The sequence below is a fragment of the Chelonia mydas genome, chromosome 20 (genome assembly GCF_015237465.2).
Source record: "Chelonia mydas isolate rCheMyd1 chromosome 20, rCheMyd1.pri.v2, whole genome shotgun sequence".
Taxonomy (NCBI): domain Eukaryota; kingdom Metazoa; phylum Chordata; order Testudines; family Cheloniidae; genus Chelonia; species Chelonia mydas.
Genome location: NC_051260.2, coordinates 11,249,203 through 11,825,918, shown reverse-complemented (window position 1 = coordinate 11,825,918; position 576,716 = coordinate 11,249,203). Strand labels below are relative to the sequence as shown.

Here is a 576,716-nt window from a genome sequence, read left to right as displayed (position 1 = left end):
GCAGGGAGCCATGGCCCCATCACTTTTAAAAGTGGGAGGGCTACACCCTTTTTTCCTGCCTTAGGGGAGAGTGATGGGGGGAGGGGTAGAGAGGAGTGAGCGGTGGGCAGGGTGGGCCTCAGGAGAGGAGAGGCAGAGTTGGGGAAGGAAGAGGTAGAGTGAGGGCGGGGCCTCAGGGGAAGAGGCCAGCAGGGATGGGAAGAGGTGGAGCAAGGGCAAGGCCTCAGGGCAGAATTGGGAGTTGGCGCCAGTAGCCCCGCCACGTTTTAGGGAGCTTCTGGCACTTGCATAAGCCTCCCCAAATGAAAAAGCTCCGTCCACCTATGACCCAGAGCATGGGATTGCATCCCTGACCATCTTGGCTAATAGGCACTGATGGACCTATCGTCCATGACTTACCTAATTCTTTTTTTAACCCAATTATACTTTCAGCCCTCACAGCATTTGCTGGTAATGAAGTGTGAAGAAGATCCGATGAAGTGAGTCGTAGCTCACGAAAGCTTATGCTCAAATAAATTGGTTAGTCTCTAAGGTGCCACTAGTACTCCTTTTCTTTTTACTTCCTTATGTTTATTTTAATTAATTTAATTGGGTGACCACTTCTTGTTTTATGTGAAAGAGCTAATAACTAGAGTTGCCAATTTTGGTTGGATGTATTCCTGGAGATTTCATCTCATAACATAATTTTTAATTAAAGACAATCCTGGAGGGTTGGCAATCCTATTAATAATACTTCCCTCTTCTTCCCTATAACTGTCCCTAGGGGCCGTTTATCCCATAACTGCTGTTGCAGTGTTCTCTCACCTTCTCCTGAACCATCTAGCGCCGGCCACTGCCAGAGTCATGATATCGGACTAATTGGATCACTTCTCTGATCCAGTCTGGCAATTCCTCTGGTCCATTATTCCTGTGAATGAACCTTTCACATCAGCCAGGTTTCAAGTCGACCAGGGAAAAGAATGATAGCTCCTGATTTAGTAAAAGTGTCTTAGACTGTAAGCAGGGCAGGGACTCCTCAGTCTTCCTGTGTGTTTGGATAGTGCCTGGCACAAATCATTATTATTATTAATATTAATAATAAATAATGGCATAAAAGACAGAAAGATGTTTCTGTTTGTATCCAGTATAGTAACCATAGGAGGATGCTGCCACCTAGAGCTTAAACTTGTTCAGTCTTATAGACACAGTCACACAGATGCACCAAAAACTCTGTAGAGAGCAGGTATCAATTTCTTGGATCTGTAAACATCATTTTGGCAAATGGAGCAAAATTGGGAATTTAAGGAAAAAAATCTGAATTTTTGAAAAAGGCAAAAATAACTAATTCTTGAGCTACAGACAGAGTGTCCGCCCTGTACTGCCCCTAAGGATCCTTGTGGGCAGTAGGCAACTCTTGGGAAGTTGTTCCTGAGGTGTTACCTGAGTTGTCCGGAATGCATCACTATCACCTGCTTACAGCAGAGAGAGCTCTGTCTGTGTGCACCAGGGGAAACTCTCCCCAGCCACTGGCTACTGGTAACACAGCTGCAGGAATAACACTAGCTATAGATCTTACCCTCTGCTTTGTAAAGTGCTGAGACCAATGGCTGCAAGGTGCTAGATAACACCTATTTATTCATTATAATAATATTAACTATATTATTATTAATTTTCCTAATTGTCCTGTCTCAATTGTTTCTTTCCACTCTCAATCCCAAATTACATTCCCAGCAGTTGGGAGGGGGTTAAACATACAGTTTACTCTGGCTACTCTCTCAGCATAGAAACCTTGTGCAAACATAACCATTACTATCTCCAATTTATCTGGAAAAATAGGACTTTGTGTTACACACGTTTCACATGTGGCCATGTGTTGCATACATGTGGCATACATGTTGCATATATGATCAAGTATCATGTGTGTGATGGTGTGTCACATGTACATTGCACCCATGGCTCTGTTGCATACATGTTGCAGACATGATTGTCACATGCAATGTATGTCATGTATGTTGCACATGTGACTATGTGGCATACATGTTGAATGTGAGACTGTGTTGTATGCATGTTGCATATATCACTGTGTCCAATGCATGTTGCATGTGAAATCGTGTGTCACATAAATGTTGCACATGTGGACATATGTTACACAGTTACATGACTGCCATGTGTGACTGTTGCATACATGACCCTGTGTCACACACACAACTAGGTGTAGCAGGCATGCTACCCCTGTGACTGCGTGTCACATGCTGCACACATGACCATGTCTAGGTGCATGTTGCATGTGTGAATGTGCATTGAGCACATGTGTGCATATAGTGTGTTGTGTGCATGTGTGACTGCATTAAATGTATTTTGATTGTGTGTTGTATGTCTAAGGCTTTTATGATGCCATGCTGCATGTATGCTACACATTATGTATTGTTTGTAATGTTCTCGTAGCCATGTAGGTTCCAGGATGTGAAAGACAAAAGGTGGGTGAGGCAATATGTTTTATTGGATCAACTTCTGCTGGGGAAGAGATGAGCTTTCCAGCTTTGCAGAGCCCCAACCCTAAAAAAGAGCCCTGTGAAGCTAGAAGTTTGTCCCTTCCACCAAGGGCAGGTGGTCTAATAGAAGACACAGCTCCCGTGTGGCATCTCTCACATGTCACCCATATGTCGCGCACAGATTGTTTGTATGACTGTGTTGCATGTGTAGTAGTAAGAGGGCCTGAAACATAAGGCCTTGTATCAGAGGCCTGATATGAGGCCCAAGGCCTGGGCTAAAGTAGTGGTCAAAGCTTTGCTGATATAAAGCAAAATCAGGCTGTGAGCTAGAGGCAGGCCCTGCTCACAAATCTGGCAAGAACAGGCTGATATTGCAAAAACACACATTCCTAAGAGGTGCTAAACACAGAGCACTCAAGCAAACACATTCCAGAAGAGTGGTATCAGAACACCTTGAGACCAATACATTCCCTAAAGAGAACAGGAACACGCTGACCCATCCCAAAGGTAAGGTCAGGATGACAGTGTGATGGATAGAGATGTACAAGGTGATGGGTGGTAACTGGCTACATGAGAGGGTGTCAACTAACTAACTACGTCAGAGGGGCAGTACCTAACTTCTTTGCATTGATGTATACAATGGAATCTCAGAGGGAGTGTCTTTGGCCAGCCGAGGGAGAAACGGAAAGTCCTGCCATTCACTGAGCTGCGTCCATTATCACAGGCATACATGTCTTAGTATCCTCGTAGAGTCTGCCAGGTGCTATTATCTTGCTTTGCTGACAATAAACCTGGCCGGGCACTTTTGCACATTAATGGATCTTGTGGTCATTGGGCGAGTCGCTTGAGGTCTGCCATGCCAGCTCTCTGCACAGAGCTGGGACAGCACATAGGGAGAACACACACATGCAGCCAAACACCGGATGACAGCACACATTTTTCACGTGTTGCATGAGTGTTCATGAATACATTCTGCACCAGTATCTATATGCTGCATATGTTGCATGAGCGTCCATGGGCACAGACTGTAACCATGTCCGCGCTTCACATGTGTTGCATGATTGTCCATAGGCACAGACCGTACCATTGTCCATGCTGCACGCGTGAGGCATGAGTGCTCCTGGGCACAGACCGTACCTGTGTCTGTGCTGCACGTGTATTATGTGTGTGTCCGTGGGCACAGACCATACCTCTGTCTGTGCTGCATGTGTGTTAGATGAGTGTCCATGGGCAGAGACTGTACCAGTGTCCATGCTGTATGCGTGTTGCATGAGTGACCATGGGCACAAACCGTACCTGTGTCTGCGCTGCACGTGTGTTACATGAGTGTCCCTGGGAACGGAACTTGCTCGTGTCCATGCTGCACGCGTAAGGCATGACTGTCCATGGACACAGACTGTACCCGTGTCTGTGCTGCACGCGTGTTACATGAGTGTTCCTGAGCACAGACCGTACCTGTGTCTGTGCTGCACACGTATTACACGAGTGTTCCTGAGCACAGACCGTACCCGTGTCCACGCTGCACGTGTGTTAGATGAGTGTCCCTGGGAACAGACCGTACCTGTGTCCACGCTGCACGCATGTTACATGAGTGTCCATGGGAACAGACCTTGCCCGTGTCTGTGCTGCATGTGTGAGGCATGAGTGTCCATGGGCACAGACCGGACCCGTGTCCGCGCTGCATGTGCATTAAATGAATGTCCCTGGGAACAGACTGTACCCTTGTCCACGGTGCACGTGTGTTATATGAGTGTCCCTGGGCACAGACCGGACCCGTGTCCGCACTGCGCATGTGTTAGATGAGTGTCTGTGGACACAGACCCGACCTGTGTGCACGCTGCATGTGTGTTAGATGAATGTCCCTGGGAACAGACTGTACCCTTGTCCACGCTGCACATGTGTTATATGAGTGTCCCTGGGCACAGACTGGACCCGTGTCGGCGCTGCACACGTGTTACATGTGTGTCCATGGGCACTGACCGGTTGCGTGTCCATGCTGCACGTGTATTATACGAGTGTCCGTGAGCACAGATTGTACCCGTGTCCGCACTGCACACATGTTACATGAGTGTCTGTGGCAGGGATTTCCCTACACCCACCCTGAATTTCACCAACCCCCCCCCCCGCACACACACACAGTTTTGTGAACTAGTTATATGCAGTGTTGCCAATTTAGTGATTGTTTGGAAGTTTGAATTGAAATTGAAACATTAATACACACTTTAAAAGCGTATAAAGTGTATGATAAAATACGTGTATCTGAAAAAGTATAATAGATTTGAAAAGTATGAACATAGACTAGCTTCCTTATACAGCTGTTGTTTTCTATGACAATGTCAGTGCATTCATTTCAGTGATGCTGGCCAACCTAATAATTTCAAATTATGATTTGTAAGCGAAGTCTAAATGAGCTCTCCCTGACAGCTAGTGATGAGCTGGGGGCTAGTGGGAAAGGCTTCAGGACCAGACTGTATTTACATTCACACCTAATCTACCTAGGTTTCCAGCAAACAGAGCTGTGTTGCCCAAGTGATTTTGGCTGGGGTTGGGTTACAAATCATTTGAATGCAGGGGACTAATGAAATGTTATTATTCTTACTGTATGAGTAAAGGGCAGTAGAACTGTACTTAGCCTTTGCTGATTGAGGGCATCAAGAGAGAGGGTGGGGACAGGTGTTTTGCTTGATGGTCTGTCTGAGTCACAAGTACTATTTGACCTTCCCCTCTCCACTGTTTAAGGACAGAGCTGATAAGGCTCCATAGATAGTTTTTGTTTTGTTAAGTGACCACAGGAGCTGAAATCACTGATAATCAGGTTCTAAGTGCTTAGACCTGCTGTGGGACAGTGTTTCTGTGGAAGAGATGGCCCAGTCTGCTCTAGCAGTGAGGTTCCCCCACTGAGAGCTCAGCTGAAATCACTGAGAGCTGGGTGGAACCTCAAGAGACCAACTCGCAGAGGTCAAAGTGGCAGGTGGCAGCAGAAGGTGACGGCGCAGGGCCATTGGCAACAGAACGATGGAGTGAACGGTGGCAAAACGAACAACAGTGGCCAGAGCAAACAGTGAGCAGCTGGAGGAATGAGCAAGGTGCCACCTGGGAGGTGAACTCATGTGAAAGCAGCTCTGAACTCTGAGTCTCCACTGACCAAGGACAACACCGGTGAGTGTTAATGAGGCTGTTAAGAATGCTGGAGACACAACACAGTTCATGCGAACAAACATGGCTGTGGCATCATACTTACTATTTAAGCAAGAGATACCACACACTACTATCTGGAGGCCAGTGTTAAGTACATTGTCACTTGTTCATCCTGAAGTTGAACACTGGTTCCAAACAAGACCAGCAAATGCTCACTATCTTTCTGCAAGAAACTCAACTGACTGGCTAGAAGCATGTGGTGCAACAGTGAAAGACTCAACAATTGAAAAAGTGAAGAACTCTCTCAGCACATTCAAAAAATGTGCATCCATGGCTGATGGATGCACCGATTCAAAAGGGCATCAAGTATTAAGTCATTGTGTACGTTATCTTGATGTCAGTGGTAGGCCAGTAGATGCATTTCTACATGTTCAAGTTATAGAAGACACATCGGCTGCGTCTGTGACAACCCACATCTTAGAAGAGTTAAATGCTTGTCAGTTGGACCCCAAACAGATGGCTGCTTATGCATTTGATGGAGCTGCAAACTTCTCTGGAAGACATGGTGGAGTACAAGCTTTCCTCAGAGAAAAGTGTAACCCTAATCTCTCTTATACACACTGCAGAGGCCATCTATTCCAGCTAGTGCTCATTCGAGCTGCAGACTCTTCAAAAGACATTAAAAAAGCTATAAATGTAATGTCTTCATTATATTCTTTTTTCAGCAAAAGTCCAAAAAGACTGAATAAATTGGAAAATATAGAAGATACACTGGGACTGAAGTTCAAATTAGTCCAACCTGGGAAAACCCTCTGGCTTTCTCATGAGCGATCCTTGGCTGTTGTCTTAAAATTACTCCAGCCGTTATTACTGGCTTTGGAAAGGATCTACCAAGATGGGATGGATCTAAGTAGTGAGGCTGGTGGATTACTTTTGCTACTTCATTCAGAGAAGACTATTGCCATTCTCTCTCTTGTAAGTCTACTGTTGAAACCACTTGGGTCATTAAACAATGCCATCCAGGCATGTGCTACAACAGTAGTAGATCTTTGTCCAGCAATAGAAACTACATTTGGATCAATCAGAGAGCTATCCATTGAAAAAGTACTGGAAGAAGCAAAGACTTCAGTCCAGAAGTTGACTAATGATGACATTTATATTGAATCCTTAAGTGAAGAGGACAAGAAGTGTTTGTTAAGACAACTGAAAAAGTACACAGAATTGATTCTTAAAAATCTACAACAGCGACTTCTAGATTCTACTCAACCTCTACGTAGCTTTTACAGATCCCTGTCCTATAAAACACCAACAATGGAGTGGAGAGAGGCACTACCAGCAATGGGGCTGCCGTGTGCTCAGGACAGAATAGAGAATTTGAACACAGAGTGGAATATCATATGACGAATGAATGAAGATTTGACTTCAACTTCTTTTTTATCATCACTAGTGGCTCGATCAGATCTTTGTGCTATGTTTCCTGGGATGAAAGAAGTAGGAATTCATCTCTTGCTACTCCTAGTCACAACAGGTACAGATGAGCGTTGTTTTGCCTCATTGAATAGAATTTTGTGTTCTGAAAGAAGTCACCTTCTGCCTGATCATGTGAATGAACTAATGAACTGAAGGAATGGAAGTACCGGACACATGAGAAGCCACCAAAGATGAACGCATTGCATTCAAGAAGTTCGTTAACAGAGCTGTGCAAAATCATAACAAGAAACCAAGAAGGATGTAGATGTAATGCTTCATCGAAGGCTTGAGTAGCCAACTTTAATTTGTGTGATGATTTTAAAATGAGTTAAAACTAATAAAATGATCATGGAACGTTTTTCAGTTTTTCTGTGATGCCATACATCCCACCTTCGCCCTCACCCCGCATCAGCCCTGACCCCCAAATTCGAACACCCCTCCCCCTTTCAATTCCCGGGGTAAACACTGGTCCGTGGGCGCAGACCGTGCCCGTGTCCGCGTCTTCAAGCCGCACCCCCGACCCCGGCTCGCTCCCCCGGCCGCCAGGGGCGCTGCGGGCGGGGCGGGGCGGGGCCGAGCGCTGGGTGAGGCGGGGCGGCCCGGCGCGGCCCGCACAGGCCGGTTTCTCTCATGGCGGTGAGCCGGGCGCTCGGGCTCCGTCTGGCCTACGCGGCGGCAGGCGCCCTCATGGGCCTCTCGGCCTTCCTCGCCTGGAGCCTGGCGCCGGCCTTCCGCCAGCCCGCCACGGCTGCCGCGGGGGGGGTCTCCGGTACGGGGGGGTCTCCGGTTCGGCGGGGGGGCGGTCTGTGCTACGGCGGGGCAGGTGCTTGTGGGGAGTCTCCGGTACGGGGGGACGGGTACGTGGGGGAGGGATCTATGCTACGGCGGGGCAGGTGCGTGGGGGGGGTGTCTCCGGTTCGGCGGGGCGGGCGCGTGGGGGGGGTCTATGCTACGGCGGGGCGGGTGCGTGGGGGCGGGGGTCTCCGGTTCCGAGGGCCGGGCACGCGCGAGGGGGGGGTCCCCGGTACGGGCCCCTGTGGTGGTTGGTGTACGGTGGCAGGCTCTTGGGTCGGTCTGGTGTGGCGGGGCATGCATGGGGTGAGGGGTGGGCATAGTCCCGGAGGGTTGCTGTCCGGTACGGGAGACTAGGGGGGCTAATATGGGGGACATGAGGGGGCTCTTGTATATGGGGGCTGGGCACAGGTAATGGGGGGCTGTCCAGTATGGGAGGTTACGGTGGGGCCCTCTAGTGGGGGGGAGGGGCGGCACAGACATGCGTGGGGCTCCCTGGTATGGGGGAGGGCAGGTGTGGGCATGAAGAGCATTTTCCAATACCTAGGGAGCAGGGGGGCTCCCTGGGGTCCTCATGCAGCTGGGGCTCCAGGCACACAGTGGTCTTTCCAGTATTGGGGGAGTGGGGAGGTGAGGGGTTCCAATACTGGGGACACTGGGGTGTGTGCTCCCGTACAGGCAGGTGCTAGGGCTTTGTTCTCTAGGATGGAACCAGGGGAGTTTATGGGGCGTCTGGTCTGTAGCTACTGCCCAGGCCAGTGTGTCTGTTGGGGATTTTTGGGGGTGGGAGATCATGGCACTAGCAGTCTGTGCTGTGCTAGCTTGGGTTCTGTGGGGGACGCAGCCCCTTATGGTCAGGGGCTCTTGCATGTTGCACTGCTGGGACCCTGTGCTGAGAGATCTTTTAGCCCAACTGTGCTGGGGGTTTATACTGTATGTACCCTGCCACCTGGCTGGGGACTGGACTGGGTGCACCTCACCACCTGGCGGGGGATCAGATGGATTCAGGCAGGTCCCCAAAGTGCTTTCATGAGCTAGTAACTGTTTCTCAGGGATTTGGAGCAGTTTCTGATCTTGTGTTTTGGGCTGGCTGCTCTGTTTGTTGTGGCTCATTTTTTTCATTATCTGTGAGGCTTTCTCATGGAGTTTGACATTTACTTAGTTTACAGCAGATGAGGCTGTATAGCCCACAGCCACTCCCCTCTCTAACAGGGGCTCAGCTTCCAGTATTTTCAAGACTGTTCCTGTCAAGATGGAGGATCGTATGCTGGGATTTACGGTCCACCAGGTTTGCTGTAAATGTGGCTATCCTCTGCTCCACTTCATTCAGCTCTCATACCGCTGGGAAGATACTAATGCTGCCTCTCTGCAGGAAGTTTGGAGTCCCTGCAGGTGTATACAGGCTATCAGAATAGCCCATTCTGATACTTGTGGGACTAGATTTATAGAAAACTTTTTGTCCTTGCTCATTTAGGTAATATATTTATAGCTGCCACTCTCAAGATTGTTAGGGTTTCATAATTACAAGGCAGTTGTAGTAAGCTGCTCATGTTATGGTAGATGGGAGTGGGATCTTAAGTGTTGTAATTTCTGCTTTTGGGTGTGTTCATTCATCTGTGGGAGGATTCATAGATTTGAAGGCCAGAAAGGACCATTATTTTCTAGTCTGACCTCTAGCATAACACAGGCTGTGTAACTTCACCTAGTAAGTCCTCCATCAAACCCATAACTTTTGGTTGAGTTAGAGTATATTTTATAAAAACATCTGGTTTTGATTTAAAGATTTCAAGTGATGGTGAATCCACCAGGCCCCCAGGTATGCTGTTCCAGTGGTTAATTCCCTTCACTGCTAAAAGGGTATGCTTTTCTTTCTAGTGTGAATTTTTCTAGTTTCAGTTCATGTTCTGGAAGTCATTATGTTTTTTTCTGCTAGACTAGAGAGTCTAATCAGTCGGATCAGAAATGTCTTCCCATATACTTATTTTTAGCCGTTGGTCAAATCACCTCCAGATCAGCAAGTGGCACCGTGTAAGAGAGAGGCAGCAGAAATAAATGGAGTTCTTAAACAGCAAACTGTCTACTTTATATGTAGTCAGGGTAACAGAGATACTTCTAAGGATTTTGTGGAAATGATAGAGGCTCTCTAGAGTCTGAACCTTAATGTTGCCATTGTTGACTCTTTAAAAGTGTGTCAGAGCATTATCTGTAACTGGTGGTAATTAAAGACAGTAGGTCAGGGATTTCTGCAAGCCTTCTGAGAGAGTGGGGAAGCCCTTATGGTTTCAGTGTGCTTGTCAAGAATGGGAGAGGTATGGAAACTTCATCACTGTCTACATTAAGGACTGTTAAAATTCACCAGTTAAAATTCACCAGTTAAAATTCACCAGTTAAAATTCACCCAAAGTGGGCTGCACTTTTTGTTCAGTGAACAGCCAGGAAAGGTTATTGGGATCATAAGTGTCTCAACTGGGGCTGAGAAACGGATGTGGGGAGGGAGGAAGGAAGCAAGGAGTAAGTTTGGCCTGTGAGGTAGGGTAATGGAGAGGCTACATGGTGGTCTCGTTGTATAGGTGATCAGAACTTTCAAAAACTGAAGAGTTGCAGCAGATATATAGGGAATCCCTCCCTGAACTTTTGCACATGGACCTTTGAAATTTTATCTGGTAGGATTCTAAATTTTCTTTAGTGTTGTCCCTTGAAATCAGGATTTTTAAAGGACTATATGTGAGACTTATAATGCACTGTTAATGTCTGATCCAAGTTGAAATTTGCCATTTAAAGTGGTTGTTTCAGGATTATGTTAACTTCTTACCAAATGTGAAAACTCAGTAAATGAATAATTTAAGTAAAAAAATAATTTAATTCCTTCCACTTCCGGAACCTCACTGCTAACAGGTGCTGATTTTGCTCTTATGTAGCACATCAGTCCCTAGAATGTCATTGCAGCAGCTCTTAGCTATCTCTTAGCAGTGCTGCTGTTTTCACTGTGAAAGGCTAAGGGAGGATTGCATATCTAGTTTGTTTGTGGGTTTTTTTGTAAATGAGGGTTTGGAGACATTTTTTACTACTCTCAGGCTCCAGACACACTTTTTATGAACATAGTCTCAATTCAATAACAGATTAGGGCTAGCCCAAAATGTGGTGTAAGCCTGGCCCCCTCCCACTTCCCCCCTCAGAACCCCCCCCCCCCCCCCCCCCCCCCGCTCCTTGTCTCCTGATCGCCTCCTCCCGGGACCAGCCGCCCCCCTGGGACCCCACCCCAATCCAACCCCCCCTGTCCCCTGACTGCCCCGGCCCCTATCCACACACCCTGCCCCCTGACAGGCCCCCCGGGACTCCCACACCTCTCCAACCCCCCCTGTTCCCAGTCCCCTGACCGCGCGCCCCTCCCCAAACCTCCACCCCATCCAACCGTCCCCTTACTGCCCCGTGGGACCTCCTGCCCCTTATCCAACCCCCCACCCCCTTACCATGCCGCTCAGAGCAGCAGGAGCTCGCAGTCCAGCCGGAGCCCGCGACGCTGCCCGTGTGGCGAACTGAGGCTGCGGGGGAGGGGGGACAGCCTCCCCGGCCGGAAGCTCAGGGACGAGGCAGGACGGTCCTGTGGGTCGTAGTTTGCCCACCTCTGCTCCAGTGTGTTTCTGATGCCCTGTCCAGTGCAGCAACAAGCTATGGGGCTTCTGTGACACACAGGATACAGACGTTCCCATTTGCCAATAGTCTGTTCCTTCCCAACTGACTTTTCCTCTGTGTGCCCTGCACATACTGCACACTGGGAGCTTTTGTTCTTTGCTGGTTGGAGAATCAGATGGAGGTGCCACCTACCTGCCCCATTCTCCTGGTTCTACAGAGCTATTTGGTATACAATAAATACAAAAGTGGTTAAAGAAAAACCTATTTTCTACTGCCTGCACACATAGTCCTCCCACTTTGCAATGGGGTTTCCAGAGCCTGCCTCTTGACTGGGTATTAGTGTGAAAGGCAAAAACAATATCAAAGCCATTCCAAATTGTTGGGTCTGAGGTTGTCTGGTTTGGCATTTGTGGTTCTATTTTAACTCCACTTTGCATCACAGTGCAGACTGCATTCCTGGAATATTGTGAATCTTCAGTTAGCAAAGTTGTTCACTACTCCACGCTTAAGAAGATCCCACTATATTTAAGCAGTGTGGCCCCTTAAGTCTCAAGTAAACAGTGCTTTAGTTTAATTTTTGTCTCTGGGATACTTCACTAAATAGATTAGTCTGTTTTTATCTTAACTTATTAATTAGTAATTGTTTCCATTGAGAAGAGATGGAAGGAGGGGAATTGGGCAAGCTTTTGAAAAGTTCCCTAACTTTAGAAATTTCTCAATAAATTGGCGAGGATGGTAGATGCCTTTTTGTGACTTTCCATATTTTTAACAGGATAGTAAATACCAAATGATTGCTTGTTAGCTAATGTTTGTGCCACAGCCCACAAAGGCTGGGGGGCATAGTGTTTGTGCTGCTGCAGCCCATGCTGTTGTGAAAACAAAAAGCTGAGCTAGGTGTGTCAATGCAGAATAGCCCGTGCATGGGATCAGAATATGCTGGTTCTTGGCACAAACTTTCTTTTAACTTAAATGTACCTGTTGCATTCACAAGGTTCAAAACCTCACTCAGGCACCTGAATGAGAGTTGTAGGTCCGGTACTGTGTATGTGGGAGAAGGTTGTTGAGTATCTTTGGCAGCCTGGCAGCAGTTCCTCATTAGCATGCCTCTGATTAAGCCAAGAGTTTGCCTGCCTGCCTGTTTTATCATTTTGTATTTGTTTGTACATATTTATCTAGCTTTAACATCTTTCTGTTTTACCCTCCCCTCTTGCATTCTTGTCCTCTTCCATCTCTTGGATGTCCAGTTCTGAGAGATTGTCGGTAGAAGTGAAATTGATTACTTCACTGACTTTAATTCCGTCCTTTCTTGTTTGTTTGTGACCTCAACTCCTTTTCAGAGTCTGTTTAACCAAATGCTTTTTCCTTCTTTCCTTGATGGTTCACTTTTCTGCCTGTCTCTGATTTAAGAATTTGATAGGCAGTGTCAAGTATTTCTCTCTCTTGTGGAGCCTGTTCCTCCGTGTTTGCAATCAATTTATTACAGTCTATACACTGCCTATGTTTTTCGGTTACCTATGATGTTTTATTCCCCACTGCTCTCTGCCTTCTAATCTGCCTTCCCCTGCTGGTTTTCATTAACCTGCAGTCCTTTTCAGGTGTTCCTCTTCTACATGTTTTTACTCTTGGCTACATACTATTTATTTATTTATGTACCATTGCAAAGATGTGGTAACCCGGGTGCCTGTAGGTGAGGTCTGAAATCCATCTTCTGGTACCTAAAGAATAGCCTGTTTTACAAAGATGACAAACAGCTACATCTTCCATTGACTTCGGGAACTTAAATATGCACCCAGACTTGAAAATTGTGATCTATATCAGTGGTTCTCAAACTGTAGCAACCCGAGGACCCATTGTGATTTAAATTTTTTTTGGCAACCCCCAAGTCTTGCCGCTTAGCCCCAGGCCCCACCCCCACTCCACCTTTTCCCACCCCCCGCTCACTCCATCCCTCTATTGCTCGCTCTCCCCCACCCTCAGTCACTTTCATCAGGCTGGGGCAGGGGGTTGGGGTGCGGGAGGGAGTGCGGGCTGTGGGAGGGAGTTTGGGTGTGGGCTCTGGCCGGGCGGCTCTTACTTTGGGTGGCTTCCAAAAGCGACCAGCACATCTCTTTGGCAGCAGCTCCTAAGTGTGTGTGTGTGGGGAAGGGTCAGGGGGGTCTTTATGCGCTGCCCCTGCCTGCAGGCACCACCCCAGCAGCTCCCATTGGCTGCAGTTCCCAGCCAGTGGGAGCTGCGGAGTTGGGGCGGGGGCAGCATGCAGAGACCCCCCCCTCCCCTGGGGGCTGCAAGGACATGCCGGCCGCTTCTGGGAGTGGCACGGAGCCAGGGCAGCTTGGGAGCCTGCCTTAGACCTGCTGCACTGTTGGACTTTTAGCACCTAAAATCTCCTGGTTTGGCTTCAGTAGCCTCCAGGAGATAGAGGGTGGGGGAGGAGTTGATCAGCAGGGCCTGTGGACTCCCTGGAGTTCCCTTGGGGACCCCAGTTTGAGAAATGCTGATCTCTATCTTAAATGAGACACATACCTATTGAACTATCCTCTCATTTTAGGCAGACAGCAAACAACACAGCTCCAGCAACCTGATGGACAGCATAGGTAATGGGCTGAGAGCAAGACCCTTGAGTAATAATCCTAGCGCTCTCACTGATTTACCACTTCACTTTGGGCAAGTCCCTTAACTTTTGTGTGTGGTAACTTCTCCCACCTGTAAAGTGTGGATAGTAGTTTTCCTACTTAGGTACTGTTTGTCCATGTGTTGGAATGTATAAAGCAAAAAGTATATAAACAGTGATTATTCTTAAATTACGGTGTGTTGTTTTGGGGAAGCCCAGGTAACTCAAAAGTTCAGAATGACATTGCGTTGGTAATTTGTACTGTCATATGCGGGGTAAAAGAAGAAGCACAATAAAACAGGACATCCTTAAGCTGTTCAAATATCATGCCCCTTCCTGATTCCTTTTTATTTTTTCTATTCTACATATTTTGTCTCTGTACTTTTTACTTAACACCAAATGCATTTTATTTTCCGAAGAGGATGGGTGACTTGTTTCCAAACTTTTCAGGTCTTTCTGGCAAAACATAGAACTCTCGTGCTTTGAGAACATAATATACACCAGATAGGCTGGAACAACTGCAAAAAAGCTGATGTGTGTCAAGGATGCACTTTGTAGAGATGTTTTAAAGCATTTTTTAAATACCTGATAAACTGGGAGAGTAGAAGCCTCTCCTTTCTAGCAGGCATATATTGGAATTATTGATTCTTTGGAGACCCTGCTGACTAACTTAAGGCCTCAGGTATATTGTGCAACTCCATATGGGTGTCTTGATGCCTGCACAGAATTAAATAGTAGAATAGTCAGCAGTTCTCAAACTGGGTCAGGACCCCAAAGTGGGTTGCGACCCCCTAAAAATGGGGTCGCCAGGGCTGGCATTAAACTTGCTGGGGCCCGGGGCTGAAGCCGAAGCCTGAGTCCCACAGCCCAGGGCTGAAGCTGAAGCCTGAGCTCCACTGCCTGGGGTTGAAGCCGAAGGCCAAAGGCTTCAGCCTTGGGTGGTGGGGCTCAGGTTACAGCCCCCCCATCTGGGGCTGAAGCCTTTGGGCTTTGGCTTTGCCTCCGGCCCCGCCTGGGCAGTGGGGCTTGGGCGGGCTCAGGCTTCAGTTTCCCCCTTGTGGGGTCATGTAGTAATTTTTGTTGTCAGAAGGGGGTCACGGTGAAATGAAATTTGAGAGCCCATGGAATAGATTGTAGAAAAGGGCTGTGTTTGTTCAGTAGCCAGTCTTTAAATATTAATAACTCTGGTTTAAATACAAAAATACCACAAATTCGTCATCAAATTTGGGGTGATGGCAGTAGAATTTTATGCTTTAAAATGGAGCAGCTAGGAATGAATAAAAAAATTGAAGAAAACAGGCAAAGAATGAAAAATATACACATACACCAAAATGAGAAAATATGAATGTATATTTTTGTCTTGATGCCCCTTTCTCCCTCCTTTCGCTGTTGTCTATTTAGACTACATTTTTAGAGGCCAAGATCTGTCGTATTGTGTCTCTCTGAAATGCCAGGCAAAAATAATAAATAATATTGTTGGTTTAGTTTTAAAGTGCTATATTAGATGCACAAAGCATCTGAAATCTATAAGTCTCATTTCCTGCTACTAAAACTGGATGATCAGACAGACTTCGAGTTGAGCAAAGACTTCAAATGCCAATTGCTTTTCTTCTTGCACATGTGCAGTCCAGCCTACTTTGCTCTGAACCAAAAAGTCAATCTACTTGTACTGCACATGCCCAAACTGCAATTTTGTGGGCTGAGAAGTTGGCCAAATAAAAACCAGTTTTCACTGGAACACTCAGAAGATTCTTCTCCTCAGAGGACTGTTTCCCTAACAAATTTAAGTTTTCAATCCCCAGCTGTTTTGGCATAATAACTGTTCAAACAAAGTCTTAAGAAGATTTTTTTTTAACTTGTTCCCAAAAATGGCTGAAGCTGAACTATTTTGGCTCAGACTTGCAGAAGAAAACATTTTACCCTTTCATAGAGACCTACAATTCTTCAGCCTGACAGGACAAGGTCTTGGATAGTTATGAATGACAAAAGAGGGTCAGAATGGAAATGCATAGGGTCCCTTCATATAGGTGTCACTAATGCTTGAGCTTGAATAACTGCGCTTATAAAACAAGAGCCTTATGGATGTTGGATGGAAAATGGCATTCGGATAACGTGTTCTGAAGAGACTACTGTGGGTTCAAATATTTATATAATTCTCCCCAGAAATGTGCCAGTGGTTCACAATAGCATTATCCATATTTATTTTAATTTTGCATCATCATCACATTTGTCATTGTCAACAAATTAGGTTGTTTATTTTTTAAACTCCTGTTTAACTGTTCGGTCTTCTGGAACTCCCTGTGGGAAGAAGAGCTGTTAGGGGTTTTTTGTCTTATCCTTTGTCAAACTGTCCATGATACCCATTGCTGTGAGATCACTAATTATGAAGGGTATTTGTCCCACACCTGATTTGACAGCAGAGGCAGCTTTTTATTGTCTTAGTCAACAATGCAGCTCATTTATCAAGGCTCTGAAAAATTAGTCAAAATGACGAGGAACTGGTTTTTAAAAAAATACAACCTGGTGTTCATTTTAGTTGTTGCACTTAGAGAAAATGAGACTTGTTTTATGTACCTTGAAGTATAGGAAGCTTTGGAATTGTGCTGTTGAAATACTGAGGATAATTATCAGTATTTTTCTCCTTTAAGAGTTGGCTACCAAACTTGGTGACATCTTGTTTTGCACTTATTTTTAGGAAGTTGTTCATTTACACACATTTCAAGTACTCTATAGGGTTTATATTATTAAATCTGGATTTAAGATTTGTCAAAATACCCAAGTTGAATTTTTCTTTAAAGAAACTGTGCTTCTGTCCGCGCTGTTTCAGATCTACTATGTGCTTTACTTAGGTAATCTTTATTTTAGATGTGACGATTTTCCATAGCCCAAAGTAAGAAATCCCACAGATTCTGTTTTGCTGAATGGCAATTTTAGCCCAGGACAGTTCCGAGAGCAATTGTCTGAGAGTGGTGGTGTCAACCAAATATTTCCAACTGTGAAAGAAGCAAGATTATATGAGTAGTGTTTGGGCCACTGAGGCAACTTCATCTGACCACCTTCCAAAACTGCTGCTGCAGGGCTACTTCCAGAGGCCGTGATACTGCTTTTGTATGTGACTGTGGTGTGGGGCTTGGATCGAACCACCTGGATGCAGTGTTGGGTGGCAGTGGTTAGATGGAGTATTTGATGGGAGTAGGATTATGTGGAACAGAAGATTTAAACACGGAAAGTCATAAACTGAATCCTCTTGAGGTCTTTAAATGTCTCTCCCCCGCTTTATATTATATCATTTTAATTTTATTCCAGTAAAAATTGTTTCCAAAAACAATTTTTTGGAGCAGAACAACTGAATCAGTCAGTTATTGTATTAGTGTTGGAGCCAGTCCAGTAGAGCTCACAAAGCCATATAGTGCATGCTTATTGGATGTGTGCCATATTTCTGCTGGAGGTGTTCTCCTATAGATGATGAGTGTACTCCTTGCTCTTGGGAGAGCAGAATGGTCTGACTGCATTCTAACCACAACGTGACCATGTTACCCTGTTAATGGGAGCGTACTATGAGACAGAAGGATAGGCTATTTGAAATTGGGGCGTTCTGATGTCACACAATATCATCTTGTCTTAAGACCATTGTAAGAGCATGCATCAAAATGAAGCCAGGCTCAGGCTTTGTAGGTTTCATATTAACCAGAAACAGCCATGTATTCTCATTTAGTTTCCCACATAGTTGTTATGGCTACTATCACATTTTTCAAGACCCTTTTATTTTTAATCTGGCAAATTGACTTGGCGCCCTCACCGGTTACCCTAGGGAGGTTATTGGATAGAGATGGTTTCCTTTCATAGCTCCACTAAGACAAGTTTGTTTATGTGGCTTTGTATGGTGAAGAGCTTTGCTTCTGTAATCTTTGTTGGTAAAGTCAAAGTCTTGGGGTTTGCCTACATGTGGAGTTATTGAGGAACAGCTGTTCATGAATACCTCCATGTGTGGACATTTGTATTCCTCAATAAGGTGGCCTTGTATCTGTTTAAGCTTAACTCAGTGGGCTAAACAGTGGGTTAAACTAAATATGGATATGGCACTCTTACTGTGAAATGAAGGTGTCCACGCATGGAAGTGTCATGGGGTGCACAGCCTCGGTGTTCTGGAACCACTCTGAATGAAATTCAGACAGGACCCTCTTGTAGTGTCTCCCCTCAGGGCATACTCTCACTAGGGCAAGCCTCCTTAGCTTCAGCACCTCCTGGGGTCTGACCTTGGAGTGTTCAGCACCCCTGTTCATGCCCTGAGCTCCTTGCAATGTGTCCACCTAAACAGGACATCTGGGGAAGCCTTACTTACCCACCAAAGGGGCCATGAACCCCCAACTTGACTCTTAGCCAGTGGTGTAAAACAGAACGTTTTTTTAATAATCTGGAACACAGCGGAGAACAGATCTTGTTAGCACAGAAAGCAGGTAGTTACAGCAAAGTCCATTTTGGAGGGATCCGGAACCCTCCACTCTCCCCCTGAGTCCCAACCCAGGAGTGGCTTTTGTCCAGCAATCTCTCACTATCTGCTCATGTTTTTAATAAGAATGTTTGCTGAGCTATCCATGGAACCCCATTGCCTTTATTACTATATAAAGTGCCTTGGATTCCTGTGGCTTGGAAGGAAACCAAGGCTTCAGTTTTCCCAGTGAATACTTACAGTAAATGAGCGTGTGAGGGGAAATTACCTTTTGGGCAGAGACTGGTCATAATTCTCCAGGAAGCTAATGCTCTGAATTTCAGACACTGTATATGCTGTCCCGAACAGCTTCTCGAAAACTTAGCAATAAATGGTCCAGTTTATCACCTATTTCCCTGTTGTTTTTTTATTGTGAGGGCTTTAATCTCAGCAATCATATTGCTTTGTGTTGAACAATTTATTGGTCTGACTTGGAATAACGGGCTATAGCTGTAATGAGCAGCAGAAGGTATCTGCAGGCCTGTGGGAACAATGCTTCAGAATGTGCTGCTCATGAACCACGTTGCCCTTATAGTTGTGTGTTAATTTTACAGAGCAGGGTGGAAGGAATGCCTTGTTAGAACTTCTCCAGCGTGAAATGCACGGGCTTGAGTGGAAAGTCTTTTTTATTTAATATTGCTTCTTCACTCTCAAAGTCCAATTACTTGGGCATTGGTCACTTGCAGTTAGGAGCAGCTGTTGACCAGCCAGTACACCTGTGCAATTGTTATTACCTATAGATGTTAAGACCAGAAGGAACCAGTCTAATAATCTGCATAATGCTCATAGCCCTGGCCAGAGAACCACACAAAGTGGACTATAGGGGAAATGCCTTCCATTGCCACATCTCAAACAAGGCTTCTCTTGTGGCCCAGCAGGTGCACCAAAGATCAGAAATTGCCAAATGGAGAGGGAGAGAGAGAGAGAGCCCTTTTGCATTATGATAGAGATTGTATATGAGTGTTTCAGGTACTGTACTGTCAATAACGGTGGTCATTTAGTTGGGTAGTTTCAAAACAAAACAGCCCTCTGAAATGAAAGCTTCTTCTCCCTTATATAAGCCCACCCTCTCCTCACTTTTTTGTTACAGAACAGGAAGTTCTATGGCCTTTGTGGGAGAGAGGGATGGGCGTTCAGTCTCCAGGCCCATTCAGCCATGGACCTGTGGCCAGAACACCAGAATGGGAGCCAATTGGCATGACATGTGAGACACCTATTCCCTGAGAACTCAGACCAGGAGCAGCTGTCACTACTGGCTTGGCCCCTGTTCAAATCTAGAAATGGATTCTGTTTGATTCCCTAGAAATGGAACTCTACATATCCCATTACCAGTTGCCCTGATGTTCAGTCTGGATTTCATTTTGATTGGAGATTATTCTAGTGATCCTGAAGTGATTAGTTGCCATTGACGTGTTTTTTCAGCTACTGTACATATTGAAAAGGAAGGCAAGCCTTCCCCTTTTAAATGAACCTTTCGGTTGTGCTTACCTGGCAGTGGCTTTTAGTGCTATTGCTCATGCCCAGTATGTGTCAGTTATGCCAAGTCTGAATTAATCTTCTCCAGTTTTGATCACAAATACACTTCTTTAAAATAAAGCGAACTCTGGATGCAGTAGCATTGAAGCCAGTGTCAGGAAAGTGCTCCAAAAAGTTAACTGTACTGGGGAAGGCTTACTTCGCCTCAGCACTGATACCCTGGGGATTAGTAATTTAGCAAATTCTCTCTGATGTTTGAGTCTGTGCAGGTCACTAGACATTTGTTTTTTCTTTTCCTTAAACTTGTGAGGACACTTCTCAGAGCAGGTGTTTCTTTTGTTCAGCCACATAGGACAAGAGAAGTGTGATTGGACCTCTGCGGGTTTCTAAGTTCTGCTTGCCTTGGTTGTGTATTTTTGTTGGTTTTTTGTTTTGTTTTTTTGATGGTTGAGTAAAGTTTCACTAGTGGCCTTGAGTTTGAATTGCACCTAGCTCAAGGGAGTCGTTACCTTGCTTTGTACCTTCATGTGCTACCACCATACAAATTAAGTAGGAGCAAGCAATGTTCCCTCTAATTTTTTCGATCCATGTGCAGAATAAATTGTTATATGCACCAAGGTATGTGTGGATGTGCGCCACCAGTAGAAACAGAAAACCTAGATATAATATATTTTTAAAAAGTGAAATAGGGATAATTACTCCAGCCAGGACAGGTTAGGCATTTTAGAACTCACTACTCAAAGAATTAAATTTAAGTGTAAGAGAAATAACAATTATGAAATGCATAGACCAGTCAAAACAGTAAAATAACACACTTTGAAATAATAAAATTACAGAGAATATATGTGCATTGCAGGAATTACCAAGAAGTAACAACAACAATAATGGAAGTATGTGTTGGGAGGTGAGTGTGACACAAGAGATTGTGTGCGCAACACTGTGTGTGACACAGACTGTGTGTGAGAAAGAGAGAGAGACACACACACAGCATGTGTGCTGGCTGGTGGGAAAGCAGGGGGTTGGACTAGATGACCTCCTGAGGTCCCTTCCAACCCTGATATTCTGTGATTCTCAGATGCCCTGCGCTGTCTCTTTAAGAGACTCACTGAAAGCTCTCCTGCTCTGTCCTGAGCCCTGTTGTCTCCCTTCTCCCGCTCTGCAGAGATGGGGGGGGAGTGACAGACAGAAAGAGAGACTGTGTGTGCTGGCTGCTGGGGCAATCTCAGAAACAGTGCACTGTCTCTTTAAAAAAGGCATTCAGCCACTCATCCTTCCCCACAGCAGCTCTGAGCCAGGCTGTGTCCCCTGCTCCTCCCTTACTCTGCGGAGATGGGGTACAGGTGGAGGGGGACACCCTGACATCAGCACCCAGGAGCAGCTGCAGGATGGAGCAACCTGGGAGGGGAGGGGCACCTGGACACATGCTGCCCTCCTAATCAGCTGGACAGCACTTAAATCTCTCCTGCACAGTGCTCAGGTGCCCAGCTTACAGGGAACACAGAAGCAGTATTATCATGGATAGAAGCAGGCTGTGATTTGGTGCCTGGACTGGCAAACTGCTTTTACAGCTTTTCAAGGCAATTAGCTCATCTGATTCTAAGTATGAAAATGTGAACAGCAAGTGGTGGAAGCCATCCCTGGCTTATTTGATACTGCAGTAAAATCCTAATTCTCCTCAGTGAGAATTCATTTCCCTGCAATGTAGTTCTTGGATTCTAGACAGCTGTGCTCTGAGTTGGATTACAACCCTGTGTGTATTTGAAGCATTAGAATGAATTTAAACTTGAATAAATCATAATAAAGTAGCTAGTTTTGTGTCTGTTGCATCTCTTGTAGTCTTCTAGGTTCTGAATGCAGTGAATGCATTCTTAATTCACTAGTTTCAGAGTAACAGCCGTGTTAGTCTGTATTCGCAAAAAGAAAAGGAGTACTTGTGGCACCTTAGAGACTAACCAATTTATTTGAGCATAAGCTTTCGTGAGCTACAGCTCACTTCATCGGATGCATACTATGGAAAATACAGAAGATGTTTGTTTTTATACACACAAATCATGAAAAAATGGGTGTTTATCACAAAAGGTGCTCAAATAAATTGGTTAGTCTCTAAGGTGCCACAAGTACTCCTTTTCTTAACTCACTAGGAATCCAGTTTTAATGCATTTGTGGAAAACTGTTTTCACTGTGGCCCTTTACAGTGCTGCATCATTCAGGATTGTTAGTGATCTGACCCTCAGCTGTAAATAGTTCATGAGCTTTATAAAAAATATAAAGTCCGAAATATAGTCATTTTATGCTGACTTAACAGATGTTGCAATTTCAGAAGCCTAGCAGTCTTTAGCACTTGTGAAACACTATTCCTAGGGATGGTGCCTATATGCTGTGCTGTTTTGTTTTTGAGCTTCCCAATTCTGAGAGTTTGGAAACAGTCAGCATGAACAGATGGAATTCTGGGCTAACACGAACCTTTTAGATCTTCCATTCAGCATAATGCTAAGACCTGGGCTTTTACTGACTTGAACCTGTTTGCAGAGTTTGTGTAGGTCAACACCATGACCTGTCAGTATCTAAAGGCAGAGGCCTTTCAGTTTCAGGGGTAGCAGATGATTTTGGGGAAAGGACCAAGGTATGTGTATGTTCCTTTCAGACCATGTGGGCTGATTGCCAGGAGTCACAGTTCTAAACCCAATTTCGAATCATTTGAACTATAACACTGTTGTTGTCTTAAAAGTAATAACTGTGTGGAAGCTCTTGGGACCATCCGTAGAGAAAGGGAGGCTGACCATATCTTCTTTTGCATGTGTCAGTCACACTTGTCACAAGTACTCCTAGTTTTTTTTGCAGATACAGACTAACACGGCTTCTACTCTGAAACTTGTCACCAATTTTTTTGCTCCGTCATGTCAGATGATTACTCTAGGGCTCACAGGTTTAACTGATGATAAATGTTACTAAGTAATTTTTCATGCAGAAAGTGCTGTGTCAGGCCTTGTATAAGGAGGGAACCAGGTGATTCCCTGTGTGCTGAATCAGTTCCTGTCATGGGAGAACTACACCATCAACTTCTCCTAAGAACAACAGCTTTAGTGCTGTAACACAAGCACCATTAATCAGCACTTCAACAAGTAAAATGTGCTTAGTCATTGTGTGAAAGTGCACTGCGCGCTGCAACAACCATGGGGAAATGTTTACATTCTGCAAACTGTGAGCATGGAGCTTCCCATTTTCTGTGTTTTAAATGTGGTTTGAGCTTTTAGCTACTCAGAGAGAGCAAGCTTAGTTAATATGGTGGTCAAGGTTAGTAGCTTAACCTTCTTAAGCGCTAGGTTCTTCTAACAAGCCTCACACCATGTTATTAAAAGCATTGCTCACACTGTGGTAGTCTTCTGTATGTGTCCACAGAGCACAAGAGTGCCCTTCTGCTGAACACATTCAGTTCAGTTCTGATCTCTGATGTGTGTACAGAATGCTGTCATGTCAAATCAGCTATTCAAAAGCTTTGGCAGTAGCTGACATCACAAGATTTGTGGCATTAAGCTCTGAAGTTGCTTTAAGGAGTAGTGCTTCAGTGCTGTCTGTCCAGCCAGATTAACAGAACAGCAACAAGAGGCAAACCCTGCCTATCTGTTTATACACTGAGAAAGGATGTGATCCCTGCCGAATTCCCCTCAGCATGAATTTGGGCTGAGGGCTCTGTGACGGTGAGAATTTTCTGTAATTTTTTTAGGAATCCTATGTTTGTTTCAATTTCCCCTTTATTTTGAATGCCCACCCAGTAGGAGAAAAGGGACTCAGTTTGCTCTCAGGGCAGGCTGAGACATGGGTGTGTTTGTGTTGCCTAGCTGTCTAAGCCTGAATGGGCCATTAAAAAGGACTGGCCAAGGCTGACACTCTATCAGTGGAAAATCTGAGAAGACAATGGAAAACCCAGTCACCAGGACATTGGCACTTAGCAGCCAAAGACCCAGAGGGAGATGGATGGAATGTTCATTGCAAAAGTTGGAAAGTTTGTACTGAAAGAGGCAGGAGACTGCAGGAAGAGAAAGGGCAGTCTCATGGTCAAGGTAGTAGAATGCCACCCAGAAGAACTGCATTCTATCCGAGCCTCTGCCACAGAGTTCCTATGTGATCTTGGACAAGTCACTTAAACCAAACTCTTCACAGGTGGCTGCAAATTTTGTGTGCCTCATTTGCTGTGTGCCCTATTTGAGACACCTTGGGCCAGATATGCAGAAGTGCTGAGTCTTTGATTGCAAGTGATACTCCTGGGGGAATTCTGTGCCACTGCGCACATGCATATGTCAAGTGCCACACATATATTGAATTTTTGTTGCAGAAAATAGCTTCTGCTGACATGTTACTGCAGTTCCACGTTTTCCCTACTGGAGGGCGCTGTGGCACTAGAATAGAGTAGCTGCTCCTGGCAAGCCCCAGCCAGAATAGGGAAGAGAAAGAACCTGCCTTTTTCACAGCACCTGTTGGGCCGGGTCAGGAGACAGGGGTTGTGGGGAGATTGACAGCATGGGGCTGCTGAGGGGGTCACAGGCTGGCTCATAATGGCTAGTGCGGGAGGACAGACTGGGACAAGGGCGGAATGGGAGTGGAGGCGCAGGGCCATGGGGGAAGGAGGTGCAGGGCTATAAGGGGAAGGGGTATGATGAGTGGGGGCACAGACACATGGGGACAGGAGGTGCAGGGACACATGGAGATGAGTGGAGGGGGCTGAGGGGGTGCAGGGACATGGGCAGAGGGGGAGGAGGTGCAAAGCTACAGGGGGAAAGGGGAATGGCAGAGTGGGGACGGGGGTAGATGTACCTGACTGAATGGGAAAAGCTAGAGGTCATCCAGAGTCTGCATGGGGACACTTCCTAACAATCCCTTCCTGTTCCGCAAAAAAACCTGTTTCATACTTTTCCCACCCATACCCAACAACCCTTAAAGTTCATACCCAGCAATTATTTCCGTCTCCCTCAGCTTCTCTGTTACCCCTGGCCCCCCCCAAGCCTTTGAACAGCTTCTGAGGGGTGCGGGAAGTACAGTTCTGTACTGCAGTTTAAATGAATTATTACTCAGAGTTCTGTATTAATATGCCTAGTAAGGAATCTATTTGTCAAAAAATATTTCCTGACTCTCTTTTGTTGTCTGTATTGTTACAGACATACTTGCTGACAGGTATTTTGAAACAAATTACCAAAATAATTGAAACCAGCGTGATTATATCGTGTTATTTTGACAAAATATGCAGAATTGTACAGAATTTTAAAATTCTTGGTGCAAAGTTCCACAGAACTGTGCTTTGAACAACTGAAGTGCTATAAAATGCTAAATACTCTGAAAAATCAGCCCTTAAGATTTTGGCACCCAAAATTAGTCTGCGTGTGACATTTTTGTCTTTAATCTCTGTGCTTCAATTCCCCAGATGTAAAATTGGTTAATAACACCATCTAATCTCTTGAGTGCAGTGGCAATAATCATTAATATTTGATGCACTGAACTGCTTGTTAAGTATCCATACTGTGGTGAGAGAACCATAAAAATGCCCAGGAGGAAACTAATCTTTGTATTCAGAGCAGGGTTTGAACCACTGTGTTTTTAAATAAGTCCTGGAGTCACACACTGAATGTGGAGGATAAAAAGTTATTGAATAAGTACCTATTCTTGAATGAGGCCGGGTCCTGTGGAAAAAATACTGTGAGATCCTGTAATTGAACTCTGTTTCATAATTCATACACACAAGGGGGTTGAATTAGGGTTGCATGGCCAACCTTAATTCTAAGCATTTCCTAAATTTTGAGCGCTTGACTTTGAAGCCTTAATGTTCTTTTAATGTAGCTTTTGCATGTAATTAGGTGTATATTTTATATAGACACCTTTCTGTGTTGCTGTGTGATCCATTATACTGATTCCCCTTGCTGTCTAATTGAGCAGGTGTTCTGGCGCTCTGGGCCCTAATCACGCATGTGATGTATGTGCAGGATTACTGGAGGACCTGGTTAAAAGGGCTGAGGTTCTTCCTCTTCATTGGGATCCTCTTCTCTGCTCTCTCCGTGGTGGGATTTTGCACATTCCTTGTTCTGGCCATCACCAAGCACCAGTGTAAGTATATTGTGCCAAGAGTGATCATGGGGAGGTCATTAGGAGGGCTGGAATTAATGGGGTCATAGAATCATAGAATATCAGGGTTGGAAGGGACCTCAGGAGGTCATCTAGTCCAATCTAGTCCCCCTGCTCAAAGCAGGACAAGCAGGGATTGTAGAGGGGAGAACAGGCACAAATTAGGGACTTGCCCAAGATATTGAAATTACTTCTAAGCACCTGTCTATTCAGTCTTCATAAATCAGTTTGGATTGGAATTTTGCCACATAAACATACAAGTCCCTAAACTCTTTGCATCAGCGTCTGTGCCTGTCAAATCTCCAGCACACCATGTAAAGTTACGGTGCTATAAAATATTTAACAATAAGCCAAAGAGGAAGGGTCAGTGTTGTTGGACTAACTTTGTCACCCCCAGGGATTCATAAACACCATATTCTCTGGATGGAACTCACTTTTAAAAAAACTGTTCACGTTTGTGATATTTATGTATAGACAGCCACCCAAACAATCCCATCTGCCAAGGATTGGCAGGGTTCATTGGGAACAGAGCCTCTTAACTTCCCTTTGTTTATATCCAAGTAGAGTTCTTCTGCAGAGATTTGAGGGTCTCCTTTCGTTGTGACATATTCTACTGAAATGTTAGAAAATGTTAATTGTGCCCAATTAGTCAATACCCACCACAGCAAGATGTGGGCTTGGGGTCGGGGAGCAATGAGAGTTACTGTGGCTCACAGTGTGGCTTTGGGGCTCCTAGGTGTTACTGCTCTAGAAACAACACTACTTAATTTGCATGCTTAAGTCTGCACTGTACAGCACTTTCCTGTGGCAGAGATGGAGAGACCATTGTGCCTACAATATAAGAAGCCGAGGATCTAAGTGTGTGTGAAAGCCTTGTGCTGAACCACCTCTGAGGGCCATGGAGCACTGCGTTCCTGGGCAATGGCACTTACCAACTCTAGTGTCTCATTTTGCGCTAGCCGTTCTCTGATGAATAACCAAAAATGCTTCTTTCCTTTACATCTCCATGAGCCCTGCCCAATATGGGCAATTGATACGTAAGCTGATGCCAGTAGTGTAAGATCTTTCAAACCATGCAGGTTTTTTTCACTCAATTATTAGATGCATGATCATCCCAGTTTGCTTTAAGTGACATGGAATAAGCTTCCAAGCAAGACAGTGTCGTAGGGCTCTGTGAGTGAGGCTGGGTCTCCTCTGAAAGACTGGGAGTATAGAGAAATAACAACATTCCTCTTATTCCTCCAGTTAGCATGCCTCTCTTATGCTGTCCTGCTCTGCAAATGCTTACAACACTTGTGCTATCAGCTGTTCCACCTCATGCAGTCCTGTGCTCCCTTCCGTGCCTCTTTCTGTCACTGGCAGGCAAACATCCTTCTTGCTGTGTGTGTGATTCATCTCTTCTCCTCAGAACCCCCCAAATCACCCAAGTTCCTAGAAAACAGTGGTCTTTTCAAATGGAAAATGGATAGTTGTGTGGAAGCATGGTCCATCGTGTAACCACAGCTCTCTACTCTCGGGACCCACTTAGCCATAGTATTGAGCTGGCTGTTGGATTGTTAGCTGTATTATTGGTGTTTTGCTGCAATCGCTGCTTCACACCTGGAGGATTCTTAACGGGAGGAAGGGAATGGCTTCACAGAGTGATGAAGGGTCACTGTGACCCTTGCTCAGAATAGCATCGTGCATGGAATGCTGCTTCCTTGGAGGTGGCACGAGTGTCCTTTCCATTTGCTTGCAACTGGATTCATGTTGAGCCTCCAGGACCCACTGCTCTTAGAACTACAGAACCCTAAGCAGAACTGATGCAGTTCAGTGGCACCAGTGCACACAGCACAGCTCGCAAACCTCTGTTCCTTCTGGAGACAGGAGCACAAGTCTTCTGTTGAACGGGAGCTTGGAGAGAGGTTCTTCCTGGGACAATCTTTCACGGTGTATGTGTTGGGGTTTGTCCTGCTTTGAGCAGGGAGTTGGACTGGATGACCCCTTGAGGTCTCTTCCAACCCTAATCTTCTATAATTCTATGTGGAAATCTAAAGGGGGATTTTAAATGTAACTGGCTCCTTTTCTTTCCTAGCCCTGACTGACCCCAGCAGCTACTACCTGTCGTGTATCTGGAGTTTCATCTCCCTGAAATGGGCCTTCCTGCTCAGCTTATACTCACACCGGTACAGGAATGAGTTTGCAGACATCAGCATCCTCAGTGACTTCTGAAGCTTGGACTTAATCCTGTCGGAAGCTCCTAATGTTTGACTGGGCTTTTGGATGCCCTGCACTGGAAGGAGGCTGCGAAGAGGCAGAGAGCAGGAGCCAGTCCAGCTCCGCATGACTTGTCTGTCTGCAGTAGGGGTTTTTCTTAATTGCTTTTATTCAACCACTTAATTTGGCTAATTATGTCAATCTAGTGTTTTTGTTACCCTCCGGGGAGTCCGTGTGTCTGGCAGTGAGTCAAGTTCCATGCACTCACATGCAGCAGGCCTCAATTTGCTATCTGCATTGCTCTGCTGTTATCGTAGACCAGTGACTTTCAAACAGGAAAGTTGAAGATTAGCCTGTGGATGCAGCACCTGGTTAAGAATTGGGCATCCTTCTCTTAGCCAATGACTCATCAGCCTGCTGTGGGGGTGCCCGGGGTTGCTTAGCAGAGGACTATGCCCTGTGAAGGGAGGTCTTTATTCTCACAGGGCAGTTTGAGCAAGGGGGGGGGGCCATATTGTTTCCCAGCACTGGGGAGGACAAACCCGTTGATACCTCCACACCAGCCCCCAATTCTTCAGCATTTCCTTGTGCTTCTTCCTGTAAACAGTTGGGCTAAGAATAAGGCATGGTGCTGGCTCCACCCTGCTGTTTAGAGCACATGCATCCCCTTGTGCAGGAAAGAAACAAGAAGTCAGCAATGCAGTGTCAGCTGTCTCAAACGGAGGTCACTGATGGGGAATCCAGTGCTGGAGAGAATCAACGCTACCCCAGCATTGCACCACGTTACTTTGTACTGCCTGTTAACCCAGGATCATTCTCAAAGAAAACCATTTTGTTACAACACTTAAGAGTGAGAGATGTAGCAAGTGGCATCTGACGTTTGGGTAGTGGGTTCACTGGGCAAGGGGCTGGGCTGTTTGAGTCTCAGAAGGGTTCTGAATGTGTGATTCATTGTTTTAAAGCAGTCTGTACCTTAATGGTCGTGAAGCATTTGGAGGGCATTGTGTGTGCTTCTGTTCCTGTAATGATTCTTGTTCTGTTTCACTCTAAACCTAAAGCTGACCTACCACTATGGATCATTAGTGCTGAGTGGCTCCAACTAGCATAGGGGGAGAAAAGCTAGAGCTCAGCACATGTGTGCGTCCTGCAAAGGCCAGTCCAGCTGTAGATGGCTGGCTGCCGCTCAGTGGAGGTGGCTTCTTCCTGCTGGAACCTGGTGTAGGGTACATAAGTCACTTGCAGTTTGCCTGGGTTGCTGAAGTTCTACAAATGTATGCTCTTGAGCGTAAGATGGGCCCCCACTCACCTACGGCCAGATGAAATTGCTGTGGCAAATGGGTTACAGGACCACAGCAGAGGAGCCCAGGTGACGAAGCTACCCGGCTCTTCTCCAAGTTTGAAAAATGCATAGGAATATACCCAATATGCAGCTTCAGCAGATCTGCATCACAAGTGTCACCAGCATAATGCACTGAATCGGTGCCCCATGGTAGGTCTGAACTTCATGGGACCTGCTATGGGAGAAGTCACACTGAGTGCTCCTCCCCCTCTGCTAAGGGGAGACCCTAGCACTGGGATTTTGCAGTGTTGTCAGCTTCTCCCTCATACATTGATCACTTTTACCCTTGTGTTTGGTCCTTGTTAATATTCACCCTGGGAAGCTTCAAACTGCAGGCTGTTGCTTTTTCTTTCAGTTGCTCATGCATATCGTTCAGTTTTTTGGGATGATTTGCTGGAGGTGTCTCATCAGCATTGGGCAGTTGGCATTTCCTTTTTAATAAATTAAAATAGCAGTTGTGTGTGATTGTTTCTTTTGTGCAGTGGGTGGGGACAGAGGCACGAGGAACTCCAAGGCCTGGCAGATTGAGAGGTGTGAGGGAATTGGGCTGATGGAACTTGACTGCTCCAATGCATGTGCATGGTCACAGGTCCAGTTGTAAAGTCACTTCTGTATATATACTACTGAAAAAGTCTCCTAAAACATAGTGTCAAAGCGATCTCCTAGGCAATCTACAGAATGTAAAGCACAGAGGAAACTGCATAGGGTGCAGTGACTAGGCTGTGAAATAGGTGTGCTGGGGCCTTACCTGTTTGTGTTGTCAGGCCAGCTGTGTCAAGCAGGGTGGGTTCTTTGTGCTGATGTCTGTGCAGTTGTCCACTGGGGAGCAGCTTGCAGTGTCCAAAGTAGTGTGTATCTCTAGCTACATTCTCTCACCTTTACACACCTAACTCAGCTGAATTTTCTGGAAAGTTTTAGTGCCTCCCCATCCACACCCCACGCTGTCCTGTGCTTGGTTTGGAAAATCAGTTGTTCGAGCACATGGCTGGGTTTGTTAATTATTTTTTTTAAAGGGATTTTCAGTCTTTGAGATTCATTAAATATAAACTTCCTTCTGTTTGTGGGGCAGAGACCCTGACAATTGATGTCAACCCCAGAGCAACTTCCAGGGAAAAGCAAGGAGTGAAGGCTCAAACTGCAGCCAACACCTCCCAGGGCAGCAAATGCTCGTGAGACAGGGCCACTAGAAATCCTCAGAGCCCTGCAGGAATCTCCAGTGCTGAGCAGGGGTTGCAGCTCTGAAATACTCATTATAGAGATTAATAGTTAGGCTCAGAATTACTGAAAAGCCCCCTAAAGATGATGTTGGCAGAAGGCAGCATGAGATTCCTGACTGGGTGGAATGAGTGTCCCTGCCCTCATGAACAAATCTGTGACAAGGCAGGGAGGAGGCTGCCTGTGGACTAGACATCACAATTTCAGTGTTTTTAAACTGTGTGGTATCTTTAATCCCCCACCTAATGGCTCACATTGTCCTGCTCCTGGGAGGGATCCTGAAGAGTAAGAGCTGCTGATTTCAAATTCGGAGGTTCATCTTGGCCCTAATGTTACTCTAAAGATGGAACTATGTCTCTATTTGCTTACTAAATTACCTGGTGTAGACGGACTCCTCTCTCAGGTTTATACCCAAAAGGTCCACAGCAGCTCACCCTGGAGGTTGTGGGGGGCTTGTTTTGAGTGACAGTAACTTTGCCTACAAACAACCCACTTAGTCAACCCCAGTCTTCTCTCCACCACTTTTGCTCTAGAATTTGTACTCATGTCACAGCTTTTTAAAAGATTGTGTCTGTAAATATATAATATATTTTTACATTGTATTCATGCTTTGTTTGCACGCTCGGTAAGAATTGGGTCATGTAGCAGGAGTGTAATTCATGGGGCGGGTTCATTTCCATGTATCCCAGTGTGTGTCTGACGTTGTATTAACCACACTGTGTAATTTGTATGTGACACCATAGTAAGAGCAGAAATACATGATTCTCTTTCTCACCAAACCAGAGCGTCCAGTGTGATTACCTGTCCTGTAGGAGCAAAGCTCTTCCCTGTTGCAACAGAATGTTTGCAAAAATCATTTTTAAAAACTGTTTTAAAATGATTTTTGAACACAATGGAAACTAGTGTGGCTGGGCCTGGGACCAGAAACAGAGAACTTGTTAGCCTGCACTCAGCTCCCATCATTCCCTGGTCCCAGCAGCATTAATATCCAGACCTGCGTTGTGCACTGTCTTCTGTGAAAACACCAGTTCTCCAGGGCGGGTATGTGTGCACAGCCCATGGCGGCAAGCCTCCCAGCCCCCCTCAACACACTCGCTGCTCTAACAGTAGCTGTTTACCTAGCACTTTGAAGTGGGAGCTCAGGCTCTGACACCCACCCCTCTCCCTAGATTTCAGAGCCTGAGCTCTAGCCAGCACTTCCACTTCAAAGTGCTGGCTACACAGCTACTGTTAGTGCTCTGGCACAAGCCCTGCTAAGCCATGTCTGCCAAGCTGGGCTGGCGGGCTTGCTCCAAAATGCTGTGTGGACATACCCCGAGGGACATGTCAGATGTTTGAGGAGGGTGTGAGACAAATTGCATTTAGCATGGGTGAGGGTAAGCTGCTCCATGTGTGATTCACACCGTCCACCCTGTGTGGCTGCGTTGCCATGTCTCTTAGTTCAGGGCTGGGCCACCGCTTTGGTGTGTGCATGTTTGGCTCCTGCTGTTTCCTCAGCACGTAGCCCAGTCTCTAAAACCTCAGCGAACAGCACATCAGTTACAGCACTGTCCCCAACAGCAGTAATGCTGCATGCACACCAGGCTTAACCTGCCGCTCCCTCAAGTGCCCACAGAGCAAAGTTACAGCATGCCCTGACTCTGGTATACCAAGGGGAGGGCATCCCAGCATCAAGGATCCCTCACCCCAGACATGTTGCCTGCAGCCCCCTTCCATTTAAACTATGGGAGTTGTAGAGCTTGCATCTCTCGTTATAACTACAGCTTTGCATGGGGAAGGGACAGTAGTGGTTAAGAAAGTAACAAACCAGGCTGGGTCAATTTGTTGCTTCCGTTGGAGGATGGAATGCTGGATTCCACACTACTGTCACTGCTACCCCTCTATACAGTCTGGCAATCAACCTACTGTCTGCAGAATCCAAAACACAGCAAGCCATTCAGCGGTCTTCACTGCATGTTTAAATCCACTCCATGGTACCAGAGCCTTTGAGAGGGTGACAAATCCACTGCCACAAAGTGTCCCTCTTTGGAAGGAAACCCATGATAATGCCCCTTGGATGCTCATCTGGGAGCAGTGCAGCTACTGTTGCTTTCTTAGACAAGTCCTCATGGCAGTAGTGCATGATTTCATAGGAGAGACTCCTGCAATATTGCACACACTGCATCACTAGCCCCTGGAACTCCGGGCAGCAGAAAGGCCTCGCGGCAAAAAGCTCAGCAGGATTCCTAAAGGATGAGGTGCTTCTCTGGCTCATGAGACCGTTCAGTTATGTTAGGATGAAATGTGTGAGAGAAGCGGTGCTTCAGGCTGTTAGCGGAGTGCTGTCTGCCATTCGCTTGGTGCTGTAAAATGGTCTAGTGGGAGGTTACAGCTTCCTGTGCAATACCAAATGCTGACCTCCTGGAGACAGCACTGTGCTGAATAGTCCCTGCTCTGATACTCTCTGGGTTTCTGGGACCTGAAACTGCCCCGACCCCTTTTATCCTCTTCTAGGCCCTTTACCCTTTCATCAGCTAGGCCAGAACCTGCTTCCAGCCTTTTTTAACCCATGTCTGTGGCTCCTGATAGCCTGGGCAGTTCTTGTTTCTAGTTTCCCTTGAGCATCATGACCCTTGCACTGAGAGGTGCCCAGGGGAAAACTGGTGCAGCTCGTGGGCATTTCCAATGCAAGCTCCCCCCATCTCTATCCTCCCCGGTTCAATTCATGCACCTCTCTAATGATCTTAGATCTCCTTGCTATTCTGTTCCTGCCCCACTGGCACCTTGCAATCCTGACTGCCAGTCCTGGGCTTCTTATAGGGACAGCTCTGTTGATGCATCTCAATCCTGATCCACAGCTCCCTGCTATTCCAGCCCTGGGCTGCCCCAGTTCTGCTGATATACCTCAATCCTGACCCACAACCCCTCTGCCTTCCCTATGCACACACAGCCCCCTCAGTCCTGGCCAGTTGCATAGCCTCCTATCCCAATGCTGACAGTACTTTACAGCTTCACCAGTATTTGTGTTGAATTCCCTGTGCTTATTCCTGAAAGCCCCTTTGAAATTAAGGTTGGGTCAGGTTTTCACTTAAAATGGGAATTCACTATCTTTGTTTTGTGAGAAGAATCTTCCCTCAATTTAGAGCAAATAATCTGTGGGTAAAGAGTGAATTTTCTAGGTATTTTCAACTAAATCTATTACTTAGCACAGGGATGGGCAACTTTAAGGTAGTAGAGGGGCACAAACTCCACTAAAACCCTTTGGCACGCCCTATGTGGGCAGTGGGCCAGAGTGGGAACGCAGGGGTGGCTGCTCTGCATGAGGAGCCAGGTGAGTCAGACACAGCAGGTGGAGGCTTGGGTGTCAGCGATAAGAGGGGACGGGACAGTCAGGGTGTCAGAGATGGGAGGGGGAGAGAGGTGAGTGCTCTGTACAGACAGCGGAGGACAGTTGGGGTATCAGGGATGAGTTAGTATTAATGGGGTATTTTAACTTCCCTGATATCTGTTGGAAGACTATTACAGCAAAGTGTAATATGTTCTGCAAGTTCTTAGCATGTGTACAGGACAACTTTCTAATTCAGAATGTTGAGGCAACAACTAGGGGGTTATCCATTTTGGATCTGGTGTTGACCACCAGGGATGAATTAGTTGAGAACCTGAAGGTGGTCAGGAGCTTGAGAAGAAGTGATTGTGATCTGATAGAATTCAAGATCCTAAGGAAAGGAGACATGAAAAAAGCAAAACAAGGACATGACTTCAGAAAGGCAGCTTTCAGCCAACCCTGAGAAATAGTAGGCAAGGTCCCATGGAAAGACCAGTAAAGAAAAGGAGTCGAAGGGGGCTGGCAGTTCCTACAAGATGTAAAATAGAGGCTTAGCATCAAGCTATTCTGACACAGAGGAAAGAGAAGAAGAGCCACAGGAGGCCAGTGTGGCTGCACAAGGATCGTTTTAGCAATCTAAAATCCACAAGGGATACATATAGGAAATGGAAGGAGGGGCATGTCACCAAGGGAAGTATCCATGGGAATAGCTCAAGGTGTAGGGACAAAATCAGGAAAGCCAAGGCAAAAAATGAGTTACAGCTGGAAGGAATGGTGGAGACAACAAGATGGGGTTCTACAAATGTGTCAGGCGAAAAAGAAAGATAAAGGCTGTTGTGGGTCCGTTGCTCACTGGAGAAGGTGAGCTGGTAACAAGATGATACGAAGGCCGAGCTGCTCATTGCCTATTTTGCTTCAGTCTTCTCACAAAAAATACCATGTGACCTGATGACTAGCAAAGCTACCATAGACGATAAAGAGGGAGGGATGCGGATCAGGATAAGTAAAGAACACAGAGATCTTCTGGCTAATTTGAATGAATTCAAATCAGCGGGGCAGATGCTATTCAGCCGAGGGTACTGAAGGAATTAGCTGAAGAAATCTCAGAGCTACTGCTAATAATATTTGGAAACTCATGGCGGACAGGAGAGGTCCCAGAAGACTGGAGAAGGGTTAATGGAGTGTCCATCTTTAAAAAGGGGGGAAAGGGAGAGGCAGGGAACTTTAGACCAGTCAGCCTGACCTCGATACCTGGGAAGATACTAGAGCAATGTATAAAACAAGTGGATGGATCTAGACTGTTCTCAGTGGTACCGGATGACAGAACAAGGAGCAATGGTCTCAAGTTGCAGTGGGGGAGGTTTAGGTTGGATATTAGGAAAAACTTTTTCATTAGGAGGATGGTGAAGCACTGGAATGGGTTACCCAGGGAGGTGGTGGAATCTCCTTGCTTAGAGGTTTTTAAGGTCAGGCTTGATAAAGCCCTGCCTGAGATGATTTAGTTGGGGATTGGCCCTGCTTTGAGGAGGGGATTGGACTAGATGACCTCCTGAGGTCCCTTCCAACCCTGACATTCTATGAAAACATTTAGTTTGTGAATACCTGGAGGATGAAGGGGTAATCACTAGCAGCCAGCATGGATTTACCAAGAACAAATTATGCCAAACCAGCTTGATTTCCTTCTTTGACAGGGTAACTGGTTTGGTGGATAGGTGGAATGCAGTGGACATAATATATGTAGACTTTAGCAAGGCTTTTGACACAGTCTCACTTATTCTGATAAGTAAGCTGGAGGAATATGGGCTTGGTGGATACAGAACTGGTTAAACAACTGCAAACAAAGAGAAGCTATTAATGGAGTGACGTCAGATTGGAGGTCTCAAGTGGGGTTCCGCTGGGGGTCTATTCTGGGTCCAGTGTTGTTTAACATCTTTATTAATGACCTGGATGTAGGAATAGAAAACATACTGATCAAATCTGCAGATGATACAAGGATGTGGAGGAGGTGTGCCAATACTTAGAAGGATAGAGCTAAAATTCAGAGGGATCTTGATAATTGGAGAACAGGGCTATAGACAACAACATGAAATTTATCAAAGACAAATGTAAGATGCTACACTTAAGGAAAAAAAATTCAATGCACAAATACAGAATGGGGGATAATTGGCTTGGCAGTAGCACTGCTGAGAAGGATCAGGGAGTAGTGGTGGATCACAACTTCAACGTGAGTCAGCAATCCGATGCTGTTACAAGAAAAGCAGATGCAATTTTCGGTTTCATTAACAGAGGCATATCTTGCAAGTCACGGGAGGTGAGAGTACTGCTCTATTCAGTGCTGGTTAGCCTCAGTTGGAGTATTGTGTCCAATTTTGGTCATCAGTGTATAGAAAGGATGTAGAGAAATTGGAAAGGATCCAGAGGCGAGCAACAAAGACGTTCAAAGGGCTGGAATGTCAGCCATATGAGCAAAGGCTGAAAGAACTGGGTATGTATAGTTTGGAAAAGAGAGTGAGGTGGGGGTCCTAGTGGGGAGCCAGCTGTGGTCACTCAATTATGGTGAACTGCAAAGAATGAGGAAGACAATCCCCAAAAAGCTCGTGGATATTCCAATACTTAGAGTCACCAAACCAGCACAAAACAGTTTATTACCTTACTGGTTACTCAGAAGTCCAAACAACACTGTTCCCCTAAAGTGATCCAGCCTCAGGCCTCCATGCAGGTACCCACGTTAAATATGAAAATTTATGTAAATCTTATTTCATCATATAAAAGAAAAGGTTCTACCAATCCCAAAGGATCGGACACATTGCCATGTTGATGAATGTTTCAGATCTTACCCAAATATACACTACAGCCAATTTTTATTAATTAAACTAAAATTTATTAAAAAACAAAAGAGAGTAAGGTTAAAAGATCAATATACATACAGACATGAGTTCAATTTGTTGAGATTCAGATTCATAGCAGAGATGGTGAGCTTTGTAGTTGCAAAGAGTTCTTTCAGAAATAGTTCATAGGTTATAGTCCAATGTCCAAATATCATATTCAGGGCATACCAGCATAAATGGGACCTCAGTCTTGTGACTCAAACTTCCCCTGATGAAGTCTAAGCAGATCTGAGATGACAAAATCAGGACCCAAGGATCTTTCATACAATTTCATGTCCTCTTTGACAAGTTGGGATTTCCTCAGGAACAAAAGGTAATTAGAATGACTTTGAAGGAGGTCCACTAGCGGTACTTAGCTATATGAATTAACATAAGGCCATTTGCTTTTTCCACAACCATTCACAGTACATTTCAAAGATAGATGAATACCGAGATATCCCATGTTTACAATTCATTTAAAAGATATCAGAATACAGCAGAGACAGGGACTGTTGGTTACATTGTTGACCCTACTCATACATATGTAAATACATAAAAACCCAAAATTATCTCTCCACATGCCTTTTGAGGGTTATTTATTTTGCAGGATGTTTAACCCTTTCTAGCCATGCATCACACCCCAACTTGAGATTGGTGTGGAAGGGCGAAATTAGAGCTCCTGGATACACCTTAAGGACCTTCAAACATTGATATGAGCTGTGTTTACATTGAATTCTTTGTAAGGCCAAATTATTGATGCATGCTTTGGCCCTAGCCAGAAACTTAGTCCATACTTTGTGAAATACTTCAGTGACTCCAGGGTTTGGTCTATGTGCTGACTTAACATAGCCATTAATGTTCTTCAGAGAGCACTTACTCTGGCATTCAGCCATAAAGGCTGTGAGGTGTTGTACCTCAGTTTCCCTTTGTGCACAGCTTTTTTCAAGCTTGTAGTGGTTTTTCTGCTGTGTACAGTTTCAAGATTAGATACAGGCACTAACTGTGAAATATCAGTATTATCAGACCTTTTAACATAAAGTGTGTTGTCATCTAATGAAACAGTATAACCATGAAGACTTTTACTACATAATGAGTTCTTATGTATCACTCCCAACATGTTCAAGGGTTTTTTCAAAAAACCCTGCACATTGTACATTTTTACAGTTTTTGGTATCAGCAACAAGTCAGTTATAATCATTAGCAACAACATCAGTTTTATCACAAGTGTACATTTACAATAATTTTTGTCATGCCAAGCCTTTGGTTTAGACAAATCATTCTTTAGGTCAGCTTGTTCAACATCCCTTTTGAATCTTTGTAGCTTTTTCTTGACCTTAGGGTCTTCCTTAACATAGGTTTTTAGTTTAACCACTTCCTTGGTGTTTTGGTATTTTAGGGATCACCTGTGGCTTCCATTAGCATAATAAACTTTTTCCCTTCCTTCCTGTTCTGGAGGGTCAAAATCTGAGCTCTTTTGCTTAACAGAATCCATTGACTGGTTGGGTGTGTCCCTTTTGCTAACAGTTACAGGCAAGTCTGTTTCCCCCGGAATCAGTCAGGTAATTTGCAGCAACACAGACACTAGCTTCATTACTAGTTTTCAGATCCTCAAGCTTTACCAATTCCAAGGTAGGACTCTGTCTTAAAGAGATTCTATCTATTTTCATTAGCATGTTAGACTCAAGGTTCTTTTGTCCTTCCATTACCAACCTCTTCTTCCACGTTGAATCAGATGTCAAGTCCACTAAGAGACTGCAAGTCATACCCAAAATATCTAGAGATGAGAGTTTGCCTGCTCTCCCCTGCATCCTTGTGGGTTCAGTTATAAGGCTGTTCTGCTCTGAAAAACCAGTAACCCGATCTTTCCTCAGTACCTGAGTCACAGACTGCTTACTTAAAGAATCAACGTGGAGACATTCATGTTCCAACAACATTGTCTCCTCAACAAGCTGTTTAAGCTTGTAGTGCTGTTTAAACTCCCTAATTTTTATTTCATCTAAAATCTTTTCAAAGCTATCCACACTGGGTCTTTCTGAAGCAAGGCCAATGGATTCATACACATTTAACAGGTTTCAGAGTAACAGCCGTGTTAGTCTGTATTCGCAAAAAGAAAAGGAGTACTTGTGGCACCTTAGAGACTAACCAATTTATTTGAGCATAAGCTTTCGTGAGCTACAGCTCACTTCATCGGATGCATAGAATGGAACATATAGTAAGGCAAAATACACACACACACACACACACACACACGAAAAGGTGGAGTAAGAGGCTAATTAAGATGAGCTATTATCTGTTAATTTTCCCTAAACAGCTTTTACCATTGATTTTTACATTCTCTGCACAAATTATGGGGTTACCTTCACCTGAACTCACAGTGAAAGCATTTATATAAAAGGTGGCAGTGTTGAGGTAAATTTGGTTACACACAGACAACTGCTTAGAGCAGGGTTAGCCAACCTGAGCCTGAGAAGGAGCCAGAATTTATCAATGTGTATTGCCAAAGAGCCACAGTAATATGTCAGCAGCTCCCCATCAACTCTCCCACCCACTGGCAGCCCTGCCGATCAGCACTACCCCCTCCCTCCCCACACCTCCCAATCAGCTGTTTCATGGTGTGCAGGAGGCTCAGGGGGGAGAGGGGGAGCGAGGGTACTGAGCAGAGTGGGGGCAGGGGTTGAGCAGCAAGCAACCCCTGGCACATTGGAAAGTTGGCACCTGTAGCTCTAGCCCCGGAGTTGGTGCCTATACAAGGAGCCACATATTAACTTCTGAAGAGCCACATGTGGCTCCGCAGCCACAGATTGGCCACCCCTGGCTAAGAGTCAAACAACATACCAACATTGTTACAAACTGGATGGATTCTATCCCCATCTTTGTTGTTGAGAGGAGCTGGCTTTCAGGATGATACAATTCCTGTTGTTTCTTTATTCTTTTGAGTTGGAGCTTAAGTCTGTCCACTTTTGCCTTAGCTTCTAGTTCCTGCAATCTAATCTATGCCATTTTTTGTTCCTGTTCAAAACACAGGCTTTCTCTTTCCATATTAGCTATCTTTTGCCTTTCTTGCAATCGAAGATACGCCATTCTTTGTTCATATTCACACTGCTGCTGGTTTCTTACTTCAAGCATTTTCGCTGGGTCTGCTTCGTTATCACTGGCAATTAACAGATTTTTCAGTTCCTGTTCTGGGGCCTTTTTCTTAAAAGACAACCCCCTCTGTGAGCACAGTTCTTCCAGGCTTTTTCTGTCAGGATCTCGATCATGGGTCACTCACTGTAACTGATTTTTAACCCTTAAAATCTCCAGTATCAGAATTAAATTTTGACAAGTGTGTGGTTCTGATCCAAAGACCCAATTAACCTGTGGTAATGCGTATCCAAGCAGGCCTATGCCACTGTGACCAGGGTCCTAGTGGGGAGCCATCTGTGGTCACTCAATTTGGGTGAACTGCAAAAAATGGGGCAGACAGGCCCCAAAAGGCTGGTGGATATTCCAATACTTAGATTCACCAAACCAGCACAAAACGGCTTCTTTATTACCTTACTGGTTACTTAGAAGTTCAAACAACAAAGTTCCCTTAAAGTGATCTAGCCTCAGGCCTCCATCCAGGTATCCACATCAAATATGATGAAAATTTCTGTAAATATTATGTCATCATATAAAAGAAAAGGTTCTACCAATCCCAAAGGATCGGACACATAACCTCCCATGTTAATGAATGTTTCAGGTCTTACCCAAATACATGCTACGGCCAATTCTTATTAACTAAAATTTATTAAAAAACAAAAGAGAGAGAGTAAGGTTAAAAGATCATTATACATACAGACATGAGATCAATTCATTGAGGTTCAAATTCATACCAGAGATGGTGAGCTTTGTAGTTGCAAAAAGTTCTTTCAGAAATAGTTCATAGGACCATGCTTTTCATTATTTTTGAAGTGGGGGCCACTTTGGCAAAAAAAACCTTCAATGTGAGAGCTGCATGGGGTGGGGCTGAGGGGTTTGGAGTGTGGGAGGTGGCAGAGGGTGGGGTGAGGGCTCTGGCTGCGGGTGAGGGCTCTAGGGTGGAGCTAGGTATGCGGGGTATGGGGTGCAGGAGGGGGCTCAGGGCTGGGGCGGAGGGTTGGGCTGTGGGGGGATGAGGGCTCTCGCTCGGGGTGCGGGCTCTGGGGTGGAGCCGGGGCTGAGGAGTTTGGGGTGCAAGCAAGCTGCCCCAAGGCTGAGGCCAGAGGACTCCTCCAGTTCTCTCCCTGCCGGCAGGCAGCACGGGAGCTCCAGGGTCGGCGAAGAGGCCCACAGCAGCCCTGTAAGCCCAACTTGCTCCCCTCCCCAGTTCCCACCCACTCCCTACGTCTCTCCTCTCCAGGTCCCTGCTGCGTGGCCCTTTAGAGCTGCTGCACGGCTATTTATAGTTGGCTGCGCAGCCGCGCAGCTTAGAGGGAATTTAGGGAGCCGCACGTAGGGTCAATGGGAGCCGCCACTGGCTCGTGGGCCTTGCCAGGAAGAACGCTGTCATAGGTTATAGTCCAATGTCCAAATCTCATATTCTGGGCATACCAGCATAACTGGGACCTCAATCATGTGACTCAAATTTTCCCTGATGAAGCCTAAGTAGATTTAAGATTGCAGAATCAGGACCCATGGATCTTTTATACAATTTCATGTCCCCTTTGACAAGTTGGGATTTCCTCAGGGAACAAAAGGTAGTTAGGATGACTTTGAAGGAGGTCCACTACCGGTACTTAGCTATATGAATTAACATAAGGCCATTTGCTTTTTCCTCCACCATTCACAATACATTTCAAGGATAGATGAATACCGAGATATCCTATGTTTACAATTCATTTAAAAGATATCATAATACAATGTAGACAGGTACTGTTGATTACATTTTCGACCCTACTCATATATGTGTAAAAATTCACAAAAACACAAACATTATCTCCTCACATGTCTTTTGAGGGTTATTTATTCTGCAGGATTGTGATGAAGTGCGGGTTTTTCTTGGTTTTTCCTTGTTTTTCCAATGGTTTGCATGCAGAGGGGGTGGGACTCAGTTTCTCTGGGTGTTGCTGGTTTGGCGAGGTGATGGGAGAGTGAGTTTGTTGTTACAGAGACTGGCGACGGAGCTTGGGACCCCAGCCAATGGCCTGGAGGGTGGATGCCCCAGCGACTGGGGAGCTGGTCACCGGGGGCCCAGCTCAGGAGTCACAGCCGGTTCTGGCCTGTGGGAGGATGGTCGGCTGTGAAGAGAGGACCCCAGTGACCTTGCCGGCTGGTTCAAGCCAGGGGTGGGCAGGGGACAGAGGAGAGGAGAGGAGAGGAGACCCGGGTGGCCCTGTTTGCCTGGAGAGAGGATGGTGGATGGAGGTGGGCTTTGGGCTGGTGGTGTCGGATGCCCAGCTGGGAAGTGGGGGTGCTCTGGGCTGGAGAGAGAGAGAGCTGGATGCAGGGGAGACTTAGATGTGCTGTGCTTTGCTGAGGGAGGCCAAGCCTGAGGGCCCTGAGAGTTTCCTATGCTATGTTCAGACGCCCTCCTGTTTTACGCTGGCTGAGAGTCACTCCGGTCTAGAGAACAGGGATGCATTATTCCCTCTGGGAATGGAGGCCCGGGGGTCCAGAGTAAGTGGACTCCCTGAGGGGTACGGTTCCAGGAGATGGAGGGGCTTAACCCCCAAGAGAAAGAGTGGACTCCCGAAAAGGGCTGTCTCACTGAAGGGGGTTCCTCCCAGGGACTGCACGGGGACAAGAGTGGGCACGACCTGTGAGTTCATGACAAGGATGTTTAACCCTTTCTAGCCATGCGTCACAAGGTGATTAAGGGGGGATATGATAGCAGTCTTGAAAGACTGCCCTAAAAAGATGGAGAAAAGTTGTTCTCTCTTGCCGCAGAGGGCAGGACAAGAGGCAATAGGTTCAAACTACAGCACAGCAGATTTAGATTAAATCTCAGGAAAAGCCTCCCCATTTAGAACATAGGCCAATACAACAGACTGCCTAGTGAGATTGTGGAAGCTTCTTCACTGGAGGTTTTCAAAAGGAGGCGGAGCCATCTGTCTAGGATGGTTTAGACACAGCAATTCCTGCATCGTGGCAGGGGGTTAGACTAGATGTTCCTTTCGGTCCCTTTGATTCTATGATAGGAGGGAAGTGGGGCGGGTGCTCTGCATGCAGAGAGGGGGACAGTTGGGGTGTCAGGGACAGGAGGGGAAGCTTTGAAATAGCTCTGGCTACACCTCAGCAGTGTGAGCTCATTCTATGAGAGTGCCGCAACGTCAATAGCATTCCTCAGTGACGTCTTAATACTGGACATTTGCAGGGTTGCTATATGGTCATAGATGCAGTGATGGCTCGTAAATGTTTGTATCGCATCTTCCAGGACAGATGCAAGTTTTGGTAGGGTGGAGCTGCAATTCTTGTTTAGGTCGACTCTGAGCCCTGCGTCCTGTCGGGTTACTGCTTGTGAGTCACCTCAGTGGAATACATGGCTGTGTATTCTTCTTCTTGAAGAAGAAACAGTTACTTACCTTTAAGTGGCAGCGTTTCTCAAATGCGGCCACCAGGGGCTTTTCTTATGGCCACAGCCTCCTGGGCTGTGATGGGGGGAGAGGGGACAAAGTATGGCCCCTCCCCCTCCTTGGTGTTCCGCCTTGGTGTTGTTGCTGTGGCCGCCAGCAGGGGTTGGGCCCTGCCCCCTCTGGAGACACCTCAGGCAGGACTCTGGAGGAGCAGGCAGGCGGTGAGTTCCCTACCTTCCCGGGGGTGGTGGGGCTCGGGCTTTGCACGTCAGCCCCATGCTCTGGCCACATGGCTTCTGGCTCCTTCCCTGGGCCCCATCCTCTGGCTGCAGGGCTTCAGGCTCCAGCCGTGGGGCTTCAGGCTCCAGCCCCCCGCTGCCTCCCCCACCCACCCCCATCACTCCTGGCCTCTGCTGCCTTCCCCAACCCTCCATCCAGGGCTTAATTTGTCTCCGGCTTGCCAGGGCTGAATAAGTCTGCCGTGAAAAGTGATACTGTACTTGTATGTTTGTTAATGGCACATTTCACAACAGACTTGCTAGCTAGCAATAAATAAATTACAATGATTTGGGTGTGTCTATGTGCATATTTATTTGGTTTTCCTAAAGCTAATTAAGTATTTTAGGGAAAAGTTTGAGAGCGGCCACCAGCAAGAATTGGTGGCTGCACTCTGAGGCCATCAAAAAATTTGTCCTGACAACTTCTATGCCACAACCACCCTCCATCCCCTTGTACTGGAGTCTGCTCCCTGGGCATTCGGTGCGACCAGGGCAGAGTCACGTCATAGAGCCAGAGGAGGGGCCATGAGCACAAGGCCGAGTGCTGCCGCTACGGGTACTGCTTGGTACAATTCTCCAGCTCCAGGGACTGGGCGCACACACACCTACATAGCATACACCCTGCAGCACATCTCAAAGAACCTCAGTTCCAGTAAGTAACCATTTCTCCCCTGCTTTGCCACAGCTCTGTGTGCAGCCTTGGGAAGTCACTTAGGGGTCAGTCAGGAGCAGCCCGTCCATATAGGCGAACTAGGCGGTCGCCTAGGGGCCAAGTTAAATGGGGCACCAAAGTCGAGGAAAAAAATCAAATTTAAAAAAAAAAATGAAAAAGATGGAAAAAACCCCACAAATAAAATAACTAAGATGTCATTATTTCAATTCCCATGTGTGTACGGAGGGAATATGAATTATAATTCATTTATCTACATTTCTGAGAATTTATTAATGTCAAATCTTTTATTTACTGCAAAAATAAATAATATTTTAGCAAAATTTTTTTTCAATTTGCGACATAGGGTCAAGATGACCCACTCCACAATTTTGATAAGCAATAACTCAGCCACAATGAAACACATCTCCAGTGGCAAGAGCTGCAATGCTAGCGACACCTAACTCGAATATACATCAAGGTCGCATAGCAGGAAATTCATGTAGAGCGGCGATATTGCGAGTTGATACATGTCAAACAGTCATTTTAACACATGTCACAGGTAGATGGTTAAGAATTGAGCGAATACTGTGGAAAATTGTGTTTCTTGGTGCCAAAGAATAAAGAATAATGTCTTTAAGAATTATAAATCCAAAATGTGAGTATCTTTAAGCGTTATTAAACCTTGGCGTTATTATCGGGCTGTATAATTATGAACTTTTCTTTGTTATAACTGGTTCACATATAATAAATAAGGTCCATAAAAGAAAAGTAACAGCGTTAACGCTTAATAGACTACGAAAGTGATAACGTCACACTCCAAGCGGGTAACCCTGAGGAAGGGGATTACTTTCCAAACAGTCGGTGTCGGATTATAATGTTGAAAAAGGTCATTTTTTTTCCATGTAAACTCTGTAACTAACTGTTTTAATAGGTAAGTGAGTTTATGTTACTAATCATTGAACCAGTGAAAAGACGTGTTGGGATGGCTGCAATGTGGTTTAAATAGTCAACCATGTGGTGGGTATGTCAGCTATCCTTAATGCTATAATGCTTTCAGTCAGGAGCACAGTACATAATAATCAAATGGCCCATGGCAGAAAGAGGAGAAAGAAAACCCTCAGGAGCTGAGTATCGTAAACGAAAGGCTGAGAGGGAAAAGGACCAAGCAAAACAGCAGGGATCCTTCCTGAAATATCTTCTCTTTAAGCCAAATAAAGATGGAAGCAGTTCACAGCATCCAGATGAAGGACTTTTACTTGGAGAGGAGGTTAGCTTACGTCCGCATGGAAGCACTATGGAATATCAATATGAAGGTATATTACTTCGAGATGAGGGTAGCTCACATCCACAAAAGAGCAGCTTGGAAACTCAAGATGATGGAAACTTACTTCTAGATGAAGGCAGGTCACAGCATCAGACTAATATGGAAGTGGAGAAAATTTATTCACCTTCAGAGACACATGCAGAAATTGAAGTAAATGAAATAGAAGGAAGAAAGGATGAGGAAGTTACAAACAAGTTACAGTATGGAGACCCAGCTTCATGGCCCAGATGTGATGACAATGTGTGGCAAATTCTCGTGGAACATGGACCCGAACAAGTTCATGAATTTCCCTTCCCTAAGGATGGAAATAAAAGAAAATTCTCTGCTCAGCATTACAAGAGGAAACTCATTAATGGGGAAGGAATTCATTGAAACTGGTTACAATATTCAGTGTCGAAGGACTCTGTGTTTTGCGTTTGCAGCAAGTTGTTTAGAAATCAAGCAATTGGTACATCACTTATTGAAAATGGTTCGAAGGACTGGAAAAACATATCTTCAATTCTCTCTTCACATGAAAGAAGTACAGAACATTTGGAATGTTTTCAAAATTGGAAAGAACTTGAATTACGATTGAAAAAAGCAAAAACTATAGATGAAGAAAATTTACGTGTGATCAAGGAAAAAGAAGAATATTGGCAACAAATATTAGAGTGTCTGATTGCTTTATGAGAGTTCTTGGTGGGCAAAATTTAGCATTCTGCAGCTATGGTAGAAATAAAAAATTATACACTCCAGGTAATGGAAACTTTTTTAAATGTGTTGAAAACCTAGCTTTGTTTGATCCAGTCATGAAGGAGCATCTACGTAAAATAACTGATCATGAAACACAGGTTCATTACTTAGGAAAAAATATGCTGAATGAACTGATTCAAATCCTAGAAAATGGCATTAAAAAGAAAATTGTAGAAGCTGCCCATTCTGCAAAATACATTTCAATAATACTGGACTATACACCCGATGTGAGTCATGTTGAACAAATGATGATGATCATTCATTTTGTGGCTACGGAAAAGTCTGCAGATGAAGATAATGTTGAAGTGCTTATAAAGGAACATTTTTGGGGTTTCATACTGCTGAAGGAGACAACTGGAGCATTTATGACTGAAGCTATTCTACAAGAGTTTGAAACAGTGTTGTCATCTGTTGAAAACTTATGTGGCTATGATAATGGGAGTAATATGAAGGGTGAAGACAATGGTGTGCAAAGGAGAATGATGGAAATCAATCCTGGGGCCTTTTTCGTTTCTTGCAGTGCGTATTCTCTGAATTTGGTTGTCAATGATGCTGCTAGATGCTGTTTGGAGGCAAGCAGTTTCTTTGACCTGGTGCAATGTGTTTATGTGTTTTTTCTCAGGCTCAACATACTGTTGGGAGATTCTGACTCGCCATGTGAATTCTCTAACTGTGAAACCACTTAGGATGGGAGAGTTGCACTGATGCTTTGAAGCCTCTTTGCTATGAACTTGGAAACATTTATGATGCCCTAATTGAAATTTCTGATGATACTACCTTTACTGGATCATCTGGCAATACGGCACGTTCAGATGCAAAAGCTCTTGCAAATGGCCTTTCCAAGTTCAAATTTGTGACTTCACTCATTTTGTGACATAATATCCTATTTGAGATTAACCTCACTAGTAAGCAGCTTCAGGAAAAGAACTTGAATGTACATTCTGCTATTCTGGAGGAATTCAGAAGTGATGAAGGGTTTGAAAGAACATTGATAGATTCCCTTGAGCTTGCTGAAGAAATAGACTTTCCAACAGAATTTGAACCAGAGCCAGTTCGCATTTGGCAAAAGAAACAGCAGTTTTCCTATGAAAGACGAGACACACCCATTCAGAACCCAAAAGAAAGGTTCAAAGTGAATTTCTACTTCCCAGGCCGTGATACTGCTATTCACCTGGTTGACGGAAGATTTCAACAGATGCAGCAGCTAGAGTCAGTATTTTGCTTTCTATATGAGATCCATAGCTTGCAAAAGAAAACAGCGAAACAGATAAGAGAATTTTATATAAAACTGGAGTCGGCATTGACTCATGAAAATTCAAAAAACATTGATGCTACAGATTTGTGTAGTGAGCTTCAGGCTTTTTCAAGAAAACTTAAGAAATATTCCACTCCTGAAGAAGTACTGAAGTTTGTTTGTGAAAATAAACTCTCACACAGTTTTCCAAACATTTTTATAGCTCTACGCATTCTTTTAACTTTTCCAGTTTCCATAGCTAGTGGGGAACATAGCTTCTCAAAGTTAATATTGATAAAAACATATCTGCGTTCAACAATGGTGCAAGAGAGACTTGTTGGACTTGCCACAATGTCAATAGAGCATGAAATAGCTGGAAAACTGGATCTAAAAGAACTAGTGACTGAATTTTCAAAACTTAAAGCAAGAAAAGTCATGTTTTAAGAGCACAGTGTTTTTTATTTGGAGTGTGTTGTAAATACAGGTTATTGAAGAGTTCATTGAAGAGTTTTCTTATTTCTTTCTTTATTGGATGTGATAGTAATGGCAGTTAAAGCAGGATAGCGTAATGGATAATTTTGGATTTGTAATAATAAAAATTATAATTAACATTTTAAATGCATTTTTATTTGAAATCGGACTGAAATATCATCTAGTTGTTAACAAATCTGTTCTGAAAATTTCGTGTTTCTATTTTATCTGATCTCAGAAACATTGGTTGGACAGACGGATGGACGGACAAACCGAATAATTAAGCCTCTGTTTAAAAAAAAATGCTTAAAAAACATTAAAAGGAAAAAAGGGGCAAAATGTTTCCTAGTTTACCCAAAACCTCAGCCTAGATCTGCCCTTGGGGTTTGGGGGTGGGGGCGCCAATTGCATGGTTCTCCAAGGGCGCCAGTTGCTGGCAGCTAGTCTAGGGCTACCCCTGGTGCCAGTGAGAGCCTCAGAACCCCCAGGCAGCTGCTGTCTGAGGCTGAAGGTGCCCCAAATTCCTCTGCACCTACATGTTTGCTGTAAAAGCTCCCTAGAAGCCTAATTTTGTGTGCACAATGCCTCACTCTGGGTATCTGGAGGCCTAGCTCACACCTGTGCCCCAATATGCTCCTCAAGTCAGGGGAAGGTAAGTGCTGTCCTGCCTATCTTGCCTGCAGTGCCTGCTCAGATCAGATACACAGTCTCAAAGCACACGTAACAGCTAGCAGGAGGAGGCACAGGCCCCCCTTTGGGCTAGCAATTAGGGCACTCCCCCAGACCCTAGTTCGACTGCCACCTCTGCCTGCTGAGAAGGGATTTGAGCAGGGCTTCCCCACCTCTCAGCTGAGTGCCTAGCTACTGGGCTAGGGGGATGTTCTGAGGGGACTCTCAATCTGCCTTATTGAAGCTGTTTTACTTTGTGTGAATAATTAAACATGCATCGGGCCAGAGGGAGCATTGGAATGACTATGGTGGAGGGGTAAATTGAACCAGGGCTCCCACATCCAGGTGAGTGATGTAATCCCCAGCCTAAAGGGTATAAAGAAGGCCACCGCCTCCTCTCCCAACCCCATTTTCTATGGCGTTAGGTGTGCACTGCCTTGGTTCTTGCAGGGGGGCAGCTCAGGTGCCTAACTCCCTGAGCAGGCTGGGGCTGAGTACACACTGCTCCTGTCAGCATCTCCCTTCCGCGGCTGAGGCTCCCTGCCAACACACTGCCGTGTGTGGGTCCCAGCATGAGGCGCTCGTGTTCCCCATGCCTCCTGTGGATTCCACGGGGCAGAAGGTGACCTCACAGTGGTTAGCTAAGCATCTTTGTGTAGCTAGCCTTGGGCTCACTGCTGTTGCTCCATTTCCCAGCTGAGGGAGGGGGAAGAGCAGTGCCCTAGCTCCCGGAAACGGGGGAGAGGATAATGATTAAAGATTGTGAGGCTCACACACTACAATGAGGGGGCAGATCGGTGTCTCAGGTAGATAAAATACAGATTGCCTGCAACAGGACAGCCGCAGCTCACGGCCTCAGACTGTTTTCTCTCTGTGTGAAGTAAATGAAAGAGGAGTTGTTTTTTAAAGAAAACTGGACAACTTGCACTGAGATCATGGACAGGACTAATGACCCCTCCCCTGGGGACCAGCAGGTCATGACCTCCTGACCACTGGGATGAGTTGGAGCAGTACTTATTACTCCTTTCTGGAGCAACCCCCAAAAGGGTCAGAAACACTTATGCTTTCCCAATGGGTTACATAACTATTTGCAGTATAATGCTGGGAATCAGGACTCCTGGGTTCTATTCCCAACTCTGGGAGGACACAGAGTGAGGTCTACTGGGATAGTGTGGGGGGTGGGGGCTGGAAATCAGGACTCCTGAGTTCTGTTTTGAGCTCTGGGAGTGGAGTAGGGTCTAATGATTAGAGTTGGGCAGAGGGGGGTGGGGGCTGGGAGTCAGGAATCCTTGGGTGTTCTCCTGGCTGTGTGAAGGCAATGATGGTCTAGTGGTTTAAGCAGCGACTACAGACAATGCAGCCAAGCACCTAGGTTGCACAGATTGTTGGGAGTGTGGATGCAACTTGGGCTCTGTGATAATACAGACTGAGGGTGCAATCCTGACTCCTTTAAAGTCAAGAGCCTGAACAATTTTTTCTATACCAAACCTTTTGCAAAAATTTAATAGAAAGTATTTGTTTTAGAAATTTTTGTATTTTCATTGTTTTAGTTTTGGTTTTTCAGGATTTCAGGGTGTGGGTGTGTGGGGCAGGCATATGGAGCATGCACAGGGTGGTGTGGGTGTGGGGCAGGCATGGCTTACACTGTGCTGTGTGTAGTGCATATCCTGATCCGGTGGAGGCAGATGGAAGTTGTTCCCTGGACAATGCAGAGTCTGTCAGTCAGTGGAACATGCTGGCTGGGTGCTGGGGGAATTTCAGAGACGGCCCCTGACTCCACAGTTCCTTGTGCTGGGGACATCTCCCTTACCCAACTTGGAGACCTTTAAAACAAAGGTTTTGTTCATGGACTATAAAGAAAGCAAAAGCTCCAGGAGGCTGGAACTGCTGCCTTGGTTCTGGTGCAAATTGAGGGCTTTGTCTGAGAAGTGGTAAAAGAGGAACATCTGTGGGTGGGAGCCCAGGGCCGGGTTTACATTCACATTGTGCATGCACCTGCTCCTTTGATTGGCCCCTCTCTGAGGCCTTGTCTGCACTTAAAACGTTTCACCTGCACACTGTCGCACTTCAGAGAAGACACTACCTACACCCACGGGAGAGCTTCTCCTGTGGCCGTAGCTACTCCACTTCCCTGAGAGGCAGTAGCAAGGTAGATGGGAGAATTCTCCTGTTGACCCAGTGCTATGTGCACTGCGGGTTAGGCCCGTTTAACTGCATTGTTCAGGGGGGTGGATTTTTCACTCCTCTGAGTGACATAGTTATACCAACCTAATTTCCTAGTGTAGACCAGACCTCAGTGCTTTACATGATCCCCATGTTGCATTAGGGGAAACTGAGGCACAATGTCCCACAGGAACTTGCCTCAGATCTCACAGGAAGGTGGCATAGGGAATTTGAACCCAGGCCTGGCAGTTGCAGAGTCAGGATTAGGACCTGACTCTCCCAAATCCTCCAAGCACCTGTGCAGCCTCTGAATAAATACCTGGGGCAGAAATGGCTCCAGGTTAGTGACACATGTGACAAGGCTCAGAAGCCTGGGTGAGCGCGTCACCCCTGTGCCAAAGACCAGCATGACCTGCGCCCCACTTACAGCCCCCATAACCTTGGGGAATGGGGCCTCTCCCCAGCCTAGCCTTGGCTCCAAATGATTGCGCTGGGTTCTGTGACCATTCCCCTCCCATCTCTGCCAGCCAGGCCGTGTATCCTCCCTGCAGCACAGGCCCATCCAGACCCTGCAGCCAGGCTCACCCCCTGGGGCTTTGCTTCCCAACACAGGGAGGAAGAGAAGGGGGGCGGGGTGGTGTTTGGCAAAATCCCTGCTCAGGGCTGACTCCTGTGGATTGGCGCGTTCCAGGAGGAGGGGAGGTCTCCTCATGTTTATGTCTCTTCATCTGTTTTCGGTATCAGAGCCAGAGTGTAAATGCTGGTGGGAGGCCGGGATAATTAGAACATTTGGAATACATTGGAGGGGAAAGCATTGGAACGGTGTCTGCTCTTTGATGCCGTTCCTGCAGCAGGAAAGAGTCCAAGGTTCTGTAATGCTGCGGTTAAAGGCACCAGCCCGCATTTTTGCAGCATTGAGCTCCAATCTGGCTCCAATTACAAATGAAATGAGTTTGGTGGGCTCAGCCGAATCCACAGGGGTCACCAGCTTGCATCAAAAACACTGCGCAATGCAGCACAACTGGCAGTCTTCTCTGCAGGGGCCCAGGATTGAATTAGCCGGGGTCTGACGGGTCAGGATTAATGGGCATTGGTAGAACTCTGTGTGTAGGGAGCCTGGGGCTGGGAGAGCAAGGGGATGTGGGTCAGGACTAAGGGGCACTGGCAGAACTGTGAAGGGAAGTAACAATGTCTAACAGGTTTTCCTAGTCTCCTGTCCAGTGCAGTAAAACTACATCCGTCCTTTATAAAAAGTGGAAGAGTTGATACCTGGGGCAAAGTCCCTGGGAGATTGTCCCTCTTCACTGTCTCCATCTCAGTGAAACCCACCGTTGCCTGGGGGCTGAAAGGGGAAGGTCCCGGTGAAGGCTATAGAGCTGCAATCAGGGAGCACAGGCTGAGAGCCCCCTGTGCTCTGACTGCCTGTCACAGCACTGCTCAGACCCTCCCAACGCAGCTGGCACTCGAGCAGGGCTTTCTGGGCGCTCCCTTGGGTAGGTGGTCAGCACGGCAGGAGCTGGGTTTATTGGACAATCTGCCTGGGGAACTGCGCTAACCTGGGCCTGCAGGATGTAAGACTCCTGAGTAGCCGCTAGAGGACAGCAGTGACTGAGCCCAAAGAAGCACAGTTTGAAGGGCCCAGGGCTTGTGGTGAGGCCTGCAGGACAGATGGGCAGAGCAGATGGGATGGGAGTAGGGCCCAGCCAAGGGGGTCTGGTTTGCACCCTAGTTACTGGGGGCTCCAGTCACCCCAACCCTAATGGATAGCTGGGCAGCACCTCGCTGGGGGCAGTACCTGCAAAACATGGGCATGTCTCCTTCCTGCACTGTCTGTGGTGAAATTCCCATTATCCCCCTTGAGGGTGGACGGGGGACTCAGTGTCCCTCCCCAGCCAGCTGCTGCCTTGCTCTGCCCTTGGAGGGGGACAAGGCAGGTTTTCACAACCTTTAGGGGTGTGTGGACCTGGGGTTGAGTTCGTCCCATTGTAGAGGCAGGGCAGCTGCAGAGTTCAGCTGCTAAGCTTCCCCACAGTGGAGGCTGGGCTCAGGGCTGACTCCAGCACTGGTACAAGACACTCCTCCCCTGGGAGATTTCACGGCCTGGGACTGAAATAGCCAGGGGGTTCTGGTAGTGGCAGAGCTGGGGGAAGGGTGGTCAGATGAGCCATGGGCGCAGGGCAGGGCAGAGCTGGGTGGACTGAATAACAGAAGAGGCTGTAGGCAGGAGTACTAGCAGACCTGTGGGGAGGAGATCTAAGGCATTTATCTGGCCTCCATCACCACAGGATCTGGGCATCTCACAGTCATTAAGGTATTTATCCTGCCCCTGTGAGGCAAGGCAGGGCTCTGATCCTCATTGCACAGATGAGGAACCGAGGCTCAGAGAGACTCTACCAAGGAGGCTGTAACAGCGCAGGGACTTAAACCCGGGTCTCCCCCCTGCTAGGTGAGTGCAGTAACCACTGGAGCATCCTTGCCCTCTAATTCCTCACCCTGTGTCTTTCTGTTGTTCTAATGGCTTCTGCCCTTTCCCTAGCAGTGACTGTCACTGACCCTCAATGGACTCTTCTCATTATCTGCTGTGAAGTGAGATACAAACAATGCTCCATGGCACACAACCCACTGGGCCAGACGCCAGCACATGGAGATAATGGAGCTGCCAGCTTGAGGAGGGTCATTAGCCTGAGTGAATGTGTCAGCTCCTTGGTGCGCCCAGCCCATTCACTGCTGGTATGGGGGCTAGGCTCTTGGCATGCATCCCGCAGAATTCATGCCTGAGCTCCCAGCTGGCATTGCTTAGCCAAGGCTCACGGAGCCATCGAGTCTTCATTGTTCCAGCAAACAGAGACGGGACTGGGGCTGACAGCACTGGAGCAGCACATGGGCTCTTCCCAGCCTTCCTTGTCTTGCTTCCTCAGAGCTCTCCCCAGGACAGGGATGGGCTGCCACCTCTGCCACAGGTCAAGGCTGTGAGCTGAGCCTGTGGGCATTGGGACTCTCTAGCTTCAACCGTTCTCCAAGCAGGGCATTAAAGGCCTCTGGCCTGGCCTACTCCGTGCTGCAGGCTGCGTTAGGATGGGAGCACCCAGAGACCCTGGCTGTGATCAGGCCCCATTGTGAGGGGCACTGAATAGGGTGAGGGGCAGTCTCTTCCCCAGAGAGCTCATAGGCCAAATGCACACACCAGACAAGGGCAGAAGAGAGATTAGTGTCCCCATGTCACAGATGGGAGCAGGGGCTCAGAGGGACTGTGCGACTCACCCAGGGCAGAGCTAGGCTTCACGTCCCAGCTCTCCTGAGTTCCAGCCCAGGATCCTGGCCGCAAGGGCGGCATTCCTCTCGCTGCTGGAGCTGAAGGGAGGGACTCTAGCTCCCAGCTTTGCCAATGCAGCTGCAGGCTGGGCAGGTGTGCTGGAGTTGGATTGCTAATTGCCCTGGCATAGGCCAGGCCTCACCGCCCCTGTGGTAGGGCCAGGTGCTGGGAGCAGGCTCCATGCAGCCTTTGGAGACTAAACTCCCTGGATCTCAAAGCACTTTACAAATGACAGGGAGGCAGGCGATGCCACTAGCCGCAGTTATAGAAACAGATGCAATGGGACAGGGCCCAAGTCACCCAGCAGGTGTGTGACACAGCTAGCAACAGGGCTCTGGTCTCCTGAGTGCTGGCCTCAGTGGCCCCAAGTGCCAGGCTGAGGAGCAGGGTTAATTCTGGGCATGGGCAGCAGGTATCATAGGCCAGGGCAGGCTGTGTCCCCACCCATGCTCCATCCTGAGGCCCCGCCCTCACACCCCGTGGGGGCTCAGCTTCAGCCGGTGGCCCGGGGATTGGGCTGGGGGCCAGGGTGGCCAAGGGCAGCTTGGGCCGGCCAGCAGCCTGGGGCTGCTCAGGCTGGCCTGGGGATTGGGCCAGTGGCCCAGGTAGGCTAGTGTTCAGGCTGGCCAGCAACCCAGTGCTTGGGCCAGCTGGAGGCCTGGGGGTCGGGGCGGCTGGTACGGCTACTGCAGTCTGGCTAGGGGCTTGGGGCAGATGGGACAGGTGGGGAGGGGTGCTTGGTGCTCTGGCAGGCAAGGGGGCTGTCGGGGCTAGCCTCCCCAAAAAGGGGGATTCATGTGCCGCCCATGATGCTGGGGGTGGTTTTATGCTGCTCAGCCCTCAACTAGAATTTAAGCAGCTTAAGCAACTAATAAAACTAGCTCCAGTATTAAAACTATTGGAGAGTAAGAGACTTACAAACCTGTCTTCAGATACATCGAAACAAGGCCTAGGAGCAGTTCTCTTACAACAGTCTAGTGACCTCTGGAAACCAGCTGCCTCCTCCCACTGTCAGGTCCCACACCCTGGAGCTTCTGTTTCTGTTAAGAATGGTTCAAAAGGCTCTTCCGCCATTTGAGTAATGCTGAGATCTTTCACACTTCATCCTTCTAGTGACCAGTACCCTCCAGTTTTGCTAAGACAAACTGGAGAGGAGGGTTAGCTTGTGGGGAGGGATAGCTCAGTGGTTTGAGTATTGGCCTGCTAAACCCAGGGTTGTGAGTTCAATCCTTAAGGGGGCCATTTAGGGATCTGGGGCAAAAATTGGGGATTGGCCCTGCTTTGAGCAGGGGGTTGGACTAGATGACCTCCTGAGGTCCCTTCCAACTCTGATATTCTATGATTCATGTGTAAAGCTGACACACCCTGGTCCGTCAGTGGGCGGGATTGAACCTCAGACCTTTGGAGCTTAGTGCATGAGCCTGTACCGCATGAGCTAAAAGCCAACCAGCTTTTAGCAAAGGCTGTAGGGCAGACTCATTTTATCTCTCTCTCTATGTGGCCTTGGTGCCACTAGATGGGACAGAACACCACACCCACGAGGTGTGTGGGTTACACATAGTCAGCTCATTCTCTACCATTAAGCTCAAACTGCTTCAGGACCTGCAATAATAAAAAAGATGGCGACCTTTTGTTCATATTCCTTAGGAGAAGATTCCAATGGCCTCAGAAATAAACCCAAGTATTCTGTAATCCCTTTCTAGCATTCTGCACCATTGGGTGCCATTTTTAGAAATGGGAACTCTGCACTGAGCCAGCTGATTCCATTCAAACTTCTTTTTCACTCTTGAGTAACTTTTACCTCCATTTTTTAATGTCTTCCAGTTCTTTTCATAGAATCACTTCCTTCACTGCTGCTACCATAGGTTGGTTTATAATCAAATAATCCATTAGTGTTAGTGCTAATTACTTGCTAGTAATTTAACAACAGTCTTTATTAGATCTGTAGTTAACATGCAGATAGACCATCTTAGCTCCAGTCAACCTGCCAGTCTAACCTCCAACCAGCTGCCTCCTCCCACTGTCAGCTCCCACACTTTGGAGTTTCTAGTCATTCTCTTAAAGCCACAGTAACACCATGAAACACTACAGAAGGGATGTGGACAAATCTGAGAGAGTCCAGCGGAGGGCAACGAAAATGATCAGGGGGCAGTGGCACATGACTTACGAGAAGAGGCTGAGGGAACTGGGTTTATTTAGTCTGCAGAAGAGAAGAGTGAGGGGGGATTTGATAGCAGCCTTCAACTACCTGAAGGGGGGTTCCAAAGAGGACGGAGCTCAGCTGTTCTCAGTGGTGGCAGATGACAGAACAAGAAGCGATGGTCTCAAGTTGCAGTGCGGGAGGTCTAGGTTGGACATTAGGAAACACTATTTCACTAGGAGGGTGGTGAAGCAGTGGAATGGGTTACCTAGGGAGGTGGTGGAATCTCCATCCTTCAAGGTTTTTAAGGCCTGGCTTGACAAAGCCTTGGCTGGGATGATTTAGTTGGGGTTGGTCCTGCCTTGAGCAAAGGGTTGGACTAGATGACCTCCTGAGGTCTCTTCCAACCCTAATCTTCTATGATTCTATGAAAACTTTCTGTGGCCTGCATGTCCCACTAGGCCTATTAATAGGCCCGGAGCTCTCCCCCCCTCCCCACGTCCTGTTTTGTCCTATCTGCGACCTGCCCCTCCAGCCAGGCTCACTTTAGGACTTTTGCTCTTCTGCTGAATCACTGGTGAATTGCTCACCTCTCCCATACTGAGCTGCCCCAGCAGATGGGCTGAGACTCCCAGAGGCTGCAGTGTCAGGGGGAATCTCTGTATGAGCCCCTGTGAATGGGCACACGCAGAGCATGACTGTCCTCATATGGACCTGAGGAGAGAGGAGTTGCAGTCCCCGAGTTCCTTTGCTTTGGTCCTTCAGCCGAGATCCAGAGAAGCTAAGATCAGAAGGCAGCATTGTGATGATCCACTCTGACCTGCAGGAAGCTCCCAAGGAGCCTGTATCCCACCCAGATGCATCAGGTGCTGGTTGTTTTCACAAGGAGTGGTCAGTTCCCATCATTCCTCCCTCTGCTAATCTGTGCAATGCCATAGAAGCCTATGGAGCGATTCTGATTTACACCAGCCAGGGTGTTTGGGGCTAGAGGTCTGCTTGGGACTAATTTTTAAGTCCTAATTTTTCAGACTGACCCTGGGCCTAAGCCCAAGAGGATCGAGTTGTTTTCTGACCCTTCCCTCCGAACCTTCCCTCCGAGTCAGCACCACAGTCACCTACTGCCCGTGGTGGTTGTGTGCACTGGCGGCTCCATGCCCTGCTACCAGCTACCAGCCCTTGCTGCACTGTGTGCTCTGCATAGTCAGAGGCACTCTTGACACCTTGGTGCACACGCACAGCGTAGTGAGGTGGTGGTGGCTGACCGGTGGGACACTGCCATGCTGACCCCTCAGCCAGAGGAGGAGAGCTGACCCGACCCAACCGGGTCTGGTTGTTTTCCAACCCCACACTTGTAGTCCAGTTCTACTGCGTTCAGGCCGGCTTGCAGGGTCTGGGCCATGCTGTGATGGTGGCGGTGGGATTTTGCAGCTTTTGGTGACACACCCTTCCCCCGCAGCCTGTTGGTGCATTTCCCTTTGCAGTGGTGCCATACCTTATGATTCTTGTGCAAGACTTGTGATGGGGATGGGAGGAGATGGGACAATGGCTCTTGTCCAAAGGTGAATAGAAAGTTGGCTAGATTGTCGGGCTCAACGGGTAGTGATCAATGGCTCCATGTCTAGCTGGCAGCCGGTATCAAGCGGAGTGCCCCAAGGGTCGGTCCTGGAGCCGGTTTTGTTCAATATCTTCATAAATGATCTGGAGGATGGCGTGGATTGCACCCTCAGCAAGTTTGCAGATGACACTAAACTGGGAGGAGAGGTAGATACACTGGAGGGTAGGGATAGAATACAGAGGGACCTAGACAAATTAGAGGATTGGGCCAAAAGAAATCTGATGAGGTTCAACAAGGACAAGTGCAGAGTCCTGCACTTAGGACGGAAGAATCCCATGCACCACTACAGACTAAGGACCGAAGAAGGACCTAGGGGTTACAGTGGACGAGAAGCTGGATATGAGTCAACAGTGTGCCCTTGTTGCCAAGAAGGCCAATGGTATTTTGGGATGTATACGTAGGGGCATTGCCAGCAGATCGAGGGACGTGATCGTTCCCCTCTATTCAACATTGGTGAGGCCTCATCTGGAGTACTGTGTCCAGTTTTGGGCCCCACACTACAAGAAGGATGTGGAAAAATTGGAAAGAGTCCAGCGGAGGGCAACAAAAATGATTAGGGGACTGGAACACATGACTTATGAGGAGATGCTGAGGGAACTGGGATTGTTTAGTCTGCGGAAGAGAGGAATGAGGGGGGATTTGATAGCTGCTTTCAAGTACCTGAAAGGGGGTTCCAAAGAGGGTGGATCTAGACTGTTCTCAGTGGTAGCAGATGACAGAACAAGGAGTAATGGGCACAAGTTGCAGTGGGGGAGGTTTAGGTTGGATATTAGGAAAAACTTTTTCACTAGGAGGATGGTGAAACACTGGAATGCATTACCTAGGGAGGTGGTGGAATCTCCTCTTTTGGAAGTTTTTAAGGTCAGGCTTGAGAAAGCCCTGGCTGGGATGATTTAGTTGGGGATTGGTCCTGCTTTGAGCAGGGGGTTGGACTAGATGACCTCCTGAGGTCCCTTCCAACCCTGACATTCTACGATTCTCTTGAGGGGCTCCTGAGGCTGCAGAAAGCTTGACAACTGTTGCCCTTATCCAAGACGTGGGGCTTGATCTTCAGTCAGTTACTGATGCGAGCGTGTGTGCACTCAGAAGCTGAATTTGGAGGTGCTTCCCCGCAAAATGCACACATGGCCCACCTTTGCCACATGACTGGGCATTTAGGATGGTATTTTTACATAATGCGCATGCAGTTGCATTCACATTCGTTTGCATAAAGATCTCAGGTGCAGTGGCTCAATGCATGGCTGAGGCTGGGTGCTTGTCTGGTCCCAATGCCGGGGGTATTGTGGAGATAAAAAAAAGAGAACACAAACCATTTTTAAGCCTTGAACTGTTAGCTATGCTATTCCCATGTTATCTCTGACTGCGCTTGCCAATCACAGTGCTTGCCAATCACACTGATGGAGGGGCACATCAGACATGTGCACCCTGCCCCCCAAATAGTCCCATAACCATCCAGATAACAAGAGTTTGAATTCCAAGCAGTGGCTTAGCAGCTAGCGCAGAGTCCCAGTCCATGCCAGCTTGGCTCAGAGAGTGGCCATAGGTTGCCCACAGACCACATCAGGTTGGCTCAGAGAGTGGCCATTAGCTGCTCCAGGCTACACCAAGTGGGTTTAGAATGGCCATTGTCCACCCACAGACCACACCAGGTTGACTCAGAGAGGGGCGATTGGTGGCTCGCAGGCTACACCAGATCGGCTGCTCCTGGTTCACTCTCCTGGCATGAGCAATTTCTGTAAATAGTCAAATCTGTGTTAACAAAAACAACAGATTTTTTTGCATTTCAGCACTCTGCTTTTGAGATGTGTGGAGGCCAGAAGCAACTTTTCAAAGCTCTGGAGCAGTGTAGCCCTGACAGACACAGAGGCCTCTCCTGTCACATCCTCCAGCAGCTGCAGTGGCTCGTTAGGGAAGTGAATACAGCCAGCAAGAGACTTGAGGTAGGCAGTTGCTTGGGCTGGGAGAGGGAGGGGGAAATCTCTGCTGACCGCAGATTGATGGTGCCCAGCAGACAATGATCTGTCTCCTCTGAGGAGACGTGGTGAGTCTCTGTCCAGCTCCTCATGGCTATGTTTATGACTCCATGGTGACTGACTGGCTGGAGGCGCCCAGCAAACTGGACTGTCCTCCTACCCCTGGGGCAGCACCACTGTGGGAAGAAGGCTCTGCCATTACTATAGCCCACTCTGAGCCTGTGCTGGAGAGGCAGCAAGGACTCCCATCCCCAGGGCCCACCTCCCAACAGACCCAAATCCACTCACCTAAGCAATACTAGTGATGCTGTGGGGATGGCAGAGGCTGTTGGTCCTCAGGCCACAGCTGTGCCACATGGTGGGACATGGCAGCCACAGCGCTAAGCAAAGCAGGCAGAAGCAGCTCATCAGTCCCCCATCTGTACAGTGAGGATAACAACCTGGCCCTGCTTCCTAGAGTGAGGTGCCCAGACACTATGGTGGTGGAAGGCAAATGAATACCTAGACTAATGGTTGGGGTCTCTATGAAGGAGCAGCAAGTGAATGAGCCTCCTTGCACACTGCTCATGTGCATGTCCTACCCCCTAACCCAGACCTCTCCCAGCATGGGGCAATGTAGGCCAGTCTGTCCAATGCTGGGCTTAGGTGCCCAGACCTCTCCCTGCATGGGGCGGGGGAGGGGGGACGCAGGCTGGTCTGTCTGGTGCTGAGCTCGGGCATCTAGCTGTTCAAAGGCAAACCAACATGCTCTGCACACACGCTCCCATGTAGGGCACATGTGCACGGGGCAACATGGAGAAGCCCCGCCCGAGGGGTTGGGGGGTGTCCCACAGAAGAGGCTTATCCCCTGCTCCAAAGGCAGAGGCCCCTGCACCCCTCCGTCCCATGCCAAGCCCCTCAGGCCGAGCGAGCGGCTGTGGACAGTTCGCTTTCCAGCTCGGTTCAGCAAAGCTGGGCGAGCACACGGCCCCATGCGTTTGTTTGTCGGAGGTGCCGCCCTAAGCTCTGCAGCACTGTCAGTCAGCACATAGTTGCTGTTTACTGGCTGGTTCTTGTAAAAATCCCCCAAATAGCATTTTAATAGTGTCAGGCAGGCCTCGCACGGCACGTCCCGGCCTGAGGGGGAGGGGCTGCAGAGGAGTCAATGCGGCTGCTGGTGCTTGGAGCTCATAGGGGCTTGGGAGCACCAGGTGCACTGTGACTCAGGGGCAGGCGCTGACATCGCTCCAACCACCACACCCTCCAGGTACAAGTCCAGGGGGTCCCACGCCTTGAGCAAAGGGGTGGCAGGAGAGCGAAGGCTGTAATCCCCTCAGTCCCAATAAAATGCAGCAGCTCCTCGCTTGGGCCCTGGGGGGCTCCGGAGCAAGGTTAGACTTCTCTGCGCTAGAGCCCAGGTACCCGCTCCAGCCCAGCCCTGGCAGCCATCAACAGGCGCCTGACAGTTTTCTGGCCATGGTCAGCCCACGATGTCCCCTCTACATTGTCCCCTGGCTGCGGCTTTGTACCCTGCGGGGCTCCAGCCAGTGTGCTGCTGTGGGACTCCAGCTCCGAGGCCCCCAGCCCTGCTGTACAGAGGGCCCTTCTCCTCATCTCCAGCCCCCAGCCAGTGTGTGACCTGGGAGTGGAGCACTTGTCTGCACTGACCTTTGTCAGGCTTCTGGGCTGGCTGCTGGCTCTGTGCCCTTGGGAGCCTCTGTTCAGTCCTTGGCTGCCGGGCCCCTGGTCAGCCCTGTCTGCTCCCACACCCCATCACACCTCCCGGGTGGCTGCTGCCTTCCCAGAGGGAGTGCCCAGAGACGGGCTGGGGCTTCTTTACCATCTTGCAGGATGGCGGGGAGCAGAATCAGTTTCATCACAGCCAATAGTTCTTGAAGCCCAGGGGCACACATGGCAAAAGGCCTCTGGGGCACTGAACTAGGATCAGCCCTCTGGCCTGGGACAGGCTAAGGAAACCCCTGACTGAGTGCACTCCAGGCCAGAGCCCCTTGGCAGGGCTGCAGAGAGCAGGACCTGCCAGGAATCAGGAGGCAGCAGTGCCCTGGTGGGCCAGGCAGGTAAACAGAGGCTTAACATGGCACCGTGGAAGCTCAGGGTGGACTAGCCCAGATACCCCAAAGAGCCCCTAGTCCACTGGCTGGAGATGGGTCTGGGCCACAAACTCCCATCAGCTGCTTGGACAATCCCAGCTCCACTTTGACATGCCTCCCCGCCCTGCTTCCTGGCTCTTTCAAGCACTGCTCCAAATGGGCTATGACCCCCAAAGCCATGCTGCCACTGTGGGGATGGGGCCTAGCCCGGGAGGACAGTTCAAGCTAGCACCTAAAAATAGCAGTGTGGACATTGCGGTACGTGAGCTCAAACTCAGGGCTTTGGGGGGACTTGGCAGGGGCAGCTAGCCTGAGCCTCTGCCAGAGCCGCAATGTCCATGCTGCTAATTTTAGTACCTCCCAGCTGCAGTGTAGATATACTCCAAGGGTGCACACCCCCCCCACCCCCAGTCCAGCATGAGCACCTCCCACTCACCCGAGGGCTGCTTCAGCCTCCCCTGCAACAGACCTGTCCCACAGTGCTTTCTGCTTCTCTGGATGCTTTCAGGGTCATGAAACACATGACAGCTGCATTATCCCCTCTGTGGGGGTGTCACTATCATGGGCCTCACCCCCAGTCACCTGGTGAATCATGCAGGGCGCTGCCTGGGTTTTCTCCAGTAACTCAGGGGCTGAGCGAGATTCTCAGCAGCAGTGCCAAGTCTCACTCACACTCCCTGCAAGCGGCAGAGCACAGTGCTCTGAACGATTGAGCGCCCCCCCTCCACTCCCAGAGCGACGCATCAGCTCCTGTTCACACAGTGCAAACACCCCCCAATCTGCAGAGTACCCAGAACAAACATGGCAAACGCCCAGGGAATAATGGAGGTTTCAGGGGTGCAGAACGAAGATCCTGGGACATGATGTGAAAACCTGGTCAGCTCAATACCCTGCCTGTCAAGCCTGGCTGAAGCAAGAGCCCGGGCCCAGCTGGGACCCCTCAAGCCGAAGGTTTAGAGGATGCAGGATTAGAAATGGGATGGCAATGGCAAACTGGGCAACTTCTGCCCAACAGCTGGTGTTGGGAGAAGGCCTGACTAGCCAAAGACCCGCCTAGGCTGTGGTACAGCCAGAGCTGATGTGGATTGTGTACTGATCTGGTAACAGCTATTTTTAGGACAACTTTCAATTCTGGAGTAAGACCAAGTGAGTAAACAAAACAACAGACCTCCTCCCCCCGCAGCAGATATGGTTCCAATAGTTACAAAGAAAGGCTGAACCTCACCGCCTGTAAGCTGAAGGTCTATATTAGGAAAAGCATTTGTGATGGTATTTCTGGAGATCTGTCAGGGCCCAGCTGGAGACTGCAGTGTACTTGGAAGGGAGGGTATGTGGAAGGGGAGCCATCACACAAAGCCTTTCCATATTGACTGGTTCTGCAGATAGCTCTTGTCTATTGTGGCACAAGGGTTTCCTCTGATGCAGCTGGCACCAGGGGTCAGGCTACTGGGTGCAGGGGCCATTGGGGCACTCCACGGTGGCATTCTCCTAAAACAAAACTAACAGAATAAAAACCCGGAATGGGGGAGCATTGGGGGGGGGTGGAGTGGGAGAGAAATAAAAAAAAAGGAATGGGCTAAAACAAGCTGCGCTAATATAATCAGAGAAGGGTAAAAGACAACTGAAAACATGGAGATGAACAACTGGGCTTTCCTGCCCCCCTTCCCCTTTAGATGGTGAGCTCTGTAGGGCAGGGTCCTGTTTATTATAGGTCTGAAAAGCACCTGACATGCTTTGGAGCACTATGCATGACATGCACCCCCTGCAGGGAGTCAGCCTGATGCCTGTGCACCACCAAAGCCTCATTTACGACCTTAACGTAAGAACGGCCATACTACAGCAGACCAATGGGCCATCCAGCCCAGTATCCGGTTTTCTGGCAGTGGCCAATACCAGATGCTTCAGAGTGAATGAATAGAACAGGGAATGAACAGAACAATTTTGAGTGATTCATCCTGTCATCCAATCCCATCTTCTGGCAATTGGAGGTTTAGAGACACCCAGAGCATGGGGTTGTGCCCCTGACCATCTTGGCTAATAGCCATTGATGGACCTATTGCCCATTAATTTAGGACTTAAGTGGTTTGGAGGCCATACGTTGGACCAGTGTGCCCTTGTTGAGTCAACAGTGTGACCTTGTTGCCAAGAAGGCCAATGGCATTTTGGGATGTATAAGTAGGGGCATTGCCAGCAGATCGAGGGACGTGATCGTTCCCCTCTATTCGACATTGGTGAGGCCTAATCTGGAGTACTGTGTCCAGTTTTGGGCCCCACACTACAAGAAGGATGTGGAAAAATTGGAGAGAGTCCAGCGAAGGGCAACAAAAATGATTAGGGGTCTGGAACACATGATTTATGAGGAGAGGCTGAGGGAACTGGGATTGTTTAGTCTACGGAAGAGAAGAATGAGGGGGGATTTGATAGCTGCTTTTAACTATCTGAAAGATGGATCCAAAGAGGATGGATCTAGACTATTCTCAGTGATAGCAGATGACAGGACAAGGAGTAATGGTCTCAAGTTGCAGTGGGGGAGGTTTAGGTTGGATATTAGGAAAAACTTTTTCACTAGGAGGGTGGTGAAACACTGGAATGCGTTACCTAGGAAGGTGGTGGAATCCCCTTCCTTAGAAGTTTTTAAGGTCAGGCTTGAGAAAGCCCTGGCTGGGATGATTTAGTTGGGATTGGTCCTCCTTTGGGCAGGGGGTTGGACTAGATGGCCTCCAGAGGTCCCTTCCAACTCTGTTATTCTATGATTCTATGACCTCTGCACAAGGGAGAATTTCACTGTCTGTAAGTACTGACATCCAAAAACAAATGTTAAAAAAGCATTATTGGGTTGCTAAGTCAAGCACTCAAAACTTTGGAAATGTCAGAATTAAGGCTGCCTGCGCAACCCTATTATCCCCATTTTACAGATAGAGAACGAAGCACAGAGTGATTAAGGCCAGAAATGGCCATTCATTTTGGGTGCCCAATCGGAGTTGCCTGGGACCTGAATTTTTTAAGAGAATTTAGCAGATTTGTAGCATGTTATATGTTCACATCACCTCTCCCATTGACCTCAGTTAGCATTTCTGTAAATCATATCCCGTGTCTCAGGCTGGGCACCCAGAAAATGAGGAACCTACAATTAATTAGTGTCCACCTGTGAAAAGCTGAGTTTAGCTAACTTGCCCAACAAGGAATAGAATCCAATTCTCCAGCGCAGCATTCGATTGCCTTAACCATGAGACCATCCTTTCTTTTCCTGCAATCCCCTGCCTCGTTCACACTACGCCCTCCAACTCCTGCAACAAATGAGGCAAGGGTCCTACTGACAACAGTGTCCTTCACTACACAACCTGATTCATCCCAGAGCAGGGTCCATTCTGTACACTGAATGATGCAGGAGTCCTGTGGAAAAATAGTATGTGATCATGTAATTGAAGACTGTGTCACATATCATGCACAGACAACCTTAATTCTGTCATTTCCTAACTTTTGCAACATTCACATTCTTTTAATATAGGTTTTTGCCTGTAATTTCCTAGATTTTTAACAAGGCAAACAGCTAATTCTATCCTGTGGAATCATACTGACCCCCATTTAGGTAACTGGCAGGGATAGAACTTTAGTACACAGACCTCTGCCACTTGAGCTAACAGAGTAACTGGGAGCAGCGATAGGCTGTTATCTCTATGTGGACCAGTCACCAGAGGAGGAATGAGCTGTATACTTCGCCAGTGGGTTCCACAGCTATTTGCAGACATTAGAGGAATGTCCATAAGGAATGCTAATAAGCTCCCCCAAAATAATGGTTACGGACCTTTCTGCCCCTGAACCTTCCAGCCTGCCCTTGTCCCAGTGTCCCCACCATTCCCTATAAGCTCCACATCCCTGTCCCCCCACAGCTCCATGTCTTCCACTCCCACCCTGCCCATGTTTTTGTCCCTGTCCCAGTCTCCCCTCTCTAGTTCCTCATCCCAGTCTCTCCCCCCCACCCCCAGTTCTTTATCCCAGTCTGTTTTACACACACACACAGCTCCTCATCCCAGTTCCCGACTCTCCCCTGGCTCCTTGTTCCAGTCCCTCCTTTCTGGCACTTCATTCCAGTCTCTCCCCTTGCCAATTCCTCTGGCCTGGCTCCTCACCCCTCTGTGTTCCAGTCAGGCTACTCCTACTCCTCCATGCTGCCTGAGGACTTTCAGTGAGGACACAGAGCACAGGAGAGATGGTCTCCCTGCTCTCAGTTCCAGTGCCCGGCAGCCCCTGGCAGCCCTGGGATGGAGCATGCTCATTGCAGGCAGCCCCTAATGAGTCTTTATTGAATATGTGCAAACTGAGATTCCCAGTGGTTCATGCCATGGCCAAATGTGGGTGGATATTCACGGAAATGGCAAAAGGCACCTCCCTGACCCCAAGCTCACATCTGTCAGCTTAAAAGTCCCTACTCCAAAGCACAGAGGTGCTGGAGTGTCTCAGTGAAACAGACGAGATAATTTTTTAGCATGAACAACACAACATACTTTTTCCCAACCTTGTTCTGAAAAGCCGCTCAACTATTTCTGCTGAGAGTTTTCAAAAAAAAAAAAAAAATTCAGCCTATGGCAATCTCCCAGGGCTAGACCAGTGCTCGCCCCCCACAACATACACTTTTACCTTCTCCCCAGACAGTGGAGAAAGGGGGGAGTTCATCTCTCTGCAAGCCTGAGCTTCTCTGGCCCAGCCTTCCCCTTCTACTTTGTCTTTCCTGTCTCTCTTTTAACTGTCCCTGCTGCTGAGCTGAGCTGAATCAACTTGCTAGCTGTTTAATCATCCTGCCCTTAACCAATTAGCTCCTCAGTTTGGCCCATATGGGGAGCCTTGTAAAATACACAGGAATGATGATTCAACTCTATGCTACTCACCTGTTGTCCCACACTGCCCCCATTCCCCATTTGGGGCCTTTTCTCTCCTTCCCAGGGCTCTGCTTTCCCTCTGTGGGCTGCCCTCCCCTTCCAGGAGCAAGGTCTCTTTAAACTGGCTCTCTACAATGACCATAGGAACCTTCTCCATCCTCACCCAGCAAAAGTTCATTCCCCTCTATTTGGCATTGGTGAGGTCTCATCTGGAGTAGTGTCCAGTTTTCGGCCCCCCACTACAACAAGGATGTGGAAAAATTGGAAAGAGTCCGGCGGAGGGCAACAAAAATGATTAGGGGGCTGGAACACATGACTTACGAGGAGAGGCTGAGGGAACTGGGATTGTTTAGTGTGCAGAAGAGAAGAATGAGGGGGGATTTGATAGCTGCTTTCAAAGGGGGTTCCAAAGAGGATGGATCTAGACTGTTCTCAGTGGTAGCAGATGACAGAACAAGGAGTAATAGTCTCAAGTTGCAGTGTGGGAGGTCTAGGTTGGATATTAGGAAAAACTTTTTCACTAGGAGGGTGGTGAAACACTGGAATGCGTTACCTAGGGAGGTAGTGGAATCTCCTCTTTTGGAAGTTTTTAAGGTCAGGCTTGAGAAAGCCCTGGCTGGGATGATTTAGTTGGGGATTAGGTCCTGCTCTGAGCAGGGGGTTGGACTAGATGACCTCCTGAGGTCCCTGCCAACCCTATGATTCTATGATTCTAAGTTGCTCTGTAACGGAAGGGGTAATTCTGACATCTCTGTTTCTGCCCCCCTTTCTTAACACCAGGGGGCCCTTTTATATCACTGGGCTTCTCCCCCATTTTAATATCTCCCCCAGGTTACCCTGCATTTCAATACATGGCTGTTCTGGCTCTGGATCACTCTGGCCCTTGACCTTTTCACATACAATTTTGCCTGCTTTCTCTACGAATCCTTGTTCTGGTTTTTCCCCCTTTTCGTTCCCCTCTAACTTGTGATCTTCGCCAAGGCCTTTGGGTTCTTGGCTTGTCTCCTGTCGAGTCTGTTCTGCTTCTTCCTTCTCTAGCCCCCACTTGGCTTCTTGACCTGTTCCTCAACACCTGGTCCTGCCCTCCTGGGCTTCCCCAACTCCCCCTGGGTGAACACATGACCTCAACAGCCTGAGGATATGGGCCCTCCCATTGGCTCCCTACATCTCCGGAGAAGCTCAGGCAGCATCGATGGTGCTGAGCGACAGGGAAGCAGCTGGTTAGGATTATGATACTGTGACAGATTGAAGCCCATTTCCTTTCAGGAAGGGGAGAGATGCCCGGAGAACAGAGTGCCCAAGCTCAGCTTTGTGGCTCACCTTCCTCCTGGGCGGTGGGTGAAGCAAGCTTGTCTCCTGTCTTCCTTATGGTACCCGGAGGGGGATAGGTCCCTGGGGCCATGTCCTGGGCATTGGGTGAAGCTATGGGTGGGGAGGGGCTATCTGCTCCCGGGGCTTGCAGTGAGGAGCATTCGCTCTTAAGAATATTCATGTTATTACTTTGGCTGCTGTTAATATTGTCCTGGGGAATCTGAGCATCAGAGGGAAATGGTAATTTTCAGGAATTTATATATCTGCCAAACGTGAACAGAATTTCTTGAGACAAAGAAAGGCACTTTTCTAGCCCAAGGCTTCTCTCTGCCCAATTTCAAACAACAGATGTGTCAAAGGTTCTCAAAAACAGGAAGCAGATCTCCTTCATAAAGGAAAGGGTTCAACAGCCACAGTTCAACACCCACTAGCATCACCCCTTATAATACTAACAAAGAGCCTGGCCACGTCCTGCGGAGCTGGGTATGGAGAGGACTCACATGGCAAGGAGGGGCAGTTTTCTCTGTGATGGCATGTTCCCCTTGCCCATCGCAAAGAGCACAGGGCACATACAGGACTGGCAGGCTCCACCCACCAGATATGTTTGGAAGAAAACTCCATGGTGAAACTCCCTGCAATTTCCTCCCCACTTCACCCTGGGTGTAGGGCTTGGGAGCAGAACAATCACGCCCCATCATCCAGTGGCCTCAGGTATAAGGTCTGGGAGCTGCGTTCTGTTCCACTCAGCCGTGCCATTGTGGAATGTGCAGGCAGGAACCACCATGCTTCTCTGACACGGTCTTATTCACACTGGAATTCAATCTATCCACAAAGCTGGCACCAGTGCACACCTGTCGGTCAATACAGCTGGCACCAGTGCACACCCCTAGGGCTGGTACAGCTGATACCAGTGCACAGCTGTCAGTCAATACAGCTGGCACCAGTGCACACCCCTAGGGCCAGTACAGCTGGCACCAGTGCACAGCTGTCGGTCAGTACAGCTGGCACCATTGCACACCCCTCAGTCGGTACAGTTTACACCAGTGCACACTCCTAGGGCCAGTACAGCTGGCACCAATGCACACCCTTAGGGCCAGTACAGCTGGCACCAATGCACACCGCTCGGTCAGTACAGCTGGCACCAATGCACACCCCTTGGGCCGGTACAGTGGGTACCCGGGCACACCCCTCAGTCAGTACAGCTGACACATATCATGTACACACGTGCATCCACCCACAGTCGTGCACACAGACAGACACACAATAGCTGTAAGGCCAACACTGACACATGCATGCACATATACTCTCACATACAGACAGAGATCCACATGCACATGTGTATGTTTACATACGTTCGCACAGACACACCCACACACATATACACACACATTACGTTTTCTGCCATAAGAACCGAACTTTTGAATCCCCATTTCCTCAGTACTGGCCCTGCAGGACACACTTCTCCCCGTATTTTAATGTCTGTTCAGGACCCCACCTGAGCTTGCTGTCTTCTCTGGCCCATCTGGCATGTGTCCTGGCCCCAGCAACCCCTGGATCGTTCATGGATGGAGGTCAGAAGGGACCACTGTGACCGTCCAGTCAGGCTCCTGCACCACCCAGTGACTCCTGCCTGCAGCCCAGCACTGACAGAGCACAGCCATTACCCAGGACAGAGAATTAACCCCTCCCTTGGTAAGTGGTTCCTAGGGTTAATTCCTCTCCCCTTCACCTCATTGCCAGTCTGAATTTGTCTGGCTTCAGCTCCCGCCGTTGGATGATTAGACCTTTGTCTGAGAGGTTACAGAGACCTCTGCTATTGGAGACCTCCTCCCCATGTAGATTCTTATAGACCTGGGTCAAGTCACCTCTTCCCCTGCTCCTTGCTAAGCTAAAGAGATGGAGCTCCTTCAGTCTCTCCCTATCAAGCAGATTTTCTCGACCTCAGATCATCCTTCTAGCTCTTCTACGAACCCTTTTTAATTTGTCAACATCCTGTCCAAGATGTGGACACCAGAGATGGACACAGTATCCAGAGGTAACATCTGGCCCTACTGGATATTCTCCATTTACTCATCCAAGGGTCATGTTAGCCCTCTAAAGGTATGTCTACACTGCAGCTGGGAGGAGTGATTACCAGGGCAAGTAGACAAACCAATGCTAGCTCAGCTCAAGCTAGTGCACTAAAAATAGTAGTGTGGTTCTTGTGGCACAGGGAGCTGCGTGGACTAGCCATCTGAGCTCAGCCACAGAAGGTTAGACGAGCTTGGATATAGGTGGCTAGTGTGATCCACCGCCAGTGCTGCAATGTCCAAACTGCTATTTTTAGCACACTGGCTGGAACAGAGCTAGCATAAATCTGTCAACCTGGGCTGGGACTCACACCTCCCAGCTGTAGTGTATACATACTCTAAGCCGCACCACGTCATTGGGAGCTTGTGTTCAGTTGGTGTCCGCCATGACTCCTAAAACAGAGTCCTGCTTTTCAGGATATGCCCCCATCCTGTGGATGGGACCTACATTCTTTATTCCAAGCTGTGTGTGGCTGTATTAAAATGCATGTTTTTCCTGTGAGTCCAGTTTACCAAGTGACTCAGATTACCGTTACTCCTAGGGGAATTCTGCACCACTGCACATGCACAGAATTCATGTCCCCCGCAGATTTCTTTGCTTCCCGTCAGAAAAATGACTCTCTGACAGGGAAGCTGCAAGAGCAGTCACACACCACTCCCTAGCAGCACAGGTGCAACGTCTCAGGCACCCAGAGCAGCTGGCAGAGAGGTAAATCACTGTGGGACTGGGGACACCTCAGCCACTGGCTCCTACCCTGAGCCAGGATTAGCTGCAAGTCCTGGCTGGGCTGGAGGCAGGAGAGGATGGGACTTCCTCTTCCCCTGCAAGGAGTGGCTGGGGCTGTGTCAGACACGCCCCTAGAAACCTCCCCCAGCTGCAGGAAGCTCAGCATTCTCCCCTGCTTCCTGTCCCCATCTCTCCTTAGCTGTGGGGAGAAGGGTCACTGTACAGGGAACTGCTCCCCCATCCACCCAACCCCTGTGCATCTGGACATCCCAAACCCAGACACCCCTGTCAAGCCTCACCTGGTACATCCAGAACCATCCTAGCCCTCCATACCCGAACCCCACCCCTCTGAACCTCAACCCCTGCATCTGGAGCCCCCCTTCAGCAAGACCCCCTGCTTCTGGATCCCCACCCCTGCATCCAGACAACCATCCCTACTGAACTCTCTACACTCAACCCTCAATCCTGATGTCCCACCCTCTGCACCACCCTGAGCCCCCACATCCAGACCCCCATGCCACTGACTACCAACTACCTGCACCCAGACCCCCCACTCCACCAAGCCCCATTCCCCCAGCCCCCCCTGCTGAGAACCCATCACAGAGAAACCCAGACCCCTCTACTGAGCCCCCATCACTTTCCGCTGGAAGCCCCTGCAGAGTCCCATTGCCCCTGCACCTGGAACCCCCCAACGAGCCTCTGAGCATCCAGATCCCCCCACACCTAGACCCCCCACTGACCTGCCTGCACCCAGATTGTCCCACACAGAACCCTCTCATCCCACACCTGGATCCCTCCACACTGAGCCTCTCCACACTTGGCTCCTGCCTGGTTGAGCCTACCTGCCCCACAGCTGGTGCAGCTGGCACAGAGGGGCATGGGCCCAGGGTGTTTCTGGGGCAGGCCCAGGCCTTATGCTGTGTCAGGTTCAGGTGCAGCCTCACCGCTGAGTCTGTATCCTGGGGGTGGGGAGTGGGAGGGCTGCAGGGTGATCTTCCACCTTCGTGCAGCCAGTGGCCTGTGCTCCCCACTGCCATGCTGGAGCCACTGCATTTATTTATTGACAAATAAAACTTGCAGAACTGTAAAATATTGTGCAAAGAATTTTTGATTTTTTGGCGCAGAATGCCCTCAGGAGTCTACTGTGGATACCTGGCCTATCCTTTACATTATTTACCATGCCATCAATTTTGTGTCAGTTGCAAAATTTACCAGAAATGATTTTCTGTTTTCTTCCAGATCATTGATAAAGCTATGGAATAGTAATGGGCCAAGACCCTGTGGGTCTGCACTAGAAACACCCCCGCCCCCTTGGATGACAATTCCCCATTTACAATTACAGATCTATCAGTTAGTTATTTTTGTTTCACTTAACATGGGCTGCACTGGTTTTGTAAAGTGCTAATTTCTTCATCAGAACGTTGTGTGGACGTAAGTCAAACGCTATATAGAGTTGAAGTATATTCTGCCAACACCGTTACTTAGTCAACCAAACTTGTAATCTCATCAAGAACCAATAGCAAATTTTGTTTGACCGCCCCTGTTTTCCATAACGCCATGTGGGTTGGCATGAGTTATGCTGCCACCCTTTTGATCCCTCACTGATTGTGTCCAGTTTCAGGTAACCTTCCTGCAGCTGAACTGCAGCAGTTACAGTCTCTGCTACGTTGCCCAGTCCCTGGGGGAGTTGCATGCCCCTGTTGCTTTTTAAATCAAACGTCTTGTTTTTCTGTCTTGTAAGTTGCCATAAAGGGAAGATCCATTCAGCTGGAGGATGGTTAAGCTCAGCAGACTCCTTGGAAGCAGACAGCAGTTTGCTTTGAATGTGCCCTCTCACCCAGAATTCAGCTGTACAAATGTAACTTCTTGGCTCATGTTGCCAGGGGCCACTGCAACCCCAACATGGCTAGTGAATCAAGGTTGTTTCCCATGGCCACCTGATGGGGAGGTGAAAGGCCAGAGTTCGGGGCTCTCAGGCCCCATGCCTTCCTGGGAGGATTTTTTACCAACATCTTCTCTTCTCTGAACTTTCCAGTAATACCTGTAGCACGCAGAACACAATGGGGTCCGTTCTCCTCCTAGATGCAGTGTAACTATAGCATGGCGTTTCTCCTGACTCACACCACAGTAAGTAAGAGAAGAATGAGGCCCTGAATGCTCCATAGCTGAGGCCACAGATTCACAGCTAGGCAATTTACCAGGGCAATGTAGTTTGTGACATGATTTTCCAATGAACTCTGAGGAAGACCCACATCATAGCCCTGTCACCTCCTGCATGCTGTGCCTGCCAGCCCTTGGATCCCTTTTGTCCTAGTGCTGGTTGGCTGGCATGACATCATTTTGTATCCATCAAAGTTCTAAACCCCCAGTCAACCTGAAATGACTGATTCCTGGATCTGAGGGAGGGTGGAATCTCATACAAATGGCTGACATGGGCAGTAGGAGATTTCAAAGAGGAATTGGGTGTTGTAATGCTATGGAGTGTGGTGGTGGGTGATTAAAAGCATTTCCAGAGGTAGAGAAAGGCTGGATGTTTCCAAGATGTTAGGTTCATTCTGAGAACATTAGAGGCACCATGGACCAACTGCCCTCCTAACAATACTATTGGTTCCTCCAAGTCACCCCTAGTAACCCCTCCAGCACTATACCAGCAGCCTCAATGCATCTCCAAATGATATGGAGAGTTGAAATCCAAAAAAGACAAAGCAATTCAATTTTGCACTTAGACACTCTGGTGCTAAGGGCCACACAGATAGATAGTTGCACAACTCAGGGTTCCATAGTTAAGTGGTGTTAAATTTTGCATTTAAAGCAGGGATTCAACTACTTGGTTATGTATAAAGAATTCAGCACATCTTCCCCAAAAATCACAGCAATTACTCTGAGCACAGACTGAACCTGAGAAAATTTACAAAAAAAATCAGTTAATTAGTTTTAAAATGGGCCGTTTAAGACATTTAGCCTCACGTGTTGGACCAATTTTTTATCCTGATTGATTTTAGCAATGGAAAAACATGAGCCCTTCAAACTTTTCTTGTAGTTAAAACTCTGAAATCTCAGGCATAGGCTACATTTGAAGATTTTTTTTTTATGGTTAAGTTTTTGTTTTGCCACTATTCTTCAAAACTAAGTTTTCTTCTTCCGCAGGGTGCTGACAAATAAACTTCTCACCAGAAGCATAGCCAGCCCCATATATTCAAAAATCATGAGTTGAGTCCCCAGAAACATGAGATTTAAAATAATGAGATTTCTAACAATAAAAAATGGGTTCTTTTTATTCACTTGCTGGTTTCTGAGTCTTTAGGCTGCACCTACTTCATGTTTTCAAGTGTGTCTCTGTAACCATGAGGGCCAGAAATTTTTTTTTTTTTAATGAAAGCTGATATTCTGTTCCTATATCATGGGTCTTGCAGTTGGGGCTTCAAGAGAAACACTAAAAAAGAAGGATGCAAGAGTTGGCAACACAGATTAACAGAGAGTGCTGCTGTTTTTCAGCATTGCTGCCTTGTCCTATTGTTCTGAATGAGAATGAAGCCACGAGGCTGCCATTAGCAAAACACCCTTTTTCAAAATGGTCACAACCTCCCTTTGTTCTCAGAGGAAGTGAGGCGAAGCTGCCCGCAAATGAAAAAATCAAATTGATCAATCTCTCTATGAGTCAAGGTGGTGAGGTAATATCTTAGTGTTTTATCCTGTCACCCATCACCATAGTATCTGGGCGCCTTCCCTGAAAATCAATAGCAATAGCCAGGGACCGCCCTCCCCCACCCCCCCACCCCACCCCCGAGTCAATCTGAGTGACTCTCTGGCTCCTCTCCCTGTAGGAGTCAGAAATCTGCTTGGGGTAGGGTTTTTTTGGGAGTGGGGATTTGTGATGTTTGGGAATAAAAGGGCTCTTTGAATTGTGTGTCCCCCACAGGAGCGAAGCTGTTGTGGTCAAAGCTTGACCCATAGATCAAAGCTTGACCCATTAGCTGCTGTGATGACTTGGACCAAAGCCTTAAACCAGCACAGGGAGCTGACAGAGCCAGTGAGAGACCTGAGCACAGGCTTGCTGTGCTCTCAGGAGCCTGAGCCATGGAGAAGGCAGGCAGCCACATGCTGCACCAGCTGGAGCCTGCATATCAATCAGCCTCAGAGCCAGTGAGTTAGGGTAACCCAGCCTGGAGGTGACAGGTGGCCAGAGCCAGAGGGGACGGGAAGAATTTCCCAGCAAGCTGGAGGTGAAAGACAGCATTATGCAAAGGGCAGCTGGGGGTCCATGCTCAGCAAGGGGTCACACAGCACCCTGAGCTTCCTAGGTTACCAAGTCCGGCACAGCAGCATTTTTGAGGCTCTGTTCTCTGTCCAGGTGGATTTTTCAAATCACAGGAAATGTTCTGGATTTTTGCAGAGCAGACAGTGCAGCTCAGAAAGAGCCCTGCTTCGACCACTTCCCAATTGGCCCTTTCCCCTGCAGCCACAGCTTCTGGATCCCTCCCATCCAGGCCCCGGCTCCCAGCCCTGGGAAGAGGGTTCCACAGGGAGGTGCTGACTGACGGCTTGCACCAGCCACCCTGCCACCAGGACAGGGAGGCCATGGCAGTGGTTTCTCAGCGCACCTTCTGGGACACTGCCCCCCTTGGTCACACGAAGCTGGCTGGCAGGTGCCGGGCACCACTCCATGTGCCGTCTTTCGCTTGCTTGCCTACCCCGTAGGCTGGAAGCAGCGGCGGGGGTGTTTGGGGGGGAACGATGCCCCAGCGGGATTGGAACCGTTTCCCTCACCCAGGAGCCAGGTACCTAGTGCTCTTCACGAGCCTCACAGCCCAGGGAAGGCGGTGGTTCAAAGACTTGTGCGGCCTGAGGTGGTCCAGAGTTCCCCACGGGGGGTGGGGGGGGTGGAAGGGGGACCACCGAGGAGGGAAGGACATCTGAGGCTGCCCATTCCCTGCTTGGTACCCCTACGCCACCCCACCCTCATTCCTGGTCCGCGGGAAGCCCAGGATGGAGCGGGTCTACCCTGCAGCACCCCCAACTGTACCCCCACTCCAGCTACCACTCCCTCTTCCCCTTCTATCTCCCCCGACCCCTGGCAGTGTCCTCTTTTTGGGAAACTGAAATATGCTATGACCAGTAAGGGCTGTAGCCTTCAATGGAAAGTGGAAACAATGTCTTGGCCGGTTCTTCAAAGCATTTCCCCTTCCTGACCAGCACCACTTAGTCTTGCCTAGGTTCAGCTGGAGTAGCTGCTGCTTGTCCAAGAACTGATCTCCTTCAGGCATTCTGACATTTCAGCAGTGGCGGTGGCTGCATAAGTTCAGAAGGAGATATAGAGTACATGCTGTGGGTGCTGAGTGCACTGTGTCTCCCAGTGGACTCTTGTAGGTATTGAAGAGAAGCAGGGTAGTCTGGGTCCTGGTGGGACCCTTCTCCTTTGGAGAAGAGGGGCAGTGACCCATCCCTGATCTGAGTTCTGCTGGAAAGGAATGATTGGTGCCACTGTCATGCTGGGCCATCTACTGCTGCTGCATCATGTAGGTGGGACAACAGCGCCTTGTGGGCCACTGTGCCAAAGGCTGCAGAGAGGCCCAGCAGTGTGAGGCTGGAGATCTTGCCTCTGTCCATGACCATGAGCAGGTCATCTTTTAGTGCTGTGAGAGCTGTCTCTGTGCTGCCCTGGTCTGAACCCCAAATGTGTCTTTAAAAATCAGTTAGGAGACTGCAAACACTATTATGCATCAATCATAAGTCTGTGTTTAATGCGTGGTGTCCCTACAGGGAAGAGTTAAGGTCATCTGGAAACCCTAACTCTGTATTTCCATTCCTTAACACATTGGCATTTTTTTAAACTTTAACCTTATTCAGAATTTCCTGAGTTTGTAAAGTTTGTTCTTGGGATAATTACAACAGCCTTTTAATAATTTCATTCTTGAGTTACTGATATGAATTCAACCTCAGGTCCAGTTTAAGGTAGTTTTTATCTGGGATTAGATAGATAGATTTGTTATTTACTTTATCATGCACAGTGGCTCAAATTCTGATCTCAATTACACTAGTTTGACAAAGCCTCTCATACTATCCAGTCTTTGGCTAATTCATGTTTTTTAAACTGTGGGACAATAATTAATGTGATGCGACTGTGTGTAACATTATTGCCACAGCCTGAGTGTAGGTATTGTGCTGCCTTTCTGCAGCCAAGACAAGAGACGTCACCCTAAGATTGGACAGATTTCTGAAGTCGATGGGAAACGATCCACTGGTGATGGTTCATATTGACTCTAATGACACTGCATCATTCGACATCTTACAGATAGTATCAGAGTAACAGCCGTGTTAGTCTGTATTCGCAAAAAGAAAAGGAGTACTTGTGGCACCTTAGAGACTAACCAATTTATTTGAGCATAAGCTTTCGTGAGCTACAGCTCACTTCATCGGATGCACCCGATGAAGTGAGCTGTAGCTCACGAAAGCTTATGCTCAAATAAATTGGTTAGTCTCTAAGGTGCCACAAGTACTCCTTTTCTTTTTACAGATAGTAGATGACTTCAGGAAGCGTGCTGAAGACAAAGATATCCAAGCAATTGTCTCTGAGATCCTTCCCGTCCCATGAGCAAAGGAAGACAGAGGGCAGAAGATTCTGGAAGTGAACTGCTGGCTAGGTAAGTGGGGTAGGATTTTTTTATGTGGAACATTCCAACATTCTATGCCGACAGGGGGCTGTATAGTTTGGATGACCTCCACCTCAGTAGAAGAGGGACCAATCTTCTCACGGACAGTCATGCTGGCTAGAATATCAGGAGGGCACTAAACTAATTACAAATGAGGGAAGATCCAAGCCAAGGAAAGTGTGGGCCCCTTACTGAATGAGGGAGGCAACCTAGTGACAGAGGATGTGGAAAAAGCTAATGTACTCAATGCTTTTTTTGCCTCTGTTTTCACTAACAAGGTCAGCTCCCAGACTGCTGCGCTGGGCATCACAAAATGGGGAAGAGATGGCCAGCCCTCTGTGGAGATAGAGGTGGTTAGAGACTATTTAGAAAAGCTGGACGTGCACAAGTCCATGGGGCCGGACGAGTTGCATCCGAGAGTGCTGAAGGAATTGGCGGCTGTGATTGCAGAGCCCTTGGCCATTATCTTTGAAAACTCGTGGCGAACGGGGGAAGTCCCGGATGACTGGAAAAAGGCTAATGTAGTGCCAATCTTTAAAAAAGGGAAGAAGGAGGATCCTGGGAACTACAGGCCAGTCAGCCTCACCTCAGTCCCTGGAAAAATCATGGAGCAGGTCCTCAAAGAATCAATCCTGAAGCACTTACATGAGAGGAAAGTGATCAGGAACAGTCAGCATGGATTCACCAAGGGAAGGTCATGCCTGACTAATCTAATCGCCTTTTACGATGAGATTACTGGTTCTGTGGATGAAGGGAAAGCAGTGGATGTATTGTTTCTTGACTTTAGCAAAGCTTTTGACACGGTCTCCCACAGTATTCTTGTCAGCAAGTTAAGGAAGTATGGGCTGGATGAATGCACTATAAGGTGGGTAGAAAGCTGGCTAGATTGTCGGGCTCAACGGGTAGTGATCAATGGCTCCATGTCTAGTTGGCAGCCGGTGTCAAGTGGAGTGCCCCAGGGGTCGGTCCTGGGGCCGGTTTTGTTCAATATCTTCATAAATGATCTGGAGGATGGTGTGGATTGCACTCTCAGCAAATTTGCGGATGATACTAAACTGGGAGGAGTGGTAGATACGCTGGAGGGGAGGGATAGGATACAGAAGGACCTAGACAAATTGGAGGTTTGGGCCAAAAGAAATCTGATGAGGTTCAATAAGGATAAGTGCAGGGTCCTGCACTTAGGATGGAAGAATCCAATGCACCGCTACAGATTAGGGACCGAATGGCTAGGTAGCAGTTCTGCGGAAAAGGACCTAGGGGTGACAGTGGACGAGAAGCTGGATATGAGTCAGCAGTGTGCCCTTGTTGCCAAGAAGGCCAATGGCATTTTGGGATGTATAAGTAGGGGCATAGCGAGCAGATCGAGGGACGTGATCGTTCCCCTCTATTCGACACTTGTGAGGCCTCATCTGGAGTACTGTGTCCAGTTTTGGGCCCCACACTACAAGAAGGATGTGGATAAATTGGAGAGAGTCCAGCGAAGGGCAACAAAAATGATTAGGGGTCTAGAGCACATGACTTATGAGGAGAGGCTGAGGGAGCTGGGATTGTTTAGTCTGCAGAAGAGAAGAATGAGGGGGGATTTGATAGCTGCTTTCAACTACCTGAAAGGGGGTTCCAAGGAGGATGGCTCTAGACTGTTCTCAATGGTAGCAGATGACAGAACGAGGAGTAATGGTCTCAAGTTGCAATGGGGGAGGTTTAGATTGGATATTAGGAAAAACTTTTTCACTAAGAGGGTGGTGAAACACTGGAATGCGTTACCTAGGGAGGTGGTAGAATCTCCTTCCTTAGAGGTTTTTAAGGTCAGGCTTGACAAAGCCCTGGCTGGGATGATTTAACTGGGAATTGGTCCTGCTTCGAGCGGGGGGTTGGACTAGATGACCTTCTGGGGTCCCTTCCAACCCTGATATTCTATGATTCTATGATTCTAAGATATGAGTACTCAGCACAAAATCGAAATGTTGAGAACAAAATTAATCAAGGAAGCAAAGAACATGAATAAAAGAAATTCTTGAATTGCCTATACACCAGTGCTAGGAGCCTGGGTAACAAACAAGAAGAACTGGAACATACAGTCATATATGAGCATACATACGATGTAGTTGGTATTACTGAAATCTGGTGGGATGATTCCCATGACTGGAATGTTAAAACCAATTTAGGAAGGATGAAGTGGGCAAAAGGGCAGTGGGGAGGGCACTCTGTCAAAAATGGCATTACCTGTTTCCAAATCACTGATAACTCAGAAGAAAATGATCTTGAATGCGTATGGATCTATGTCCTACCAAACAAAGCGCAAGATGGGGTGTTATTTGGTGACAGACACCAAATTACACTAGGGAATAGGACGGCCAGCTTCTGATGCAGCTTCTATAATGTGTAGGGAAAAAGCTGCATCTTCATGGGGGACTTCAGTTGGAGTGCCACGCCCTGGAGGTCGCATGCTGAAAGTACTAAAACATCCTTGAAATAAAGTCCAACCAGTGATATCTATGCGTGGTGTTTTAAAAGGGCCAGTTTCACAAGCTGAAAACAATTATGAGCCAAATCAGCTGGGACGAAGAATTTAATCAGAAAAATGTGAATTATAATTGAAATTGTCTAGGAACACTTCACTAGATACCCAAAAAGCCACAATAAAGGGAAAAGGCCATATTGGTTAAAAAAACTAACCTGATTTAGCGGAGAAATGAAGGCAGTTATAATTTAAATATGACTTTAGGACAATAAAAAGGAGGTTTTTAAAGTATAGTAGGAACAAAAAGAATCCTGACAATGGTCTTGGTTCATTACTAGATGGAAATCATAGAATCATAGACTTTAAGGTCAGAAGGGATCATTATGATCGTCTAATCTGACCTCCTGCACAACGCAGGCCACAGAATCTCACCCACCCACTCCTGTAACAAACCCCTAACCTATGTCTGAGCTATTGAAGTCCTCAAATCGCTAAAGTCTAAACTTCCTGATGGCTAGTTTATATCCATTTGTTCTTGTGTCCACATTGATACTGAGCTTAAATAATTCTTCTCCCTCCATGGTATTTATCCCTCTGATATATTTATAGAGAGCAATTATATTTCCTCTCAGTCTACTTTTGGTTAGGCTAAACAAGCCAAGCTCTGAGTCTCCTTTCAAAAGACAGGTTTTCCATTCCTCAGATCATCCTAGTTGCCCTTCTCTGTACCTGTTCCAGTTTGATTGCATCTTTCTTAAACATGGGAGACCAGAACTGCACACAATATTCCAGATGAGGTAGAATTATCAATAATAATGCAGAAAAGGCAGATGTGTTCAATAAATATTTATTTTCTGTGTTTGGGAAAAACAGATAATGTAGTCATTTTATGTGATAATGCTTTTTCCATTCCACTAATATCTCAGGATGACTGTGGCAGGTTTAGCACCTTACTGCTGTCAGGGTTCCTTCCCCATTCTGAACTCTAGGGTACAGATGTGGGGACCTGCATGAAACACCCCCTAAGCTTATTCTTACCAGCTTAGGTTAAAAACTTCCCCAAGGTACAAACTTTGTCTTGTCCTTGAACAGTATACTGCCACCACCAAGCATTTAAACAAAGAACAGGGAAAGAGACCACTTGGAGACGTCTTCCCCCAAAATATCCCCCCAAGCCCTACACCCCCTTTCCTGGGGAAGGCTTGATAATAATCCTCAGCAGTTTGTACAGGTAAACACAGACCCAAACCCTTGGATCTTAAGAACAATGAAAAATCAATCAGGTTCTTAAAAGAAGAATTTTAATTAAAGAAAAGGTAAAAGAATCACCTCTGTAAAATCAGGATGGAAAATACTTTACAGGGTATTCAGATTCAAAACACACAGAGGATCCCCCTCTGGGCAAAACCTTAAAGTTACAGAAAACAGGAATAAACCTCCCTCTTAACATAGGGAAAATGCACATAAAACAAAAGATAAACTAATCCGCCTTGTCTGGCTTACCTATACTGGTTGCAATATTGGAGACTTGGATTAGGATGGGTTGGAGAAGATGGATTTCTGTCTGGCCTCTCTCAGTCCCAAGAGAGAACAACCAGGTAAACAAAGAGCACAAAACAAAAGCCTTTCTTCCCCCAAGATTTGAAAGTATCTTGCCCCCTTATTGGTCCTTTGGGTCAGGTGCCAGCCAGGTTAGCTGAGTTTCTTAACCCTTTAAAGGTAACAGGATGTTGTCTCTGGCCAGAAGCAATTTTATAGCACTGTATACAGAAAGGTGGTTACCCTTCCCTTTATATTTATGACACCGCCCCTTTGGTATGGGGAGAGATGGGGCGCCTGAGCCTCACCACTCCCAAGTCTACGCTCTCGCCTCTCTGCGGGCGGCCCGATGCAGCCTAATGGCCTCTCACCATGCAATCACCCCCTTCATCTGGGTAGTGAGTCCTAACGGCCAAAGTCCATGTAATTCTTCCCAAACATCAGGGCTGTGTGGCTCAATGGCCAGAGTCCATAGAATCCCCCCCTCACAGGCAGCATAGTGCGGCCTAGCGGCCTGCGTCCCTGTAACTCACCCCAAACATCAGGGCTGTGTGGCCCAATGGCCAGAGTCCATATAACCCCCCTCACAGGCAGGGTAGTGCAGCCTAGCGGCCAGAGTCCAAAGGGGGCAGGTGGCTGGGAGGGGTAGGGGGAACCGGGCCCACCCCCTCCTCTGGGTCCCGACCCAGAGCCCTGTTAGTGGCAAGTTCCCCTTGCCACCGGCTCGGTGGGGATCTGCTTGAAACACACCGAGCCTCTTTGTGGCTCCAACGCTGTTTTCTTCTGAAGTTCCCCTGGGTCACTTCCTACCATAACTTCCAGGTCCTCTGGTCAGTTCCCCTTCTGTGACCTACTTGGTCTGGGCGTTGATGCACGTTCCAGCTTGGCTGGCTTCCAGATCCTGGAGCACATGCTGTCCCTCCTCAGGAGCTGGCAGTATGCCTCCTTCTCCAGCGGTCAGCCCAGACTGAGCAGCTCTGCAAACTTTTATACCTGTTGTCCAGTTGGAGCATGCCCAGCAGAACCTCAGGGGCGTGGCTTCCTCTTCCAGGAAGAAAGGGTTAACCCCTGCAGTACCAGTGTGGGGCTGCTCTGCCCCATCACACACCCTCCCCCTTAAAACAACCGCCAGGGCCGGCTGACCATTGCCCGTTCTCTTCCCTACCTCTTCCCCGACTCGGGAAAAGAAGTCCGCATTCCAATGGGCCTTCCCTGGCCGGTGTAACACGTGGAAGGAATAGGGATGAAGGGACAGATACCACCGCATGATTTGTGCATCTGTTTCCTTCATGCTGTTAATCCATCTGAGGGGTGCATGGTCAGTCACCAAGGAAAAGGGGTTCCCTAATAGGTAGTACCTCAGGGCGTCAACCGCCCGTTTAACTGCAAGGGCCTCCCGCTCTATGGTGGAATACTGGGTTTCTCGGGGGAACAGCTTGCATCTTAGATACAAGATAGGAGGAGAAGAGCACCCCACCTCTGAGGCATCAGTCTGAAGGATAAAGGGCTTTGTGAAGTCAGGCTGTGTCAGTATTGGCTCCCGGGTCAACCGTTCCCGCAGGGTGCAGAAGGCCTTCTCACAGTCTTCCAACCATTGGACCTTCCAGGGCTGGGAGCTTCCCATCAGGTCTGTCAGGGGGACGGGGAGCGTAGCAAAGTTAGCTACAAATCATTGATAATATCCGGCCAGCCCTGTGAACTGCTGTACTTGGCTTTTTGTCGTGGCTTCTTCAAGATTTCCACCTTATCTACCAAAGGGCGGAGTTTCCCCTGGCCTACTGTATAGCCCAGGTAGGTCACTTCTCATTGGCCCAAGTGACATTTGGCTGGGTTTGCAGTGAGGCTGGCCTTGCCCAGAGCTTGTAGCACCTTGGCGAGGTGCTGGAGATGTTCCTCCCGGTTGGCACTGTAAACGACGATGTCATCGATGTATGCCGCGGTGTACGAACTGTGGGAGCCCCATGCAACCCAAAAGGCATCATCGTGAATTGGTAGAGGCTGAATGGTGTTGGAAAAGCTGTCTTTTCTCTGGAGGCAGGTGTCAAAGGGATCTGCCAATATCCCTTGGTCAGGTCTAGGGTGGAGATGAATTCTGCCTTGCCTAGTCGCTCCAGCAGCTCATCCACCTGAGGCATGGGATAGGCGTCAAAGCAAGAGACCGTGTTTACCTTACGGAAATCAATGCAGAACCTGACTGTGCCGTCCGGCTTGGGAACTAGCACTATTGGGCTCCGCCATTCGCTCCTTGACTCTTCGACCACTCCCAGGGCCAACATCACCTCAAGCTCTTTCCGCACGGTCTCCTACGTTTTCTTTGGGAGTGGGTGGTGGTTCTCCCTCAACTTTGTGGCTGGGGATGGTGGTGATATGATGGCTGGTCAATGTGGTCTTCCCTGGCTGGGCTGACAAGACAGGGGGAAGGCTGATATCAACTGTTGTACCTGTTCCTGCTGTACCAGGTCGAGCTCCTGGTCTATGGCTGTTGCCCCTGGTTCTGCCAGTTCACCAGCCAACAGCCCCAACTCGGGATCTGGAGTGTACGGGGCAATCATCAGGCCTTCCTGGTCTCTCCAGGCCTTGAGGAGGTTCATGTGGTAGACCTGAATGTCTTTCCTTTGGCCCGACAGCCGAACTTCGTAGTCGACAGGCCCTACTCATCTGGTCACTTCAAGGGACCTTGCCACTTTGCTAACAGCTTAGATTCGGAGGACGCGGTCCCCAGGCTCAAAACTCCTCTTCTTCACCCCTTATTATACTGAGCTGCTTGACTATGTTGGGCCTTCACCAGGTTCTCTCATGCCAAGGCTCCCAGCTCTCAGAGCTGCTCCTGTAGGTGGAGGATATATTGAAAGGATCCGCTAACCCAGGTCTCTTGTTCTTCCCATGTTTCTTTCAGTAGATCTAGGATTCCCCGGGGTTTCCTCCCATAGAGGAGTTCAAAGTGGGAGAACCCTGTGGAAGCCTGTAGCACCTCTCACATGGCGAAGAGGAGCGCTGGGAGCAGCTTATCCCAGAGCCAAGGGTTGTCTTCCACGAACTTTCTCAGCATGGCTTTCAGGGTGCTGTTAAATCTCTCTACCAACCCATCTGTCTGAGGGTGGTAGACTGAGGTCTTAAGGACGTGGATATTTAACAGACAGCATAGCTCAGCCATCATCCTAGAAGTTACGTTAGTCTCCTTGTCCGTCAATATCTCCCATGGCAGATCGATGCGGGCAAAGATCTGCAGGAGCTCATTGGCGCTGAATGGGGCTGTGGCTGTTCGTAAAGGTACCACCTCTGGGTACCATGTTGCATAGTCGACCACAATGAGGATGTATAGAATCATAGAATATCAGGGTTGGAAGGGACCTCAGGAGGTCATCTAGTCCAACCCCCTGCTCAAAGCAGGACCAATCCCCAATCAAATCATCTGAGCCAGGGCTTTGTCAAGCCTGACCTTAAAAACTTCTAAGGAAGGAGATTCCACCACCTCCCTAGGTAACTCATTCCAGTGTTTCACCACCCTTCTAGTGAAAAAGTTTTTCCTAATATCCAACCTAAACCTCCCCCACTGCAACTTGAGACCATTACTCCTCGTCCTGTCCTCTTCTACCACTGAGAATAGTCTAGAACCATCCTCTCTGGAACCACCTCTCAGGTAGTTGAAAGCAGCTATCAAATCCCCCCTCATTCTTCTCTTCTGCAAACTAAACAATCCCAGTTTCCTCAGCCTCTCCTCATAAGTCATGTGTTCCAGACCCCTAATCATTTTTGTTGCCCTTCGCTGGACTCTCTCCAATTTATCCACATCCTTCTTGTAGTGTGGGGCCCAAAACTGGACACAGTACTCCAGATGAGGCCTCACCAATGTCGAATACAGGGGAACGATCACGTCCCTCGATCTGCTCGCTATGCCCCTACTTATACATCCCAAAATGCCATTGGCCTTCTTGGCAACAAGGGCACACTGCTGACTCATATCCAGCTTCTCGTCCACTGTAACCCCTAGGTCCTTTTCCGCAGAACTGCTGCCTAGCCATTCGGTCCCTAGTCTGTAGCGGTGTATTGGGTTCTTCCGTCCTAAGTGCAGGACCCTGCACTTATCCTTATTGAATCTCATCAGATTTCTTTTGGCCCAATCCTCCAATTTGTCTAGGTCCCTCTGTATCCTATCCCTGCCCTCCAGCGTATCTACCACTCCTCCCAGTTTAGTATCATCCGCAAATTTGCTGAGAGTGCAATCCACACCATCCTCCAGATCATTTATGAAGATATTGAACAAAACCGGCCCCAGGACCGACCCCTGGGGCACTCCACTTGACACCGGCTGCCAACTAGACATGGAGCCATTGATCACTACCCGTTGAGCCCGACAATCTAGCCAACTTTCTACCCACCTTATAGTGCATTCATCCAGCCCATACTTCTTTAACTTGCTGACAAGAATACTGTGGGAGACCGTGTCAAAAGCTTTGCTAAAGTCAAGAAACAATACATCCACTGCTTTCCCTTCATCCACAGAACCAGTAATCTCATCATAGAAGGCGATTAGATTAGTCAGGCATGACCTACCCTTGGTGAATCCATGCTGACTGTTCCTGATCACTTTCCTCTCCTCTAAGTGCTTCAGGATTGATTCCTTGAGGACCTGCTCCATGATTTTTCCGGGGACTGAGGTGAGGCTGACTGGCCTGTAGTTCCCAGGATCCTCCTTCTTCCCTTTTTTAAAGATTGGCACTACATTAGCCTTTTTCCAGTCATCTGGGACTTCCCCCGTTCGCCACGAGTTTTCAAAGATAATGGCCAATGCCTCTGCAATCACATCCGCCAATTCCTTTAGCACTCTCGGATGCAACTCGTCCGGCCCCATGGACTTGTGCACGTCCAGCTTTTCTAAATAGTCCCTAACCACCTCTTTCTCCACAGAGGGCTGGCCATCTACTCCCCATGATGTGATGCCCAGCGCAGCAGTCTGGGAGCTGTCCTTGTTAGTGAAGACAGAGGCAAAAAAAGCATTGAGCACATTAGCTTTTTCCACATCCTCTGTCACTAGGTTGCCTCCCTCATTCAGTAAGGGGCCCACACTTTCCTTGGCTTTCTTCTTGTTGCCAACATACCTGAAGAAACCCTTCTTGTTACTCTTGACATCTCTTGCTAGCTGCAGCTCCAGGTGCGATTTGGCCCTCCTGATTTCATTCCTACATGCCCGAGCAATATTTTTATACTCTTCTCTGGTCATATGTCCAACCTTCCACTTCTTGTAAGCTTCTTTTTTATGTTTAAGATCTGCTAGGATTTCACCGTTAAGCCAAGCTGGTCGCCTGCCATATTTACTATTCTTTCTACGCATTGGGATAGTTTGTCCCTGTAACCTCAACAGGGATTCCTTGAAATACAGCCAGCTCTCCTGGACTCCTTTCCCCTTCATGTTAGTCCCCCAGGGGATCCTACCCATCCGCTCCCTGAGGGAGTCGAAGTCTGCTTTCCTGAAGTCCAGGGTCTGTATCCTGCTGCTTACCTTTCTTCCCTGTGTCAGGATCCTGAACTCAACCAACTCATGGTCACTGCCTACCAGATTTACGTCCACTTTTGCTTCCCCCACTAATTCTTCCCTGTTTGTGAGCAGCAGGTCAAGAAAAGCTCCCCCCCAGTTGTCTCGTCTAGCACTTGCACCAGGAAATTGTCCCCTACGCTTTCCAAAAACTTCCTGGATTGTCTATGCACTGCTGTATTGCTCTCCCAGCAAATATCAGGAAAATTAAAGTCACCCATGAGAACCAGGGCGTGCGATCTAGTAGCTTCTGCGAGTTGCCGGAAAAAAGCCTCATCCACCTCATCCCCCTGGTCCGGTGGTCTATAGCAGACTCCCACCACTACATCACTCTTGTTGCTCACACTTCTAAACTTAATCCAGAGACACTCAGGTTTTTCTGCAGTTTCGTACCGGAGCTCTGAGCAGTCATACTGCTCCCTTACATACAGTGCTACTCCACCACCTTTTCTGCCCTGCCTGTCCTTCCTGAACAGTTTATACCCATCCATGACAGTACTCCAGTCATGTGAGTTATCCCACCAAGTCTCTGTTATTCCAATCATGTCATAATTCCTTGACATCACCAGGACCTCCAGTTCTCCCTGCTTGTTTCCAAGGCTTTGTGCATTCGTATATAAGCACTTGAGATAACCTGCTGATCGCCCCTCCTTCTCACTATGAGGCAGGAGCCCTCCCCTCTCAGACATTCCTGCCTGTGCTTCCTCCCGGTATCCCGCTTTCCCACTTACCTCAGGGCTTTGGTCTCCTTCCCCCGGTGAACCTAGTTTAAAGCCCTCCTCACTAGGTTAGCCAGCCTGCTCGCAAAGATGCTCTTCCCTCTCTTTGTAAGATGGAGCCCGTCTCTGCCCAGCACTCCTCCTTCATGGAACACCATCCCATGGTCAAAGAATCCAAAGCCTTCTCTCCGACACCACCTGCGTAGCCATTCGTTGACTTCCACGATACGACGGTCCCTGCCCTGGCCTTTTCCTTCCACGGGGAGGATGGACGAGAGCACCACTTGCGCCTCAAACTCCTTTATCCTTCTTCCCAGAGCCACGTAGTCCGCAGTGATCCGCTCAAGGTCATTCTTGGCAGTATCATTGGTGCCCACATGGAGAAGCAGGAAGGGGTAGCGATCCGAGGGCTTGATGAGTCTCGGCAGTCTCTCCGTCACATCGCGAATCTTAGCCCCTGGCAAGCAGCAGACTTCTCGGTTTTCCCGGTCAGGGTGGCAGATAGATGACTCAGTCCCCCGGAGGAGAGAGTCCCCGACCACCACCACCTGTCTCCTTCTCGTGGGAGTGGTGGTCGTGGAACCCCCCATCTCAGGACAGTGCATCTCATGCCTTCCAACCAGCGGAGTCTCCTTCTGCTCCCCTCCCTCAGACGTATCATCTGGTCCACTCTCCGCATTAGTACCTGTGGAGAGAACATGAAAGCGGTTAGTTACCTGTGTCCGCGTTGCTGAAACCTGGACATTCCCCCTTCTTCTTCTGGAGGTCACATGTTGCCAAGCTTCTTCACTGGCCTCTTGGCTCCGCTGTGCAACCTGCTCTAAATCTTTAGAGCTTTGTGCCCGTAGAAGCATATCCTGACTTTTGTCCAGAAAATCCTCAGTTTCTCGTATGCAACGCAGGGTCGTTATCTGTTGCTCCACACCTTCAATCTTCTCTTCCAATATGGAGACCAGTTTGCACTTTGTACAGACAAAGTCGCTTCTGTCCTGTGGAAGAAAGACAAACATGGCACATCCAGTGCAGGTCACAACAGCTGAACCCCCCCCTTCCATATCACCTTCCTACTATGAGCTTCCTCAGAGAAGTTGGCAAGATGTAAGCCTCACTGGGCTCACTCCAGGCGAACTCCCAGGCAAACTCCTGCTGTGTGCTGCTCTGCTGTTCCCCGCCGCTCAGCTGGTTCGCGAAGCTCTGGCTATTTTTAGACAGCCAGGCTTACCTGACACAAACAAACAGACAGCCCCAATGCCCGCTCCCTGCAGGCTACCAGCCAATCAGGCACTCGCTCAGGCTCTCACACTGCCCTCCCAGCAAACACACGCTCAGATACTTACTCAGCAAACACGCACTCGGATACTCACCAATCCCAGGCAAACTCCTGCTGTGTGCTGCTCTACTGTTCCCCGCTGCTCAGCTGGTTCGCCGCCGCTCGTACTTTTGTACTTGTGTACTTGTGGCCCAAGCTGCTCTTTTCCAAGGGCCCCACCAAATCCAGGCCAATCCACTCGAAGGGTGTTCCAATTACCAGCAAGGGCACAAGGTGGGCTTTTGGTGCCCCTTTCAAGCCGGCCTTCTAGCACTTGTGGCAAGAAGCGCAGTAATCCCACACCTCTTGATGGATGCCCAGCCAGAAGAACCTCTGGACCACCTGTTGCCGCGTTTTCTCCCTCCCCAGATGTCCGGCCCAAGGTACTGAGTGAACCAAGTGAAGTAAGTTCCACCGGAACCACCGCAGGACAATAGTTGGCGCAGTTCTTTCCTTTGTGGTTTCTGGACCACCTAGTAGAGTAAGTCATTATGGATTTCAAAGTGGGGGCCTTGCTGTCAGTGTCGGGGCTGGTCTTCTTCCCCAGGGGAGCCCGTCGCCTGCTCCCAGGCCTCGCTGAGGGTGGTGGTCGCCCTTTGTTCTTCTAGGAAGTCAACATCAACATCCAGCCATCCCTGGCCCTCCCTTGTCAGTGCCTCAGCAGGGGCTCAGCCTCTTTCGGCTATCTCGGGATTCTCTGAGACCCCCTCCAGGGGGTCGTCCGGCGCTGGTCGGCCTAGTAATCCACGCCTCCCTGCCCGCAACCTCCTTTTTCTGACAGGCTGGGTACCCCACTCGTATAGGAGCTCAGTGAAACCCAGCCAATCGCGGCCCAGAATCACTGGGTAAGCTAACTTCAAGGCCACCCCAACTAGGCACCTCCCTCCTTGCTGAGCAGCCCCGAGCTCCACCCAGATGGTGAGGTAGGGTTTCACGTCTCCATGAATACACTGAAGGCGTATGGGAGCCCCTGTGTGGCCGGAGGGTTCTATCAGCCCAGCCCCGATAACTCTCTGGCTACATCCTGAGTCCATCAAGGCCACAGTAGGTGTCCCGTCCACTTTCACTGGTACAACAATCTTACCCGGCTCCCACTTCCGGGCACGTTGACCCGTGGCCCAAACCTGCCCATAATTACAATCCATGTATGGGCACTCCCTCTGGAAATGCCCTATCTGTCTGCACTCATAACACCAGTCTCGCCTTCCTTCTCCAGGTGGGATGTTTTGTGGGGGTGCTTTGCCTTCCTGACGAGTTATCTTGGCTCTGCATGAGGTTCACCCCTATTGAGTCCCTTGCACTGAGGGTTGGTGGGGCATACAAATGGTGGCTCCCCCCTCTATCTTGCACACCACCCATGCCGGAGTTGAGTTCCGTTCACCTGCCTTCCCCAATCTGGAGCCAGACTTCTCCCCTCCTTCCATTGCCATATAATACTCCATTAAAGAGGTTGCATCAACGAGGGTCTTTGGGCGGGTCGCTGCACCCACTCCTTCCCCCTGGCAAGCAGGGTATGTGTGCTCTAGGGCCACAGTCTCAGCTACTTGAATGCTTGTCTGGTGTTCTGGTTCTAGCCACCTCCAACAGAGGTTGCGGATTCACTGCATCATGACTCGTGGTTGGGCCCCCAGCGGGCACTGCTCTCGGCAGAGTCGCTGGCAGTAAGTCTCAGGGTTGATGCCCGTTTGGTCCAAGGTGGCTGCTTTGACCTTAGAGTACTCCAGCACCTCCTGCGGATCGAGGTTGTGATAGGCGGATTGAGCCAGGCCAGTTAAGTAAGGGGTTAAGATAGTGGCCCAGTGTGCGGTGGGCCACTGGATGGCAGTTGCAACCCACTCAAAAGTCATGAGAAAGGCCTCGGGGTTGTCCCCGGACCCCATCTTTGTTAGGCGCACTGGTGGTCCTCTGAAGTCATCCCTGGCCCCGCTCCCGGACGTGGCTGCGGGGGGACTTGGTGCGTGTCTTAGCAAACCCACCCTCTGCTGGAATAGTCTCTCCTGGTTTGCGTGTTGCTGGGCAGTCAGCTCCCGAATCAGCTGCTGCTGCTGTTCTTGCAGCTGCGCCGCCTGCAGTTGCTGTTGCGCTGCGAGATGTTGGAGCACCTGTGCTTGCTGCTGCTGCTGTTTTGCAGCCTGCTGCTGTTGGTTGTCCAGCAGCCCTTTCAGAAGCTTCTCTGGCTCCATCTTGGGTGTCTGGGGCCTTCTTGCAGGCCCTGATCACTGCCCACATTCTCCACCAGTTGTGGCGGGTGTAGCACCTTACTGCCCCTTCAGGGCGGGGAGGGGATGGGGTGCCGGAGCCTCGCCACTCCCAAGTCCGCGCGCTCGCCTCTCTATGGGCAGCTCGATGCAGCCTGTTGGCCTCTCTCGATGCAATTACCCCCTTCGTCCGGGTAGCGAGTCCTAACGGCCAATGTCCATGTAATTCATCCCAAACGTCAGGGCTGTGTGGCCCAATGGCCAGAGTCACAGGCGGGGTAGTGCAGCCTAGAAGCCGGAGTCCCTGTAACTCACCCCAAATGTCAGGGCTGTGTGTGGCCCAATGGCCAGAGTCCATATAACCCCCCTCACAGGCGGAGTAGTATGGCCAAGCATCCAGAGTCCATGTGATTCCCATGCTGGGCCCCCCCCTCCAAAGGGGGCAGGCAGTTGGGAGGGGTAGGGGGACCCGGGCCCACCCTCTCCTCCAGGTCCCGACCCAGGGCCCTGTTAGTGGCAAGTTCCCCTTGCCACCGGCTCGGCGGGGATCCGCTCAAAACACGCCGAGCCTCTGTGCGGTTCCAATGCTGTTTTCTTCTAAAGTTCCCCCGGGTCACTTCCTACCATAACTTCCGGGTCCTCTGATTTGGGGGGTCCTCTGGTCACTTCCCCTTCTGTGACGTACTCAGTCTGGGCACCGGGGTGCGTCCTGGCTTGGCTGGCTTCCGGATCCTGGAGCACAGGCTGTCCCTCCTTGGGAGCTGGCGGCCAACCTCCTTCCCCTCTGGCAGTCAGCCCAGACTGTGCAGCTCTGCAGGCTTTTTTACCTGTTGTCCAGTTGGAGCATGCCCAGCAGAGCCTCAGGGGTGTGGCTTCCTCTGCCAGGAAGAAAGGATTAACTCCTGCGGTACCAGTGTGGCGCCACTCTGCCCCATCACAAGGACGTTAAACAGAAGCTACTAAAGTTAGACATTTTTAAATAAGGAGGTCCAGATAACTTGCATCCAAGAGTTTTAAAAGAGTTGGCTGAGGAGCTCCGTGGAAGGTTAATGTTGATTTTCAATAACTCTTAGAACACTGTGAGAATTCCAAGAGAGAAAGATAATGTACCAATATTTTAAAAAGGTAAATGGGAAGACCCGGAAAATTATAGGCCTGCCAGCCTGACATTGATCCTGGGCAAGATAACAGCATGACTGATACATGATTAATAAAGAATTAAAAGGAAGATAATATAATCAATGCCAGTCAATATGAGCTTATGGAAAGTAGATCCTATCAAATTAACTTGATAGCTTTTTTTTATGAGATTCCAAGTCTGGTTGATGAAGTGCTGATGAACTATACTTAGTCTTCTGTAAAGTATTTGACTTGGGACTGCATGACATATTGATTAAAAAATTTAACATGGTGCACATTAAATGGATAGGTCTCCAAATGTAATTGTAAATAAGGAATCATCATAGAAGGGTTGTGTTTCTAGTGGGGTTCCACAGGGATCAGTTTTTGGCACTACATTATTTAATGTTTTTATTAATGACTTGGGAGAAAAGATAAAATCATCACTGATAAAGTTTGCAGATGACACAAAATTTGGGGGAGTGGTAAATAATTCACTAATACAGAGTGATCTGGATCACTTGTTAAACTAGATACAAGCAAACACTGTGCATTTTAATATAGCTAAATATAAATGTATACAACTAGGAACAAAGAACGTAGGCCATACTTACAGGAGAAGGGACTCAATCCTGGGAAGCAGTGACTCTGAAAAAGATTTGGGTATTGTGGTGGATAATTATCTGAGCATGAGCTCCCAGTGTGATACTGTGGCCAAAAGCACTAATGCAATCCTTGAATACATACAAAAGGGTATGTTGACTAGGAATATAGAGGTTATTGGACCCCTGTATTTGGCACTGGTGTGACTGCTGCTGGAATACTGTGTCCATTTCTGGTGCCCACAGCTCAAGAAGAATATTGATACATTAGAGAGGATTCAGAGAAGAGCCACGAGAATGAGTAAGATTAGACAACTTGGCTTATAGTGAGAGACCCAAGGAGCTCAATCTATTTAGTTTAACAAAGAGAAGATTAAGGGGTGACTTGATTACAGTCTTTAAGTACCTACTTGGGGAACAAATATTTAATAATGGGATCTTCAATCTGCCAGAGAAAGGTCTAACACAATCCAATGGCTAGAAGTTGAAGCTAGACAAAATCAGACTGGGAATAAGGTGTAAATTCTTAAGAGTGAGAGTAATTAACCATGGGGTTGTGGTGCATTCTCTTCACTGACCATTTTAAAAACAAGATTGGATATTCTTCTAGAAGATCTGCTCTAGGAATTATTTTGGGGCAGGTCTCTGGCCTTTGTTCTGCAGGAGGTCAGACGAGATGATCACAATGGTCCCTTCTGGCTTGGTATCTATGAACCTCAGCTTGACAAGACCCTGTCCTCTGACGTCTGACCTCTGGCACTGAGTGTCAAATTATCACACTGGCTGCATCCTGAGTAGATAATGGAATGAGGCAGCCCTGCAACAGCAGGTAAATAGCAGGGCATTCATAGCAGTCATGGGGAGTAGTTTGGGGAGTAGTTCTGTCCTGCATCCACATACAAACTCTAGTCAGCTAGTGCAGTTGTACTGCCCTCTGGGTCCCCATCCCACACTTCCCAGCACAGCTGTCAGGAACTCAGCTGGCTCCAGGCACGGTCATCTAACAACCCAATGAGCTTGACTGGGCCCAATAACCCCCCACCAAGTGACTGTGCTCTCTGGACAGCACGGCCAACAGCTCACCATTTAAGCCTTGTAGCAACAGCAGCACTGTGGCTGCTCAGTGCGTTCCATGCCCCACTGCTGCACCAACCCTGCTTCCTGCACCAGCCCTTGTTCCAACCTGTGTCTGTTCCGCTCTAGCCCTCGTCCCGATCTTCCTCAGAACTCCCGACTCCCGGCTCCGACCACTGACTTGTCTCCGGTCCACCACTCCGGCTCTGCCCTTTGGTTCTGTTCTGGCTCCTGGCTCTGACCATTAGCTTGTCCCTTGACCATGCTTCCAGTACTGCCCTCTGAGTCTGCTGCAACCACTAGACCAGACTCCTGTTCTGACCACTAGGTTGCATCACCCAAACCCCAGCATGGGACAACAGCCTCCCGAAGAAGTGGCTTATGGGAGATTTTGAAAAAGTCTAAGAGGTTTGTGGGAGAAGGAGCCAAGGCGGGGCTTTTCAAAGGAACCCAAGGGATTTAGGTGCCCAAATCCCACTGACTCCATTAGGCTGTTTTATAAACATCATCCTGAATTACCATAACTGCCTGGGAAACACAGACCTAGCCTTGAAGGCCTCTTAGCTCTAGTGTAAGGCTTGGCCTCTCTGGTCCTTTTTGTATCCCTTCCCACTCTCCCAGGGAAATGCTCTCAGCTGCCCCCTGGGATGAGTCTTTCTGAAGCCCCAGCTCTCTTTAGCTGTGGAACCCACAGGGAGAGCTCCACATCAGGGCTTTGGCAGTTCCCAGACAATTTCCTTTGGTCTGAGCCCAAATTTCAGCAGAGTGAAGCACGTGCCAAAACGCTCATCTGGCAATGACTAGGGAGGGAAAGGAGGTGGGGGAGGGGAGAGGAACAATTTGCACTGCAGCCCCAGTGCGTTCTCTCTGCTCTGCATATATCTGAGGTGCAATTTGCATCCTGAGTCACTGGCTTTTCCATGGGGCCTTGCAGGACAGATTCATGATGGACCAGAGGGTGTATTCATCTCCAAGAATCCCCAAACACTTTGAAAACTCTATGCACCTGACAGCACTGAAATGCAGCCGTCTCTAGTGTGGAGGCCAACAATCAGCCAATGTGGGAAGGGAAATATTGGCCAGATTCTGACTTCTCTGAAAAGCATCTTCTGATGGTCAGAGAAGGAAAGGCTGAGTCAGAGGCCCTGGGATTGGAACCCTTAGGGCCCGATTCTTTTCTGACACTTGTTTAAAATGAATCTTTAAATCCAGATTGGAAATCCTTCTAAAAGATTTGCTCTAGGTCACCCAAGGGTGACTGGGCTCGATGGGGACGTTCTGTATTAGGCAGGGTGTAAAACACCAACTTAAGCTAAATCCATATAAGACACAGTTATTCTGAAATAAGAATGTCCACACCCAGGGTCTTATCAAAATAACTGAAGGTGCCAACTAAAGCTGACTTTGGTCTTTCAGTGCCAGTTTATGTGTAGACCAGCCCTTATACCAAGGGAGCCCCCGGCCCTTGTACTGTAATGATCAGTGCAGACAGCACTTCCACCAATACCTGGTTCTGTATCTTTATCTACTGTTAAGTTGCTATCTTGTTTTGATGATGCATTGTTGTCTGGGTTCAGATGGCAGGGCTAGGAGGAGGTTAAGTCCTGCCGGTGTGTGCTGGAGTTGATACTTGAAGTGTCCCAATAAATCCTTTTATTCTATAAAAAAGTTTTACAACTGGGGCAGCAACGTTCAGATGGCAAAAGCACTTATGTCAGAAGAAATGTACAGGTCATGTGGATGAGAGTAGAATCTGTGAGCACATCACAGACTTTGATGAATGAATCATGCATCCGATGAAGTGAGCTGTAGCTCACGAAAGCTTATGCTCAAATAAATTGGTTAGTCTCTAAGGTGCCACAAGTCCTCCTTTTCTTTTTGCGAATACAGACTAACACGGCTGCTACTCTGAAACCAGACTTCGAACTGTTGCTCTTGATGACCAGTGATCTGATTAGAAAGCAGCACAGTACCAAAGCATTTTACATCAGCTTCCCAATGTCGACTGTGGTTCTTTCAGACAATTACACAAACACCTATATGACCACTATGGGGGGGATTGGCCCTTCTGAAGTTCTGGAAGGAATGACAACCAAAGGGTCAGCAGGAAGGTAACCCCCTGTATAGTTGTTTGTGTGCTTTGCAGAGACTGTTTGACAGGGCTTTCCCTGCACCAAGCTGTCTGGGACAGAACGTGTTATACTAAATCTGCAGCTGGCAATCCATGGGAAACCATGAGAGAATCCTGGGTGAAAAGTCAGTTTATGAATAGTTTAACAAGAGAATTTAATGGCTTATTGTGAAAGATAACATGGGCAAACTATGACCCGCAGGCTGGATCCAGCCCACCAGCCGTTTTAAGCCAGCCCTTGAGTTCCCACTGGAGAGCGGAGTCTGGGTGCTCCAGCTGGAGAGCAGGGTGGGGGGCTGGCCCCCTTCTGGTGCTTGAGCTAGGGTGCAGGGTCAGGGGCTACTCCACATGACCCCCGGAAGCTGCGGCATCACCATCCTCCGGCGCTCCAGCCAGGGAGCAGGGTCGGGAGCCCCTCCACGTGGCTCCTGGAAGCAGCAGCATGGCCCCCCTCTGGCACTCCAGTGGGAGCTGCAGGGGCAGTGCCTGTGGACAGGGCAGTGTGCAGAGCCGCCTGGCCATGCCTCCGCATAGGAGCCAGAGAAGGGACATACCTCAAGCGGCTCCCAGAAGCAGCGGCAAGCATCGCCCAGAGCCTGGACTCCTGAGCCTCTCCCCATGCCACAACCCTCTGCCCCAGCCCTGATCCCCCTCCCGCCCTCCGAACCCCTCGGTCTCAGCCCAGAGCAACCTCCTACATCCCAAATTCCTCATCCCCAGCCACACCCCAGAGCCCGCACCCCCAGCCGGAGCCCTCACCCCACCCCCCACACTGCACTCCCCCTCCCCAGCCCAGAGCCCCCTCCCACACCCTGAACTCCTCCTTTCTGGCCCCACCCCAGAGCCCGCACCCCCACCCAGAGCCCTCACCCTCTTCCACACACCAGCCCCAATTTTCTGAACATTCATGGCCAGCCATAGAATTTCTATTCCCAGATGTGGCCCTCAGGCCAAAAAGTTTGCCCACCTCTGGGATAAACCTATGGACCAGCGTATATGCAGAGCTCCAATTGTAGAAGCAGAAATTGGGGTTTCCTTAAAGGGATACGCTCTTAATTCCCAGCCTCAGCGTGACTCCTTTATAGCAGATGAAGCACTTCAAGAAATGATTGCTCGGGAAGTGGCTAAAAAATTGGAGGAAGCCCAGCTGCAGCTATTCACAGGCATCCTGTGAGTGAGATGAAGTCTCTCTCATCCCAGGTGGGTCCCAGGCCAGATTTGCAGGCAAGGCAGGGGCAAAGGCCCTTGGAGACACAATTGGTCAAGCAGAGGGAAGCCGTGCCAGGGAAATTAGAAGTTGCTGATGCAATAGTGCCAGCATCAGCAACTACTAGAACAGCCCATGTGACGAGCTGCCCAGATACCTGTTACCACGTATGGAGACATCCATAGCTAGAAAACCACAGCGCTGTTGGACTCAGGATCTGAAATGTCTCATTTATGGAGGGCACCCACTGCTAAATGGGGAGAAAGTGCTGTAGCAGTTTAATCATCAGCTGCTGCAGACAACAGGAGAAATCCAGCTCCCTCTGAACTTGGGGTCTCTGCATACTAAGTGGATTTTCGTTGTGGTGGCTGGTCTTTCTAGTTGCTGTCTTACTGGGAGTGGATTTCATCAGAGGTATCACAAGATTCATAGATTCCAAGATTAAAAAGGACCATTGTGATCATATCATCTGACCTCCTGCATAGCATAGGCCAGACAACTCCCCAAAATAATTCCTAGAGAAGAGCTTTTAGAAAAACATCCAGTCTTGATTTTAAAATCACCAGTGATGGAGACTCCACCACAGCCCTTAAGAAAGAGTTCCAATGGCTCACTGTTGAAAACGTACACCTCACTGTTGAAAACGTACACCTTATTTCCACGTGAATTTGTCTAGCTTAAACTTCCTGCCATCGAATTGTGTTTTTCCTTTCTTTGCTAGCTTGAAGAGCCCATTATCAAATATTTGTTCCCCAAACAGGTATTTATAGACTATAATCATGTCACCCCTTAACCTTAGATTAAACCAATAGATTGAGCTCCTTGAGTCTCTCAGTATACGGCAGGTTTTCTAATTCTTTAACCATTCTCATGTGTCTTCTCTGAACTCTCTCCAATTTATCAACATCCTTCTTGAGTTGTGGGCACCAGAACTGGACACAGGATTCCAGCAGTGGTCACACCAGTGCCAAATACAGAGGTACAACAATCTCTCTACTCAACATTCTCCTTTTTATGTATCCAAGGATCGCATTAGTCCTTTTGGCCACAGCATCGCACTGGAAGCTCATGCCCAGTTAATTATCCACCATAACACCCACATCTTTTTCAGAGTCCCTGCTTCCCAGGATTGAGTCCCCATTATGTAAGTATCTGTATTCCTAGATGTATACATTTACATTTACATTTAGCTGTACTAAAATGTATATTGTTTGCTTGCACCTAGCTTACCAAGAACTCCACATCACTCTGTATTAGTGGCCTGCCCTCTTCATTATTTACCTTACCCCTATTTTTGTGTCATGTGCAAACTTTAACAGAGATGATTTTATCTTTTCTCCTAGGTCATTAATAAAATGTTAAATAGTGTAGAGTCAAGAACCGATCCCTGCAGGACCCCACTGGAAACCCACCCGCTTGATGATTCCCGGTTTACAATGACATGTTGAGACCTGTCAGTTAGCCAGCTTTCAATCCTATCAGTGTGTTCTATATTCAGTTTATGTGGTTCTAGTTTTTTATTCAACATGTCACGTGGTACTAAATCAAATGCTTTACAGAAGTCTATTACATCGGCAATATTCCCTTCACAACCAAACTTGTAATCTCATCAAAAAAGATATCAAGGTCATCTGACAGGATCTATTTTCCATAAACCCATATTGATTTGCATTGATTATATTACCCTCCTTTAATTCTTTTATTAGTCAAGTATCACCCGTGCCAATATCTTGCCTGGGATCAATGTCAGGCTGGCAGGCCTGTAATTACCCAGGTCATCCTATTTACATGTACATCCTTTTAAAAATATTAGTGCAACATTCAGTCTTTTGGAAATTCCAAGTTTGAAGGCTTATTGAAAATCAACATTAATGGTCCAGGGAGCTCATCAGCCCGCTCTTTTAAAACTCTTGATGCAAGTTATCCAGACCTGTTTATTTTAAAATGGCTAACTTTATTAGCTGCTTCTTAACATCCTCCTGAGATAATGGAATGCAAAGAATGTTATCATCCTCTGATATGATGACATCTGTTTTTTTTCAAAATATAGAACAGAAATATTTATTTAACACATTTGCTTTTTCTACATTATTATTGATAATTCTACCATTTCCATCTGGTAATTGCTGAATACTAGTGTTAGGATTTTTTTTGTTCCTAATAAACTTTAAAAACTCCTTATTGTCCTTTACTCTGCTGGCTACAGATTTCTCTTTGTGTCCCTTTGCTTCCCTTATCAATATTTATACTTCCTAGCTTCTGATTTATATTAATTGCTATCAACATCCCCTTCCTTTTGTTTGTTATATTATATATAATTTTGTATCAATGCCTTTACTTTCCCACTAAGCCAGGTCAGATTTTTATCCAATACTGCCTTCTTCCTCAACTGTGGCTTTTGGGGCATCTACTGAAGTGTTCTTAAACAATTCCTAGTTATCATCCACATTTTTCTGATTAAGTTCTTCCTCCCAGCTGATTTGGCTCATAATTGTTTTCAGCTTTGAATTCCTGGGGTGTTAACAGAACACACTTGTCCCTGGACAATATTCAGATAGCCCTGCTGGATGTGAGTAGGAAGTGTGGACCCTGGTGTCAGGAATCAGGGCCTGCAGCAAAGCCAGTCTGGAAGCAAGTCCTGCAGCAGAGACAGTCTCTGGGCTACCTACAGAGCGCGGCTGGTGTGTAGTAGGCTGCCTGATTGGCTACACCCCTGATTGGTTGGAAGAGTCAGCAGACCAGCACTTATGCCCAGCAGTTTAGAGGCTGTGCAAAGCATTTGCCCATGGCTGTGATAGTCCCTGTGTCTTCTTGCTCCCAGCCAGGGATTTCCCAACACACCCCTTGAATTTCACCAACACCCCCTCCAGTTTTGTGAACTAGTTACATGTAGTGTTGCCAATTTAGTGATTGTTTGGAAATTTGAATTGAAATTGAAATATTAATACACACTTTAAAAGCATACAAACTGTATGATAAAATACATGTGTCTGAAAAAGTATAATAGATTTGAAAAGTATGAACATAGACTAGCTTCCTTATACAGCTGTTGTTTTTTATGACAATGTCAGTGCATTCATTTCAGTGACGCTGGCCAACCTACTAATTTCAAATTATGATTTGTAAGCGAAGTCTAAATGAGCTCTCCCTGACAGCTAGTGATGAGCTGGGGGCTAGGGGGAAAGGCTTCAGGACCAGATTGTACTTACATTCATACCTAATCTACCTAGGCATCCAGCAAACAGAGCTGTGTTGCCCAAGTGATAGATTTTGGCTGGGGTTGGGTTACAAATCACTTGACTGCAGGGGAGTAATGAAATGTTATTATTCTTACTGTATGAGTAAAGGGCAGTAGAACTGTACTTAGTTTTTGCTGATTGAGGGCATCAAGAGAGAGGGTGGGGACAGGTGTTTTGCTTGATGGTCTGTCTGAGTCACAAGTACTATTTGACCTTCCCCTCTCCACTGTTTAAGGACAGAGCTGATAAGGCTCCATAGATAGTTTTTGTTTTGTTAAGTGACCACAGGAGCTGAAATCACTGATAATCAGGTTCTAAGTGCTTAGACCTGCTGTGGGACAGTGTTTCTGTGGAAGAGATGGCCCAGTCTGCTCTAGCAGTGAGGTTCCCCCACTGAGAGCTCAGCTGAAATCACTGAGAGCTGGGTGGAACCTCAAGAGACCATCTCGCAGAGGTCACAGTGGCAGGTGGCAGCAGAAGGTGACGGCGCAGGGCCATTGGCAACAGAACGATGGAGTGAACGGTGGCACAACGAACAACCATGGCCAGAGCGAACAGTGAGCAGCTGGAGGAACGAGCAAGGTGCCTTCTTGCCTCCCACCTGGGAGGTGAACTCATGTGAAAGCAGCTCTGAACTCTGAGTCTCCACTGACCAAGGACAACACCGGTGAGTGTTAATGAGGCTGTTAAGAATGCTGGAGACACAACACAGTTCATGCGAACAAACATGGCTGTGGCATCATACTTACTATTTAAGCAAGAGATACCACACACTACTATCTGGAGGCCAGTGTTAAGTACACTGTCACTTGTTCATCCTGAAGTTGAACACTGGTTCCAAACAAGACCAGCAAATGCTCACTATCTTTCTGCAAGAAACTCAACTGACTGGCTAGAAGCATGTGGTGCAACAGTGAAAGACTCAACAGTTGAAAAAGTGAAGAACTCTCTCAGCACATTCAAAACATTTGCATCCATGGCTGATGGATGCACCGATTCAAAAGGGCATCAAGTATTAAGTCATTGTGTACGTTATCTTGATGTCAGTGGTAGGCCAGTAGATGCATTTCTACATGTTCAAGTTATAGAAGACACATCGGCTGCATCTATGACAACCCACATCTTAGAAGAGTTACATGCTTGTCAGTTGGACCCCAAACAGATGGCTGCTTATGCATTTGATGGAGCTGCAAACTTCTCTGGAAGACATGGTGGTGTACAAGCTTTGCTCAGAGAAAAGTGTAACCCTAATCTCTCCTATACACACTGCAGAGGCCATCTATTCCAGCTAGTGCTCATTCGAGCTGCAGACTCTTCAAAAGACATTAAAAAAGCTATAAATGTAATGTCTTCATTATATTCTTTTTTCAGCAAAAGTCCAAAAAGACTGAATAACTTGGAAAATATAGAAGATACACTGGGACTGAAGTTCAAATTTGTCCAACCTGGGAAAACCCTCTGGCTTTCTCATGAGCGATCCTTGGCTGTTGTCTTAAAATTAGTCCAGCCATTATTACTGGCTTTGGAAAGGATCTACCAAGATGGGATGGATCTAAGTAGTGAGGCTGGTGGATTACTTTTGCTACTACATTCAGAGAAGACTATTGCCATTCTCTCTCTTGTAAGTCTACTGTTGAAACCACTTGGGTCATTAAACAATGCCATCCAGGCATCTGCTACAACAGTAGTAGATCTTTGTCCAGCAATAGAAACTACATTTGGATCAATCAGAGAGCTATCCATTGAAAAAGTACTGGAAGAAGCAAAGACTTCAGTCCAGAAGTTGACTAATGATGACATTTATATTGAATCCTTAAGTGAAGAGGACAAGAAGTGTTTGTTAAGACAACTGAAAAAGTACACAGAATTGATTCTTAAAAATCTACAACAGCGACTTCTAGATTCTACTCAACCTCTACGTAGCTTTTACAGATCCCTGTCCTATAAAACACCAACAATGGAGTGGAGAGAGGCACTACCAGCAATGGGGCTGCCATGTGCTCAGGACAGAATAGAGAATTTGAACACAGAGTGGAATATCATATGACGAATGAATGAAGATTTGACTTCAACTTCTTTTTTATCATCACTAGTGGCTCGGTCAGATCTTTGTGCTATGTTTCCTGGGATGAAAGAAGTAGGAATTCATCTCTTGCTACTCCTAGTCACAACAGCTACAGTTGAGCGTTCTTTTGCCTCATTGAATAGAATTTTGTGTTCTGAAAGAAGTCGCCTTCTGCCTGATCATGTGAATGAACTAATGAGCATAGCAGCTGAAGGAATGGAAGTACCGGACACATGAGAAGCCACCAAAGATGAACGCATTGCATTCAAGAAGTTCGTTAACAGAGTTGTGCAAAATTATAACAAGAAACCAAGAAGGATGTAGATGTAATGCTTCATCGAAGGCTTGAGTAGCCAACTTTAATTTGTGTGATGATTTTAAACATGAGTTAAATCTAATAAAATGGTCATGAAACATTTTTCAGTTGTTAATATGGTGCCATACAGCCCACCTTCACCCTCACGGTCTCACCCCTCATTGGCCCTGATTAAATTTGAACACCCTCACTAATTTCAATTCCTGGGGAAAACACTGCTCCCAGCCTTGCTCCAGCCCTGCTCCTGCCTTGGACCCAGCCTTACCCCTGCCTTTCCTGACTTCAGGTAACCCAGTACTGGCCATGGCTCTGCTTCCTAACCCTTGGCACTAACATCTGGTGTCTGACTCTGGTTCTGACCCTTGGTTTCAATTCCTGACTAGTGACTTCTGCTTTAACCACTAGGCATGACCACCCATGTCCAAGTAACTGACGCCTTGAGACATCTCTTGGGGCTTTAGAGTGCCTACTTTAGAGTACTATGCCTACACAGTAATGGAGATGCACTGCTACCTGGGGTGGCTCAGAATAAAGTTGCAATAATACCCCTAAAGGTAAATGATTGCTGTAGTGAATTTGTAGGAGTGTTTGAAGCTACCAATATCCTGTCAGGGCTGTGTTTAGCAGAACTCTGTTTCAAAGTGGACCAAAGGATGAGTTTTGGGAAAGAGCAATTAACACAACTGACCAGGAGATGCAGCTAGTGAAAAATCAGACCATGGGGGCAGCATCCAGTGTAGCTGGTGTCCCAGGGCCTCTCACAAGGGCAGAGATAGAGAGCTGCAAGGCAGCCCAGTCAGTAACAGAACTAGGGGCTGACTTGACAGAAGCAGCCATAGAAGGAAGTGGTTAGAACAGCTGCTGTTAGGATATGCTTGTGTGTTCTCCAGGAACAATGAAGAGCTTGGGAGATGTGATTGGGTGCAACATTGGATAGTGCTTATGTAACCCACACACCTCCTGGGTGTGGTGTTCTGTCCCATCTAGTGGCACCAAGACCACTTAGCCCTGGTCTACACTACGAGTTTAGGTCGAATTTAGCAGCGTTAGATCGATCTAACCCTGCACCCATCCACACAACGAACCATTTTTGTCGACTTAAAGGAACCAATACCCTCCCAACCCTCCCAAGGTGGGCTCCTGGACCTTGAAGGTGGAGAAGGCACCTCTGGTGAGTGTACCTTTGTAAATATAATACATGGTTTAAAAGCAAGCATGTTTAATGATTAATTTTCCCTGAAGACTTGGGATGCATTTGTGGCCAGTACAGCTCCTGGAAAAGTCTGTTAACGTGTCTGGGGATGGAGCAGAAATCCTCCAGGGACATCTCAGTGAAGCTCTCCTGGGTGTACTCCCAAAGCCTTTGCAAAAGGTTTCTGGGGAGGGCAGCCTTATTCCATCCTCCATGGTAGGACACTTTACCATGCCAGGCCAGTAGTATGTAGTCTGGAATCACTGCATAACAAAGCATGGCAGCGTATGGTCCCGGTGTTTGCTGGCATTCAAGCAACATCCGTTCTTTATCTCTCTGTGTTATCCTCCGGAGAGTGATATCATTCATGGTCACCTGGTGAAATAGGGCAATTTTATTATTATTTATTATTACCATTCAGAGGTGGCTGTTCCTGCTGGGCTGTTTGCCTGTGGCTGAAAAGAAATCATCCCTGCTTTTAGCCACGCGGTGGAGGGGCCCCGTTCAAGCTGAGCAGTTCGCGTTTGGCTGGCAGGGATCTTCCCTGATACTAGTCACGCAGTGGGAGGAGGAGTGAAGCGATCATCCCAGAGAATTGGGTAGTGGGGGTTTAGTTGGGTTTCTGCTGCACGTTAACCCAAAAACCGCAGCCCCTCCTTTTAAATGGCCAACCCAATGGGTGCTTGGTATGGGAAAGGAGGGGGCTGCTGTTTGAAACCATTCACCATGAAATGGTTTCAAACCATTCACCGTGAAATGCCAACCCAACAGGTGCTTGAAATGGGAAAGGAGGGCGCTGCTGTTTGAAACCATTCACCATGAAAGAGTCTACCCATTGTTCTCGAAAATGTGTCTTTTTAAATACTACTTTCCCTTTTTTTCCTCCTGCAGCTGCAAATGTTTCAACGCTCCCTCAATCATCTCCATCCCAGAGGCTAGCGCAGATAAGAAGGTGAAAAAAACGCACTCGCAATGAAATGTTCTCTGAGCTCATGCAGTCTTCCCGCCCTGAAAAAGCTCAGCAGAATGTGCGGAGGCAGACAATTGCAGCATCCAGGAAAGGAGAAAATGAAGACGAGGAGAGGTGGCAGGAGCAAGATGACAGGTGGCAGCAGCATGATGAGAGGAGGCAGGAGGCAATGCTGAGGCTACTGGAGGATCAAACTGATACGCTCCGGCGTATGGTTGAGCTGCAGGAAAGAGCACATACCACTGCTGCAGCCACTGTGTAACCACTCACCCTCCTCCCCAAGTTCCATAGCCTCCCTATCCAGACGCCCAAGAATGCGGTGGGGGGGGGGGCCTCTGGGTACCCAACCATTCCACCCCAGAGGACTTCCCAAGCAACAGAAGGCTGGCATTCAATAAGTTTTGAAGTGCAGTGTGGCCTTGTCCTTCCCTCCTCCCCTCCTCCCCCACCTCACCTGGTGCTTCCCTCCTCTCCCACCCCTCCTGGGCTAGCTTGGCAGTTATCCCCCTATTTGTGTGACGAATTAATAAAGAATGCATGAATTTGAAACAACGACTTTATTGCCTCAGCAAGTGGTGATCAAAGGGAGGAGGGCGGTTGGCTTACAGGGAAGTAGAGTGAACCAAGGGGCGGGAGGTTTCATCAGGGAGAAACAAACAGAACTTTCACACCATAGCCTGGCCAGTCATGAAACTGGTTTTCAAAGCTTCTCTGATGCACAGCGCTTCCTGCTGTGCTCTTCTAACCTCCCTGGTGTCTGGCTGTGTGTAATCAGCGGCCAGGCGATTTGCCTCAACCTCCCACCCCACCATAAACGTCTCCCCCTTACTCTCACAGATATTGTGGAGCGCACAGCAAGCAGTAATAACAATGGGAATATTGGCTTCGCTGAGGTCTAACCGAGTCAGTAAACTGCACCAGCACGCTTTTAAATGTCCAAATGCACTTTCTACCACCATTCTGCACTTGCTCAGCCTGTAGTTGAACAGCTCCTGACTACTGTCCAGGCTGCCTGTGTATGACTTCATGAGTCACGGCATTAAGGGATAGGCTGGGTCCCCAAGGATAACTATAGGCATTTCAACATCCCCAATGGTTATTTTCTGGTCTGGAAAGTAAGTCCCTTGCTGCAGCTGTTCAAACAGACCAGAGTTCCTGAAGATGCAAGCATCATGTACCTTTCCCGGCCATCCCACGTTGATGTTGGTGAAACGTCCCTTGTGATCCACCAGTGTTTGCAGCACCATTGAAAAGTACCCCTTTCAGTTTATGTACTGGGTGCCAAGGTGGTCTGGTCCCAAGACAGGGATATGCATTCCGTCTATCGCCCCACCACAGTTAGGGAACCCCATTGCAGCAAAGCCATCCACTGTGACCTGCACATTTCCCAGAGTCGCTACCCTTGATAGCAGCAGCTCAGTGATTGCATTGGCTACTTGGATCACAGCAGCCCCCACAGTAGATTTTCCCACTCCAAATTGATTCTCGATTGACCGGTAGCTGTCTGGTGTTGCAAGCTTCCAGAGGGCTATCGTCACTCACTTGTGAACTGTGAGGGCTGCTCTCATCTTGGTATTCTGGCGCTTCAGGGCAGGGGAAAGCAAGTCACAAAGTTCCATGAAAGTGCCCTTACGCATGCGAAAGTTTCGTAGCCACTGGAAATCATCCCAGACCTGCAACACTATGCAGTTCCACCAGTCTGTGCTTGTTTCCCGAGCCCAGAATCGGCATTCCACTCCATGAGCCTGCCCCATTGCCACCAGGATGTCCAAATTGCCGGGGCCCGTACTTTGAGAGAAGTCTGTGTCCATGTCCTCATCAATCTCATCACCGCGCTGCCATCACCTGGTTTTGCAGGTTAATGCACGAGGTGTTTACAATGCTCATAACTGCCGCGGTGAGCTGAGCGGGCTCCATGCTTGCCACGGTATGGCGTCTGCAGGAGAGCAGAGTTGCAGCAGAAGCGGTGGATGACGATGGTTAGCAGACCTACTGCACCGTCTGCTGACAGCAGCACCAGGACATAACAGCGGCGGTGTCGGTGAGCTGAGCTGAGCGGGCTGCACGCTTTCCGTGGTATGGTGTCTGCAGGAGAGCAGGAAAGCAGAGTTGCAGCGGAAGCAGTGGCTGACGACCTGCGAGGTGGATTCATGAGAGCAGGAGAGCAGAGTTGCAGTGGAAGCGGGAACCCATGACAGCAAACATGGAGAAATTTGCTATCGAGACAAGAGCAGGAGAGCAGAGTTGCAGCAGAAGTGGTGGTTTGATGATGACGGTTAGCAGTCCTACTGCACCATCTGCTGAAAGCAGTATGGTGTCTGGACTGAAAAAAGGCGAGAAACAATTGTCTGCCATTGCTTTCACGGAGGGAGGGCTGACTAACGACATGTACCCAAAACCACCCACGACAATGTTTTTGCCCCATCAGGCATTGGGAGCTTAACCCAGAATTCCAATGGGTGGCAGAGACTGCGGGAACTGTGGGATAGCTACCCACAGTGCAACGCTCTGAAAGTCAACGCTATCCACGGTACTGTGGACGCACTCTGCCGACTTAATGCGCTTAGTGGGGACACACACAATCGACTGTATAAAATCACTTCCTCAAAAATCATCTTCTATAAATTTGACGTAATTTCGTAGTGTAGACATACCCTTAGAGAGAGAGAGAGATTAATAAGTCTGCTCTACAGCCTTATCTAAGAGCCATATGGCTTTTAGCTCATGTGGTAGAGACTCATGCACTAAGCTCCAGAGGTTCGATCCCCCCTGTCGACGACCGGGGTCTGTCGGTGTTACACTTAAGCTAGGGAGTGTTCCAGTGAGGCAGCCCCCATCGTGGATTCCCCGGTGTATCTGGGAGGAGTGAAAGAGAAACTAAATCGTAGGCATGATGATGGTGTGTGTGAGCAATCTGTATCACCTTGGGTTTCCCCAGTTGTAATTGTGAAAAGCCCATCAAGAGACTGGGGGATATGTGTTGACTACAGGAGACTTAATTCACACACAGTTCAAGATAGCTGCCCACTCCCCTACTGTGACAAGGTTTGGGGTGTAATCCAGACTAGGGAGGGGTTTTGTCACCACTAGCCCTGCAACCATGGGTGCCTCACAATGCTTTGCTGCTGTAGCTCCCAAGCTGGGACGCTTACAGCCAGCATGCAGGTCACACCCTGAGTGTCCGTGTGCTAGGCAGCTCTGGTTCAGCAGCTCGGACCCCAGCACCGATTTTAGAGTTCCACTGAACCTCTCCACCAGCCCACTTGTCTTTGGGTGAAATGGGCAACTTTTAGTTGTTTCACCCCACACAACTTCCATAATTTACTGACTAGCTGAGGCATGAAATTCAACTCACCATCAGATAAAATCTCTTGAGGGAAACCCACTCTGCTAAAACTAGTGAAAAGGCCATTTGCCACAGAATCAGCCTTTTTCAGTTAGAACAACTGCTTTGGGTTATCTAGGGGCACAATCCACTACCACCAGGATAGATTTCTTTCCTCTTTGGGGAGGACGTGGCATAGGACCCACAATGTCCATTGCTACTCTATAAAATGCCTCTTGTATCACAGGCAAGGGGTGGAGAGGAACCTTTTGGGTTCCTGCAGGTCTTTCTTTTATGACATAATTCACAAGAACTGCTATGATAAATGGGGGGTGGGAGGGTGGGGGGAAGGGTAGCTCCCTTTTATGGACACCCAGCCAGCCAGTTAGCTATAAAATTCCTCTTAGTACCTGTTCTCTGCTTGCTTTACCTGTAAAGGGTTAACAAACCCACTGGTAAAAGGAAAGGAATGGGTACCTGACCAAAAGAGCCAATGGGAGGACCAGAACCTTTTAAAATGGGGGGGGAGCTTTCCCTTTGTGTCTGTTGCTGTTCTCTGAGAAAGAGGGGAGCAGCACAGCAGTTATGCTGTGAGAAGCTTTAAAATCAGGTATGAAAAAGCATCAAATCATACCTCAACCCTACTTATCTGAAACCCCAAATATGTCAGTAATCAGGGAATGTCTAGGAAGACGTGATTAGGGTTATTTCTTCTAATTCTTATTGGTTTGTGGTCTCCTCTGTGCTAACCCCAGATCATAGAATCATCATAGAATCATAGAATATCAGGGTTGGAAGGGACCTCAGAAGGTCATCTAGTCCAACCCCCTGCTCAAAGCAGGACCGATCCCAGACTAAATCATCCCAGCCAGGGCTTTGTCAAGCCTGACCTTAAAAACTTCTAGGGAAGGAGATTCCACCACCTCCCTAGGTAACGCATTCCAGTGTTTCACCACCCTCATAGTGAAAAGTTTTTCCTAATATCCAACCTAAATCTCCCCCACTGCAACTTGAGACCATTACTCCTTGTTCTGTCATCTGCTACCACTGAGAACAGTCTAGATCCATCCTCTTTGGAACCCCCTTTCAGGTAGTTGAAAGCAGCTATCAAATCCTCCCTCATTCTTCTCTTCTGAAGTCTAAACATCCCCAGTTCCCTCAGCCTCTCCTCATAAGTCATGTGTTCCAGTCCCCTAATCATTTTTGTTGCCCTCCGCTGGACTCTTTCCAATTTTTCCACATCCTTCTTGTAGTGTGGGGCCCAAAACTGGACACAGTACTCCAGATGAGGCCTCACCAATGTCAAATAGAGGGGAACGATCATGTCCCTCGATCTGCTGGCAATGCCCCTACTTATACATCCCAAAATGCCATTGGCCTTCTTGGCAACAAGGGCACACTGTTGACTCATATCCAACTTCTCGTCCACTGTAACCCCTAGGTCCTTTTCTGCAGAACTGCTGCCGATCCATTCGGTCCCTAGTCTGTAGTGGTGCATTGGATTCTTCCGTCCTAAGTGCAGGACTCTGCACTTGTCCTTGTTGAACCTCATCAGATTTCTTTTGGCCCAATCCTCCAATTTGTCTAGATCCCTCTGTATCCTATCCCTACCCTCCAGCGTATCTACCACTCCTCCCAGTTTAGTGTCATCTGCAAACTTGCTGAGGGTGCAATCCACACCATCCTCCAGATCATTTATGAAGATATTGAACAAAACAGGCCCCAGGACCGACCCTTGGGGCACTCCACTTGATACCAGCTGCCAACTAGACATGGAGCCATTGATCACTACCCGTTGAGCCTGACAATCTAGCCAGCTTTCTATCCACCTTATAGTCCATTCATCCAGCCCATACTTCTTTAACTTGGTGGCAAGAATACTGTGGGAGACAGCGTCAAAAGCTTTGCTAAAGTCAAGGAACAACACGTCCACTGCTTTCCCTTCATCCACAGAGCCAGTTATCTCGTCATAGAAGGCAATTAGATTAGTCAGGCATGACTTGCCCTTGGTGAATCCATGCTGACTGTTCCTGATCACTTTCCTCTCCTCTAAGTGTTTCAGAATTGATTCCTTGAGGACCTGCTCCATGATTTTTCCAGGGACTGAGGTGAGGCTGACTGGCCTGTAGTTCCCAGGATCCTCCTTCTTCCCTTTTTTAAAGATGGGCACTACATTAGCCTTTTTCCAGATGCTTTTGTTTTGATTGTAATCTTGAAGCTGAACCTCAAGAGAGCTACCTTGATGCTTAATTTTTGTAATTGTTTCTTTTAAGATTTAGCAAAAAGCCTAAGTTCCAAATGTATTTCCTTTCTTTTTGGGTTTAATAAAATTTACCTTTTTTAAGAACAGGATTGGATTTTTGTGTCCCTACGAGGTTTGTGCATATGTTGTGTAATTAGCTGGTGGCAACTGCTGATTTTCTTTGTTTTTTTCTCAGCTCTTCCTGGGAAGGGGGGTGAAAGGCCTTGAGAGTACCCCACAGGAAGGAATTCCCAAGTGTTCCTTCCTGGGTTCTCATGGGGGAGGGGACGTTGCACATGGGTGGTGGCAGCATCTACCCATCCAAGGTCAGAGAGAAGCTGTGACCTTGGGAGTTTAATACAAGCCTGGAGTGGCCAGTATTAATTTTTTAAATCCTTATAGGCCCCCACCTTCTGCACTTGAAGTGCCAGAGTGGAGAATCAGCCTTGACACCTGCAATACCCTCCTCCATCATTCTGTATCCCTGGCTGGGGGCTCAAGCCAGTTCTGTGTTGTATTGTTGAAAAGGAAGTCCTACATATTGAACCCGGCCATGGCTGCTGCCGACTCCACCTGGCAGATGGGTTACATCAGGCCAGGGCTGAACATTTCAGAACACATTTCTGGTGAAATTCAGGGGTGCTGGAATCATCATACTCGTTGCCAGCCAAGGCCGGTGGAGACCTGTGGAAGTCTGTGGTATTGCTGTCAGGCGCCATGATCCAAAGCACTGAACCAGGGCTGCCCATTATATAGATACAGAGTGCAGCCTTGTTGCTGGGCATCCTCGGAAGAGCGCTAAAGTCGCAAGGCACTGTAAGGACTCAGGGTAAGAGGTGACACAACTCTTCACCGGCCTGGATTGCACCCCAGACCGTGACACCCACATAGCAGACACTCTGAATAAAATATCAGGAGCAAAAGAGTTTTGATTTGGTATCTGGATACCATCAGGTTAAAGTGGCACCTAAGCGTCAAGAAAAACTGCATTTGGGATCCCCCCTGTACTTTCTCAATTCCACAGAATGGCTTTTTCACTCATGAATGTATCCAGGATGTTTCAGAGGATAGTAAATGATCTAACCCAAGTTCTGAGAATTGAAAATACCCTCACATACTTAAAGGTCTTCATTTGTTTCCATAAAACATGGGAGAGCCATCTCGTAGGAGTTGAAAGGACTTTAAAGCTTTTAAGGAGTCAGGGAACTTGTAGGAAAGAGAGGTCAGTTTGCAAGGTGTCACATCATCTTCCTGGCATGCAAGGTCATTGGAACCCGGTCCCAGAAACAAAATGTTATAAAGGACTGGAAGGTTCCTACAAACCTGGAGCAGGTGTAACCCACATGCCTAATAGGGAGATATCTCCTTAAGACAGTGGTCCCCAAACTTTTTACCTTGCACCCCGCCTCCTACCTGCCTGTGCTCTCCTGGCCACCAGGGCCAGGAGTGGGGCCATAGCTCTGGGAGGGTAGGACGTGCACAGGGTAAGGAGGCCGACACTGGAGCCAGGTGCAAGGCTGGCAGCCAGGGCTAGGGTCAGGAGCAGGGCCGGCCTACAACATTTTGGCACCTGAGGCAGGGAGCTCAAATGATGCCCCCATGCCCCCTCGCTTGGGCTAAAACTTTGAAAGTTCTCAATTCTGCCTTCTTCCTCTTCTACTCCTCTCATGATACTGCTCTGCTACCTACCTCAACAAAGGAGAACAACTTAAAATGCCTTGTTCAAAAATTTTAAGTAACACTTAACTTTCAAATGCCTGAGCAGCAAATGTGACTTTTTTTGTCTGCATAGTAAACACTGGCATTTTTATCTGTTTGAATAATCAAAGTGGTGCTTTCCGTGCCTTCTTGGTTGCAATGATTTGAACTGCTTCCTGCTGAAGGTCCACAGTCTGGGCCAGCTCATGCTCTATTGACATGGTTGCAAGGCCGACCAGCCTCTCCTGTGTCATTGTGGAGCGTAGATGTGTTTTTATTAACTTCAGCCTGGAGAAGCTGCGTTCTCCACTGGCAACTGTTGCAGGAAGTGTTAGAAATATGTGCAGAACAACAAAAGCATTTGGAAAGAGGGTGGTCATCTTATTTGTGTACATATATTCCAGAACAGCCTTTGGAGTTGATCCTGCTGAAATGTATCTTGAAAGGGCTTTCAGTTCATCACCTAAATCACTCGCATCAATATCGCGCATGTCATCATGTGTCAACACTGTCTCTAGTGCCCTGCATTGCTGGTGTAGGTCTTCTTCAGGTAGAGTGAAGCGTTTGGGAACATCATACAACATCCCAAATATACTGCTATGTTCCTTGAGCTGCACGAAACGTTCTTCAACTGACTGTACTGCACAATCTAGCACCTGATTAAAGAATTCAACTTTGAATAATTGTTTGGGGTCTCTTATGGGATTATCCCGTGCCTCGTAATCAAAATATCTTCTTCTTCGGTGACTCTTGTATTCTTGAATGGATGGGAAAATAGCTTCAGTGTGAAGTTCCTCTGCGAACTTCTGTGCACTCTTCAGAACATTTTGAAATCCCTCATCTGACCAGTAAGACTGTAGGTATGACTTCGCTTTGTCCAGTTTTTCCATTGTGCCAGGTATATCAAGGTCAACACCTTCAAGTCTCTTGTTTACATTTATTTCAAACAGTGTGTTATGCCACAACACTAAGTCACACAGAAATTTGAAGTGATGTATGTTTCTGGTGATTCCATTTCCCTCTGCCACTGTTCTCCCACGAACACTTCCTGTCCTAGCATTATCCTCCATAATGGCAACTATGGCATCATCTATCTTCCCAGTTTGGTGTTTGATAGGCTTTATCGCCTCCACTTGACTTTCCCATTGTGTGGCACTCAGTGGTTTCAGTGTCAGCGAGGATGTTCCCAGATGTTGCTTCAAAATTTGCCATTGATGAGTTGATGTAGAGAAAAATACATAGATTCTTTGAATTACATTAAAAAATTCAGCAGTCTCGCTGATGCTGCATCACTGACCACCAAGTTCAATGAATGAGAACTGCATGGGACAAAAAAAGCTCAAGGGTTGAACTCTCGGATCCGTGTCTGCTCTCCTCTGTTCTTTCCTCTCATGTTAGCACCATTATCGTAGCCCTGACCTCTCATGTCAGCTATCCCAATTCCCGTATCTTCCAGCTTTTTAAGAAGCACATTTGTCATACCAGCTCCTGTAGTATCATCAGTGTCAATACATTCTAGAAAATGCTCTCTGACAATCACCACTGCCGGGACATTTTCACTAGGTTCTGTTGTTGTTACAAAATGCTCCATTAAAGTCATTTGTTCCGAATGGCTGATGTCAGGTGTGCAGTCCAGAATAACAGAGTAATATCTTGCTTACTTCAGATCTGCCACAATCGTCTGTTTGACTTCTGTTGCCAGTAACTGTATGATCTCATTTTGAATTGTTTTTCCAAGGTAGTGGTGTGTGTACATTTCTTGGGTGGTGACTCTACTTAGATGCTCCTGGAGTACAGCATCAAATTCAGCCATCACCTCCACAACTGTAAGGAAGTTTCCATTGTTTGGCACATACAGCTGATCTGAAGTGCCGCGCAGTGCTAGGTTTTGGGTAGCAAGTGTTCTCACAATGGCAATGAGCCTTTTCAGAACATTTTGCCAGTAAAGAGACTCTGATGCAATCGTCTCTTGATGCTGATCATCTATGGTGGCCTTTAACCTTAGTCTCATCTCAAGCTGTTTCCACCTATGGAATGCTCTCTGGTGATTTGCTGCCTTCTCATGGCATGCCAGATTTCTAGCCAGATTTTTCCAGTCCTTTGTTCCTGTAGAACCCAATGTGGCTAGAACATTAGACTGAAAGAGTTTGCAACAAAAACAGTATGCAGCATTCTGGGTTTTTGAGTACATAAGCCATGGCCTCTCCACTTTGTCACCATTGGGGATTTCACGCCAGTAATGTGTAGGATGGAAACTTCTATTTTCATTGTCTTTGGGGAACATGAAGTTTTTCACTTGCTGTGGCCCATGCAGTACAAGGAAGTCCCTCAGGCTACTGCTCAAGTGGGTCCACAGTCCTGGATCATCTAGACTTAAGGAACTAAACTCAGCAGCAGCTGTTTCTTGCGCCTCCACCACACTCTTCTCTGAGCTACACTTTTCTTCAGGAATGTGCACGGTTACATCCATTTGAGATGGAGATATGGATGCTGCAGCAGCTGCCAGGTCACCTGCATGCTGACTAACTAGAAGATCAGGCATCTCCTCACCACTAACAGCCTCACTGGGGCCGAAAGGCTCACCGTGAACGTTTGTGTCTATGTATCTCAGGAGAGCTCCTTCCTGCTCAGATAGAAAAGCTTCCTTTGCTTGCTTTCTTTTTCTGAATGCTGCCCCAGAGGGGCGTTTTCTTCTTTCACTCATGACTGCTGTTCTGTGCCAGCTATAGTGGCTCTAAACACTCAGTTGAAGGGGACAAATAAGCAGGCGGGTAGCAGGGCTGAGTGAGAGAAGATATCAGCATCTTAAGGGCCTAACTGGCTCCTACTACTTCAGCTGACTGCCTGTTCTCCTCAAGTGGGTTCAGGGAAGCAGCAGGAAACAGGAAGCTCCCTGAGAAGCTGGGGTTAATCAGTCCAGGCTCCTGGGGGTGCTAAAGAGGTACTAAAGAGGCTCCTGCTTCTCTCTCTCCCTGCAGCTCCTGCTGCTTTCTGTTATTCCCGCTCCCCTTTTCTCCTGCCTGCCAGTTATGTCTCTTGTGCCCTCCTCCCTCCAGCACAGCACTCCACCATCTCTGTGCATCTAGAGCAGGGAGAATACATGTGCCGCAGCAGCAGACACAATCTTCTACACTCTGGGTCCTAGTGCCGCCCCCCCACAGTCTGCCACCTGAGGCACCTTCTTAATCTTTCCCTGTTTGCTGTCAAGGATGTTGATGAGGTGGTTCCGGAGCAGTTTCTTTGAGAGCGTGTGGCACAAGCTGTCAGCATAGTCTGTGTGGTATGTAGATTGTAATGGATTTTTTACCTTCAGTCCTTTTGCTCTGATGTCCATCTGTTTGCATTTGGAAAGGAAGATGATGTCTGTCTGTATCTGTACGAGTTTTTTCATGAAGTTGATAGATTTCCACTCCATATGGCTAAATGCAGTGCCTTGCATAAGGACAGGTTTCAGAGTAGCAGCCATGTTAGTCTGTATCCGCAAAAAGAAAAGGAGGACTTGTGGCACCTTAGAGACTAACCAATTTATTTGAGCATAAGCTTTCGTGAGCTACAGCTCACTTCATCGGGTGCATTCAGTGGAAAATACAGTGGGGAGATTTATATACACAGAGAACATGAAACAATGGGTGTTATCATACACACTGTAAGGAGAGTGATCACTTAAGATGAGCTAATACCAGCAGGAGAGCGGGGGTGGTGGTGGGAGAAAACCTTTTGTAGTGATATGGCTGACTTAGAACAACGCTTCCTCAGCTCTCGTCCCCTAATGCCCCTACTCTACTTGCGCTATATTGATGACATCTTCATCAACTGAAGCAAATACTCACCAGCAACCACATACCACACAACAGAACCACTAACCCAGGAACCTATCCTTGCAACAAAGCCCATTGCCAACTGTGTCCACATATCTATTCAGGGGACACCATCATAGGGCCTAATCATATTAGCCACACTATCAGAGGCTCGTTCACCTGCACATCCACCAATGTGATATATGCCATCATGTGCCAGCAATGCCCCTCTGCCATGTACATTGGTCAAACTGGACAGTCTCTACGTAAAAGAATAAATGGACACAAATCAGATGTCAAGAATTATAACATTCATAAACCAGTCGGAGAACACTTCAATCTCTCTGGTCACTCGATTACAGACCTAAAAGTCACAATATTACAACAAAAAGACTTCAGAAACAGACTCCAACGAGAGACTGCTGAATTGGAATTAATTTGCAAACTGGGTATAATTAACTTAGGCTTGAATAGAGACTGGGAGTGGATGGGTCATTACACAAAGTAAAACTATTTCGCCATGTTTATTCCCCCCCCGCACTGTTCCTCAGACGTTCTTGTCAACTGCTGGTAATGGCCCACCTTGATTATCACTACAAAAGGTTTTCTCCCCCCCCCCCCCGGCCCCCGCTCTCCTGCTGGTATTAGCTCATCTTAAGTGATCACTCTCCTTACAGTGTGTATGATAACACCCATTGTTTCATGTTCTCTGTGTATATAAATCTCCCCACTGTATTTTCCACTGAATACATCAGATGAAGTGAGCTGTAGCTCACGAAAGCTTATGCTCAAATAAATTGGTTAGTCTCTAAGGTACCACAAGTCCTCCTGTTCTTTTTGTGGATACAGACTAACATGGCTGCTACTCTGAAACAATTCTTCAACAAAAAAACTTCAAAAACAGATTCCAACGAGAGACTGCTGAATTGGAATTAATTTTCAAACTGGATACAATTAACTTAGGCTTAAATATAGACGGGGAGTGGATGGGTCATTACACAAAGTAAAACTATTTCCTCATGTTTATTCCCCTCCGCCCCCCCCTTTCCCCCTCCTTCCCCCCCCCCCCCCCCGCCGACTGTTCCTCAGATGTTCTTGTCAACTGCTAGAAATGGCCCACCTTGATTATCGCGACAAAAGGTTTCCCCCCCATTCCCCACGCCCGCTCTCCTGCTGGTAATAGCTCACCTTACCTGATCACTCTCGTTACAGTGTGTATGGTGACACCCATTGTTTCATGTTCTCTATGTATATAAATCTCCCCACTGTATTTTCCACTGAATGCATCCGATGAAGTGGGCTGTAGCTCACGAAAGCTTATGCTCAAATAAATTTGTTAGTCTCTAAGGTGCCACAAGTACTCCTCTTCTTTTTCCTAAGCTTTTGGGAACTCTGAGGTTTCCTCTCACTGTGTTTCTGTGGGGACTGACCTGTTTAGATTTAATTTGTTTTCTTTATGTTTATGTGTAACTGTGAAGATAATGTATGTGGTTTATAAAGTAGCCATGTTATGTTGTAAAAATTAAATTATTATTTTATTTTTCTTTATCATAAGATTTTATAAAGTTGGCACTTAAGTTTATTCTTTTTGGGACTTGAATGTGGGGAGGTTGACCCTGTGCAGTCATTGCTGAAAATCCTTAGAGTCTGAATTCTGGATCTCCCACTGCTTTTCTATGGGAGCTGGGTTTTGCGGGGGCACTGGAATCATAGAATCATAGAATCTCAGGGTTGGAAGGGACCTCAGGAGGTCATCTAGTCCAACCCCCCACTCAAAGCAGGAGCAATCCCCAACTAAATCAACCAATCCGCAACTAAATCAGAGAAGGGCTATGAAGTGAACTCTAGCCCACCCAAAGGTTACACTTACGTCACATGGGAGCCTGAGTCTCCTTTGATTGACAATAGACCTTGGTGCTTCTGAAAATGCTACCCTATCCCTAATTACCCAGTCACCTCCCTCTGCTCTTAAATGCTTCCATATGAAATGCAGAGTCTTGCACACCCCAGCATGTCTCCTCACCCCCTGCACAAGCCTCATCCTCTGCAAACCGCTCCAGCGGGAGTGCCTGAGCGCACAGGGGCCCTGTGCACTGACACAGCCTCCCTACTCCCGGCTCAGGTAATTGGGCAGCCAAATGAAGGCAGTTGGTTCAATTACTTCCTTCCTGGCATCAGAGCAGAGCAGGCGGCCAGACCAGCTCATTAGGGAAAAGGAGCCTCTTTTGCACACTGTTCCCCCCCCGCCCCGCCACCTTGGAAACTTTAAAGCCTGCAGTAAGTTGGACTCATGGTGGGAGTCATGGCTCAGGAGTCCCTGCTGGGAGCTTCTTCACTGCATGCAGGAGGCTGTAGCAGTGATCACCAAAGAGGCAGCAGCAAAAGAGAATGACCAGTTGATGATCTGAGCAGGGACTCATCAGGCAGCAGTAAACATACCCCACACCCAGAAACACTTCCTCCCTCATCTGTGCTGTGGCTGCCAGCCCCCCCCGAGATCCCCTCACCAGGTGCTGCATGGGACGTCTGTGCCTTCTGTCCTGCCTGCAGTGGGTGGGGGAGGTTGGCACTGACAGTTCTAGTGTCTCCCTCTCAGGTGGGAGGGGTGGAAAGCTGAGGAATGAGGGGCTGTGATTGGCTGAAGAGGGAGCTAGAAGGTAGCTGGGGTATGAGGCTGTGGTACCCAGCCAGCCACTGCTGTGCCCACCTATTAGTAAACGCCCAAGGTTCTGTCCAGGGGCCTCGGCATGCAGCAGGAAGCCATGCTGGGCCAATGGGGTGAGCTTTGGGTTTGAGGAGGAAACTTAGTGACTCAGCAGCCATGCATGGCATCTCTTCCTCTGCCATTTACCTACTGTGTCTGTGGGCAAAAGAAAGGCAGCAGAAAAAGACCATGCCCCAGGTAAGGGACCACTCCAGCATGCGAGACTTTCACCCAAGCCAGCACCTCATATAAAATGCAAGACCATGTCAGCAATCAGCAGCCCCTTGCGGCTTGCTTGGAGCATGTCGCTAGAAAGGGAGCTGCTCTCAGAGCACTGAGGGGCCGCTGACCTTTGCTTCAGCTTCACAAAACGATTTGTGTCAAAAGTAGAGTCTGCAGTGGCTATGCCAGGGACAGCAAGTGACAGCGTGAGAGTCAGGGCTGGGGTGCGATGTAGTTTGGGGGGGATATCACAAGTTGGTGGGGAATCCAGGGCTCCCTTACCCACTCGCCCAGGCTTGTGGCTGCCTGAGCTCTGGACCCACATAGGATGCTTGTTGCTGAGACTTTTGGGGCTGCCCATTGGGTGGATGCTCTGTGCCAGACCTCCCAAGTGCTGTCCAGGCTCTGACAGCCTCCATTCCCTGCCTGCAAAAATTGCCTTCCTAGCATGTGTGATTCTGGGGGCTGCTAAAGTGTTTGGGGACAGCAGGGCCTTGTCTTAGGATCTTTGGAGAGAGCTTGAATGCCCCTTCAGTAGTGGCGGTTTGGCGTAGCGGTGGCTGAGCCCTGTCCAGCCTGTAAGGTTGCCAACTTTCTAATTGCACAAAACTGAACACCCTAGCCCCTTCCCCAAGGCCCCCACCCCTGCTCACTACATTCCCCCTTCGTTGGTGGCCTCACCCTCACTCTCTTTCACTGGACTGGAGCAGGGAGTTGGAGTGTGGGAGGGGGTGAGGGCTGTAACGGGGGTGCGGGCTCCAGGGTGGGGCCAGAAATGAGGGGTTCAGGATGTGGGAAGAGGCTCCAGGCTGGCACAGGGAGTTGGGGTGTAGGAGGGGGTGAGGGCTCCAGCTGGGGGTGCAGGCTCTGGGGTGGGGCTGGGGATGAGGGGTTTGGTGTGCAGGAGGGGGCTCCAGGCTGGGGGTGGGACCGAGGGATTCGGAGTACAGGAGAGGGCTGCAGGCTGAGACAGGGGGTTGGGGTGCAGAAGGGGGTATGGGCTCTGGGCTGGAGGTGCAGGCTGTCAGGTGAGGGCAAGGGGGTTCAGAGTGTGGAAGGGGACTCTGGGCTGGGGCAGGGGGTTGGAGTGCAGGGAGAGATGAGGGCTCCAGCTGGGGGTGCAGGCTCTGGGTTGGGGCCGGGAATGAGGGGTTTGGTGTGCAGGAGGGGGCTGTGGGTTTGGGGGCAGCTCAGGGCTGGGACAGGGGGTTGGGTCTCAGGGTTGGGGCATGGGCTTACCTCGGGCTGCTCCAGGTCAGTGGCACAGTGGGGCTAAGGCAGGCTCCCTGCCTGTCCTGGCTACACACTACGCCCTGGAAGTGCCCGGCAGGTCCGGCTCCTAGGCGGGGGGCCAGGAGGCTCCGTGCACTGCTCTCGCCCACAGACACCACCCCACTAGCTCCCATTGGCCACGGTTCCTGGCCAATGGGAGTGTGGAGTTGGTGCTCGGGTTGGGGGCAGTGCATGGAGCCCCGTGGCCCTCCTGCCTCAGAGCTTAACCTGGTGGCCGCTTCCGGGGTGCAGCACGGTGCCAGAACAGGTATGGACTAGCCTGCTTTAGCCCTGCAGTATCGCTGACCAGACTTGTAATGGCCCGGTCGGCAGTGCTGACCGGAGCCGCCAGGGTCCCTTTTTGACCAGGTGTTCCGGTTGAAAACCAGACACCTGGCAACCCTACCAGCCTGCCCTGGTCCTGCTGGCCCTTGCTGCCAGCCTGGCTGATAAACTCTGACAACTTATGAACCCTTGTGGCCCAGCAGGAAGTGATGCATTCTGGGTTCAGTGATGAGGGCCAGATGTGAGCTAACATCAGTCAAGGAATGGGGAGCTCTGCTTTGGAAGGGCTGGGTGTGGCTGGGTGTGACTGTGCATGTGAGACTCCGTGGGAACATATGGTTGTGAATGACTATGTGTGTGAATGTGCATGCAAGTGAGAGGGAGACTCTGTGCCTGAGATTATCCATTTAAGTGAACAATGAAATCCAAGGAGTTCTGGGTGACTAACTTGATTATACACTGAAAATCCCAACCCATGTGTGTGGATCCTTGTGTGTGGGGGTGTCCCTGTGTGCATGTGTCCCTGTGTGTGGGTGCACATGTGTGTGTGTCTATATCAGGCATGTGTGGGGGTAGGTGTCTGTGTCCCTCTGTGTGTGCATACGGGTGTCCCTGTGTACACACAAGTGTCATGCACACATGTGAATAGTGGTATATGTGACACTGTGAGCAAATCTGCGCACTAAGGCGCTCTGGTTTAACTGATGGTATGAATTTAACCCACCATAGTTAACCCAGTGCAATGGGCTGTGTGGATGCTCTGATTCTGGTTAAACCACAGGCTGATTTGGGGTTAGTATAAGTCAATTAGGAATCAGTTTAACTTAAACAGAAATAAGGTGGTCTGAAACCCAACTCCACCAGGGGTTTGCATCACTTCACTAATTATCTTCAAACTGGACTGAAGTGGAAGTAATGGTGCTTTTGGTGCAGGTGAGGCCTCCAGGCCCAGACTAAGATGGGAGAAACAAGGTTGGAAGTGATATCCTGAGTGTCCGCACTAGGGCTGCTCCTGGTTCAGAACAATCTGCGTGGGGCTGGCTACACACCACTTTTGTTCAACTGGTCCAGTTAAATGAGTGCAAATCTCTGTGGGCATTCAAGTATCAGCTTAAACCAGGTTATATTAGTTCAGCTGTGCGCTATTTCTTTACAGATACAAGCTACACCAGTTGAAGCCTGTGGTAAAGCAATATGAGGTGTGCGCACACAGAGCTGCTCCGGTTTAGCTACTTGGGTGAAGTTAAGTTAAAGTTTAGTTAAACTGGGACAATTTTGAGTGTAGACCTGCCCTGTGTTGAGGGGAGTGTGTATGTGTGCGTGTGCAGGCATGTGTGTGTGGTGGGAGGATGTGTATACAGGCATGTGGGTGGGTGAGAACCTGCCCATGAGTGTCAGTGTGTGGAGTTTGTTTATGACTGTGTATGGACACATGTACGATTGAAACACAATATTAGTAATGGGAATAAGAAGGTAGGGAAAGGGGGTTCATTTCATTAGCAAATGACCAGTAGAATGATGTACCAGATTTGCAGGTGTTTTTTTTTAAGGGGAAGGGGTAGCTCAGTGGTTTCAGCACTGGCCTGCTAAACCCAGCGTTGTGAGTTCAATCTTTGAGGGGGCCATTTAGGGATCTGGGGCAAAAATTGGGGATTGGTCCCGCTTTCTGAGCAGAGGGTTGGACTAGATGACCTCCTGAGGTCCCTACCAACCCTGAGATTCTATGAAACAGTGTGTTTATGTGTGGGTGTGTGAGCATATATAGTGTGTGTGTAGCTGTGTGCATGTGAGAACAGGTAAGGGCATAGGAGACCAGGATCTGACAGCAGCCGGAACCAGCTGGTTCAGAGAAAGGTGGTAGAGCCCCTGCAGCAGGGTATTATGGGCAATGTGATGGCAGCAAACAGCATGTTAGTTCCATGATATTTTTGCGGAGGCGGGATTACACCTTTAGACCAAAGCAATTGGCCCAAAATTCGGGGTATTGTGGGTTGTTTACTTTTGGAAGAGAAACTAATGATGGAGGCAGGTGTGTCTTAGATGCAATCCTGTCATGTACAAAGAATATACAAAGCTCTGTTTCCTTGGACACAGGAGTAATGAAATAATAGGAGACAGTTTCCCCTTTTATTTGTCTCTCACTAAGATAAACTGCCCCAATCTTTTCATTCTCTCTGCATATGGAAGTTTTTCTGTCTTGAGTGACCCTTGTCACCTGATGCTGACCCTTTCTGAGAAGGGGTGACCAGAACTGCACACAGGTCTGGGTGAGGGTGTCCCATTGATTTATAGAGAGGCACGATAACATTCCCTGTATTATTCTCTAGCCCTTTCCCTATGCATCCTAACATCTTGTTTGCTTTGCTGACCATGGCTGCACATTGAGCAGAGCTCTCCATGGAGCTGTCCACAGCAATGGCCAAGTCTTTGTTCTGTTTACTACAGCTAGTTTTGAACCAGTCACGTGTATGAATAGTCCAAGTTAGTCTCTCCAATGGGCATCACTTTGCATTTGTCAACACTGAATTTTATGTGCAGTTGTTTTGCCCATGCCCCTGCTTGCTGCGATCTCCTGAAGTTCTTCACAGTCTTCCCTGGACATGTCTCACATCAATAATTTTGTATCACTACAAATTTTGCTCCTCCCCTTCTCCAGGTCCTTAATAAATGCTGTAAACAGCATGGGATGTAGTACAGAGACTTGATCCCCCATGGTTCATCTTTTGCCATGATGAAAATTCACCATTCGTTCCTACGTTGTTTTCTTAGCCAGTATCTGATCTATGACAATACTCTGCTTCTCACCCCATGATGACTTGGCTTCTTTAGTAGCCTCTTGTGGGGGACCTTGACAAAGGCCCTTTGAAAGTCTAGATCAAATGCACAGAGTTTCAGAGAGTTTAAGAGTAGAAGGGACCTTAGATCACCTAGCCTGACCTCCTGGGTAGCACAGGCCCTTACATTCCACCCAGTTACCCCTGTATTGAGAGCAAAGACTTGAGTTAGACTAAACTACTTTAGTCCTTGGGAGACTAAACTGTTGTGAGTCACAAGCAGAGGACAGGAGAGACCGAGGTGCCACTAATCCCTGAGGCCCCTGCAGATTAGGTTTATTAGGTGATTAGGTGGCATATGCCCAAATTCTAGCAGGCAAACAATCCCAAAGGCAAAAAAACCCCCCCAAAAATCTAAGGTCCCTGACAGATTTACCTGGGTGGGGGGGATTCCTGGCCATCCATTGTGTGTTGTGCATACACTCATAATCTGCAAGCAAGGCATGTGTGTGTGAGTGCATTTGTGAGTATGTGTATGAGGAGCATACATCGGGGGATGCATCATGGGTATGCAAGCGTATGTAAAATGTGTGTGCATATAAGTATGTGCTGAGAGATTTTCTGTATGTCCTCCCTGCTGCGCACTCTGAGGCGCATTCCCTTTTTAATAAATCTGTTGCAGTCATCTCCAGATTTAGCAGCTCATGCCCCTGCCTTCCCCCCTTTAAATCTTATTTGGAAGCTTTTAGCTGATACATTAGCCCAATAAAGCCCAATAATTGGAGAGAAACCCAATACCTCTCCCCATTCTGCCCCCTTCTCCTCTGAGATCAAACAGGCTTGAATCGGAATAGAATTTCCTCTGAGAAAATGAGTAAAATCTGTGGCTCACATCCGCCAGCCAGCAGCTCCCCAGCGTGGGCTCCCCACTTGGAGTTTGCTCAGAAGTTTCATTCTCCATGTTTTTGGGTGGGGAAAAGGGGCTGTGGTTGTGACACGATTATGCGGGGGCTTTGCCCTACAGCCCTTCCCAGCACAGAGCTCAGGTTTGCATCCAAGAGCCCAATTCTCCTCTCACTGCAATGAAATCTGGAATGACTCCCCTGAGGTTAGTGGCATTGCATTGGTGTGAGTGAAAGGAGCCTCACCCACTCAGGGTATGTCATCAGTGCAATTAAAAACCTGCAGCCAGCTTGGGCTAAGGGGCTATTTAATTGTAATCAAACTTTGCAGGATCCACAATTAAATAATCTAAACTGCAATTAAACAGACTCTTAGCCCGAGCCCTGTGAGCCCTTGTCAGCTGGCATAGGCCAACCGAGGGTTTTTAATTGCAGTGATCTCCAGGCTTTCCCAGCCACACAGGGTGCCATTGACTGGGTGGGTTTTATGACATGTCGCAAGTGAAATGTCCAGGCCGGTGACACTGTCTCTGGAGTGGCATGACTGAGTCAGGCACTTCCGCTTGCTGCAGCTCAGCAATCCATGGCTAGTTAGCAAAGTTGTGCAGCACATGAAAGATCCTGCTGTAGCGCTCAGGAAATGGGCCTCAAACCCGACTCCAAAGCACCAGCAACTCATTCCAGCCGTGGAGCGGATTGTTTCCTTTCATCCTCAGCCAGGAGTTTAACCGACCTTTCGTCTCTTCCCAGACAGGGCTTTGAAGGCTTGCCGGGCCCCCCCACATGTGTTGCTGGAGGTGGGGGCAGTGCCTGCTCTGGGACTGGTGGGGGGGGCATGGAAAGCAGCCCAGGAGAGAACGATTCCATCCCCAGAAGAGTAGGGATGTTCAAATGGACAGTGCACAACGTGTGGGTAAGTGTTTGGGGGGTTGCAATGAAGTGATCCCCTCAGACTGTGCAGACTTGGTCCCTGAGCCAGGCTCCCTGCCCCATGGGGGGCGGGGGTGCAGGCAGCCAGCGAGGGAGAACCCCGGGGTGGCTGGGCCTCATGCAAACTGCCACTAAAGTGACAGTGAGACAGGCAGTGGGTGGGCCGGAGGGGTGCAAAGTGTGTGTGTGGGTTCAATAAGCCAGCTGCTTCCATGCGTAGGTGCATACTGCTGTAATTCACACTGGGCTGGGCTAGGCACCACATCAATCCCACAACCTGGGGCTGGGCCCCTACACAGGCCTGTACTGCAGGAACACTTCGCAGCAGGCAGGGGACAGGGCTGCTTCATGGAGCAGTGAGGGGCTTAGAGGGGCATTTATAAAACCAAAGAGCACAGGCTTGTGGCACTGGTGTGTATAGTGGAACGCTGCCCCCATCCTGAGGGGGCAGTGGGGGTGGAGTCCATGCTGCACCCATTGTGAGCTCTGTGGTTGTTTTACACTGCCTTAGGTCTCTATGATGATGGGTTGTTGAGAGGCCAGTGTCCCAGTGTCACTGCTGCATATTTGGGAGTCTAAACTGGTGTAAATATGGCACCCTGTCTGGGGGCAGCACCACACCAAGGCCTGGCTAGGGGTGTAGAGGACATGAGCAGGGTTTCTGTAATGTAGACACTGGAGGTTAGTCGAATCCCTTTGGAATCTTGTCAAGTTTTTTATCTCAGTGACTTCCTGTAGCATGGAGTTCCACAAGCTAATTATACACAGATTGTGTGTAAAGTGTTTCCATTGATCAGTTTTGAATTTGCCATTAATTGAATTTATTCATTCATTATTTTATATAGTGGATAAAGCACTGGACTGGGTCTCAGGAGAGCTGGGTTCTATTTCTGGCTCTGCCCCGGCCTCCTGGGTGACCCTTCCCCTCTCCGTGCCTCAGTTTCCTCATCTGTAAAATGGGGGTAGAGATAGTGACCTCCTTAGTAGAGTGCTTTGAGATCTGCTGACGCAAAGCACTAGGTAACAGCTAGGTATTTACTATTATTATGTTGTTGTTATTATTATATACTTTTATCTCGCATTTCTTTGGTACCTTCTATCCAAGCAAATCTCAAGCCATTTTACAAATTTTACTATTTTTTCCCATTATGCTGCCAGCTCCATTCATCCAGTATGTGACAGATATTGGACACATTGCTTAATGCACCTACTCAGAAATCATGACAAGAACTCGGATACAACAGAAATAAATTATACACGTTTCCCCTTCATTGGTGACTAGTTCCTTTGTCCACTAGTCAGCCCGCTCTACTTGTGATGCATCATCATCCCACAGGGAACATTCTTCTACATGCCTTAAATAACCAAAACTCCTATTTGAACGTTGGGGAGTGGGGCTCACCCAGAAGAGCTTGAACCTTGTGTTGATTTTGAATCCCTGGTAATGAAGCTGTTCATATAAAAACAACCTACCATTTCTCAGAAGGTACATATGTCTATCTGTACAGCTTTCGTTACCCTGGTCTCTGAGGCCCTTGGATTGTTTAGGGAGCAGCCAATGGAAAACAATTTTGAACTCTTGGCAACTGTGATCTGTTACTTCCAAAGTCCCTGGTGTTAGGGTGACCCACCTTTTCAAAATGCAAAAATGGGACACATGCAAGAGCCCTGCCCCTGCCATGCCCCCATCCCTTGCTCCTCCTCGTCCCCCCAAGGCCCTGCCCCGGCTGGCTAGGCCAGAAGTGGGAGCTGGTCTGTGGTAAGAGCCTCACAGGGAGCTGGGCTGCTGTGGGGAGCCCTGGACCCTCCAGGGCAGCTCTTACCATGGCCCAGCTTCAGGCCTGACGGGGGGCAGAGCCTCAAGGGAAAGAGGAGGAACAGGGGGCAAGGCCCTGTGGCAAGGGGGGGCTAAGGCCCACCTCAGCCCCCCACCCTCCCACCAGGAAAAGGCTGGCATTGCCCCTGAGCCTCAGGCAGGCACAGAGCGGCGCTGCAGGGAGTCCAGGACAAATACTGTCACAATCGTTCAGTCCAGGACAGGGGCTTGAAATGTGCATTTTGGGACCTTCCTGCCCATTTAGGGATGGGTGGTTACCCTACCTGGTGTGTGTTGGACCTAGCTTCTATTGCTCTGTCAGTGGAGGAGCTACAGCTTCCCATGCCACTCTAGATCCCTCACAGTTCCTGTGGCATACGTACAGGGACACCTGCGCTAAACGATGCGAGGGACCAAAAATAGCTGGTTGCTTAGCAGAGATGGGTCTCCAGCTAAACTGTGCTACAAAGTGTGGGGACATGGCCGTTTGTCTTGTATTACGCTAATCATTTATTATTTGCATAGCTCAGGGCCCATTGTGCTGGGCACTGCAAATACAGTCAGTCAGCCCTGGCTCCGAAGAACCTGCTGCCTGAACAGAAAGAAGCTGGCAATAAGGCTGGATTATCACCCTGTTTGATAGCAGGGGCGCTGTGGGAAAGACTGGTGAAGGAACAGATTTTCCAGAGCACTCAGCATGCAGCAGCTCCTATTGCTTTCACTTGTGGGGGGAAGAATTCATCTTTCTCAGAGGGAGCTGTTGGGTGCTGAGCTCTTAGGCCAGAATTTCCAAAGTGACGTTTTTAAGGTCCTCCAGGACTGTGCAGCAGATCCAGGAACTGAGCCCAGGGCCGTTCCTCACCTCATCCCCAAGCCCCTCTTCCTTTTTGGGTTTGGCTGTGCCATGTTTCCGACAGTTTGTTCTCCTAACTCACCATGTCTGGTGCTCGTACTGTCCAGAGATGCATATTAGCCACAGTAGGTTTGGAGGAGAAAGGGAGGGATTTGTGTGTAAAAGGAGCAGTGTCTCTGGTCAATACCACGTGCAGGTGAAAATTCTGGTGCCCAGCTCCTCCATGGGGAGAAGTTTGCAAACCATGTCCTCCCTCCAGGCCAGCTCCACTCTCCGGCCTAGCAGAACCACGGATACACCCTGTCAGATGAGTTGCTTCTCTTGCAGAGAAAGAACATTCCCAGGATCTCTGGTCCACTGCTAACAAGTTTTTGAACAAGTTTCACTTTCATTGTGAGCATCCTCTTCCCCACAGATACTTGGACACATTTTCCTGGCATTGTTCACTTTGACTCCATGTTTCTCTATGAAGGCTACTGCGGTGTGCGGGCATCCACGCTGTGTGCTGTGTGCTGTGTGCTGGCAGCCAGGGCAGGCAGGGATGGCTAAAACATACAGCATCCTTTTGGGGATGTGTAGAGAGGGATAACTGAGTGCTAAGAAATGCATGTTCTGCTCAACCCAATTCCTTTAAGAGAACAGGTCCAAGAGAACCTGTTCTGTACACGGAGGAGCATGGGGGTGGGAATACAAGGCCTCCTCCTTCAGGTAACACTAGTATCGGGACACACTGTTGTGCAATCACATGCAGCATTTTCATTGTTCATTGTTTTCATGATCTGTTAACCTAAGTCAACTTGTTTCCACACAGTTTTGCACATGCCCACACCTACATTTGTCTTCCTGCTGATGGAAGCTCCCTTTTACAGTGACACCATAACACTGCCTCCCCAAGCAATGCAGAGCTACAGTCAACCTACTTCCATCAACATAGCGTTAGTGCAGACACTGCATTGCCTGTGTTGACTCTAAGCGTGCTCCAGCAGCTGTCCCACAATGCTCCTGTCTACAACGGTGGTTGCTGTGGTTACAGTTTTGAACTGCACTGCCCAGGGGTCACAGCCACTGGCAGTCTGCCCCTCCCTTTAACCCCTGGTGTGATTGCCTGCCATGGTGAGCACAGCTACCAGCCTCACTTTGCAAGCATCCACCCATGGCAGCTCCACCCACCTTCAGAGTTACGAGGAGCAGGAAAGGAGTCTTGGATCTTTGGCCTGGGAAGAGAGGCTGTGCAAGCCCAGCTAAGGAGCAGTCAAAGAAATATAGACATCTATCTGCAGAGTGCACAAGTGGTGCTAAAACTGAGGCATGACAAGGATGAGTAGCAGTGCCCGGTGAAAGGAATATGGGCAGGCACCTCAGAAGGCAAGGGAGGGCAACAACAAATGTGGGGCCACCCTGCAAACCTGCTGCTTCCACAAGGAACTGTGTGTCATACTTGGTGGGGACCCCACCCGCACGCCGCATGTGATTGTGAGCACTTGGCAAGAGCCTGATGTGGAGACCCCTATAGGGCACAGCAAGGAGGGGAGGAGCGGGAGAGGGGAGCCAGGAGCTGTTTGAAACTCAGCTGGAGTAAAGCCAGGAGAGCGCGGAGCCTGTCGCTGAAAGAGAAGGGAGTTCAGTAAGAGCATGCGTGCATTATCCTCATCAGCACTGTTTACCCTTTCGTTACCCAAAATCTCCTCTTCCTCCCCAATGTGCTTCCTGTTGAAAATGCTGCCCAGCCCATCCTCGTGTTTATAGAACAAAGGCCTCAACGTTTGATTCCTCACTTGACTTTTAAAAAGCTAGAAAATACATTTTAAAAAACTAGCATGGCAGCCCAAATTACACAGTCCACGTCAGCTCCGTGTCCCGTGCTTGGACAGAGGTAGAAGCAAGCGGTAGAGGCTGCATCTGCTTTGGCTTGTCAGGGGTGGGAGGGCACAATTCTCCCCCTGCAAAGTAGAGCAACTCATAGGAGGGACACAAAGGGGGGCACCAGCTAAAGGGGGGCATGTGACCCCCCCCACGTGACTCCTCCCTGCCCCCACTCCGGGGCCCCACGTTCTCCCCGTCCCCTCCCCATCCCACATTACCTGAGGAGGGGGGCCTCTCTCCTCCTGCTGCGCCAGATACCGATTTCAGGAGAAAGGAGGGCAGCGCCACACTGGCAGCTCCTCCAGTGCGGCTGTACTGCCCCCAGCCCTTCCACACAGCTGCGTTTCCTGGGGTCTGTACAGCCCTGCCGGAGGACAGGGCTGGGAGCTGCCGGTGCAGGGCACTGGCTCCTGAGAGCAGTGGTCCCACATTCTGCTCCTTTCGCCACTGCGGGTCCCGGGAGAGCCCAGCGGTTCAGTTCAGCGCTGCAGGGCTCTCCCAGGAACCACAGCAGCGAAAGGAGCAGGGCATGGGGTCACCAGGCGGTCCCTCACTGGCAGCTCCTCTGGTGCAGCTGTACCAGTACCGCCCCCAGCCCTGTCCTCTGGCTGGGCTGTACAGACCCCAGGAGACGCAGCTACATGGAAGGACTGGGGCTGGGGCTGGGGGCAGTACAGCTGCACCGGTGGAGCTGCCAGCTCGGGTCTGCCCGGCAGCCCCATGTTCTACTCCTTTTGCCGCTGCAGTTCCCTGCTGAATGTGAGTCTGGGGAGGGGCATGTAACCCTTCTTGACCCTCTCAGGCATCGCCTTTCAGCTGTCTCGATGAAACAATCATGGAGATACTCTGCAATCCTCTCCCGAATATTTCTAGGGATGGCGGCCTTGTTTCTGCCCTGGCGATAGGAGGCATTCACACACCATTCTGCAGTGAGTTCCGTTGGCACCATTGCAATAAACAGGGTAGGAGCACATAGGCCTGGGTGGCTTTGGGACACTTGCAGCAACTGTGTTCTCTGGGCCTTTGTCACCCTCAGGAGAGAGATATCAGCCAGAATCACCATGGCCTGCGAAAATAGTGGCAATGTTCACTGCACTTTTCCCTATCCAAGGCGCCCATCAGCAACAGTTCCCCGCATCGTACTCACCATGGCTTGAGCTGCAGAGCAGAGCTGTAGCAAAGTGCTCCAAAGGAAAAGTGACCATTAGCATTTCTTATTAAAGAGTTTTAGGGGAATAATATAAAGGAGTCTTGAGACATATCTTCCCGTTTCCATTGCAACTGTAAATCTAATGCGGTATCTGTCTGTTTTAATCAGCAGCCTCTGGTGTGGTGGCCTTGAGAGGTGTCCCCACCCTGCCTGCTGAACACTTGACCTGGATCAGGTGAAGAAAGAAACAGACCAGGAAGGATATATTCTGCAAGATTCTCCAGTCCACTACAGCTGCTGACTATGAACACAGGGGCTGGAGGGGCCAAATGGCCGAGAGCAGGGTGAAGGATCAGGAATGGGGAGATCAGTTGCAGTTGCACTGGGACATTACAGCTTTGCTCAGGCAACAAACGTTATTGAGCTGCATGCTGTACTCCTGGGGGCATTCTGCGCCAAAAAATTAAAAATTCTGTGCACAATATTTTAAAAATTCTGCAAAATTCTGCAAGTTTTATTTGTCAATAAATAAATGCAGAGGCTCCAACATGGCAGTGGGAAGCACAGGCCACTGGCTGTACGAAGATGGGAGATCACCCTGCAGCCCCCCCCAAAGCCCCGGGACACGGACTCAGTGGTGAGCCTGCACCCAACCCTGACACAGCACAACACCTGGGCCTGCCCCAGAAACACCTGGAGGCCCTGCCCCTCTGTGCCAGGCACACCAGGTGTGGGGCAGGCAAGCTCAACCAGGCAGGATCCAAGTGTGGAGGGATCCAGGTGTGGGATGAGAGGGTTCTGTGTGGGACAATCTGGGTGCAGGCAGGTCAGTGGGGGGTCTAGGTGTGGGGGGATCTGGATGCTCAGAGGCTCGTTGGGGGGTTCCAGGTGCAGGGGCAATGGGACTCTGCAGGGGCTTCCAGTGGAAAGTGATGGGGGCTCAGTGGAGGGGTCTGGGTGTGGGGGTCTCAGCAGAGGGGCTGGGGGAGTGGGGCTTGGTGGAGTGGGGTCTGGGTGCAGCTAGTTGGGGGTCAGTGGCATGAGGGTCTGGATGTGGGGCCTCAGGGTGGTTCAGTGGGGTGGGGCTTGTCAGGGTGGGGATTTAAGTGCAGGGAGCTCAGTGGAGGTCTGTGTGCATGGGTGGGGGTCTGGAGGCAGGGGGTCTGCATGAAGGGGGGCTCCAGATGCAGGGGTTCAGGTTCAGTGGGGTGGGGTTTGGATATGGCGGGCTAGGGGGGTTCTGGATGTACCAGATGAGGCTTGGAAGGGGTGTCTTGGTATGGGAGGTCCAGAAGCATGGGGGTTGGGTGGATGGGGGAGCAGCTCCCCACACAGTGACCCTTCCCCCCACAGCTGAGGAGTGATGGAGGCAGGAAGCAGGGGAGGATGCTGAGCCTCCTGCAGCTGTGGGGGGTGGGTTCTGGGGGTGGGTCTGACACAACCCCAGCCACTCCTTGCAGGGGAAGAGAGAGGAAATCCCGTCCTTTTCTGCCTCCAGCCCATCCAGGACTAGCAGCGGATTCTGGCTCAGGGTAGTAGCCACTGGCTGGAGTGTCCCCAGCCCTGTGGTGATTTACCTCTCCGCTGGCTGCTGCAGGTGCCTGAAATGTTGTACCTGTCCAGCTAGGGAGTGGTGAGGCTCAGGCGGGCTCACCTTAAGATCATGTAGTAATTTTTGTTGTTAAAAAGAGGTCACAGTGCAATGAAGTTTGAGAACGGCTGATCTGCACCATCTCTGGCAAGTGTTTGCCTAACTTGCTTTTAAAAACCTCCAGTGATGGAGATTCCACAACCTCGTTAGGTAATTTGTTCCAGTGCTTAACTACCCTGACAGTTAGGAAGGTTTTCCTAATGGCTAACCTAAAACTCCCTTGCTGATATTTAAGCCCATTGCTTCTTGTCCTGTCCTCAGTGGTTAAGGAAAACAATTTATCACCCACCTCTTAAAACAACCTTTTATGTACTTGAATACTGTTATCCTGGCCCCCATCAGTCTTCTCTTCTCCAGACTAAACGAACCCAACTTTTTAGTCTTCCCTCATAGGTCATGTTTTCTACATCTTTAATCATTTTTGTTGCTCTCTTCTGGACTTTTTCCAATTTGCCACATCTTTTCCAAAGTGTGGTGCCCAGAACTGGACACAATACTCCAGCTGAGGCCTTATTAATGCTGAATTACAAAATTCATAACAGGAGTCTATAACCCACCCATTTGCAAGCTCTGTGCACATGAAGGCACACTAGTTCACAAAGCAGCACATAGCAGTACTATGGCTGACTGGTAAAATGTCCTTTTAAGGCCTCCCTCAACTGTATAGCTCCTTGGTGGGCTCTTGTAACATTTTGTCTGGCTGTTCAAATTAAGCTGACAGTGGGCCCACCTCACCCCTCCACCTGACTGGTAGCCTTTTCCCCTTTGCCTCACAGGTCAGAGACAATGCATAACTGTTGATAGTGAGCGGGGGGGAGGGCACAATTTAAAGCAGTGGCTCTCAACCTTTCGAGACTACTGTACCTCTTTCAGGAATCTTTGTTGTCTTCCATACCCCCAAGCTTCAACTCACTTAAAAGTCACTTGCTTACAAAATCAGACATAAAAATACAAAAGTGTCACAGCACACTATTACTGAAAAATTGCTTATTTTCTCATTTTTGCCATATACTTATACAATAAATCAATTGGAATATAAATATTGTACTTACATTTCAGTGTATAGTCTATGAAGCAATATAAACAATTTTATAATTATATAGTAAAATGAGAAAGTAAGCCATTTTTCAGTAATAGTGTGGCTGTGACACTTGTATTTTTATGTCTGATTTTGTAAGCATCCGATGAAGTGAGCTGTAGCTCACGAAAGCTTATGCTCAAATAAATTTGTTAGTCTCTAAGGTGCCACAAGTCCTCCTTTTCTTTTTGTAAGCAAGTGGTTTTTAAGTGAGATGAAACTTGGAGGTATGCAAGACAAATCAGACTCCCAAAAGGGTCTGGAAAGGTTGAGAGCCACGATTCAAATTGATATAGTATCTTTCATTTCAACATTGCTAAATGTCTACCAAGAGCATTTTAAATAAGCAAAATAAGTCAAATAATTAAGTGTTTAAATTGATTAATTTACTGTAAGGGTGGTATGACATGGTGCATTGCCACCCTCACTTTTGCACTGCTGCTGGTGGCCTAGCTGGGCTGAGAGTATGGCTGTGAAGTGTGTCTGCAAAGATGGGGAGCCCTGACCAGTGCAGGGCACCTCCCTGAGTTCCCCCCCGCCCCCCGTGACTCTGGGACTGCCCCTCAGTCTCTCCTCAGACTGCTCCTCCAGCCAGAGAATGACCCCTCCCATTTCCCAACCCCCCTGGGACTGTCCCCCTAGCTAAGGTGCTCAACTTTCTAATTTGTGAAAACCAGACACTAAGTGCCAGAACCTACCCCACCCCGCCTCTTCCCCCCTAAGGCCCTGCCCCCACCCTGTTGCTCGCTGCTCTCTCCACCTCTCTCCCCCCACCAGCAGAGCAGGGCTGTGGGGGTGGAGGGGTTACTGGGGCAGGGTGGGAGAGGGAGAGCTGTGCTGTGGGGATGAGGTGACTAAGGCAGGACTGGGGAGGGAGAGCCGCGTTCCGCAGGTGGGGGAGGGCTGACTGGGGCAGGACAAGGGGCAGCACCCCAGGGGCAGGGCACAAAGGAGGCTGAGAAGAGGGCCTGGGCAGTGAGCCCAGCTACCAACCCAACTCCTCAAACACTGCACGCTTAATATCCCTCCCCCGGCGCCAGCTGCCAGTACCTCTCTCTGCCAGATCTGGGCAGGTCCTGACTGCTCCTCCAACTCCAGCAGCGACGGCTCTTCCCACCCTCCCGGCGGTGGGATGGAAGCTGATGGCAGACGGTTACTCAGGTAACTGGACTTTGGTGTCCAGTCAGTAGTACTGTCAGGTCCCCTTTTCGACCAGACTTCCCAGTCGAAAACTGGACACCTGGCAACCCTACCCCCAGCATCCAGACCCCGCCCCCACCCCCAATCCTGGGCTGGCACATGTGCCTTCCCTGCAGAGACAGTGTATCCTGTCCAGGGCAGAACAGCTCCCCCAGGGACTGCCTCCTCCAGCATCCAGTTCGCCACTCAGGGACTGCCTCCCATGCACCCAGCCCCCCACCTACGGACTTCCCCACAGCATCCCCCAGCAACTACCCCCAGCATGCAGCCCCCTCCAAGGACTACCCCCCACACTCAGCCCAGCCATCCAGGGACTGCTTCACCCAAATTTCCCCCCACCTTGAGTCTGTCCTCCATGCACCAGCTGCATCAGCCAGTCAGCCTCACCTCAGTCCCTGGAAAAATCATGGAGCAGGTCCTCAAAGAATCAATCCTGAAGCACTTACATGAGAGGAAAGTGATCAGGAACAGTCAGCATGGATTCACCAAGGGAAGGTCATGCCTGACTAATCTAATTGCCTTTTATGATGAGATTACTGGTTCTGTGGATGAAGGGAAAGCAGTGGATGTATTGTTTCTTGACTTTAGCAAAGCTTTTGACACGGTCTCCCACAGTATTCTTGTCAGCAAGTTAAGGAAGTATGGGATGGATGAATGCACTATAAGGTGGGTAGAAAGCTGGCTAGATTGTCGGGCTCAACGGGTAGTGATCAATGGCTCCATGTCTAGTTGGCAGCCGGTGTCAAGTGGAGTGCCCCAGGGGTCGGTCCTGGGGCCGGTTTTGTTTAATATCTTCATAAATGATCTGGAGGATGGTGTGGATTGCACTCTCAGCAAATTTGCAGATGATACTAAACTGGGAGGAGTGGTAGATACGCTGGAGGGCAGGGATAGGATACAGAAGGACCTAGACAAATTGGAGGATTGGGCCAAAAGAAATCTGATGAGGTTCAATAAGGATAAGTGCAGGGTCCTGCACTTAGGACGGAAGAATCCAATGCACCGCTACAGACTAGGGACCGAATGGCTAGGCAGCAGTTCTGCGGAAAAGGACCTAGGGGTGACAGTGGACGAGAAGCTGGATATGAGTCAGCAGTGTGCCCTTGTTGCCAAGAAGGCCAATGGCATTTTGGGATGTATAAGTAGGGGCATAGCGAGCAGATCGAGGGACGTGATCGTTCCCCTCTATTCGACACTGGTGAGGCCTCATCTGGAGTACTGTGTCCAGTTTTGGGCCCCACACTACAAGAAGGATGTGGATAAATTGGAGAGAGTCCAGCGAAGGGCAACAAAAATGATTAGGGGTCTAGAGCACATGACTTATGAGGAGAGGCTGAGGGAGCTGGGATTGTTTAGTCTGCAGAAGAGAAGAATGAGGGGGGATTTGATAGCTGCTTTCAACTACCTGAAAGGGGGTTCCAAAGAGGATGGCTCTAGACTGTTCTCAATGGTAGCAGATGACAGAACGAGGAGTAATGGTCTCAAGTTGCAATGGGGGAGGTTTAGATTGGATATTAGGAAAAACTTTTTCACTAAGAGGGTGGTGAAACACTGGAATGCGTTACCTAGGGAGGTGGTAGAATCTCCTTCCTTAGAGGTTTTTAAGGTCAGGCTTGACAAAGCCCTGGCTGGGATGATTTAACTGGGACTTGGTCCTGCTTCGAGCAGGGGGTTGGACTAGATGACCTTCTGGGGTCCCTTCCAACCCTGATATTCTATGATTCTATGATTCTATGATCCCACTCCCTGCGGCCCTAGCCCTCTACACCCCCTTCCCTGTGTGCCCCCCCGGCTCTAGCCCCCTGTTGGCCCCCTACCTTGGCTGCAGGTACTTCAGCCATGCAGCCCACCTTGCCCACCAGCAGTTGTAGTCCTAGTCCCAGGGAGTCTGCTCAAGACGGGATCACTGGTCCCACAATCCTGTGGGGTTGGGGGCCGCTGAGCACCGTGGCCTCCTGCTGATGCTGCTGGACCCGATCCTGCCAGAGGGAGAGGGCTGACGCCGCTGGTCCCCATCTTGGGGGGGGGGGGAGGGACTGACACTGGGCCTGATCTTGCACCGCCCCATTTTTGTGCCCCCCCCCCCCCGCCAACTCTGCACCTGGGGCAGGTGCCCCTTCTGCCCCACCATAGTTACAGAACATAAGAAAGACCATATTGAGTCAGACCAAAGGTCCATCTAGCCAAGTATCCTGTCTTATGACAGTAGCCAATGCCAGGTTCCCCAGAGGGAATGAACAAAACAGGTAATCATCAAGTGATCCATCCCGTCTCGCTCATTCCCAGCTTCTGGCAAACAGAGGGTAGGGACATCATCCCTGCCCATCTTGGCTAATAACTATTGATGAACCTATCTTCAGTGAATTTATCTAGTTCTTTTTTGAATGCTGTTATAGTCTTGGCCTTCACAGCATCCTCTGGCAGAGATCCACAGATTGACCGTGAGTTGTGTGAAGAAATACTTCCTTTTGTTTGTTGTAAACCTGCTGCCTATTAATTTCATGTGCTGACCCCTAGTTCTTGTGTTATGAGGAGTAAATAACACTTCCTTATTTACTTTCCCCACACCAGTCATGATTTTATAGACCTCTAGCATATCTCCCCTTAGTCATCTCTTTCCAAGCTGAAAAGTCCCAGTCTTATTAATCTCTCCTCATATGGAAGCTGTCCCATACCCCTAATCATTTTTGTTGCCCTTTTCGGAACCTTTTCCAAATCTAATATATCTTTTTTGGGGTGGGGTGACCACATCTGTATACCGTATTCAAGATATGGACGTACCATGGATTTATATAGAGGCAATATGATATTTTCTGTCTTATTATCTATCCCTTTCTTAACGATTCCCAACATTCTGTTTGCTTTTTTGACAGCCGCTGCACACTGAGTGGATGTTTTCACAGAACTATCCACCATGACTCCAAGATCTCTTTCTTGAGTGGTAACAGCTAATATAGTCCCCATCATTTTATATGTATAGTTGGGATTATGTTTTCCAATGTGCATTACTTTGCCTTTATCAACATTGAATTTCATCTGCCATTTTGTTGCCCAGGCACCCAGTTTTGTGAGATCCCTTTGTAACTCTTCACAGTCAGCTTCGGACTTAACTATCTTGAGTAGTTTTGTATCATCTGCAAATTTTGCCACCTCACTCTTTACAGTCCTGAGGATGTCATGTGGATTACAGCTGTGTGCTGATTGGGAGGGCTGAGAACCACTGTGCTAGAGCGATGCCAGAGACTGAAAAGTGGCACATGGGAATTTTAAAAACAGCATGAAAATTATGGGATGGAATAAGTACTATGGGATGGAGAAAGTGGCATTCTGAGAACTTGACCTCAAGTTCCCAGAAAACTCTGGGCCAAGTGCTGGTATCCAACAAATGACTGCAAAAATGTTCCTCATGGCATTGCATTGGACATGGCACAGGGCACACCGGGGACAGCTACCACATTTTCCACCACTCCATCCCTTTCCTCAAAACCCCACCCTGGTTCCACCTCTCCCCGCCCCTGCTCCGCCCCTCCCCCCAGCATCTCCTGCCCACCACCAAACAGCTGATTGGCAAGTGTCTGGTGTGTGCTGAGCACCCACTATTGTTTTTCCATTGGTGCTCCAGCCCCGGAACACCCAAGGAGTCGGTGCCTATGCCAGGAACTGAAGTCGGGCTTTGTGAATCACACTCTGTTCCTGGGAGGTGGCATCTCACAGGAGCACCCTCTTACACTGTTGTTTTCAGACACTACAGTGAGAGGGGATAGAGTTAGACAGATGCTTGTCCAGCCCCAGGAGCTTCTCAAACAGTTGTGTCCCAAGTGATCTAACTGGACCCCCCCGAGAACACTACTGAGCGACCGGGCCCAACAGAGACACACAGCAAAAGCTATCCCAAATGACAAATCTTAAGGAACAACACCAGGCTGCATTCAGAGCCCACTCCCCACATGGATGAACCCAGAGTGGAGAGGATGGAGCAAAGGGAATCCCCTCGATAGAGTTGTGTAGTAATAATAATAATAATTCAGGGATAAGCTTATGTTGTGAAGTCACAGATTCCGTGTTTTCCAGAGACCTCCATGACATTTCTCCCCTCAGCCTGGGGCAGCAGGGGGAGTGATGTTCCCTGTAGTTGCACAACAACATGTACACATCAGGGTGACAGAGACTCACGTGGATCCCCATGCACAGAAAGGCCCCCTGCACTCTTAGCTCCCACCCAAAAGAATAGGAGAGGTCAGTTATGTTATGTCTCCCAGCTGATGATGACTGGCTGAATCACTGCACACAGTGACGAAAGTACATTTCCCAGTGACCCAGCAACAACTGCCAGGAATTCTGCTACTCCCGCCTATAACTGACCTCTGGCCTCTGGTGACTGGTTCAAATGCAGAGCTAACTTGAATGCTTGGAAAGTGTTCTGACATGATGGAGCTCTCTTGATGCCCCCCTACTCCCTGCTTTAAGCCAATGCTTTGTGCCATCCCTCTCTCTCACATAGGATGTCCTCTCAACACCTTCGTGTCCCCATTAAGCCATACAAAGGTGACAGGACCTCATTCTCCAAAGCACACGTCTCTGTGGCTGGAGACAGAGAAAGCCCAAGTCCCCATCAGCTGACACCTGAATTCTGTTGCTACTGAACCATGAGCAGCTGGTTCCAGCTGTGTGGGGAGGAAGTCAGTGGCAGTAGCAGGACAGAAGGGCAGGGATGTGTTTGCACAGAGCCAGGGGTGTATTTGCTCCAGGCTGGGTCAGTGGGAGTACACAGCCAGCCCTGGTGAATGGTTCAACAGCTGAGTCCACAGGCTGGAGAAGCAGTGATGAGCAGACATGGGTGTGCTCCTTCCTGGCACCTCCCAGGCTGCTGCTTCGCTTGTCTTTTAAACCCTAAGCCCTGGTCTACACTAGGACTTTAGGTCGAATTTAGCAGCGTTAAATCGATGTAAACCTGCACCCATCCACACGATGAAGCCCTTTTTTTCGACTTAAAGGGCTCTTAAAATCGATTTCCTTACTCCACCCCTGACAAGTGGATTAGCGCTTAAATCGGCCTTGCCGGGTCGAATTTGGGGTACTGTGGACACAATTTGACAGTATTGGCCTCCGGGAGCTATCCCAGAGTGCTCTATTGTGACCGCTCTGGACAGCACTCTCAACTCAGATGCACTGGCCAGGTAGACAGGAAAAGAACCACGAACTTTTGAATCTCATTTCCGGAGACTGCGGGAACTGTGGGATAGCTACCCACAGTGCAACACTCCGGAAGTCGATGCTTGCCTCGGTACTGTGGAAGCACTCTGCCGAGTTAATGCACTTAATGCACTTAGAGCATTTTCTGTGGGGACACACACACTCGAATATATAAAACAGATTTCTAAAAAACCCGACTTCTATAAATTCGACCTAATTTCGTAGTGTAGACATACCCTAAGAAATAAAATTGGCAGGAGCAATAAGGGAGAGGACAGTAGGGCCTTTTCTTCCACAGTCCTTTCAATGGTATTGTTATCCCCTCTTTAGAGAGGGAGAAACTGAGGAAAGGAGAGGCAAGGCCAACATTTCAAATGTGGGTTCCTAAGGTGAGACTGTAAATCCATGCTGGTGTAGGTGCTAAAGTATGGTTTTAAAAGGCTAACTTTAAACACCCAAGTTTTGCTTGGGTGTTTAAAACAAACTTTGCTAGTCTGTGCTGCCATGGCTGTGCTGCTGTTATTACCTACCCACATTGCAATCACCTCTTCATTTGCTGTGTAGACAGAACCTTAGAAAGAGACAAAGGCTTTGACACCTCAGTTTACAGACGGTTCGCACCGCTGCAAGCTATTGTTTCCTCAGGGATCCCTTTGTGAGTGACATAGGCGAGCTTGTCTACACACACTGAAATATGGACAGCTGCACTGGTCTACACACAGAAGTTGCACCCTATTAAAAAAATTGATTTAGGTAAACCTGTTAAATAACAGGGACAAGCTAAACCAATATATGTCAGGTTTAAACCCCTATAGAGTGGCCATACACAAAGCTGCACTAGGTTAGCTAAATATGTGCCCCATTGCCCTTTTACCAGTGTACCCACCAGATCCTAGTTTTAATTCAGATCTTTCATTATTTTGTGTATGGACACATTTTGGTTTAAAAGTCTCTTATTTGGGGTCAGCTTAAACCAGCTCCTAAATTAACTTCAGCTGAACTGAAATAAGCCTGGTTTACCAAAATCAGAACATCCACATAACCTTTAGTGATATAGGGTGGGTGAGGTAATATCTTTTATTGGATCAACTTCTGCTGGTGAGAGAGACAAGCTTTTGAATTACACAGAGCTCTTCTTCAGGCCACAACACTGTATACTCACAGCCTTTGGCAGTGGTTTCAATAAATTGTTTTAAAATCACATCTTTATTTAAACCAACTTACTCATCAACAAGGCCTTTAACTAAATCAAAATATACCAGCAAAGAACTTTGTCAAAGGGGAGTGAAAGTTTTCTGGCTCTGGCTCATCTCCTTCCAGAACGTGGGCATTCCAGCTGGAAACAGACACTTTGCAGAACTCAGAAATACACTCAGCAGAACAGAACTCTCATGTGTGAAAGGTTAGTGACTGAAGACAGGCGGAAAATAGGGATTTCTGCAGACAATTTTGAAGCAAATGAAAAAAATGTTTTTGTCAAAAATTTCCATGGAAAAATTCAACTTTTCAGCCAAAAAAAATCAAAACTTGAAAACTTTTAGCAAAAAACTGTTTTGGTTTTTCCCCCTGCAAAAACCCTTACTGTTTGGAAATGCTGCCTTGGCACCCCTAGTAGGTGTAGTTCAGATGCCTCACTTCCCTCTTCTCCTTTGCAGGCCAGGTGCCCTGGCTGGACTATACCTCCCAGGTAGACCCCTGTGAATTTAGTGTGGGGAGACAGAAAGGGAGCCTCCTTTCACAGAACTGCTCGCTGAAGTTCCTCAGCTCCTCCCCATGGAGACTGGTTTAACTTTAAATCTGGCTAAATATTGACATTTTCCCCCATGTTAATCATAGACCCACAGGGTAAGCCGGGACTGCAAGGGTCATCTAGTCTAACCCCAAATCCTAAGAATGGAGTCAGATGGAGCCAGGATCAATGGCTGGTGGGTACCACTGAAGCCTGTTAGGGCAAGGATGGGATGGTTGAAATGCTTTCCCTCCGCAGCACTCCCAACACTGTCAATCAGCCCTTCCTATTGAGCAGGTAGAAAAACAGACTTTCAGGCATGACAGTGTATGAGGCTTTTTCAGAAGAAGCCATCCGAGTTTCTGTGTGGACATTAAGATGGATCCTCGGGCAGCTTTCATAAGATCAGGGCTTTGGCTCAGTCTTCTCCCTCTTGAGCTATAAATTCATAGATTTTATCATCTAGTCTGAACTCCTGCAGAACCCAGGGCAGAAAATTTCGCTGAGTGATTCCATCACTGAGCCCATAATTGCTGGTCACGCCAGAGTGGACCTTTCAGAGAGAGGTGCCCAATTTTGAGTTAGAGACTCCAAGTGACAGAGAACCCAGCATAGCCCTAGGTGAGTTGTTCCACTGGCTAATTACACATGCTGTAAAAACATGCCATCTGACAGTCTGAATTCATCTAGTGTCAGCTTCCAGCCATTGGACTTGGTCAGCTGTTAAAGAGCCTTCTGCTATGAGAAACCTTCTCTCCAGTACTTACAGTCTGTGACCAAGTCACCTCTTAGCTTGCTCAGTTAAGTTATATAGATTGAGCTTCTTCAGTCTCTCTGTCAGGCAGGTTCTCCAGACCTCGGACTGTTCTGGTAGCAATTTGTCAATGTCCTTTTAATGTGTGCCCTCAGAAGTGGACACAGTATTCAGGAGCGGTCTCTCTAATGCCATGCACAGTGGTAAGGACACTTCCCGACTGCTACTCAGTATTACATTCCTTATGCATTCAAGGCTGTGTTTGCTCCCTTAGCCACCACATAGCCATGGAACTCATGTTCAGTTAGTTAGCTACCCTGATCTCTATGTTCCCTGTGTACCAGTTTGGCTGTTGTGCCCCACCCCAGAGACGGCTGCATGTCATTGTTCTGTGCATGTTTTGTAAAGCAGTTTGGGATCCCTCAGAGCACGAAGGTGATATAGGAATATAAAGTATGACTGGGCTATATTAACTGCTATTTTATTGCTAATAATGGGCTGATTCTCCACTGCCTTTATCACTGCCAGATCAGAACGGGAACATTTTACACCCACTTCACACTTAGCTTGCACAGATGGAAGTAACGGTACAAGGTGCAAAGCAGTGGGGAATTAAATGGGTCCAATGTAATTTAATGACATTCACCATGACAGTAAATTCCTGCCTCCAACCAGGCTAATATGTACAATAAAAGAGGCAGAATGGGTCCTTAATTCAGGGCAGCTTTCAACCATCAAACTAAGGTTACGCAGTTATTCTTATTAATAATATTAATCAATTAGTAAGTCTCATCCTCTTGTATGCCTGGATCTGAGCCTCTGTCACATGCAGCAGCCTACACTGAGCACTGCTCAGGTAAGTGACAGGGATGGACCCCATGGCCCTGCAGAAGGAATGTTTAGGCATGTGTGCAGGGCTGAGGAGCTCTCAGCAGTAGGCACCGGAACATGGTGCTTTGCTCTTTTGATGGCCAGATGGAAAAAAACTTTCACATGTAGGTCTCCAGTAAAGAAAATTAACTGGAAACAACATGGCAGCTAGTGCTTGTGTCTAAGCCAATGGGTAGTGGTTGGCATCTGTGCACTGGGTGCTGGGGCAGCACTAACATCTGTGCTGCATCTCCTTCACAGTGGCGTGCTGTTCCCTTTCCATCAACCCTCCGTACCCAGCATGCTCTAGCTCACAGGGAAGAAGGTGGCATCCCAGGGAGGTGGATGCAGAAGCGTTTCTCTGGCCACTTCTGGCCTGGGTGTGGGGGACTGATGCTTCTCCCACTCTGCACACTCTGTTCAGACACCATGTAACTGATTGCATTTGGGCTCCCCTGCCCCAGGCAGGAGGCAGGGTAACATGCCCAATCCCCAGGCTTCTGCCTCTCCTTTGGGGGCTGGGGGGAGGGGAGTTCCATGGAACATCTTTTAGTTCTTAAAAAGTTCAGAAAGTTCCAAGAACATTATGTCATTTTGACAAGGAAATGAATTGCAAGGCCATCAATCAGAATTGCAGGCGCAGAGATCAAAGGCCTCCTGAGCACTTTACAGCTCGGGCTCTCTATGATCCCGCTCTTCCATATTCCCTGCGGTTGCCAGAGCAACAGCACGCTACAGCGGATGCTTAGCATTTTTATTCGCACCACACATGTTTCCACTCTAGCCCTGAAATAACTAGAAAAACCTGTGAAACCAAAGCTGCTTCCCCCAGCCTTCAGGGGCAGCCACTATTCCCGGCTCCCTTTCATGTTCCCCATTGATTAGTGTTAGCCTCCTTTTTCCACCCAGGATAAAACAGAGATGATTTTTGTCCCCTCCCCAAAGAAAAGGAGCTGACAAAGAGCCCAGAACAAATGCTCACCTCTGATTTGGTGTCCAGGGTTATTTGCAGGTGCAGTCGGGTTTTCAGCCTTTCAAGTGGCGCTATTGCACACTGAGCACTTTGTACCTGCAGATCCCAAAGCACTTAGCAAAGATGGGTCAGCATCACTGTCCCCATTTCACTGGGTTGGACACTGGGCATGAAGCAGGAGGCAAGATTTCCCAAGGTGACACAACAGGCCAGTAGCAGAGACAGGAGCAGCCCGGACTACAGATCTCCTGACTCATCCTCGGCCCCTGGATCATGCCGCCTCTCCAAAGGCCGAGGGCCAGGCATTGCCTCCCTACACTGTTTGCATAAAAAAGCTGCCTCCATGCTAACATTACAGATGCGAGGAGGCTCAAGGGATCAAATAAGAAAATCCCAAGAGTCCTGTGTATGATACCCCAATTCTCCCTCTGCCCATCCCATCCATTAGCACTCCCCACAAACACACCCAGCACACAAAGGCTAGGCTTTCGCTCCCCAAACAGCTCTCCTTTGGTTTGTAGTAAGCTCCTGATCCCACCTCTTGCTCTGTGGGCTCCTCTTCTGCTTTCCCCTACTGACCTGTGTGTGTGAAAGCAGCCTCGGGAAGGCAGCCACCTCCTCCTGTGACATGTGAGCCCCAACCCATTGGCCCCCCATGGGGTGGATGAGTCTGCATGCACACAACTTCTGATTCAGAAGAGGTGAGGGACATGTCATTACAGAGCGAAATGCTTATTCTGCCAGAGGTTGGGGTGGTTCTGTGGTTCCTGAGTCTTCCCAGAGGGTGTCCTGGACACACGTTCTTTCAGCGTCCTGGGTATTTGTTATTCTCAACCATCCACAGTCTGGACTATTTTGTTGCTGCAAAAGCTTTGCGGGCAGCTGACTCCTCTTCCTCCAGGGAAGTCATGGGACACTATCTGGTATCTCCTGAAGCCAGGGGACTGAACATTTTAGTTATATCACTGCTTAATGCAGACCCTGCAAGACTGGCAGATCCTCTGATGCATCTGCTACAAGTGATTCTATCCAAGTGCAAATGTTGCAAAGGGAAGAACCTGGGGTCTAGCTGGGTCTCCGTGATGCCACACATCCCTTCCCCAGCCACCCCTGCTCAGGCACTGAGACCAGACAGAGATCAACACTGGTGACCTGGCAGGCTGTGCAGAAAGCAGAGGCATCAGCCACTGCCTGGATGGACCTGGCTCAAGCTCCCTTCAAACTCTGAGCATGACAAATGAGGAGGAACCCTAGCTTCAGGGAGGGAAGAAGGGACCCACCATCTTCACCCTGCTACCAAGTGGGGAACTTCCTGGGTGGTTAAGTCTGTATTTAGGAAGTCTATGGTAAAGACATCAGCATCTCACGTACAGGGAGAGAACAGCCCCCTCAAGGTCATGTCTGCTTTGGTGACATTGCTCTTGTTCAGCGTACTGCTTCAGTTTCTAGTGCAGACCTTACCTTAGCCCAAAGTTCATTGGATGCTGTGCAGAGGGGCCAACCCAAGGCTCCCTAGGCAGACATAAGTGCATAGGTGTGCATTTCGCTGGGAGAGGGTAGAGCCAGAAGTTTGCTTGGGTTAGTGCCTCTTTCATCCTCCCTGGCTCAGCCTGCAGGACTTCTCATTCCCATGAAGGTCTTTTCTTGCATCTGTAGTACTGGTGCCTCAGGCACCTCCCTCCTGAGTCTGCTCCTCTTACTGTTATGAGCCTAAACTTTTCCTTCCTTTGGTTCAAGCTGGTGCTTCTTGTCCATCCATCTCCAGAGACGGTGAAGAATTCCCTTTCTTAATTCCCTATTGGCTCTTTGAAGTTACTTATAGGCCCTGATCCTGCCCCACTCCTGACATAGGTGCCGGAACTAGGAGTGCTGAGGGTGCTGCTGCACCCCCTGTCTTGAAGTGGTTTCCGTCCTATACAGGGTTTACAATTTGGTTCAATGGCTTTCAGAAACCCCACTGTACAAATTGTTCCAGCGCCCCGGCTCTGCTCATTTTTAGATACTGTATGGTCAGTTCCCTCCATCTCCCTGCATGTGTTTGCTTTTGTGTCTTCTTCACTTCCTTTCTTTCTATTTCTCCCCTTTCCAAAGCTGTGAGGACCAGAACAGCACACAATGGGCTCCATTTGGATCCCACTTACCTGGCTATTACACTGTCATGTCCCTGTTGGCTCCAGAAAATTTACTTCTGGTTTACACTGTGTAATTTAGCTCAGAATCAGGCCCAGGCTTCCAGGTGTGGTCACTCCAGGGCTATGGAGAGTGACCCTGAGCATCCCTAGTTTGAAATCAGAACTAGGCAAAACATAGGAAAAACACAAACCAAAAAAAGGCTGTGGCAATTTCAGTAAATTCAAATGTATCTTCCACGCTGTGGTGTTTCAGTCAATCAAACAATCTGATTTTGATTTTGTTTTCCAAATTTGTTGCAAAAATTCTTCAGATTGAAATTAAAAACAATTTGTTTTTAAAATCTGAAATGTTCACCAGCTGACCACTCAAAATGAGCCCTGGGGAAAAAAATCTATAAAATGGAATATGAGAAACACAAACACTGAAAAACAATTTGATGATAAATGGATGAGTGACATTTTTTCACTAAAAGTTTGCATTAACATTTTGCACAAATTGGAAATTTTTTAAAATTGAAATGTTTTCACTTGGGTGTGTATACATTTGATAGAGTAGGAGTGTAGCAGTGTACGTGTGTATGTACATTCGATGGAGTGAGTGCACAGGAACATTAGTGTATGTGGATGTGTATACATTCAATACAGACTACACTGAAGCACTATACATTAGTGCTTCAAAGGACTGCGAAGACGTTTAGGAGGATTGGCTTGACTAAGACTCCGTGTGGTGTGTCTCAGGAGTGCTGGCTTCAGTTCCTGGCACTGCGAGCATTCTCCTGAATGATTCAGGGCAAGTCACTGAACCCTCTTGGCCTGCTACGCCCCTGCCCAACCTGGGGATATTAGCCCTTCTGTTCTCCCATCATGCCTGTCTTGTCTCCTCAGCCAGTTGAAGTCAACAGGCTGGCAACCCACTGAGGACAGTGCAGAAAGTTAGGCATGTGTGAAAATCTTTGCAGGACCAGGGCCTCAGGACGGGGCTGTCTGTGTTTGCTGCATCTATAACAATGGGGCCCCCGATCTCAGCCTGCCCTGGGCTGTAGGGACTGAGATTGCCCCTGGCATGCTGGTATCCTGGAGCCTTTGCCTAGCCCTGGAGAGAAGCTAGGCCAGCTCTGGTTGGTGAAGATGGAGTCTGTGACACAAGTCTGTTAGACAGGGAAGGGACATCCCCAGGTCTACAGTCCATGCATCCAAAGGTAGGGCCTGAGACTATAGCATGTGAAAATACAACTGCTTCTTGCCTCTCTGGCATAAGCAACTTAACCCCCCATCCTGACCAGGGCACAGCCTCCAGTCGTGGGGGTCATTAGAAATTGTTCCTCTCTGCTTTTCCTTGTATTTTTGCAGTTAGGCCCTGACCTCATGCATCATCTCCCAGACTGACTGAGCATGCTCCAGCCCAGGGCTGCAGGGGCTGAGCTGATCTTTCCCTGAATGTGCTCCTCCTGATTGCCATGGGATGGTGTGGCTCTGAGCGCTAGAACTGAGAGCAGGGAGACTGTCTCCTTGTCTCTGGATGCCCTCCCTGCTGGCACCCATGTGGGAGGTGGGGTATAGGGACAGGGTGAGGGGGAAGAACAGAGAGGACTGGGGCACACTGCGGAGGTGCAGGAGCAGAGGGCTGGTGTAGGGGCAGGAGGAGAGGGTGATAGGGCAGATGGGGAAGGAGCAGAGGGGATGGAGCACACTGGGGCTAGGGGCAGAGGGACATGCAGAGGGAGCAGAGGGAGATAGGGCAGACGGGGAGGAAGGAGCACAGGGGTTGGAGTATACTGGGGTTAGGAGCAGAGGGACATGCAGAGGGAGCAGAAGGACATGCAGAGGAAGCGGAGGGAGACAGTGCAGATGGGGAAGGAGCAGAGGGGAGGTGGCACGCTGGGGAGGGGGAGAGCAGGGACTTGCTGAGGAGTTGGAGCACAGGGGCATGCTAGGGGGCATGAGCAGAGGGAACATGGGTGGAATGGGGGGGCAGGAGCAAAGGGGGATGGGACAGGCTGAGGGTGGAAGGAGTGGGGACATGAGCAGGCTGGGGTAAAGGAGCAGAGTGGGACAGGGTGCAGGAGGAGGAGGAGAGGGGACAGGAGAATATTTCCCTATGTGAAGGAATTCACCTGGCCATTTTTCCAGGTTGGGTGCTGAACTGTCCAGAGAGCAGCTGGGGCCAGTCACTGGTTTACCCCATCAGCTCTTGGGTAGGAGGCTGCACCCTGTTCTTCCAGTGTGCCCTCCCAGCATTGTCACTGCCATGCACCCAAATGTCCAAAGGCTCCAGCTGGCTTCAGGACTCCCTTGCTGGGTGCTGCATAAACACAGTAACAGCCTACCCCAGCCCTCGCCGGACAATATCTAAGGACAGCAATAGGGCAGGGATCAGATAGAGTGCACAGGCCAGTGAGCGGGGCAGTGAGTGGGGAGACTGGCCCACGGATTGTAGCTGTTTTGAGTGTGATAGAGGTGTGGGGGGGGGGAAGGTAAGAAGTGAGGGAAGAGTAGTCACAGTGCGTGCTCAGCAGGCTGGCTTTGTGGGCACCATAGTGAAGGTGATCGTGGGCACCTGGAGGAAGAGAAGGCAACAGTTGTTTGGATTTTTTTCCAGGCGTTTTCCCTATACTCAGGGGGGCAGCGTGGAGACAGTCCAGAGGGGTCTGAGACTGGGAATGGTGGGGAGTAAATGGGGTGGGGCTGGGCTTACATTATGAAGGCACCTTAACAGTAAAGACAAAATGCTTGTGTTTGATGTGAAGGTTCAGGGGTAGCTAGTGGCTCAAATAGGGGCCTGCTGTGGTCAGAGCCACGAGCGCAGAAGACAAGCTTAGCAGCAGCCTTCTCAATGGAGCTGGGGCTGCAGGAGGGGAGAAGGCCAGGGGAGAGTGTGGGAAGTGATGAGGCCTTGGGTAGAGTCTGGGCTGTGTCGGGGAGAGGAAAGGCCAGACTTAGAGCTGTTGTGATAGGACAAGTGGCAAAGCTTAGAAATAGCCTGAAAAGGAGGGTCTGTTGTGAGGACCAAGTGAAAGATGGCACCCAGGAAGGGGCCTGAAAGCCTAGGGGATGGTGGTGGTGTCCACAGTGGCTGCAGAAGTGGGAGAGGGGAGGGATGGGGGGAAAGGAGGAGCTCAGTTTTGGCCATGTTGGGTTTAAGATGATGACTGGACATCCGTGAAGAGGTGGTGGGTGATTGCTCATCAGCAGAGAGGTAGGGTTGTGCATCATCAGGAGAAAGATGGCATGAAGGCTATTCTTACAGCCAAGTGTACCTAGAGAGGGTAAAGAGGGGGAAGCCAAGGACAGAGCCTTGTGGGACCCCCACAGAAAAGAGAAGGGGAGACGGATGACTCACCTAACGAGACAGGCAAGAGGAGAGGACAGAATCATGAAAGCCAGTGGTGCTGAAAGCCACTCAGAAGCTGAGGAGAATGGAGAAGAGGCCCTGAGACGTGGCCAAGAAGTGAGTGCAGTTTCAGTGGAGTGTAGAGAGCAGAGGCGTATTGGACAGGCTCAGGAAGGGACTCATGGGCAGAGTAGCTATGGAGAGCGAGCAAGCCTGGGGATGAAGGGAGAAGCGAGGCAGGGCAGTGGTCTGAGGGAGAGCCTGGGCCAACAGTGGGTTTGTTTCAGGGAGAGCCCTGTGGGTGGGAGTGGAAACTGTTGGGGTGAGAGGTTGAAGAGCGTGTGAGGGGCTGAAGGGAGAGCAGGCGGGAGTCTCTGTCAGTGACAGAGGGGAGTAGGTGCGGGTGGGGCTTGCAGAGGGAACAGGGGTGTGGAGTGAGGAGGGAATGGTAGGGATAGGGTTTGAGGAAGGAATGGGCAGGGCTGGGTTTGCAGAGGGAATGGGATGGGCCTTGAGGAAGAAATGGGAGGGGCAGGGCATGCAAAGGTAACGGGAGGGTGAGGCTTGAGGGCATCTGTGGTCTGTAACCTCTACTGGCTCCTGGTTTAACCAGACGGGGGTTGGGAGCTGGGAGCTTTCTGTGCAAGCTCCTCCAATCTGATCTCTCAGTGTGCTGGAGCCTGAGTTCTTTGACTTTCAGGCTATGCAGCTTCAGGGTTACCAATGACCCCAGGCTTTGGCAGAGGAGCTGGGCTGAGGGAGGGAGTTTTACCAGTGGGTTGGTTTGGATGTGCACTGTGTGTGTGTTCAGACGTAGACTGGTTGATCCTCTGTACACCCCAACAAAGTCAGTGACCATGTTAGGCTTTTAAAGTGGCATTGCAAAGCCCCCAGAGGCCATAGAGGAAACCCAGTATCTTCAGGGTCAGGGGAAAAGTCCTCACCTGAATTGTTAATTAAAAAAAGAAGAGCCAAAGGGCCAAATCCTCAGCTGGTGTAATTGGTGCAGCTTCACTGAAGTCACTGCAGCTCCACCTATTCACATGAGTTGAAGAACTGGCCCAAAGTCTCCATTAAATGCACTAGGACCTCACCAGCTCAACCTAATTAATGCAAGAGGTGCTCAGATACTACAGTGATGGACACCAGTACAAAAGCTAGAGGGGTGTGGATGGGGATAGCTAGCTAGAGTTTATTAGTGAGAAGTTCCTGGGAGCAGTCCCAGGATCTGACTTGTCCATATATTTATTCCCCATGGTAACCTATTTTAAGAGTATATTAGCACCAAGCACAATATTAACAGAGCTTTTCACTTATGAATCAGGAAATGTGGAAGTTAACTCTGCCCTTCCGTGTGTGTATGGAACATCATGATACAGATTCTGTCTGTCTGTCTAGTTACTTATATGACCCTCGTCACTGTAGTATATGAGAACTTATAATAAAATCATATACTACTTCTGAAATAATAGACAGTTTCCTTTCTACGACCTCCCGTGTTGCACATCTCTCTTTGTTTTCTTACACCAATTTTATTCTCAGAATGGGCCAGTTTTTCTTTATTGACTTTAGGGTAAACATTTTAAAAGGACCCAAATCACTGAGGATCCTATGTTCCATTTTTGAAAGTGACATAGGCACATAGGACCCTAAGTGTTATTGCAAGTCAATAGGACTAAAATCTCTTAAGTCACTTAGGTGTTCTGGAAAAAATTCCCCTAAACTTTTGAGATGAAAAGGTCCTTTCTTTCTGCAGCACTCATGTAATACATATTTTCTCTTGTGCCAGCAGAAGTATAGTCATTAGTCTTCCTTAGGGTGTAGTTCAAGGGATGAGGCCATTAACTATGAAGTTAACAGATTCAAAGTTTGGTGGCTGAATGTATACTAGCAAATGTCTCTATTATTCTGTATTGTTATACTTCATCTATAATAAATAGAGTCACTCGCATTGGACAAAGCCCTCTCCCTGGGTGAAATTCACCCCTAAGGGTAGGCAGCACTTAAGTAGGTGAAGAGTCCAATGAGTTTCTGTGCAGACAAAGGGGTCCATGCTAGCTGCTCCGGATCCAGGATTGAGTCAAATATTCTAGACATTGTACAGATGAAGGATGGGGCACAAGAAGCATCCATAAGCCAGTGACTGAGTGGTAATGTGCGACACATCTCTGCTTAGTTTCATGATTTTAATGCTTTTGGATTTTTTAGTTTATTGTTTTTTGTCAACTGTTTTGTTAACACTGCTTTCAGGAGAGGGCTGGGGCTTATCTGTCTCTGCTTGCATACTATGGTGATGAGGGCCATATCAGTAGATAGATAGATAGATAGATAGATAGATAGATAGATAGATAGATAGATAGATAGATAGATGCAACTCCAGCTTCATGTAGGTTGTTCAGAATTCCCCTGCTTCTTAAGAAGAGTATGGCCTGAGCTATTGCATCTTCTCTTGGATCCAGTGAATGTACCGTCTTGCTCTGTCCAAAACATGCCATCTCACAGAATGTCTGTCCACATTTCCAGCTGATTCAGTCACAGATAATAGATAATAATTAAAAATCAGGGATCAGACATAGAAATAAATGTTTGTGACTGACTGTAATGGGCTGAGCGGCGGGGGGCATAAGAGGGGGAGGGCTGTTAAGAAACTTCTTCACTGCAGTTCCTGTTGCTCAGGTTAGCAAAAGGAACTTCCTCTGACATCCGGGCAGCAGGCAGGAGCATCTGTGCCTAAGGGCTTGGGGTGTGTTGCGGGGGAAGGGAGGAAGGAAATCTGGAACCCATAAGCTCCACTGATGTTTGCATTACCTTGCACTGTTGTATTGGTCTGTGCTTGGCCCCTCCCCCAGCCCTCCCTGCCCTATCAGCAAAGGACATCCACAAAATTATTCAAATGTCCCTCCTCTCCTTAGCCCTCCCCCCCAAAACAAAAAAACCCAAAAAACCACCCAGCTCCTTGAAGGTTGGGGAGGCTCCGAGCCTTGAGGAAGTTTGGGAAGTCTGGCCAGTGGACACGTCAGGGCTGCATTCCCTGAGCTGGCTTTGTCTGCTTTCCAGGCTGCCTCTCCAGATGCACTGTGGCCTTTGCAGGCCCTCCATCCTGTGAGGTCCAAGGCCCCAGTGCCTGCCAGGTGGGAGAGACTCCTGGACTGAAGGGGATCAGTTCTGAGAAGATGAAAGAGGAAAGCATGTGCCAGGACTCCCCCGAAGGCAGCCTGGTCACTAGTGAGGAGGAGGGCGAACGGCTTCACAAGAAATGCCTCCGCAAGCGCAGCCAGCTGGGCAAGCCCATGGAGGATTGTGGCTCGCATTCTCCGCAGGGCAAGCGCAGCAAGCGCAGCCCCGTTCCCCAGTCCTTCGAGGACGTGCACACTCAGCGGGTGATCGCCAATGTACGGGAGAGGCAGCGCACCCAGTCACTCAACGATGCCTTTGCCGAGTTGCGGAAGATCATCCCCACGCTGCCCTCCGACAAGCTCAGCAAGATCCAGACCCTCAAGCTGGCCGCCCGCTACATAGACTTCTTGTACCAGGTGCTGCAGAGTGATGAGCTGGACCACAAGATCACCAGCTGCAACTACCTGGCCCATGAGAGGCTCAGCTACGCCTTCTCTGTCTGGAGGATGGAAGGGGCTTGGTCCATGTCAGCATCTCACTGAGCCTGCAGGATCCAGCCAACAGGTATGTATAGTAAGCTTCCTGCTTCCCAGCTCTACTGAGGGCATTGTCTTTGCATCCCTCCCTCCTGCCTTCTCCGGGCACCTCCCCAGCTGTATTTGTAGCTTCTCCAGGGAAAATAAATGTCATCTCTCCCCCGACCCCGCCATGTGCAGTGTTTTTGAACAAACCCCAGACATGCGACAAGCCCGGTGCTCAGGCGAGGTAGCTGACCCCCAAGTTAACAGGATAGCTTTCATTGCCAAGCCACCACTCACGTTAATGGGACCTTGGAGGGATCTGAGCAGCAGAGCCCTAGAGAGACTGATTTAATTTACCAGCAACAATGTGGGGTTGTTTCTAAGGGCCAGTTAATGAAAGGTTTAAAACAAGGGTTTAAAATCAGATTTATCCTCTGATTGTGGCCTAAGAGTGTGGTTTAAATCAGGAGCAGCTCTACTGAAATCAATACACCAGTGTAAGAGAGAGCCGAATCAGGCCCAGCTACTGCACTGATCACCCCAATGCAGCATTCTTGTAAGATGCAGTGCCTGATTCTGATCTCATTGCACTGGTGTAAATCAGGGAAGAGGCTGCCCTGTTACTCTCCTGGAGCATTTTTTAAAAGGGTAGAGAACAGTAACCTCCTCTGATCTGATGGGAGCTCAGCCCAGCTGTAGTATGCCAGGAATTAGGTACTCCAGGGAGGATGCGGGAGACACGGAGTTTCACGCACATATTGCTGCAAACATTGCATTGAGTCTGGCTATTATATGCATTCCAGCCTCATGCAAATGCCATCCAAGCATTCTCTGTGCTTCAGGCTCTGCCACTGGCTCTGCTCCTCTCAGCCACTGACAAAGGAAAGAAAAGACCTATCAGTGGTTTTCTTATTTCTGGCAGCCAGGAGCTGCTGCAGGAGCAGAGAGAGTCCTGTGAAATGGGCAAAGGGATGTGGGGAGGCCAAGGCAAGGGAGGGTGACAGCACAGCATCCACAGACCCATCCCAACCCCTTGCCATCCCTGGACATCCGAGGTAACTGAGAAATAGTAATAATAATTAAAGCCAACTTCTGGCCTTCCTCAGGCAAAGCTCCAACTGCAGTTGTCTGGGAAGGGCAGCAGCAGTCATCTCCTAGGATATAAACAGAGGGCCATGGGCATTGCCAGACTAGATTCAACCCAAAGTCCATCTAGCCCAGTGTCCTGACTCTGATGTGCCCAGCACCAGATGCTGCTGAGGAAGGTGTAAGAATCCTGCAGTAGCAGATGTGGTCTCTAATAATTAGCTATCGGCTGAAGCCCCAAGCCCTTTCCAGATGCTGGGTAGCATTAATGACAGGAGCTCTGGACATTCTCATTATCCATAGAAATGACCGGTCCCTTTTTCCAATCCCCCAAATGGACGCGCATCCAGCTCACTGCAGCTCTACGTCCTGCTCTGGGTGCCATAAAGCCAGCTTCCTGCTCCATCCCCGTGGATCGGCACAGGTCCTCTTTCCTGGACTCCCGCCCTCATTGCTGTGGCCCTCATGCTGGGATCAATACGTCTGGCTTTCCTTGGATACTGACAGACAGGAGAGTGGAACACCTAGTTAATCAACAACTGGCCGCTCTGGCTTGTGTCAGTCTGGATCCTATGGCACACACTGGTCTAGGCTGAGGCTAAGCTTAGGAGGAACATGTCAGTGTTATTTCTGCTCACCCTGGGAGATGCAATCAAACTTCCTCAACATGCAAAAGACCCTTCTCCTTTGATTTTTATTTCTAGATATTAATTCTTTTATTAGAACCCGATCCTGCATGTCTCCTTACTCAAATACATGTCTTGAGGGCTGGATTCCCCTCTCAATGTGCCACTTTCAATCAGGAGTAAATCCATTGAATTTAATGGAGTAGTTAGCTCAGAATCAGACCCATAAAGGTGAGTGTGGGCGGGATCAGGCTCTTCACTGGTTTCAATTTAAATATGAAGCTACAGACCCTTTTTATTAAACAAACATCAAGGTATCAGATCCGCATAACGGAATCTGTGCCTGCTCCAGTGTGTATGAAACCCCAACCACTGTCAAGCAATTATCCTTCCTCAGACAACAGGCTTTGTACACGGAGTGATCTAAAATGTGAGGTGAAAGGGAAGAGCTCAGTTCTGGAGGGACTAGCAGGGAGCTGGGAGTATGACCTCTGCTTAATGGCCCGTGGCTTGTTCACCCTCTTGGCTATGCCAGGAGATGGGGAAGCCTGACGCCCAAAGCTCCTTTCTCTCTTGACCCACTGGAAGGTCAAGTCCTGTGTCGTTCCCCCGCACCCCACATTGTCAGTTTCATCTGATCCTGGGTTGGGCTCCCCAAAGGTGGGAGTTGGAGCCAGAGTTTTACTTTCTCAGGTGATTCCTGGGGAGGGGCATCAGTAATCTAAGGTTTATGCAGCAGTGACCGGTGAACTCTCTGGCGTTCCATAAAGCACCCTTCTGACCGTTTATCGCTGCACCTGCTGGGTTCTCAGTCATTGCTACTGCAACCATTCATTACTTAATGGCTTTGGCTTTTAGGGTCAGAATTTCAAAGGTCTTTAGGTGCCCAAAGAAGCCGATTGGCACCTCGTGGGCTCTACAAAAACATCTAAGCAGGTTCGCTGCTGAACTCCCACTAAAATCAATTTTGGGGCCCAACTTGAGACACCATTCAGAGTTACTGAGCACCACGGCTCCTCACGGCCTCAACTGGAGGTGCCAGTCACTCTGCAAATCATCAGGGCCAAGCGGCTCAGAAACAGCACCTGAAGTGTGGCCTTTGGCACCCCATTTAAACTGCGCTTTTTGAAACCCTGGGGCGAGGTGTCTCATGATGGGCACCTGTGAAAACTTGGCACCAAGAGTCACAGGCCATTTCTGAACATTTATTATTTAATTGAGTATTTGTTGGTCTGTTCCAGCTCGCTGCTCCCTTTTGCTGGTGAAATCCCCTGAGCTCCATCCCTGACCTCAATCACTGCCAGTCTCTGCGTTGTACTTGCCCAGTGTCTGGGAGCTGCTTGGCTCCATTTCTGTAGGACCCTCCTCTGTTTGCTCTGGGTAGCAGTGCAGTTGGAGGGATTACAATGGGGATTTATCACCCCTCCCCTGCAGTGGGGTCTTGCAAATCACCACAGCGCTGGATTTGCTCTCAGTCCTGCGCCAGTTCCTTCCACCGCAGCAGGGTCATGGCTTCACTGCCTGCTCAGGCAGCAGATGCAATCACTGTTGGGCTTTGAATCAGGATTCATGGAACGAGAAACCTCCTTGGGTCACGCACTGTAAAGAAACCATTGTTGTAAAATCTAAACAGACCAAACGAGAAGTTAAAAGTATTTTCAGGCTTTATGTCTACCCCTCAGCCCCTGCTCTGAGCTGTTCACTCACACATGCGTGCGCACACACACACCCTGGCACCTGCCCTTCACCTCAGACCAATTTTTGTTATTTTACAGTGGTGTTTCCCTGCTGTTTAAAGATGTTTGTCTCTGTCATGTCACTGTGATGCACTCAAACAACCGGGGAAGCATGCGAACAGCCTGCCTCTGCACAGAATGCCGCTAAATGGACATGGTAAACAAGCTGAAAACCAGAGTTTTTTTGCCTCTTCTGCTTGTCATTGTGAGCTGTGGGTGCCCACGCAAATACAGTGGGTGAAATACAGTCAGATGGCAGGATGTGGCTTTTAAGATGACCATGTTTCTTTAAGTGTCCTTTATAGGGTCTTTAACTATTAGGCCTAATTAGCACTGATTTCCTGTGCAATCCCAGTGAAGTCAGTGCTAATGTAACACCAGGGTGAGGATGGTCCAGCAGTAAGTGTGGCTGCTGGAGGCAGCCATTTAAATACTCAGACAGAGAAGTCAGAAGGCAAGTTTTGTTCCTATGACGTTAATACGGACAGATCTGTTATTGCTCCTACTGAATAGTGTAGCAGAACATTTATTAGTGGTGCTGGGTTCACAGAAAGCTAACTCAGTCTCAGTCATGTACGGCTGAAGCGAAAGGACATTGGAGTCAATGCAAAGACACTCTATGACTGCACTGGACTTTGGATCAAGCTGCTAGTGCCCTGCGTGCTTTGGATTGTCTCTGGAGATGGAGTGCTTTCCCATGCTGTGTGCCTCAGTGGGAATCTGAGAATGAAAGTCCCTGGCATCAATGGCCACTTTTTGCAAATGCTGAGCCACGTGTCAGTGTGAATGTGGGTGTCAGGCTTGCTAAGATGTGCAAGTCTGCGTCTGTTCCTGTGACTGCGTGTGCATGTAATTAAGTTAGTCTGTGTTTGGCAGGGGTTTCGTTCCTATGATAAACCAATGAGTAAAATCCCCTTCAGTGAAATAACTCTTGTAAATATCCCCCCAGTCCTGTAAGTACAGACAATTGGTGTCCTTAATAGTCTTGTTTCATATTCAGCCCAGATGGCTCCAAAATGCTTGCTAGAAACCCTGGTCTTTTTGTGATACGCTGGTCTCCAAAATGGATGAGTGTTTGTACTGTGCATTCCTGCCACAATGATACCAACTGACAGCTCCAAGTTAGGCAGGGAAATAATGGGCAGTGGAACTTGCAAGGTAGAGGGCAAAAGGAAGAAGCAGCAGCACTCAGAGAAATGCTCTTTAGTTACAAAGGCTGTATCTATCTCGCCAGTCAGTTAGTGAATGCAGCGTTTGCAATGGGGCTGTCATTTCATAATGCAAAGCAGCTAATGCCTACTGAGTTTGCAGCATACTTGTCTCCATTGGAACCTTGCCTATTAAATATCAAAGGCCGCTGGAACAGCTGAGTGTGCATATATCCTTGTGAAGCAGGAGACATCATTGAGGGGGAGGAGGGAAGGGAGGGAGCCCCTGGGCAAGAAAAGTTAATGTTTGAAATCCACCGAGCTCGCAATTTTCAGGGAAAAAAATACAATCTTGAGCACATTAAAACTGATGCCTTGTTCCTTTTCCTGATGAATGGGGAGAAAATGAGGCTATAATTTAAAATCTCCAGGGAAAAAATTTCTGGAGCTGTTAAGGGTGATATTATTTGACTAACTTTAAATTGGCTCCCTGGATTCACTGTATTTTTACAGTGCCCTTACACAGTTCTCCAATCTGAAAAGCCTCTGATGGAATTCAGCACTTGCCTTTTGAGGACTGGTGCCCTTGATCAGAGTCCGCTCTGTAGGATAGTTATTTCCTTTCCCCCTGTTTTATAACTAGGTCCTACAACATAATGCTAAAGCATCAGGCAACAAAGGGGAAGGTAAGCTCAGCCTAATTGTTACGAAAGGCTTCCTCCTCCAGATCCACGCCTGTTTGGGCAGCCAATCTGGGACAATGTCATGGACTCAGGAAAAGGCAGTGAGATCCTGCCAATGAAAATCGTGCTATGGATCACGGAAAAGGAATCCTGTTTTCCAGAAGGATTGGTCTGGTTGGGTACATCAAAATTATAATAGAAAGAAAGAAAGAAAGAAAGAAAGAAAGAGGGGTGGGATAGCTCAGTGGTTTGAGCATTGGCCTGCTAAACCCAGGGATCTGGGGCAAAAATTGGGGATTGGTCCAGATGACCTCCTGAGGTCCCTTCTAACCCTGAGATTCTATGAAAGAAAGGTAGGTCTGTGGCAACAGTGTAATGCTATTCAGGAGTAATCCATCAGGGTTACACTGTTGGAAGTGAGAGCCCCTCATACCCTTTGTTCTAAAGTATGAAAGTTAAATTCTCCACATGCTCTTCCCCATGTGAGAGGGGGCATCTGGTATGGGGTTAATCGGGCAGCCACAGGGGAAGAGAAGTGGAAAGTCCAGCTGGGACTCTAGTGTCATGCCTGTGTTGTTTTCAGTTCTGCCCTACCATTCGGCTTTAAAGCGACAAAAAGGGTTCTCTCTTCTGTAACTTCCCCAGCTGTGCTGGGTGTTTATGTGACTCTGCAGGCCCAGACTGGCTTGGCCTGGCTCCTACGGAGGATTCTGCTAAGCTCCCATTGCCCCAGAGGATCTATGAACATATCCACCCAGGAAGCTTACTTTCACTTGTGCTTCAAATTCCAAGTGAGGGAAAAAATGCCTTGCCTTTCCCTGTGGCTGGGGGATTTTTCTTTGCATGGCTCTAACCTTCACTTACAGTCATACATTAATAAGGGCCTTTTCCTCTGGCTGGGCCAAAGCAGAACTCTCCAGGCAGGCAAGCAGTGTCCTGTGGGTCCAGACCTGTCTGTCCACCTTGCTGTTTTTACAAGGCTGCCCATCACCACAGCTGCATTTCTCTGCACTTTTAACAAGCTCACTAGGCCACAGGAGGTAGCAGAGAGGGGTCTGTTGACAGCAGATTCCTTCTGTACCAAAGTTTCACTCTTATTGCTGCAGAAATATTAGAACAGAATTTCTTTGTGTTCTGTTCTTCTATGTCTTTTGCTTTCTACAGTGCGGGCTCTGTAGGGTGTATGTTTAATATAGAATCATAGGACTGGAAGGGACCTTGAGAGGTCATCTAGTCCAGTGCTACTCAAAGTGGTGGTCCACGGACCGGTGCCGGTCCGCGAGCCGTCGGCTGCCAGTCTGCGTGCATTGGGAAAAAATATTGCCGGTCCCCCACATCAGATAGCTTGAGAAGCGCTGGCCTAGTCGACTCATGGCAGGACTAAGTATTATCTAAGTATATCAAGGTGTAGAGCCTTGACTGCTGTTAATTATCAGTGCTTCCTTGACTTCAGTGGAGCTATGACAATTTACACCAGCCGTTGTTTTCCTCAGTTGGCTGTGCTGGGTCCAGACCTGGGTCGGCACCTGTGCAGTGCTCTTCACTACCTGGCTCCATTTTCTCTCTGCCCTTGGGTTTTGCAACTGCATGTGTAATCCGATTCATGGGCAACTTCAGCCTGAGCATTGCCCAGGTGCGTTGCGTGGCTTGCAGCATCAACCCAGGCAGCACTAGCCAACCCAAGGCTTAGGTGCAGGCTTGGAACAGATTGCCTGTCTTCAAGCTGTCTCCTATCATTTGGGCCGTAAGAAACCATCACTGTAGGCAAATTTTCCTAACTGTCTGGGGCCCCAGCTGGGGTTTTCAGCAGAGCATCCAGCACCGGGCATCAGAGATACCTCAGCTGCTTTGTGACCCATGGTAGATGGAAGGAGAGCTGGGGAAGGGGCAGTGGGTTTAGTGACAGGAAGGCTCTCCTAACTGGCGACGGCTTCCTCCCTTGACAAGTGGGGTGGCCCCTTGCTCTCACCTTAGCCTGCTCAGTTCGATGGGCAGTGGTGTGTGGCTACAGCTGCATCTGCCTCTCTGCCCCAAGCCGGGTCCTCGCAGGGCACGTGTACCTTGGAAGAAAAGACCTACAGCATGGCCCCTGCTGTGTCTCTAGGTCTATGGGTGCTGTGATTGCAGTAGCCCTAGCACCTAGGCATAGCCCAGCACCGACACCAACCCCTGACTGGACCAGCAGCGGGGCCCCAGGAGAGAAACCAACATACCAAGGGTTTCCAGCATGGCTGCTGGGCTGCTTTAGACCATCTGACTGGACAAAAGGCTTGGGGGAATGCTCCCACAATGGGGGGATTCAGTGACTGTTGGAGCGGCTCAAGCGGCTCCTGTGTCCTGGTGGGTAGAGGAGAGCAGGGGAGAGCCCTGCAGCCTTGTGGGGCATTTCTGCAGTGTTCATGCTTTCTCTCGGCCCCTCCTGAGTGTCGCTTCCTGCCCCCTTCCTGACATACACAGGTACACCCCCTCACCCCCATCCCCATGCTGCATGGCCAGTGACCAGCCAAGTACCCTGCAAAGCACCACATAGGAATGACTCTATGTCCAGAGTTGGGGAGCAGCCAAGTTCTTAGAAGCCACTGGAGTCTCCACCACATTCCCTCTGATCCTCAAGGTCCTCGGCAGAGGGAGAAAACCCCAGCGTCCCTGCTAGGAAAACCCAGCAGAGTCACCTACAAGCTGGAGCCAATTTCTCTCCCCTAGGGAGTGGATCTGACTTCAGCCAAGTGTGGGGGTGCATGTGTCCCCTCATTCTGGCCCCTACACTTCATTCCCATCCTCTTGATGGATTATAAATACACAGCCAACAGGGATCAAAGGGATCTGGGCCTGAGAGAACGAGCTCTTCTGGGAGGCACCAGGGAGCTCTGAGCTGGGACAATTCATTTGATATTGCATCATTTTTTCCATTTGGGTAAGAGGTACCGGGGGGGCAGGGCACATCCCAAGTTGTGTGAGGGAGGGGAATAAGGAGCACTCATTGCACTGCATATGTGCATGTGTGGATTCATAGATTCTAAGGCCAGAAGGGATCATTGTGATCATCTGGTCTGACTTGCTGTTCACACAGGCCAGAGACCTGTCCCCAGATAATCCCTAGATCAGCTTTTAGAAACACTTCCAATTTGGATTTCAAAATTTTTCAGTAATGGAGAATCTACCATGATCCTTGATAAGTTGTTCCAATGGTTAATTACTCTCGCCGTTAAAAAGGTACGCCTTATTTCCAGTCTGAATTTGTCTGCCTTCAACTTCCAGTCACTGGATCACGTTAGACCTTTTGCTGCTAGATTGAAGAGCCCATTAATAAATATTTGTTCTCCATGTAGATACGTACTGTAGAACTAATTAAATCACCCCCTAACCTTCTCTTTGTCAAGTGAAATAGATTGAGCTCTTTGAGTCTATCATTAGAAGGCAGGTTTTCTAATCCTTTAATCATTCGCATGGCTCTTCTCTGAACTCTCCAATTCATCAACATCCTTCCTGAATTTTGGTACCAGAACAGGACACAATCTTCCCGAAGTGCCAGTGCCAAATACAGAGGTAAAATAACCTGTCTACTTTTATTCGAGTTTCCATTGTTTATGCATCCCAGGATCACATTAGTTCTTTTGGCCACAGCGTCACACTGGGAGCTCATGTTCAGCTGATTATCCACCATCCAAAAATTTTTCAGAGTCACTGCTTCCCAGGATAGAGTCCTCCATCTTATAAATACAGCCTGCATTCTTTGGACCCAGATGCATACATTTACATTTAGTCATATTGAAACACATATTATTTGCAAGTGCCCTATTTACCAAGAGATCTAGATCAGTGACCTGTCCTCTTCATTATTTACCACTCTCCCAATTTTTGTGTCATCTGCAAACGTTATTAGTGATGGTTTTATGTTTTCTTCCAGCTCATTGATAAAAAATGTTCAATAGCTTAGGGCCATAACCAATTTCTGCAGGACTTTGTTGGAACCGTATCCACTTGAAGATCCCCCATTTACAATTACATGTTGAGACCTATCTGTTAGTCAGTTTTTAATCCATTTAATGTGGGCCATGTTAATTTTTAAATTTCTAGGTTTTTAATCAAAACATTGTGCGGTACCAAGTCAAATGCCTTATGGAAGTCTAAGTATATTACGACAACACTAGTACCGTTATCAACTAAACTTGTAATTTCATCAAAGAAAGGTATCAAATTAGCTTGATGGGATCTATTTATGTGAGGCAAAAATTTGGGGTTTGTCAGTACCTTTTTCCAGCTCCACTTTTGAGGAGCATGCTGATTAGTAACCAATCATAGCCAATAATTAATAACAATTGTCATTTCTACAGCCCCTTCCCCTCAAAGCACTTTGCAAACACTCGGGAATGAGGCCTCTGGATACATTGTCCAAAAAATGTGACCCAGCTCTAGCTGTGCGTTCCACAGTGCTTGTCCAACTCCTGGGGGAAAGAGGGTTCTTCCTTCTGCGCTCATGAGCAAAGTGCTTTGAGTTCTCTGAGTAGAGGGGGCTGTAGAAATGCAAAGTGATCCTAGTGATGGAAAATTCCATTGCTCTGGTGCAGCAGAACTGTGGTGGGCGGTCACTGTCATGGAGGCAGCTCTCAGGAAGCTGGGGCCAGTCCCAGGGAGGGCTGTGAATATGCTGTATTCAGTGGGGAGAGCACCCCTCCTTCCCCTGCCCCCCAGGGCCTTTATGTGCACTGACCTAGACGGACGGGTTGCTGTATTTTATACCAGCTGAAGCTTTTTCAGGGCATGTGCCTTCCTTCCTAGCTGTAATGAGTTGCAATCCTGAAGCCTGGAGCCACAGATGTGCAGATCACACATGTTCTGTGTTCTGACTGGCTGGGCTACAACCTTCCAGCAAGCAGCAGAATGAGGTGGATGGGTTTTGCTGCCATGGTTAGTTGGGCAGAGAGGAGTTCAGAAGCCCCTCACGGCTGTGGAGTAGCTTAACAATCTGAGAGCTGTTGTTGTCAGCAATAGGGGCTCCTATAATTGTGGCCAGTTTCCAAAGCTCTTCTCTCTTCCTACCAGCATCTCCTCATTCTTTGGTCAGCTACTCTGCATCCCGGCACTGATCTTGGCCTGGTGCTGGGAAAACTGGGAGATGCCATTGCTTGTGATTCCCATCATGGAGCAGCATGGCCTCTCCCACCAGTACTGCCAGTGTACTCCCCTCTGACCTTCCATGTTCCCAGCTCGAGGAGGATTTGGGGATTCAAGGACATCAAAGGTCTAGAGGCAGGTTTTTCAGGGCTTGGCTAATTTCAGTGATAGAAATGGCCTTCCCTGTTCCCTCTATGGGAGTTCCAGCCAATAGTTTCAGTGACATCTTTTATCTTTATAGTAAAGTGCACACAGCATTTAACTATGAGCTGTCCCAGGGTGGGGGGAGGGGGTGTGTGAGAGGGAAGTTCTGATACAGAGCAGGAAGGCAAGTACTTAACACTGGTCAGGATTAAAGTTAAAACACAGATAAAATTACACAGCTTTGCCCTAGTGATCAATAAAATATCCACTGGTTTATGATCTCTGCAAGGAATCTGGCTCTTAGGATTTCAGCTGCATTCATTTATACCCAAAGGAATGTCTTTGAAACTAGTCAGTGTTTCATATCTGAATGGCATGGAAAGGGCCCTGAGACCTGACAGAGAGTGACTGAGCTGCATTAACAAAGACTTTTGCATTTAAATTCCTTTAAAAAAGTAGGGGGGTGAGAAGCAAAATATGTTGAATGAGCCATTAACATGTCTGAGTAACGGTGGGGTGACTTTTAGCCAGCCCCTTATATGCAGGAGGTGTTACCTTTAATAGCTCTCTAGTCACACTCAGCATACTAATGCTGTTGCTTTGCATCCTGTTAGTTTTTGACTAGCATCATGAATGGGTGTTTACTGCTGGCACTGCAATAGCTCCTAGAGAATCCATTGGGCTGTGCATTCTGTAGCCACATCAGTGGGGTTGGCCCATGCCCTGAAGACTTGCTGTCTAAATAGGTGAGTCAAACAAGGCAAGAATTGTTATCCCTAGTCACAGATGGGGAGCTGAGGTCCAGAGACTCCAGGTAAAGTGACTGGCCCAAGGTCACCCACGGAGCCATGACAGAGCCAGGAACTGAACTTACATCCAAGTCCCAGGCCAATGCTCAGTGAGCCCTGCTCTCACCAGTCCAATAGCCCCCAGGAGTCCTTTTTTCAATTTGCGTGCTTGCAGTGACTCCACACTGATTTTCAGAGGCACAGGGTCTCCACAGCTCCCAGCTAGAATCAGTGGAAGGGGAAGGCGCTCTGCTCCCCCAACACGTTGCAGAATCCTGGCCCTTCATTCTTCCCACTCTAGTGAGCCTTGGTACAACCTCGCCTGAACTCGCACAGGAAACTAGGAGAAAGCATCCCCCTTGGGAGCAGCTGGTATCATGTGCTGGGAATCAGCCTCCTCTGCCTCCATGCATGTGTGTTCTTGGAGACTGAATGCTGGGATTCTCCCCCGGAAGCTGGACAAGCCACAATTGTGAAAGAGAGCCGCCCAAGTACAGCCCTCACCTTGGTATGGACACCGAAATTTGCCCTGGCAGCTCCCACTGACTTCTCACCTATACAGTCTGTGGGTGCTCAGCCCCTCTGAAGGTCAGGCTGCTTTTGGGGTGGGGGGGTCCAAGGCGGTTATTCTTCCTGTGAGTAGTGTGTGTAGTGTTAGTGCTTGCGGGCCCCAAGCAGGGGCTGGGCACCGCACAAACAAAGGGGGAGGATATTGACCTCAGTATTTATACGTGGTCACTTTTCCTAAGAGATGCAATTGCTCTGTGCGTGAAATAAAGATTAAAAATTACCTGAGTGCTGAAGCCAACTTGGCATCTCCTTAGCCCCGGTTAGTCCCTCATGGACACCAGGCGATGGGCCTCTGCTCCAGAATCTTCCTGCAGGCTGCCAGGGCTGAGAGCCCTGCAAAGCAGCACCAGGCAATCGTACGCTGCTGAAGGGTCCATGCTAAAATGTATGTAGGGTAAGAGCCAGAGAGACATCCAGCGTGGGTGCAATTCGCTGGCCAAGCCATGAGTGCCACTTCAGCCGCACTTGAGCTCTGCGGGCACCATGTCCATCCCATCAGACAGAGACATGGACACACAGCTACAGAGCCCACTTGCCAAGTTTTATGCAGCACCATCAGTAGCATTTCCTGGGGCATAGCTGGGGGGGGAGCGGGGCAGCGGCCGCTCCCCCACTGAGCACAAGTCATAGAATCATAGAATCATAGAATATCAGGGTTGGAAGGGACCCCAGAAGGTCATCTAGTCCAACCCCCTGCTCGAAGCAGGACCAAGTCCCAGTTAAATCATCCCAGCCAGGGCTTTGTCAAGCCTGACCTTAAAAACCTCTAAGGAAGGAGATTCTACCACCTCCCTAGGTAACGCATTCCAGTGTTTCACCACCCTCTTAGTGAAAAAGTTTTTCCTAATATCCAATCTAAACCTCCCCCATTGCAACTTGAGACCATTACTCCTCGTTCTGTCATCTGCTACCATTGAGAACAGTCTAGAGCCATCCTCTTTGGAACCCCCTTTCAGGTAGTTGAAAGCAGCTATCAAATCCCCCCTCATTCTTCTCAAGTGGTGCCTTGTGAATGTCTTGGCGCCTTTTAAATTTTCCCTTGTGGAGGGAATGGGGAGCGATCCAAAAAAAAGGCACCACCCGCTGCAGTGCTTTTACTCCCCTGGCGGCGCTCCGGGTCTTCGGCGGCACCTCGGCGGCGGGACCTTCACTCACTCTGGGTCTTCGGCGGCACCTCGGCGGCGGGAGCTTCACTCGCTCCGGGTCTTCGGCGGCACCTCGGCGGCGGGACCTTCACTCGCTCCGGGTCCTCGGCGGCACCTCGGCGGCGGGACCTTCACTCGCTCCGGGTCCTCGGCCGCACCTCGGCGGCGGGACCTTCACTCGCTCCGGGTCTTCGGCGGCACCTCGGCGGCGGGACTTTCACTCGCTCCGGGTCCTCGGCGGTACCTCGGCGGCGGGACCTTCACTCGCTCCGGATCCTCGGCGGCACCTCGGCGGCGGGACCTTCACTCGCTCCGGGTCCTGGGCGGCACTTCGGCGGCGGGACCTTCACTCGCTCCGGGTCTTCGGCGGCACCTCGGCGGCGGGACCTTCACTCGCTCCGGGTCCTCGGCGGCACCTCGGCGGCGGGACCTTCACTCGCTCCGGGCCCTCGGCGGCACCTCGGCGGCGGGACCTTCACTCGCTGCGTGTCTTCGGCAGCACCTCGGCGGCGGGACCTTCACTCGCTCCGGGTCCTCGGCGGCACCTCGGCGGCGGGAACTTCACTCGCTCTGGGTCCTCGGCAGCACCTCGGCGGTGGGACCTTCACTCGCTCCGTGTCTTCGGCGGCACCTCAGCGGCGGGACCTTCACTCGCTCCGTGTCTTCGGCGGCACCTCGGCGGCGGGACCTTCACTCGCTCCGGGTCTTCGGCGGCACCTCGGCGGCGGGACCTTCACTCGCTCCGGATCCTCGGCGGCACCTCAGCGGCGGGACCTTCACTCACTCCGGGTCCTCGGCGGCACCTCGGCGGCGGGAACTTCACTCACTCCGGGTCCTCGGCGGCACCTCGGCGGCGGGACCTTCACTCGCTCCGTGTCTTCGGCGGCACCTCGGCGGCGGGACCTTCACTCGCTCCGTGTCTTCAGCGGCACCTCGGCGGCGGGACCTTCACTCGCTCCGGGTCCTCGGCGGCACCTCGGCGGCGGGACCTTCACTCGCTCCGGGTCCTCGGCGGCACCTCGGCGGCGGGAACTTCACTCGCTCCGGGTCCTCGGCGGCACCTCGGCGGCGGGACCTTCACTCGCTCCGTGTCTTCGGCGGCACCTCGGCGGCGGGACCTTCACTCGCTCCGGGTCCTCGGCGGCACATCGGCGGCGGGACCTTCACTCGCTCCGGGTCCTCGGCGGCACCTCGGCGGCGGGAACTTCACTCGCTCCGGGTCCTCGGCGGCACCTCGGCGGCGGGACCTTCACTCGCTCCGGGTCTTCGGCGGCACCTCGGCGGCGGGACCTTCACTCGCTCCGGGTCCTCGGCGGCACCTCGGCGGCGGGACCTTCACTCGCTCCGGGTCCTCGGCGGCACCTCGGCGGCGGGACCTTCACTCGCTCCGGATCCTCGGCGGCACCTCGGCGGCGGGACCTTCACTCGCTCCGGGTCCTCGGCGGCACCTCGGCGGCGGGAACTTCACTCGCTCCGGGTCCTCGGCGGCACCTCGGCGGCGGGAACTTCACTCACTCTGGGTCCTCGGCGGCACCTCGGCGGCGGGACCTTCACTCGCTCCGGGTCCTCGGCGGCACCTCGGCGGCGGGACCTTCACTCGCTCCGTGTCTTCGGCGGCACCTTGGCGGCGGGACCTTCACTCGCTCCGTGTCTTCGGCGGCACCTCGGCGGCGGGACCATCACTCGCTCCGGATCCTCGGCGGCACCTCGGCGGCGGGACCTTCACTCGCTCCGGGTCCTCGGCGGCACCTCGGCGGCGGGAACTTCACTCGCTCCGGGTCCTCGGTGGCACCTCGGCGGCGGGACCTTCACTCGCTCCGTGTCTTCGGCGGCACCTCGGCGGCGGGACCTTCACTCGCTCCGTGTCTTCGGCGGCACCTCGGCGGCGGGACCTTCACTCGCTCCGGGTCCTCGGCGGCACCTCGGCGGCGGGAACTTCACTCGCTCCGGGTCCTCGGCGGCACCTCGGCGGCGGGACCTTCACTCGCTCCGGGTCCTCGGCGGCACCTCGGCGGCGGGAACTTCACTCGCTCCGGGTCCTCGGCGGCACCTCGGCGGCGGGACCTTCACTCGCTCCGGATCCTCGGCGGCACCTCGGCGGCGGGACCTTCACTCGCTCCGGGTCCTCGGCGGCACCTCGGCGGCGGGAACTTCACTCGCTCTGGGTCCTCGGCGGCACCTCGGCGGCGGGACCTTCACTCGCTCCGTGTCTTCGGCGGCACCTCGGCGGCGGGACCTTCACTTGCTCCGTGTCTTCGGCGGCACCTCGGCGGCGGGACCTTCACTCGCTCCGTGTCTTCGGCGGCACCTCGGCGGCGGGACCTTCACTCGCTCCGGGTCTTTGGCGGCACCTCGGCGGCGGGACCTTCAGTGTCACCGGAGACACCCGGCGCGAGTGAGGCCAGCCACCGAGGTGCCGCCGGGTGAGTAAAAGTGCTGCAGCGGGTGGCGCCTTTTTTTGGATTGCTCCCCTTGGCTCCGCGGCTGGGTTTGACAGCCTGAGTAAATCAGGGAACCTTTTTTCTGTCTGTTTCCTAGAGCAAGAAGGTGGGGGAGGTAATATCTTTTATTGGACCAACGTGTTGATGAAAGAGACAAGCTTTCAATCAATACAGGGCTCTTCTTCAGGGCTGGGAAAGGTATTCAAGAATGTCACAGGTGAAACAGATCGTTAAGTATCTATTTCCTACTCACCACTGACCTGCCAGTCTGATCTGTGACCGGTGAGTTCCTCTAGGGCGGAGGTCCTCAAACTGTGGGGCACGCCCCGGTAGGGGGGCATGGAGGAATGTTTGGGGGGGGTGCAGTGGGGCCCCACAGAGGGTGGGGAGAGAGCGCCACCCAGTCCTGCTCCACTCCCAGCTCTGCTCCGGCCCCGCCTGACCACGGCCTGGCCACATCTCCACACCCAGCCCAAGCCCCAGCCCCAGCTCTGCCCCCAGTCATGGCTCCAGTCTCGTCCCCCTTACCCTTTTCTGCCCCCTACCTGGGGCTGTGGCCCCACTCCTGGCTCGTGGGGGTGGGGAGGGAAGAGATGCAGGCAGGGTTAGTGGCGGCATGACGCTGAAAAGTTTGGGGACCACTGCTCCAGGGGCACCGGTTGGGCCTCTGCTGATTCTACCAGTTAGTGAAAAGGCTGATGGGCTTGTTACAAGTGAGCTGGAACTGAGACCCACCAAACTCAGCTCATACAAGGGCCACTAAATTTCCATTCGATGAGAGTAACTTTCCACCCCTACTGAACTGGGATGGATTCATACTGCAAGTGAAAGCTCAGTAGCTCGTTAGCCATGACCTGAGCCATCTGCTCCCCGTATGTGCTAATGTTCCACCTTGCTTCTGGAAATATCTGTTTGTTACATTAACTTCTGACTGCTTGGGTGCTGACTCAGGCAGGGTCTCCACTCTCTGGACATAGGCAACATACCACACCCTGTGCTCAGACTCAGGTACGCACTGCAGTAGGTGCCCCGTTTGTAAAGCAGCATCCCATCACCCAAAGTGGAAGCGTTAGCAATTCAACAAACATTGAGTTCAACACCCAGCCCACTCCTCCATACACCAGTAGCAATACAAAACCACTGCAGCAATCACACCTTGGTACTCTTGTTCGGTTCAGAAATGATTGTACGTGTGTATTGGATTTTTGTGTGTACATTAATTTAAATTCATAGGAGGACCTTGCTGTCATCCACATCGGTCATCAACAGGGTGTGACTCTCCTCCATCTGTCTGATCCACAGCACAGGGCTCCTTCATCCTGCTGTTCTTGTGGATGTGGAGCAGCCAGCAGCTGGGGGGCAAACATGCAGCTCGTTGGGAGTGAGCGCTGGAGGAGGGCTGGGTCTGAGGGTTCCTGCTATGGGAGCAGCACGGGAGCTAGTAGTAGAGACAGCAGAGCCAAGCACACAGTTTGGGCCATTTCTTCTGAAGGATGGTGTGACAAGGTGGGTAAGGCTGGGGTTCTGCTCCTAGCTCTGTTTGAAGTCACCTGCCTAACCTCTCAGTAATCTTACTGTCCAATGAGAGCTCACAGTCTGCTGGCGCCTGGCTCAGTAGCCTTTCATTAATCTACAGGCAGCTCACGAGCTGTGTGGGGGAGTAACTCTACCTTGTATCTGAGCTGTGGGAATGTGGGACAGACCTGCCAGATGAATGAGTGCCTGTGCCAGCCAAGCTGTGTGACATAGGGTAGGGCAGAAGGTGCCAGCCATTTAGGTGGTAATTTTGCACACACCCGGTGCTTGGCAGGGAGATGGAAAGGTATGCACTGGCTGGAGGTCATTCAGCACCCAGGTAGGAAAGGAGGGCACTGTCCTTTGGCTGGGCAGCCCTGGCATCTGACGTCTCGTTTCCATCTGCAGATTCAGAAAGAACCACGGGCTCTGCTGCTGTGTGAGCGCGTGTGTGCATAGAGCTCATTTGTGAGATGACAGGTGAAGGGTTTGGATGGGGCTGCTGGACCTCACTCCAAGAGAAGGAGACTGTGAGACAGGCCTGGCACTGGCCTCCGAAAGTTTTAAGCGTGCTGAAACTGTCTAGTGTTTTATTTCACTCTCTCCATATGCAGTGCGGTCTCATCTTACATTCTGCTATGAGAGACAGAAATTAAAATGGAGAGAGAATCAGAGAGACCCTAGGGCCTCCATAGCTCTCATGGGGCTGCACAATTAAAATTCAACTGCAATAATAATGGGTAGCCCATAAACAACATGCATATCATGAAATACTGAAACCCCAGAGTGTTCTTTATTTTGTTAAGATGCAAAGGATGCAACTCTGCACGGGTTGCCAACCCTCCTGGTTTGGCCAGGAGGCTCCTGGAATTGGGCTGGATCTCCCAGAGGCTACTGAAGCCTATCCGGGCGATTTTAGACCACTAAAAGTCCAGCAGTGCAGCAGGGCTAAGGCAGGCTCCTAGGAGGAGGCATGGCCAGGAGGATCTCTGCGCGCTGCCCTGCCCCGAGTGCTGACTCTGCAACTCCCATTGGCTGGGAACGGGGAACCGCGGCCAGTGGGAATTGCGGGGGTGATACTTGCAGGCAGCGTCAGCGTACAGAGCTGCCTGGCTGCCTGTGAGCCTAGGAGCCACTGCCAGACGTGCTGCCAATTCCGGAGCCACCTGAGGTAAGCACCACGCAGCCGAAGCCTGCATCCTGAACCCCCTCCCACATCCCAACCCCCTGCCCCAGGCTCAGCCTGGTGTCCCCTTCCACACTCCGAACCCCTTGGCTCCACCTCCCCAAGCCCAGAGCCTGCACCCCGTCCTACACCCCAACCCCCGCCCCAGCCCAGTGAAAGTGAGTGAGGGTGGGGGAGAACGAGCGACGGAGGGAGAGGGGCTGGAGTGAGCAGGTGTGGGGCCTCAGAAAAGGAGTGTGGCAGGGGCATGGCACTGGGAAAGGGCATAGCAGAGGGCAGGTGTGATGCTCTATACCTAGGGGGCACACGCAGCATCCCCATGTTCATCTTTATGATATGATTGTGTGGTATCCCATGCAAAGTTTGTCATGTCAGGTGTCTTCAGAAGGCTCATGATGCACTAAGCATTATTCTTACAGAAATGTTATAGCTTATAATTTCATGTATGTAGTTATGAGGCTGAAAATGTATCCTCATGGCTTAAAATAAACCCAGGCAAAAACGCTCCAAGAGCAGAGAGGCAGTTCACACCTCATCAGGACAGGTCTGGGACAAACCCAGCCCAGCATCACAGGAACAAAGGACACTGGCCTAGGCAGCAACAAAAGAATCTGGTAGACTCTCCAGGGAGTCACCCCCCTTCCTTTGGTCAGTTTGGAACTGATTTTGAAGGGGGGGGGGCAAAGCCAAGAGGGAAGAAAGGACATGATAAAAGGGAGAGACATTTGCCATGCTTTCTCTCTCTCTCTTCCACCTAAATCTACAGACACCACACCAACCGACTGAAGCGCTGATCAAAGGGGAGAGCCTGGCTGAAGAGCAACCAGCCAGCCTGTGGTGGGATGCATCTAAGTTTGTAAGGGTGTTGAAAGTGTTAAGATCAGCTTAGAATGCATTTTGCCTTTATTTAATTTGACCAAATCTGGCTTGTTAGGCTTTGATTTATAATCACTTAAAATCTTTCTTTCATAGTTAATATGTTTGTTTGTTTATTCTTCCTGAAGCAGTGTGGTTGGTTTGAAGCATGTCAGAGACTCTCCTTGGCATAACAAGCTTGGTACATATCAATTTCTTTGTTAAATTGACGAACTCATATAAGCTTGCAGCGTCACGCGGGCATAACTGGACACTGCAAGATGGAGGTTCCTAGGGTTGTGTCTGGGAACAGAGATATTGGCTAGTGTCATTTGGTTGCAAGTAGCTGGGAGCAGTTTACATGCCAGAGGCTCTGCGTGAACAGCCCAGGAGTGGGGGTTCTCACAGCAGAGCAGGGTCAGGCTGGCTCCCAGAGTCGAGGATTGGAGTGACCTAGCAGATCACCGCTCCAGATAACACCAGAGGGGAACGTCACAGCGGGGCAAGGGTGTTTGGGTTTGTGTGATGATGGGTTTCTGCACCCCAGCAATCACCCTAGAAAAACTTGTCTCTGCTGAGCTCTTTGTTACCAATCATGTTGGCTGTGAATTGTAACCCCTTTCCTGGCTAGCAAATTGCTCTGGGCCTGACCCTGACCCCTGCTTTGTTCATTATATATAAGCAGAGCTGGTTAAAAAAAAATGGGAAAATATGTTTGTAAAAAATTCTTAGGTTTCGAATTCTGCACCCCAGCAATCACCCTAGAAAAACTTGTCTCTGCTGAGCTCTTTGTTACCAATCATGTTGGCTATGAATTGTAACCCCTTTCCTGGCTAGCAAATTGCTCTGGCCCTGACCCTTACCCCTGCTCTGTTCATTACATATAAGCAGAGCTGGTTAAAAAATATGGGAAAATATGTTTGTAAAAAATTCTTAGGTTTTGAATTTGATTCTATTTCACAGGGCTCTGACTGGAATCTACTCGTTTCTTCCAAATTTTTAGTGAAATGTTTTTTGAAATATATCCAAATTTCCTAAATGTTTACTTTATTTGCATTTTCCTCTTTTCTCTCCTATTGCCTATATCTCCTTCTTTGCCATGATTGCAATAAAATTATGACTGTCCAGGTTAGGTTTGCTTTTTCCATACTGTAGCTTTTCCAAATTTCTCCAACTCTAGGCTAGTCGCCAAGCTTTGAAGACAGAGTTTCATTTCTCCGTTGGCCTCTCTAGGGCTTTGCCAAAGCTGGAGAAGTTTTGAAAACTTTCAGCGACAAAAGAAAAAGCTCTAAAAGAAACCCCAGCTGTTGCTCCTCCTATGAACGGGGGAAAAAAAAAAAGGAAAAAGGGGAAAAAATTCAAAACAATTTTTTTTCAGTTTTAAAAAACTGAAATTAAAATTTCAATTTGAAACAAAATTGAAACAATAAAAATATTTTGCTGCAAAAAATCATCTTTGATCAACCCCCCACCCATTTTTCAGCAGGAAAATTGCTGGGTAAAAAGTAGGGCTGTTGATTAATCGCAGTTAACTCACGCTATTAACTCATAAAATTAATCGTGATTTTAAAAATTAATCATGATTAATCATAGGGTTAATTGCACTGTTAATAGAATACCAACTGAAATTTATTAAATATATTTGAAAATGTTTTTCTACATTTTCAAATATATTGCTTTCAGTTACAACACAGAATACAAAGTGCACCGTTCTCACTCTATATTATTATTTTACAAATATTTGCACTGTAAAAATGATGAACAAAAGAAATCGTATTTTTCAATTCATCTCATACAAATACCATGATGGAATCTCTTTATCGTGAAAGTGCAACTTACAAATGTAGGGTTTTTTTGTTACATAACTGCACTCAAAAACAAAACAATGTAAAACTTTAGAGCCTACAAGTCCACACACTCCTACTGCTTGTTCAGCCAATCGCTAAGACAAACAAGTTTGTTTACATTTGCAGGAGATACTGCTGTCCACTTCTTGTTTACAATGTCACCTGAAAGTGAGAACAGGCGTTCGCATGGCACTTTTGTAGCCAGCATTGCAAGGTATTTACGTGCCAGATATGCTGAACATTCGTATGCCCCTTCATGCTTCCGTCACCATTCCAGAGGACATGCTTCCATGCGGATGATGCTCCTTAAAAAAATAATGCATTAATTACATTTTTGACTGCACTCCTTGCGGGAGCATAGTGTGTCTCCTGCTCCATTTTACTCACATTCTGCCATATCTTTCCTGTTATAGCAGTCTCGAATGGTGACCCAGCACATGTTCATTTTAAGAACACTTTCACTGCAAATTTGACAAAATGCAAAAAAGGTACCAATGTAAGATTTCTAAAGATAGCTAAAGCACTGGACTCAAGGTTTAAAAATCTGAAGTGCCTTCCAAAATCTGAGAGGGACGGGGGTGGAGCATGCTTTCAGAAGTCTTAAAAGAGCAACACTCCAACATGGAAACTACAGAACTCAAACCACCAAAAAAGAAAATCAGCCTTCTGCTAGTGGCATCTGACTCAGATGACGAAAGCGAACATGCATTGGTCTGCACTGCTTTGGACTGTTATCGAGCAGAACCTCTCATCAGCATGGATGCATGTCCTGTGAAATGGTGGTTGAAGCATGAAGTGACGTATGAGTCTTTAGTGCACCTGGCACGTAAATAACTTGCAACGCTGGCTACCACAATGCCATGTGAACACCTGTTCTCACTTTCAGGTGACAATGTAATGTAATGACAATGTAAACAAGAAGTGGGCAGTATAATCTCCTGCAAAAGTAAACAAAGTTGTTTGAGCAATTGGCTGAAAAAGAAGTAGAACTGAGTGGACTTGTAAGCTCTAAAGTTTTACATTGTTTTATTTTTGAATACAGTTATTTTTTGTAAATAATTCTTCATTTGTAAGTTCAACTTTCATAATAAAGAGATTGCATTACAGTACTTATATGAGGTAAATTGAAAAATACTATTTCTTTTGTTTTTTACATCACACATATTTGTAATAAAAAATAAATATAACGTGAGCACGGTACACTTTGTGTTCTGTGTTGTAATTGAAATCATTATATCTGAAAAAGTAGAAAACATCCAAAATATTTAAATAAATGGTATTCTATTATTGTTTAACAGTGCGATTAATCGTGCAATTAATCGCGATTAATATTTTTAATCGCACGATTAATCAGGATACATTTTTTTAATCACTTGACAGCCCTAGTAAAAAGCATCACCCAGTTCCACTTCTCAGCATCTGGAGGCTGCTCTTTACAGGCTGTGTCTACTCTAGAAACAGTTCACGGAGCTATCCCAACCTGTCAGACCCTGCTTGTGGAGACCCGACTTGTAATGGTTGCCTGAGAGAAACAAGTGACCCTAGCAACAGCACTTGTATGCCAGTATCATCCTGTGTACAAGCAAAAACAACAAGGAGTCCTTGTGTACAAGGGGGCTTTTGCCACAGTTACCCCTTGCAGCACCCCCAACTGTACCCACATGCCAGCTACCACTCCCTCCCAGCTCCTCCTTCCCCCCCCCTCTGTCCGTGTCCTCTTTTTGGGAACCTGAAATATGGTAACCCTAACCACAGTATCTGAGTGGCTATCATGCTAATGGACTTTTTCTCACTCCACTATGCAGAAGGGAAAACTGAGGCAAAGAGCAGGGATGTGATGTACCCAAGGTCACACATAGCGTCAGTACAGGAGCTGGGAAGGGAACCCAGGATTCCTGAGACCTACCCCAGTATTTTAACCACTAGACCATTCTCCCTCTCTTCAGATAGTTTGTGACTAGCCAATAGTGGGCCCTTGTGACTGTAGTTTGGGCCCACTGTCAGCAATGAGGTGGGCCATGCTCACAGCATTACAGTCAGCCACTGCTGGGAATGTGGCAGGGCCATGGCTGCACAGCCTTCTGCATTTGGAACCAGCACTAGCTGCCAGCCCCACAGCCAGAGGGATAGAAGGCCTGGCTCAGTGCTATATTGGTTTCTCTGTCCCAGCCTAGAGGCTGCTTTGGCTTGGGTATGGCAGAGTGGAGCAGGCTTTGAGAATGTGCCTGGCCTCTGGACAGAGCCCCATCGCAGAGCCATCTGCGTCCCATATCACAAGGGGCTGCTCACCCTCCTTCCCTTCTGATGCAAGTGCTGAGCCCTCTGGTTCTGATTTGCAGCCTCTTCAGGGCCTGCCCCACTGAATTCCTTGTCTTCCTCACCCTGCCTGACTTCAAAGGGCAGCCTCTTTCCTTTCATATCCACACACGCTACTCGTAAAGCCGGCAAACCCAGGGGAGCCTAGGCTATGGAGCTCGGCTATTCCAGGAATATGATCTAATGTGGCAGTTTATTAGCTCCAGGCTTCAAGGAAGGGGCATGTTGCAGACAGTGTATGCAGCAAAGGTAGGCAGGGCCGAGGAGACTGGTGCGGGATGGGAGTTTGGCTGAACTGTCCTTTTATCCCTGAGATGGGTGAAATGTCCGTGCGGCGAAGTGGTGGAGTGGAGAGGGGGTGGAGTGGGATGGGGATTCAGTAGAGGAGGGTGAGCAGTGGAGAAGGATGAACAGTGGGGAAGGGGATTGAAGTGGGTCAGGGATACAGTGGGGGGAGGTTCAGTGAGGTGGCGTTGCCGCTGGGGGGAGATGCAGTGGGGAATGGGGTGCAGGGATGCAATGGGTCAGGGGGTGAAGTGAGGAGGGGCTGGGTTGGAGGGGCTACAGTGGGGAAAGAGATGCAGCGGGTTGGGGTGTAGCAGGGATGGGACACAGCAGCACATATGGTTCATTTATTTTAGTCACACTGTCTCTCTTGTCCAGTTGGGTCGAACCACCCTGGGAGTGCTGGGTTCTCCCTCTTGCTCTATCCACTCACATGAGGTTCGTTCCCAAGGCAGTTTATGCAGCCAGCAGAGTGACTGGGCACTCAGCTACTCTCTGCTCTGAACAACACTGCCCCCTGCCTGTGAGGGCGACAGGGGCATGACCCCAGGTTGACTATTCTCTAAACTGTCAAACTTGGGCTGTGATCCTCCTCCCAGGGAGGCCACGGGCAGTTTCGCCACTGACTTCAGTGGATCAGGATTGAGCCCTTCGATTATACGGTCTTTGGAGCAGGGGATGTGTCTGCATCCAGAGAGATTCCTGGTCCTGCCCCCTTTACCTTCTCACTGCCCAGATCCGCTGGGCACCCAGGAGTTTGGGATGAACCATGGGCTCAAAGATGGGCCCAGCCTGGGCTTGGTAACTTCATAATAAATAAGGAAAGAAGCCAGGGTCCTGCAACCACTCCGTCCTCCTGGCTCCCCAAATGCTGTGGGGAGGAGAGTCTAGTTGTTTTAAGCAAGTCACACCACCATCATCTTCTTCCTCACTCCTTCTTCCTCTCCCTGGGACAGATGTTTGCAGAGATGAAAGAGAAGCGGCCTCAGTCCAGGGCCGGCTGCATTCAATCAGTCCCACATTGTGCCGCGCCCAGCTCCTCCCACCTTTGTGCATTTCACTGCCATATGTTTTAAAGTATAGCTGGCTGGGATCACATGGGATGTTCAACCCCTCTCCCCCAGGGAGCAGCACGCAGGCAGCCTCTGGCTCAGAATCAGGCCCTACTGCAGCGTTCGTCTCCCCATTCGGGTGAGCAAGCTGGTAACTGTGCTCCTGACACCATGCACAACTCTGCAGGGAGGGGGCAGCAAGAGGGAAATGTCTGCCCTGCATAGGGCAGACCGTTAGTGAACATCAGACTACAAGTCTTACCTGCCAAGCAATACTTGGAAAAACAGAGAGTAAGCTATTTCCCTGTCTACCTAGTGCCCCTCGATATCTGGACTCCGTGGGCAGGGAACCCCTGCCAAGCCAGTATCAATACAAAAGGGGGCTTCTAATGCTTGTGATTTTATCTTGGTTCGCCAGACATTTGGTGTTTTTCTTAAAGCCGCAGGTCCAAGTGGAATGGAATGCTAAACTTATTGTACTGATCAGCCACTGGGTGGTGCTGTGTGTAACAGAACATATTTAAGCTAACCTCAGCCATCCCTGGCAGAGCATTAAAGGATCTTTGAGTGAACACATCTGGTCTGTATCTCTCTGAGAAGGAAGCTCTGTACTTAGTCCATATCTGGTACAGACGCTTGACCTGCTAGTAGCAGCTCTGCAACCTACTGTGTACAAAAAATACCTGACATGGTGTCAGGAGTAAACTAGTTCCAGAGGGGAACAGAAATAGAAGGAAAGCAGCAACAAAGGGGTCAGACAGAAGGAGAAAAGCAACAAGGTTGCAGGATCAGTCTCATGCACATCACTCTTCAGTGCCCCAGAGAACTTCAGTTTTGACGAACCTTCGAAATGGACAGAATGGAAGCAGTATTTTGCAAGATTTTGAATGGCTACAAAATTCCATAAGGAAACTGAAGATACACAAGGATGCTCTTTACTTTATGCTATGCAGAAGCAGGCAGAGCATATTTTTAAATCCCTTGCCTTTACTGAAGACACTCAGAAAGATGACTATGAAAGGGTTCTGGCTATGTCTGATGCATACCTTATACATCAGAGAAATGTGGTTTATGAAAGAGCATGTTTTCACCAGAGAATTCAAGGACCAGGGGAAAATGTTGGATGTTTTATAAGAGCTCTGCATACATTGGCTGAAAACTGTGATTTTGAAACTGCAAAACATGAAAATATCAGAGACAAGCTGGTTATTGCGTTAACAGATAAAAATCTTCCACAACAGCTACAATTAAAACCAGATTTAACCCTACGCAGAGCTATTCAGATAGCAAAGGAATGTGGGCTGGTGAAACAGCAAAACAAAGAGCAACTTGCCAAACTTGAAAAACAAGAAACTAGCTTAGAAGTGTTAAAATATGCAGTATGTGTGCTACAAGTCATTATCATTAGACATCTGAGGGAAGGAGAGAGAACTCCCAGGCTAAGGGCTTGGCTACACTTACATTTCATAGCGCTCTAACTTGCTGGCTCTGGGGTGTGAGAAATCACCCCCCTGAGCGCAGCAAGTCAGAGCGCTTTAAAGCGCTCGTGTAGACAGGCTCCCAGGGCTGGGAGCTAATCCCCTCGTGGAGATGGATTACCAGGTGCGCTGGGAGACCTCTCTCCCAGCGCTCGTGCGCGACCACACTCGCATTTCAAAGCGCTGCTGCGGGAGCGTTCCCACGACGACGCTTTGAAGTTTCCAGTGTAGTCATGCCCTAAGATGGACAAATTCCAGTCACACACCAAAGCCTAACAGCCTAAATGAGAATGCACAAGATGTGGAAGAATTTATATCCCAAGATATGATGCATGGCCAGCCAAAGGCACAAGGTGTAATAAATGCACAAAATACAGGCATTTTGCAGCTGTTTGCTACACCAAAACAGTCAGGGAGCTGACTTACAGACAATCAAGAGCCATTGTTTTTTGGATCTTTCACATGTGATGACACAAAAACCTATCTAGAGAGTGAAACTGAATATTCATGGCAAGACTATTGACTTTAAATTGACTCAGGAGCAGATGTCATAGTCATCTCAGAAGGGACTTACAATAACCGTCAGCCCCTCCCAGAGCTGAAGTCACCAGACACAGCCCTGACTAACCCTGGAGGTATCCTGAACCGCATGGGCCAGTTCACCACAGAAACAACTTACAAAGACAAAAGCTTTGCATTCAGAGTGCATGTGATCAAACAATCAAAGACCAAGAACCTTCTCAGCCGCAGCATGGCAGCCATGATAGACCTAGTGAGGGAGGTGGACGAACTTGATGGCATATTTGATGATATTGGACTTTTGAAAGGACATCCAGTACAAATCAACTTAAGAGACAATGCTGAACCATACTGTGTACAAACACCTCTATCAGAGAGACCTTGGAAGAGACTAGCTGTAGATTTATACAAATTCGGAGGACATCACTACCTGGTTGTAGTGGACTATTTTTTTCAAATATATAGAAAAAATTTACTTGAAAAAGATAACATCACAGAATTATCAAGAAACTGAAGTACAATTTTGCTCACTTCGGTATTCCAGAACAACTAGTGATTGGCAACGGACTGCAAGTGAATGTAACACTTCACTGCAGCAGAATTTAAGTAATTTTGAATGCAATATGATTTTGATCATGTTACTAGCAGCCCAAATTACCCACACGCAAATGGAGAGGCTGAGAGAGCTGTACAGTCAGTCAAGAAAATACTACAGCAGGAAAATCCATTCCTTGCTCTTCAGTGCTACAAATCAACACCAACACAAGTACTGGATATATTCCAGCACAACTCCTGATAGGAAGACAACTCAGAACTACTGTTCCAACTTTGGAAAATAATATATTTCCAAAGTGGCCAGACATGAAGAGAGTAGCCAAATTAGATAAAAAGGCAAAAAGAGTTTACAAACACTTTTACAACAGATGCCACGCAGATAGAGAACTGCCACATCCAGACCATGGTGACCATGTTCATGTCAAATTGAATGGAGAATAAGGACAGACAACTCCGGCTGCCATAAAGAAAAAGAATTCAGCATCCAGATCACATGTAATGGAAACTGACAGTGGAGAGTTCAACAGGAACTGTTGACATCTAATTTGTTCCTCAGAAAGAACAATCTACAGATGTCAGATTTCAGAGTAGCAGCCGTGTCAGTCTGTATCCGCAAAAAGAAAAGGAGTACTTGTGGCACCTTAGAGACTAACCAATTTATTTGAGCATAAGCTTTCGTGAGCTACGGCTCACTTCATCGGATGCATCCGATGAAGTGAGCTGTAGCTCACGAAAGCTTATGCTCAAATAAATTTGTTAGTCTCTAAGGTGCCACAAGTACTCCTTTTCAATCTACAGATGGTGGATTCAGAACAAGAGGAAGTCGCAAGGATTCCAAACCAGCCACAGCCAGATGACCAAGTTGTTATGTGTTCTGGTCATGTAATTAGGAAATCTGTATGATTCAGAGATGCTTAACAGACTGCTCCGTAGTGAACTTTAAAGATAGCATGACTGTGTAAACTTTGTAAATGGTAGGAATGCAGAACTTAAAGGGGAAGATGTAATGGAATGCTAAACTGCATTACACTGTTCAGCCACTAGGTGTGTAACATATTTATATAAGCTAACTTCAGCCATACTTGGCAGAACAACTAAAGCATCTTAGAGAGAACACATTTGGTGTGTATCTCTCTGAGAAGGAAGCTCTGTAGTCGGTCCATATCTGGTACAGTTGCCTGACCTACTAGAAGCAGCCCTGTAACCAATCATGTATTAGAAATACCTGACACCTGGAGTCAGGTGATTATGTGGGAATATCTGCATTCACTAACAAAAAATATTTTTTTCTAGCAATCCTGGTGATGGGGAAAAGCTTGAGAATGTGAACTCTCCAGGCTCATAAACCAGAAGAGAAACGAAAAGACACAAAGAGATTCTTTTTTGGCCAGCCTTCTGATTTTTCCTGGCCTATGTGGTAGATTCTGAAGGTCTGGGTTAGCTGTGCCGAGATGTGGAGAGAGATCATGTAAAATGGCAATGTAACAGCAATGGGTGCAAGATCTGTGAAGGGGGTCTGGCTGCCTGAACATACAGCTGCTCTGGGCTGACTCCCATGGGAGATGTCTCTGGTGTAGTGGTTACAAACTGAAGCCCAGAAAGTGCTGGATTCTAGACCTAGATCTGCCACTGGCTCATGGCATGGACTTGAAAAGTCACAGTCTCTCTCTGCCTCAGTTTCTCTGATTGTAAAATGGGGATTCATAGATTTTAAGGCCAGAAGGGACTATTGTGACCATCTAGATTGACCCTTCGTATAACACAGGCCATAGACCTGCCCCAAAATAATCCTAGGGCATATCTATTAGAAAAACATCCAGTCTAGATTTAAAAATTGTCAGTAATACAGAATCCACCATGATCCTTGGTAAGTTGTTCCAAAGGTTAATTACTCTCAGGTTTAAAAATTACGCCTTATTTCCAGTCTGAATTTGTTTAGCTTCAACTTCTAGCCATTGGATCATGTTAGACCTTTCTTTGCTAGATTGAAGAACTCATTAATAAATATTTGTTCCATGTGTAGGCACTTATAGACTGTAATCAAGCTACCCCTTAACCATCTCTTTCTTAAGATAAATAGATTGAGCTCCTTGCATCTTTCACTATAATCATTCAATCATTCTGGTGGCTCTTCTCTCAACCCTCTCCAATATAGCAAACTCTCTCTTGAACTGTGGGCACCAGAACAGTATTCCAGTAGCAGTGGCTTCTGTGCCAAATACTCCTACTTGAGATTCCCCTGTTTATGCATCCCAGGATCACATTAGCCCTTTGGCTACAGTGTCATGCTGGGAGCTCATGTTCAACTGATTATCCACCATAACCCCTAAATCTTTTTCAGTCACTGCTTCCCAAGCTAGAGTCCCCCATTCTGTAAGCATGGCATACATTCTTTGTTCCTAGATGTATGCCTTTAAATTTAGCTGTATTAAAATGCATACTGTTTCCTTGCACCCAGCTTACCAAGCGATCCAGATTGCCCTCTATCAGTGACCTGTCCTCTTCTTTATTTACCACTCCCCCAATTTGTGTGTCATCTGTAAATTGTATCAGTGTTGATATTTCTTCCAAGTCATTTATAAAAGTGTAGGGTCAAACAGTGTAGCGTCAAGAACCGATTCCTGCAGGACCCCACTGGAGACACACCCATTCAATGATTTCCTGTTTACCATTACATTTTGAGATCTATCAGTTAGCCATCTTTTAATCCATTTAATGTGTGCCATGTTAAGTCTATGTCATTGTAGTTTTTTTATCAATGTTGTGCAATACCAAGTCAAATGGCTTACAGAAGCCTAAGTATATTACATCAACAATATTACCTTTATCAGCCATACTTGTAATCTCATCAGAAAAAGACATGAAGTTTGCTTGACAGAATCTATTTCCAATAAGACCCATGTTGACTGGCATTAATTAAATAACCCTCTTAAATTTTTTATTAATCAAGTCCCATATCAGCCGCTCCATTATCTTGCCCAGAATCGATGCCAGGCTCCCAGGGCATTACCTCATTGTAGTCCCTACTGACCAAAGGAAGGGGGGTGACTCACTCGAGAGGCTAACAGATCCTTTGTTGTTCCCTAGGCCAGCGTCCTTTGTTCGTGTGAAGCTGGACTGGATTTGTCCCATAGATGCCCTGATGAGGTGTGAACTGCCCCTCTGCTCTTAGAGAGTTTTGCCTGGGCCTGTTTTAAGCCATGAGGACACATTTTCAGCCTCATAACTATATACATGAAATTACAACCTATACCATTACTGTAACAACAATTACTATAACATCACTACAACAACAATGCTCAGTGCATCATGAGCCTTCCAAAGACACTCTACATGACAAACTTTGCATTGGATACCACACAATCGTTTTATAAGGCTGAACCTGGGGGTGTAGGGTGTTCCCACGAGGTAGAGAACATCACACACTGTAGCACTAAAGTGAAGACATTCCTATGCCAGAAGGAGAGCTCCTCCCATTGCTGTAGTTAATCCACCTACCCGAGAGGAGATAGCTATATCGAGGGGAGGTCTCCTGCTGACATACTGCTGTCCACACCAGGAGTTAGGTCAGGATGTGGATTTTTCACACCCCTGAGTGATGTAGATTTGCCAATATAAGTCTGTATTCTAGACCTGGCTGTCAATGATAACTTGGAAGAAAATTATCTTGGATGCTGATGGACCAATAAAGCACAAGATGGTTTATTAGTTGGTGTCTGCTATAGACCACCAAATCACAATAGGGAACAGGATGTCCATCTTCTTATGCACCGATCTATAATATTTAGGGGTAAAAGCTGCATGATCATAGGGGACTTCAATTTGAGTGACACATGCTGGAGGTCTTATGCGGCCGGTACTAAAACATTCTTGGAATTTCTAAACATTATAGATAACAATTTCCTAAATCAAAAAGTGTTGCATCCAACAGAGGGGAATTCTATAGTAGACCTTGTCCTAACAGATAAAGAGTAACTGATTACAGAACTAAAAATTAAAGGTAGCTTTAAAAGGGCCAATTTTCCAAAGCTGAAAACAATGATGAGCCAAATCAGCTGGGAGGAAGAACTTAATCAGAAAAATGTGAATGATACAAGTTGCTAATGTGCCATCTGTGGAAGGCAGAGTGTGGGGGTATGCACCCTTTTGCACCAGGTGCCAGCTGGGCTCTCTTGCACCTTCTGAAATTGGTGGCATCAGGGTGCCATGCACCTGACTGTAGCAAGCAGACTTGGGGGTCCCATGAGTCCATTGGCAGGAGATGGTATGCTTGGTGCCTTGTGCTCACCTGCAATTGGCTTAGGGGGTGCCGAAGACCCATCTGTGGTCAGTGATATTGGGGTTGGGATTTCCTTTCTGCAGCAGAGAGTGGTATTCCCATCTTTAAAAAAGGGAAGAAGGAGAATCCGGGGAACTACAGACCAGTCAGCCTCACCTCAGCCCCTGGAAAAATCATGGAGCAGGTCCTCAAGGAATCAACACTTGCACGTTATACCGCAATAAAGCTGCCCAGAGCGCTCTAACTGCCCCGTCCACACTGGCAAGGCACGTAGAGCGCTCTGACTCCCTGGCTAGAGCGCTGCTGGTACTCCACCTCCCCGAGAGAGATAAGGTTTGCTGCGTATTGGGTGAGACGCTCCAGCGTCAGTGTGAATGAGGAGTTATGGTGAAGCGCTTGGATTGCCCTCCCGAAACATCCCATAATCCCATTAACTGAAGTGGCCTCTCTTGTCTTTGTTGTGAACTCTGTCAGGAAGGCGGAAGTGGCCCTTTCAAAGCTACGGTTCGGTGCCGGTTGCTTAACAGCTCCGAGAAAAAAAACAAACAGCAAATGTTTGCTTTGAGTGAGTGAGTGAGAGAGAGAGAGGTGGGGGAGGGAAGGGGGTCTGTCTTTACAAGACATTGTGCTGACACACTCTCAGCACCCCAAAAACCCACTCTCTCTCCCCCACATACACACAACACACTCCACCCCACCCCCTCCCCATTTGAAAAGCACGTTGCAGCCACTTGAACACTGGGATAGCTGCCCATAATGCACCGCTCCCAATGTAGCTGCAAGTGCTCGTCTCCCGCAGTATTCTTGCCAGCAAGTTAAAGAAGTATGGGCTGGATGAATGGACTATAAGGTGGATAGAAAGCTGGCTAGATTGTCGGGCTCAACGGGTAGTGATCAATGGCTCCATGTCTAGTTGGCAGCCGGTATCAAGCGGAGTGCCCCAAGGGTCGGTCCTGGGGCCGGTTTTGTTCAATATCTTCATAAATAATCTGGAGGATGGTGTGGATTGCACCCTCAGCAAGTTTACAGATGACACTAAACTGGGAGGAGTGGTAGATACGCTGGAGGGTAGGGATAGGATACAGAGGGACCTAGACAAATTAGAGGATTGGGCCAAAAGAAATCTGATGAGGTTCAACAAGGACAAGTGGAGAGTCCTGCACTTAGGACAGAAGAATCCCATGCACCGCTACAGACTAGGGACCGAATGGCTAGGCAGCAGTACTGCAGAAGAGGACCTAGGGGTTACAGTGGATGAGAAGCTGGATATGAGTCAACAGTGTGCCCTTGTTGCCAAGAAGGCTAACGGCATTTTGGGCTGTATAAGTAGGGGCATTGCCAGCAGATTGAGGGATGTGATCGTTCCCCTCTATTCGACATTGGTGAGGCCTCATCTGGAGTACAGTGTCCAGTTTTGGGCCCCACACTACAAGAAGGATGTGAAAAAATTGGAAAGCGTCCAGCAGAGTGCAACAAAAATGATTAGGGGACTGGAACCCATGACTTATGAGGAGAGGCTGAGGGAACTGGGATTGTTTAGTGTGCAGAAGAGAAGAATGAGGGGGGATTTGATAGCTGCTTTCAACTACCTGAAAGGGGGTTCCAAAGAGGATGGATCTAGACTGTTCTCAGTGGTAGCAGATGACAGAACAAGGAGTAATGGTCTCAAGTTGCAATGGGGGAGGTTTAGGTTGGATATTAGGAAAAACTTTTTCACTAGGAGGGTGGTGAAGCACTGGAATGGGTTATCTAGGGAGGTGGTGGAATCTCCTTCCTTTGAGGTTTTTAAGGTCAGGCTTGACAAAGCCCTGGCTGGGATGATTTAGTTGGGGACTGGTCCTGCTTTGAGCAGGGGGTTGGACTAGATGACCTCCTGAGGTCCCTTCCAACCCTGATATTCTATGATTCTATGATTTGGTGCTAGGTAGGACCAGGATTCCACACACCTCTTTTTGGCAGGTGACTCTGTGTGGTGCAGGTTGCCACATATCTGTTTGAGGCAGGTGGCATGGGGGTGTCTCATTCCTCCCTGTATGAGGTGGTAACAGGGACAGGGGCCACATCAGTCTGTGGCATGAGGTTTGAGAGGGTGTAGTGGGTGACATGGAGATGTAGTGGGTGCATTGGAGGTATAGCAGGTGCCAGGAAGCTATACTGGTGGTATAGTGGGTGCCAGGGAGGTATAGCAGGTGCCACGGAGATGTAGTGGGTGCAATGGAGGTACAGTGGGTGCCGGGGAGGTATAGTGGGTGCCAGTGTTGACCTGCAGTTGGAATGAGGACACTGCCTTTTCACTATATTAGGGCAGGCTCTGTGTACTGGTCTGCGATGTATGGAACAGCAGGTGCAGTATGTGCTATGGGATGCCCAGTGACTCTCTGTGATAGGTGGCCCGTTCCATGCATTCATTGTGGCAGGCACAAGACAGCAGAACTCACTCAGAGCTTTCTTCTTTCTAATCTTTGAGGCTGAGGCCAAAGAACAGAAACTGGGATTGCAGCCAGGTTAATACAGGGGCCCAGGGAGCCCTTGGTACAAACTCCTGTATACGAGAGGCACAGGAAGAGGCATGGCAGCCCAGTGTCTCTGTCTGCTCTCCAAGTGTCATAACTCCCCCTTGGCACTAGCACCTGCTGCAATTGCGATGCAGCAGCACAGACTACTGTCCTGGGGAGAGACATGGCCAATGCATGGGCAGCTCGAGCTGGGGTGGGGACTTGGAATTCCCCTGAAGGGCAGATGGAAAAAGCTGTTAGAGAAGGAGAAGGATCAAGATGCTGAGCTAGCAGGTGAACTGGAACTGGGGAAGGAGTTGAAGTGATAAAACAAAAGGAGAACAGGAGAACAAAAGTAGGAGACTGGGAAGCAAGGAGGAAAGAAGGTTTCAGGTCAGGAGAAGCAAAAAAAAACAACCAACCAACCAACCAACCCAAAAAACAGACCTGAGTATGTGAGCAGGCACTATTAGAGAAGGGAAGTAGCGGGAGAAAAAAATCTACAGACTTACCAGAGAGCGAGTATCAAGGGAAAAAAACTGAAAGGAAATGTAATTGGTGAACAAGGGAATTGATCAAAAAGCTGGGTTAAGTGCAAACAGATCCTGGAAATGACAAATAAGAAGCCCACTCACAAAGAACCTAACATATATGATCAGAGAGAGGGACTGTCTGAACATCTATTGACGGAACACAGTGCAAAGGTGCCTAATGGACAAGTGAGGGCCCACTAGGTGGATAAACTTGGTGAAAAGAGGTACAGCCACAGGAACAGTGAATCTAAGGAGCACTTCAAGGTGAAGAGAAGCAAAGAACAGGACAGTAAGAGTGGAGTTGGACTTACAGCCAAGGCGAGGAAAAGTTTAGTCTTCTCTGATGTGGCACACTATATACAGATTTCAGAGTGGTAGCCGTGTTAGTCTGTATCAGCAAAAATAACGAGTCCTTGTGGCACCTTAGAGACTAATACATTTATTTGGGCTTAAGCTTTTGTGGGCTAGAACCCACTTCATCAGATGCATGGAGTGAAAATACAGGAGCAGATATAAATACATGAAAGGATGGGGGGTGCTTTACCAAGTGTGAGGTCAGTCTAATGTGATAAATCAATTAACAGCAGTATACCAAGGGCAGAAAAATAACTTTTGAAGTGGTAAGAGAGTGGCCCATTACAGACAGTTGACAAGAAGGTGTGAGTAATAATAGGGAGAAATTAGTATTGGGGAAATTAAGTTTAGGTTTTGTAATGACCCAGTCACTCCCAATTTTTATTCAGGCCTAATCTGATGATATCTAGTTTGCAAATTAATTCCAGTTCCGCAGCTTCACGTTGGAGTCTGTTTTTGAAGTTTTTTGTTGAAGAATTGCCACTTTGAGGTCTGTTATTGAGTGACCAGAGAGATTGAATTGTTCTCCTACTGGTTTTTGAATGTTATGATTCCTGATGTCAGATTTGTGTCCATTTATTCTTTTGCGAAGAGACTGTCCGGTTTGGCCAATGTACATGGCAGAGGGGCATTGCTGGCACATGATGGCATATATCACATTGGTCGTTGTGCAGGTGAACAAGCCCTTGATGGTGTGGCTGATGTGGTTAGGCCCTATGATGGTGTCGGACAGAGTTGGCACCAGGGTTTGTAGCAGGGTTTGGTTCCTGGGTTGGTGTTTTTGTTGTGTGGTGTGTAGTTCCTGGTGAGTATTTGCTTCAGGTTGGGGGGCTGTCTGTAAGTGAGGACTGGCCTGTTTCCCAAGATCTGTGAGAGTGAGGGATCGTCCTTCGGGATAGGTTGTAGATCCTTGATGATGCGCTGGAGAGGTTTTAGTTGGGGGCTGAAGGTGACGGCTAGTGGCCAACATTTTTCCTGTATTTTCACTCCATGCATCTGATGAAGTGGGTTCTAACCCACGAAAGCTTATGCCCAAATAAATTTGTTAGTCTCTAAGGTGCCACAAGGACTCCTCGTTGTTTTTACAAAATGCAGAGTAATCTCTTGTTCTGCTAGCACTAACCGCACAGCAGGTACAAGCTCACAAGGTGAATGAGTTGGTAACCTGTAGTTTATTATTAGTAGTAGTGAGTCTTCGGTAATCGTCTATATCATTTATGCTCCTGGTACAATTTGGGGGTTTTGCCTTATAAAGTTCTAAATAGTGAAAATTATCCCTTTTGTTTTGGTTTGCCCTGCCTCTCCTCACAGTTAACATTGCCTGGCCTAGTCAGGGCATTGCACAAGCACTGTGAGTCCCAGCACACTTGGCACAGTCCCTCCCAAGGCTGAGGGAAACAGAACCTCCCCAAATGAGTGAGGAACCAGTGTGGACAAACAGGCAGTGTGGACAGACCTGGGGCGCTGGTACCAGTGCAGCCAGTTAGCAAAGGCTGACACCCAGTCACTGCACTGCCAGACTTCCTCTAGGAGGCCCATCTGACAGCAGCTCCCTGTTCCATGCTGTGGAGGGCTGACAGTGCCAGAGTTCACTGGCTCACTGGGGTTATGCTGCTGTGCTGAGCAGTTGGGGAGAGGGATTATTTGACAGCCCTACAGACCAGAGCATCTAGCCCTGGAATAGGCACCGAATGGGCAGTGCAGTCCGCAGGCTTCTAACATCACCCCGTGGTTCCGATGCTGCTCTGTAATGCTGCCCTCTGCCCCGTTCCCAGCCTCTGGGCAGGCAGGGTGTGCTGGCATGGAGGGCTAGTCAGAGGTGGCCTTGTCTACACACTTGCAGGCAGTCACCACCGGCTGCTGCCCTGTCATCTTTCATATGACACCATAGTCAAGCCAGATTAGTCCTTAAGTGGCAAACCTCCAAGCACAGCCCCGTTGCTGCAGAAGGGTACGCACTGAGGCAGAAGGGGTGGGGAGGAGGGGGGTTCCTTCTCATTCAGCATACATACCAAGGCTCATTTTCAAAACTGCTGAGCACCAGTTCTCAGTGGGGAAGGGGATTCTCCATAGGGGGCATAAGGAGTTTTCTGTGGGGAGAATTCTCCATGGGAAGAAGGGGGATTTTCCATGGGGGGAGGGGTTCTCCTTTGGGGGTAGGGGATGCTCTGTGGAGGGAGGGGGATTCTTCATTGGGGGTGGGGGGATTTTCCATGGGAAGAAGGGGACTATCCATTGGGGGCAGGGGGGATACTCCATGGGGGAAGGAGGGTCCTAAATGGGAAGAGGGGGGATTCTCCCTGGGGGGAGGGGATTCTCCATTGTCCTCAGTGGGAAGTGCTGAACACTGAGCACTTTTCCAGCCCATTCACCAAGTCCCTGTTGGGGAGCAAAGCGATTTCTGTTGCAGGTGGTTGCCTGGCTGTGACTGACTCTGGATCTCTCTCCTTAGGTGTTCCTGGCATGAGGGATGAACAAGCATCATGCTTCTGCCTCAAACAAAACAAAACATCAACTAAGCCAGAAAAAGCTCCCCAAAGCCAACAAAGCTATTCTTCTCCTGAGCAGCCCCCGGTGAGGGGAGGATGAGCAGGCACCCCCCCCCTTTGGTACAACGATGACTTCTCAGCACAGGAACCATTCTCAATTCCTCAGTCCTTTGACAAAGACCCTGGAGAAAACTGGGTCTCTAGAAGAGGTAGAAATCCAAGCCAGGCCCGGACCATTTGGCTTGTAACAAGCTTGTCGGATAGTGTGTATAAAACTCTTTTGGAAGATAATTTATTTTTGAATAGCCAATAACAAATAGCCAGTTGAAAACAAATTCTCTGATGGTACTAGCTTTCTGCTTTGCAAGTGCCTTGGGTACTCACCAGAAAGGACCCAAAGGGTCCATTCACTCCCATTTGTGCCCAGTGCTTGGCCTGCTGATGGGAACAGCCCTGGCATGTCTCATCCATACATCCTGCAGCAGGACTGGATAACGCAAGAACAGAATCTCCTGGAAGTTATCTGTGTCCCATTTCATCTGCCCTCAGCTGAACTCTCCCAGCAGCCAGGATTCCCTTGGGAATCTCTCCCATTTGCCGTCAGCAACTGCTCAGATAAGAGGGCTCAATCTGTGCCAACCTGGAGCCCCCGTTTTTCTCATCTCCCATTTTGTCAGATATTAGAAGCCATAGAAAGAGGAAGAGTAAGCTCACCAAAAAGAAGCTCACCAAAGCCAGGCTGGCTTTGATTTCCTGGCTTTGGTGAGCTGTGCTGGAATTGCCAATGAGGAGTTTATTATCCTAACTTCCAGCAGCTGAAGCCCTGCTGGCTGCTTCCTCTAGACCAGAGGACCATGCGCCAGTGCAGGCATCCCCAGAAATGTACCCAGATGCATATTAGAACCTTAAGCTGTTCCTTTGTCTATAGCACCAAGCAGCTTCTTCCCGGCCATATTTCCTCATCTAGTCTCTGCCCCTTGTAAGTTACCAGCACAGCTCTCTTGGGAGTGAGTGGGTGGAGCCAAAGAAGGGCAGAGGAGTGACAGACCACATGCTCCTCATTGGGACTGGCATCTGCCTATTTCCTGGATGACGGCTCAGTCCAGCCACATTTGCAGACTGTTTGCTTTTTACTTTAGTGCTGCTTAGAAAGGCAATTCATATAGTGGGTAAAATGAAAACTCCAGAGGGCAAAGAGGAGAGATGAGAACTTCCATGACTATCCAGTCATCATTGCTTTAGAGCTTCCTAGTTTTGGGAATGCAAAAACACAGCATCCATGGCTTTGTCTAATAACTGAGGAGGAGCCTTGGCCTGTCTGTGTTTAACATCTGTTATTATGTCACTGTAAGGACTCTGCTCTCTGAACAAACCTGTATGAAAATAAAATCGTGATTTGTGCACCTGCCTGGCTCGCAGAGTGCTACATAAGGTGCTTTGTTGTGAGTGGTGCTGGCCTGGCTGATGCAATACCACATGTCCCCCCCCGAGTGGAGTGCAAAGCCCTGGTGCTACAGGATGCTGGTGGTCTGTGGCGGCCCCTACTACACTCCTCCCCATTCACCCTTCAAAGGGGATTTAGAGATTCAAACCCTTAAGCACATAAGAATTTGTATCAGAAACTTCTCAGAGACCTGCCACTTGAACCCTGTTGGTTGGAGCCAGTAAATTACGCTAGCTTGGCTGGTTGAAAATCAAGAGCAGAAAAATCACACATTCAAATTCCTGGGGTTTTTCCATCAGAATTAGAGAGTTTACTGATATTTTACATTGAAATGTTTGCCCAACTCTGATACTAGGCAAGACTAAGAAACTGCCTCTGGATAAGTTTAGGAATGATCTCTCCAAGCTCCTTCAGCTCCCAGGTGAGGCTCAGAGACCATTCACAGCCACAGAGGACGGTGGACAGATACAACACCCAGCCAGTGAATTTGCAGCATCACAACCAAGCTGGTCCCCAGGGTTTTGCTTTTAAAATTAACTGATAAGGCACCTCCGCACTGGTCCTTTCCCAGTCCAATAGGGACCAGCTGTGCAGCAAGGCCACAGTACCTAAATCCATATTTACACATCTACATCTGGTGTGCTACTGAAGCAAAAGGTCTCAGGACCTCTGGAAATCAGCCCCTTTCTTTAGGCACCCAAGTGTGAACGCTTTGGCTGAAGGATACATAGCAAAGGTGTGGGCATTTCCACATGGGTACTTCCTGAGCTAATGACAGATTGCTATGGAGGTTCCCAGCACTTAATTTCTCACACTGATGAGCTTTTCTCTGAGCAATGTTCTGTGCACAATAGTTCTGCCCTCCAAGGCAAGAGCTGTGCAGATGCTGAAAACTGCTCTAAAACCCCAGGATCTTAGCTCTTTGAAGCCTGGGATATCTGGAACCAGCCCCACCTGGATCTCATGCTGCAGCATGACTCTGGTCATTTCTCCTGATTCTCCAGACACAACAGGCAGGTTCCTCACATTCAGGTGCAAACCCACAGTACAAGCAATAATGAAAAAAGACAATGCCTCCACATCTTCCCCACCATCAGCAAACCAAACTGTGGCTGCTGAAAAGGGGGAAAACTGTTGTTCTCCTTCCAGTAGCCAGGAGTCCAGGCAGACTCTGGTTCCTGTTTGACTATAAAGGATAAAAATGACAAAATCTGTATTCTTCGAACACGCTCTTCCCCTCCCTCTCTTGGCACAGATCTCACCATAATTAATGGGGGGGGGGTGCGCCCATACAATCTCTTGCCTCTATATGGAAACACAACTGCCCAACATTGTGTCACAAGCCCCATTCTGTTCCCAAGTGACAGGAGAGCAAGCTGACCAGAGAGACTGAAGTGTTCTCCAACTGGTTTATGAATGTTATAATTCTCTACGGACACAAATCAGATGTCAAGAATTATAACATTCATAAACCAGTTGGAGAACACTTCAATCTCTCTGGTCACTCGCTTTCAGACCTAAAGGTCGCAATATTAGAACAAAAAGACTTCAAAAACAGACTCCAACGAGAGACTGCTGAATTGGAATTAATTTGCAAACTGGGTACAATTAACTTAGGCTTGAATAGAGACTGGGAGTGGATGGGTCATTACACAAAGTAAAACTATTTCCCCGTTTATTTCCCACACCCCCCAATGCTCCTCAGATGTTCCTGTTAACTGCTGAAAATGGCCCACCTTGATTATCACTACAAAAGGTTTTCTCCCCCCCTCCCCCGGCTCTCTTAAGTGATCACTCTCCTTACAGTGTGTATGATAACACCCATTTTTTCATGTTCTGTGTGTATATAAATCTCCCCACTGTATTTTCCACTGAATGCACCCGATGAAGGGAGCTGTAGCTCACGAAAGTTTATGCTCCAATAAATTGGTTAGTCTCGAAGGTGCCACAAGTACTCCTTTTCTTTTTGCGAATACAGACTAACACGGCTGCTACTCTGAAACTATTCTTGTAGCTGCACCAATGCAAAAATCACCCAAGACAGTCAAACCTTAATGTGACATCAGAGGTAACTCAACCAATCATTGCCCTTCCATTCCTTCTCATTTGCATACTGCACTTCCATTGGTTGAACTGAGTAAGAAGGCAGGAAGAAGTATCCATTAATACATTCATGGCTATAAATGTATTAATTACATTAATTAATTAATACTTATGCACCTGAAATTTTATTCACATGCATTGTCCTCTTGCAACATATGGAATTACTCACATGAGTGCATGTGTGTATTTCTTTGCAGGCTCCAGCCATTCAGTTTTAGCTGCCAGCCACCAGAAAGTCTGGGAGGAATTTTCCAGGTTAAATGTGTTTTTTCCCTATGTAATCCTTACTTTTTACATATTACAGCTGGTGGATGCTCTACCCTCATGAGCTGATAGCAGTTTTCAAATTATCTAATTGTTCATTAAAATAAATAAAATTCATATTAAAATATGATTCAGTATGTCTTCATTTATTACTAAGATCCAAGGTGCATCTGAAATATAGACACCGCCATTTTTGTAATTATGAATTGCCTTAAAATCCTCCTTTAAATTAAACTTGTCAAGCATTAATCAAAGAATAGAAAAGATAAAAATTTAAAGAAAAATAGCTTAAAATCTGCTTTAAAAAAGTAATGTCCTGTTGAGATTCATTAAAAAAGCACTACACCATATTACTTAGAATATCTAGAAATAGTAATCCAAAGGGGAAAAAAACTTTTTCAAATTCTTATAACAGCAATTATTGTTATTATTATTATTTTATTATTATTACAGACAGAAAAATAGTTAAAACTTTTAAAATGTAAAGTATTAAGCAAATCTTCTATTTTGACAAGATAGTTTTCCCTTTCTCTTTGACTAGCCAGAGCTTTTTAAAGGGAAAAGTGCCTGTTTGACAATCTTTTAGACCAGGACTCCAACTCAAAGCGACACCAGACCCTGCCAGAACAACAGAGGCAAAACTTGCAGACATATCTCTACTGCTACGTTGCTCAACACCCTCCTGCCCCGCAACACACCTTGCAAGATCTTGAAAGCCAGTAACAATTGATATAAGCAATGTCTATACTAATGCTGCATCGACCTAACTAGATTGACATTGAGGCCATGTCTACACTACCACTTATGTCAGCAAAACTTGTGTTGCTCAGGGGTGTGAAAAAAACCTGCCTGAGCAACATAAATTTCAGCAGCATAAGTGGCAGTGTGCACAGCGTTATGTCAGCAGGAGAGCTTCTCTCTCTGGCATAGCTACCACTGCTTGTTGGGAGAGGTGTAATTATGTCGACAGAAGCGCTCTCTCCTGTCGGCACAGAGTGGCTACATGAAAGATCTTACAATGGCATAGCTGTATTGGTACACCTGTGCCACTGTAAGGTCTCTAGTGTAGACATAACCGGACTCTCCGCCTCTTGTGGAGATGGAGTTATTCAGTCAATATAGCGAGGCAGTTATGCCAGCGAGAGCAAAATTTTAGTGTAGACACTTACATAGTTAGGGCGCCATAAACTGCCCTGTGTCGACCTAACTCTGTAGTGTAGACCAGGCCTTGGAAATTAGGTCAGTATAACTAGGTTGTTCAGGAGTGTGAAAAATCCACTTCCCGAGCGATGCAGTTAAACGCATCTAACCCCAGGTGTAGACAGCGCTAGCTAGAGAAGCCCTCCCATAGGTGTAAATAGCATCTTCGCCAAGGTGCTCCAGCAGCACAGCTGCAGTGTTTTAAGTGTAAACAAGCCCACTGAGTACCTTTCCCGGACCCGAAGAAGTGTGCTGTGTAGCTTGAAAGCTTCTCTAGCTCACCAACAGCAGTTGGTCCAATGAAAGATATTACCTTCTCGAGCTTGTCTCTCTAATGTCCTGGGACCAACACAGCGACATCAACACTCCATGCTGTTTTTTCGATTGCCTTAAAGATGGTATTAACTGTGCTTTGGGGGGTGGGGGTTAGTTTAGCATGGTCTGGAGCTGTTGTTGCTGCTGGTGAAATCTCATCCTGTTTCCTTTAAAACAAAACAAGACAGTCACACATGAATGGGGAGAGAAAGACCAGCAAAGATAGACCATGCAGCTTCTCTCCCTTGTGCTGACTCTCACTTGCAGCCTCACTGCTGGAGAAACATAGGCCCAGGATAGCGTGGGATCAGCCACTGAGACCTGGCAAATTTGGACCAGCATTGAGCTATTCAAGGCATTGCTTGTTGCTGCTTCTCTGCTCCAAAAGGTGGGCTTGTCTCGGTGGCTCAGCCAGACTTGTTACACAGAAGGTAAAAGGTGAGAAAGAGAAAAGAGGAGTCAAACCGAGAGGAAAGAAAATGACACATGATGGCGAGTGGGTGACAGCAAGAAATGTAAGTCTCACATCTCAGGATTTAGCCAAAGACATGGGAGACAGCAATTAGAGCCGGGCAAAAAATTTCTAGCAAATAGTTTATTTGCCAAAAACTGCAAAATTCTTGTCAAGGTTGCAAAATAGTTTTGACTGAACGAAAAAAAGAAAAGAAAAAAGAAAAAAAAAGACTTATTCTGGTAATGTCAAAAGGGTACATTTTGTTTCAACCCAACCGAAAAATTTTTGCTTCAATTTCAGGCATTTTTGACTAAAGCAAAGGAAGGGGGACTAGATTCACAACACAGCTGGAACAGATGGTGCTGCCGCTGCACTTCTAAGTTTTATCCCAATGGTAAGGTACTCACATGGTATGGGGGAAGACCAAGGTTCAGTTCCCCTTTGTCAGACATGGAGCAGGGATTTGAACTTGAGTCTCTCACATTAGCAGAAAGTGCCATATTCAATGGGTTATAGACATTCTGACACGGCACTTTCTCAGGCTCGCCTGTTGGAGCTGTCCACGTTATATAAATAATTGCATAGTCATTGGAGCATTGGGGTCTCCCACATCCTAGGCAAGCACCCTTACCACCAGGCTGTAGAGTCATTCTCATTGCCTTTCCCTGGCTCAGTGACAGCCACAGTGGCAATCCATAATCACAGAAATGCAGGGCTGGAACAGAACATTGAGAAGTCATCAATGCTCCTACTAATACAGCCCAATAGGCCAATGGGGTTCCAAAGAGGATGGAGCTAGGCTGTTTTCAGTGGTGGCAGATGACAGAACAAGAAGCAATGGTCTCAAGTTGCAGTGGGGGAGGTCTAGGTTGGATATTGGGAACCACTATTTCGCTAGGAGGGTGGTGAAGCACTGGAATGCGTTACCTAGGGAGGTGGTGGAATCTCCATCCTTAGAGGTTTTTAAGGCCTGGCTTGACAAAGCCCTGGCTGGGATGATTTAGTTGGTGTTGGTCCTGCTTTGAGCAGGGGGTTGGACTAGATGACCTCCTGAGGTCTCTTCCAACTCTAAAATTCTATGATTTAGGCCCCCTTGTGCTCATGTAACCCACACACCTCCCGGGTGTGGTGCTCTGTCCCATCTAGTGGCACCGAGACCACTTAGAGATTAATGAGTCTGCTCTACAGCCTTAGCTAAGAGCCATGTGAGGCTCATGCAGTTAGCTGTAGAGGTCCCAGGTTCAATCCTGACTGCCAACAACCAGGGCCTGTCGGTGTTCCATTAGACCATCCCTGACCAGTGTTTGACCAGCCTTGTCTGAAAACCCTCCAGTGATGGGGATTCCACAACATCCATTGGAAGTGGATTCCAGAGCTTAACTAGCCTTATAATTAGAAAGCTTTTCCTAATATCTAAATCTCCCTTGCTGCAGTTCATGGGTGGCGCGTGAGCCCCCCCTTTGGGAAGGCTAGCCACTTGGCCCTGCCCCTACTGCCCCCCGCCCCGTCTGCAGGAGTCCTGAGTGGCCGCCCACTCTCCATCCACTGGAACCCTGAGCGTCCACCCCTGACCCCCTGCGGGCAGAGGAGCCCCAGCCGAACTATCCTGGGCCACCCCCAGCGCTAGCCCCAGCACCGGGCCGCTAGCCATCCCCAGTGCTGGGCTGCCAGCCAGCTTCAGCGTCAGCCCTAGCGCTGGGCTACTGGCTGACCTGAGTGCCAGGTCACTGGCTAGCGTCAGCACCTGCTCGAGTCGGCTACCCCCAGCATCGGGCCACCCCCAGCATCGGCCCGCTGGCCTTTGGCCGGCAGCAACACTGAGCTTCCACCAGCTTTGGCGCTAGCTTGGGGGAAGTCAAGCCCATTATTTCTTGTCTTACCTTCAGTGGATATGTAGAACAACTGATTATAGTCCTCTTTATAACAGTCATAACATATTTGAAGACTGAAATCAGATTCCCCCCTCAGTCTTCTTTTCTCAAGAGTAAATATTCCTTTTTTTAACCTTGCCTCAGAGGTCAGGTTTTTTAAACCTTTGATCATTTTTGTTGCTTTCCTCTGAACCTTCTCCAGTTTGCCCACCTTGTTCTTAAAGTGCAGCACCCAGAACTGGACACAGCACTCAGCTGAGGCCTCACCAGTGCTGAGCAGAGTGGGACAATTAGCTTCTGTCTCTGACATTCGACACTCCTGTTAATAGCCCCCACAATGATATTAGCCTTTTTTACAACTGCACCACATTTTGATGCTTGTTCAATTTGTGCTCCACTAGAACTCAAATCATTCACTCCGGGTTTTGTTTGGCACTGAGTTTGGATTTTTGACTTCAAAATTTTTTGAAAAAAGTGAGTTTCAATTCAACCTGCAATGAACCTTGGTTTTTGTTTTTTGTTTGGAATTGCCAGTGAACCAAAAAATCTATGATCTGCCCAGCTCTTGTAATGAGGCCATCTCAGGTCCCTCTCTCTCCTATGCTGGTAAAGCTGGTGCCGTCCAGACCAACCATCTCCTTGCTTCCATTGCTTGACAGCCTCCATCCCCGAACACTGTCCATGAAGGTGCGGCTGCCTCAGCTCATTAACAGTCACCAATTAAAGCACATTGTGATGATTCCAATTATAAACATTCCTTCCCATCTCCAGGTTTAGCTCGTTGCCATGCCAACAGTAGCTTAACCAAGAGCCTTGCAGCCCCCTCTGCCCCGCGCAGTTCACTCCAACAGTCCTGTCTGGGCCGGGTCAGTAGGCGCCTGCTTCTGCTGACTTCCAGCAACTAGTTCATGTAACAGGCTGAGTGGGCCTTTTGTTAGTTTGGAAACCTCAAAGCACAGGGCCCAGGACAACTGCAGCTTTTGCTAGTCGAGGCCTCAGCGACACTGCGGGGCAGCAGCATGGTGGAGGCCCTTCCTTTGCTAAGCCAAGGCAGTGGAGACCCCCGGCAAGGGGCTTGCAGATCTGGCAGCCTCCAGCCCCTCAAGGGGTGCCTCCCCCATTGAAAGGGCAGAGCTGAGCTGAGACCTGCCCAGGCTCCCAGGCTGCCTTTGGGACTTGAGAGCTTTGGCCTCCAAAGGTGCCAGTGCAGCATCACCACCAGTGCCAAACCCCGCCCCAGTCCCAAGGGGAGCCAAGGCAGAGCGGGGACGGGGAGGCCAGCCTGAGATCGCCAGGAGGCCCCTGGGAGGGGGTTATGATTGTGGAGAAAAGGAGCACCCTGTGAGTGAGCAGGGAGACCTATGAGCTGGGGGGCACTGCGTGTTCATTGCAGGAAGTGAGAGTTACAGCAGAGAGCTACTGGGAGGGGGAGAGAGAGCCCTGTGCAGATGGTTGATATTTTGGGGAGATCGGACAGTGGAGACTGGATGGGATGTGGGGTGTCAGCAATAATTGTTCCAGAAGTGGGGGGAGGAGGGATCTCATTGTCTTGTCTCCAACCTCATTTTTTGGGGCAGCAGCTGCTGCTGCGCAGCCTGGATCCTGGCAGGACCAGAGCCTGCTGGCTGCCACTTGCAGAGCCAGAAGTTGAACCCACATCTGAGCAGCACCGTAACATGGGGCTTGCTTAGAGTTGCTAACTTTCTAACCACACAAAACCAAAACACAAACCTAGCCCTGCCCATTCCCTGAGGCCCCACCCCTGCACACTACATTCCCCACCCTCACTCACTTTCACTAGGCTGGGGCAGGGGGTTGAAGGTGCGGGAGGGGGCTGCGGGTTAAGGCAGCGCGTTGGGGTGTGGGAGGGAGTGAATGCTCTTGGCTGGTGAATGCTCTCCCCCCTCAAGGAGCTGGACCTGGTTGGTTCCGGGGCACGGCATGGTGCGGTGCCAGGACAGGTAGGGACTAGCCTGCCTTAGATCTGCAGCACTGCCAATCAGACTTTTAAAAGTCTGGTCAGCAGTGCTGACCAGAGCCTCCAGGGACCCTTTTCAACCAGGGGTTCCGGCTGAAAACCAGAGACCTGGAAAGCCTATACATGCCTCCAGGCCAGAGGGCATCATAAAAGCCAGGCCCAAAGAGGGCAGCAACCCTTCTCCAAGGAGCTTAAGCCCAGAAGCTCAGTTCTTCTGACCTCCTGGCCAGCACAGGCCAGAGAACTTCACCCAGGCCCACATGCACTGAGCCCAGTAACATGGCTGGCTATCATCTCTTCCAGAAGGCAGCCAGTCTCTGGGGGTGAAACACACCCACAGGGCATTGGCCTCTGGAGAGGACAACAGACCCACAGGGCATTGGCCTCTGGAGGGGACAACAGACCCACAGGGGCATTAGGCTCTAGGGGGAATGTATCAATGGAGCACTGGGGAGGGGACAACAGACCCCAGGAGCGTTGGGCTCTGGGGGGAACACGTTCATCAGGCTCTGGCAGGGAAGCCACATCCAGGGGAGCACGTGGATGGTGCAGGCCATGGCGCAGTCTGAGCTGTGTCCTGTGTGTCTGAGCCCCAGGTCGGCGATGCAGCCACATCCCCGCACGCAGCTTGTGCAGTTCAAAGGCAAAGAAATATTTATTCTTCCAAGGTCTTTTTTCCTCTTTTTTATATTTTTACAAACAGACTTGTCCCTCTCCCTGCAGACGGCGCCTTGCCAGACACCCAGCCCTGCGTGCCTACCCCACACCTCCAGAGCCTGGCCAGGTATCCCAGGCCCTGCAGTCTGCCCCACTGGTCTCACTGAAATGCATGTCCCCACACTTCCTGTCTGCTTCTGTTTTGGACATTGGCATGGACCCAAGGAGACACACAGTTCAGCCAAGGGGCGCACCCCCCAGCAAGTGCTTGTGGCCATCACACAGGCCCCAGATAATGGTCCCAACTGCTCCCATTGCTGCATGTCACATCAGTTTCTGGGCCAGGCCCCTCTCTAAAGAAATGGTGAGGGCTTGCTCCTATTACACTAGAAGACTGGACACGAGGAGTCAGCTGGAGTGAGATTAACCCAGGTGTGGGCTTGCAGCGCAAGCTGAAGCTGGTGCTTTGGGGGGGCCTGCTCGTCTCCCAGGAACCTGCTGCCAGCTGGCCCAACTCTGTTCCTCTGCAAAATCTGTTTAAGGGTGGGGGGGCTGTTTTTAGCTCTTCCGTGTCGCTGTGAGATGATACAAACAGTGAAGCCAGGGTCAGGTGGGGGTTGTAAAAGCTGCCAATTCTGGAGGCCACAGGCTCTCCAATGCCATTTCTGGGGTGCAGAACCAATGGTCTCCTCCAGCTGTGTGGGTGGAAGGAGCCAAGGCTACAGGGGCGTGTGTGTGAACCCACGTGGTCTACCCAGGGAGGGGGAAACTCTTTGCAAGATCAGCCCAGATCCTAGTCCCACCGAAGTTGAGGAAAGAAACGGTCAGTCACTGTGTGCCTGTGTACTGCTGGCTTGACAGGGCCCCAGTCTCAGCTGGGGTCTGCGCAGCACCGGCTTGATAGGACCTTGATCTTGGCTGGGGTCTGTGCAGCAGCTAGCATGACTGGGCCCTGATCTTGGCTGGGGTCTGTGCAGCATCAGGCTCACAGGCCTCGATGTCGGGGGGTGGAGGGGTGTCTGTGCAGAACCTTGGATGATGGGGTCCTGAGCTCGGGCAGGGTCTGCACAGCACTTGCGACTTCTAGGGGAGCAGGAACTGGGCTGGGGTTTCTGCTCACTCCAGAGAGGCTCTCGCTGAATCCTGGGGGCTCTCTGGTGTGTTTCTGACGTGTGCACCCTGGGCCAGCTGAGCACTAAGCAGCGCTCAGCCCTGTGATGAGCGGAGCCCATGTTAGCCCAGGGATGCCCTGGTTCTCCTCGGCAGCTGGGCTGGGGGCAAAGGCAGGCTCCCTCGTGAGGGCTGTCTGAAGGACACTGGGAGAGCCCTCAATGGCTACCCTGGAAGAAGCCCCCCAGTCCTGGAGCAGGACAAAGGGCCCTGTTAGATATGGATCCTCAGGTCACTGGCCTGGCTGGTTGTTCCAGGACTCAGATCACCTTGTGAACGTCCATCTGCAGAGGAGTTTGTTCCCCAAAGTCCCATAGAAAGAAGGGTATGTCAGGTGCACATTAGGACATGTGTAATCTGCAGATAGTGCAAATCAGAGGGGCCCCGTCCCCGAGGGCTCACGCTCTGGTTAGTGGTTAAGGTGACCAGGTCCCAGGCTTGCAGTTCTGGGCACATGGGACACTGGAGTCCAGGGCTTCCCTGTGATTTGCATGTCGTCAACCATCCTCTAACCTCTTTTCATTCACAACGGGCTCAAGCCCCAAGTCATCGTGACCCCTAACTCCCACCTCGTGCCTGGCAGGAGGCTCCGATCGCTCCCAGACAAAGGTACAAAGAATGTTCTGTCCCCCGTCCCAGGAGCATGCAGTGCGGGGGGTCCCTGTAGGAACCTTTGGCTGTCTGGAGAAGGGGCACAATCCTGAGGTTGGGTCTGAACTGCACGTCAGCCACCACTGTCCATCCCAACACCTGTCCAGTTCCCCACTGCCACCAGGACGAGCCCTTGGAGAAAAGCAGCTCTCCACCAAGCGGGCAGGGCAGAGGCCTTCTCACACCCCGTTGGCCCTTTACACCCCTGGAAGGCCCTGAGGGGAGAGCAGGTGGAAGGCACTTTGCCAAGCACTGCAGGGTAGATCCTTGGAGAGGGAGTTCCTGGTCCTCAGCTGATCCCAAGCAGGAGGGTGATTCCCAGACAGCAGTGGGCTCCTTTGCAGGTGACCTGCAGATGCCGCAGCTCGAGGGCCAGTCCGTTCCAGGGGTGACTTGGGGAGAGAGGACAATGTGGCAAACAGGGAGCCAAGAGAGCGAGTCACTGGCTAGGGAGAGTCCAGACTCCTTCCTGCCACTGGCGACTCAGAAACCAGCACCACTCATCACTGATTCATGGGTTCCTCTTCCTCCATCAGCTCATCCTGTGGCCTACAGTAGAGGAAATTAGCCAGCATGGTCAGAGGGGGCCTGTTCCCCCTGCCAACCCTCCGGGGAGCAGCTGGAATTCCCCACACACCATGGCCAGAGGGGGGCTGCTCCCCCCGCCATCCCCTACTCGTGGGGGTGCACTTGCAAACGTGGTACTGCAGTTGCAAGCCCTGGGCACTGAATGCCCTTGGACTGATCTTGCCCTAGTGGGTGCCCTACAACCCCATGGGGCAGACCCTAAGATGTGGGAATCCCCAGGCACTACCCTAGTGCCCCGTGAGGGCAGTTTGTGCTGCACTCACAGAGCTGGTGCAGGCTGGGCTCAGGGGGTTGCTGGTTAGAGGTTTGGGGGCTGTTGGTGAAGCTGGGTTGTGATTCCCCCCTCGACTCCTCTCAGAAAGCCAGCGTCTGCCTGGAGGCCCAACAGGTGTGCACAGCTCGCCCATGCCCTGGTCCCTGGCTGACAGCACATTGGAGCCGTGGTGCCAAGAGGCTCAGGGCCCGAGAGCAGTGCTGGGTTCCGGGTGACCCCAGGGCTACAGGGAATGGCACCGTCACCTCTTCTCCACCATCACTGCCACCGACAAGGAGGCCAAGGCCGTCACCGTCTCCACCTCCTCTGGGTCATGGTGCTGCGCCTCCAGGAACGAGCAGCTCACCTTGGAGGCAAAGCGCTGCACGGCGCCCCAGTATTTACCTGAAAAAGAGGCAGGGCTTAGGGGGGGCCTCCCCATTCTCAGAGTGGGGCAGGAAGAGGGAGGGGTCTTCCCGCTCAGAGCAGAGGAGGAGGAGGGGCGGAGGGCTTGCTGCTCACAGAGAGGAAGGGGGAGGCTGGCCTAGCTTTGCCCAGCCTCTGGCTGTCTGGGTTTTCCTGCGCTGGGGGTTTTCCCAAGCTCCCTAGAATGAGTGGCATGGCTCAGCCTTCTCTGGGAGGGAAACGAGACCCTGGTGCGCCCTCTAGCACTGGGGTTGTGCCCCCACCGGTAGCTCCAGGCATGAAGCAGCCATACAGCCAGGGTGCTGGAAGCTCCAGCAGCCCCACCACGCTCTCGAGCCTCAGCTGAGGCGGGTGCTGAGTACCAGTGATGGAGCCTGCTCTGGAGTGGTGGTGTGACTGAGGTCTGGGCCTTGGATGCTGATCCCTCCCATATCCCTTTTCTGGCCCCCCTGGAGTCAGCTCCTCCCAGGGACACTCACTCTGGACCCGGATCACTGCTTCCAAGGAGCGCACGGCATTGGGGTTCGGCTTCTGCCTCATGCTCTCCTCTGGGAGGGGATCCAGCTGCAGGGACAAACGCCAGCCAGGCCCGTTAGCGCGGCTTCCGGCCTGGAGGGGAGCTCAGTGCAGAGTCGTGCAATCCCCCCCTCAGCCCAGGGGGGCAGCGCAGCTGGGAGCACACTGCAACCTTTGGCCAGCCCTCCGATGGAACGGTGGGCTGTGGGGCTGGCCGGGGTTGCAGCCACGCCCTGCTGCCATACATGGAGGATCTGGGACACTTGGGGCCAGCCTGTCAGACAGGCTCCAGGCTGGCTCTAGGGATACTGGACAGTGTGTCCTGCTTCAGGGAGGTGGAAGAGGAGCAGACTGGTGGGACCACAGGGCCTGTCATAACAGATCAGCCTTGTCCTGCCCCCACATGGGCCCCCCAGTGCTGCAGAAGACAGCAGGCCCCTGCAGAGGATGGTGGGCTGTGGGCAAACAGGGTACCCTGCTGTGTGGCAATGTCCAGTGGACAGGAGCTGAGCGAGTCACGCATAGGAACCAACTTCCCCTCTGCCGGTGGGTGCTCGACTCCCCCTGCCCCTGGCTCCCCCCACCCTGCCTCCTCCCGCCCCTGCACTGCCCTTGCCCCACCCCATTTCACCGCTGCCCCGAAGTTCCCGCCCCACCCTGCCTTTTCCAACCTCAGCCCGCCCCCTTCCCGCCCCCATTCCACCCCCTTCCCCCAAGTCCCCGCCCCTGCCCTGCCTCTTCTCCGCATCCTTCCCTGAGTGCTGCATCCCCACTCCTCCCAGAAAGTCCTAAGCGCTGCCAAACAGCTGTTAGGCGGTGAGGGGGAGGAGCGGGGATGCGGTGTGCTTGGGGAGGGGGGGAGAAGGAGGGGGGAGCTTGGCTGCTGGTGGGTGCGGAGCACCCGCTAATTTTTCCCCATGGGTGCTCCAGCCCCAGAGCACCCATGGAGTCGGTGCCTATGGGCGAGTGCACCTCCCCTAATTTCCATGAGATCCAGCCCCAGGCTTTGCCTCACTTGCCTCTTGCCAGTTCCACAGGGCAGCAAACACTGGGGCAGGGCCAGGGAACTCGGGCTGCCCCCCAGGTCTGCTGCCCTCACCACTGGGGCTGGGAGGAGCACATGCCAGAGCTCATTGCCTCACCTCATTGCCCAGCAGGGCGGACACGCAGGCCTCCGAGGCATCGCAGATGGCTGTGAGGTCATGGCCCCCTTCCAGGGCGAGGACGATGGCTCCTCCTGCCAGACTCATCAGCTGTCGGGTCAGGTAGCCGAAGCCTAAGGAAGAAGAAGCCAAAGGGGCAGCCTGTCAGCCACCCTGCTGCACTGATCATGCCCAGGCACATGCCTGCTTTGCAGACTGCCCTGGCTACCAGGAGCAGGGCTGACAGGAGCAAGCAGCTGGCATTGGACTCCAGCCCAGACAATCAGCCTCGGGGACTCTGTAACCCCGGGACCATGTGTGCCAGTGACTGGAGCAACAGGCTGACCTGCCAGGTGGGGCTGGTCAGCTCTCCCATGGCTTCCCCATCCTGCTGGGAGGGGCCTTAACGAGCACACAGCCAGCAGGGCTGAGCCACTCAGTCCAGGACTCTCTGGTCAATCCAAAGTGCCAGGGAGCAAATGGGGGTGGCTGCTGCATCACAGAGCACAGGCCTGTGCTGCTATTACAATAACCCCCCCAATAACCCCCCTCTTGCCCTGGCCTTTGCAATGTGGAGACCTCCTGGAGCAGCTCTCCCCTCCTCAGAGCACTTCCACACTGGGAGCACATTCCTCCCCTACTGGCCTCCCGTAGCAGCTCCTGAACCGTCCTGTTCCAGGCAGACCCAGCCCCGGCTTGCTTTCTAACCCGCCAGTGCCAGAGCATCAACTGCAGCTCCTTACATTTGGCAGAGACTTTGTAGCCTCCCAGCGGTGGCGGGTGGCCGTCGGCTGCGTCAAACCCCGCAGACACCAGCACCACGTCTGGGGAGAACTCATGGGCGATCGGCATCACAACAGTTCTGACAGGGAAGGAAACACACATTCAGCAAGGGCAATGGCCTGGGGCTGAGGACACAAAAGGTACCCCAGAGCAGGTATCAAACTCCAGGCCAGAGGCCAGAACTGTTCTGCTCGATGGAGTCCCTGTGACGTGCTGGTTTGGCAGGATCTATGCTTTCTAGCCCTCAGGGTAGTGAAGCTGGCCTTCTCAACATAACCTGTATACCAATGCAGTGACGTCTTCTGGAGCCTACAGACAACCTGAAACAATTGCTCTGGGAGGTGTGAACTCCCTCCCACTCAGAAATGGGGTGTTCACTCTGAAGAGTAATGATTTCACTTGATATGTCACAGCTAACTAGTTGTTGCTGATCATTTTATCAGATGGGTTGCGAATGGAGTGGGCATTTGCCGCTGATGGTGGAGGGAGAGGGAAGAAATTGGGATCCGCACCAGGAAAGGAAGCGAAGGAACATATGGCCAGGGCTGGGGGTGGGGAAGGAAGAGGCGTTTGGGGAAGAAAAGGCTGAGGCCTACTGAAAGACACTGAAGAGAATGTCTGGATTAGATAGTACATGAAGGTCGCACAGCCTCCTTGTCAATAATGGGGCTCCACTGGAGGCTGAGGGTTCCTCATGTACATCCCAGAGCACAAATCCACATGGATACTGGCTCCCTCACAAAGTGCCTATGCCTCTCACAGAGAGACAGACAGACATATACTATGCACAGCACAGCCAGACACTGCACATCCCCCAGGGATGGAGAGCAAACCACAGGAACACTGGATCCCAGACACAGACAATGTCCGTTCAAAGGAGCAGCCCCAGCATGGCCAGATTCCCTGGGTCTGTCTGCTGGCCCCTCTCCAGCATATCCCAGCTGGGAGCCTAGGGCCAGGCTCCTGGGGACAGCAAGAGAAGCCAGGGTCCATGGCTTCAGCCGCAGGCAGGTGGGGAACAGAAGGGAAATGACCAGGCTGTTGGTTCAAAGGACAGGATATTCCGTGGGCTCCCTGGAAATGCAGCCTCTTAGAGGGGCTGCTGCTCACAGGGACTTTGGGGCTGGATCAGACCCTCTTCCCCTTTCAGCCCTGCTGCCGTAGGAGGCATGGCTGCCCTAGGGCTCTGGGAAGGAGGAGGTCCTGGACAAAGCAGGGCAGGACCTAGGCAGGTCTGGGGACAGCACGTTGGCCAGAAGTGTTGAGTGGCCCGTGGGTGGGCTGGCTCCAGCACTAGTGAGGCCAGGGGGCCGGGAAGTGAGTGGAGATCACATTGCTGCGTAAACAGAGAGCTATTTATAGAGTCTTTCAAGTAAAGCAAAGCACAGGTGTGGGAGTAGAGGGGACGATGCCCGGCTGTGAGCCCATGGCCGTGTGCGCTGCGCTGGCTCACACAGCGCCTGCCACTCCTGGCTGATGCTTAGCTGAGCCAGCAGAGCTCCTTAACGCCCTGGGCCGGGTCAGGGAGACCCAGGAGCGGGAGAGGCTGTTCCAGCAGGGGTGGTCCCCTGTTGTCTCCCCCTGACACAGGGGATCTGTGCATCTTCCCAAATGGATGGGGTTGCATCTTTCCAACCCCCCATCCTGCTTTGGGCTGCCCCGTTTAGGGCCACCCAAACCTTCCTGATTTGGACTTGCCCCCAGGGTCCTCCCAAAAGGCAGGATTCCCAAGGCAGTCCCTAACCATCCCCTGCGGGAGCAGCCAGTGCTGCCCCTGCCAGCTGTCAGCTACTGGGTGCCATGGGAGGGCCATGGCTTGGGACAGAAGGGGAGGGGGCCGTGGGGGTAGAGACAGGGAGGGACGTGGCTGGGGACAGCCACAGAGGGGCGCGGCTGGGGACAGAAGGGGCGGGGGGAGGGCTGGGGACAGTCGGGGAGGGGTGTTGCTGGGGACAGAAGGGGAGGGAGGCGTTGGAATGGAGATGAGGAGGGGTGCGGGTGGGGACAGAAGGGGTGGGGGGAGGGCTGGGGACAGTCGGGGAGGAGTGTGGCTGGGGACAGAAGGGGAGGGAGGCGTTGGAATAGAGATGAGGACGGGTGCGGGTGGGGACAGCAAGGGAGGGGCACGGCTGGGGACAGAAACCCCCCAAAGGAAGGCTACCTGAAAGCTGCCAAATACTCCGGATCCCCCATGGGTGGGTCGAGCCCACCAGTCCAAGCCACATTGATATTAAATCCCTCGCCAGCGCCAGAGCCAACCTGGAAGACAGAAAGGAAGAGTGCTGCAGCAGAGGGCATGGTGTTCAATGGCAGGGCCTGCCGTGCCAACGCAGGGAAGCTCTTAGCTACACACTCCACAGCCAGGATCGGCTCCAGTGCCAAGCTCCAGCGGTGCCAGACTGGAGACCCGCGTAGTCCACAGCTTGTCCCTGGGCTCAGGTTCCAGCCCAGGAAAATGGCTCCACCTCACAGGAATTGTCAAAGCAGAGCCCTTGACGTGCAGTAAGGAGCTGTGGTGTTTCCCTATGGCCTGTCACCCCCTGTGCTTTGCACACTCTCCACTGCAAGCCAGGGTGAGTCCTGACAGCTGCTTTACCTGGGCTCAGCAGCGCTTGGAGACGGTCTGGGACAGGAAGTGGAGGGGAATCCTGCCACCAGCCGAAGCTTGTCAACGGGACATTTAGAATTAACTCTTGGAATCGGTTCCCCAGGGGCGTGGGGGATTTGTCCGTCCCTCACAGCCTGTCAACTGAGGTTGGCTTGACCGTGAGACCTGGGCTGGGGGACAGGAGTCATTGTGCAGAACCTCGGGCCTGGGAGGTGCTGGAGCTCAGACTGGGCAGTCAGAACAGCGCTTCAAGGTCTTGACATCCCTAAAATAATAATCCCCAGTGGGATTCCTGCAGGGGAAGCCCCAGGGGCCCAAGTCAGGGTTGCTCTGCACCTGTGCGATGGCTGCACAAGGTCAGGCTGGCAGTGAGGGGAGGGGGGGCGGCTTGACGGACATGGTGGCGGTGGTGGATCTCAGTGCAGTCTGCTGCTGAAATGGTGTTCTCGGTCAAGGTCCCCCAGGCCTTGTCCTGCACAGCTGGGCGTGTTTGAGGGAGGAGTTGACACTCATTTCCTGTGCCAAGCACCATCAGCAGCTGCCCCGTGAAACCGTGGGCCTGGCATAGTCAGGAAGACGTGGAGGAGAAAGTAGCTCATAATGTGCTTAGTAACCACAGCTACTAGCTAAGCATCATAAACCGTCCTCAGCAGCTCTGCCATCCCCCTGAACGAGGGTCGGGAGCCACACAGGAGCTCGACCTGCCTCTCACCGCTCAGCACAACGCCCCTTTGAAAGTACATTGTAAAGGACAAGGGACTAGATGGTGTCCGTGTTCTGCCTTACTCCCTCCTCAGCCCTGCTCCCCGAGCCAGGCTCGCCTCGAGGGCACCGCAGGGAGAACACGGCTGGGGTGTGGGCTGCTGCGGCACAGCCTTGGGGGAGCTGTACAGAGCACATGGCCCTGAGGTCAGGGGCAGCACGGCCTTGGGGGCTTTGCAGAGCACACAGCCCTTGGGGGGCCGGACGGCCTTGGGGGAGCTGCGCAGAGCATAGAGCCCTGGGGGTTGGGGGCAGGATGGCCTTGGGCAAGCTCTGCAGAGCACCCAGCCCTGGCGGAGGGGGTGGCCAGGGGAATTCCTTACCAAAGGAGCTAAGCAGAAATCAGCCAAGGACAGCAGAGAGGTGCGGATGCTCTCGAGCAGGCAAAGCAGTACAGACCCTGCTCATCCTCCCTCACCCTGGCCAGCCTCCCCTGCTAAGACCTCACCCAGCCTCCCCAACCAACAGGAGCCCTGTGGCCCTGCCCAAGCTTCCCCAATCACCCCAAGACTTCACTAAACTTCCCCTCAGCCCATCTCTTGTCCAAGCTTCCCTGATCCCTGCCCCTGTCTCCACCCGACCTTCCCCTGGTGACCCCAGGGACTCCCTCCAACCTCCCCCAACTTCCTGCCCTACACAGGACCAACCCCAGCTCCCCTGGACCTGCCGTGGTCACCCTGTGCACACCCAATTTCCTAGAGTTTAAGACCAGAAGGGACCATCATCACCATCTGGTCTGAGCCCCTGCATCACATTCCCAGCCCATGGATCCACCGAGGGTGTCCTGCCTTTGGCCCAATACAGCTGGTTGAACTAGAACGGATCTTGTAGAAAGTGACAGCCAGACTCCGAGCCATGGAGAACTCTCCTCATCCCTAGGGGAGCTGTTTTGATGGCTAACTGCCCCCTCTCCCCTTAAACATTCGCACCCTATTTCCAGACTGAATTTGCCTGGCTGCAGCTCCAGCCATTGGATTTCGTTCAGCCTTTGTCTGCAAGATTAAAGAGCAACCTGCTCTCAGAAATCTCCTCCCCGTGTGCGTGTTTCCAGGCCTAGGTTGGCTCTTCCCTGCTCTCTGTTAAGCTAAGGATCTGCCACTCCTTCAGCCCCTTGACCTCACACAGGGTCGCCAGGGCTGGGATGGTTCCTGGAGATTTTCTCTGAACGTCCCTTTTGCCACCATTCGTCTCCAGGTGTGGGCTCTTGGCTCTAGAGCGCAGACCTGCCCCAAACATGTCAGGCTCCACCTGGCCGGGAGCATGAGTGCCCCACTGGCTCTTGGCAGTCGCCCATGTGAGCCATGCGTGATGCACAAGTGGTCACGAGAAAGGAGTGCAAAAGGGGTCAGAGTGAATCCATTCAACAGGGCATCTGGCTAGCTCTGCTCCTGGCACGCTCCAGCTTGGGCACCCCACGCTCTGCCCCTCGCACGCTGTCCCCATCCCCTTGTCTTTTAGAGGATGCGGAGCTGAGGTAACCTGGGAGGGGCTCAGAGGCTAATGCTCTCACCTCATCGGCTGCCCCACTGCCAGGGAAGAAGTTGCCGTCATCATGGCGATGTAACGAAATGTAGAGAATGTCTGGGTCTTTGTAGAACACTTGCTGGGTGCCGTTTCCATGGTGAACATCCTGTGTGAGAGAGAGGCTGTGAGCAAGCTCTTCACCCTCTGTCCATGGGATGGCCCTAGAGCCAGGAGCCCAGAGGAGTCCAGGCAGCACAGGGACTGCTCAGACCTCTGCCAAGTGTCTTCTAGGCACATGGACTAAGGACATAAAATAGCAGACAGTATCACCATGCTTTGGCCTTTCTCCTCCCCCATTTACACTGGAAGTATCAAAAACACTGAGAAGACGAAGACTTCAACTGAGGAGATTGGTCCAGGCTTAAGCGAGAGGCCTGTGTATTAAAAATTGTAACATCCAGTGAGGTGAGAAAATTGCTTGATCTAAATACTGCCTAATGTAATAAGGTTTCAGATTTAGACTGTACGCTTATCTTTTATTTTCTTTGGTAACAATCTCTGACCTTTTATTCCTGCCACTTATAATCGCTTAAAACCTAGCATTCTGTAGTTAATAAAACTGTTTTATACTTTACCTAAAACAGTGTATTTTGCTTGAAGTGCTTAAGAAATCCCAGCTCAGTTTACAAAGGCTGGTGCATGTCCTTTGCATATTGAGGGAGGGGGGGACTGGGTAATAAACATACACTGGCCAGGCTTCTGACCAGGGCAGGACAGTACAGGTGTGGGGTGTAAGGCTGGGGATCTGGGGGGAATTGGCTGGTGCCTTTCTCTGTGTAATTCACGAATGGCTTTGGGAGCATTCATGCAATCTAGCTGGGTGTGGGGCTCCACATGCTGTCATGCTCAGTGATAACAGCACCCGGAGGGGTTTGCTGCTTGCCACTAGCAAAGCAATGTGTGAGACTGCTCAGGCTGGAGAGTTAAAGGGGTACAGCGGTACCCTATTTCCAGGTTGCACCCTGGGGATCCTGCCACACCCACTCACACAGCTCTGCCCCTCAATCCTAACCCACAGCCCCCTCCTAACCCACCCACTCAACTCTGCCAGTGCCCCTCAATCCCAACCTGCAACCCCATCTGCAAAGCCACTGGCCTCGAAGATAGGACAATGCTGTACTATCCGTGTACATACAGATTACTGGGGACATGTGGCTTGTTGCATCACATACAGCTGACTGGGCTCTGCCCAAAGCTAGCTAGTGGGAGGAACCATCGAGAACAGCTCCAGCCTGAGGAGAGGACAGAGTGGGGAGAAGCTGGGGGGCCAGTGGGGCTGGAGGAGACTCACCCAGTCCACAATGAGGATCTTGCTCAGCTTCCCCTTCTGCTGCAGCTGCTTAGCAGCGATTGCCACTGAGTTGAAAAAGCAGAAACCCCTGCAAGGAGGGAGGAGCAGGAGCTGGTCAGTGCCCAGGCACCCTCCCCAAGCAGCCACTGCATCCTCCGAGACAGCCACTACCCTACCCATGCCTGTGGGTTCTCCTGCCCCTCCAGAAAGGGTGGGTTCTCCTCTCCCCCACCCTCTGCATGGGGTGGGTTCTCCCCTCTCCACCCACTGCCCTCTGGGACGGGTGGGTTCTCCCCAGGGCCAGCTCTACAGTTTTTGCTACCCCAAGCAGCGAAAAAAACTGCTGCCGCGGACAGCAAAAGGAAGAAGCTGCCGCCGATTTGCCGTCGCGGCTGGAGGAACTGCCACCCCTTTCTAACTACCTGCCGCCCACGGACCTGCTTGGAACGCTGGTGCCTGGAGCCAGCCCTGGTTCTCCCCTCTCCTCCCTCCAACCACTGCCCTCTCGGTGGGATGGCTTTTCCCCTCCCCTCACTGCCTCCATGGGGTGGGTTCTCCTCTCCTGCCTGCCCAGACACTGCTTGTCAGTCCCACTCTACACAATGGGGAGCCAAGGTTGGAGGCTGGTAGCTCAGCAGGGACTCCCAGCTTGAGCTGCTCCTGCCCTGTATGACTAGCTACTACAACACATGGGATCCGTGTCATTTCCAGCCTACTCCTGGTGAGAGGAGCCTGGCAGTGAGCTGGCCTGGCCCAGATTCCTCGGGCAGGAAGCAGACAGGGTCAGGAGGCAGATGATGACTCTTACATGGCTGTGGAAGGGTCCGCATGGTGTCCTGGGGGTCGCACCACAGCAAAACCGTTCTGGGGGTAAGACAAAGATGTGATTGTGGGGCTGTTATTGTCCACCTCTTCCTTCCTCCTCCCCCCCCCCACCCCCAGTGCACAGGCCAGGCTTGCCCTGAGGGTGTCAGGGGGTGCTTTGTCCAACCCCAACGCAGTCTGGAGGACCCCGAGGTGTCCCTCTCACCCCCACACAGAAGTGCCTGGGCCTGCCTGGCCCTATGGCCCCAGGAGACTCTTTCTCAGCCCTGGGCCCCTGCATGGAGCACGCCGCCATTAGACCCCCAGGTGGCTCTGGTCATGGCACTCAGGGGTGTGAAACCTGCCCCTGCACTCTCGCATCAGATCCTGCTGTCAGTGGCCCCCTCCCAGCTGGGCCCTTGGCACTGGCGCTGGGCAGGGAAGGCTGCCATTCATTCCCATGCTGAATTAGCATCTCTCTTAGCTTGAGCCAAAGGGCAAAGGTAATTTCCAAGGGGCACCAGGCCCTGCTGCCTCTGCTTCTGAGCTGGCTGCCTGAACGAGCCCTCTAACCAGTCCTGCCAGCACTCCCCATTGCCCCACCCACATGAAGTCCAGGTACCTCCAGGTTACAGAGGGAAGTGTCCTGGGGCCTGCTGTACAGGGTCCCAGACTCTAATGGGCACATGCCAGGGCCTGGAGCCATCGACAAGACCCACACAGGAGGTTGTAAACACCCCCATGAGTCCCCATCAGCCAGGGGAATGGCCAGGGATCCCCACCCCAGACATTGGCACGATGCCAGTACTCATTCCTGGCCTCCTTGTACCTTGAGCTCCCTTGTGGCCACCTTGAAGGCCAGGTCAGTGACGCTACCAGCGGCCCAGCGGGCGGCGTTGGAGGAGTGCAGCTCGTTCCAGATAGTGTCACTATCCACCTGGAAACAAGTGGACAGGAAAGCAGTGAGTGGGGACAGGCCGCCCCTCCCGGAGCTGGGCACGGGGGAGTCTCTACAGAGGGACCAAAGCATGAAGTGTGGGCTGGCTCTGGCAGCAGCGCACTGGCTGGCTGCTTGGTGCCAACAGCTGAATCTCAGTCCTCGGAGGGAGGCCGAAAGTGACCAAACCCCCAAACTCCACTTCCCAAGCCAGTCGGGCAGGCCTCTGCACTTCGAGTCCCCAGGCTGGGCCAGCTATCCAGGCGGCCAGCTCCCTGCGTGGCCCAGTCCTTAGCTGAGCAGGGCCAGAGGCGGGGGGGAGTCCACTGCGGGCTCTGCACAGCGCGGCTCCCCTGCGCCTGGGGCTGGGGCAGGGATGGAGAAAATGCATTTTACCTTCTTTATTTTATTTTACTGTTTAAACAAACATCTTGGTTTGATCAGGATCACGTCATGGGCCGAGCCAGAGCGGAAACCTCAGAGTCTCTTCTGATCAAGTCCATGTGTGCGGCTCAAATGCCCCCTCTGCTCACAGACAGGGGGCAGCGTCCAGCCGAGGAGCCTTGGCTCTCCTGCTCTGGGGGACCGGATGGGCAAGAGGGGAGGAGGGGAGGCTGAGAAGGAGAGAGAGAGCAGATGGGACGGAGGGAGCCAGTGACCCAGCAGCAAGGGCAGGGGAGGAGGAGAGCCAGAGCAGGGAGTGGGAAGGCGAGGAGAGAGTGAGACACTTCCTGAAAGACAGAGAGACAGAGAGAGGAGAGGAGAGGAGAGGAGAGGAGAGGAGAGGAGAGGAGAGGAGAGTGCAGTGAATGGACAGAAACCAGGGCAGCAAGCTGCGAAAGGAGAGAGGCAGCAGGGGTGTCTGGAGCATCGGGCAAGGTGGACGGCTGGTTTGCTCTCCCCCAGTGATACTGCTCTGCCCCTCTGACCTTGCTCCACTCAGGGCCCACCCTGCTCCCCTGACCTGCCTGGGCTGGGACCATCCCCGCACTGTCCCCACCCCAGGCCTCTGTGAGCCAAATGCTTTTGGCAATCGGGGCCCCAGGCTGCCAGGGCCTGGTTGAGCCCTCCCAGCCAGGTCATGGGGCACTGAACAGCCGACAGGGGGGGTCGCTCTGATCCCGGGATCCCATCACCTGGAGCGGACCTTGGTCCCTTGAGCTATTCCATGCCCAGAGAATCCATGGCTTCCTCAGATGCTATATAGTCCTGGGGCCAGCGTACTTGGCTAGGCCCTGCTCCCCCGCATAGGGCGAGGGCAGGGGAGCTGTGTTACTAAGCCCCAGTGTTACTGAGTCGAGGCCTGTCTCCGCCTTGGGAAGGGGGGCTCCTGCTCTCCCCAGCCTGGAGCCACTCACCGCAAGTCTTCCCCCCCAAGCCCCCCAAGGCAGAGGCTGACACTTACCCCCACCCCCCCACAGGGCAGCATGACGAACATCCTCTGTGACAGGATCCCTGCAAGAGAGAGAGGCAGTCAGGGACCAGGGTGGGAGGGCATGGGGGCCACTGTAGGTTGACAGGCAGGCAGCAGGAACAGCTAGGGGTTGGGGGGCAAGAGGTACCTGGGGGTGAGTGGCAGGAGGCACCTGGGGGTTGGGGGGCAAGAGGGTAGGAGATTCCTGGAGCGTGAGGGGGACAGGAGACACCTGGGAGGAGAGGGATATGGGGGGCAGGAGGCACCTGGCCTGGCTGCCTGGCGAGAGTTCGGCTTTGCCTTTCAGCATCTGGCGGAGGTGCATGGCCAGGGCTGGACTAAGCCGGCAGCAGCAGGCACCTGGGCAGGTGCAGGGGTGTGTGCTGGAGAGTGAAGATGCAGGGTGCTGAGTGCAGTGCAGAGTACAGGAGTGGGACAGTGTGGAGAGCTGGGGTAGAGGAGGTTGGTGGCGGGATTGGGGCCAGGTGTCACAGCTGCATGTGTCTGGCAGCGTCATGGGGGCAGCACCCCATGGGTATTGCTCCTACCCCTGCTCAGGAGTCAGGGCACCCCAATCAGGCTACTCCCCAGCCCTCTTCTTTGAAGGGTTCCTGCCAGGGACCTTAGGAGCCTGTTCCATCTGCACCACCAGGCGAGAGTAGTTGAGTTTAGGAGCATTGTCCTGGCCCAGCTGCAATCCCACATCCTCTTGGCTTGGGCTGAGCAGCCCCAAGCTGCCTGCAGTGGGGGCACGGCAATGAACTAGAGCCAGCACCCCACCTCCCTGGGGTTAGTGCCATGGCACGCAGGGTGATGGAGTCTTCACCCAGGGCTCTGGGCTTAGCCTGGCCATGTCCACCGCACATTCTACCTCCAATTCGGCACCTGGGGTGGCGATGCCAGTGCAATGCCAAAGTGCAAGGCAGCAGAGAACCAGCTCTGTTGTGCTCTGGGGCCCACATTCTCCCTGCAGCCTAGGAAGCCAACCTGCTCAGCTAGTGCAGGTGCACTTGGGTCCAGGTTTTCCAATGTGCCCAACTCCCAGCAGCTCCTTCTGTGTCCTGGCCCTTAGCCCCTAAACAGTGAGCAGAGCGCATTAGCGGGCCCTATGGATCGGTGCTCGTGGGGGAGGGCTGGACTCCAGTGCGCAGAAATGGAGAGGATGGGGCGAAAGTTGCCCAATGCCCGGAGTGTGTGACCCAGGGACAGCCCCCAGATGGCTACATGCAATGGGGCAGTGGGGCCCCCAGTGCCCCCAGGAGGCAGCTTGCTGGCCTCTATGTGGGGAGGGGTGGCCCTGTCTCCTACCTGCCAGTTTCCCGTTGTCCAGTTTGAGGCGATTGAGGGGGTTGGTGCCATAGAGGAAGACGTGGCGCTCAGTGTGCACTGACTGCAGCTCCTCCAGGGTTGCCTTGCGCCCCCGCAGACACTGGCAACAAGTGGGAGCAGGGCAAGTTAGCAGCATCGGGAGGGAAGAACAGGAGGCAGAGTTGGGCATTACTCCCGTGCGTGCCCACATGCCACCGCCGGCAGAAATCCCAGTCCCTGCCCTCAGCTGAAGAAACAATGGGCCTGAATGAGAGCGGCAGGCTGGAACCAGCATCTAAGCACCAGGAAGGGAGGCCTGGGGGGTGGATCTGTTGGGGGGCTGGGAGTCCCTCGGGGCTCAGTGTGCTAGCCCCTCTCTCAGGGACTTGCTTGGTCTTCAGGGTCTCAGCTTTCTTTCAAACCAATTGCAAGGCCGTGTCTGCACAGCAGTTGCACCAGTTCAAAACTGATGTTAGTTAACTGAGTGAGGACCTGGCCTTGCTGCTTTGAGCTGAATTGGCTTGAGTGTGATTGAGGCCTTGTTTACATGCAAAGGCTGTAGCGCTTAACTGTAGTTAAGTGGGGAGTGAGGAGACCGAGGGAGCTGTTGGGGAAGGATAGCTCAGTGGTTTGAGCATTGGTCTGCTAAACCCAGGGTTATGAGTTCAATCCTTGAGGGGGCCATATAGGGATCTGGGGCAAAAATTGGGGATTGCCCCTGCTTTGAGCAGGGGGTTGGACTAGATGACCTCCTGAGGTCCCTTCCAACCCTGACATGATATTCTATGGTGCATTGGCAGGTCCACTGCTCACCTGGGTCCAGTGAGCCCAGATCGGGTGGGGAGAGGGCACCTTTATCCCCGTATAACCGTGTCTGCACTGGGGCTGTACCCACAGAATTTCTGCAGTAACCCCTCCCCCCCACGGCTACATCAGGACACATGCAGAGCAGGCCTTCACTTGGGCTAAGCGCGTCAACCCCAGCCATTCGCCCCAGTGTAACTAGACCAAAGGCTCATCCCCAGAACAGTCCAAGGCAGGTGAGAAACTCCAGCACTGTCATTCTCCTAGCAGAGGCGCTCTCCTTCCAAGAGGGGCCTTTGGCAGTTTAGCTTATGTGACTTTAGATGCGTTTTCAAACCAAACTGAAAGCAGCCCCGTGTAAACTGGAATCCAGCTGGGGCTGGCACTGGGAGAGCACACGTGATTTAGCTGTGCTGGGAGGTAGGGATGGACACTCCCTGGGACACCAGGTTAACACTCTCCTGTGTATGCAAACCCCAATCTAGTGAGACTAAGGCCACATCTACACTACAGAATTATATCGACTTAGCTTACGTTGGCATACAGCCACCGCAGCTATTAAATGGCTTGGCTCCTTGGGTGCGCGTCCTCCCCAGGAGCACTTGTATCCATTGCACTGTCAGCGTGGGGCATTGTGGGACAGCTCCTGGAGCCAGTAACAGTCGACATAAGCAATGCAGTGTCTGCACCAACCCTTCATGGACCTAATGACATCGACTGTGGTTGCATCGCTTGGGGAGGCGTTGTTACTAAACTGGGGAAGAGGCAGGAGCCAAATTTAAGTGAAAACTCGTCCACAGCTAGGTTGACGCCAGGCAGCTTACGTTGACCTAACCATGTAGTGCAGATCAGACCTGCTGCAAGCTTTCTAATATAGACAAGGATGTACACAGACAAGGCCTGAGTTTGAAGGGTCTGAGATGGAGGAACCTCTTCAGCAGGGGCTAACACAGATACCTGGGATGATACATAATGTCCATGCTCTCCGATAGGTCCCAGCTGTGCAAAGCGTGGGGAAGGAGGAGGGATGGAACAGGGCCAGGAGCCAGAGAAGAGAAGCAGAGCTAGGAGCTCTGTGGCAGCGTGCGTAATTGGGAAGCACCCATGTGCTTCTCCTGGATATCAGTGGGCACTGACCCGCGCTTGGAGAACTTGATCCAAGTATTTTGTGCTTTTCTCACCAGAAATGAGTGAACCCCCCTGCAATTTCCTCTTTCAAAGGCTGGCAGGACTCATGCTTGTTGTGAGTCTTGGCTCCTCTGGGGCAGACCCAGAGTCCCCGCCTCTGCACAGTGGCCACCTGGGCCTTCCTGATGTAAGCTGCCCATCCTGCCTGAGGCCTCCCTCGGCTTTGGCATGACAAGCTCAGCCCGCGCTCTCTCACTTACCTCGCACTGGCTGCGCAGACCCCGCTCCTGCAGGCGGGACCAGATACTCTGAATTCTCCCAGCATGCTCGGGATGGTTGCTGTTGTCCCCGCAGGAGCACTGGTGTTTGAGCATCACGGAGTCATACACGAGCCCTGAAACACAACAGCAGGTGGAGGTGTTAGGGGACACCCGCCTGCTGCGAACTCCATCACCCAGTGTCAGGGTTCGGTGCAGTGCTGGGCTCAGCTTCACAATGCTGCTGCGCTCACAGCCCAGGCTGCTGCTCTCTCCTGGGCACCTTACCATCTGCACAGGCTCCCTCTTAGCCGTGTCTGAATGGAAGTCCATGGCCGAGCGTGCTGGCCCCCAGGACTGGGTTGCTGCACGGGGCCGTGCATCGAGCTCCCCTAAGACACGCCTGCCTCCTAGGTGCAGGCTGTCTCCCCGGCTCCTCACACTGCCCTGTCTGCTGTCATGTGGAGGGGGCAATCCCGGGGCAGCCCTGTGTGGCTGGGTCCCAGAGACATCTCTTCCCACACTCCGGCCCAAGCAGGGAGCCCAGTCCAGAGCCCTTCGCAGCAAGCGGCAGGGGGCTGACTCTAGATCTCACTGCCCTGGGAGATCTGGGTGGGACGGACCAGTGATGGGGTCAGTGTCGACATGAGCCAAGCGGCTGGGCACTGGTGTCCTTATACCTCCGAAAATCAGCGAATACAGCACACGCCACTGTACACCATCACTCCTACCTTTCCCCCCACCCCACAGGGGCACTCACCCCCTCAAGCCCCACGGGCGCTAACCCTCCAACCCCACAGGGGCACTCAATCCCCCCCCCAGCTCCATGGGGAAACTCACCCCCCCAACACCATGGGGCACTCACCCCCCCACACCCTGTGGGCACTCACCCCCTGCAACCCCATGGGGGCACTCCACCCTTCCCCCCCAGGAGCACTCCATGCCCCCAACCTCACGGGGGCACTCACCCCCCTCTGCAACCCCAAGGGGGCATTCCACTCCCCCAGCCCTAGGGGCACTCACTCCCCCAACCCCATGGGGGCACTCACCCCCTAAGCCCCAAGGGCACTCACCCCCCCAGCCCTGGAAGCTGGCTCTAAGCCTTGTCTGGAAGCTGACCCCTGATGGCCCAGAGCCCAGTCCCTCTTCAAAGGCTGGGCTGTGGGCGAGGCTGAGACCCTACAGCTACCTCAGTCTCTGCTGTTACGGCATGGCCCTCACACCAGAGTCTCCCTGGACACCTCCCCATCCCAGGAGGCCTGAGCCGAATCCTACTCCTGACTCAGGCCGGGAGTGGAGGAGACCCTGGTCCTTGCACTCCAGCCCAGCTGCATGGGCGCAGCAGCATCCCAGCCGGCCATTGGGTGAGGCACTGGGCCTCTTTGCTGGAGGGCATGGGCTGGACACACCCAGGGGGTGAATGACACAATGGGGACGCCAGGCTGGGCAGGCTGGGATCCTGAGGGCTCAGTCCTTGCTCTTCACGCTCCCTTCCAAGAGCTTGGGCTCTGAAACGTGCTGCGGCCCCATGCTCCTTTGAGCCCCACCAGTTCCTCCAGTGTCTGCTTGCCTCCTCTCCCACCCTGGGGCTCAGGAACATACTGAGGGGGAAAAGGGCCAAGAGACCCACCCCTGGCAGGCTGGGGGAGGTGGCCGAGCAGTAAGGACAGTGTCTTCCCATGGACACAAGCTACACTTGCCACCCCCAGCCTATGTAAACTTTTAGAGAGGGGGCGATAAACGCAGCAGGAGACTGGCCTGGCACGGGCCAGCTCCCCAGGCTCTGTTGCCATCAGGGCAGTTTAGGGCTGGCACTGCGTGGGCAGAGACATGCAGGGTTTATCCGGCTTTCCTAGGGACAGAGTGTGCCTGGTGCAGTGAGGATGAGTGGTGTGGTGCTTAGAGCAGGGGAATGGGAGTCAGAACTCCTGGGCTTTAGTCCTGACTTTGACCTTCATGTGACCTTGGGCAAATCCCATCCCTCTCTGTGCCTCAGTTCACCTTGTACGTCATCTGCTGCTGTGGGGTTAATTGCCATGTGAGGAAGTGGGAAGATGTGATACTTTTGAATCCTGTGTGCCTCAGTTTCCCCTATATGCTGCATTCTTACCCAGTGGGGTGGAAAAGAACTGTTTGCTCTCAGCACAGGCAAAGGGACAAAGATGTGAGTGTCCTCTAGCTGTCTGGGCCTTAGGCCCCATATCAATGGAGCAACCAAGAAGACAATGGCAAATCTTGTCACCAGGACATTGGCACCTGACAACCAACAACCACAGATTGCCCCACCTCTCTGCAGGAAGCTGAGCAGCATTTCCCCAGCATGAGATCAAAGGACTAGCAGTGTATGGAGTAGGGGATAAGAGCTGGCTGCTGGAAGGAGTCAGGGCTCTCACCTGGAGTCGGACGAAAGAGGTCAGATGGTGCGACAGACAGAGCTTGAACCAACGGGTTCTCTACAGCTTGGCTGGGCTCTGGACTAATCAGAATGGACCATGCTTTACCCTTCACTTTTCTATGTTACCCTAAGGACTTCCTGCTCTGTGTTCCAGTTAATAAATAAACCTTCCCACTTTGACAATGCTGTCTGAGTGTCACTGCTAATGGTGTGAGGTGCATTAGGCCCTAACGAGTGCACAAGTCTCCATCGGGATCTGTCTCGGTTGGACTCACTGAATGGAGCTCACAGTGTGAAGCAAGAGTGTTGCAGGCCCAAACATCCATTCTAAGGAGGCAGTGAAGACACGTGGCTTGCGCTGGAGGAAGAGCAAGACCCCTAGGGAGTCTGGCACTGAAGGGGTTCCTCCTAGAAACAGTTCCAAAGCTAGGGCCATAGCATCGATCCTGTGGATCTGTGACACACCTGCAGCCCTCCTGGAGCGCTCCCTGCTGGAGGCAGCCCACATTACCTGTTGTGAAGTGCGGTTTGATTGGTGGCTCTTGCACCGGCAGGGAGAGTGTCTTGGTGGGTGCGTCCTGGGCAGGAAGGGCGATGGTAGCAGTGGCAGGAGATGACTGGGCCCTGGAGAGAGGTCGGTGCCCTCCGTGCGTGGCAGGGACCATCAGGGAGTCGGCTGGTGGCTGCCGCTTGAGGAGCGAGTGCTGTAGGCGCTGGTGATGCTCCCACAGGTAGGCCTGCTGGGGAGAGGGTGTGGCAGATGAGTGTGGCGCCCTGGGCCAGGGATGGTCTGGGGGACTCTGTAGAGGGCCCAGGTGGCACATGCCGCTCTCTAGGCCGGGGAAGACCCTGCCTGTCAGTGAGCTGAGCGCAGAGCCTGTGCTAACACCCCCAGGGCCAGTCTGTGTAGCAGCAAGCAGGGCCAGCGGCTCCCCACAGCATCTCGGCAGCTCTTCAATGCCAGGCCTGACAGCAGGTGTGGAGGAGGGGAATCTCTGCACTGAACATCAGGATCTGCTCACTATGCAATGGGCCTGTTCTCTCTGGGCTGTTCCCAACCCAGCCCAGGGAATGGAAACCCTAGTCCAGAGCTTCCACAACAGACCAAGGCACTGCTGCCTGGGCCTTGGCCAAGTCACAGTGTCTGATGCCCTCTTGTGGCTCTGCATGGCATTACCCCACCCACTGAGGTTAGGGGAAAGGGAGTACAACACGTCAGTGGCAGGGGGCCCAGAGTGCCCGGTCTCCTGCATACATGTTGCTTTGGCAGTACAGTAGGGGACCCCTGAACTCTTGGTGGCCTGTGGAGGAGCTCGCCTGGCCTAGTAAAAGTGCTGCAAACCCTGGGGTAGCAGGGGTGTAAAGGTTCTTTATTGTGGCATAGGTGACCCTGTATGGAAAGGGGAATTAGCCACCCCAGTACAGGCCCCTTTCATACAGAAATGACACACAAGGAGACTCTGCTAAACAAATGTTAAGGCTGCAAAGCTCAGAAATGCCAGAATTCAGGCTGCCCATGCGACCCTCATCCAGCCCTGACGCAGGGGCCTTCGCTACAGTCGTTAACGACACCATCGCAGAGCAGGTTTCCAAAGCCCCTGGCCCTGCAGTGCCCGCTGTGGGCACTGCTCATAGAAGGAGCAGCCAGCCAGCACTTGGTTTTCTCCTCACTGTGTGCCCAAGCCTTGTTTCCTGCATACTGTTCCGAGCCTTCTCTGGAAACACAAGGGTTTGTGATGGGGGTGTCGGGCAGCCTTAGCTCCTGCTGTGTCCTTCTGGCCTTAACATCTAGGAATCCGCAGCAGAGCCCCTCCACCCAGATGGGGGCGCGAAGCAACCGGAGCAGGCTGGAGCTGCTGGCTGAGGGGCAGTGAGGTGGGCCCAGTCATGCCCTCTTCACTACCTTCCCCTCCTCTCACGGGAGGGCGTTTGCCCAGCAGGGCTTTGTGCCCTCCAGAACAGAGGAGCTGGCAGCCCGCCAGCAATGCAGGCGGGGGTGATGAGTCCTGATGGCTCCACACAGGCTCCTCCCCTCTCCACCCCGGGCACAGGTTTAGAGAGGACATTGATGCCACTGGGTTGGCTGAGCAGCCACACTCCCCATGGCCAGTGAAGTGAGGGCTGCTCCAGGTTGGTGCTGTGCCCAGCACCCCTGGTGCCCTGATCCCTGCCAGCCCTTAGGTACCTGCTGCAAGACGAGCTCCTCCTGTGGCTGCATCAGCTTTGGGCTCCGTTCAGGCTCCTTTGTGCTGACCCCTGGCCGCGTGAGCTCCACTCGGCCCCTTGGCTGGTCACCGCGCTCACTCACTCCCTCCGGGAGCCCCTCCTTGGCCTCCATGTCCTCCGAGGAGGGGATCTGCCGCAGACGAGACTTCTCACTGGACTTGGTCATGAGCTGCAGGGGGATGGGTCAAAATCACTTTGGGGAAGAAAGCTACCAGAGGCTCCCCTGGGATAGACCCCCAGGATCTGATCTGGATATGGGCAGAGACCTCTTTAATCTATTTAATGAAATAAATACTAGTGGGAATTGTGTGATGATGAGAGACGTTAACTTCCCAGACATAGGTTGGAGGACAAGTGCTACTAATAACAGCAGGGCCCAGACTTTCCTGGACGTGATAGCCGACAGATTTCTTCATCCAACAGTTGCTGAGCCTACAAGAGGTGACGCCATTTTAGATTTGGCATTGGTGAGCAGTGAGGGGAACAGAAGAGCTGGTTGCAGGAGACAGCTGTGGTTTGAGTGATCATGAGCTAATTCACTTTAAACTAAATGGAAAGATAAACAAAAATAGGGCTGAAACTAAGGGCCTTGATTTGAAAAGCGCAAACTTTAAAAAATGAAGGGAATTAGTTAGGGAAGTGGGGTGGACTGAAGAACTCAAGGATCTGAATGTGGAGGAGGCCTGGAATACTTTAAATCAAAGTTCAAAAGTTCTCTGAAGCCTGCATCCCGAGGACAGGGGGAAAAGATTGTGGGGAAGGGTTGCAGACCAAGCTGGATGTCCAAGTACCTGAAACAGCTGATTAAGAGAAAGCAGAAAGCCTACAAGAAATGGAAGGTGGGAAGGATCAGCGAGGAAAGCAACCTCTTGGAGGGCAGAAAGCGTAGGGGGAAAGTGAGAACTGCCGAAAGTCAAGCAGAGCTGGACCTTGGAAAGGAAATTAAAACCAACAGTAAAAGGTTCTGTAGCCAAATAAATAAAAAGAAAACAAGGAAAGAAGAAGTGGAGCTGCTAAGCATGTGGATGGGTTGGAGATTAAAGATAATCTAGGCATGGCCCAAGGTCTAAACGAATACTTTGTCTCCAATTTTAATAAGGGTAACGAAGAGCTTAGGGGCAGTGACAGGGTGGCTAATGGGAACGACAATATGGAAATAGAAATGACCACATCCAAGGTGAAAGTCCAATTTAAACAACTTAATGGAACTAAATCGATGTGTCCAGATAAACTCCATCAAAGAATATTAAAGTAACTAGCACATGAAATTGCAAGCCCAATAGCAAGTATTTTTAATGGATCTATAAACTCAGGGGTCGTACCCTATGACTGGAGAATTGCTAATATAGTTCCTATTTTTAAGAAAGAAAAAAAGTGATCCAGGAAATTACAGGCCTGTTAGTTTCACCTCTCCAGCAACCACACACCACACAACAAAACCACTAACCCAGGAACCTATCCTTGCAACAAAGCCTGATGCCAACTCTCTCCACATATTTATTCAAATGACACCATCATGGGACCTAATCACATTTGCCACACCATCAGGGGCTTGTTCACCTGCACATCTACCAATGTGATATATGCCATCATGTGCCAGCAATGCCCCTCTGCCATGTACATTGGCCAAACTGGACAGTCTCTACGCAAAAGAATAAATGGACACAAATCTGACATCAGGAATCATAACATTCAAAAACCGGCAGGAGAACACTGGCCACTCAGTAACAGATTTAAAGGTGGCAATTTTGCAACAGAAAAGCTTCAAAAACAGACTCCAACAAGAAACTGCTGAGCTTAATTTAATATGCAAACTAGATACCATTAACTTGAGTTTGAATAGCGACTGGGAGTGGCTGGGTCATTACATATATTGACTCTATTTCCCCATGTTAAGTATCCTCACACCTTCTTGTCAACTGTCTAAATGGACCATCTTGATTATCACTACAAAAGTTTTTTTCTCCTGCTGATCATATCTCATCTTAATTAATTAGCATCTTACTCCACCTTTTCATGTTCTCTGTATGTATGTGTGTATACATATATCTTCTTACTATATGTTCCATTCTATGCATCCGATGAAGTGAGCTGTAGCTCACGACAGCTTATGCTCAAATAAATTTGTTAGTCTCTAAGGTGCCACAAGTCCTCCTGTTCTTCTTGCGGATACAGACTAACACGGCTGCTACCCTGAAAAAAAATCTGGATGACCTTGAAAACTGGAGTAACAGAAATGGGATAAAATTTAATAGTGCAAAGTCATGCATTTAGGGACTAACAACAAGAATTTTTGTTATAAACTGGGGAAGTATCAGTTGGAAGCGACAAAGGAGGAGAAAGACCTGGGCATATTGGTGGATCACAGGACGACTATGAGCCACCAATGTGATGAGGCTGTGAAAAAGGCTAATGCAGTCCTAGGATGCATCAGGTGAGGTATTTCCAGTAGATACAGGGAAGTGCTAGTACCATTATACAAGGAACTGGTGAGACCCTAAGTTCCCTGTAAGCTGCACGATTGTGCAGCAGCCTATTTAGCACTGCACAGGTGCTCAGGGAACCCGCTCAGGTTCCCTGTGCTGTACCCGCTCCCTGCTGCGGCCGGGGTGCCCCTCCCCCAGCCCCAACGCAACCTGTGGCCCGGACCTGCTGGGGCAGTGTGACCGGAGCGACCCCAGCTGCGGCCGGTGCGGCCCAGGAGTGGCCGTGGCAGCGCAGCCCAACCCCAGAGCAGCCCGGACCCAGAAGTGGCCTTCCCCCAGCCCCAGACCTGCTGGGGCTGGGGCGCCTATCCCGCAGCCCCAGCCCCACAGCTCCGGAGGCGCCTCTTCCCCCCAGCCCAGGTGCTGCTGCGGGGAGAGAGAGCTGGGAGGAGTCCTCTCTCCCCGCCATAGCCACGGAGCATCCTCCTGCACCCCAAACCCCTCATCCCTGGCCCCACCCCAGAGCCCGCACCCCAACCCTCTGCCCCAGCCCTAAGCCCCCTCCCACACTCTGATCCCCTCGGCCTCACCCCTACCACATGAATTTTGTGAATGAATGAAAAAATGAAAAAATTCATTCCACAAATGGGTGGGAAAAATTAGAGGGAACACTGGTGAGACCTCATCTGGAATACTATGTGTAGTTCTGGTCTCCCATGTTTAAGAAAGATTAATTCAAACTAGAACAGGTGCAGAGAAGGACTACAAGGATGATTCGAGGAATGGAAAATCTACCTTGTGAGAGGAGACTCAAAGGGCTTGGCTTGTTCAGCCTAATCAAATGATGGCTGAGCGGCGGCGAACCAGCTGAGCAGCGGGGGACAGCAGAGCAGCACACAGCAGGAGTTTGCCTGGGATTGGTGAGTATCCCAGTGCGTGTTTGCTGAGTAAGTATCCGAGTGTGTGTGTGTTTGCTGGGAGGGCAGTGTGAGAGCCTGAGCGAGTGCCTGATTGGCTGGTAGCCTGCAGGGGGCGGGCCTTGGAGCTGTCTGCTTGTTTGTTTCAGGGAAGCCTGGCTGTTTAAAAATAGCCAGATCTTCGCGAACCAGGCGAACCAGCAGAGCAGCACACAGCAGGAGTTTGCCTGGGAGTTCGCCTGGAGTGAGCACAGTGAGGCTTACATCTTGCCAACTTCTCCGAGGAAGCTCATAGTAGGAAGGTGATATGGAAGGGGGGGGTTCAGCTATTGTGACCTGCACTGGATGTGCCATGTTTGTCTTTCTTCCACAGGACAGAAGCGACTTTGTCTGTACAAAGTGCAAGCTGGTCTCCATATTGGAAGAGAAGATTGAAGGTCTGGAGCAACAGATAACGACCCTGCGTTGCATACGAGAAACTGAGGATTTTCTGGACAAAAGTCAGGATATGCTTCTACGGGCACAAAGCTCTAAAAAGTTAGAGCAGGTAGCACAGCGGAGCCAAGAGGCCAGTGAAGAGGCTTGGCAACATGTGACCTCCAGAAGAAGAAGGGGGAATGCCCGGGTTTCAGCAACGCAGACACAGGTAACTAACCGCTTTCATGTTCTCTCCACAGGTACTAATGCAGAGAGTGGACCAGATGATACGTCTGAGGGAAGGGAGCAGAAGGAGACTGCTGGTTGGAAGGCATGAGATGCACTGTCCTGAGATGGGGGGTTCCACGACCACCACTCCCACGAGAAGGAGACAGGTGGTGGTGGTCGGGGACTCTCTCCTCCGGGGGACTGAGTCATCTATCTGCCGCCCTGACCGGGAAAACCGAGAAGTCTGCTGCTTGCCAGGGGCTAAGATTCGTGATGTGACGGAGAGACTGCCGAGACTCATCAAGCCCTCGGATCGCTACCCCTTCCTGCTTCTCCACATGGGCACCAATGATACTGCCAAGAATGACCTTGAGCGGATCACTGCGGACTACGTGGCTCTGGGAAGAAGGATAAAGGAGTTTGAGGCGCAAGTGGTGTTCTCGTCCATCCTCCCCGCGGAAGGAAAAGGACGGGGCAGGGACCGTCGGATCGTGGAAGTCAACGAATGGCTACGCAGGTGGTGTCGGAGAGAAGGCTTTGGATTCTTTGACCATGGGATGGTGTTCCATGAAGGAGGAGTGCTGGGCAGAGACGGGCTCCATTTTACAAAGAGAGGGAAGAGCATCTTTGCGAGCAGGCTGGCTAACCTAGTGAGGAGGGCTTTAAACTAGGTTCACCGGGGGAAGGAGACCAAAGCCCTGAGGTAAGTGGGAAAGCGGGATACCGGGAGGAAACACAGGCAGGAACGTCTGTGAGGGGCGGGCTCCTGCCTCATACTGAGAAGGAGGGGCGATCAGCAGGTTATCTCAAGTGCTTATATACAAATGCACAAAGCCTTGGAAACAAGCAGGGAGAACTGGAGGTTCTGGTGATGTCAAGGAATTATGACGTGATTGGAATAACAGAGACTTGGTGGGATAACTCACATGACTGGAGTACTGTCATGGATGGTTATAAACTGTTCAGGAAGGACAGGCAGGGCAGAAAAGGTGGTGGAGTAGCATTGTATGTAAGGGAGCAGTATGACTGCTCAGAGCTCCAGTACGAAACTGCAGAAAAACCTGAGTGTCTCTGGATTAAGCTTAGAAGTGTGAGCAACAAGAGTGATGTAGGGGTGGGAGTCTGCTATAGACCACCGGACCAGGGGGATGAGGTGGATGAGGCTTTTTTCCGGCAACTCGCAGAAGCTACTAGATCGCACGCCCTGGTTCTCATGGGTGACTTTAATTTTCCTGATATTTGCTGGGAGAGCAATACAGCGGTGCATAGACAATCCAGGAAGTTTTTGGAAAGCGTAGGGGACAATTTCCTGGTGCAAGTGCTAGACGAGCCAAGTAGGGGGGGAGCTTTTCTTGACCTGCTGCTCACAAACAGGGAAGAATTAGTGGGGGAAGCAAAAGTGGACGGGAATCTGGGAGGCAGTGACCATGAGTTGGTTGAGTTCAGGATCCTGACACAGGGAAGAAAGGTAAGCAGCAGGATACGGACCCTGGACTTTAGGAAAGCAGACTTCAACTCCCTCAGGGAGCGGATGGGTAGGATCCCCTGGGGGACTAACATGAAGGGGAAAGGAGTCCAGGAGAGCTGGCTGTATTTCAAGGAATCCCTGTTGAGGTTACAGGGACAAACCATCCCAATGAGTCGAAAGAATAGTAAATATGGCAGGCGACCAGCTTGGCTTAACGGTGAAATCTAGCGGATCTTAAACATAAAAAAGAAGCTTACAAGAAGTGGAAGGTTGGACATATGACCAGGGAAGAGTATAAAAATACTGCTCGGGCATGTAGGAATGAAATGAGGAGGGCCAAATCGCACCTGGAGCTGCAGCTAGCAAGAGATGTCAAGAGTAACAAGAAGGGTTTCTTCAGGTATGTTGGCAACAAGAAGAAAGCCAAGGAAAGTGTGGGCCCCCTACTGAATGAGGGAGGCAACCTAGTGACAGAGGATGTGGAAAAAGCTAATGTACTCAATGCTTTTTTTGCCTCTGTCTTCACTAACAAGGACAGCTCCCAGACTGCTGCGCTGGGCATCACAACATGGGGAGCAGATGGCCAGCCCTCTGTGGAGAAAGAGGTGGTTAGGGACTATTTAGAAAAGCTGGACGTGCACAAGTCCATGGGGCCGGACGAGTTGCATCCGAGAGTGCTAAAGGGAATTGGTGGATGTGATTGCAGAGCCATTGGCCATTATCTTTGAAAACTCGTGGCGAACGGGGGAAGTCCCGGATGACTGGAAAAAGGCTAATGTAGTGCCAATCTTTTAAAAAGGGAAGAAGGAGGATCCTGGGAACTACAGGCCAGTCAGCCTCACCTCAGTCCCCGGAAAAATCATGGAGCAGGTCCTCAAGGAATCAATCCTGAAGCACTTAGAGGAGAGGAAAGTGATCAGGAACAGTCAGCATGGATTCACCAAGGGTAGGTCATGCCTGACTAATCTAATAGCCTTCTATGATGAGATTACTGATTCTGTGGATGAAGGGAAAGCAGTGGATGTATTGTTTCTTGACTTTAGCAAAGCTTTTGACATGGTCTCCCACAGTATTCTTGTCAGCAAGTTAAAGAAGTATGGGCTGGATGAATGCACTATAAGGTGGGTAGAAAGTTGGCTAGATTGTCGGGCTCAACGGGTAGTGATCCATGGCTCCATGTCTAGTTGGCAGCCGGTGTCAAGTGGAGTGCCCCAGGGGTCGGTCCTGGGGCCGGTTTTGTTCAATATCTTCATAAATGATCTGGAGGATGGTGTGGATTGCACTCTCAGCAAATTTGCGGATGATACTAAACTGGGAGGAGTTGTGGATACGCTGGAGGGCAGAGATAGGATACAGAGGGACCTAGACAAATTGGAGGATTGGGCCAAAAGAAACCTGATGCGGTTCAATAAGGATAAGTGCAGGGTCCTGCACTTAGGACGGAAGAACCCAATGCACAGCTACAGACTAGGGACCGAATGGCTAGGCAGCAGTTCTGCGGAAAAGGACCTAGGGGTTACAGTGGACGAGAAGCTGGATATGAGTCAGCAGTGTGCCCTTGTTGCCAAGAAGGCCAATGGCATTTTGGGATGTATAAGTAGGGGCATAGCGAGCAGATCAAGGGACGTGATCGTTCCCCTCTATTCGACATTGGTGAGGCCTCATCTGGAGTACTGTGTCCAGTTTTGGGCCCCACGCTACAAGAAGGACGTGGATAAATTGGAGAGAGTCCAGCGAAGAGCAACAAAAATGATTAGGGGTCTGGAACACATGACTTATGAGGAGAGGCTGAGGGAACTGGGATTGTTTAGTCTGCAGAAGAGAAGAATGAGGGGGGATTTGATAGCTGCTTTCAACTACCTGAGAGGTGGTTCCAGAGAGGATGGTTCTAGACTATTCTCAGTGGTAGAAGAGGACAGGACAAGGAGTAATGGTCTCAAGTTGCAGTGGGGGAGGTTTAGGTTGGATATTAGGAAAAACTTTTTCACTAAGAGGGTGGTGAAACACTGGAATGCGTTACCTAGGGAGGTGGTAGAATCTCCTTCCTTGGAAGTTTTTAAGGTCAGGCTTGACAAAGCCTTGGCTGGGATGATTTGATTGGGGATTGGTCCTGCTCTGAGCAGGGGGTTGGACTAGATGACCTCCTGAGGTCCCTTCCAACCCTGATATTCTGTGATTCTATGATTCTATGGCTGAGTGGAGAGATTGCTCTTTATAAATACATCAGAGGGATAAATACCAGGGGGGGGGGGGGGGGGAGAGAAGTTATTAGAGTGCCAATGGCTATAAATTGGCCATCAACAAGTTTAGGTTTGAAATGTGATGAAGGTTTTCAAACATCAGAGGAGGGAAGTTCTGGAACAGCCTCCCAAGGGGAGCCGTGAGGGCAAAAAAACAAATTGGCTTCAAGACTGAACATGAGAAGTTTCTGGAGGGGATGGGATAATGAGACTGTCTACAATGGCATGTGCCTGATATGCGACTGCTAGCAGCAAATATCCCCAATGGCCAGTGATGGGACCCTAGATGGGGAGGGCTCTGAGTTACTACAGAGAATTCTCTCCCAGGTGTTTGGCTGCTGGGTCTTGCCCACATGCTGAGGGTCCAACTGATTGTCATATTTGGGGTTTTCCCTTGGTCAGATTGGCAGAGGGGGGTTTTCACCTTCCACTGCAGCATGGGGAACCCCAGGGGTGGGGGAGCTCTGTATGACAGGGTGAGGCGGGAGCTGTGCGGGGATGGGAAAACCCAGATGGGAGGAGCTCTGTGTGACGGGGTGAGGGGGGAGCTGTGCGGGGGTCGGGAGCGCCAGGCGGGGGCACCTGTGTTCAGAGGTTGATGTGAGGAACTCTGTGATGGGGTAGGGGGTGATGTGAGGCACTCTGTGGGGTGGCGTGAGATACCCCTCCCTGCATGTCATCTGGGGTAATGGGGGAAGCTCTGTGCAGGGTTGGTGATGAGGGAGAGTGTTGCGTGGGTGGGCCGAGGTTACCCTGGATGGTGATGGGGGGGAGCTCTCTGCAGGGGTGACGGGAGCACTGTGGCATGGGGGTACACCAGACATGGGGAGCTCCTTGTGGGGGTGATGAGGGAGCATTGTGGCATGCAGATTGAGGGATGTGATCGTTCCCCTCTATTCGACATTGGTGAGGCCTCATCTGGAGTACTGTGTCCAGTTTTGGGCCCCACACTACAAGAAGGATGTGGAAAAATTGGAAAACGTCCAGCGGAGGGTAACAAAAATGATTAGGGGACTGGAACACATGAGTTATGAGGAGAGGCTGAGGGAACTGGGACTGGTTAGTCTGCGGAAGAGAAGAATGAGGGGGGATTTGCTAGCTGCTTTCAACTACCTGAAAGGAGGTTCCAAAGAGGATGGATCTAGACTGTTCTCAGTGGTAGCAGATGACAGAACGAGGAGTAATGGTCTCAAGTTGCAGTGGGGAAGGTTTAGATTGGATATTAGGAAAAATGTTTTCACTAGGAGGGTGGTGAAACACTGGAATGGGTTACCTAGGGAGGTGGTGGAATCTCCTTCCTTTGAAGTTTTTAAGGTCAGGCTTGACAAAGCCCTGGCTGGGATGATTTAGTTGTGGATTGGTCCTGCTTTGAGCAGGGGGTTGGACTAGATGACCTCCTGAGGTCCCTTCCAACCCTGATATTCTGTGATTCTATACAGGTACCCCAGATGCGGGGGCTCCAACACTGCTAAGTTGGCAGCTGTACTGGCAGCAGCAGACGCCAGAGAGCTCACTCGCTTTCCTGGGACTGAGGGAGGGCAAAGCAACTGCTTGTGTCTGTGGGCAGTGACTCCACCCAGTGCCCTGGCCTGGCAGCTTGGGTGCTGAGTGTCACATGGGCCTTACTCCGCCATGCACCTGAAGTGCCCTCAGTCCCCAGGTGCTGCCCAGCATGGCGCCCTCCTGCCCTGGCAGTGGTGTTCCCCAGACTGCATGCCCGTTAGCCTCTTACCTTTCCCAAGTGTGTCTGCTGCTTGAGTCTCTCCAGGAATTGGGCATGGTGCTGCTGGTACGCCAGCTGCTGCTGGATGGCCTTGGGGTTGGGGGGCAGGGGCTCAGAGCGGGTCCGCCCCAGTGGTTTGTGGTGGCCTGCCAGCGACAGCCGGTCGGTGGGAATGAGTGAGTGGGCGAAGTGGAACGGGACCGTCCCCAGGCCTGGCACTGCGGGGAGAGAGACTGGTGAAGCAGGGCTGGAGCTGGGTGCAGCACCAGGCGCTCAGGAATGGCAGCCAGAGCACCTCAAGTAGCCTGGGCTTGGGGTTGGCATTATCACCCCCTAACCTGGCCTGTGACCCCTGGCCTGCCCCGTGCTGCAGCTCAGGCCCCACCACTGCCCTTTGGGGCTCCGTGCAGCCCCACAGACAGAAATCATCGTGTCTGCTGGGGCTTACCCCCTCCCATTTCACTTATTTATACAGCCCTTACAGACAATTTGGGGGGCCCCGGTACAGTTGTTCCCCTTTCTCCCATCTCGTCAGCTCTGGGGCTTCCTGCTGGGCCCACTACAGCTCTGAGAACCCATGCTCCAGGGGCTCCACAGGCAAGCACTTTCCAAGGACAGACTGGCGAATGCCCAGCACCTGCTGCTGCATGGTTCTCAATGGGGGCTGAGGGGGAAACCTCGATGGTGTTCCCTCGGGGAGGGGAATCTCCCTGGGACTCACTGGGGGAGGGAGCGGGAGGTGAGCTCCATGTTCTCACAAAGCGTGGAGGGGCAGGCCTTGACCTGTAGGCTAGCTGGAAATCCAGCCAGGTGCCAGCCCCAAGTGCAGCATGTGTCAGGCTGGGAGGTAAGTAGCAGAGGGCATTCGCATTACAGCTGGCCACAGCTGCCACCCTTCTCGCCCCCCCGCCCTGCCATTGTGCAGCCTGTGGTGGCTGGGGGAGAGCTTCGGCTGCCCCTCACCCGCTCTGCCCTCTCTGCTTCACACTTGGAGCAGGAGGGGTGGGTGAGCCATGGAGAGGGAAGCCCAGAGGGAAGCGATTGGGAGCTGGTAGGAACACTCACCCCCCCTCCCTCATGACAAGTCAGCAGTGCCCTTGGCTGCACTTTGAGAGCTGAGTAAATCCCAGCAGGGTTCGGAGCTGAGCTATGCAGAGGTGTCTGCCTGAGTGTGCCGGCTGCTTGACAGCCAGCAGCTTCCCAAGGCATCTCCATGAGTGTTAACTCTGAAACCTAACAATGTGGAATTCCACAGCAGCATTAGCTACCTTTCTGCTCACATGCCAGCTGGTCAGAGGGGAGATTGTTAAGCATAGACCAGTTCTCAGGGATGCCAGGGGGTCTCATACAGCACTGCAGGAAATCTGCTGAGATCCCAGAGCCCCTTCCAGGTACATGCCAGCAGGGCTCTGAGCTGCACTTGGTGCTGGGACTGCAGCCTCAGCCCCAGGACCCTTGGTCAAGTGTGAGCAATACGTACTTGCCACAAGTGGTGCATGGGTGACCGAGGACTCGAGAATAATGACAGGCTGAAGCCGAGGGGACAGAGGCCCTCCAGGCTCATGCTGCTCCAAGCCAGCTGGTATGAACATGGATGAGTGGGTGCCCGAGAGGACAGGCCCATTCAGCACTGGCACCCGGTGTGCCAAGCCAGAGAGGGAGCGGCGGTCTGTGTCGCCCTGCAGAGAGAACAGGGAGACCATCAGCAGCGTACCAAGGCGGGGGGTAGAGGAGCGGACTGTGATGCCTAGGAGGGGACCTAGGGCCTGACCGAGGCACTGGCGCAGTCTAGAGGAAAGGGACCCCCCTGGCTCTGTGTCCCAAGGTGGGGGGTGGGGGGGTTGGCTGTGGGTCTGCAAACCCATGAAGTGCTGTATCATCCAGGACTGCTGCTCAATGACCTGCGCATGCTGCGATCCTGGCCTTCAGAAGGGGGGCTGAGCTCTCTCTGCCCTGCATGAGCCCTCAGCAGGGTTCCGGAGTCCCTTATGACCCGGCTACCTACCCTGGCACTGGTAGTAGCTGGCAGTCCCAGCGAGATGGCCGGAAGGGAGGCCGTGCTCTGCAGGGCTAACTGGGCCAGCGAGCTCTCCTGCATCATCAGGCGCTGGGCGAGTGGCGCCTGCACCAAACACAACACGTTAGTCTCCAGGCATGGTACAGCTGTGTGGGGCAGCAGGAGCTACAGCACCAGTGCCAGCAAAGGGTGGCAGCAAGGACCCAAGCAGGGAAGACAGCACCACCAACCAGAAGGCAACAGGGGGACACAGTGCAGGACAGGGAGCAGTACGGGGACCTTGAGGGCATCAGGGCAGCAGTGGGGTGGCTGGTGACTAGCCAGGGGGAAATAGGGTTGGGTGGGGTGCCACCAGCTACTGGGGGGAAGGGAGGGTAGCAGGGCCCACAAAGCTGGGACTAATTCTTAGCTGCTAGTTTTCAAGGAAGTGGGAATTCTGGAGGGGAAGTTGCCTGGTCCTGGCTCCAGGCCCCGTGGCCGATGAGAGATCTGGGGACAGAACTGCGGAGTTCATTAGCCCATGCTGCTCCCCAGGGACAGCTTGCCCCAGTGACCCCACCCAAGGCAGCATGTCCTGAGCTCCTGGCTCCCTTCGACAGGCCTGCAGGCTTCGTACCTCGTGGGCCATGCTGGGCCCAGCGGGGGGGACTCCATGTTCCGCTGGGAGGCTGTCGTTGGGGGAGCTGCAGCCAGACACAGGGGTGCTGCTACTGCTGGGGGACGAGTCTGCATAGGGAAGAGAAGTCAGACGGGAGAGTGGCAGAATGAAGGGACCCAAGGGCACAAGGTGGCCTGGCACCTTCACCGCTGCATGCACATTGCTTTCTCTGTACCCTTTCTCCCATCAGGTACCCCAGCTTCCTTTCACAGGGACACAACCTAGTCCTCACTCACATGTGCAGCTTCCCCTCACGGCTACATCACCCCTCCCAGCTACACCAGCCCGCTGCTGCCCTCCTGGCTCCTGCACAGTGCCCTTGCCCTGCCCTCGCCAGCCGGGTGACACTCAATTCCATCTGGACTTTGCGCTCTCCCTGACCAGCTGCCTGAGCCCAGGTGGGCAGGCAAGGACAGCTCATGCCCTGAGAGCACATACTCCTGGCAGTGCACCAGCTAGAGGCAGGGACTGTACCTGGTTATGCATCCAGCCCCGAGACAGGGCAGTGTGCGCAATCTTGGGGCAGTCCCTGGAGTCTGCCATCATCTACCCAGCTGTGTTAGTGGGAAGAGTGCCCGCCCCCAGGTCCAGCGCCACACATGGGTATGTCCTGCTGCTCCCAGCAGGGGTCAAGCAGTCTTGGCCAGGGAACTGGGTAGGTACCGTTTGCTGGGACTACTTCGGGCCCATTAACCCCTCAAGTCTCTGACAGGTCAGAGAAACAGCCCTGCGCAGCTCCAGCATTGCCCTCCCCACTGGCTGGGTCTGGCCCTGCATGGCTATTAGCACATCACACCTGGCCTGAGGCTGCCTTAAAAGAGCATTGCTGCCATGCGGCAGCACCATCCCTGTGCACTGAGCGCCCTTGAAGCTCCATTGGCATGTGTGACCCCCTGCACGAAGCCTCGGGCGCGGGGCTTATGCGGGGTCCTAGTGGGCAGCAGCTGCTTTCCCTGGAGCCCCAAGTTCCTACTGTTGCCTTAAGAGACCCTCACCAATGGCCTCTGCTGGCCTCCTCTTCAGGGAAGGGGGTGCACTCTCCTTGCGGGTCAGTGGGTTCTTACGCCGGTCCACCGACTTCTTGGGCTTGTACCGCACCTTCAGGTTGGGCTCAGATGCTGGGGGCAGACAAGGCTGTTTGTTAGTGGTCTCCCTGCGCTATGGCATCGATACAGTGCTGCCGCACTGGCCTGTTGGGCTCAGGCATGACCCTGAAGGTGTCGCAAAGTCACCTTCAGACCTGCACACCTCTGCGCCAGCCCAAGCTCCTCCCACTCCCGAGCCAGTGCCAGTCTCACCTCCCTGCCAGGACACAGGCCCTGCTGTGTGTGGAAGTGAAGGCCAGGAGGAAGTCAGGCTGGGAAGGTGGGCTGAGTCCACCCTGCGGTCGCACCTGCGTGCATGGGCACGAAGCCAGCATGGCATGGCCTTACCTGTTTTCCGCAGAGGAAAGTGCTCCGGAGGGTCTATGGAACTGCTGTGGACTTGCGGCAGGAAGGGGCTGAGCACAGGAGGGGCAGGGCCTTCAGTATCCAGGGGCTCCAGTGATCTGCGGGGAAGTAGCAGCACGGTTAGAGACCGGCCCTTGGCTCCAGCGGCCCTTGGCTCCAGTGGCCCGTGGCTCCAGGATTTTTATCAGCCCTGCAACACTGGCATTCCCCAGAAAAGCCTGGTGCACCCTGGCCCCACCATGCCACCAAGTTTGCCCGCAGCTTCTTGGCACTGGGGTTGTTCCTGGTCCTCAAAATCCCACCAGCCCAACAAAGGGCATCCCCATCCCTGGTGCTGGAACAGCCCCCAAACACCCTCATCCCAGCGCAGCCTATGCCCCGATGTTGGGACAGCCCCCAGACAACCTCAGTCCAGCACAGCCCCTGCCCGATGCTGGGTCAGCCCCCAGATACCCTCGATCCAGCGCAGCCCCAGCCCCTGGTGCTGGGACAGCCCCCAAACATCCTCGGTCCAGAGCAGTCTCCGACCCTGGTGCTGGGACAGCCCTCAGACACCCTTGGCCCAGCGCAGCCCCTGCCCCTGATGCTGGGAAACCCTTGGCTCAGATTCCCTTGGTCCAGTGCAGCTCCCACCCCTAGTACTGGGTTTTCCTCAGCCTGGACTGTCCCGCCGGGAAAGGAGCACATGTGCATCACTCTGCCCAAAGTTTTCCCCCACAGTCTGTATGGGAAGTGCCTCTCCCCACTGTGTGGATCCAAGGCTCGGACACTCCAGAGGTGCTACAGTTAGACCCCTGCACAGATACAACATTTAGATACACATCTGAGCCATGATCTGCAAAAATGGTCCGGGACTCTAAAGCAGCTATCCGCGGATTTGCAGGGCTCTAGCTACAGTCCCAGAGATGGTCTGTCCAGGTGTGAGCAGTGGGCCCAGCTTTTGGGTGCCTGCCAGGTCCCCATGAAGAGCAGATAAAACCAGGTCTGGCCACTAGAGGGAGCACCCTGGTTGCCGCAAACCACAGAAAAATCCAGCTCCGAGGGGCTGCCAGAGCTGCAGAGTCCTGAGGAACCTAGGTGAACAGAGCGTCCCCCACAGGATCACTCCACCCAGGGCTGTGCTCCACAGACACAGCTGCTGTGAGAGCCCCTGCCCCACGGACAGATGCAGGCCTTCTCCCACCAGCAGCCCCATCAGGAGACAAGCTCTCTCCACTGAAAGCCCAGTATCTCTGCCTCACCTGTATGGCCTGGGGGCGTGTCTTGGGGATGCTCAGGTGTCTCTCTCTCTCATCTATATGGCGGCAGGAGGTGTGTGGGGGGATGCTCAGGTGTCTCGATCTCACCTGTACGGCATGGGAGGGAGGGGGTTGGGGGTGCTCAGGTGACTATCTCACCTGTAGGGCATGGTGGGGCCACTGGGGTTGCTGGTCCTTTCCAAAGCTGCCTGTTGTTTCTTCAGGATGACCTCGGCCAGCTTCTGTTTCACCACTGTACTCGCCACAGCACCTGCAGGGAGAAGGGGAATGAGCATCCTGGGTTGGGAACTGATAAGAGCCTCCTATAGGGCTCCCAGAACGACATGGGCGGCCTCCCCATGACTTTCTGTCCTGGGGCACCTGCAGGCCTGTAGCATAGACCTGAGTGGCCAATGCCCAGGGCACATGACTTGGCTCCACAGGCCTAAGAGCTGGGTCCCTCTAGCACATCCCTACCAAGCCTTGCTCAGATGCTATTAGATTCTCAGTCAATCCCCCACCTCCATCAGCCCCTACTGCTCTGTACTGCCCACTGGGGCAGCCAGATGTGGACCCTTGGCCCAGGATGGAAACCTTCTGCCACCCCTTGTGCTATATAATCCCCAGGTCTCATCGCTTACTCTGAGAAAGGCCCCTGAGGCTCCATCGTCTCCTTCCTGCTTTCCATTATTACTGCATTAGTGCTTTGCCTAGAGGCCCCACTATGCCAGGAGCTGCCTTGCCACAGAGTTACTGAGACTGGGGCCCTTTTGTGCTAGGTGCTGTGCATGCATGCGACAATGTCTGAGATCGGGGCCTCACTGTGCTGGGCATGGGCACACGCACACACACACATACACAGAGTACCTGGATCGGTACTCCTCCAAACTGTCCAAGAATGCCACCCAGAGGCACTCTGCCCAGAGACATGAATGGACAAGTGCACAAAATTGAGCCCCCAGTGTCAGTTGCAGATCCCGTCCAACCCTGTCCTCCTTGACTGATATATGGCCAACATGGCCAACGCCAGGAGGACATTGATGAGATGGTCCTACAACCTTGTGAGGCCGCGGATAGGGAGTGCAAGGAAAAGTGCAGCCAGAACCTCAACAAGAGGTTTTGGAGGAGGCGGAAAAGGGGCTGCGGCCTGGTGCACTGTAAATATGCATGCGCCAGGGTCTCCCTCTCACCACAAGAACAAGTGTCAGGGGAGTCCGAAAACCACATAACTCTCCTGTGCTCACAGCTCCATGAAGCAGCCATTAATTTATATCCCCAGCAGACTGTGGCACAAAGGTGGAATACAGGCTGGCTCACTGGGGCTCCTTGTCCTCCAGAGATGGCAGCAGGTCCCACCATTTTGTATCGGGGCGGGACACGAGGGTGAGGAAATGAACAATGTGGACAAACTGCTCCCATGATGCGTCTCAGAAACAGACTGGCTGGATACTACTAAGTCAGTTCATATGGGCAGTTTAAAGCAGCCAGGGGGGCTCACAGGGCCAGGGCCTGACCTCAAGCTCCAGAAGGCCAGGCAAACGGGCAGGCAAGGAACACCCTGCTTCAGGACTTGCTCGAGAAAAGCTATAGAGGCTGGGGGCTGGGCAGCCTTTACCTCCTGGAGTTCATGGCAGGGGACATGAAGGGTGGGCAACCTCATTCACTGAGCAAGTGTACAGGGTACACCCAATCCCACCAGCTGTGGTCCAGGAGGTCTCTGACTTTGATGCCACCAGCCAGGACCAACCTCCAGTGCACTGAAAGAACCTCCACCGTGTGCGCCACAAGATGTGGGCGTGGAACAAGGGTTCATCTAGGAGGCGCACACCCTCAGTGCCCGTAATAGACCTGGCTGTGGAGACCAACCTCCAGGTCCTGAGACCATCCTGGTAAAAGACCGGCAGCTCAGAAAAGTCTCAAGGGAGACCTCTCGGATATAGATAAAAGAGTTGCCAGTCATGTCGGAGCCCTCAGAGGAGGTGGAGGAAGGTGTGCCCTAGCTGGCTCCAGGCCAGACAACAAGCATTATAAAGGAGCCTCTGCAGGGCCTAGAGATGGAAAGTGCGAATGCATATGAGGCCCTGCCCTTCCTCTTCCAGAGGGAGGCTCAGCACGCCTGCAGAGACTCAGTGCTTTTGTGGACAGAAGAACTCCAGGACCTTCCCCTGGAGGCTGGCCAGGGTACGCGGGAGTGGGCTCAGGCTACTGACCCAGGGCCAGAGTAGGGACAGGACTAGTTTGTAAAGAACCAGCGACCTCTCCTGAAGGGAAAGGCACCAGAGAAGCCCCGTCCATGCCCACAACCCATCAGACACCCTGGCCCCCAAGTCAGTCCTATTTTCTAGTGGGGAGGGATAGGTAAAATAGGTAAAAGCCCAGACAGAGTAGCAGACCTGTGCCACACTGGATGGTATGAAGCGCAGGTGGGAGGCAGCTCACATGACACCCACTAGGCCAGAGCTCTTGACCCAGCTGACCCAGGCAGAGGAGGACCCTGAATAGTTGGTTTGGCAAGCCTCCACACCCATCATGTCTTCCAGATCCTGGGCCAGAAGTTGCACATCATGGGTATACATCACCCTCCAAGCCGGGTTGCGGAGCACCAGCCCCATTAATCGCTTGCATAAGAGACAAAGGAAGGCCTTGACAACAATGGCATACAATTGGCCAGACAAAGGGCAGCCCTGACACACTCCCTGACCAAAGATGACTGGTTTGGTCAAGGCCCAGTTGAGCTTGACTATACACTCTTCAGAGGCATGCAGCACCTGGAGGAATCTCACAAACTGGGGACTGAAGCTGATTGGTCACACAGTTCCCATGAGATACTCATGGTCCACCCTGTCAAACCCCTTCTCCTGGTCGAGGGACAGGAAGGTGAGAGACAAAACATCCCTACATGCCAGACAGAGAAAGTCCCAGACTAGATATAGATTATCAAATAAACTCCAGCCGGGGACAGCATAGGACTGGTTGGGGAGTATCACGTATGCCAGCATGGACTTCAGCCACAGCAAGATGGCTTTCGCTACGACCATATAGTCTGCACTGAGCAGGGATACTGGGCTCCAATTCCTCAGGTCCTGGAGGTTCTCCTTTTTTGGTAGCAGAGCAAGCATTGCCCACCTATGCGTCACGGAGCACCCCAGGGACTTGGCTCAGATGATGAGAAGGCCAAGGATGTCCCAGAATGAGTGGTAGAACTCCACAGTCAGCCCATCGATGTCCAGACATTTGCTAGTGGGTATCAAACAGAGGGCTTCCGAGAACTCTGCCAGTGTGAGAGGAATAGCTGGCTGTATTTTAAAGAAGCCTTATTAAGGGCGCAGGAACAAATCATCCGGATGTGCAGAAAGAATAGCTAATATGGCAGGCGACCAGCTTGGCTTAACAGAGAAATCTTCGGTGAGCTTAAATACAAAAAGGAAGCTTACAAGAAGTGGAAGTTACTCAGGAGGAGTATAAAAATACTGCTCGAGCATGCAGGGGTGTAATCAGGAAGGCCAAAGCATAACTGGAGTTGCAGCTAGCAACGGATATGAAGGGTAACAAGAAGGGTTTCTACAGGTATGTTAGCAACAAGAAGAAGGTAAGGGAAAGTGTGGGACCCCTACTGAATGGGGAAGGGAACCTAGTGACAGATAATGTGGAAAAAGCTGAAGTACTCAATGCTTTTTTTGCCTCGTTACTCACAGACAAGGTCAGCTCCCAGACTGCTGCACTGGGCAGCACAGTATAGGGAGGAGGTGAGCAGCCCTCTGTGGTGAAAGAACAGCTTAAGGACTATTTAGAAAAACTGGACATGCACAAGTCCATGGGGCAGGATGCAATGCATCCGAGGGTGCTGTGGGAGTTGGCGGATGTGATTGCAGTGCCATTGGCCATTATTTTTGAAAACTCGTGGCGACTGGGGGAGGTCCCGGATGATTGGAAAAAGGCAAACATAGTGACCATCTTTAAAAAAGGAAAGAAGGAAAATCTGGGGAACTACAGCCTCGCCTCAGTCCCTGGAAAAATCATGGAGCAGGTCCTCAAGGAATCCATTTGAAGCACTTGGAAGAGAAGAAGGTGATCAGGAACAGTCAACATGGATTCACCAAGGGCAAGTCATGCCTGACCAACCTGATTGACTTCTATGATGAGATAACTGGTTCTGTGGATATGGGGAAAGCGGTGAAAGTGATATATCTTGACTTAAGCAAAACTTTTGATATGCTCTCCCACAGTATTCTTGCCAGCAAGTTAAAAATGTATGAATTGGATGAATGGACTATAAGGTGCATAGAAAGCTAGATTGCCAGGCTCACTGGGTAGTGATCAACGGCTCAGTGTCTAGTTGGCAGCTACTATAAAGCGGAGTACCCCAGGGGTCGGTCCTGGGTCCGATTTTGTTCAACATCTTCATTAATGATCTGGATGGTGGGATGTATTGCACCCTCACCAAGTTTGCGGATGACACTAAGCTGGGGGGAGAGGTAAATATGCTGGAGGGTAGGGATAAGATCCAGAGTGACCTAGACAAATTGGAGGATTGGGCCAAAAGAAATCTGATGAGGTTCAACAAGGACAAGTGCAGAGTCCTGCACTTAGGAGGGAAGAATCCCATGCACCGCTACAGACTAGGGACCGAGTGGCTAGGCAGCAGTTCTGCAGAAAAGGACCTAGGGGTTACAGTGGACGAGAAGCTGGATATGAGTCAACAGTGTGCCTTTGTTGCCAAGAAGACTAACGGCATTTTGGGCTGTATAAGTAGGAGCATTGCCAGCAGATCGAGGGACATGATCGTTCCCCTCTATTTGGCATTGGTAAGGCCTCATCTGGAGTACTTTTTGGGCCCCACACTACAAGAAGGATGTGGACAAATTGGAGAAAGTCCAGCGGTGGGCAACAAAAATGATTAGCAGGCTGGGGCACATGACTTATGAGGAGAGGCTGGGGGAACTGGGCTTATTTAGTCTGCAGAAGAGAAGAGTGAGGGGGGATTTGATAGCAGCCTTCAACTACCTGAAGGGGAGTTCCAAAGAGGATGGAGCTAGGCTGTTCTCAGTGGTGGCAGATGACAGAACACAGAGCAATGGTCTCAAGTTGCAGTGGGGGAGGTCTAGGTTGGATATTAGGAAAAACTATTTCACTAGGAGAGTGGTGAAGCACTGGAATGGGTTACCTAGGGAGGTGGTGGAATCTCCATCCTTAAAGATTTTTAAGGCCTGGCTTGACAAAGCCCTGGCTGGGATTATTTAGTTGGGGTTAGTCCTGCTTTGAGCAAGGGGTTGGACTAGATGACCTCCTGAGGTCTCTTCCAACTCTAATCTATGATTCTATGAAGCTCCAGCTGGTCCCGGTCACCTGCGCTGACCATTGGGAGTTCATCCTACAGTTCATCACAAGTGTTGGTGTCGGTTGAATCTGGAAAGAAGTTTGTTGTAGAATGCCCATGCCTTTTCTTGCATCTGCTCAGATCTGTAAGAGTGGTGTCATCCTCCACCAGGAGGCAGGTGATATTTTTTTTTGGCACCCCTCTCTCCTGGATGGCAGGAGAGAGATCACTAGATCATTACCTGTTAAGTTCACTCCCTCTGGGGCACCTGGCATTGGCCACTGTTGCTAGACAGGATACTGGGCTGGATGGACCTTTGGTCTGACCCAGTATGGCCATTCTTATGTTCTTATGTTGTCCAGGGCACAGAAGAAACAGGAGCCGTGATCCATCTCCTGAAGGAGTTGGATATGCAACCTAAGGAACATGCGCCAAGCCCAATCATCATGAGGGCTTGAATCTCATCTCACTTCTCCTGACACTCCATACAGAGGGATGGATTCTCAGGGTGAGCAACCAGGCGCCTCTTCAACTCCATGACCTCCCGTTCCAGCCACTCCATTGCCACGTTCCTTCTCTGGCTGGTCCCCCAGCTGTAGTCATGGCAAAAGAGCCTGACATGCACCTTTCACACATTCCACCATCTCTGCGCTGAGGGGAATGTGTGCCTCCACCTGGCCAGCCAAAACACCGGAAGGACCCCACGAAGCCCATATCCTCTAACAAGCTGTCAGTAAAGTGTCAGTTGGCTGGCCCCAGTCACTCAGGTGTAAGGGCAAGCTGTACACAGACCAAGTGACGGTCCAAAAAGGGAGCTGGCTGAATGTCAGAGGAGTGGGTTCATGCAATAAGAAACCGAGAGATGTAGGTTCTGTCCAACCAGAAGTGACATGACCAAACCACCTCCACCCAAACAAAGGTGAAGGAGGTGATATCATCCTAGTGCTGATCACGCCAAATGTCCACCAGGGCATGCTGTTCAAGAATCAACTTGAGGACTTTAACAGGGATTCGGCATCTGTTTCCCAACATGGTCCTGCACTTCAAGGGTGGTGTTAAAATCCCCACCCAGGACCAAGCACTCATGAGGATCCAACTTGCCAAGGAAGAAGGACACCTGTCAATAGAAGCGCATCTGCTCTGGGCCTGGTATCGGGGCATAAACATTAATGAGGTTTAAAAGCAGCCTCTTCATGCAGACCTGGAGGCGCAGCAGGCAACCCAACCCAACCTCAGCAACCTCTTATACTTCAGCCCATAGGCCAGGGGAGAATAGGGTCACCAACCCACCCAATGACATCATGAGATGGCTAAAATACACCGTCGCCCCTCTCCACCCACCAGCTGGTGTTTGCGGCCAGGTCCATGTGAGTCTCCTGCAGGAATATCACAGAATACCTCCCCACCCGAAGGTAGGAAATTATCTCACCCTACAGCCATGGATGTTCAATGAGGCAAAGATGGCACACTTCATTAGAGAGGGGGTTGAGGATCCCCACAGCGGCGGCATCCCCTGCACCAGCAGGCCATGCAACAACTCATGCATCACTCCATATTTGAGTAGAGCACCATGGAAGGTGCTGGCCCACCAGTACTGTCTGTATTGTCGCCCCTTGGCCCTCCCCTAGAAAGGCCATCACAGAGTTCAGGGTGAGATCATAATCCCCCCACTGATCAAGAGCAAGCTGTGCCTTTCTCCCAAAGCTGTGTATGGCCTCCAGGAACCGGCATAGCTTGTCCGGTGACAGAGATGGGGCCAAGAAGTCAGTGAGAGCCCACAGACCCCCAGTCATCCTCAGTCAGCCCCCAAGCATTATCCCTGCTCTGATTCCTCCTCTCCCCCCTTCCACATCAACTAGCGTGGAGGCCCGCTGCAATATATCCTGAACCACACAGTCCACCACATCCCCCAGCAGAGGTGGAGGAAGTCCTGCAGCCTGGGGGGCGGGGGAGAAGGAAGGCACAACAAATACTACGTCCTGGGACTCACCCTCTGATGACTATGGGGGGATTTCTCCGGGATGAATGGACAAAAGAGAGGGTCCAGGCAGGTGAAACCTCTCTGGGGGGCAATGCCACCATGACAGGCTCAACAGAACTAACACACCCATCTTCCCCAACCCCAGCACTGAGGTCAAGCGGCTCGATGCTGAGGGCCGGCGCCACTTCAACAGATCCAGTGCCTGCCAAGCCAGCATCGGCAATCCCCCCAGAGGACTTACAATCCCCAAGTTCTGAATCATAACCGGGCTCAGGGCTGAACCACTCCACTTCAGTGGAGGACCTCCCAGAAGGCCCAGCACCCGGCCACTTAGTGCCAGTCAATGACACCGCCACGATGGGCTCAGCAGCCACAAGGCTGATGCCTCCAAAATAGGGGCAGGATCAAGGGTGGAAGGAGAATGCCAAATAACCTTGGTGCCCAGACTGGGGCCCTGTTCTCCCCCAAACTGTCTGGGAGGCCCTCAGTCACCAAGTACACCCTGCCATCACCTGAGGGAGAAATCTTAACCTTGATGGCTCCTGGAGGGACAGATGTTAAGGACACGGGGACCCCACTAGCAACTTCCCGCACTACAGGATCCTCTAGCGGGGGGAACAACAGCAATAACGTCCCCCCTAAAACCTCCTCCTCATGCGGCTTCACCCACTGAACTCTCCCACAGGACAGCAAATGGGGTGCAAGGGCAGCAGCAGCCCTCCTCAAAGATGGTGAGGCCTCTTCAAGATCAAAGGAAAGCAGCTGTGCCCTGGCCTTGCTTTGCCTTGGCTCTGCACCTGCCCCCCAAGACCATCTCTGAAGCAGTATTACCAGGATCAGCAGGCGAGATGGAATCCACTTGCGGGGGCTGCAGGGACAACAATGGCACCTCTGCGACCACATCTTCCCCTACAAAAGATCGCTCTCCCTCTGCTGTCACCTCCCCCTTCCCCTCCAAGGACCACTTAAGTTGATAATCAGCTGGGCCCACCTACTTGGCTGGGTGCAACAGGGGGGCCACCCTTGGCACCCAAGAGGGATCAGATGGAGTACTTGGGGGAAGGGCCAGCTCAGAGGTTGTATCAACAGGGACTATTTTTGTGCCCTTCTGTGCCTTGGGGAGGGGGCCATAGGGCAGTCTGTATGCATGCAACCCAGTTCCCAGCAGAGGTAGCACCCTGTCTTCTCTCATAAATAGTGGGCCCTGTATAGGGTCCCCTGGAAGAGCACCACAAAGGATCCCTCCTCCTCCGTGCAACCCCTGCCCACCACCATAGGATGTTAACCTGGCGGTGGAAAAATTACACTTGGCAGAGGCTTGGGTTCTTGCACTATGGGGGATATTAATCTCCCTAGGATGGGGGAGAAGGCAGGAAGGCCACACTGCGGAGAAGGGGTGGCACAGAGCTGAGCACCACCCTAGCCCCCACGCCTCTGGTGGTTCAAGGAGGACAAAGATGCTCCCCACTGACATCTCCCTCTCGACCACCTCTTGAGCGGCAGCCTCTGTTGAAAGGGAGAAAACTACCTTGCCATACATTTTGGAGGCCACCACAATGGCTGAGCTGGGGGGCATCCTTACCAATGCCTGCACATAGACTTCCATGTGGGGCAAAGCAGCTGCCAGGAGGCCAGAGAAGGGGCCCGGGCTGCCACAGCTGGAAGTAGGGGAAGTGGTTGGTGCTGCGGCTGTGGCAGATGACGATGGCATAGATAGTATATTCACCACGGACATTTGAGCGTACCCCCAGGTGCCCTGGGGAGTGGGGCCCTGGTGCTGGCAGAAGGCCCAGCGGGCAAAGGAGGAATGGAAGAGCCCCTGGAGGTCTTCTTCTTAGCAGGGCTTTGCCTTTGCGCCGAGCAAGTGGTGGAGAAGTCCTTGCCCTTGCCTTGAAAGTTTGTAGCTACTGCTGCTACCCTACTGAGGGTAGTATCCAAAGCTGGGGCAACAATGGTGGTCAGGGGACCCCCTGCCCCCTTCTCATAGAATCAGAGAATATCAGGGTTGGAAGGGACCTCAGGAGGTCATCTAGTCCAAACCCCTGCTCAAAGCAGAACCAATCCCCAACTAAATCATCCCAGCCAGGGCTCTGTCAAGCCTGACCTTAAAAATATCTAAGGAAGGAGATTCCACCACCTCCCTAGGTAACCCATTCCAGTGCTTCACCACCCTCCTAGTGAAAAAGTTTTTTCTAATATCCAACCTAAACCTTCCCCACTGCAACTTGAGACCATTACTCCTCGTTCTGTCATCTGCTACCACTGAGAACAGTCTAGATCCATCCTCTTTGGAACCCCCTTTCAGGTACTTGAAAGCAGCTATCAAATCCCCCCTCATTCTTCTCTTCTGCAGATTAAATAATCCCAGTTCCCTCAGCCTCTCCTCATGAGTCATGTGCTCCAGCCCTCTAATCATTTTTGTTGCCCTTTGCTGGATTCTTTCCAATTTTTCCACATCCTTCTTGTAGTGTGGGGCCCAAAAAGGGACACAGTACTCCAGATGAGGCCTCACCAATGCCAAATAGAGGGGAACGATCATGTCCCTCGATCTGCTGGCAATGCTCCTACTTATACAGCCCAAAATGCCATTAGCCTTCTTGGCAACAAAGGCAACCTGTTGACTCATATCCAGCTTCTCGTCCACTGTAACCCCTAGGTCCTTTTCTGCAGAACTGCTGCCTAGCCCCTCGGTCCCTAGTCTGTAGCGGTGCATGGGATTCTTCCCTCCTAAGTGCAGGACTCTGCACTTGTCCTTGTTGAACCTCATCAGATTTCTTTTGGCCCAATCCTCCAATTTGTCTAGGTCACTCTGGACCTTATCCCTTCCCTCCAGCATATTTACCTCTCCCCCCAGCTTAGTGTCATCCGCAAACTTGCTGATGGTGCAATACATCCCACCATCCAGATCATTAATGAAGATGTTGAACAAAATCGGACCCAGGACCGACCCCTGGGGTACTCCGCTTTATAGTAGCTGCCAACTAGACATTGAGCCGTTGATCACTACCCATTGAGCCTGATGATCTAGCCAGCTTTCTATGCACATTATAGTCCATTCATCCAAATCCATACTTCTTTAATTTGCTGGCAAGAATACTGTGTGAGACTGTATCAAAAGCTTCACTAAAGTCCAGGAATAACACATCCACTGCTTTCCCCTCATCCACAGAACCAGTTATCTTATCATAGAAGGCAATTAGATTAGTCAGGCATGACTTGCCCTTGGTGAATCCATGCTGACTGTTCCTAATCACTTTCCTCTCCTCTAAGTGCTTCAGAATTGATTCCTTGAGAACCTGCTCCATGATTTTTCTAGGGACTGAGGTGAGGCTGACTGGCCTGTAGTTCCCTGGATCCTCCTTCTTCCCTTTTTTAAAGATGGGCACTACATTAGCCTTTTTCCAGTCATCCAGCACCTCCCCCAATCGCCATGAGTTTTCAGAGATAATGGCCAATGGCTCTGCAATCACATCTGCCAACTCCTTTAGCACTCTCGGATGCAGCGCATCCGGCCCCATGGACTTCTGCTTGTCCAGCTTTTCTAAATAGTCCCGAACCACTTCTTTTTCCACAGAGGGCTGGTCACCTCCTCCCCATGCTGTGTTGCCCAATGCAGTAGTCTGGGAGCTGACCTTGTTCATGAAGACAAATGCAAAAAAAGCATTGAGTACATTAGCTTTTTCCACATCCTCTGTCACTAGGTTACCTCCCTCATTCAGTAAGGGGCCCACACTTTCCTTGACTTTCTTCTTGTTGCTAACATACCTGAAGAAACCCTTCTTGTTACTCTTAACATCTCTTGCTAGCTGCAACTCCAGGTGTGATTTGGCCTTCCTGATTTCACTCCTGCGTGCCCAAGCAATATTTTTATACTCTTCCCTGGTCATTTGCCCAATCTTCCACTTGTAAGCTTCTTTTTTGTGTTTTAAGATCAGCAAGGATTTCACTGTTAAGCCAAGCTGGTCGCCTGCCATATTTACTATTCTTTCTATATATTGGGATGGTTTGTTCTCTGTCTCTCCATCCACTCCCCCCCCACCAAGGCCTCTGGCAGGAAGCCTTGCCGAGCGCGGACTGAGGACCTGCCATGGTGGTGACCAGGGTGGTCACAGGGGAATACTGTGCCTCCTTTCCTGGTTAGGAAGGGGAATTAAACCAAAAAGGGAGCCAAGGGAAAACAAAGCCAAGGAGAGTTTATTGGGAGCCCACCCCTCCTGGTCACAGTAAGAGGGAGGTTAGAGATCAAGCTAAACACACCACATGGTGGAGGGAAGGGAAAGAGGAAGGAGGGGGGCAGGGAAGGAGGGAACCAAAACCAGAGAAAGGGAAAAGGGAATGGGGCACAGGAGAGGGAAGAGGACTCCCTGGACAGGGCTGACAAAGCTGAACAGGGAAAGGAAGGAAAAGGGAATTGCAAAGGGGCCTGTCTGCCCGTCCCTAAAAGGGAAGGGTGTGTGTGAAGGGGTGTTCACCCTACACTCACCCCAAAGGGGTTAATGGAGGCGAGATGAGCCAATTAACCTACTAGCTGGGAGAATTAAGGCTGAGGGGAAAGCCCTAATTAGGGGACTGGCAGGGCTTTTATAAAGCCAGGGAGCTGATAGCAGAAGGGCTGCAAGGAAGGAGGCTGCAGTCACTCCCTGTGAGAAGGGAAGTGTGTTTGGGGCAATAGAGGCAGGTAGCCTACAGTTGCTCCCTGGGAGGAAGGAGCTGTGAGGCTGGCAAACCCAGAAGGTAAGGAAAGGCGGTAAGGGCCAGGAGGCAATAGACCTTGGCTGCTGACTAGAGGAGTCCCTGAGCTGGAACACAGAGCAGAGGGTGGGCTCGGGTTCCCCTACCAGCCACTGGCATAGTGGCATGAAAGCAGCAGTGAATGGAAAGACTGCTTGAGACTGCTGGTATGGAAAGACTGACACTCTGGAAGGGGGAAACATGCACAGTGATCTGGCCCAAGGGCCAAGTCATGGAGAGGAAGCACCTTGAGTTGCGGAGAGTGAAAAGAGTGGCAACAGAATGTGCAACAAGCAGCAGAAGGGGGCCTCGGACCTGGAAAGAGCTTATTCCCAGAGAAGCCAGGAGAAGCCACCATGAGCAGTGAATGGACCTGTGACGGGGGCAAGAACAAAAAAGGAGAATAAAGGTGGGGACAAGCAAATAAACAGGCCAAACAAACACAAGAGGGAAGGGAGAATATTAGCCAAACCAACAAAGAGAAGGGGCTACAAAATGGAGGCCAGGCCTCACTGCAAGCTGGAGGTTTAGGGGGACAGCCCCATCCTAAAGAGCTCCTGCTGCTGGCAGGCTGGAACCCAGACAGCAGAGGGGAATCCCAGCTGCAGCAACAGACTCAGCAAAGGCATCCCCTGACCCTGGAACAGCAAGCAGGAGCAGAGCAGACACACCCCCTCCAGCAGCAGCAGGAAAGCCAGGAGGAAGAGGCGAGTGGGCAGGCAGACTGGCTAGCCCTGTGCTCCCCTGAGACTAAGGGACGGCTGTGAACCTTAAGCCACTGCGGGGCTAGGGACCCTACAGCATCAGTCCATGTCAGGACTATCACCTTTATTACTCTTCCATATTTTTTGCTTCTAAGAGAAGAATAAGAGCCTGCCTGTTTGTGACTGCCAGTTTCATCCCATGGTGGACTGACCCACCAGATCACGCAATGCAGAATGCATGCTGCGCCTGCCCAGGAAAAGCATGGATCTTGAAGCTCTATTAAAATGGATGGGAGAACAAAAGTAGCTACAACATCAGCAGCTGCAGCAGATTTTGACCCAGCAATAGTTTATGCTTCACCTATTAACCCTGGAGAATCAGAGCCTATACGTAGGTGTGGGGCTGCGCTTACCTACACGGAAAGGAGGAGTCCTCACCAAAATGGGGCCAGAAGACAATCCTAAGGCCTTCCTAGAGACTTCTGAATGGCTGGCTGGGGCACACCATTAGCCCTGGGAGAGATGGGCCACTAAGATCGCACCCTACTGAACAGGAGAGGCCCAGATAGTGTTCTGTGCCCTGCGGGTAGAGGCAGCAAAGAACATAAGAATGGCCCTACTGGGTCAGAACAAAGGTCCATCTAGCCCAGTATCCTATCTTCTGACAGTGGCCAGTGCCAGGTGCCCCAGAGGGATTGAACAGAACAGGTAATCATCAAGCGATCCATCCCTTGTCGCTCATTCCCAGCCTCTGGCAAACAGAGGCGAGGGACATCATTCCTGCCCATCCTGGCTAATAGCCATTGATGGACAGATCCTCCATGAATTCATCTAGTTCTTTTTTTAAACCCGTTATGGTCGTGGCCTTCACAACATCCTCTGGTAAGGAGTTCCACATGTTGACTGTGTGTTGTGTGAAAAAAATAATTCCTTTTATTTGTTTTAAACCTGCTGCCTATTAACTATGGGACACTCAAAGCCATCATACTAAACTGCCTAGGGCTTACTCAGGAGGGCTACTGTCGGCGATGCTGACATGAACCATTCACTCTAGATTCCCAATTGAGAGCTGCAGCCCAATGACTCTGGGATTTTTGTCCTTGCTGGTTGAAACCAGAAACTCCTTCTCCAGCATAAACTGTAGAATTGGTGACATCAGAACAGTGTTGCCAAATTCTTCCAGCGGGACCCAATGGGTGGGTCTGCTGCCACCAGGTGACTTGGCTGGAGAAGGCATACATACCTTGCAGAGAACCTGGATTTCCAATTATACTGGGTGTCTCCAGGAAAGCCTGGAAAATTGAATGTCCATGGATCAGGTCCAATAAGGAAGGGGGCTCAGGCCCCCCAAAACCCTTGATAAGGGACTAAAACTAGGGTCCAGCACCAGCAATGGGCCAGTTGGAACGAATGAGGGACTGACCGCTGAAGGAGTCCCAGCTGGAAAGAAAGCGGGGGTTCCCAATTTATTTTATTTGTGGGCAGGAAGGCCGCAGGTACCAATATCACCTCCATATGCAGTGCAACTGTGCCCATGCTTGTTCCAAAGAAATGTGTGGAGAACTCCTCGGGCTGAAGGCTTATGTAGTTCCAGTTCCAGTATGGGGGCAGAAGCGCTGGGCCTTATTGACTCAGGTTTGGGACATTCATATGAGAGCAATTAATAGCTCCTGAATCTCTGAAGGAGTCGAATGGGTACTGTAGGATGCAGGCATGTGGACAGCAATTCCAGGCCCCCAGGCAGAACAGTCAATGGGCCCCCTAGAAAGGGATGTGCCCGCTCGGCTGCCTTCACCGCTGCTGACACCACCCCTTGCGCACCTCAGAGCCAGAGCTGGATTAACCTTTTGTGGGCCCGGTGCCAAACATATCTGTGGACCCCCATGGGGCAGTGGAGCATGATACAGAGAGGTCAGTACCTGGAGGGAGGGGCCGGCCAGGGGCAATGGGGCATGACATGGAGGGGGCAGCCCCACTCTGCCCAGCCAAGTACAAGGGCATTGTTTACAAACCGACAGCCGGCAGATGCACACTGGCTCGCCCAGCCCTGTGCTGCCAGTGTGCCCCTTCCCCTCTGGGGCGGCCCCATGCTGCGCACACAGCCCCCCCACCCAACACCCCCCAACTCCCTATGCCCAGCCTCCCCTGGACCCGCTATGCCGAGTGCCCCCGCCCTGCCTACAGCCCCACCAGAGCTGCCCAGCGTCCTGCACACCATCATCCCTGCCCAGCACTCCCCGCGCACACAACCCCACCCCAATTGCCCAGTACCCCACACAGACCCCCTACTGCCCAGTGCCCCAACATACAGAGGTCGCCCCCACTGCACAGCACCCCCCAATGACCCCCCCACTGTCTAGCACTCCAAAACACACAAACCTCCCCCACTGACCAGCGCCCCCTGCCCCCTCACGACCCAGCATCCCCCACAGACCCATTCTCCGTGCCCTGCCCCCCGGCTGCACTCATTGACCCTGCTGAGCCAGCACAGAACAGGGATTCCCCCTCCCAGCCCAGTCCTACGGGGAAGAACACTGAAGCTTGGGAGCACAGAGTGGTCCCATCCCCTGGGGCCCCACCCACCCCTCCCTGCCGGCGCTGGTGCCCATGGTGGAGAGGAGGCATTTCCTTGCAGGGGTGGGGCAGCCACAGACTTCCCCAGCCCGCCGATTCTGCAGAGCAGACCCTGCGGCCTGCCTGTAGGATGTATTCATGGGGATGTTTGGCCCTACTCTATGACTAAAGTCATATTAATGTTGGGGACACGGGGCATGGCCACTAGGTAACTCGAGGGGATGGAAGACCACGAGTGTCGATGAAGCCCCCTCACACTAGGCCCAGGTGTCCTTGGCCCCCCCGCCTGGAGGCACTCGCAGCAGTTATGCTGAGGATTTGCAACATATTGTCAGAAAAGTCAGACTGCCTGAAACTAAGCAAGGCCAAACAGGGCAGATATGGAAGAACAATGCTGAATAAAGCAGCTTTATGTATAGTTTAACAAATGATACAGAGAACAAGGGAACTAGCTGGGAACTGGATTGGCTGGCTATATGGATACTTAGGGCAGCTTGCTATTGGATAGGTATGCTGGAAAAAAGGATGTATAAAAGCCTGTGTAACTTCCTGCTCTGGGTGCAGGATTTGAGAGTCTATTCTCCCTGTACCTTTTTGCAGCTGCAAATAAACTTTTCTGCTTCTCCACCCCGTTGTGATTATTGGGTGTAGCACACCGGGTAGCGAACCAACTCAAGCTGTTGTTTAGCCTCTTGGCACTGGGTGCCGGCAACATTAATGTTGGGGGTCAAGAGGTCGAAGTGTTGGTGTCCATGGCCCTACATCTAGCCAGTCTGATAGTATGGGTCCAAAACTGGGACTTGTAACCAGTCTTCTGAGGGTGCCCAGGCAGGTGGGGTCAGGACTCAACCTGGGGACCCAGGGAGAGATCAAGCTAAAAGAAATGTTCTCCTCTTCCAACACCGTTCCACACCAGAATCACACTGGGAACGGCGTCAAGCCCAAAAGGAGGCACTGGCAGCCCAAAGGGAACCCGCAAAGAGAGTGGGGAAAGTCACTGGGGTGCAGCGTAGTTTGGAGCATCCTGAGGAACAGCCACATGAACAGCCTTCCTCATAGGGACAACCTCCTGCTCTCAGACAAGGGCCGACTTCATCCATCAGACGGAGGACCCAGTCTTCAGCCCACTCTATGGCCAGCTGGCTGGAGTAAATGGGTGCTGGTTGATCCTGGCCAGCACGCCCACTATTCCCATTTTGAACTAAAAGTGGAGCTCTTGGTGAGGGTGATCTGGGACAAACAAACTAGAGCCCACCAAACCCAACTCCTGGTCTCCAAATGTACCAGAAGTAGGTATTAAAACTGGCCCATGATGTACTGTGGTCCAGTCACTTGGGAGCAGAGGATACTGCCTCAGGGGTTTATTGTGACATCAAAGATGATTGTGCATCCTGTCTGGAAGCCACCGGCAGCCATCTACCATTTCCACTTGGCTAGGAGACTCCGTCCCATCCCGGCAGACGATAACCTGGCCTCAGTTACACACTCAGTTGTCACCACCTGTCTGGATTACAGCCATGTGACAGACAGGGGCAGGAAGCCATCAGAATTTAGGAAACTCCAAGTAGTAGAGAATCCCGTAGCACGGCTCCTGAGCAACACGGGATACTGCGGGCACATCACACCTTTTCTCTATGCCCTCAGTTTGCCTCCCACAAAAGAGAGTTCAAAATTCAAGGTCTCATTCCTGATCTTCAAGGTGCTCCATGGCCAGGGTATGTAGAAGAGCCAAAAGCCCCGGGATAAGGGCTATGGTTGACAGCTCCATTCCTCAGGCTCAATGTAACTTTCTACCATAAGGGAAAAGCTCATCTGTGGGGGAGACAGAGCTTCCTCAGGGACCAGTCCCAGACTGTAGAACAAAGTCCTGTGGCAACCAAGGAGCATCCCAGCCTTCCCCACCCCATGCTCCAAAGACCAAGGACTGCTCCAACCTGCCTCTGCTGATGTAAACAGGGACCAGGGCCAACATTAGAAAAACAAAATGAGCAACAACAAAAAACCCTATCAAAACAGCCCCTATCAAAACAGCAACCCTAACTGCACTCATAATCCTCCCCCTGGGTGAGGGGGCAGAGAAAGAACAAGCCCCACACAGCAGCTGCTAGTCATGTCACTCAGGGCATGACTGGAAGGCACCCAGATGCTGCAATGATGAGGATGGGGAAAGAACCTTCTGCCAGGTCCTGTCCACCCAATACACAGGCCAGCTCCCCCTTCTTGATGCAGAAGGTCCCAAATTTCCCCCATGTCATTACTCCGCACTCTCCCAGCACCAACTGCTCCTCTGCCTGCTCTGTGCAGGCCCAGGGGACATGTCAACTTGGTGCAGGAAGTCTGGAGGATGCTAGACACTGCAGTCCCATTTCTCCCCCAAGCTCGCAGAACCTGTGCAGCTGCTCTGCCACTGGAGCTGGCGGTGTAATTCCCAGCTCAAGGAGCCATACCTGCACTAGCTCTAGTCAAGCCTGCATACTATAAATAGAATCATAGAATCACAGGACTGGAAGGGACCTTGAGAGGTCATCTAGTCCAGTCCCCTGCACTCATGGCAGGACTAAATATTATTCTAGACCATCCCTGTTGTTTGTCTAACCTCCTCTTAAAAATCTCCAACGATGGAGATTCTACAGCCTCCCTAGGCAATTTATTCCAGTGCTTAACCACCCTGACAGTTTAGGAAGTTTCTCCTAATGTCCAACCTAAACCTCCCTTGCTGCAATTTAAGCCCATGGCTTCTTGTCCTATCCTCGGAGGTTAAGAAGAACAATTCTTCTCCCTCCTTGTAACAACCTTTTATGTGCTTGAAAGCTGTTATCATGTCCCCTCTCAGTCTTCTCTTCTCCAGACTAAACAAACACAATTTTTTCAATCTTCCTTCATAGGTCATGTTTTCTAGACCTTTAATCATTTTTGTTGCTCTTCTCTGGACTTTCTCCAATTTGTCCACATCTTTCCTGAAATGTGACTGCAGAACTGGACCCAATACTAGGCCTAATCAGCGTGGAGTAGAGCGGAAGAATTACTTCTCATGTCTTGCTTACAACACTCCTGCTAATACATCCCAGACTGATATTCGTTTTTTTTTTGCAACAGTGTTACCCTGTTGACCACAGATGTCCCTAGGGGCGGCAAATTGGGGCGATGACTCTGGGCCTCATGCTTTGGGGGGCCCCATGGGCCAGCACAATTGGCTGGCGCGGCATGGGCAGCGGATGAACTGCTGGCTGGGGGAGGCTACTCCTAGCTTCGCCCCTTCTACCCGAGGGACAGCGTGTGCCCCGGAGCGCCGGGAGGGAGAGCGTGCGGCAGCGCCACCGCAGCCGCCCCAGCCCCGGAGCGCCGGGAGGGAGAGCGCACAGCAGCGCCACCGCAGCCGCCCCAGCCCCGGAGCGCCGGGAGGGAGACACACGGCAGCGCCACCGAAGCTGCCCCAGCCCCGGAGCGCCGGGAGGGAGAGCGCGCGGCAGCACCACCGCAGCCGCCCCAACCCCGGAGCGCCGGGAGGGAGAGCGCGCGGCAGCGCCACCGCAGCCGCCCCAGCCCCGGAGCGCCGGGAGGGAGAGCGCGCGGCAGCGCCACCGCAGCCACCCCAGCCCCGGAGCGCCGGGAGGGAGACACACGGCAGCGCCACCGAAGCCGCCCCAGCCCCGGAGCGCCGGGAGGGAGAGCGCACGGCAGCGCCACCGCAGCTGCCCCAGCCCCGGAGCGCCGGGAGAGCACGCGGCAGCGCCACCGCAGCCGCCCCAGCCCCGGAGCGCCGGGAGCTGCAGCCTCCCCAGCCCCAGAAAGGCAGATGGCATGGCCCCAGGCCCCTGGAGCCCAGCGGCGCTGCCGAAGCGGGACCCTGGGTGGGGGGAGGGGACACACCTGGCTGTTTGAGGAGGCACCGCCTCCCCCAGCCTCCCCTACCTGTCCTTGGTGTGGTCAGTCCCAGAAGTGATGTCACTTCCGCCCCAGGCTCCGCAGCACCCTAGGGACGGCCTTGATTTTGACTCATATTTAGCTTGTGGTCCACTCTGACCCCCAGATCCCTTTCCGCAGTACTTCTTCCTAGGCAGTCATTTCCCAGTTTGTGTGTGTACAACTGATTGTTCCTTCCTAAGTGGAGTACTTTGCATTTGTCCTTATTGAATTTCATCCTGTTTACTTCAGACCATTTCTCCAGTTTGTCCAGATCATTTTGTATTTTAATCCTATCCTCCAAAGCACTTGCAACCCCACCCAGCTTGGTATCATCCGCAAACTTTATAAGTGTACTCTATGCCATTATCTAAATCATTGATGAAGATATTGAACAGAACCAGACCCAGAACTGATCCCTGTGAGACCCCACTCGTTATGCCCTTCCAGCATGACTGTGAACCACTGATTACTCTCTGGGAACGGTTTTCCAAATAGTTATGCACTCACCTTATAGTAGCTCCATCTAGGTTGCATTTTCCTAGTTTGTTTATGAGAAGGTCATGTGAGGCAGTACCAAAAGCTTTATTAAAGTCAAGATATACCACATCTACCACCTCCCCCCATCCACAAGGCTTGTTACCCTGTCAAAGAAAGCTATCAGGTTGGTTTGTTCTTGACAAATCCATGCTGGCTGTTACTTATCATCTTATTATCTTCTAGATGTTTGCAAATTGATTGCTTAATTATTTGCTCCATTATCTTTCCGAGTACAGAAGTTAAGCTGACTGGTCTGTAATTCCCTGGGTTGTCCTTATTTCCCTTTTTATAGATTGGCACTATATTTGCCCTTTTCCAGTCTTCTGGAATCTCTCCCATCTTCCATTGATTTTTCAAAAATAATCGCTAAATGACTCAGATATCTCCTCAGCTCCTTGAGTATTCTAGGATGCATTTCATCAGGTCCTGGTGACTTGAAAACATTTAACTTGTCTAAGTAATTTTTAACTTGTTCTTTCCCTATTTTAACCTCTGATCCTACCCGATTTTCACTGGCATTCACTATGTTAGATGTCCAATCGCCACTAACTTTCTTGGTGAAAACTGAAACAAAGAAGTCATTAAGCACCTCTGCCACTTCCACATGTTCAGTTATTGTTTTTCCCCCCCACACTGAGTAACTGTCCTTGGTCTTCCTCTTGCTTCTAATGTATTTGTAGAATGTTTTCTTGTTACCCTTTATGTCTCTAGCTGGTTTGATCTCGTTTTGTGCCTTGGCCTTTGTAATTTTGTCCCTACACAGAAGTGTAGCTACGGTGGCTCGAGTGGCAGGAGGGGCTAGCTACCCCAAGTCTGAGACCCAAGTGCATCCAGATTGTAGTTGCTTGACTAGCCTGTATCACCTCCTGTGCTGTGGCTGCTACGCTGCTATTTTAATGTATGTCTATCAGAGCTGGGAATTACACCTTTCAACTCCAGTGCAGACATATACCTCCTGGGGTCGGCGCTGACCCATTAAGCGGACACCAAACCAGCCGTGACCTCATTCCCGGTCAGTGCCAGTCCTCCCGAAACTGCCCCAGAACTGTGCACACTGCCTGCTTCTACGGCATAAGGAGAGCTCACTGAAAAGATCACAGATTGGGAGCTCACTGGGGGTTCCTCCCAGCAGGAAGCTGGTGGATGAAAGTACACAGAAGGCATTCTGTGGAGTGATGGCTCTGGCAGGCAGCCCAGCTGGCTAGAAGAGCCAAAACCGATTTCCAAAGCTCCCGCGTGGCCAAGCATTCATCACACTGTTCTCAGCCACACCTGATCATTTGCATGTTTCCACAGTGCCAGAAGTTCCCATGCTCTGGGAGGGTGTGATATCACTTCCACCTATCCCACCATGCTCAGCTCCTGAGCCTGCAAGCAGATGTCTTCACTGCAGAGACAGCCCAGACGATCGGCACTCGGTTCTGACACACTGCAAAGCCACACTCCAGTGTGTCTAGTCTACCGTGTCTTCACTGGCTCTGCATTTACTGGCGTGTGGCACAAGGACTTCTGGGGACATAGCCCGTGGTTCTTAATGCTGCAGTGAGCTGAGTCACTCTAGGTGGGAGAACTTGTTTGTCCTTTGGGCACCTGGGGGGCTTGGGGGAAAGCACTAAAGGACGATCAGCACTCCAGTAGTTTAGCCTGTGCCCCCACTGCAAAGTGGGTGGGTGAACAGCCTGAGTGACAGCAGCACGTGGGCTCTGGCCCACAGCCCCAGCCAGGTCAGCCAGCCTGAGGGCTGAGCACTACCACATGCAGGCCAGAGAGTTTGTGTGGACGGGAGCTGAGTTAGGAGTTGCTCATGGGTGACCAGGGTGATGGCTATGGTGGGCTCCCAGACATCAGGCACAATGGCTACTAATGAGCTCTCTGCGGCTCCCAGACAATGGGCTCTCTGCAGCCTGTGTTGTGGGGACCTGGGGTGGACCAGCAGGGGACCCTAAGAAGGGTCATGGTGGGGCTGCAGTTTGGAGCTGTTCCTAGAGTACAGGCAGGTGTGATGCACTGAATGGAAAACTCAGGAAGTTCACTGTTTTGAGAGCTCTGTGCTGGAATGGGCACTAGATGGGGCACTGGCTTCATGTATGAAGGTACTCACAGAGCATCAAGTCCAGGGGCGCCACCTCCCCACTGGTACTGGCTGTTTCAGTCCCAGGTCCTTCCCGCTGCCCTCAGCAGGCAGAAGGGCTGGGATGGGAGAGCGCTGGAAGGAAGCTTGCACAAGCTCTGCCTGTGGCACCACTGCTCCTAGCCTGAGTCACAGAGTCTTGGAGGTGGATTCCTGCCCCTCCCAGTGGGCTGGTCTCCTATAGCAATGGCTCCCAAAACACTGACCAGTTCATTCTGACCCTGACCATCCCAGTGCCACGGCTCTGCACGGGGAGTGACCCTGATGTGCTCTGCTGCCACCTGAAAAGCTAAGGAGGAGCAGAGGAGGGCTGGGGCCCAACCTGCTCTTGCAGCCCCCAGCGCTGGGGTGGCAGGTAGGGCCAGGCACTCACCTAGGCTTAGCCAAGGGGATCCCTTTTGCTTTTCTGATTTGCCGATTCCTGCCCTGTCAAGTAGCAGGTTCAATCTCTGCAGCTGCCCTTGGCAGGAGGGCGGGGTGTGGGCACCAGGTGGGACCTTCGCAGCTTGCAAAGGCCCTTAGTGGAGAAGCAGAGCAACAGCACATCCTTACCAGGAGCATCCTACGCAGCGACGTGGAAGGCCTGAACCAGGAGCACAGTGCCACGCTGCAGGCAGGGCTGTGTTCAGAAGGAACCCAGACTCCCAGCACGGGCAGGGAGCACCCATGTGGGAACCACCCCCTCCCCACCTAAAGGGCAGGGGGCCTGAGCCCCCCCTTCAGACTCCCAGGCAGAGTCATGGCACCCATTGCATTGCAGACAGACAGATAGATGGACACAGAGAGGGGCTCTTACTTCGTTTGCTCTTGTCCTTATTGAGGAGTAGCCGCAGCTCCTGGTCCTGCTGCCCAGCCTCTGCCTCACGCTGTGGGGAGTCCATGTTCACCTGCAGGGGTGACAGAGAGCATCAGCATAGCAGCAAGAGAGCTCTGCCCCAGCCAGTGCCCTGTGGGGGAGGGCAGGGGACGGGAGAGAGGAATCCTGCCCCGGACAGTGTCCTGGAGGGAGGGAAGGGGAGCCCCGCCTCTGCCAGAGCCCTGCAGGGGAGGAGGGCGCCCCACCTCGGCCTGGTCCCTGTGGAGGGGTGGGGGGGAGTCCTGCTCCAGATCCCTGTGGGGAGGAGAGGGGGGAGCCCTGCCCCAGCCAGCATCCTGGGTGGACAGAAGGGGAGCCGCTCCCTTGCCCTGAGAGGAGGGGAAGGCAGGAGCTCCATCCCAGGCAAGGCCCTGGGGGAAGGCAAGGGGAGAGCAGATCTCCCCCCAAAGGTCCATCAGGGGGCTCCCCAGAGGGCCTTAGGCCCGGCACACCCAGAGCAGGTTGGGTGCAGGCATCAGAGTGGCTCATTCTCCATGAGCCTGTCCATTTAGCAGGGCACCAGCACCAGGGGAGAGGTGACTCTGGGAGGTGCAGCTGCAAAGCCCAAGCCCCTCAGCCCTGAGTCCGGAGACATGACGGAGTGATGGGGCTGCAGGGAGAGTGTTGCCCTGTAGGCTCTATCAATAGTGACTCTCGGGAGTCACTTGATATAGGCCCTCTGATGGGTGGCGCCCCAGCAGTCTGGTACCTGACCCCTGAAACAGGGAGGGCGAGAGACAAAGGGGCCCATCCTGGTGCTTCAAGGTACCACGACAATGGAGCCAATGGGTCCTTCCCCTGCAGGGGAGCTCCTGCCAGTCCTAAGGCTGCTCTCGGACCGGGGTGATGTGAAAGCCAGGACTGGTCGCCAGTGCGCAGTGGAGCTGTCATTCAGGGAGGAGAGAAAGGCCGGGTCCCAGGGACTGGGCAGTGAAAGCAGATTTGCCACTGAGCCCCTGTGGGGGCTGCAGTTACCCAGATGAGACTGTTGGGGTCCAGGTTAGGCCCTGCTCCCCAAGTGTGGGATTTATGGGCTGTGCTGGGCTCCAGACCAAGACAGGGGGAAGCGGTATCCCCTGCTGAGCACCCCTTGGGCTTTCTGTCAGCATAGGTAGCCCTGGAACAATCCTGAGAGCTGCAGGATTGGCGACTGTCCTGCTGGCCTGGAAAGGAGACCTCTGAGAAGAGGGCCACTGGCTTTGACTTCTTCCTGGAATCAGATGGAGGGATCAGTTCTGGGGCTCCAGGGATGGACTGACCCTGCCTACAACACCACATTTACTGTAGGGTCTGGAAGGTTCTGACCTTCATGGTCAAGGACACGGGCAGGGAGCAGAGCAGAGACCTGGAAATGCAAACTTTGCTGTCAACGTTCTGCCATGGCCTGGGGAATTGATCTGGCTTGTCAACTTGACTCTGCCCTGGACAGAACTCTTGGCTCTGCACCATCTGATCCAGACCCCAGCCCTCCCTTGTTCTCAAGCAGCTGGTGCTGCCACTTCCAGAAACAGGGGAGGGGTCACTGCTGGACCATCCCTATGTTCTCGGTGACCAGGAGAACTGTGTTCACATAGACATGGACAGTAGACTTCTCAGGCCTTGACAGGGGAAAGCACTGCTAACTGTGGCCTCCTGTGATCCCTGTGAAAAGCCAGACCAGAAGGTGACTTCCTGCTTTTCACTGCCACTGGCCACGCTGCACGGACCCAGCACTGAGCCATATGAACACATGGCATTGGGGCCACTGTATTTGGGCCCAGACAAAAAGCCCATGACAGGGATGCCTCTACGCCTGCCAGGATAATGGACAGGTTAAGGGGGTAAGAAGGGAGAGGGTCATACAGGATGGAGGGTGTTCGAGAGCAGAGGCTGCCTCCGGCATCTCCACCCAAAGTGGCAGCCAGGGCTGGGTAGCGTGGCTCAGACCCAGAGACTGGCAGGAGTAGCCCAGCATTTGTCCTGTAACTTTCTCCATTTCATTTGGGATCTTGGAGGTTTGTGGGATGATTCGCTCCAGTCTCAGAGACAAGAGAAATAAATGATGACGTCTGATGAAAGGCCGGGGGAGCCAGGGATCTGCCCAGACCACTATCTGGAGCACCATCCCATTGGTACTGCCTGGGATGCCAGACATAACCGCTGCTCCTTGAGCTCCCTCGAGTTCTGATCACCGACAACAGCTTGGTCCTTCTGGGGCCTGGGGGCCTCCTGCTCCCCAGCACAGCTGTGCTCAGAGCCAGGGGGTGGCTACCAGCTTCACTCCCCCTGTGCTGACTGACTGAAGCAGGCTCCCAGTGTGTCTGCAGCAGGCAAGTGCCTCAAGGGCTACTGGTGCAATGTGTCCCCAAAGCCTGGAGCTTGGCCCTGTGGCCCCCCAGAGGCCCGGAAGGCTGTTCCTACCCGCATGTGCTGGTGGGTGAACTGCTCCACCTGCTGCTGGTGCAGGCTGGCCAAGAAGAGCTGGTGCTGCAGCTGCTGGGTCTGCTTGAGAGCCAGCAGGGCGGTGTCGGAGCCGGGCTTGACAAAGCGCTGTCCGATCCGCAGGTCCATGGGGACAGCCTGAGGCACTCGCAGGGAGACGCACAGGTTCACAGCAGCTGGCAAGAAAGAAGCAGGGAGAATTCAGTCATTGTCTGATCTGGCACCCCAATGTGTCCCTACAGGCTGCTGGAGAGAGGAAAGCCCCAGCACAGGCCCCAAAGGGCTGCCCACGCCACCACACTGGGGACCCTTGTCCTGGCCCCAGGGGACAAGGAGGGCACCCCCCACCAGGGCAGTGACATAGAGCCCCTTCGATACAGGGAGGGAACTTCAGCACCTGTTTCTTTCCTTGGACAATGAGAAGGGTTGAAGTGGAACATAAAAAACTGCTCACCCCGTGCAGTTTTGTGCCTGTGAGGGCCACAGCCCGAAGGTTCTGACCTGGATGCAGATCATTTAGGCATCCCCAGTGCATAATACTCAAAACAGAAAACCCTACACGAGAGCAGAAGCATCTTCTGCTGTCAGCACTTCTGGAGCCCTAGCAGCTGGCCTCTGGTGAACTCCAATCCAGCGTGCTCAGCTCACTGCTAGCTAGGGTTGGCTCTCTGCCTACTGGCCTGACAGAGTATGTCTACACTGTAATTAAAAATCCACGGCTGGCCCTTGCCAGCTGACTTGGGCTTGCAGTACAGGTGTTCACACTTGGGCTGGAGCCTGGGCTCTAGGACCTTGTGAGTTGGGAGGGTCCCAGAGCTCAGGCTGCGGTCCAAGCCCAAGTGTTTACACCACAATTAAACAGCCGCTTAGCCCAAGCCCCTTAGCCCGAGTTAGCTAGCACAGGCCAGCCACAGACGTTTAACTGCGGTGTAGACATACACGCAGAGTTCCCTGGGAACGTAGAATTCCTCTGGGCTCTTTTCTTATCCTCGCTGTCCCAAAGGTCCTGCTCCTGGAACTAAGTGATAATGCATACGCCACACGCACCCATCCAGCCGGGCTGTCTCCTGCAGGGCTGAGAGAAGTCAAAAGTGCTAAAGCCTTTGAAGGGCGTCTCTGCCAGAGCACATCACAGCTACTGAGCTAAGGTACAATTTTAAACAGATTTTGTTCTATCAGCTTTGGAATCAACTTAAGTTAAACTGAAATGAAACTGGTTTAAACCAAACTAAGACCCAATTTAAGTGACGCCAGTGCAGCTCCTGTGTGTAGACAAGGGGTCAGGCACTAAATCCAGCAGGTCTGACTGAGCCATGTGACAGGCACTGCTGGGCAAGCCGGCGCCATTGCGAATCACTCTCCTGCACCTATAACCCCACTTAATAATGGAAACCTACTAAAAAAACATCATTAGAGCCCCTTCCTTATCCAAGACTGAACCACCCACTTGCCCACCACGCACACACATCTGTTCCCATAACAGCACAAACTCTTCTGCAATCTAAATCCAGGGCCCAGACTGGAGATGTTCAAGCAATCCTGTGCGTACCTGGAGAACACTCCCCTGAGATGTGTGTTGAAGGATAAATTTCTTAAGTGCATGCAGTGTTGTCAGCTTTCATGCTTTTACTGCAGTTCTCATGACATTTGGTGCTCTTCTTAAAGCCCCAAGCTCCTGGAGTCAGGTGATCACATGAGACAGAATTGCAACTTTCATTTTTTAAAACAGGGTAAGTTTCCAGCTCTTGTGATTGTAGAGAAAAGCTTGAGAAAGTGAGTCCTAAAGACTCAGAAACTAGAAGGCAAATAAGCAGAACCCCAAAGTCATTAAAATCTCATGATTTTTAAGCCAATTTCATGATGGGGGGATGGGACAGGGGACTCATGACTTGTTAAATGCTTGGGGTTGGCAGCATTGTCCAAGCAAGTGCAGAAGCATGTGTCACCAGCAACACCCGCAGAAGTGTTCTGCGGTATCCCCTGAGTCACAGCCGCTCTCCCAGTGGGCCCAAGGGATACTTGCTGGTGGCATGCAGATTGCTGGGTGAGGTATCCCAGGATGCTGGCTCCTCCTTCTTCACTCCAGCTCTGAAGTTGCAGTAAATCAAGGTAACAATGCATTCAGGGCTTTCCTAAGTTTGCAACTGCTGCCGTTCTGTGAAGGCACCCTGTGCCCCATTGTGCTGGGCACTGCACAGTCACAGCATGAGGGCCAGTCCCTGCCCTGAAGACCTCCTCGTCTGAACAATCAAGGAGGGTTACCAGCTGCATTTTGAGGTGGGAAGCTTAGGTCCAGAGGTCAGGAGAAAGTGAGGACTCTCTCAGACTCCTTTGAAAACCTCCATCCACAGAGTCTGTGTCCGAGCCACTAATCACATCTTCACCCTCCAGAGATTAAGGACAAGCTTGAAAACCCCCAGCAACCAGGGCTTTGCTTACTTTGCAGCCGGTGATGAAATCTGGCAACTGGGACTAAACTGCTACAGTATAAGGCAGAAATGTTGAGGAATACAACCAAAGGAAACCCATGGAGCAATGACACAAGTGTCAGATTAAAAAAAAAAAACCACAGCCAACCTTTTAGACCTTGTAGCTGGAAGGTGGAACACGACAGATATAGCCTGTGCCCTGCCCTTTCCAACCTCTCACAGGGGGAAGTGGCAGTGACCCTGACTCTAAGGGGTGTCTCTTGCTGAACCCCATTAAGAGTCCCAGGTTCAAAGTGCTCTAAAATCCACATGCCTGTGCAGACTGAAAAATGTTATGCCTCACTGGGCCCCAGGTTAGAATTACGGGTTCAAATTGGGGGGTTCCCAAGAAACAGCCCCCTGCCTCAAAAAATGAACTGCCTTTAAATTTTTCAGATTCTATCACCTTTTTGGTGCAGAATGAAAGGTACAAATATGACTCTGACCCTCCTAAAATGTACAGCCCTGAGCTCAGCGATTCAATGGCACTAAGGACTAGGGTAGAAATATTTTAACACAAAACAAACACTTTACCATCTTGGCGAACAGTTCACACCTCTGAGTTATTTCCTCAGAAACACACCTTGCGCTGGGCTCTCACATGGTGGCTTAGGGGAGCAGCTTTTGCCCCTCCATCACAAACCTCTGAGTTTGCAGCCTCTCTGCAGGAGGTTTGCATGCTGTACACATTAACTCTCTCAATCTGCTCTGTGCTTGGGGCCACACTGGAGCTCCTTTCAGAAGTGTGAGCGATGTGTGCAATTCTATGTGATGGGGCTGAGTGATGGCAGAGGCCTGCGTTATGGACATATGTCCTGCTGGACAAGTGATGGCAGGGGTTGGAGGGAGGGGTACACTCCTCATTGTGTGATAGGGACAGGTGACGGCTGAGGGAGGGGTCTGAATTTGTCTAGCTTCAACTTCCAGCCATTGGATCATGTTAGACCTTTCTCGACTAGACTGCAGAGCCCAGTATTAAATATTTGTCTCCGATCTAGGTATTTAGACTGTAAACAAGTCATCCTTGAAGCCTTTCAAGTAATTTGTACACCCAGCATAGCAAAGAGATAGTGCAGTAACTCGCATGTTAGTGGTCTTTTTCAGGTTTTGGCATGGCTATTACTTTTTCTCTGTGCCAGATGTTAGGTATTTGATTCTCTTGGATGACTCTAGATAGAAAGGTGGCTAGCTGTTATTTACTAGGTTTTCCCAGTTTTTTCAAGAATTCAGGGGGGCCGTTATCAAGCTCACAGGCTTTACTTATTTTCAATGTTTTGATCACTCTTTCTACCTCATCTGCAGCGAAAGACAGGAAGCCTTCAGTTTCGGGTATGCACTGTTAGTACGATCGTCATCTCTTCTTCACCTCTCCTTCAAACTAGGGTGGCAACTGATGCATACTCAGAATACAGGACATCCCTGCCCCCGCTGGTGTGACCCCCCCGCCACATGCAGAAATGATGGCTAACAAAACCTGTACCAAACATTGCCACATTTAAAATGTCCAGCTCATTGCTGAGTAGTATAGTAAAAGACTAATTCTAATTTCTGGCAAGTTAAATAATGCAGCAACCTACATTCAATTCCATGTAAGATTACACAAAATGGAATAAAAATTACAATGCAATGCAGAACTTTCTCAATAAAATACGTTTATTTGTGTGTAGCGAACAAAGTGACAATATAGACAGAGTTAGACTTGATAGCAAGAAGCAGAGTTTTTGATGTGCCTAATTCATAGAGTACCATAACCGTTCATCTGTGTCTGCACTTTTGCCCACCCTGGGCCTCTTTCAGAAGTTCTTTCTTCTTGAGGAACTCAGCGTACATATTTTCGCATTCCCCTGTTAAACTGATGCATATCTGGAGCTCTGCTTTCATGCTCTCTACATCCAGCTGATTCCCTTTATTTCTCCCAGCTGTGGTCATCAGAGAGAAAACCCTCTCCATGTGACAGGTTTCAGAGTAGCAGCCATGTTAGTCTGTATTCGCAAAAAGAAAAGGAGTACTTGTGGCACCTTAGAGACTAACCAATTTATTTGAGCATAAGCTTTCGTGAGCTACAGCTCACTTCATCGAATGCATCCGATGAAGTGAGCTGTAGCTCACAAAAGCTTATGCTCAAATAAGTTGGTTAGTCTCTAAGGTGCCACAAGTACTCCTTTCCTCTCCATGTGAGCATTGCTGCACAGTATTGAAAAGATGTAGGAGCTGATCTTCTTAAAGTTCTTGAAGTTGCCCTGTGCTTTGGTGAAAATGTTCTGTTGCCTCTCCTTGCTAGTTAGACAATCCTTTAACACAGAAGAGTTTACCGCTTTTAGAATTTCTTCATAGAGCTCATCCATGTCCATTCCTTTCATGCTGCAAGCCTGAACAGCTTCCAAAAATTCTTCAAAGCTGATGCGTTTTTCAAGAGCTAAATTGTACACTTTGCTGTGAAGGCTGTCTTCAGAGAAGTCATACCTGTCATGCAGATACTTCTTTGCTCTTTCATTAAAAGGCATGAAGTCCTTTTTACACCTTCCAGCAATATTTTCAGTAATCTCCTCAAGCTTAGAATTCAGTGTGTAGCCAAAGAACTTGTCCCTAATCCTTCTCTCCAGTTTCATATTCAATCCATTCAAGAGCTCAGTAACTGAAAGAATACTAAAGCACGTGGCTTCTAAAGCCTCATTACAGTCCTTGAATAGCTTCAGAGCACAGCTCCGAAAGAGAAAATATCTTTCAACTACCTCATTGGCAATGACCTTGTCCCCAAAGCATTCCCAACTTATTTTGGGACACTCTTACTCTCCTAAACTCTGGAAATAGTGAGTTCGTGGTTTCCAGCACTTCAGTAATCTATTGATTGCTGGCAAAAAAGACAGTCACCTGCTAACAGCGTGTCTGAACCGATCGCACTCTTCCACCCCAACAAAGTCACAAATCTCCTTTAATTGTTCTGTTCTAGTGGCAGAAATGTGGAAGTGGGAATAAACCTTTAGAATTAAAAGTTCTACGTCAATATCAAGTTTAACTGCTACATACTTTATTATGTTATGAAGAATGTGTGCTAAGCAGTGGGCTGCTAGAATGTCCTCTTGGACATTTTTCAGCTTCTGGTAAATGCTGTTATACATCCCATAATTTACACTGGCATTATCAGCTGCATATGCTGACAGCTTCTCCAAACTGAGGTCAAAAGTCTTGAGTTTTCCGAATATTTCTGTGGCAGTGGCTAGAAGAGTTTCCTGACTATCATTGTAAAAAGCCACAAGAAAGTATGTAATCCTTTTTTTTCAAAACTGAAATACCTTAAGACTAATAGAAAACACTTTGTTGCTCCCTTATTTGAAGCATCAGTGGCCAAAAAGAAATATAGATCATTAGCCTTAATATATCATAAATGCTTCTGAACTGAATATGGGGCTAAAACGTTCTCACTCAGTGCCTTAGCCATGGTATTTCCTCAAGTCAAGTTTTGAGCCACAGACAAGTCACGGTAAACAGTTTTATCAACTTTTATGCTACAGTCGATGCTTCAGGAAGAATGGTGATGCATAATAGCATGGAACAATTTGCAAAGTTTAGCAGCAGTCGCATTATCGTCACAAGGCAACACACTAGCTTTGAAGAAATTCTCTATATTAGTTGAAGGAGCTGTACTCTGCGAGTTCTGTTTCTGCTTTTCAGAAGAAATGCATTGATTCAAATCTTCTTTTCCATGATTGCTGACATCTATATCCCACCGACTCAGGCTGCAGAATGCATGGCGCTCTCCTTTCCTTCTTTTAGCAATGAACTCAGATTCTTTTGGCCATTTGGGATTAAATTACATTGTTTACAGTCACCGTGCTGAAACACAACAAACTCCAAGACAATGTTGCCTTTATTGACCACAGCAGAGGATTGATCATGAATCGTGAATCATGTTTGAGGGAACAAGCTAAAAGGGAACAAGCTACTTGTACAAGCAGCAGTGTATTCATCCTGATCATGGAGATTATTAATTTTCCACCAGGGATCAAGATTTTAAAAAGACTCAGAGATTTCCCAGGGTTCAGAAAGACTGACAGGTGTTCCCATACTGTGCTGGGGAGGTGGGGACAGCATAAGAACCTAAACAGGGCAATACCAAGAGCCCCAGCAGGGCACAGTGAAGAAGTTTCTTTTTGATGCTTGTATGCAAAATACTAGCTTCACTCTAACACCAGATCTGAATCGGACCCTCTGCTCTGAGTGAAATAGCAGATGTTAGCAAATCTAGAATCCCTGAGTCCTTTGGATGTGTTACTTTTACTACTCTTTTCTGCAATGAAGAAGCTACATGGGGGGCACACTAAGATGATCAAAACATGAGCCACACATTCCAGCTGGTTTGAATAGCCTCAGTAATATGCATTTAAGGTACATGCAATTAACTAATATGCATTTAAGGGCAAGTCATGCCTGACTAGGCCAAGTCATGCCTGACTAACCTAATTGCCTTCTATGACGAGTTAACTGGCTCTGTGGATGAGGGGAAAGCAGTGGACGTATTATTCCTTGACTTTAGCAAAGCTTTTGATACAGTCTCCCACAGTATTCTTGCCAGCAAGATAAAGAAGTATGGGCTGGAAGAATGGACTATAAGGTGGACAGAAAACTGGCTAGATCGTCGGGTTCAACGGGTAGTGGTCAATGGCTCCGTGTCTAGTTGGCAGCTGGTATCAAGTGGAGTGCCCCAGGGGTCAGTCCTGGGGCCGGTTTTGTTCAAAATCTTCATTAACGATTTGGAGGATGGCGTGGATTGCACCCTCAGCAAGTTTGCAGATGACACTAAACTGGGAGGAGAGGTAGATACGCTGGAGGGTAGGGGTAGGATACAGAGGGACCTAGACAAATTAGAGGATTGGGCCAAAAGAAATCTGATGAGGTTCAACAAGGACAACAAGAGTCCTTCACTTAGGACGGAAGAATCCCATGCACCGCTACAGACTAGGGACCGAGTGGCTAGGCAGCAGTTCTGCAGAAAAGGACCTAGGGGTTACAGTGGATGAGAAGCTGCATATGAGTCAACAGTGTGCCCTTGTTGCCAAGAAAGCTAACGGCATTTTGGGCTGTATAAGTAGGGGCACTGCCAGCAGATCGAGGGACGTGATCATTCCCCTCTACTCGGCATTGGAATACTGTGTCCAGTTTTGGGCGCCACACTCATAGAATCATAGAATATCAGGGTTGGAAGGGACCTCAGGAGATCATCTAGTCCAACTCCCTGCTCAAAGCAGGACCGATCCCCAATTAAATCATCCCAGCCAGGGCTTTGTCAAGCCTGACCTTAAAAACTTCTAAGGAAGGAGACTCCACCACCTCCCTAGGTAACGCATTCCAGTGTTTCACCACCCTCCTAGTGAAAAAGTTTTTCCTAATATCCAACCTAAATCTCCTCCACTGCAACTTGAGACCATTACTCCTTGTTCTGTCATCTGCTACCACTGAGAACAGTCTAGAGCCATCCCCTTTGGAACCCCCTTTCAGGTAGTTGAAAGCAGCTATCAAATCCCCCCTCATTCTTCTCTTCCGTAGACTAAACATCCCCAGTTCCCTCTGCCTCTCCTCATAAGTCATGTGTTCCAGTCCCCTAAACATTTTTGTTGCCCTCCGCTGGACTCTTTCCAATTTTTCCACATCCTTCTCGTAGTGTGAGGCCCCAAACTGGACACAGTACTCCAGATGAGGCCTCACCAGTGTCGAATAGAGGGGAACGATCACGTCCCTCAATCTGCTGGCAATGCCCCTACTTATACATCCCAAAATGCCATTGGCCTTCTTGGTGAGAAGGGCACACTGTTGACTCATATCCAGCTTCTTGTCCACTGTAACCCCTAGGTCCTTGTCTGCAGAACTGCTGCCGAGCCATTCGGTCCCTAGTCTGTAGCGGTGCATTGGATTCTTCCCTCCTAAGTGCAGGACTCTCCACTTGTCCTTGTTGAACCTCATCAGATTTCTTTTGGCCCAATCCTGCAATTTGTCTAGGTCCCTCTGTATCCTATCCCTACCCTCCAGCGTATCTACCTCTCCTCCCAGTTTAGTGTCATTTGCAAACTTGCTGAGGGTGTAATCCACACCATCCTCCAGATCACTACAAGAAGGATGTGGAAAAATTGGAAAGAGTCCAGTGGAGGACAACAAAAATTATTAGGGAGCTGGAGCACGTGACTTATGAGGAGAGGCTGAGGGAACTGGGCTTATTTAGTCTGCAGAAGAGAAGAATGAGGGGAGATTTGACAGCTGCTTTCAACTCCCTGAAAGGGGGTTCCAAAGAGGATGGAGCTAGACTGTTCTTAGTGGTACCAGATGACAGAACAAGGAGTAACGGTCTCAAGTTGCAGTGGGGGAGGTTTAGGTTGGTTATTAGGAAACACTATTTCACTAGGAGGGTGGTGAAACACTGGAATGCGTTACCTAGGGAGATGGTGGAATCTCCATCCTTAGAGGTTTTTAAGGCCTGGCTTGACAAAGCCCTGGCTGGGATGATGTAGTTGGGGATTGGTCCTGCTTTGAGCAGGGGGTTGGACTCGATGACCTCCTGAGGTCCCTGCCAACCCCAATATTCTATATTCTACATGGGTTATTCTGAAATACAGCCACGTTCCATAAGGTGCTGCTTCTACCATTGCTCTGCCTAGCTGCGGAAGTAGCGGTGCCACACAAGTGCTGACATGAGGTGCAGCAGTTGGCTAGAAAGGGATTCTCCCACTATTTTCAGACCAGCCCCCAGTGCACCATTACAGAGAGACTGTTTCATTGTTAGGTGCTTATCCAGACCAGAATTCAGCTGTAAGCCTTATGTTTCTCCTCTGGATTTTTTTTAGAGAATGCACTCTGGCTTGGAGTCTGGGTATAAGAGTCTTTAAGTACACTGTCTGTCACTGTTTTGCTCACAAAGTTTATTGGTGGACCACCAGGGACAGACATGTGTTCCTGCTAGAGCCTGAGTTTACTTCCAGAATCAGGCCCTTGTCTTAGGAAAGCTTCAGTTCTAACAGCCTATTAGCCACCCCTCAGCCACCAGAACCCTGGCCTTGATCCACAAAGTTACCTTTCTAATTCTGATTTGTCTCCATCCACTCAACCTTGTATTTCAGCCTTGCCCTCTCGCTCTCTTTGACATCCCCTCTTGGTTGTCTTCCCTTCATCTTAAATTTAATATGATAAAAAAAGGAACTCCTTTCCTCTCCAGACTGTCCTGCATTTTCCTTCACTATTGAAACACCATCATCTTCCTGTTAGTCACTCAGACCATCAACTTGTGAGGTGTCTTTGATTCTTCCCTCTCCCAGGCCCCCATGTCAGGCTGTGTTTTCCTCTCTGGTGTTTCTAAAATCTGACCTTTTGCATTCTGTGTACCCTGCAAAAGCTCCTGACCCTCCTCATCAGCTCATAGTTTGAGTATTGTCAGCTCACAGGCTACCGGGCAAGCCAGCCTGGGCCCCCTGCAGCAGTCTAACCAGCCATTAGCCCTGTCAAAGTATTGCCTGGCTGCTTGGGTTGCAGTCTCAAGCAGCCAGTGAGAGGGAAGGGCAGCTGCTGCGGCTGGCCCAGCTGTGGAGCATGGGCCCACCCCTACCTGCAGAACGCTGCATGATGGTGCTGCCCTGCCCTCGCCTGCATGGGCCCACCTGTGCCATGCCTGCCCCCTCCGTGCCAGCCCTGCCCCCACTGGCGTAACTTTGCATGCAGTGAGGTCACACCATGGGGTTGGGGGCGGCGCACTCTGAAAAATGGCGTTCACCAACTCCACAGTCTCCTCCTCAATTTTCACCAGACAAAGCCATGTCCAGTTCTAAATTGCTCCTGGACATAGACAGAGCTATACAAAATCAGGACTGTCTGGCTGGAACCGAGAGGAATGGCCTCCCTAATTCGAACTTTTTTCCTTATCCTTAGAGCATGTGTCAGGTGGGTAGCACTGTTTGGAGAGACTGGGTATGGTACTGTGCTGGAGGCTTTTGAGCCGCACCAAGTCTTCTGATTAGTGCCCAAGCTTTGCGGCTGGATCGTGGCATGTTTAGCTCAGTGACAGCCTCATCCCATTTTGCTCATCTAGAAGCATTTAAGCTTTTAACACGTGTGTCAATGGCTGGATTGCCATGCTCTTCATATTGCTCGAGTTCTGCACACTCCACATCTAGGCAAGGAATGTAGAGTCTCATTGCAACCTCTTGGAACAGACTCGGTGGCTGCTTTGTAAATGGCTTTTGTGGACAGCATGTCAGCTTCTTCAATAGGGACGTCATGTGGGATACAAGTTATGTACTGGTCGGTGAATTGTGTAAAGCTGGGTCAGTTTGTGTTCCAATAGTTCCAGTGAGGGTAGTTCGTGGTACTCACAATAAGTATGACAGGTTTCAGAGTAGCAGCCATGTTAGTCTGTATTCGCAAAAAGAAAAGGAGTACTTGTGGCACCTTAGAGACTAACCAATTTATTGGAGCATAAGCTTTGCATCCAATGAAGTGAGCTGTAGCTTACAAAAGCTTATGCTCCAATAAATTGGTTAGTCTCTAAGGTGCCACAAGTACTCCTTTTCTTTTTACAATAAGTATGGTTACTCCAACATTGATATGGATTGGATGATATTGACTATCTGGGAAGGTTTTCAATACACTGCTTACAGCTTGAAGCCTGTGCTGATGGTCCAGATGAGGTCGCCTGGCAGAATGAAAAGTACCCCATCATTTTCGACCCTGGAAGATGTGAAGGTCCTGGAGCAAGACCCAGTTCAAAACATCAACTCCACTTTGATCTGACTCTCTGCATCTCGAGTAGGGGCTACCTCCAAAAAATCTCCAAAACTGATGGCAGAGTGTGGGAGCTTAGAAAGAATATTTGGGGTAGGCAGGGGTGAAAGTAAGGCGGTACGGGCCGGTACAGCATACCAGTAAAAGGTAGCCGCCAGTACCGGCCCGTACCTCTGCACTTTAATGTCGCTGCCCCTTTTGTCCACCCCCCGGCCACGGCGGGGGCAAAAAAAGTAGCTGCCCTGGGGCCGCAATTTAAAAGGGCCCAGGGCTCTGGCTGCTGCTCTTGCGGCAGCACCAGCCAGAGCTCCAGGCCCTTTAAATCGCCGCTGGAGCCCCGGGCGGTGCGGGCCAGGGAGCTCAGATGGGCTGGCTGGGGGATGCTGATCCCCAGTCCTGCCCCAGGCCCCACTCCTTCTGGGGGGGGGGGGGGGGGCGGGGCAGAGCAGCCCTATACCGGTAAGTGCTCCATTTTACTTTCACCCCTAAGGGTAGGCCTAGGGTCAGTCAGTGGCCTTGTACACCTTTACCACTCTGAAATGACAACTCTTCAGCCGAATGAGATGGGATTGGGTCCGCGTCAGCAAGATCTGGTCTAACACAGGAGTAGCACAGCCACATCTGTGTTATGTTTGGAGGCTAGGGACTAGAGAACGGAGTGTTTTAGCAGCTTAGACCTTCAGTGTTTAGCTGAATGATTTTCAGGAATGATCCAATGCCCAAGCCAGATTGCTGAGATCACTTGAAAGTCCATCTAGCTAGGATCTGAAAGTTTTGGTCTTCTGGTTGCAACTTTAATTTTTCCTGCTGAAGTAGGGTATTCTACAATAGGAGGTTGCTGCATTATGGCAGGGGGGATCTGGGGGAGGGACATACACCTCGTGATGGAGAGGGGAGATGGCAGGGGGCAGAACAGGGCATATGCCCCACTCTGTGACAGGGCTGGATGATAGCAGGGGTCAGGGTGGGAGGGACTTACACCCTGTGGTGTGATGGGAACAGGCATATGCCTTGTTCGGTGATGGGGATGGGCAATGAAACGAGGATCTGGGGGAGGGGCAGGCTTATCTGAAGGGTATTTATGAATCTTTTTTCATTAGCTTTAATCACATTAAAAACAAACTCTGAAACCAGCGGGAGCATGTGTGTGTTGGGGGAGGGGAGGAATAGGCGAGTGGTCAGATGTGAGCTGGGGCGGGGATAGGCGAGTGGCCAGATGTGAGCATCCGGACAAACAAGCTGCTATCCTTCCCTGCTTGCCCTGAGCCAGGAAAAAGGCCTTGTCCACGCAGCCAAGAGGCACTGTTTACAGGGGAGGGCGCCGCTGCTAAGTGGTTACTGGGCTAGGCCAGGCCTTAGACAGCAGGACTGTTCTCTTTGCAAAGTCTCTCCGGCCGCTGGTCGCTCTTGGTGCGTGTTAACCCTGCAGGAGCCTTTGCCAGTCATCTCCCCTCCTGGAGCTTCTGCCAGCCACAGCCGCAGGGTTCTGCTCCTGGTTCCCAGGACGACCAGGCAGTGGAGAAGCTGGCTCCAAACTCTCAACCGAGCGCAAAGCTGGGTCCCAGCCCAAGGAGTCACAGGGAGAATAGCAGAAACTGGCACATAACAGGGCTCAGGCAGCAGAGAGAGAATGGACAAATGGACCTGCTCCCCCTCCACGTATGTGTGACTCCGTGCAGCTACAATGGGCACCTCTACACAGGGCATGTAGACTTAGCACAGCAACTCCCCTTCAATGAGCCCTTCTGCACAAAGGCAGGTCTGAGATCACTAGTGCTGCATCTTGAGAGCTCCACTGTGGCTAGGGACTCGGCGGCCAAGGCTGCCTCGGCTGGCTGCAGACAGCACAGTGGGCAGAGGAGGAGATGCCCGAGACTGCAGCGTTCAAAGTAAAGGGAAATGGTCAACAGTGTGGCATAAACACCAGGGAGGCAGGGGCTGGAGGGAGCACTTGTCAGCCATGTCTGAAAGTATTTAACAAACAAGGGGTTGCCTTGCCCCACGTCCCACCCTCCACCCCATGCTGGGTTGGGGCAGGACTGCCCAGAGCTCACTGGCCAGTCAGGGGGAGAGCTAGGAAGGACACCAGGCCTCCCATACCAGAGCCAATGTCTCTGTGATCTTCTGGACCCATGCCTCTGCCTCAGTGGCTTGCCAGCGCGGGGTTCCCACATGGGCCCTTCCAGCACAGGAAGCTGTTTATTTCAGCTGTGACTCCTGCTGCAGTTTGAATTGATTTGGGGTTTAACCCTGGGTCCCCTACCAAAAGCAACAGTAAATAACTTCCCTTCCCCGACCCCCGCCGGATGCTCCCACAGGATTCAATGGACAGACCCTTGTGTGCACAAGTGACTCCCTCCCTCCCTCACCTGGGAAAGGAGCATCTCCAGAAATAGCATCAAGGCTGCTCCTGTCCTGCTGGGGTCTGCAATGCTCCAAAGAGGCTGCACCAGGCAACCTCTCATCTCCCCAAACCCAGGCCTGGCCTGCTGATGCTGAGTTAAGGTGTTCCTGCACCCTGGGTCTGCTGGCCCAAAGCCATTAGGCTTTGCCGGGCCCTCGGCACAGGCTGCCGTGTAACAGAGAGCAAGCCCAGAAGGATCTCACATCCATCTAGGCTTCACTGAGGCAGAAAACACAGAGGAAATCCATGGCCAACAGAATAAAGTCGCAGCTGCTCTGAGGGTTGGACAGGCCCCACAGAATGCACCAGCATGTCCTGGGGCCATGAAGTCCATTCAACTCACCCAGCCGCATGGGGCAAGTAAAATGTCTGCTGTTCTTATGAAAGCAGAGTGCATCCAGCTGTGAGAACACTGGGGCAGGGAGGCTGCCAGGCCAGGAACAGCACCTCCCTCTTTGTTTGCTTTCCGACAATATTCCCGCCAATGAATTTTAGTTCATAAGAACATTCATAGGGTGCGGGGGCTGGGGGGCACTTATGCCAGTCTGTGTTCACACAGCTAGTCACACTGCAAATGCTTCAGTAGCCACCACTCAATCAAGGAGCAGAACATTACCACATGACTTGGGTGACTGCTCACTGCCCGATGGATGGTGAAACTCAAAGCAAACTGCCTGTTAGCATCTTGAGGCCTGAGCTCCACTGACATCCACAGGGTATGGCTGACCAAGGAGCACATCCAGCTCTGGGTGCAGATCATCCTCAAATCTCAGAATAGGCCACATCCCCTGAATAAACTGTTCCTGGATGACTTGCCCTGCTCTAGCCATGAGCGTCCCAATGGAAAGCAGAGGCCTGGGCTGGTAGAGAATCAAATCATCCCCCTCATCTGCTCTCCAGGGGGTCTAGCAGTGAAGGAGGATGAGCTTTCGGTTATGGGACTAGACCAGACCTCAGGAGACCTGGGGCCCAGACCCATCTCTCCCCCAGACTTGCTGTATGTGCCTGGAAAAGCCACTGTCACTCAGTGCCTCAGTTTCCCTGGTCTGTACAATGGAGATAGTAAATAACAATCTATAACTTAAGTCATCAGGACAGTGAGGGATCAGAGGAGGATCAGTTTATGCCCCCAGACTACTCAGATGTGCTGCCCACACAGTTCTGCTTCAGGGAGAAGATGGATATTGTATTTCCCTAGGGAGCAGAACTAACTCCATGTAACTCCCTGCAGCCAGGGAGCAGCCACTCCAGCCCTCTGCACTCAGACCCAGCTTCAGTGTGGAGGGAAGGTTGCAACACAGCACCCACTGCCCAAGGAGTGTCAGTGCTGACTCGCTCCCTGGCCTTCCCTGGGAAAGCCCTTTGGCGGCACTGGCAAGAATGCAGACTCTGTGCTCAACGACACAAAGTGGCTTACAAACATTTTCCAGCTTGCTCACTCTCTCCAGGGCCTGACCTATCCCTCAGCCTGGCACTGCATGGAGAAAACAGCGGCAGACAGTCCGTTCTTTGCTTGCTGGAGGGGAGGAGAGGAGAGGAAAGGGCCTGGGAAGTGGTTGCAGAGAACTGGTGCCTTGATCACAGTGAGGACACTAGTGGTGCCCAGGGGGTGGGGAAAGGGACTCTTCTATCTGAGTCAGGCCCCTACAGCATTACTGACCATGAAGACAACTGACCCTGGGCAAAGCCTAGCCACAGCCAGAGAGCTCAGTATAGGCAAAAGATGGCGTGGGGAGAAAGGAGCGAGACAGGGATGCTCAATGCAAAGCAAATGTTAAAACTGTGTGAGAATCAAATCAAAAGCAGGAAAGTTCAGGTTCGTGCAGCATAGAAACGCAAGTACCGCCAGAGAGCCTGCTCCAACCAGGCCTTCGAGCCTGTGTCCTGTCCCCAGCACCAGCAGCCTCAGAAAAGGTGCTAGAGAGGCCACATCCTGCCTTTTGGGACAATTTTTTCTTAACTCCCAGCTCAGGCCCTCAATGAGAACTGGTGGCATAGCATTTCACAGCCTAATTGTGTTCTGTGATTCCATTAGCAGTTTTAAATGTGATGTCTTTCAGTTTCAATCTCTGTGCATCTACAGAACATTTTCTAACCCTGTTTTTGTTGTTAAAGTGTAGTTTATCACAGGGCTGTTCAGCTAACACAATGGACACCACACCATCTCCATGGAGGGTCAGATGCCCAAAGCAAGACCTGCAGAAACCTTTGCTTTTGCATTTCCTGATTTATCTGCAACCTAGCACAGTAGCAACTCAGCTGTTGACAGTGCAAAAGCTTTATTGTTGTGATGGGGGAAGACACCAAGAAATCTTAATTTGCAGAATGTTAAAGAATGCAGCAAAAATTACAAAAAGACCCTAAAAATCACAGGAGCTGCAGTTTTCTCCACAGCCCCTGATCTTCCCCCATTTCTGATATCTGGGCCAAGTCTACACTACTACTTATGTTGGCAAAATTTATGTAGCTCAGGAGTGTGAAAAAAGACCCACCAAGCGACATAAATTTTGGCGGCATAAGTGGCAGTGTGCACAGGGCTATGTCGACGGGAGAGCTTCTCCCGCCAATATAGCTACCACCGCTCGTTCAGGTGGTTTTATTATGTCAACGGGAGAGCTCTCTCCCGTCAGCATACAGCAGTTACAGAAGTGATCTTACAGAAGCACCGCTGCACTGGTACAGCTATGCCACTGTAAGCTGACTAGTGTAGACATGACGTAAGTCAGGTTGGTTTTTTTGCAGGGCTGAATTTTGCTGCGGATGTTTTAATGAGACATTTGTTATCTCTCACATGCCCATTATCCCAACAGCAACCCTGGACCCATCAGGCTCAGTGTGGAATCATGCCAGCAAACATGAGCCAAAGAAATTTTTCTATCACTTAAAATTGCCTTCCCAACTTGTTCTTCAGCATATCTTGGTTACCTTCTCTGTGATTTTAAAAAAATCCCCCTTTTTTATTCTGTTATAAAAGGAAAGTGTCTTCTTCAGAACCATGCAGAGCTAACAAAACTTAACCCGAGGGATTTTGCTCATATTAAAAATGTTTATAAATAAAATATACAAAAAAGCTATGCTAAAGGAATAGCAAGATTGCAAAGTCAAGCACTTAAAAATGAGAAATGCTAGAAGAGCCACAGCTCCCTCACAACTTTAAAGTGGCCACTTTGAGCTTCTGCATGTTGATTATGTTTTTAATTACATGATCACAGACTTTTATTCCCCACTGAATTCCTGCCTCATTTCCTATGGTGTTTTTTTTTAAAGCAAATTGAAAAATACAGGAATTCCATCATATGGAATCATATTCAACCTCATTATTAGTCATCAGCAGGATTGGGGCCTTCAGCTCCACAGTACGGACCTCTGCCACTTGAGCTAACAGAGTAACTGATAGCAGTAGTAGGCTATTATCTTCTATGTGGACCAGTCACTAGAGGAGGGATGAGACACACACTTTAAGTAAGTCAGACAGCTTCCTCCTTCCCCTCCTCATTGCCTGGGTGCCAGCAGGGGAGCACAGGAGAGGCAGCGTCCCAGCTCTCAATTCCTGTGCCTGTCATCACAGCAGCTCGCAGCAGCCCTGAAGAACAATTGCAGGGAAAGTCCTGCAGAGCTGCTGTAGTCCCAGGATGGAGCATGCTTAGTCGCTCTGTAGGGATGGAGCATGCTCCCTGCAAAAAGAATGTTTGGAGAATTTAGCTGCCAAACACAGATGGAGATTGCGGGGAGGGTATGTAAGGGTGTTGCCCCCAAACTGTATACATTTATTTTTTTCCAGTAGTTTACAATTCAGATTAAAAAAAAAAAAATTTCTACGCACCCGCGATTCCTAATGTGAAGGGCAAAGCCAACTGGAACCCAACTGGCTCTCTGATTTCCACCCCTCACAGCAGGTATTGCGGTATTTGCAGAAAGTGATGCAACAATACGCAACTCAGAGGTGATGCGTGACACACACACGCACCCCACCCAGATTTCTCCCAGGGTTTATATCTGCTGGAGACACCTGACTCCTCCCCAGGGCAAAGCCTGGGGGCTGGCTGCTGTATGAGACTCACCGCCAACTTCTCCCCTCCTCACACAGGCCTGGGCTCAGCAAAACCACCACAGAGCTTCCCCTGGGTGGGCAGGGCACTTTGCCACGGGGCGCCGGGCACCCTCACCATGCTGCAGAGTGGACAGTGCTCGCCCCTGCTCTCAGCAGTGTCCACAGCGCCTCTCGCCCACTCGCCTCCCCTGCTCCTGCTCACACTTTGCTGCACACAGCTGACTCTAGCCCTCAGTGCCCAGCGTCTGTTCCCCACTTCCCCAGCACAGCTGGCTCCTGCCCTCTCCCCCAGCACACATTTTGTTCTAGCCCTCCGTGCCCAATATCTGTCCCTCTACCCTCTCCTGCACAGCTGGCTCCTGCCCTCCTTCCCCTCCACCCCCACCCCCCACGGTACACCACTGGCTCTAGGCACCAAGCTCACATCGCACTCCCACACACAGCTGGATTGTAGGCTCAGTACAGTTCCCTCCCTGCATCCTTAGACTTAACTATTTCCAATTTGCTTACATGTGAGTGAACACTGAAATTAAGCTTTTAAAGTTTTTACTTAAGTAAAATAATTTGATGGACCTATCTAAAACCAAGAAAAGCTAAAATGGATATTCGGAAGTCTTTTGTGAAAGCAACTGTGGAACCATCAGTGGCTGATTCACTGCAGGATATTACAACACTTCCAGGCCAGGCCCGGCCTCCACCTGCCTTGGCTCTGGACTCCTTCTCATCGTAAGTACAGCAAGAGGATCTTGAATCTTTGGGTGCAGTGAGTATGGGTTCTCTAAGCACATATACGACTGAAGATGATGTGAGAAGCATAACTGATCCTATAAATCTCGGAGGAAAAAGAAACGGGCCTAATCAACCACTTTTGCCTGATTTTCCAAGGAGAATGTTTGAGATACTTAACTGTTCTTTTCCAGTTTTCCATTACAACAACGTTCCTTGGGTTGAATATTTTGTTCAACAAGATGCTGTGTTCTGCTTTCGCTGCTGTCACTTCCATTCTGAAACAGGCTATGTGGACGATTCATTTACCAAAAACAGTGTGCAGGATTGGAAGAAAATCTCTGAAAAATTGTATAATCATGCTGTTTCCTATGTTCATGTGAAATGTATGGAAAAGTAGCAATGCTTCCATAGAGAAGAAACTGGATCAATAGTAGTGAAGCTTTTGGCAAGTCATAAAAGTACCATTGAGAGAAACCGGGACTACCTTACTAAGTACTGTGTGACATTGTCAAGTTACTTTCAAAACTTGGCTTACTGTTTTGAGGGCACAATGTGGGAAAGGAATCTAAATTGAAAGAAGAAAAGGAGTACTTGTGGCACCTTAGAGACTAACCAGTTTATTTGAGCATGAGCTTTCGTGAGCTACAGCTCACTTCATCGGATGCATAGCATATGCATGAGCTTTCGTGAGCTACAGCTCACTTCATCGGATGCATAGCATATCCTAGGATATGCTATGCATCCGATGAAGTGAGCTGTAGCTCACGAAAGCTCATGCTCAAATAAACTGGTTAGTCTCTAAGGTGCCACAAGTACTCCTTTTCTTTTTACGAATACAGACTAACACGGCTGTTACTCTGTAAATTGAAAGAGAATTTCCATGAATTTTGTGATTTCTTTTCATAGTATGACAAAACTTTCAATAAAACATAAGCAAATTATTTTAATTACACAAGCCCTGGCTTTTAAACCTAAGTGTTGCCAATTTGTGCAGATTTGATTTGAAAAGAAATTGTACAGGCAAGGAATAAGACCGCCCCCCCCCCGTCATTGCAGATGAGACCAGGTCTTTTAAGACAGAGCAACTTTCAGTTTGTATCAGATATGCAGAAAACCTAGAGATTAAAGAAAGTTTCCCATGCCTCATCAATTGATTGTCATAAGAATGGCCATACTGGGTCAGACCAAAGGTCCATCATGCCCAGTGGCCAATGCCAGGTGCTTCAGAGGGAAATGGCATTTACACTGCCATAAAGACACCTTTGAGATGAGTGGATTGCAGAATGTGCCAATAGTTGCTCAATCTTATGATGATACTTCTGTGAGGTCAGGATACATAGCTGGGATTCAGCAGCAAATGAAAGAAGACCATCCGTTTGCAATGAATGTACACTGTATGACACACAAATTCAACTTCGTTCTCATGGAGTGCTGTAAAGTAAGTCATAGTGCTGTGAGCTTTCTAAATGTACTGGAGAAATTGTATCCAGTCTTTGCAGAGCCAACCAAGCATCAGTTTTCTCAACATGAAGACAGCTTTAGGTCTTAAGCATCAAGAGATCATGCAGCCCAGTAATACGTGTTAGGCATGTAAGTGGAGAAATGTGTTTGCAGTAAAAACGCAATACACTGCCATCATGCGGTGTCTAAAAGATCTGAGTGAACAAGGTGCAAGGTGATCTGTGGGAGCGAATGGCCTTTATCATCACATGACTGGAGTTTAATTCAGTGCTTTCAACATATTATGAAAGTTGTTCGTGTCGCTCACAAAGGATTTCAAGGCATCGACACCATGCTTGCAAAAGCTTCCTCTGTCATAGAGAAAATGAAAGTGCACTTTGAGAAATGCAGAAGTGAAAGAGGCTAGAATGAAATGTGGAAAGAAGTTGCAGAATTCTGTCAAGACTGAAACATTGCAGTGCCAGATGAAGACACACGTCACTCACCAAAATAAAAAGAATAGTAAAAGCCTCAGCAGCTCTTACAGACTTCACTGTCCCAATAACTTTGGGTCAAAGAGAGTGTGTGGATGAGACAACAAATGCACATGGAACACCCAAGACTATAAGTGCACCTGAAAAAAGCATGTGGCATCAGCAGTTATTATGTTGGATTAGATTGATAACTGGTATATTTCTGATATGGGAAATGTAAGAAAGAGTGACTCCACAGCAGACCCCAGAATTTGGCCTGACCATTAGGAAGAAATATGTTTCTCAGCCACCCTGCTGAGTCTGTGTTGATTGAAATTGCCTGTCAGTTTTACAAGGTCAGTGTTAATTGTACAAGTACATCCAGAGACAAAGAGATTGTTCTAAAAGTAACAAGCTGTCCTTTATGGCTGGTACAACTTTGTTTTCCTGAACTCTGGAATAAGATGTGTGAACCCCCCACTCTTGCATGCTTATCTTGTTCGTTTCCTTTTAGATATAATAAGTGAGATCAATATTGAAGTCTGCCATCTCCCACTGATTTTAGAATGGTTATGTTAAAGGATGGGTAGGTGATTAAAATGCAGATGTGACAGGATACATGCTGGAGTGTGACTGTATGTATGTATGATTGAATGAGGAATGGAAGATTAAAAGTTGAGGTACCAGCCTTAAAATAAGATCATCTGGCTGAAGAAAGCAGTGGACCAGATAGCCCGATAACCCTGAGGGCATACTTGCCCCAAGGACAGGAGGGACGAAGAACCGAAGAACAAGATAACAGCATACTGTCATTTTGTCACTGCTGTGCCATCTGCATGATTGATTATCACCTTAAAAGTGAGAACAGTGATTGATTATCACTTCAATCACGAAAACAGCATGATGAGGCAAACCCCATAGACTTGCATGAGGATGGGTCCCTATAAAGACAGACCCTAAAGACTGAGGACTTCGGGTCTGATTCTGCAAACCAACCTCCAGGAGCATCGGATGCGCATCTGACAAGGCCCTGTTCCACCCTCATGTCCCCTGGCCAGTGACTTGGCATGAGCAACTCCTAGGATGGTAACTATAACAACTTTGCAGAACTTGTGTGTGTATGTGTGTGTGAATGAATGAGATGTTATAGCTATAACTGATTGCTTACTCTGATTCTTTCTGTAGTCACAATAAACGTGGCATTTTGCCTTATCCCCTTTAATAAGATCCTGCTGGTTTTTATTTTATTGGTATAACAGTACCCACCCTGACAGGCTTCAGTGGTAGCCGTGTTAGTCTGTATCAGCACACACAAAAAGAGGTGTCCTTGTGGCACCTTAGAGACTAACAAATTTATTTGGGCATAAGCTTTCGTGGGCTAGAACCCACTTCATCAGATGTATGAAGTAAAAGCAGGTATAAATACAGGAAAGGATGGGGGGTGCTTTACCAAGTGTTAGGTCAGTCTAATGAGATAAATCCATTAACAGCAGGATACCAAGGGAGGAAAAATAACTTTTGAAGTGGTAAGAGAGTAGCCCATTACAGATAGTTGACAAGAAGGTGTGAGTAACAGCAGGGAGAAATTAGTATTGGGGAAATTAAGTTTAGGTTTAGTAATGACCCAACCACTCCCAGTCTTTATTCAGGCCTAATCTGATGGTATCTAGTTTGCAAATTAATTCCAGTCTGCAGCTTCACGTTGGAGTCTGGTTTTGAAGTTTTTTTGTTGAAGAATTGCCACTTTGAGGTCTGTTATTGAGTGACCAGAGAGATTGAATTGTTCTCCTACTGGTTTTTGAATGTTATGATTCCTGATGTCAGATTTGTGTCCATTTAATCTTTTGCGTAGAGACTGTTTGGCCAATGTACCCCCAACCTGAAGCAAATACTCACCAGCAACTACACACCACACAACAAAAACACCAACCCAGGGACCAAACCCTGCTACAAACCCCGGTGCCAACTCTGTCCACATATCTATTCAAGGGACACCATCACAGGACCTAACCACATCAGCCACAACATCTGGGGCTTGTTCACCTGCACATCGACCAATGTGATATATGCCATAATGTGCCAGCAATGCCCCACTGCAAGGTACATTGGCCAAACCGGACAGTCTTGAAAATTGGCATGCCAACCAACATCCTGGGGGAGATTTTTGAGCACAAATCTGGGATCATTTGGTCAAGAGATTCCTGAGCCCACTGTTAGTTCTCCTAATTTAGTGTGCAGCTCTGGAGCTGTGGTTGGCACAGAGAAAATGAGAGGTGTTGGTAGGCATGGGCAGGGCTCTCCAAAGTTCGCAGTGCCTCTGACCACCCGTAACGGGGCAGAGGTAAAGCTGGGTTGAGTGTGATGTCAAACTTTCCTGGTTGTCTTGTGTTGGTGTTTTGTGGATCTCAGAGGCTCCCATTTTTAGAGGCCACCATCTGCAATCTGGAAGGGCAGAGGCAGCACCATGCAGCCTTACCTCCCCCTCAACGGTCCCTGTTAGTGAACTGAGATGGTGACTGCTGCCCTCCAGAGCACTGGCCCAGAGCCTCTTCCGGCAGGCAGCAGCTGCACGCTTAACTGGAGCGTCACAATGTCATAGAGGTTAAGGCCAGAATGGACGACGTCACCAGCTCATTTAGTCTGACCTCTGCACGCAACAGGCCACCAGCATCACCCAGCACCCACACACTAATCCCAACAACCAAATGAGACCCTCAGGAGACTAGACTATTATGTGCCACAGGCCGAGAATAGGAGGGACCAAGGTGCACCAGTGCCAGAGGCCCCTGCAGTGGCAGGGGAATGATTAAGTGAGATATACAGAGGGAATCCTTGCCAGTGACCCGCACCCACACAATGCAGAGGAAGGTGAAAAAAACCCCAAGGTCCCTGCCAATCTGACCAAGGAGGAAACTCCTCCCCGACTTCACACATGATGATCAGTTAGACCCTGAGCATGTGATGAAGAACCAGCCAGCCAAGCACCTGAGAGAGTGCTCGATGCTATCTCAGAGCCTTAGCCCTCCCTGTCCAGTGTCCCATCTCCATCCGTGCACAACCCTGGTGCTTTAGAGGAAGGACATAAAAAAACCCCTCCCAGAATACACTGGGGGGAAATAATCCCTTCCCAACCCCTGCTGGTGGCTGGTTGAAACATGAAGCATGAGCTTCAGGAACATGAGACATAAAGCGGAAGCGACTCTCAGGGCTGCTGAGCCTGCCCTCCACCATCACAAGCAACCCCGTCACACAAATGTGTCCAGATCCCTCTTAAGTTATTTGCCCCCTCAACTACTATGGGGAGGCTGTTCCAAAATCTCATCTCTCTGATGATTAGAAAACTTCTAATTCAAGCCTGAATTTGTTCATGGCCAATTTATGTCCATTTCTTCTTGTGACAACATTGTCCTTTAGCTTAAATAGCTCTTCACCCTCCATGGTATTTATCCCCAAATGAATTTTCAGAGAACAATCAGATCTTCTCTCAGCTTCTTTTTTGTAAGGTTAAACAAGCCATGCTCTTCCAGTCTCCTCCCATAAGACAGGCCCTCCACTCCCCTGATCAGCCTAGTAGCTCTTCTGTGCATCTGTTCCAGTTTAAATGAATCTTTCTTGAACATGGGTGACCAGAATTGTACCCAATGTTCCAAATGAGGACTTACCAGTACCTTGTACAGGACATTAGAATCATAGAATCATAGAATATCAGGGTTGGAAGGGACCCCAGAAGGTCATCTAGTCCAACCCCCTGCTCAAAGCAGGACCAAGTCCCAGTTAAATCATCCCAGCCAGGGCTTTGTCAAGCCTGACCTTAAAAACCTCCAAGGAAGGAGATTCTACCACCTCCCTAGGTAACGCATTCCAGTGTTTCACCACCCTCTTAGTGAAAAAGTTTTTCCTAATATCCAATCTAAACCTCCCCCATTGCAACTTGAGACCATTACTCCTCGTTCTGTCATCTGCTACCATTGAGAACAGTCTAGAGCCATCCTCTTTGGAACCCCCTTTCAGGTAGTTGAAAGCAGCTATCAAATCCCCCCTCATTCTTCTCTTCTGCAGACTAAACAATCCCAGCTCCCTCAGCCTCTCCTCATAAGTCATGTGCTCTAGACCCCTAATCATTTTTGTTGCCCTTCGCTGGACTCTTTCCAATTTATCCACATCCTTCTTGTAGTGTGGGGCCCAAAACTGGACACAGTACTCCAGATGAGGCCTCACCAGTGTCGAATAGAGGGGAACGATCACGTCCCTCGATCTGCTCGCTATGCCCCTACTTATACATCCCAAAATGCCATTGGCCTTCTTGGCAACAAGGGCACACTGCTGACTCATATCCAGCTTCTCGTCCACTGTCACCCCTAGGTCCTTTTCCGCAGAACTGCTGCCTAGCCATTCGGTCCCTAGTCTGTAGCGGTGCATTGGATTCTTCCATCCTAAGTGCAGGACCCTGCACTTATCCTTATTGAACCTCATCAGATTTCTTTTGGCCCAATCCTCCAATTTGTCTAGGTCCTTCTGTATCCTATCCCTCCCCTCCAGCGTATCTACCACTCCTCCCAGTTTAGTATCATCCGCAAATTTGCTCAGAGTGCAATCCACACCATCCTCCAGATCATTTATGAAGATATTGAACAAAACGGGCCCCAGGACCGACCCCTGGGGCACTCCACTTGACACCGGCTGCCAACTAGACATGGAGCCATTGATCACTACCCGTTGTGCCCGACAATCTAGCCAGCTTTCTACCCACCTTAATTCTTCTCTGTCTCTACTGGAAATGTCTTGCCTGATCCATCCTAAGATCGCATTTGTTTTTTTCACAGCCGTATCACACTGATGGCATATAGTCATCCTCTGATCCACCCACACACCCAGGTTTTTCTCTTCCTCTGTTTCCAACTGATGAGACCCAAGCTTGTAGCAGAAATTCTTATTAGACCCTAAGTTCAATGACCTTATACTTTGTATTACTGAATTTCATCCCATTTCTATCACTCCAGTCTTCAAGATCATCCAGATCTTCCTGTATAATATTCTGATCCTCCTCTATATTGATGATGCCTCCCAACCTTGCAACATCAGCAAATTTCATTAGCACACTCTTACCTTTTGTGCCAAGGTCATTAACAGAAATATTGAATGAAATTGGTCCTAAGACTGATCCTTGAGGAAGTCACTAGTAACTTCTCTCCAGTCTGATAATTCACCTTTCAGCACAAACTGTTGCCTTCTCCCTGTTGGCTGATTCCATGTCTACCTTACTATGCTTGTACTGATTCTCTAATTTAACTAATAGTTTCCCATATGATACTGTGTCAAATGCTTTACTGAAGTCCAAACATATTAGCTCTACTGCACTTCTAAAAAATCAGTTACTTCCTCAAAATTCAAGTATCTAGAGAAGGGGCATCAGTCTGGGGCTGTGCCATCACTGCCCCTAGTCCTCACTGACGCCTTCTACTGCCACGAGGGTCTGTCCAGCAGAGATGTAGAAGTAAAGCTCAGACATGATAGGCAGCACTACAGCTGCCTGACTGCCAAGCAGAGAAGGGTATAAAACTGCTCTGAGCAAGCAATCCAAGCCACTCACGTATTACCGCACAGGAGAAGCTTGCCATAAGAGAGCAAGAACAGGGGATCAAACTTCATCTGTGTGAGTGACAATCACAAATGGGCCTTCCCAAATACATACAGTCCATGGCAGCAGCCACTGCAGAAGCTTCCTGCAGGGATCTGTGTGCCCTTTAGCTTGAAGAGTAAATAGACCTGTAACTGCTCCAGCAGCTTTCCAAATGCAGCCAAGAGCTCCTGGGAAAGGAGACAGCACCTTCCCCATGCAGGATGCTGTGTGTTCTGACACCAGATTGATTACATCAGTGCAGGAGGATGCAGCCCCAGTGCCAAGGTTAAACAAAACAAAGATCAAAGGAAAATAAGAGCCTCTCCTCAATTAACAACTCTTTGCATAAGTGGAAGAGAACATTCCAAACCGGTTTGGATGGAATGTTAATGGGCCAGTCAGCACATTCACACTGTGCTGTGCTCTGGCCTGCAACTCTTCTAGGTGCCACTGCAGAGGGTTGTGCATGCATCGGAACACACTCTGCCCCCACCATGCCCAAGTGTCATCATACAGAGTGCTGTGCACACACCAGCATACACTTCACCCCACACTGTTCACACACTATGTCACCACACCGAGCACCATGCATGCGCTGCTACATACTCCAACTTACATGCTAAAGCATCTTGCTCCTATTTGCCCTGCAAGTCCCAAAACTGTCCAGACAGACGGGGCTGGACTCTATTTCCAAGGATAAGTTTAAATTACATCCGTGACACCTACACAGACCCATTTGCCACCACTGGCTGCACTTGTGTCACCAAGGTCATAATTCAGCCTGCATATCTTTATTACCAAGCACAATATAGCAAGAACGCAGCTTGACTCTCAGATCCCACAGGAAGAGCACAGGATTCAAAGTGGCACCTTACTTGATCTGGAGTTATTGAAAGACAATACTCATTGAGTCCCATGATGCCACTTGCTGTGAGTGACTCCTCAGGCTGGACCTGCCTTTTAACAGCAGACTTTATGAATGTTGTGGGAAAGGAACCCCTTCCAGTGCAGAAGGGTGCAAACGCCGGACCAGAAGGCAGAGATAGCAGAATGCTGACAGTAGCATGGAAAACGTACTGAAATGGAGCTGGGCAGACAGGAAGGGACTGAACACCAGCACTAGGAAATACCCTCCCAGGAAAAGACAGGCACACTTTGAGTCTCCTTTGAGATTTGCAGCATGTCTCGGTGAGCCGGCACTCAGATACCAGGGTGATGGGCAACTTTACAGAAACACAGATTAGGGTTAGTTAGATAGGCAGGCAGGTTGCAATAGGCAGCCATGCAGGACTTCCCACGCTATTTGTTACAGGATCTGCAGTGCAGAGTGAAGCCACAGAGGGGCCTGGCTCAACTTCTTATTCATTACTATTATTACCAAATATGTCTTGAGTTCCACCTGTGTCCTGGCTCGCCCAGCACCGTCACCATGGCCCCAGCCACCCGGCACTGCTGCTGTTGCCCTGGCCAGCCAGCACCATTGCTATTGTTTCATATTTGGACAACCTTTACCTAAAAGTCCCCACTATCTTACAAGTATCGGAGGGGTAGCCATGTTAGTCTGTATCCACAAAAACAACGAGGAGTCCGGTGGCACCTTAAAGACTAACAAATGTATTTGGGCATAAGCTTTCGTGGGTAAAAAACCCACTTCTTCAGATGCATGGTGTGAAAATTACAGATGCAGGCATAAATACAGATATACATAAATACATAAATACAGGCCTGCATCTGTAATTTTCACTCCATGCATCTGAAGAAGTGGGTTTTTTACCCACAAAAGCTTATGCCCAAATAAATCTGTTAGTCTTTAAGGTGCCACTGGACTCCTCACTATCTTACATTAACCAGACAAATACCACCCTGTGCAGACTCTGCACCAGACTGGAACCGATCATCCTCAGTTTAGCAGCTTCACTGTAGTACTCATGACCATAACTCCCCTGGGGCCCAATCACAGTGAAGTGAATGGGAATTATGTGAACAGGATCAGGATGACACCCTTGCATCTTCTTGGATCCCTCTATAAGGCACAATACCATCGTGTCTTTTGGAGTCTCACTGTTGAGACACTGGGCCCTAACAAGCATATAACTTCAAGCAGAGCCAGCCAATGCCCTCTGTGCACCTCCCTTCTCTCAATCTGAAACCCTTCAAATGCACAAGGCTCCCCGTGCTGACCAGCCTTGGCCAAGCTGTCTGGCTCCCAGGACAGCTAAGGCTGTGGGTGCTGCGCCCCCCACAGGAAGTGGGTCTTAGCATCTGACGGTTCCAAGCTTACAGTGTGCTTCTATTTCCCACCATCAAGGAGAGCAGTGACTTACACTGGTGGTGCTTATCCTGGCTTAAAACCCCAGACATGTGCCTCTCTGATATTCCCCATTTAAAGGGAATCCCTCATGTTAGTCCCAAAGTTAGACAGTCTGTCTGAGTTCAGTGTTGCCCCCGAGCTAGTGTTGATTACTGACACCCAGCGCAGAGTCTGGCGCTGGAGTGAGAGAGCTATTTATGCCAAAGGAAGGAAGCCCATAGCATTCTGAGTTTCCTGCATGAATAATTTTTTGGTGTCCTTCATTGTGGGTCTTTGTCACACAGCATCTCCTATGTCTGGATCCTTGCGAGGCGGCTGGGGTAATGCACGGCTTTGCCTGATGGTCTGCACTTGCACATCTATGTTGGCTGCAGGCCACAGATTAATGAAATTGGGATCAATCCGCAGTACAGAGGAGGTCTGAGCCCAGGCACAGAATTGCCAGGCCTCCAGTCTGTGGAAGCTGCCACCACAAGGCAGCCATTCAGCGTTGCAGTAGTTCCTTCATTAGGCATGGTTATGGGGTGTTTGGGGCTATTCTGAGCCTCTGACCCACATGCAGTGCCAGCTCTGTGCAAGGGGAAGAGCCCTTGAAAGCAAGTGGATACTCCACAGCCCAGCACTTCGAGGAGAAAGGAGAGTCGGCAGGCAGCTAGGGATCGTTGAACTCCAAAAGAACAGGCAGCAGCAGTTGGGAGACAGGACTCTTGGGTGCTATTCTCAGCTCTTCTGGAGGATCCAGTCAGAAGGCCATCCCCTGCGGTCTTCCTACGAGAACCCATGCCCCTATTGCATCTCATTCTTCTGAATGCACTGGGAGAGGTATCTGATGAGCCAAGAACCCTATGCACAGCTGGATCCCGCTGGGGCTGAGCGAAGCCAGGAGGATGTAGGTAATCTTCAGGGAGGGAGCTTTGGAGCCAGGCCCTTGTAGGAGCCACACACAAAGTGGGGTGCAGGTAAGTAAAGCAGAACAGGTGTGACCAATAGCAAAACCAACCCTGGAGAAGGAACAGAGGGATGTGGCAGGGTGTGTGTGAGCACGGGGAGCTGCCATGTGGCAATACCACAGAGCCCCAGGTCGTTCAGCCCAGCAAGCAGCGACAGAGACGCCACAGAAAAGGAGCTTATCTAGAGCCACTGACAGCTTGTACCCAGAAAGGAAAGAAACCTGTCCAAAGAGAAGTGCAGTGGAGAGTCAGGCTCATAGGGCTTCACTGGAGCTTGAGGACTCACAGCTTTTCACAGGATCTGACCCCCAGTGTCAATGCCAGAAAACCACAATTAACCAGAATTCTGCTCCCAGAAATAACAGGCCGTCAGAGCCACAGCCTGGGCTCCCTACTTGCTTATAAAATCAGACATAAAAATACAAAAGTGTCACAACACACTAGTACTGAAAAATGGCTGACTTTCTCATTTTACCATATAATTATAAAATAAATCAATTGGAATATAAATATGGTACTTACATTTCAGTGTACAGTATATAGAGCGGGATAAACAAGTCATTGTCTGTATGAAATTTTAGTTTGTACTGACTTTGCTAGTACTTTTTATGTAGCCTGTGTAAAACTAGGCAAATATCTAGATGACTTGATGTACCCCCGCAAAACCTGTGTGTGCCCCCAGGGGTACACTTACCCCTGGTTGAGAACCAGTGTTCTAGTCAAGTCACTGGGTTGGTGCTCTCCCATCTGCTGGCAGCAGGATTCATCCACAGCTGGAACGGTCGTGGGGTTCCAGCCACACTGTGCTTTCTAGCCGTGTCATAACAAGGTCAGGGGACTGACCCCGGAGCCCCAGCTGGCTTGCTTAGAGACGCAATGTTAGACAAAGCCACACCACCGAGGGGCCACCCAATCCTACTGAACACCTGCAAACACTCCACAACACATGGCAGTGATGCTTCAAGGAGACTGGGACTATACCAGACACTCATGTCCATCTCCATCATCTACCCGTGCCCATCAATGAGCCCAGCCCAGGGCCTTGCATATGAATAGCATCATATCCACCCAAAAATAGAAACAGCCTTCCCAGCCCCCCTGGTTTTACACAGTGGAGTCCATCTCAGTGCCTCTATCTGACGATTCTGCAGCCACTGTTATAGCACGAAGGTCTGAGCAAGGGGAGGGAGGAGTCTCACATTGTGCCACAATGGTGAAGGGACTCAGTCTCAGACAGCCAGGAACTGTATGACTGAGGGGCGTCTATTAAGAGTGCCCCGCCAGCTGAGGCCCTGTCAACATGACAAAGTTTTGTTGGCAACCAACAGGGGAGGTGTACACACTGCAAAGCAACTTTTGGCGGCAAAACTCTGCTGTTTTGCTAACAAAATAAAACCACCTCAAGGAGAGGCATAAAGCTTTTTGCAGCAAAGTTAAAGGACAAAGCATCAGTGTAGACACTGCTGTTTGTTTTGTCTACAGACTTGGCTTCCACCAGTATCCCACAATGCTTCCCATGACTGCTCTGCTCACTGGTTTGATTTCTGCTGCTCTGCAGGCATGCACCCCTCCCCTTTCAAAGCTCCGGTAAGTATCTGACAGCTGAGCTTGCTGCCTCATTTGGGGAACAAAGAGCAAATCATTCATGTGGCATGCTCCTGTTCTGCCCTGCACTAGGAACACAGGCAGGCTGCTGCTGCAGGGAGCAGGGAACCACTGGGCTGCTTTGACAGTCCTCAGCACGGAGAGCTCCCAGGGCTGCTCAGGATGCCGCTCTCGGAGGGAACCACAGAACCATAGGCAGGCAGGCAGAGCAGGCTACTTGCGCTTGGGGAAAGCTGCTGTGCTGAGCAGAACCAGGGGCTCACTGGGGCGGGGGGGGGGGGTCCGTCTCTCCCTGCAGCAGGATAGGTCAGTCAGCCTGCTGTCTCCTCTGCCCCAGACACACCACTCCCCTCTCCCTCTAAAGCTGGGGTCGGCAACCGGCAGCACGCGAGCTGATTTTTGGCGGCACTCTGCTGCCAGCTAGGGTCCTGGCCGCCGGCCCCGCTCAGCCCACTGCCTGCTTGGATGATCGGAACCCCGGGCAGGCAGCGGGCTGAGCGGGACCGGTGGCCGGGACCCCGGCTGGCAGAAGCTGGCGGATGGAACCCCAGACCGGCAGCAGGCTGAGCGGCTCAACCCGCTGCCAGTCTGGGGTCCCAGCCGCTGGCCCCACTTAGCCCGCTGCCAGTCTGGGGTTCCGTCCGCTGGCCCCTGTAAATGTAAAATGTATTACTGGCATGCCAAACCTTAAATTAATGAAGCCTTGGCACACCACTTCTCAAAGGTTGCCGACCTCTGCTCTAAAGGTATGTATCAACAACCACCTGGCGCCCTGCTCCCTCCTCCCCCCCGCTCAGTCTTTCTGAGCAACTGGACCCATTCCATGTTAATTCAGGTCCCAGGTCAAACATTCTGGGGAGAGGAGTTCTGAGTGTTGGTTACTGTATTTAAGACAATTTCTCCACCTTCCCTAACCCCTCCCCTCCAAAGAATGCTGTCGATTCTAATGCTCTTCAAAGTGGGAGAATGACAGCCCCGCAGAATGGAAACTTCTGCTCTTCCATAAGCCATGGGGCAGCAGCAGTACGGCAAGGGCGGGGGTGGGCTTGCTGGCTTGAGGGAAAATCTCTAGGGCTGAGAGAGGTGTGACAATCTCCACTGGCTCATCTGCAATTGCATCCTTTGTTGACAATGCCCATGCCCACAACTAGTGCTAGGTGCAATATGCAGACCTGTCCCACCAGGAACTAGACTGTGACCCCCAAACTCATTTCACGCTGAACTCAAACATCCAGTAAGCAACTTCTTTCCAGCACTGTTGAGCTGAGATGGATTGGAACTAGTACCCTAAAGGTAAAAGATTCAGGATCCCAGCCCCTGGCTCCTGTTAACCAGTCAGTTCCCCCACCTAGGGCCAGCTTAAAACTGAAGCCCTAGAGGTGAAAGGCTCAGGTTCCATTCCTTACATTGAGTCTTCCAGTTCCCCTCTGTCTGGGAGTAGTTCTCCATTGATTGTGCAGAGATCCTGTGCGCTCCTGTGCCGAGGGAGCTGGATTACCCCTCTAGCCAAACCCTGCAACAGAACCTGGCTGGTAACAACCCCCAGCCCATGAGAGAAAGCACTAGTGCCAGCAGATTTTCGGATCTTTTAATACTTGCAGGGCCAGGCGTGGCAAGAGCCGCTGTTGTGTGCTCACCACACCCTTGCAGTTCTCACAGGCAATTACAGATTTTAGCAAAAATGTTAGCCTCTATTGGCAAGGAGCCCACACAGCCTCATTCAATGCAATTAAATTAAAGCATAATTTTTGCCCTTTCTTCCTGGGGTGTTGCTTTTAGACAAAACAAACAGGCTTTGCGTGGGCAGCATGCAGGTGGCTGGCACTCGAGCCATGTGCACTCAGCAGGTAGATACTCCAGGTTCCCATTCAGAGAAGCCAAAGGGTGGATGAACCAACAGTAGAGCCCAACAGTGGTTCCAGCTCCTACAGCAGGGGAATCTACCACTTGTCTCACATACTTGCAATTCAGACACAGACGCTGCCTCCCTACACCCATCTGCATGCTCTGGGCCAAAAGAGAAGCTGGAGAAGCCAGTGGAAAAAATAATGTAGGAAACCTACTGAAGCATCTTTGCCTCTGCTTTGCTAGCACAGCATGTTGCCGCTTGCATTCATGTGCTGCATTAAGATGATGCTGTGGCTCGGTCTATACACCAAAGGGCACCAGTTTAACTACAGGGGTGATGTTGTACTGAGTTAGCCAAGCCAGCGCAGTGTTATGTGCGGACAATCTAGAGCAGTTTAAACCTAGTTTGACTGTGGCTAAACCAGTGAAACTTGTGTGTGCAGACAGGCCCTGCAACAGTGGGGGAGAGAGACAATCAGCAAGAGGGTTAGAAAGGAGAAAAGCCTAGATTCCACCCCACCCCCCCGCCAGGGAGCTGCCTTTCAAGCTCCCCAAGACAGGACATTTAGACAGCTATTCTCAAGGAGCGTCGAGGGTGGGCCAGCTAGGACACGGAGATGGGGCTATTCCCTGGGGGCACTGAGGACAATTTGTTCACATTTTCTGTTAAGTTTCAGAGCAACAGCCGTGTTAGTCTGTATTCGCAAAAAGAAAAGGAGTACTTGTGGCACCTTAGAGACTAACCAATTTATTTGAGCATAAGCCTTCGTGAGCTACAGCTCACTTCATCGGATGCATACTGTGGAAAATACAGAAGATGTTTGTTTTTATACACACAAAGCATGAAAAAATACCTCCTCCCACCCCACTCTCCTGCTGGTAATAGCTTATCTAAAGTGACCACTCTCCTTACAATGTGTATGATAATCAAGTTGGGCCATCTCCAGCACAAATCCAGGGTTTAACAAGAACGTCTGAGGGGGTGGGGGTAGGAAAAAACAAGGGGAAATAGGTTACCTTGCATAATGACTTAGCCACTCCCAGTTTCTATTCAAGCCTAAGTTAATTGTATCCAATTTGCAAATGAATTCCAATTCAACAGTTTCTCCCTGGAGTCTGGATTTGAAGTTTTTTTGTTGTAATATCGAAACTTTCATGTCTGTAATCACCACAAGTACTCCTTTTCTTTTTGCAAATACAGACTAACATGGCTGTTACTCTGAAACCTGTCATTATGCAAGGCACTGCATTTAGCCGTATGGAGTGGAAATCTATCAACTGCATGAAAAAACTTGTACAGATACAGACAGACATCATCTTCCTTTCCAAATGCAAACAGATGGACATCGTACCAAAAGGACTGAAGGTAAAAAATCCACTACAATCTACATACCACACAGACTATGCTGACAGCTTGTGCCACACGCTCTCAAAGAAACTGCGGAACCACCTGATCAACATCCTCTACAGCAAACAGGGAAAGATTAAGAATGAGCTCTCAAACATGGATACTCTCATAAAAAACCAACCTTCCACACAAACTTCCTCGTGGCTTGACTTTACTAAAACTAGACAAGCCATTTACAACACACACTTTGCTTCTCTACAAAAGAAAAAAGACACTAAACTTTCTAAACTACGACATGCCACAAGGGGCCACAGCAATGGTTCCCTCAACGCACCCAGCAATATTGTTAACCTATCCAACTATACTCTCAGCCCAGCAGAAACAGCTGTCTTATCTCGGGGCCTCTCCTTCTGCCCCTCCACCCCCACGAACATGATACAGTTCTGTGGTGACCTAGAATCCTATTTTCGACGTCTCCGACTCAAGGAATATTTCCAACATACCTCTGAACAACACACTAATCCACAGAGATCTCCCTACCAACACTACAAAAAGAAGGATTCTAGGTGGACTCTTCCTGAAGGTCGAAACAGCAGACTGGACTTCTACATAGAGTGCTTCCGCCGACGTGCACAGCTGAAATTGTGGAAAAGCAGCATCACTTGCCCCATAACCTCAGCCGTGTGGAACACAATGCCATCCACAGCCTCAGAAACAACTCTGACATCATAATCAAAAAGGCTGACAAAGGAGGTGCTGTTGTCATCATGAATAGGTCGGAATATGAACAAGAGGCTGCTCGGCAGCTCTCCAACACCACTTTCTACAAGCCATTACCCTCTGATCCCAATGAGAGTTACCAAAAGAAACTACAGCATTTGCTCAAGAAACTCCCTGAAAAAGCACAAGATCAAATCCGCACAGACACACCCCTGGAACCCCGACCTGGGATATTCTATCTGCTACCCAAGATCCATAAACCTCGAAATGCTGGACGCCTCATCATCTCAGGCATTGGCACCCTGACAGCAGGATTGTCTGGCTATGTAGACTCCCTCCTCAGGCCCTATGCTACCAGCACTCCCAGCTACCTTTGAGACACCACTGACTTCCTGAGGAAACTACAATCCATCGGTGGTCTTCCTGATAACACCATCCTGGCCACTATGGATGTAGAAGCCCTCTACACCAACATTCCACACAAAGATGGACTACAAGCCGTCAAGAACACTATCCCCGATAATGTCACGGCTAACCTGGAGGCTGAACTTTGTGACTTTGTCCTTACCCATAACTATTTTACATTTGGGGACAATGTATACCTTCAGATCAGCGGCACTGCTATGGGTACCCGCATGGCCCCACAGTATGCCAACATTTTTATGGCTGACTTAGAACAACGCTTCCTCAGCTCTCGTCCCCTAACGCCCCTACTCTACTTGCGCTATATTGATGACATCTTCATCATCTGGACCCATGGAAAAGAAGCCCTTGAGGAATTCCACCATGATTTCAACAATTTCCATCCCACCATCAACCTCAGCCTGGTCCAGTCCACACAAGAGATCCACTTCCTGGACACTACAGTGCTAATAAACGATAGTCACATAAACACCACCGTATACCGGAAACCTACTGACCGCTATTCCTACCTACATGCTTCCAGCTTTCACCCTGACCACACCACACGATCCATCGTCTACAGCCAAGCTCTGCGATACAACCGCATTTGCTCCAACCCCTCAGACAGAGACAAACACCTACAAGATCTCTATTAAGCATTCTTACAACTACAATACCCACCTGCAGAAGTGAAGAAACAGATTGATAGAGCCAGAAGAGTTCCCAGAAGTCATCTACTACAGGACAGGCCTAACAAAGAAAATAACAGAACGCCACTAGCCGTCAACTTCAGCCCCCAACGAAAACCCCTCCAACGCATTATTAAGGATCTACAACCTATCCTGAAGGATGACCCAACACTCTCACAAATCTTGGGAGACAGGCCAGTCCTTGCCTACAGACAGCCCCCCAACCTGAAGCAAACACTCACCAGAAACCACATACCACACAACAGAACCACTAACCCAGGAACCTATCCTTGCAACAAACCTCGTTGCCAACTGTGTCCACATATCTATTCAGGGGACACCATCACAGGGCCTACTCACATCAGCCACACTATCAAAGGCTCGTTCACCTGCACATCCACCATGTGATATATGCCATCATGTGCCAGCAATGCCCCTCTGCCATGTACATTGGTCAAACTGGACAGTCTCTACGTAAAAGAATAAATGGACACAAATCAGATGTCAAGAATTATAACATTCATAAACCAGTCGGAGAACACTTCAATCTCTCTGGTCACGCAATTACAGACCTAAAGGTTGCGATATTAAAACAAAAAAACTTCAAATCCAGACTCCAGCGAGAAACTGTTGAATTGGAATTCATTTGCAAATTGGATACAATTAACTTAGGCTTGAATAGAGATTGGGAGTGGCTAAGTCATTATGCAAGGTAACCTATTTCCCCTTGTTTTTTCCTACCCCCGCCCCCTCAGACGTTCTTGTTAAACCCTGGATTTGTGCTGGAAATGGCCCACCTTGATTATCATACACATTGTAAGGAGAGTGGTCACTTTAGATAAGCTATTACCAGCAGGAGAGTGGGTTTGTGTGTGTGGGGGGGGGGGGGGGTGAGAAAACCTGGATTTGTGCTGGAAATGGCCCAACTTGATTATCATACACATTGTAAGGAGAGTGGTCACTTTAGATAAGCTATTACCAGCAAGAGAGTGGAGTGGGGGGAGGTATTTTTTCATGCTTTGTGTGTATAAAAAGATCTTCTACACTTTCCACAGTATGCATCCGATGAAGTGAGCTGTAGCTCACGAAAGCTTATGCTCAGATAAATTGGTTAGTCTCTAAGGTGCCACAAGTACTCCTTTTCATTTTCTGTTAATGCTCACAGCTGCCTTTCTCACAGTGCAAAGTAGAAGCTCTATTTCCATTGGCACACAGACAGCCCCTTTCACCAGGGTTTTGTGTCTGACAAAATAGGAAAGACAGGAGGTCAGAAAGGGTTTTTAAATATTTCCGCTCGTTTTTCCCCCCCCTTAGAAATATCAGGACTGTTAAGTTTTGTCTTCCCTTTCTATTGGAGGATGCCCTGGCTCCTACAAGATAAGGTGTGACTTTACACTGAACTAGGTCTGCTGGTAGGCCTTTTTCTTCCGGCATGAGAAGGGCCTTTAGCGATTTTAGATTCTATTTCTGGGAAGGGATTCTAACTGGGCAGAACTGCTAAACCTTCCCTATGCAGACCAGCCCTGGGATGTATGTAGTCGGTGAGTTCTCAGCCCCTATTTGTGTAAGCTTTAACAAAGAGAGCTTTGCTCCCAGGTGTTATAGTTTTATTGATGTTAAACCAGTCTGAATAAAAATCACTTCCCATCGCAATTCATCCTATATTCACTCCCTTTGCCTTGTGAGCCTTGCCTTTTCTCCAGCTAAGCAGACTAGGCCTGACCCAGCGTTGCCTTGAGTTCTCCATCACAGAGAAGCCAAAATGAAAGCTTAAACCCATGCGCTTTCCCTTTTGCAGGTCTCTTTTAAGGATTCCAGAGAGGATTATCTGCAGATCTGAGCTACTGTGGCCAGCGCCTGCACCTAGGGAAATTCATCCTCCCCCAGCACACCCACTGTGCCGCCATCACACATCTCCAATCCAGCTTTTCCAGCTAATAATGTTATGGTCACACTCAGGGCCATCCCTAGCTATTTTAGAATCACAGAATCTCAGGGTTGGAAGGGACCTCAGGAGGTCATCTAGTCCAACCCCCTGCTCAAAGCAGGACCAATCCAAAGTTTTTGCCCCAGATCCCTAAATGGCCCCGTCAAGGATTAAATTCACAACCCTGGGTTTAGCAGGCCAATGCTCAAACCACTGAGCTATCCCTCCTCAAACCACTGAGTTATCCCTTTTGGTGCCCTACGCAGCCCCCCCCGGGGCCTCCAGGGGTGGGAGTGGGGGGGGGGCTGTGTGGGGCCCCGCCCCAGGCCTCCGCGGGAGTTGGGGGGCTGGCCACTTCCTGCAGGAAGCGGAGTGACCCGGCCCCAGCCTGCTCTGCTCCCCTGGCTCCCAGGCTTGGGGGGAGGGGGAAACCGGCCCCCAGCACTCGCCGGCGGCGCGGCTGGGAGCCAGGGGAGCGGAGCAGGCTGGGGCCAGGTCGCTCTACTTACTGCCGCCAGTGAGGGCAGGCCAACCGCCTCTGGAGTCCTCAGGGGAGTGGGGGCAGGGCTGGGGCCCTGGGCAAGAGCCGGAGCAGGGCTGGAGCTGGTGCCCCAAATTTCCTGGTGCCCTACGCAACTGTGTACTTTGTGTATGGGTAAGGACGGCCCGAGTCACACTTTGCCTTCCACAGGACCTTCCATCTGGGGGAGGTGCTCTCACCCTTTACCCGGGGGGAAAGAAGCCACAGGGGGCCAGGGACAGCAGCAGCAACAGAGAACACTCATTCTTGCCCTATATTTAGCCACTATGCCATGCTCCCTCTTGTGGAGGACCCTTCACTGATCAGGACATTGCTGCGCCTGACAACACAGGCCAGTCTGTGCCTGATGTTCTCGCTCACAAGAGTCTGAGATCATGGGCTCCCTGTGGGACATAAGAACGAGCTGCACTATTGCTGCCAGAACTTGGCAGCTCTTCCCTCTGTGTCTGTATTGAGAAAGGGAGGGGGAGGCCTCAGGGGGCTCCCAGCCCAAGACAGACAGGCCCAATGACCTGCGTGGAGCCAGCCAGTGCTTGCACAATTTGCCTCTCTCCCCCACCCGCCCCAGGGCCCTTCTTTGAGGCAGAAGAGAAAAAGCTGGAAACATCCTTCCTCTCCTACACACAATGAACTGGAAGCAGCAAGGGAGCAGGGGCAGGCAGCCTCCATCCATGCAGAGAATAGCAAGGGCTGCTACCGACCCAGGTCCAGCCTTTCCGGCCATTGCCCCAGCTCTGCAATGAAGGCAGGTGGGAAAGCTGCAAACTGCACCCTGGGAGCCAGACTGCAAAGCCCAGGGCTCCATTCAAACGCTGGCCCTGGAGTTACAGACAAACCCCCTCAGTCGTTCCCTCTGGCCACTGTAGCTCCCCATGCGGCCTGTGGCCAAAGTTGGTGTCTTCCCCACAATTTACAGGCTGACTTAAGCTGAGAATCACGGCTCAGAATTGCCTCCTCATGCTCCCCGCTCAGTTTGGAACACAATATGTCCAGTCCCAACCCTGCTGTCCTGCCCGAGAAGTGGTGGGCCTGGGGGAATGCACTAACATCACTGAAGTCATGCAAAGAACAGTGATGAGACACTGCACTTCCAGCACTAGACCCCTCAGTGGTGGAGTCCCACAATGATAAGTTCTCTCTCCAGTTCTATTCAACATCTACATATAGCCATAGTAGAACCTGGCAGATGACATGGATTCACATATAATCAATATACAGATGACTCAGCTCTATCTATCCTTCACCATATATGACTTCCTCACCACCACCCAGACAGGCCATTGCCTGGACAAGATCAACTCATGCATGAAGAACAGCTGGCTGAAGCTGACCCAGACAGAGGTGATGCTGCTGGGCAGAAGAAAGCGCTTCAAGTTGTTTGCAGCCATGGTGCAGTGTCTCCTTTGGTCGAAGACACACACCCACAATTGGTCAATTCAGTTTGTAGTTTAGGAGGCTCCTGGAATCCTTGCCAACACTGAGCTCTCACGCAGCAGCAACAGCGAGGAACTTCTTCTACCATCTCCACTTGGCTAGGAGACTCTGCCATCCTGGCAGACGATGACCTGGCCTTCGTTACACACTCCTTTGTCACCTCCGGTCTGGACTGCAGCAATGTGACAGACTTTGGCAGGAAGGCATCAGCACTTAGGAAACTCCAACTAGTAGAGAATGCTGCAGTGCAGTGCCTCAGCAACACAGGATAGCATGAGCACATCCCACCAGTCCTCTGATCCCTATGTTAGCATCCCATACAACAGAGAGTCAAATTCAAGGCCTCAGTCCTGATCTCAAGGCTCTTTATGGCTGGGGCCAAGGGTATCTATTTGTAGAAAACTGAACAGGGAACACAAGGAGAAATCTATGGCCAGCAGAGTTAAGGACAATAAGGCATTTTTAAAATATATTAGGAGCAAAAAGAATTCTGACAATGGTATTGGTCCATTACTAGATGGAAATGGGAGAATTAATAATAATGCAGAAAAGGCAGAAATAGTCAACAAATATTTATGTTCTGTATTTGGTGGGGAAAAAACAAATGATACAGTCTCATCCTATGGTCATGATAACACTCTTTCCATTCCAGAGGTATCTCTGGAGGATGTTATATAGAAGCTACTACAGTCAGACATTTTTAAATCAACAGATCCAGATAACTGCATTCAAGAGTTTTAAAACTGCTGACTGAGGCGCTCACTGGACCAATAATGTTGATTCTCAATAAGTGTTGGAGCACTGGGGAAGTTCCAGAAAACAGGAAAAAAGCTAATGTTGTTCAAGTTTTTAAAAAGGGTGAATGGGATGACCCAGGTAATTATAGACCTTTGTCAGCCTGACACTGACTTTGGGAAGGATAATGGAGCAGCTGATATAGGACTCAATTAATAAAGAATTATAGAAGGGTGATGTAATTAATGCAAATCAACATGGGTTTATGGAAAATAGATCCCGTAAAATGGCACACATTAAATGGATTAAAAACTGGCTGACTGGTAGGTCTCAAAATTTAACTGTAAACAGGGAATCATCAACGAAAGTGGGTGTGTTTCTAGTGGGGCTCTGCGGGGATCAGTTCTTGGCCTCATGCTATTTAACATTTTAAATAATGACCTAAACAAACTGATCAAGTTTGCAGATGACACACAAACTGAGGGAGTGCTAAATAATGAAGAGGACAGGTCACTGATATATACAGAGCCATCTGGATCACCTGGAAAACCGGCCACAAGCAAACAATATGTCTTTTAATACAGCTAAATGTAAATGTGTAAATCTAGGAACAAGGAATGTTGGCCACACTTATAAGACGGGGGACTCTATCCTGGGAAGCAGTGACTTTGAAAAAGATGTGGGGGTCATGGTGGATAATAAGCTGAACACGAGCTCCCAGTGTGACACTGTGGCCAAAAGGGCTAATGCGATTCTGTGATTCATAAACAGGGGAGCTCAAGTAGGAGAAGAGAGGTTATTTTACCTCTGTATTTGGCATTGATGGAAATGTCGTGTCCAGTTCTCATGTCCACAACTCAAGATGGATGTTAATAAATTAGAAAGGATTCAGAGAAGAGCCAAAAGAATGATTAAAGGAATAGAAAACCTGCATCATAGTGATAAACTCAAAGAGCTAAATCTATTTATCTTAACAAAGTGAAGGTTACAGTGATGATTACAGTGTATAAGTAGCTACATGGAGAACAAATATTTAACAATGAGTGTTTCAGTCTAGCAGAGAAAGGCATAAGACAATTCAATGGATGGAAATTGAAGTTAGACAAATTTTGACTAGAAATACAGCATGTATTTTTTAATGGTGAGAGTAATTAATCACTGGAACACCAAGGGTTATGTTGGATTCTCCATTGCTGACGATTTTTCAATCCAGATTGGATGCTTTTTTCACAGCTCTGCTCTGGTAATTATTGTGGGGCAGGTCTCTGGCCTGTGCTATACAGGAAGTGCAACCAGATGATCTCAATGGTTCCCACTGGCCTTGGAATCTATTAACCTAAAAGAACTGAAAGCTCGGGAACAGGGACCATGGTTGACTGCTCCACTCCTAATGCTTAGTGGAACTTTCTACCAGAAGTAGAGCTGGCCCTCTGCCCCCTCTGGAAAGAATGGCCATGGCAGCTACCTGCTTTAACAACCTCAGCTGGAGGGCACATCAGCCTGTGGAAGAAGGTGACAGACTCAGACACACAAGCACAGGCAGCAGAAGATGCGGAGCCTGCACCAGCCCAGGCCCATGCAAACACCCATCCATACACACCCATCTCCCACTGCTACAGCACCCAGTCACCTTTCCCGCAGCCAGTGACCCTTGCGAGCACCAGCTCCTGGAGCCATCCCAGCTCAGTACAAACACTAGAGAATGGGTCACTTCCAACCTTAAGTACCTGGAGCAGCAAGTAAACCGTCCGTACAGGGGGCAGATGCCATGGGACCATGCTGGGCCCTGCATTACGCTATCTCTGATGCTGTTAAACTCAGTCCTGATCGCACTGGTCAAAGCAGCAACCACATAGTACAGCATCAGGGCAGAGGACTCCCCAGGTTTGCCCTAGCAGGGGAGATCAGAACCTTTGAGGAGGTCAAGCATGGGAAGGCTCTCTGCACATGTGGGACTATGCCCTGAACCCTCACTCATGCAGGTATCCAGGCAGTGTTCCACTGGGCTCTCTCTGGACAGAGGGCACTGCCCAGCATCCTTCTCTGGCACCCTTGTAATGACCTGTAACCTCAACTGATGGAACCTCCCCTTTCTGAAGGAAGGCTCCTGCTGCATCAAAGTCACACAGCCTGGCCCCGTTGAAGAAGGAGCAGAGCATGCTAGTGCAATGGTCCTCAACCAGGGGTCCGGGGGTCCCCTGGGGGGCTGCAAGCAGGTTTCAGGGGGTCCACCAAGCAGGGCCAACATTAGACTTGCTGGGGCCCAGGGCAGAAAGCCGAAGCCCAACTGCATGGGACTGAAGCCTGGGGCCTTGAGCCCTGCCACCCAGGGCTGAAGCCGAAGTCTGAGCCATGTAGCTTCGCAGGGACCTCTGTGGTGCGGGGCCCCAGGCAATTGCGTGCTTGCTACCCCCTAATGCCAGCCCTGGCTTTTATATGCAGAAGAACAGTTGTGACACAGGTGGGCCGTGGAGTTCTTATAGAATGTTGCAGGGACCTCAGAAAGTAAAAGGTTGAAAACCCCTGAGCTAGTGAGGGCATAGGAATCAGCCTGCCTTGGCTACTGCAGAGAAAGCCCTCCACCACCACATTAATTAACAGCAGAATGTCTTAACCCTGGCCTCTGCTCCTGCAGACAGCATTGTGTGCAAGATCTGAACAGGAGAGCGGATCATCCGCCCCACAGCACAGCTCAGGAAACTGAGACCAAAGAGAGGCAGGGCCTCAGCAAGTCAGTGGCGGAGCTGGGAACAGAATCCAGGAGTCCTGACTCCCAAGCAGTGCCCTAGCCACTACAGCATGCAGCCTTCAGTATTTACTGCAAGTGTCCAACAGGCAAAAGTGAATGATCCCACCAGACCTAGCTGCACCTTCCTTACAAACCCCAGAATGGAAAAACCATTGGTGACCTCTGCAGTCAGACACCAGCTTAGCCAGCCTGAACTTCTAAACTCCCCCTTCCTCATCCAGTCTCCCTCACCCTGCTGACTCAAGAGGGAGGGTGGGGCTCCGGCTGACCGTGGTTCCTGGAAAGGGGACCTTTCTGCGTGAGCTCTGTCTTTCCATGAAAGTGTTTGCACTCGCTAAAGCAAGAGGCTGGCTCCCCATCCAGCTGGAATGTTCGTCTAGATCCAATTTCACTTTGTTTTCTCAGAAAATAGCATGAGAAAAGGAATGCAGCAGTTGCTTTTCCAGCTCCAGGTCAGAACATGGCTTCCACAATCCCCAGCCCTAAGGGGCGAAACTGGAAACTGGGCGGGGGAGTTCTCTACCTGCCAATGCCCCCACTCAGAGAGAGACAGGGGACTGAGGGGTCTCTACCAGTGCTTATTAGCACTGTTTATTTTTAAATAGAAGGTGACTTTTGTTCCTTTGCTAAAAGGCTCAGATGGGTGCCACCGCAACAACGCTTCCTGCAAGGCGCCAAGACAGCTTTTCCAAGACTTTCTGGTGCTTGGCAGACAAGTTTGGAGGTGACAGATCAGCTATAAAAGCAGGGAAGAAGTTGGTTTCTTTTTCACTGTACTGTGGATCCCCCCTCTGAAGCCCACAGTCCCTCTCAGCTGATTACGCACCGAAGGGTCTGACACTTCCCAGCAACATCCACAGGCTGCTCTGTGCCACTGCTCTATACCCATATTACATGGATCACTAACAAAGCCAGGTCCTCACTTCCTTGCCTCAGTACAGACCCATGCATGACACAAGGCATTTGATCAAGTGACTGCTGACCAGCCAATGATGAAGGGTGAAGAGAGTCAGACTCTTGGGGTTCAGGTCCTTGAGCAAAGCAAGTATGCACCAAAAGAAGAGCCACCGACTCTCGTCCACCCGATTCACAACAAACGCTTTCTGCTGACTACTGGTAGGATATGCATGTTTGAATATACATATGTACAGATACAGCTGACAGACACATAGGCAGCACAGGGCTGAGCGAAGAACCACACCCACAAGAGAATGAGAAAAGCAAGGAAAAGAACTGCAATAATTCAGATGTTATCTATGTAGTCACCTGAGTCCAACGGGGTCCTGGAAAAGCACCACAGTGGATGTGGCTGCAGCATTTCCAGGGTCTCCTATGCTCCGGAGACAGTCTCAGGCTTTATCATTTCCTGTGTGCCCCTTGGCACATTCACCATGCTGCCCCAGCTGCTGAGCCCCTTCCCCATGCATGTTATGGCAATGGTGCATCCTATTAAACACTGCCAGCTTCTGGAAATCCAGCATGTTGAGGCCATTTTCTTCTCTTCCATGGATTCTTCTCAGTCAGCCCTATGTGCGTCTCAGCTGGCATATCAGTGTGAATTCAATGCCAGATACCTCTGTGCTGAGCTATTGTGCTTGAAAACATATGATGATTTCAACAGATTAATTGGAAACACAGCCTGGGTGTTGCAATCACATGAATTACTCCAACTGCAGGAGCAAATGTTTTCATCTTAAACTGGAAGCAGTTACCCAAATGGAAGGACACATTCTTCTTGCTCTAGCTCACCCCTCTCTCTGGTGAGAGAGCAGCCAGAAGAGAGCTTCATCTCTCCCAGCAGCACTGTAGGGATTTCACAGACCAGACCCTGTGCCCTGCAGCTGGGACTGATGCAGGACAGCTTGCATCAGCAAAGGAGGTGCCGCTGCTGCGGAAGGGATTCCTGATGTGCAGCCACGACTGGGTGGAAAAGTTGGAAAATGTTTTACAAGAGCCTTCCCATTTTCGTCAACATTTCATTTCAGCTGAGGTTATGCAGCCAGGGAGGAGCTCCCCCAGCAGTGCGACATTGCCCTAGGGCAGACACAAAGACTGGTCTTGTGGTTACAGGTCTGGACCGGGGCTCAGAAGATCTGAGTTCAGTATTCAGCTCTGCTGCAGGCTCCCTGTGGGACCCTAGGCCGGTCACATGGGACCAGGTTTTCAGAAGTGCTCAGCTCCTGTTGTCAAATTGCAGGATTGGGCCAAAAGAAATCTGATGAGGTTCAACAAGGACAAGTGCAGAGTCCTGCACTTAGGACAGAAGAATCCCCTGCACTGCTACAGGCTGGGGACTGAATGGCTAAAGTGGCAGTTCTGCAGAAAAGGACGTGGGGATTACAGTGGACGAGAAGTTGGCTATACAGCAGGGAGGGATAGCTCAGTGGTTTGAGCATTGGCCTACTAAATGCAGGGTTGTGAGTTCAATCCTTGAGGGGGACATTTAGAGATCTAGGGCAAAAATAAGGGACGGTACTTGGTCCTGCTGTGAAGGCAGGGGACTGGACTCGACTTGATTACCTTTCAAGGTCCCTTCCAACTCTATGAGAGAGGTATATCTCCATATTAACTGAGTGTGACCTTGCTGCCAAGAAGACTAACGGCATGTTGGACTGCATTAGTAGGAGCATTGCCTGGTGAGGCCACATCTGGAGTATTGTGTCCAATTTGGGGCCTCCCACTATAGAAGGCATGTGGACAAATTGGAGAGAGTCCAGCGGAGGGCAACGAAAATGATTAGGGGGCTGGGGCATATGACTTATGAGGCGAGGCTGAGAGAACTGGGCTTATTTAGTCTGAAGAAGAGAAGAGTGATGGGGGATTTGATAGCAGCCTTCAGGTACCTGAAGATGCGGTTCCAAAGAGATGCTGTTTTCAGTGGTGGCAGATGACAGAACAAGGGGCGATGGTCTCAAGTTGCACTGGGGGAGGTCTAGGTTGGATATTAGGAAACACTATTTCACTAGGAGGGTGGTGAAGCACTGGAATGGGTTACCTAGGGTGGTCGTGGAATCTCCATCCTTAAAGATTTTTAAGGCCCGGCTTGACAAAGCCCTGGCTGGGATGATTTAGTTGGGGTTGGTCCTGTTTTGTGCAGGGGGTTGGACTAGATGACCTCCTGAGGTCTCTTCCAACCCTAATCTTCTATGATTCTATGATTCAATGTTTATGGGCAGGTTTTCCAAGTGCCCAGAACCCAGTGTGCTGCACTCTGGAAAAAAAAAATCTAGCCCTGATTGGGGGTCCAGTTTCTTGTTGCTTGGTGGCCCCTTTACATGGGCTGAGCTGGTGCCCTCCTGCTGCAGACTTGTGCCCCACCAAGGGATTATAGAGCCAGCCTCTAAAGCTCCTGATTACAGGAGACACAAGCCATCTGCCCTCCACCCTTGCATCTGTGCAAGCACAGGGATTACCCTGCGGCCTTTAAAGTCTGTGTGCCTCTATCTCCCCATCTGTGAAAGGGAAGAAGAATGCTGTGTGCCTGCCTCAGGGGTTAGGAGGAGAGCCCCTTTCTAGTCTTTTTTAGAATCCAGGTCCCAAGTGACACAATCATCAGAATCCAACAGGACATGTGAGAACCAACTCACACGCCCTATAGTCAGCAAGGCCAGAGCTCAGAGGGTTCATCTTCTCCTACAACACCAAATGTCTAGGATGCCCTGCTGTTGATCCCATCGGGGTGGCATGATGCAGGCACAGTGCTCAGAAGGGGTCTAGAGGGTGTGCGGCTCAGCCACTGGTACTGTCCTGCTCTAGGGCTCCCACTGCTGATAGCGGGGCAGAACCAGGCTTACAACAGTGGGAATTTTTAGGGAGATAAAAGCTTCCTGTAGCCAAGTGGCTGGAGTGGAGTGCTCTCTGCACATGCTGCTCCGGAGTCTGCTGGGGACATTACCAGGCTGACAGACCCAGCCCATTGGTCAGAAGGGCAGTGGAGGGAAGGAGTACTTGATGTTCACATGGAAGGTTTTGATATGAACTCCAGACGTTGGTCATGGGAAATCCCCATGAGATCAGCCAGCTGTCAGGAAACAGGGCCTACAGCAGAGCCAGTCTCCGGGCAACCTAACCATTGCGGCTGGTCTGTAGGAGGCTGCCTGGCTGGGAAGAATCAGCAATGGCTCTTAAACCCAGCAACAAGCCAGCAGCTGCTCAAAACATTTGCCATGGCTCCGATAGCTCCTGTTCTCAGCTTTGCTCCAGTCCTGCTACTGCCTTGGACCAAGCCCTGCCCCTGCCTTGCCTCCCTCCAGGTAACCAGGTTCTGAGCCTGATTCCTGACCTCTGACGTGGCTCTGAGCTGGGCTCTGGCACCTAGCCTCTGCCTCTGACCTGGGGTATGCTTCCTGGCTACCGACTCTTGCTCCAACCACTAGGGCTGGCTGCCCACGTCCTGGTCATATGATGCTTCTCTTCTCCTACTGCTTTGTTCAGCTGAACTGTAAATGTCCCCATCAACGGGGCTCCCTCCTCCACAGGAGTAACAATTCCACAGCTGATACCCCAGTCAGTGAGATGGCTACTTCCCCTAATCTTCCACTTCACTCTATTCCTCCCAGCCCATCACAGAAGAGTACATCTCCCTTAGCAGCCCCGCCCCATGGAGCAGCAACAGAGCATTGAAGGCTGTCCCTGTCCCTGGAGCTTTGAGTGACCAGGAAGGAGGCAAACAGGAGAGCTCTGGGGCTGGAGAGCTCGCAGAAAATCCTGCCCCTTCCTCCTGCAGCTGCCATGGCTGGGGCGTGGGTGGTCAGGCCTAGTGGGTAGGGTTGGAGCCAAGAGTCAGAGCCAGATTTGGCAGGTAGGAATCAGGGCCGAAGATCAGAGCCGGAGTCAGAAGCCAGGAATGGAAGCAAGGTGAACGAGCAGGGCCTGTTGTAGCTTCCAGCTGGGATCCACCTAGCTGCACAGACAACTTCCTGGTGCAAGCACCTGGACCACGCAGGGACCCTGGGAGCACTGCCAGTCAGGCCCTGTGGGTGGCATAACCTGTGGTGCTTGGACCCCCAAGCTCAGAGTCCCTTGATCGCTGCTCTGCTAGGGCTGCTGTGTGGCAGCAGTCACTCAGGGACCACCAGACCCAGGTTCTAGCCCCGTGGATCTTCATGCCTGCCAGCTCTACTGTGTGGGCTGGGGAAGGGCGTGCACTGCTGCACCAGGAGCACAACAAGCAAAAATCTGGGGGACAGGCCAAGGGCACAGCCTGGGCATGTGGCCCCTGGGTACCTGCTGCACGTGAGGAGCAGCCAGAGTCTAGAGAGGAGGCCTGTGATCAGGGGTGGCTGGGATTTCACAGCGGTGAAGGAGTAATTTCTGGGTCCATGCTGTAGGAGGGGTCTTCCCCAAAGGGTGGGGGCTTGGAATTACCAACAAGGGGCACCCCACCATATGAGCTAGGCAGAAAAAAAAATCAATCCCTTCAGGCCCCCCTGATCATTTCTGTTGTTCTCAACCCAGAACCTGGCCCTTTGGCCACTCTCTGGTGCCTAGAACTGGAGCCTGGATCCCAATTATGGATGTGCTGTGGAGGTTATATCATCACCCTGTTCTGGTAGGAGATACCTTGGCACTTGCTGCTGTGAACTGCACTAGCCTGTTCTGCAACCATATCGCATTTCAAACGCACATTTCATATCACGTTCATCACTGCCGCGCACCTTGTACAAAACACCACCATCCTGGTGGGGGGCACTTGGCACTGATTTAGTACTAAGTGTAAGGCAATGATGCATTGGGTCTCATGCTGCTCTGCTGCTCTCACCCCTAGCTTAGCACTACTGATTCCCAAGGTTTCTCTCTGCCTTTTGGAGTTTTCCCTAGATATATAAGCTGCATTTTTCCAAGCCAAATCTCATTATGTTGAATTCTGCCTATTTTTCTAGTCTCCCCAGGATTATTTGTCTGTTTCTGACATTCCCAGCTCCACTGCATTTAGGATTATCTGTCAGTTTCATCAAGGTATTATTTATCTCCCTCTTCTAGGTCATTTCGTATATAAAACAACACCAATCTCTAGCCATGCTTTGCCGTTAATCATTACCCTCTGAGCCAGTTTTCACTCCACGGCACAGTTCCCATCTCAGCCAATTTGAAAGAAATTTTCAATTAAGATTCCTAGAGCCTCTGCATCAAATGCTTTTCTAAAATCAAGATATGCTGGACCTGACTACCTCAGTGTAAAACTCCCTTATCTCCAACAGCAGCTTATCTACAGTCCTCCTAATTTTGTGATTCTATCAAAATAAAGCAACCAGGTTTTATAATTAGATGTAATTAGGGTTTTGCTTCAGCCTGGAAGGAGATTTGGGTTACTGAGATCTCCCCGTCTCTCCAACTGGGAGGTTCGTTGTGCTGATGCTAAATGAGCAGGCAAGAGTGACTGGCAGCACATCGGAGCTGAAAGCAGTTTGTTCTGTTTGGAACTGAACAGTCTAGCCCCACCTTATCAGCCTGGATTCCAGATTCCCAGACCGATACTTAGCAGAGGGAAAGGCCAGGCTGTTTTTCTGTCTGTTTGGTTTAGTTCACCTCGGTCACTGCCTAGATCTATCCTCTGTGGACTCTGCAAGGTTTTCCCTTTGCTTCATGAGATGTTACAGGATCATACAAGTCCCAATGTCCAGAATTCACAGATAACTCTGGAAGCGGACCACTCGGCTCCTTACTGACAGGCTGTCATCTAGTCACATTCCTCCTGCTCACATGCACCCTCCTTTGAATTTACCTCAGCTCAGGAAGCTGTTCTGCAGAAAGCAATCGCAACATGTGCCTGCCTCTTCCTCCCTACTTCTGGAATCCCTCCATGTCTCGGTCCACCATCCCCAGCCCTTCTGTGCCCCATCCCCAGGTATACTCTGCTGCACCTGGTAACCCCTGCTGCAGGCAGCCCTCACTCAGCCCCAGCTGCCAACTCTTGGCTTTGCTCAGTTGAGGAGCCCTTTGGAACTGCTTTGCTGCAGCTCAGGTTGGTGACAGTGCTTCTGCTTTGGGGTCTAGTGGGGAACAGGAAGCCTGTGAGACAGCTCAGCTGTGTGCAAATTCCTTCTGGTTGTCCCAAGGGCCTTTCCGGACATCAGATATTAGCTGTGGAAACATCCTGTTATTGCAGTTCAGTTATGGGGCTGAGATAAGAACACTGACATGGCATCCTGCCCACTGGTGCTGCTTGGAGCATGCAGGGCAATATACATAGACTGTGTACAGGAATGAATTCTGGACCTTGGGCTCTGAGCTCAGATATACATAGGGCACCCTTCGGTGGAGTATTTGAGCAGGAACCAATGGAATGCTGACCCTAGCAAGTCTTTCCCATCTCAGATTCCTGGGATTGAGCACTACCCAGCTGCCTAGGCAAGTGAAAACTGTACAGTTTTGCAAGGAAACAGAGAGCCCCTCCACTGGAGTTCAACAAAGAGGAGAGCCCTCCATCACCCTAACGCAACAGAGGGGAAGGTCAAAATGGAGGAGGAGTGAAACTCTGCAGAGACAGAGAAGGCCCAAAGCTCAAACAAATCCAATCCACAAATCCTTTCTTCAAACTTCTCCTCACTCCCCATCTCCATCCCACCTCCACGTGTGTCTGCACCCCATCCCAATGCCTTGCAGCCCACGCAGGCTTCTCTCCTAACCCTTCCTCCATCTCCTCTGCTCATGCCTCACTTTTCAGATCCTTTCACAGCAAACCCATATGCCTGGAAGAGCCTCTCAGATCTTCTGCTCTCTCCCCTGCCACAGAACAGCTACCTCTTTCACAGACTCAGAGTTTAAGGCCGGAAAGAACCATTATGAGCATTTAGTCTGAGTTCTTGCATAGCACAGGTCAGAGAGCTTCACCCAGCAAATTCTGCACTGAGCCCAATAACTGGTGGTGGAGCTCAAGTGACCTAGACATCCGATCTTGATTTTCTGACTCCAAGTAACTGATAACTCACCACAATATGCTTTACAGTGATAGACTCAAAGAGCTCAATCTATTTAGCTTAAGGGGTGACTTGATCCTAGTCTGTAAATGCCTAAATGGGGAACAATTATTTCATGATGGGCTCTTCAATATAGCAGACAAAGGTCTAACAAGATCCAGAGACTGGAAGAAGCTAAACAAATTCAGACTGGAAATAAGGCATAATTTTTAAGTGAGGGTAATTAGCCATTTAAACAACTTACTATGGTTGTGGTGGATTCTCCATCACTGGCAATTTTTAAATCCAGATTTGATTTCATTTTTTAAAATATGCTCTAATTCTAAAGGAACTGTTTTGGGGCAGATCTCTGGCCTGTGTTACGTAGGAGCTCAGACTAGATGATCACAATGGTCCCTTCTGGCCTTGGAATTTATCAATCTATGAATTCCTAGGTAAGTGACTCCAATTAGAGCAGGGAAAATATGGATTTTTTTTGTTTTGGTTCGCTGGCAATTCTGAAACATGAAAAATAATTGTGTCATACTGAATGAAGTGTTATGTTTAGATTTCAAGCACTTAATTTCTTTTCTTTTTTCATTAAAGACATTTCATACTGAAGTCTTTTTTAACAGAAAAATTGAAATGTTTCAAAACTGTCCAAATGTTCAGATTTTTTGCTATTCTTCTAAATGAACAAGTCAGTGAATTCAACATGAATTCATGAAGTGCTTCAGTGTCACTGAATCTTCATTTTTTTCTGAAAAATGTTTCAGTTGAAAATTTTTGCCCAGCTCTAGCTCCAAAGGGTAATTACTTTCACTGCTAAAAAATTGCACCTCGAAAAACACCAAAATAAATCAACCTGCAAAATCAATAGAACACTCCTACAATCAAAGCTTTTATATCCCAAACAGGGAGGAGAGCCAGAGACGCTAAGAAATCCACTAGGTACTTCACTGTTGCTAACTGATTTTACAGGGAGGGCATTTAGATACTATGGTGATGGGCAACAGTTAAGACCCTAAGACAGACAGAGAAATAATTTCCAGTTTGTATTTGTCAAGTGTCAGTTTTCAGCCTTATTCCATTATCTACTAGATTGAAGAATCCTCTATTAGAAATCTTCCCAAATAGGTACTTTATAGACCTTGATCAAGTCACCTCTTAATTTCTCTTTGCTAAACTAAATAGATTAGAGAAGCTCAATCTCTTTCTGTCAGGCAGGTTTTCCAGACCTCAAATCATTCTTGTAGCTCTTCTCTAAACCCTGTCCTTTTTGAAGTGTGGACACCAGAACTGAATGCAGTATCTCCGTAATGGTCTCATTAATGCTGTAACACCACCTCCTTACTCTTACTTGATATCCCCCCATTTATAGATCAGAGGATTGCGTTAGCCCTCTTAGTTGTCATGTTGAACTGGGAGTTCACATTCAGTTAGTTGTCACTGTAAACCCAAAACCATTTTCAGAGTCCCTGTCTCCAGGGTATACTCCCCATCCTGTAGATGAGTGACATTCTTTGCATCTTCGGCCAAGTCTACACTACAATCTGCTGGCACAGGTCCGCTGGTCGGGGGTGAAGTGGTGTGATCCCTGACTGACAGAGCTGCAGGCACCAACTTTTCATTGTGGTGGGGAGTGCTCGACCCCCAACTCTGCTCCAGACCCTGCCCCCACTCCACCCGTTCGCTCAATGCCACACCCCCACCCCGCCCCACCTCTTCACGCCCGGCCTCCTGCATGCCGCAAAACAGCTGATCGCGACGGCCAGGAGGCGCAGGGAGGGAGCGGGAGGTGCTGATCTGCGGGGCCCACTGGTGGGCGGGAGGCACTGTGGGGGAAGCGGGGAGCTCAGCACCCACCATTTTTTCCCTGTGAGTGCTCCAGCCCCAGAGCACCCATGGAGTTGGCGCCTATGGACAGAGCTGTGTGGGCCATAGCCCCTAGTGCAGAGTAGTTATCCTGGTAGAAGTGCATATTTCCTGGTATAGCTTATTTCATTGGGTGGGGAGGGGGAAGGGTTAGGTGCACAGAATAAGCTATACTAGCAAAAGAGCAGTTTTGCCTGCGTAAGATGGATCCACACTAGGAGTGCTTTGCCAGTATAGTATATCAGTACATTGTTGCTGGCACCCAGTGCCGAGAGGCTAAACAACAGCTGAGGTTGGTTCGCTACCCGGTGTGCTACACCCAATAATCACAACGGGGTGGAGAAGCAGAAAAGTTTATTTCCAGCTGCAAAAAGGTACAGGGAGAATAGAATCTCAAATCCTGCACACAGAGCAGGAAGTTACACAAGCTTTTATACATCCTTTTTCCCAGCATACTTATCCAATAGCAAGCTGCCCTAAGTATCCATATAGCCAGCCAATCCAATTCCCAGCTAGTTCCCTGGTTCTCTGTATCATTTGTTAAACTATACATAAAGCTGCTTTATTCAGCATTGTTCTTCCATATCTGCCCTGTTCGGCCTTGCTTAATTTCAGGCAGTCTGACTCTGCAACATATTGTTGCAGATCCTCAGCATAACTGCTGTGAGTGCCTCCAGGCGGGGGGGCCAAGGACACTTGGGCCTAGTACGCAGAGCTGCTGCGAGTGCCTCCAGGGGGAGGGGGGGCCAAGGACACCTGGGCCTAGTGCGAGGGGGCTTCATCGACACTCGTGGTCTTCCATCCCCTTGAGTTACCTAGTGGCCATGCCCCAGTGTCCCCAACAATTCCCTCCTTTGAGAACACTCAACAGCCTTGGCTCTGAGTTCTCTCACTTGGGCTACTTATTTTTTTTTACAATAGGACTTTGCATAAGCACTTTGTGATAGCCCTGAAGAGAATGACTTATTAACTTTTGCTAAAGGGCCCTGACACATGATACTGCACAGCATACTTTGAATCAGTAAAAATGTTGACCTGCTTTCCTTTTGACAGTTCAAGTGCACGGGTCAGGGCTATTAGTTCGGCAAGCTGGGCAGAGGTCCCAGCAGGCAAACCTTCAGCTTCCACAGTGTTATGGAGGGTCACAACAGCATAACCCGCCCTCCTTTGCCCATCTATTACAGTACTGCTACTATCAGTGTACCACTCATAATCTGCATTTGGGAGGGGTACATCCTTTAAATCCGGATGGCTGGAATACTGGGCATCTATGATCTCTAAACAATCATGTTTCTGTTCCTCTGTTTCTGGCAAAAGAGTGGCTGGGTTAAGGGAGGGGCAAGGCTGTAAGGTGACTTCAGAGTTCTCTAACAGCTTAGCCTGGTACCGAGCAATCCAAGCCTGGGTGAGCCAAAGCCCTCCCTTTGCATCCAATAAGGCTCGGACCATATGGGGAGTATAGATTTGCATAACCCCTCCCAATGTTAGCTTCTCGGCTTCCTCAAGCACTAGGGCAGTAGCTGCGACCACCCGTAAACATGCCGGCCAACCCTTTGCAACCTGATCCAATTGCTTAGAAAAATAAGCCACGGGACGTCTCCATGCTCCTAACAGCTGTGTGAGCACTCCTAGGGCCACCCCCTTTCGTTCATGTACATACAACTGAAACGGCTTAGAGAGATCCGGCAGGCCCAGAGCCAGGGCTTCCATCAATTTTCTTTTCAGGATTTTAAATGCCCTGTCAGCCTCTGGGGTCCAATAGAAGGGGTCATGATCTGCTCCTTTTACACAGTCGTACAGGGGTTTAGCCCACAGTCCAAACTCTGGGATCCATATCCTGCAAAAGCCTGCCATACCCAGAAATGCCCTGAGCCGCTTACAATTACTTAGGGTAGGAACTTGACAGATAGGGAAAAAAAAAAAAAAAAAAGGAAGCTCTCGCTTGAACGCTGACGCTCCCCTTGCCTTAGCTGTAACCTGATCCCTCTCCACCTCAGACAACAGGGTTCTTAGGAGGATATTACAGTCGTCTCAATCCGGCTTGTGACTACTGAGGCACCCCTCAAAGACTGAAATAAACCTGCTTGGGTTCGTTGAGAATTCCCCAGCCTGTGTTTTAAAAGCTGCTAAGTCTATTGGATTGAATGGCACATGGATGTAAACTTGCATAGTGGTAGCCTGACGTCCCTCTGCCGCTGGGCAAGCCACAACAGTCTCGGTAATCAAAGGATAGAGTCCCATCGAGGGGGCAATCTCTGTAACCTGAGGCATCCTACCCTTATAAGGTGAGGGTGTGGGGGCCGAAGGGGACACCGGCTCTGCCATTACAGTGGGGGTGGGGGTCTGGGGACTAACATTAGCTACTACCAAACCAGTCAGAGTCAAATTACAGTGCTGTAAAATTACAACTCTGTTCTATTTCTTAAAGCCATAAACACTTGTGCATACAAATATTCATTCCATTTACCCATTTACTAACAAAACAAAACTAATTGGAGAATCATGTTCTAATTAATTGACCCTCCTGGTGGCCACCACTTCTGGTCCTCTAGTTGATATTGAGGCCAGTCAACTGTACAGAATTGTTTTAATTGGCTCTTAGTCATCGGATCCGCACCAAATACCTTCCAGTTTGCTAGAATGCATTCTAGGGGCGTACACCGTGCCCTAACCCCCGAGCTCTGTCCCTGTCCCATACCTACAGGGTAACTCTGGGCGTCCCCGGGTTCCAACAGAGCATACAATCCGGATTTCAAAAGGTTCCTACCTTATCCAAGGGACCGGTTCTTCACCGTCGCCTGCAGCTGCTCCTCCCCCATGTCTAAGGGACCGGTCCTTCACCGTTGTCCACAACAACTTCTCCACTATATGAGTGCGTTGCACCGTTGTGCCCTCCGGGGTCGATCAAATCGCGTCTCCTCCGAGGCCCCGGTGAACTCACCGGTGCGCACTGGGCATCGGTTCTTGCCGCAATCCTCGACCTCCAGGAGGGGTCCGGGCAAGGCTAAATTGCAGCCTCGTGGCCCACCCAGGAATGCCAAAAGCTGTTGCCGGCACCCAGTGCCGAGAGGCTAAACAACAGCTGAAGTTGGTTCGCTACCCCGTGTGCTACACACAATAATCACAACGGGGTGGAGAAGCAGAAAAGTTTATTTCCAGCTGCAAAAAGGTACAGGGAGAATAAAATCTCAAATCCTGCACACAGAGCAGGAAGTTACACAGGCTTTTATACATTCTTTTTCCCAGCATACCTATCCAATAGCAAGCTGCCCTAAGTATCCATATAGGCAGCCAATCCAGTTCCCAGCTAGTGCCCTTGTGCTCTGTATCATTTCTTAAACCATACATAAAGCTGCTTTATTCAGCATTGTTCTTCCATATCTGCCCTGTTCGGCCTTGCTTAATTTCAGGCAGTCTGACTCTGCAACATATTGTTGCAGATCCTCAGCATAACTGCTACGAGTGCCTCCAGGCGGGGGGGCCAAGGACACTTGGGCCTAGTACACAGAGCTGCTGCGAGTGCCTCCAGGCGGGAGGGGGGGCCAAGGACACTTGGGCCTAGTGCGAGGGGGCTTCATCGACACTCGTGGTCTTCCATCCCCTCGAGTTACCTAGTGGCCATGCCCCAGTGTCCCCAACAACATTATACCAATACAGTTTACCAGTACAGCCACACCTAGTGCAGACCTGGCCCAAATGTATTAATGCAAACAAAACCTTGTTTAATGACAGTTCAGAACATACTGTATTCACAAGGCTTTCACTTCCATCTCCACCAAAGCAATATGTACCCCAACTTCTTCCAACTCACATTCCAGTTCACAACCTTAACAGTGACTTCAGCAAAGTTCAGGCTTCCCAAATGTGTAACAGTCAGTTACTGACCCATTGATATAAGAGCTTACGAAAGGTTACCATTAAGGTTTTGCATTAGAATGAGTTTAACTTAGGGAAACACCTGTATTTCAGTGTCTTATGCCATAATTTTCAGATTATAGTGTCTTAAATTTTTAAAAGCACCACCTATTTTAAATGATGTTTTCTCAGCCAGCACACCAGACTCCCTTCCTACTCCCTGAGCAAAAGCTACATCACTCTTTAAGGGACGACTTGGTGCGGAAGAGGGATTTTTCCGATCCTATGGTAGCAGCCCAATAGGAGTGGGAGTGAAAGAAGTGGGGGCCCTATTGGGACACCACCCTGGGTGCAGAGTTGCATTTGGCATCCCGGCAAAATGCAGCCAACAAGACTCCATCTTTAAAGAGAAACATACTGGGTCAGTCCCCTCTCCCTGAGCAAACTCTGGATCTGCCCATGTCCAGGGGCACAGCACATGCCGTCATCTGCTTTTAATGTTTAATTTGAGGCTGTGCCCAGGACCCGCTCAGACTCTGACCAGAATACCTGTCAGGATGGCTCGTGTGCCTTTGAAGCAGTTGCTGCTTGTGCACAGGGTGAGCATGTAAGGGGGGTGGGGGGGAGATTAGAAGTGCATATCTCAGTGCGGGTCTGAATGCATTTGCTTTTTGCATTTGCATTGTCTTTCTGTGTGTGTGTGTATCTTTGGGTTGAGTCTGTATGTACACTTAGTGTGCATTTCTCCGGCAGTGTGTTTATCTTTACAGGTGTTTGCATGTCTCCCAGGGAGTGTGGCTGCATGTGTGCATTCATCTTGAGGTCTCTGTCCGAGTTTGCCTGGATCTCTGTGCATTTAGCTTTGTGTGCCTGCAGAGCTATGCTGATTGTTTTTGCGTGTGCACTAGCTCTGCCCTTTGTGCATTCACATACATAAACACACACGTTGTCACTCTGCTCATTAACACATTCTGGGGGTGGATTATGCTCCCAAGCTTCCTTTCTGGGTCTCTCAGGGACAGTGCCTCCCTCACCCTCCTCCACAGACCAGCATCCCACTGGCCAGCCCCCCGGCCATGTGCCTCTGCCTTCCTTTGGCCAGTGTCAGCTACCTCAGGCCTGAAAAAAACATTATGGGTTCCAGTAACATGGAGATAAATAACTAACCCACTCACTGCCTGGCTGAGCCCAAATCAGGAGGGACCCCGTCCTGCTACAACACGAGCAGCATCTGCAGGGCTCCACAGGGCTGGATTTGGTGCTGTCCCAATTATGGCAGCAAGGAGGGGACTGTGCCTCACTGTGGCGGGTGGTCTGGTAGCTCCCCAGTTCCAGCCACTTTCTATCTACGTGCATGATTGTGATATAAGGGTGACTAAAGCAAGTGACCACAGGAAACCTGGGGGGAGGGGGAGGCTTTTTGTGTGACACAGGGCCATGTGGGGAGGGGTGCAGGCCAGGGGGACAAGTGATAACACCCACAAGGGAGAGAGTTGGGCCTGGGCGCAGTAAGGGTGATAGGTTCTCTCTCTGGGTCTCTCAGGAACAGTTCTAGCTTTGCCTCTCTCCCCCCTGCCCCCTTTCCCACCACCTCTAATGCCTGGAGCTATCATGACAGCCTTCCAGCCAACTTCCCTGAGGTATCTGGGACAAGTCTCCCTTTCCAGCATAGACAACAGCCAGATTCCTGTCCTGCCCTGTCAGGATTGGTTTGGGGAGCCAGCCATTTACAAGTCGCCCAGGCCTAATATTCACGAAAAAGACCCAGATTCAAGGGAATTCCAAATGGCAGGGCTAGTACCAACTGTCCTCCCTCTGTGCCAGGAACAGCAAACTGACAAGTATCCCCATCAGCCTGGGGTCACCCCCACCAACAGTTCTGCTGCCACAGGTGACAGCCTCTGCTGCCTTTATGATACAGCCAGCCATAGCTACAACAGAACTCTGCCTCCGAACCACATGCAAGCCTCAGGCCGACACTCTGCCCATCTCTCAGCCCCTCTGAACCTCTGTTACCTGGGCAGTGAAGGAAATATGTTCTTGGGAGTCTGGGCATGGTTCCCAGGTTATGACAGTTTGGATGCCCGTTGCCTCAGATCCACTCTGTCTCCTGCAGTTTGCCCAAGAACATTGATCCCTTATGCATACGAATTCAGCTGTTATGGCTCTGGGGAACCTCAGCTTGGGAAATGCAGCGTTTAAAATGATGACGCAACTGAAGGGAACATGAGCTGTTTTAAGGGGAAGTAGCATCTTAGCCAATTCCTGGCTTAGGAATTGATCCTTGGTGCAGACAGCCATGGCCAGCAGGCTGGATGGTGCAGCCTATGTGAGCTGTAACCCAATATCCCTCCCCCGCAGCCCCAATCCCATTGCTCACAGGGCCTCAGCAGCTCCCAGTCCATGGTTTGCATGGCTTTCTGCCACCATCTGGGCTCCATTTAGGGAGAGCTGATGTTTTTTGCAGGACTTTAATCTAAACTTCAGTACTGAGTTTACATCTCACATACCAGCATCTCGCTGCCAACCCGAATAGGTGGAGGGGGCAGTTCTCAACTTATCAGGCCCTAGCCCACAGCCAGAGGATCCAACATCCAGCCCATCAAAGGCTCAGTGCACTGGGAATCATTCTGCCCACACACCCGCATCCGGGAAGAAGCTGCAGCCCACCAGCCCATCATGGTACATTATCAAGCATCTCCCTCTGCCAATGAAATGCAGGGCTGGAAAAGCTGAGGGTTGCAGATCACAAGGCAGCTTTCATTGGCCAAGCTGTGACTGGGGAGTCCGAGGGGAGCAGGGTTTCAGGTCAGAATTGAGGTTCTGGACTTAGCATTAACAACTGGTTATGTTTATGAGCAGAAAATTCACTCCCAAGTCTCAGAGATAAGGCAGAAGGAATGTTCATTCAAGCAACAGAGTCTTTTAAGGAAAACCTTTTGCTCCCTTAAGGAAGTATTTCTTACAATGGGCTTAAGATTGGAGATGGAGCCTGGGCTTTGAAGAAGGGTTTCTGTCACATGGAGGCGGAGAAGCACAGCGCTATTAGTAGCAGGCGCTTGGGAGTATGAAACTGACACACCGTGGGCTTATAGCTAGACGGCTCATCTTCTCCTAAAGGCATTGTCTAATGTGGCTTGGAGCTGAGTTTGCAGATCTGTCTCTTTCCATCTCCCACCCAAAGTGATTCTAACTGGCCTCTTTGTGCTGTTGTGGAAGGCACGGGTAGCCCATTGATCTAATACAGCTTCCTTCAGTGCTTGGAGCATCAGCCATTCAAACCAGGCTGATGGAGGGTGGCTGCCTGGGTGCAGAGGCCTCAGCAAAGAAGATTGCTCCCCCAAGAGAGCCAAGCTGCCCTTCAACAGGTCAAGAAACAAAGGTTACTCTCTGCCTGCAGTTCTTCTCATACCCCCCTTCTGTGGCATAAAGACCCCCATTCTTTTGCAGGAAGGTGGAAGCCTGAGCTCCTGGGTGAGCAGCCTGCCAGTTCTGGTAGCTTCAAAGCCTGTGCTCTGAGTTCCCAAAATTGGGAACAACCAGGCCATTCTGGCTGGCATGCTGCTCTCTTTCTGAGAAAGAGGAGGCCACCTAGGGGGCAAGTCCTCAAATTGGTGCCTTGGAAATGCAAGGCCTTGCCTGCTTGGCCCTGCAGTGCCAGCTCCCAAAGACCTGCTCCTTTAGGGGCTGGTTGCCTCCCAGAGCAGAGCATTCCCTCAGCTCCTTCTCACACACAGACCTTCCTGCCCCTTAGCTGGCATGATACATCTGACAACCAGAACCCAGAAGTCAGGCTGCGTCCCTTCGTTCATCCCTGCTGGCCCTAATCCCCAAAAGCCATTACATCTCTGTTCCAAACCTGCATCAGATGGAGGTTGCTACGTCCTGGGTCTGGAGCGGAAGCTAGAGTAGAAGTATTATGGCAGCACCTCAGCCAAAACATAGGCCCCATTGTGTGGGCACAGGCATCCTGAAACCAGACCTGCCCTGAAGGGCTCACAAGCTCAAGGAACAAGTCAGAGAGGGTGGGAAGGGAAACAGAGGCACAGAAGAGGAAATGAGCAGTTCAGAGTCCCACAGCAGGCCGGGAGCAAAGCCTGGCCTTCCAATCCAGTGTCCTATCCACTAGCCCACAAACCTCCTGAGTTCAATCCTGTTTTTGTCCCCACAACATCAGCACCTCAGTTCTCGCCAGTCCAGGTATACTAAGAGAAAGCAGCATAATTTTCAATCATTTGTGCTGGCACCTTGTCCTCCCCCCTCACACACCTGCAGTCCGCTGTACCCCTAAGGGCAGCAGTGGGTGTCAGGAGAGAAGCCTGCTCTGCCATAGCCCAGGCTGTACCTGCCAATCCAGTGCCTTTCATCAGCACCAGATTCTCACTAAAAACACATTGTTAGGGTGCTACCCAACAGGGCCTTCTGCACCCCCTGCGATGTTCTAGAAAGCAGGACTTCAAAACCCCCAACCTCAAGCATTACAGAACAGGGAAATGTTCAGTTAAGGTCTCCCCACATCTCCTGAAGAAATGCTAGTGCTACAGAAGAGCAAACCACAGACTTACGAAAACCAGGAAATATAGTTAAGGTGCTGCAATCTAAACTAGCAACGCAGTTCTTCCATCATGCAGAACCATAATCCATCCTCCCCACCCATGGGTATGTATCAGCTGCAGGGAGCAAACAAGGGACTTCAGAGCCACAGCACAACCTGCTTTGCCAATGGGAGTCACAACTATTTGCTAGACAAGATATTAGAATGTTGGAATTCTTCTTGTGTTCTATTCCTAGCTCTGGAAGGGGGTATTGCCTAGTGGTTACAGCAGAGGCTACAGCCAGGATAGCCCATATAGTTAGTATAGCTGTTTTAAAGGTACTGTAGTGATGTGGAGGAGAATTGGGTCTCTACCATATCAGAGTCAAGAGTTCTAGTCCTAGCTCTGGCAGAAGTGACTTATCTGATCTCTAAAACTGGTGGAAATGCCTGATTTCCCCATTCCTAGAGTAGGTGTATGGGAGCTTGGTTAACAATAAAGGGTGAGATGAGTACAGAAGTGATAGTTATATTCATTATTATTAAAATATTGAAGTTACAAAACATCATTTGGGATGAGGGTGGGGGGTGCATCTCAGGAGCCCTTTGGGCAAATGAATTGAAACTTTCCACCACAAAGTCTTCTCTGGCCCTGCTGCTAACAAACCAGTTTTCAGAATCCTGCTTTCAGAGAGGATGCAAAATTCAGCTTTAAACAGACACTGGACTGCAACTTTAACTATAGAGCTGCTGTTGCTGCCCCATAATCTGCATTTTAAATTCCTGGTAAGTTTGTTTGATATTTTCCTTTTTACATGGCTGATGGACTTTGTTGCACATGAATGCTCTGTTTCTCCCAGCTGCTCACTTTCAGGTGCAGCTTCTTCCCTATACCCCAGTCCCAGAGCTCAGAATGAAACCTCTTCATGACTCTTCCTGTGGTGTTTACAGAGAGGAAGCTGCACTCAAGTTTCCTTTGTCTGCTATTATGGCCATGGTGATCTCCGCCTCCCTCCCTCTCCTCTCCTCTCTCCTCCCCTCCCCCACCTCTACTCCCACCCCTCAAGTGGGAGCTTCCAGGACAATGACTCTTGGTCAGATAATAACACCAGGCCTCTGATTGATAAGACCAGAAGCCACACGTCTTCAGACCCAAATTAGAAAGTCACCCTGATGCACAGTTCTGCAACAGCAGGGAAGGAAAGCCACAGGCTGTCCTGGGCAGCAGCCTTTCAGGGAAGTGTAAGCACAGAATTGAGAGGTGGAAAAGGCCCAGTGTCCCTTCCATTCGCTGCAGTGCAGAGGACCCTGAGTGTCTCTCCCATCTGGCCTGCCTCCCATAAGTGCAATCAGGTCACTGCAAGTTCTAAGCACGCAAGGGGTGCTCTTGCTCTTTGAGGGGCCAGTAGATTTCCATGTGAAATACACGAGACACACATGTACCCAGCCACCTCAGAAAGCACAGCCACTTTCTGGTGCCACCATTAAAGTTACTAAGAGAGGAGCACAACAAAAAATAGTGTTCACCCAGTCTCTCCTTTTGCAGCAAGTAACATGCTTTGGCAGCTGCAAATGCCCTGAGAGCCCCTCAGGGTATGTCCACACTGCAATAAAACACCTGTGGCTGGCCTATGGAAGCTGACTGGGGCTCTCTCAGGGCTATAAAACTTCAGTGTAGCCATTCAGGCTGGGCTGGACCCCAGGTTCTGGGACCCTTGCGCCCCAGAGCCCAAGCCTGAATGGCAATACTTAAAGCCCCACAGACCGAGTCAGCCTGCCCTTTGCTCACTGTGCATTCTAATACCATTCCGTAACACTTAGGGCTTGTCTTCACTGCAGCACAGTGGCGCTGGAACAATTTTTGGAGTAGGGGTGCTGAGCTGCACCCCTCTTACTCCTGTCCGTGCCCCTCAAAGCTAGGGGTGGGTGCGGAGCCCCGGGCGTAGGGCCGGCAGCCGGGATCCCAAGCCCAGTGGCCAGGACCCTGGGGCTGGCGGCCGGCCGGGACCCCAAGTCAGCTGCCCGCTGGGGCTGGCAGCAGAGCCCCCAGGCGCGGGGCCAGTAGCCAGGACCCCAGGCCCAGTGGGACCGCGGGCCGGCAGCTGGGACCCTGCATGCGGGCAACAGCAGAGCCGACAGCCAGGACCCCAGGCGGCAGGAGCGCGGGCCTGAGACACCAGGCGCAAAACCTGGGGGTGCTGCAGCATCCCCCACACCTATGCTGCAGCAGTTATCTTAAGTCTCTCCACTTGAGCTAGCTTGCCAGTATGTCTACACTGGAGCTGGAGGTGTAATTTCCAGCTTGGGCGGACATAGCCACACTAGCTCTAATCTAGCTAGAACACTACAAATAGAAGGGTAGCCATGGTGGCACAAGGAGCGGAATGGGCTAGCTGGTCTGGGTATATGCCAAATGTTTCTGAAGGGATTGTACTCAGGGTGGCTAACCCATCCCACCACTTGTGCTATGGCAGCTACACTGTTATTTTTTAGTGCTTCTAGATCAGATTTTAGTATTTCTATCTAGAACTAAGCTAGCATAGGTATTATCTGTGTGAGCTGAAAATTACACCATCAGCTCCAGTATGAACATACTCTGAGGGCTTGTCTTCACTATGGAGCGAAATCAGCGCTGCTGCAATCGATACAGTGGCATCAATTTGGTGGGTCTAAGACACACTCAATCAAGGGAGAGTGCTCTCCATCGATTTCTGTACTCCACCTCAATGAGAGGCGGAAGCAATGTCAGCGGGAGAGCATGTCCTGATGACATAGCGTACTGTGGACCCCGCTGTAAGTAGATCTAAGCTACGTCAACTTCAGTTACGCTAGTAACGTAACTCCAATTGCGCAGCTGAGATCGACCAGCAGCGGTACTGTAGTCAGTCTCACAGGCAGGGCTACGCATGGAAACAGTACTGGAGTCACACAAGTGATCAGATTCGCTGCAGAGTGATAGAATTAGCAGGTGATGAATTGTTGTACCCTGTCTTGCCCACATCTCACTGATCGCCATATTTGGGGTCAGGAAGGAATTTTCCCTCGGGTCAGATTGTCAGAGACAATGGGGGTTTTTTACCTTCCTCTGAAGAATGGGGCACATGTCATTTGTAGGTTTAAATTAGCATAAATGGTGAATTCTCTGTAACTTGAAGTCTTTAAATTATTATTTGAGACTTCAGTAACTCAAGCAGAGATTAGCAGTCTGTTACAGGAGTGGGTGCGTGAGGTTCTGTGGCCTGAAACATGCAGGAGGTCAGACTAGATGATCATGATGATCCCTTCTGACACTAAAGTCTATGAGCTGCTGCATCTTCACTGCATTCCTAGCTGGAGCATCAGCAGCACTTGACTTTCAACCCACCCTCCCCTAATAAGAAGTTGGCTCAAGCTTAAAGCACCACTTTACACCAGCTAGAGATTGCGTGTGGACGGGAGTTTGGTTAGGGGCAAAACTCAAGTTATTCCTTGAGCTAACACTGCAATGAAGCCAAGTCCACAGTAGAAACACATGTGCCATTTCAGTCATTACTATTCACCCCCCTCTGGAGGGCCACAAAAGCCTGTGTACAGAATCATGGTAACAAAGTATCCTGCATGAAGCAGCAAGAGCCCCTGCACCTGACCCCATGCTACAATCTAATTCCTCCGGGGAAAGGTTTCCAAGCTTCCTGCATGACAAGCCTGTATCCAGTCACCAGCATGATCCTGCCAGTCACAGAGCCACAACCAAATATGGGTGAGGGGCAGAAAGCCATCCCCTCATCTCTAGAATCCATTCCTGCTCATGTGCAACACGGGTCCCCTGAGTCTGCTCATTCCAACATGCTGAACTTGACTGAATGAGAGCTGGCATTTTCCCACAGGCGGGAAGCTGCACAAAGGACATTTATTAGTGCCTCTGATGGGGCAGGAGGCTCCCCTGGCAAACCCCTTCTGGTCTCAGTAAATAGAGTGTGATCTAGTGGTTATGGTAGGGTAGAGGCAACCAGGACACCTGGCTTCTATTCTTGGCTCCAAGTAGTAATTTAAGGATACACAAGTGTGAAGGAAACTTAATTACCAAAATCTGTACCATCATTAAACAGTCTGAGATAATCTCTATGACCCCCTGCACTGAAGTAGGCAAGAGCTTTAATTGGCCATATAAGACCCTGCTGTTCCCACTGAAAGCTCTGGAGATGGCACCAGAGGACTGACAAGCTCCGTTTAGTTATTCTCTGAACAAAAGGAAATTGCTATGGGTTATAATTAGTTTGCTTTCAAATTGATCACACGCAAGCCAGCTTCTTGTTCCTATCCACCATGAAGCCCAAGTGCAGCCGTTCCCGCTTGCTCATTGGGTGGTGAATATATGGTACAGAGTTGGCAGAAGGGCTCGGACTGGGCAGTACACGGTGGCAGAGTGTGCCTGTGCATCGCCCAGCCATTAGATTCTTCTCCAGAACCTTGGTTTTTCATGCAGTCTCTGCACTTATGGCTGTGAATAAATCGTGAGCAGAGTATAACCAATGCAGAGCTGTCTAATCTGCTAGGAGCCTGGACCAATAGCTCTGAGGGATGAACGGCCCCATTCATCTCAGTGAGGTATTAATTCAGACATCCAGTGATGATCATTTAAATGTCAAAATTCTTAGCTATTACTCTGCTCTCTGTAAGAAAGGAGAGGGCTGGTGAGTGGGTGCGGGGGCGGGGGGGGGGGAGAGGTTACAGATCTACACAATTTACTGTAGACTTCTCATTTTGTGCCACAAGTGGGTGGAGTTTGGGAGATTCTGCTACTTGCCCCCAGAAGAGTGGATGCAGAAGGCTCAGTGACAGGTAGGCTAAATTACCTGACTACTCTTCTACTAGCCTCTCAGTTGTCTTAGCCTTGAAGCCTTCCATCCATTTATTATTATTTCATATTTATAGAATCCCTTAGGTGTACAAGGTAATTCAGAAGAATGGACCAAATTCTGCTCTCACTTACACAGAAATCTGGAGTAACTCTATTCAAGTTAATGGGGTTATTACAGATTTACACTGTGTGACTGAGATCAGAATATTGCCCAGCATTTCTGCCCAGAGGAAGTCACTCAGATGATGCACAGCACAGCAATGCAAACCAGAGTGGTAATGGGTCACTGTCACGGAGAAGGGTTCTGCAGTTAAGAGACTTATGCAGCAATTGGTACAGCTGCACTGATGCTGATCCCCTTGGTCCCTGACCAGATCTGGGAGGCCTAAGGGCGGAGCCCCCGCCCTGCAGGCATGACAAAGGAGCAGCCGACCCAAACACCAGTAGCACTGCAACCCTGTGCGCCTGCTTGGCCTCCACACTTTTGCAGTCCCTCCAGCACCCACAGGCACTGGGCACCCCCAGACCCTCCACAGACAAGTCAGGGGCACCGGACACCCCAAGACTGCTGGAGACCAAGCAAAACAGGGGCACCCCAGACCCCTGCAAACAAGTGGAACAGGGGAACCTGGGAGGGTGGGAGGATTGGATCCAGGCTTTGGTGCTTCCTGGGGAAGTGAAGATGCGGGAGGAGGGTGGGGTATAAGACTCCCAAAACTGCCGGGCCCCTGGTGGGGATGGTGCTCTTCAGCCTGACCACTTCTCTGGGTAAGAGAAAGGCTAAGTGTGAGATGGGAAGAGTGTGGAACTGGCTGCAGGGCAAAGTGGGGAGTAGGGGGGAAAGAGCACAGGGCTGGGTCTGGGGTGAGCTCAGAGCTGGGCGGCGGGACAATGTGGGGGGAAGAGCTCAGGTTTGGGTGTGGAGCGGGAAGAGCATGGGGTAGGGAGAGCATGGGGCAACGTTGGGGGAAGAGCATGGGGCTGAGCGAACTCGAAGCTGGGTGGCGGAGCAACATGGGGGGGAAGAGTGTGGGACAGAGAGGGCACAGGGCAATGTGTGGGAAGAGCTCAGAGCTGGGTGCAGGGCGGGGAAAACTGGAAGCTGCTGTGGGGGGCAGCATGAGAGCACAGGACTGGGTGTGGGGGAATGGCAGGGTTAGCGGTCAGGGCAGGGTGCAGGGCAGGAGCGGGGGGAGAACTCTGGGCCCCCTTCTTAGGGAAATTCAGGCTATGCTCCTGGGAAAAGGCCCAGAGCAAGGAATATTTTGGATCACTGCACGTAGTCCCAATCTGCATTCACATTGCATAGGTGGGGGAGTTCTCTGCTGCTTGCATGTTTTGTGGATTTTTAAAGGGGAGGGGGAGGAGAAGAGAGCCAGGCAGTGGTGGGTGTCAGGTAAGCAGGGAAGGCTTCTGAGCGGGTGGTTGGTTTTCTGACCTTGGGTGGTTGACAGCTGTGGTGATTCTGAGCCTATGTGTGTCAGGGGAGACAGGGGCAGTGCTGAGGGAGGTGGTTTTGAGCAGCAGAGTGGTCAGGTAGGAAGAGGAAGGAGAAGGATGTGGGGGAGGGGTGGTATTTCTCAGTAGCTGCAGGTTGGGTTGGAGGGAGCTCAGGAGACCTGATATGTTTGAGCTGGGAGGATGGGTGAGGTTGGCAGGGTTGAGTGCAGAGAGGAATGGGAGTTAATTGGTGAAGGAAGGAGGGGCAGGGGAGTTGGTGGGGAGTGGGGGAGAGACGGTGAGATAAGAGCTAGAGGGTAGATGGAAGACTGGCACTAGGAGAGAGTAGTGACAGAGAGATAAATAGCCTCTTCTTCCCCTGACTTGGTACAGCAGAGCATCCCAATTTGCACTCTGGGAGCTAGGGATGCAAGAGGGCTGCCCACCCCAAGGAAAGGCTTCACCTCTGACTTTGAGTAATGAACCCCTAAGACTCAAAGCACAGCTAAATCAGCACTTCAGAGCTCCCCCAGGATCTGCACTGAAACCAGCAGGCCCCAACATTGCATGCCAAAGCAGTCAAATGGCCTCAGAATCACATAGAACTGGGCCCCCACTCACTGGAAAAGGCTAGTGAACCTCAGCAAGCCTTTCAATGCTGCTAGTCTGCATTGGCGATGACACCTAAAATCCACTTGGGAATTTGCCAAAAGCATTTTTCACAGCTCCCATTTTCACACACCCTGAAAAAAACCTGTGCAATAGAAACACTAAGCCTCTCACCAGGAAACAACTTCCCAGGAAACCTGACCTGACTATAAAGTGACTGTCTCCTACCATGGGTCTGTGCAGTGCCTAGCATAATGGGGCTCCGATCTCAGTTGTGACACTCTCGGCGCTACAGAAATACAAATAAGATTAAAGAAATACATTTATCATATAAGGGTTTCACACAAATGCTAGCTCCAAGATAGAAAACAACTCGCCATCCACTGAAAAGCCCCTCTGGTGTGGATTCCACCTTTAGGGGGAGGAAAAAAAAAAAAAGAGCTTTCCACCTACAAACAGAACAGGCCAAAGTGTGTGTACAGAAGTCCCTACTGTAACCCCAGTATTGTAACAGACTGAAAGAGGGAGTGGAGTTCACTCCAGCCAGTTTGCACTTTTGTTACTGGAAGGAAATGTGTTAAAAGAAGTTTGAACAATGGAGCCTCTTCCCACAGCCCCTTCAGAACTGCACTCTGCCTCCCTGCTCTGCAGCGCTGCACTGGAAAGAAAGCCCCTTTTATCCCTTCCCACTTGCCACGGAGCATATACAAGACTCCAGAAGAAGCAGTTCTGTATTGAGAAATAGAGCCCAAGGCATTTGGGAGGAAATAGGCAGGGAACGCCTTCAAAGATTACCTTTGACAGATGGCCTTTGACACTGCTGTTTGGTGGCTTTGATCTCTGACAGCCTCCAAACTCTCAAGCATCCAGTGAAAGAATTTCAACTGCAGTAAACTGTGCATTTGAATCCTGCTATGGTGACTGGACTCACTTCTGATCTTATCAAATACTCCAGACCCTTAAGAAGCACAGTCTGTGGGATCCATCTCACCAGCCACAAGGGAACACTTAGGCCTTGTCTACACTGCCACTTTACAGCAGGTAAACTTTCTTGCTCAAGGGTGTGAAAAAACAAACCCCTGAGCGCTGCAAGTTTCAATGTTATAAAGTGACAGTGTAGACAATGCGGCAGTGCTTTAACATTGCTAGTGAAGACATACCCTTAGAGAGAGATTTTGTACCTCTGAGTTTACAGCAAAAATCTCCATTGTGGATCTACCTGATAAACCAGTTAGGACCACATTTTCAGAAGAGCTCAATTCCCATTCAGGCACCAAAATAAGTGGTTAGATTTTCAAAAGAGCCCATTCACAGTTGCTGAGCTCTTGAAAAATCTGGTCCATAGTACAGCAACAACGCCAGAGGAGCCCCAAAGAACAGATTTTACAACTCATTTGTGTGAAACACGTTAATCAACTGTTAGCAAAGCAGATTGGCTCCAATCTCTCCTGGCAGGCATCCTTCTCCAACGTCCTCATCACCGCCAGAGTCAGACCTCCAAGGAAAGATATGGATCACTCTGAACCAGCAGTGGTTCATCAATGGTCCTGCGTTCAGCGCCATCAGTTAGCACAGATCATCTGCACGAACTCAATGGGACGTGGATTTCAAACTTCCTGTGTCAGAAGCTATTATGGCTCACAAACATGACTTCTATCCCTGCACCTTAATTTAGACTCCTGTGCACAGAATGCCTCCTTGCATACATCACAGCCCAAAGGAGTACTTTCAACCAGGTCAGTTGTGACTAGACCTCTGGGGTATCTTCATTAATGGTCTGGAGGATGGCATGGACTGCACCCTCAGCAAGTTTGCAGATGACACTAAACTGGGAGGAGTGGTAGATACGCTGGAGGGTAGGGATAGGATACAGAGGGATCTAGACAAATTAGAGGATTGGGCCAAAAGAAATCTGATGAGGTTCAACAAGGACAAGTTGGGAGGGAAGAATCCCATGCACCGCTACAGACTAGGGACTGAATGGCTAGGCAGCAGTTCTGCAGACAAGGACCTAGGGGTTACAGTGGACGAGAAGCTGGATATGAGTCAACAGTGTGCCCTTGTTGCCAAGAAGGCTAATGGCATTTTGGGCTGTATAAGTAGGGACATTGCCAGCAGATCGAGGGATGTGATCGTTCCCCTCTATTCAACATTGGTGAGGCCTCATCTGGAGTACTGTGTCCAGTTTTGGGCCCCACACTACAAGAAGGATGTGGAAAGACTGGAAAGAGTCCAGAGGAGGGCAACAAAAATGATTAGGGGACTGGAACACATGACTTATAAGGAGAGGCTGAGGGAACTGGGATTGTTTAGTCTGCGGAAGAGAAGAATGAGGGGGGATTTGATAGCTGCTTTCAACTACCTGAAAGGGGGTTCCAAAGAGGATAGATCTGGACTGTTCTCAGTGGTAGCAGATGACAGAACAAGGAGTAATAGTCTCTAGTTGCAGTGGGGGAGGTTTAGGTTGGATATTAGGAAAAACTTTTTCACTAGGAGGGTGGTGAAGCACTGGAATGTGTTATCTAGGGAGGTGGTAGAATCTCCTTCCTTAGAAGTTTTTAAGGTCAGGCTTGACAAAGCCCTGGCTGGGATGATTTAGTTGGGGATTGGTCATGCTTTGAGCAGGGGGTTGGACTAGATGACCTCCTGAGGTCCCTTCCAACCCTGATATTCTATGATTCTGCCATGCCAGAGAAGGGAAGTCACAAATGCTAACCATCCAGGAATAAACTTCCAGTAAGTGACAGATAGCACTAGCGAGGCAAATATCCTGAGCCTTGCTGCAAAATCCTACACTGAATAACATGCACCTGGTCCCACTACTGGGAACCTGTCTTTCATCCCCTACATCCATTATGGCTCGCATCATGCCATGCATACATCCAGTCGATCCAGCAGCACGACCACATCTGATAGCAGAAGCTGGCTCAGAAGTGACAGACCATTCAGCAAAGAGTGTCATATCCTCTTGGGTCATTTTTATCTGTGTCTGGCTGAGGCTACACGCCAACCTCCAGGGCTCTTATTTCACACTTGTGTGTTTGCGGCTCCCTAGCTGTAGGAGCACAATGTTTGCAAGTTTGAGATTGCTGGGTAGGAATATGCACGTATTTCAATTTAGAGTTGCTATGAAATTTAAGCAAAAATTTTGTATGGGGCATAATTCACTATCTTTTCTCCCTACAGTCTTGAATGCATGACTATTGGGCAACGTGGCTTGCTCAACTAACCAGTGAGCTAAGAATAGAAGCAGTCTATGAAACAAAACCTGCCAGGATTGGCAGCTATTTCAGGCACATTTGGCTGGTGGGACAGAATGACATAACAGGACATAAGGAGGAAGCTGTATGTGACACATCTGTAACCTCACTAAAAGTCATGGATAGGCTTAGGCACTTAGGTGGAGCTGTTGCCATTGTGTGTGCTTCTTTGACACAGAAGCATTGCAGGGACTGGGTTTGGGACGCGCTGTGACAGCCTGTCACTGTAGGACCAGTCCTTCCTATAGGAGGGAACCATGGGCCTGGATCTGAGGCCACATCTGCACTACAGGAACGAAACCAGCACAGCTACAGTGCTGTAGCTATGCCAACATAACCGCCCAGCCTAGACACAACCTACAGTGATGGAAGATTTTCCATCACTGCAGAAACAACACCTTCCCAAGCAATGGTAGCTAGGTCAACAAAAGCATTCTTCCATCTACCTAGCTGTGTCTACACCTGGACACGCCAGGATTTTTCACACCCCTGAGTGCCATAGCTATGTCGACCTAAATGTTAAGTGTAGACCAGGCCTGACCCTGGTTGATTTCAGGGAAAGATCCAGCACTGGATTCCAGGCACAGGAGCAATCAGTGAAGGGCACAGGGGATAAGTCCCACCAACGAGAGACTCTCCATTACTGCATTAGACACACACAGCACCCTTCTAGCAAACCCTTTTCTCCCACAGCACAATGGACAAAAGCAGCAGGAGGTGAAGGGGGGAATGGGTGGGGGCCGGGGCAGGGAAAGGGACCCAACCCACAGCCTTTCTGGCTCTGGGCAGAAGCCACTGAGCCGCCAGCTGTCAAGTAGCCACTCTTCAGTCACCCTGCTCTGCCCCAGCACCCCAGCCTCCCTGCCACCACTGAGCCTGCAGACTTGGGCTCCTGCTGTCCCGTGTAAGGAAATGAGGGATATTCCTCCAAAGAGGAAGGGAGGGAGGAAGAGAAGAGAAGAGAAAATTCACAAAGATGGGGTGGGAGGGAAGCATGGGGGGAGGAAAGAGAGGAAGAATATCACATGGGTGTGGGGGAAGGGGGCCCCTATCTGGACAGAGGGAGAGAGGGATCATACAGGCATTTACTCTAACAGAATCTTTAACTACAAGAAGCTGGCTGCAGCAGGACAAGCCCACAGCATTAGCCTCCTGCCAGCAAGCTCTTTGTTCCCCAGCTCAGAGAAAGTCAGGTCCATAGCGCATTCGGTGCAGCAGCCCCACAGTGAAGTCTTGGGAGGGACAGCTAAGGACATGTTGGGCTGGCAGCCTCTAGCCCCTCAGAGGACTCTTTCCCCCGAAAAGGGCAGAGCTAGCTGGGAGCTCCCGACTGCCTTTCCAGAACCAAAGGTGCAAGTGCAGGGGCAGCACCAGCACCAAACCCCACCCCAGCCCCAGGGGGAGTCCAGGCAGAGGGGGAGGGGCTGGCCAACCTGAGGTTGCCAGGAGGCCGCAGGGCAGGGGTTGTGACCGTGGAGGAAAGAGGCACCCTGGGAGTGAGAAAGGTGAGGGGTGGGGGAGCAGGGAGGCCTGTGAGCTGGGGAGGGAGGCAGCACTGACTGCTCATTGCAGGAGGTGAGCAGAGCTGAGACTTATAGCAGAGAGATACTGGGGGGAGTGAACCCCACACTGCATATGGTTGATGTTTTGGGGAGCTCAGACACAGGGGAGAGCACATAAGCAAATAAAAACTGTTTCCAGTTTGGGGGTGTGGGGATCTACCTGCTAGCCACAGTCCTGGCCTCCCCTCAGTTATTCTGCCCACAAGCCACCACTTCAGCTCCCATCCACCAGAGTGCTTAAGCCAGAGTGACCACCCTAGCAAATTGGGCGGGACAGTCTCAAAATGTACATTTCAAGTCCCGGTCCCCGGCTGAATGACCCCAGGAACATTCGTCCCGAATTCCCTGCGGTGCCTACCCAAGGCTTGGGGTGGTGCCAGCTGCTTCCCAGTGGTGGGGGAGGCTGAGGTGGGCATTAACCCCCCCAACACCATAAGACCCTAATCCCTGGGTGGCGTGCCTGGGGGCAGGGACACAGATCAGGGGCTGCTCTTGGGCACCCCAGCCCCCCGCCAGAGGGGGAGGGTCTGGGGTTCCCCACAATGGCCCGGCTTCCCTGGGCAGCTCTTACCATGGCCCGGCTCCAGCTTCCGGCCAGGTCAGGGGGCAGGGCCTTGTGGGGAAGACAAGAAGCAGGGGCCAAGGACTCAGGGGAAGAGGAGGGGCAGGGGGCCAGAGAGAGGACGGGGCTCCTGCACGTGTCCCGTTTTTGCATTTTGAAAAGATGGTCACCCTAAGTTAAGCATGTGCTTAACTCTCATCATTGGCTTCAGTGGGCCCTTTCACAGACTTGATCAGGGCTGTGGGGTGCACTGCCCAGACTCCAGCAGCACCCCAAATAAACCCAACTATCTTGGGATTCACACTTGTGTCTAAGATTTTAAGGGTTCTTTGCCTCAGGTAGCCTGAAATAACATGGTCTCTGGTTTTCCTATGACATTCCCAACACCTAGGAACTGAAAGTCCATACCAAGACTGGATCTCTCTTTATTTCACTCACTTCCTGAGGTATTAAAAGAAGCAGTGAATAACAAACACAAGTACACAGACACTGCCACCTGCACACACCTTTGTCATGTGTGCACTAAGCACATGAGTGGACACGTCTGATATAACTCCATAACCATGTGGAATTACACACACATGCACATAATTCTAGACAGCCTGCCAATAACAGGCTTTAGTGGCAGAAGAAAAACAGAACTGATTAAGTTATTTATTATCTGTATTACAGTAGCAGCTAGCAGCCCTTGTCATGGATCGGGACCCACTGTGCCAGATGCTGTATGAACACAGAAAAGAGTTCCTGATCCAGACAGCTTGGTCTGTCTGTCCCTCCCACTCCCTATATGAGGAGCTTCCACACTGATGGCAGGAATAGGGAATTTGATGGATCAGGGAGCAGAGAGCACTGCATGAGAATGATGGCAGCAGCATGTAGCTGAAATTCCCTTGCCAATGGTTGTTAAAGGGATGAGTATCTCACCCTATACATAATATGCAACCAGAAAATTTGGAAAGGAGTTGGTTGGAGTGGACATATCACCTAGAACTGGGCCCAGTAGTAAATAATCCACTACTACTCAGATTGGTCACTGAGCCAGTTCCTAAAGCTACTGGTGGCTCATTGAGAAATGTCCCCTTCACTAAGACACAAAATTACAGACCTGACCCGACTGCACCCCAAAGGACAGCACTGCTGGGCAAAAATTAGGTCCTGTTTGGTTTGGATGGACTTTGATGAGAGGCCGCAGTAGCTGGGGAACATGGCTTCTCAGGGGAAGGCTAGAGCTGGGAGTCAGGTTAAAGGACAACAAGCTACTCACCTGTGCCCTCCACAGAAGGGGAGAGGACGGATTGTTTTGTTTTAAATTGTAACTCAGATGTTTTAGCAAACATTCCCTCAGGCAGAAGGAGCCTGCATGGAGAGCTAGAGGCCACAGCAGAGAGCTCGATCTGACGACAAGTTTTACAAGCCAAGATTGGCCCTCTTACTGGCTCCACCCTAGCATGAAGAATGCAGGAACTGCACCATGCAACTGTGGTTCACCCAAAATAAACTCTGCTCAGCTCAGGACTTGCAAGACCTTCAGAAGGAGCCCATTAGGCCCTAGTTAGCATCGACTCTGTCCAGTTTGTGGGGCAATGGACAGAGCTCCTGCCTTTACAGTTCCTGAGCGGAAATGTCAAAACAGAAACAGGGCAATGCAATGTGCCCAGACTCCAGGGCACTACAGCATCCACAACCTGCCCTGCTGTAGAACCCCTGGTGATACCTGCCCAAGAGTCTATCTTTACTGAACATCCTCCTGCCTCATGAGACCTCTCCAAACAATCGTGTGTACTCCTGCTCTACATCCATTACCACAGCTCCCTCCATGAGGCAACTTATTTTCATTGTCCCTTTGAATGGCCGCTTAAGACAATTAAAGCTAGAAGAAAGGTCCAATCGCAGAAACAGTCATTATGGGGGTACCACTTGGGAATAACCAATTAGTTGACAGGTCTGTGTAAATATCCCTCCTTGAAACACCACTAGGGGACATACTCCACATCCAAGTTCCCTTCTAGTCAGAGAGAGAGAAAGATGACTAGCCCAGCAAAGCAGAGCAGAGCCAGCCAGGGGTTCCTCACAGCTGGAAGATTCAGCACCACACACCACCCAGCACTGATTCTAAGAACTCATTTCCACGTCGACCACTAGGATGAGGAGATTATTCTACTCTGATCTTTCAACCTGATCCACTGGGATTCTGCCAGGATAGGGGTCACAGTCTGTAAGCTCTTCAGGGCTAGGACCATGTTTGTGAAGTGCCAGTGCAAATCAGTGGTGCTGAATAGCCACACCCAATGAGTGCTGGATGGCTAAAAGCTTGAAAACTAAAAGCCACGTCACATTAGCTCCTCAAATAAAGCAGCTTCTGCTGGGAACCCAGTGCTCCCAAAATACTGAGGCGTGTTAAGCTTCACCTTCTCTGCCGAAGTAAATAACAAAATCTCTTGAAATCTGGAAACCAGTGCAAATGCCCAACTCCCCCTCTCCAGGTATGTACAGCTCCCATGACTTCATCCAATAGGAGTTACTCTTATGAGAGGCATCAGGCTCCTGGATATTTATACCCTTTCTAAAACACTGTAAACACAGACTTCCAACTGCATGATGCCCACTCAGTGACCTCCCTGTCCCCACCCATTCATTCAATCACTCCCTTTCTTTCCCAGCTCCCTCATCTCCTCCTAGAATTTACACCCTCTCCTTCAAAAGTCTCTGGGCCTGATTTGCTCTTATCCTGCACCATGTGAGATCATTGCCATACCTCTTTTGTAGTGTATATGTCTGTGCAGCACCCAGAACACTGGATGTCCCTAGACACTACCGAGGTACCCATAATAACAGCAACATACAGGAAAAGAAAAAGAGACCCTTGGATAGCACTTTTATTAATATGAATTTGCATTACAGTAGCATCTAGAGGCCCCAGCCGAGATCGGTGTCCCACTGTGCCAGATGCTCCACAGGCAGCATGAGAGATACAGTTAGTTGACAAGACAGTCATAGAATCATAGAATCATAGAACATCAGGGTTGGACGGGATCTCAGGAGGTCATCTAGTCCAACCCCCTGCTCAAAGCAGGACCAAGCCCCAACTAAATCATCCCAGCCAGGGCTTTGTCAAGCCTGACCTTAAAAACTTCTAAGGAAGGAGATTCTACCACCTCCCTAGGTAACGCACTCCAGGGTTTCACCACCCTCCTAGTGAAAAAGTTTTTCCTAATATCCAACCTAAACCTCCCCCACTGCAACTTGAGACCATTACTCCTTGTCCTGTCATCTTCTACCACTGAGAATAGTCCAGAACCATCCTCTTTGGAACCACCTTTCAGGTAGCTGAAAGCAGCTATCAAATCCCCCCTCATTCTTCTCTTCTGCAGATTAATTAATCCTACTTCCCTCAGCCTCTCCTCATAAGTCATGTGCTCCAGACCCCTAATCATTTTTGTTGCCCTTCGCTGGACTCTCTCCAATTTATCCTCATCCTTCTTGTAGTGTGGGGCCCAAAACTGGACACAGTACTCCAGATGAGGCCTCACCAATGTCGAATAGAGGGGAACGATCACGTCCCTCGATCTGCTCGCTATGCCCCTACTTATACATCCCAAAATGCCATTGGCCTTCTTGGCAACAAGGGCACACTGCTGACTCATATCCAGCTTCTCGTCCACTGTCACCCCTAGGTCCTTTTCCGCAGAACTGCTGCCTAGCCATTCGGTCCCTAGTCTGTAGCGGTGCATTGGATTCTTCCGTCCTAAGTGCAGGACTCTGCACTTGTCCTTGTTGAACCTCAACAGATTTCTTTTGGCCCAATCCTCCAATTTGTCTAGGTCCCTCTGTATCCTATCCCTACCCTCCAGCGTATCTACCACTCCTCCTAGTTTAGTATCATCCGCAAATTTGCTGAGAGTGCAATCCACACCATCCTCCAGATCATTTATGAAGATATTGAACAAAACCGGCCCCAGGACCGACCCTTGGGGCACTCCACTTGATACCAGCTGCCAACTAGACATGGAGCCATTGACCACTACCCGTTGAGCCCTACAATCTAGCGAACTTTCTACCCATCCAGCCCATATTTCTTTAACTTGCTGACAAGAATACTGTGGGAGACCGTGTCAAAAGCTTTGCTAAAGTCAAGAAACAATACATCCACTGCTTTCCCTTCATCCACAGAACCAGTAATCTCATCATAGAAGGCGATTAGATTAGTCAGGCATGACCTTCCCTTGGTGAATCCATGGTGACTGTTCCTGATCACTTTCCTCTCGTGTAAGTGCTTCAGGACTGATTCCTTGAGGACCTGCTCCATGACTTTTCCAGGGACTGAGGTGAGGCTGACTGGCCTGTAGTTCCCAGGATCCTCCTTCTTCCCTTTTTTAAAGATTGGCACTACATTAGCCTTTTTCCAGTCATCCGGGACTTCCCCTGTTCGCCACGAGTTTTCAAAGATAATGGCCAATGGCTCTGCAATCACAGCCGCCAATTCCTTTAGCACTCTCGGATGCAACGCATCCGGCCCCATGGACTTGTGCACGTCCAGCTTTTCTAAATAGTCCCGAAGCACTTCTTTCTCCACAGAGGGCTGGCCACCTACTCCCCATGCTGTGATGCCCAGCACAGCAGTCTGGGAGCTGACCTTGTTCGTGAAGACAGAGGCAAAAAAAGCATTGAGTACATTAGCTTTTTCCACATCCTCTGTCACTAGGTTGCCTCCCTCATTCAGTAAGGGGCCCACACTTTCCTTGGCTTTCTTCTTGTTGCCAACATACCTGAAGAAACCCTTCTTGTTACTCTTAACATCTCTTGCTAGCTGCAGCTCCAGGTGTGATTTGGCCCTCCTGATTTCATTCCTACATGCCCGAGCAATATTTTTATACTCTTCCCTGGTCATTTGTCCAATCTTCCACTTCTTGCAAGCTTCTTTTTTATGTTTAAGATCCGCAAGGATTTCACCGTTAAGCCAAGCTGGTCGCCTGCCATATTTACTATTCTTTCGACACATCGGGATGGTTTGTCCCTGTAACCTCAATAGGGATTCCTTGAAATACAGCCAGCTCTCCTGGACTCCTTTCCCCTTCATGTTATTCCCCCAAGGGATCCTACCCATCAGTTCCCTGAGGGAGTCAAAGTCTGTTTTTCTGAAGTCCAGGGTCCGTATTCTACTGCTCTCCTTTCTCCTGTCCCCTACATTTTCCAAAAACTTCAGACAAAGGACGGAGAGAGAGATAATTGTGCTTGTGGCTAAATGATGGTGCCCAGCCTCCCTAATCCCCTTAACAAGCGGGGATTAAGGATAGACCAGAAACCAGCTGGAGAAGTTGTGAAGCTTCATCATTGATAGTCCAGTTGCATCAGTCATGCCTTCTAACAACTAGATCTATCACCCTATCATCGATTAAAAGGGGCAGGTTTGTCTGCCAGTAATTAGTGCTGAAAACTGGAAGCCAGCAACCAAAACTGACCAAGTAATCCAGTCCCTCATAGCACTGGTGAATGACCCTCAGCCCGAGCACCCCTTTCGGGCTGACCTAGCTGAAGAATACTTTAAGGACCATAAAAAATTCTGTAAGAACGTTGAAGAGTTTACACAGAAATATGGTGAAAAGGGACCAGTGGACTAAAATCTGACAACTGATGTCAGCAATGTGTGCTGGAAGATCCGGAGCAGTGCATTTCAGACACACCACAAAGCAGGACTCTATAGAAAATTGACAAGTGCCACCTTTTGGTGTTAACTTGTGGCTGTTACTAACTTTCTACAGTTTTCTTAATCGAAAGTGGTCTAGGTAACCTGTAAAGAAAGGATTAAACATTTAAGATATTGTTCTTAACAAGAAAAAAAGAAAAAAAAACTAGCACCAGGCCAGGCCCTCCAGTGATAACGCTGCTTAGGAGCATCTGGTGTTGGATCCCAACACTCATGGGGAGGAGAATTTGGGGAGAAAGAATCTGCAGGACTGTGGCTTGGTGTGAGAGGGCAGTGAGGGCAGTGCACAGCAGGGGCAGCACGACTGGAACACATGGCACTGCACTTCCATCCTCTTAGTGATTTATTTACTGGTACTTCTGCCTCACCAGAGCAGAACAGGCCAGAGCAGATGCTGCCTCCAAACCCAATCTGCCAAGGGTTAACTTGCTCTTGGTCAGCACCAACTCTCCTAGATGCATTTAGGAATTTTCCAAGGCCAATTAACAGCCTGCCACCTGGGTTCCAGCTACTATTTATAACATGAGTAATGGAACAGGGAGCCACCCAAGCGTACCAGCTCCATTTGTTATGGCTAAACTTGAACCTCAGAGGTTGTGTCCTGCTTAGGAAACAGTAGTCTCGAGTGCTCCCAATGCACCTTCATTGTGGGGTTAGCAACTGCTGGATAAGGCACTGCTGGGAAGTCTGGGAGACCATTCCCCAGAGCAGTGTGAGCTCCCAGTTAAAGGCAGAAACAGCGACACAGCAGCCAGCCCCTACCCCAGGGGACTCTACTCTGCGCTCCTCCCTGGGCTCTCATTTCAGCCTCTGCATTCCCATGAAGGAACTGTTTTTCTCACTCACCTGCTAGGTCTTGTCTTTTACGCCAGGTCTACACTAGGAAATTAGGTCAGTATAACTACATCGCTCAGGAGGGTGAAAAATCCACCCCCCGAGCAACTCATTAAATTGACCTAACCCCCGGTGTAAACAGCACTAAACTGACAAGAGAATTCTCCCATCGACACAGGTACTCCATAGCCTTGTGGAAAAGTGGATTAACTATACCAATGGAAGAAACTCTCCCATCAGTGTAGATAGCATCTTCACTGAAGAACTACAGCGACCCCACTGCAGCGTTTTAAGCATAGACCTGCCCTACACTTTAAGCTCTTCTAGGAAAGGATTATTGTTTGCTATAGGTTTATACAGTGTGCAGCACAATGGGTCCTAAACTGGCTAGTCTCTAGGTGCTACCACTATATAACTATTAAATAAGCAGGTTCCTAACCCCATTTCTCTGCACTTGGTTGAACAGAAAAGAAGTTTGTAGTTAAACACAAAATGCAAAGTTCTTTCCTCCAAGTATTAGAGTCACAGGAGACATTCACAGACACTGCCCCCAGCTGGAGTCCCTGACACTTCCTCTGAGGGCTGTATGTCCCCAAGGAACCATCATGATGGTTTCCCTCCTCACTACCCCAGAAAACGCACATAAAAACTGTCACTCTAGGAAGGCCATAGAGAACTGATGCACTCAGTAGACTCCAGGCCCAGCTGCCACTGGATCTCGTACCTATTAGCAGTAAATTCAGCCAGCACTTTTTCATTGCTGTTGCTCATTTTCCACCCCATTCCAACAGCATTCAGGTCATAGAATATCCCTGCCCCCACAGCTACTGTCATGGCAGCTCAAGAGCAGCACCAGGATGGAACCACCACTTTTACCGTGTGTCCTGTAGTTTTAGAGGCTTTCACACTCTAATGCTGTGGATGTGCCATATACAGCTGGCAGCCAACAGCTTAGCTTCTGGATCCTCTTTATTGTTTTGGGTGGGTCTATAAGTGAGACGGGCAGTGAGCTGCCCTGTGCTCCTTCCCTACAGGAGGCCAGTCAAACCCATTGTGAGGAAAGCTGAAAATGCAGAACTGGATGTAACATAGTGGCTTTGAACCCTTTTGATTCTTCAGTCAAAGGCAGCTGCACATTCTGAGGCAGGGCCACCCAGCTGTGATGAGGCTTTTCAGACTCAACCAGGCCATGAAATTCTCGTTCAGCTTTTGCTCACTTTCCCATGGTAACCGACTGCATGAGAAATACAGCAAAGATGGGGTTAATATGCACACAGCAAACAAGGCCTGTGACAGGAAAAGAGGCATCTTGGCTCAGGACTTCAGGGAGTACAGCAAGATAATGAAACACAGACCCTGGGAAGTGCTCTGAACACAACTGCTCACAGGAGTGACTCACCTACCCATTCTGCACTGGCTGGCTCCCCTTCTTATCCCCAGTGGCTGGTGGTGGACTGAACGCTACACAGTGATGGGGTGGCAGAGCTCAGAGCAGAGACCAGCCACATGGCCAGAGGCAGAGGAGCCTGTCCAGGCTGGGAAGAGCAATGGGTAACAAACCAGATCAGAAAAACAAGTCTTCGGACAAGAGGAGTGGACAATTCCAGACCCTGCATGCTGAGAATCAGGGAGGTAGGGGAGCACAGAAAGGAATCATAGGAGCTAGAAATGAGACAAGAGTCTTAAGTGGCCAAGACTGACCCCACTGCAAGAGCAGGCTCTTGCTCCCCGAAATGGGATAGCATCAGCACAGCATCTCACATCAGAGTTTGGGCAAAAATCCAGCTCTCACCAAGCTGAACGTGTCTCACCTCATGGCCCAATCTGCACCGGATCAGAGTGAAGACACATTCCCTTCCCCCTGCACAGAGCAGAAAAAGGGGATACAAATGGTGGTGTGTTACGAGACAGAGTGAGTGAAAGCTGATGGAATGTACACTCCACTGTGGCGGGAGGCTGAGGGTGTAGCAGGGAAGGCAACCGACAGGAGGGAACCAGACTGACAAGATGCACGGAGCTGCTTTATCTTGCACACTCTGCAATGCTGCCAACTGATGATTTTATTCATAAGATTCATGGGTTATGGAGTTCCTCCTAAAGCACCATGCTGGATTCAGGGTGTTACATGGGAATCTCAACTTTCATTTAAAAAAAAAAAAAAAAGTATTTCTAGCCCTCCTGCCTAGAGGAAAAAGCTTGAGAGCATGCACCCCAAAGGCTCCAGTATTTTAAAAAATCTCATGATTTTTGGAGCCTGACTAATGATGTGTGAATTCTTGGGGATGGTGATCACATTCTCCTGTGAGACGCTCTTTGTGCTCCACCCCCATGTGTGTAAATTACACCAGCTTTCACTCATGCCAACTAACCAATAAGCGATTAGCAGTGCCATTCACATCCCCACAGACATTACCACAAGCACCGGACTCGAGTCATCCAGCACCAAATGGCTCTGACTAGAACAACTTCAGCTCCTTGATAGAGACAAGACCAAGCTCCCCATATCAGACTCAAATCTAGGGTTTTATTTTAAGTCTTCTGAAATGTAAGCATACAATTGAGAGCCAAAAATCCAAGCACTGAGGCCTCTGCTCTAGCAACAAAACTGATCTGAATTCCCAGTCTCCACAAAAAGCAAAATGCAAATCCAGACCCACAAACGCATCTGAGCAGAGAAGGCTCATTACTAAAGGCTTATCTACACTTACAGCATTGCAACTGCGCTGCTTTAGTGCTTAGTGAAGATGCTATCTATGCAGCATACCAAGCGTAGGCACTCCACCTCCCCAAAAGGCATCAGCTATGTCACTGACATAAAACACTGTCTACACTTGGGGTTAGGTCAGTATAACTGTGTCACTCAGGGGTGTTGAATTCCAGACTCCTGAGTGACATAGTTATACTGACATAATTTGGTAGTGCAGACCAAGTCTAGGTCTGGATACTAGTTCGGATATTATTATGTAGTATCTGTATTCTAGAACCACTGAAAGGCTCCAGAGCAGATCAGGACTCCACTCTGCTGGGCACTGTGCAAGCACACAGTAAGAGACAGTCCCTGCCCTGGAGAGCTTCCAGTCTAAATTCAGGCAAGATGCAACAAGCTGGTGTAAGAAACAAGTGGAAAGAGTGTGCACACGCATGCACATGCGTGGCCCCCAACCCCACCCCACCCCAGGATAAGAGAGCCAGGAATATGTGGCTGCATGGAATGGCTTTGTGCCTTTTACACAGTTGAAGCTTGTAAGATATTAACCAACAGGAGATATTAACAAGCTCAGAAATCTCTGCTGATAAGATCTAAACTGCCCTGACCCCTTTCCTCAGATTCAAACCAAAGCCCCAAACTTTTTCTGACATGCAAACTATCTGACTGCTGTTTTGTTTTCACTCTCTTGCTTCCTACTCACATCAGGCAGCTGAATAGGAAATGCTGAAATCCCAGGAGTGGCTCAGCCCAAATCAGGAAGTACTGGAAATCTTCCAAGAAAGCCTGTGGTTTCCAGGCCGAAGAGCTCTGCACACATCTGGTCATAAGCATCACATTTTTATCTCCACAGAACTTGAGCCCCACCCTTCCCTGCCCAGGCCCAGAAATAAAGTACACAGCTGGGACTAGAGGGAAAGCACACCTGAAGGGCAGTCACTGCACCCTTTATACAGTAGGACAGTCAAGAGGAAATCTACCTACAGTATGTTCAGTTGCCCAGTGCTGCCACATCCCCCAGGTGCTTGGGCCGGCAGTGTCTCTGGTTCTCCCAAACTCAGAGAAGGGCACACATGCAGTGACGTTAATTTCAGATATTTCTAAATCCCCAGATTGGTGACTGGGTGGGAGGTCCAAAAAAGCACTGCTCCCTCTTGGGATGATGCCCTTTCCTTCCCATGCAGCCAGTGCCTCTGACTTCAGCACATGTCATTGGGGTTTCAGGTCTCAGAGAAGATGCTGCATGTGCTAAGGTGAGAGTTCTTAACAGTAACACATTACACTGATTCCCAGGCAAGCTCTAGTCCCTTCCTTCCTCTGCTCCAAGCACACTGGGCAGATTTAGATCTCTAAATAAAGTGGCCCCTATTCTTGCCCAGCACACAAACACCTGAGCCAAACCTCGCCTAGATAGCACAGCATCACCACTTCTGTAGAAGTCCCTGAATATAGCCTAGTTACAGGGCTGGACAGAGAATCTATCCAAATCCCCCTTTCTACACACGAAAGCCATGCTAACGTGGGAAGTGCTGGAAGCTCAGTTTTTCTGGAACATCAACAGTGTCAAGCAGAGCAAGGTCTGGATGCCCAGGGCACTACAGTGACGTTTCTGTTCCCAAGACAGAGCCAAACACACCTCCTATGCTAAGGGTACCACCAATATTGCCCACTAGTCAGCTCCGAACACCCATATGGGCCCAGCCTGGTACCTCAACAAGACTCAAACATGGCTACAAATGGCCATTTATGGAGGCTTTGAGGTACTGTATACTGCTCATGTCTCTTTTTATACAAAATATCACAGTGGCATCTCAGCCAAAGCATCCAAGGAAGGTAACATACAACTTTGCAGTGTGGCCAACTCTTGCAATTTTATTGTGAGTCGCATGATAGCTCATGAAGAAAAGGAGGACTTGTGGCACCTTAGAGACTAACAAATTTATTTGAGCATAAGCTTTTGTGAGCTCATGTTTTTCCTTAAAGCTCCAGCTCCGGCAGTCAAATAATTACATGAGAATCTCAGCTTTCATTTTAAAAAAAAAAGTGTAAGTTTCTAGCCCTCATGGTTGTTGTCGAAACACTTGAAAATATGATTCCTGGAGGCTAAAAAAAACCCAGACAGCTAATAAAGAGACCCAAATTTATTATTTTTTAAAATAATGATTTTTAAGGTACTCTTGATTTGGGGGGCCCTTAGTCATGGTTTTTGAATACTTGGGTTGGCAATATTTGTGTAGTTAGTGAACTGCCTTAGGGCTTGGCTACATGGGGACACTCAGGAAAGTTAAAATGAATTAACTAAAGCTGTGAAGTTAAAACACATTAATTCCTATGTGGATGTTCTCATTCAGAAGTGGCCTTAGTTCACTGCAGCATTAGGCAGCGGTTTAATTCACATTAACATCACAGCTTATAGGTTCATAGATTCTAAGGGCAGAAGGGCCCATTGTGATCTCTAGTCTCACCTCCTGGATAACACAGGCCATAGAACTTCCCCAAAATAATTCCTAGAGCAGATCTTTAACATCCACTCTTGATTCCAAGCTTACTTTGTCTTAACTTTCCTGAGTGTCCTGCATAAACAAGCCTTGGCGTTATCCACTCTCTAGGTCCAGCATATCCAGGAGGGTGATAGAGATGCACTGGGCTCACTTGGATACTCCTTAACCTGGACATTCCCTTACATCTATGTCCAATGCAGCTTCCTGCCAGGGGTACAAACACCACCCTCCTGTTAATGGCATAAGAGTCTTGTTTTAAACACCATGAGATGCCATCACATACACAATCCCCAGCACTTATCTGACACCAAGATGGCAGTGCAACAGTCTACAACAGAACCAGAGAGTGGACATGACACTCACCGCACACTGTGTATCTCAGAACAACAAGACCCCCAGACTTAAACTCACACTAGCATCATGCAGGATGGGACTGGATGATTCTGCAGTATCCTGCATCAGATACTGACCAACTTCATCTGAGGAAGACACAGGCTATGATGTTAGGGCTCTGGAGGACATACGCAGAGCTAACTAATCTCCACAAGACCTGCTCCTTCATTTCCAGATGGGTTAAACATCCTGCTTGCCTTAGACTGGATTCCTCAAATTACCCTACAATGTTTTGCTTTGCAGAGACTTGATGCCTGCGCCTCCCTCAACAGCCACCTGTGAAGGGACCTCCCGATGCCCTGGCTTCGAGAACTCCTGCTCTGTGCAGGCAAAGCAGGACTCATCTTCCCTAGGGGGAACCATCACTTGCCTACTGTGCATCTAAGGCACTGGGCTCTCTCCATTACACCAGCAGCCCTGAGAGTCATGGCAGGGTACATACCCCAACCAGACAGACTGCTCTTGGGAAGAGAAACCTTGCCCCACTTCCACGAACACACAGCCGCCCCGTCTCTGAACATGGGACCCAGGGAATCCCACCGCTCAGCTGCTTAAGGCCTCCCTCTCAAGCCGGGGCGGGGAAAGGGGGCGTGGAGAGGAAATCCCTGCGGCTGGTTGACTAAGTCCATTGCATGTCGCAGGGCCTAGTCATGTGGGGAGATGCAAAAATAGCTCAATCTCCTTTCTCATTTCCCTTTTCTCTGCATCCCAAGCCTGGGCGCAGCCCCCCCCCCCCAAGCTCTGCTGGCGCAGCGAGCTCCCACCCGTGCTAGTGCCCCAAGGGTTCTCTGCACCCGGCCCGGCCCGAGGGACAGGCGGGGATCACTTACTCTGGCTGGAGGCGCCGCTCCCTTGGGCCAAGCTCACACTCGCTTCTCCTCCTTTAATTCCATCTGGGGAGAAAACAGATTCCGACTCGTAAATGGTGTTGAGCATCTGATGTAGCCCTGGCATGGAGCCTGCTGCCGGAGCCCAGGCCGGGGGTCAGCGGGGGCAGAGGGGCAACTCAGCCATCTCCAGCCAAGGCAGTGGGCGTCAGAGCGGGGCTCGGCCGCTCTCGCATCCAGGCAGCTGCTTCCTGCCGGCTGCTCCTTCAGCTGGAGGAGGGGCAGGGCGAAGGGGCTTCCCTCGGTGCCATGATCTCAGCCCCGCAGCTCAGGCGGCCCGCGGCAGCGCTCAGGAACCAGCGAGAAGCTGCGCGCCGCCCATCCCCGTGCGCTCCGAGCCCCGCGCCCCGGCGACAGCCTGGCCGCTCCGCTCCGGGCTTTCCGTGGCCGATACACCTGCGGCGGCCTCCCCAGCCCGTGCCAGGCGCAGAAACAGCTCGGGGAGGGGCTCGCCCCGAAACAGCCTGAGCGCAGGAGCCGGGCTCCGAGCCGGGCACGGAAAAAAGTTGCATTGTTTGCGAAGGGCGCTCGTGATTGGCCGGGCCGCAGCCAATGGCAATCGAGCCAGGAAAGTTTGCAATTGAAGTCGAGCGAGCTGCATCCGCAGAGAACGCTCGGGCCGGGCCGGACCGGGCCGGGCCAGCTTCCCACCTGCCCGGCCGGGGCTCGGGGCTCGCTTCGCAGCAGCCCCCTCGCCGCAGCTCGCACTGGCTCCGTGGAGGGGGCTGAGCCGAGGTGGCCCCCGCCCGCGTGGGAGAGCTCGTACTCCGCATCCACGTTGTGCAAGGCAGGCGCGGCTCTGGTGCAACATCCCCCAAGGATCTCCGGGGAGCGGGCTGCGGAGGGGCGCTCACCCAGCGCGGCCGGGGCACATCCAGAATCATTCCGGTGCCCCGGCGAAAGGCACCAGAGATGAGCCCCGACTCTGGCCCCCGTCCAGTGGCAGCCACCCTTAAGTATCATTTAGGGGGCACCAGTTTGAGCCCCTCCCAACAGCAGGATTGAGGTAGTGCTCTGCTCCTGGTTGCGCAGGGTCCCACGGGACCAGTGGGACACTCAGAGGTCGGGACCTAGCTCTGAGCAGGCAGCTGTGCTTCCCAGGCCTGGCAAGTCTCAGGGTGGCTGGTGTTTTCTGAAAGCTCAGCTTCTGGAGTTAGGTGATTACCTGGCCTCTGTCCCCTGCTGCTTTGTGTATGTGTGTGTGTGTGAGAAGTAACTTTATATTGGTCATGACTGCACAAGCGAAGCTTGAAAACACGAGCCCCTAAAGGTTCAACCTCGAGAAGGCAAATAAAATAACCCAACATGTTTATTTTGAAATTTTGGAGGCCCAACTCACAACTTTTGAACTCTGGAGACTTGCAGAACTGAATCACTACAGCCAGAGAGCAAGCTGGCAGATTAGTAACCTGTCTCCCATACACTGCAGAGAATGAGCCACTCTGCAAGAGCTGGGGAAATCTGGGCAGAGCTATTAGAAGGCACTACTGTCTGTTCCCAAAGTCTCTCCTTCCCCATCAGTGAGAGGGTCTCCTGCAGTGTCTTCTCTCAACTATTATTATTTACTGAGCGCCAACTGGTGATCTACAGCAACAGAAACCTAAGGAGACAGGCATTGTGCTGTAAAGACTATCTCAGACACAGCCATTACAGCACATGCACACACATATGCACCATGCTCACTGAGGTGCATGGATTTTGCAGTGATCATGCTTAAAAGGCTTTGCAGGAGGGATCTGAAGGAGAGGGAGAAGCACGGACAAAGTGGGGGAGTATAAGAGCCAGCATAGAGCTGAAAGAAGGGGAGGGAGACAAAGGGGCAACTCAAGGAGAAGTTTTGGAGATGGGTGTTTCAATGCAGGCAAGCAGAGATGGAGGTATGGCCAAGGCAGAGTTGGCAGACTGTATCAAGGGATGGGCCAACTGTGCTGGAAAAAATAAGAAAACATCCCAAGCATTACATCAAATGAACTGAAATTAACTCAAAATCATTTCTGGTGACAAATATTTCTGATATCTTCCACAATCTTGCTACCTCTGTGCCCATCCTGGTTTCTTCCAGAAGTAAAAGCTGAAAGACACTATTTTAGGATTTTTTTCTAACATTTATCACCATAATGTTGAACCTGCAGAAGGCCAAACATATTATGAGAAGACTTCTGTGGTCTGTATCACTTCAAACTACCATGGCTGTTTCCTGTGCACTCTGCACCTTTACACTTGGGAACTCTGCTTGTCAGTAGCCACAGTTTATTCACAATCTGTAGCAAAGGAGATGCACATACTGTTCTTTCCTGATGTTGTTTTCCTTAATCTAAAATAAGTCACGTGACTGAAAGGACATTTGGCTCATTGTATGTGAAGAATCAGACACTTATTGAACTAAACCTCCACGTTTGGAGGTTCCCCCGTTTTCAGTTGTAATATATTTTAAACTTATTGAATTAATAAACATATGTGACCACTAAAGAGACTCTGACTGGCCATCGGAAATATGACTCCCCTCATCAGAAAAGTGACATATAGTCTGCATCATCTCAGGCTTGTTTCTTACACTTACCCAGAGGGGAGTTAAGAAAATCACTCACATGACACTTTTTGCACATAGCAATTCTTTCTTAGTGGAAATAATGAAACAGACAAGGTCTGGTGTTCCATGCCCTGTATGACATGGGACTGGGACTTAGTCCACACCTTGGAGCAGAGTTCACAGCACGAAAAACACCATTATGGTTGGCACTAATTGGCTCATATATTGGCAGCCTGAATAGAGGGACCAAGTTCTGAAGGGGAGCATGAAGATAGGACCCCGCTCTCAACCACAGAGATGTCTCATAGTCAGGGCTGAGCCATATTGGCTGGGGGTATTCATAGAATCTCAGGGTTGGAAGGGACCTCAGGAGGTCATCTAGTCCAACCCCCTGCTCAAAGCAAGACTAATCGCCAATTTTTGCCCCAGATCCCTAAATGGCCCCCTCAAGGATTGAACTAACAACCCTGAGTTTAGCAGGCCAATGCCCAAACCACTGAGCTATCACTATCGCACCCTGCCCCCTGGGGAAGTTTCTGCTGCCACTGCCCATACTGTACTTGCTGCATGAATACAGAGGATAGAAATGCCATGGGAGGGATGGGGCAGCAAACAACTTTGTTCACCAGGGGCCTCATTCATAATTCTAAAGTCAGAAGGAACCATTGTGATTAGAGCAGATCTTTTTAAAAAAATCCAATCGTGATCCTGTTCCTGCTCCCAGAGAAGTCAGTGGAGAATTTACTATGGGAGAAGGACTGAGTCCTAAAACTAGCACATGCAGTTGTCCATCCTGCTGATGTTTGACAAACTTCCAGCATGTGCATGGCTGAAGCATTCTTTTCGACCGGTAATGTGGAACTTATTAACCAGAGTGCACGTGTCCTTGCATGTCTGAGGTTATTACAGCTTGTCATAAATCCCAGAGCCAAGGGGGTGAAGAAAATTTCAGGGTAAGGTTGGTTAGATGCAGGAACTTAAGAAAACAGCCTGTTGCAGCAATGTTTTTCAGCTTTTTACCTTCTTTCCCAACCTGCCTCCCTGCGCTGCCCTGCTCACAATAAAACAGTGCAATGATATGCTTTCTAGAGAGAGTTCAGCATGGGGACCTGAGTTACAGGCTGAGTTTAAAGACAAGAACTGTGAATTGTAGTTTTACTGAAGTTTTTTAAAGCTGGTGGCATTTCAGTGATACTCATCCATTGCCCATTCCTCTATTCACCACAGTCCACCTGACAGCTCAAATGTCAGGTGCGATATGATACATAGAAAAAAGTCTGTCTGTTGAGACCTCACCCAAAATCCTATGAAGCTGATGCGAGGAGCAATGGTTCATTTCCAGGAGCCTTTGTGCTCAGGGCCCTCAGTCAGCAGAGACACTTAGTCATCAAGGCTCCATCTTCTCTGTTAAGGCCATTCACTCCAATTCTGCACCCCTGAATTCCCACTGACTTCAGTGGTGCAGGATTAGGCCCTTTGATGGGAAGAGAGAGACACACACTGAAAGGATGAGGTTGCCATTGTCAGATTGCTGCCATTTCCTGCATACAGCCCTGGGGACTCAGTTACCAGTGACACTTCCTTTCAAATGGTCACATAATTGGTATTTGATACACCCTGCTTGGAAACCAAGGGAAGCTACTGACTGAGACACAAAGCAGGATGGAGCCATACAATTAGCACAGCCAACCTCATCTATTACTATGTATATTAAGCTCCCAAGTCTATTATGTTTATAAATATAATAATGTTAATAAAGGATATTCATGGGATCACAGGCTGCCGTGAACAGCTGTCTTTAAGGGTTCTGCGCAAGGTTACCACACCAGCTCTCTCAGAAAGGGGAAAGAAAGGAGGAGACGCAGCATGAAAAGTAGCAGCTACATAAAATAGTGACCTGGACCAGAGGAGGCCATTTGAATGCTATTCTTTACCATATCTAATGGTACCAGAGTAAAGGAAACACAATGGAATTAAAATCCAACAAAATTGGAGCAAACAGTTTTTTATACAATATATAATTAACAAGTGGAACTTACACATGATCTTATTGAGTCAAAATAGCTTAGCATACATGCATAAAAGGATCAGACGCATATGATACAAGAGTGTTAGTGTCTCCAAAGTTAAGGTTTGACCCAAGCTGTCATGTTAAGAGCCAGTGTTTCAAAGTGCTCTAAAATCCACACGTATATTCCATGTGTCTTGAAAACTGGTATGCCTTATTGGGGATTGGTTTTGAGTTATTGGTGCCAAATTTGGGGTCATCTGAGTAAGGGGTTCCAGAGATACCCTGGAAAAATGGACCTGTCACTCTATTCACACAGTCTTTTAATGCTTTATTGCACACATCTTTAGCTGAAACTATGGCCTTGATCTGCCTCACAGTGTCCTTACCCATCAGATTTGACCTCAGTGACCATCAGGCACCTAGTTCCAGGTATGGGAAGCAATACTTAAAAAAATGATTAGAGGGTCTGTCTCACTTCTCAGGGCTGGGCACCAATAAAAGTGATTTGCACATGTGCCATGAGATTGGTGTGCCTGGGAACAGTGCTGTGTGGTGACTACCTGAGGAGGAGCTCAATTCATGTTGCAGCTGGGGACCATGCAGTAATCTTTGAATCTAAGCAGGACCCAAAGACTGTGATTTCCACTCCCGCACAATGTGGATTTTCTGAGAATGTGTGGCATGCACATTATTGCTTCTGCCGGGCATCAGGGAAGCTTTGCCCAAAGCGCAGGCAAAGTGGAGACACGCCAGAACCAATGTTTGAAAGTGCTCTAAAAGTCCACCTGCATAGGGAAATTGTCTTGAATAGTGATGTGCACCACCACAGGAGCTGGGGTATACTGTGGTGCAAACTTAGGGAAATTTAGTTGAGATTCCTGAAATACAGCTCCCCCTCAAAAATTAGCTGCTTTTAAAATGGTCATAGATACATAGATTTATGGATTTCAAGGCCAGAAGGGACCATTGTGATCATCTATTATCCTATACCTCCAGCATAGCACAGGCCAGAGGACTTCCCTGAATTAACTCCTGTTTGAACTAGAGCAGATCTTTTAGAAAAACATCCAAGCCTGATTTCAAATTTGCCAATGAAGGACAATGTACCATAACACCTTGGTAAATTGTTCCAATGGTTAATTACCCTCACAGTTAAAAACTTGTACCTTATTTCCGGTCTGAATTTGTTTAGCTTCAACTTCCAGCCTTTGGATCATGTTATATCCTACTCTACTAGATTGAAGAGGCCATTATCAAATATTTGTTCCCCATGTAGAATCATAGAACCATAGGGTTAGAAGGGACCACAAGAGTAATCTAGTCTAATCCCTTGCCAAGATGCAGGATTTGTTGTATCTAAAACAGGGGTGGGCAAACTACGGCCCGCGGGCCAGATCCGACCTGCTAGCTGTTTTAAGCTGGCCCTCGAGCTCCAGCTGGGGAGCAGGGTCTGGACCTTGCCCGGCTCCGGGGCTCCAGCTGGGGTACATTGTTGTGGCCGCTCCATGCGCTCCAAGCCCCCCTCGGACTCCTACGCGCTCCAGTGGCCCAGCTCCAATGGCCCCCTCCGGTGCTCCAATGGGAGCTGTAGGGGCGGTGCCTGTGGACGGAGCAGCGTGCAGAGCCGCCTGGCCACGCCTCCATGTAGGAGCTGGAGAAGGGACATGCTATGCCTCTGTTAATGCAACCCAAATTTGTATTTGTTTTTTTGCAACAGCATCTCATTGTTGACTCATGTTGAGGTTGGGATCCACCACAACTCCCAGATCCTTCTCAGCAGTGCGGCTGCCAAGCCAGTTATCCCCCATTCTGTATTTGTGCATTTAGTTTTTCTTCCCTAAGTGTAGCACCTTATATTTGTCTCTGTTGAATTTCATTTTGTTGTCTATAGCCCAGTTCTCCATATATTGGGCTAGAATCCTCTGAATTTTAGATTATCCACCAAAGTGTTAGTAATCCCCCCCTCTCCCCAGCTTTGTGTCATCTGCAAATTTGATCAGTATGCTCTCTATTCCTACATCCAGGCCATTAATAAAGATGTTAAACAACACCAGACACAGAACAGATAACTGTGGAACCCCACTTGAGACCTCCCTCCAATCTCACATCATGTAGATACTAATAGATTGTGATCAAGTCACCTCTTAACCTTCTCTTTGTAAAGCTAAATAGATTGAGCTCCTTGAAGCCTGGTCTGCACTAAAAGTTAGGTTGACCCAGCTATGTTGCTCAGAGGCGTGAAAAATCCACACCCCAACCAGTGTAATTAAGCCAACCTAACCCCCAGTGTAGACAGCACTAGGTCGATGGAAGAATTCTTCTATCAACCTAGCTGCCATCTTTCAAGGAGATGAATTACCTATGCTTATAGGAGGACCCCTCCCGCTGGTGTAGGTAGTGTCTACACTGAAGTGCTAGAGTGGCACAGCTACAGCGTTGCAGCTGAGGAGCATTTCAAGTGTAGACAAGCCCTGAGTCTATCACTATAAGGCATATTTTTGAATCCTTTAATCAGTCTTGTAGCTCTTCTCTGACCTCTCTCCAATTTATCAACATCCTTCTTGAACTGTGGACACCAGAACTGTACACAGGATTCCAGCGGCAAGAACATCCCTAATCCTACTCAAGATTCCCCTACTTATGCATCCAAAGACCACATTAGTCCTTTTTGGCATAGTATTGCTCTGGAAGCTCATGTTCAGCTCATTACCCAGCATGACTCCCAAGTCTTTTTCAGAGTCACCGCTTCCTAAGATAAAATCCCTCATCCTATAAGTATAGCCTACCTTCTTTGTACCTAAATGTTTGCAGAAAGCATCTCCCACCAACATCGTGCAGTGCACCCAAGTGGTTATGCCATTGAAACTTAGGTCACTCAGGGGGTTGTTTTTTTCACATCCCTGAGCGACGTAAGTGGTAGTGTAGACATGGCCTGAAGTACTACAGTGACACAGCTGCATACATGAAGACAAACCCCCAGTGCTCAGATCAGGGCTGAGGGGTTGGGGAGAATGGCCATGCTCAGTTCATGCCAAATATCCATAGTGCTGAAACTGGGAGAGAGGGGAAGAGAAGAACTAGAGATGAATGGGGCAGTTCATGCCTCAGAACTATTGTTTCAGACTGCATTCTCCGTGTGGTTCTCATTTAACTGAGAACATTCCACTGAGGTGAACAGACCTTGTCACACCCCAACGAACCTGCATGCTGCAGACAGGTGTGCAGAGCCCTTCCCCCTGTGCTAGCCCCTGATGTGGAATAGGCACTCTGGGGTCAAGTCTACACTGCAAACTTCTGCCAGCACAGCACTGTCAGCCAGGGGTGCAATGAGATGTGATCCCTGCCCAACAGAGCAGTGCTGGCAAAAGCCCCCATGTAGATGCAGTTACATTGCTGGGAGGAGGTGAGGCAGGCCTGGAATAAGTTATACTGGTGAAAGCTCAGTTTTGCCATTATAAGCTGCATCCACTCTAGGAGTGCTTTGCCAGCATGGCATAAAGGTGTAGATACTCGAAAAGGGCTCCTAGTGTAGACCCGGCTTGGGTCTCCCTGCCCTTCCCCTTTCCTGCATCCAGCTGGTAGATGCACTCCCCAGAGCCCATCGCCTACCACCTCTTCTCCCCATGGCCCCTCTAGCCCTACTGGGGGCATAGAGGAGCCAAGAAGAGGACAGTAGCTGTGGGGCAGTGACGTGTGTCCAAGAGCCCCGTCATGTCTCCCCATTGGGATCCCTTAATATTGCACCTCTCACTATCACCGCTTCCTCAAAAAAACAGGGCAAATTCATTGCCCAAAACCTTCAGGCTGGGACATCACTCAAAGGGGGGAGAATGAAGGTTGTGGGGGGCCTCTTGTGGGACACATTACCTGAACTCTTTATTTCCTGGTTTTCAGAGGTTTGAATTTAGCCACCCTCCATGTTCTGGAAGGGCACATGCCAGTGCTGGGCAACCTTAACTCTACATTACAAAGTTCTGCTGGGCACTGAGAATGTGTTGCCAATGCCAACCATTCACAAATCAGGAGTCCGGGCCCCAAAATCACGAGATTAAAGCCTCATAAATGTTGGTTGGTTTTATTTGCCTCCTGGTTTCTGAGCATTTACGGTTCATTCAGGCTACAGTTCAAGGTTTCCTCTGCAACTACAAGGGAAATTACACTGTTTAAAAAGGAAAGTTGAAATTCTCATGTGCCTCCAAGTGGCTGTAAGAAAAATAAAACAAATATTGCAAGACTCACCATAAAATCATGAGCATTCTCAACACTATTCAAGAGAGTGTTAGAACCGGGTGAAGCAGACATCTGTTCCCCTAGTGGAATGGCAGCGTCTGGAGGGACAGTTACAGCCATTCAAACATTTTACAACATGTTCATACATTCTTAGATTTCAAAGCAAAGAGGGCCCAGTGGGATCCTCTACAATATGGACTTCCTGCCTAACACAGCACAAAGCAGGTATTCTGTAGCTACAGCTGAACCTCTTCCCAGATGGCAGCTCGCTGGAATGAATCCCTGGTTCCATACAGCTACACCTAACACAGTGAGAATCATAGAATCATAGAAGATTAGGGTTGGAAGAGACCTCAGGAGGTCATCTAGTTCAACCCCCTGCTCAAAGCAGGACCAACTCCAACTAAATCATCCCAGCCAGGGCTTTGTCAAGCCGGGCCTTAAAAACCTCTAAGGATGGAGATTCCACCAAATGCCTAGGTAACCCATTCCAGTGCTTAACCACCCTCCTAGTGAAATAGTTTTTCCTAATATCCAACCTAGACCCCCACACTGCAAATCAAGACCATGGCTCCTTGTTCTGTCATCTGCTACCACTGAGAACAGCTGAGCTCAATTTTCTTTGGAACTCCCCTTCAGATAGTTGAAGGATGCTATCAAGGACCTAGGGGTTACTGTGGACGAGAAGCTGGATATGAGTCAGCAGTGTGCCCTTGTTGCCAAGAAGGCTAATGGCATTTTGGGCTGTATAAGTAGAGGCATTGCCAGCAGATCGAGGGACATGATCATTCCCCTCTATTCGACATTGGTGAGGCCTCATCTGGAGTACTGTGTCCAGTTTTGGGCCCCACACTACAACAAGGATGTGGAAAAATTGGAAAGTGTCCAGCGGAGGGCAACAAAAATGATTAGGGGACTGGAACACGGGACTTATGAGGAGAGGCTGAGGGAACTGGGATTGTTTAGTCTGCGGAAGAGAAGAATGAGGGGGGATTTGATAGCTGCTTTCAACTACCTGAAAGGGGGTTCCAAAGAGGATGGATCTAGACTGTTCTCAGTGGTACCAGATGACAGAACGAGGAGTAATGGTCTCAAGTTGCAATGGGGGAGGTTTAGGTTGGATATTAGGAAAAACTTTTTCACTAGGAGGGTGGTGAAGCACTGGAATGCGTTACCTAGGGAGGTGGTGGAATCTCCTTCCTTTGAAGTTTTTAAGGTCAGGTTTGACAAAGCCCTGGCTGGGATGATTTAGTTGGGGACTGGTCCTGCTTTGAGCAGGGAGTTGGACTAGATGACTTCCTGAGGTCCCTTCCAACCCTCAGATTCTATGATTCTATGACTTGCCCTCGGTGAATCCATGTTGACTGTTCCTGATCACTTTCCTCTCCTCCAACTGCTTCAAAATGGATTCCTTGAGGACCTGCTCCATGATTTTTCTGGGGACTGAGGTGAGGCTGACCGGTCTGTAGTTCCCCAGATTTTCCTTCTTCCCTTTTTTTAAAGATGGGCACTATATTTGCCTTTTTCCAATTGTCCGGGACCTCCCATGATTGCCACGAGTTTTCAAAGATAATGGCCAATGGCTCTGCAATCACATCAGTCAACTCCCTCAGCACCCTCGGATGCATTGCATCCGGCCCCATGGACTTGTGCAAGTCCAGCTTTTCTAAATAGTCCTTAACCTGTTCTTTCACCACTGAGGGCTGCTCACCTCCTCCCCATACTGTGCGGTCCAGTGCAGCAGTCTGGGAGCTGATCTTGTCTGTGAAGACAGAAGCAAAAAAAGCATTGAGTACTTCAGCTTATCCCACATCATGTGTCACTAGGTTGCCTCCTCCATTCAGTAAGGGTCCCACACTTTCCCTGACCTTCTTCTTGTTGCTAACATACCTGTAGAAATCCTTCTTGTTACCATTCACATTCCTTGCTAGCTGCAACTCCAATTAGGCTTTGGCCTTCCTGATTACACCCCTGCATGCTCGAGCAATATTTTTATACTCCTACCGAGTCATCTTTCCAAGTATCCACTTCTTGTGAGTTTCCTTTTTGTGTTTAAGCTCACCGAAGATTTTTCTGTTAAGCCAAGCTGGTCGCCTGCCATATTTGCTATTCTTTCTGCACATCGGGATGTATAGCATTGTGCTGGACACACAACACAGCACAGAAAATGGTAAACGTCATCAGGGATAAGCCAGGTTTTGTTTGGCTTCTGGACCTATTGCCAGCTCTGGGGGACAGAGTTAATGTTATATGGGAGATATATTAACTCTTTATTTGCTGATTTGCAGAGGTTTAAGTTTAGCGTCCTGATTCCGGAAGAGCACAGGGCAGCACAAGACAACCTTAACTCTGTGTTAATGAAGCTTTTGGCTGTGAATATGAATAAGAATAGCACTGGCAGGATGGGATTTCAAGGGCTCTCATGCAGCATTGCCAACAGTTCCTTATTACAAGGGACATCCCTTATTTTTTCATCTCTGTACAACAAGATAGGGAGGGTTGCAAAAAGCAGCAAGATTATTGGTTTTATGCGGCAGCCTCTGTGTGTGAGACAGAGCAGGTGAGAGCATCCCCCGAACTCCAGGGGGATCCTCCAGCCCCTGCACCGGGACCCTCTCCTGCTCCTCACACAGGTGCCACATCTCCTCCCTGATCATCATAAATCACAACATAAATCTCAGAGCCTCTGCCACACTGGGGCCTGCACGGAGGCTGACCCCTCACGGACCCTCCACAGCCAGGCCCTGGGCACCCAGAACGTGGTGAATGTAGGTAAATCCTACCTACATTATTCTTAATTATTTATTATCATTATTATTAATAATAATCATAATATTGGGAGGAGCGGTGAGTGGGGATTCTAAGAAAACAGTCCCTTATTTCTGAAATATAATGTTGGCAACCCTACACTCATGCTTCAAGGCATAACCTGATCACCAACTAGAGTTAGGACATGGGATGATATTACTTAGGGTTTGACTACCCTTGAAACACTACAGCGGCACAACTGCAGGGTAGAATCTAATTATGCCAATGAGAGGGGGTCTCCTGTTGACGTAGGTAATCCACCTCCCTGAGACGCAGTAGCTCGGGCAACGGAAGATTTCTTGGATTGACCTAGCACTGTCTACACTGGGGCTTAGGTTAGTAGAGCTACATCTCTCAGGCATGTGGATGTTTCACACCTCTCAGAGATGTAGCTATGCTTACATAAATTTCTACTGTAAACTAGTCAATTGCATTATTGGTAACATAAGCATAGTCCTTTGAAGCATCTCTCATTGTTTGCTGTCAGACAGGGTATTGGATCAGTAGTTAGAGTACTAGTCTAGCACTCAGGAGATGTGGGTTCAATTTCCTACTCTACCACAAATGTCTTGTGTGACTTTAAATGAGTTACTGAGACCTGGTTTCCATCTAAACATAGGTTGACCTGGCTACATTGCTCAGGGCTGGGAAAAATTGCACACCCTGTGCAAAGTAGTTAGGTTAACCTAATCCCTGCTATAGATGGTCAACAGAAGAATTCCTGAATCAACGCGTGTACTGCCTCTCGCAGAAATGGATTACCTACATTAAAGGAAAAACTTCTTTCGTCAATGTAGGAAACACCTACGCTCCAGCTGCAATGCCATAGCTGTGCTGCTGTAATGTAGTCATCCCTTTAGTCTCTTAGTTCCCCATCTGTAAAATGGGGATATTAACACTTCCCCATCTCACAGTGGTGTTGTGAGGATAAAAGTGTAAATGATTGGGAGGTGCTCAGATCCACGGTAATGAAGCGCCTCAGATAGATTGGTCTTTTTTATGCTATTAATGGATTATATGTCCACAATGATGTGGGTATTGCACATTGAAAATCCAGCTGTTTGGGGTTTCTGTACAAAGAACCCAGGTCACAAGGGGCCACCTGGGAAACTTCAATAGCATTGCATCCCATGGCTAGCTCAAGCACAGATGGAGATAGAGAGGGCAGAGATACAAACCTAGCCAGGTGAGTGAAATTGACAAGGAGACTTGGTATGGCAAGTGCTGTTCCAGCCCCAGCTTGGAACCCCAGAGCAGAACAAGGGGAAATGAAGAAATGACAGCAACAGAAAGGGCTAAAATGCCTCTTGGGAGCTGAGCTGGCTGAAGGTTCATGATTCAAGATGCCACAGAGAGAAGTTCTTACAGAAGTAACTGTCAAATGCGAGCATTATGGCATTGTGTCAGTGCTGACAACCTTGAGAGTTCAAGCATCATGAATCAAAGCCACAAAGATCATGAGATTGAAAAATCATGAGACCTTGAAATGTAAAATAAATAAATACACTGATATAGGGTGGTGGCAGGACTACAAAAGAATAAAAATCTCCCCTGTCAATGTGGCTAAAACTCCCTGCTAGATTTCCCTAGTGAGCATACAGTGAACAATCCTGATTGACATTTACTTAGAGTGCCTCCTCTTTACATTCAAACAGCTGCATTTCCAGGAAACCGAAGCCAGGGGGTTTCTGTAGCCACTCAATCACACTTCTCCTTTCCTAAGAAGAAAACATTTAAGACACAGAACAAAGCACTGCCCCAGAGCACGCTTGGCCAACACTGCCTTTCACCCTTTGCTGCAATATCCTCCATTCCTGCTTGCAGCAAGGCTGGCAACAAGTCTGCTTCGACTTTACAGATGATTGTTCTGTGAGGTCCTTCTTACAGTGTAAGAGCAGAATATGGGAAGCTACATGTACACGCATGCATACACACACAGTAGGTCGAGAATGCAATGGGAGGTGTGATTGCAGCACATGTAGACATGCCCTCTCTAGCTCTGATTGAGCCAGCACACTAAAAATAGCAGTGTTGCCCTGGCAGTCCGGGCAGTGACGTGAGCTAGCTGCCCACGTACAGTCCTCTCCAGGACCCTGAGTATGTACCGCAGCCGCTGGCCCAAGCCGCTGCCTGTGACACTGTAGCTTCATTGCTATTTTTAGTGAACTGGCTCTATCAAAGCTAGTGGAATGCGTCTACGTGTGCTGCAATCACTTGACCTGATTGCCGTGCAGACATCCCCACATACATGTACCCACACAAACATAGGCACACAAGGATACGTCTCCAAACCCCATTTACCAGACAACTACTCTCAGCAACCTGCGGAAGAATGGCTTGACATCATCTGTACTCATCTACTAGCACTGTGTGGCTGAAATTGCAGACATTAGACGTTAATTCAATCCTTATGCAGTCTCCCTCTCATATGCCCCATCCTTCTCCTGGGTCAGTCAGATCCTTCTATCCACTCTATTTTTTATTCCATTTCCAAACTCCCAAGAACTTCCTTTACCCACAATTCCTTTTTCCACATCCCTGGCAGGAAGTCTTATGGAAGGGGCATTGGTAGAGGGGACCTTTTCACTGTGGTGCTGGTTAGGGATCCAGATCAGCACAGGTTAGCAGTTCAGTCTGAGGTTTTGGCTGAACTTGAAGACAAGTTTTCTTTGCCAATTTACAGTTATGAAGCATGTGCTGAAATGCTTTGCTGATTTGGGATCTAGACTAGACACATGACTAGAACTCCTACTCATTTACAATGGTTGCAAGTGAATCCTGTCCCATTGCCTGATGAGAGTTACAGTAATGCCCTCAAATGCAATTGCTATAGTGGGACCAGGCTAGTGTGCAAGAGAAGGGTAGGGATTGGGATGTTTCTCTATATCTCTATTGCGATGTTTTTGTGTATGTGGTTGAGGGGGGAGGGAAGCCTTAATGTTTTCACCCTCCTTAAATTCCCTCAATCTGTCCTTCTGTCCTCCTCCAACCTGCCCACCCCCATCTTTCAGACAGCTGCAGGCCTCATAGTCTTATGTTAAATTTCAGAATGCACCTTGGGGGACCCTCAGATGCCAGTCAAAGCTGCTGTAAATTCCTCGAGTTTCTCAGCAAGGCTGCTTCCTTCTGGACTGTCATCCCCTGAAAAATGTCATGAAAGGATCCAGTTTGGTGGTGGATTCAGAATGGGAAGCTCCACCCAAATCTGAAGCACCATCCCTGGCTCCCAAAGAACGTGCCTCCACCAAACTCCTCATGCTTGTGGAAGTGACACAGGATCCAGTCCCCCAGTGTATGGAACATTTCTGGAGTTGGCACAACAAGAAGCATACCCATATTTCTCCTAGAAGTAGAACACACTCTAACTCAGGGTGCATCTCAGAGGAAGCCAGTGTCAGTCTTGCAGCCTGGTGGCTTGATAGACAATGACAGAATTGGAGCCAGTTGGAAAATGGTGACAATTTGGTAAAGGATTTTGAAATTTGTTGTGATTTTTTTGACATTATGAAAATCCAAAATATTCCAGCCAGCTCTGGTCAGAATCTTGGAGTTCTCAGAACATGTGGCATGTCTGCTCTCCTGCCAGATACCCAAGGGCTTGTCAGGTGAGCCTCAAACACATCCCAGCAGCAGGGCAATAAAGACCAGACATAATTCCCCTCTCCACACAGCAGTCATGGCTGAGACATTCCATCAAGAGCAAAATACTTGTGCATTTAAAGACAAAATGAGGGGCCACAGTGGGAAGGGCAAATCCAGATCCAAGTGGCAAATTCAACCCTGATGGCACTCTCTCCATTTCAGTGGGGGATGAATTTGGGGCTCAGAAACAGGTTTCCTGAAAAGTGAATCACCTTGCAGCCTCGGGGCAAAGCTGGGCAGCCAGCATTGCACTGGCATATGCACAAGGGTAATGGCTCCTCACCAGCATACCTCTCCCTCCCATTCTCTCTCTACACACACCTATCTATTTAATATCTATCTAATCTATCTATGCCTTGCTCATCACAGCAGTATCTGAGCACCTCCTTCTCTGCCAGTAATCCTGATCTGCTGATAGCCACACAGCTAAGATCTGGCATCTAAAAACTCATGGAGGAGGTGGGAAGGTCCCACTCAGATCCACCCTCCATCAGATGTGCCAAGCCATTCAGATGCTTCTGGAAGCCAAGCCAGTTGAGTCCAGCACTGATTTCAGAAGGCACCAGTTCCTCAAGCCAAGAGAAAAGGATTCTCTGCATTTACAGTCATTGCTAGACCCCACAGACTATTTATTGCAAAGACCAGGCTTGGGCCCTGAGTGGAGAATACTCATGGCTCAGTTGTGAAAGAAATGTTCTGTTTTGATCTGGGGAGATTAACCTGATTCACTCCCACATGTTGTGCAATCACTAGGCTGCAAACACAGGAAGAAAGAAAAGCCAGAGCTGGCTTAGCTGGTCCAAACTCCCCATGGCTAACCCAGCAAGGGTGCTCCCTGCAGCATTTCTGCAGCTACCCAGAAGTTCGGGGGAAATTGGAGCTGAAGCTGAGGGACAGCCAGAGGATTGAGGTCTCGTCTGGTGGTCAGACTGAGGAGACACCAGCCCACAGGGCTGGGATTCCCCACCCAAGTCTTGACTGAACAGCAGGATCTTCAGGCAGCAGAGGGCTCAGGCAGAGCCCATTCCTATGGCTTTCCTAAGGCAGCAGAGTGAGCCAGAGGCATCCAGGAAAGGTGGGAATAAGGCTAAGGGTGCCCACTGTCATTCCAGTGCAGAGGGCTGTGGTTTAGCCCTCTGCATTTTAGGTAGGGTTGCCAAGCCTCCAGGATTGGTCTGGAGTCTCCCGGAATCGGCATCAATCTCCCAGTAACGATTGAAAGCAACCTGGGAGATTTTAATAGGATATTTTAAGAAAATGACATTATTTCATGTTGGGGGGTGGGGGGAAATCTCCTGGAATAGCTTCAGTCAGAGTTGGCAACCCTAACTGTACAGTGCACTCAGGCACCCCTGATTGGCAGGATCCCATTGTCCACTTCTGGAAATGCAGCTGCTTCTGAGGTGGAACCTACACATTCCACAGCAGCCAGAAGCAGAACACAGCAGCTACCTGAAGGAGCACACTGGGCAATTACATGCAGACGCAAGGTGCATGAACTTGGGGAGTGAGCCCAGGGCACAGTGATGGTGAAGAGACCCTGAGGTGTCAAAGAGGGGAGCTCAGCTGCTCGTGATATTCAGATAATGCAGGGCCATTCTCCAGCACCACCTCCTGGCAGTGCCATAGGTCCTGTGCCCCTCAGCTTGGAGCATTCACAGAGACTAGCAGCCTCGTCCCCACACACCCTTCTTCATCCTTTGCCCCCAGCTGCCAAACCCTCCACTCTGCCAAGAGCACAGGTGGGTCTGATTCCAGGGCCCTGCTCAGTTCAGGGCCTGCTCTGGCTCACACTCATGCTTCAGCTCCCAGGAGCCTCCTCACCCACTTGCCAGTGTGAGAGGCAGGAAAGGCAAAGCCCAGAGTGGGAGGTGACTGTGTAGCAAGGGCGTGGGGTATTTCCCCTGTTCCCCAGGGGTAGATTCAGTCAGAGGAGAGTTGTTCCCTAGGGGAGAGCATCTCATGACACCTGAGCCTGCCTCCCAGCCCACCCCACTTTATAGAGCTGCACTTGACAGGGGCCTCTGCCAGCCTTCCCACAACACAGGCCTTTCCTACTCTGGACTCAGTGGCAATGCCTTGGGAAGGGAAATATCCCCAGCCTCTTTTATGGCGCTGTGCCTAGAAGGTCTGGGCAGCCTCAGTGCTGCTTATGGGCATTGGGTGCCCTGGGAAACACAACAGTGAGCTGGCATCAGGCCAGCCACATCTGAGTGCCGTGTTCTACTTGGTGCACCAGGGAGCCAGGAAACTTGGGCTCCATCACAGCATCTGGGACTCAGTGACCCACATAACAAGACCTGGATGATCTGAGTAAGGGGCATAGCACCACGTTGGGAGCACCAGGCAAGCGGCACCCACAATGGCTATGTCCTGGCACACAGCATCTATAATAGATGGTGCTTAGACACTGCAGGAGTGTGCACCAGAGCGAGCGAGCAAGAGCACACACTACAGTAGGCAGAACATATACGGCCGCTGTAGCAGGATTCTTGCACACTGATGATGTCTCTGACTCCTTTTCTCGGTGTTCACTCTGATCATGCTCTCTCTTGCGCTGCCTGGCTGTTCACTCCAGCCCCCTTCCAGTCTTCACTGTAACCCCACGCCACTGCCCTTCTCGCCTACTCCTCCCTGTCCTCTCTCCCCTTTGCTCCCTCCCTTCATTGTCACCCCTCCCTCCTGCCTGGTCTGCAATCCCCTTCCACAAACCTCACAAACAAACAACAAAGTCACATTCTGAGAAAAATGGTGACATGAAGACAATGTTCGCTCACTCTGGGGGGGTGTCTTAACCCTCCTTCCCAGCCTGGGTCTAGGTGGTTTTAGGGGATGTCTGCACTGCACTCAGATAGGATTTCAGCTCAGATAGAGATATCCATGGTAGCTTTAATCTAGCTAGTGTGGCTAAAAATTGCAATGAAGATGCCGCAGCACAGACATCAGCATGGGCTATGCAAGCTGCTTGGAACCCTGGCTCCGTACCAGCCAAGGTCCATGCTGCTCCTTTACTCCAATTTTAGACACTGCAGGGGCTTGTCTGCACTTAAAAGGCTGCAATGGCCCTGCTGTAGCGCTCCAGTGAAGACAGTACCTACGCCGGTGGGAAGGGTTCTCCATCAGTCTAGGTTCTCCATCTCCCTGAGAGGCAGTGGCTAGGTTGAGAGGAGAGTTCTCCCATCAACTTAGCACTGTCAACACTGAAAGTTAGGTTGGTTTAACTGTGTTGCTCAGAGGTGTGGATTTTTCACACCCCTAAGTGACATATACACCAACCTAATTTCCTAGTGTAGGCCAGGCCCAAGAAGATTACAGCTACAATCCCACCTCCAGCTGCAGTGTAGACAGCCTCTTCGTCCTGGTCTACACTGGGGGGAGGGATCAATCTAAGATACGCAACTTCTGCTATGAGAATAGTATCGCTGAAGTCGACGTATCTTAGATCGACTTAGAATCACTTACTTGGCATCCTCGCGGCGCGGCACCGCCTCTCGCCCTGGTGGAGTTCTGGAGTCGAAGGTAGAGTGATCAGGGATCAATTTATCACACCTGCACTAGACGCGATAAATTGATCCCCGATAGATCGATCACTACCCACCGATGTGGCGGGTAGTGTAGACGTGGCCTTAGACTGTAAACTCTTCCAGACTGGGAATGTCTCTGTCAGGCCTGGTCTACATTAGAAAATTAAGTTGGCTTAACTACATTGCTCAGGAGTGTGAAAAATACACACCCCTGAGCAGCATAATTAAGCTGACCTAACCCCCAGTGTAGAAGAATTCTTCCCACAATCTAGCTACTGCCTCATGAGGAGGTGGGTTACCTACGCCAACTAGCGAACCCCTCCCATTGGCATAGGTTGGATCTGCACTGAAGTGCTAGCGCGGTGCAGCTATAGCATTTCAAGTGCAGACAAATCCTCACTCTGCGGTCATGTCCTCACTGCAGCTGAGAGATGTAGTTCCCAGCTCAGGCAGATGAACACACCTAGCTCTGCTTGAGCAAGCAGGCTGAACATAACACGATCGCCACAGCGGCATTGACTACAGCTTGGGCTAGATGCCCTTAGTACTACCCCATCTGAGATCCTCGGTATGTAGTGGGGTCTGCTGGCCCATGCTACCACCCATGCTGTACTACACTGCTATTTTTAGCACACTAGCTGGAGCAGAGCTAGTGCATGTATATCTACCTGAGCTGGGAATTCACCTCCCAACTGCAGTGTAGATGTACCCTGTGTGAGGATCTGTGTGGTGCCCAGCATAACAGGGTCCTAATCTCAGTTGGGATCTCTAGGTGCTACTGTAACGCAAACAATAAATAATACAAATATTAAAGTTGTCTCATGTTTCTTATTCTAAAAAATGGCCTGGCAGTTATAAAGCTCTAGCCCCTCCATGGTTTGCAGAAAGAACTCTAAATCTTCCAGTGGGATAGTTCTGAGTTCAGAGGGATGTCTTTTATTGTCCTCATGGAAATCTGTTCAGATTTGGCTGTATTACCAATTGCTGAAAATCACTTTTTGTTTCTGCACAGCATAGCTTGCTAGAGGCTTGTGGCTAAAGCTGAACATTCCCTCTGGACTGAACATGCCCCCTGCATCATGCACACAGAACTTAACATCTGGACAAGACTTGGCCACAAGGGAGAAGAATGTTGCTCCTCACCACAGCTGTTAGACTGCAATATAAAATCACAGCACAGTGGAACCAGACACCAGGGAAAATAACCAAGATGGCAAGTCTCTCTTCTGATGGACATTTGAGGCACTGCAGTCAAGAGGGGATCCTGATTCATGTCCTCTGCTCCTGTCAAAATTATCTGCTCTTGTTCAGTATCTGTGGCTTTTGTCTGCCCCAAACTCTAGCATCATGTCTGTGGGAGTCACTGAACTTGGCAGGATGTGTTAGAGATAACTGGGGGCCCACTCAATGTTTGCTGCTGGCCACTCAGTCAGTTATTTGTAAGAGAAGGAAAATCGTGTGCACCCCCATGTTTGATCCCTACTAGGTCTGAGAGGCCTGGAACGTTGGAAGGCCACAAGCCAGTGCAACTGGGCACAATCTCTTCCTCAATACATGCTTTTGCAAATTATTCTCACAAAACCGGCTGTAATTTGGAATGTTGGGGAACCAAGTCTGTTCTCATCCCCTGACAAGGAGGCAAGCACAGCACCCTACCCCTTGTGGTAGGCAGGGCCATTACACACACAGTGAGATAGGGCACAGTTGTCACCCAGGATGGCAGCAGGGAGCACAGTCAGGAATTGGAGAAGTTACCTCAGTTCTTATAATTCCCTCAGGGGGCATCTCCCTCTTTCTCTTGGGAGCCAGAGAGCTCACCCTTTCTGCAGGGTAAGAGGGCCCCCTTTCTCTTGGGGGTCAGAGAGCTCCCCCTATCACAAGGGGAAGAGGGCCCCCCTCTTCTCTTAGGGGGCAGAGGGCTCCCCCTTTTCTCCGCATATAGCATTGGATGTTTTGGATGGTGCAGCCCCCTTTGGGGACGGTTTCTATGATCCATTCCCAAGCCATGATTACTTTTCCCAGGCAGCAGCGGGGCTGGCTGATCTACCAGACAGGTGGGTGGCAGGTTGAGTTGCTGACATGGGCACAGAAGTGTTTGATGCATTTTATTGCTGATGTGTGATATGGGAAAAGCCGGAACAGTGAATCACGCCCTGCATTGGGCAATGCTCAGCCAGCTGGGCTGGGAAAGTTGCTCTCTTGCCTCAGAGCAGGGGTTCAGGGCAGCACTCTCTGTGACAGCAGCATTCAGATAACGGAGACAACTACCCCTGGCACATAGGTTTAATGGGCACTAGGGGACCATGGGAACAGGCAGCTCTAGAGGCTACAGAAGCCCAGACCAGGCCTTCATGTTTTTAATCTCATTCCACAGATTATACCAGCTCTCCTAGCGTTGCGCTGGAGTACTGGGCTCTGCACTGACTGTGAGAAGAGCGTGCTCTCCACTAAGCCCCCAGCCCACTACCTTCAGCACAGCTCCTCTAGCACCACATTGGGCAATCGGGCTAGCACGGAGTCTGAAGGGAAAGCACTCTTTACAGCAGTGGTTCTCAACCTTTTTTCATTTGTGGACCCCTAAAAATTTTCAAATGGAGGTGTGGAACCTTTGGAAATCGACTGTGTATATATAGTGGAATTCTGTTCACTCAGTTTTCAATCTAAGTCTTTTGCAGACCCCTTAGACCAGTGGCTTTCAACCTTTCCAGACTACTGGACCGCTTTCAGGAGTCTGATTTGTCTTGCATACCCCCAAGTTTCACCTCACTTAAAAATTACCTGCGTACAAAATCAGACATAAAAATACAAAAGTGTCACAGCCCACTAATACTGAAAAATTGCTTGATTTCTCATTTTTGCCATATAATTATAAAATAAATAAACTGAAATATAAATATTGTACTTACATTTCGGTGTATAGTACATAGATCAGCATAAACTTTTAGTTTGTCCAGCCTTTGCTAGTGTTTTTCATGTAAACTGTCGTAAAACAAGGCAAATATCTAGAGGAGTTGATGTACCCCTTGGAAGACCTCTGTGTACCTCCAGAGGTACACGTGTCCCTGATTGAGAACCACTGCCTTGGACATAGTGGGTCCGGGGACCACAGGTTGAGACCCACTGCTTTACAGAGATTCCCCCCAGTTCCTGCAGCACAGTGCCCCCTAGAGACATGTTGGGACACTAGGGCCAGCACTGACTCAGAAGAGAACCCATCCCCTCCTGAGATCCTCAGGCCAATTCCTGCAGCACTCAGAGTTTTTCTTAGCAGGTTAACCAGTCTAACTCTCTATAATCTGAGAGAGCTAATGTCAGCTCAGCAGATGGTGCCATCCAGCCGCAGCAATAGCTAAACTCCATTGGAACAAACAGAGGCTTCCATTCTACTTATCATTATGTGGCTGGTGTCCAAGTTAAATGGGAGCAAGGTACATTGTGACTTTTTCTTTTAATAAACTCACCAGGCTCAGATAGTGCAGCCATTGGGATCCATGTAACTATTGAGATAGGAAGCAAGGTAGATGCTAGATGATCCTGTTTGGTGGAGTAGCAGCCAGAGGCTGGTTCTTACTGAACAGCAAACATCAGGGCAGTAGATGCATCATTGTGGACCAAAATTTTGCCAAATATATTTTTCAATTATAAAGCATAAAAATGTATCAAAATAGGAGCCAGCCTCTTTGATTTATAATAACCAAAAAAAAAAAAAAAAAAAGAAAAGAAAAAAAAGATGGTGAACTGTGATGTGTTAGTGGTGGAGTTAAGGGTATGGCTCCAGAGCTGAGAAAGCACCTCTAGTCAACTGTGTTTTAAAACACACACACACAAATGTGCTAAGGTAAAATTAAACACTTAAGTAAAAGCCATTCAGAATTCAAACTGAGACTCTTGGAACTACACTAGGCAATAGAATATAAGGACCAATCTCGCACAGATGAGCTAGATGGATTCTCTCATAATAAAACTTTCTATCTCAGGCCCTGATCCTGCATTGTGTATGGGCATAATCCTCTGTGTGGATTCAACTGCAACACCAGAGTCTACAAGCATTAAAGAGCCTACAAGCGTTAAAGGTTACTCTCAAGTTTCATATCTCCAAAATGTCGGCAACATTAACAGCACTAGGATCAGCCAGAGTATTTTCCCAGAGCTCAAATTACTTGTGGTTGTGTTTTTTTAAATTAAATGCCACTCAAGAGCACAGAATATTTTTTTAAATAGCCATATTTTAATAGGACCTACAAAAATACCTGTTAGTCCTTTTGCTCACCCTGAAGCTGCAGTTACATTAAAGAGGAGCCATCAAGTTAAAAAAAAATCACACTTCTCTCTGAAATATTTTAACCTATTATTGTTACAAGAAAGCCCTCAGATTGCACAACCCCAAAATCAATTAGAGGAAAAGAAATATTTTTGTCAGTCTGTTTACTGTGTGCTTGGCAGCCCCTGGGCGGAGTCAGTCTCACTCTTTCCCTTCTAGAGACAGCTTCCCCTCTAGCTTGTGTGGGTCTCTCACACAGCCACAAGGGACAGAAAAACATTTGTTTTAAAAACAGGAAAATGTGATTGTAAAACCACAACAATGGGCTGGGGAAGGACATGGAGCTGCTCTGAGGCTGAGCTCAGCTTTTGAAACTGACTTGACTGCAAGTTGAAAATTGGCTGCTTGCCTCTTTAACAGGCCATCTCTAGATGCCTAGGCTGAGCTCCCCCTACTGACTGCAGAAGCAGTTGTAGAACCCCCATCTCCAATGCTTAGCTGGGTTCTGCATCCTGAATCGACAGCCCCAGTTGCACTAGCAAACCCTCTGGACTGCCTGAAGCCACAAGCAACAGGGAGATTTGTGAGATCAGTGACTATGGAGTGTGCTCCTTACCAGAATGATTTGCTCATCAGGCCATACATCATTTTAAATGGGGCATTTCTGTGGATTCTTGAGCATTTATCATCAAAAGCCATTTAATAATGAACACTGTAGACTCAGAACAGCAGCTCCGACGTGGGGAATCTGCGCTGAAAGCCTTCAATGACACACATGCATGTTGTCCTCCACAGACCCACTGCTTGCTACTCTCTAATCACAGAAACTCAGATGGAATGACTTCCTGGAAAGATTATGCAGGACCACAGGATATTTTGCAAATGTCACCACCTGAGTGACTGGAAATTGTTTATTTCCTTTGAAAATACCAACAGGGTTTGCATCCAGATAAAGAAATAATTGCCGGCAATTTTTTTCATAAACAAAAACAAACCTGAGAGAAACAAAAGCCTCTGGCAGCCGCTGGGGATTGTGTGCTCCTACCATTGGGAGCTGCCAGGCACCTTGGCGTCTGCATGCTATAAATCCTCCCCTCACAGGCTGATCCCCTGGCCTGCAACATTCCAATGTCTACAGCTGGGTCCTGAGCCCAAGCTGCAGTAGAATCATCCCAGAGGAGCTGTCACTCTCCGCAGCAAATAAAACAGCTCTCATTCATGTCGCACTCCCCGTCAGTACTGGCTCAAGCCAGGAAAGCTAATGATCCAACCAGCAGACCAAATTCAGTGTTGAATCCTGGTCATGTGCCACCTGAGGCACATTGTCAATACACTAAGAAGATCAGCAACATGCCGCTCAGCTTTAAGCAACTTCTGTAAATAATTCCTTTTAAAAAAATCGGATTGGGTAGCAATATGTTCAAATTTCAGGTATAAAGTCTGCTCGGGACATCAGAGGTTGGCCGCATAGGGTATTTCTCCTATTAACAAAGGCAGAGAAGGGTAAGAGAACTGGGGGGGCAGGGGGAGAGACACAGAAAGCCCAGTGCTGACATTACAAGTGTCCTGCCGTCCCTACGCTCAGCAGATGGTCCTAGCCTGCTGATCTCTGAGGCAGCAAAAGTCCTAATTTTTCAACATTCTGTTGGGCAAAAGGTCTGCAAGAGAGAGACCCACATAATGCCCTGGGGGAATAGTGCACTGAGGTGGGATATAGGAAACCATGAATTTGAGTCTCACCTCTTCTACTATTGATATTTCTGCACACATCCCAAACCTTCTTATTGAACAGGACTTCATATCCCTCCCTATGAGATGGGAAAGCATCAATCCCCTATTTTACAGGTTTCAGAGTAGCAGCCGTGTTAGTCTGTATTCGCAAAAAGAAAAGGAGTACTTGTGGCACCTTAGAGACTAACCAATTTATTTGAGCATGAGCTTTCGTGAGCTACAGCTCACTTTATCGGATGCATAAAGTGGAAAATGCAGTGAGGATGTTTTATACACACAGACCATGAAAAAAATGGGTGTTTATCACTTCAAAAGGTTTTCTCTCCCTCCACCCCACTCTCCTGCTGGTAATAGCTTATCTAAAGTCATAATGAATAGGTCGGAATATGAACAAGAGGCTGCTCGGCAGCTCTCCAACACCACTTTCTACAAGCCATTACCCTCTGATCCCACTGAGAGTTACCAAAAGCAACTACAGCATTTGTTCAAGAAACTTCCTGAAAAAGCACAAGATCAAATCTGCACAGACACACCCCTGGAACCCCGACCTGGGATATTCTATCTACTACCCAAGATCCATAAACCTGGAAATCCTGGGCGCCCCATCATCTCAGGCATTGGCACCCTGTCAGCAGGATTGTCTGGCTATGTAGACTCCCTCCTCAGGCCCTATGCTACCAGCACTCCCAGCTACCTTCGAGACACCACTGACTTCCTGAGGAAACTACAATCCATCGGTGATCTTCCTGATAACACCATCCTGGCCACTATGGATGTAGAAGCCCTCTACACCAACATTCCACACAAAGATGGACTACAAGCCGTCAAGAACACTATCCCCGATAATGTCACGGCTAACCTGGTGGCTGAACTTTGTGACTTTGTCCTTACCCATAACTATTTTACATTTGGGGACAATGTATACCTTCAGATCAATGGCACTGCTATGGGTACCCGCATGGCCCCACAGTATGCCAACATTTTTATGGCTGATTTAGAACAACGCTTCCTCAGCTCTCGTCCCCTAACGCCCCTACTCTACTTGTGCTATATTGATGACATCTTCATCATCTGGACCCATGGAAAAGAAGCCCTTGAGGAATTCCACCATGATTTCAACAATTTCCATCCCACCATCAACCTCAGCCTGGTCCAGTCCACACAAGAGATCCACTTCCTGGACACTACAGTGCTAATAAACAATGGTCACATAAACACCACCCTATACCGGAAACCTACTGACCGCTATTCCTACCTACATGCCTCCAGCTTTCACCCTGACCACACCACACGATCCATCGTCTACAGCCAAGCTCTGCGATACAACCGCATTTGCTCCAACCCCTCAGACAGAGACAAACACCTACAAGATCTCTATCAAGCATTCTTACAACTACAATACCCACCTGCGGAAGTGAAGAAACAGATTGATAGAGCCAGAAGAGTTCCCAGAAGTCACCTACTACAGGACAGGTCTAACAAAGAAAATAACAGAACGCCACTAGCCGTCACCTTCAGCCCCCAACGAAAACCCCTCCAACGCATTATTAAGGATCTACAACATATCCTGAAGGATGACCCATCACTCTCACAAATCTTGGGAGACAGGCCAGTCCTTGCCTACAGACAGCCCCCCAACCTGAAGCAAATACTCACCAACAACCACATACCACACAACAGAACCACTAATCCAGGAACCTATCCTTACAACAAAGCCCGTTGCCAACTGTGCCCACATATCTATTCAGGGGACACCATCACAGGGCCTAATAACATCAGCCACACTATCAGAGGCTCGTTCACCTGCACATCCACCAATGTGATATATGCCATCATGTGCCAGCAATGCCCCTCTGCCATGTACATTGGTCAAACTGGACAGTCTCTACCTAAAAGAATAAATGGACACAAATCAGATGTCAAGAATTATAACATTCATAAACCAGTCGGAGAACACTTCAATCTCTCTGGTCACGCAATCACAGACATGAAGGTCGCTATCTTACAACAAAAAAACTTCAAATCCAGACTCCAGCGAGAAACTGCTGAATTGGAATTCATTTGCAAATTGGATACTATTAATTTAGGCTTAAATAGAGACTGGGAGTGGCTAAGTCATTATGCAAGGTAGCCTATTTCCCCTTGTTTTTTCCTACCCCCCCCCCCCCCGCCCCGGACGTTCTGGTTAAACTTGGATTTATGCTGGAAATGGCCCACCTTGATTGTCATGCACATTGTCGGGAGAGTGGTCAGTTTGGATGAGCTATTGCCAGTAGGAGAGTGAGTTTGTGTGTGTGGGGGGGGGGGGGGAGTGAGAAAACCTGGATTTGTGCTGGAAATGGCCCACCTTGATTATCATGCACATTGTAGGGAGAGTGGTCACTTTGGATGAGCTATTACCAGCAGGAGAGTGAGTTTGTGTGTGTGTGTTTTTTGAGAAAAAAGGTGGGGGGGTGAGAAAAGCTGTCTTTGTGCTGGAAATGGCCCACCTTGATTTTCATGCACGTTGTAAGGAGAGTGGTCACTTTAGATAGGCGATTACCAGCAGGAGAGTAAGTTTGTGTCTGTATGGGGGTGGGGGGGTGAGAAAACCTGGATTTGTGCTGGAAATGGCCCACCTTGATTACCATGCACATTGTAGGGAGAGTGGCCACTTTGGATAGGCTATTACCAGCAGGAGAGTGAGTTTGTGTGTGTGGTTTTTGGAGGGGGGTGAGGGGGTGAGAGAACCTGAATTTGTGCAGGAAATGGCCCACCTTGATTATCATACACATTGTGAAGAGAGTGGTCACTTTGGATGGGCTATTACCAGCAGGAGAGTGAGTTTGTGTGTGGGGGGGGGGGGGGCGGGGGGGGGGCGGAGGGTGAGAAAACCTGGATTTGTGCTGGAAATGGCCCAACTTGATGATCACTTTAGATAAGCTATTACCAGCGGGAGAGTGGGGTGGGAGGAGGTATTGTTTCATGGTCTCTGTGCATATAATGTCTTCTGCAGTTTCCACAGTATGCATCCGATGAAGTGAGCTGTAGCTCACGAAAGCTTATGCTCAAATAAATTGGTTAGTCTCTAAGGTGCCACAAGTACTCCTTTTCTTTTTGCGAATACAGACTAACACGGCTGTTACTCTGAAAACTCTCCTTACAATGTGTATGATAATCAAGGTGGGCCATTTCCAGCACAAATCCAGGGTTTAACAAGAACGTCTGAGGGGGCGGGGGAGGAAAAAACAAGGAGAAATAGGTTACCTTGCATAATGACTTAGCCACTCCCAGTCTCTATTCAAGCCTAAGTTAATTGTATCCAATTTGCAAATGAATTCCAATTCAGCAGTCTCTCGCTGGAGTCTGGTTTTGAAGTTTTTCTGTTGTAATATTGCAACTTTCATGTCTGTAATCGCGTGACCAGAGAGATTGAAGTGTTCTCCAACTGGTTTATGAATGTTATAATTCTTGACATCTGATTTGTGTCCATTTATTCTCTTACGTAGAGACTGTCCAGTTTGACCAATGTACATGGCAGAGGGGCATTGCTGGCACATGATGGCATATATCACATTGGTAGATGTGCAGGTGAACGAGCCTCTGATAGTGTGGCTGATGTGATTAGGCCCTGTGATGGTGTCCCCTGAATAGATATGTGGGCACAGTTGGCAAAGGGCTTTGTTGCAAGGATAGGTTCCTGGGTTAGTGGTTCTGTTGTGTGGTATGTGGTTTCTGGTGAGTGTTTGCTTCAGGTTGGGGGGCTGTCTGTAGGCAAGGACTGGCCTGTCTCCCAAGATTTGTGAGAGTGATGGGTCATCCTTCAGGATATGTTGTAGATCCTTGAGAATGCGTTGGAGGGGTTTTAGTTGGGGGCTGAAGGTGACGGCTAGTGGCATTCTGTTATTTTCTTTGTTAAGCCTGTCCTGTAGTAGGTAAGGTAAGAACAGAGAATAGAACTAGGGACTTTAATATGGCAAATGCAACTCCTCAGCCCTTCAGGGCTTGTCTGCACACAGAAGTTGCTCTGTTTTAACATATCAGTTTAGTTAAACTGATGCAACTTTTGTGCATGGACTCTCTTATATCAATTTAAAATTGAAGGTATCAGTTTAGCTTAAACTGGCACAAGCTAAGCCAATATGAGCCATGCTTAAAGCAATGTGAGTCTACACATGAGGTTGCACCAGTTCCAATTCAACTTAATCAGTATAAAAATCACACCTAGTTCTATCGATGCAGATCAGGCCTCCAAAAACTCGCTTGTCCTGTCTATAGTCACTGCTGGCAACACTAAGGCCTACATGTAAAAGGTTTAGTGGTAAAATTACGTTGGTTAGGGGCATGATTTTTTTACCAGAATAGTTATAGTGGTACAACCCCTGTGCAGACACAGTTATACCGAGACAAATATGCCTTATACTGGTATGTTATTCCCCTTCCTGTATGGGAACAGCTATCCCAATATAAAGCACCTTCATACTGATATAACTGCATCCACTCTCAAGGGGTTATACTGAAATAGGTAAGCAGTACAACTTTATAGTGCAGAAAAGTCCTTAACCATAGTCCTATCCCAGAACAGGGAATAGAACTCAGGAGTCCCGACATCCAACACTCTGCTGCTGGCAAAGTGTGTGTCATGCCCCATTCCAGTGGGCTGGGCACACAGAGGCTAACAGCCTACTTCTGTTGTCACTTATGTCTTTGTCTCAGGTGGTTAAGGTTTGTACTCTGATCTGGGTTCAGATCCTGATGATGATCCTTGCAGGAGCAAAATAGTCTGTGATCCTGTAATTAAAAGCTACATCATAATGCATCCACAGAAGGTGGCTGCAGTAAAGTATCATGCTGGATAATGAACTGAACATATGCCCCTAGTGCAATGATGTGCCTAGGAGAGCAAACACAATACTTGGATGTGTAAACAGGAACATCAAGCATAGCATGGGTATTACTTCTGCATATGGCACTAGTGAGGCCATGCCTTTGTGATGCTGACAAACACGGTACCAGCTCATGCCAAGGCCCAGGCCTCACTGAACACTGACAAATGCATAGCTGGAAACCAATCTGGCTTACATGTATGTTAGCATTATCAAAATAGATATTAAATTGATAAGTTTGTTTAGTATTTAGATTGATGAAATGCTTGTAGGATGCTGAATGTATTGACCTCACTTATAACCTCTGTAGCCCATTGTATAAAGTTATATTGAGTTTTTGCAGTGTAAACATGTGCAACAAATCAAACAGGAGGGAACCCTTCTCTAATACAAATACTGGCTTCCTACAGAAGATGTTAGGTACTACCCAATGAGAAGGCCTTTGAAACCAAATAAGCCACTGAGAGACATCAAAGAACAAAGACTTTGTTAATCGCATTCTTCTCCCCATCCAGGAAGAGGAGACCAGTGCATGAACTTGTCCCATCAGCTTGGACTCTGGGGAGAAGGGTATAAAAATCCATGACAAGGACAAACTAGATTATTTTTGCTGCTTGGACTCTAAAGATGCAAGAATCACTAAGAATAATCAAAAGACCCCCCTCCCCGGCTGTTTTGCCTAGGTTACCCCTAAAGAACATATGGAATTTGCTTACTATAGAAGTTTCTATCACTTTTTGAAACCTAAGGCTTCATTTGTGTGTGTACGTTTACCTGGTTTAACCTTGTAAATACAGTAGAACCTCAGAGTTACAAACACCTTGGGAACGGAGGTTGTTCATAACTCTGAAATGTCCATAACTCTGAACAAAATGTTATGGCTGTTCTTTTAAAAGTTTACAACTGAACGTTGACTTAATACAGCTTTGAAACTTTACTATGCAGAAGAAAAATGCTGCTTTCCCTTTATTTTTTAGTAGTTTATTATGTTTGTCACAGTACTACACTGTATTTGCTTTTTTTTTTCTCTGCTGCTGCCTGATTGAATACTTCCAGTTCCAAATGAGGTGTCAGTTCATAACTCTGGTGTTCATAACTCTGAGGTTCTAATGTAACTCACTTCTTTTTCCTAGTTAATAAATCTTTAGATAGTTTATTATAGGATTGGCTACAAATATTGTCTTTGGTTTGAGATCTGAAGTACAGTTGACCTGGGGTAAGTGACTGGTCCTTTGGGACAGAGAGTAAACAGAATATTGTTGTGATTTTTGGCATAAGGGACCATCTATCATAAAGACAAGCTTGCTTGGGTGGCAAGATAGATCGGAGTGCCCAAGGTGACCGTGATACCATGTTAAGGCTGTTACAGTGTTTTAGGAGTTCACACATGTTACCTGGTTGGTGAAATCTAATTATAGAACATACAACCAGTTTGGAGTTTGTGCCCTGTTCCTAGACAGTCTGCCTTGAGATTAGCACTCACAGCCGTGAGCCACTCCAGTCAGCTTGACAGTTGGCATACTGCATCCAGGTCTGGTATGTTGACAAACTGGAAAGGGATCAGAGAAGGGCCACAAGAACAAGTCAAAGGCTAGAAAACCTGCCTCCCAGACAGAGATTAAAATAGCTCAATCCATGTAGTTTATCCAAGAGCAGGATAGATTTGATCATGGTCTATAAGTACTTATGTGGGGAGAAGATTTCTGACTGCAGAAGGCTCAATGTCTGGCCTCAACTGCCAGAGAAATTCAGACTAGAAATAGGACACCTGTTTTTAACAATATGGGTAACTGACCATTGGAACAATTTACCTAGGCGTGCGGTGGATTCTCCTTCCCTTGGTGTCTTTAAATCAAGAGTGGATGTCTTTTTAAAAGCTATGCTCTAGCTCAATTAGATGTCATGGTCTTAATGCAGAAATTAGTGGGTGAGGTTCTCTGGCCTGGGTTGTGCAAGAGGTCAGACAAGAAGTTTATAACAGTCCCTTGTGGCCTTAAATCTATAAATCTTTGATTAATTCTGGCATTTCCTAATTTTGGAATGCTTAACTTTGTAAACAATGGTCTTTTAACATATCTCTAGATAAACAGATAGATAGAAAAGAAATAAACTGAAAAGAACGTAAAGGGCGACATAGAGCCTGGAACAGACAGACATAGATGGGGAGAGAAGGACAGGGAGTACTGGGGAGATGGCTGACACAGCGTATAGAGTACAGATTACAACATGTGGACAAAGTTGTAGGCTACCATGGGGAGAACACAAAGCACTATACATACGTTCTGGCATGCACAGGCATAGTCATGTACACACGCATGTACACAGGCAGATGCACATATGCTTCCCTTTGGGTATGTCGACACTGTGAGTGAAGGCGTGATTGTAGTGGGGGTAGACATATCCACATTAACTTTAATCTAGCTAGCACTGGTACCAAGAATGGTGAAGATGTGGTGGCATGAACTTCAGCACAGGCCAGCTGCTCCAGTAGCTACACAGGGTCCCTGGTGAACTTGTACTGAGATGGCTGGCCTGCGCTGAAGCCCACACTGCCACGTCTTCACCACTTTTTACCCATGCGAGCTAGATTAAAGTTAGCAAAGCTATAGCTACCCTCATTAAATCACACCTGCACATGCAGAGCAGACATACCCTTTAGTCACACAAAACTTTGGGGTCCAAAACAACTTCACTATACAGCTGTTGTGCCCCAACTCTGCTCTAGTTTTGGGGTTTGAACCTATGGACAAACGTACAATGACACAGATATCCCCTCCACAAGAACACAAATGCATACACTCAGAGACACCTCACAGTGACACACATGCATCCACATGGACCAACATGTTAACCACACACATGGACAAGTATGTGTGGATGCATGCACATAGAAGCAGAAATACACAGAGCACTGTACACTTGCTCAGAGAGGTCCATACACAAAAACGGTTTTTAAGATCTGGCTTGACAAAGCCTTGGCTGGGATGATTTAGTTGGGGTTGGTCCTGCTTTGAGCAGGGGATTGGACTAGATGACCTCCTGGGGTCTCTTCCAACCCTAATATTCTATTTTATGAAAAAGGACCTCAATACACACACACACACACACAAATACACCCACAAGATGTGGTTCCCAAGATACAATTTTTCAGCTCTAGAGGCTCCCTCTGTGCTGGGATAACGCACTCGCTGGTTCTCACCTTCATAGTACATACACTCAGCTCAGCAAAGCAAACTACTCCCTGTGCTGAGTGGGTGCACCTGTGTGGGGTGTCAACCTGCATGTCTGGGCCCAGGAGCACCATCCCCCAGAAGAGCCAAGTTACCCTGACAAAAGCTGGATTCTTTCTCTTCTCGTTACAGACACAGAAAACACATCAGAAATTAATGCGTTGGCAAATCTCTCCACCAAGAGATCTCTAATGTCAGTCCCCACCCCATCCCAGCAGGCTGGGGCTGGTGCCAAGGCCTGCATGTTAACACTCAGCTCCCAGTGACAATCACCAGTGGCTTCTCAGCAGCGAAGGCTGGTGGTGCGGAAGGGATTATGTTATGCCAAGAACTCACTGAGACAGACCTGGAAAATGGACACCTCAGTTAGTCCCGGATGCTTCATTTTCAGTTACAGCTGCTCTTAGGAGAGGAACCAAAGTAGGCCTGGAAGCCTGAAGGGGCTTTTAATGCCTTTCTCCAGCTCTTTGCTGGCAGGCTCCAGAAAACAGCAGACACCATTGCAGTGATGCTGCTGCCCTGGGTGAGGCTGCCCCCTGTTGGGGTCTTGCCCTCTGGGAGAGGCACTTTGGGACATCCCTCAGCCATGATGTAGTGAACCTGCTGGCTCATTGATACCACAGGCACTCTTTCGGAGTTCAAGGATGATTGTCTTCCATAAAACACTGATTATGATTATCACTGCTACCACCCGCTTCAGCATCTCGCCAGTGCAGGGTTCCATAATGCCTCCAGCACAGGTAAGGGAAGTACTCGCTGTGGCCAGAGGCCTCTCAGTGGCAGGAGCTGCAGGCTGGAGAGCCTGAGAGAAAGTCAGAAAGTTGCCCTGCTACTGGCAGGGACCATCAGTAGCTGCAGCAAGAGGGCACAAAGCTCTAGCCTCCCAGAAGGATAATAGGGCTACACTGGGTCTCTGGTACCTTCACAGCCTGGGGCTGGGCTGGGAACTGCAGGTTGTCTCTTATTTGGCTGTAGCAGTTACAACACATGTGCCTATCTGTGTGATGGCTGACAGCCTGGATTGAACCAGGAATCTCCAGAGTTAAAAGCATGAGCTGCTACAACATGAACTAAAGAACCAGGCTGACAAGCTGGGACTGTAACAGACTCATATAATCTATATGTCAGCACAGAGGGGTACCTTGTAAAACACACTCACTAGTCCCTCACATTTTTATGGTGAGACCCTGCAGCCCCAGTGAAGGAATCCTCAGGTTTGCACAGTGTGTGATTGTCTGGGGGACAGAGCCTGCAGAGACCAGCACTGAAAGCCTGAAAGCGCTTGCCTGTGAGCTTGTGGCACAACCAGCATGCTACCGGACAGCAGGGGCTGCTACCATGGCACTCACAGCCACTCCCTGCACTGAGATCAATTACAGTATTACTTTCATCTGGGGTCTCACGGTACTGTAGGATTTATAGAGTTCAGGGGCAAAAGGGACAATTGTGATAATCTAGTTGGACCTCCTGTATAAAACAAGCCAGAGAACTTCCCTAAAATAATCCCTACAGCAGATTTTTTAGAGAAACTCCAAACTGGATTTAAAAATAGTCAGTGATGGAGAATCCACCACAACCCTTGGTAAATTGTTCCAGTGGTTAATTACTCACTGTTAAAAACATTATACCTTATTTCCAGTCTGAATTTTTCTAGCTTCTACTTCTAGACCTTGGATTGTTAGACCTTTCTCTGCTAAACTGAAGAGCCCATTATTAAATATTTGTTCCTGTGACAGAATGCACCCTGTATTCATACCCTACAAAAATTATTAGTATGTTCAAAGTATGCCTTGTGAGGTATCATTTGAAAATTCATATTTTCTGGACATCATTTCCCTAATAAAATATGTGTGGCCACATTATATGTGAAGTTATAAGATACCTCTGTATGTTATTGACACATGTGCCAAATCCCACAGCCCTGCCCAAACAAAAGTTGGCAAACGGGTCTGTCTCAAACAAAGGAATGTTTGCTCTGCTTAATTTGCATATAAGCAGTATACAGAGTCATCAAGCAGGAAGGGAAACAAAAGAAGTTCAAACAGGTGAGGAAAAAGCAGCCGGGAACATCCTTCCACATAGTCTTTTTTGTCTCCTAGTATCCTGCTGCAAATGTTTTTCAAGAGGGGGACTGAAACTATAAAAAGGAGAGGCAAACACCCCGAGGCAACCCTCTCTCTCCTGGCCCGTCACATTCATGGCACCTAAAGAGACAAAAGAAGCATTCATGGGATTCTGGGAGAATGGGTTCTGAACCTAAGAAATTTGTTCAGTAAGGCTGCTGAAAGCATGTGGTGAGAAAACTTTGTTTTGAATTTAACAGTTTGTTAAGTTAGGCACCAGTTGCATTTTATCTTTATTTTTCTTGTAATCATTTCTGACTTTTGTGCCTCATTACTTGTATTCACTTAAAATCTCTCTCTTTCTAGTTAATAAACTTGTTTTAATGTTTTACCTAATTCGGTGTGTTTAAATTGAAGTGTCTGGGACACTCATTTCGGGGTGACAAGTTGTGTTCATATTATTCCTTTTAAAGAAATAACAGACTTAAAATAACTTGTAGTGTCCAAGAGAGGGCTGGGCAGTACAGGACTTACATTTCTGGAGGACAGTGTAAAACTGGGATGTGTGTTGGGTCACCCTGCAGTATAACCAACTCTAGTGAAAGCCAGAATGTAACCCGAGAATGGCTGGCAGTCTGCAGTTATACAGACACTCTGTGTGTGACCTGCATGCTGGAAGGCTGTTTGTGAGCAGACCAGGAAGGAGCTACTTCAGCAACGCATTGTAAGGCACCCAAGGTTTCAGGTCGGGGTGACACAGCTGCTCATTAGTTTAGATTGTACCCTGGTATGTCACAGTTCCCCATATAGATACTTGTACGATGTAATTAATTCACCCCTTAACCTTCTCTTTGTTAAACTAAATATATAAACTCAAAGGGCTCAATCACTATAAGACATGTTTTCCAATACTTTAATCATTCTTTTGGCTCTTCTCTGAGTCCTCTCCAATTTATCAACATCCTGCTTGAATTGTGGGAACCAGAACTGGACACAGTATTTCAGCAACAGACACACTAGTGCCAAATACAGAGATAAAATTGCCTTTCTACTCTTACTTGAGAATTATGCATCTCAGGATCGTATTTGCTCTTTTGGCCACAGCATCTCAGTGGGAGCTTTTATTGGCTGATTATCCTCTATGACCCTCAAATCTTTTTCAGAGTCACTGCTTCCCAGGATAGAGACCCACATTCAGTAAGTATGCCTGCATTCTTTGTTCTTAGCCGTATACATTTACATTTAGCCATATTAAAATGCATATTGTTTGCTTGCACCCAGTTTACCAAACGATTTAGATCACTCTGAATTAGTAACCTGTCCTCTTCATTATTTACCACTTTCCCAATTTCTGTGTTATCTGCAAACTTTATCAGTGATGATTTTATGTTTTCTTCCAGATCTTTGATAAAAATGCAAAATAGTGTAGAGGCAAAAACCATCCCTGTGAATCCCACTAGAAACACACCCACTTGATGATGATTCCCCATTTACAATTATTTTTTGAGACCTAACAGTTAGCTAGTTTTTAATCCATTAATGTGTGCCATATTAAATATATAGCTTTTTATAGTTTTTTAAATCAATATGTTATGCAATACTGAGTCAAATGCCTTACAGAAGTCTAAGTCTATTATGTCAACACTATTATGCTATCAACAAAACTTATAATCTCATAAAAATAAAGACAAGATCTATTTTCTATAAATCCATGTTGATTTGCATTAATTACATTACCCTCTTTTAATTTTTATCAATCAAGTCCTGTATCAGCAACTCCATTATCTTGTCCCGGATAGATGGAAGGATGGCAAGCCTCTAGTTACCTGGGTCATCCCATTTATACTTTTAAAAAACTGGAATATTAGCTTTCTTCCAGTCTTCTGGAGCTTCCCCAGTTCTCCAAGACTTAGGACATTTTTACACTTACTGGTAGATCGACACTGCTGCAATCAATACAGCGAGTGTCCATTTAGCGGGTCTGGAGAAGACATGCTAAATTGATGGGAGAGCATTCGACAGGAGACACTCTCCCATTGACATAGCGCAGCATAGCCACTGTGGTAAGTGGATCTAACTATGTCGACTTCAGTTACATTATTCACATAACAGAAGTTGCGTAAGTTAGATCTATTTACTGAAGTAGTGTAGACTAGCCCTTATTGAAAGTCAACATTAACTGTCCAGTGAGCCCCTCAGCCAGCTTTTTTAAAACTCTTGGATGCAAGTTATCTGGACCTTCTGATTTTAAAATGTCTAATGGTAGGAGATTCTGTTCAGTATTCTCCAGAGATGCTAGTGGAATGGGAAGAGTTTTGTCATCCCCATATGATGAGACTGCATCATCTGTTTTCTCCCCAGATACACAACAGAAATATTTATTGAACACTTCTGCCTTTTCTGCATTATTACTGATAATTCTACATTTTCATCTAATAATAAATTAATACCATTAAAACTCCTTCTTATTGTCCTTAGCTCTGCTGATCATATATGTTGCCTTCTGTCCTTTTGATTCCCTTATCAATCTACTACAATTACTAACTTCTGATTTATATTCATTATTACCACTCGCCCCTTTCAACCATTTGTTATATATTTGAGACAGGGTGGACTAGGCCCTGAGGCTCCCTGCTGGAGGCCTTGTGGTCTTGCCAAAGCCCACCCCAGAAAAGGGCAGTAGAGAGGTCCTCCAAACTGCCTAGAGTGGCTGTGTGGGAAGCAGATAATCAGGATCCAGCAGGTCAGTATAAGAAGAGCCTCAGGGCCAGAGTGAGTTCAGTTCCTTGCTAGAGCTGGAGGAGAGTGGATGGTGCTCCAGGCTGTCTTCTGGGACTCCACAAGGACAAGGCCCTGAGGTAAGGGTGAAGAATGTGAGGGAGCCATGGGGAAGTGGCCCAGGCAATTATAGCAGCAACACAGTTTCTTTAAAGGGACATTATGGATGGTTAAGGATGTGGATAAATTGGAGAGAGTCCAGCGAAGGGCAACAAAAATGATTAGGGGTCTAGAGCACATGACTTATGAGGAGAGGCTGAGGGAGCTGGGATTGTTTAGTCTGCAGAAGAGAAGAATGAGGGGGGATTTCATAGCTGCTTTCAACTACCTGAAAGGGGGTTCCAAAGAGGATGGCTCTAGACTGTTCTCAATGGTAGCAGATGACAGAACGAGGAGTAATGGTCTCAAGTTGCAATGGGGGAGGTTTAGATTGGATACTAGGAAAAACTTTTTCACTAAGAGGGTGGTGAAACACTGGAATGCGTTACCTAGGGAGGTGGTAGAATCTCCTTCCTTAGAGGTTTTTAAGGTCAGGCTTGACAAAGCCCTGGCTGGGATGATTTAACTGGGACTTGGTCCTGCTTCGAGCAGGGGGTTGGACTAGATGACCTTCTGGGGTCCCTTCCAACCCTGATATTCTATGATTCTATGATTCTATGGTTGCTATCTATAGGGTCCCTGGACTGGGACCCAGAGTAGAGGGTGGGCCCAAGTTCCCCGCATCAGCCACTGGGAAAGTGGTCTGGACTTTGAGACTCTCAGAAAGGGAACTGAACTGTAGTGGCCCAGCGGAAGAGCTGGGGCCAGAAAGGCCACGAGAGGGGCACTGCTCTATTTTGGAACAGGGACAAACAGAGAGAGGCACCACAGAGGGCACTGAGAGAGGCCCCTGTTGGACTTGTACCCCAGAAGGGGTTTGCACTGCTTTCATCTCTCAGACAGATTGTGTATGACTTGGCTGGAGGGCAGAGTCACCGAAGACCCACCACAAACTGAGAGAGAGTGCAGGCGCACACACTCGGCCAGGGGGAGCTCATAAGAGGTGGGTGCGACTCAGTTACAATATTATATAGAATGGGTCAGGATCATCACCCTAACAAGAGCACACTTGCACAACAGACACAAATCAGAGATATACACCCCCACATGGAGACCCCCTCCCCAGAGTTGCATACACTGACACGCATTCAGACAACTATCACCCAAAAGTGCATGTGTCACCAAGTGGGAAATGACTTTTCCATGATCACCATCACTCAGTTCCCAGATATGGGAAAAGGACCCAGGAGTCCTGACTCCCAGGCCAGATCTTTCACGCCATGTCGTCTCCCACAACAAAGGATGGTTATTCCCTCCCACACCCTGGTAGATTCTTCCCATCCTAGTCCAGGACTAAAGTAGTCTGAAGTAAGATCTACCTGCTAAAATGCACCTAATGCTAATGTAGTTAGCAGTTGCTGCTCCTAACACAACTCTTTGGCTGAAGGCAAGAGAAACCTGCCATAAACCCAGCTCCATTACCTCCAGGATGCTTCTTACTAAGCCTTTCTCAAGCTTGCTGGGCTGCATGCAGTTGCCTGTAGATCTTCATTTACCAATATTATAGCTTCCAATCTGCCCAAACTTGCCTTAAAAACCAAAGTCATCAGAGACCGATGTAACTGGCAACATGGTTGGAACTCTGTATCTGGAGACCAGAAAGAAAGCATGTGGCTAAGCAGAACAGCATTGGCCACAGCAGCAGTTAGCAAAAACACCGCATGCAACTAAATGAAAGCATCAGGAAGTCTCAGGTACCAGCTTCTGCCGACAGGCACTAAACAAATACACTAGTGCTTGACCAGCTAAACAGCCACAATGGGGGAGGAGGGTGTCCAGGGCCTGTATGTACAGATCAGCCCACAGAGTTCACTTTACAATGAGCATGGTAAAGAGAAACAACAGAGAGGCCTGATCAGCCAGTCCTGGTGCAGCTAGCCCCTGCACAGTTGTCAGTGGTCTGAACTCACTGAGACCTTCAGCACAAGCAGAGGGGTTTCTATTGCTTGAGTTAAAGGAGTTATCCCATTACCTGGGGCAGTAGCAGACTCATCGCCTCAGCGTCCAGCTGCTAGAGAGGGACACATAACCCTTTGACCAGATAGGTTACACTCCCATGCCTAATCCTCCAAATGAGGTCAGTTTGGGCACCAACTCCTCCTCCCCACACAAACAACCCAAGCTCAGAATGACATCACAGCACTGGACTTTCGATTGGCTGAGCTTGTCTCACATGACTTTCAGAAGCCCGACATTCAGAAGGAGAACAGGGGTGAAATTGCAGTGGCAGACAAGACCCAAGGTGTCATCATGGATGGAGGGACATTGGCAGTGCCCATGGCCATAGAGAGAAAGATACCCACGGTCACCTGTGTCTCCATCTCCTCCTCAGAGCTGCTCAGGGGGCAGGACTGTGGAATTCCTGGCTCGCTTGTAACATCCACTGCCATCTTTGAAGTATGCCATTTCTTTTATATGCACTTGTAATAGAATCCATCCCAAAGGTATCACTAGGGACTTCAGGATGCATCTTACTATAACTCAAATACAGAACACTAGGGGCTCCAATGCCCACAAGTAGCCGCTGACTTTGGGGCTTCATTTTCATTTTTAGTTCTAGTGCTGAATAGCCATAACTCCAACTGAAGTTAGTGGAAGCTAGGGGAGTTCAGCATCTCTGGAAAACAGGCACAAGGTTGGGCTCCCAAAGACTGTGACACCCATTATTAGTGGACACTTGGAAAAGTTGGGCCTAAGGAAAAGAGCCAACCAGTCAAATCCAAAGAACAGCAAGAGAGATGATCACACATCCTGGCCCAAGGACAAGCCCAAGTGCCATTGGACAGACACACCCAGTGATGAGCTGCCAAAATCTTAACAACTGGTTCCCTCCTCACCCCACGAGGGGGTCGTTGCCCACCCCCGCCCCCCAGGACTCCTGCCCCATCCAACCCCCTGCGTTCCTTGATGCCCCCCCCCATGACCCCTGCCCCATCCACCCCCTCCCCTGTCCCCTGACTGCCCCCAGAACCGGGCAGGAGGGTCTCGTGGGCCACCGTAGTGGGTGCCCACCCCACCCCTAAGAGCCAGAGGGACCTGCTGGGGGTGAGGTGGGGAGTCCCGGAGGTACTTACCTGGGGCAGCTCCCAGGAAGCATCCGGCAGGTCCCTCCGGCTCCTAGGGGCAGGGGAGCTCAGCTAATGGGGGAGCAGGGGGAGCAGCCGCTCCCTGCACTGATCACATCAAAAGTGGTGCCTTATTCGCCGACTCCATGGGTGCTCTGGGTCTGGAGCACCCATGGGGAAAATTTGGTGGGTGCAGAGCACCCACCGGCAGCTCCCTGCCCCACGCCCAGCCCCACCTCACCTCCACTCCGCCTCTGCATCTGCCCCTGAATGCACCGCCCCGCTCTGCTTCTCCGCCCCCCCCCCCCCCAGCTTCCCGCGAATCAGCTGTTTGGTGGGAAGCCGGGGAGGGCTGAGAAGCAGGCAGTGACTTCGCAGTCAGGCTGAGGGTGGCGGAGGTGTGCTGCGGGGGGGAGCGGTTCCTCTGCGCCCCCCCCCCCCCCGGTTACTTGCTGCGGCGCAGGCAGCCCTCCTCGCGCCCCCCCGCCCCAGCTCACCGCCGCCTCCCTGGGCCTGAGTGAGAAGCTGCCGCCTGCTTCTCAGCCCGCCCCGGCTTCCCGTGCGAACAGCTGATTCGCGGGAAGCCTGGGGAGGGCGGAGAAGCAGAGCGGGGCGGCGCGTTCAGGGGAGGAGGCGGAGGTGGAGCAGAGGTGAGCTGGGGCCGGGGGTGGGGTGGGGCGGGGAGCTGCCGGTGGGTGCTCTGCACCCACCAAATTTTCCCCTTGGGTGCTCCAGCCCTGGAGCACCCATGGAGTCAGCACCTTAGGCGCTACTTTTGGCTGGTTAAATTTAGAAGCCCTTTTAGAACAGGTTGTCCCTTGCGGAACAACTGGTTCTAAAAGGGCATCTAAATTTAACAACCGGTTCTAGCGAACCAGTGGGAACCGGCTCCAGCTCACCACTGGACACACCCCACCCATAAAGAGACAGTCCTCAGCAAGCAGGCCAGCTCCAGAGGCCCTTTGTTTTATCTGCTCAGATCTCCCCATGACAAAGCTTGCAATGCTCTTGCTCCAAGCTTCCCAAATAAGCTCAGAGATAGGCTAAGACTCAGTTTGTTGTTGCAGGTTTGTCCCTACCCCTATAAGACAGCTATGGGGAGAAGATACCTGGATCTCCTGAGTTCAAATCTCAGTTTTGCTTCTTGGGCAAATCACTTTGTGTCTCACTTTCCACATCTGGAAAAAGGGCTGATGTATTCTCCTACAGCCCACAGAGGGTTAAAGGGCTGCAAGGTGCTATAGACATACTGGGTGTGATTTTGAATAAGGAGAACAGCTTTCTGCATGAACCAATCTCCTCAGCATTAATTTAGTCTCTGGCAAAAACGTATCTCCTTATCCTAGTAAAGATGCCAGTTCCAACACAGCCCATCATGTCACAGGCTCCCCTGCACATAACTGGTGGGAACAAGTACCCCCCTTGGTCAAACACTCTTGCTGCACCTTTGAGTGCAAAGTTATGGCCCAGTTCCATGATCAGCCTCCAACACCGAGAAGTAAAAGCAGCAGCTGCCCTGTAGCAGGGCGGGCTTTTGGCCGGTGCTCAACGAGGAGCGGGGGTTTGTTCTTTGTCAAACTGATCTAGTTTTTCCATTTCACACTTGAAAGCTCTGATGGCTTCAGTTTCTAGCCCCCAGGCAAGAAAAGGAAACTTTGAAAGTGACATACCACCCTGTGCCAGGCCTGAATTCACTCCTACAAGAGTCCAGTACAGGCAGATTGGAAACACAGGAGATTCTGCTCCAGGGCTAATGTCACTGCTGCGCAGAATGGGAATGAAATCCTCACCTCCTCTTCTAGATCTCAGCCCCCAAAATCCAGCACTGATCCCGTTTGCCCCACTTCCCTCCTGAGATTGGTCCTGCTCAGTGCAACCACTGGTCAGGATGAGGGGTCCTGCCCCCCAAATGTTACTTTCCTGTCATGGTGCCACTCAAAGTGGTTCGCAAAGAGCAGAGCTTCAGGTGAAAGCGTTAGAGCTGGAGGAGCAGCTTCAGTTTCAGGTAACAATCTTGAGCTGGGACACAAGCTCCAGGGTCTCTGGGGTGATGTCGACATTGCAGCTTGGAGCGAGCTTCCCAGCACAGGTAGACACACTTGCACTAGCAGGGTTCAAGGTAGCATGCTAAAACTAGCAGTATGGACGTTGTGGTTCATGCTGGAGTTCTGGCTCTGAAGCCTAGAGGGTTGAGAGGGTAGCTTGGTGATCTCTGTGCAATGGAATGTTGAACCGTACTATACTGTTTCAGCCACTAGGTGGCACTGTGTGTAAAAGATGTAATGTAAATGAACCTCAGCCATAGCTGGCAGAGCATTAAAGGATCATACGATGAATACATCAGCTGAGTGTAAGCAAACTCTATAACCAGTCCATGTCTGGTGCAAAGGAGCATGACATGGTGTCAGGAGTAAACTAAGAAGAGAAACAGAATAAACAGCAAAAGGTTGCATACACAAAGAATAAAGCTATAAAGGTTGCAGGATCTCATCCACATGCCATTCTTCAATTACCAGAGAACTTTAGCTTTGACAAACTTTCAGAATGGACAGAGAATATTTTGCAAAATTTTGCATTGCAAACAAACTTCATTAAGAAATTGGAGATATACAGGTAACTTATTCAATTTATACTATGCGGAAACAGGCAGAGCATATCTCTAAATCCTTTGACTTTACTGAAGACAGTCACAAAGATGACTATAAAAGGGTTCTGGCTATGTTGAGGCATACTTTACACCTTAGAGAAATGTGGTTTATGAAAGATTTTCACTAGAGAATTCAAGAACCAGGGGAAAATACTAAATGTTATATAAGAGCTCTGAATACATTGGCTGAAAACTGATTTGGGGAATGCAAAACATTAAAATATCAGAGACAGGCTGGTTATTGGGTTAACAGATAAAAACTTTTCACTGTGGCTACTATTTAAGAAAGAGTTAACCCTATCTACAGCTAAACAGATAGCAAAGCAGTCAGAATTAGTCAAACAGCAAGCAGGAGCAACCTGAGAAACCTGAAACTAGCGTAGAAGCTATAAACAGACATTGAGTGTTAAAAGTCATCATAAAACCTGCTAGGCAAGGAAAGAGAACTCCCAGACTAAGAGGGACAAATTCCAGCCTAGACATACAAAGTGTGCAAAAAAGTCATATTCCAAGATATGATGTATGTCCAGCCAGAGATGCATAGTAAAATAATTGTATGAAATATGGACATTTTGCATCTGTTTGCTACACCAAAGCACTCAGGGAGTAGAGTCATATTACAAACAATCGAGAGCCATTGTTTCTGGGATTGATCACTCATGATGATATAGAACCTGCCTGGAGAGTGAAACTGAACATTCATGGCAAGACCATTGACTTTAAACTTGACTCAGGAGATGACATCACAGTCATCTCAGAAGGGACTTCAAGTAACTTTCAACCCCTCCTGGAGCTGAAGTTACCTGACATATATCTGACTAGACCTGGAGGTATACTGAACTGGATGGGCCTGTTCACCAGAGAAACAACTTACAAAAACAACAGCTTTGCATTCAGAGTGCATGTGATCAAAGGATCAAAGACCAAGAACCTTCTCGCTGCAATGTGGCAGCCATGATGGGCCTAAGGAGAAAGGTGAAAGAGCTCGATGAAGGGTTTGATGATATTGGACTTTTGAAAAGAGATCCAGTAGAAATCAACTTAAGAGACCATATTGAATCAGAGTGTACAAATACCCCTACCAGATAGACCTTGGAAGAGACTAAGTGCAGATTTATGCAAATTCAGAGAACATCATTACCTAATCATTATGGAGTATTTTTCCAGGTATTTAGAAATAATGAATAAAGACATAACATGTTGCAGTGTTACCAAAAAACTGAAGTGCATTTCACTCATTTTGGTATTCTAGAACAACTAGTGATAGACAATGGACCATAATTCATGGTAGCAGAATTTAAGTAATTCCAAACAAAATATGATTTTCATCATATTAGCAACCCACATTACCCACAAATGAATGGAGAGGCTGAGAGAGCTGTATAGACAGCCAAGAAAGTCCTACAACAAGAATCATAGAATATCAGGGTTGGAAGGGACCTTATCTAGTCTAACCCCCTGCTCAGAGCAGGACCAATCCCCAATTTTTGCCCCAGATCCCTAAATGGCCCCTTCAAGGATTTAACTCACAACCCTGGGCTTAGCAGGCCAATGCTCAAACCACTGAGCTATCCTTCCCCCCCATTTCTTGCTCTTCTGAGTTACAGATCAACACCAATAGCAAGTACTGGCTATAGCCCAGCACAACTCCATATGAGAAGAAAACTCAGAACTATTGTTCCAACTTTGGAACAGAAAATATCTCCAAAGTGGCCAGACATGAAGAGAGTAGCTAAATCTGATAAAAAGGCTAAAAGCACTTATGCACACTTTTACAACAGACGTCATGTAGAGAACTGCCAAGTCTAGAACCTGGTGACCATGTTCATGTCAAAAAGGATGGACAACTCCAGCTGTCGTAAGGAAAAGGAATTCAGCATCCAGATCATAAGTGGTTGAGATCGATGGTGGAGAGTTCAACAGAAACCATTGACATCTACAGTTTGCTCCTCAGAAAAAACAATCAACAGATTAAATGCTATAGATGGTAGATGCAGAACAAGAAGTAGACTCAAGGATTCCAAATTAACCACAGTCAGTCATTGCAACTAATGGACAGCCAGATGAGCAAGTTGTTACATGTTTGGGTTGTGTAAATAGAAAACCAGTACAATCCAGAGACACTTAACAGAGTGATACCTACTGAACTTCAAAGACAGTATGATAGTGTAAATATTGTAAATGGCAGGAAAGTAGGACAAAGGGGGAGATGTAATGGAATGCTAAATTGTATTATATTGCTCAGCCATTCAACGACGATGTGTGTAAAATACCTTACATAAATAGACTTCAGCCATACCTGGCAGACCACTGAAGGATATTGTGATTAACACATCTGGGAGTGTATAAGCAAGCCTTGTCACCAGTCCACATCTGGTACAGAGGAGCATGACATTCTGGTTACATAAAGTGCTCTTGAGCCAGTGATCAAAATTCTCAGTTTTTGAAAACCTGTTAGCTATTTTACAGCGTGCCAGGGAGTTTCTCAGCCAGTGACATGGTTTGTGGCAGATCCCTGATGGCTTCCAATCTGGACTCAGCCTCTCTCCCCTAATTGACAAGGCTGCCTGGCTCCTGATGGGGAGTGGGCAGGGAGGCTCCCATCCAGCTTTCTCGACCTGACTCCCAGCCAGGAGTGGGGTCTAGCTACCCAGCTCTCCAGGGGAGCAGCAGGCAGCTGGGATCTAGCTGCCTGGTTCCTGCCATGAAATTGACAAGACAGCCAACCGCAGACGTAAGGGTCACATTGTCTACACAGCCATTGTGTTGCCCTAGCTATACTGACATAAGTCTTACACCTCTCATGGAGGTGGCATTATTATGTCAGCATAGAAGGGCACTTACGTCGGCGGGGAGCACTTACGTCGGTGGGAGGAAGACTGTAGTGTAGACACTGACATAATTAGGTTGACATAAGCTGCCTTATTTCGACCTAACTATATAGTGTAGACCAGTGGCTCTCAACCTTTCCAGACTACTGTACTCCTTTTGGGAGTCTGATTTGTCTTGCGTACCCCCCAGGTTTCACCTCACTTAAAAACTACTTGCTTACAAAATCAGACATAAAAATACAAAAGTGTCAGAGCTCACTAGTACTGAAAAATTGCTGACTATCTAATTTTTACCATATAATTATAAAATAAATCAATTGGAATATAAATATTGTACTTGTATATAAACAAGTCATTGTTTGTATGAAATTTCATATGTACTGACTTTGCTAGTGCTTTTTATGTAGCTCGTTGTAAAACTAGACAAATATTTAGGTGAGCTGATATACCCCGTGGAAGACCTCTGTGTACCCCTAGGAATACACATACCCCTGGTTGAGAACCACTGGCGTAGACCAGCCCTTAAGACTCTAGTCTGGTTTTAAAACAGGCTTTTCATGAAACAAAGGAAACCATGTAAAACAACAAGGAAAAGAGAACTAGGACCAGGCCAAGAGGTGAATCAGACAAGGGAAAAATATGAGATGTGAGCATGCTGTGGCTGGGGCCTGTGGATGGGCCAGGGCCTAGAGGGGGATAGAGATTGTGCTACCACAGCAGCTGAGTGAAATTTTTTTGACAAATAGTTTATTCGACAAAAAATGCAGTTTCGGGTCAACTGAAAATATTTGTGAAATTGGGTAGAAGACAGTGAATAGTTCTAGCCAAACTAACTGAAAAAAAATTCAACTTTTTGTTTTGAAACAATGTTTCATTTCAAAATTTGACTAGATTTATTAAAACATTTAAAAGGATATAAATTATGTGAAAACAAAACAGAAAATATTTCGCGTCAAATGAAACATTTTGTTCAACACTGAATGATTTTGTGGGGGGGGGGGGGGGATAGTTTAGTTCAGTCATCAAACTGAAAAATCAATTATTCACTCAACTACATTTACCACACAGCTGGCAGAATCCCTAGGCCCCCTCTGGCCAGCTCCTCTCCTCTCTGAGCTTGGTTTCCTGGCCTCACATTTCTGGGAGGGGGAAAAAAACCAAAAACGAGGAGTACTTGTGGCACCTTAGAGACCAGGGATGTTGAACTGTTCTGCGACTGGTCTTCAACCTCCCTGGTCACTCATTCAGACGTAAAAGTCACAATTCTACAACAAAAAAACTTCAAAAACAGACTCCAACGAGAAACTGCAGAATTGGAATGAATTTGCAAACTGGACACCATTAAATTAGGCTTGAATAGAGACTGGGAGTGGATGGGTCATCACACAAACTGAAAACTATTTCTCCATGCTAATTTTTCCCCCCTACTGTTACTCTCACCTTCTTGTCAACTGTTTGAAATGGGCCATCCTGATTATCCCTACAAACGTTTTTTTTCTCCTGCTGATAATAGCTCATCTTAACTGATTGGTCTCCTTACCATTGGCATGCCAACACCCATTTTTTCATGGTCTCTGTGTACATATATCTTCCTACTGTATTTTCCACTGCATGCATCCAATGAAGTGGGTTTTAGCCCACAAAAGCTTATGCCCAAATAAATTTGTGAGTCTCTAAAGTGCCACAAGTACTCCTCGTGGTTTTTTTGGTTGTTTTTTTTTTTTTCTGATACAGACTAACATGGCTACCACTCTGAAATCTGATTTCTGGGAGAGTTTAGCACTTTGGTGGCTCAACTGCAGCTGTGTTCACAGGCCCTCCTATATGGGATGCTGTTTATCTAGTCCTACTGGATCCCCAGGCAGCAGAGAGCATCTCACAGGTGGGATAGTCATTTGCTTGGTCTGAAGCCAGGTATAGAAATCCAATGGTCCTGAGCTCCTGCATGGCAGCACTTGCATCTACCACTCTGTGCTGAGCTCCTTCCCAGCTTCACCCTGATTTCCACTCATAGAATCATAGAAGATTAGGGTTGGAAGAGACCTCAGGAGGTCCTCTAGTCCAACCCCCTGCTCAAAGCAGGACCCACACCAACTAAATTATCCCAGCCGGGGCTTTGTCAAGCTGGGCCTTAAAAACCTCTAAGGATGGAGATTCCACCACCTCCCTAGGTAACACATTCCAGTGCTTCACCACCCTCCTGGTGAAATAGTGTTTCCTAATATCCAACCTAGACCTCCCCCACTGCAACTTGAGACCATTGCTCCTTGTTCTGTCATCTGCCACCACTGAGAATAGCCAAGCTCATTCCTCTTTGGAACCTCCCTTCAGGTAGTTGAAGGCTGCTATCAAATCCCCCCTCACTCTTCTCTTCTGCAAACTAAATAACCCCAGTTCCCTCAGCCTCTCCTCGTAAGTCATGTGCCCCAGCCCCCTAATCATTTTTGTTGCCCTCTGCTAGACTCTCTCCAATTTGTCCACATCCTTTCTGTAATGGGGGGCCCAAAACTGGACGCAATACTCCAGATGTGGCCTCACCTGTGCTGAATAGAGAGGAATAATCACTTGCCTCGAACTGTTGGCAATGTTCCTACTAATGCAGCCCAATATGCCATTAGCCTTCACTATGTGACGTTACCCCAATTGCCCCACTCTATTAAGATCCCTTCCAGTTCTACACTTCAATGATTCTCTGCATCTGGAATCCATTTTCCTTCATGCGACTTTCTCTCTCCCCTTTTCCTCTCTCCCCCCATGTCTGTCTTACTCTTCCGGCTGAATTGGCCCATGTGTGGGGCCAGCGCTCTGCACAGAGCATCCCCCTCCCAGCACCTGTCTTGTGCGACACAGCCATGTCATGTGCTGGGATATTCTGTAATTCTTCTGTACATCCCCAGGGGGGTTTAGCCCCAGTTGAGTCCCCTGCAAGGCCCTAGCCACTTGGCTGGCTCTGGGTTCACTCCCAAAGGTGAAACATTCACCTTGAAAAGCAGGCACTTTCTCCATTAATTTCATTGGGGTTCCCATTTTGCAGAAAAGAAATATCATGAACCATAAAAAGAGCCCAACATCAGTTGCAAAGGCCAATGCAAGCACTTTCTCCTCCTCACCCTCACCACATGCTAAGGCAAGCAGAAGGCAGTGACACAAAAGGCAGCGCCCATCTGAAATCACCTCTAGGGGGCACCATTAGCACACCATCTCTGCCACACCAGCGAGCGGGAAGATTGTGAGCACCAGGTAAATGTGGCAGTGAGGTATGTATGCAGTGGCATGTTCCAGCCAATTTCAGCAGTATGGGCAAACACTGGCCCCTGGAGAAGGGATAGCACTTACTGGTCCACTTAGTGGGATATGTGCCCGCCGGGCAAAGCAGCAGAGTGGACATCTGCTCATCTGCGACGGGTGGGCACACTTCGTTGATCCCATACCAGCCCTCCAGAGAACTGGCTGTTTCTGAAGGGGTGTGGGCCAGGCCAGCCAGCAAACCTACCACTACCATGCAGTGCTGCACCTCCGTTACCCATGTTTCACTGGGCTGTGTCCGTTCCAGGGCATCCTCTGCTTTGCTGGCAGTCCCAGCTACTGAGTCACTCATCTCCTGCTAGGGTCTGTTTTCTTTTTGTATAAACCGATCCTCAGTGAAACATACTCTCTTGCTGAGCTAATGGAATGGACTGCAGAGCCCTCCAGGCCAGGCAATGAGCAGTGACTGACTGAGTGGATGCAAAAGGCACATGCTAGAGGGAGAGGACTCGGGGCTCAAACCCTAAGGGCAGCCTCTATGCACAGAGGAGCACCCCTCCCCCCAGAATGGGGATGCTCAGGACGTACGATCACCCACTGTATTGCCAATACCAAGCACCCAAAACATAGGCCTCCAAAACTAGCTTAAAAATCATGAGACTCTAAAGATGTTGGGTTCTTTCCATTTGCCTTCTGGTTCCTGAGTACTGACGGGGCACTTGGGTCATGTTTTCAAGCTGTTCTCTGCAGTCCAAAGAACTAGAAGTTAACTTTTTTTACAAAAGTTGAAATTCTCACAAAATCCCATGACTCCAAGAGCTGAAGCTTTAAGAAAAGCCAAGAATATGCAAATGGACAACATTGCACAAACAGAGCTTGTCAGTTCTTTGTTAATAAGGTAGAATGGGTATGGCTAAACGCTCATCCACACAGCCTTTGAGCTCTCTGACACACATACGTGCGCACACAGAATCTCGCATGCATGCAAATCCAAGCAGGTGGACTTCTCCTGCATGTCCATGTCTAAGCAGATACACACGTACGAACAGGTACCTACACACTCACTGCACTAATATGTACACTAATAACCAAAGATGTGACACTGCGACCCATTGCTGATGTGTAATCCTGATTCATAAAGGGAATCCCATCAAAAGCAAGACGACTGCTTTGTAAGGCGGGTCCAAGCCTGTGCGTAAAGGATTGCCGGCTCAGGCCATAACAGTGCAGTTATGCCCAGACTTCTAGAGATATTTTATGTGTTGCAGTGCTGAACACCACAATGCCCACGTGCTCCTAAGCACCTAAATCCCTTTGAAAATAAGATTTAGTCTCCTAAATCATTTAGGCTTTGCAACACTGAGTGCTGCAATGCCTAAATACCGTTAAAAATCTGGACCTTACCGCTCTTGGTTCTAATGTGTGGATGGAGTTACTTTGGGTTTTAGGCTTTGCTTGCACTCCACAGTTAAGGATACAGGAGCTGTTCGATGCTACAACCATGTTTCCAACCTCCTAGGTAGGATCAGCCCAAAGGTGAGGTTTTTTGGTAGGTTTGGAAGAAATTGGCAGTGTCTTTGGAGTTAGCTTGTGAAACCAGCTGCTTTTCTTTCTCACACTGCATGTTACACTGAGATAGCTGCTAGCCTGTGTTCCTCACTCAGAATTCATGGATGCCACATTGAGTGAGAACGTGGATCTTAGGCTAGGTCTATACTGTGTACCTTACAGCTGCATAGCTGTGCTACGGCAGTGTCATTGTAAGGTATGCAGCGTGGCCACGCTTTATTAGCAGGAGAGCTCTTCTGCCACCAAAATAAAACCACCCCTAACAAAGTGCTGTCCACACCGGCGATTTTCTTCTGTAAACCTTTTGTTGGTCGGGGGTGTTTTTTCACACCCCTGACCAATAAAAGTTTTGCCAATGAAAACTGCAGTGTAGATACAGCCTTAGATGGGTTCTTCTTGTCCTACAGTAAAAATCTAATACATACTCTAATGATACTCCACTGTTCTTCAAACCCCAGCAGTATTTTTAATAAGGGTTGCAAGATGGTTTTGCCTGTTGTGGGGTTTTCTGCACCTTCATCTGAAGCAGAAGGTACTGGCCACTGTTTGAAACAGAATATTGGGCTAGATTATTCATGGCTTCTAGTCTGGCAAGTCCTATATTCCTATGAATATTAATGGTGATAGAACTGTACTGGTACAGCTGGCAATCTTAGCTGGTCTGCAATCCCACGTATATAAGACATGGAGGTCCCTCAGGCTCCGTGGAGATGCACCTTTGCTCACTCATTGCCTGGGCGGTCCCAGGAGGAAGGTGGTCCCAGGGTGAAGGAGTCCAGAGCACAACCTGGAGCCTGGACTGTGGGAGGAAATCAGCATGCTACCCAGTGAAGAAATCATGGGGAAGGAGTGGGAGAGGGAACTGGGAGAGGGAGGTTTGAGAGTAAGGGGATCTTAAGAGGAAGCTGGAGGAGTGAGACAGTACTAGGGGATGTGAAGAAAGGAGGGAAGAGAGCAGGCACGTCTGAAATGGAATGATAGACTCACTGGAGGATTAATGGGGAAATGGTCTTAATTTTCTGCCCAAACCACCTGATACAGGCCAGGGTTGCAAAAGGTTAATGCCCACTGTTCTAGGAACCTGTGTAACCTGATATTGTGCTGCAGTCAGCACAGGTCCTGGTTTTTATCCTGGAGTTAATCTATGTTTGTCCAGACATTATTTGCCCAACAGTGCTGCATGTGCTATGGGCTCAGATGGCATTGAAATACCAGCACACAAGGGGGCAGAGTAAAAGTTGTCAGAGCAACCATTCCTCTCCATTTCCTGTGGGGTGAAAAGCCCAACCTTGCCCTGAATATGTGATGCAAAGTAACAAACCCTGGTGTGGTGCCGAATCTATCTCTGTTCTTTGTAACCATTGGGGAGGAGGGGCAGGGAGGACACCAGGATAAAAATGATACTTGGCCCTTTTCCTCTCCAAGGAGGGCCATTATCCCCATTTTATAGATGGGAAAACTGAGGCTCAGAGAACTCAGCTCCCCTGACAGCTAATCCAGTACCCCTGCCACTGGCTCCGTGCTGTGAGCTCTGAGTTTAATGCTGTCAGGGGGAGGGAGCAGTGTATCAGCTCATCTGCCAGCACAGGCCCTTAAGACTCTTTGGCTCAAGGACAGACCCATAACTCACAGTAGTCAATGACCACTGGGTGAGGCTCTTAATGCACTTCTAAGATGACAGAGATATAAACAGACTATGCAATATGCATGGAACCTAGCTTCATCCCAGAGCACTACCCACCGCAGGACACTGTACACCGTAGCTTCTCTGTAGAGTTTATGAGCAGCCTCAAACTCATCAAGGCCTGGATCAATAATAAGTAAGAAGGATGCAAATTAAATATGTTTGAAACCCAAAGAAACAGCATGAAGACCACCATCCATACCACACCCAGTTCTCCTGCTGCTTCCTAACAGCTGGCATCAGGTTATTGCTAAAGGCCTCCATGCTTAGATACCACAGTGACGGTCACTATAGAAACACCTCTAAGAGAGAGACAGACTGCTGGGGAAGTGTTGGGGGAGGATAAGTGTTGGTACAATTATACACAGAAGGTGAGTTGAGAAGAGTATTTTGCCATTACCTTTGTTGCCCGTGCTCATCTGTCCGGCTAGAGCTGAGGACTGTGCCAGCTGGTCCCCCTCGACTTTCTGTCTCTCTCTCCCCCTTGTGCATCTCACACTGCTCAGTTACGGCAGCCCTTTAGTGTGGTCTGCACGCTGAGCTGCGAGGAGCCTGAGCCCTGCTCTCTACCTTTTTTTCTTCTCATGTAATTTCCATGATCAGTTTCAGAATGACAGCACCTGACCCTGTGCCGCCTCAGTCACTGGCTCACTCTCTAGCACGAGTGGGTTTATCTTGCATCCTTTTATTTTATGCTCTCACCCGGCTGGGGACCAACAGGTTTCAAAATAAAACAAAACTGCCAAAGAATGCTGGGTCTGCATTGTCTTTCTGCAGATAGTCTCAAAGAGTCACTGAGAATGGCCTAGTTCCATAACGTTCCTGCCAGCACTTTGGTCACTAGAATATTCAAGGAGTGTGAATTCAAGGTGAGCAGACACAGCCAAAGTGGATTTAGCTTTTTTAGCCAAGTGACTGTTTTTAGTGGGGGAAATGGAGGTGTTTTTATTATATGTATTATAGCAGCACCTGCAGTGTATCATGATGGCTGCTTCATGTACACACATTAAAAGAGAGCCTCTGCCCTAACAAGCTAACAGTCTAGACCTGAGATTTCTAAAGCATCTACACAAGTCAATGGCACCCAATTCCTTTAAGTCCCAGCCCCAGTTACCAAGACTGAGGAAGGAAACATCAGTGACTTGCTCACACTCATACAGGAACGCTGCAGCAGAACCAGGAATTGAACCCAGCACCTTTGACTGCAAGCCCACCCTTCCTTTCAGCTATTAGCCTTCTGCATTTGTGCAATATTCTCTAATATATGCTTCAAATTGACCTTCCATGAACATTCCTGCTAGTACATTTCTCCACTAGTATGTCAGTCAGTAGAAAGCAGCCCCATCAGAGGGCTGAACCCCCACCTCTTTACATGAGTGGCTTGTTGAAAGAGAAAACTGTTGAGGTATTCTTCCAGCTATAGCACTGAAACAGCCTATCAGGGCTCTGTGAGCTGGGCAAGAAACAAGAAAATTCACATACCTTTCATTTGAAATATTTAAATGTGGGGAATTTGGACCAGCTCTTACTGCTCAGAGAGGCAGCACTGTTCAAACAATTCAATGAAAAGTCTTTTGCCCAATGTGCTTGCAAAAAATAATTGGCTCCTTATAATTGGCTCACTGTACACAAAGAGCTACTGTGTGCTTTCAGTCAGAGGAAATTTTATTTTAGGTTAAGGGAAAACAGCAAAACAAGAAAAAACCAGTAAAGTTTCCATGAGAGAGCACTGTGTGCATCTCCTCTGTAACAGTCTGTGTCAACTCTGCCTCACAAAATGGCAGCTGCCCCAGCGGCTAGGTACTTACAGTGCTGCAGCAGCACAGGTACTCCATCTCCTCAAGAGGCTGTAGCTATGTCGATGGGAGAAGGTCTCCTGCTGACATAGCGCTGTCTACACCGGGGGTTAGGTCACAATAACTGCGTCTCGCAGGCGTGTGGATTTACCATGCCCCTGAACAAATAGTTATACTGACATAAGTGTGTAGCGTAGACCAGGGTATAGATTCCTTTGAAATTTAAGAGTGCAGAGCATAACAGTTGTGTAGCTATGTACCCCACTTTTCCTACTATCCCAGTCCTCATTCAGCACTTCCTCTCTTCTGCATTATACAATTACATAGCACTTTATTGCAAAAACAGGATCTGCCAGGCAAACTCCAGCTGAAGTTAACATAAAGAGACTGCCCAGCCCATTGTATAAAGTGCAGGGGACGTAAAGCCAACCACCTTTGAACTTTGAGAAACTGGATCTGGATGTGAATTCTGCGACTAGCTTTCATCTCTAGCTTAAATTGCTCAAACACGTGAGTCCACAAGTTGCTACAGCCTGAGACACATGAGTCGTGGAGCCCCCATCTATAATAGACACCAGATAACATTGCAGCATGCAATGCTGCTGGCACCAGACAGTGCATCCATTAGTGACCGCACAGCTTTTAAATAAAAGGGGAATCATGGGCCTTTGTCCCTTGGGATCTGTCCATCCAGCTGCTGGTCACTGGCATTCTCTCCCTGCTCACGGTATTCCTGAGCATCACTGAGGCTGACAAAGAACTTGATATTAGGTTCCATTTTATGGTGCCATAAACTGTTTATATTAGTCACATTTGGCCAGCTCCTCTGCTAATTAAGCTAATGGGGTTGGGGAGGCTCCTGCATCTCAGGGCTATCAGATGTCTATATTACTTTCTTGTACATGCTGGAATAAGACCCGTCTATACTCAGTGCAGCTAAGTGATCAGGATAAGACTCTTCCACGTCACGTGCTGGGCACAGCGTTCACCCTTCTCATCTGTTGTTCGTTTCTGGCTTTTCACTTCATCTTGTGGCCACTTTTGGACCCATCAGGAGTGGCAAACCCTAGCTGCAGCTGGCGCCTTCACCTGAAGGGCCAAATAGGCCCCTGGAGAGGAAGCAGTTTTGAGAGCAAGCAACATCTGTGATCAGAAAGCCCTTGGGGTTGAGAGGTGGTAGCTATGGGCAGATGGCTGATAAAACAGTCTTCACCTCTCAATGGGTCCAGTCGCTTACACTGCCTCCCATTCTAGACATCTCCCGTGGTGTGTTTCATTAATTGGATTGGCTTGTGGCTCTTGGTTTTTGCTGATTTTATGTTTTATTTGCCTTGATTCTAAAAAAGTAGGGGAAGGTGAAACAGGGACCACTGGCCTCTGCCATGTGGCTGGGCTGTAACTCTGAACCACATCCAATGACTGGGGCAGAGACATAAAGAGCAGTCACTTGTGGGCCTCCTGTTTGTCACCCTGTGTACGCCAGGAATTGTGTGAGCTGTAAGCAGCAGGCTGGCAGCTTGCTCTGGCTGTTTGTTTGGTGACTGTTCTGCTACAGTTATTTTTAGCCAGTGACACCCAGGGTATTTCGCTTCAGGATGTCCGGTCTGAGCCTCTTTCTGGGAATCCCATGCGCTCTAATTGTAAACAGCCCCATTCAGTTGCTGTGAGAGTACAAGGCCCTGTTTTATTCAGCAGGGTTATCAGGTGTGAGTCAAACAGGAAGCCACTTGCTGCAGCAGAGACAGGCTTCCTCAAGCTGGTATTATCAGAGGAAAAAATGGTCTCACTTAATTCAGTAAAACAAACCCAGCAGCTCTCACCACTAAGCAAAGCTGAGTTAAAAGCAAACAATGCTCACAAATCATTTGTTACAGGGCATTCATGGCTGTTGATTTCAATGGAAGGTAGGCATCTAACTTGCTTAGGCACCTTTCTAAATCTGGCCTTTAAGAGCCTAAATGTCATTCAAAGTCACTCACTTTGGAATAAAGAAAAGGAGTACTAGTGGCACCTTAGAGACTAGTACTCCTTTTCTTTTTGCAAACACAGACTAACACGGCTGCTACTCTGAAACCTGTCACTTTGGAATGGGACTTAGGTGCTTTTGCAAATTCTGTCCTCTGTCTGCTATGTTCAAGAGCCCGCTGAAATCAGAAATATTCCCCCCTGTAGGTACTTACGGACCAGGATCAAGTCACCCCATAAGCTTTTCTGCTATAAAGCCTTGTGTGCTTAGTGAAATTGACCCACATAGTTATTGTGGAACAGCTGGTCCAGAACAGCTCTCTGTGTGAACACTATTCAGGATAGAAGTCACTTTTGTTCCAGACTAATTACTTTGCTGTGTGAGTGGAATAATTATTCTGTAAAGTTTCAGAGTAACAGCCGTGTTAGTCTGTATTCGTAAAAGTACTCCTTTTCTTTTTAATTATTCTGTAAAGTCACTTTGGCCTGGATTCACAAAGGGACTTGGGTGTTTTGATGCTGAATGTTGCAATGTCTAAATTTTGGGTGCCTAGAAAAATCCCCACAGGAACACATTGTGATTTGCAAATCCTGAGACAGACACCCAGGCTCCCTATACGCATGTTAGAACCTGATTTACAAAAGCCAGCACACTAGGTGGTGAGCCTGCTAAGCAAGCCAATGGGGCCCCTGAAGAGCTGGCTATGTACTAAGCAGTTAGTGCCTACCTTATAGGATTCAGAGCAGCGGTTGGAGCACTGATATGGGATACACAGGATCAAGTCTTCCATCTAGGCTTAGCAAATCTGAGTTTTATTATTTCAACAGAGAGATATTTATTTTTAAGCATTTTTCTATTTTATATATTTAAATTTTCATCATTGCAGAAAATCATGGGAAAAATCAGACAATTGCTTAATACAGCAGATGTGATTAAAAAAAGTTAAAACACCATTAAAGTTATAACCATTAAGACACAAAATTGCCATCACGGTCAAATTAAATATCCTGAAATCAAACTCTAATAAGTTCTCAAGCAGCATTTTTCTTACTTTGCCTATTTGTAAATTTCAATCATCATCAATAGAAATTTTCTTCATCAAGTTGTGTGTGTATGTATGGTAAAAAACAAAGACATTTACTGACTTTTACAGATAAAAGTCACATCCTTCCAACCCTAGATATTCCGATGGTGGGAATCCCTCAGTCTTTCCTGAGGAAGCTGTTCCACTGTGGATAAATAAAGAGCAGGAGGACTGGACCCTAGGTTTCCCATCTCCTGGTGGCTGCTTTTTAAGTCTCCAGCCATAGGTAGAGTTTCCACTGAAAAAGCAGCAGGATTACAGAGAGATGAAAACAGCAGTGATGGGTGCAGCTCCAAGAATGCTGGGGGTATCTGTGCTTTTCATGAAACCACATGAAGCATCTGTGTGATGGGCCCTGCCAGACAATGGAAAAGCTCAGAACCCCCTCCTCTTTCCAAATGCAAGTGAGTTAAATAAAAAACCCAACTGTTCTCTGCTGCTGGAAGAGTGAGAGGTCATTGCCTCATGCCCCAGAAGCATGATTATCCTTGATTTTATACTGTCAGACCTCAAGCAGCAGGATGCTCAACAGCATGAGATATAGATGGAGCAGCCACTTCAATGCTAAGCTTTTCCTTTACAGAATAAGCATGTTCATTGGATCGAGCTTCACTTACACAATAGAAATGATCCACAATACAAAAAGGCAAACTCCCAATCCATGCAAGCCTCCATTCATCTATCTCCCCTCTCCGCAATTTCCTTACAGCACAACTGCTGCCTCTTTGGGGATATTTTATTCTCTCCTTCATCACTGGTGGGAATTCCTACTAGCTCTCTTTTAAGTCTTCATCAGCTGTATCCATGTGCAGTCCCAAATGCTGGAGTCAGTACTTACTTTACACACTTTTTAAATATAGGTCATTCCGATGAATTGTTCCACCAAGAACAAGCTACCAACAGCCGTCTGACCTCACAAAACTCCTGCAGATCCATGACCCCTAAATTCCTCTGATACACCAGGTCCCTGCAGCTGTACCAGCTAGTACTGCAGTCTCATCAGATCCCTCAAACTATGGGCAGGGGAGCTGGGCTTGATTGGCTGCTATCTGGGACAACATCTACAGACCAATGCTGCAGGAAGTACTGTTGGCTGTTCCAGTTTGTCTACTGTGTCATGACCAGGTGCTGGAGCTTTTGTCAGATGAGATATAAAACTCTGACTAGAAGTAATTTAAAAATCACATACCCCAAAAATAATGGTGTAAAATTAGCAATATTCCAATACGGGTAACTAACGGTCTTCCATTTATTGCACGAAAATTCCCAGCATAAGATCTTTCTGCATCATCTGACCAAAGCTCCTGCAGAGTACAGCTGTGCACTGTTTAACAGCTGTTGCATTTTACACAAGAACTGGATGAGGTGACTTTATATGGTGCTTGAGTATCAGCATGTTACATTTTAAGACAATGCAACAGTTCTAAAAAAAGAAGTGCCTGAACATAGTCCAAAGAAGTTCTGGAAAGCAATTTTGGTATGTCCAGTAAGTAATAATACTGGAAGCATTGGACACCATTTGGCTCCCCCCAAAAATGCTAGAACAGCATTCTGGCATGATTTGGGCCTTTTCTTTAGAGCTCTTTGGAGGACATATGGGATGAAAGTAGTTATGTAAAGGTAACCAACTGATTATTGTCTCAATTATTAGGGGGCCTCTGGAGTCAGGAGTGGTGAGCAACAGACTGGTTCCCCTCCCACATCCTGCTTAGTAGAGGGAAGATGGAACTGGGCTGCTTCTGCCATGAGGAGAGACAGAAGGATAGTACACTTCCTGAAGCCTCAGACTCTCCACTAAAACCTCATCCTCAGTCCCAAGCCTCAGGCAGAGACGGGAAATGCCATTAACATAATATCAACATGGCACTTCTAGCGCTGGCCTCCCAAAAGCATTGATGTACTGTGTGTGCAGGGTGCTGGAGGATGGACAAACCTGGGTAGATTCTCAGACCTGAAGAAAAGCCCTGTGTAAGCTCTAAAGCTTGTCTCTCTCACTGACAGAAGTTGGTCCAATAAAAGCTCTTACCTCACCCACCTTGCCTCTCTAAATCTGGATAGAGTCCTGTGTATCTGGCCGGACATGGCTACTTCTCAGGGTTAGTTTTCAGGACAGCGTGCATGTACAGTTCAATGCTCACTGACTAGAGATGTCCTCATAATGCCCTGTGCTCCAAGCAGGGAGTGCAGCCCCTGGCTTCTTCACTAAGTCCTGCTGAGCTCTCCTAACAACCACCCTCCCCACCCACCTCCAGGCGGGTATGCCGACCTTCCACAGTACTGAGCCTGCCTTTCCCTAGAGGAGATTCTGCTGCCTCTGCATCTCCCTCCTGCCTGGGTTCTTTGCAGATTTCAATACTTTTCATCAATCTCTATTGGAAGGAGTGCTAACCCATTGGGGGCCCTCAGCTGGAATAATTTTGCCCCCCACCCAAATACTAAAACAGGCAAGTTCTTATACTAAAAAGTGAATAGTGGGCCCCCTTGAGCTGCTCAGGGCCCTAAGCAATTGCTTAGTCTGCTTATGTCTAGTGCCGGCTCTGATCTCTATTATTAGTTATTTATTTCTTTGCATTTTCAAACTCATCACTAAGTACCAAGCAATATCTGGGCATCAGTCCCATCAACTACAGATCACACAGTAAACCCAGACAAAGGACTGACCACCAACACCTCGCTCCAGCAACATGCTCCTCAACAGCCTTGCCCAAGAGCAGGAAAGACAGACTTTTTGATGTGCCTGGAAAGTAATAATCCTGGACTCAGGGAACCTCCAGAGAGTGCCCTGCTGGCAGCTCCCTCTCATGCACATTGAGAGAGCTCCAGAGAGAATGCCTGTCTGGTCTCAGCTGTGTCACAGGAAGAGAGGTGTCCCAAGGTAACCAAGAGGAGGAGGTGCTGCTTTTGCCCAGCTTTCAACTTTTAGCCCAAGGGTTAGTGCACTCGCTTGGGATGTAGGCGAACCAGGTTCAATTCCTCTCTCTGCTTGATGAAGGGAAAGGATTTGACAAGGCTTTCCCATTGTTCAGGCAAGTGCTCTAACCGCTGAGCTATGGGTAAGGCTAAGTTTTTGTCACAGATATTTGTAATAAAAGTCATGGACCGGTCACAGGCAATAAACAAAAATTCAAAGAAGCCCATTCAAAGTCCCAGACTTTCACTAAAAATATCCCTGACAAAATGGGGAGGCGAGTTTAGCACCCACTCTTGCTGGGGCTCCCAGTTCCCCGCTGCTGCGGGGAGTGGGAGCTCTGGGGTCCTCCTGCCCACAGGGCTGGGCTACTGCATGGTCCCCCTGCCCCTTGGAACTCAGGGGGGTCCCCCACCATGGCTGGGAGCTGCAGGGTCCCCCAGCCACCTGCCGCAGCTGGGCGGCTCCCCCGCCACCTGCCAGGTACCTCCTGGGGATCCCCCCACTGTGGCTGGGCAGCAGCTTCAGGGTCTGCCAGCCAGCCGCTGCAGCTGGGCAGCTGCAGGGGTTCCCCTGCTGCCTGCTGCGCAGCTGTGGGGGCCCCACCAGGGTAGGAGCTGGGAGCTGGAGGGGGGCTAGCTAGGAGCTCCAGGGCAGAAAATGTCACAGAGGCGTGACCTCTGTGACATAATCGTAGCCTTAACTATGGGATATTCTGATGTGGGACTCGCTCACTATCTCCTGGTGAAGCTGCTTCACTTTGGATAAATAAACAAACAAACAAACAATCACTGTAGCTGGGTGACTGGACTCTGCAGACAGTGTATGCCCTAACCACCAGGGTGTAGAGTCATTCTTGCACTCACTTTCTCTCTGGCTGAATGACTCCACAAGTATTTATACATAGTGGAACAGATACAACAAGAAACTATTTAGGCATTTAAGCTACCTGATTCCAGGAGAGGGGTTCCCAGTTGTGTATCACTAACAGAGATAGGTGCCTCCCTGCAGCCCAGACTTAGGTGCCTACCTCCGTGAGAGGGGCATGGCTTAGGACACACTCCTCTTGTATTCATCTTCGATTAGCTAGTTTAGGCAGGGAGTCACCTAGACTGCTGGCTTTGGTGGACTGCATTCTTAGGTGCCTCTCTCTCCTCATGCATAATATACTGAGCTAGATTTTTAAAGGTATGTAGGTGCCTAGTGAGATTTTCAAAAGCACCTGGGTGCCCACAACTTACTGATTTCACTGGGTGTTGGGCACATAGGGGCTTTTGAAAAATCCCACAAGGCACCTAACTACTTTTATAAATCTAACTCAGGCTTTGTGCACCACACAAGTGTTCCAGATGTTTTCTAGTCTCAGGAGTCTCTTTGTGGATGTGGACCATTGTCACCACTTGCCTCTTTCTGCTGACTTGTTCAGGGAACACAATCAAATCCTTCAGCAATTGTTTTTCACTATTTGTCTTCAAGTTCTGAAGTGCCCTAGGCATTTTCCACCTCTGGAATAGATAGATGTCAATCTTTAGACTCGCACCTCACTGTGTTGGATTATTAAATTTCTTGTCACTAAAGGTAACACCACTCTCCCTGCTGCATACACAGGTTTCGGGAATTTCTGTTTACATAACTGGTGCAGCTACTGTAAAACAGTATCACTCCTTAAATCCCAGCTTAAATGAGCTGAGGACCTGCTAAATACATTTAGGAAAACATTTAAAGTCAAGAAGACTTTGGCTCCTAAGTCACCTAGACATCTTCAAATGTTACCTGAAATGACTCATGCTGGGAGCAGTGTTGCAGTTGCTAGTGAACTAGGGCATGTGCACATTGTGCGGGGCTCTTATCTGACTCATTTCTGTGTCTCAGGGGAAACACTAGGGATGATAAACAGTTCTCTCCTCCCTGCCTCCGCATTTACTAACTGAAATCTGGAGTCTATTTTTAACCCTTCCACACCCACTCCAAGAGACACAGCACAGTGGGCTGTCTCTCTTGCTGTTAATCTTGAGTGTGTGTCATTCCAAATGCCAGTTTTGAGTCTGAGCTGGCTTAAGCTGCTGGTTACCAGGGTAATTTGACGATGGGCTTGGCAACCTCTCAAGCAAAGTGAGACCAAAACAAGACTGTTGATATCTGTACACATGCACTTTGCATGCTCTGACTGTACATTGTGCCCCCAGATGGTGTATGAGGCTCCTGCATTTCAGTGTTCCAGCAAATCCTTGAACTAGGTGCCCCCCTCTTACATCCACTACACCCTTTGCACCATAAGGGGATTGAGTACCTAGTTCTCATAGAGGCTTCCTTCTTGGAAGGAAAGATTGGGGTCTAAAGGAAGAAGTCTCCAATCTACAAATTGGACCAATCTTCATAGAGCAAGCCAGAGCCAAACCTTCCCCAGGTCTGCATGTTTGGTCCAGAGCCTGGTCATTTACATCCACCATGACTCAGGACTCTAGATGAATTGTCTGGTGAAGGTATCTGCTGTCCTGCTTACAAGTATTCACATGCACAAACAGACACTCAGACATATATGTGCAAACAGATACTCCAACATACACTTGCATGTGCCTGACCCTCTCAGTGCATTCTCCTAGCTCAGACGCTGGCACCACTAAGACTCTCGTGTGCTGTACTGGCATGAACTGGTGAAACATCAGACAAGCATCTCTAGACCAGTTGGCTCTGGGAATCTCAAACTGTCTCTCATGAGACTTTCAGTCCTTCTGGGTTGGAAATACCAAGAGAAGAAGCATTTCCATTTCCTGGCCTGACTAAAAGCAGAAAGAGCAGGTGTGTGGGAGCACTTTCAAACACAAAGAAGCATAAGATTCAAACTGAGGTCTTTGGGAAAGCTTTGGGGTTCAGATTGGGGCTGGGTTCAGGGGGGAAAGTTCAGCCATTAGCTCAGGCTAGGTTTAATGAACAACCCTTTGTGGGGGGCTAATTACGTGACAACCCATTGTGGGTGGGGGGGCTAATTACATGGGCAGAGTCAGCCACAGAGCAAGTTTACTGGGAAAGTGGCATGCCTTTCTCCAAACCAGCTGGGTCCAGGCAACCCCATCTATCAGACCTACTCCCCTCCTGAGGTTTAGGGAGTGGATTACAACATACCCCTGCTCCAGTTAGAGTCTCTGACATTTGCTTTAAGTGGCTAGTTTTACTGACTGGTCACTGAGCAACAAGTTCAGCCCTCAATCGGCCTTTCCCCAGTCTAAGGTTCTCCAAAGGCCAAAAAACTGCAGGCTCAGCAGCCCAGAAATAGCTCAGGAGACGTAAATCAGTCCCCAGCCACCCCCTTCTCCCCACTTCCCCTGTCAGAGAGGCCACATGCCAGGAGGCCTTGAGAAGGCCAGAGATAGAGGGCGAGTTGTTTGTGTGTCCCTGGGCTCCATTTCCTGCTCCGGCTGTTTCTGCTCCATTGCAAAGACCTCCTATAAAACCTTCATTTCCTGACACTCATGGGATGAGGCCACGGGTTCATGTTTTTGACAACCTGGCTTCTCCATAGCAACCAGCAGTGATGTCACCCAAGTGAAATGATCGGAGGGGGCCTGGGAAACAGAAAGATGTTCAGGAACAAGGCGGGGAAAGAAGGCTATGCAACAGCATTGGCTGTGTTTGTCTAAGGCCAGTACGCGTGTGAAAACAGTGCAGGGAATGTTTTCCTTGGACAGCCTGGATGTGAACCTCAGCTGAGCCATACAGGGGAGAGAATATCCTACTTAGTGCTGGCTCTATCGGGAACCCACTACTGTGGGATTGGGAAATAAGTTCTATAGGATGTAAAACATAGGGGGCAGATCCTCAGCTGGTAACTTCAGTGCCCAGCTGCTGAGAACGTGGCCCAAAGTCTCTCCTCCCAGAGAACAAAGTCCGACTTGCTGAGACGCCCAGGACATTCAGAACCAACTGGTCTCCCCTGCTGGCTGCTCCAGGAGAGGATCAGGGACTGAATGGGCTGCCTTCTTACCCTTCAAGGTGAGGTCCCATGAGGTCAGTGGTGTGGCACATTAGCAGTCCAGGAATCTGTGCTGTTGCTACCTGAGCTGCACTTATTCACCTATCTTCCACCTCTCTCTCTATTCATGCCACTTGCTTAGTCCTTCCTACTTTACCCACCACGGTGATACCCTGCAAAGCCTCAATCCAACACCATTCACCACCATGACACTGGCTCAAAATATGTTGTAACCCATCCATCCCCCCCACAACTTTCCTTCACTCACTCACCCACCCCCTAGACTCAGAACTGTAGCATCTCTCCCTTCCCTCATCTTGCTATTTAGCAAATCCCCTCCCAACAGAGCCCCGCCCCAAACACAACCAAAAAGTCATAGTGGCACTAAAATGCTGTTCTCTCTGGGTGGGTGTCCTATCCCTCTTCCCTGCCTGTTAGACTGTGAGCTCTTTAGGGCAGGTGCTGTGTTTGTACAGCACCTAGAACAATGTGGCCCTGGTCTCAGTTGGCCCCTAGGCTCTACTGAACTAAACAAATAAATACAAAGAAATAAACCTAGCTGTGTTTGGAGATGTCAAATCTCCTACAAATTATTTGTACTTTGTATGATGCTGGCACTGGGTACGCAGCTTTCTGCTTTCAAGAACAAACGTTACACTCAGTGCTGGATCATCAGAACAAAACCAGATCCTGACTTCTTTCTAACGCTTCACAAAAAACAGGATTGGACATTGTTCTGCGGCAAGGAGGGAACACAGGAGCAGGAAGAACATGGTGGGGATCAGAGATGACTAGCTTGTATTCTACAGCATGGTATCCTGTGACCTGTGTGTTTAGTCAGAACAACTTAGATTTCAAATATCCCATCTTTGCACCATGGATTATTCAGTAATTCGTCAAATCATCTTGGATAATGAAGCAGTCAGAGGAACTTGTGATCCACCTGCTGGCAAACCAAAAGCAGAAACATAGGTGATGGCTTCCAAATAAAGTGATCTATTACATATTATTTAGTCAGCTCTGACTCAAAACTGCCAGACTATGTTATGCAAACTGGCTAGGAAACAATACAATCACTTTCCCCTGAGCTGGCTGAATACTGCCAGCAATTAGCCATCCGATAATAACCACTAGTAACAGAAGCTGACAAATGTATCCAAGTAATGCTAAAATTCACTTGCTATAAAAACACTTGGAGTCCATGATATGCCATCAAAAAAGCATAGGACAATGAGAACTGCCATCCTAGATCAGACCGGGGTCCATCTAGGCTAGTATTCTGTCTCTGGCAAAAACAACGAGGAGTCCTTGTGGCACCTTAGAGACTAATAAATTTATTTAGGCGTAAGCTTTCGTGGCTATAACCCACTTCATCAGATGCAGGGAGTGAAAAATTCAGTAGGCAGGTATAAATATACAGCCCATGAAAAGATGGGAGTTGCCTTTCCAAGTGCGGGGGTCAGTGCTAACGAGACCAATTCAGTTAGGGTGGATGTGGCCCATTCCCAACAGTTGACAAGAAGGGGTGAATATCAACAGAGGGAAAAATTATTTTTTGTAGTGCTAACAAGGCCAATTCAATCATGATGGATGTGTCCCATTCCTAACAGTTGACAAAATCCATTAGCTAGAGGTCAGCTCATGCCACGAAATGGAGGATATCTATCCTTTGCAATGCTCTGCTTATTTTCATATTTCTTAGTCTAACACTGGATAGCATCATTGTCCATGTAAATGATGAATTCTATTGAACCTTGCTAAGCTCTTTTCCTCAGTGTCACCTTGTAGCAGTGAGTTCTACAGGCTAATTGTCAATGTGTGGAAAAAGTGATTAGCTATGCATTTTGCCTCCTTATAGTTCAATTTAGTGTCCCTTGTTCTTGTATTAATAGGGCAGTAAAATAATGTTAAGGTTGCAAAGTCAAACACTCATAAATTGGGGGTGCAAGATTTCAGGTTGCACTGACCACATTAATTTAATCCTCTTGTGTGCATATGCATTACGATAGTCTTTAATTGCAGGATCACATACTATTTATTTAGGACTCTTGTAGTCAGGTGGCCACTTACCAAGCACCCATTGTGGTCAGTCTGAGGTTCCCTGCCACCAGTTTCTCCCATCTCTAAAGCCCCATAATAACTCACAGTCCACAGGAATTAGACCATTCCCCTCCAGGGCTCCCACTTATTGAGTCCTACAGACAGGCCCTCCAGGGCTCACCCCCAGTTCAGTCATTCCCCCCACCTTTAGGTAGGCAATTCCAAGCCCTTTTTCCCAGAGCTAGGTCCTAGTTCAAAGTTTCAGGCTTTACCCAGCTGGAGCTCAGCCTTTCAGTCCTCTGGCTTCCAGGCCCTCCTCCCAGTCAGGTCTCTAGCAGGAGCTGGGCCAAGTACTGCAAGACTTTAATTGGCTGAAGCTCAGCCTGCCTCAGCCCTCTCATTCTTCCCTCATTCAAGGGGGAGGTTTAGGTTGGATATTAGGAAAAACTTTTTCACTGGGAGGGTGGTGAAACACTGGAATGCGTTACCTAGGGAGGTGGTAGAATCTCCTTCCTTAGATATTTTTAAGGTCAGACTTGACAAAGCCCTGGCTGGGATGATTTAGTTGGGGATTGGTCCTGCTTTGAGCAGGGGGTTGGACTAGATGACCTCCTGAGGTCCCTTCCAACCCTGATAATCTATGATTCTGGCTTCTAGGCCCAAACCCTTCTCTCAGTCAGGGTCTTGAGCAGGAGCCTCCTGCTCACTGCAGCTCCTCATTGGCACATCTTCCCCAAAGGTACCTTTCGTTCACCCACTCAAATCAGGCTCACCTTGCCCCCACCTAGAGCCCTGCACATGACTTCTTTTAAAAATCCTACTCCTACTATTATGGCTGCAAGATCCAGCCCCTTCATTGTAGCCTCCTGCAGCTCTTTATAGGATGATCACCCTGATTTCTCCCTGATGTGGCTCATTCTGTAATCAGGGTTGGCTACCTCCAGCCCAAAGGGATGAGCCACCCTGTTACAACCGCTTCCTCATCTGGTGCACAAAATGGCTGGAGCACAGGAAATGAGGTAGCTGTTCAATAATTCTCTGTCCTCATCATTCATTGTATGGCCTGTTGCTTTGTTTAGGCACCATGTAAACCCTGCACTGAATACAGGGTTATTAATTACCTTATGGGATTTTCTATGGCACACACCATTAATATTTGACCTACTTTCTAGTTTATCCTCACAAATTCCTTGTGAAATAGGAAAGTATCATTATTCACATTTCACAGATGAGGAACTAAAACACAGAGAAGTTAAGAACAACATTTGCAAAATGTCCCCTAATTTTGAGTTCCTCCACTCCAGGGCACCCAATTCGAGAGACGTAGGGTCTCCTTTTTTTCCAGAGTACTTAGCTGTTTGCAGCACTTTATAAGTTGAAAGCATTGTACAGATGTAAACTAATTTGTCATCACAACACCCCTGTGAGATAAATAGATTCATATCATCACTCTCATTTTGTGATGGGAAACACACCGAGAAAGTGACTTGACCAAGGTCACAACTAAGTCAGTGGCAGAGCCAAGATGAGGAATCAGGAACTTTAGATACCCAAATCTGTGCTTACTCCACCAGACCACACTGTCAGAAGCTCCCATTGACTTTGTTTGTAGTTGTGACTGCTCAGAAATCCTGGAGCTCAGGCCCCAGATATCTAATGCTGGGCACCCAGAAAATGAGAAACACACAATTAGGGTCTCTGTTGAAAGATCTGATTTAAGTGACATGCCCAGAATCACACAGGAAATCAGCATGAGAACCAGGGATGAAACCAAGTTATCCCAGAAAGCACTCAGTTGTTTTTACTATCCTTTTACTTCTCACAGTCCCTTACATCATTCTATACATACCTTCCAACAGGTAGGCCCTACAGCAAAGGTGGCTGGTGTCCTGCAGGCAACAACCTCACTCCCTACACAACTCTAATTCATTCCATGAGCACAGGGAATTCATGCTGTACACCAACTGAGGCAGGATCCTGGGGGAGAGGGGAATATTACATGATCATGGAATACTGTGGTCCAGACTTAGAAAGGTATTTAGGTGCCTAAAGATACAGCTAGGTGCTGCTGAAAATCCCACTAGGCATCTATCTGGATCTTTAGGCACCTAAATACCTTTGTATAGTATGTCTGGCCCTGAGGAGCCCAAGTCTAACTAAAAGCCAAAGAGACTTAGGAACTGAGGAGCCTGTGTCACATTTGTAAATGGGACTTGGTCTCCTATGTCACTTAGAGCTTTTGAAAATTGTACACAATTATAATCCACATACAGAAGGGGGCAGAATTATTAGGGTTGCCAGGTGTCTGGTTTTCGATCAGACTGCCTGGTCAAAAAGGACCCTGGTGGCTCCAGTCAGCAGAGCTGACTGGGCCATTAAAAGTCTGGTTGCCCACCCACAGCGGGGCAGGAAGGCTGCCTGCCTGGCTCCGCATGGATCCCGGAAGTGGCAGGCATATCCCTCTGGCTCCTAGGTGCAGGGGCAGCCATGGACGTTCTGTGCGCTGCCCCTGCCCTGAGAACCTGCCGTCCGAGCCCGTACCCCACACCTCCTCCCACACCCCAACCCCCTGCCCCAGCCCTGAGCCCTCCCTGCACCCATACTCTCTCTTAGAGCCCGCACCAGCCCTGAACCCCCTCCCGCACTCCGAACTCCTTGGGCCCAGCCCCCTCCTGCACCCAAAAGCCCTCATCCCTGGCTCCCCCGTAGAGCCTGCACTCCCAGCCGGAGTCCTCACCCCATCCCGCACCCCAATCCCTTGCCCCAGGAAGGAGCCCCCTCCTGTACCCTGAACCCCTCATATCTTGCCTCACTCCAGAGCCTGCACCCCCAGCTGGAGCCCTCAACCCCTCCCACACCCCAAAACCCTGCCCCAGCCTAGAGCCCCCTTCCACACTCTGAACCCTTTGGCCCCAGCCTGGAGCACCCCAAACCCCTCATCCCTGGCCACACCCCAAAGACCAAACCCCCAGCCAGAGCTCTCTCTCACCTCATCCCACACCTCATCCCACTGCCCCAGCCCAGTGAAAATGCACAAGTGAGCGAGGGTCCGGGGGGGAGGGGGGAAGAGGAAGTGAGTGGGGGTGGGGCCTCAGAGAAGGGGCGGGACCTCGGGGCAGGGGCAGAGGGACAAATGTGTTTGATTTTCTGCAGTCAGAAAGTTGGCAACCCTAATTAAGGTTGCATGCTTAATTCTGATATTTCCTAACTCTTGAATGCTAGACTTTGCAACCTTAATGACAGATTTTAGAGTGTTAAAAAAGAGAGAAATTCTCATTTAACTGTGAATGCCAGACTCATTGGGTAGAGGCAGGTTTGGAAGTCATGGGAATGGCAGCACATTTCCAAATGTTGATTCAGTGCAGTCACTGAATATCCCCTGAGGATCCCAACAATACAAACCCCATTAGCAGGGGAAAAAAGAGAAAACAAAACACTACCAGAAAAATCTTTCCAAAAATGTTTCATGAAAAGTGAACACTCAGCAGAGTTGAGCTTCCTGCATAGTAAGAGTTGGCCTGCAAGTTAACAGGAAATCACTGCTTCCTGCCTGCAGAGGAAGTGCCCTATCTAGTGCCTCTGATAAAAAACAAACAGCACTTCAATTAAACAAACAGAGGGCCCAAATCTTTAACAGTTCTGAGGCCTGGGTCAGCTCCAGTGTTAGGGAAATGAGTCCAAAAATAAAAAGCTTGTAACCTTGTAAACGGCCCTTATCCTGTTCCCTTCACACTGCTGTTCCTTCCACTGCAAATGCCCAAAACCAAGAGGAGTCTGGGCAGCCTTGTTTTTCACATTCATGAGGTCAGTGCTCTGTCTCCAGGACAGCACTGAAGCTAAATACACCAATTCACACTGGCAGGGGCACTGACCCGCAGTGTTATTCCCGATTTAAACAATAGTAGGCTCATAGAGATGGGGGGGGCAGAGGGGGACCCCACTGCTTGCAACCAGAGCTGAATTTAGGCATCAGCCCTATAGGGCAGGGGTAGTCAATTATTTTTTGTCAAGGTCAAATTTTTTTGGTCAGGGTCCAGAGGGAAAAAAAAACCAACAGTAATGGTAATAAGTAAATAAAAAGATTTTGGGGGTCTGTTCAAAAGCATCTGGCAGTCCAGATTTGGCCCACTGTCTGCCTATTGACTGCCCTGAGCCACAGCTTCTGAAGTCACCCGATGAGGCCAGAATCTCAGCTTTCATTTAAAAGTTAGTTTCTATACTAGCCCTCATGGCTGTGAATAAAAGCTTGAAAACATGATAAGCATAACTGATGCAGGGAGGTCTGCCGGAGTGAGTGCAAACAGCCTGAAGGAGAAGTAGCTCTATGAGGTGTCATCTGAGCTCTGAATCTCAATAGGATATTAATTCCAAGACTCACTGCTCTGCGCCCAGCCCCTGCCACACCAGCCCAGCAGAGGTCTCTGTGTGTGTCAGTAGGAGAAGGCTGCAGCTGGCCTGTCTGCTGCCACCCCAAACCCCCTGAAGCTGGTACACCTCAGTCACTGGGATAAGTACTTGGAAATCTCTTACTCCCATCCCTACCTCCAGGAGAGCAAAGGGACTTCCTGCTGCTCCCAGTGCAACTGCCACTGCCACTCATAAGAACATAAGAATGCCCATACTGGGTCAGACCAAAGGTCTGTCCAGCCCAATATCCTGTCTACTGACAGTGGCCAAAGCCAGGTGCCCCAGAAGGAGTGAACCTAACAGGTAATGATCACGTGATCTCTCTCCTGCCATCCATCTCCACTCTCTGACAAACCGAGGCTAGGGACACCATTCCTTACCCAACCTGGCTATAGCCATTAATGGACTTAACGTCCATGAATTTATCCAGTTCTCTTTTAAACCCAGTTATAGTCCTAGCCTTCACAACCTCCTCAGGCAAGGAGTTCCACAGGTTGACTGTGTGCTGAGTGAAGAACTTCCTTTTATTTATTTCAAACCTGCTGCTCATTAATTTCATTTGGTGACCCCTAGTTCTTATATTATGGGAACAAGTAAATAACTTTTCCTTGTTCACTTTCTTCACACCACTCATGATTTTATATACCTCTATCATATCCCCCCTTAGCCTCCTCTTTTCCAAGCTGAAAAGTCCTAGCCTCTTTAATCTCTCCTCATATGGGACCTGTTCCAAACCCCTAATCATTTTAATTGCCCTTTTCTGAACCTTTTCTAATGCCAGTATATCTTTTTTGAGATGAGGGGACCACATCTGTACGCAGTAGTCAAATGTGGGCATACCATGGATTTATATAAGGGCAATAAGATATTCTCCATCTTATTCTCTATTCCTTTTTTAATGATTCAACCCGTTTGCTTTTTTGACTGCCGCTGCACACTGCTTGGACGTCTTCAGAGAACTATTCACGATGACTCCAAGATCTTTCTCCTGATTAGTTGTAGCTAAATTAGCCCCAATCATATTGTATGTATAATTGGGGTTATTTTTTCCCAATGTGCATTACTTTACATTTATCCACATTAAATTTCATTTGCCATTTTGTTGCCCAATCACTTATTTTTGTGAGATCTTTTTGAAGTTCTTCACAGTCTGCTTTGGTCTTAACTATCTTGAACAGTTTAGTATGATCTGCAAATTTTGCCACCTCACTGTTTACCCCTTTCTCCAGATCATTTATGAATAAATTGAATAGGACTGGTCCTAGGACTGACTCTTGGGAGACACCACTAGTTACCCCTCTCCATTCTGAAAATTTACCATTTCTTCCTACTCTTTGTCCCCTGTCTTTTAACCAGTTCTCAATCCATGAAAGGATCTTCCCTCTTATCCCATAACAACTTAATTTACATAAGAGCCCTTGGTGAGGGACCTTGTCAAAGGCTTTCTGGAAATCTAAGTACACTATGTGCACTGGATTCCACCTTGTCCACATGTTTGTTGACCCCCCCAAAGAACTCTAATAGGTTATTAAGACATGATCTCCCTTTACAGAAACCATGTTGACTTTTGCGCAACAATTTATGTTCTTCTATGTGTCTGACAATTTTATTCTTTACTATTGTTTCAACTAATTTGCCCGGTACTGACGTTAGACTTACTGGTCTGTAATTGCCAGGATCACCTCTAGAGTCCTCCTTAAATATTGGCGGTAGCTGATTTAAAGGACAGGTTAAAAACCATAGTTAATAGTTCCGCAATTTCACATTTGAGTTCTTTCAGAACTCTTGGGTGAATGCCATCTGGTCCCGGTGACTTGTTACTGTTAAATTTCTCAATTAATTCCAAAACCTCTTCTAGTGACACTTCAATCTGTGACTATTCCTCAGATCTGTCACCTACAAAAGTTGGCTCAGTTTTGGGAATCTCCCTAACATCCTCAGCCATGAAGACTGAAGCAAAGAATTCATTTAGTTTCTCTGTGATGACTTTATTGTCTTTAAGTGCTCCTTTTGTATTTCGATCATCCTGGGGCCCCACTAGTTGTTTAGCAGACTTCCTGCTTCTGATGTACTTAAAAAACATTGTTATTACCTTTTGAGTTTTTGGCTATCTGTTCTTCAAACTCCTTTTTGGCTTTTCTTATTACATTTTTACATTTAATTTGGCAGTGTTTATGCTCCTTTCTAGTTACCTCACTACGATTTGACTTCCACTTTTTAAGAGATGCCTTTTTATCTCTCACTGCTTCTTTTACATGGTGGTTAAGCCACGGTGGCTCTTATTTAGTTCTTTTACTGTGTTTTTTAATTTGGGGTATACATTTAAGTTGTGCCTCTATTATGGGGTCTTTGAAAAGTGACCATGCAGCTTGGAGGGATTTCACTCTAGTCACTGTACCTTTTAATTTCTGTTTAACTAACCTCCTCATTTTTGCATAGTTTCCCTTTCTGAAATTAAATGCCACAGTATTGGGCTGTTGAGGTGTTCTTCCCACCACAGATATGTTAAATGTTATTATATTATGGTCACTATTTCCAAGCGGTTCTGTTATAATTACCTCTTGGACCAGATCCTGCGCTCCACTCAGGACTAGATCGAGAGTTGCCTCTCCCCTTGTGGGTTCCTGTAACAGCTGTTCCAAGAAGCAGTCATTTAAAGTGTCGAGAAATTTTGTCTCTGCATTTCATCCTGAGGTGACATGTACCCAGTCAATATGGAGATAATTGAAATCCCCCACTATTATTGATTTCTTATTATTGAGTTCTTTATTTTGATAGCCTCTGTAATCTCCCTTAGCATTTCATCGTCACTATCACTGTCTTGGTCACGTGGTTGATAATAGATCCCTACTGTTATATTCATATTAGAGCATGGAATTACTATCCATAGAGATTCTATGGAACATGGATTCATTTAAGATTTTTACTTCATTTGACTCTACATTTTCTTTCACATATAGTGCCACTCCCTCCCGCCCCCGGGCACAACCTGTTCTGTCCTTCCAATATATTTTGTACCCCAGAATGATTGTGTTCAATTTATTGCCCTTACTCCACCAGGTTTCTGTGATGCCTATTATATCAATATCCTCCTTTAACACAAGGTATTCTAGTTCACCCATCTCATTATTTAGACTTCTAGCATTTGTGTACAAGCACTTTAAAAACTTGTCACTGTTCATTCGTCTGCCCTTTTCTGATGTGTCAGATTCTTTTCGTGAATGTTTCTCGTCTGATCTGGCCCATACTTTATCCTCTTCCATCCTCTCCTCCTGACTAAAACCTAGAGAATCTCAATGAATAGACTCTCCTCTAAGAGATGTCTCTGTCCGATCCACATGCGCCTCTGCAGCAATTGGCTTTCCCCCATCTTTGTAGCACTGGATAACTTGCACCCATGAGTTAATCAAGGAGTAGTCAGAGCCATTGATATTTAATAAATCTTGGAACACTGTATTTTCCACTGCATGCATCCGATGAAGTAGGTTTTAGCCCACGAAAGCTTATGCCCAAATAAATTTGTTAGTCTCTAAGGTGCCACAAGTACTCCTCGTTCTTTCATCTGTAGTGAGTGCATTTCAGCTGAGAGTCACACTTTGGTGTCTCTTAATCTGAGTTTGAGCTCGGGCCTTTCAGAGTTTGTGGGTCTCACCTCTGTTGAATTTCTATAAAATGCTGAGAGCTGTGATATTCTTCACAATGTTTCTCCAGCAGAACTGGAGACAATCCTTTCTCTAGTAAAATGGAAGAAAGCAAATTGATTCTAATAACCAAGAAGAGTAAGTGGGGTGGTCTGGGTAACTATGAGCTGGTTAGCCTGACATTGATCCCAGGCAAAATCATCAAAAGACAGTTTCAGGATGCAATCAGAAAAGAGTTAATGGATGAAAGCATAACTAATACCAATCATGATTTTTTAGGACAAAAGGTCTTGTCAAATAAGACCAATGTATTTTGATGAGATTACATGGATGGTTTACTGAGGTAACTGTGTTGGCAGAATATACTTAGACTTCTGACTTAGTCCTGCATGACATTTAGATGAAAACAAGATATCGGTGCACAAAAATCAATGCAGAACATATTAAATGGATTAAAACTTGTTAACTGAAGTACTTGTAAGTGGGGAATCATAATCCAATGGGATGTTTCTAGTGGGGTCCCACAGGGATCTGTTTTTGGCCCATCACTATTCAACATCTTTACCAATGATCTGGAATAAAATAGAAATTCACTGCTGGTAAAACTCACAGGTGACACAAAAACTGATAGAGTAGTAAATAATGATGAGGAGAAGTTAATTCTAAAGAGATCAGGATTATGTTGTAAACTGGATTTAGTTGAACAGCTTCCAAATGCAAGGTCATAGAGCTAGGAACAAAGAATGTAGGTCATAATTATAGGATGGGGAACTATATCCTGGAAACTGTGGCTCTGAAGAGGGATTAAAGGTCATGGTGGAAACCAACTGAACGCATGCTCCCACTGCCATGCTGTGGTGGCTAAGGGCTTGGCTACACTTACATTTTATAGCGCTCTAACTTGCTGGCTCCGGGGTCTCAAAAATCACCCCCCAAGCGCAGCAAGTCAGAGAGCTTTAAAGCGCAAGTGTAAACAGGCTCCGAGCCCAGCGCTCGGAACTAATCTCCTCATGGAGGTGGATTACCAGGAACGCTGGGAGACCTCTCTCCCAGCACTCGTGCGCGACCACACTCGCACTTCAAAGCGCTGCTGCGGGAGCGCTCCTGTGTCAGTGCTTTGAAGTTTCCAGTGTAGCCATGTCTTAAGAGGGCAGCATGAGCCTTGAATGTATAAACAGGAGAATACCAAGCAGCAGTAAGGAAGCATTATTACCAATATATACAGCATTAGTGAGACTATTATTGGATCCTATGGCCAGTTCTGATATTCAGACTTTAAAAAAGGATGTTGACTAACTGGAAAAGGGTCAGTGAAGAGCTACAAGAATGATTCTTGGTCTAGAAAACCTGTCTGACTGTGAGAGACTAAAGAAGCTCAGTCTATTGTTTATCTGAAATAAGTTTAAGAGGTGATTTGAAAAGGGGCTATAAGTATCTACATGCTGAGAAGATTTCTGATACTAGAAGACCCTTTAATCTTGCGACAAAGGTAGAACATAAAATGAATGTATTCAAGGGACACCATCATAGGACCTAACCACATCAGCCAGACCATCAGAGGCTCGTTCACCTGCACATCTACCAATGTGATATATGCCATCATGTGCCAGCAATGCCCCTCTGCCATGTACATTGGCCAAACCAGACAGTCTCTATGCAAAAGAATAAATGGACACAAATCAGACGTCGAGAATTAGAACATTCAAAAAACCAGACGGAGAACACTTCAACCTCCCTGGTCACTCAATCACAGACCTAAAAGTCGCAATTCTTCAACAACAAAAAACTTCAAAAACAGACTCCAACGAGAAACTGCAGAACTGGAATTAATTTGCAAACTGGTCACCATTAAATTAGGCTTGAATAAAGACTGGGAGTGGATGGGTCATTACACAAAGTAAAAACTATTTCTCCATGCTAATTTTTTCCCCTACTGTTACTCTCACTTTCTTGTTAACTGTTTGAAATGGGCCATCCTGATTATCACTACAGACGTTTTTTTCTCCTGCTGATAATAGCCCACCTTAATTGATTGGTCTCGTTAGAGTGGGTATGGCAACACCCATTTTTTCATGTTCCCTGTGTACATATATCTTCCTACTGTATTTTCCACTGCATGCATCCAATGAAGTGGGTTTTAGCCCACGAAAGCTTATGCCCAAATAAATTTGTTAGTCTCTAAGGTGCCACAAGTACTCCTTGTCCTTTCATCTATAGTGCGAGCATTTCAGCTGAGAGTCACACTTTGGTGTCTCCTAATCTGAGTTTGAGCTCGGGCCTTTCATAGTTTGTGGGTCTCCCCTCCATTGAATTTTTATAAGATGCTGAGAGCTGTGATATTCCTCACAATGTTTCTTCAGCAGAACTGGAGACAATCCTTTCTCAAGTAAATTAGAAGAAAGCAAATTGATTCTAATTACCAAGCAATCAGCAGGACTTGAGAGGCAGGTACCCCAGAGTGCAAATAAAAGGTTTTCCTTTACTGCGTGTATCGTCAGAGCCCTGGTCAGTAATTGGAGCTGGAGAATAACTGAACAAGGAGGCAGCCTGCTGCAGCATTTATAGAGTGTGTTAACAGGCCCTGTGACCTGCTGAATGGAATGAACATGTCTGGAATTCATTCTCTTTAACAGGAATTAAAACATCAGCACAGAGAGATGGAGAAAGTTGGCTCATTTCAAACAAAGCCCCATGACTGCTCTGGCCTTTTCATTTCCTTTTTAGTGCAGTCAGTTTCATACTGGGGAAGGGCACTGCCCTGACCAGCCCCAGAGACTGAATACCTTTAGCCACAGAACACATACAGCATGAGCAATGGCAGGGCAAGGTGCTCCAAAGCCCAGCTGGGAGGATCCTGTGAAGGGTGAACAGACGCCATATGGCATAGGTTTTCCAACTGTAGGGTGCCCCCGACATGGGGGCAAAAGGAGCAACTGTCCTGGGGCCACGATTTAAAAGGGCCCGGGGCTCCGGCTGCCGCTACTGCAGCAGTGGCCAGAGCCCCGGCCCCTTTTAATCACCGTCGGAGCCCCGGGTGGAGCGGGCCAGGCAGTGCGCATGGGCTGGCTGGAGGATGCTGACCCCCCCCAGCCCCGCCCCTTCTGCCCAAGTACCGTACCGGTAAGAGTTGAAAGTTACTTTCACCCCCAGACAGCAGAAAAAGTTTGGGAACTTCTGCTGTACAGGATCCAAACAGCCAGACACCCCCACAGGAAGGGAAAGGGCTGGCGCTAGGCCTGTGGGACAGAACACAGCCCAGGACACCACCTTCAAGGGAATGTGGACTTCTCAAAGCCAGCCTGCCTGCTGGCCTATCTTCAACACCAGTTTTCTTCTCCAGTTGATTTAAGGACTGGAGCACAGGCTGATAGGGGAAAGAGGAAGCACAGGTAGGACCTGTCTCACAGGAGAGTGGGGCCACCTGTTAAAATGGCTGCCTACAGTCCACCATGCAAAGGTTTAGGGAAGAGCTCCATGGAAGGAAGGGAGGCATGCATACACTTCTGTGAAGGGACAGGCAGGACGCTGACAGAATAAGATGAATACTGTATCCAGATGAAAGTTCAGGGGGCATTTATGCTCTTCATTATTAAATTAATATTTTTAATGTAATCATAATGATCTGAAAAAGGGATTGAGTGGTGAGGTGGCAAAAGTTGCAGGCAACACTGGTTATTTAGGTTAGTCAAGACAAAGGCAGCTGTAAGAGGAGCTGGGCAAATCACGGATTTTTTTGGTTTGTTGGCAGTTCTGAAAAATTGAAAAAAAATTGTTCAGCATAAACAGAATCCAGAAAAACGCCAAATATTTCTGCAAATTAAGAGAGTCTGTGGCTGGTCAAACAAAGTTTCATTTGACCCAAAACATTTTGTTTCTAAGCGTTTTTAAAGCGCTGGCATCACGAAACAGGAGGAGGAGTTGAGGCCCCCCTTAAAACTTTTAGAGCAGTAGTTATTGCTGCAAGGAGGTGGGAGCCAGGAGTTCCATTCCCCCCTCTGCCTGATGTGAAGCACGGATTTGAGCTTGGGTGGGGAGAGAGGTGCCCTAACCACTGGGTTATGCCACGTTTTGAGGCAGGGTTTTCTCTATCTCTTCTATTTGAAGCTGTTCCACTTGACTAGTCATTGGAGCAGAGACTTGAACATGGGTTTCCAACCACCTAGGTAAATTCTCTAACCACTAGGTTATAGAGTCATTTGCGTTGTCTCTGTGTGTCCCAGTGGCTATTCAAGTATTTTATACACACTGGAACAGCATCAACAGAAGCAGCTGTGGACAGTTCCCAGAGGGTGGCAGGTGATCACTGCTAAACTACAGCAAGGAGACTTCAATTAATAACAGTCTGGTTTCAGAGTAGCAGCCGTGTCAGTCTGTATCCGCAAAAAGAACAGGAGGACTTGTGGCACCTTAGAGACTAAAACATTTATTTGAGCATAAACTTTCGTGAGCTACAGCCGATGAAGTGAGCTGTAGCTCACGAAAGCTTATGCTCAAATAAATTTGTTAGTCTCTAAAGGTGCCACAAGTACTCCTGTTTTTTTTTAATAAAAGTGTGACTGTGCCTTATAGTCTGAAGGAGCTGTGTCTGACCTACACCTGACTCCTGGCAGTGACCTCTCTCTGGCTTTCTTGCCTGAGCTCTGTTAATGTTTTCATACAACCTGCCGTAATATACAGGAATCCTTCTTATACCAGTTGCATAGAATATAGCGGTACCCCGACTCCACGGGCTTGTGGCCCCTGCAGAGCCTGCAGATGATTAGCAGCATGGGCTTGGCTTCTGCTCCAGGCTCTGCATTATTTTGAGGTTGGTGGCTGCATCATCATTCTTATCCTTATTAATTGTTGTTGTATTCCATTGGAATTGGGTTTTCTACTGGGTGAGGGACCACTCACTCATACTCTTCCCCTTCTCAGACAAAGCTGTTCCTGAATCAGCATATTGTCCATACTGCTAGGAGGGTAAAGTGCCAATCTGGGACACTTATTTTGAGGTAAAAAGAAAAGGAGTACTTGTGGCGCCTTAGAGACTAACAAATTTATTTGAGCATAAACTTTCGTGAGCCACAGCTCACTTCATTGGCTGCTATTCTGAAATCTGTTATTTTGAGGTGGCATCCATACAGCAGATGGTCACACACAAAAGGCCCACGGCCAGTCACTCACTGAGGTCCAGAGCAGATGGTCTCAAGCTGGAGCAGGCAGCTTCATTATCTGTAGAACAACTCAGACAAAAAATAGTTGACTACCCCTCTTTGACCTCCTGCATAACACAGGCCACAGGACTGTCCTGAAGTTTTGTTTGAACTAGAGCAGCTCTTTTAGGAAAACATCCAATCTTGATTTTAAAAGTACTGGTGATGGAGAATGCACCGCAGCTCTTGCTAAATTGTTCCAGTGGTTAATTACCCGCATTGAAGTCAATGGGGTTACTCATGTGCTAGAAGGTACGCACATGATTGTGTGTCTGAGTCAGAACCTGAGTCAACAGCAGAGCTAGGAGTCCTGTGCTCTAACCATTAGAAATGCTGTTTTCCACAATGAAAACTGAACTGAAAATGCAAAGAGAGCTGATTGAAGGACAAGAAGCAGCTAGACTGTCAGTTTTGTTGTCACTGTACCCAGGGCTTCACAATACCATGCATCAGCCAAGGCATTCAAACCACAGCCACCCAAAATAGTCCCTGCAGAGGAAAATAACCAGGCCCAGAACATCCCCCACGGGGCAAGAGTAGGAGAAACATATGTGCAAAAGCAGCTTCTTTGCTGATGTTTTCACTGTTTGTAAAGTTTTACAGGTACCGACTGCTGCCACTCAGGGGCTGTGATGGATTTATAGGAGGTGATATATGGTGAATGGCAAGATTCAATGAGTAAGGCTGCGTCTACACTTGGAACTGGGGATGTGATTCCCATCTCACATACACATACTTGCGCTAGCTTTCATTCAGCCAGCGCACTAAAAATAGTAGTGTAACTGTGGTAGCATGGGTGGCAGTGAGCAGTGGCATGGGCTAGCCACCTCAAATATCGGGGTCCAGGCAGGTTTTTTCTCAGGGCAGCTAGCTCATGCCACCATGTGCCACTGCCCGTGCTACCCCTGCTACGCTACTGTTTTTGGCGTGCTAGCTCAATGAGAGCTAGTGTGAGTATGTCTGCATGAGCTGCGAGTCACACCCACACCTAGGTCCAAGTGTAAATGGAGCCTAAGAGAAATGGTTACAGAAGTGCTCTCTCTGCCTATATATATAAATAATTAGTGAATAGATAAAGTGCCATAGATGGCACTCAAGAATATGTAGCATATTTCCTGGGTTTTTCAGGACGAATAAAACTTGTGCATGGCAAATAGCTTCTTCTGTCTGCCCTTTGCATCAGATCTTAACCAAAACACTGGAGAGGTATTTCTGCTATATTGAGTTGCAAGCTTCCCTGCATTGTTGACATACAGGCTGTGCTGCTGGTTTACTCCAGGGCTGTGTAGTTCCAAGTGGGTTTTACACTTGCTCACACACATCTACCCGACATGGCACACAGGAGAATAGAATGGCTTTTTCTCTAGGTCATTTTGCATTTGGAAGAGTGACTTAGGAACCAGTGCAGGCAAATGGACCAACTATCCCACACAAAGCAATAGCTCACACACAGCCTAGGATATTAGTCCTGTTCTACTGAAAGAGGAAATACAGACTTGAACCCTGGAGTTAGAAGATGGTACTTCTAAAAAAAGTACCAACTCTGAAAATTGTATAAAGTATCAATCCTCTAACCCAGGGTTCTCAAACTAGGGCCGCCGCTTGTTCAGAGAAAGGCCCTGGCAGGCCGGGCCGGTTTGTTTACCTGCCGCGTCCGCAGGTTCGGCCGATCACGGCTCCCACTGGCCGCGGTTCACTGCTGCAGGCCAATGGGGGCTGCAGGAAGTGGCGCGGGCCGAGGGATGTGCTGGCCGCCCTTCCTGCAGCCCCCATTGGCCTGGAGCGGCGAACCGCGGCCAGTGGGAGCCGCGATTGGCCGAACCTGTGGATGCAGCAGGTAAACAAACCGGCCCAGCCTGCCAGGGGCTTTCCCTGAACAAGCGGAGGCCCTAGTTTGAGAACCACTGCCATAGCCCTTAGTCATAGTGCTACACAAACATACCCCAATAAATCTATATAATCAAATGCTAAGATTGTCCCCTACCTGTGTGCAACTTTTTACACACATGGCCTGGGGGAACACGTACAGCAGCTCCATTGCACATGGGAACAGGAGCCTCCATTTTCGGATGTTTTACACACACGATTTTACTGATTACACCAGTGTGACAGTACAGGCTTTTGGCTACTAATACATATTTCAAACACATCACCATAAAACTACAAACAGATAAAACACACACCTGGGAACCCTAAGGATGAAAAAAGGGAGGCTGCGAGTTTCCAAACCTGGGGTGCCACGGTGAGAGCCAGGTGACCGCTGTGCAAAAATTCAGACTTTTTGTCATTTCTGAATTGCACTTTGATTCATCTTTTTTTAGTTTGTTTGTTTACTTTCCTGAACATTTGTGCAGGTGAGGTTTTTGTGGTGTGGCTCTTTATGTTTATGTTCTCACACTACAGTTTTGTTTGCATGAATGTTTGGACAAACCAATGTTCAGGCCCATGGACATGATTTGTTTAATCAAGAATCAGAATTTGCTTTGTGGACAAATGGAAATTGTTTTGGGTTGAATTAGTTTAGAAAAGGTTGGGACATCCAACCAGGGAACAGAAACAATACCATGTGACATGGGTGATCATTCCACAGCTTGGGCAGAGAATTGCCATGATCCAATCACTGAATAAACACATGCTGCAGTCAGTTTGAAATAAAACCAGAGGCATAAAGTATTCTCCTGCTGACCTACGACGAGATGTGTGAAAATTATTAGTTGGCCTGTGTCAGAGCACAGATGAGGCTGGATGAGGCTGACTGAGGATGTCCTTATAGCCAGTGGCCCTGGAACAATTTTTATAGTGGGGGTGCTGAGAGACATTGAATCAAACTGTGACCCCTGTATATGATGGAAACCACTTCAAGGCAGGGAGTGTGGCAGCGCCCCCAGCACCCCTAGTTCCAGCACTTATGCTTTTAGATAGAGGCTACACCACTAGGATTCTACACATCAATAAGGCCTGTTTAAAATCAGGTTTCTTTATCAGCCTCTATGATACAGGGGAGAAGAGAGCTATGATTGCGCTTGCTTGAATCCGTGAATAGTTGCGCTGCTGTGTTCTGAAAAAGCTCCCATGTCTATACTGCAACGTAAGCCCAGGGTTTGAAGTCAGGCTCATGCCTAACCCCCATTCTGTCTACACACAGATCATGCTAACTCAGGACTCAGACATAGGGTCCCAGGACCCCACGGGACAGTGGGTCCGAGTCTGAGTCAAGCCAGGACCCAGGTTAAAGCCCTATTGCTTTGCAGTGTAGATGCATTCCCACTGGACTCATGCTCTGGGAGTCCACCAAGTGTATCCCATAATCCCATGGGCCAACTTGCTTTGTCCTTTGGATAGTCAAGTTTGGTGGCCAGTCAAGTTTTCCCACACTGCACCATGAACAAAGGGCTAGAGCAGTCACATTTTGGGAAGGTGGTAGGAAGTGGGGAGGGATAGCTCAGTGGTTTGAGCATTAGCCTGCTAAACCCAGGGTTGTGAGTTCAATCCTTGAGGGGGCCATTTAGGGATCTGGGGAAAAATTGGGGATTGGTCCTTCTTTGAGCAGGGGGTTGGACTAGATGACCTCCTGAGGTCCCTTCCAACCCTGATATTCTAAGTCTGAGATACGCATGGTTGGACTCAGGCCAGCATCACACAGTGTAGATGCTGGAGCCCCAGGTTGGGACCCAGGGTTCAACAATTCCTAACCTAGGCTTACAAATGAGTCTAGATGCTCAAATCCTAAATTAATAAACCCTGGGGCTGTTAACTCAAGTTCTACTAACGTAGGGCTTACATTGCAGTATAGACATACCCCAAGCAGGGTGACCAGATGTCTTGATATTATCGGGACCTTTGCAAAACCAGGGCTTTGTCTTATATACACAACTATTTCCCCGCCCCTTCCCCTCCCCTCCTCCTGAAAAAAGTGATCTGATTTGTCACGCTTGCTATGTGGTCACCCTAACCCCAAGTGACCAGCAAACCCTGCTGGGAGGGAACTGCAACAACCTCATGAGAGCATTGGTGCTGTTGCAAGGTTGTCATGAGCAAAATGAAGCTGTCACCTGCCTGAGCCATGGAAAAAGATTGTTAGGGTTACAAGAAAAAACAATCCAAAAATTGAAGAAAAGCGAGAAATGCAGACTTAAGGTGCAGCTTCTCACATAACACAGACTCACAACCTTAACTCTGGCTCCTCTGATCCCTTCCTAAAGGAGACATTCAGGAAGATCCTAGCAACCTTCACCCTCACACAGTTTTCCTGTGAAGCACGGGTGTTTTCTGCCAACCATCAACAAGTAATTCTCAGATCAATGGGGCTGTAAAAAGTAGAAAGGTCTGTTGAACTGTATGAATAGGATAGTGGCTTTGACTTGTGTTGGGCACAGAGAAAAAGGGCAGGCTTGGTTAGGGAGGGGCAAGATTCCTTTTACCCCCAAATGAGGGATATTGCAGATTATGTATTCCTTGCGCCACCTTATCCTAAACCGAACTTCGCACCCCTTGATAATCTGTACTTTATTCCACGATAACCAGAAACTTCTATGCTAAACTCTGTACCATTTTCTTTTTGTTTTAACATCATCTTAATAAAATTATTAAATCTGTTCATTTCCTACTGCCATTCCCCCCAGAGCACAATTAAGGTGCTGTGTGTGAACCAGGACTTTAACTCTGCATTTCCTCTTCTTCAGTTTGCAGTACAGCTGGTCAAAAATTTTCAACTGAAAACATTTTTCACCAAAAAAAAACAAACAAACTTTTTTTTGGTGGGGAATGTCATTTTTAGATTCCATTTTTTTAAATTGGAAATTTTGAAATGAAACAAAAAAAATTGCTTCATTTTGTTTTCAGCTACATTCATCGGTTAGATTCAGTTTTCCAAAATTGAAACATTTTGATTTTTACTTTTTGTTTTTTATTGGCTTTTTCTCCATGTTTGGTTACTTTCCCCACTAGAAAAAGATGGGAATTTTTTTAAAAAAACTATGCTAAACTAAGGAAAAACACTTTCTCGCACATTTAAAAACTTTTTTTCACCTAGAAAAGTATGGAAATAATTTTTAAAAAGTTAAAGCGATACTTTCCCTCACTTTTTAAACATTTTTGTACTTATTCTAGACTTTTTTTGTTGAAAAAAGTAAAAAAGTGAGAGAAAATGGGTTTTCCCCCATTTCCTCAGGTTTTTTTCCCTTTTCCACCTTTTAATAGTAGGAAAAAGGGGGGGGGATTAAAAAAGGGGGGGAAACAGGGGAGAGGACTTGAAAACCAAATTGTACTCTAAGGGAAAATTTTTGTTTTATTTCATTTCAAAATTTCTCAGCAAAGGTAAAAAAACAATCCCAGGAATTTATTTTATCAGCTCCGTTGTGTTGTTTTGTAGCACTACCCCTTTTTTGATGAGATTACGAGTTTGGTTGATAAAGTAATAGTATTGACATAAAATACACTTCTGTAAGGCATTTGATTTGGAAACACATGACATATTGATTAGATGATCACAATGGCCCCTTCTGGCTTTGGAATCTATGAATCTATGACAATCCTACTGCATCAGTGTTTCACAGAGATGTGCACAGACATGCTCAGGCAAGTGTACTGCCTGTGTGTCTGGCCACCTTCCCAATATTTCACCAGAGGAGCTTGTGTGTGGTCTCTGTTGAAAATTAAGGTCAAGTTGATGGTCCTGGTTATTGCAAGATGATTATATGGAAAATAGTTTGAGAGATATATACAATATAGAATTGTAAATAGGCTGTAAAACTGTTGAAGTGAAACTTGTCACCTGAGGTGAGGTGGGTCTCAGGGCTAACTCAATCAACACTGAGAACAATGGACATCCAGAGCCAGCCCTGTGTTTACTGTCTAGACCAAGTGCAAGCCTGAGGATTTACAAAGACAAAAATACCCAAAGAAAATTCTCTGAATAGGTTACCCCTTCTGGTAAGAGACAATAGTCTATAACTGTTGTGACAGGATCGGGCCAGATGGCTACAGGAGAGAGATAAAAGGCAGATATATTAGCCCCAGATTAAGCAGGTCCCTTTTCCCTGGGTAAGGTAACAGGGGCAGTTCCAGAACAATCAGGAACTTGCTGGAACCAATTAAGGCAGGCAGGCTAATTAGGACACTTGGAGCCAATTAAGAAGCTGCTAGAATCAATTAAGACAGGCAGACTAATCAGGGCACTTGGTTTAAAAAGGACCTCACTTCAGTCAGTGAGGGGCACACAAGGAGCTGAGAGTGAGAGGGTATGCTGCTGAAGGACTGAGGAGTACAAATGCTATCTGGCATCAGGAGGAAGGTCCTGTGGTGAGGATATGGAAGGTGTTGGAGGAGGCCATGGGGAAGTAGCCCAGGCAGTTGTTGCTATCACACAGGTGTTACATGAAAAACTGTGGACAGCTGTGATCCACAGGGCCCTGGGCTGGAACCCAGAGTAGAGGGTGGGCCTGGGTTCCCCACATCCCCCCAACTCCCTATTGGATACAGGAGGAGTTGACCTGGACTGTGGGTCCCACCAGAGGGTAAGGTCCCTGGCCTATTCCCTGACCCACTAGTTGGACCAGCAGACACTGTGGGGATTGTTCTCCTTCCTTTTCCCCATGCTGGCCAGTGATGAGGCAAGTTTGAGCCACTAGCAAAAGTGGCCAAACTGAGGGCTGCCGTGAATCTCTGAGGCGAGCAAATCCGTCAATAAGTGCAGGACCCACCAAGGCAGAGGAGGAACTTTGTCACGCTATATAAGAGGAGAGGGCACCAGGTTACAGAGGAGACATACAGCATGTGGGGGTATCTGTTGAAAGGTGAATCTCAGCTTTCCAGTCTGGGCAAGCACTAAGAACTGACCATTGGGTGAGAAATACCTTATTGGACAAGAGAAAGTAACTTGTTAATAAGTATAGGCTATCAATTGTTTTTCTTTTACATGTAAACTTATGTTTCCAAACCCATGTACTTGCTTTTATTTGAATCTGTATCTCAAATTTTGTTAAATAAACTTCAGTTTGATTTTACTATAGATAAATCTGGGTACCTTGTGCTAAGGAGAGTGTTGAACTGAGGTGAAACTGGTAAACTGGGGTGCACTGCTCCCATGGAGGCAGTGGATTGGAGTATAGTGTAGGTGTCTGGAGTATAAGGGACTGGGCGCTTGAGTGTAACGAAGTGGGGTGTGTAAACTGATAGCCTGCATAAGGAAAAAGTGGGGCTTGTGGAGCCCAGAGTGGAGCACTTCTGTTCCCAGCAGCTGGGAGTTGGGGAGGGTATCCCCTTGTGCAGACCAGGCTCTCTCTCACACTGCAAGAAGATGGTAGCAATTCACCCCAGAAACCTGGATAACCCTGAAAAGTGTTAGAATTCCCCCTGCCAATATCCAAGAGGAATCAAATTATCTTCACAGTGTAGGAAGACAAATGCCTGGGGAGTGGAGAGGAGACCATGTCCTTTTCTAGGGAAGTGACTAGTCCTACTGACTTGAAGGGAAATTCCGAGTCCTGAAGCCCAGGCCAGAGAAATAAGCTCTTTGCCTCTCCTTACCAAGGAACCAGAGACAGGAAACAGCATGGTGATGGCGCTGTCTCCAGAAAAAAGTGGGGATACTGAGGCAGCTGCAGAGCATAGCCCAATCTATGACACCCACCCACAGGTGGGAAATACCCAAGTAAAGTGCACAACAGCTGCTTGGGAGATGACTGAGGTAACTACAGACAGGAAGGAGGGGGGAACCTCTCCCCTCATCGGCAACTGCCTGATGGTATGTGAAAATGTACAGGACCCTGAGCTGGGTGGGCGAAGAACTGCTGCTCACCTTGATTCAGTGTGTGGGGAGCTAAAGGCCACCCCAGGGGGGTGAGGGATCAACTCTCCTCCATTCCCAGAGAAGCTGAGGTTAGGCCACTGGAGTCCCTAGGTCCCATCCTCCAAGGCGCAAGCTCTGAAACCTGGCGACGGGGGAGGGTGTCGGAGCCATGCTCCAGCCCATGTAGGAATATCTACACTGATATTTTTAGTTCCATAGCATGAGCACCACAAGCCGAGTCTGTAGACCTGGGCTCTGAAGCTCGCTGCTGTGCATATTTGTTTGCAGTGTAGTTGTATCAAGGGTGACTTGAATGGGATCTGTGAGGGATCAGCACCTCTCAGGAGCTGATTGATAACAGCGAAGTCTTTAGTTAATGTTTCAGATTGACAAGTGCTCTACAAGTAAAGTAAAACTATTTCCCCATGTTTATTCCCCCCTTCCACTCCCCACTGTTCCTCAGACGTTCTTGTCTACTTCTGGAAATGGCCCACCTTGATTATCACTACAAAAGGTTCCTCCCTCCCCACCCCACCCTGCTCTCCTGCTGGTAATAGCTCACCTTAAGTGATCACTCTCTTGTTACAGTGTGTATGGTAACACCCATTGTTTCATGTTCTCTATGTATATAAATCTCCCCACTGTATTTTCCACTGAATACATCCAATGAAATGAGCTGTAGCTCATGAAAGCTTATGCTCAAATAAATTTGTTAGTCTCTAAGGTGCCACAAGTACTCCTTTTCTTTTTGCGAATACAGACTAACACGGCCGCTACTCAGAAAGCTCTACAAGTGCTAAGTATTGTCATTCCGCATCACGTGGCCTCCTGCCCATATCCACACTGCAGAGCACAAAGTCCCTCCTCAGGGAGACTGCAAAGAGCTGCAGGGGACAGTGGCTAGTGAAAGGCAGAGAAATGGTGGACTCCAGTTCACATGATCACGTTGTCCTTGACCAAATGCCTCACATTTCAAACCTTCCTTCTTCCACCTTTGCTTGCTGGACTTGCCTCTTACGCTTTACAACTGACTGCATACTTGCCAAGACACAGCCAAATCCTGCACTGGTCTACACAAGCAAAATTATATCTCTAAATCCATATCCATTTTGGTGGTGGTGGTGGTGGGGGTTAACACCTGCTAGCAAACACGTGTGAAATCCTAGTGTAGACAAGACAGTTGGAGTTTTAACCCATGTGAGCTACTCAAGATCAGCCCTAGGGGAAGACTACAACATGACCAGCTAACACATGTCAAAACTGCAACTTGCCTTGTCTACACTAGGATTTTAACGTTTGTTAGGTAACATTAAAAATACATCTGTTTTTGTAATGAAGACAAGCCCTAAGAGGTTTCAGCTGATGTTCACAGCATAGATGCAGAGAAGTTAGATTAAAAAAGTAAAGATTCTTGCTGGAAGGTTGCACTGTAACACTATGTAATTTTTTTAAAGTCCATAACCTTAACACAGAAAGACCTAAAAACACAGAGACAAAGCAGGCTGCTCCCTAAAACAGAGAAGAAAAATTCACCCACTCCCCTTGCTACAGGCTGGCTCTCTGCAGACTGACTGCTGAGCTTGTTTCCCTATAGAGCCCTCTGTAGACTGCAAGCAGGCTCAGGAAACCTCTTACAAACTTAAAGTGATAGCTTGTAATTTTAACAGTTTTCAATACACCACATTAGGGATGCTGGGAGAGGGGAAAGGGGTTATGTACAGCCATAAATTATGTGAGAAAAATGTAGATCCCAGATCCCAATAGGCTTTAGAATCAATGCCCGAATCAGTCTCTGGAGTGACTCCACAGAAATCAATGCACTTGTACCAGGGAACTACATTTTCAGTGGTAACTGCATATTCCCTTGTGAAAAATACCCTAAGATCCTGACAGCAGAGAAATCCTGATGACAGCCATCACTGTAACACAAATCGGATAAGAATGGGAGATCCATGCCAGATACACGAGAGACCCAGCTGGTTTCTTGCAGAAGCAGATGTTCTATGATTACAATTCCTTCCAGAATGCTTACGTGCACAGAGATGGTGGCACCATCAGGAGAGGTGAGTCTACCAGGACCCTGGGGATATTAAGATATTAATGGATGCAGCTGTGACGGTGAAAAGGCCTAAGGCCACCGGGCCTTCATTGTGCAGTTTAGGGTTCTCCTTGTAATATTTCTGACAGATGGTTAAATCAATCATTAGATGGAAGGGGTGGAGGGAGGCAGATTGCACTGAAATAGCTGAGCAGGGGTTATACCTGAGTGCCACAGAGCACAGCTTCACAGAGGGTGGAGATAGTGGTGGAGTGAGCTACTTGGAGGGTGAGGAGGAAGTTGCTATGATCATCCTGAATTTCCCACCCCAAAAAGAGGGTGAGAGGTATGGAGGCTACTTCATGCTGGACTAGTATCCACATAGCACACTCTGTGCCTTTCCATCACCTACTGGTGAGAATTCCTCTCCCCCAGCCAGGGCTCGGGGCAAATGCTGGGGGCAGGATCTGGATACTGGTGATGCTCCCTTTCTGAAGCAGTGGTTCACTCTGGCCATTATAGCTCTGAGAGCTCCCAGTCTAGTCATGGACTGACCACTTGTCCTTCCCAAAGTAGAATCATAGCCCTGGCCTGGCAGATAGACAGTGCCTGCTGCTGCTGTGACATTCTCCAGGAGAATGCATGCAATGTCCCTGAAAAAATCTATCCATTGAAAACCTGGCCAATGTCCACATTGGGTAAATGCCAAGAGCAGGCATGGGCTTCTGGAATGCAGGGGGCTGATACAAAGAGAAAACAAGGCTTTCTCACACAAATGGATCCACAAAGGTTCTGGAGGAAGATTTTCCAAGGCACAAAGGGAAGTTAAGTGCCAAATTCCTGTTGAAAGTCAGTGGAACCTGGAGGCCTACCTGTGCCTTTGGAAATCTTCCTCCCAGGTCTGAAGGTTTTTGTATTTGCCTTCCTCTGGGACATCAGGCATAGTCATAGAATCATAGAATATCTGGGTTGGAAGGGACCTCAGGAGGTCATCTAGTCCAACCCCCTTCTGCCCCCTCCTCTGACTCCCACCACCTCAGCTGCTGCCCACAGAAAAGTCTGACAAAGACAGCAGGACAATGGCTCCATTGGATTGTCCCCTCAAATTATAGGGTCATGTGTGTAATAACATGTCACGGATGCACATTTTTGATCTAAACCCCTTTGTCTAGTTAATGTGATTTTGAGACAATGTACCGGCTCCTCTTATTTTATTATAACCCCTGTGGTATGGCGCAGCCATGGCTTGTATTGACCTCCACCTGGTCTAGTGTCCATTCCTAAAGTCCACACGCCTGCATGTACATTTTCAGCTAAGCCAGAAGCAGTTTGTTGCTGCTGGATTCAGAAGCAGTCTCATGTGTAAGGACTGCTAGCGATGGATGAAATGTACAAATTCAGAAGCACTGGGGTGGAGGAAGGTTTGGTGCTCTTTCCTGTAATTTCAAAGTAAATTGCCCACTTACCTGAGGCTCCTACCCCTGCATCGGGCTCACCTGTGCTTGACTGGTGGGACTGGTTGGACTGCAGTGGAGTCAAAACCAGGTCCTGGCTCACTGCACAGCAGGATGCCCTGATCTGCCCCCTACACTCCTTCTCCTTCTCACTGTTCATGACAGGGGCCAGTCACTTGGGCTCCTTGGAAGCAGCCATAGGGCTCTTGGGGGGTGGGGGTGGGGTCTCCACTGACTGAGGATGGCATGCAGCTCTTGGCAGATCTGTGGCTCAGCACTGGACTGATTGTTGGCCTCCCTGGCCTTCTGGTACACCTGCTGCAGCTTCTTGGCTTGCATGTAACACTGCTGTTTGTCCCTGTCATAGCCCTTCTCCTGCATCCCCTGTGCAATCAGCTTGTAGATGTGAATGTTTCTACAGCCTCTTCTTCCCAAAAGCACGCAAGATCTAATATCTCCTGTCTACTCCAGGCAGAAGTGCATCTGGACCATGTAGCCAGCATGGTCAGCTGCACAGTTACACTCAACAATGGAGAGCTGCTAGGTGTGCTCACCAAGCCAGGAAAGGAATTTCAAAAATTCCTAGGGCTTTTAAGGTGGGGGAGGGGCGCTTCCTGTCTACCTGATCCCTAGGCAGCAGAGTTCACAGCAGTGACCAGAGTGGTTAGTTTGGGGCATTCTGGGATGGCTGATGAAGGCAGAAATGGTTGACTTAAGTAACGCAGTGCCTGAACTCTCACTGCATTAATCTAACTACATTGATTGCCCACTAGCCCATCTAATTGTAAGCACAGTCTGAATGAGCTCTCCACTGACATACAGTGATGAGCTGTGGAAGAGGACTTCAGGAGCTGATCTCAATTGCATGGGCACATCCACCGTGCCTAGGTGCTCAGCATAATGCGATTGCTTGCCCAAATGATCACTTTTGGCTGGTGTTGGATGCCCAGTCCCCTTGTTATTTGGGCAGGAGTAATAAAGCATTGTTATCCTTGTTGTGGTAGTCAAGGGCAGCAGAACTGTGCTTGGCATACCCCGATTGAGGGACTCACCCTCAACCAAACAGCACTTGCTAGGCAGGAGACATAGGTTCCAAAGCTCAGTGGGTTGAGATGAGCTTGGGTCATGGTCTGGGTTGTGGTTACTATTTGTCTCTCTCTCTCTCTCTCCTCTGTATAACAACAGCTGGTTAAGACTCAATTGAGAGTCTTGTTACACACCAGCAATATTTAGGTCTAAGTGTTAAACATGCCTTAGGCTGCTGTCTCTGATGCAAGTGACTTCCCAGGGTTTACCAGCACTGATGCTCCCCCCGCTAACAGCTGAAATCACTGAGAGCTTTGTTAAGTGGTGAGTCTTGAACACATCCCAGTGATCGGCTGGCAGGGTTGCCGGCAGAGAGGTGTGGTGATTGGTTGGTCAGGGGGCTGGTGGGCAGGAGCGGAGCCCTGCAGACAGGTGTGGTGATCGGGCACCAGGGCAGCCGGCAAAGAGGAATGGTGAGTGAGTGCCAGGGCAGTGGAGTGAATAAGGTGCCTTCTTACCCTCCACACAGGGTAGGAGGTGAACTCTGCAGATGCACCTCTGAACTCTGGGTCTGCCCTGACCAAGGACAACAACTGTTAGTGGGGTGCAGAGAAGGGACGGGCACGTTAAAGGGACTTTTGGTTGCTGGACATGAGAACCTGAGGGAAAAGGACATTGCCCAACTTTCTTGGGGGTGGGTCTTTTGCTCATGGTTTGTTTATGAACCCTGTTTGCAGTGTTTTCCCAGTTTAATGCTGGGTTACTTCCCTCCTTTTATTAAACGTTTCTTTGCTACATTGAGACTCTGTGCTTGCGAGTGGGGAAGTATTGCTTCTTAGAGGCACCCAGGGGGTGGTGTGTAACTGTTCCAGGTCACTGGGTGGGGGCTCGAGATGGGTTTGTGTTGTATTGTTGAAAAGGAACCCCTAGATACTGAACCTGTATCAAAGCACTGTACAAAGGAAGATCAGTTGGGAATATTGCCCAAGGTTCCTGACTCTGAGTTAGTGCTCTCACTGAAGACTGTGCTGCTTCTAGTCCACAGTCCTGCTTTCTATGGCACCTCATTCCACATGCCAGCTTCAGTGGAATGCCAGCTCCAGTGCTCTGAGGGGGTAGCCCTGATTCCCAGGCCCCCAGAGACCTGATAGATAAGGAGGCAGGCAGGCAGGAGAAACTGTCCTCTCTGTCCCAAGATTCCCAGCTGTCTACAGAGCTGGCATAATAACCTGTTCAAAAGGGAAACTGAACTCTGCTCAGAGGGGGGCAAGTGATTCCTTCCTGAACAGGTGATTGGCTTGCTGGAAGGAGAGTGCAGAGCTGGAAGGAAGTGCCACTGCAGGCTCTGACTCAAGTCTGAGTGGAGGGACCTGTCCAGGGAGCAGTCCAAGAGCACAGCCACGGCCAGTCTGGCAGAGATCCAACCCCGGGGAGGACACTGACCACAAGGATGGATGCACGCATGAAGACTAGAGGAGTGAAGTTGAAGGGGCAATTGAAGCCTGGTCTATGCTACAAACTTAGGTCAGCAGACCAGATCCCTTCCGCCGACCTAAGTTGCCTGTTACGTTGAGTTAATTACTTTACCTCCGCAAGAGATGTAGCGCTTAACTTGATGTTGATGGGTCGACAGAGAGGCAATGTAGATGCAACATTGTGTAAACCGACTGAATTGGCTTCCAGAAAGTGTCCCACAATACTCCGCTGTGACTGCTCTGGAGCTTGTTTTCAACTTTGTTGCACAGCAGTGAGGTACACAGGAAACATCCCCTCCCCGCTTAAAGCTCCGGGAACTTTTGAATTCCCATTTCCTGTTTGATCAGCGTGGAGGGCTCAGCAGCCCAGTTGATCATGGCGACTCAATGCCCCAAACACACTCCAGGCTGGAGTACTTAGGAGGTGGTGAATCTTATTGGTCTGTCTGTGGGGAGAAGCGTCTGTGCAGGCACAGCTCCTATCCAGCCATAGAAATGCCGACATCTACGAAAAGATCACACAGGGTTTGGAGCAGAAGGGCTACACCAGGGACACAAAGCAGTGCCATGTGAAAATCAAAGAACTTCAGCAGGAGTACCAGAAGACAAGGGAGGCGAACAGTCATTCTGGTTCTGCACCGCAAACATGCCGCTTCTACAATGAGCTCCATTTGATTCTCAGCAGTGACCCCACCACTACCCCAAATGCGGCATAGCTACCACACAGGAGTCTGAGTCCTTGTCTACCTCAGGCGACATCAAGGAGGACATTCTCGAGGAGGAAGAGGAGGAGGAGGAGGGAAATGGGAGACAGGCAAGCAGGGGATCCATTTTCCCTGAGAGCCAGGAGCTATTTTTAACCCCAGAGCAGTCCAGCCAGATACAGGACAGTGTCGTGTCTGAGTGTGATGCTGGGGAAGGCACCTCTGATGAATTTACAATAGCAAGCACACTGTAGGGGTTACATGCTCTTATAGTTTATGTTTAATATGAGAAAAAAGGTGAGATGCAGTGGGTATCTGCTTGCCAGTGGCCACTCCAGCTATAAAGAGGGTGTCCCCCAGAAAAGACTATTTATGTGCACAGTGATGGCTCAGAAATCTTCCATGGAGATCTCCAGGAAACTTTCATGGAGCTACTCTGCAATCCTTTGCCGAAGGTTTCTAGGGAGGGCTGCCTTATTTCTTCCACCATGGTAGGACACTTTCCCATGCCATTCCAGCATTCCCTCTGCGGTACCATTGTGGTACACAGCATAGTAACATAGGGACCAGGTCTGTACCCAGGCGCTTGCAGCATAGGCTCCCTTGCTGCCTCTGTTACCCTCAGGAGACTCATATCACGTTGGGTCACCTAGGGGAGATGGTGGAAGCTTTCATTACAAGTACTTGTACCGCAAGCAATAGAGCGTATGATCCCACACCCATGGTTATTTCCGGGTCCCTCAACCACAGTGTCCCTAACATGCCAGTGGTTTGGGTGCAGGAACTGGCACTGAACTCAGAATCTGCAAGCCCAGGGTGACTGCTATCAGCAGAGTTAAGGTGGGGGGAAGCTGGGTTTCCTGTGGTCTCTCATGGCTACAACACCCCTCCCCCACCCCTGCCCCGGAGCCATATTAGACAAAGACCAGACTTAGGGAGGCTTAACTCTGGTCCCTGGTCTCCAAGCACCGTCCATGTTGCTGGGGGGGGGGGAGGGGGAGGGGAAGAGGAGGAAGGAGCATTGTCCACCTGCCCACCTGTGCTCCCAAAGCGGGTTGCCCACAAGTTGCAGCACAGGGCCCATTGCTCATGCAGCTGGGCCACACTCACCATGGCAGGAACAGCAAACCAGTTCACTGAATAGCTAGGGATACTGATTATGTTCTGGATTATGCACTCCCAATGTAATAAGGGGAGTGATTTTTAAATAGCAACTTTGTCCTAGACCCAGGGTATGCACTGAAAATGGTTGGCTTGTGCTTTGCATGCCTTACAATGGAAAGCTTGGCCTTCAGCACAGCCTCCGCACAGCCTCTCGTACCATGCCCCGACCCTGTGGCCCCTCCCACATCCAAACTCTGCTGCTGCTTGTGGGGGAGGCGCGGAGCCAGGTAGGGAGCCTGACAGCCCTGCCAACCCCCTGCACCCCCCCCAGCACCAGTGGGGGTCCTGGGCCGCACACTGCTGCCCACCCCCAATCCAGCACCAGCGGAGGTCCCAGGCTGCGTGCCGCCACCCCCCCACCAGCACCTGGGCCACCTCCGCCAGAACCCTCAGCGCTCCTGGGCAGACCCCCCCCCACCCAAGATTTAGATACTGCCAAGAATGACCTTGAGCGGATCACTGCAGACTACGTGGCTCTGGGAAGAAGGATAAAGGAGTTTGAGGCTCAAGTGGTGTTTTCGTCCATCCTCCCCGTGGAAGGAAAAGGCCTGGGTAGAGACCGTCGAATCGTGGAAGTCAACGAATGGCTACGCAGGTGGTGTTGGAGAGAAGGCTTTGGATTCTTTGACCATGGGATGGTGTTCGAAGAAGGAGGAGTGCTAGGCAGAGACGGGCTCCACCTAATGAAGAGAGGGAAGAGCATCTTTGAAAGCAGGCTGGCTAACCTAGTGAGGAGGGCTTTAAACTAAGTTCACCGGGGGAAGGAGACCAAAGCCCTGAGGTAAGTGGGGACGTGGGATACAGGGAGGAAGCACGAGCAGGAGAGCGCGAGAGGGGAGGGCTCCTGCCTCATACTGAGAAAGAGGGACGATCAGCGAGTTACCTCAAGTGCTTATACACAAATGCAAGAAGCCTGGGAAACAAGCAGGGAGAACTGGAAGTCCTGGCACAGTCAAGGAATGTGATTGGAATAACAGAGACTTGGTGGGATAACTCACATGACTGGAGTACTGTCATGGATGGATATAAACTGTTCAGGAAGGACAGGCAGGGCCGAAAAGGTGGGGGAGTTGCACTGTATGTAAGGGAGCAGTATGACTGCTCAGAGCTCAAGATTGAACCTGCAGAAAAACCTGAGTGTCTCTGGATTAAGTTTAGAAGTGTGAGCAACAAGGGTGATGTCGTGGTGGGAGTCTGCTATAGACCACCGGACCAGGGGGATGAGGTGGACGAGGCTTTCTTCCGGCAACTCACGGAAGTTACTAGATCGCAGGCCCTGGTTCTCATGGGAGATTTCAATCACCCTGATATCTGCTGGGAGAGCAATACAGCGGTGCACAGACAATCCAGGAAGTTTTTGGAAAGTGTAGGGGACAATTTCCTGGTGCAAATGCTGGAGGAACCAACTAGGGGCAGAGCTCTTCTTGACCTGCTGCTCACAAACTGGGAAGAATTAGTAGGGGAAGCAAAAGTGAATGGGAACCTGGGAAGCAGTGACCATGGGATGGTCGAGTTCAGGATCCTGACACAAGGAAGAAAGGAGAGCAGCAGAATATGGACCCTGGACTTCAGAAAAGCAGACTTAGACTCCCTCAGGGAACTGATGGGCAGGATCCCCTGGGAGAATAACATGAGGGGGAAAGGAGTCCAGGAGAGCTGGCTGTATTTAAAGAATCCTTACTGAGGTTACAGGGACAAACCATCCCGACGTGTAGAAAGAATAGTAAATATGGCAGGCGACCAGCTTGGCTTAACAGTGAAATCCTTGCTGATCTTAAACACAAAAAAGAAGCTTACAAGAAGTGGAAGATTGGACAAATGACCAGGGAAGAGTATAAAAATATTGCTCGGGCATGCAGGAGTGAAATCAGGAAGGCCAAATCACACTTGGAGTTGCAGCTAGCAAAAGATGTTAAGAGTAACAAGAAGGGTTTCTTCAGGTATGTTAGCAACAAGAAGAAAGTCAAGGAAAGTGTGGGCCCCTTACTGAATGAGGGAGGCACCCTAGTGACAGAGGATGTGGAAACAGCTAATGTACTCAATGCTTTTTTTGCCTCTGTCTTCACTAACAAGGACAGCTCCCAGACTGCTGCGCTGGGCAACACAGCATGGGGAGGAGGTGACCAGCCCTCTGTGGAGAAAGAAGTGATTCAAGACTATTTAGAAAAGCTGGACGAGCAGAAGTCCATGGGGCCGGATGTGCTGCATCCGAGAGTGCTAAAGGAGTTGGCGGATGTGATTGCAGAGCCATTGGCCATTATCTCTGAAAACTCATGGCAATGGAGGGAGGTCCCAGACGACTGGAAAAAGGCTAATGTAGTGCCCATCTTTAAAAAAGGGAAGAAGGAGGATCCGGGGAACTACAGGCCACTCAGCCTCACCTCAATCCCTGGAAAAATCATGGACCAGGTTCTCAAGAAATCAATGCTGAAGCACTTGGAGGAGAGGAAAGTGATCAGGAACAGTCAGCATGGATTCACCAAGGGCAAGTCATGCCTGACTAATCTAATTGCCTTCTATGACGAGATAACTGGTTCTGTGGATGAAGGGAAAGCAGTGGATGTGTTGTTCCTCGACTTTAGCAAAGCTTTTGACACTGTCTCCCACAGTATTCTTGCCAGCAAGTTAAAAGAAGTATGGGCTGGATGAATGGACTATAGGGTGGATAGAAAGCTGGCTAGATTGTCAGGCTCAATGGGTAGTGATCAATGGCTCCAGGTCTAGCTGGCAGCCAGTATCAAGCGGAGTGCCCCAAGGGTCGGTCCTGGGGCCGGTTTTGTTCAGTACCTTCATTAATGATCTGGAGGATGGCGTGGATTGCACCCTCAGCAAGTTTGCTGGTGACACTAAATTGGGAGGAGAGGTAGATATGCTGGAGGTTAGAGATAGGATACAGAGGGACCTAGACAAATGAGAGGATTAGGCCAAAAGAAATCTGATGAGGTTCAACAAGGACAAGCGCAGAGTCCTGCACTTAGGAGGGAAGAATCCCATCCACCGCTACAGACTAGGGACTGAATGGCTAGGCAGCCGTTCTGCAGAAAAGGACCTAGGGGTGACAGTGGACGAGAAGCTGGATATGAGTCAACAGTGTGCCCTTGTTGCCAAGAAGGCCAATGGAATTTTAGGCTGTATAAGTAGGGGCACTGCCAGCAGATGGAGGGACGTGATCGTTCCCCTCTATTCGACATTGGTGAGGCCTCATCTGGAGTACTATGTCCAGTTTTGGGCCCCACACTACAAGAAAGATGTGGAAAAATTGGAAAGTGTCCAGTGGAGGGCAACAAAAATTATTAGGGGACTGGAACACATGACTTATGAGGAGAGGCTGAGGGAAGTAGGATTAATTAATCTGCAGAAGAGAAGAATGAGGGGGGATTTGATAGCTGCTTTCAACTACCTGAAAGGGGGTTCCAAAGAGGATGGCTCTAGACTGTTCTCAGTGGTAGCTGATGACAGAACAAGGAGTAATGGTCTCAAGTTGCAGTGGGGGAGGTTTAGGTTGGATATTAGGAAAAACTTTTCACTAGGAGGGTGGTAAAACCCTTGAATGCGTTATCTAGGGAGGTGGTGGAATCTCCTTCCTTAGAAGTTTTTAAGGTCAGGCTTGACAAAGCCCTGGCTGGGATGATTTAGTTGGGGATTGGTCCTGCTTTGAACAGGGGGTTGGATTAGATGACCTCCTGAGGTCCCTTCCAACCCTGATATTCTATGATTCTATGATATAGTAGAAGTCATGAACAGGTCACGGGCCCTGAATTTTTGCTTACTGCCCATGACCTTTCCATGACTTTTACTAATAATACCCTGATTAAAATGAAGCCTTACTCATAATGCTTTAAGAAAAGGAGTACTTGTGGCACCTTAGAAACTAACAAATTTATTTGAGCATAAGCTTTCGTGAGCTACAGCTCACTTCATCGGATGCATGCAGTGAAGTAAGCTGTAGCTCACGAAAGCTTATGCTCAAATAAATGTTTTAGTCTCTAAGATGCCACAAGTACTCCTTTTCTTTTTGTGGATAGAGACTAACACAGCTGCTACTCTGAAACCTGTCATAATGCTTTGCCTCTCTAGCTCTCTGCCTGGAATGCTTCAAGTAATCAACAAGCATGCAGGTCACACCCTGAACGTCTGTCTGCTAGACAGACTTGGTTCAGCAACTCTGACCCCAGCAGCCTGTCTACAGCTCAACACCCCCTCTCTGGCTTCCACCAGCCTTGGTTACAACCAGCAGGGTGACTCCAACGCACTCCAAGTCCTGAATTTTCCCAAAACTGTGTGCTCTGCAAAGTCCAGCCCCCTCCTGGACAGTTCAAAGAAATAATAAGGTTCATTTGTTCCTGTAAAGACACAAAAACCCACCAGTTTGCCACATTAACTGGAGTTTAATTCAAAAACAGCACTGAGGTTTAGATTAATAGTAAAACAATTTTATTTATAATAGGACATAGATTAAGTGATTCCAAGTAAAATGAATAAAGTTTGAAAGGACATAAAAGTGAAAACACACATGTAAAAGTCTAAAACTTAATCTAGGAAGATTATACAAGCTTGGTTCAAGATGGGTTCTCACCTATATTCAGTTTCCTCAATTTCAAGTCCCGCCCCTCCGCCCCCCCCGTTGGTTGAATGACATATCTTTCTCAGTTTGCAAAAGCTATGGCCTCTTGTGTCTGTTTAGTGATGGATATCAAAGATGACTTCTGTCTTTGCTTATATCTCCCGAAGTTCAAAGACTTTGTTTCAGGGGCAGGATGACCTCATGCTGCTCTTCCCTTCCTGAGGGCTTCCCATTCCCCTGCTGATTTCTATGTAAATGGAGCTTCCATTGTTACTGGTCACACCTTGCTTAATGTCATTGGAGACAGGAGATAGCTGCCTTCTCTCCTGTCTGGAGGGGAACCTGTTTGTCCCTTTGTTTGGACACAGGCTGTAAAGCATAATATTATTAAGCAGCCATAATTCCTTATACAGTGTTAATACATTTATTTTACAGTGATATGAATCACCACTGTGTCATAGGCTTTCATAAAAGACCTCACTCTATATACTTTTATAATACAGTAATATTGTATACAATCAGTTGATTCAATTGTTTCTCACTTGAGGTTCAACCCCTCTTTATAGACCCGTAAACCTTTGAAATGGATTTTTCTGAGGGGTACCTCTCAAAGAAAAGTTTATTCATGCTGTGAAGAAGGTGACATGGAGTTAGGTGGTGAAGGAAACTCCCTGCTCTTTCTTTCCCCACTTGTGTTTGCTGAAAAGCAAATTCTTCTGTTTCCTGCCATCCCTGCTGCTTTGATGGTCCTGTTTACAATTTATATGTAAATTGAGGTAAACGCACGTTCTTTTGTTTAGGATAAACCTGTTAAATAACTCCCCTTGACATACCTGGGTTACACACACTTTAGTCATAATTCCAGCTTAGATTCACAGCTCTTAATACACATCATATGCATATACCACACAAGAATATCATCAGTGATGATCATTACTAATGATCAATTAGTGTTGATGAATGTTAATGAATATGAATGATCATTAGTTTTCAAATGATACCTCACAAGCATATTTTGTACAAAAATTGTTACAATAGTGTGTAGGGTATCAATATATCCCCTGCGTAAATTTATCAAGCTCAGTTTTAAAACAAGTTCGGTTTTAAAGGATGGAAGAATCCCATGCACTGCTACAGACTAGGGACCGAGTGGCTAGGCAGCAGTTCTGTAGAAAAGGACCTAGAGGTTACAGTGGACGAGAAGCTGGATATGAGTCAACAGTGTGCCCTTGTTGCCAAGAAGGATAACGGCATTTTGGGCTGTATACATAGGAGCATTGCCAGCAGATTGAGGGACATGATAGTTCCCCTCTATTCATCATTGGTGAGGCCTCATCTGGAGTACTGTGTCCCATTTTGGGCCCCACACTACAAGAAGGATGTGGAAAAATTGGAAAGAGTCCAGCGGAGGGCAACAAAAATGATTAAGGGGCTAGAGCACATGACTTATGAGGAGAGGCTGAGGAAACTGAGATTATTTAGTCTGCAGAAGAAAAGAATGAGGGGGGATTTGATAGCTGAAAGGGGGTTCCAAAGAGGATGGATCTAGACTGTTCTCAGTGATAGCAGATGACAGAACAAGGCGTAATGGTCTCAAGTTGCAATGGGGGAGGTTTAGGTTGGATATTAGGAAAAACTTTTTCACTGGGAGGGTGGTGAAGCACTGGAATGGGTTACCTAGGGAGGTGGTGGAATCTCCTTCCTTAGAGTTTTTTAAGGTCAGGCTTGACAAAGCCCTGGCTGGGATGTTTTAGTGGGGGACTGGTCCTGCTTTGAGCAGGAGGTTGGACTAGATGACCTCCTGAGGTCCGTTCTAACCCTGATATTCTATGATTCTATGATTTTGCCCCACTACTCCCTGGGGAAGCTGTTCCAGAATTTCCCTCCTCTAATGGTTAGAAACCTTCACCTAATTTCAAGCCTCAATTTATTGATGGCCAGTTTAGATCCATTTGTTCTTGTGCCAGCATTGGCTTTTAACTTAAATAACTCTTCTCCCTCCTGGTGTTTATTCCTCTCCTGTATTTATAGAGCGCAATCGTATTTCCCCCCAATCTTCCTTTTGTTAGGCTAAACAAGCCAAACTCCTGAAGTCTCCTCTCATGAGGTCGGTTCTCCATTCCTCAGATCATCCTAGTTTCCCTTCTCTGCACCTGTTCCAGTCTGAATTCATCTTTGTTAAACATGGGAAACCAGAATTGCTCACAGTATTCTAGGTGAGGTCTCACCAATACCTTGTAATAACACTTCCCTATCTCTACTGGAAATACCCTGTCTGATGTATCCTAGGACTGCATTAGCCTTTTTCACAGCCTCATCACATTGGCAGCTCATAGTCATCCTGTGATAGACTTATATACCCAGGTCTTTCTCTTCGTCTGTTGCTTCCAACTGATACGTCCCGAGCTTATAGCAAAAACATTTGTCGTTAGTCCTTAAGTGCAGGACCTTGCACTTTGCACTATTAAATTTCCTTCCATTTCAATTACGCCAGTTTTCAAGATCATCCAAATCTTCTTGGGTGCTGTTCTGGTCCTTCTCTCTCTATTGGCAGTACCTCCCAAATTTGTGTGATCATCAAATTTTATTAGCGCATACCCATGTTTTGTGCCAAGGTCATTAATGAAAGTGTTAAATAAGATTTGTCCCAAGACTGATCCTTTAGGAACTTCACTAGTAACCTTCCTCCAGCCTGATAGTTCACTATTCAGCATGGACTGTTGTAGTCTCCCCTTTAACTAGTTCCTTACTCATCTTTCGATTCTCATTGACTCATAGAATCATAGGGTTAGATGGGACCACAAGTGTCATCTAGTCTAATCCCCTTTCAAGATGCAGGATTTGTTGTGTCTAAACCATCCCAGACAGATGGCTCCAGCCTCCTTTTGCAAACCTCCAGTGAAGGAGCTTCCATGACTTCCCTAGGCAGTTTGTTCCATTGTCGTTCTGTGCTTACAGTTAGGAAGTTTTTCCTGAGATTTACTCTAAATCTGCTGTGCTGTAGTTTGAACCTATTGCCTCTTGTTCTGCCCTCTGTGGCAAGAGAGAACAATTTTCTCCATCTTTTTATGGCAGTATTTCAAGTATTTGACAACTGCTATCATGTCCCTCCTTAATCGTCTCTTTTCCAAACTAAACATACCCAGTTCCTTCAGCCTTTTGCTCATATGGCTTGCATTTGATAATCTTTGTCGTTCTCCTCTGGATCCTTTCCAGTTTCTCTACATACTTTCTATAGAACGGTGACCAAAACTGAACACAGTACTCCAGCTGAGGCCTAAACAGTGCTAAATATAGCAGTACTATCACCTCCCCTGACTTGCATGCTATGCCTCTGATGATCTGAACCAAAATTGCATTTACTTTTTTTGCAACAAACTCCCTCCCAGAGGCTACACCCCTCACCCTCTCCTGCACCCCAACACTCTGCCCCAGCCCAGAGCCCCCTCCTGCACCCAAACTCCCTCCCAGAGCCTGCACCCCTCACCCCATCCTGCACCCCAACACTCTGCCCCAGCCTGCAGCCCCCTCCTGCACCAAACTCCTTCCCAGAGCTTGCACCCCTCACTCCTGCACCCCAATTCCCTGCAGCTGTGTGAGTCTTACTGTTTTGCATGAATGCTGTGTGTGCCTCAGTTTCCAATGTCTAGGTGGTAGGAATAATCGTGTGTGACTTTTGTGGGGGTTGCTCCAGGTGCCTGCACCTATGCTATGGTCGCCCCTTCGTAACCTGAGACCCAGGATGGGGATGCGACCAGGTGACTCTTAGCCCGGGAAGCAAGACAAAGGCCGGAGGAGGAGCAACAGGCAGGGCAGGAGCCAGGCAGCTGGAAGCGAGTCAGTCTTGGCTGGCTTGGGGCCTAGGGGGAGGGCCCGAGCCCTGGCTCTGGGTTCCCCTCCCGCCAAGATGGGCTTGGCTGAAAGTCACTGATTTCTGTGCTAACAAGTTCTGACCTACGCTGTGTTCCTGTCAACTAATAAACCTTCTATTTTATTGGCTGGCTGAGAGTCACATCTGACTGCAGAGTTGGGGTGCAGGGCCCTCTGGCTTCCCCTGGGCAGACTCGCTGCGGGAAGTGCACGGTGTGGAAGGGGATGCTGAATGCTCTGAGGTCAGACCCAGGAAGGTCGAAGCTGTGTAAGCTTCTTCCTCTGGAGACAGTATACTCAGGGAGAGGAGGCATGCTTCCCCAGAGTCCTGACTGGCTTTGTAGGGAGTAGTTCCAGAGCATCACTCCGGTGACTCCTTGACAACACCCCACAGTTAAGAATGTTACACTGATTCATGACAATCCCTGAAGGATTTTGGATCTATAAACCACAAATGACACTAATAAAAAGTAAAACATATGAAATGTCCAATGAATTCTATGAGATTAGGTGCAGTGTGACCATATGACCCCGGCACCCAAACTCCCTCCCAGAGCTTGCACCCCTCACTCGGGCTTCCCAGCTCCCTGCCCCAGCCCGGTGAGAGTGAGTGAGGGTGGGGAAGAGTGAGCGACAGAGGAGGGGGAATGGAGTGAGTGGGGTTGGGCCCCGGGGAAAGGATGGGGCCTCAGGGAAAGGGTGGGGTAGATCCTGGGTTGATCTTAAATTCAAAAAGTGATCTTGTGCATAAAAAGGTTGGTGACCACTGCTTTACTGAAATCCACATTGATTAGATCTACGGCATTTCTTTTGTCTAGAAAATCAGTTCTCTTCTCAAAGAAAGAGATCAGGTTGGTCTGACACAATCTACCTTTTGTAAAACTGTGTTATATTTTATCCCAATTACCATTTACCTCTATGTCCTTAACTATTCTCTGTCAAAATTTGTTCTAAAACCTTGCATACAAGTGAGGTCAAACTAAAGGGCCTGTAATTATCCAGATCACTTTTTCCCCCTTTCTTAAATATAGGGTACTATATTAGCAATTCTCCAGTCATAGGGTACAACCCCCGAGTTTACAGATTCATTAAAAATCCTTGCTATTGGGTTCACAATTTCATGTGCCAGTTCCTTTAATATTCTTGGATGAAGATTATCCAGGCCCCTGAGTTTGACTCTTTGAGTTTGGCTTCCACGTTGGGTATGGTAATTTCTATTTCTATATCATCGTTCCCATTAGCCTCCCTGACACTGCTCCCAAGCTCTTCATTACCCTCATTAATAACGAAGACAAAATATACATTTAGGTGTTGAGCCATGCCTAGATTATTTTTAATCTCCACCACCATCCTTATTGGTTTAGCTGTCCCACTTCTTCTTTCCTTGTTTTACTTTTATTTATATAGCTAAAGAACTGTTTACTAATTGATTTTAGTGTACTTTGTAAGGTCCAACTGTGCTTGGCTTTTGCCAGTTCTTACTTTTTCCTTACACATTTTGACCTCCAAGAGGTAGCTTTTCTTGCTAATCTATCCCATCTTCAATTCCTTGTAGGCTTTCTCCTTTCTCTTAATCACCTGTTTGAAATGTTTGCTCATCCAGTTTGGTATGCATTCCTTCCCAATGATTTTTTTTCTCTTTGCTTGGGATGCAGGCTTTAGACAGTTTCTGCAACTTTGACTTAAAGTAATTTCAAACCTCCTCCACATTCAGATCCTTGAGTTCATCAGTCCACTTCCCTGACTACTTCCCTTAATTTTTTAAAGTTTGGCCCTTTGAAATCAAGGACCCTAGTTGCAGACTGGTTTTGTTAATTTTTTTATTTAAATTAAATAAACTCATGATCACTCAAAAGTTGTCCTCCACAACCAGTTCTTCTCTGAGGTCCAATACTAAATCTAAAGTGGCATCACCTCTTGTCAGTTTGGTGATTACTTAGTGAAGAAATGTCAGCTAACACATCCAGGAATATCTTAGTCCTACCAATGTGAGTAGCATATATATGTCCAGGAAATTAAAGCATCCCATAATCACACAATTCCCATAAAGAAAAGGAGTACTTGTGGCACCTTAGAGACTAACAAATTTATTAGTCTCTAAGGTGCCACAAGTACTCCTTTTCCTTTTGCGAATACAGACTAACACGGCTGCTACTCTGAAACAATTCCCATAGTATTCATTTAATTAAAAACATTAACGAGGTCTCTATCCATATCCAAATTGAATCCTGGGGGGTCTGTTACAGTCCCCAAGTACTATCCTAGTGGAGCCTCTGTTACCTTTCTTCCCCAAAGTGATTCTGACCCCAACAGATTCCATTTTATCCATTCCATCACTTCTAACTTCTTTACAATCTACCTCATCATTAATATACAGTGCTACTCCACCACCTTTATCTTTAATACCACATACTCTTCAATACCTGTGTTTCAGTCATGGCTACTATTCTCCCATGTTTCTGTTATCCTTATAATATCTGGTTTCACTTCCTGCACCAGTAGTTCTAGTTCCTCTATTTTGTTACCCAGGCTCCTTGCACTAGTGTTCAGACATCTTAGTTGTTTCTGCTTGGCTTTCCCCAGATTCCTCACCCAATTGGGTGCAGCCATTTTATTGTCAGTATCGCATACCTGACTGTTACTGTCAGTGGCAATTGCATCTTTGTTCCTAGATATATGAGTTTACATTTGGCCACATTGAAATGCATGTTTGTGTCCAGTTTACCAAGCAATCCAGATTGCTCTATGTCAGTGTCCTGTCCTCTACATTATGTACTGCTCATTCAAACTTTGTGTCATCTGCAAACTTTATCAATGATGATTTTATGTTTTTTACCTAGTGACTGAAAAAAATGTTAAACACTGTAGAGCCCAAAACTGATCCCTGCAGGACCCCCTTGATACACACCCTCTCAATGTTGATTCTCTCATTATAATTACATGTTGAGACTTATCAATTAGCCAGTTTTTAATCCATGATCATTTTATGGTTTTGTGCTCTCGCTGTAGGTTTGCTGTGGGGACTTAATCTCACGTGCAAGTCATTGACTTTTCAAGTTGCAGTGGGGGAGGTTTAGGTTAGATATTAGGAAAAACTTTTTCACTAAGAGGGTGGTGAAACACTGGAATGCGTTACCTAGGGAGGTGGTAGAATCTCCTTCCTTGGAAGTTTTTAAGGTCAGGCTTGACAAAGCCTTGCCTGGGATGATTTAATTGGGGATTGGTCCTGCTTTGAGCAGGGGGTTGGACTAGATGACCTCCTGAGGTCCCTTCCAACCCTGATATTCTATGATTCTATGACTGTTCCTTTCAATGACACTAAGAGTCTATCCGTACCACAAAGGATGCCAATAAAAATGTTAGATCTCTGCATGCTGTAGTGACTCCTGCCTCCCTAAATGGTAGAAGGGTTCACCACCCCAAGGAAAGGGACAGGAATTTGGGACAATAGATGGGTAGTGTACAGGATTTGGATAGTATCCAATTAAATAGTTTGTGAGCCCTCTAGTGGTGCTCACTGTGTTCTCTGTGTTAGAAATCAGTCAGAGAGCAGTGTGTGTATAGAGCTAGGGCAGCATGTTGTTTGTGTATTTAGCAAACACAATCATTTGGGACCCAACTCTGCCTGTGTGGTTTCTTGTGTAAAGAACAAAAGACATGCTGTTATGCCTAAGAGGGGAACCTCCCAGCACACACGGTTCTGTCTGTTTCTTTGAGAGCGTGTGGCACAAGCTGTCAGCATAGTCTGTGTGGTATGTAGATTGTAGTGGATTTTTTACCTTCAGTCCTTTTGGTCTGATGTCCATCTGTTTGCATTTGGAAAGGAAGATGATGTCTGTCTGTATCTGTACGAGTTTTTTCATGAAGTTGATAGATTTCCACTCCATACGGCTAAATTCAGTGCCTTGCACAATGACAGGTTTCAGAGTAGCAGCCGTGTTAGTCTGTATTCGAGTACAGACTAACACGGCTGCTACTCGGAAACTTTTCTGTCTGTGTTCACCATCCTTCAGACATTGCAGGCAGGATAAGGATTAGCCTCCAGGAGCAATGATGGGAATTTTGGACAACTGAGGGAGCTGGTGTCTGACTCATAACTTCCTGTATCCCATCCCATTCTTCCCTTCCCTAGAAATGGACCTGGTGTAGGTGATAGAAAGTCAGGGACATAAAGGAAGTGTCCAGAGAAAATTGTGGTTCCTTCATAAGTCATCACATTGCACAAAATCATTTATTATAAACTTTCCAACTCCTCCCTTCCCCTCTCTTGCTGGTTCAACAAGCTCCACTCCAGTAGCATGATGAACTCTGCAGTCCCTTACTCCGAACAAGAGATGTGGCAAAAGCAACAATAGGCATCTTAGAAGGCAGCAATGGCAGTCTGCAACTAAAATACATCTGGGGGAGCTGGGCTGATCTATATTATCTATAATGGCCCCTAATGTCTATGAACTCCCCTTGAATTTGCCCTCCACACCCCCCAGCTGACCTAGCTGTCTCCAAAATCTGCTGTGTTTGGTGGATTATGAGCCACATGAAATAGTATTTTAGCACCATGAGATGCCACAGATGTTGAGCCCTAGTGTTTCTTGTGGCAATGGGTGAAGCTGATCATTCCCCAAACATTGCTAGCAAACCATTTCTTCTTTCCATACTAGCACAGCTATGCTTCAGGTCACTGAAAACCTCCTCTGCTTTTCAGTCTGCCTCCCTTATAGTTCCCTTTGATTCTATCTCACATACAAAATAGGTCAAATTCACATGCGGCCAGACTGGAAAAGAGTCTGTTAAAGGCAGGTAACAGAGGTGATATGCGTGTCAGCAAGAGAAGGCTGCTGTGCCCAGACAACTCATCTTCCCCTTGAACTTCTTGTCTCTTAAACTCAGACTTGGTAATCTGGGGATCTTAATATTCTTTCTGTCAGACATGATACTGGGGTTTCCATTGCAAGTGCATCTCTTTTTGGGGTCCTTTAAAACATTGCATCTGGGATTACACCTTGTCAATACTAATGAGAAAGATTTCCTCCCAGAGCCCAGCTCAGGATCACACTCCGAGCTGTATTGCATAATATTTGTTTTTCTTTTCTGAGACTTTGAGGAGGTAAGAATTCTTCCTGCCCTGCTGAAAATCCAGAGTCTGCTCAGTTGCATAGGTGGGCCCCTGTTCAGCAAGCCAATGGAGTGACTCCAAATGTACAGAGGTGTAACTGAGAGCAGAATTTTGCCCACTGTATCTGGCAGGGACATTTTACTCTTTCACATACATCCAAAGTTCAGCACAATCCCAAGCAGTGCTCAGTGTTTTTCACATGCTTAGAAACTTTAGCTTTTGCCCTTCCTCCACACAAGTGAAATAGGAGAGGAGCCCAGGACCTACCCACAGTGGGAAAAAACACCTACCATGTTCACAGTTATTTCACTGCAGGCAGAAACACAGTCATAATTGCAGAAGATCCAGTGACCAACAGGACAATAGGCAGGCTACTCACCCTGACTTAGTCCTTGCATCCAGAGGAATTAAAGCCCTTGAAGATGAGGTCTCATTGTTCAAGCTGTTTCTTAAGGGAGGCAGTTGCTTTCTTTATATCACAAGATTCGCTGAGGTTCAGTAAGAGAGAGAGAGAGAGAGAGAGAGAGAGGAAGGCAGAAGGGGAGGGACTGAGAGAAGGGCCCAGAGGCCGTATAGAATGACAATGGAAGGAAATGCTTTATCAAACCTAGAAAGCCTGGCCAACCCGGCCCTGGGAATGCAGAAAAAAAAAAGGCTTGAAGAAGAAAAGTTAGCTAAGCTGTTCTGGGTGCTTCTCTTGGCCACACTTAGTCCCACTCCCCACCAACCCCTCATAACACATGCACAATGCAAGATGATGGAAACTGTCAGATGCAAAGCTCTTTTTTGATTAAGCAAAGGGACGTTTTGGCATTTAAAAAACAAAAAGGAACTGGAATCCAAAGTGCTCCCCTCCTCCCCCGACTCCAGCCTTCCAAGTTTCTATGAGTCAAATGTTAGCAATGTGTTACCGAAATGTTACTAATCTGGTATGCAGCATCTGAGAGGGTTAAGCTAATAAAATTTGTGTTTGTGGGCTGGGGGAAAGTTGTCATCAGAGAGTGTTTTTTCTCTTTCTCTCTCTCTCTTTTTTTTTTTTTTTTTGAGGGGGGAGGGAAGAGTCCAATATCTTCTTTGGGTAGGGTTAACTAACATGTAAAGCTGACATTATATTGATTTGGTGTTAACCCACCATTCTCTGCATGAAACACAAGAGGAGGTCACATAATTTTTTATTAGTATTAAGAGAGAGAGGAAGGGTTATTATCCTTATATTACAGATGGGGGAAACTGAGGCCCAGAGAGATCAAGTGACTTGCCCAAGATGATACAGGAAAGCCAGAGCTCAGCCAGGTTTGAACCCAGAGCTTGTGAGACCCAGGCCTTCACAGTGCTGAAAAGCTGGATAAGAGTCAACAGTGTGCCCTTGTTGCCAAGAAGGCAAACAGTATATTGGGCTGCATTAGTAGGAGCGTTGCCAGCAGATCGAGGAAAGTGATTATTCCCCTCCATTTAGCACTGGTGAGGTCACATCTGGAGTATTGCGTCCAGTTTTGGGGCCCCCACTACAGAAAGGATGTGGACAAATTGGAGAGAGTCTAGCGGAGGGCAACCAAAATGATTAGGGGACTGGGGCACATGACTTATGAGTAGAGGCTGAGGGAACTGGGCTTATTTAATCTGCAGAAGAGAAGAATGAGGGGGGATTTGATAGCAGCCTTCCACTACCTGAAGGGGGGTTCCAAAGAGGACGGAGCTCGGCTGTTCTCAGTGGTGGCAGATGGCAGAACAAGGAGCAATGGTCTCAAGTTGCAGTGGGGGAGGGGAGGTCTAGGTTGGATATTAGGAAACACTATTGTGACAGGTTGGGTCACAGAAACCCCCTTGAGACTGCCACCTGATGTGCTGAGACTACCTCTGAGCCCGTTTTCCCTGGCAGCTTGGGACTTCAGTACCTTGTCTGGGTGTGCCAGACACGCTAGCCTGCTACAAACACAGACCCAGGTCTGAACCACATCCTTCAAAAGCTGCAAGCTAACTGAAAACAGCTTAAGAAGTGCTCCTGTCTCCAACACCCAGTTCTCAATGGGATCCAAACCCCAAATAAATCTGTTTTACTCTGTATAAAGTTTAGACAGGGTAAACTCATAAGTTGTTCACCCTCTATAACACTGATAGAAAGATATGCACAGCTGTTTGCTCCCCCGGGTATTAATACTTGCTCTGGGTTAATTAATAAGTAAAAAGTGATTTTATTAAATATAAAAAGTAGGATTTAAGTGGTTCCAAGTAATAACAGACAGAACAAAGTAAATTACCAAGCAAAATAAAACAAAAACACGCAAGTCTAAGCCTAATACAGTAGAAAATTAAATGCAGGTAAAGCTCACCTTCAGAGGTGTTCCAATAAGCTTCTTTGACAGACTAGACTCCTTCCTACTCTCCATCTCCATCCTTAGAGGTTTTTAAGGCCCGGCTTGACAAAGCCCTGGCTGGGATGATTTAGTTGGGGTTGGTCCTGCTTTGAGCAGGGGGTTGGACTAGATGACTTCCTGAGGTCCCTGCCAACCCTCATATTCTATGATTTACAAGATTCATAGACTGTAAAGCCAGAAAGGGCCATTGTGATCATCTAGTCTGACCTCCTGTATAACACAGGCCAGAAATTCTCGCCCGTTTACCCCTGTAATGAGCCTGATAAATTGTGGTTGCTGAAGAATATCGAACAGAAAGGCATCCAGTCTGGCTATAAAGCCATCAGGAGATGGAGTATCCACAGCTTTCCTTAGTAGGTAGTTCCAGTGGTTAATCACTCCCACTGTTAAAAAAATTGTGCCTTACTTCTCATTTGAATTTGCCTGTGTTTAACTTGCAGACTGACTCCGATAAAGTAAAGAGCTTTATAATATCCCGTATTTTCTACTCATGAAGGTTCTTACCCATTGTCATCAAGTTACTCTTTGATCTTTTTAATAAGCTAAACAGATTGAGCTCCTTAAGTCTCCCACTACAAGGCCTTATTTCCAGCCCTCAGATTATTGTTGTGACTCTTCTCTGCACCCCTTCCAATTTTTCAACAGCCTTCAAAAATGTGGACAACAGAACTGGATGCAGTATTCTAGTACTGATCTCACCAATGCCCTATACAGAAGTAAACTCACAACACAACCCCTCCTCTCAGCTCCCATCTCTTTTCAGGGTTAGAATAACAAATAATAATATGCCACACTCTGGCATGCCTGCAGCATCACTAAACTAGGAGGAGTAGTAGATACGGTGGCAGGTAGGGATAGGATACAGAGGGACCTAGACAAACTGGAGGATTGGGCCAAAAGAAATCTGATGAGGTTCAACAAGGATAAGTGCAGGGTCCTGCACTTAGGACGGAAGAATCCAATGCACCGCTACAGACTAGGGACCGAATGGCTAGGCAGCAGTTCTGCGGAAAAGGACCTAGGGGTGACAGTGGACGAAAAGCTGGATATGAGTCAACAGTGTGCCCTTGTTGCCAAGAAGGCCAATGGCATTTTGGGATGTATAAGTAGGGGCATAGCCAGCAGATCGAGGGACGTGATCGTTCCCATCTACTCGACATTGGTGAGGCCTCATCTGGAGTACTGTGTCCAGTTTTGGGCCCCACACTACAAGAAGGATGTGGATAAATTGGAGAGAGTCCAGCGAAGGGCAGCAAAAATGATTAGGGGTCTGGAACACATGACTTATGAGGAGAGGCTGAGGGAACTGGGATTGTTTAGTCTACAGAAGAGAAGAATGAGGGGAGATTTGATAGCTGCTTTCAACTACCTGAAAGGTGGTTCCAAAGAGGATGGTTCTAGACTATTCTCAGTGGTAGAAGATGACAGGACAAGGAGTAATGGTCTCAAGTTGCAGTGGGGGCGGTTTAGGTTGGATATTAGGAAAAACTTTTTCACTAGGAGGGTGGTGAAACCCTGGAATGCGTTACCTAGGGAGGTGGTAGAATCTCCTTCCTTAGAAGTTTTTAAGGTCAGGCTTGACAAAGCCCTGGCTGGGAGGATTTAATTGGGGATTGGTCCTGCTTTGAGCAGGGGGTTGGACTAGATGACCTCCTGAGATCCCTTCCAACCCTGATATTCTATGATTCTATGATCACTATGTCTAAACTCTGTGGCACTCAGAGTCCTGTGGCCTCATGTCAGACACCTAAACATTTATGCTGTCTGAACAGAATATCCATTCCCTGGGAAAGTCTGAGACTTTGAAATTTGGGTTTGCCCCAAAGCAAGACAAAAAGTTGAAATCTTGGAATTTTTCACAAAAAAAAGTATTCTGAAATATGTCATTTCAACCATATTTTGTTTCAGCTTTATTGTTTAGCATAATATAATAATGTTTTGACTGATTATATAATTCTATAAACAATAAAGTCAAAACTAAATATTTTTTATCCTAATGAAACATTTTAATAATTTCTCTATGAACATTTTGATGACATTGATATGTTCCTGTGAAACATTTCAATTTAGTCAAATCAGCATTTTCTGATGGAAATTGTTACATCAGAACATTTTAACCAGTTTATTTACATCCATTCATGCATCAAAAATATATGCTTACATGCAAACAGCCTTCCCAGAGACATGTAGAGAACTTGCTTGTTGGTTAAGTTTGGCAGCAATGAAAATAAATAGCTCTGATACCTTCCCAGAGCTTCTAATAACAAATAGACATTGATTTAAATGTGAATTAGGCACTTAGGTGCTTTTGAGAATCCCACTAGGGAACTAACTGCTTCTTTAGGCACCTAAATACCTTTAAAAATCTGGCCCTAAGTGCCTAAATCAGTTTTGACACTTGGCCCTAGGCTACTAAATTAGTTAGGAGCTTTTGAAATGTTAAAAATTCTCTTGAGTCTCATTCAGTTTGCTGCACTGCCTTTCAGAAGGAATGTGTTAAATTATATATCAGAGAGACGAGGTGGCTAAGGTAATATCTTTTCTTGGAGCAACTTCTGTTGGTGAGAAAGACCAAGCTTTTGAGCTTACACAGAGCTCTACCTTGTCTCTCTCACCAACCGAAGTTGGTCCAATTAAAGATATTACCTCATCCGCCTTGTCCCTCTGATATCCTGGGACCGACAGCGCTACAGCAACACTGCATACAACTTATATATTAGGCAGAGCTGGAAGAGGAAACAGTTTTCCCATCCCATAAAACAATTTGGGATTTCAAACAAAATTATCCAAATGGGGGGGGGGGGGGGAATCAAATTTTCAAGAACTCCCCCCACCACCACCACCAATTTTTTTTTTTTTTTTACTCAGGTCAATTGATGTCAACCTTTTTTAAATTCTTTTATGTTTTTTAAACTATAATTACCTTATTCCTATCATTAGCTTATTGTTATATCAACAATCAGACAATTACATTTAATAAAATGAAACATTTCAACAATCTCAAAACATTTTTTTCAAAAATGTTTCAAGTTGCAATACTAACAGACTCTGAACCTTTCCTGTACAAAGTTTTAGTTCTGATGAACTGGCATTTTCCAGGGAAAAAAAACTCTATCAAAAAATTCCCAGCCAGGTCAGAATTAACCTATGCCATGTCTAGTTATTAGCCCTCACTCTGCTCCCAAAGCAGGAATCCTGTTACTCAGCATCCCACTGCTATCTCACAAAGAATGTAACCTGCTGGTAACATATATGTTGTTGTTCCTCTTCAGCCTGGTGCACACACAGACAAGTTGAACATGCACTGACCCACAGTTACTGCTCATGTGGAAGAGCTCTGACCTGTGGTTATGACCCACATGGGGGAAAAATATTATATTATGTGATTAAAGATGGTGTCCTAATTCATGTGCCCAAGGGGGCTGCACTGAGGTTCTATAGATCTTTTAAATTTAGGGATTTCCTAACTGTTGGGTGTTTGACCTTCTGTCCTTAATAGTCTGTTAATATAGCTTTTTATAATAATTGTTTCCTTGTTATCTTGTTCTCCCTCCATCTGTCTGTTGTCTCTCTTCTTTTATTTAGATTATTAGCTTTTCAGGGCAAGAGCTGCCTCATTGTTCTGTTTGTAGTGCGCCCTGTACATGGGGCCCTACATGCTACTGGAATACAAAAGTAAATAAAAAAAATAAATAAATAATACCAATAATATATCTCTAGGACCTCCTCTAAGGGAGGACCCTGAGATAACTGTAATTGTTAAAATGAGTTTATATTGCAAAATGTCACATTTAGAAGTAAATTTGGGTGTTGTGTTAATATCTATTGTTTTATTTTTATTGTTTGCAATTTGGTAATGAAAATTGCTCTTTTAACTTAATTGCAGACTGTATCTGAAGGAATCTGACCTCAATGTGTTGGTGATATTGCCTGTGTGTCCAGAGGATGGGAGACCCTGCCTGTGTCAGCACCTAAAAGATCAGAAATTGATATAAGAAGTTGATCTTTCCAGAAAGCCGGGTGGAACGTGAGCACATATGGGGAGCACATGCCTCACGTGTTAATGAACCTTTCTGCTGCAGGTCACTAGTTTGAATCCATCCCAGCTCAGAGGGGACTGAAAGTTACTCCCATCAAATGGAAGTTTAGTGGCACTTGTATGAGCTGAGTTTGGTGGGTCTCAGTTCCAGCTCACTTGTAACAAACCCAGCAACAGCCTTTGCACTAAATAGCATGGCCCCTAGAGGAAGTCCCCTGTCACAGATCAGGCGGGCAGGGCCGTGTATGTGTGAAACTTGCCCTGCTGTTGTTCTGTAAATAAACAGATAGCTTCCTTTTCCAGGATTTTCAAGCTGATGCCTTTCGTCCCCAGAGAGGCTGTCTGTGGCTATGGGGCTGCTCTCCTTAGCATCTCCAATTCAGGCAGAGTTCACTGGGTGATTACATTGAGTGCATGCTGTCTGGAGTTCTCTGCTTAGTGTTTCTTTCTGGTGCCCTTTTACTAAATCTTTGACCTTGCTCCCATCCTGCCTTTCTTAAGCAGTTTCCCCACAGTTAGATTATCCTAGTTCCTTCCTCCCCCCGCTTCTCTGGGGATAGGCCACAGTCACCTGTTGGAGGTTTCTTCAGCAGTGTTCTTCTGATAGACAAAGGGGCCTGTCACGGACTCACAGGTCGTGCCCACTCTTGGCCCCGTGTGGTCCCTGGGAGGAACCCCCTTCAGTGAGACAGCCCTTCTCAGGGGTCCACTCTCTCTCAGGGGTTAAGCCCCTCCACCTCCTGGAACCACACTTCTCTGAGCCTTAGCATACCTGTTTCTCATCCTCTGTAACAACAAACTCCCTCTCCCATCACCTCGTTAAACCAGTAACACCCAGGGAAACTGAGTCCCACCCCCTCTGCATGCAAAACCATTGGAAAAACAAGGGAAAAACAAAAAAATCCCCCACTTTGTCACATCTCTCACCACTTCGAGTCTGAACTGAGCGGGGTCACTTAGCCAGTGACCTGGGGAAGTTCAAGGCCCCCGCCCCCTGTTAAAGCATCGGCTGTAACACTGGCATTCCCCATCACATGGACCACCTCCATGTCATAACCTTGGAGGAGAAGGCTCCATCTCAGCAGCTTGGCATTAGCCTCTTTCAGTTGGTGCAGCCACATCAGGGCTGAATGGTCAGTGTTGACAGTGAAGCATGGCTCAAATTGATATGGCCGCAGTTTTTTAAGGGCCCACACCATGGCCAGGCATTCCTTCTCTATGGCCACATAATGCTGCTCCTGGGGCAGCAGCTTCTTGCTCAGGTACACAGTGGGGTGTCTCTCCTGCTTAGTATCAGTTTGCATCAGCACCGCACCCAGCCCTGTGTCTGAGGCATTGGTGAACACCAGGAAGGGTTTGTTAAAATCCGGGTTTACCAGCAACGGGCTTTGGATAAGTGCCCCCTTCAGCACACAGAGAGCCCTCTGGCACTGCTTGGTCCAGACCACCTTGTCTGGCTTTCCCTTCCTACAAAGCTCCATGGGGGAGCTGCCAGGGAGCTAAAGTGGGGCACAAACCTCCGGTAGTATCCTACCATCCCAATGAAAGCCTGGACCTGCTTCTTAGTCTGGCTGGCTCCAGCTTCGGGTGGCTGCTCCCCACCTTGTGACCCAGGTATGACACCTCTGCCATCCCCACCTTGCACTTTCCAGCTTTTATGGTCAGTCCTGCATCCTGGAGGTGACCCAGCACCCTCTTCACCTGGGACACATGTTCTTCCCAGGTCTGGCTAAAGACACAGATATCGTCAATATACGCCTTTGGTAAGATCCATGGCAGTGAGGTACCTGGTGCCCCCTAACTTGTCTAGGATCTCATCGGTCCTAGGCATGGGGTACACAACAGACACGGTGATGGCATTGACCTTCCAATAGTCCACACAGAACTGGATCAACCCCTCCTTTTTGGGGACCAGCACCATGGGAGAGGCCCAGGGGCTGGAGGACGGCTGAATCACCCCTAAAGCCAGCATGTCCCCGACCTCTCTCCAGGTCCTGGGCTGTTTTTCCAGTGACCCTGAATGGGGAACACCTGATGGGAAGGCTGGCTCCCGTGTCCACCAGTGGACAGCCAGGTTAGTGAGCTCAGGCAGGTTGGAGAACAGCTGCGGGTATGAATGCAGCACCTCTCTGATCTCTGCCTGTTGGGCAGGGGTTAGCTGATCTGAGAGAATTGACTCCAGCAAGGGGTCATCCCCAGCCCCAGGGGATCCTCTCCCTTCTCCTCCCACTGCCCACACACAGCCAACACCAACTTCTCCCTGTCCCAGTATGGCTTCATCATGTTGGCATGGTGCACCCGGTGGCTGTGTGCCCAGTTGGACAGTTCTTCTGATGGACAAAGGGGCCTGTCACGAACTCACAGGTCGTGCCCACTCTTGGCCTCATGTGGTCCCTGGGGGGAACCCCTTTCAGTGAGACAGCCCTTCTCAGGGGTCCGCTCTCTCTCAGGGGTTAAGCCCCTCCACCTCCTGGAACCAAATCTCTCTGAGCCTCAGCACACTTGTTTCTTGCGGGGTGGGCCCTCTCTGGATGTCCACTTGCTCTGGACCCCGGGGGTCTCCACTCCCAGAGGGAATAATACAACCCTGTTCTCTAGACTGGAGTGACTCTCAGCCAGCGTAAAACAGGAGGGTTTACTGAGCGTCTGAACACAGCATCGGGAACTCTCAGGGCCCTCAGGCCTGGCCCCCCTCAGCACAGCACATCTAAGTCTCCCCTACATCGAGGTGGACTCTGCCTGCTCCCTCTCTCCAGTCCCGACCCCCTCTGCTTCCCAGCTGGGCATCTGATATCACCAGTCCCAAGCCCCTCCTCCGTCCATTGTCTTCTGTCCAGGTAAACAGGGTCACCTGGGCCTCCTCTCCTCTCTTCTGTGCTTTGGCCCCCTCTGGCTGAAACCACCTGGTCAGGTCACCGGGGTCCTCTCTCCACAGCCCATTGTCCTCCCACTGGCCAGAACCGGCTGTGACTCCTGAGCTGGGCTTCCGGGTCGCCAGGTCACCAGTCGATGGGGTATCCATTCTCCAGGCCATTGGCTGGGGTCGCAAGTTCTGTCACTGGTCCTCTGAAACAACAAACTCCCACTCCCATCACCTCATTAAACCAGTAATACCCAGGGAAACATTCCCTCTGCATGCAAACCATTGGAAAAAGAAGGAAAAAAACAAGAAAATCCCACACTGTGTCACAGTACCTGTAACATGGTCAGTGGAAATGGAGTCTGAAGGCCCATGTTCCCTTGAGGGGCTGTTATTCAGGGGACACCAGGGGAATAGGGAACAGGTGGAGTTAGGCTGGAAGAGACTCAGCCACATGGACAGAGCAGGGCACAGGTTTAATAAAGTTCTACTTGTTCAGATTAACCTGCATTCAGCTTAACTCATGACTAATGAAACATGGTAGCAGGGGCTGAGCTGCGAGTTCTCTGCCATGCAGCAAGTGGCAGCATGAGCCATGGAACTGGATTTGAAGCCCCCCCACAGCCCTGGATCTTACAGACACAAACCTAGCCCAGCAATGGAGTGGGTGATAGGAAGAGTTTGAGCTGTACACAGACCTGGCCATGTGGGAGGATGGCAACAGCAGGAAAGTAAAACTGTTATTTTACAACAAGGCAGAGAGCTCTACAACACTCTGAAGCTCACCACTGCCTTAGCCTCACAGCAGGCCTAAGAGCCTTGGGGACCTATTACTCCCCAAAGCAGAATGAAACTGTGGAGTGAAACAGGTTTTTCATTAGAGACCAATCCATAGGGGAGGGGATAGATCCCTATGTTATTACCTTACACACACTGGCTGTTACATTCAATTTTGGACAGATTTGATAGACTCTCTGATTAGGGACAGGATAGTCTGCGTCACCAGGGATGACCACCTGTGGGAGCGGCTGCTCCAGGAAGGTGATGTGACATTACAGATGCTTAGACATCGGTGTGCAGCAAAAGCCTTAAGTGAAAGGATGAAAGCCTTAAGAGGCTCAGCACCCTGAGAAGTACATGCAGTGAGACAACAGCAAAGGAGAATAGGTGGCCAGGTGCCATACCGATAGTGAATTGCATTTACTGTGGAAGACAGCATGATGGGGTAAAGGGTGGGAGTAGTGTCCCACAGTAGGACAGCATTGCAAGGAATGTGGCAAGTTAAACCATTTGAACAGTGTATGCAAGACCAGAGGAAAGTCTCAGAAAGATTCAGTTAGACTTGTACAAGAGGGGGATGGCACATTACACTTCATGACTCTCTCCTTGTGTATGAGAACATATCAGGTTCAGACTGTTGGGAAAGGAATGCAACAAGAAACAATACTTTTAAAAGACACCATAATAGAGTCTCAACTTAAATGTATATCCCGAATTAAAAAACATAAGAAAACCAAAAGAGAGCAACCGTGGCTAAACAACAAAGTAAAGGAAGCAGTGAGAGGCAAAAATGAATCCTTTAAAAAGTGGAGGTTAAATCCTAGTGAGGAAAATAGAAAGGAGCATAAATGAAGTGTAAAAATACAATTAGGAAGGCCAAAAAAGAATTTGAGGAACAGTTACCCAAAGACTCAAAAAGTAATAGCAAATCTTTTTTAAGTACATCAGATGCAGGAAGCCTGCTAAACAACCAGTGGGGTCACTGGACGATTGAGGTGTTAAAGGAGCACTCAAGGACGATAAGGCCATTGCGGAGAAACTAAATGAATTCTTCGCATTGGTCTTCACGGCTGAGGATGTGAGAGAGATTCCCAAACCTGAGCCATTCTTTTTAGGTGACAGCTCTGAGGAACTCCCCAGACTGAGGTATCATTAGAGGAAGTTTTGGAACAAATTGATTAATTAAACAGCAATAAGTCACCAGGACCAGATCGTATTCACCCAAGAGTTCTGAAGGAACTCAAATGTGAAAGTGCAGAACTACTAACTGTCATCTGTAACCTATCATTTAAATCAGCTTCTGTACCAGAAGACTGGAGGATAGCTAACGTGATGCCAATTTTTAAAAAGGGCTCCAGAAGTGATCCTAGCAATTACAGGCCTGTAAGCCTGACTTCAGTACAGGGCAAACTGGTTGAAACTATAATAAAGAACAATATTGGCAGACATATAGATTAACATAATTTGTTGAGGAAGAGTCAACTTGGTTTTAGTAAAGGGAAATCATGCCTCACCAATCTATTAGAATTCTTTGAGGGAGTCAACAAGAATATGGACCAAGGGGATCCAGTGGATACAGTGTACTTAGATTTTCAGAAAGCCTTTGACAAGATCCCTCACCAAATGCTCTTACGCCAAGTAAGCTGCCATGGGATAAGAGGGAAGGTGCTCTCATGGATTGGTAACTGGTTAAAATATAGGAAACAAAGGGTAGGTATAAATGGTCAGCTTTCAGACTAGAGAGAGGTGAATAGTGGTGTCCCCCAGGGATCTGTTCTGGGACCAGTCCTATTCAACATACTCATAAATGATCTGGAAAAAGGGGTAAACAGTGAGGTGGCAAAATTTTCAGATGTTACAAAATTACTAAAGATAGTTAAGACCCAGGCAGACTGCGAAGAGCTACAAAAGGATCTTTCCAAACTGGGTGACTGGGCAACAAAATGCCAGATGAAATGTAATGTTGATAAATGCAAAGTAATGAACATTTGAAAACATAATCCCAACTATACATATAAAATGATGGGGTCTAAATTAGCTGTTACCACTCAAGAAAGATCTTGGAGTCATTGCTGATAGTTCTCTGAAAACATCCACTCAATGTGCAGTGGCAGTCAAAAAAGCAAACAGAATGCTGGGAATAATTAAGAAAGGGATAGATAATAGGACAGAAAATATCATTGCCTCTCTATAAATCCCTGGTACACCCACATCTTAAAAAAGATATACTGGAATTGGAAAAGGTTCAGAAAAGGGCAACAAAAATGATTAGGGTTATGGAACAGATTCCTTATGAGGAGAGGTTAATAAGACTGGGACTTTTCATCTTGGAAAAGAGACGACTAAGGGGAGATATGATTGAGGTCTGCAAAATCATGGCTGGTGTGGAGAAAGCAGATAAGGAAGTGTTGTTTACTACTTCTCATAACACAAGAACTAGGGGTCACCAAATGAAATTAATAGGGAGCAGGTTTAAAACAAGTAAAATGAAGTATTTCTTCACACAACGCACAGTCAACCTGTGGAACTCCTTGCCAGAGGATGTTGTGAAGGCCAAGACCATAAGAGGGTTCAAAAAAGAACTAGATAAATTCATTGTGGATAGGTCCACCAATGGCTATTAGCCAGGATGGGCAGGAATGGTGTCCCGAGCCTCTGTTTGCCAGAAGCTGAGAATGAGCGACAGGGGTGGAACACTTGATGATTACCTGTTCTGTTTATTCCCTCTGGGGCATCTGGCACTGGCCACTGTCGACTGTCGGAAGACAGGATACTGGGCAAGATGGACCTTTGGTCTGACCCAGTAGGGCCATTCTTGTGTTCTTAATCACTGTGCATGCAACAAGGTTAATAGGGACATGCCCTGTGCAATTTCAGATGGATAGCCGGGCCTACTGCAATGTGATACCTTGGGGTGAATTTGATTCAAACACACCCATTACAAAAAGCAGGCACGATCTAATAATGTACAATGAGAGGATGATACAATGTTGTTAGGAAAATGTGAGCTCATAGTAACTAGCTTGAAAAACAACAGACAGTATCAACTGAAGATTGTGATGGTGGATGGTAAACTCCATAGGTCCCTCTTGGGGAATACAGCCATACAAACCATGGAGCTGATCGCTGTGCAGCACCAGAATTTTGTAGTGCAGTGCAAGAGGCACAAGGGGGAGTCCTATGGACAGTGGAGACAATTTTAAAAGCATATGGGGATGTTTTCCAAGGTGATGAATGTCTTGAAAGAAAGCTGCAACTGGATGTAGACCCCCACAGTGGAACCTGTGTACTGACCAGGAAGAAAAATTCCAGAGGCACTACATAATCCAGCATACAGGAACTCAAAAGTCTTCAGAACAGGGGTGTCATAGCACCTGCAGAGGCCACTACAACTTAGGTAAGCAACATGGTGGTAATAAGGAAGCCATCAGGAAAATTACATATCTACATAGACCCAAAGCCACTAAACCGGGCATTAAAAAGATGCTACCATCCAATGTTTGCAGAATCAGATTGTTATAGCTGGCAAACTCCAAAAGTCTCAATCCTCTCTCATTGGTTACCACATTACAGAAAGGGCCAAAGTAATCTCACCAATCTGCCTGTGCATCAGTACCCGCTTTAGCATTCCTTGTACAATCTAGACATATTTCTTGTGTACCTTATCAATGATGTCTTGGAGCTGATTGTAAAAATCTTCAATTTGCTCATTGTCATAGTCTGTTGTAGGGGCGTAGACTTGTACCACTGTGATATTAAACGGTACTGGCTTTAGACAGATGGAAATAAGCCTGCTGGACATTGGGTGGCATCCTAATACTGAATTCTTGATATCTTTATGCACAAGAAATCCTACGCCATTGACATGTTTGTCGTCTCCACTGTAATAGAGTAGATGGCCTTCTTCCATTAGTATCTCTCCAAAGTTCTTCCATCTGACCTCAGAGATTCCTAGGAGGTGCCAGGTGTATTGTTCCATTTCATATGTGAGTTCTTTCAGCCTCCCTATTTGTCTCAGTGTCCTTACATTCCATGTGGCTATGGTGATGTTCCTTCCATGGATCTTCTTTGTTGGGGTTACGCCAGTAGTATACTTGTCACGTCTGCCGTGGTGGGAGACGGATGGCGAGGTGTCATAAATATAAACGGAAGGGTAAACCCCTTTAAAATCCCTCCTGGCCAGAGGAAATGTCCTCTCACCTGTAAAAGGTTAAGAAGCTAAAGGTAACCTCTCTGGCACCTGACCAAAATGACCAATGAGGAGACAAGATACTTTCAAAAGCTGGGAGGAAGAAGAGAAACAAAGGGTCTGGGTCTGTCTGTATGCTGCTTTTGCCAGGGATAGACCAGGAATGGAGTCTTAGAACTTTAGTAAGTAATCTAGCTAGGTATGTGTTAGATTATGATTTCTTTAAATGGCTGAGAAAAGAACTGTGCTGAATAGAATGACTATTCCTGTCTGTGTGTCTTTTTTGTAACTTAAGGTTTTGCCTAGAGGGATTCTCTATGTTTTGAATCTAATTACCCTGTAAGGTATCTACCATCCTGATTTTACAGAGGGGATTTCTTTACTTCTATTAAAAGTCTTCTTGTAAGAAAACTGAATGCTTTTTCATTGTTCTCAGATCCAAGGGTTTGGGTCTGTGGTCACCTATGCAAATTGGTGAGGACTTTTATCAAACCTTCCCCAGGAAGTGGGGTGCAAGGGTTGGGAGGATTTTGGGGGGAAAGACGTGTCCAAACTACGTTTCCCAGTAAACCCAGTTAGAGTTTGGTGGTGGCAGTGGAGATCCAGGGACAAAGGATAAAATTAATTTGTACCTTGGGGAAGTTTTAACCTAAGCTGGTGAAAGTAAGCTTAGGAGGTTTTCATGCAGGTCCCCACATCTGTACCCTAGAGTTCAGAGTGGGGGAGGAACCTTGACACGAGGTCATTATTAACCCGGGCTGTGATCAATCCCGTATGAACATCGTTGTCTTGCTCATCACATGGTGTATCTTGGGCAAATTTCTAACCTGGCAGCCCCTTTTAATCACCTCTTATGGCATGCAGGAAGAGCAGTAGGCCTATTCTGTCTCTGGACCCACAATGTGTTCTTGCAACACATTAGGAGCACATAAAGCATTCAGATGATCAACATGGCACACACCTAATGGTCTACATCACAGCCAGATCGACTACATCATGGTGCAACACCGATTTTGTTCTGGGATTAACAGAGCTAAAACAAGGAGCTTCCCCAGTGCTGATATTGGAAGTGATCACGACTAAATTTTTGGCTGCGGCTAAGAAAAATTGTCATGTCAAAGTTGACTAGAACCAAGTTTGACTTAGAAAGACTCAGAGACTGAAACATTGCAGAGTCATTCCAAGCAATGATCGGAGGAAAATTTGCCCCTCTGCTTGCTCTAGAGGAAGATGTAGAAACAATGACTAACAATTTCAACGCTGTAATGAATGAGGCAGCAGTGGACATCCTTGGGAAACATCGTAAGAAGACAAAAACCTTGGGTCACAAATGAAATACTACAAATGTGTGACATTAGAAGAGAATTTAAGAGAGACAAGAACAGCACTGAGGGAGCTGATAAATACAGAGTGATTGGCAGAAAGATCAAGAAAGGAATGAAGATGTGGACTGAAAAACAAAGCTCTAAAATTGAAGAGTGTATCAATAATAAAAATAGCAAAAAAGCCTTCCAGGTTGTAAAAGATCTGACGAAGGAAAGATGGACCAAAACTAATGCAATTCAAGACAAAGAAGGGAACAGTTTTACAGAAGAAAGGTGGACAATCTACTGCTCTGATCTATACAACCACGAGACAAATGGAGATCCTAGTGTCTTAGACAGCCCAGATTCAACATAGGAGAATGACTTTCCAATACTACGTGAAGAAGTGGAGACAGCTGTGAAATCATTCAAGAACAGAAAGGCTACAGGTATTGAGAACATCCCAGTGGAACTGATGAAATTCAGAGGAGAAATAGTAATTGATGCACTCACCAAGATCTGCAACAAGATCTGACAGACCGGTGAGTGGCCCTCCACGTGGACACAGTCACTAATCATCACTCTGCCAAAAAAAGGCAACCTGAAATTGTGTCAAAATTATCAGACCATAAGATTAATTAGCCATCCCAGCAAAATGATGTTGAAAGTCATATTGAACAGATTGAAGCCACAAGCAGAGAATATCATCCCTGAAGAACAGGTTGGCTTTCATGCTGGAAGAAGTACTACAGAACAGATTTTCAACCTTCGTGTTCTATGTGAGAAGTACTTATAACACCAGCAGGACATCTACCACGTCTTTGTTGGCTTCAAGAAGGCATTTGACAGGTATGGCACAAAGCTCTCTGGGCAACCATGAAGAAGTACAATGTTGGTTGTAAGCTTATTCTTACCATTAAACAACTGTATGCCAAGGCCAGCAGTGCAGTTCTCATCAATGGCACAATAGGAGAGTGGTTTTGTACCACTGTTGGAGTCCGGCAAGGCTGCCTTCTTTCGCCCACACTGTTCAACATCTACTTGGAGCGCATAATGACTGATGCCCAAAAGATCACATATGCACAGTCAGCACTGGGGGGTGAACGATACCAAATCATCAGTTCACTGATGACACTGGTGGCCTGGCAGGCAGCGAAGATGAACTTGCCAACCTTGTGAAATGATTGGATGAAACCTCCACAAAATATGGCATGGAAATCAGTGCAGAGAAAACCAAGTTGCTGACAAACAAACTTGATTGGATCAGCTCGCATATCACTGTCCATGGACAGAGCTGGAGACAGTGAAACAGTTCAAGTATTTGGGGGCAATCATCACTGATGAAGGATCCAAGGCAGAAATTCGGGCAAGATCTGTGCAAACAACAACAGCAATGGCAAGCTAAAGCCAATTTGGAGGAATAAGAACTGGAATTCAAAGTGACACTGCTGCAGACATTGGTCATCTCCATTTTTCTGTATGCATGCGAGACATGGACCTTTATGGCAGAACTCAAATGGAAAATACAGGTAGTAGAGATGAGCTACACAGGATTTTACGGAAGTATCTCCTACTTTGACCACATCACTAATGAAGAGATCCACAACATCATCATCCAATGCGCTGGGTCATATGAAGACCTTCTGATGACCGTGAAGAAGTCAAGCTAAAGTGGTATGGCCATGTAACAAGATCATGTGATCTATCCAAGATCATCCTCCAAGGGACAGTACAGGGGAGGAGAAGAAGAGGTAGACAGAAGAAGAGATGGACTGACAACATAAAAGAGTGACCAGGAATGGACTTCATGGAGACTCAAGCACTGACACATAATCATCAGGGGTGGAGACAATTGGTTGATTGCTCATCAATGATGGTGCCCCAAAGACCAATGCAGTTATGGGAGTGATGATGATGATAATGATTATGTTGACCATCCAGTGTCCACAGTTGGTGACATCTTGCCAGAAATTTCTAAAGCCAGAATCTTGACAGTTTGTGATGTGAGGAATAGGTTTTGGCACATAAGCCTGCATAAAGAGTCCAGCATGCTGCAAACTTTGCAGCACCATTTCGTCCTTACATATGTCTGCCTATGCTGATGGGCATAGGTCCAGCACCAAACATATTCCAGAGAGGACTCCCCGAAGCTCTTGAAGGAAATAATTGCAGATGATATCCTCATGACTGGTGAAGAGAGCAATGATACAGAAGGTAAATGAGATCATGACAGAAAACTACAAGATTTCTACAGCAATGCAGGGACAAGAACTGTACTGTCCCTTGGAGGATGATGGAGGGAGGGATAGCTCAGTGGTTTGAGCACTGGCCTGCTAAACCCAGGGTTGTGAGTTCAATCCTTGAGGGGGCCATTTAGGGATCTGGGGCAAAAATGGGGGATTGGTCCTGCTTTGAGCAGGGGGTTGGACTAGATGACCTCCTAAGGTCCCTTCCAACCCTGAGATTCTGTGATTCTATAAAAGTCAGCCCAGGGAAAAATGTGATGCAAACAGCATGAGGTGATATACATTGCATATCTGCTCACAGCAGAGGGCCTGAATGCAGGTCCCAGTGAGATCAAAACAGTCAGAGACATGCCAGCTCCAGCAGATGTGAAAGGGATAAAGGAATGATAAATTTTCTGTCCAAATTTTGTCCATAGTTGGCTACAGTAGCAGAACCACATGTCAACTCACAAGGCAGGATGTTTAGTGGGACTGGGCAAGTTACCAACAGCAAATATTTGACATGCGGAAACAAATAATACTGAGTACTCCTGTCCTAAAGTACTACCGGCCAGGAGAGCCACTGACACGCCAGTGTGATGTAATGGAGAAAGGATTGAGGTAGCTGTTTTGCAGGAGCTTATGACTGCAGAGCCCTGTCAGAGACTGAACAGGAGTATGAGCAAATAGAAAGAGTTTCTGTCTGTGGTATTTGGAGTGGAGTGATTCCATCAGTACCTCTATGGTTACACAGTAATACTGCAATCAGACAACAAATCCATAGAGAAAATCATAGCAAAGGCCCTTTTTAGTGCTCCAAAAAGATTGCAGTCTATGCTGATACACCCCAAGCACTAGCAGGCGGTCAGATATTGTCCAGGATGATTACTCGTGTTAGCCGACACCATGGACACCGGGCATAATAGGCCAGGGGAGTTGCAGGGTTTGGCAGCGAAGTTTTTGCTTTTATTATGCCCCATGCAGGTTCCGGGGCAGCTGAAGAGGCACAAACCTTCATGAGGCATATCAAAAGCATCTTCTAACGGACAATTTTCCCCTGGGCGGTGGGCTGGTTGGGTCTGGGGAGGGGAAGCACGGTGCAGCTGTGGCCAGCCCTGGGCTCCTCCAGGCGTGGGGAGGCTCGGCTCAGGGCTTCAGCCAGCCCGGCCGGGGCTCCTCGAAGTGTGGGAGGGGGAGGCTCAGGGCTTCGGTCAGCCTGGGTCTCTTCAGGGCATGGGGTGGGGGGCGGGAAACTTGTGGCTCTGGCTGTGAGAGTGCGCAGGGGGTCTCGGGGCTCCGGCTGTGAGGACGGCATGGGCGGAACGGGAGGAGCTGGGGGCTACCATCCCCAGAGGAGGGCTCCACCAGCTGCCCATGGCTGACATCCTGAACAAGTCATATATACCCAGCATCAGCAATTTGTGGGTAGGGGATTAGGACATTGAATCCATTAACATGTTGCACTATCTCCCAGTTTCAACAGTGAAGCTGATAGAAATCAAAGAGACTATACAAAAAGACATTCAACTACAGGAAGTTAAGAAAGCTCTTGTCCCCACTTCATTTCATAAGAATATCATGCAAAAAATACATGCCTCACATCTGGGCATTGACAACTGTCTTAGATGAGCTTGAGAGTGTTCTTATTGGCCAGGAATGAATGTGCAACTCTGCTTCTTGATAAACGGGTGTGACACCTGCCAGTCATGTGTTAACAGCCAGCAAAAAGAGATTTTGTTACCACATGAACTGCTCACCCAATCATGAGAAATGGTGGGAGTGGACTTATTTACTTTAAAAGAAAAGCAATACTTGATTATAGTGGACTACTATTTAAACTTCTGGGAGGTCGATGTCCTGCCTGATACAAGAAGCAAGTCAGTGGTTGGCAAACTTAAGGTCAACTTTGCGAAATATGTCATTCCAAACACTGTATTCACCAGTAATGGACTCCAGTTTGCCTTGGAAGAATTCAAGGAATTTGCTTGCACGTGGGAGTTTGACCACCACACCAGCTCCTTAGTACACCCACAGAATAATGGTAAGGTGGAATCAGCTGTTAAAACAGCTAAGAGACTGTTACACAAGGCTGTTTCTTCTGGTTCAGACCCCGAGTTAGCATTTTTAGTACACAGGAATACCTCATCACAGTGCTGCCAAAACAGTTCAATGTAAATACTGATGGGATGAAGGACCAAAACCCTGCTACCAATGAGGGGAGACCTGTTGCAGATCAATGGAGATACTGCTGAGAGAAGGTGGCCAACAATCTTTTCAATTTTTTGAATTATCTTATATTTTATTGTTGTCACAAATATGATTACTCTACAATTTCTTACACATGCCAGCAGTACATCACAATGACATAGCCAGGTATCCTGCCTCTTGGAACACATGAGATATCTGAGGATTTCCAGACTCCCCCACCTGTCCTTACCAGTATCTGAGGATGATGACATGTTCTTTAAGATGTAACCTGCCATGGTATGTCCAACACACCTAGGGCCTGGACATTATACAGTCTTAATGCTTCACTTAGTCCTGTGGCCACTGGTACTGCTAATACTATAGGAAGGATCCATGTTTCATCAAGCTTGCTCCTTTCTTAAGGTTTGGTCTAGACTAGGAGCTTATGTTGGTATAACTATGTCATTCAGGGGTGTGGAATATCCACACCCTAAGTGACACAGTCATACTGACCTAAACCTCAGTGTAGACCGTCAACGGAGGGCGTCTCCTGTTGACAGTTACCACCTCTTGGGGAGATGGAGTACCTATGCTGACAGGAGAAGCTCTCCCATCGGCGTAGGTAATGTCTTCACTAAGTGCTACACTGGCATTGGAGCAGCTGCACCACTGCAGTGCTATAAGTGTAGATAAGCCCTCAGCATAATTGACCCGTGAGTAATGCCTAACCCTGCATGTCACGGAGTGTGGGGGGGGTCCAGGCCCTGCACCCCTCTTCCTGGGATTCACTGAGACTCTCAGCCAGCCAGTAAAACGGAAGGTTTATTGGACAACAGGAACACAGTCCAAAACAGAGCTTGTGGGTACACCCAGGACCCCTCAGTCAAGTCCTTCTGGGGGAGCAGGGAGCTTAGACCCCAGCCCTGGGGTTCCCTGTGTTCCTCCACCCAGCCTCAAACTGAAACTAAACCCACCCAGCAGGTTCCCTGCTGCAGCCTCCGTCCACATTCCTGGGCAGAGGTGTTACCTCCCCCTCCCCCTCCTGGCTCAGGTAACAGGCTCTCAGGTCTCCCGTCCCCAGGGCACATTCCCAGGTCAACACTCCCCCCTCCCTGCTGCGTCACATCGTCACTTCTCTCCCCCCTTCGAGACTGAACTGAGCGGGGTCACTGTGACCAGTGACCTGGGGAAGTTCGGGGCCCCCTCTCCGGGACAGCGCATCCGCTATCAGGTTGGCACTTCCCTTCACGTGGACCACGTCCATGTCGTAATCCTGCAGGAGCAGGCTCCACCTCAGGAGCTTGGCATTGGCTCCTTTCATCTGGTGCAGCCAGGTCAGGGGAGAGTGGTCGGTGTACACGGTGAAGTGTCGCCCGAAGAGATAGGGCTCTAGTTTCTTGAGGGCCCACACCATGGCCAGGCACTCCTTCTCGATGGCCGCATAGTGTTGCTCCCAGGGTAGCAACTTCTTGCTCAGGTACACGATGGGGTGTCTCTCCCCCTTTTCATCCTCCTGCATTAACACCACCCCCAGTCCCGTGTCGGAGGCGTCGGTGAACACCATAAAGGGCTTGTCAAAGTCTGGGTTTGCCAGAACTGGGCCACTGACCAGAGCCTCCTTCAGCGCCCGGAAAGCCTCCTGGCACTGCTCGGTCCAGACTACCTTGTCTGGCTTCCCCTTCTTGCATAGCTCAGTGATGGGGGTGGCTATGTCGCTAAAGTGGGGCACAAATCTTCGGTAGTATCCTACCATCCCAATAAAGGCTTGGACCTTGCTTTTTGGTGTGGGGAGCGGGCCAGTCTCTGATCACCTCCACCTTGGCCAGTTCCGGCTTTAGGCAGACGCTCCCCACCCGATGGCCCAGGTAAGATACTTCAGCCATCCCCACCTTGCACTTCTCCGCTTTGACAGTCAGCCCAGCCCCCTGGAGTCGGTCCAGCACTTGTCTAACCTGGGACACGTGGTCCTCCCAGGTCTGGCTAAAGACACAGATGTCGTCAATATACGCCACGGCAAAACTCTCCATCCCCCTCAGGAGCTGGTCCACCAGGCGCTGGAAGGTGGCCGGCGCTCCCTTGAGGCCGAAAGGCAGGGTCAGGAACTCATAGAGCCCCAGAGGGGTGATAAAGGCCGATTTCAGCCGGGCATCTGCATCCAACGGCACTTGCCAGTAGCCCTTTGTAAGGTCCATGGTGGTAAGGTACCGAGCTCCTCCCAGCTTGTCTAGGAGCTCGTCCGGCCTGGGCATGGGGTAGGCATCAGATACAGTGATGGCATTGAGCTTCCGATAGTCCACACAGAACCGGACCGACCCATCCTTTTTGGGGACCAGCACCACCGGCGAGGCCCAAGGGCTGGCCGATGGCTGGATCACCCCCAAAGCCAGCATGTCCCGGACCTCTCTTTCCAGGTCCTGAGCAGTTTTCCCTGTGACTCGGAAAGGGGAGCATCTTATGGGCGGGTGCGACCCCGTCTGCACCCGGTGGACAGTCAGATTAGTGCGTCCAGGCTGGTTGGAAAACAGCTGTCGGTACGGATGCAGCACCCCCCTGACCTCAGCTTGCTGGGCAGGGGTTAGCTGATCTGAGAGGGGAATTGTTTCCAGGGGGGGAACCAGCTCTGGTCCCAGGGAATAGATCTACTAAAGGGTCATCTCCCTGCTCCTCCCACTGTCCACACACAGCTAACACGACATTCCCCCTGGCATAATATGGCTTCATCATATTCACATGGTACACCCGGCGGTGGTGGGCCCGGTTCGACAGCTCCACCACATAGTTTACCTCATTGAGCTGCTTGACGACCTTGAAAGGGCCCTCCCAGGCGGCCTGTAGTTTGTTCTTTCTCACGGGGATGAGAACCATCACCTGATCCCCGGTGGCGTAGGCCCGGGCCCGCGCCCGCGCCGTGCGGTCATACCAGACCTTCTGCTTCCTCTGGGCTCTGGCCAGATTCTCCCTGGCCAGGCCCATGAGTTCAGCCAGTCTCTCTCGGAAGGTCAGGACATACTCCACCACTGACTCTCCATCGGGAGTGGCCTTCCCCTCCCACTCGTCTCTCATCAGGTCCAGGGGGCCCCTCACCCTCCTTCCATATAACAGTTCGAACGGCGAAAATCCGGTAGACTCCTGGGGCACCTCCCTGTACGCGAACAGCAGGTGAGGTAAGTACTTGTCCCAATCCTGCGGGTGCTGGTTCATAAAGGTTTTCAGCATCATCTTTAGCCTCCCGTTAAACCTCTCCACCAGCCCATTGGACTGGGGGTGATACGCTGAGGCCCAGTCGTGCCGGATCCCACATTTCTCCCACAAGCACCGGAGCAGGGCCAACATGAAGTTGGAGCCTTGGTCTGTCAAGACTTCCTTGGGGAACCCCACTCGGCTGAAAATGGTCAGGAGTGCATCTGCCATGGTGTCTGCTTCAATGGAAGCTAAGGGCACTGCCTCGGGGTAGCGGGTGGCGAAATCTACCACCACCAGAATGTATTTCTTCCCCGACCGGGTCGTCTTGCTGAGAGGCCCCACGATGTCCATGGCCACCTTCTGGAAAGGCTCCTCTATGATGGGCAAAGGTCTCGAAGCCGCTTTCCCCTTGTCCCGGGCCTTCCCCACCCTCTGACAGGGGTCGCAGGATTGGCAATACTGCCGGACCGTGGTAAAGACCCCGGGCCAGTAAAAGTTCTGTAGCAACCGCTGCCGGGTGCGCCGGATTCCCTGGTGCCCTGTGAGGGGGATGTCATGGGCCAGGGACAGGAGCTTGCGGCGATACTTCTGGGGGACCACCAGCTGCCTCCTGACCCCACAGGACTCCCCTTCCCCTGGGGGAGCCCATTCTCGGTACAGGAACCCCTTCTCCCACAGGAACCTCTCCTGGCAGCCTCTCCTCATGGTCCATCCCACACTGAGGTCGGCCAGGTCCCTGAGCTTCCGCAAGGGGGGATCTTTCCTCAACTCGGCCTAGAACTCAGCGGCTGGGGAAGGGATGGGGCCCGGTTCCCCCTCAGTGGCCAGGTCTGAGGCCTCAGCCTCTCTGAGCCGTGCCCCTCGGCGCTCCCTCCCCACCCGGGTAGGGTCTCGCGCCTCCGGTGTGGTACCCTCCCCAGGGTCAGGTCGCAGTGCCCCTCGCCGGCTCTGGCTACGGGTCACAACCAGGGCGGTCTGGGGGTTGCTTGGCCAGTCCTCTAGGTCTCCCCCCATCAAAACTTCAGTGGGCAAATGGTGGTGTACCCCCACATCCTTGGGGCCCTCCTTGGCCCCCCATTTCAGGTGTACCCTTGCCACCGGCACCTTAAATGGGGTCCCGCCCACTCCCGTCAGGGTCAGGTAGGTGTTGGGCACCACCCGATCTGGGGCCACCACCTCGGGCCGGGCCAGCGTCACCTCCGCGCCCGTATCCCAGTATCCACTGACCTTCCTCCCATCCACCTCCAGGGGAACAAGGCACTCTCTCCGGAGGGACAGCCCCGCGCCCACCCTGTAAACCGAGCACCCTGAGTCCAGAGCACCCAGCCCTCTGGCGGAGCTGGCCGGGGGTACTCTTCCCTCCTGCGCAGGTGGTAAACTGGTAGCCCCCCTTTCCTGGGTCGTCTGCCCCTCGTCCAGCTGAGTCCCTACCCAGTTAACCCTGGGTAAGTTGGGTCTGCTCAGTTTGTCCCTGAGCCCGGGGCACTGGGTCCGTACGTGGCCTCTCTGGCCACAGTGATAGCAGCTCAGGTCACGTTGGTCCCCTCGAGCGGGTCGGAGGGGCCCGACACCAGGCGTTCCCCTTTGGAGGGGGTTCTCCCTATTTCCCCGCTGGGAGGCCCCATGGTGACTCTCTCTCTGCATCGGGGGGGGGGGGGGGGGGGGGCTGTTCTTTTGGGACTCCTCCCTGCTACCCCCTGACCGACTGTTCACAAACTCGTCGGCCAGCTGCCCTGCGTGCTGGGGGTTCTCTAGCTTTTTGTCCACCAGCCACAGCCTCAGGTCAGAAGGGCGCTGTTCATACAGTTGCTCCAGTACGATTAGGTCAAGCAGGTCCTCTTTAGTTTGGGCCCCCGCTGTCCACTTGCGGGCATATCCCTGCATCCTGTTGACCAGTTGTAGGTAGGTGACCTCAGGCGTTTTACGCTGACTCCGGAACCTTCTCCGGTACATCTCGGGGGTCAGCCCAAACTCACGGAGCAGGGCCTGTTTGAACAGTTCATAGTCCCCTGCCTCCGCCCCTGTCATTCGGCTGTACACCTCCACGGCTTTGGGGTCCAGTAAGGGGGTGAGGAACTGGAGCCTGTCTGCAGGGTCAACCCTGTGCATCTCGCAGGCATTCTCAAAGGCCGTCAGGAAGCTATCTATGTCCTCCCCCTCCTTCCGCTGGGCCAGGAAGCACTTATCAAAGCTCCTTGCAGTCTTGGGTCCCCCCGCGCTCACCGCAGCCGGGGCCCCACTGCTCCTCAGCCTGGCCAGCTCCAGTTCATGCTGTCTTTGTTTTTCCTTCTCCTGCTGCTCATGTTGACGTTGTTTCTCCTCATGTTGACGTTGTTTTTCACGATCCTCCAGCTCCCTCATTTTCATCTCCCTCTCCCATTCCAGCCGCATCCGCTCCAGGGATGGGGAGCTCCGCCAGGAGGATCCCCTGCTGGCTGCTGGGGTCAGGGTGCCCTCGGTATTCGCTGGGCTTCCCCCAACCCCTCCCCCAGGCATAGGTAGGAAGGGTCTCGGGATGTCCTGGGCAGCAGTCTGACCCCTCCCAGCCTGGTCAGGCCCCAGGGCCCACGCTGCATCCCCTGGGCGGCTTCCCTCCGGGACAGGGATCGGGTCATCCAAGCGATCCCTCTCCTCCAACTGGGCAATCAGCTGTTCCTTGGTGGACCTCCCGATGCACAGCCCCCTCTGCCGGCACAGCTCCACCAGGTCGCTCTTAAGGCGTTTAGCGTACATCTCCCTGCTGGCCACTCGCAGGCCGGGCAGCTTTCCACGGTTTCCAGGAAAAGCCCCTAGTGTGCCAGTCCTTCTTGAGGTCACCACCTCTTTGCCAGAGTCGAGTTGCAGACTCCTCCGCCCCTGGGACCGCTTGCTGCAATCCCCTGGGGGACCCTGTTACTGCAAAAGTCCTTCTCTCTGGTCACACACTCCCAGGGGTTAACCGCCCCCTGGAACCATCTCTCTCTGAATCTTCAGCACACCTGGTCCCCGTCAATCCCCCTTCGTTTTACTGTTCCCCAGTCACTTACTGCAGGAAGCGCCATTCACGGGGTGCAGTAGATCCCACCTCTGCCACCAGTTGTCACGGAGTGTGGGGGAGTCCAGGCCCTGCACCCCTCTTCCTGGGATTCACTGAGACTCTCAGCCAGCCAGTAAAACAGAAAGTTTATTGGACAACAGGAACACAGTCCAAAACAGAGCTTGTGGGTACACCCAGGACCCCTCAGTCAAGTCCTTTTGGGGGGAGCGGGGAGCTTAGACCCCAGCCCTGGGGTTCCCTGTGTTCCTCCACCCAGCCCCAAACTGAAACTAAACCCACCCAGCAGGTTCCCTGCTGCAGCCTCCGTCCACATTCCTGGGCAAAGGTGTTACCTCCCCCTCCCCCTCCCCCTCCTGGCTCAGGTAACAGGCTCTCAGGTCTCCCGTCCCCAGGGCACATTCCCAGGTCAACACTCCCCCCTCCCTGCTGCGTCACATCGTCACACTGCACCAATCTACTCCTTTTATTTTCATCCATTGTTCTAGCATCTTATTTGTTATGAACCCAGGCACTTCCCCACCTTGAGTTTCCTTTAGTCATACTTGTAGCTCCTGTATGTAAGCTGCTGTACCATGAACATGTAATCACCTTTGCTTTGACACAGTAGGACAGTTCATGATTTTTCCCATTACACTGATTGCTGCTTCCACTTCCCTAAACAACTGCCCTGTTATCCTAGCATCCTGAACATCCTTTAAATCCTCCCCTATATCCTCATTCTGCTGTTTATTTAACTTTGTTAACAGGTTTTGTAATTGAACTCTCATATTCTGATTTTCCTCCAACAATACTGTGATATCCATATGATTCCATGCAGAAGTTTCCAACACCCCAACTTCTAATATTGTTCCCATATCTCTTTTATCTCTCTCCCCCTGATTCTGTCCCTTCTCAAGCCACCAAATGTCCTCTAATTCCACTCCATCCATTGACTGTCTGAAATTTTGCACTACTGTTGCTATCATTTCCATACAGAAGCATACATATGTTGCATGACAGAGCTGCTGTGGTAATGTAAAATTAGTTAAATCCATTACCACAGGTATCATTTGGTACATTATTATACATAATCTGATGTTCATGAATTATCACGAGTCCATTGTCAAATCCTGCTTCTGTTTCTGGGCATGGTTCATCATTTTGCTTCAATTCAGGAGGAGGAGGCATTATTACCCCAGTATGTTCAGGAGTGGTAGTGGCACTCTGCCAGTCCTTAATCACATTCAGAGAGAAGGTCAAAGTCCCAGTCACTTTCCTGGCATTGTAGATGGACTCATGGGCGGCAGTTCAGTGATCTGCTAAAAGAACTGTAATATTTTCCATGAGTGTTAACTGTGTGCTATGAAGGATTAGGTTAGCCATTATCATTCCATTTAAACACACCGCACCCTCAAGATCCCCCAGCCCAAGTCACTGCTCCTCAGAGTTGCTTATGCTGCAGGATCCTCCACCTTAGCTGTGGTCCAGTCTGTTAGCAAGGAGGCTATTAATCAGCTGCCCCAGACTGATATCAACATATCTCTTGCTGATCCCTCAATGCTGACTGAAACTGTGAAAGCAACTGACCTGCTGTCAAATGGCAAAGCACCTGAAACAGATGCTATCAGCAGAAGTCTATAAGGCCAGAGGCTTGCACATGGCTCTGAAACTGACTGAATTTTTCCAATCAATGTAGACTCAAGGAACTATACCCCAGGAGTACAAGGATGCATCCATCATTCACTTGTACAAGCAGAAAGGCAACTGACAATCCTGCAATAACTATCCAGGTATCTCCTTGTTCTCAATATCCAGCAAAATTCTCACCAGAATTCTGCTGAATCGCTTTGTGCAACATACTGAACAAGGGCTCCTGCCTGACAGTCAGTGTTGCTTCAGGAAAGCACGCAGGACCATTGACATGGTGTTTGCAGCTTGTCAACTTCAGGAGAAATGCCAGGAACAGAACTCAAACCTGTATATGACTTTCATTGATCTGACAAGAGCATTTGATACAGTCAGTTGGCAGGGCCTTTGGAAGATCATGGCAAAATTCAGTTGCCCAGGGAAATTCATAGCAATGGTTCGGCAATTCCATGATGGCATATTCATTCGTGTAAGGGACGACAGTGAGTCATCTGAACCATTCCCAGTCACAAAGGGAGTCAAGTACGGCTGTGTGTTGGCCCCAACCCTCTTCAGTATGATGCCATGCTTACAGATGCCTTTCATGATTGTGACACCGGGATTGGCATCAGATACTGGATTGATGGCACGCTTTTCAATCTGAGGAGATTACAGACAAAGACGAAAGTCCAGGAAGTGTTTGTTCATGATCTTCTGTTTGCTGATGACTGTTCCCTGAATGCCAAATCTGAGTCTGACATGCAGCGGCTATTGTATGGTCTATTTCTCTTCAGCTTGTGACAATTTTGGTCTCAAAAATCAACATCAAGAAAAAAGAAGTGATGTACTAGCCTGCACCAGGAAAGCCTTACATAGACCCTAGTGTCACAGAGAATGGCCAAACCCTCCAGGCAGTGGAGAAGTTTACCTACCTCAGCAGTACACTGTCACGTGCAGTTCATATCGATGATTAAACCAGCGGTAGAATTGCTAAAGCAAGTGTGGCCTTTGGCAGACTATGCGCAAATGTGTGGGAATGCGGCTGCATTAGTCAAACAAAACTGAATGTCTACAAAGCCATTGTGTTACCAACTTTGATGTATGCATGCGAAACCTGGATAGAGTATAGATGCCATGTTATGAAGCTAAATCACTTTCATTTGGGCTGTCTGAGGAAACTGATGGGGATAAGATGGCAAGACAAGGTTCCAGATAATGAGGTTTTCATATGGGCACAGGTGCCAGCTTTGTAATTTCCTGGAGGGGTGCTTGGCCCCCGCTCTACCTCAGGCCCTGCCCCCACTCCACCCCTTCCTCCAGGCGCCACCTCATCTCTTCCTGTCCCTGCTCCGCTCCCACCCTGTCTCTTCCTGCCCCATTCAGCCTCCTCCCCTGAGCACACCCCACCCTCACTTCACCCCTCCCTCCAGCACCTCCTGCCCACCGAACAGCTGATCGCAGTGGGAGGGAGGCACTGGAAGGGAGGGGGAGGAGCTGATTGGGGGGGCCGCTGGTGGATGTGGAGCACGCACTATGTTTTTACTGTGGGTGCTCCAGCCCGGAGCACCCACGGAGACGGAGCCTATGGCACGTATTCCAAGCATCCATATTCTGTTTATGAAATCACAGATGAGATGGCCAGGCCATGTCACCAGAATGTCAGATGAGCAACTGCCAAAGATCTTTTATGGTGAGCTAAAGGAAGACCAGAAGAAATGTTTCAGAGACTCCCTCGAATTATCCTTGAGGCATTTCAACATTGACTCAGAGTTTTTGGAAGATCTCTCTCGTGATTGTTCTATCTGACAAAGTCTTATCCATACCAGAGCTATAGTCTATGAGCCGAGGAGAACTACTGAGGCAGAGCAGAAATGCCAGCAGCATAAATCTCGCAACAGCAACATGTCTGCTGTTAATCAAGTATCTCATAGCAGCATTTCTTGTTCAGTGTGTCACAGACAGTTCAAAGCTCAAATTGGCCTGATCAGTCACTTACTTGTACACAGAAACCAGACCAATCAGTGATGTCATGGTCATCTTTGAACTCAAAGGATGAACAACAATAACCAGAACACTGTTGGTGGTGCGCCAAGATGGTCTTAAATCACTTCGGGATTCTGGAAGAACGTCTTCGGCAAGAAGGAGGAGACAGTTCAAAAGGATGCAAGCTAGGATCTTCCCAGCAATGGAGAGGAGATCAATACCACGGTAATTCCCGTACATCGAGTTGTCCCATTTCTTAAAAATGGTCACAATATTGGCATTCTTTTAGGTTAGGTCGAATTTCCCCATTAACCCAAATTCTAACAAGAAACTGATGAAGTTTTTGCACAAGTGCTATTCCACCAGCTTTGAAGACCTGCATGGGATGCCATCTGGACCTGGTACCTTGTTGTTTCTCATGTGAGTGATGGCACGCCAAACTTCTCAGAAGATGAGGAATCATCACGAGGTTCTATTACTGGATGCTGATTCTTGATGTCATGCAGCATCCTTTAAGATGGGTGAACTAGAATACCTCGTGTTAAAGGAGGATATTGATATAATAGGCATCAGAGAAACCTGGTGGAGTGAGGACAATCAATGGGACACAATCATTCCGGGGTACAAAATATATTGGAAGGACAGAACAGGTCGTGTCGGGGGGGGGGGGGGGGGTGGAGGGGGGGCAGAGTGGCACTATATGTGAAAGAAAATGTAGAATCAAATGAAATAAAAATCTTAAATGAATCCACATGTTCCATAGAATCTCTATGGATAGTAATTCCATGCTCTAATACGAATATAACAGTAGGGATCTATTATCGATCATCTGACCAGGACAGCGATAGTTACGATGAAATGCTAAAGGAGATTAGAGAGGCTATCAAAATAAAGAACTCAATAATAGTGAGGGATTTCAATTATCCCCATATTGACTGGGTACATGTCACCTCAGGATGAAATGCAGAGACAAAATTTCTCGATACTTTAAATGACAGCTTCTTGGAGCAGTTGGTACAGGAACCCACAAGGGGAGAGGCAACTCTCGATCTAGTCCTGAGTGGAGCACAGAATCTGGTCCAAGAGGTAACTATAACAGGACCGCTTGGAAATAGTGACCATAATATAACAACATTTAACATTCCTGTGGTGGGAAGAACACCTCAACAGCCCAATACTGTGGCATTTAATTTCAGAAAGGGGAACTATGCAAAAATGAGGAGGTTAGTTAAACAGAAATTAAAAGGTACAGTGACTAGAGTGAAATCCCTGCAAGCTGCATGGTCACTTTTCAAAGACCCCATAATAGAGGCGCAACTTAAATGTATACCCCAAATTAAAAAACACAGTAAAAGAACTAAATAAGAGCCACCGTGGCTTAACCACCATGTAAAAGAAGCAGTGAGAGATAAAAAGGCATCTTTTAAAAAATGGAAGTCAAATCCTAGTGAGGTAACTAGAATGGAGCATAAACACTGCCAAATTAAATGTAAAAATGTAATAAGAAAAGCCAAAAAGGAGTTTGAAGAACAGCTAGCCAAAAACTCAAAAGGTAATAACAAAATGTTTTTTAAGTACATCAGAAGCAGGAAGCCTGCTAAACAACCAGTGGGGCCCCAGGACGATCGAGATACAAAAGGAGCACTTAAAGACAATAAAGTCATCGCAGAGAAACTAAATGAATTCTTTGCTTCAGTCTTCACAGCTGAGGATGTTAGGGAGATTCCCAAACCTGAGCTGCCTTTTGTAGGTGACAAATCTGAGGAATTGTCACAGATTGAAGTGTCACTAGAGGAGGTTTTGGAATTAATTGATAAACTTAACAGCAACAAGCCACTGGGACCAGATGGCATTCACCCAAGAGTTCTGAAAGAACTCAAATGTGAAATTGCAGAACTATTAACTATGGTTTGTAACCTGTCCTTTAAATCAGCTACTGTACCCAGTGATTGGAAGATAGCTAAAGTAACGCCAATATTTAAGAAAGGCTCTAGAGGTGATCCTGGCAATTACAGAGGAGAGTGATCACTTTAGATAAGTTATTACCAGCAGGAGAGTGGGGTGGGGGAAGGTATTTTTTCATGCTTTGTGTGTATAAAAAGATCTTCTACACTTTCCACAGTATGCATCCGATGAAGTGAGCTGTAGCTCACGAAAGCTTATGCTCAAATAAATTGGTTAGTCTCTAAGGTGCCACAAGTACTCCTTTTCTTTTTGCGAATACAGACTAACACGGCTGTGACTCTGAAACCAATTACAGACCAGTAAGTCTAATGTCAGTACCAGGCAAATTAGCTGAAACAATAGTAAAGAATAAAATTGTCAGACACAGACGAACATAAATTGTTGCACAAAAGTCAACATGGTTTCTGTAATGGGAGATCATGTTTTACTAGAGTTCTTTGAGGGGGTCAACAAACATGTGGACAAGGGGGATCCAGTGGACATTGTGTCCTTAGATTTCCAGAAAGCCTTTGACAAAGTCCCTCACCAAAGGCTCTTATGTAAATTAAGTTGTCATGGGATAAGAGGGAAGATCCTTTCATGGATTGAGAACTGGTTAAAAGACAGGGAACAATAAATGGGTAAGAATAAATGGTAAATTTTCAGAATGCAGAGGGGTAACTAGTGGTGTCTCCCAAGGGTCAGTCCTAGGATCAATTCAACTTATTCATAAATGATCTGGAGAAACGGGTAAACAGTGAGATGGAAAAGTTTTCAGAAGATACTAAACTGCTCAAGATAGTTAAGACCAAAGCAGACTGTGAAGAACTTCAAAAAGATCTCACAAAAATAAGTGATTGGGCAACAAAATGGCAAATGAAATTTAATGTGGATAAATGTAAAGTAATACACATTGGAAAAAATAACCCCAACTATACATACAATATGATGGAGGCTAATTTAGCTACAACTAGTCAGGAGAAAGATCTTAGAGTCATCGTGGATAGTTCTCTGAAGACGTCCATGCAGTGTGCAGCGGCAGTCAAAAAAGCAAACAGAATGTTAAGAATCATTAAAAAAGGCATGGAGAATATCTTATTGCCCTTATATAAATCCATGGTATGCCCACATTTGACTACTGCGTACAGATGTGGTCCCCTCATCTCAAAAAAGATATACTGGCATTAGAGAAGGTTCAGAAAAGGGCAACTTAAATGATTAGGGGTTTGGAACAGGTCCCATATGAGGAGAGATTAAAGAGGCTAGGACTTTTCAGGTTGGAAAAGAGGAGGCTAAGGGGGGATATGATAGAGGTATATAAAATCATGAGTGGTGTGGAAAAAGTGAATAAGGAAAAGTTATTTACTTGTTCCCATAATATAAGAACTAGGGGCCATGAAATGAAATTAAAGGGTAGCAGGTTTAAAACAAATAAAAAGGAAGTTCTTCACTCAGCGCACAGTCAACCTGTGAAACTCCTTGCCTGAGGAGAATCAATCATAGAATATCAGGGTTGGACGGGACCTCAGGGTCATCTAGTCCAACCCTCTGCTCAAAGCAGGACCAATCCCCAACTAAATCATCCCAGCCAGGGTTTTGTCAAGCCTGACCTTAAAAACTTCAAAGGAAGGAGATTCCACCACCTCCCTAGATAACGCATTCCAGTGCTTCACCACCCTCCTAGTGAAAAAGTTTTTCCTAATATCCAACCTAAATCTCCCCCACTGCAACTTGAGACCATTACTCCTCGTTCTGTAATCTGCTACCATTGAGAACAGTCTAGATCCATCCTCTTTGGAACCCCCTTTCAGGTAGTTGAAAGCAGCTATCAAATCCCCCCTCTTTCTTCTCTTCCACAGACTAAACAATCCCAGTTCCCTCAGCCTCTCCTCGTAAGTCATGTGTTCCAGTCCCCTCATCATTTTTGTTGCCCTCTGCTGGATGCTTTCCAATTTTTCCACATCCTTCTTGTAGTGTGGGGCCCAAAACTGGACACAGTACTCCAGATGAGGCCTCACCAATGTCGAATAGAGGGGAACGATCACGTTGTTGTGAAGGCTAGGACTGTAACAGGGTTTAAAAGAGAACTCGATAAATTCATGGAGGTTAAGTTCATTAATGGCTATTAGCCAGGATGGGTAAGGAATGGTGTCCCTATCCTCTGTTTGTCAGAGGGTGGAGATGGATGGCAGGAGAGAGATCACTTCATAGAATATCAGGGTTGGAAGGGACCTCAGGAGGTCATCTAGTCCAACCCCCTGCTCAAAGCAGGGCCAATCCCCAACTAAATCATCCCAGCCAGGGCTTTGTCAAGCCTGACCTTAATCATTTGTTTAATCATTCATTAATCACTTGATCATTATCTGTTAGGTTCACTCCCTCTGGGGCACCTGGCATTGGCCACTGTTGGTAGACAGGATACTGGGCTGGATGGACCTTTGGTCTGACCCAGTATGGCTATTCTTATGTTCTTTGAACTACAGCTTTAAGCCAATTATAAGTATCTTGGTTTTACTGGTGTCAAGGTTCCTTCCCCACTCTGAACTCTAGGGTACAGATGTGGGGACCTGCATGAAAACCTCCTATGCTTACTTTTACCAGCTTAGGTTAAAACTTCCCCAAGGTACAAACTATTTTACCCTTTGCCCTTGGACTTCCACTGCCACCACCAAACGTTTATCTGGGTTTATTTATTAGGAAAGTGTTGTTTGGAAACGTTTTCCCCCCCAAAATCCTCCCAACCCTTGCACCCCACTTCCTGGGGAAGGTTTGGTAAAAATCCTCACCAATTTGCATAGGTGACCACAGACCCAAACCCTTGGATCTTAAGAACAATGAAAAAGCATTCAGTTTCTGAAAAGAAGGATTTTAATAGAAGTAAAAAGTAAAAAATCACCTCTGTAAAATCAGGGTGGTAAATACCTTACAGAGTAATTAGATTCAAAACATAGAGAATCCCTCTAGACAAAATCTTAAGTTACAAAAAGACACACAGACAGGAATATTCATTCTATTCAGCACAGCTCAATTTCTCAGCCATTTAAAGAAATCATAATCTAATGCATATCTAGCTAGATTACTTACTAAGTTCTAAGACTCCATTCCTGTTCTGTCCCCGGCAAAAGCATCACACAGACCCAGACCCAGACCCTTTGTTTTTCTCCCTCCTCCCAGCTTTTGAAAGTATCTTGTCTCCTCATTGGTCATTTTGGTCAGGTGCCAGAGAGATTATCCTAGCTTCTTGACCATTTACAGGTGAAAAGATTTTTCCTCTGGCCAGGAGGGATTTTAAAGGTGTTTACCCTTCCCTTTATATTTATTACAACTGGTTAGAGGGTTCATTCCGCCAAGTGCAAAATGCGCTTCTCTTCTGATGAATAAGTACTAGGATTTCCTTGTTGATCTCATCAGACCGATCCTGATGGTGGTGAGTGGAATATCCAATCGATTTAACACATGCCTTGTGAATAATGGTCTTGAACTCCTCCCAGTGTGTTTGGATGTCATTGATGTTGTCAGGTTGTCTGTATTTTAGTAACATTCTATTTTACTGCTGCTTTGATTTCTTTATACTTTTCTAAGTCTCAGCCAAATTAGATATCAGTACCTCTGCTGCTACACTTAAAGTGTTCTTCTGACAGGCAGCGTTAGCGACAGTGTTATTCATTTTTTTTCTTCTTCAGCTTCCTAGGTATTTCCTCCCCCACCCTTTTTTTTCAACTCATTAACATTCTTTTTAGCACTTACACTTTTTAACACTTTAACACTTGCACTATCCCTTCCAAGCGCTGCAGTGTTCTTAGAATCCTTTTAACTTCACATTCCTTTTCCTAAGATCAATCAGCTTCAACTTTTCATTGTGAAATAGGACATTTCCCAAGACCTCACTGGGTTTTTCGCCCAGCATGCCAGTTTTCAGCCAATGTACTCAGAAGTTTTAATTTATCATTTTGCCTTTTATGCTCATTTTTCAGCTTAGCATATTTTGTAGATGCGTCTGCAATATCCCAAGAATCATGGGCCACAAAAACATGAGTAACAGAAAAGCTGCCTACAGTGATGTCTAAGGCATTAGTAAGTCAGCGAGTGCGGCACCTTACCCTGCCACTCCACTCACGGTAATACACTGTGTGACTCTCATGGTGACTGGAGTGGTTCACGACTCTGAGCAACAATCTCAGGGCAGCTGTTAAAAAGCAGGGTAGATACCCCAAACTGGTTGTATGTTCTATTATTAAATTTCACCAACCCAGTAACCATGGGCAGTGTGTAATGGAGGCTGGGGGAGGCTAAGCCTCTTCACACTACTTGGGGAGGGGCAGGGGGCAGTGGTGTATTTGGGGCTCCCGGAAAAATCTCTCCCCACTGGAGGAGCTCTCACTCCCAGCTCCGGAGCTGTGGGGTGGGGGGCACAGACCGTTTCTGGTCTCAGGGCTGCAGTGGAGGGGAGGGGGAAAAGAGCGAGTTGGGACAGGGCCAAGCTCTCAGCCCCTCCACCTGTGGACCCGACAGAGCTCTCAGCCCCGGCCAGGGCCACAGGGGGCTGAGAGCACTGAGTGGGGATGTGGCATTGACCCGAAGAGGCAGGGCAGGCAGCTAGCCTCCCCACGGGGAAGCTTCACCTGCTGCGCATGGCAGTAACAAATGTAAACTCCTGAAGCACTATAAAAGTCTTCCCAGGGAGTCACAGACTGAAATGTGCGGGGATTCCGTCTATCTCACCACATAGGCAAACTGGATTAGTGATAGCTGGTTGTCATATTCCAAAGATCATAAAAGATTCAGGTTGCTTCCAGTCCCAAGAGACCAGTCACTTACCCCCGGTCAATTTGTACCTCAGTTCTCACACCAAAGACAATGCTTGCAGCCAATCCTATAGTAAACTAATTTAGGATTTATTAACTAGGAAAAAGAAATGAGAGAGTTATTTACAGGTTAAAAGCAGGTAACATATATACACAAATGAGTTACAGTCTATGGTTCCAAAAGGTGGTAAGAGTTGTAGTTATCTGTCCACTGAATGTCTTTTAGGGCTAACCCAGGTTGACCGGGTCGCTTCTTTTGTTTCCTAGCTCCAGCCCTGTAAGAGTTCAAACAGCAAAGAGATGAAGAATTTTCATGTCAACTCTCTTTATTTCTTTCTTCCAGAATTCAAGCTGATGGGAGAAGCATCCTTGCATGTAGCACCTTTACAGGTGTGACAGCACCATTAGCCCAGTCTTTGTATTGTGATGTTCCACAGTGGCACACTTTTGATAATCCCACTTGAGGGACAGGGGAAACCACTCCTCCCAAATGGGTTCACAATTTCAGAGCAGGAATTTTTACAGTTATAAAGCAAAACTTACATATTACTTTATAGCATGGGATACAGACATTACAAGTAAAATTAATGCATGCAGCAATTTATAAGCATTTCATAGAGTCTAAACACTAATCACACCTTTACAAGACTAACACCTACCTTGAACATACACGTGAGCTGGTCTGGTTTCCAGGTATCAATTTGTCAATGCTCAGCTGACACCTACAGCCTTGGCAAGAGCTGGCACCTGGTCTACCAGTGTCACAGTGACATCCCCTGCCTGAATTCTAGATGTTAAAGAAACAGATGCCCCACTAACAAGCAAAGCTTGCTTACAAATGCCTCCTATAACTGATGACACAGTGGGATGTCCCCACTCATCCAAGGTAATGTGGGTAAGAATCTTGGATGAGTAGGAGGAGGCTCAGTATCCCTGTTGGGGGTGAAGGAAGTGGTTCCAAGCTGGTGAACACTCCTTATCCCCAAGGTCAGCTCTTCAAGCCTCTGCACCACCTCCTCCTGTTCCTCATTATGCCTCTCTTCCTCATAGAAGGGCACCCCGTTTCCCTTGGCCACACCCACTGCAATACCCAGGGGTGCCTGTACTACCCTGAGAATTGGGTTCCTGGGCACTTTCAACCCTGTATGTTCTGGCCTCATCCAATGGGTCCCTGTTCTTACCCTCCAGGACGTAGAGAAAAGCACAGACCATGTGTATATAAATCTCCTCACTGTATTTTCCACTGAATACATCGGATGAAGTGAGCTGTAGCTCACGAAAGCTCATGCTCAAATAAATTGGTTAGTCTCTAAGGTGCCACAAGTACTCCTTTTCTTTTTGCGAATACAGATTAACACGGCTGCTACTCTGAAACCTGTCATTATAAGGTATGTATACAGCCTGAGTCTCCTGGAGCCTCTGCCTCCACATGTACAAACCAACCAGCCTGACTCTCCTGGAATCCCTGCCTCCCCACGTACAAAACAATCACCTGAATTTCATGGACCATTTGCCCCTGCTTTATCTTTGAAAACTCATGGCGATCGGGGGAAGTCCGGACGACTGGAAAAAAGGCTAATGTAGTTGCCCCATCTTTGAAAAAGGGAAGGAGGAGGACCTGGGAACTACAGGCCAGTCAGCCTCACCTCAGTCCCCGGAAAAATCATGGAGCAAGTCCTCAAGGAATCAATTCTGAAGCACTTAGAGGAGAGGAAAGTGATCAGGAACAGTCAGCATGGATTCACCAAGGGAAGGTCATGCCTGACTAATCTAATAGCCTTTTATGATGAGATTACTGGTTCTGTGGATGAAGGGAAAGCAGTGGATGTACTGTTCCTTGACTTTAGCAAAGCTTTTGACACAGTCTCCCACAGTATTCTTGTCAGCAAGTTAAAGAAGTATGGGCTGGATGAATGCACTATAAGGTGGGTAGAAAGTTGGCTAGATTGTCGGGCTCAACGGGTAGTGATCAATGGCTCCATGCCTAGATGGCAGCTGGTATCAAGTGGAGTGCCCCAAGGGTTGGTCCTGGGGCCGGTTTTGTTCAATATCTTCATAAATGATCTGGAGGATGGTGTGGATTGCACTCTCAGCAAATTTGCGGATGATACTAAACTAGGAGGAGTGGTAGATACGGTGGCAGGTAGGGATAGGATACAGAGGGACCTAGACAAATTGGAGGATTGGGCCAAAAGAAATCTGATGAGGTTCAACAAGGATAAGTGCAGGGTCCTGCACTTAGGACGGAAGAATCCAATGCACTGCTACAGACTAGGGACCGAATGGCTAGGCAGCAGTTCTGTGGAAAAGGGACCTAGGGGTGACAGTGGACAAGAAGCTGGTATGAGTCAGCAGTGTTGCCCTTGTTGCCAAGAAGGCCAATGGCATTTTGGGATGTATACGTAGGGGCATTGCCAGCAGATCGAGGGACGTGATTGTTCCCCTCTATTTGAGATTGGTGAGGCCTCATCTGGAGTACTGTGTCCAGTTTTTGGGCCCCACACTACAAGAAGGACGTGGATAAATTGGAGAGAGTCCAGCGAAGGGCAACAAAAATGATTAGGGGTCCTGGAACACATGACTTATGAGGAGAGGCTGAGGGAAACTGGGATTGTTTAGTCTGCAGAAGGGAAGAATGAGGGGGATTTGATAGCTGCTTTCAACTACCTGAGAGGTGGTTCCAAAGAGGATGGTTCTAGGACTATTCTCAGTGGTAGAAGATGACAGGACAAGGAGTAATGGTCTCAAGTTGCAGTGGGGGAGGTTTAGGTTGGATATTAGGAAAAACTTTTTCACTAGGAGGGTGGTGAAACCCTGGAATGCGTTACCTAGGGAGGTGGTAGAATCTCCTTCCTTAGAAGTTTTTAAAGGTCAGGCTTGACAAAGCCTTGGCTGGGATGATTTAATTGGGGATTGGTCCTGCTTTGAGCAGGGGGTTGGACTAGATGACCTCCTGAGGTCCCTTCCAACCCTGATATTCTATGATTCTATGATTCCTCCCACTATCCCAGACCAACTCTCCCAGACCTGGAACCCTGCTTCCTCCTTCTCCCCCTGCCACAGCCTGAGGTGCCCAACCAATCTTCTATGATTCTATGAACTATCCTAGACCCATATTCCCTGCTGCCTTCCCTGCTCCTGCCCAACTGTCCCACACCCACTGCCCCTGCCACCTTCCCCAAGCTCAACTCTTAGGAAACTGTAAAACTAATGTTAAAATATTGCCTGGCTGGCTCAGAATCTTATCTTGAGCTGCTGCACTATGCACTCAGCCTCTTTGTCCCAGGGACACCCAGCCATCCCACCACTCAGCTGCCACTGTTCAGCTGAGCTCAGTCCCAAGACGCTGCTGCTCACCTGAGCTCACCACATGTGCCGACTCCCAGCTAGTGCGAGGTACGTGTGCAGTGGCCAGAACTGCAGCACCTGCCTTAGCCAACAGGGTGGCTCTGGCCAAATCCATCAACAAAGTATGGGAAGGGAATTCATGCCTGTTCCTGCCACACTGCCACTCCACTCTTCAATATAATGGAGAAAGGTCTAGCACAATCCAATGGCTGGAAGTTGAAGCTAGACAAATTCTGTCTAGAAAGATGGCATACATTTTTAGTGGAGAGCGTAATTAAGCATTTGAACAATTTACTAAGGGTGGTGGGATTCCCAATCATCGACAATTTTTAAATCAAGACTGAATGTTTTCTAAAAGATCTAGGAATTATTTGGGGGGAAGTTCTATAGCCTGTGTTGTACAATGAGGTCAGACCAGATGATCAACAATGGTCACTTCTGGCCTTGGAAATCTGTAAGCGGGGAAGTGACTTAACCAAGGTCACACAGCAAGTCAGTGGCAGAGACAGGGACAGATGTCAGGTCTGCAGAGGCTGGGTCTAGTGTCCTATTCAGTGCTTTAACCATCTTTCCTTTCCTCTTTTGCCCATCACCATTTCTGGACTGCCCAGTGTGAAGGGACAAGTGTTGATTCCAAGGCTTTTTTTCACCTATGGTCTGTCATATGAGCAACTTTCCCCCACCCCCACATTGCTACTAAGACATTCCTCAGGCCCTTCAGCCTTGTCAGAGCTCCTCATGGGAAAGGGGAGAAAAGCCCATTCAGACAGAGAACAGATGCCACAGTGCTACATATGGATCCCTTTCCCCTACGTTGGCCAGGCTGCCTTAATGGATGAATGGGGCTTTTGCCATCCCCATGAATGCAGTGTGGCCATAGAAGTGCATTTCTTGCGCTCCAGAAGTTCACTTGTCAAGGGCTAGTTTGTTGCTGAAGATTGACTGGATGTTGTGTAAGAGGACTGAAAAAAATTGAGCCATGGTTTGCCTCTTATTGGGAACAAGGGTTATAACAATTCCATAAGGTCCCATTGTCCTGGCTGGCTTGTGCCACTCAGTTATCCTCTCTGGCGTCTTATGTAATGGCATCAAAAGGTGTCTGTTATAACAACAGAGTAGGCTGACAAGATCTGGAAATGCAGTGCTTGGCATGGGTAGCTGATCCTCTTTGTGTGAGTTAAGAGATCCTAGGGGCTCTTGCTCTGCTGAACTGGATGCTTGGAGATGAGAGCAGCTAAGGACTTCTCAGCAAGTTTCAGCAGAGCGCAGACTGCCCTCACTGTTGGACTGGGATTGGTCTCTCTGCCTCATACACAGCAACAGCTGGGAATCAGTAAGTAGCCAGTGTTCTCCACCCAGGTAAAGGACACTGTTACAAAAGAGAAACTTGAGCCAACTTAGAAATCCTGATTCTCCTCTCACTTATATAAAGGAAATTCAGAAATAACTCCACTGTGGTCAACCATGTCAGAGAGAGGAGGATGAGGTACAGAAGCCTTCAGAGAAATGTTTTTCCTCACTACTGGAAGGAATTTCTTTTTAAACCAAGTGCCAATGTCCTGTGTAGTCTGATAGCAAGGTGGGGAAACAAAGGCCCATTTAATCTCTGTCACAGCAAAAACATAAGCTGCCTAAGGATTCAGTGCCCTGATCTGCACTTTCTAAGAGGGTGGGGAATAGGGGGCAATGGCACCAGGATATGGGGCATTTCTCCAAGTGTGCAGTTTGACCACTTGGAAAAGGTCAGGATGCAGTATCTTGGATGTTTACCCTGGAAATCAATATTAAACCTCTCCAAAGAGTGGCCTTCCTCATTCCTTGGAGCTGTTCCAATGTCATGTGTTTACTCAGAAGGAGCTGCAGGAAGAAGGAACCTGGGAGCCCATATTTCCCCTCACATTGTGACACAGGCCTCAACTGGCATTCCAAGTCTCAAGACAACTGACTTTGTAGGTCTAGTTTATAGCACTGGGAAAATTAAAAGCAGGTCAAATGTGTGTGTGTGTGTGTGGGGGGGTAGTATCTTGGGTAACCCCAACTACATGACCTCAAATGTGTACCACATACTCAATCCTGGGCCTTCATGGGACATACCAGTTTTCAGGTGGATGTACTCTATACATGAATTTTACAGCACATAGAAAAGAAACCCACTTTGAAAAGGTTACTGAAAGCCCACAAAAGCTTATGCTCAAATAAATGAATTAGTCTCTAAGGTGCAACAAGGGACTCCTCGTTGTTTTTGCTGATACAGACTAAAACAGCTGCCCCTCTGAAAACTGTGCATAGAATGGGCTTAGCATCTCCTGTGAATGCACTAGCTGTTGCAAGCTCTGGCCATGTTTAAACTGATATGAGTGATATCAGAGTGTCCACACAAAGTTGCACTAGTTTAACTAAATCAGTATGCCATCACACCTTTAAACACACTGGTGTGTGCATACCAGGCCTCAGAGTGTAAGGCCATGTCTACACTACAAATTATGTTGACCTAATTTATATTGGCATACAGCCACCAGTTATTAAATCGCTTGTGTGTGCGCACTCTTGGATCCTTGTGTTGGCAGTGTGTGTCTTCAACAGGAGCACTTGTATCAATTATACTGTCAAGTGGGCATTGCGGGATGGCTTCTGAAAGCCTGTAACAGTTGATGTAAGCAATGCAGTGTCTACACTGACACTGCATCAGCCTAAGTGCATAGACCATGACTCTACGCCGCTCAGGTAGATGGTGTTACTAAATTGGTGTAGATAGGCACTTATGTCAATGGGAGCCAAATTTAAGTGAGGACACTTCCACAGCTAGGTTGATGCAAGGCAGTTTATGTCAACCTAACTATGTAGTGTAGACCAAGCCCTAGTCACAGAGGTGATAGTAAGGAATAGCTCACAGAGGAGTGAACTGTCTGTAAACAAAGGTACTTCCTCTCTAAGGCAGCTGCTGTCACATCAGCCCAGAGTACCATTCCATAGAAGGAGTATGAAAGTTCAATCACTTTTGAAATATTGGGTTTCCGAATTATTTCTTTGTACTATTAACTATAAGAGCTTAAGGACAGTTGGATGATATAGATTTGAAGTGAATCAGGGCCAGAGATTTTTCCCTAGCTCTGCACAAATAAAGTTATAAGAATCTAAACTTTTTAAAAGCAGGTTGTTTGAGTGGGACTGTACCTTGGACCCCTTCACCAAAGAACCTCAAATTTGCACCACTGAGACCCTCAATTGGTATAGCAATTTTCAGATCAAAGTGACTATATATGTGGTTTTTAGAACCATGAAAAAAGCAGATCTAGTCAGAAAGCTCTGTTCAGTTTTAACTGTTATATGGCCCTAGGATTTGCCTCGTGAGACCATAGGAAGAAGTGGTGAGGACGCCAATGTCCCAGATACTCATGGAGCAATGAATGCAGCATTTATCCAAGTGTCATCAATCACATCCATCAATGGGTGACAGAGGCTTCCTGGGGTAAGACCTATCAGGCTGTAAGTGCCTTTCTGGGGCAGTAGCCTAGACTGCTAGAGCCACATCTGAGTCTACTCCTCCATTATCTCTCTTGCAGAAGAAGGGATGGGGAAATCCAGGCAGGCGATCCTGGAATGCTTACTTCCCTGGTCAGAATTACTGGGAGTGAGGAGGAGAGATGCAAGATTGATGTGCTGGCTACTGAAGCTTCTCTACCTGACTGGAAAAGGCCTGTATGGTGTCTGTAACCAACAAGTGCTGGGAGACAGTGGAGTGGGTCTTAAAAAAATTCCTGAAACTGCTGGTCCAGATAGTCTATTGCAGAGAAGCTGAGTCAGGTTCATGGGAAGGGCTAAGAGATTCAGCAGACATGCTTATTAGTTTTTCAGTTTTCCTTTTGTTTTAAAGAAAAAATGTGAAGGAGCAGGATGCTGGCCAGTGCTGAGCAGGGATGCACTGTGGGAGCATAAGCAGACCTCTGCAGTCTGTTGGAACAATAATTCTTCCCTACCTCACAGGGCCATTGGAAGGCCTGAGAAGTTAATAGGCTATATTCCGACACAATTCCATGGAGGTTAACACAGTTACATGGGACCAGAAGGCAATCCAAACTTATTTTGGATTTGGAAGATGGTGAGCTGGGCAGGGACCATTCTCATGTATGGCCGTCTGTTCCAGGGAGTGTCCACAGAGTTTCCTACAGGTAATTCTCCCCCTCAGTCAGGGTGGGCTTCAAAGCCTTCTGTATCTGCACCCTTTGGACACTCTGAAAAGTCAGAAGGGTTCCAAAAGCCTGGACTCTGTATAGTAATGGGCTGGGTTAAACCCCCCTGAAACTGGTGGATGTACCAGCCTCCTTTCATAGAATAGCAGGGTTGGAAGGGACCTTAAGAGGTCATCTAGTCCAACCCCCTGCTCAAAGCAGGACCAATCCCCAATTTTTGCCCCGATCCCTAAATGGCCCCCTCAAGGATTGAACTCACAACCCTGGGTTTAGAAAGCCAATGCTCAAACCACTGAGCTATCCCTCCCCCCATTTTTGCATTTATCCTTTCATGCAGGATAAATGTAAAAAGCAATTGAGCTCCTTTATTGGACCAGAAAGATGAAATAATAGGAATCACCACCCAAAACACAGACACATGGCAATGTTTGAGTAGAAGCTAAACCATATGGCCCAAGGGATTTCCCTGGGGACTGACATAGCAAAAGCAGGGGCTGGAGCATTAATTGGTGGAGTTGTGTGTGCTTGTGTGTGTGTGTGAGAGAGAGAAGCAGCAAGAAACCACAGTAGCAGAGAGAAAAAGATCAGAAAGCCAAAGAGACAGAAAGGGGAAGTAATCATAATACTTACAGCACTTTGGATCCTAGTTCGCAAAGTGCTTTCCAGGAAGGTTGGCACTTCCATCACCATATTGCAAATGTGGAACCCGAGGCACAGAGATAGGAAGTGACTCACCCAAGGTCATGCAGTCAGGGGACTATTGCATAGGAGCTGGGAGTTGGCATTACCTGTATAATGCATTGGGGAGACCATTACTGGGATATTGTGTCTGATTCTGGCATCTTCACTTCAAAAAGGATCATAAAAAATTGAAATGGTTCAAAGAACACCTACAAGATATAATTGCCATCTGGAAAACCTGCCACACAGTAAGAGACTAAAGGCGCTTAGTGTGTATAGCTGATTGAGCAAACGGCTTAGAAATGACTTGACAGATTATAAATACCTGCACAGGGATAAGAGTTCCGATAACAGAAGTCTGCTAGTGTATCAGACAGAGATGAAACAAGATACAATGGCTGGAAGTAGAGCAAGGCACACATTTTTAACAGGGAGGGGAATTAACCATTGGAACAACTTACCTAGGGCTGTGCTAAATTCTCCATCACTCGGAGTCTTTAAATCAAGATTGGGTGTCTCTTTCTAAAATATTGACTCACAAGTTATTGTGCTTGATACAGGAATCACTTTGTAGCATTCCCTGGCCTTTGCTATGCAGGTGCTCAGACAGGCTGATACAATGGTCCCTTCTGGCTTTAACATCTATGATCTCTGTCAGAACAGGTGCAATGCTATTACAAGTCCATCTGGAAGAGAATTCTTGTCAGCAACTCAGACTGTTCCAAGAAGTTATTTGTGTGCTGAAGGAGCAATGCTTCATCTGGGTGGCTTGCCCTTGTTTTCCAGTTTGAAGGGGATGGGAAATGGGGGATGCCAGGCCAGAAGCCAAAAGCAATGTGCATAGTCTCAGAGGACCTTTAGAATCACATTCCCATACTCAGTGGGTTGAATTGTGAGCGTGGGTGAAAGGGTTGTTCTACTCTTCCAAGCTTTCCTCACAAAACAAGCTCCGCCCACATTAGACACTGCTCATTGTAGATTGTGCAGATGTACAATACATGGCCACGCAGCTCTCTGGGTTCCAAATACATACGTAGGCTCTGCTGAGCTCTTGGGCTTGTCTTCCTGTCAGTGCAGCTCTTATGCCCTATTGGGATTCATGAGCTTGGCTACCCATTGTGGGGGTGGGGGGAGAGGGTTCAGATGGCCTGCTGAGCTCCTTGGGTTTGGCTCCTTCTTCATTTGGCAGGGGAGGAGAAAATGGCAGAACTTTCCCAAGCCCAACTCTTGGCGCCAAAATGAGCTGTCAGTCACAGTGGAACGTGCAGATCTTCAAATGTGGCCCTACCGTTCCCTTTCCTCTGCCAGTCAAATCATCTGGGAGGAAGAATTTCATCAGAAAAATGTGAATGATAATTTGAAATTATTTAAGAACACTTTACTAGATGCTCCAAAAGCCACAACCCCACCATCATGGAAGAAGGCTGTATTGGTTAACAAAACGGTCTGGTTTAGAGGGAAATTGAAGGCAGCTATAAAAAAATTAAATAGAAATATAACATATAATAAATGGAAGAAAGGAGAAGCTGATGATAATGAATATAAGTCAGAGCTAGGCATTGTAGAGAATTGATAAGGGAAGCAAGTTAATAAAAGGCAGAGTTAATGACAATAAGAAGGAGATTTTTAAGTATATTAGAAACAAAAAGAATCATAACAATGGTATTAGTACATTACTGGATGGAAATGGTAGAATGATCAATAACGCAGAAAAAGCAGAAGAGTTCAATAAATATACTGTTCTCATGGGCAGTGGGTGAAACTTCCCCTGGGGGAGGCTAGCTCCTTGTCCTGTATCTTCTTTCCATGGCCCCGCCCACACTCCACCCCTGCTCTGCCCCAGGCCCTGCCCCCACTCCTGTGTGCCACTGGCTCGCTGCTCACTTCCTTACCCTGCCGCTGGCCCCCCAGGAGTAGAGCAGGTGTTTTACCACTGTACTTGGCACTGGTGCGATCCCGACCAGAATACAATACTAGTGTCCGCAATTCAAGAAGCATGTGGATAAATCAGAAAGGGTTGTTGTGTACTGGTATGTAGGTGGTCAGGACTAGTGGCCAAAGTCAGGGTCAGGAGCCAGAGCACAGGATCAGAGCCAGGGTCAGGAAAAAGGAGTCAGAAACCAAGCAGAGGAGCTGGGCTGGAGAGGACTGGCACAGGGCAGGAGCAAGGCAGACACAAAGTGATCACAGCTGCCACCATAAGCACTGAGCAGTCACTGGCCAAGCGCTACTGCTGGGCTTAAATGCTGTCTTGACAGTGCCGCTCAGTCAGGCACTCTGGCTGATCACAGGCCCAGCTACAGGCCCTCATTCCTGATAGGGTTCAGAGAAGAGCCACAACAATAACAAAACAATTGGTGAACATGCCTTCTAGCACTATACTCAAAGAGCACAATCTACTTGGTTTAACAAAGAGAAGGTTAAGGGGTGGCTTGATTACAGTTGTATATGAGCCTACATGGGAAACAAACATTTGATAATGGGCTCTTCAATCTAGGAGAGATAGGTATACTATGATCCAGGGGCCGGAAGCTGAAGCTGGACATTCAGACCAGAAATAAGGCATACATTTTTAATAGTGAGAGTAATTAACCATTAGAACAAATCATTAAGTGTCATGGTGGATTCTTCATCACTGACAATTGTTAAAATCAAGATTGTGGGGTTTTTTCCTTAAAGATCTGCCCTAGGAATTATTTTGGAGAAAATCTCTTGCCTGTATTATACAGGAGGTCATACTGGATGATCACAATATCTCTTCTGGCCTTAGAATTTATGAATCTTTCCCGCACACTTTGATGAGCAGTGAAACAGATAACTGTGTTGCCATTTAACATATCATTATGGGTATCTGAAGCCTTGTTTTTGCAATGATTTAACTAAAGTTTTGCAATAGTTTGCAAAAACCACATCGTTTTTGCAATGATTTAATTAAAATGGTAGAAAAAAAAAGTATTTAGTTAAATTGATTTAACCCCTAGAGGGGATGCAGTTACACTAGTGTGAAGGTCTCTATTGTTTCAGTACATTTGCCAAAACAAGCTATTCCAATATGAATGCCTTTACATTGGTATAATTGCATGCACACTAGGGACTTTTGCTGATTTACCTGCATACTTTTTTCTACTGATTGGCATAAACTGTGTGTAGGCAAGGCCCAGGTTAGCCTTTATTGAAAAGAACAGGGCAGGTCACAGAGCTTTTGCACTGGGGTCTGTTAATAGTAGCCAGACCACACTGCATCAGTTACACTCGGTTCATGCTTTTGAGGCTCTCTCAGCCACCAATGTGGCTAGAAACTTATCTTTTTTCAAATGAAAGCCTTGATTCTGGAGAACAAGAAGACAGCAGACACTGGTGTGCTGGGCCACCATGTACTGGCAGCCCTCTCTGAGCCCTGACCATGCCAAGATTACATAAGAATGAGGAGCTCTTCAGTGATCTGAGGCTACCTGAGAAAGGATGAAGAGAGAGCAGGGGTTCAGACAAAACCCCGACAAGGCCATGGTCTTTTTACAATTAAGGCCATGTCTACACTACAGATTTAAGCAGATTTAAGTTATGTCAATGATCATAAATCACTTTAACAACATTGGTTGAGCATGTCCACACAACACTCCTTGTGTCATCTAAGCACATCCAGAGTTGTTGCTCTTGCATCAACAGAGAGAGCATTGCATCGTGGGTAGTTATCCCACTGTGCAACTCACCATTCTCTGTCACCCACTGCCACTGGGCGCTCTGGGAACAGATCACAGGGGACATGCTTACAGTCCCATTATGCAGTTCTTTCCATCCCATCATTCCATGGGCTTCCTACTTCATTCCATGCAGTTTTTAAAAATAGCCCATGTAAACTGTTTGCCAACCATCTCTGCCTGAAAGTATGGATACTCAGCTGCTGACCATTCTGGTGATGAGTGTTATGAACACATTGCGGTATTTCATGCAGTATTTCATGAGCTGGTAAACAGAAGTGAATTTGTGGTGCCTGCCCTGTTGTTTGCAATGGAAGGAATCAATTTGAGATTGTTGCTGGCATTCATGGAGCAGCTGCACACGGTGGACCATCGGTTCTGGGCTCGAGAAACAAGCATTGAGTGGCGGGATCACATAGTGATGCATGTATGGGATGATGAGCGGTGGCCGCAAAACTTTCAGATGTGCAAAGCCACCTTCCTGGAACAGTGAGCAGATTTCACCCCTGCCCTGCAGTGCAGGACACCAGAATGAGAGCTTTCCTCACAGTGGAACAGCGAGTCATGGATCAGTTTGGAGTTGGAAAGTCCACTGTGGGGACTGCGGTGATGCAAGTGCTCAGGGCCATTAATTGCCTCCTGCTACAAAGGAGTGTGAATGTGCAGGAAATAACTGATGGCTTTGTGGCAATGGGATTCCCTAACTGCGGCAGGGTGATAGATGGAACGCATATCTCAATTTTGGCCCCGACCATCTTGCAATGGAGTACATCAACTGAAATGGCTGCTTCTCCATGGTCTTGCAGGTACTGGTGGATCACTAGGGCCGTTTCACTGGCATGAATGTGGGGTGGTCAGGGAAAGTTCATGATGCATGCATCAATAGAATGCTGGACAGTATAGAAAGCTGCACGCTGGGACTCTCTCTCCAGACCAGAAGACTCCATTAGAGGATGTGCAAACGCCTGTAGTTATTCTGGGAGACCCTGCCTACCTCTAGCTCCTGTGGCTCATGAAGCCTTACACAAGGAACCTAGACAGCAGAAAGGAGCACCTCAACAACAGGATTGGTATTTGCCAAATGACTGTTGAATGTGCCGTTGGCTGATTAAAAGGTTGCTGGTGCTGTTTTTTTGGCCAGTTAGGCCTCAATGAGGAAAATATTCCAATGGTCATTAAGGCCTGTGAACTCTGCATAATATTTGTGAATCAAAGGGGGACAAGTTTCCCCAGGGATGGACTGCTGAGGCTGATTGACTGGCTTCTTATTTTGAGCAGCCAGATACAAGGACAATTAGAAGGGCACACCAGGAGGCTATTAGAATCAGAGAGGCTTTGAAGGGGCATTTTGACAATTATTCCCAGTAATGTATCTTTATGTGATGCATTCAGCCAAGCAATGTTTACTTGCCACCTTGAATTACCCCTGTAGTGCTTGCTTCCTGAGGGTTAATTGCAAGGAGCAACTATTCCTACCTATAGCCACTGTGTTTGATTGTTAGCACTGCGAGATGCATGTATGTATGTATGTCACTGTAGGCTGACTGGCCATCCCTCCCTGTCACTCTCTGAGGGAGGCCATACCTCCTCGCTGTTGCGTACCTGTAAAGGTGAGCTTGAAGGGGGGCAGGGAATTAGCTGCACCTAGTGCTCCAGCCCTACAGCCAGGCAAAACAATACGGCAATCTATGAGCCCAGAGACCTCGGTCAGGGCAGGGCAGCAAATACTTAGTAGGCTCTGACCTGCAATCAGGGCAGAATGGTTAAGCAATCTAGGGGCTCAGGTAAAGGTGAGGACCAGCACAGTCTAGGGGCTCAAGTAAGGGTGAGCACCAGCACAGTCTAGCATCCTAGCTTGATGGATGGTAGGGTACCACAGGCCTCCTGGCCTAAGAGGGGGGTGCTGCCACCCCAAGAGTGGGGTAGTAGGGGGATGTGGGCCCACCTGACTCCACCGTGTCCCAGCCCAGGGCCCTGACAGTGGTGGAGTCGTCCTCCACTGAGTCAGCGGGGATCCGCGCGCAACACACTGACCTCGGATCAGGCCGACACTCAACCAGACTGACATCTACTTTCCCTGAGCTACTTCCTACATCCGCAGGGTTTGGTACCTCTACATTGTAGTTGTCCTCCGTCTCCCCAGGGTAGGTGGCCAGCGGCAGCCCCAGCAGCTCGTTGGTGTCTCGGTCAGCCAGCAGCCCTGAGAGCTCTGGCCAGTCCTCAGGAGGCATCGCCGGTAGCTCCTCTGCATGTCTCCCGTGGTGGCGCTCGCCTAACTGAGCTGCAGGGCCTGCCTTTTGTACTTCTGCTTCCGGCGGGGCAGGTGTGGCTAGCAGGCTAGCGTAATTGAACCCAATCTCTCACTCCTAAGGGTAACCCAGGAGGCAAGCGTGCATCTCCTGCATGAGTGCGACTTCACACCAGCGCCGTATGTTGCTCGCCTGTGTAGTGCTCTGGTCCCTTGAGAAATAATTGCTGGATGGCCCAGCAAAGTCTTCTACAGCAGGGGGAGAAACAAGGCAACTCTCCCAAGGAATCTTCAGCAGAGGGTTGCAGAATACCTACAGGAAAGTTTCCTAGAGATCACTGTGGAGGATTCCCGGGACATCCCTGTGTACATTAACAAACTTTTTCTACCACGTAGATGGACAGGCTCTGTTGTTAATTTCTGTCCCTTATCCCTCCTCTACCATATAACAAAGTACATGAGAGCTCAATCTCCTCTCACCGGGCAGTATCAAAGCAAAATAAGCACTTATCAGAGCTCCTCTCTCCTGTATCCTGCACACCAAAGCCAGAGTGTTGGGACTGGCCAGACCCCTCCAGAGTGGAAAAGAGGTCCTGACTTGCTACGCCCCCTGATGACCCTACTGTGTGCTCCACATCGTTCTCCAGCTCCACTTCCTCATCCACTATTTCCTCATGGGTTTGAGTCCACTGGCCACTGCCTCCAGTCCCCCAGTATCCACAGGGCTTTTGGCAGTGGAGGTGGGGTCAGTGCCAAGGATAGCGTGCAGCTCCTTATAAAAGCGGCATGTCTTCGGCACCTCACCGGAGCGACGTTTGACCTCCCTTGCCTTCTGGTACACTTGCCTCAGCTTCTTGAGTTCACACGACACTGCTGCATGTCCCTCTCGTGCCCCTTCTTGTACATGCCACTAGCAATCAGCCCACAGGGATAGAAATTCCTATGGCTGGTGTGAAGCTCTGACTGCACAGCCTCCTCTCTCAGTGTGTTCAGCATATTTAAGGGCTCTGGTGTGCTCCACGTGGGAAGCGGCACAGTCAGCTGGGAAGATGCTGTGTGAACTGTGCATGCTGAGCAAACAGGAAGAGAAATTTCAAAAATTCCAGGGCCTTTAAATGGGGGAGGGAGGCGAACCAGTGTACCTTCAGGGCAGCAGAGTTCAAACTGCTGACCAGAACGGTCATGATGGGCATTGTGGGACACCTCCTGGAGGCCAATTAGGGCAACATAACCAAGCGAGGTGTCTATACTGACTCTGCATATCTCTAACCACGTCACAAAAAGCTCCCTTCCCCCCCACCCCACCGGTAATAGCTCGCCTTACCTGATCACTCTCGTTACAGTGTGTATGGTAACACCCATTGTTTCATGTTCTCTGTGTATAAAAAACCTTCCCACTATATTTTCCACTGCATGCATCCGATGAAGTGAGCTGTAGCTCACAAAAGCTTATGCCCCAATAAATTTGTTAGTCTCTAAGGTGCCACAAGTCCTCCTTTTCTTTTTGCGGATACAGACTAACACGGCTGCTACTCTGAAACCTACTCAAAGAGTAGTTATCAATGGTTCGCTTTCAAAACAGGGAGTGTGTATCTAGTGGGGTCCTGCAGGTGTCACTCCTGGGTCTGGTACTATTCACTATTTTCATTAATGACTTGGATAATGGGATGGAGAGCATGCTTATATAATTTACAGTGACACCAAGTTGGGGTGGGGGTTGCAAGCACTTTGAAGAACAGGATTAGAATTTAAAATGTCTGTAACAAACTGGAAAATTTGTCTGAATTCAACAAGATGAAATTCAATAAAGAGAAGTGCAAAGTACTTCACTTAGAAAAGAAAAATCAACTTCACAACTACAAAATTGGGAACAATGGGCTAGTTGCTTGCTAGCAATGCTGAAAAGGATCTGGGGGTGACAGTGGATCACAAATTGATTATGAGTCAGCAATATGACAGCTGTGAAAAAGGCTAATATTCTGGGGTTTATTAACAGAAGTGTCATATGTCAGACACGAGAGGTAATTGTCCTGCTCTGCTTGGCACCGGTGAGACCTCAGCTGGAGTACTTTGTCCAGTTCTGGGTGCCACACTTTATGAAAGATGTGAACAAATTGGAGGGAGTCAAGAGAATAACAATGAAAATGGTAAAAGATTTAGACAACCTGACCTATGAGGAATGGGTAAAAAAAGTGGGAATGTTTAGTCTTGAGAGAAGACGACTGAGGGGGCACCTGATAACAGTCTTCAAATATATTAAAGGCTGTTATAAAGAGGATGGTGACCAATTGTTCTCCATGTCTGCTGACGGCAGGACAAGAAGTAATGGGATCAATCCGCAGCAATGGAGATTTAGGTTAGATATTAGATAGTTAAGCTCTGGAATATGCTTCCAAGGGAGGTTGTGGAATCCCCATCATTGGAGGTTTTTGAGAACAGGTTGGACAAACACCTGTCCAGGATGGTCCAGATTTACTTGGTTCTACCTAAGCACAGGGGGCTGGACTTGATGAACTTTCATAAAAATCTAGGACTGGAAGGGATCTTGACTCTATGAATGCAATGTGCTCAACCTCCAGAAGCAACAAAGTGTGTACCCTTCTAGTGCAGGGATCAGCAACCTTTGGCACGCGGCCCACCAGGGTAAGCCCCCTGGGGGGCCGGGCCAGTTTGTTTACCTGCTGCGTCCACAGTTTTGGCCGATCACAGCTCCCACTGGCTGCGGTTTGCCGCTCCAGGCCAATGGGGACTGCGGGAAGCGGTGGCCAGCACATCCCTCGGCCTGTGCCGCTTTCCGCAGCCCCCATTGTCTTGGAGCAGCGAACTGCAGCCGGTGGGAGCTGCAATTGGCCGAACCTGCAGACATGACAGGTAGACAAACTGGCCCGGCCCGGCAGGGGGCTTACCCTGGCGGGCCACATGCCAAAGGTTGCCGTCCCTGTTCTAGTGTAAAATGCCATGATAATGAAAGTTAAAGTTGTTATATTAACCAGTGTGTATCTAGACCTCATCTCACATAACAGCTTTGAAAAACTCCTGCCTTTCCATGATGTGAAGGTGGAACCATGATTCCCCAGTCCTAACCTACATCAGAGAACAGCTCCTCTTAAGAAGCTTCCACTGACAGAACAGTAATCCAAACACCTTCAGATTTCACAGGAGTGGAATCCAGATTCAAATTCTTGTGTCCAAACCTCATCTTGCCTTGCTGCCTTCAGGATCCCCCTGCATCCATATAACCCTGGCAGGGGGAACTGTGACATTGCACTCCATATGTTTTATGGAAATGTGCTTATGAGTGTGAATATGATGTAACTGGAACATGCTTTATTCAAAAGGTCTCTTCTAAGGTATCATAACAAGGGTTATAAACTACAGAATATATTCCTCCTATTTGTATGCATGTATCATTCTTGTATCTGAAGCTAGAAATATGAAGTATAACTCTGAGGTCCTATTGTAATTATGCAAAGTGTGGGCCATTAACGGTAGTTTAGAATCTTGATGGCTCCCATTGACTATGACAATCGGTAGTAAATGTTTTATTTATCTGCAAACCTTCCTGTGTACAAGTGTGGAGACTAGGGGTCTTACAGTGACATGTGACCATGTAACATGATACTAGAATCCATCTTAATCCTTGTATTTTTCCATTGATGAGGTGGAGTGGAGACAAGCACAGACAAAAAATTCCCGCCTTGTGCCAAAGCTATAAAAGGTGGTGGAGCAGGACAAACGGGGCTGCCAGTCATGAGAAAACCCCTACTTACTAACTGAGATGTCTGCTGGCACTAACAAGGACTGTACCAGGGGAAAGGATTGGGCCCAGGCTAGGAAGGAGTCTAGTCTGTGAAAGAAGCTTATTGGAACATCTCTGAAGGTGAGATATTACCTGTAATCAGTTTCTTAATGTATTAAGCTTAGACTTGCGTGTTTTTGCTTTATTTTGCTTGGTGACTTACTTTGTTCTGTCTGTTATTACTTGAAACCACTTAAAGCCTACTCTTTATAATTAATAAAATCACTTTTGTTTATTAATAAACCCAGAGTAAGTGATTAATACGTGGGGGAGCAAACAGCTGTACATATCTATCAGTGATATAGAGAACAATTTATGAATTTATCCTGTATAAGCTTTATACAGAGTAAAACAGATTTATTTGGGGGATCCCATTGGGAGCTGGGTGTCTGGATGCTGGAGACAGGTAACCTGCTGAGCTGTTTTTAGTTCAAGTCCACAGCTTTGGGGGCATGGCCCAGACCCTGGGTCTGTGTTGCAGCAGGCTAGCATGTCTGGCTCAACAAGGCAGGGTTCTGGAGTCCCAGGCTGGCAGGCAAAATGGGTTTAGAGGTAATTTCAGCACATCAGGTGACAGTCCCAAGGGGATCTCTGTGACTGAACCCTTCACAGGAACTATACACACTTCTCCAGCATCTGGAGTCTCTCAGCTCAGAGCCATTCACTCCCTAGCCCAGGCCTGCTCCCATTTTCTGCCCAGATCCTGAGCTTGTTTACCAGTGTTTGAAATCAGGTGGAACTAGCTATACCTGAGGGAGGAAGGGCCACCCCTTTCTTTACAACTCCATAGGTGTGCTCCGTCCACCACTCACCATTTGCCCTGCTTCCTCTCAGGATTTTCTATCTTTCCCTGCCCCAAAATCAGTTTGGGTCACCAGCCCCCGCCCCACACCCCTCTAATCCAGTGTCTTCCCTGTTAGAAGCATCCATGCCAGACCTCAGCCTCCCACCCAACACAAACACTCTAGAGGAATGCTAATCTGTATTATATTGTTCACCCAGTAGGTGGCACTGTATGTAAAATACCTTATTTAAATGAGCCTCAGCCAGACCTGGCCGAGCATTAAAGGAACTTATGATGAACAAATCTGATGTGTATAAGCAAGCTCTGTGTCCAGTCCATATCTGGTATAGAGGCACATGACATGGTGTCAGAAGTAGAGAAATAGAAGAAAAAGCAACAAAGGGTGCAAACAGAAGGAACAAAGCAACAAAGGTTGTAGGATCTCACCAAGATGGCACTCTTCGATGCCCCAGAGAACTTCAGTTTTGACAAACCTTCAGGATGGACAGACTGGAAACAATATTTTGCAAGATTCCACAGTGCTCCCAAACTCCACAAAGAAAATGGAGATATACAAGTATCCTTTTAAATTTATGCTATGGGAAAGTAGACAGAGTATATCTTTAAATCCTTTGACTTTACTGAAGATGGTCACAAAGATAACCATGAAAGGGTTCTGGCTATGTTTGAAGCATACTTTATACATCAGAGAAATATGGTTTATGTAAGAGGATGTTTCCACCAGAGAATTCAAGAACCAGGGGAAAATGTTGAATGTTTTATAAGAGCTCTGCATTCATTGGCTGAAAACTGTGATTTAGGGAATACAAAACATGAAATTATCAGAAACAGGCTGGTTATTTAGTTAATAGATAAAAAACTTTCACAGCAGCTACAATTGAAGACAGATTTAACCCTAACCACAGCTATATAGAAGGCAAAGCAGTCTGAGCTGATGAGATAGCAAAACCTAGAGCAACTTGACAAACCTGAATCTAGTTTAGAAGTTAACAGCATGCAGCATGAGTGATAAAACCATTACCTTGAGACCCCCGAGGCAAGGAGAGAGAACTCCCATGCTAAGAGGGACAAATTCCAGCCTACATGCACAAGTTGTGGAAAAAGTCATGTCCCAAGAGATGATGCATGTTCAGCCAGAGGTGTACAGTGTGATACATGCACAAAATATAGACATTTTGCAGCTGTTTGCCTCACCAAAGCAGTCAGGGGGAGACAATCAAGATCCATTATTTCTGGGATAAATCACTTGTGATAATACAAGTGGAGAGTGAAACTGAATATTCATGGCAAGACTATTGCCTTTAAAATTGACTTAGGAGTTGATGTCAGTCATCTCAGAAAGGACTTAAAATTACCTTCACCCCCTCCCAGTGCTGAAGTTGCCTGGCACAGTTCTGACTAGCCCTGGGGGTATTCTGAACTGCATGGGCCAGCCCACCACCAAAACAACTTGCAAGGACAAAAGCTTTGCATTCAGACTGCATGTGATCAAAGGTTCACAGACCAACAACCTTGTCAGCTTCAGTGTGGCAGCCATGATAGGCCTAGTGAGCGAGGTGGAAGAACTCAATGGAGAATTTGATGATATTGGACTTTTGAAAGGCGATCCAGTACAAATCAATTAAATAATGTACAAACACCCCTACCAGAAAGACCTTGGAAGAGACTAGCTACAAATTAATGCAAATTCAGAGGACATCATTACCTGGCATTGTGGACTATTTTTCCAGGTATATAGAAATAATGTATTTGAAAGACATAACAAGTCACAGAGTTATTGAGAAACTGAAGTGCACTTTTGCTCACTTTGATATTCCAGAACAACTAGTGATGAACAACCACCACAATTCACTGCAGCAGAATTCAAGTAATTCTGAATGAAATATGATTTTGATCATATTACTAGTAGCCCACATTACTCACAAGCAAATGGAGAGGCTGAGATTGGACAAATAAGGACAAATGCAAAGTACTCCATTTAGGAAGGAACAATCAGTTGCACACATACAAAATGGGAAATGACTGCCTAGGAAGGAGTACTGCGGAAAGGGATCTGGGGGTCAGAATGGACCATAAGCTAAATATCAGTCAACAGTGTAATGCTGTTGCAAAAAAAGCCAACATCATTCTGGGATGTATTAGCAGGAGTGTTGTAAGCAAGACACGAGAAGCAATTCTTCCGCTCTAATCTGCTCTGATTAGGCCTCAACTGGAGTATTGTGTCCAGTTCTGGGCACCACATTTCAGGAAGGATGTGGACAAATTAGAGAGAGTCCAGAGAAGGGTGACAAAAATGATTAAAGGTCTAGAAGACATGACCTATGAGGAAAGATTGAAAAAACTGGGTTTGTTTAGTCTGGAAAAAAGACGACTGAGAGGGACATGATCACAGTTTTCAAGTATGTAAAAGGTTGTTACAAGGAGGAGGAAGAAAAATTGTTTTTCTTAACCTCTGAGAATAGGACAATAAGCAGTGGGCTTAAATTGCAGCAAGGGAGGTTTAGGTTGGACATTAGGAAAAGCTTCCTAGCTGTCAGGGTGGGTAAGCACTGGAATAAATTGCCTACGGAGGCTGTGGAATCTCCATTGTTGGAGATTTTTAAGAGCAGGTTAGACAAACACCTGTCAGGAATGGTCTAGATAATTAGTCCTGCAATGAGTGCAGGGGACTGGACTAGATGACCTCTCAAGGTCCCTTCCAGTTCTATGATTGCTGTACAGATAGCCAAGAAAATCCTACAGCAGGATGATCCAATCCTTGGTCTTTTGAGTTACAGATCAACACCAATAGTTATATATATTGGATATAGTCAAGCTCAACTCCTGATGGAAAGGCAAGGCAGAACTACTGTTCCAAATCTATCTCCAAAGTGGCCAAATATGAAGAGACTAGCTAAAACAGATAAAACGGCTAAATGAGCTTATGAATGTTTTTACAACAGAGTCACTTGATTAAAGAACTGCCAAGTAACCATATTTGTGTCAAACTGGATGAAGAAAAAGGATGGACAACTCCAGCTGTCATCAAGAAAAATAATTCAACACCCAGATCATATGTGATAGAGATAGACAGTGGAGAGTCCAATAGAAACAGTCAACATCTATAGTTTGTTCCTCAGAAAGAACAATCAATAGAGAAAACTCTACAGATGACAGATGCAGAACAAGAAGAAGACGATGACTCAAGGATTCCAAACAAACCACAGCTAGTCATTGCAATTAATGGACAGCCAGATAATCAAGTTATGTGTTCAGGTCATGTAATTAGAAATACAGTACAATTCAGAGATACTTAGACCGAAATGTACTGAACTTCAAAGATTGCGAAATAGTGTAAAATTTGTAAATGATAGGAATATAGAACTTAAAGGGGGAGATATAATTGTAAGGAAAAAAATTTGTTAACCCAGTAACATGCCTAAATCACTGCCCACAGCTGGAATACCAATTGTTATGCTGATTGCTGAAAGCAACTGTAGGGACTTTGTAAGCAGCCTTAGCACAACTAACAGACCAGCAGGGGAGGGGGAAGTGAGGGACCATGAGGAGTAAACATGATCCTGTGCCCTCCTGACTTGAGCTTTTTCCGAAGCATGTGGTTTTGCAAGATGGAAAGTCAGGCAATATTAACTATTGCTATGTGAAATACAGCTGGTTAACTGATGGAAAACTTAAGCTTGGAACACTCCACACTACCTTTCAGAAAGGTCCTCCTTGCTGCTCATGTCCCTTGTGGGGCAAGTGTTGTTGGGAATGGCCCTCCATGGGTGTGGGAAGTGAAAGGAAGTGCCACTACCTAGTGTGGTGATGTGTACTGCCTTCACTTGCCCTCGACTTGCTATGGTGAGTTGACTTTGCACATGCTAAGGGGTACTGAGGGGAGATAGAGTCCTGTGCCTTTATGAAAACACTACTCTTGATAATAACCTTCCTCTGTTTCTCAAATCAAATAGGATTTATATTAGTATTATGGTAGAGCCTAGCCTGGGGACCCACCAAGACAAGGGCACCCTTGTGCCAGGAGCTACATTTACCTAGAGTACATGAAGTACTGCCCCAAATAGCTTACAGTCTAAATAGACAGGCAGACACAGGCTGGGAGAGAGGGCTAGGATACCCATGCAGTGTGAGCAAGGGCACCTTAATGCCATCAAGTTTTTTATTCTTTGGGTGGGGCTTTTTTGGGTAGGAAGTTGTTAAATGGAGAAACAAGGGAAGGGAGAGGAGCCATGAAAGGACAAGGGGGAATAGTACAGGAGGAGGTTGGAGGGGAGGAAGGTGGGAGGTATTGGAGCAGACAGCCAATCAGCACAACGGAGAGGTGGCCAAAGTGTTCACTGTGGGAAGCTGCCTAATGCCATTATCAGCACCCTCAGGTCCATGTTGCATCCCTTCCCTCCAATGCTGCATCCCCTTTCCCTCACAGTTACGTGCAGCCTCTCCCACTCAATACAGCATCCCCCACCCCCTAATGCTGCATCCTCTTCCCCCAATGCAGCACCTCTCTCCCTCAATGCTGCATTCCTCTAACCTTAATGCTGCATTATCTCCCCCTCAGTACTGCACCGTTTCCCCTCTATGCTGCATCCCCTTACCCCAATGCTACATCACATCCCCCCAAAAGAGGAAGTTAATAGTAATAAATATAAGCAGCTGGGAATTAGGGTAAATTGATAAGGGAAGCAAAAGGACACCAAGAGCCCTCTATGGCCCTCAGAGTTAATTACATCACCAAAGATGCATGTAGCAGCTATCAGCTGAGGAGAGAGCTCATGCACTTCAGCTCGAAGTCCTGGAACAGCAAAAGAATCTGCTGCAGCCTGTGAGTACATCCCCTCTCAATAGCAGGACGTGGGAGAAAGCCTGTCCAATTTATCAAGAGATTGATTGCATTGAAGGGTTCCTATCCACCTTTGTGAGATTGTGTGGGATCCATATGATTCCAGAGGATAAATGAGTGCCCATCCTCTTAACCGGGATGACTGGGAAAGCCAGACAAGTTTTTAATGATATGGAGGTGGGTGATGTTATGGTGTATGAGAAATTTAAAGAAAATGGATTGAAATGATTTAAGATCACTTCTGAGGCCTATCCGTTGAAGTGTAGCAATCGTGAAACGTTTGACAATATCACTCATGTGGAATATTTGCATAAAATGCGTAATTATATGAAAAATGGGCAGGGGCTGGAGCTGTGTGATTTGGTGGCCCAAGAGTAATTACTGCAGACTGTCACTGATGAGGTAAAAGCCGCCATCTGTGACAGAACCACTTCCACAGGTTTGGAGCAGCAGAAATTGCTGATGAATATGTCGATTCAAGGGCTCATGCAGGACCTAAACCCCAGGGGAAGGGTAATCTCTCTGCTCCCCAGGTTAAAAGGGATGAGGTGTCCAAGAATAAACCTAACCCCCACTTTGTTAAAAAAACCTCAAGGGAAGCCAGATTTTAAAACTTCTTACCCTAAGGGAAAGGAGCCAGTCTGTCATCACTGTGTGGCTCCTGGCCATATAAAACCAAATTACCCAAACATTAAGGTCACCCCACAATCTGCACTCACAACCCCCACCATGAGTGCCCATGCTACTACTTTGCACGCTGATGCTAACACCTTTATTCCAGAGGAAATTGTGGAGGAGAATGGCCCATAAACTGTAGTAGGACTGAGTCTTGGTCAGGTAGTGAAGAGTTTATTAAGAGTGTGAAAGTGAATTTCATTGAATGTACAGGGTGGAGAGACACTGCATCACAAGTCACTTTGTTAAGGTAAGTTTGGTAAGGGAAGAGGACAGATTTCCTGGAAAAAGTCTAAATATTTTCACTTTGGCCGAATTTTCTGTGACTCCATGGTAAGAGTGTTACAGCAATCCAGGAGTTCACATTTGTTACTGGCTTGGTGAAATCTAATTACCACACCACCAGCTTGGGGTATCTGCCCTGTTTCTAACAGTCTGCCCTGAGGTAGACAATCACAGTTGTGAGACACTCCCGACAGCATGACATTAATATACGACTCTATGACACTATTTCTTCTGTAAGGCATTTGACTTGGTACCACACAACATTTTGATTGAGAAACTAGAATGATGCCCCCCACATGTCACCTCTGCACTCAGAGTACCCCTAGGCGGAAAGGGGAGGTGGACCCACTCAGAGTACCTGGGGTAAGGGCCATTGAGGTGAGATGGGGAGTTCTTAGTAAAGGAGTCAGTGCCCATTCTGGGATCCCAGTTGGGACGCATTGCCCATTCCGAGTACCCAGTGGTGGCGGCAGCACCAATCAGGATACTCGCAGAGGAGATAGCATTGCTTCCCAACTCCCAGTAGGGGAGTTAATGCTGATTCATGTACCTGGTGAGGAGGGGATGGGAGGCATTGCCCATGCAGGGTACTCGGGGGGTGGGGGAGTACCCATGCTGGTTTCCCAGTCGGGGAGGCAGCACCCATTCAGGGCGCCCAGTGGGGAAGGCAGCAACAATTCAGGGCTCATGGTAAGAGAGGCTGCAACAAATAAGGGCTCACGGTGGGGAAGGCAGTGCTGGATCAGGACACCCAGTTGGAGAGGCAGTGCCCATTCAGAGTAACTGGTGGGGGAGGAAGAATCCATGCAGGGTATTGAGTGTGGGAGGCTGCATCCATCCACTGTTCCCTATATGGGAGGCAATATGCGTTCAGCGTACCTGGTGGGGGAGGCAGTGCACATTGAAGTTACCCTGTGGGGGAGGCAGTGTCCTGCCTCTTTGCATATAGTATGAAAATTCTCCCATGAGAAGCTCTAGACGAATCTTATTACAAATGTCCAAATCCTAAAATGTGTTTTTCAGGTCAGTAAAATTCTGTGATTGGGCAGACAGGCCCACCCCACACCAGTGGCCTCAGAAATCCCTGGGTAGACTTCTGAATGTATAAATGGGTACTTCATGAAGAGGGGATGCATAAACAGGGGAATCTTGAGTAGGGGTAGAGAGGTTATTGTACCTTTGTATTTGCACTGGTTCATCCAGTTCTGGTGCCCACAATTCAAGAAGGATGTTGATAAATTGGAGAGGGTTCAGAGAAGAGCCATGAGAATGATAAAAGATGCCTTGTATTGATAGACTCAAGGAACTCAGCCTAGTTAGGCTAGGTCTACACTACCACTTATGTCAGCAAAACTTAAGTCGCTCAAAGGTGTGACTATTCCACCCCCCTGAGCGACATAAGTTACACAGTGTGTAACAGCTAGTGTGCACAGCACTATGTTGGCAGGAGATCTCCCATCAACATAGCTTATGCCACTCACAGGGATGGTTTTTTTATGCTGATGGGAGAGCTCTCTCCCGTAGGCATAGAGCGTCTTCACCACATGCGCTGCAGCAGTGCAGCTAGATCAGTACAGCTACAGACTGTATATGTAAACATGGCCTTAGCTTAACAAAGAGAAAGTTAAGGAGTGACTTCATTAGAGTCTGTAAGTACCTCCATGGGGAACAAATATTTGACAATGGGAGAAGACAAAGGTGTAACAATAGCCCATGGCTGGGAATTGAAATGAAACAAATTCAGACACAAATGTTTAACCATTAGCCATTGGAACAATTTGCCAAAGTTGTGGTGGATTCTCCAAACACTGGAAATTTTTAAATCATGATTGGATTATAAAAAAAGAAAAGAAAAAGAAAAAGACAGGCTCTAGTTCAAAAGGAATTATTTTGGGGGAAAGGTCTCTATTTTGGGGAGGGGGGGCTGTACTATACAGGAGGTCAGACTAGATGATCACAATGGTCCCTTTTGGCCTTGGAATCTATAATCTTGGACCAAGTCCTCCCTAACTCTAGGGACCACTCTCTTTGGCTTGCTTTAAACCCATTCATAGTCTCCTTTTAAAATATTTTATACAGAAGACTGCAAACCCTGCCAGGGAAATGGAGCCACATTGAGGTATTTTGGCTTGGCCAGACTTTGGATTCTGAGTGCATTGGAAGGTGGTGCCAATAGGACATATGTCCTAAGCTATTTGTGTCTCACTTGTGTGTTCCAGGGTTTGTGCTATTCTCCCAGTAAAGGTTGGTAGCTCCTAGGACTTGTCTGTTTTGGCACAGATGAGCATTTTAAGTGCGAAACTCCTTAGGAGAAAAACCTGCCATGTAAAATCTTATCTCCTGATTGTCAGAATTTCTTTTGAATCTGTACCCCCAAGCGTGGGTGCTGAATATTTGAAAATCTGGCTCTATGAAGCCAGAATCCATCCCAGATGTTATACATGTTATAGCAGTGAGTCTCACTGGTGTGGCACCTCCTGCTGGTTGTCTTGGAAATTAGCTCTTGTCCAGCCCAGAGCACCCTCTGCAGGCTGGTATCTTGCTTGCCTTACGGCCCGTGTCCTTCCCAGACCCCAGTGCCCTTTACCTCAGGGTTCTGCCCTCTGCAGTACCCCCACTCTAGGTCTCCCCTCCCCAGGGATCCCCCCAACCTTCTATCCCCACCTTACCTCAGCAGCTACTGCCAGTCATCCTCTAGCCCCTTTCTCAAGGGGCAGACTGCAGTCCATGATGGCCACTCATTATTGGCAAGGGGTTAGGACCAGCTGCCTCTGCCTCTTCCCAGGCTGCACCTCCGTAGCCCCAGTACCTTTATAGGCCTTCACCAAGGCCTCAGCCTGGGGAGTTGCCAGGCTGGAGCTCCCCAGATCCTTTGCCCTTCCCCAGCACTCAGGTACCCTTACACCTTCAGGCAGCTCAGTCCTTCTCTCTCTGGAGAGACCTAACCCAGCTCTGCCCTCAGCCCTTTTATCAAGGCCAGCTGTGGCCTGACTGGCAAAGCAGCCACAGCTGCAGCCACACCCAGTCAGCATACCTTTTTTCAGGAGCTGGGCAACTGCCCCACTACACATGTCCAGTGAATACTGGGACAGGACTCAAGATTCTAGTCATTGCTACAACTTTCCCTGGCCACGGCATCACCCTGTATCATCCCATTACCCAAACTGAAAGCCTGTCTGACTGCAGGGATAGAGACCTGTTTGAATCGTTTCAGTTGTTTCTATCTTCATATTTCAAATAATTTTTCTCCTGCAAAGTCCTGTCCTCTGTGTGCTGCTGGGGTGTGAGGAGGAACCCATCTGGCCTCAGTCCCATCAAATCACAGCCCAACTCAGAGGCAGCCACAGCTGATCTCCATTTTCTGATTATTAACCCCAGACTTGTTTCATTGTTTTGGTCTGTTTGAAGCTATATATAGCTGTGCCAAGCAGCAAAGGGGATGGGAGAGGGTGGGATTGTATTGGGGAGAATCATGTGCAGTTGTTTACTCCCCACCACACACTCTTCCCCTCTCCAAACCCCGAGGGTACACTCAAATGTTCCAGCAAAATAGGAAGAATCTATGGCTGGGAAATGAGGAACAGCTGCAGGAGAGAAGGAATGAAATGTCATACTGGGAGACCTGACTTCAAACTCACAGGAAATGTATGAGAGATTTCACAGCCACTTTCCCAATAAGCTTTTTTATTATTCCACCCATATTACAGCACCCCCTGAGCTGTTACACCAAACTGTGCTCATCAAAGGCTAGAGGCCATCTCCAATGAAGGGAGCAGGGGCTCAGCAGTAAGTAGACAGCATAGATTTGCTGCCTTAAAGAAAGAAAGATGGGAAGACAAAGAGTGTATGGGGCAGCTGAGCGGTTTCAGTTGAAGCCCCTGTAAGAGGATAAGCTTATCTCCACAAACTCCACTGGAATGGAAGCTTCCACCTGCATGTTTCATAACTAGTTCTCTCTGATCTGTGCCCTTTGTAGCCAGGCTCATCTTTCTTTAGCAATGGGTCCAAAGAGATGGCAGTCACATGGCGATATAATGTGGAGGGGGAGCCACTGTCACTCAAAAACACTCCCAGAACACATCACCTTCATATTGGTGCATGTAACAAAATTCATGTGGTGGGGGTGGGGCCGAGGGGTTTGGAGTGTGCAAGGGGGCTCAGAGCTGAGACAGGGGGTTGGGATGCAGGGGTGTGAGGGCTCTGGCTGGGGGTGTGGACTCTGGGGTGGAGCCAGGGATGAGGGGATCAGGGCTGGGGGAGAGGATTGGGTGCAGGGGTGAGGGCTCTGGCTGGGGGTGCGGGCTGTGGGGTGTAGCTATGGATGAGGGGCTCAAGGCTGGGGCAGGGGGTTGGGTGCAGGGGGTGAGGGCTCTGGCTGGGGGTGTGAGCTCTGGGGTGGGACTGGGGATGAGGGGCTCAGGGCTGGGGCAGAGGGTTGGATGCAGGAGATGAGGGGTTTAGGATGCAGAAGGGTGCTCTGGGGCTACGGCAGGGAGAGAGGACTCTCCCCAGCTCTCTCTCCCCGCAGCAGCACCTGGACTGGGGGGGAGAGCTGGAAGCTCTGGGGTTGGGGTTGCAGGATAGGTGCCCACCCCCAGCCCCACCATGTCCAGGTTGGGGGAGGGCTGCCCCTGCCGCCTCTGGGGCCAGGCTGCTACAGCCGGGGGTGAGGCTGGCCCGGGCTGTACCGCCCAAGCTACTCTGGCCACACCTGGGGCTGGCCCGGGCCGCCCTAGCCGTGGATGGAATCAGGCCACCCTGGCTTTGGCGTCCTGGCCACAGCTGGGTCTGGGAGCCCCGGCCGCAGCAGGTTGGGGGCTAGGGGAGGGGCACCCCTCCCCCAGCCAAGGCAATTCCCCAGGCGGGTTCCCTGGGCTCCGGCATGGCGGTAAATAGTCTGCTGGGCAGCTACATGGCCATGTAGCTTACAGGGAACTTAGTTGTCGACAAATCCTGACTAGGATGAGCGGAAATCCTTGCAGTGAAAGGCTGAAATAGGCTTACTCCTTCCCAGGCCTCCGAGAGCAGCAGGATGCAGGAAAGCAGGGGACAGATTCTAACCCCCATTCCAGTGGTACACAGGGGCTGTTAATGTGTCACAGCAGCCAAGGAAGAATTCCTCCAGTGCAGATAGTAGCCCTAAGCAGCCACCATCACAAGCCCTTGTGCAGGAGTTCTGGGGCAGATGGGTACAGTAGCACATAGTGCTTCAGGGATGCTGTGCTGTGCTGCAGCTCAGAATGGAGTTGGAACAGCCCATACTATGGAGGACACGAAGGTGGCATCTCCTTCCCCATGGCTGCACTTTCTGTGCTGCACCTCCAGGCTGGATTCCAGGTTTATGCCCCTTCCCTCTGTGTACTACACTGCATGGACTCAGCTGTCTCTGATGGACCTCTGCCAAGGGCTGATCTCAACTACACAGCTAGGTCAACATAAGTCAGCTTATGTCAACCTAATTATATCAGTGTCTATACTGCAGTCTTCCTCCTGCAGATGTAAGTCCCCTATTACAGTGACATAATAATTCTACCTCCACAAGAGGTGTAAGGCTTATGTTGGTGTAGTTAGGGTGACACCGTGTCTGTGTAGACATTGTGTCCCTTACATCTGCTGTCCTTCGGAGAGCTGGGTGGCTGGACCCTACTCCTAGCTGGTAGCCAGGGTGAGAAGCCTCAAGGGGCTTCCCCTGCTCCCATCTGAGAGCTGGGGCGAGAAGCCAGGGTGATCCTCCGCCCACTCCCTTCCGGGAGCCAGGCGGCCTTGTGAGTGAGCTGTGAAATTGACAAGGCTAGCCAGTTCCTGGTGGGGAACAGCCAAGGGGTGCGCCGAGAAACTGGCGCAACTGGACCCTGCTCCCTGGCCATGAGAAGCCCCTTGCAGCTTCCCCCTACTCCCGCCAGGAAACAGGGGGGTGAGAAGCCTGGGGCAGCTTCCCCCTGCTCCCAGTGGGGAACAGAGGTGGCTTTCCCCACTCACGGTGGTGAAGGGAGGGGGGGGCTAGAAGCCCTGGGCAGCTTGCTTCCCCCCGCTCCCTGCAGGGAATGGGAAGTGGGGGGGGCAGCCCTCTGGGAGCCCACGAGCATGTGGGGTAGTCAGGCTCCCGGCAGGGAGTTGCCAGCAGAGCTGAGAGACCAGGGTCTCAGTTCCTCACATTGCCCCTCTTAAGTTGGTGGAAGTGCTCCTGGCAAGGATGCGCACCCCAATCCAAGGAGGGTAGCGTGGACATGCTGTAAGTTGACCTAATATAGGTTTGTAGTGCAGACATGCACTCATTTTGTGATCAGCTTGTCTGTACAGTCGCTTATCCTTTTTGGAATTTATTTCAAGTCAAGGAGTCAATGTGTAACTAAAAAATGAAACAAAAAGAACAGGAGGACTTGTGGCACCTTAGAGACTAACACATTTATTTGAGCGTAAGCTTTCGTGAGCTACAGCTCACTTCATCGGTTGCATGCAGTGGAAAATACAGTGGGGAGGTTTCAGAGTAGCAGCCGCGTTAGTCTGTATTCGCAAAAAGATACATACTAAAAATAAATTTGTTAGTCGCTAAGGTGCCACAAGTCCTCCTTTTCTTTTTTAAAAAAATGAAACTGCATTTGCTGCTAACAGGTGTGGAGGGGTGGGACAGTGTGGATGTCTCTGGAGAGCCGTTCCAGAGCGTGTGGAGCCTGCGCCATGCACTGCTCTCTCAGAAGAGAAAAAAGGAGCTGTCTCCAAGAGCTCTTGTGATGAAAGCTCTGGACTGGGACTCAGGATGTCTGGGGTCCGTTCCTGGCTCTGCCACAAACTCCATCTGTGATACTGGGCAATTCATGTGGGACCAAATTCCCAAAAGTATTCAGCACCAAGCAGCCTCCATTAGGGGAGTGTGAGCATCGGATGCGAATGGACCGCCAGCTGGGGGAGGCTAGCTCCCAGCCCTGCCCCTTCTGGCTGAGACCCCACCCCTTCCATCCCCCCACCACAGCCCTGAGCCCACCACCACAGCTGCTGGCTCCCGCTTCAGGCTAGCGCCTGTACCCCACAGAGCGACCCCAGCCCCGGAGGGCCAGGAGGGTGGGTGGCATGGCCCCATCCTCGCCAGCCCTGGAGCGCTGGGCAGGTGGGCTGCACCCCTAGCCCCAGCCCCAGCCACTGCCCAGGGGAACTAGGAAGAATGGGCCACAGTAGGAAGGAGGAGGGGACCTGGGGGCAGCGCATGGGTGGGGTCATGCCTGTTTGGGAAGGCACAGCCTTCCCCAGCTTATGATACCCGCCGCCCTTGAGTGTGGGGGTTCTCAATAGGAGCGTCTGGGTGCTGATCACTTCTCTGTGCTTTAGTTTCCTCATCCATTAATACAGACCTAGCTCCCAGGGGTGTTGTGAGAATAAATGCACAGTACCTGAGAGGTAACGGGGCCTATATAAATGAGAGGAGACTGGAACTGGGCGAGGAGAGTTAAGAAGGTGTGAGGGTGTTGGGGAAAGTGGAAGATGGGGTATCCATTGGGCATGACTGGGAGAGGGAGAGGAAAAGGTGGTTGAGCCTTTGTGGCCTCAGAGTCCTGAGGGTTAAAGGAAAAAAACAAAGCAGGAAATGTAACATACGCAATAAAGCATGAAGGGCTGAACACGCCTTCCCTTCCGTGCTGTGCTCATGGGAGGGCACCTATCAGATCATTAAAGAAACCACATTTCCTCTCTCTGCAGGTGCAAAGACCCCAAGACCCAAACTATTCTAGTGCCCCCCATCTGCTCAGGGCAGGACTCAGAGGGGACCGAATGAGTCTCCTTCCCTAGAAGTTTTTAAGGTCAGGCTTGACAAAGCCCTGGCTGGGATGATTTAATTGGGGATCGGTCCTGCTTTGAGCAGGGGGTTGGACTAGATGACCTCCTGAGGTCCCTTCCAACCCTGATATTCTATGATTCTATGAATGCTAATAGCAGCCAAAACCAGAGAGTCAGGGCAATGCTCTCTGAGCCTATGCCTGAGTCAGTTCCACTGGATGGGCTGAGAGTTGGCTTATGGCATGGCAGGTCTCGCAGGCCACTGGTTAGATGCCCTCATATATTGGAACCAAAACTTTAATACTGTGCCCTGATGCTAGGTGTCTAGCTAGATCAGATACCAGTCAGGTGCTGGTGCAAAATCCAGTCTATGTGGCTATGACTCTGTCTTCTGTGAACACCTTTAAATGTAATGACTCTAGGCCAGGGGTGCTGGAACAATTTGTATAGTGGGGGAGCTGAGAGCCATTGAACCAAACTGTAAACCCTGTATATAATGGAAACCACTTCAAGCCAGAGGGTGCGGCAGCACCCCCACCACCCCTTGTTCCAGCAGCTATGTTCTAGGCAGAAAGTGGGATGTGCTGCAACGAGAGTATTTTACAGAGTGAGAGACTGATTCATTGTTGTCCTACACCTTGAATACTCAGCAATGCAAAGTGAGAGCAAAGAGGATGTAAAATGCTGCCGCCAGTGTGAGCAACTGGAGCGTTCTTATTTGGTAACATTTGACCGATGCATTACCATTACTCCTCACTGTGCTGGACTAGCAGAGGATGCTACAGTTCATGATTGCAAAACCGGCAGGAGTGGTGCTGGGCAGGTGGCAATACTGGTCAGGAGTACTTTGCATCAGCAGAGATTGCAGAGAAGTGCACACCCAAAGCCTCTCTTTAACCAGCAAATGAGCCCTAATCACCCAATGACTAAAAAGAAATGTTTCTGTGTGCTCCTGGGAATGAGCTGTGGGAAGCTTCTGCTGTTGTCCAGCATCATCTCTCAGCCTGAGCCTTCAGAATCAGGGTCCAAGGAGTTGCCAGTGAGGGGTTATTCCCACTAGACAGTTGCCGGAGGTAACTGACCAACAAAAACTAAAGTGAATTAAATAAGTGATAAGCTGGTTTAAATGTGTATTATTTAGGGATTTGCACCAGTTTAACTGGAGTGGTTTAAAATAGATTTATTGACGCTGATATAATTTTTCTCCAGCCCCTTCCCTTGGGGAGATCATTCCATAACCCAATGCAGCTCACTGAAGTGCAGCTTCCCTTAATTTTCAGCCAACTTTTTCTAAACACAGTTTTATCTCCCCTAGTTACACCATCACTTTTCAGCACACACCCCCTCCCCCAATCCCCCGGGGTGTTTACATACTTGTGATTCTTGGAGACAGATACCTAGTAACTTTTATTGTCAGGGCCAAGGGTGGAGTGCTCCTTTAAGGCCCAGCCCTTACCACTCCAGCAGGAGGCCAAGATACCTGAGTTGATATTTCCTGTCCTATGTGTGTTGTTGCAAGGCACCTTTATAGGGTTGCAGGGAACGTATTCAGAGATACTTAGTCTCTAAGGTGCCCCAAGTACTTCTTTTCTTTTTGCGAATACAGACTAACACGGCTGCTACTCTGAAACCTATCCAGAGACAAACGATCTTCGGCAAAACCAGGGTAAGTAGGAAATGGGACCTACTGGAGGAAGTAGGAGGCTTCATATTTTCTGCCTTGTCCACTTCCATGTCTAGGAGACCTGACTAATGTCTGTACCAGCCATTTCCCACCAACCCGCCCTTTATTGTTTTAGAGAAGGTGCTGGCTTAGCCTCTGATCTCAGTGCCATACCTCTTAGCCCTTCGTCTTCTTTTTCTCCATGGCTCTAACAGCAGCTAAGGGAAATTGTAACTGCACCTGAGCAACCACTGCAGCAGCAGGTGGCATGTCAGTTTAACGTCTCATCTGACAGATCACTAAAGTGGAAAGTGCAGAGAGGGAAAAGCAAACACCAAATTCTTCTCCAGGTTCCAGATGAGTAAAAGAGTCGTAGAGGTTAAGGCCAGAGGAGACCCCTAGATCATCTAGTCTGACCTCCATTATATCACAGCTCACCAACACCACCCAGCACTAATACATTAAACACAACAACAGAAATGAGACCAAAGTAAATGAGACCCTCAGGAGACTAGCTTATTATGTGCAACAGGCAGAAAACAGGAGGGAGTGAAGTGCACTCATGCCTGAGGCCCCTGCAGTGGCAGGAGAATAATTAAGTGAGATATACCCAGCTAATCTTTGCAAGTGACCTGTATCCACACACTGCAGAGGAAGGTGAAAAAGCCCCAAAGTCACCGCCAATCTGACCTGGGGGAAAATTCCTTCCCAGTCCCATACTGGTGATCATTTAGACCCTGAGCATGTGAGCAAGAACCAGCCAGCCAAGCTCCTGAGAGAGAATGTTCAGTGCCAACTCAGAGTCCTGACCTGCTCTGTCCAATGTCCCATCTCCAACTGTGTCCATCCCTGAAGCTTCAGAGGAAGAAGATTAAAAAAAAACAAAAAACAAAAACCAGAATACACTGGCGGGGAAATAATCCCTTCCTGATCCCTGCTGGTGGCCAGCTGAAACATGAAGCATGAGCTTTAGGAACATGAGACATAAATGAGAAGCAAGCTCCAGGGCTGTTGAGCCCTTCCCCCTATCATCACAAGCAACCCCATCATTCAATTGCACTCATAAATATATCCATCTCTCTCTAAAAACTAGTTAAGTTTTTTGTCCCCACAACTCCTATTGGGAGGTTGTTCCAGAACTTTACCCACCTGATGGTTAGAAACCTTCTTCTAATTTCCAGTCTGAATTTATTCATGGCCAGTTTATATCCATTTGTTCTTGTACTAAGATTGTCCTTTAGCTTAAGTAGCTCTTCACTCTCCCTGGTGTTTATCCCCATAATGTATTTACGGAGAGCCGTCAGATCCCCTCTCAGTCTTCTTTTTTGCGACACTAAACAAGCCAAACTCTTCCAGTCTCCTCCCATAAGACAGGCCCTCCATTCCCCTGATCTTTGTATCTGTTCCTTGTATCTGTTCCAGTTTAAATTAATCTTTCTTGAACATGGGTCACCAGCATTGTACACAGTGTTCCAAATGAGGTTTTACCAGTGCCTTGTACAATGGCATTAATATTTCTCAATCTCTGCTGAAAATACCTCGCCTGATCCATCCTAGGATCGCATTTGCCTTTTTCACAGCTGCATCACAAGTGGTGACTCATAGTTATCCTATGATCAACCCACACACCCAGATTTCTCTCCTCCTGTAGCACTTCCAACTGATGAACCCCCAGCTGGTAGCAGAAATTCTTATTATTAGACCCTAAGTGCATGACCTTGCACTTTGTATTATTGAATTTCATCTAGTTTCTGTCACTCCAGTCTTTAAGGTCATCCAGATCTTCCTGTATAATATTCTGATCCTCCTCCATATTGATGATGCCTCGCAACCTTGTACCATCAGCAACTTTCATTAGGACACTCCTGCTTTTTGAGCCAAGGTCATAAATAAAAATATTGAATAAGATTGGTCCCAAGACTGCTCCTTGAGGAATTCCACTAGTAACCTTTCACCAGTCTAGTAATTCACCTTTCAGCACAACCTGTTGCCTTCTTCTCTCTACTGCACTTCCCTTACCTAAAAAATCAGTTATTTTCTCAAAGAAGGAAATCAGCTTAGTGTGGCATGATCTACCTTTGGCAAACCCATGTTGAATTACATCCCCTTTACCATTTACCTCTATTAATTTAATTATTAATTATTCTTTCCTTCACAATTTGTTCTAAAACCTTGTATGCTAATGAGGTCACACTAAAAGGTCTGTAAATGCCCAAATCACATTTTCCCCCTTTCTTACATATAGGTATGTGTGCCATTCTATACCTTGGGAAAGCATCCTGGAACCCCCATATTCCTCATTTTTATATAAAGCACACCTTGTAAGGTAATAGGGGAGAGGTTATGATCTGCTGAAAATCATTTCTCTATCCATATATGTATATCATTAATGCATATGAAGTTATGAGAATTGTGTTGTATGGTTGTCGCTAAAACATGCCGTAAATTGGGGAATCAGCCAGATATTAGCTCCCCAGAGGCAACAGCAAGGAGAGTAACCAACACCCGGGTGGGGTGTCAATCAACCCATCAACAACCATTGTCCAGCAAGGGAGCTACAATGCAACGACTCACCTGCATGAGGCCCCACCAGGGGAATCGCTCAACCTTGGCTGGAGACTCAGCAATGCCCCCAGACATGCCTGGACTTGTGTTTTCCAAGCACATGGACTGAGGGTATAAAACTGAACACAGGGGGCCCATGCTTGCCTTTCTCCTTCATCCACCTATGCTGCAAGCAACAAGGACACTCTGAAGACTCCAATTGAGGGGACTCGCCCAGGTCTGAGGGACAAATCTGTATATTAAGGACTGCAGTATCCAGTGGGGTGAGAAAAACTGCTTAATCTAGATGTTGCCCAGTCTAACAGAGTTTAGACTGCATGCTTATATTTTCTTTTCTTTTGGTAACTAACTCTGACTACCACTTAATATCTCTTAAAATCTATCTTTTGTAGTCAATACATTTGTTTTACTGTTTATCTTTACCAGTGTGTTTGTATGAAGTGTGTGGCGAATCTGCTCAGGTTCTGCAAAGACTGGTGTATATCCACTTTCCATTGATGAAGTGGTAAATCAATTAATAAATCTGCATTGCTTGTCTGGAGCAGTGCAAGACGGTATATTCCTGAGGTATAGTGCTGGGAGCTGGGAGGATTTGGCTCTGGTGCCTTTCTCTGTGTGATTCATTAGTGGCTCTGGGAGCATTCCTGCAATCTAGTTGGGTGTGGGGCTCCACATGCAGTTGTGCTGAATGATAACAGCACCTGGAGGGGTTTGCTGCTGGTCACTGACATTGTGAGAGACAGCCCAGGTTGGAGAGAGTTAAGGGGGCACAGTGATCCCACGGTCCCTGGCTGCACCCCAGGGATTCTGTCACAATTTGATGTTAACTATTCTCCAGACATATGGTACTTCCTCCAAAAAGACAGATTTACTAAATAATTTTGGTCCTGGACTAGCAATTTTATGCTCCAGTTCTTTCAATATTCTGAGGTAAAAGTTATCTGGTACCCCCTATTTTGAGCGCATTAGGCTCTTTAAGTTTTTTCCACCTCAGCTGTGGTAATTTCCATTCCATCAGCCATACTGCCTACATGCACGTGTTCCATATTATCATTGTTACTGAAAACGGAGGCAAACTATTCATTTAGTTTTAGGGCCATATCTACATTAGGTTTAACCTCCTTCCCATCCACACTGCATACTGGCCCAACCTCATCCTTCTGTGTTCTCTTTTTATTTATATAACTAAAAAACCCTCTTATTATTAATTTCAATTTCCTTGGCAGGGACTCATTCAGCTTGACTTTCAGTTTTTCTCACTTTATTCCAACATTTTCTAACCTCCACAATATAGCTTTCTTTGCCGATCAACTCCTTTTTGAGGTGGTTATTCATCCACATGGGTCTGAAGTCTTTCCCTACTAGTTTGTTCCCTTTTCTTAGTATGCAAATTTCAGATCATTTTTGTATAGTTGATCTGAAAAAATTCCAAGCCTCCTCTGCATTGAAGTTCTTGAGCTTGTCAGGACACATGCTTCACTGCATCAGCTGACCAGTTAACAGCTGGTCACTGAGCACCCCTGGAAAGAGTATTTCATGGTGCTAGTGTCACTCACCTGGAGCTGATATTACTTAGTGCAGCTCGTATAACTGGATCCATTCAGGTTAGCTAGCCAGAGCCACGTACTATTATGTATTATCATAGTACTATTATGTAACCCACACACCTCCTGGGTATGGTGCTCTGTCCCATGTAGTGGCACCGAAACCACTCAGAGCAGTGATTCTCAAACTTTTGTACTGGTGACCCCTTTCACATAGCAAGCATCTGAGTGTGACCCCCTCTTATAAATTAAAACACTTTTTAATATATTTAACACCATTATGAATGCTGGAGGGAAAGTGGAGTTTAGGGTGGAGGCTGACAGCTCACGGCCCCCCATATAATAACCTCACGACCCCCTGAAAGGTCTCAACCCCCAGTTTGAGAACCCCTGACTTAGAGATTAATGAGCCTGTTACAGACTCAGCAAAGTACCATGTTGCTTTTAGCTCATGCAGTAGAGGCTCATGCATTTAGCTCCAGAGGTCCCAGGTGCAATCCCGCCCGCTCACAACTGGAGTCTGTTAGTGTTACAATTAGATGCTGAGTGTGGCTAGTGAATTGGCTGTCACAGTCAAGCCTATAACTTCCTGCCTACTGAGCTAAACATTAATTTTAAAGAGAGACTGAGAACAGTCTGGTTCATTTTTCTTTTCATTAGATACAAATCTATCTTGAGTGAGTGAGAGCAAAGGCTTTCTTGGTTCAAGCTGCGGTTTAAGCAGCTGATAGCACTCAGCATCCCAGAGTCAGGTGTGCAGTTCTTGAGAGACCACACAGGGCTGCTGAGGTGATGAAGAAACAACGGAGAGAGCTGAGATCAAGGTATTCATCTGTGAAGAAAGGAGCTTCCAACCGAGGTGCAGCCTGCGTGGTAAGCCTGTGGCTAAATTGTTCACCCTACCCTGTCTAGCCTGTGAAAGCAGCAAACTCAGCCTTATATTGCTAGTTCTGCACCAGCTTGATTTTGTGTCTGAAGAACAAGACTGCTTTTCAGATGAACCACTCTTTTGTGTAGTGAAACTCGGGCAACAAAATGGGATGAATACAAAAAGCCAACATTAGCCAAAATCTAAGGGTTCGATATGTCCTGCCAAAGGATCCCCAGGAAGACCAGTTGTGCCCAGGAAGGATGTATAAATGGGACAGTGGGACACCACAACCATAGCATCATAGGAGTTGGAAAAACCTCTATTGTCCTATCTAACCCATCCCCAGGTGCATGGTTGTCACAGTTTCACGGTAACTGCACCTGTTTCTGTCTCCCCCTTTGTGGTACACTCCAGGAGTGCTCAGTCAGGTTTCAGCTCTCCTGCAGTCACTTGCCTCTTGGCAGGGACCCTTGTCCAACTTCCTTTTCACCAGGGGATTTAAGGCTGCACAGCTTCCTACCCTACACTGTGATATTCTCAGCAAGCCAGTCTGCCTAATGGCCCGTGCTTTGCTTTCTGTCCAAGGGCTAGGAACAGTGTACTGCCAGCAGTTACACGTTATCACAAAGCTCCTTCTAAGCAAGCACATTTATTTTTAAGATAAAAGCATTACAGAGAAACCATAATAAAAACAATAAACAGATTTAAACACTCTAAACACACCAGAAATCACTAATTAGTCTTATGGAGCTCTAATTGGCCAAATGACAGGTTTCAGAGTAACAGCCGTGTTAGTCTGTATTCACAAAAAGAAAAGGAGTACTTGTGGCACCTTAGAGACTCACCAATTTATTTGAGCATAAGCTTTCGTGAGCTACAGCTCACTTCATCGGATGCATACTGTGGAAAGTGTAGAAGATCTTTTTATATACACACAAAGCATGAAAAAATACCTCCTCCTACCCCACTCTCCTGTTGGTAATAGCTTATCTAAAGTGACCACTCTCCTTACAATGTGTATGATAATCAAGGTGGGCCATTTCCAGCACAAATCCAGGGTTTAACATGAACATCGGGGGGGGGGGGGGGGAGAGAGGTTACCTTGCACAATGACTTAGCCACTCCCAGTCTCTATTCAAGCCTAAGTAATTGTATCCACTTTGCAACATGAATTCCAATTCAACAGTTTTCTCGCTGGAGTCTGGATTTGAAGTTTTTTTGTTGTAAGGTAGCGACCTTCATATCTGTGATTGCGTGACCAGAGAGATTGAAGTGTTCTCCGACTGGTTTATGAATGTTATAATTCTTGACATCTGATTTGTGTCCATTTATTCTTTTACGTAGAGACTGTCCAGTTTGACCAATGTACATGGCAGAGGGGCATTGCTGGCACATGATGGCATATATCACATTGGTGATGTGCAGGTGAACGAGCCTCTGATAGTGTGGCTGATGTTGTTAGGCCCTGTGATGGTGTCCCCTGAATAGATATGTGGGCACAGTTGGCAACGGGCTTTGTTGCAAGGATAGGTTCCTGGGTTAGTGGTTCTGTTGTGTGGTATGTGGTTGCTGGTGAGTATTCGCTTCAGGTTGGGGGGGCTGTCTATAGGCAAGGACTGGCCTGTCTCCCAAGATTTGTGAGAGTGTTGGGTCATCCTTCAGGATAGGTTGTAGATCCCTAATAATGCGTTGGAGGGGTTTTCGTTGGGGGCTGAAGGTGACGGCTAGTGGCGTTCTGTTATTTTCTTTGTTAGGCCTGTCCTGTAGTAGGTGACTTCTGGGAACTCTTCTGGCTCTATCAATCTGTTTCTTCACTTTCGCAAGTGGGTATTGTAGTTGTAAGAATGCTTGATAGAGATCTTGTAGGTGTTTGTCTCTGTCTGAGGGGTTGGAGCAAATGCACACCTACAAAATTGGTTAGTCTCTAAGGTGCCACAAGTACTCCTTTTCTTTTTGCTAATTGGCCAAAGTCTTTCCAAACTTGCCATAAGGGTTGAGGCCCCTTCTGGGCAGAAGACAGCCCTGAGTCAGTTTAAACCTGGCTTTTTTATATAAAAATATTTTTCTTTGTCTGTTGGTTTCTGGGAAACCCAGTTCAAACCAGTCTATACAACCATCCCCGGGGTGGCACCTCTTTGGAGGTGTTGACAACCTGAGTGATTCACCTTAAATGCCCCCACTATTTTTGGTTCTTGGAGGAGCTGTGAATGTAATCTTCCCCCTTGGAGTTGCATGCAATTTCTGGCCCACAGTGATAAATAAGCTTAATATAAGGAAAAGTAAAATATCTCTAGGTTTTTCCAGAAGGAAGCACCTGGGCTAAATTGGCCAAACAATGAACTGTCTGAAGGCAAAAAACAAGAGAAGGACTGAATCCATCACCTGTATCAGCCCAATGAGGTGTGAGCTCTCCCCTCACAGGCTCTCTGTTTGCCTCCCTGAGGTTGTAAATATGACAAAGTGGGAATTTTGGTAATATGTTTATGATTTTTACATATGCCTCATTTTCCCTCTCTGCTTAGCACTGCTATGCATGGAACATAAAGGGTTAAAAAGCTGCTCTTGAGGCAGAGGGGGCCTTTGAGGCATTGTGTCACATATCTGTCTGGGGTGGAATAGGTAGTTAAGCATTGGCTGAAACTGACCCATATCAATGGACGATCTGGAAAGACAATGGGATATTCACATCTAGCAACCAACAACAAGGAGATTTCCCCCACCTCCCTACAGGTAATCAGAACAAAGGCTCCAGCTAGAGAATGAAGAGGAAAGGTCTAAGGTGGCAGGGTTAAGAGCCGGCCTTTGGAGAGACACTCGCACACACTTAGGACTAGGGAGCCCAGGCCTAGAGTTGGCCAGGCTGAACTCAGAGTAGCAGCCATGTTAGTCTGGCTGAACTCTATCTTAACCTTTGCTTTTCTTTGTTAACCTAAAGACTTTCAGATTCTTTAGGCCAGGTGACTAATAAATTGTTACCTTGTTTTGGAAAGACTGCCTGTGTAACCGCAAATACTCTCTGAGAGCATTGTGCCCTGAAGGGGTGTAGTACAAACCTCCCAGGAGTCTGTCTGGCTGTGTTCACTGCAGGGAGCAATGGAATGAGACAGGGTTTGCTGGGGCCTGAAGGCCCAGTTTCAGAGTCTTGGAGGCTGCGGACCTGCCCTTGTGGAACTGTGAGGGTCTTTGGGGACTGTCACGCTGAAGGGGTCACTCCCAAGGGACTGCTTACAGCCTGGGGCACAGACCAAACCCTGTGGATCCATGACAGTACTCAGAGGATGAAAACAAATGGTATACTTTCTATGCATATTCTGAACACTGCTTGTCTGCCTAGGATATTTAGAAGCCTTTCCCAGGCTCCGTTGCTATCACCACAATACCCCATGACATACACTTATTGGAATCTGCCAACTCTACCTGTTCTAGTTTTAGGTTTGTCTAGATTAGGAAACAAGATTAGTATTAGCATGGGACCTCAATTTCTTTCTTAATCTAGGCAAACATTAGACAACCTTAGGCTGAAAGGATGCTAAAAACTGAGGAACATACTCTGCAAGGGCAAAGAATGAGTGGTTGGCAGCATGTGAGCTGCAATTTCTGTCTATTTAATCTGTCTGTCTGGGGTTTACACTGCATGTATCATCATGGTATCTGAGCACCTGTCTGGACAATGGCAGTGGTCCTTGTCCATAATCCCCTCCAGCCAGCACAGACCCTAGGAGATGTGATCACTGGCCCCAGGAAGAGCTCCCCCTAACCAGGGCTATCACTGGAATGCATGTATTCAGCAGGTAGATCACTTCACTCCTTTGCATTTCTATTTATAGCTCTGTGCTCATGCTGGCTAAGGAGGAAAGAGATTAACTGAATACTCATAGTCTCCCAGGGAAAACCCTCCAACCACAATGTTTATCAACATGGGTCTGATTTCCCAGACAGGATTGATTCACTTTCTGGACTGTACCAGCTCCTTCCTACTTGACTAGCTGGCCTGACACAGCTCACAATTCCTCCTTTGTTTGCTAGGAAAATGATCCTAAGAAAACTTCATGTGGATTCCCACTGCACTGCAGCAAGTGGGAGTTCTCTTCACCAAATGCAGCCCTAAATGCACATTCTACCCAGTGTGTTGGCCAGTTGCAACCTGACATCTCTGACCCAGGGGTCCTATTTTCAGGGTCAAGATGGACACATGACTGGAAGTAAAGGGTGTCGTGTGAGAACTCCTCCAACCACCCTCTACCAATGAGGATGGGTCCCCCCCCCCCTTAGGACCACCCCGAGAGGAGATTTGACCAATCTGGGGGTGTTCCAGGGTGGAGTGAGCAGGCCGGAAGAGAGTCATGTGACCCCTCTAAGAACTCCTCCCATCACCCTCTACCAATCAGGATGGGTTTCAGCCACAGAGGACCTTCCCAAGAGTGGATTTGACCAATCGGGGGGAAGGTAGTTCCGGGCGGGATGACCCCCACAGAAGAGGGTCGTGTGACCCCTCTAACAGCTCCCCTATCTCCCTCTACACATTTAAATGCAGCATCACCCCCAGAAGTCCCAGCACCACATGGAAGAGGCCATTTTGTTCCAAGAATGCATGTTTTAGAAATCATGGAAACACTGAGAGGAAAGAGTGGAGCCCTTCACTGTGAGAACTTAGGACTTTGTTTAAGCCCCAAATGAGACAGAATTGAAAAAGTTCTAGCGGAAAAAGGAAAAGGGAGAAAAAAGCAGCTACTGGTGAAATGGTTGGGGTAGGCTGATAAGTTTAAACAGCTGGGTCAAAGTTTCTCAACTCTGTGACATTTACAGGTGAACGAAAATGATTCCTCCTGCAAAGAGAGAGAGGAAGAGAGAGAGAAATGAGCAACGGCAGGTTTTACATTACTTTGCACAGCAGCACCAGCTCTGGGGGTTTTTCCCCAAAACATCAGCTTGAACTTTACAATACTGCTAATTAAGCCCTAGGATCTCCCGGGTGCCTGGGAGGTGGGGTAGTGGAAATACAATACCCGCACAGCTGGAACACTATCTAAGGATCATTGAAATAGGATAGAAAAGTTAGACTTAGACTGAAGTCATGCTCCAATAATGGTCATAGTACAAAGATCATTTAAAGCCGCCTGTTTTCTGGAGCATGCTACTCTTTCTATATAGCAAAATTGCTTCACGTTCCCAGTGGACTTTGCCCAATATTGTTTTTAAAAATGAGTACCTATTGGGAATTTCTGAGCACTCAGTGCTAGCACAAATCAAGCCATTTATTTGGGGACCTAGATGTGAACTCAATAGCCTAACCTGAGGCAATCTTTTTTTTAAATCAAACTTGGCTTGTATTCATGTGTTACCTATTTCCATGGTGGCATCAGCAAGAGGGACATATGCAATGAAATTCACTGTATATAAAGTTGCCATAAGAGTCTGAAGCTAATGCTTGTTGCTTCACTGCACTTTGGGGGAGAGCTGATCAGTTAAACAAAACACCTGCCTTTCCAGACATAATCCATTATCCAAAATTCCTCTTCATCCAAATGAATGTCACCTCCTATTTCTTCTCCAGGTCCATATACATGACCCAGCACACCACAAGACCCATCAAATGGGAGAAAAATCTCCAGGCTCTGGCAAAGTACACATAAAAGTTTTAGCTGACAATTGATGGAACCAAGTAATCAACTCAACTTCAAACTACCATAATTTGAGCAAAGATAAAAACGTGGTCCTCAAACTTTCCATCTCCTTTAACTTCACTTTCTTGCTAATGTTTCAAACCACACAGGCATGTGTTAGGTCAACAAGTCATAGAGCTAGACCCCGAGATTTTCCAGAGCCCTGCTTCATGTTCTGGGGAAATAGAGGATCACAGGTAGGTTCAAGCCACATTTCTACTGACCCAGCCAATCTCTTAAACTGCCAGGGGCCAAGTTATAACTTTCTGTGCCAGCTAGCTACTCCCAAGATGCTGCTGGCCAAGATTGCAAGAGCGCATCATGCTCCAGTCCCACCTCTCATACCTTCGCCATGCCCCCTCCTGGTCCTTAGCCTGCCCCGAATGCCTCCTAGTATTTACAGGGGAATCTTCAGCTGCCGCTTTAAAGCAATGTTTAGTTCCCTTAGAATCATAGAATATCAGGGTTGGAAGGGACCTCAGGACGTCATCTAGTCCAACCCCCTGCTCAAAGCAGGACCGATCCCCAATTAAATCATCCCAGCCAGGGCTTTGTCAAGTCTGCCTTAAAAACTTCTAAGGAAGGAGATTCCACCACCTCCCTAGGTAACGCATTCCAGTGTTTCACCTCGTCATAGAAGGCAATTAGATTAGTCAGGCATGACTTGCCCTTTGTGAATCCATGCTGACTGTTCCTGATCACTTTCCTCTCCTCTAAGTGCTTCAGAATTGATTCCTTGAGGACCTGGTCCATGATTTTTCCAGGGACTGAGGTGAGGCTGACTGGCCTGTAGTTCCCAGGATCCTCCTTCTTCCCTTTTTTAAAGATTGGCACTACATTAGCCTTTTTCCAGTCGTCCGGGACTTCCCCTGATTGCCATGAGTTTTCAAAGATAATGGCCAATGGCTCTGCATTCACATCCGCCAACTCCTTTAGCACTCTCGGATGCAACGCATCCGGCCCCATGGACTTGTGCACGTCCAGCTTTTCTAAATAGTCCCGAAGCACTTCTTTCTCCATAGAGGGCTGGTCACCTCCTCCTCATGCTGTGCTGCCCAGTGCAGCAGTCTGGGAGCTGACCTTGTTCGTGAAGACAGAGGCAAAAAAAAGCATTAAGTACATTAGCTCTTTCCACATCCTCTGTCACTAGGTTGCCTCCCTCATTCAGTAAGGGGCCCACACTTTCCTTGACTTTCTTCTTCTTCTAACATACCTGAAGAACCCCTTCTTGTTACTCTTAACATCTCTTGCTAGCTGCAACTCCAGGTGTGATTTGGCCTTCCTGATATCACTCCTGCATGCCCGAGCAATATTTTTATACTCATCCCTGGTCATTTGTCCAATCTTCCACTTCTTGTAAGCTTCTTTTTTGTATTTAAGAATCCTAACCCTTTTTGCCCTCTGAGCCAATGCAGTGGCTCAAAGGGGACATACAAGAAAGTAAGGATCTGGGCCATCCAATTTCAACATTGTGAATATTTCTTTCACATCTGTCCTGCACACATGTATTTCTAAATATTAAAAACTGTTTCTGTGTGAGTTCCCAGATTTTTCTTAACAAATTTAAGTGATCCCTATTAAAGTAATCAATTTTATGAAGAGACTGATATCTTCCTTAAAGGGTAGATTTACAGTATGGCCCCAATCCTGAAATCTTTTGAGTAGTAATTCCTTTTAAAGCCTAAATTCTACTCTCAGTTACAGCCATGCTATCCCCATTACATTCAATGGAAGTTTAACATGTATTTGAGGGCAGAATCAGGCCTTATACTCAGTCTCCAATCTGTGTTTTCTGCTGAGCTGCACTCTGTGCAGGACGTGACAGGAAAGGAGAAAAGTATCTGTACACCACCTTTATATTCTCCCCATCCCCTGGGCTGCCATAAAGTAGAGCAGCCTTAAGGCTGCTCAGCTTACACTGGCTTGTAATAGTCACCAAATAGGAAGGATGGTCTAGTGGCTGATGCACTAGACTGAGACTCAGTTGTCTCTAACACTACAGTGATGTATAAACCCTAGGATAGATGGAACCTGGGATCAGTTCCTGGCTTAGCTCTAGACTTCCAGTGTGTGACCTTGAATAAATCATTTAATCTACCTTGTGCCTCAGTTCCCGCTCTGTAAAATAGGAATAATGTTTCTCTACCTCATGGAGCCCTGTGAGGACAAAGTCCGTTTCTGACTGTAAGCTGCTCGGATATTATGGGGATGAGGGCCAGATACTGTACATCAATAGGAGGAGCAGCCTGATTTGATATGAGAAGATAGGCAGCACTGAAATTCATGTTGTTTATTTTCCTCAAAAGGAAACCTTAGTGCTTCAAAATGTCTTTTGGAAATAGTCTTTAAGGAAGCACCACCAAAGAAACCAGGCAGCTTTTAGAAGCAAATGTAAACATGATATTAGCATTGCCATTGTCTACTGTCACAAAATGTAGTGGTGTGACATCATTCCAGACATTTACAGACATCTCTACTGCTTGGTCCGCTTCCTCATGCCTCAGTTTGTTGGTATAATTCACCATCCTACATGCAAGGAAAGTGCAGGACATAAATGTTACTATGCAGTGTTGTCATAGCCGAGTTGGTCCCAGGATATTAGAAAGATAAGGTGCGTAAGGTAATATTTTTTATTTGACTAACTTTCAAGTTGCTTCCAACTTGGTCCAATAAAAGCTATGATCTCACCCACCTTGTCTCTTTAATAAATGTTAATAGGCAGCTATTCAGAGTTGTGGCTCGTGAGCTCAGAGGGCTGTATTCTCTGGCCCACCAAGTTCATTTTGCACCATGTAAGTAGCACTAAGTGAACTTAAACTAGCTGCAGCTTGATGTTAGAGAATTCCTCCCGTCTGAGGGAATCACCGCAGCTACGTGGCTGGTGATGGCAGTATAGCTGCCTTCCATGCCACTGTAGATCCTGGAACACTGTTGTAATCTACATTGTTTTATATGTAAATTGCAGCTAATTACACCCACCTTCAAACAAACTGTCTCTCTCTTTGGATTAATTGTACTCTATTTTAGTGCTCTGTTATAAATCGATGGTTCTCAGCTGCGGGCCCATGGCCCACTGGACCCCGATCCCCCTGCTCTGCGGGCAAGTCTTGAGCCCCCCACATCCTGTGGAGCTCCTGAGCCCCCCCACTCCCAGCCCCATAGGGCAGAATCCTGCCCGTGGCTGAAGCCCAGAGCCCCCCTGTCTGAATCCTGGAGGGCCCTCCCTCGCTGGGTCATGGAGTTCTGTAGCATGTTGGGGGCGCCTTCAAAAGAAAAAGATTAAGAACCCTCATTGTAAATAACACTCTAAAAAGTCCATCTGGGCACAACAAAATAATTATTAGCACTTCTGTGATGTGCAGCAGCCAATCTCAATCTGTAACATCAATCAACATCTTGCCCCAGTGAGGTTAGATTTGGGATTTAATTTAATAGCATCTCTGATGAAATTTGGCATTTCATGATCACATCAGTAGACATTGTCAAGTGCATGCTACCCCCAACACAAGACAAGCTCTCAGAGATTTATTACTACTATGACTTACTCTCCTTTTTCTTCACATAGCCACATACTGCAGATCTCTCTCTGGGCCCAGTCTGTATTCTGACACAACAAAATGCCCACTGGAGCCAGAGCAAGTTTTGAGGTTACCAAGGGGTGCATGGAATGCAGGACAGACCCTTCAATCCTCATTCAGGTAAATTCCCTCTGACTTCTGTTTTGCTTAACTACGGACTGCAGACATTAGTTCATAGGACTGGGTCCCTCTGCCCTTACTCATATTGAACAATAAGTTACTCCATGAGTAGTCCCAGTCACGTGACTGGGACTAAAGTTTGGTGGTGCTCAGTGAGAGTAATGCTATCAGAATCTGGCCCATAGGGTGAGATTTTTCAGAAGCACTCAGGGTTGGCCTAACAAAGTTATCCATAGTGTTTAGAGATCATGGTGCAATTAATTTGAGCATCTGATATACTGCAAAGGGATTTGTCCTTACCTTTGCAAATGTGAAATCACGCTAAATTAACCCATCAGGCTCATTTTGCAAGGGTAAACAAAAATAAAATCCACAGTTTGACAAAATGAAGAAAACTGGAAGGGTTGACTCTTATGTGACTTAGAACAGGGCTAAAGTCACCTCAGCAGCTGAGTGTGCTGAAAGATGTGTGGGATGGTGAAGAGAAAGGAGAGGAACTGAGGCAAGGTGTCTGCAGGAGCATGCTTCACCACAAGGGGGAATATTCAGATACTACTACACTGGACTTAAAGGGCCTGATTCCAGAAAGCACTTCTAGTCAGGAAAGTGCTTGGGTCCCACTGAAGTCCTGAGTAGGGTGTGCCTTGAGTGCATGCTTGACTGCTGCAGAATCATGGCCTAAGTGAGATCAGAATCTGGTCAAATTTCAACCCATTTCATTAATGTGTTGCACGCGTGTGCTCACACCCACACACGGAAATTGCTCTCTAATTCCACTGACAATAATAGGACTGGGGAGCTTTTGTGATTTCTTCACCGCTTTGTACAATGCTTTTACTTCTTCCACTTTCTAAGCAGTCTTAGCTTGTTTACATGTTTCCTGTAATATTCTTCTTTCACTGACTTGACCAGCTTCCCCTATTTGCTTACAATTTCCAGTTACTTCCTCCACTGCATTTTGTATTGCTTCCTTGACTATTACCCATCCGTTTTGTAGTGAGATGTTTTCATCGCAGAGTAATGGCCTGAAACGCCCCTAAGTGCTGCTTTGTGTGCCTCCCTCACAACATTATCCTTTAATTTGTCAAGATCAAATTTGGCTCCAGTTGCACCCATCATTTTCTCAGACTTTAGCTTAATTGTAACCTTTCCCACTCGTAGTTTGTGATCACTGCCACACTTGGAGGTTAGTGCCAATGGTTATTGTCTGTGCTTTCTACTGATAACAATGTGGTGTCAGGCGTAAGGCCCTCAGCTGCGCCATATTCCTGACACCCTAACAAGCCAGCTTGATGGACCTTCCTGCCTGATTGGCTGAAGAAGTTAGCTGTCTGGTTCTTAAACTCAGCAGCAGCAGTCGCTCGCTGGGTGCTCAGTGATTCTCTGCCTCCCTGTGCTCAGCTCTTGCCAAGCCCTGCTTTTCCTCTGCTCCTCCACAGCTTCAGCCCAGATCCTGTCCTACACCCAGCCTTGCTCCTGCCTCAGAACCAGCCCTGCTCCCAACTTCCCTGCCCCCGGTGATCTGGTTCTGACCCTTGGCTCTGATTCCTGACTCCAACTCTCTCTTGATTCTAGAGTAACCAGATATCCTGATTTTATAGGGACAGTCCTGATTTGGGGGTCTTTTTCTTATATAGGTTCCTATTATCCCCCACCCCCATCCCGATTTTTCACAATTGCTGTCTGGTCACCCTACTTGATTCTTGGCTCTGGCATTTGGATTCTGACTCTAGTTCTAATCTTTGGACCTGCTTCTTGGTTTTGGCCCTGTCTCAATCCCTGCTTTTGGCATTTGGACATTCACCACTATGCCTGACCACCTACAACCCGGTCTCCTGACATGCTCAGTCTGGTTTGTGGTTTAACCATCTGGTGAGTTCCATGTAACCTTATGCATGTCTTTGTGAAGAAACCAAGTATCACCAATAATCAGTGCATGTTACTGCACAGCGGTTCTCAAGCTGTGGGTCGGGATCCCTTTTTAATAGGGTCCCCAGGGCTGGCGTTAGACTTGCTGGGACCCAGGGCTGAAGCCCAAGCCTGAGCCCTGGGCAGCAGGGCTCAGACTTGGGCTTCAGCCCTGGGATCAGGTTACAGGCCCCCCCTACAGCTCCCCTGGGCCTGAAGCCCTTGGGTTTTGACTTTGGCCCCTTCTGGCCCAGGGGAGCTAGGGCTTGGGCAGGCTCAGGCTTCGGTTCCCCCTCCTGGGGTCACGTAGTAATTTTTGTTGTCAGAAGGGGGTCGTGGTGCAATGAAGTTTGAGAACCCCTGTTGTAGCAAGTTCTTATCTTTCTCTATTATTGTTTGCTATGTGGTCCAGCTCTGTTCATTTGCTTACCATATCTGCCACAAATCTTTGCATTCATATCTCCCATTAGTAGGATCATAGCTTGATCAGGAATCTCATCTACAATGCTACCTAGCTGTTGATAAATCTGTCCTCTTCCTTTTCTCCTGCTTCTGTTTGTGTATGTAACAGCAGATCACAGTTTTGCATACTTTATTGTAGGTAGTAGTAAACCTTGCTATGACAATCTGCTCAGACATCAGTTTCCAGCTGTTCGATGAAGTAACTGTTCTCTTGTCCACTGCTATAGCAATCTTATCTCTATGCTTCACTTGCCCACTTGAATGTCCAGAGTAAAGGACAGTGTAATTTACGAGTGTCAACTTTCCTGTACCTAGGCAATGCATCTCCTGTGTGGCAGCAAGGGAACTTGTAACTTCCTTAACTCCTCTGTTACTAGCTGAGCCTGGCCTGACACAACTAGAATTCTGTCATTCCAGCTCACAATATGTGTAATGTGTTTAGCCGTTATCTGAAATCTATGACTATTTCTATTTGCTAGCTGATCAGAATCCATATAAATCAGTTTGGTTTGCAGTACTGTTTCAGATGTAATGTCTAGTTGGGCCAGTCCGGAACAGGTATCAGCAGTTCCACCCTCATCTGCTTGCCTTCCAAAAGCATTGCACAAAGCAGTGAATAAATCACAACGATTGGACAAGCAAAAATTTTGGAAGGAAGGGGCTCAACAACTAGAGGAGGCATTAAGAAAACAATATAAAAAAGGTTAAATTGCATGGAAACACAATCAGGCCAACGATGAAAGCAGTAAGAAAGGCTGCTGGTGAGCTGAGAACAAATGCCCAATAGGTACTGAGAGTATGGAAGGAGCATTTTGACAAAGTGCTGAACCCTGTCATTCATCCAGATGCAAGCATTTTAGACATTCTAGAAAACAGGGCAACTTGCAAGGCAAAGTGGATATCAGCACTGAACTGAAATCAGAAGAAGAAATAGGAAGAGCAGTAAAGCAATTAGAAAATGAGAGCTGCAGGAATATACAATATAACTGCTGAGCTGCTAAAAGCTGGTGGGACGAGTGCTATCAGAGCATTAGAAAAATATTCAAGAGGGGTATGGGAGCAAGAAGAGATACTAGCTGAATGGTACAACTACTGCTTTAGGCAATCATGAAGAAAGGATTCAGAGTAGCAGCCGTGTTAGTCTGTATCCGCAAAAAGAACGAGGAGTCCTTGTGGCACCTTAGAGACTAACAAATTTATTTGGGCATAAGCTTCCGTGGGCTATAGCCCACTTCATCAGATGCATAGAATGGAACATAGAGTAGGAAGATAGATATATAGATATAGACAGAAAACATGAGAAGGTGGAAGTTGCCATACCAACTCTAAGAAGCTAATTAATTAAGATGAGCTATTGTCAGCAGGAGAAAACGTTTGTAGTGGTAATCAGGATGGCCCATTTCAGACAGTTGAAAAGAAGGTGTGAGTAACAGTAGGGGGATAGTTAACATGGGGAATAGATTCAATTTGTGTAATGACCCAACAACTCCCAGCCTAAATTAATGGTATCCAGTTTGCAAATTAATTCCAGTTCAGCAGTTTCTCATTGGAGTCGGTTTTTGAAGTTTTTTTTTGTTGAAGAATGGCCACTTTTAAGTCTGTTACTGAGTGACCTGAGAGGTTGAAGTGGTCTCCTACTGGTTTTTGAATGTTATGATTCCTGATGTCAGATGTGTCCATTTATTCTTTTGCATAGAGACTGTCCAGTTTGGCCAATGTACCTGGCAGAGGGGCATTGCTGGCACATAATGGCGGTGTTGGTAATGTGATAGATTGGTAATGTGATATATGCCATTATGTGCCAGCAATGCCCCTCTGCCATGTACAACTTTCCACCTTCTCATGTTCTGTGTGTGTGTGTGTGTGTGTGTATGTGTATATATATATATATATATATATATATATATATATATATATGTTCCTACTGTATGTTCCATTCTATGCATCTGATGAAGTGGGCTGTAGCCCACTAAAGCTTATGAAGAAAGGAGTAACTGACTATCCCAAATAATTATAGTGATGTAAGCTTATTGACAGTACTGGGAAAAATCATGATGAAAGCAATTATTCGCAGATTAAGGCCAATTTTAGAGGAAGTAGTAGGCAAGGAACAGCGTGGGTTTAGACCAGGCCAAAGTTGTATTAATCAGATATTCATGCTCAGATACTTGATGGTGGGGGGGGGGTGGAGAGTGAGAATGGGGATTAAAGATGTTTGCAGTTTTCATTGAATCAAATGATTGTGAAGTCAGTTTGGAGGGAAGCATTATGAAAAGTAGCAAAGTCATATGGAGTTCCAGCTAAAATAACTGCAATTATAAAAGCTATGTACTAAAAGTCATAAGAATTGGTGGAAAATTTAAGGAACTGGCTCAAGTCAAATGGTGTAAGATATTCTCTTCTCTACCTTGGAGAATTGGTGTAGTCAACTTGGTCTTACAATAAATGCCAAGAAGATAAGTGGTTGCATGTTGGAAAAGGAACAACAGATGGTGTTGAAATGTATCAGCAGCGAAGTCATAGAGCCAGTAAAATCTTGTATGTACCAAGGAAGCTTGATTAGTGCCAATGGAAGTTAAAAGGAGGTGTGCCTTGGCTATGAGTGTTGCACAGAAATGGATGAAATTATGGACTGATAAAAACATTGTTTGGTACCAAAGTGAACATTTATCAAAGCTTAGAATCTCAGGGTTGGAAGGGACCTCAGAGGTCATCTAGTCCAACCCCCTGCTCAAAGCAGGACCAATCCCCAATTTTTGCCCCAGATCCCTAAATGGCCCCCTCAAGGATTGAACTCACAACCCTGGGTTTAAGCAGGCCAAAGCTTAAACCACTGAGCTATCCCTCCCCCTGCCATTTTGAAAGAAAAATAGCATCCTCTGTGCAGCAAAAGTGCCGGAATGCTGTTCCGTCTCTGCTACACCTCAGGACACTGCAGAAGACAAACAGATGATAGAATGCCAAAGCAGCGTACTAACAACATTACTCTTTGGTCTGGGAGCAGCTGCATTAAATGAAACAAACATCAGAAGGCTGGAGGAAGTAGATATCAGAGTTCTTTGAAAAAGGATAGGTGTAAAGTAGAAGAAAAAAGAAATTAGGAGAGTGGGATGTGAAATCAGGGTACAGGATTGGTGAGAACCAAAAAGATTGCAATGATGGGGATGCTGTCAGTGGTATAGTCCTGAATGGGCTGTACACTACTGGAATGCCCCCAATGGTGTGACTTTACACAAATTGTGTGGAGGATGCCATTTGGATCTACAAATTGGTGTCTTTCATGTGGCATGATCTTGCATGTATGGAAAGTGTGAGATGACGCCATTTTGAAACAAAAATAGCATCCTCTGTGCAGCAAAAGTGCCGGAATGCTGTTTCGTCTCCGCTACACCTCGGGACACTGCAGAAGACAAACAGATGATAGGATGCCAAAGAAAGCGCACACAGCCAAGGTCAAGCCAACCTAGAGCTGACCATCAGCTAGATGTCAGGACATCATATGCAGAGGCATGACCAGGCTGGGCTTAATGAAGGAACATGCCATGGACAGGAATGAATGACAATGCTGAACTGCTCCCTTTGTCTGTAAAGATGCTTAGGGATAAAAAGAAGAAGGTTTTATAACTTAGCAATTCTGATACCAAAACCTAGAACAGTGTAAATGCATATGTGCAGCTGTGTGCATTTTGCCTCTGGTCTTCAAGTGAACAAGTTATGATGAAAATCTGACCATAATTCCAGAAATTCCAGTTGGAAAGAGCCTTGGAATTTATCTTGTAAAAGGCCTTTAAGTCTTTGATCTTTTTGTTCCTAACTGGAGTACTTGTGGCACCTTAGAGACTAACAAATTTATTTGAGCATAAGCTTTCGTGAGCTACAGCTCGCTTCAGCTTATGCTCAAATGAATTTGTTAGTCTCTAAGGTGCCACAAGTACTCCTTTTCTTTTTGCGAATACAGACTAACATGGCTGCTACTCTGAAAACTGAAATCTTTGTGACCAAATATATCCTACTGAATATTGTGGCTGGGGCCCATTCTTTTATGTTGCAGTTATATGGGATATTCTGATTGTCACCTGAGTACTGGTGAGAGTTGCCAGACCAACAGCCCTGGAGGCTAGAGTCTTTTTATTCAGAGAACAGATACACCTGGAAGCTGTAGTGCAAAATTTCCTCTGCCAACCATGTAATGAAGAGGCCTCATCTAAGTACAGGTGAGTAGCTCAGTCTCCATGCTCATTTTGTCCTTGGCCTCTTTGTCTTATCTGTTGACTAGGAAATGGAACCACCATTGTATTTAATATATTCCATTGGTTATCAGAAGGTAACAACTTTCAGTCACTATTCACCTGATAGGTGTTGTAGGAGCAGCAATGATCTGTATGCTCTGTGTAACCCTTCTGCCGGTCAGAGTTGGCAGCAACAAGGGTCGGGTTCAGTATCTAGCGGTTCTGTTCCAATAACACAATGCAAAACTGGCTGGAGCCCCTACCCAGTGACCTGGGACAAATATATACCACCCCCGCTGGGCGCCTCTAAGAGGCAATACTTCCCCTCTTGCAAGCACAGAGTCTGAGTGTAGCAAAAGCCTTCTACGGCAAACCTGGTGGCTGAACTTTGTGACTTTGTCCTCACCCATAACTATTTCACATTTGGGGACAAGGTATACCTTCAAATCAGCGGCACTGCTATGGGTACCCGCATGGCCCCACAGTATGCCAACATTTTTATGACTGACTTAGAACAGCGCTTCCTCAGCTCTCGTCCCCTAATGCCCCTACTCTACTTGCGCTACATTGATGACATCTTCATCATCTGGGCCCATGGAAAAGAAGCCCTTGAGGAATTCCACCATGATTTCAACAATTTCCATCAACCTCAGCCTGGACCAGTCCACACAAGAGATCCACTTGCTGGATACTACGGTGCTAATAAGTGATGGTCACAAACACCACCCTATACCGGAAACCTACTGACCGCTACTCCTACCTACATGCCTCCAGCTTTCATCCAGACCACACCACACGATCCATTGTCTACAGCCAAGCTCTTCGATACAATCGCATTTGCTCCAATCCCTCAGACAGAGACAAACACCTACAAGATCTCTATCAAGCATTCTTACAACTACAATACCCACCTGCTGAAGTGAAGAAACAGATTGACAGAGCCAGAAGAGTACCCAGAAGTCACCTACTGCAGGACAGGCCCAACAAAGAAAATAACAGAATGCCACTAGCCATCACCTTTAGCCCCTAACTAAAACCTCTCCAACGCATCATCAAGGATCTACAACCTATCCTGAAGGACGACCCATCACTCTCACAGATCTTGGGAGATAGGCCAGTCCTTGCTTACAGACAGCCCCCCAACCTGAAGCAAATACTCACCAGCAACCACACACCACGCAACAGAACCACTAACCCAGGAACCTATCCTTGCAACAAAGCCCATTACCAACTGTGTCCACGTATCTATTCAGGGGACACCATTATAAGGCCTAATCACATCAGCCACACTATCAGAGGCTCATTCACCTGCACATCTACCAATGTGATATATGCCATCATGTGCCAGCAATTCCCCTCTGCCATGTACATTGGTCAAACTGGACAGTCTCTATGTAAAATGAGGAAGCTCATAGTAGGTAGGTGATATGGAAGGGGGGGGTTCAGCTGTTGTGACCTGCACTGGATGTGCCATGTTTGTCTTTCTTCCACAGGACAGAAGCGACTTTGTCTGTACAAAGTGCAAGCTGGTCTCCATATTGGAAGAGAAGATTGAAGGTCTGGAGCAACAGGTACGACCCTGCGTTGTATACGAGAGACTGAGGATTTTCTGGACAAAACTCAGGGTAGGCTTCTAGGGGCACCAAGCTCTAAAGATATAGAGCAGGTTGCACAGAGGAGCCAAGAGGCCAGTGAAGAAGCTTGGCAACATGTGACCTCCAGAAGAGGTAAGCGGAATGTCCGGGTTCCAGTAACACAAACACAGGTAACTAACCGCTTTCATGTTCTCTCCACAGGTACCATTGCGGAGAGTGGACCAGATGATATGTCTGGGGGAGAAAGCAGAAGGAGACTCCGCTGGTTGGAAGGCATGAGATGCGATGTCCTGAGGTTGGGGGTTCCACGACCACCACTCCCAGAGGAGAAGGCGGGTGGTGGTGGTCGGGGACTCTCTCCTCCGGGGGACTGAGTCATCTATCTGCCGCCCTGACCGGGAAAAACCGAGAAGTCTGCTGCTTGCCGGGGGCTAAGATTCGCGATGTGACGGAGAGACTGCCGAGACTCATCAAGCCCTCGGATCGCTACCCCTTCCTGCTTCTCCACGTGGGCACCAATGATACTGCCAAGAATGACCTTGAGCGGATCCACTGCGGACTACGTGGCTCTGGGAAGAAGGATAAAGGAGTTGGAGGCGCAAGTGGTGTTCTCGTCCATCCTCCCCGTGGAAGGAAAAGGCCTGGGTAGGGACCGTCGAATCGTGGAAGTCAACGAATGGCTACGCAGGTGGTGTCGGAGAGAAGGCTTTGGATTCTTTGACCATGGGATGGTGTTCCATGAAGGAGGAGTGCTGGGCAGAGACGGGCTCCATCTTACGAAGAGAGGAAGAGCATCTTTGCCAGCAGGCTGGCTAACCTAGTGAGGAGGGCTTTAAACTAGGTTCACCGGGGGACGGAGACCAAAGCCCTGAGGTAAGTGGGAAAGCGGGATTCCGGAGGAAGCACAGGCAGGAATGTCTGAGAGGGGAGGGCTCCTGCCTCATACTGGGAATGAGGGGCGATCAACAGGTTATCTCAAGTGCTTATATACAAATGCACAAAGCCTTGGAAACAAGCAGGGAGAACTGGAGGTCCTGGTGATGTCAAGGAACTATGACGTGATTGGAGTAACAGAGACTTGGTGGGATAACTCACATGACTGGAGTACAGTCATGGATGGTTATAAACTGTTTAGGAAGGACAGGCAGGGCAGAAAAGGTGGGGGAGTAGCACTGTATGTAAGGGAGCAGTATGACTGCTCAGAGCTCCGGTACGAAACTATGGAAAAACCTGAGTGTCTCTGGATTAAGTTTAGAAGTGTGTGCAACAAGAGTGATGTAGTGGTGGGAGTCTGCTATAGACCACTGGACCAGGGGGATGAGGTGGATGAGGCTTTCTTCCAGCAACTCACGGAAGCTACTAGATCGCATGCCCTGATTCTCATGGGTGACTTTAATTTTCCTGATATCTGCTGGGAGAGCAATACAGCGGTGCATAGGCAATCCAGGAAGTTTTTGGAAAGCGTAGGGGACAATTTCCTGGTGCAAGTGCTAGGGGAGCCAACTAGGGGGGGCGCTTTTCTTGACCTGCTGCTCACAAACCAGGTAGAATTAGTGGGGGAAGCAAAAGTGGATGGGAATCTGGGAGGCAGTGACCATGAGTTGGTTGAGTTCAGGATCCTGACGCAGGGAAGGAAGGTAAGCAGCAGGATACGGACCCTGGACTTCAGGAAAGCAGACTTCGACTCCTCAGGGAACAGATGGCCAGGATCCCCTGGGGGACTAACATGAAGGGGAAGGGAGTCCAGGAGAGCTGGCTGTATTTCAAGGAATCCCTGTTGAGGTTACAGGGACAAACCATCCCGATGAGTCGAAAGAATAGTAAATATGGCAGGCGACCAGCTTGGCTTAATGTGAAATCCTAGCGGATCTTAAACATAAAAAAGAAGCTTACAAGAAGTGGAAGGTTGGACATATGACCAGGGAAGAGTATAAAAATATTGCTCGGGCATGTAGGAAAGATATCAGGAGGGCCAAATCGCACCTGGAGCTGCAGCTAGCAAGAGATGTCAAGAGTAACAAGAAGGGTTTCTTCAGGTATGTTGGCAACAAGAAGAAAGCCAAGGAAAGTGTGGGCCCCTTACTGAATGAGGGAGGCAACCTAGTGACAGAGGATGTGGAAAAAGCTAATGTACTCAATGCTTTTTTTGCCTCTGTTTTCACTAACAAGGTCAGCTCCCAGACTGATGCTGCGCTGGGCATCACAAAATGGGGAAGAGATGGCCAGCCCTCTGTAGAGATAGAGGTGGTTAGGGACTATTTAGAAAAGCTGGACGTGCACAAGTCCATGGGGCCGGACGAATTGCATCCGAGAGTGCTGAAGGAATTGGCGGCTGTGATTGCAGAGCCCTTGGCCATTATCTTTGAAAACTCGTGGCGAACGGGGGAAGTCCCGGATGACTGGAAAAAGGCTAATGTAGTGCCCATCTTTAAAAAAGGGAAGAAGGAGGATCCTGGGAACTACAGGCCAGTCAGCCTCACCTCAGTCCCTGGAAAAATCATGGAGCAGGTCCTCAAAGAATCAATCCTGAAGCACTTAGAGGAGAGGAAAGTGATCAGGAACAGTCAGCATGGATTCACCAAGGGAAGGTCATGCCTGACTAATCTAATCGCCTTTATGATGAGATTACTGGTTCTGTGGATGAAGGGAAAGCAGTGGATGTATTGTTTCTTGACTTTAGCAAAGCTTTTGACACGGTCTCCCACAGCATTCTTGTCAGCAAGTTAAGGAAGTATGGGCTGGATGAATGCACTATAAGGTGGGTAGAAAGCTGGCTAGATTGTCGGGCTCAACGGGTAGTGATCAATGGCTCCATGTCTAGTTGGCAGCCGGTGTCAAGTGGAGTGCCCCAGGGGTCGGTCCTGGGGCCGGTTTTGTTCAATATCTTCATAAATGATCTGGAGGATGGTGTGGATTGCACTCTCAGCAAATTTGCGGATGATACTAAACTGGGAGGAGTGGTAGATACGCTGGAGGGGAGGGATAGGATACAGAAGGACCTAGACAAATTGGAGGATTGGGCCAAAAGAAATCTGATGAGGTTCAATAAGGATAAGTGCAGGGTCCTGCACTTAGGACGGAAGAACCCAATGCACCGCTACAGACTAGGGACCGAATGGCTAGGCAGCAGTTCTGCGGAAAAGGACCTAGGGGTGACAGTGGACGAGAAGCTGGATATGAGTCAGCAGTGTGCCCTTGTTGCCAAGAAGGCCAATGGCATTTTGGGATGTATAAGTAGGGGCATAGCGAGCAGATCGAGGGACGTGATCGTTCCCCTCTATTCGACACTGGTGAGGCCTCATCTGGAGTACTGTGTCCAGTTTTGGGCCCCACACTACAAGAAGGATGTGGATAATTGGAAAGAGTCCAGCGAAGGGCAACAAAAATGATTAGGGGTCTAGAGCACATGACTTATGAGGGAGAGGCTGAGGGAGCTGGGATTGTTTAGTCTGCAGAAGAGAAGAATGAGGGGGGATTTGATAGCTGCTTTCAACTACCTGAAAGGGGGTTCCAAAGAGGATGGCTCTAGACTGTTCTCAATGGTAGCAGATGACAGAACGAGGAGTAATGGTCTCAAGTTGCAATGGGGGAGGTTACATTGATATTAGGAAAAACTTTTTCACTAAGAGGGTGGTGAAACACTGGAATGCGTTACCTAGGGAGGTGGTAGAATCTCCTTCCTTAGAGGTTTTTAAGGTCAGGCTTGACAAAGCCCTGGCTGGGATGATTTAACTGGGACTTGGTCCTGCTTTGAGCAGGGGGTTGGACTAGATGACCTTCTGGGGTCCCTTCCAACCCTGATATTCTATGATTCTATGATTCTATGATTCTAAAAGAATAAATGGACACAAATCAGACATCAGGAATTATAACATTCAAAAACCAGTTGGAGAACACTTTAATCTCTCTGGTCACTCGATTACAGACCTAAAAGTGGCATTACTTCAACAAAAAAACTTCAGAAACAGACTCCAACGAGAGACTGCTGAATTGGAATTAATTTGCAAACTGGATACAATTAACTTAGGCTTGAATAGAGACTGGGAGTGGATGGGTCATTACACAAAGTAAAACTCTTTCCCCATGTTTATTTCCCCACCCCCACCCCCCACTGTTCCTCAGATGTTCTTGTCAACTGCTGGAAATGGCCCACCTTGATTATCACTACAAAAGGTTCCCCCCCACGCTGTCCTACTGGTAATAGCTCACCTTAAGTGATCACTCTGGTTACAGTGTGTATGGTAACACCCTTTGTTTCATGTTCTCTATGTATATAAACCTCCCCACTGTATTTTCCACTGAATGCATCCGATGAAGTGAGCTGTAGCTCACAAAATCTTATGCTCAAATAAATTGGTTAGTCTCTAAGGTGCCACAAGTACTCCTTTTCTTTTTGCGAATACAGACTAACACAGCTACTACTCTGAAACCAGAGAGAAACAATGTGGCATTATGTTGGGGAAACACCACCAACAGGATTCATAACGCAACGCATCAGCAAAAACCCACCCCAAGCAAATTGGGCCATGTCCTTTCCCTTTGGTTCTTAAGTCCAGCAACCCAAAAGTCACCCAAAGTCCCAAAAGTCCAAGAACCCCAAAATCTCTGTCCCAGGTCAGTGCAGCCCCAGAGTTCGAATGTTTATCTGCAGAGTTTTACCTCCCAGCCTCTGTGGAAATGGGGTGGGGGTTAAGGGGTACCTTACGTGGTCCAAAGCCGACTGCCCCGCCTCTCCACAGGGCTCTACTCAGCTCTGCTCCACCAGCCATCCCATGAGCCATTCTGCAATATCTCTTCAGGCCCTGCCCCCACTACTTAACATAGCACTCAGTGATGTCAGCTTTTAGTAATTTTAGCTCTTTAGTGATTTCAGCTTGTAGTAGGGGCGCCTCAGTGCTGGTGTACTATGGGCCCAAAGTGAATTCAGCTCAGCAACCTGTAACTAGACTCCTAATGGAATCAAAACTAGCTCTAATATTCTACAGTAGAGAAAAGAAAAAAGTACAATTGTCATTTAGGGCCCTCACCAGGGACCCCATTCCTCTAGGTACTAATACCTATCCCCCAACCTCTCTCAGTTCACTGGGTTTTGGAACCCATGTCCCTTGCCTAGCGAGTGCTGCATAGTTGATGGTGAGTCCCTCCATCATAACAAAAGGCCAAGTATAGTTCCACTGTCCTTGATTCACATAATCAGGATAAAAACAGTTTATTCTTCCTGCCCCAATAACAGAGACACTGGGGATCCCACAGCAGCCAAAGTGACCATCTAGGTGGGGTGTGTGTGCCGATGCAAATGAGATCAGCCCCTGAAGTTCTTTTCCACAAGTCGCCATCAGATGTCAGGGTAGAGCTCATCCTGACTCTGCTTACATCTGTATAACCCAGGAGTCTCAAACTCAAATGACCATGAGGGCCACATGAGGACTAGTACATTGGCCCAAGGGCCACACTACTGATCACTGCCCCCCTGCTTTCCCAGCCCCACCCCCACTCCACCCCTTCCGTGAGGCCCTGCCCCTGCCCCGCCTCTTCCCACCCCTTCCCTGATCCCATTCCAACTCCTTTCCTGTAATCCCCACCCCAACTCCACCCCCTCCCTGCCCCCAGGGGTGCAGGAGGGGTGCAGAGTACATTAGGGGGCTCAGATCAGGGGGTTGGGGTGCAGGAGGGGTGTGGGGTGCAGCAGGGGGCTTAGGGCAGAGGGTTGGGGTGCAGGAGGGGTGTGGCGGGGGTTGGGGTGCAGCAGGGGGCTCAGGGCAGGGGGTTCGGCTGCAGGAGGGGTTTGGGGGGTGGGTCCGGCCTGGCATGCTCCGGGGGCAGGGCAGGCTCCCTCTCTGCCTGCCCTGCCCCCGCGCCGCTCCGCTCCGGGAAGTGGCCTGGACCTGGGGGGGACACGGAGGTCTGTGTGTTGCCCTGGTCCTGCCTCCAGGTACCTCCCCGGAAACTCCCATTGGCCAGGAACGGGGAACCGCGGCCAACGGGAGCTTCGGGGGAGGTACCTGGAGGCGCGGCCAGGGCAACACACACACCCCTGTGCCTCCACCTCCCCCAGGTCCCAGCCGCTTCCCGGAGCAGTGCGGGGGCAGGGCAGGCAGGTGGGGAGTCTGCCCTGTCCCTGGTGTGTGCCAGGCCGGAGCCGCTCTAGGTAAATGCTGGGGGGGTGCGGGGAGCTGGCAGGCCGCAGAAAATAACCCCGCGGGCCATGTGTTTGAGACCCCTGCTATAACCTGTATGCTCAAAAGGTCTGTTACACTTCTCCTCCCCGCTTTTGTCTCCTCTCCTTCTTTGAATACCTGTAAAGTGGCTTTCCCCCTCCCTCCTGGAATGCTTGTGGGATGAATGGGCTGCTTGAGCAGCTGGAAGATCAGAAGAGTTCCCAGATAGGGAAGGTGTCGGGGACTCTCATTAGCCAGCGATCACACACCCAGTGCACAGACACAGCCTGAGATGGAGTGTGACCAACCAGATGTGGTCAAGTCATGTCTAGTTGCAGGCCATGAGGAGCAGGCCCTTAAAAGGGGAAGTGGCCATGTGCTCAGGAGTGCGCTCACAAGCTTGTACCTGCTGTGAAGGCCCCTCGCCCAAACCACCTGGCCAGTGGTTCACCGTGTTACATTTCATCATGCCTCGGGAAGATTGACCTTCATCGCACCGTCAATCGTTGCACTGTGGGACGCTTACCTTGAAGGATCCTGACTTCTCCAGTGCCATGCCTGTCCTGGAGCGTGAGTATGCGAGTGTGACCCCCCCCCCCCCCACAACCCCTTCTTTTGAGCTTAGCTCTCAGTATAATAAATGTGCTGTTTTCTGCCAAACTCTGGTGGGTCATTTTTCCTCCCTAAGCTTACTAGCTGGCCCAATTTCAGGTGACAATACGAACCAGTAACTTAGAGGTGAAAACAGGAGTGCTAGAACAATTTGTATAGTGGAGGAGCTGTTTGAGCAATTGAACCAAACTATAAACCCTGTATATGAGGGAAACCACTTCAAGCTAGGGGATCTGGCAGCACCCCTAGTTCCAGCACCTCTGGGTGAAAGGCTCCATAAAACCACAGTCACTAGAGCTAGCAAAGTAAAACTATTTCCCCCTGTTTATTTCCCCTCCTACTGTTCTTGTCAACTGCTGGAAATGGCCCACCTTGATTATCAGTACAAAAGTGTTGTGTCCCCCCCCCCCCGGCTCTCCTGCTGGTAATAGCTCATCTTTCCTGATCACTCTCATTACAGTCTGTATGGTAACACCCATTGTTTCATGTCCTCTGTGTATATAAAATCTCCCCACTATATTTTCTACTGCATGCATCCGATGAAGTGGGCTGTAGCTCATGAAAGCTTATGCTCAAATAAATTTGTTAGTCTCTAAGGTGCCACAAGTCCTCCTGTTCTTTAGAGCTAGCCAGTTCACTGTGATGGCCTCTTGATTTGGTATTTTAAAAATATAACCCTTTGTACTTATGTAGCCATTTTTATCCAGATATCAAAACACTTTACAAACATTAAGACCACTAGGGACTCTTTTGCTGATCATGTGTAGATGTTCTGGTGATGGGGGGGGTGGGGAAGGGAGAGGGGAGAAGGCAACATAAAAACCCTGTTATATATAGAAAGCTTAAGTCTCACAACACCCCTGTGATGTAGATAAGGGGTCACTAGCCCAGTTCTGAGATGGGATGCAGCAACTATTTTGTAGCACAACAGTTTAGGGTAGGAAGTGATGAAAAATACATGATCTAATCGCAACTGCAGGAACACTGAGATTAAAATGTAATGAGCTGATTTGGAGCCTGGCCAGATCACTGGAGTTAAAAAACACCTACTTTTACAAAATTCACCATGGGACCCTTACTGATCACACGTGTCAGTTTTACCTCTCATCTGAAGGATGACACATTTAGCAGCACAGTACCCCTGACACACATTATTGGGCACCAATTCCATATTGACCCAGACGAGTGAAATTCTTCACACCAGTGCTATTTCTACAGTGCTTGAAGATGTCCTGTCTAAGTATTGACTGAACCAAGCTATAGCTTCTGAGATCTGACAGGTTCACAATACAATGCAGGATGCTACTAATATTAAATTATTAAACTACTCAGTTTTGAACTGAAAATAAAATAAATAAATAAGTCAAAACAGCCTATTTATTACTGTAATGTTCTGAAATAAGCATGGGAATAGTTTTTTTCCAAGATGGAAATGCATATATTCAGGTACTAACTCAATATTGCACTTCAAACAGTTAACTCATCTTCAAAGACACTTCACCCGTACATTGGAAGCCAGATACAATTTAGATTCCTCACTGCACAGGATGTCCAGCACAGCATGCTCTAAACATCAGAAACCAGAAGTTTTGTGTTATGAAATCTTCTGTTAGTCAAATCAGAAAAAATGAATTACTTTCAGTTTGGGGAAATAAATACACTTAGAAATGCAAACAACCTTCTTTCTTCTTTTTGTTTTTGTTTCTTAATAGAGACTTCTACAAATTGAATGGCTATAGTTAGTCCAAAAATGAGTTGCAATAAGGCTATGGTTTTTTAAAATGGATACCTATTGTTTAATATGGATTTAGGAACCTAATTTTAGCTACCAGTTTTGAAAATCTTGGACTGGGAGTTCACAAGGCCTGCTTTTCGAAGATGGCTGAGCCCCTGCAGCTCCCATTGACTTTTGGTCTGAGAACTTGGCATATCTGAAAATGAGACTCTTAATGAGCCAATTGAAAAACAATGCAGATCTCCACTTGAAGCACCAATATTTGTTTTATAGCTTCATAAGTTTTCATGAGTTATATTTTCTAGTCCCAGAGTGAGAAAAATGTTCAGTGCTATAGTTATCCTTTTTCTTTGAAAGTAAAAATATTTTGTATATCGGTCCTTGGAAGAAGTCAACAGAAAAGGGAATTACACATTTTGTTGCACTAATTTTTAAATTACACCAGCTTTTGGACAAAAATGTTGTGGAGTAAGATACTTTAGATTAGAACACCGAATGTAAACTTCAGATAAGGGTGTTCTATATTATCAATAATATTGGTCAAATTTTGCTCTAAGCTGGTGTGAATCAGGTTTGGCAGAAGCTTCCTAAAAGTGTGTGTGTGATGGCCACCCGTCCCTGAACCGTGGCCCCACCCTCTCTCCTCCCTTTCGCCCCTCCACCCCTTGCTTACCCTTCAGCTGTTCCGGTGCCCCTGGTGTGAATCCAGAATTATTCTGTTACTGGTATGATTGAAAGCAGAATTTGGCTAGGTGTCTCCACTTTGGTCTGCTGGCTTTACTTGATACCACCCTCCCAAGGCCTCTTTTATCTCCTCCCCCCCCCGCAAAACTTAGCTGTTTTCACAGACTAATTCCCTAGCACATACCTCATTTGAGCTGAAATGCACTTTCAATCAATCGGCTTTGCCAGTTCCCCCCACAGGATTTTTTGTTAGGCAATATTTGGCCAGAGATTAATACATTCAGTTTTCCTTCTAATTCTAGTATTTTGAATCCTATGCTAGAAATGACTACCTTTGTGTCGCACAACATCAAGGACTCTGTGCCTTTAGAATGTACAGCCATGTATATAGGGTGTCGAGGGGTACCACACCAGAACTAGTCCTCAGTGAGTCCTGAGTGAGGTAAGCACATGCTTAAATTGACCCTGATTCAGCTAGACCACCAAAGCACATGCTTAGAGAGAAAAAAAAAATGGGTAAGGTAATATCTTTTATTGAATCAACTTCTGCTTGTCAGTGACAAGCCTGTCACTCTCACCGATAAGAAGTTGGTCCAGTAAAAGATATTACTTCACCCACCTTGTCTCTCTGATATCCTGGGGCTGACACAGCTACACTGCATAATCACATGTTTAACTTTCAGCATGTGCTTACATCCCCTTGACGTTAATGGAATTCAAGCAAAAGCTTGTTAAGCATAATGCTTTGCTGAATAGGGGTGGCTTGCTGTATCAGGGCCTCTAGTGGTGGAGCACATATGGGCTCTAGCTGGGAGTTCAGATGTGGCTCCCGCCTTTCCTTTTTAGAGGTATAGGGCTGGCTATGCTGGCTACAGCCACCAGCCCGTGCAGAAAGGCATCAGGCCTAATTCTGGCCCCTTTGGATTTTGTATTGCTACTGGTGATGCTAGCACCCCTTCAGCCCTTGTCTTTGAGGGCTAAGTTCTTGGCTCTTTCAGCTGTGCTGGTGGGTACATGAGAGGGAGGAAGGGCTTTTTGTATCCTCTGTTTCCATTGCACACCCACACAGCCAGTCATGGGGCCTGATTTTCCCACCCTTCTCTAACCCAGCGGTGAGTGTATGTGTTACAGGTCCTACTCTACCGAGCCACAGAGCATATGAGCTGTGACAGGCCCCAGCTACGGAGCCTTGTTTCTTTAGCTTAAGCTCTAGCATCTTGTGCTCTTAACTCTGGAGGTCCCCAAGATGGTGGCCATCACACTTACATGGAATTATCTTACTACATGAGCACTACTCATGAAATAAAGTACTAAGTGATGTAAATGAGCGTGGCAGAATCAGGCCTCTAATTATTAACAGCTTCGGGATTAAAATAATTTAAGTATTGTCAAATTTCTCTTCCGATCACTCTGTTCAGGAAGACTCTGCCAGCCTCTGTTAGGTAGGGCTCACTTTCCTACTACAGGAATCCATATTGTTTTCAAAATGGAGTTTTGCACCATAGGTCCATTTTCCCGCTCTTTTAGTTCTCCTGGAAGTTGTAAACAAGTTCCAGTCAGAACCAGTTTTCCTGATGGGCTTCCCGCCTTTCCTAAGGCATTTCCCAGGAGGGCTTCCCGCCTTTTCTAAGGGGTTTCCTGGGCAAGCGTATAAAAGGCTGCCCTGGACACAGCCTCGGGGCTGTCCATCTGAGTGGCAGCCAGGGACGGTCACGGGTCACAGGTCTTACTTGCAGCCTCATCTGTAAAGAGAAGAGAGAGAAGGAGAAGAAACAACGCTTACCTTTGTCATCATCCATCACGGTTCTCCTGTGTTTTCAGACAGTGTGTATTGAGCAGAAAGAACACTCAGTGCAGGAGACAACGGGACTGAGTTAAACTGCAGATGTCAAGTTCACAAACTTCCATTTTCCATGACTAATCTCTTAAGCCAGTGGGGATGGCCACGGTACAAAAGTATTTCTGGAGATCAGCATGTGATTATTTGTATTGCAGTACTGCCTCACAGTCCCGGTCCCAAACCAGGATCCCATTGCGCTAGGACCTGTACAAACATAGAACAAAATAGTCCTTAACTGTCATTAATTAACACATATTAACAGCACAACAAACAGACAAGGGGATAATAAAGCACCCAAAAATCCCCCTTTGACCAGGTACGAGCATATAACTAATATAATGCTACATATTTAGGGAACTTTCTCCCTGATTCAGGATCTGATGTGACTAAGCCCCTGTTCCATGCCATTGTGTGAACTGGGGTCTTGTACAATTGCGAAAGATGGAAAGTATCCAGTGGCACACCGTTGAGGCCTACTCCATTTTTAGTACATAAACAGCAGGCCACTCTGCAAGAAGCTAAGGGCCTGGTCAGCACAGAGAGTTTGCCTGTCTCTGGGCTGGTGTTCTGCACCCCTCACTGTCTACACCTGGCTCCATAAATTCAGGCCTTTCAAAAATGCAGCATCAGGTAGGAGCACAGGTAATTGTAAGAATGCTTGCTCATTGCAGCTGTTACCATTCGGGCAAGGCATCCACATATAAGTCCACGACGGATGGACCAGTGATGGGAAGAGTGTTCATGCATGTGACAAGTAACACCATGAACTATGTAATGCCACAGAACAAATTAAGATCAAGAACAGAACAAGAGTATGTGTGGCAAAGCCATGACAAACACTGTGCAGGCATCAAGGAGCTCATAAATTAGCACCTCATCACCCCAACACTGCCTCAGCTTGACTTAGAGCTTGGGCAATAGTAAATCCTCAAAGGGAGTCCACAGCTTTCCACCCATGGTCACTGTGGTGTTAATTGGCTGTATTTTACAAGAGCTGGATTATAGGTTGACTTTGAGTGTATTTACAGGGGGCAAGGTTTTCACAACACCAGCCTTGTGCACACACACAAATAGTGTTCTGCAGCAGTGCAAGTTGAGCTGCAGCAATGAGCAGTGGGATCCTGCTTGGGCTCGTAATTCATACATTTCTCTCACTAATGAGGATCAACAGATCAACCCATACTGAATGCAGCTTGACAATATACCATCACTTAAAACACATTACAGTCAGAGAGGATGATAAATATTCCATTTATACACATTATGTACAAGGCCCAAAATGACTGAGGATGCAAGAAAACAAAGCTGGTAATTCCAAGGGCAAAGGGTAAAATTAATTTGTATCTTGGGTAAGTTTTAACCTAAGCTGGTAAAAGTAAGCTTAGAAGGTTTTCATGCAGGTCCCCACATCTGTACCCTAGAGTTCAGAGTGGGGAAGGAACCTTGACAGCATTACTGAAAAAAACAGCTGCAGATTGACTCCTGCTAGCAAGAAGCTTCTGTTCAAGGTACAGTAAGATATTGGGCTTAACCCAATGCAGGGCTAGGCTGAATTAAAATCAGTCAAAGTTTTGTCTGAGTAGGGTACGAGGCCCAGCTCCTCAAAGGTCTTTAGACTCCTAACTTCCACTGAAATCAGTGGAAGCTAGGAGCCTAAATACCTACTGGAGAATTTGACCCAATAACAACAATAATAATAATTTGCATTTCTAGAGAGATTTTCTTCTTCAAAGCATTTTACAAACATGTTTTCTAACTCTCTGCTTCAAATAAAAGCCATTATTAACAGACAATTATATTTTTCCTTCACAGCACAGACCAAACAGGAGAGTGAAGATAACACAGTTTATTAATGGGATTTTAAGCAGGTTCTTGTATGGAAAAAAAATAAAGATCCAGCACTCTATAAATGACTCTGCTTAGCTGTGGACCTTGTGGCTGAAAGCAGAATTCCAAGAACATTACTTCGCTTTTTGAAATAGTTTCTCAATTAATGACAACTCAAAATATCTGCTTCCACCTAGTGGTGCGGGTTTGCATAACGTGTTGTTTGTATTCCCTGTTTTCGATATCTTTGCCTAAAAGATAAAATACATCAGAATCTACTGAGACAATTCACACTTCTGCACAAAGCCACAATAGCACTAAGAATGTATATATTTGTTAGCAAATAGGATCATTAGGGAGAAGGAAAAGGATAATCTCAGAAAGAGGCTCTCTCTTTCTCCTTCACTTTATTCTATATAGGTTTTTATACTGTTCTCATCAATGAAGTATCTGAGTAGCTTCCCCTAGTACATTAATAATACGACTAACATCTGTCATGGTAATATCTTTATTTCTTTCACCAACAGAAGTTGGTCCAACAGAAGATATTACCTCAGCTATTACCTCAGATGTCCTAATTTTATAGGGACAGTCCAGATATTTGGAGTTTAGGTGCCTATCAATCCCACTCCACCCCCATCACGATTTTTCATACTTACTCTCTGGTCACCCTAACCCTCACCCTCCTTGTCTCTCTAATATCCTGGGAATGACATGGCTACAACATGGTTGCAAATAACATTTGTCATTGTCCGATTCATTTTCTCTCATCCTCTTCTCCTGGGGAGAATTGTGTGTGCTGTTTTGTTTTGGTAGGGCTTTGATTTTTGGTTTGTTTGGGGGTGAGGTTATGTGTACACATTGCTCTGTATTTATATTAGAGAAGCCAGGTTGAAGAAATGCACCTTGCACTGGTAAAGGTGGGAAGGTTTGTGATGGTCCTTAGTTCCTTTGGGAGTTTGTTCTCCTGTCACAGACTGTCCCCTGAGAAAGCTCTATCTCCTGCACAGACAAGCCTCATCCTTGTAGTAGAAAACTTCATGGTGCCTGAGAAATAGGCCCTGTCAGCCGCAATCCTAATCCCAGGGATTTACCTGATATTTTAGATATACTGGGCCCTGGCCACTGAGCCCCTGGAAGAGAAGGACTGCGACCTGGAACCTGACTTGATGTGTTCACGTTGCAGAAATATGTACACAGGTGCACAGTGTCTCAAGGCAAACAACAAACAACACTTCAATGGTCACTGAATGAGGGGCCGTGGAAAAAAAATAGTACAATTGTGCAATTAAAGACTGTGTCAAAATGCACATGCACAGTACTCAGACACCCTGAATCCTGGCATTTCCTAACTTTCCATTGCTCAGTTTTGCAAACTTATTAATTGTTATTTTAATGCAGATTTTTATATATTTGTTGGGCGTCTAAAGATATAAAAATATAGACATCGATTCATATCATTGTCGTGCAAACATCCCCATTTCACTGTTTGTTTTTAAAGAAAAAAGTACAGGACTAGGTTCTGGCAATTTCTGTATTGAGCTGTAAAGAAAGATATTTTTAAGGGTTTTGAACTGTCGAAACAGAGGCACAGAGATTGTCTCACACAGGGAGGAGTGGGTGATGCAGTGCACACTTTCCCAAACCAGCAGAGTTGCTGGACCCCAAGAGATTCCCCCTCTATTCCTGAGTCAACCTTTGCCAGAAGCAAGCAGACAGAAGGACAAAAGTAGCTCTCCATTTTAATAAAGGCTCTTGTAACTTCCTAGGTAAACTGTTCCCTTCCATTCTTTAGTTGACTATTACTCAGGCTCTTTTCTTACTGGCGAACTTGAATTTTGATTTTTCTACATCATGGCCAGTCTTTATCATCTCTCTTGTAAACTTGAATATGCCAATCCCTGAGAGGACATACTTTCTTATTTTTTCCTGATTCGGCAATCATAGCTCTGGGGATTGAGCTCCCATTTAAGGTACTTTTAATGATGACCCCCAGTCCTTTATTTCATCTGTCAGGATGTTCAAAGAGAGCAGCTACACTTCGCTGAACGCCATTGCTCTGACTTTGGATTCCCTTGTAGAATGTGTGGGACTGGGGTAGCTGTCTCAGCTGGACTCTTAATCCAGAGGAAAAATGCTCTGTCATGTTAAATCAAGATCAGGAATGGCACATAGATTGGAGATAAAAAATACTTTTTACTTTTACTCTATTATCTTATTTCTCAAAAGGAACTGTACAACAAAGATAAAAACATTGTGAATAAACAATATAGATATTGATGTATCTTGTATGAAATGGGACAGCTGCTCTTCTACTATAGGGATGAATGCCATATCAATAGATAAGATAAAAAGACAGGCCTAACTGAGAGACTGAACCCATATTAGGGCCAAATTCTGCTCCTCGGTTAAATAAGTATGTTGCCCCCTGACTAGGGCCCAAATCTGTGTAAAGAAAAGTAAATCTGGTCCCGAGGGAGTATCGAACAACTTCCAGTTGTTTTTATTTTCTGTGTCTTCCAGCAGATGGTGGTACAAGTCAATAGTATTGTTCATGCTGTAGCTGTATTACATTTCCTTGACTTTGGCTTGCTCTACGATAATTTTATATTTGTTATCAGGGCCAACCCCTCAGCTAATGTAAGTCATATCATTTCATTAAAGTCAAGGAACCTTTGCCAATTTACCCCACCTGAGAATCTGATCTTTGCAGTTTAATACTAATTAATCCCCTTCTCTATTTATAGGGAATCATGTTTCCTCAAATCGTTTTAAATCTGATGTCAAATCATTTCAAGTTTAAATGTGTTTAACCAAAATTAACTAGTTCAAGTTAACATACTTGGAGGCCCAGATATGTTAAAACTGTTTAAGAAGGGTGGCTGAGTCTAAACTATAATGACAGGTTTCAGAGTAGCAGCTGTGTTAGTCTGTATTCGCAAAAAGAAAAGAAGTACTTGTGGCACCTTAGAGACTAACCAATTTATTTGAGCATAAGCTTTCGTGAGCTACAGCTCACTTCATTGGATGCCACAAGTACTCCTTTTCTTTCTAAACTATAAGACAGTTCCAAATATGGACCACAGTTCAAGAAAGCAGCCTTATTCATCATAACATATGAATGATGTAAGCAAGTTCTTAAAATTTGGATCTTAGATCATGGTTATAATTTAAAAATATTAATTGACACAGCTGGACACCATTCACATTTGAAACATAAAGTAGCTTAAAACTGTCCTAGCTTGAAGTGATTTGAAACTGCTTCAGGAAATGCGGTCCTCTTACAAGTGTAGATACGAGGTTGCATATATGGTAAAGCCATGTATACAGAATACATGCTGATTTTAATCCTACAAATTTCCTAAACACTATACAGAATATCGAATGGCTTATTTTTAAATCCTAATCAGAGAAAAATTAAAACGATTTGTGCAAATAACTGAATTCTAAGGATTGTGTAACAACAAACACTCTTACTTTCTAGATCTACTGAGAGCTAGCTCTGAGAGAACAAAACAGTATCTTCAGTGTTTATGGTTCTTTACTGAAGCAGGTCTATTCTTTAGCTAAGAACAGGAAAACAAAAGAATTCACAATATTGTTATCCCTTTTGACCTGAGCAATTAGTGAATATTTTGGGTCCTGTGAGTTGTTTCCATTAGGGGGAGAAATGGATGATGGAGTCGGGTATTTTTTTGATGCAATCCTGTTTACTTACAAAGAATGTACACAAAGTTCTATTTCCCTAACGACAGCAGGAACAGTTTCTTGGCTCACAATTCCAAGCCTCTTTCTATCCAGCAGTCTACCCAAAAGCTCTCTCTCTCTCTCAGCTTTTTCTGAGATCACACTACAAATGTTTCTCTGGGGCTCCTTTGTGCTTCTGTGGCATCACACTCCCTCTCCCGCCCTGTCCCCCCAACCCCATCTCCCTGCATTTGCATTCAGACCCCAGTGAAAGCCCCTTCCATGTATGGCTCAACTCCTATTCCGGCTTTACTTGATGGTGACTTCTATTAAGTCAGGTTTCAGAGTAGCAGCCGTGTTAGTCTGTATTCGCAAAAAGAAAAGGAGTACTTGTGGCACCTTAGAGACTAACCAATTTATTTGAGCATAAGCTTTCATGAGCTACAGCTCACTTCATCGGATGCATTCAGTGGAAAATACAGTGAGGAGATCACAAGTACTCCTTTTCTTTCTATTAAGTCTAGTATGCCCATCAGCTTCAATAAGGCTTCCCCTTTCCCCAGCATACCTACCTGTTTTCATGTTGTTTTTATAAATCTGTATCTTGTACACTTCCACAAAACCCACAGCATTCTTTTATTTTTATTACCCTGAAACAGGATATTGAATGCATAATTTCAGTTACACCAATGTAAATCTGTGGTAATTCATCAGAATTATTCCATATTTGTCCTGGTGGCAAAATATGTTAACAAGTCACTAGAGAAAACATGACACTTTTTGATAATTGTTATAACAGATCTATCACAAGCCCAGAGAATTGAGATAATCATTTTTGGTTGGAAAATGTTGATGAAAATTAAACACTTTGTGAATTCCTCCCCCCCCCCCCGCCCCCATTTTCTAACCAGCCCAACAAGTAATGTTTATAGCTCAAAAACGTAAGGGGCATTCAGAAGGGGCAGCTCCAGGAATTTAGTAGAAAGAAAATCGTATGGTATTAAAGTGATGAGGAGGCTCTTTCTATAGCACTTAAGTTCCAACAGATTTGGATTCAACAAGTCAAATAGAGCGTGCTTGCAGGTATCAGAAAAGTTGTTGCTACATGGATATCTTCCAAAGCAATTGCATGTTCCATTAGATAGTTATTCCTCACCCTTGCCTCAACCAGTGGTTCGAGGCGATAAGTTGAAGATAAACATCTGTTTCTCTGACAGTCAGGGTTGTTTCTTCTCCTTCTCTCTCTTCTCTTTACAGATGAGGCTGTAGGTAAGACCTGTGACCCGTGACCGTCCCTGGCTGCCACTCAGATGGATAGCCCCGAGGCTGTGTCCAGGGAAGCCTTTTATACGCTTGCCCGGGGTTTCAGAAAACTGGTTCTGAGTGGAACTTGTTTACAACTTCCAGGAGAACTAAAAGAGCGGGAAATTGGACTTATCGTGCAAAACTCCATTTTGAAAACAATATGGATTCCTGTAGTAGGAAAGTGAGCCCTACCTAACAGAGGCTGGCAGAGTCTTCCTGAACAGAGTGATCGGAAGAGAAATTTGACAATACTTAAATTATTTTAATCCCGAAGCTGTTAATAATTAGAGACCTGATTATGCCATGCTCATTTACATCAGTTAGTACTTTATTTCATGAGTAGTGCTCACGTAGTAAGATAATTCCAGGTAAGTGTGATGGCCACCATCTTGGGGACCTCCAGAGTTAAGAGCACAAGATGCTAGAGCTTAAGCTAAAGAAACAAGGCTCCGTAGCTGGGGCCTGTCACAGTTCATATGCTCTGTGGCTCGGTAGAGTAGGACCTGTAACACATACACTCACCGCTGGGTTAGAGAAGGGTGGGAAAATCAGGCCCCATGACTGGCTGTGTGGGTGTGCAATGGAAACAGAGGATACAAAAAGCCCTTCCTCCCTCTCGTGTATCCACCAGCACAGATGAAACAGCCAAGAACTTAGTCCTCAAATGCAAGGGCTGAAGGAGTGCTAGCATCACCAGTAGCAATCCAAAATTTAAAATCCAAAATCCAGAATTAGGCCTGATGCCTTTCTGCATGGGCTGGTGGGTGTAGCCAGCATAGCCAGCCCTATACCTCTAAAAAGGAAAGGTGGGAGCCATATCTGAACTCCCAGCCAGAGCCCATATGTGCTCCACCACTAGAGGCCCTGATGCAGCAAGCCACCCCTATACAGCAAAACAAAACTACTTCCCACATGGCATTAGGATAGCAAACAATAATAGAGAAAGATAAGAACTTGCTATAACAGGGGTTCTCAAACTTCATTGCACCACGACCCCCTTCTGACAACAAAAATTACTACGCGACCCCAGGAGGGAGAACCGAAGCCTGAGCCCGCCCAAGCCCTAGCTCCCCCGGGCCAGAAGGAGCCAAAGTCAAAACGCAAGGGCTTCAGGCCCAGGCAGGCTGTGGGGGGGCCTATAACCTGATCCCAGGGCTGAAGCCCAAGTCTCAGCCCTGCTGCCCAGGGCTCAGGCTTGGGCTTCAGCCCTGGGCCCCAGCAAGTCTAACTCCAGCCCTGGCGACCCTATTAAAAAGGGATCCCGACCCACAGTTTGAGAACCTCTGTGCAGTAACATGCACTGATTATTGGTGATACTTGGTTTCCTCACAAAGACATGCACAAGGTTACATGGAACTCACCAGATGGTTAAACCACAAACCAGACTGAGCACATGTCAGGAGACCGGGTTGTAGGCGGTCAGGCATAGTGGTCAGAGTGGGAGTCATGCCTAGTGGTGAGTGTCCAAATGCCAAAAGCAGGGATTGAGACAGGGCCAAAACCAAGAAGCAGGTCCAAAGATTAGAACTAGAGTCAGAATCCAAATGCCAGAGCCAAGAATCAGGTAGGGTGACCATACAGCAATTGTGAAAAATCGGGATGGGGGTGGGGGGTAATAGGAACCTATATAAGAAAAAGACCCCCAAATCAGGACTGTCCCTATAAAATCTGGACATCTGGTCACTCTAGAATCAAGAGAGAGTCGGAGTCAGGAATCAGAGCCAAGGGTCAGAACCCGATCACCGGGGGCAGGGAAGTTGGGAGCAGGGCTGGTTCTGAGGCAGGAGCAAGGCTGGGTGTAGGACAGGATCTGGGCTGAAGCTGTGGAGGAGCAGAAGAAAAGCAGGGCTTGGCAAGAGCTGAGAACAGGGAGGCAGAGAATCACTGAGCACCCAGCGAGCGACTGATTCTGTGGATGAAGGGAAAGCAGTGGATGTATTGTTTCTTGACTTTAGCAAAGCTTTTGACACGGTCTCCCACAGTATTCTTGTCAGCAAGTTAAAGAAGTATGGGCTGGATGAATGCACTATAAGGTGGGTAGAAAGTTGGCTAGATTGTCGGGCTCAACGGGTAGTGATCAATGGCTCCATGTCTAGTTGGCAGCCGGTATCAAGTGGAGTGCCCCAGGGGTCGGTCCTGGGGCCGGTTTTGTTCAATATCTTCATAAATGATCTGGAGGATGGTGTGGATTGCACTCTCACCAAATTTGCGGATGATACTAAACTGGGAGGAGTGGTAGATACGCTGGAGGGCAGGGATAGGATACAGGGGGACCTAGACAAATTGGAGGATTGGGCCAAAAGAAACCTGATGAGGTTCAATAAGGATAAGTGCAGGGTCCTGCACTTAGGACGGAAGAACCCAATGCACAGCTACAGACTAGGGACCGAATGGCTAGGCAGCAGTTCTGCGGAAAAGGACCTAGGGGTGACAGTGGACGAGAAGCTGGATATGAGTCAGCAGTGTGCCCTTGTTGCCAAGAAGGCCAATGGCATTTTGGGATGTATAAGTAGGGGCATAGCCAGCAGATCGAGGGACGTGATCGTTCCCCTCTATTCGACATTGGTGAGGCCTCATCTGGAGTACTGTGTCCAGTTTTGGGCCCCACACTACAAGAAGGACGTGGATAAATTGGAGAGAGTCCAGCAAAGGGCAACAAAAATGATTAGGGGTCTGGAACACATGACTTATGAGGAGAGGCTGAGGGAACTGGGATTGTTTCGTCTGCAGAAGAGAAGAATGAGGGGGGATTTGATAGCTGCTTTCAACTACCTGAGAGGTGGTTCCAGAGAGGATGGTTCTAGACTATTCTCAGTGGTAGAAGAGGACAGGACAAGGAGTAATGGTCTCAAGTTGCAGTGGGGGAGGTTTAGGTTGGATATTAGGAAAAACTTTTTCACTAGGAGGGTGGTGAAACACTGGAATGCGTTACCTAGGGAGGTGGTAGAATCTCCTTCCTTAGAAGTTTTTAAGGTCAGGCTTGACAAAGCCCTAGCTGGGATGATTTGATTGGGGATTGGTCCTGCTTTGAGCAGGGGGTTGGACTAGATGACCTGCTGAGGTCCCTTCCAACCCTGATATTCTATGATGCTATGATTCTATGACTGCTGCTGCTGAGTTTAAGAACCAGACAGCTAATTTCTTCAACCAATCTGGCAGGGTAGTCCAAGCAGGACAGTGTCGGAGGATGGTGCCGTGGGGAAGGCGAGCGGAGCTTCATCATCGTGGGCTTGCTTCTGGACAGCGCCGTGCCTTGTGGTGCCGGAGGTCTATCTTGCCTGGTGGGAAACTGCAGTGCCATCATGGCAATCAAGTCCCTGGCCACCTCAAACGTGTCCAGGATGGAAGGGAGCTCCAGCTCCTCCACCTGGCACTCTCTAGCAGGAGAATCCAATGGCACCAGACTTGACGGATCCCTCTGCAGGCCCAAAGTCGACAGTGTTGATCCCTGCGCAGGACGCATACCGCTTATGCTGTCAGACCCAGTGCTCTGATCATGGGTTAGCGCCCTCTGTTCATCTTCTTGTGCTGCTTAGGTGGCACCGGTGGTGTGAGCGGTGCTACGTGGAGCTGCAGGCTTCAGCACCGGGGAGTTAAAGTGCTACAGGTCTCTATGCCTAGAATCCTTCCTCGGTGCCATAGTTTCTCTAACAGAGGCCAGAGCGCTGCGAACAGAGGTGCTTAATGCCAACTCCTGCGAGCCCAGAACCGGCAGGGGACAGAGGGCTGCCTCCATAAGGAGTTGTTTTAGCCTGAAGTCCCTTTCTTTCTTTGTTCTCAGATGGAGAACTTTGCAGATCTTGCAGCGATCTGTTTGATGTGCCTCCCCCAGACACTTTAGGCAGGAGTTGTGGGCGTCGCCCATTGACATGAGCTTGTGGCAGGTCCCGCATGGTTTAAACTCTTGGGATGGAGGCATGTGCCGAACCCCAAGAGGGGAGGGAATTGGGGTTGGGGGAACCCCCCACTTCTATCTAACTAATTACTGAAAATGAACACTAACTAGTTAACTATTTACAAATTAAGAGAAAGTCCAATCACTGGGGAAACGCTTGCAGAGGCAAGAGAGATATACAGATCCAACGACCATCACAGGCAATAAGAACGGCGGGTCAGCAGGGACCTATATACACCGCCATGAAGGTGCAGCTCCAGGGGCTCCACAGCTGACCTGATGGGTACTGCTAGGGGAAAAACCTTCCAACGACTGTGCATGCGGCATACGCACACCTACTTGGAATTGACATGAGCAAGCACTCGAAGAACTTGGCAGATTCCCCCACAATGAAATCGTAATGCAGGGCAGCTTTACCATTAATCTGTGCATTAGATTAGGAGTCAGCAAGCACCTGACAGGGCTGTAGCCATGGGTGAGCCTGAGTGGGCTGCGGCCCACCCACTTAGCATCCAGGCCCACCCAAATTGGGGCTGGAGGCCCCCGAATCCACAGGCTGGGACTCCCAACACTGGGTCGGTGTCCGTCCGTGTCCCACTCCTGCCAACGCCACATGCTGCTGCCCTGGTCTCCAGCCCTGCCCCTACAAGGTGCACCCCCGCCTCCCCCAGGTAGCCTCATTGTCAGGTGCCTGCTGAGCAGTAAAGGACGGCTGGAGATGGTGGGGGAGGCAGGTCTCCCTACCCCCAACCGCCCCGTCATTGCCCGCCCAGTTTCCCTGTCCTAGCTACGCCACTGCCTGTAAAGCTTTTCCTATAGAAGGAAAGTGCTCTCTTCAAATCACCACTCTGCCAGCAAAAATAGCCCTTCCCTTGAAACTTCAGCAAAGCCTTAAATACAGGCCATGGGAAAATTCATCTGAAAGGAGATCCCAACAAAGGTGTCGTGAAAGGACAAAGAAGTGGTTCGGGACTACTTAGAAAAGCTGGACGAGCACAAGTCCATGGGGCCAGATGCGCTACATCCGAGAGTGCTAAAGGAGTTGGCAGATGTGATTGGAGAGCCATTGGCCATTATCTTTGAAAACTCATGGTGATTGAGGGAAGTCCCAAACGACTGGAAAAAGGCTAGTGTAGTGCCCATCTTTAAAAAAGGGAAGAAGGAGAATCCTGGGAACTACAGGCCAGTCAGCCTCACCTCAGTCCCTGGAAAAATCATGGAGCAGGTCCTCAAGGAATCAATTCTGAAGCACTTAGAGGAGAGGAAAGTGATCAGGAACAGTCAGCATGGATTCACCAAGGGCAAGTCATGCCTGACTAATCTAATTGCCTTCTATGACGAGATAACTGGCTCTGTGGATGAGGGAAAAGCAGTGGACGTGTTGTTCCTCGACTTTAGCAAAGCTTTTGACACTGTCTCCCACAGTATTCTTGCCACAAGTTAAAGAAGTATGGGCTGGATGAATGGACTATAAGGTGGATAGAAAGCTGGCTAGATTGTCGGGCTCAACGGGTAGTGATCAATGGCTCCATGTCTAGTTGGCAGCCGGTATCAAGTGGAGTGCCCCAAGGGTCGGTTCTCGGGCCGGTTTTGTTCAATATCTTCATAAATGATCTGAAGGATGGTGTGGATTGCACCCTCAGCAAGTTTGCAGATGACACTAAACTGGGAGGAGAGGTAGATACGCTGGAGGGTAGGGATAGGATACAGAGGGCCCTAGACAAATTAGAGGATTGGGCCAAAAGAAATCTGATGAGGTTCAACAAGGACAAGTGCAGAGTCCTGCACTTAGGACGGAAGAATCCCATGCAC

At 48.5% G+C, this 576,716-nt stretch overlaps 3 protein-coding genes and 2 long non-coding RNA genes across 22 annotated transcripts; 3 read left to right on the top strand and 2 right to left on the bottom strand.

Annotated features, from left to right (window-relative positions):
• The first annotated feature begins 7,640 nt into the window (after positions 1 to 7,640).
• On the top strand, positions 7,641 to 31,720 carry SLC48A1 (solute carrier family 48 member 1). Of its 4 annotated transcripts, none has more exons than XM_037887797.2 (4): positions 7,670 to 7,848; positions 14,053 to 14,098; positions 26,006 to 26,173; positions 28,266 to 31,720. In XM_037887797.2, the coding sequence occupies exons 1-4, from the start codon at positions 7,710 to 7,712 to the stop codon at positions 28,273 to 28,275; spliced, it is 363 nt and encodes a 120-aa protein (XP_037743725.2). In that variant the 5' UTR covers positions 7,670 to 7,709; the 3' UTR covers positions 28,276 to 31,720. The 4 variants fall into 4 exon arrangements, with proteins under 4 accessions (XP_037743721.1, XP_037743725.2, XP_037743723.1 ...); XM_037887795.2 differs by having other exon boundaries at positions 7,672 to 7,715; XM_037887794.1 differs by lacking the exon at positions 7,670 to 7,848 and adding an exon at positions 9,675 to 9,728.
• A 28,291-nt stretch (positions 31,721 to 60,011) lies between these two features.
• On the top strand, positions 60,012 to 77,873 carry LOC119564809. The gene is made up of 3 exons (XR_005223657.2): positions 60,012 to 60,158; positions 69,957 to 70,161; positions 77,780 to 77,873. It is a non-coding gene; the product is annotated as an uncharacterized LOC119564809 (long non-coding RNA).
• A 75,618-nt stretch (positions 77,874 to 153,491) lies between these two features.
• On the top strand, positions 153,492 to 153,992 carry LOC102943304 (twist-related protein 2). Its single transcript, XM_007068164.4, has one exon. The coding sequence runs from the start codon at positions 153,507 to 153,509 to the stop codon at positions 153,990 to 153,992; it is 486 nt and encodes a 161-aa protein (XP_007068226.1). The 5' UTR covers positions 153,492 to 153,506.
• Positions 153,993 to 201,476: 47,484 nt separating this feature from the next.
• On the bottom strand, positions 201,477 to 460,817 carry HDAC7 (histone deacetylase 7). Of its 15 annotated transcripts, none has more exons than XM_043533228.1 (27): positions 460,488 to 460,678; positions 359,871 to 359,959; positions 351,034 to 351,096; positions 264,405 to 264,601; positions 261,945 to 262,035; positions 239,427 to 239,538; positions 238,012 to 238,127; positions 237,574 to 237,696; positions 236,537 to 236,646; positions 235,909 to 236,025; positions 235,384 to 235,582; positions 233,913 to 234,121; positions 224,444 to 224,653; positions 222,770 to 222,998; positions 219,867 to 220,000; positions 217,675 to 217,921; positions 216,358 to 216,407; positions 214,845 to 214,952; positions 214,020 to 214,075; positions 213,212 to 213,299; positions 211,907 to 212,026; positions 209,188 to 209,285; positions 206,987 to 207,105; positions 206,244 to 206,377; positions 205,065 to 205,149; positions 204,426 to 204,564; positions 201,477 to 203,867 (listed from the first exon to the last, which is right to left on the bottom strand). In XM_043533228.1, exons 4-27 carry the CDS (start codon positions 264,552 to 264,554, stop codon positions 203,822 to 203,824), a joined length of 3,090 nt encoding a protein of 1,029 aa, XP_043389163.1. In that variant the 5' UTR covers positions 264,555 to 264,601; positions 351,034 to 351,096; positions 359,871 to 359,959; positions 460,488 to 460,678; the 3' UTR covers positions 201,477 to 203,821. The 15 variants fall into 15 exon arrangements, 14 of the variants coding, with proteins under 14 accessions (XP_043389163.1, XP_043389162.1, XP_043389156.1 ...); XM_043533227.1 differs by lacking the exon at positions 460,488 to 460,678 and adding an exon at positions 361,573 to 361,591; XM_043533221.1 differs by lacking the exon at positions 359,871 to 359,959 and having other exon boundaries at positions 460,488 to 460,680.
• An 8,200-nt stretch (positions 460,818 to 469,017) lies between these two features.
• LOC122463426 lies at positions 469,018 to 494,946 on the bottom strand. Its single transcript, XR_006286780.1, has 3 exons — positions 494,904 to 494,946; positions 483,083 to 483,084; positions 469,018 to 469,588 (listed from the first exon to the last, which is right to left on the bottom strand). It is a non-coding gene; the product is annotated as an uncharacterized LOC122463426 (long non-coding RNA).
• Positions 494,947 to 576,716: the final 81,770 nt, after the last annotated feature.

Bases quoted from the DNA above. Each gene is read 5' to 3' on its own strand.
- SLC48A1 (XM_037887793.2), top strand. From the start codon at position 7,710: ATGGCGGTGAGCCGGGCGCTCGGGCTCCGTCTGGCCTACGCGGCGGCA. The intron at 7,849-26,005 runs GTACGGGGGGGT...CTAATTGAGCAG, and splicing joins TGCCGCGGGGGGGGTCTCCG to GTGTTCTGGCGCTCTGGGCC. The intron at 26,174-28,265 runs GTAAGTATATTG...TTTCTTTCCTAG, and splicing joins GGCCATCACCAAGCACCAGT to CCCTGACTGACCCCAGCAGC.
- LOC102943304 (XM_007068164.4), top strand. From the start codon at position 153,507: ATGAAAGAGGAAAGCATGTGCCAGGACTCCCCCGAAGGCAGCCTGGTC.
- HDAC7 (XM_043533220.1), bottom strand. From the start codon at position 351,157: ATGCCAGGGCTACATCAGATGCTCAACACCATTTACGAGTCGGAATCT. The intron at 236,647-237,573 runs GTGAGGGTCTCT...TTCCCTATGCAG, and splicing joins GAGGCCAGCAGAGGCCATTG to ACTCGTCCCCCAGCAGTAGC. The intron at 235,583-235,908 runs GTAGGTAGCCGG...TTCTCTCTGCAG, and splicing joins CAGCTACTACCAGTGCCAGG to GGCGACACAGACCGCCGCTC.